The following is a 576,716-nucleotide window of genomic DNA, read 5'->3' on the forward strand; positions in this document are numbered from 1 at the left end:
CAGTTTTGGATCCTACTTAAATAGAGCCACGTGTTTTGATACAACATCTCTCTGCTAAAATCATTCAGTACACTGACCTTCTAGGAAGATGATGCTCACTTATACTGATGGTCCTTGGCGCCCTGGCACACCCCCGAGGTCTAGGGACCTGGGTTGGAGAAGCAAGGACCTTGGGCCAGTCCCTGTACCAGGAATGTGGAGCTCAAGACATCTCCTAGGGCAGGGACCCAGCTCCTCTCCCTATCCCCATGATGCTTCGAGCAGGGCAGAGCCTGGGCGGGGGCGGGGGGTGCTTGGTTTGCGATCAGAGTTTGTTTTTTTTTTTTTTAAAGATTTTATTTATTTCTTTATCAGAGAGAGAGAGAGCACAAGCAGGGGGAGTGGCAGGCAGAGGGAGAAGCGGGCTCCTGACTCGGGGCTCAATCCCAGCGATCATGACCTGAGCCGCAGGCAGACGCTTAACCGACTGAGCCCCCCAGGCGTCCCTCGATCAGAGGTTCTTAATGAGGGCTTTGCAGTAGCTCCAGAAGGCTTCCCTTTAAGAGCGATACAAGGTAAGACATGAAGATCTCTGACTGTGGAGCCACACAGCCCTTCGTTCAAAGCCCAGGGTTGCTGCCTATTGGACCCCTGCTCTTGAGCACTTTTAGCATTATAAAGAAAATATTTGGGTTTGCCAGCTGGAAGAAAAGGCAACTCAGCCGAAGAAGGAGCAGCGGAGGGAGGTTCTGAAGTCTGAAGCTGTGTGGAGCATGGGCGACAAGCCAGGACATCCCCGTCAGGACACCTGGGTTCCCCTTGCTGTTCACTGTCAGCCTGAAGAGTTCAGACAAGGAGCAGTCCCTTCGTGCCTCTGTTTCCTCCTTGTCTAAAACAAAAGAAAGCTGTATGGGATGGTTCCCAAGGTCCTCCCAGCTCTGATGCTTTCTTCTCAATATCTCTGTTTCATTAGACATAGTTCTCTGCTTTCTTTTCTTTATGATGCCCGACCATCTTCATCGTTTCTAAAATAGCTGTGTGTACCATCCTTATCTTATAAAAACAACAGCTATCTCTTATTAGTGCTGCTCTCAGACCTCAAAATGTTCTCTCCTAAATATATGAAGAATCAACAGCCCTTGTTCCCAGGGATGTTTTACTGGCTCAGGAGGTTATGTAACTAGACTTGTTACAATCCCAGAAAGCAAAACCGAAACCAATTGACACAGGAGAAGCCAAATTTTCTTACCTGACCTAGAATGTTTCTCCAGCCAAGAATCCAAGACGATGCTCATATCCCTGAGGGTTAATTCCTTGTTTCCTTTTGCTCTAATTCTCTGTTTCCTTTTTCTCAATAAATGCCCATTTAATTAGGCACTCCTCCACCCCAGCCCCGCTGTCCATAATGAGCACTCATGTAATCTTAGTTAATAAAGTGAGGATTTATTCAATTTTCAGTTCTAGTAAATAGTCAGCCATTATCTCTGCAATGGGCCCCAAGCCCTGGTTAAAAAAAAAAAATGACATGGTCTCTGTGACCACTCGGAGGGAGAATGTTACGCTATATTCTTTCATTACAAAAGTGAGTCTCTCCACTACTTGGCAGCAATTTCAAGGCCTGAAGCTGACTTTAGCTTCCTTACCACATGGAGGTCCCATAGACGCCTTAGCCTGGCATGAGGATCTTAAAAATTAAAGAAAGGAGAAACAAAAAGCAGAGAAGCAGACACAGAGAGTAAAACAGGTGACTTCCCTCTCTGTGGCATTAGGGACACATCCGTTCTGAAGGAAGCCCAGGGCCCAGATGCAGCGTGAAACATTCCCCCCGCTTGTTTGAAGGGGCTGGGACGGGCAGTGAAACTGGATTCACAGAATTAGGGCTCCAGGGGGAACAAGAGGATCTTCGTTTGGGATTTTTATTTCCAAATGAAGAACAGAGCAGCAGGAAATGGAGGCCTACTCAAGCCCTCCCTCCCTTAGGCAGTTAAAACCCTGGAGGAAGATGGGTCAAGAAATAGTGCCAATGTCTTGGGCTGATTTTGTGACTCATTCTTAGGACTGATTTAGACCTTAGAGGAGAAGAGCTTTCTAAGGCTGGGCCTGCAGAGGGTGACGGGACAGCTCCACAGTCAACCCGGGCCCTCGTGGTCCATCTCTGGTCTCCACGCCCAGCGTCTGCTCCTTGCTCCTACCTGTCCCCACTGGTCTCCGCCAGCCTGTTGTTCATGATCGCGAAGGCCCCCACCCCGTCTGAGAACTCATTGTCTTGGGACAGCACGCTGGCCTGGGGCGGGCAGCCGTTGGCCGTCTCCGACAGCTGCTTCTGGAGGATGGCCAGCGAGACCTTGTTGGCGGCCAAGAAGTCCTTCATGGAGATCATCTCCCCCGAGAGCCGCCGCCCATCCGTGTCGCTGTCCATCACCCTGTCCGTGTCTATGGAGATGTTACACTGGTTCTGGACATTGCCCGGCATGATCACGTTCCTCCGTGACCGCAGGAGTCTCCTTTGGCATTGTCGGCAGCACCCCCCCTCCATTTTCCTCAGGATCCAGTTCACGGACTGTTTGATGAGGATGGAGATGACATTGAACAAGGAGTAGATGCAGCAGACGCCCATGAGGATGAACATGAAGTTGGCGAAGCGGTAGAGACCTTGGCTCTCATACTGGGCGTTCTGGCTGCTGACAAGGTCCCCGAAGCCAATGGTGCTGAAAGCCACAAAGCAGAAGTAGAGCGAGTCGAAGTAGCTCCACCCTTCGATGGAGGTGTACATGGCCGAGGCACAGCAGGAGATGAGCAAGGAGGCCACGCAGAGGATCAGCATCACGTAGTACACGGAGGGCTTCCAGCCGGCCAAGCTATCCACCTCGCACCTGCCCGGGTTCTTCAGGCTCTCCTGGGGCAGGGCCCCCTGTCTCTGGAGCTGCCGCTGGTGGCACGACTTCATGATATAGGCGATGACGGTGATCAGGCGCTCCAGGAAGAGGTTGAAGAACAAGATGGTGCTTGCACACCCAATGAGGCCATAAAAGATCAGAAAGATTTTTCCTCCTACTGTCGCTGGAGTTGTCATCCCAAACCCTGCAGGAGACAAAAATCAGAGGAGAGAAGAGTGAGGGAATGCAGTCAGGGTCTTTGTTGTGATGGCTGGCGAAGGACCCGAAGAAACAGTTTCATAAAAGCGCTCAGTCCTAGCCTTTCTAGGAACTAGGGGGAGAACTCTCACTTCCTTTTGAAGACATGAGTGTTGTTCAGAGCTGCATTGCTGAAAGCTTGTATGGTGCCCTTGTGCAAATCAGAAAAAAGGCACGTCTTCCTCCAGGTGGATACGGGCAGCAAAAAAAAAAAAGAAACAAAAAACGGCTGGGTGATGAGAACGTGAACTGGATTTCAGGCCTCCCTTCCAGACTTGACTAGATGTCCTGTACAGTACACAACCGGAACAACCATACTCAGCAGACACTGTGCAGACAGACAAAGGTTCATACAGAGAAAAGGCTTACACAGACTCATCAGAATTCATTTATTGTATAAATACTTATTCAGTGCCATTCCAGGAAGTGGAATCACCTGTTTGATGAGGATGGAGATGACATTGAACAAGGAGTAGATGCAGCAGACGCCCATGTTGCATCTACTCCTTGTTCAATGTCATCTCCACCTAGTGAGGTGATTACTACATTGTGTAGGGGTTGTGCTGGAGGAAGGACAGTGTCCTGTGGGGACGGCCAAGAGGGGAACCCATCTCAGACGTGAGGTTCTGGGAAGACTAAGCAGGGATACTTGAAAGCTACAGAGGAGTTAGGCAGGCAAGGAGAGGTATGTGTGTGCGTGTGCGTGTGTGTGTGTGGTGGTGATAGTAGTGTTCTAGGCAGAGAAACAGCCAATGCCAGCATCTGTAGAAATGAGAAATTTGTTCAAGATGTTCTCATCTTTTAAACAAAATTCTTCAAACATATACCTTCTATTTGGGGAGTGAAAACTGAGGTGTTGATTTTTGTAGTTTGATCAAATAGAAAACGTCTCTCTTGACTTTACCTCTTACTGTTCACAATTTCTACCTTCTTGACATTTCTACCCATGCACACAGACATGTTGCTAAGAATACCAACTCCAGGACAATAGGCATCACTAAGAACACCAAGAAAAAGAAAGGAGCAGTGATTCACTCAGTATTTCTCACTGAGGGGTGCCCGGGGTCATCCCACCCCGAGTGACATGGGATCCTTCCAAGCAAATGATTCAGTAACCCTGAGAAATCTGATCTGTTTGAGGGGATGGGCATCGAAGTCTCTGAATACAAATACCATTCAAAAAATAAGTACTGAGCCTGCCTCCCTGGGTTCAGCTTTTCATTTGAATCAATTCTTCTTGTCTCCATTTTTTCTTATTATCAAGTTCAGGTTCCTAACTTGGGCCCCATCACTGGGATCTTGAGGGCTCCCCCTTATCCTCTTTCCTGATGACATCCTGCTCATCCCCAAGCCAAAACATTTCTTTGTTGCCATAGCTGCGCATGGCTGCCTCCAGCACAGGCTGGGAAGTGGTCAGATCAGAACTTGCCATGTGTGGGCTTCTGGGGTGATGGCCTCCTGCTCTCCTCGGGCAGAGAGCCAAGGGGCCACCCTTCCCAAACACCTAGCTATGCATACTATGTTACCATCTGGTTTTCCATTTCCATTTGATTTTTCTTCTGCAGCACACAAGGGTCTACACGAGTGTAGGCTGTTAACAGCCTATAACCAGGAGACTGGAGGAAGATGGGTGAATCTAGCTTTTTAGCTGGATGGGACAGGATGATGTGGGAAGGAAGGGGCGAGGGGCTGGAGATACTGTCATTGGGAGTTAGAGTTATGGACCCTAATGGTAGAGAGAAAAAGAGACCCTCATCTCTTCCCTGGGAATTCCCTCAGCAACTCTTGGCACTGCAGGTTTCATTTATTAAATATCTTCGTTATGTAAAGAAATACTTTGTCTTGGGGCACCTGGGGGCTCAGTCAGTTGAGCATCCGACTCTTGGTTTCAGCTCAGGTTGTGATCTCAGGGTCGTGAGATCGAGCCCTGTGTTGGGCTTCATCCTCAGTGTGGAGTCTGCTTGAAATTCTCTCTCTCCCTCTACCTCTGCTCCCACCCCACCCCACCCCCGCCGCTCTCAAATAAATAAATAAATAAATAAATAAATAAATAAATAAATCTTAAAAAAAGAGAAATACTTTGTCTTTGCTATGGTTTCTCTTGTTAGTATCTTTCATTTTAATCCCCAAGCTCAAGTTGAAACGAGGTGGTTGTAAGAGTGGAGAATTTAGAAAAAACTTACTGAGTTTAATGACTGAGCTGAGAGCAATGTCTTTCTCTCCCTGGGCCAAAGAATGCTGAGGAGTAACCAAGGTGTTGAGTAGATGTTGGGGTACCTCCTCTGGCTCAGTGAATGCCCAGAAGCAGTAAAATTTGCAAATCTTTCTGCACTAAGAAATGAACAATGAAAGATGGAGCCCCTGCCCCAAAGCTGTAGGACCAGATGGGTCTTAGGGCTCTCTTCATTGGAGACAGAACCGAGGCAACAAGCAGAAAAAAAAGAAACATTTATCCAGGACCTTTTATTGGCCCAACAATATTCCAGAAACTGGATAAAGGCATTGAAAATGGGGAAAGCCCAGAAATAACAAGGGAGGGGGAGGGGGATGGGGAGGTTCTTGCCAACAATCCGAGGAGAACTTTCTCATGTAGCACAGGATTTAAATGGGCAAATTTTTGCTTCTCCAAAGTCTTCCTTTCTGATCCCAGAGGTGACTTAATCATTTTAGTCTTGGAGAATAGGGCCGTTAGGAATAGCTCTCAGCTGAAGTTGACAACAATAATTTATTAAGCACCTGTGAAGTTTAAGGGCCTTCACTAAGCGTTTGGGCCACACAATGATTAGCCGGACAAGGTCCTTGACCTCAAGGAACCCCGTTTCCAGGCTGGGACAAATAAACTGCTATCTACAAAACAAGGCATAGAGAGTCAAAGGCCAAAATAAAGGCGCAATGGAGTTATCCGGCTTCAGGGGGCCCGAATGCCGCCTCACTTGAAATGAGTGACGTATAGATGCGTGACCAAAGCCAGCTGACAAGCTCGGTCAACGGACCTTTCCAATGAATGACACATCTAGTTGATGTGGGGACATGTCCCAGGCATTTAAAATTTCTAGATTCCATCTTATTTGGTTTTAAAACATTCAATTTGATTAAAAGAACAGAGAAGCCACGAGTTTCAATTACCTACTGTATTGGATTGGGCACCGCCATTTTTTCAATCAGCAAAAATGACAGCAAATGGCATACGTGGTAGTGAGGGGAAGCACTGGGAGGCAGCCTCCTACGGTCTGCAGGGAGAGGTGTTCCACAGCTTCTACTACTCAAAGCTTAAAAGTGTGGAAGCTTGGGGTGCCTGTGTGGCTCAGTCGTTAAGCGCCTGCCTTCAGCTCAGGTCATGATTCCAGGGTCCTGGGATCGAGCCCCACATCGGGCTCCCTGCTCAGCGGGAAGCCTGCTTCTCCCTCTCCCACTCCCCCTGCTTGTGTTCCCTCTCTAGCTGTCTCTCTCTGTGTCAAATAAATAAATAAAATCTTAAAAAAAAAAAAAAAGTGTGGAAGCTCATAATATGGGCTTTTTCATAGAAAGCCTCCCCTTTTTTGAGCCCCATAACACTGGACATTAGGGATGCCTGGGATTGGGAATAAGAAGCCTTGGGGTCCCTCTTGGTGGAGGAAAAGAACACAAGCGTCACCAAAGATCTGCCCTCTGCTAGGTATCACTGGCTCCTCGCACTCTTGCTGGGGAGCTGGGTGTTTAGTATTAGTCCACTAGTCCCATTTGACAGATGAGAAAAAGAAGACTACAGAAGCTAAGTAACTTGCCTAGAAGTGTAAAGCCAGAATTAGAACCTCGATTTGTCTCCCAGGCCTGTGCTCTTTCCGCCTGACTGTGCGGAGTGTCAGCCATGGTCAGGTGTATGCATCAAGAGGAGAAGCCAGGGAGGGAAATTAACCAAGCGTCTGTAGTTCCATGCTTCACATAGACACCCAAACCACAGTGGCTGCCAAATCTGGTACCCAAATCAGGGGATTCGCTTGCATCAGAGCCTGAAACCCTACAATTTTCATTTACTAAAACACATGTTTCTGAATGTATGTGTGCCTCTCCCAACAAGTGATGTAATTAAGTCGGTTTTAAAAATGGGCTACACCCCATGCATTTCGGTCTCCGTGTATTTCATAGGCACACAAATGAAACTGATTGTCACAGGTGGTGCTTTTCAGTATACAATTTATTCCCTGCGCTTCAAGCCTGAGGTCATCTGATTCGGGTCCAGCCCCTGAGTCTGGGAGCACATGGGCTAGCTGACTGAGGACCAAGGGTTCATGCGTGTGGTTTGGAGTCCCAGGACTCCAAGGAAGCTTGCCCAGCAGTCTGCTTCATTCTGGCTCCCTTGAACCATTTCAGATCTGTTTCAATGTGACCCCTAGGGCAGCTCCTGGGACCAAACTAGGCTCCCTGGTGCCCTTGGGGCCAGGAATGAAGAGGCCAGAGACTGCCAGGGTCCTAGTCAACCCCAATAGAGCTTTTCTTTTAGACTATGAAGAGAGGAGAGCAGACCTGCAGTCTTCCAGCATTTTATGTATATTCTGTTGACCACCATTCTTTAAAAAAAAATTAATCAAGTTAAAACATTGAAAAGCTTTGCATGATGATATTTTCAAACATACACAAAGGTAGAGCGACTACTATAATAAACCCTCATTTCCTACTTTCAGCAATTGTCAACATTTTGCCAATCCTGGTTCTCCTATCCCACCCCACCACCTTTATTTGCTGGAGCATTTTAAAGTAAATCCCAGACATCATGCCATTTCATCCATTAAGAAGGATGCACTGGGGCACCTGCGTCTGACTCTTGATCTCAGCTCGGGTCTTGATCTCATGGTTGTGAGTTCAAGTCCCATGCTGGGGCTTGAAAAATAAATTTAAAAAATAAGGATGCGTCTGTAACTGACAAGAACTTTATTTTCCCAACATAACCACATTATCACACCTAATAAAACGAACACTAATTTCTTTAAACCAAATAATGCCTTGGCCATATTCAAATTTCTCAAAAATATCTTTTTACAGATCTGTATGAATCAGAACACTGGCAAGGTCCAAGCAATATCTTTTAAGTCTCCTTTATTCATTGAGAGCCTTCCCTCCCATTTTTTATGCCATTGATTTGTTGGGTAAATGTGTCCTGTAGACTTCAATCACAATTCTTTCTAGAAACATTTTTTTAAAAGATTTTATTTCTTTATTTGAGAGAGAGAGTGAGCACAAGCGGGTGGAGGGGCAGAGGGAGAGGGAGAAGCAGACTCCCCACTGAGCAGGGAGCCCAACGTGGGGCTCGATCCCAGGACCCCAGGATCATGACCGGACTGAGCAACCCAGGTGCCCCTAGAAACATTTTTTTAAAAATGTCTATTATAAGAGTGTGTTCAGATGAAGCAGAAGATCTCAAACACTCTATGGGGACATATAAATTGGCATAAACTGTCTAGAAAGCAATTTGGAAATGTCTCAGGCATCTTAAAAATACTTGTATCTTTTTCTCTCTCTCTCTTTTTTTTAGGAATATGTCCCCAAAAAGATCAGAAATGTGACTCATTATGTACACTGATGTTCACCATGTCTTTGCTTTTAATAATGAAAATCCTCAGCAACCTAAATGTCAGATAATAGGGAAATGACTAAATAGTCATTAAATTGAAGCCATTAAAATTACATATTCAAAGAGTTTTTAATGACTAGAGAAAATGTAAAGTGGAAAAATGCAGAGCCAAAGTGTGTCTGCAGAATGACTCAAGCCTAGTGCATGGGGTATCCTCGTTAAATATTTGTTGGATGAAGGAATAAACTTTCTAAAATGAATTTGTACAGATATATGTATATATATAGTAGCAGTGAAAATTTTGCTTTTGGTTGCCAGTCATAGCAAATCATAAATAGAGGTGGCTTAAACATGAAGGGGATATATTATCTCTTAGAACATGGAATTTGGAGGTAGGGTAGCCCCAGGGATTAATTGGGTGGCTAGTTGGGTGGCTTTCCAAAGGATCTACGAATCAAAACCATTTCACCTTTCTGGCTCTGGCCCTGTCAACAGGTTGGGCATTAACTCCTCACACACGAATGTCCGGAGCCAGAAAATGTTATGTTCCTGCCTTGTGTGTATCTTTCTAAGAACAGAGAATCCTTCCCAGAAACCCCCTGGCAAAATTCCCATTATACATCATTAATTATTACAAGCCCCTTTCTCAAACCAATTATCTAAAAGAGGAATGGATTTCCTCTTAGACTGGCCAGGGTTTACTGGAGTTCCTTGGGAAAGAGACGGACCCCAGGACTGACAAGGTCTGCCACAAACATATACAGAGAAAAACAACATAAAGGGAAAGAAACAAAATTTTTAATCAGGTTATTTCTAGATGGTGATAATTTGGGTGATTTAATTTTTTGTAATGCTTTATATTTTTCATTACTTTATTTTTCTTTTTTTTCTTTCTTTCATTACTTTTAAACTGAGAAAAATGCGTTAAAATATTCTGGAAGCTTTCCTCAAATGGCAGACAAACACCTGCCCAAAACAATCATCCCTCTTGATTCATTCTTCTCAATACACTGAGAATCAGTTTGACTTGCATAAACTTTTCATCTTTTTGATTCAGAAATTTTAAGCCTCTTTGTGTGAGATGAAACTACACAGGGGTTTGTGGGTGTTTTTAAACAAGACCTTCCAGTTTTAATTGGGATGGAAAGAGGGCAAAAACAGACCTCATGGTGGGGCACCTGGGTGGCTCAGTCAGTTAAGCCTCCGACTCTTGGTTTCAGCTCAGATCTTGATCTCAGGATCCCTGCTCAGCGGGGAGTCTGCTTCTCTGCCTCACTCCCTTCCCCTCCCCCCACTCACCCGTGCTCTCTCACTGTCTCTAAAATAAATGAGTAAATCTTAAAAAAAACCCCCAAAAACATAAAAGAGACTCCATGGACTATTCTTATGGGGAATGTGGGGGAAGGAAATAGGGCTCCAATGATGGAAGACTTGAGGGTCAGTCTTTATGTGGATTATGGAACCACAACTGTTAGAGCCTAGAGGAACTTCACAGCTTTCTAGTCCAAGCTTTCTATGTTATAGGTGGGGAAACTGAGGCACTGAAAAGCCAGGTAATCTCGAGGGGTGGAGGCTCCCCATCCAGATTGCCCTCCTTGACTCTTATTGTCTGTGGTAAATTGTTTTTCAAAGATGATTTTGAGCAAACTGCTCCCATCCCCGTAAGAGGTGAAGCCTATTTCCCTTCCCCTTGAATCTTGGATGACCTTGAGACTTGCTCTGACCAATCATATGGGGCGGAAGTCATGCTGCACTAGTTCTAGGCTTAGACAGTAAGGAGCCTAGCAGTTTTATCTTTCTCTGGACCCCTGAGTCACTGTATAAAAAGTGTGACCATTTAGCTGCAGAGAGAGTCCCAGCCCTCCCCAGCATTCCAGCCTCCTCAGATATTGGGTAAATCCATCTTGGGCATTCCAGCCCCGGTCAAGCCTGAGGTATACCAGGGGGTACCTCGTGGAGCCAGAGAGCCACTAGTTGAGCCCAGCAGACCAACAGAATTGTGAGAAATGCCCATGATTGTTGTCTAAGCCATTAATTTGGGGGCAGTTTGCTACATAGTGTTGAATAAGGAAACATCTTCTCTCTGGGGCTTGCAATTTTTTCAACAGGCATCTTCTCCCCACCATTTCTGGGCTGCTCCAGCTCATCCCTTCATGCTTCGTTGATAATTGGGTATAAGGGATTTTAAAGAATGTCAAGAGGAGGTCTGCAAGGCGTTTGGAATTGAATGGAAATTCCACTTGTAAATCAAGCAAGTTGTTGAGCCTGTGTGATATTAAGGAACAGACACCAGCTGAGGGCACAGGGAGGGTGGGATGAAGAGGGCATTCTACTGTTGATACATATTTGGGTCATTTCCAGCTTGGAGCTATTATGAATAGCGTTTCTACAAACACTCTGGTGCATGTCCTTTGGTGAACAAATATACACATTTCTCTTGGCTACCCACACTTAGATGTGGAAGTGAGGACTCACATGACATTATATGTTCAGCAAAGTGGATGCCCTGATTTACCCCACCCTCATCAAGGTTTGAGAGCCCCAGCTTCTTCATATTCTTGCCAATATTCATTTTAACCTTCTGGTGGGTACATAGTGGTCTTTTTTTTTTTTTAAGATTTTATTTATTTATTTGACAGATAGAGCACAAGTAGGCAGAGCGGCAGGCAGAGGTAGAAGGAGAAGCAGACTCCCCGTTGAGCTGGGAGCCCGACATGGGACTCAATCCCAGGACCCTGGGATCATGACCTGAGCTGAAGGCAGACACTTAGCTGACTGAGCCACCCAGGCGCCCCATAGTGGTCTTAATGAGCATTTCCTTGATGCCTATTAAGTTGAGCATCTTTTCATATGTTTTGTGGTCAGGTGGGCATCCTCTTTAGCACACCTATTCAATTACTTTACCCATTTCCTTTTTTGTTGTTGAATTCTAGGTGACACAGAAACAGTGAAGCGCTAGGCCTTGGGTGGGTTCCCAATTTGCTCAGTGAATTTACTGCCCATCTAAGCAAGGGCATTGGTTCACACAACCTGTTGGCCAACCTTATCTTGCACAGCACTCATTTCTCCAATGGAGAATTATTTCTAACATTTCTTATGCTAGCCAATATTTCCTACAGTGTAGATTTTGATAACAATATTTATAATGCTTAAGAGTGACCTCTTGAAAGTAGATTGCAGAGTAAACACTGTCATTGAAGGCTAACTGCCTCTAGGGTATAAGCTGAAGTTAATTTACACAAAAGTGCACTTCCCTGTTTACTTATTTTTTTTAATTATAATTTTTTTATTCTGTTATGTTAGTCACCATACAGTACATCATTAGTTTTTGGTGTAGTGTTCCATGATTCATTGCATATAGTGCTCCATGCTATATATGCCCTCCTTAATACCCATCACCATGCTCACCTCACACTTGAGTAACCCCCATACACTGGTAAATCGAAGGCAAAGGTACAAGCTAATCACTCAAAATCCTTTTTTCAAGACCTACAACTTTTAAAAGTCACTGCCCTCCTATCCCAAACACCGTTAGTTGGGTTCTGCAAGACAGAATTCTGCCAACAAACAGAAATTTCGTTTTGGCTTGATGGGATTTCACACTGCACCATGTTTGTGTTTACCATAATCTCCCTTATACAAACTAAAAAAAAAAAAAAAAAAAAGGCAGTCCCTACTAATGATTAAAATCAGGCTAAGAATGTCTCTCCTTGGGCCTGGTTCTTTCTTCACAAACCACCACTGGAAAACTCTCAAGAACAACTGGTGGGATGTAAAACTAGCTTTGTCTGGCCTGTCTGGGTTTTCCTCTGTAGTCCAGCAAAATGCCCTGTGGCTCCCGAGTGCCTAATAAATCAGGTCTCACAGTACAGCTTCAGTGCTCGACTGGGGGCATGGCAGGCCCTTGAGTTCCAGCCAGGCATGGGCATCCAAGCCCCGAACCCTCCCTCACCCATCTGGAAATGAGCTGGCGGGGTAGGTAGTAAGATCAGGTAAGTGAACAGACACTTACTGGATGGTCAGATGGGTAAAACCTTGTCTTAGCAACTTAGCTAAAATGGGGAGAAGATTGGACCCTGTCACTTTAGAGAAAGAAAGTACTGCATGCTAGGAATTAAAAACAAAAAACAAAAAACGAACCAACAACAACACTTCAGAGAGTGCCAGAGTGGTGATGGGGGGGGGCGGTTCCTTAATAGAAACTTGGGGTAACGAGAAACTGGGACAAATCAGTCCCTTAGGATGCGTGTATAGGAAGTGTGGAGGGAGAGGTGTGCATGCTGCGGGAAGAGGTGGGGTGGCCATCTGTACTTCACAGGCTGTGAAAACGTGGATGAAGCTTTATGAGTCTTCTCAAGAAAATGCTTGGAGGTGCCTGGGTGGCTCAGTTGGTTAGGCGATTGCCTTCGGCTCAGGTCATGATCCTGGAGTCCCGGGATCGAGTCCCGCGTCGGGCTCCCTGCTCGGCAGGGAGTCTGCTTCTCCTTCTGACCTTCCCCCCTCTCATGTGCTCTCTCTCTCACTCTCTCAAATAAATGAATAAATAAAATCTTAAAAAAAAAAAAAAGAAAAAGAAAATGCTTGAAGACAAGGGTTTATGAGGCTCAAGTGTTCACCATCAAAATTTACTTCCTCTTGGGTCGTTTCTAGATGTTGAGGAGAAAACTGTTGGAGGCAAGTGTTGATGTGACAGTCCAATCAGGCAATATACTTATTAGGTTGCACGCACTGTGCCAAGAGCGTAGGCAGGGTGGGGTGGGGGTGGGTGATTACAAGATAGTTTCTGCCCTCCAGGAGCATCAACCATGGTCCAGGAGATAAAGTACTACAACAATACACAAGAAAGAAACCTGCACTAGGTTGTTTATCAAGTCAAGTAAACTCTTTTTCTTTCTTTTTTTAAAGATTTATTTACTTGAGAGAGAGTGCACAAGAGTGCGAGTGGGGAAAGGGGCAGAGGGAGAGGGAGAGAGAGCATCTCAAACAGACTCCACGCTGAGCTTGGAGTCTGAGGCGGGGCTCGATCCCAAGACCCTGAGACCAGGGCTGCAGCCGAAATCAAGAGTTGGATGCCTAACGGACTGAACCACCCAGGCACCCGAAGTAAACTCCTTTTCTTTCTTGCCTTTTTTTTTTTTTTAAGATTTTATTTATTTATTTGAGAGAAAAGAGAGGGACAGGCAGAGGAAGAGGGAGAAGCAGACTCCCTCCTGAGAAGGGAGCCTAACATGGGCTGGATCCCAGGACCCTGAGATCATGATCCCAGCTGAAGGCAGATGCCCAACCAACTGAGCCACCCAGGCGCCCCGTAAACTCCTTTTCTGAGTCGCCTGCAAACAACATAAGAGAGAGATGGAAAACTTCTGCCAAGCTTCAGGGAAAATGGACAGTCTGATCACACCTTTATTTACAGTGTGAGAATTAACTGAGAGGTGAGTGAATAAGGTAGAAGCAAACCATGGTCACTTAGGACAAAAGTCTTGAACTTCAGTACACATGAATATTCCCGAAGGAGCTTGTTAAAAACTACAGATTTTCAGGCCTCACCCTCAGAGATTCTGATTCAGGAGCTTGAATAGAACCAGAAAACTGGCATTTTAAATTAGTTCCCATAGTGATTCTGGTACAAGGACCACAGGGAGCACTCAGGGAGATACCACTAGCTGGAGTCAGGGCACAGGGGTGGGAGGATCAGACAGAAAGGTCATGTCTGCTTGGGTAAGATTCTAAAGTAGGTTCCCACCAAAACCAGTGAAGGGTGTGATACTTCCGGGATCCTAGAGGCAAAGGCAACCTTAATTTCTTTGGTGTATCAATATATGATGCAGAAAACATTCAGATGGTACATTATATCTGAACGAGCTATCTTCAGAAGTTCTGGAATAACTGTGGGGCCAGGACAGCAGCAGACATGAGACAGCTGCTCCCCTTCCTTTGCATTGGTAGGACTTCCAAAGTAGTCAAGGACTTCCTACTGCCTCCATTACCTACGGCAACAAAGACAATGAAGAGAAGGAAGTGGTACTTCCTTCCCAGCCAATCCATTTTCTGGGATGGAACCAGGTGGGTGCTGTTCTTGGTTTATTTTTGTAAAATGAGGTTTGTTGATTGTTTGGGTTGTGGGGGAGGAGGGAGATGCAGGAGCACAACTGAGGGCTGAGGTGGGCACTGGTTCTAAATCAGCATTCTGCGTCGGCATTTGCTCAGCACCTGCTGCCATGGTAGCCCCCCCTTGGTAAAGAAATAGACCCAGATTCCGTGTTCTAGGCAGCGCTTCTTGACCGTAGTACCTGAATCATTGGTTCCAGAACTACCCAAGGAGCTTGTTAGATATGGATCCTTGAGCCTTCCCTACTGGATCAGCATCTCTGGGGCTGGGCCCAGTTCCAGGCCTGGATATTAATGATTACCCTAGAGCTGGAGAATCACAGTTTCTAGAGTTTTCCATTCAAGACAGGAGTGCTCAGTGATGTAATAGACCAAAGGAGGGTTGGCAATAACTTCCTACTTTTAGGAATTTGATAACTGCACTCATTATTTACAGTTATGTAGTTCATACCTTCACCATCTGGTGGTGAGAAAAGCAATGGAAATACTGATTTGGGGAATTTCCTCCTTTGTTCTGTGATCTACGGGTTCATGAGTTCTCTGGGTCCTTAAGCACAAGGCCATTTGACTGTTTATTCCAGCTCCTGGAGCTGGCAGATCAGTGACAAGAGGATGAAGATGATGTTGGTGGTTTAGATGGATGGAGCACTCATTCTGAGCCAGACGCTATGCTTAGTGCTTTACACGAACTCACTTCTTCAATCCTCATACCAGCCTTGCAAAGTGGGAATATCATGTCCCCCCTCTTGTACCTGAGAACCTGAAGCACATAGAGATGACAAAACTTGCTCGGAGTCACGGAGCTAGCTAGTTAGGGGCCTGGGCTCTCGTCCAGACTCTTAATAACCTAAGCTATTGTGATGGGCACAACTTATTCGGTTGTCCCTTTGGTAGAACGAGGATAAGGTGGCCCAGATGAACTCTAGGGACGGTCGGATTCCAGTATTCTGTGACTCGGGTGTGCAGGGCATGAATCCCATCAGCCCAGGACTCTGGGGAGAGCTCACCTTGTGTATCCGAGGCTCTCCTTCTACGGGCCAGGCAGATGACACGATAGGCCACATGAGAAACATTTCTATCTGTAACATTTCTCAATTGCGAAGATGTAACAGGCTGATTCAAAGCATCTCGCAAAGCAGCCCGATGGCTGAAGGGAAATGGCATTTTCACTGTATGCGGTGCTATTTTTCTGTGATGGTTACTGCTGTGGACGCAGAAGTTCAGAGTTCTTACAGTCCCGGATATCTTTGGAATTTGCTATTTTTCAGGTCATCATTCCTCTCTCATTTTTTAACAGTAAAGCATCCTTGACAAAAGATGGTATCATAGGTAGTAAAGATTAAACTATTTTTCAGGTAATTTCTGAAGTGGGGGAAGTTTCTAGACTCCTGAGCAATAAGTCACTTACAGGTCAAAAATGAATTACTGCTCTCCTGCCCATAAAAGCTGAAAACCGGGCTGTGAGACATAAGGATTCTTTAAATCATTTGCATTATTACGAGTCACAGTAATTTCCGTGCTCAGAAGGTGACAGAAATTAGCCTCCCAGGAATCAGAAGAACGTCAGCGCCTGCAGAGGAATTTGACGAATTTTGCTTCCTTGGGAGAGAACACTGAGTCATGGGGGGGCTTTAGCTCAGGGTTTGATGCTTTCTCCAGCCCTTTCCTCCTCACCAGCACAGAGCTAGTATGATGGAATCGATGCTGTCATTAGTTCTGACTTTGCCCGCATTTGAAAGGGGGGGAATCATTTGATTTACTTCTCTTGGGGAGGCGTCCCCGTTCCAGTGGTTCTTAACTTGTACAGTAGGAAACTGCTCCTTCAAAGCAAGCACCTGTAGTTAGATTCTCTCTCGAACAAAACTGCCCTGCCCCAGGGGCGCCTGGGTGGCTCAATCGTTAAGCGTCTGCCTTCGGCTCAGGTCATGATCCCAGGGTCCTGGGATCGAACCCCGCATCGGGCTCCCTGCTCAGTGGGAGGCCTGCTTCTCCCTCTCCCACTCCCCCTGCTGTGTTCCCTCTCTCGCTGTGTCTCTCTCTGTCAAATAAATAAATAAAATCTTCAAAAAAACAAAACAAAACAAAAAAAACTGCCCTGCCCCAGACTCTGAAGAAATGGTTCAGTTAAGTAGAATGTCCCTACAAGGCAGGGCTTTTCTTCAACACGAATGAGAAGGTCTGGCTCCGGGACCTGTTGAAGAGTTGCAAAAAAAAATCTTCATTTTGGTGGGCATCTGGGTGAAGCACAAGTCAATCGGAGCGCCTTTTCGAATTTCTTGCTGCAGATGAGAGGGATGTCAGGCTCCTGTGGACGAGGGGCAGATGGTATTCACAATGGACAAAGCTCCCCTCTTCTGCTTGACCCGGGAGGCTCCCAGGCCGCCTTCCCAACACCCTCTCTCTCCCCGCCAGCAGCTTTATAGCTCCCTGGTGGGATCCTGGTGTTTCCAGAAATCCAGTTTGAAAGCCAAAGACCTCGAGAATCTTGGTGGCTCTCTCATCTGTTATGGTTTTACTAGGATGTATGAAGCAACAACAATGAAGCATGGCCTGGGCATAAGAAATCATACATGACTTAAGAAATAAATGTGTCTTTGTAATACCATAACATACTCTCCCCAGTCTATAATTCTTCATGAAATTATAAACTCATGAAATTTCCTATGTGTTATGGACTGACTGTTCAGGAACTCGCCAATTCATACGTTGAAACCCTATTCCCCAGGGCAATGTATTAGGAGGTGGGGCTTTGGGGAGGTAAACGGATTAGAAGTCAGCAGTCTGCAAACCGGAAGGGGGCTCCAGAGCCCGGCCTGATCTCAGACTTCCCACCTCCAAAACTGTGCAAAATAAACTTCTACTGATTATTAGTCACCCAGCCTATGGTACTCGTTACAGCAGCCTAGGACAGTATGTTACTATTGTACCATTATGCACTTTGCATTACCTAGAATCTCCTAGAAACATCTGGCAAACATCCTCATATTTGCTCTGAACATCAGCTCTAGCCTTAGGGAACCAAAGCTCCCTACAGAAAATGAAGTTTTTCTTTCCTTTTCTTCCTTCTTTCATTCTCTTCTGGCCTCCTTCTTCCCTTCCCTTCTTCCATCTCTTTAAAACTCTTTGGAGACATATGACTCACACCTCATTCTTTTTAGAGGCACCTTCTTGGCTGTATCTAAATGAATCACTGCTCTGTAACAAACTATTTTTTGAGGGGGCTCTATTGAGGCCTTTTCTTAAAAACATTTAGTTTTGATATTATTAGTTCCAAAAAGCAGTGATAACTTCCTTTTGCCCAAAGCTGGTAGAGAATGCATTTCAGAAAGCATTGCGGTGCTTGCGGCACAAATAGAATTGGTATAATAATTTAACCGCCAGAGGAAATGTTTGAAAATGGTATTTTAGCTAGTCATGGGGAGAGAGAGGGCTGATTCATTAGGATTTATTTTTCCATCGAGGGAACACACACCAAAGACAGACACCACCCATGAACTCAGGCTGTCAGCCCAAACACGAGGGTCTTCTTAGTAAGTTAAGAAATGGAAGTGTGAAGAGTCAGACAGCAAGTCTGAGATGCCCAGTGTAAACCAGAATTCGGGTTCACCCCGAATCTGCTGGGCTTCTTGTCAACCGCACTGTTAATGCCGAGCGGTAGCAGAGCTGGTGGCAAAAACATAAGGCTGGAAAAGGACCACGTCATCGTTGTCCACGGGGGAATGGCAAGAGGAACGAGCAGGGCACATTCAGACAGAAGGCACTGAAGAGAACAGTTTAAAGCCTGAACTTTATCTCAGTGACTCTCCTATCTGGGTGTACGCTCAGTTGAGGCTTTTGGGAGGTAATGCCAAAGGATTTTCTTCTGATGACATCATTTCTAGTTTAGGCAAAACAGGCTCTACAAGAAACATTGACCTAATTTGTCCCTTTGCCCCTTAAAATGGTTTTTTTTTTTTTCTTCCCTCCACCTTTCCTCTTCTCTACAACAAGTATCTGAAGGGTTCCTTCTCCTTGACAGGTTGTCTGTGTTCTTCATCTCTGCTTCTTGAACAAACATTTACTGATAGTATTGATCATGCGCCAGACACTCAGCTACTTGTTATCTGTAAATAAGACATCAGCTCCCAGTTTCCTGCAACTATGTTTCTTCCAGAAGTTATGCTTTCTTTCTTCACCATCTTCTGTTTTGTTGCCATTTTTTCACATGCTTATTGGCCTTTTATATTTCTTCGTTTGTAAATTCCTATTCACGCTTAGTCTGTTTTCCTGTTAGGATATTTGTTCTTTTTCCTATTGATTCCTAAGAGCTCTTCAAATATTTTTAGAAAATTAACTTGCCACCCTTTATATATGTTGAAATATTTTTCCCAATGTATGTCTGTCTTTTATTTTTATATAAATGTTTTGTCCCTTTGCCGAAGTTTAATTTTTATGTAGGAAAAGCCCTCAGTTTCCATTTTCTTTTGTGGCTTTTGTCTTTGGGAGTCATGGATGGAAAAGTCCTCCAGGAACATACCAGTATTCACTTATGGTTCTAATTTTTAAAAGCAATTTAATAATTAATTCCAAGTTAACTTAATTAACTCCAAGTGCCAGTATCTATCTAAAATTTTTAAAATAGTTTTTCTCAGCAGCATTTTTAATGAAAATTTTTATTGAGATAATTGCAGATTTATAAGCAATTGTAAGAAATAATACAGAGATAGTCTGCTTATACTTTCTCCAGGTTTTCCCCAAGGCTAATGTTTTGCAAAACTACAGTGTAATATCACGAGCAGGACACTGATATTGATTCAATCCACTGATCTTTCCCCTCCCCCCATTCACGTGTGTGTGTGTGTGTGTGTGTGTGTTCTTTTTTTTTAAGATTTATTTATTTATTTGTTGGGGTGGTGGGGAGAGCGAGAGCACAAGCAGGGGGAGTGGGAGAGGGAGAAGCAAGTTCCCCGCTGAGCAGGGAGCCCGATTCAGGACTCGATCCCAGGACCCTGGGATCATGACCTGAGCCGAAAGCAGACGGTTAACCGACTGAGCCACCCAGGCATCCCATGTGTGTTCAATTCTATAAAATTTTGTCCTGTGTGTAGGCTGTTCAGCACCATTTTTAAATAGTCTATTCTTTCTGTACTCTTGATATGCCACTTTTACCCGAGACAAATTTTTTTTATTAATTTTATTTTATTATGTTAGTCACCATCATTAGTTGTTTTTTTTTTTTTTAAGATTTTATTTATTTATTTGACAGAGAGAGACACAGCGAGAGAGGGAACACAAGCAGGGGGAGTGGGAGAGGGAGAAGCAGGCTTCCCGCGGAGCAGAGAGCCCGATGCGGGGCTCGATCCCAGGACCCTGGGATCATGACCTGAGCCGAAGGCAGATGCTTAACGACCGAGCCACCCAGGTGCCCCACCATCATTAGTTTTTGATGTAGTGTTCCATGATTCATTGTTTGCGTATAACACCCAGTGCTCCATGCAATACGTGCCCTCCTTAATACCCATCACCAGGCTAACCCGTCCCTCCACCCCCTCCCCTCTAGAACCTTCAGTTTGTTTCTCAGAGTCCATAGTCTCTCATGGTTCGCCGAGACAAATTTCTTACATTTGGTTCTGGATTCTGTATTATGTCCCATCAATCTGTCTGTCCATGCTGGGACTGATACCAAAAATCTCAACAGTTCTCTTTGAATATCCGTGATGACTCCTCTGTCTTTCTTCTCCCCTCTCATCTTCCTGCTCCTTTCTCCTTTTTCTTTTCAAAACTGCCCCGCTTATTTTTATGCTCCAATTTTCCTGATGAGCTTTAGAGTCATTTGGTTAAGTTCCAGAAAAGATTTTTGGATTCTGATTGGAGTCGCCTTATATTTAGAGACTCATTTGTGGAGAAATGACATCCTTACCAAATTGAGTTTTTTTTTCACCAGGAACACAGTGTATCTCTCTCTGTTTATAGAAATCTTTTTAAAAAATGAGCCTTAGTAGAATTTTGTCCTTGCTTCATATGAATCCTGTCCAAATCTTGTCACACTGATTCCTGCTTCATAGCTCTCTGACCATGCTATGAATGAGCCTTTCCCTCTACCACATATATTTTTTTTTCCCCCAAAGATTTTATTTATTTATTTGAGAGCATGCACAAGCCGGGGGAGGGGCAGAGAGAGAGGGAGGAGCAGACTCGCCACTGAGCAGGGAGCCCGATATGGGACTCTGTGGAACTCGGTGGAACTCGATCCCAGGATCCTGGGATCATGACCTGAGCTGAAGGCAGATGCTTAACCAACTGAGCCACCCAGATGCCCTGGTTGTGTGTTTTCTTAGTGATTTTTAAATTATGATAAAACATATATAACATAAAATTTGCCATCTTAACCATTTTAAAGCATATAAATCGGTAGTATTAAATCCACTTGCAGTGTTGGACAACCGTCCCCACGACCTATTCCCAGGACTTTGGCATCATCCCAAAGAGAAACTCTTACCCACGGAGCAGTAAGTCCCTGGTCTCCCTTCCTCCCAAGCCCCTGGCCACCTCTATTCCACTTTCTGCCTCTGTGACTGTGGCATCGGACGGTATTTGTCCCTTTGTGTCTGGCTTCTTGCGCTTAGCATCACGTTCTCAAGGTTCATCCGCGTGGTACCGTGTGCCAGCACCTCGTTCCTTTCTATGCCTGCATCATAGTCCGCGTGTATGTTTAAGCCACATGTCATTCATCCATTCATCATCAGCAGACATTTGGGGTGTTTCTTTTAGCTATGGTGAGTGATGCTACACACATTGGTGTACGAGTATCTGTTTGAGTCTTTGCTTTCAATTCTTTTGGATATATACCCAAAAAGAAAACATATTTCACTTCTTACTATTAGTGGTATACAACAAGAGGAAGGTATTACCTTTTTTTTTTTTTTAGAGAGAGAGCGGGGGGAGGGGGAGGGGCAGAGGGGGAGAGAGAGAGAGAGAGAGAATCCCAAGCAGGTTTCATGCCCAGCATGGGGCCCTATGCGGGGCTCGATTTCACGACCCCGAGATCATGACCTGAGCTGAAATCAAAAGTCAGACACTTAACCCACTGAGCCACCCAGGCGCCCCTTACATTTCTAATTAGAAAAAAAATATTACTATCCCCCTCCCCAATAAAAACCCCCAAACAAAACCAAAATATTTGTACTCATCCTTCAAGGCCCTGGCCAAAGGCCTTTCCTCCTTCTGTCAGGCCCTGACTTCCCTGACCTCACGGTGACAATTATTGATGAACTCTTGTCCATTCCTAGACCATGAGCTCAGCATACCCCAGATAGCCAAAACTTTAAAATTTAATTGTTAAAAAAAAAACAACAACACAACAATTCTCTGTTTGTGCTTTTGAATGTTCTGGATGAGTTTCTTTGCAAAGGCAAAAGGGACTGGTCAGAGGAGATGCAATAGAGAGATTCTGCCAACCTTGCCCAAATGCTTCAGGGCTCAAGAGGCAGAAGAATCTATGTGAAGTGGCAGGTTGTCCCATCAATGTCTAGGTATTTGTCCTAGACCTGGCAGCTGACTTAGAACATACTGTATGTCTCTTCTGCTTTCCTCACAGATAATTTCTCTTTCTAAGGTGGGTGTTCTTGTTGTACCCTGGCCTGAAGGCCTGGGTTGGGTTCCTTATCAGCAGTTCTTGTATCCTGTTAGATGTTAAGCTCCTTAAAAGCAATCTTGTCCTGTAATTCCCTATACACGCATGTGCGCACACACGATAGCTAAGAGGACCAAGTCAGGAATCAGACTGTCTGGGTCAGATCTGAGCCCCAGCACCTTCCCAAGGACACTCAGCAAAAAAGGGCTGCAGGGAGGATGTGAGCCCAAGCAGGTTTTGATCATTGCCTTGACCTGGACCAAATTACTGACCCTATATTCTCAAGTGTCCTCATTTGTGAAACAGGATAATAGCAGTACTTTCCTCATAGGATTTTTGTGAGGATTGAATGATCTAACATGGGGAGGTGCTAGAACAATGCCTTAGAGTTGAGGAGCTAATCCTTGAAAAGGGGCAGCTGTCACATGTCTGTGTGGCCTGGAGCACTGTGCCTTACGCACGGGGTTGGCTAAGTAACACTTTCTGTGAACTTGCGCTTTCATTGTGCATCTTGGGAAAATTCCTTACATTATCACAATGGCCTGATCGCATGGAACACACCACACCCTGCCCTCCTGCCCTCACCATGACACCTGGAATGGCATTTCCCTTTGTATTTGACAAGGGCCAGCCCCTAACGACAGACAGCAGGCAGTGACCCCATGTGTCCACTGACTGGCTGTGCATATGGCCCTGGAAGCAGCAGGTGCCTGGAAGGAGAGGAGGGCCAGGCACGGAGTCCTCGGGCTCCATTTCTGATCCCTAATCTGAGCAGAGAGGCCCTGGCTCTGCTGGCTGAGGGGTCCGGGAGCTCCCACATATGCACTCCTCCAGCGAGGGGCCCACCGACTCCCACAGGCCCAGCTGGAACAGCTCCAATGTCAAGTGCTCAGAGAGGCCTGTCCCAATCTGTGGTTATCTTGCATATTGGGCTGTTTCCACGTCACCCCCAATAGAACATAAGCTTCCTGAGGGCAAGGACCTTGTCTGTTACGTTCACTGCTCTATCCTCAGCACCTAGCCCAGAGCAGGCATGCAGTAGATGTTTGCTGAATACTTGGAAAGAAAGAAGGTAGGAAGGCAGGCAGGCAGGAAAATCACCTCCTTCCTCTTCCACGCCGCCTACTCACTTACTCCTGCCTCAAACACTGCCTCTGAGAAGTCTTCCCTGATTCTCCAACCCCCCAGAGAAGTACTACCACGGCACAGGGCTCTGGTCTATATTCTTACAGAGCGAACAGCCTGAATTTCTCCATGTACCCAGCCTTTCCTTACCCACAGTCTTATTTTTCTTTTCTCTAGTTGCTGAGAGCCATGAAAATAAGACTGCCAACTATTCAAAAGCGGAACTGTGCCCATGTTGGAGTTATATCCTTGCCCCACTGGCCCCCAGCGGCCAGCCCAGCTCTGGCCACATTTACAGGTCAAGGCGTGGGTCAAGCCTTGAATGCTTCCTTTTAAGAACCTGGTCTTAGGGGCGCCTGGGTGGCTCAGTCGTTAAGCGTCTGCCTTCGGCTCAGGTCATGATCCCAGGGTCCTGGGATCGAGCCCCACATCGAGCCCCACAATCGAGCCCCACATCGAGCCCCACAATCGAGCCCCACATCGAGCCCCACATCGGGCTCCCTGCTCTGTGGGAAGCCTGCTTCTCCCTCTCCCACTCCCCCTGCTTGTGTTCCCTCTCTCGCTGTCTCTCTCTCTGTCAAATAAATAAATAAAATCTTTAAAAAAGAAAAAAAAGAACCTGGTCTTAGCCTGCTTTCCTCCGCGCGCCACCCCCCACCATCAGTGACAGATAATAAACAAATAATCTTTGTTCTTCCATTTCTTTCCCTGATAAACACCAGCTGAGAAGGCATGTTGGCGGGGGCAGATGGAACACTTTCAACCCTGGTATCTTAGCACAGCCCCTCAAGGGAGGCCCCTGGTGCTCCAGGCCACCTTCTCTCTGGGCCACTTACAGGTCTGCTCTGTCTGTGGCCGGTTACCTCCCTCCTGCCCTGCGGTCATCCTGAAGGCTTGTGCATCTCAGACCAGGGCATGGGACCAATCCTCACTAGAGGCTCTCCCGGGAAGGGGGTTAGTTTATCACTATTCCCATCTGATCCCTAGCAAAAATAAATGACATTTTTCTTGGTTACAGTAAAACTGGATCCTAAGACAGGGTAAGTCTAATGGGATAAAAAGATCCAGCACAAACCTAGCAGCCTGTTTATCGACTCTAGTTCAATTAATATTCTGGTTAACTGGGAATTACGATAGTAGATACACATGTGCACATATCAAAGTTCATCAAAATGTGTTTATCACACAAATTCTGCCAGATTATATTTAAAACTATCTTTGAGGGTACAGATGGTATTTCAGATTATTGCAGTATATCATCAGAATCACCAAAATGAGCACAAATTCTTTTGAAATAGCACCGATGGGAGTGTCTAATTATGTGAGATTTTTCACTGCTTGATATCTAATAAATGTGTTTCTCTACATTTATTTGTACACAGAATAAACTCTAGTGTATCCAGAATCCAAACATACTCATTCTACAACAAGCAAAGGCACAACAGCTGGACTGGAGTGAGATAGAGCCGACTGGAAAGATGCCCCCAGGATGCATGGGCAGGGCTGCAAGGATCCCACAGGGGGATCGAGGGGAGGGGGAAAGTCCTGCACTGTGAGGCAATGGACTCACCTCCCCCCTCTGCCACTCATGTGTGGGTGACCCTGGCTGCGGTATTTAACCCCTCTGTGCCTCAGTCTCCTCATCTGTAAGATGGGATGATGATAATAATACTTACCCCACAAGACTGCTGGTCAGACTTCATGAAATGAAGTGTACAAGGCACCCACCAGCCTCCCATAGGTTTCTCCCTGACATTCCCTGAATATTTTCATCCCTGGCTCACGGTCACCAATCTCACTATGTCACAATTCTTGATGGTTTCAGTATTCATATAGAATAGATGCTCCCTACAACACTCTGGTGTGGCCTCTCTTGCCCCAGGCCTCCCCCTTTGGCATATTAAATCACTTTCTTCATTTGGTTTCTAAGACATGAGTCTTCTGGTTGTCTTCCTAACTCAGTGGTTTCTCCTTCCCAGTCTTCTTTTCTGGCTCTGCTTCATCTTTCTCTTTTAAGTGTCAGAGTGCCCCAGGCCTTAGCCCTTGGGGCTCTTCTCCACTCTGCATTCATTCTCTTGATGAGTTCATCATAGGTGTCACAATTTTAAGTTCCATCTAAATGCTGATGTCTCTTAGGTGACATCTCTAGTTTGAGCCTTTCTCTAGAACTCTAGACCCACATATCCAGCTGCCTATTTTATGTGGATATGCAATAGTGATCTCCCAAATTGACAAATTCAAAATGGAGTTCCTGACCTTCCCCTCCAATACGGCCCACCCACACTCCTCCCTATTACAATAAAGAGTAACCATATCCTTCCAGTTGCTCAGGCCCAGAACAGTCACCCTGGACTCCTTTCTTCCTCTGACACCTCCCATCCAATCTGTCAAGAAATCTTTTTGAGGGCACCTGGGTGGCTCAGATGGTTAAGCGTCTGCCTTCGGCTCAGGTCATGATCCCAGGGTCCTGGGATCGAGTCCCGCATCGGGCTCCCTGCTCCTCGGGAGCCTGCTTCTCCCTCTGCCTCTCTCTCTCTCTCTGTCTGTCATGAATAAATAAATAAAATCTTAAAAAAAAAAAAAGAAATCTTGTTGATTCTGCCTTCCAAAATAGAGTCAGAATCCAATTATTTCTCATCTCCTTCCTGCCACTGCCCTGGCCCAAGACATTATGTCTTCCCCAGATTCTTGTAGTAGCCTCCAGACTGGTCTCCCTATTGCTTATCCATCCTGCAGCGCCAGAGCCACCCTTCTGAAACATGCCACATACTCTAGGGCCCTAAACCCTCCAGTGGCCCCCCATTCACCTAGGATGAAAACCAAAGTCCATACAAGAACCTACAAAGCAGACTCAACCTGCCCCCTCCCCAATCCCACCTCTGACTTCTCCAACCCCCCACCGCCCCCTCCCTCTGCTCCAGCCACAGTGGCTTTCCTGTTACTCCTTCTACAGCCCAAATCCACTCCTGCACCTCTTGCCCCCTCTGTTTTTCCCCTACATAGCTGCAAGATTCACCCCTTCAGCTCTTGCAGGTCTTTGTTCAAGTGCCAACCACTCTATTCTCGTGATAACCCCTTCCCAGGACTCCCATCCCTCCTTCCTTCTTAATTGTTACATAGCATTTATCACCATGTAATATATTGTGTGTTTTACATTTTTCTTTGTTGTCAATCTCTCCCCATTAGAATGCTAGTTCCATGAAGACAGGATTTGTATTTGAATTATTCTGGTAAAAAACACGTAACATGAAATCTACCATCTTAAAAAACCTTTAAGTGTATCGTGCAGTGTTAACTATGTGCACATGATTGTACAGCAGATCCTTAGAGCCTTTTCAACTTGCATCACCAACTCTATACCCATTGAAGAGCCACTGCCCATTTCCCCTTTCCCCCCACTAGTCCCTGGCAACCACTATTCTACTTCCTGCTTCTAGGAATTTGACTACTTTAGATATACCTCATGTAAGTGGAGTCATCCAGTATTCGTCTTCTTGTGGTTGGCTTATTTCACTTAGCATAATGTCCTCAAGTTTCATCCATGTAGCATATGACAGGATTTCCTTCATTTTTAAGCCTGAATAATATTCCACTATATGGATATACCATATTTTCTTTATCCAGTCATCCACCAATGGACATTTAGGCTGCTATTGTGAATAATGCTTCTTTGAACACAGGAGTGCAAAATCTCTCTGCGATCCTGACTTCAATTTTTTTGCATAAATTCCCAGAAGTAGGATTGCCAAATCTTATGGTAGTCCCAGAGGACAGGGATTTTTGCCTATCTTGTTCATTGCTATATCCCCAGGGCCTAGGACGATGCCTGAAACACAGTAGGTGCTCAATAAATGCAATCATTTTGTCTGCAGCACTGTACCTAGCCTGATTACCTTCAACTCCTCCAGTACAGCTTTTGCAATCATTCCCACAGTAAGATTTCCAATGCAACCTCTTGCAGGGGAAGGGTTTGCTAAGTGACTTAATAGGGTGAGCAAGTGTGCAAGGGAAAATAATGAAATTAGCTAAGAGAATAAGTGATTTTCAAATATCCTCAAACTAGAAACAACCATTTATGTGAAGAGTTAAAATTTTTGTGTAAGCTCTCCTTATTGGTGACTCTGGCAGTTCTGAACATTTGGATGGTCCTATTCACCCTTTTTGTTATTATGGCCATCAGCACAACAACAGCTGAACAGGGATGACCAAGAACCAGACTGTAGGCTGGGCTAGGGTAGTGGAGCCTTGTGAGCATGGCACTGTGGGTAGGAGAGCATGGCGGTGTGGGTAGGGGGGCAAGCACAGCGGGTAGGAGAGCAGGTATTGTGCGTGGAAGAGAGAGCATTGTGAGTAGGAGAGCACAGCATTGTGGGTAGAACATGGCCACTGTGGTAGGAAAGCCCACCTGCAATGTTGGTAGAGATCACTCCATACTATTGGCAGAGTCAGAAGATGCCCATGGTTTCAGGCCAAACCAAAGAAAACACGAGCCACCTAATTATATAGCCAGGTAGAAGCGAAGTACAAGAGTCCTGACAGAAGTCAGGGTGCAGGGTCAAATCAGAGATGAGGGACCCGGCAGAGGCCAGCATCCAATTGGAACTAACCACATGAAGCGGCAGGGTCCATGTGGGGACCCATCCACTTTCATCTGTGCCCCTGGGACAGAGGCCATCAGCCCTCACTCTCAGCACCTTCCTTGCTGGACAGATAAAGGCTACCTGGTGTCACTGCTCTTGGGAGAAAGGCTGGGCACACGGGGCGTGTGACTGGGGCCGCCTCGCCTGAAGAGAGCCCCCTGCCTCTGAGTCTTCCTCACAGCTCAGAGGCCTGCAGGCTGCAGCCCTGTTGCCTCCCAGGATTCCCCTTTCGGTTCTGATGGCGTCGGATGGAGGACCTTAGGGAGACAGGAACTTTATACCACAGTATTCCCTGCACACGGGCTGCGTGCCAGGCAACGTGCTTCACGCTGACGTCATGAAGAAGTAAGCATGGATCCTGCCTGCAGGTGCTGTGGGGGAGGTGGAACCACATCAAGCAGGGGTGCGTGATGAAGATGATGATGACGACGATCATGATGGTGGCCGCAATAGTTAGCATCTATCAAACTCGAGGTGCCAGGCTCGGTGCTCTGGGCTTTACGAGGATCATTTTATTTAATTTTAGGAGCCTGTGAGGTAGGTAGAGCTCCTGGGATTATTATTCCCATTTTACACAGGGGACATACGGAAGTAAACTGCCCAGAGTCCCACAGCTGGTAAGAGACCGAGCCAGTCTGAGACACACAGCCTTCCTGACTCCAAAGTCGGTGCACTAGTCACTCAGCCCTGCGGACTCTTGAGGTGCTGGGGGTACAGTGGAGGGGGGCACCTAGCTCTGACTGCGCTCAGGGGCAGGCCAGGGGAGGCTGGTCAGGCTCGTCAGAGAAGGTGGGAGGTGGCTGATGCCTGAGCTGAGCTGTCCAGTAAGACGTGACGGGTGAAATGTTCCAGGCCAGGGAACTTCTAGAGCACAGGAAGGAGCCAGGGAGCAGCATTGTACTCCTCACTCAGCCGGGCTCCTCAGGCTCAAAACCTGGTTCTGTTGCTTGTTTAGCTGTGGAAACTTGGGCAAACCGCCTAAGCTCTCTCTTCCTCCACACAAGCTCCGCTCCAACTTGCCTTCTTGTTCTCCGTAATGCTCTTCTCTTCTTCTGCCCGCTTCTATGTCGGTTCTCCTGAGGACTCTCTGTGTTCTGTCCTTTTCCAATTTTCTTTTTTTTTAAACTTTGGGTTTTTTTTAAGTTTTGTTTTGGGGGGAAGGGTAGTGGGAGAGGGAGAGAGAGAATTTTAAGCAGGCTCCACGCCCAGCGTGGAGCCTGACCCGGGGCTCGATCTCACAACCCTGAGATCATGACCTGAGCCCAAACCAAGAGTCAGATGCTTAACCTACTGAGCCACCCAGGAGACCCAGGAGCCCCTGTCCTTTTCCCGTTTTCAACATAATCAGACACTAACTAACTAACTAACACATTCTCTAAGCTTTCATTACTATTGGTATCCTGAGGTCATTAAAACTGTATCTCAACCCAGATTTCTGCAGTAAGCTCCAAACCTGCCAGACATCTCCATTTTTAGATGTCCCACAGACACCTCAAACTGAACCTCGCCCAAACTGAAGTCAACCCTCAAATCTGTCCCTCCCACTTGGGTAAAGAGTATCACCATTAATCCAAACCAGAACCCCTGAGGTTAGCTTAACCTGGCGTCCTTCATCGGGTCACACTTCAGATCCCATTGATCCCAGCACTGGAATACTTCTCCAGTCCCTCACTGCCATGTCCCCGGCCCAGGAGGTCACCTCCCTTGCCTGGGTGGCACCAGTCTTGCCCCACCCCACCCCCAATGTCCATGCTGCACCCACAAACCCAGCAAGCTTTCTGAGATGTGACTCTGCCATCTGCCAGTGCGGTCCCGTACTGCCCGCAGGATGAAGTCCCGGTTCCTCACCTCATCTGGGCCTCCCTGCCTCCCTGATCTCGCCTCTCATTCAGCCCTCTCAGACTCTCTACCCTGCCACACCGCTCCCCAAGCAAGCCATGTTCTCGCCAACTTCTGGACTTAGGCCTGGGACTCTCTTTTACTTACCCACTTATTCCTCCGGCTGGGTGATTTCTACAGGGTATTTCAAGCCTCAATTTAGACATCACCATTCTACGACATCTCTGATAAGCGGGTCGTGTGTCCCTCCCGTGAGCTCCAGCATATGGCCCTGTGAGCGATACGCGCACACCCCTGGGCCAGCCCTCCCTCTGCGCTGTAACCGGCGTTGCCTATGTGTTTTCCGCCCCCGGATCCCCAGCAGCTGGGGGGCTGGGGGCTGCTTGACCGCTGTGACATCACGAGTGCAAACCTGGTGCATGGCAGGTACTCTGCATGCAGCTGTGAATGCAGCCAGAACCCTCGGTCACCCTCTAGTTTCTCCCATTTCCCAGAATCCTGTGTGCCTAAATGCTCTCTCGCAAAGGCCTCTTCAGTTCTTTTTTTCTTTTTTTCAAATTTTTTCTTATTATGTTCAGTCAGCCACTGTATAGTACATCATTAGCTTCTGATGTAGTGTTCAATGATTCATTAGGTAGTTATAACACCCAGGGCTCACCACAGCATGTGCCCTCTTCAATATCAATTCTTCTTTCTGTTACCGTCATTCGGTTCAGGCCTTCCTCAAGCCTCACCACACCTGCTCCCATCGCCCCATTGCCTCTCCTCCTGCTGAGCAATGGACAAAAGACTTTCCTGACCTCATCCCTCGGGGAGGCATGACCGTAGCCCATCACCATCACTGCACGTTTACAGGGTATTCGCAATTACATGCAAAATGCCTGTCTTTTGTACTTGATTGGGAACTCTCAGAGAGCAAGGACTGTGGCTCTTCATTCATTTGTGCGTTTTACAAGCTGAGTGATGACTACTAAGGCAAATATGATTCCTGGATTACTCCCTTTTGTCAAAACCTCTATGAGCTCCCTGTTGCTTGTAGGATAAAATACACATCTCTTCGCAGGGCCCCATGGGCCTGCCAGAATCCTGCCTCTCCAAGTGTTCCGGTCTCTTCCTGCCCCCCCCACCATGCAGCAGGGGGCGGGCTCTCCCCAAAGGCACTCGGTCACTCTGTATCCCTGGCCTGCTGTGCCCTTCCTTCTTCTTGGTGTTCAAGACCTAGTTCGAGGCCATCTTCTCTGTGAAGCCTGGCTCAGCATCTCCTGGCAGAGCTACTTTTCCTTTCCTGTCCCTGGCAGCATTTGGTATTCGTGTGGAATGATCTGTTTACAGGTCCTTGTCTCCTCTCTGGACACGGTGGGCCTAAAGGCCCTTGAATACAGGGAGAGGATCTCATTCACGGCCTCATGGCTTAGAGCAGCCCCTGTAAGGAAGAGGGTGTCCTGGAAAGGGCTCCTGACTGAAGGATTTGTGTTTTATGGACTAACAGTGTGGTACGAGGGCAGAAATGTGCAGGCGGGCCATAAAAGAATAAAAGCTCCAAAAAGCTTCTCCCCTAGAAGCTAAGATTTATGTGTGGCATTGCAAACGAGGGGAGAAAGGAAGGCTTATTCAGTCAGTGAGGGAAAATTAGATTTTTTTTTTTAATCAAGTTACAACTTAACCATGCAGCATATAATTAAATCATGGGTATGCCAAATTGTTAAATGTAAATATATTAAGCTCTAAAAATACTAGAGATAAATAAACATAAATGCCTCATTGACATACAGATGGAGAGATCTCTCTAAGCCATAAATCTACAGAAGAAATCTCAGAAGAAATATTGTAATAGCCGTGACTACATATCAATTTTAAAATACCGAATACATTAAAAAATAAAACGCAAGCAACAATCTAAGAAAAGTTATTGATCACAAATGTTATAAAGTGTTAATACTTTTTTGGGGCACCTGGGTGGCTCAGTTGTTAAGCGTCTCAGGTCATGATCCCAGGGTCCTGGGATCGAGCCCCACATCAGGCTCCCTGTTCCGCGGGAAGCCTGCTTCTCCTTCTCCCACTCTCCCTGCTTGTGTTCCCTCTCTTGCTGTGTCTCTCTCTGTCAAATAAAGAAATAAAATCTTTTTTAAAAAAGTGCTAATACTTTTTCAAATATTAAGTGTATATAAACTGATAAAAACATGACTGCTCTAGGATATAGGAAAGGATGTGTAAAAATACTTTTTAAAAAAAGAAATAGAAATGTCTACAAATTTAGTAAACTCTTTCCCTTAGTCATTGAAGAAATGTGAATTGAAGCAATGTATCATTTTTGCCTATCAAATTAGTGAATTTTTTAAATGCCAAGAGTCTGTCACTCTTATACACTGCTAAGTGTTCGTGAGAACTACATTTCTGGAAAGCACTCAGGCAACATGTATATATCAAGAGCCTCAAAAACAGGGTGCCTGGGTGGCTCAGATGGTTAAGCGTCTGCCTTCAGCTCAGGTCATGATCCCAGGGTCCTGGGATCGAGTCCCGCATCGGGCTCCCTGCTCGGCAGGGAGCCTGCTTCTCCCTCTGCCTCTCTCTCTCTCTCTCTGTCTCTTATGAATAAATAAATAAAATCTTAAAAAAAAAAAAAGATTTAAAAAAAAGAGCCTCAAAAACAGCTTGGATCTTCAGGATCTGTTCTAGGGAACTGAGAAAGTGATTGTAAAAATGTTCAGTGCAGCATTATTCATAATGATAATATCAACAGAAGTACCCGGATTGGGATAATAGTAAAGTAAGTAAACAGGCAAGAGATGATGGATTAAGAGGCAGCCAATACTTGATGCTGGTGAGAGTTTTTAATGTTTTAAGAAAATGTCCCTCCTCTCCATCATTATAAGACTATATATAGGCTCAATTATGTGAAAATGTAAACAAAATGATGTAAGGGAAAAATGGTAAAATATTGATAGTAAGATGTGGCTAGAAAACTCTTAGGACTTCTGCTTCTGAGGATGATGGATAACAGGGCCTAGATCCACCCTCCTGTGTTAAACAGCTAAAAATAATGTACAAAATACATGAAACAACAGTTTTCAGACACTGGACAGCAGGAAGCACATATGTAGAAGCAAAATGAGTGACAACCTCAGAATGGAACAGAGTTTGGGAGGGGAGAAATGGAAATACACCATTTTAAGGTAATTATACCATATGTAAAGTGCAATAATACTTACAGACTGTGATAGGTTAAACATGTATATCATAAACTTTAAGTAATCATTAAAATAACACATCTAAGAATTCTGGCTAACAAGCCAACAGAGAAGGCACAAAGGAATCATGAAAAACACTCCATTCAAAAGAAGGCAGAAAAAGAGAAAAAAGACAACAATAAATAGAAGGAACAGAGAGGCAAAAACCAACCAAGTGGTAGATTTAAATTCAGTCATATGAACAATCACATTCCATGTTTAAACACCTAATTAGACAGCACCGATTGTCACACTGGGAAAAAGAAAAACAAGATCCAACTATATGCTGTCTATGAAAGACCCACTTTAAAGACACAAAGAGGTTAGAAGTAAAAGGGTGGAAAAAGATATTCCACATTTACACTAACCAAAAGAAGGGGGGAGTAGTTATATTCATGAAGATAAAGCATAGGCTAGAGCAGAGAATATTGCCAGGGGAAAGAGGATCACTCTAAGGGGAAGAAGTGTAATGGATAAAGGCACCAATTCGTCCAGAGGACATGAAAACCCTAAATGTTTATGTATCTAATAACAGAGATTCAAAATACAAGAAGCAAAAACTGCTAGAACTGTAAGTAGAAATAAACAAATCTGTGATTATGGTTGAAGATTTGAACATATGTCTCTCCATAAACGACAGAACAAATAGGATATCGAAGACTTGAACAATACTATGGACCAGTTAGACCTAATTGACATTTATAGAAAACTCCTCCCAATAGGAGCAGGATAGGGATTCTTTTCAAGCGCAATGGAATCTTTACCAAAATAGAGAGTATTCTTGGCCATAAAACAAAACTCAACAAATTTAAAAGCAAATCATAAAACCGTGATGAGCACCAGGTGATGTATGGAATTGTTGAATCACTATATTGTACACCTGAAGTGAATATACACTCTATGTTATCTATACTGGAATTAAAATAAAATTTGAAAAAGCAAATCATTGAAAACCACAAAGGGCTTAAATAAGACAAAATAAGACAAATACAGGCACAAAATCTCCAGTTATTGGAAAACTAAACAACACACTTCAAAATAACCCATGGATCAAAGAAGAAATAGAAATTAGAAAGTATTTCAAATGGAATGAATATCAAAATATGGAAAATTATAAGTTGGATGCATTTGAAACAGTTCTGAGAAGGAAATTTATAGCACTCAATGCTTATATTAGAAAAGAGGAAGGGTCTCAAATCGACATTAGCTTACACCTTAAGAAGTGGGAAAAAGAAGTACAAATTAAACTCAAGGTATGGAGAAGAAAGAACACAGAAAGAGCAGGCACATAAAATAATTAAAAAGGGAAAATAACAGAGAAAAATCAATGATACCAAAAGCTGATTCTTGGAGCAGATCAATAAAGTTGATAAACTTCTAGACAAACTGACAGGAAAAAAAGAAAATAGACACAAATCACCAATATCAGGAACAAGAGAGGGACATCACTACTGATCCTAAGGATGTTAAAACAATCGTAAGGGAGGGGCGCCTGGGTGGTGCAGTGGGTTAAGCACACCCCACTGACTTCTGCTCAGGTCATGATCTCAGGGTCAAGAGATCTAGCCCCACATCAGGCTCCGTACTGGGCACGGAGCCTGCTTGGGATTCTCTCTCCCTCTCCCTCTGCCCCTCCCCACCCCTGCTTGTGTTCTCTCTCTCTCTCTCTCTTAAAAAACAAAAACAATAAAACAGTAGTAAGGGAATATTATGAACAACTTATGGGCAATAAATTCCACAAGTTAGATAAAATGTTCAAATTCTTTGAAAGACACAAACCACCAAACCTCACTTAAGAAGGAACAGATAAACATCAATTGCCTGAGTCCCAAGGAAATTCAATTTGTAGGATTAAAAATTTTTTCTCACGGGGCGCCTGGGTAGCTCAGTCAGTTAAGTATCTACCTTCAGCTCAGATCATGATCTCAGGGTTCTGGGATTGAGCCCCACATCGCATCAGGCTCCCTGCTCAGTGGAGAGTCTGCTTCTCCCTCTCCCTCTGCCCCTCCCCTCACTCATGCTCTCTCCCTCTCTCTGTGTCTATCTCAAAATAAGTACTTGTTCACAAAGAAACCCCAAGCCCAGATGGCCTTACTGCTGAATACTATGAAATACTTAAGGAATTGAGAATATCAGTTCTACACAAACTTAGAATCAAAAAGGAAGGAACACTTTCCACCGTCTTCTCTGAGTTCACTATTGCTCTAACACCCAAGGGGGAAAAAAGACATCAGAAGAAAGCTATACACCAATATCTCTCATGAACATAGACACAATTCTTAACATAATTTTAGCAAGTCAAATCCCACAAGGTATGAAAAGGTTATTACATCATAATTGAGGGAGATTTATCCTAGGAATGCTCAGTGGATTCAATATTTGAAAACCGTGTCATTTATGATATTGATGGGCTAAAAAAACAAAACCATATGATTACACAGTAGACACAGAACCATCATTTGACAAAATCCAACACTGATTCATGGTAACTCTCAGCAAAGTAGGAATAGATGGGAACTTCTTTAGTGTGATAAAGGGTTAATACAAAAAACCTACAGTTAACATTGTATTTAATAGTGAAAGATAATGTTTACCCTCTGTGATTGTGAACAAGGGCTAGGATGACCACTCTCGCCATTTCTATTCAACACTGCCCTGGAGGTTCTAGTTCAATCAGGCAAGAAAAAGAGATAACAGGCAGATTGTAAAGAAAGATGTAAAACTGTCTTTATTCACAGAAGACATGACTGTCTCTGTAAAAAATTCAACAGAATCTAAAAAAAAATCAAGAATATATGAGTTCAGCAAAGTTACAGGATACAATTGTCATTTTTATATATGAGCTAAGAACAACAAAAATATTATTTATAATAGCATCAAAAATATAAAATTTGACAAAAAAATGTATGAGACCTCTATACTGAAAACTATAGAACATTACTGAGAGATTAAAGAAGACCTCAATCCGTGGAGAAATACGTCACATTTATGGATCAGAAGACTTGATATCATTAAGATGTTAATTTTCCCCAAATTGATCTATACATTCAATGCAATCCTAATCACAATCCCAGCAGCATTTTAACAAGTGAACTTAAAAATTTGTATAGACATGCAAAGGACCTGGAAGAGCCACGGTAACTTTGAAAAAGAACAATGTTAGAGACTTTTACTACCTGATTTCAAGACTTATTATGTAGTTACAATAATCTAGTCAATGTGGTATTAATGTAGAGATAGACACACGGATTTACAAAACTCAACAGAGTCTAGAAATAGACCTACACATACATGTTCAACTGATTTTTTACACAGGTGCCTAGGCAATTCAATTGAGAATCGAGAATGTTTTTAACAGATGATGCTAGGAAAATTGGACAGCCAATAAAAAGGAACACATTATTGATACATGCAACAATATAGATAAATCTCAAAATGACCATCCTGAGTGAAAAAAGCCAGTCAAAAAAAGAGAGCACAAACTATATAATTCCAATTATACAGAATTATAGAAAATGCAAACTAGTTCATAGTGACAGAGAGCAGACAGGCGGTCACCTGGCGAAGGGAGAGAGGGATAAATTACAAAGGGGCATAAGGAAACTTTTGGGAATGATGGGTATGTTCATTATCTTAATTATTCAGATGATTTCACAGATGCGTCGATATATCAAAACCCATCAAACTGTACATCTTAACTACATGCAGATTATTGTGTGTCAATTACATGTCAATAAAGTTGCAAAAGACAAAAATCTATGGTTTAAAGCAACTAGCCCTCTGGTTATTCGATCAATCCTTGAAATGTACTGCCACATTCTTGCACGCGTTTGCACTGGGGAAACCCTTTCTGAGAATGTAGTCCATTTTGGAGTCACCTCCTGGACAAGAGGCAAGGGATGAGGGGGAGGGCCACTAGCAGGGGCCAGCTCTTTTGGTTTTGACTGGAGAAACTGCTAAGATAACCAGGAGCACCCCATCTCTGGGAGATGGGTGCTGAGTTGGCGGAGTTATGTCCTCCCTCTCATTCACTCCTGGTGTAGGAGCTTAAATTGGTCCACTGAGAAACAGCTGGCTTTCCCCTAATGTGAGAGGTGGTGGCTAATGCTTCGAGAGACCCTAAAGCCCCTCCCCCACACCACGTGAGGCTCTTAAGTTGCCATTATTTACTTGTTCCCCAGGAAATGTCAGCTCTCTGCCAAAAGTGGCCAGAGGAATGATCATAAAATATTCACTGCCCCCTTTGCTGATTTATTTCTCATTACAGAACCTAAAACCTACAGAAGTCACTGGCAAATTTATCTTCAGTTCTGTTCCAATACCCATAACCCTCAAACTCCACTGGATGTAGTTAATCTTCCTCAGATAATTCAGAGGGTACATCAGGATCTCACAGGGAGTCCTGTGGGATTTCCAGAGGAGCAACATGAAAATGAAATGGGTTTCAGTTGATCCCCGTGCTTGTCCAGTTTTAGTACCAGACTGACCTCTTCAGAGGGGACTGGCATGGAAGGGATGATGACTCATGATCCCAGTCCCCCCACCAATGTGTAACAGTTAATAATACCATTCCCTACCATTAGATCCCAGGATCTAAATGACTGCTTTGTGGTACGGTATGTTAGAATGTTTAAGTTCATTGCTTCTTAATGGGCTTTCAAGAACCAGAATGTTCTTAATAAGGAGTAGGTCTTCCAAAACCAGAAGAAATGAGCAAGTCTCTCAAGTCTTATACTCGGTAGGTGAGACTAGGTGCTGGGAGAATCTAAGTCTTATGTGAGGAGCTCAGAGGCTCTGGGGTATGGTTTCTTGCTTATCCTCATAACTACCCTTTAACATCACGCCCTCAAGTCAGGGGGCTGTCTTTACTTTACTGCCCTAGAGTCCCTCATGATGGCCTCCAAGGCTCCCCCGAGACTGTGGGTCCTGAATCCCTGACACCTCAACTCTGACAACTCTCCATTTGTGCCACCACCCCACAGGTGAAGACCTCCTTGTGCACCTGGATCGCTGAAGATGGTTCTAATGGACCCTCTGCTCTGCCCTGGCCCACCTCTAGCACCATTTCTTTCTAGCACCCAGAATTCATTGCTGTTTTCAGTATGAGGGAGATTATTTAAAAATACAAATTGGATCTTGTCACTCCCTTACTTAAAATCCTTCAGTGGCAACCCACTTCACCAAAAGAAGCTCTAGCTCTTCACCATGCCTTCCAGACAGAGCCAGGCATACTCTAAATCTTGCCTGGTCTCCTCCCCTGTTCTGCTATTCTGTCTCCTTTGCTCCCTGTATTCTGGCTACACTCACCTGCCACAGGGCCTTGATATCTGCTATTCTCTCTGCCTGGAAGGATCTTCCCTAGATCTTCATTCACACTACTGATTTCAGGTCTCTGCTTCAATATCGCCTCCCCAGGCCCTTGGCCACCTACATAATAGCCTGCCACGTGCCCACTTGCAGACCTGGTTTTTGTTTTGTTTTGTTTTTACAGAACTTTCCCCTATCTCAAATTCTCTTTATGCACTTGTTGTAGTAGAATGAAAGCTCCATGAGATCATGGACCTCCTCATCTTATTCTCTGCTATCTCTCTAGGGCTAAGCAGATGTCTGGACCATCCTGGCTCCCATGTGATCTTATCCTTCTAGAGTCCTCTGAGCTACACTCTGTGTGATTAATGGAACCAATCCTTTATGCCTTGCTGGATCTTGCCAACCTCCCTGGAGCCCCATTATTGCCTTCTAAACACGGCTGCCTAGAAAGTGCTTCTTTTGGGCCCCACCACCATCTCCCCTCCTTCCCCAGCATATCTAGAATACAGGAACCCCAAGCCCTAAGAGTGTAAGACCTGGCTGCCTGGGCAAGTCCATCATGTAAATGTTATCCAGCTGTACTCTGGGAGGCCTGCAGCATCGCATTTAGGGGAGCTCAAAATTCCAGAGCAACTTCTTCAGGCTGATAACTGTGCTAGGCCAAAGCATCTAACAGAAACTTAACCTCATAAGAAGCAACTGCTTACTATTAGTCAAGGACATACCACTAGCTGGTATGGGAATTTATGTGCAGATCTGAAAGAGGCTCCCCTCTGAGCAGATGAAGCTCCTTAGGTGCAGGGTGTGGATGCGTGTAGGCTGGGTTCAGCTCTCTACTCAACTCCTCTGCTGGGGGTCTTTTGCAGTGCACACATCACACAGCTGTACTTAGCATCTTTGAATGGTCATCTTAGAGATCCTGTGTCAAGGCCCATATGGTGAATTATTAGCTTCCTTCCTGTGAGCCTCTGTTCTCTGGTATTTTACAGAAACTCCCAACTAGCCATGGTAAACAGGGAATGGAGATACGATAACCATAGATACGCCCCCCAATTACTTTAATAAACTTCACTATACTTGCCAGGCCCTAAATAGCCAGGTGCTGGGGTAGACACTAAGCATGCTGTCATATTTTATCAACCATATGACATCAGCACTTTGGGAAAAGAAAAGTTACAGAATTCAAAAGACACCAATTCAATAGATAATTATCCCATTAAAAACCAAAATGATTTATGTATGGGTGGATAAATAGAACACTTTTACTAGGCAGCGCACCTGGGTGGCTCAGTCGGTTAAGTGTCCAACTCTTGATTTCAGCTCAGGTCGCGATCTCAGTTGAGCCCTTTATCAGGCTTTCCGCTCAGCTCAGAGTCTGCTTGGGATTCTCTCTTTCCCTCCCCCTCTGCCCCCAAATCGCGTGTGTGCTCTCTCTCAAATAAAGTAAATAAATAAAAAGAAAAAGAACACTTTTAACAGTAGTTACTCTGGGGGAGCAGGACGATGGGACTTACAGCTGATATATTTTTGAATTGTCAAACTTATTTTTGTTGACGATGAGCATACAATTACTTGTTTTTTTAGCAGGGAGGAGGGGCAGAGGGGGAGGCAGAGAGAGAATCTTAAGCAGGCTCCACACCCACTGCAGGTGGCCTGTGTGGGCAGCAGGGGGCCCAAGGCCTGACTCTGTGCTTCTAGCACCTGCGGAGTGGTTCCATCCGTGCCAGGTGAGTTAAGACAGCAGGATGCATGTTCTTCTCTCTCCTGGGGGAACACAAGTAGATTAGCAGCATCCTTGGCCGTCACAGTGAATGTGGACCCTTCTGATGAGTCATTTCAGGTACTTTGGGAAACTTCTTTAATGCTCCATGAACAATGCCATGCCCCCAAACTCAATCAGAAGTAGAAACTTCAACACAGAACGAAAAAGCCTCCGTTTCTTGAAGGGCCATCAGCACAGTCTACAACTGAAAAGCGAGCCAAGTGCCCTCCAACCTTCCCCACAGGGTCACACGTTTCTCACACCTGCCCGTGACACAGGAGCCAATCCTACCAAGGATATTACAGACCATCTTCTGTCTAATGCCTGCGAGTTGGTGAAAATCACCCACCACATGTCGATGAAGGTGACAAAGGTCTTCTCATACCTGACACTGGGCAGTCATCATCACACAGAAAACAATGGAACCTCAACATCTTTACATTTTGGAAATCTGAAAAATCACGTACGTAGCACCCTTTATCAGCCTTGAAACAGTCTGAGATATGGGTGAACCTCCGCACCTCCCTTCCCTTGGTTCTCAGTGACATAAATGTTGAGCACACACCATCGCTGGTGAGACAGGCCCCGAGGCAGCCCGAGGAGAGGCAGGCCAGCAACGCACTTCCCGTCTTTCCTTTGCCAAGAAGTCATCAAGCACGTGGAGGGTTTTCTTTCATGAAACCCACTTTATCCTTATCTTTGTTTTCCTTTTGAATGAGTCCCCGTTGGAGGATTAGGCACAGATTTGTGTGTTTTTATTGGAAGCCCCAGGTCAGCAGCATGGAGGTGAGTGTCCCCCAAAGGAGCCAGGAGGCCCAATTCCTCTCCGATTTAACAACGTGAAGACTTGAAAGTAAGTCACAGATGACTTTCAAAGGAAGCTGGGAGGCTTCAGGAAGCCTGGCAGCCAGGGTAAACCTCAAATCAGTCCTGTGCATGATGGACAGGCTGTCTCGAGCTCCCCAATTCCCACTGCAAAAGTGTCTTCTCTCAGCAGCTGTCTTGTTTTAATCACGTTTTGTTTTTTTATAATAATATTTACTAAGTGTTATTCCTAATAAGACATATTCACTGTAGAAAATTCAGAACATGCAGGAAAGCAGAGAAATGAAAAACCACGCATGACCCTGACATCCAGAGAAGGAAGGTAACACATCTCTCTGCAAAATTCCCCAGCAGTAGAGCGAGGGACAAACAACCCCACAGGAGGATGAGGGTTAAATGAGTTTATCAAGAATTGAGTAGGGTGGAAGAGCAAAATAATGAGTTTCTATTGTGGCTGATACCTGGATGTATTTCCTTTCATTCTTCATATACGTGTGTCTACACACATCAGTATTACATAAGCTTTGAATCTTTCCTGTGGAGAAATTTAATTTTTCTTAAAATTCCTACCTATGTCCAATTTCAGTAGGGTTCTCACTAATCTTCTGGGGTTATGGCCCATCCACTATAATGGGAAGAAAGACAGGGAGTCAAACATTAAGCAGTGTTACCTTAAACATTTAAGGGAATAGTGTTTATTCTTACCACCTGGACATGAGCTTGCAGATATTTTTCCACAGGCAGTACTGTGTTTTTCCCAAATCATACACATCCTCGCCTCGTCTCCTATCTTATCAACAGCACAGGCTTTACAAGAAGGCTGTCTGAGGTGAGGGTTCATTTTGCAATCACAGAAAAGAAAGCAGTGCTCGCTGACCTGCCTGGAGATTAGACTGGCCACCTTGGCCTCATTAGTGTGAAGCGCTCATCAAACCCAACTGTGTACATAAAAGTGTCCCACGTGGGGTCACTGCACTCGGGAGTCTCCTTTGATGCTGGTGCCAAAGGATGCTTTGTGGGAGGGACTGGCCTGGGAACCGCGATTCCAGCCACAGTCAGGAGTTGGCAGAGGTAATCTGTGCCAGACACGGGCTGGGCCCTGGGGTTCTGTGGCGGAAAGGACCCAATCTCTCTTTTCTAGAAGCATGCATAGTTCTACATGCTTTTAGGAGAGAGAGGGCCCGGGAGCAGGAGCGGGGAGGCTGTGCGGAGATGCGGGGAGCCATGCCCAGGGAGCGGAGTGGTGCTGAGTCCTGAAGCAGCTGTTGGCGTGTGTTAGGCAGACAGCTGGGGAGAGAGGCACCCAGAAGCATCCAGTGTGGGCTCAGAACGCCACCTGCCCAGGTCAAATTCCAGCTCTGTTACTTGCTAGCTCTGTAACCGTGGGCAAGCTCCTTGACTGCTCTGGGCTTCTTTTGCGTTTGTTTTAAATAAGATTTTTTAAAGAAATCAGTTTTATTGAGATACAAGGCATAATTCAGAAGTCATGAAACTCACCCATTTAAAGTGCACAATTTAAATTGTAGGATATTAAAAAGTAAAAAAAAAAAATGTAGGATGTTTAAATCCTACCTTAAAATGTAGGATGAGTGGTGCAATCTCATGTCAATTTTGGAACATTATCATCAACCTATATAAAGAGACCTCATCCTATCAAGAAGCCTCATACCCACGGGCCGCCATTCCCCATTTCCCTCTAATCCCCCAGCTCCTGGCAACCACGAGTCTACTTTCTGCTTCTCCAGATCTGCCCTTTCTGGACATTTCCTATAGATACAACATGTGCTCTTTTGTGCCAGGCTTCTTGCACTCAGCAGGAGGTTTTCTAGGTCCGGGGTGATTCTGTCACGTGTCAAAGGAGAGTGGTCAAGGAATCCACCTCTGATGCAGATGTTTGGGTGGGGCCTGGAAGAGAGCAGGCCTGTCAAGCATCTGGCACGAAGTGAGTTCTCAGTAACGTCAGGCCTCCTCGTGCTGATGCTTCGGGGCGGAGCCAAGCGGGGGAACAGGTGAAACACGTGCGCAGGGTGTAACGGGCCCCACATCGGCGCCCTTAGGTGACCGAGTGACCAGCCCTGGCTCACGCACACCGCGCTTCCAAGTTGAAAACGGCGCCGAGGACCAAAGGCAGAGTATAACTGTTGGGGTGGAGGCCTCTGAGGTGAGGCAGGTGAGGCGGGCGAGCCTCGAATGAGGATAATGGGTGCCACGAGGAGCGGATGTGGGAAGGGGCTTTGCACCAGGGGACTCCCGCAGAAATGGCAACAGCCACTGTTCTTCCGAGGCCTGTCAGAGAGGCGGACAGATGAGGGCCCATCATCCACCAGGAGCTTTACCTCCCCGAGAGTTCTGCAGCCCTGCGAGGCAGGCCGGAGTGATTCCAATCCCACGGAGGAGGAAACTGAGGCACAGGAGGGACCAAGAAATCCTGGGCAGTTCTCACCCTAGGGCTTCGCTGGAGGCGCTGGGATTCAAACTTGGGCCGGGCTGATGGAAGCCAATACTCTTTCTACCACGCTCGGCTCTGCCACCGCGTGAGTGAGTAACTGTACGTCCTGCACGGAGCTGTCCCCTCCCTCTCCTTACTTATTTAATTTTTTAAAAAGATTTATTTATTTTTTAGAGACAGAGAGCGGGGGAAGGGGCAGAATCCTGAAGCAGACTCCCCGCTGAGCCTGGAGCCCCACACAGGGCTCGATCCCAGGACTCTGAGATTATGACCTGACCCAAAACCAAGAGTTGATGCTTAACCAACTGAGCCACCCAGGCGCCCATCCCCTTACTTCTTTTAAATGTCCTTCTCTATCTCCTTCCCGGTCTGGAAAGCCATAGACTAATCCATCATCACCTTATCTGTCACAATCTCATGAAAGTTCAATCACATCTCTCCTGAGCCTTCCTCTTCTCAAAATGAAGTGCCGTTTGATTAAACAACAACCATACTTGAGCAGGAGAACAGACAAAAATGACTGCTGATCGTCTCGGCGCTCACGCCAGGACCTTCCCCAGCTCTGTTTCGGCTAGCCGAAGGGAACCTAAGTGAGCAAAGCACCCAGCTCTCCGACTCGGGTAAAAAACGTTCTCTTCCAGTTCTAGGAGTCATTCACCATTCACTTCCTTGGCAAACCTATTTGAGCCCATTCCTTTTCTGGTTAAGCCCCATGAAACATAACCAAACAGTGTAAAGAGCTCTGTCTTCTTTTTAGCATACTCGACTCAGGGTATACATCCTTTCTGACAGTTTGTCGTGTTGATTAGAGAGAAAGAACATGAATAAAACCAAGAACAGTGAAAACGTGGTTCAACGGAATTTTCTATACTGTTGTGGAAAAACGAAATGCATAGCCACGTCAGAAAACCACTGGGCATCCTCTTGCCATAGGGGCCCACCCTGCAGCCCAGCCCCCCCCACCCCCCCACCCCCAGGTATTCACCCCAGGAGAGCGGAGCCCAAAGGGGGCCACAGACCAGCAGCAGCACCAGCACCTGGAATCTTATTAGAAATACAAAATCTCTGGCCCTTTCCCAGACCTACTGAGTCAGCAATTCTGAGAAGGGGGTCTGGCATTCTGTGTTTTAACAAGCTTCCAGGGGATTCTCATGCACACTCGGGTGTGAGAACATCTGCACTAGTAAATGCCCACACGTATGCACCAGGGGACATCTACCTCTTAAGAATGTTCACGGTGCCACCGCTTATAATGGCAAAAACCTGGGAAAAACCCTAGAGGCCCCAAGTCAGGAGAATGGAGAAGTAACCCGTGGAAGTGACCACACTTCCACACTTCTACCAAAGTAAATTGGCTTCTGTATGGTTATAGGTTATACATTACAGATGAATCTTGGAAATAGTACACTGAGGTGATGGAGAAAGTTAACTCTATTCAGTCTGATGCTTCTTTTGTAACGCTCAAAGTCAAACATATGAAACAATATACTGCTCAGGGTTACATACTTAGGTGACGAAAATACACATTTTGAAAACCCGGGGGAATGATAACCACAGAGTTCCGGGCAGCGGTCACCTCTGCGGAAAGGAGGTGGGGGGACAGGTAGGGAGATGAGAGAGTGCAGGTGACGCTCCTGTTCTTAGGACAGGTGGTGGGTTCATGGGTGTCCGTCTCATCGGGAGGATCTGTAAGCTCTGACAGCGCGGAGGTTAGACGCGAGCCGGAGGCGAAGGCGGTGATAAGTAGGTGACACATTAGAAGTCTGATGGCGCAACATCCTGGCTTTGTGGCTTTAACATCCTGGCCTTAAGGTTTCCATTGTCCAGGGGCTGACAGACCAACAGCCACAGGCGCAGAACCCGCATTCTCCTCTATAACCTCTGCCCCAGGGTAACCTAGAGCTTCCTTATAACATACTTACACTGTGTTTTCAATAGCCTCTCCCCACCTGCCTCCCCAAGATGGTCATGACTGTTAGAGCAAGAACCTTATAGGGCCCAAAACGCCCCCTCCCGCCCGGTAGGAGGAGTCCCCTTAGATGATTGGGACCACCTTAGTGAGAGAGCGCCACAGCTCTGACCCGTAACCTGTGCAAACAGAAAAAGAAAAGACACCTATAAGCCCAGTGCGCTTACCACCCCAGGGCAGTGTACAGTCCTTAATAAACCGCTTTGTGTCTGTGACCTGCCTTCTGGCTGTCTTTACTGGAGCCCGGATCCTCCCGTAAATCTTTTGTGGGGGATCCAAGAGCCAAGAACCAAGATCCTCCACTCACCCAACTGCAGACCCTCCCGCCGGTATCAGTTACACGGACGCTACACATGTCCTTCCATCCCTGCCAAATATTAAGTTGAAAAGGGGCAGGGGAAGGGGGTGAATTCTGCCACGTACCACGCCATCTCCTGCTCGGTTAGGAGAAAGATGCTCAGGGAAGGCATTCTGCAAGAGAAAGCACGAGAAAAGTCTCCAGAGGGGAGCCAGGATGGAAGGATTCCTGCCCTCCGAGGAACCCCGTGGAGTGTGATGGAGACTGACACACGCACATTTCCTTCTCTCTCCTCCTCTTCAACCTCTGTCTCCGCAAGGGTAGGCAATGTGCTTATTGGCTTCTTTGCTGCCATCGCGCCTTGTCTGGGGTAGGCGTCCACGGGTCACTTGAAGGCCCACGACGTGCCGGGCATTGACAGGGAAGTCAGTGACAAGGAATGAGCTGACAGGCAGTGCGGAGAGGAGTCAAGGGGGAGCAGCTGGTGTAGGAGACCCAGGCCTCCCCGAACAGCAGGAACTGGATACAAAGAGGAGCTTCCAGTACTTAAAAACATTTTTTTTTTTTTTTTTTTTACCACCAATTGAATCTTCCCTGGGACTGGAAATGAACTGCTGCTTGGAAAATCGCCAATCTCTCCCTGAATGAAAGAACCAGTTTCATTTGAAGGCAGAACCTAACCACCTCGCAAAGTACTTAAATATTTGCACCATGAAACCCATAGTTAAAGAGCAGATGCACCATTCCTGTTCTCCCTCTGAGCGACTGGCGGGAGAACCCCTATTTTCACTTCCCTGTGCAGACCCACTTCAAACCATGGCAGGCTCTTCTAAATGAGGGGGGCTACAGCTGGGTCCCTGCAGGCCCAGGGTCAGGCCAGGTTTGCCTTCCACGCCGGCAGCTAGCAAAGCTCCATCTGTTTTCTGCCATGTGTATTTTCCTTAGTTCCCAAAAGTGTCCTCAAATGGTCACAGAATGTACTTTGTTAAATGAAACATATTCTTGGAACATCAAATAGCTTTAATACACGGCGATGAGTTGTATGCGAAGCAGGGAAAGAGTGCACAAAAAATAAAGTATGAAGAGTGCTTCACTTTGAGACTAGCTGAGGCACAGTCACTCCCCGACCCCCCACAGAACGGCTCTGGGGGCCATGCCCCCGTCCACCCAGCCACATGGTTCCTTTTGTCCCTTCGGAGAATTGCAGAAAGATACTTCTTACTCGACAGAGCATACACGGTACTGTGGAAGAAACATTTGGGAGGTACATAGGATTTTTTTTTTCCACTTAAAAAAATGAGCTTTTATTTTTAGGTTAGTTCTGGATCCACAGAAATATTGTGAGATTTCAGAGTTCCCACAGACCCTGCACCTAATCTCCCCTATTCCTAACAGCTTCTGTGAGTATGGTATATTGGTTAGCACGAATGAACAAATATCAGCACATTATTATTAAAGTCCATGCTTTATTCAGATCTCCTTTGTTCTTATCTAATGTCCATTCACTGTTGCAGGACTCCAGCCAGGACATCAGCTCGCCCTTAGTCACCACGCCTCCACAAGCACCACTGGGTCCGGAACACCCCCTCAGACTTTCCTTGCTTCTGGTGACGTTGAGAGGCTTAAGGAGTACTCGTTAGGTATTGTGTAGAATGTTCCTCAAGTGAGATTTGTCTGATGCTTTCTCATGATTGCGGGGTGGTGGATAGTTCTAATAACCCATCTTTGGGGACGAAGACCACAGAGGGAAAGTGCTATTCTTATCCTATTACATCAAAGCAACTTACTATCCATATGACTCATCACCGACGATGCTGGAACCTCGATCACCTACCTGGCTGAGGGACAGTTTGCTAGGTTCCTTCACTATAAAGTTGCCCCGACCCTCCCACCTACCTCTTCCGTCCAGCGGCGACTTGAGGTAAGTCACTGTGCACCCACATGTAAATGGGCGAGTTGTGTTCATTCATCTTTTTGAGGGCAGAGCATCTACATAAATTATTTGGAATTCATCTTGCCTTCCCCATTTATTTATTGAATCGTTTACTTAAATTAATTTGGACTTGTGGATGTTTACATTATATCTGGGTTACTACCCAAATATTAATTTTTACTTAATTTTATTGCTCAAATTGTTCCAGCTTTGGGCACTAGAAGTTCTTTTGGTTGGCTCTTGTGTTCATTTCACATACCTCCATCATTGTGAGGGTTTTCTTTTCTTTCTGTTTTTTTTCTTGAGCATTTCCTTACATGGTGCATATGATTTTACCATAAGCTTTCATCCTAAAATTAAGCGGGTTTGGGAGCTGACAGTGGGAGAGAATAGGACTTCGTTTGAAATCTGAGCTATTATTATGACATTTTCTTTTTTTTTTAAGATTTTATTTATTTATTTATTTATTTGAGAGAGAGCAAGAGTGAGAGAGCACAAGCAGGGTGGGGGGAGCGGCGGGCAGAGTGGAGAAGCAGGCTTCTCTCTGAGCAGGGAACCCGACTCAGGGCTCAATCCCAGGACCCTGGGATCATGACCTGAGCCAAAGGCAAACACTTAACCTGCTGAGCCACCCAGGCATCCCATGACATTTTCTTTATAAAAAGCCAACCCTTTCTAAATGATCTGTCCTTTCTATATTGTATCTACAAAAATTCCCCTTTTCCTTCAATTGAGAGTAAGAGGCTCTTCCTTCTCCTTTTAGCTGAAGTGTCCACTAAAAAGTGCAGAATCTGGGCCTCACACATCACCTACCACCCAGGGCCCTGGAATAAAAAAACTTCTTGAGCCCAAGCCTTGGTTCCTCACAACTTGATTTGTTTCTCCCCTTATCAGTTCTGCCAACGGGAGGTGCTGAACTGCATGGCAACAGAGAGAAATGCGTTACGTTATTTTTCAGAGTTCAGCTGTATTCATTTTTCTGTTGCTTCTGGAACAAGTTGCCACAAATTTAGTGGTTTAAAGCAACATAAATTCATCAGCTCATAGTTGTAGGGGTCAGAAGGCTCAAGTGTCTCACGGTGCTAAAAGCAAGATGTCTGCAGGGCCACGTTCCTTTCTGAAGCTGCGAGGGGAGACAGGTTTCCTTGCTCACTCGGGTTACTAACCGAATTCCAGTCCTCGTGGCTGTAGAAGCGAGGGCCCCGTGTCCTTGCTGGTTCAAAGCTGAAGGCTCTTTCTAGCTGCCCAGTGTCCCAGCTCACTGTGGCTTCCTGCGCTCCCAGGCTAGTGTCCCCGTTTTCCATCTTCAAAGGCAGCTATGTTGGGTGGAGTCCCTCTCGTGCTTTGAATCGCTCCTGCTCTTATGTGATATTTCTCTGACTTCTGCTAGGAGAGATTCTCGGCTTTTAAGAGCTCCTAGGATGAAAATGAGCCAATGTGGATAATCCGGAGTAATCTCCCTATTCAAGGTTCCGGGGACTAAGGCGGGACATCTTTGGGGAGCACTCTTCGATTAATCCCATCAGCACAGTGTCTGGTGTATCAGAGGCCTTCACCTAAATGACTATGCACTTTAATGAATGAAAGAGCCGAAGAATGCTGCTACCCGAGTGCGCATGAACTAGAGGCGGGAGACCAAGCTGTTGTTCTGCTATGTTGCTGACTGGAAGGTACTCTATGTAAAATGCTAAGCTCTTGCTGGGCAGACTGGCTGATGGTTTAGAATAATGAAAGCAACTCAGGTCTTTCTTTAGTATTTCAGTTAAACAGGGTTCTCAGTTCTGGGTGCACATTTGAATCACTGAGGACTTTTTTTTTAAGATCTTATTTTTATTATTTATTTGAGAGAGAGAGAGAGAGAGAGAGCACACGCAAGCAAGAGAGCTCAAGCAGGGGGAGCAACAGAGGGAGAGGGAGAAGCAGATTCCCCACTGAGCAGGGAACCTGTTGCAGGGCTCAGTCCCAGGACCCTGAGATCATGACTGGGGCTGAAGGCAGTCCCTCACTGACTGAGCCACCCACGTGCCCCCACTGAGAGACTTTTAAAAAACACCTTTGCCAGGACCCTCCAAAGACCAGTCAGGTGAGACTCTGGGGGCATTGCTATTTGTTAACAAAGAAAATGACCCAAAACTTCCCAGGTGATTCTAAGTGCAGCTGGGGATGAGCACAAGCCACGGGCTTAGAATTAGCCATATTTTGTAACTGAAGACTGTCCCCCAAATCCATATGTTGAGATCCTAACCCCCAGTACCTCAAAATGTGACTGTATTTTGAAATAGGGTCTTTAGTAAGATAATTATGTTAAAATGAGTTCCTATGCGTGGGCCCTAATCCAATATGAGTGATGTCCCCATAAGAAGACATTAGGACACACACATGCACAGAGGGAAGACCATGTAAGAACACAGTCATCTACAAGCCATAAACAGAGGTCTCAGAAGAAACCAATCCTGCCGACACCTTGATCTTGGACCTCAAGTCTCTAGATCTAGAAGGAAACAAATTTGTTGTTTAAGCCACCCAGTATGTGGTGCCTTGCTGGGGCAGCTCTAGAAAACGAATACAACTTTTAAACATCCGGTGTCTCTGGTCTTTCTTATTAGGTGTAGGCTCCTGGGGGGCGGGGCTTGCCTTTCCACCCGTGTTGCTCCTAATGTTTGTCTTGCAGAATTGAATATAGCAGGACTTCAGTAAATACAATCAAAGCAGCCACACCCTGTGTTTGTCCCAGCTCTGCTGCTAATGGGCTGTGTGATTGTGGGCTAAGGCACTAAGCTTCACACTCTTCACGGGTAAAATGCCATTACTTCATGTGACTGCAGAGATAACGTGTGATGGAAAAACCTGTATGATGGGAAATCTACCAAGATCTTTCCATAGGTCCGTGTGATTTTGATTTCAATGGGAGGGCTTATTGGGTATATATTCAAAGAATTAACAGAGTGCCATAGAGCGAGTTCATGCAAACTGTTTCTTCTATCAGCCCAGCTGCCCTTTTTTAAAAAAAGATACATGTATTTATTTCAAAGGCGGGGGTGGGGGTTGGGGGGGAGATAGAGCACAAGCGCGCATGGGGGGAGGGGCAGAGGGAGAGAAGCTTCAGACTCCCTGCTGAGCACCCAGCCTGATTCAGGGCTCAATTTCATGACCCTGAGATCATGACCTGAGCTGAAACCAAGAGTCTAATGACTGAGCCACAAAGGCGCCCCCCCCCAGCAGCCATTTTTTTTCCACTTGAGAATTTTATTTTTTTTAATTTTTTTAAAATTTTATTTTAATGTTATGTCAGTCACCAGCAGCCATTTTTAAAATTAGTTCTGACATTGATCTCCTCTAAGTTACAGCTTCCCCTTTTTTCCATGTTTACTGAATGCTTGTGCCAGTTTGTGAATATCATATTCCAAATACGACCCAACAATTTCATACACGATCCCTAAAATATAAATGGCTACAGTCCTTTTGGAAAACAATGTCAAATTACGGGTAAAAAGCTATTAAAATATTCATATCCCATTATCCAGAAATTTCACTTCTGTTACTCAATTTGAGGGAAAGATGCTAACTAGAGAAATAAGTTTGTTCATAAGCATATTCATAGCATTATATATAATAGTGAGAAATCAACAACCTAAATGCTCAGGAAGAGAGAATAAATAAAATATAGTACATGCTCAACATAGACTATTATGAAACTCAAAAGTGCAAAAAACGCTTATATTTTAGTGCTTACTTAAGAAAAAGATGCAGAATACATATGTTAAAAGTGCATAGAGATAAGGCTGAAAGAAAACCCAACAAGGTGCTAGTAAAGTGGATGCCTTAGCTGGTGGGATTGTGTGTGATTTCCCTCTTTCCTTCTACCTCTCTGGAGTTTCTTTCTTTTTCTACAACGTATATGTAGAAAAAACTCCATTTATCATGGAAAAAAACAAAAATAGAGTTAATATAAAACAACCAACAACAAAAACAGAAACAGGAGATCCAAGTCGCTTGGGGATTCAGCTATCCCATTACAGGGCATACAAATCGTCGCATGCCATTTAGCTGATGACGGGGCTCTGGCATGATGACATCCCTCCCAGAACGTTTTCCTGGTGTGGGTGTAAAACACATCCTAAGGAAGTCACGGTGCTTACAGGGAGGCAAAGGGCAGAAGCTGCCAAGTGCTGTTTCAGCAGCTTCTCATCTATCATTTTAACAAAACATTCTCCTTAATTAATTTAACAGAAACCTGTCGATGAAAGTCAATATTTACACAAACCTGCGACTCTGATAAGGCACGTATATTATTCTTTTTTTTTTTTTTTAAGATTTTATTTATTTATTTGAGAGAGAGAGAAAGCATGAGGTGGGGAGGGTCAGAGGGAGCAAGGAGCCCGATGCGGGACTCGATCCCGGGACTCCAGGATCATGACCTGAGCCGAAGGCAGTCGCTTAACCAACTGAGCCACCCAGGCGCCCAGGCACGTATATTATTCTTACCCTTTGCAGCACGCTCTGCAGAGTGGTCCCTACCTCTGCAGTGAGCGACACAGCCACCATGCTGGTCCGTGAGCCAGAAGTCTGGGTGTTGACTTGCCGCCTCTCTCACCCTCAGCCACACACTGGTCCTTCAGGTCCTGCTGATGAAGGACTCTGAGTCTCTCTCTCCCTCGGTCCACTTCTCTCTTGGCTAATGCCATTGCCATCTCTCCCTCAACAAGTGCAATCACCTCCAAGCCGGAAACTGGTTTTCCTGCTAAATTCATCCTTCTCTCCTTCTACAGTAACAGTACCTCCTAAAAGAGCTGGCGCACGGTACTTAGGAAAAAAAATGACATGTCCCTGTCTGCTTGCAATCAGGCAAGGCTATGTGGCTATAAGAAGTGATTGGCAACCTCTGCATTATGTGTGTCCTCGTCTTCCCCTGCCCCCTTCCCATCAGCAGGAATGAGGACATGGTAGTCATGGTGTCAAATTCTTTACTTACTAAGAGGACATCACTGAGCTGCCAGGTGATAGGCTGGTGTATGAGGTCCTGTCAGCTACAGTAACAAAACACTGCAAGCTTAGCGGTTTAAAACAACACAGATTTGTTGCCTTAGAGTTCTGGAGGTCAGAAGACTGAAAACAGTTTCACTGAGCTAAAGTCAAAGTATGGGCAGAGCTTGTCCCTTCTGGAGGATCTGAGGGGAGAAAGCTTTCCCTTGTCTTTTTCACCTTCTAGAGCTATGTTCCTTGCATCCCTCGGCTCACAGCCCCTGCCCAGTGTGGCATCTTCAAAACCTTCTGCTTCATGGTCACATCTCCTGCTCACAGGACTCCTCCTGTGTCCTTCTTGTATGGACTCTTGTGATTACAACAGTCCCACTCAGACAATCCAGGTTATCTCCCCATTTCCAGATCCTTAACGTGATCACATCTGTCTAGTCCCTATTCCAATAAAAGGTAATTTTCACAGGTTCCAGGGGTTAGGATGTGGAGCTATGCTGGTTGTGGGGGAGACATTATTCAGCCTACCACAGACATTAAATATAATCTCTGATGAAAATGCACATGTGATTTTTGGCATATGACTCAGAAGGCATTCAAAGAATCGAGTGGCAATGCTTTAACAAAATTTTCTTCCATTCTCATTTGCCTATTCATATAAATAAGGCTTCTTGGATGCTTATATTCAAATGAAAAATAGGAATAGAATTTATTCTAAACCCATCTCTTTCTAGCTTTTAGTAACATTCATTCATTGATACATCAATTGGAAAAAATTATAAAGCCCCATTCATCTCATTTAGAAATATATTTCCAATAAAATCTCACTTTTTATGTCTAAGAGTCTAAGTATGTTACATGTTCATGTGGTCTTGGTCAATTGTGTACTGCTAATATTTGGAAAATAAATCAGAAAGAAACTTAAAAATATTTTTAAGCCTGATGATCACTGGTAATGAGTAAAATTAAATTTCAGTTTATGTATGTACTTTTGTTGTAGAAGAAGGATGATCAAGAAAGACTTAGCTATAAAATGTATTTACTAGTATAAATTTCTGTGGGGAAGAGGAATGGATACACAGGTTCCAAGAGAAAATGAAGCACTAAAATCTCTGACAGCTAAAGAAAATCTTATTCGTGTATTTTTAAAATAAATGGCAGTTGGTAGATATCAAATTGCTATGGTATTCAGAGTCCATTGGGTACATTTACAAGAAAGACATGATAGTTTTGTTTTTAAATATCAATATTTATTATGTATCAAAAATCCATTTTTACTATTTATATTTATGAAGAAGTTCCAGACGTCAACTTACGAATGTGTTAGTTTTCCAAAATTCTTTTGGAAAGTATATGATCAAAAAGTTTGAAGACAACTGCTTATGGGTGTCAGCTTGTCAGGAGACCAGCACCCACTCCAGCCATGGTAGGGCGTTTTGCTTGAACCACAATGTCGAGGAGTCTCCTTGCATCCTTAAACAGGAGAGCGGCTCAATGGCTATGGCAGCTTGATCAACATAACAAGGAAAAATACCTGGACTCCTCTACTCATCAGCTCACTCATTCCCTTCCCTATGCTGCTCAGCCAGAGATATTTGTTTGAGTTGATCAGCCTCAAGAGCTTACATTCTGGTTGCCAACACTGTGCCTGGATGTAAGAAGAGACCTCTTAATGCTTCCAAGTATTAAGTCCTGACCATAAGCTGCCACAGAGCTAAATACAGATTTGCCAGCTTCACCATCAGAAAAACAAAGCAAGACTCCAGTGACGCACATTCACAGCCTGTTATGAGACTACTTTTAGGAGTGGAATCTATATAAGGTGATTCTTTTGGATAAACAGAAGAGAGATAAAACTCGAAGTGAATTCTTGGAGGGATTGGTTGTCTTCACTGGAATGGTGCAAGCATGCACACAACACAACAGCACGCATCCACATGAGGAATGAACAGAACAGAAACCAAGAATCAGAGTGTACCCAGCCGTGGGCGCTCTGAGAGCACAGTGGGAACATGATGCATACTTGGTTGACTTGAATATCATATGTCAAAAAGTAATAACAGAAAATGGATGGCCAGTAGGAATCAAAAGGAATAAAGAAAGAGGGTGAGAAATTTCTAAGCAAAGGTCAACTTCCTGAATCAAAGCAGACTCCATCGTGGTTTGGGCAGGAGTGGGAAGGACAATGGGGCTCTAAGCCATCCCATTTAGGCCTGTCTCTTGGCTCTGTCATTTGCAACCTCTGTGACCTTGGACCAGAAACCTAATTTCCTTGTGCCTCAGTTTCTTCAAATGTAAAATAGGAATTCTACCTCATGAGGCTGTTGTGAGGGTTGAAAGAGCACCTCAGACAATGCTAATGATTACTGAGTTATTATTCTTAAAAATGAACACTTCTTCAACACTGAATTCTCATCACTGACTAGGCCTTGGGACAGAGCTGCCAGCCCAGATGGGTGTGTTCTAAAGGGCTTTCCTGGGGAAGCCTCAGATACCTCAGCCTGGAAGCACAGCCAGGGGTGGGGTGCCTCTGCAGAGGGACCCAGAGAACACTCATTAAGGGGCAGGGTCTAGGGGTGACTGGCGTGACCAAACCCACCTGGCCAGGTAAGGAGTGCACTGGGGGCAGGCAATTCAGATGCCCTGCGAGGAATCTTTTTTTTTTTTAATACACTTTTTTTTTTCTAAGAGAAAGAGCGCACATGTGCAAGGGGGGGGGGGGTTGGGGGCAAGGGGCAGAGGGAGAGAATGAATCTTAAAAGGCTCCATGCTCAGCATGGAGTCCTACATGGGGATCGATCTCGCGACCCTGTGAGATCATGACTTGAGCCAAAATCAAGAGTTGGATGCTTAACACACTGAGCCACCCAGATGCCCCAGCCCAGCAAGGAATCTTAATCAAAGATGGAAATCTAGCATCGAGCTGGCTAAATGAGTTTGTTGGGGGATTATTTTGTTGCTTCTCTGACACCAGTTATGAGCCCATTGCTATTACTGAATTTATGAAAACTTTGGGGAACAGAAGACCACAGTGGGGCATCACCACATTTCTCAGGACTCAGTCACTTGCAAGAAACGGACTTCCAGGGTGCCTGGGTGGCTCAGTGGGTTGAGCATCTGACTCTTGATTTCGCCCCAGGTCATGATTTCAGAGTCATGAGATCGAGCCCCTCCGGGCTCTGCACTCAGCAGGGAGTCTGCTTGAGATTCTCTCCCTCTGCCCTTCCCCGCCCCCAGTCGCTCTCTCTCTCAAAATAAATAAATAAAATCTTTAAAAAAAGGAAATGGACTCCCAGTTCAAGTCAATTTAAGCTGGAAAGGGGAGAATGCCTTATATGAGCAGACCACAAGAAAGTAGTCCTTTGGGGCAGCCGGATCTAGCCCGTGAACTGGTATAAAGACTATTTTCATCTTTCCCCTGTCTTTTTTGCATGTTAGCTTGTTGGGAGATAATGCTAGTGTTTCTGCAATATCTCTGAGCTTTGTCCAAAGATGTTTCCAAAACTGCTCTGAGGCAGGGAGCAGACTGGCTTATATATTCTAGGATTTGGCAATGCCATCTTAGATATGATACCAAAACCATAAACAAAAAAGAAAGAATAAACTGAATTTCCTCAGAATTTAAAATTTTGGTCCATCAAAGGACATCTTTGCCAAGAAAGGGGAAGGACAGCCTGTAAAGTGGGAGAAAGTATTTGCAAATCATATATCTGATAAGGGTCTAGTGATCTAATGATTTTGTATCTATAACATATAAGGAATTCTGACAACTCAACAACTAAAAGACAAACAACCCAATTAAAAAATTGGCAATGGAACTGAATAGACATCTCTACAAAGAAGATATACAAGTGACCAATAAATACATGAAAATATGTTCTACATCATTAGTTAATAGGAAAATACAAATTAAAACCACAGTGAGATACCAGTTTACACCCACTAGGATGGCTATAATAATAAAAAAAGGAAAACAAGTATTGGTGAGGGTGCAGATAAATCAGAACCCTTGTACATTTCTGGTGGGTTATAAAATGTTGCAGCTGCTGTAGAAAACAGTATGGTGGTTCCTCGGAAAGTTAAATACAGAATTACCGCATGACGCAGGACCCGGCAAGTCTACTTCTAGGTATATATATATGTATCTATAGATACACCCCCAGAATTGAAAACAAACAAATATTTGTAGGTCAATGTTCACTGCAGCACTATTATAATAGCCCTAAAAGTAGAAACAACCAAAATGCCCATGGAACATCAAGTACTGATCCATGCTACAATGTGCATGAACCTTGAAAACATGGTTACCTGAAAGAAGCCAGACCCCAAAGGTTGCATATTGTATGATTTCATTTCTATGAAACATCCTGGATAGATAAACCCACAGAGACAGAAGGCAGATTGGTGGTGGCCAGGGGCTAAGAGGAGGGACCGATGGGGGGGGGGGTGGTGACTCTTAATGGGTACGATTTCCTTTCAGGGTGATGGGAAGGTTTCAAGAACGACATAGCGGTGGTGGTCGCACAACACTGTGAATGTACTAAATGCCACTGGATCACTGGATCGTACACTTTAAAATGCTTCATTTTGTTTTGTAAATTTCATCTCGATTAAAAAGAAAATAAAATTGGGCGCCTGGGTGGCTCAGATGGTTAAGCGTCTGCCTTTGGCTCAGGTCATGATCCCAGGGTCCTGGGATCGAGTCCCACATCGGGCTCCCCGCTCAGCGGGGAGCCTGCTTCTCCCTCTGACCCTCTCCCCTCTCATGCTGTTTCTCTCTCGCTCGATCTCTAAAAAATAAATAAAATCTTAAAAAAAATAAATAAATAAATAAAATAAAATGAATGTCCCCCCGTGGGAGAAAAGTTGAGCTCCTTGGCTTGTAGGAACCCATGTGCACACAGAGCTCGTGCTTCCTGTGAGCTGAAAGAAGTCGTCTAAATCCACCTGGGTTTGTTGTGTTCTCTCTGGCAGAATCTAAAGAAGTGCGGTAAGCTGACCCAGCAGGGTCCTGCTGCTTACAACCTGCTTGGGCTTGAAAGGCCTCAGTATCCCCTGATGAAGACGGACCAAGAGGGCATGAGAAACTTCCTTCACACGGGCTCAGTGCACCACAGCAACAAAATGTGCGATCGCAAATCCGGTCACACCTAATGCTTGTTTTCACCCACATCATGCCCAGTAATTCTGTGCGCAAAGAAAGTGCCAAATACTTCGTGAGTTAGGGACACCTATTCAAAGAGAATATAGATTTAAAAGCAGGCTTCCCCAAAACATCAGGAGGCTACAGCCTGGAAGGAGAACAAGGGCTTAAGTGTCTTATATTTTGATCTGAACTATGGTTACATGGATATAATTTAACATGTGAAGAGTGCAAACAATAAATGTAAAAATTCATCAAGCCATATACCTAAGATTTGTACACTGCGTATATGTCGTATCTTGTTTAAAAACTGGGGAAGGGCAGGGAGGGAACAATATACTTGGAATCCTTCCATTTAAACAAATAAAAATCCTTCCAGAGCAGACTAAACATCGCATCAGAGCAAGATTCTGCTTTTTAGAATGATTTGCTCAACGATAGTGCATTATAGCTCTGGTTCCTAATCCTGGCTGATTGGAAACTCACCTGAAGAGTTTTCTATAAATACCAAGGCCTGGGTGCTACCCATGGAGAATCTGATTTGGTTGGCCTGGGGTAAGAAGATCATTTTATGGTCCCCGGGTGGTTCTATCAGAGTGGACAAACTACGATCTGCAAGCGAAGTCAGCCTGTTGCCTGTTTTTGTAAATAAAGTGTTGCTAGAACACTGGATGTTTTTACATTACAATGGCAAAGTTGAGCAGGTGTAACAGAGACCATTAGGAATGCAAGCTTAAAATATTTACTAGCTGACCCTTTATAGAAAAAGTCTGCCAATCCCCAAATCAGACCCAGACCACACATTTGAGTCACCTGGGGAGTTTATAAATCACTCAAATGCTCAGTACCACCTGGAACCGTCTGATGCCGACTCTCTAGGGAAGGGGCTTGGACATGATTTCTTTGTAAATTCCAGGAGATTTTCATGAGGAACCCTGATTTCTGAACCATTGTCCTCGATGCTTTGGGATAATGCAGTTCCTAATGGAGCTCAAGAACCAGCAACAGTGGAAGGGCTCCCCGCAAAATCATGTGAGGAACTTAATAAAACTCAGATTCCCAGCCATCCCCCTTCAGAGACTCTGAGTCAGTACGTCTGGGGGAGGGTCCATCAACTGCTATTATTAAAAAATAACCACCTCCCCCCCCAACTCCTGTGCCTGGGAACATTAACGTTTGGAGGCTGAAACGAGACCAGGCCCTAGCCCCAATACTTTGAAGGCACAATTCTGGCTGGCCACCCGAGTGTGCTGTGGGTTGGTGGGAGCCAAGTGTCTCTGATCTGACTTTGGCTTTAAGTGCAATCAAGAGAGTAGGTTCTGCCAAGCCACACTTGGAGAGCACCCGAATGTCTCCGCTCTGCACTGCAAGGGAAGTGATCGGAGGAGGACCAGCAACTGCATGCAGAGATAAGGGCCACTTAGCAGAAAAGGAAACCGGCACTTTGGGGCTGCTAATGTGAGGCCGGTGATCACCTAGCAATGAACTCCCTCCGGATGGTGGTGGCCGTCTGCTTCCAGAAAAGAAACCAGCAAACTCACTCACTCTGGAGGATGACTCACAAGAATACCCCAAGAATCAGGAGCACACACCTCCTGGTGGTGGAGACACAAAGAAATCTGCCAAAAAACCCCGCCCGCAGGGTGTTGATTAATGTACAGGAAAGAAGAGTGAGTGAAATACACACATGCAGGTTTCTGTGTTTGAACACGTGCGAAGAGCTGCTGTAATTAAGGCAGGCATTAGCCGGGCTGTGCAAGGACCAACAGGACTTATAGTTGGTGACACCAGTGGTGCTCAGACTTGGCTGCACTTAGAATCATCTGTGGAGGTTTTTTTAAAAAAATCCTAAAGTCCAGGCCATCCCCCAAACCACTTGAGGCAGAATCTCTGGGTGTGGCAACCAGGTGCCACCGAGTTGTTAAAGCTCCCCACATGATTTCAACAGGCAGCCAAGTTTTGGTGCCCTGGTCCACACATTGGGAGGTCCCAGGGAGCCAGTTCAAGGGATGAGCAATATTAGAAAGCTGTCTGAAACTCAGGGAAAGAATTGTGGGGAGAAGCCAGTGGCTGAAGGTGCCCAGGCTACAAAGGGGTGTGGAGGGGTGGGCATGGATGAGAAATACGAGAAAAGGCACAACCCAGGGGATCCACTGGGAAGTGAGCTGTGGTGCTCATGGGAGAGCGGCAGTGGGAACTCTGATTTGCTTTTTCCATTGGTCTGGGGGATTGTGACCCCACCATATCTTGGGGAATAATTTTAGACTTACAGAAAACTTGTGAAGATAATGCAGAAAGTTCTTGTATATCCCTCACCCAGTTTCCCCTAATGTGAACATCTTACATTACCATAATATATTTGTCAAAATGAAAAAAAAAACACTACTATTGGTACATAACTATTCATTGAAATCCAGACTTCATTTGGATTTCACCAATTTTTCCACCAATGTCCTTTCTCTGTTCCAGGATCCCATCTAAGGGCATTTGGTTATATGTCTCATTTGGACCCCACCACTTTTGAAGACTTTAAATGCTTTGCCTTTAAACTCATTTTTCATTCTGCCTTTATGAATGTATAGATTTTAATCCGAATTTTACCAAGACTGCAGAAATTTCCTTGAGAAAAAAATTTTCCTTAGTGAATTCCGTTATAAGCCATTTTAATTCCTCAACAATTGTTCCATTCTGTGCAGTTAAACTATTACCATGTTTCACCCCTATAAAAATTTTCAAAATTCCAAAATTTTTTTCAAAACAAATTTTTTTTCTCATCTAAAAATATTACCAAAAATACATGGTTCATAAATCACTTCTTGTCTTTGAGTGCTATCTATCATGGCTTCCAATGATCTGAGTTTTCCTTGATGACCATATTTCTACCAAGATCATTTTCCTGGATCAAAGTACACATATCCAGATTTTGCCAACATTATAGGTTGATTTTTAAAAAATCCATTTTAGAGATACCACCTCACACCAGTCAGAATGGCTAAAATTAACAAGTCAGGAAACGACAGATGTTGGCGAGGATGTGGAGAAAGGGGAACCTTCCTACACTGTTGGTGGGAATGCAAGCTGGTGCAGCCACTCTGGAAAACAGTATGGAGGTTCCTCAAAAAGTTGAAAATAGAGCTACCATACGATCCAGCAATTGCACTACTGGGTATTTACCCCAATGATACAAATGTAGTGATCCGAAGGGGTACATGCACCCCAGTGTTTATAGCAGGAATGTCCACAATAGCCAAACTATGGAAAGAGCCTAGATGTCCATCGACAGATGAATGGATAAAGAAGACGTGGCATATATATACAATGGAATATTATGCAGCCATCAGAAAAATGAAATCTTGTCATTTGCAATGACGTGGATGGAACTAGAGGGTATTATGCTAAGTGAAATAAGTCAATCAGAGAAAGACAAGTATCATATGATCTCACTGATATGAGGAATTCTTAATCTCAGGAAACAAACTGAAGGTTGCTGGAGTGGTGGGGGGTAGGAGGGATGGGGTGACTGGGTAATAGACATTGGGGAGGGTATGTGCTATGGTGAGTGCTGTGAATTGTGTAAGACTGATGAATCACAGACCTGAAACAAGTAATACATTATATGTTAAAAAAAATAATGAAAGTGAAACAAATAATACATTATATGTTAAACAAATAATACATTGTATGTTAAAAAAAAGAAGATAGTAGCAAGGGAAAAATGAAGGGGGGAAAATCGGGTGAGATGAACCATGAGAGACTATGGACTCTGAGAAACAAACTGAGGGTTCTAGAGGGGAGACGGGTGGGGGGATGGGTTAGCCTGGTGATGGGTATTAAGGAGGGCATGTATTGCAATGAGCACTGGGTGTTATATGCAAACAATGAATCATGGAACACCACATCAAAAACTAATGATGTAATGTATGGTGACTAACATAATAAAATAAAATTAATAAAAATAAATCCATTTTACATGTGCATGTTTCCTTCTGTTGGTGGTATTTTGTGTGGGGTCTTCTTTCACATCTCCATTTTCCCCAGTTCAACTGGGGCACTTTTCACCCTTACCAACAAGTTTACATTCTTTAGTTTCTCATGTGTGATGAATTTTATCATGTGCTGTGTGAATACTGTTGCCAGTTTCATTTTGCATTGGCTTTTTCTACCAATAATATTTACTCATAACTTGGGTAAAAGATAATTCGTTTTTTGTTGTTGTTGTTAGGTAAGCCATGGCAGAATTGAGGGGTGCTTCTCAAATATTCCAGGAGCTCCCTACTGTCCAGCGGGGATCTATTGTACTGCTCATCCAGTTCTTCTGAATGCTGGAGCTCACTTGACCTGCCATGGACTGGAAGAGCAAGGACAAATGGCAGGTCAAATAGGTCCAATGACCTGCTTTGTAACAATTGTTTTTCTTTTGATGCCTGTATATTATTAGCCCCACTTTGCCTCTGGAATACGGTGTAAATGGCACCCTTGGAGTTGTGCAGGATGGCAGCCTGGTATGCCCAGCTGGGGAAGATCAGCAAAAGAGAGGACACAAGAGCAGTGTAGACCAAGTAGGATGTTGGGCTGAATACTGAGCAGAGACAAAGCACCAGAAATGGGGCGGAGGCAGAGGCTTCATCAATGGGGAATCCTAGTTCTTGAAATCAGCGTCCAAAGTCAGGCTGGGGTCAGCCCCCTGGCTGATTTACTACACTACTTGTGTGGGCTCCCGAGACAACCCCCAGAGCAGAGTCTATTTCAGAGTGTGGAGGATGGCCTTGTGCCCCATCTGTGAAGGTTGCATAGACAAACGTGGAGCCAGGAAATTACTAGAGAAAGTGATTCATCTGAGGAGATTGGAAGCCTATTTTGGTAAAAATGTTCTCTAAAGGTTTAATTGCAATGCTCTTGCGGTAGCCAACTACCTGCACAGAGGGAAGGTGGCTTTATTGCTGCGGCCGAGCCACCCAGGGCCATGATACTGCGGTGAAAAAGAAGGGGCAGCAGCCTCTGGGCCCTCAGCAAAACTGAACTATTGGGACTTCATCAGGATAAAAAGCTTTTGCACACCAAAAAGAAATCATCAACAAAACTAAAAGGCAACTCACGGAATGGGAGAAGATATGCACAGATGACATATCAGATAAAGGGCTGGTATCCAAAATCTATAAAGAACTTCTCAAACTCAAAACCCCCAAAACAAAAAATCCAGTCAAGAAATGGGCAGAAGACATGAACAGACATTTCTTCTGCGAAGAAGACATCCAAATGGCCAACAGACAACATGAAAAAATGCTCAACATCACTTGCCATCAGGGAAATACAAATCAAAACCACAATGAGGGGCGCCCGGGTGGCTCAGTCATTAAGTGTCCGCCTTTGGCTCAGGTCATGATCCCAGGGTCCTGGGATCGAGCCCCACATCGGGCTTCCTGCTCAGCGGGAAGCCTCTTCCCCCTCTCCCAATCCCCCTGCTTGTGTTCCCTCTCTCGCTGTATCTATCTCTGTCAAATGAATAAATATAAAAAAAAAAAAAAAAACCACAATGAGATACCACCTCACGCCAGTCAGAATGGCTAAAATGAACAAGTCAGGAAACGACAGATGTTGGCGAGGACGCGGAGAAAGGGGAACCTTCCTACACTGTTGGTGGGAATGCAAGCTGGTGCAGCCACTCTGGAAAACAGTATGGAGTTCCCTCAGAAAGTTAAAAATAGAGCTACTCTACAACCCAGCAATTGCACTACTAGATATTTATCCAAAGGATACAAAAATAGTGATTTGAAAGGGCACATGCACCCCACTGTTTATAGCAGTAATGTCCACAACAGCCAAAATATGGAAAGAGCCCAGATATCCATCAATAGATGAATGAATAAAGAAGATGTGGTGTACATATATATAGAATGGAATATTACTCAGCCATCAAAAAGAATGAAATCTTACCTTTGCAATGGCATGGATGGAAGAGGGTATTATGCTAAGCGAAATAAGTCAGTCAGAGAAAGACAAATACCATATGATTTCACTCATAGGTGGAATTTAAGAAACAAAACAGATGAACATAGGGGAAGGGAAAGAAAAATAAAATAAAAACAGAGAGGGAGGCAAACCCTAAGAGACTCTTAACTATAGGAAACAAACTGAGGGTTGCTGGAGGGGAGGTGGGTAGGGTGATGGGGTAACTGGGTGATGGGCATTAAGGAGGCACATGATGTAATGAGCACTGGGTATTATATGCAACTGATGAATCACTAAATTCTACCTCTGTAACGAATAATACACTGTTTAACTTAAATTGAATTTAAATGAAAAATTAAAAAATAAAGAAATAAGGGGGACATTCTGCATCCAGAGAGAGAGAAAGACTCAGCCCTTCTCCAGATGCCCCTTTCCAAGCCGTACAGGTCAACATCTATCTCTCTGCTTAGTCTCAGGACAACAAAAGGAAACATTCCACTGTGTCTTCCGTGCTGCTCTCTCCCACTGACTGGCAGATTGGGATAAGTGAAACTAACAGAAAAAGGGCACAGCTGGGAAATAAAGGATAATTGGGCTTGAGTAGTAAATAATAATTCCCCTCATGCTTTCCCTGGGCTAATCGACATCTACTAAATCCACTGAAGGCGAGGTCTTATCTGTATGAGAGATGTAACATTCAGACAAAAGTGAATAAATGCATAAGTGACTTGAGCATCTATTCAGCAACCACCCATTCAAGAAATTGAAATTTTCCAAAACCTCAGATGAACGGTCAGCTTTCCAACCTCTATCTGATGTCCCAGGACAGTTTTATGACTTGCACAGCATCTGAGATTTGGAGGGAGAAACATGGCTTTGTTTCATAAAGATCCGCAAGACTCAGAGACATCTAGATACGTATTCAGGAGTTTTCAGCTTTGGTGGTTTTAAGGCAATACTCAGGGAATTAATTATTAAGATGGAGATGCGGGGAGTTCCTGATTCAAGACATCTGGGGTAAGGCTCAGGGTTATACATTTTTTGACAAGTGCCCCAGAAGATTTAATAGCAGGTGGTTCCCAAAGACATCATACTTCGGAGGGAGATACATGTTATCTACAGAAGCTTAGCTTAGCACAAGCAAGTGCCACATGAGTTCTTTAGGTCCTTGATACTCAAAATGTGGTTCTGGATCAGCAGTCACAGTGGCCCCCGGACACTTGCTGGGAATGCAGAATCCTGGGCCCAATCCAGAGCACCTGAATCAAGTGCATTTAACTAAGATCTTCCAGGTCATTCGTGTGCACATGGAAGTTTTAGCAGTACATCTCTGGGTTCATCAAAGACAGAAGTCTCAATAGGAGCAGCACTGCCCCTACAGGCCATTTAGGAAACAGGTGTGTGGCAAGTGGTTTGGCTGTCATCATGATTTGGCATTCTCTGGGCAGGGGCCAGGGATGCTAGATGTCCTGTCACGTGTGGTCAGCACATTAAAGGACTGTCCTACATCCTGCATGACTTTCAAACATCCTGCTGGATACCCATGTATACAAAACACCTGCCTATCTTTACCTGAGCCTAGAACCTAATTCTTGTTTTACACATAAAAAATCTTTTTCTTTTTTCGCATAATGTTAATAGACACTGAAATTTCCAGGAATGCAACTGCCATTTAAGTTGAGGGAAGATTCAACAAATGTTGAATTTTAAGTGTTATCAAGAGCTAGTCACCATCTGTGATGGTTAATTTTATTTGCCAACTTGACTGGGCTAAGAAATGCCCAGATAGCTGGTAAAACATTATTTTTAGGTGTATCTAGGAGCATGTGTCTGGAAGAGATTAGCATTTGAATCAGCAGACTGATGAAAGAAGAGGGCCCTTCCCAATGCAGGTGGGTATCATCCAATCAGTTGAGGGCCTGATCGGTGGGGGGAAAGAAAAAGGTGAGACAGGGAGAGTTTGCTCGCTCTCTTTGAGCTGAGACATCTATCCCCTCCTGTCCTTAGACATCGGTGCCCCTGGTTCTTGGGCTCTTGGACTCAGATCGGGACTTACACCATCACACTCCCAATACTCAGGCATCTGGACTCCAACTGAATTATACCACTGGCCTTCCTGGTTCTCCGGCTTGCAGACAGCCGACTGTGGGCCTTGTTGGCCTTCATAACCCCATGAGCCAATTCCTATAATAAATCACTGCATATCTATATCTATTTGTCTCCGATCAGTTTAATTTCTCCAGAGCACCCGAACACACCACCTCAGACGTCCCATCACCAACAGTAAGCAGGTGAAGTGATGTGCAGCGCACCTGAGTTGGTCGACCAGTAGGTGCAAGCACCTCACTGCTTCCTCAGATTCAGACCCTAGCATTTAGTCGCTAACATCTATATTATTTTACCATAAACTACTTTCCTTTGTTTCTTCTATTATAAGTAGGTCTGTGTGCTGTCTTTTTAAAATTATGCGTATTGACAGCTTGTTTTATCTATCAGGTTTCATCTCAAAATTGTGAAGGAATATTTCATTTAAAAACTTTCATTTCAGTAGCATAAGAAAATTTTTGATATAAAAAGGAAGTTGTTGGGTATGACCGAGCTGAGAAGGGCTGTTCTGGTGGATTTGCTTCATTTTTCAGACAAAGGATCTGAGCCCCAGGGAGGCAGAGGGTTCGAGGTCACAGGGGCAATTTGGATCAGAAACCCAAGAATCCGGCTCCTACCGGACTGACCTCCTACCCCCAGCACTGCCCGCCCGGCCTGCCCAGCTGTCTGGGGAGCTCCTCATCTCCACTGCAAGCCTCCTTTTCTGCCCCTGCTCTTGCCAAGGCCCTGGGCAATTATTTATAACATCATGCAGCCTCACAAGGAAGCACAAAACCTTTTCTGGACTCTTGATTATTATTATTTTTTTTTGACCCAGGATTTTTTCCTTAGAAACAAATTATAAATTACAAAATAAATGCAGCCCTTGTTCCTGCCTCTCTTTGGACATGAATTGCCACCTGTCCTTATCTGTTTGGGGTTGGAAGCGTCTTCAGGAAACATGGCAAGAAGAGAAATAATTCCTTCCATGAATTTGGAAGGCAATAGATTTTGTAGCTAAAGACCCAAAGCCTAGAATTTTAAGCCTATTAGGACACTAGTGCTCTCAATGACAACAATCCAGGGCCCCAGGATGGGTGGCACCTAATCTGCGTATACAGTGTCGCCACAAATGTATAAGAACTTGTGTTGCTCAGACATCTGTTGTTCTGCCACTTGCTTTGTTTGGAATATGAACATCAAGTGACACCTCTTGCCCCTAACGTACATCATTTCAGGCATTGGCTACACAGGAGATAAATTCTCACAGGTGGTAAGAGAAGATCTCATGTCTTCAGGGGAGGCTGAAGGATGGTGACCCAGTTTCATAAGGAGCTGAGAGAAGGAAAGGGAAGTCAAAGGTCCTGAAGCTGGAGGGAGCTTTGAGGACTGGAACAGAAAGGAGACCCTTATAGGTGCTAGATGGCATTGTTGAATGTCTTGGAGGTGGAGGGGGAGAGATGGACCCCCCCACCGAGCCCCACCTCCACTGTTGTAAATAGCAAAATGGAGCAGGAAAGTCGTCAATGCCCAAATTTAGGATGACAACATCTCACAAGGGAAGGGATTCCTTGGCACTTCCCACCTTCCTTGCTAAGCCTGAGTAGAGCAAAGCTTCCCTTGGGCTTTTCCAGTCATCCTATGAGGACACATGGCTGGGGAGAGAAACAGAGAATGGATATCATCCTTGTGAGACAATTCTGGAAGAACACTTCAGATTATCACACAAAGGCTTCCACAAAATTTCCAAAAGATAAAATGACCAACCAAATTATAAAAGTCCCCCAACATGGTAATACATGTTGTGACAAGGACACTGAGTCCTGTTGCCATCTGGGGGCTTGCCATGTGCAGGGAGGAAACTGGCTTCAGACTTGTGTTTTCAGTGAGGCTGAAACTCATCAAAGACTCACCTGTAGAAGAATGGATTTGAACGAGTGTCTACAAAAAAGAATGGCATTGCTTTAAGGGAGGAACGTGTCCAGAGAAGAAGCCCCAGGCTGACTCCGTTCCTGACACCCAAGAAGAATGCAGGGAGGGGCCAGACAGTGTGAAAAGGAGAAGGCTTGAGGGGTTGAGTGAGGCTTTTATTCTGTGGTGTTCTTGAGGACGAACAAGATTGCAAGGTTCAACTAAGCAGAGGAAAAGATGTTGAAGGGAAACTGGGCAGAGGAGGGAGGAATGTGAGCTGTCAGAAGGGGAAAGATCAGGAGAGGATCTTAAGGGTGACACTGGACCAAAGAAGCTGACTCCCGCCAACCAGATGTGTGCAGAGACAAAGACAGGGTCTTCAGGAAGCTGGGAGGCTGAGCTTCAGCATCTGGATAAAATCTGTGCTTCACTCAAGCTACAGAAGAAGGAAAGGAGAGTCTTCAGAGTTAGGAGATGCATTATAGATCTCTCTGGCCCAAGAGAGGGACAGGAACTCCTTACTCTCCTTGGGGTGGAGAGGATGTGCTGGTCTCCATGTATTTTTCAATCTCCAAAAACACCTGCATTGTTTTTCATGGGAAGAGCTCCTGGATAAAATAATCCAGGTCACCTTTAGGATTCCCAAAGTGTTAACAAAGCTAAAATTCCTCAAACTTGAATGTCTAACATCATAAACTAAAGCTTTCCAATTCAACTGGAAAATAGCAACCAAAGAGAGAGAAACTTAGTGTGAACATCTAAGGAAACACATCATACTGATTTAGAAGCTCTGTGGAAAGGCTCCAGTTTCCAAAGACTATGTATAGACAAGGGGAGGAATTTCATAGGAGGATACAGGAGACAATATACCGTCCATGTCATTGACTGCCAATAACCAGGAAGAGGGCAGAACTGAAGACAACATTCTGAGCGTGTCCGTGTGAGGGTAGGGGTTGAGTTTATAGATTCTGGGGTCCGACCATCCAGGACTGAATCCTGCCTTTACTACCAGGCATTTGAACAAATGCAAGAGTTTTGCTTCACTCCTTTAAGATACTCTAGTAAATGGAAGAGCCGTGTGCTATGTCGGGCATCCAGCGAGCTTTCTCTGTTGGTGGTTATTATTACTAGTACCACACCAAGGTGTGCATCTTTGCCTTCAACCTGAATTAACGGGGCACCCACAGATCCGGAGTCCATTTCAATGGGCCATTCTTGAATATACGACCCTGCCCCCTTGTCTCAGTACTGGTTTTGACATACAAGGACAAGACCCACTCACTGGGATCACTGACCCAGGACAAGATATCAGAGCAGGGACATGCTGGGACTTCTGATGAAGATTGCAGAAAAACAGCTTCCTGCCTGTTCTATACTGACAGTGATTTCAAAGAGAAAGGACAGTCAGGGCCGAATGCCCACCGTCAGGCAGACATGGTTCTAAACACCTTACCTATGTCACCCCTTTACGGCTCAGCACAACTTGGAGGTGTCGTTATTATTGCCCCCGTTTCAGATGGGGAAACTGAGGCACAGAGGACCCAAGCCCCCTACAGGGCTAATTCCAGCAATAAGCTGAAGCCCGCCTCCTTGTAAAGAACATAGAGGCATCTGCTGGAGTCAAATAGCTTAGGTCTCGGATGCAAATGTGATTTTAAAAGTGGCAGCTCTTCAGAATATTTTTCCAAATCATTCCACAGTTTCATGAGTACAAATGAAAGCTATAAAAGTAACTACTACTAATTTGACGAAATGACTGTTTTCCTTTGTTCAATCTGCTGCTTCACACACAGAGACCTGCCTAATAACCTTGGGGCTGATTAGGCCTTCGTCCTTCATGAGGCAGGCAATTTTCCCTCTTCTACTCAGGTGAAAAAGCAATGACAAATCACTGCAAGGGTACACGTCATAAGCAAAATACAGAGAAGCTCATGGCCAAGCAAAGAAAGGAAAAGAAGCAGAATGAGGCTGAAGAAAGAAGTTCTAGGTGACTGGGGGAAAGGGGAAAGACTTCATTAGAAATTCATTTAGGGTCCAGTTGATTTGTGTATTTTTGTTATCACTTAATTTGTAATTTTTGTTTCAGAAGCAAATATTCATGTTGTACAAATTTCTGATTGCCCTTGATGTGGAAAGACTGGTGGGAAAAGTATGATGGGTTTGATTTTTATATCAAATTATCAGGCACGGAGAAATATCTTTTAGAAGTGTTAAATGTTCCTACTGTATATTTAAAATACAAAAAAAAAAAAAAAAAAAAAGGAAAAGCCTTATGTCCTGAAGGTTGCCAGCACCAGCTAGCAAGTGGCTTATTAAGTGTAATTTCATTATGCAGAATCTACGTCCAGCTCAAATTTCATTAAGGATCAAATACCACTGAGGCTTGAGAACTGGCCATTGACAAAAAGATTAAGTCACAAAAATGTAGCCATAGCACTTCTTACGGAGTTTTTAGGGTGGAAAGCAAACTCGCTGCTTTGCATCAGGGTTCCTACACGAAAGCTCTTTTTAGTTTCATTTAGTTCTTTTTGTACTATGGCTAATACCTAAATGTCCGTGTGAGATTATCTACCCTATTTACGCCAAAGTGGGATTAACGCCAAAGAAACTTTATCCAAGCCCTCAGGCCCTTCTAACACAGAAAAAGCAAATGAATTTTAATATTGAATGGTGAAGAGAAAGGCAGGAGAAATCTAAGCCTGAGGTAATATGCTAATAAAACCGCAGCTCAAGAAAAATCCCAAGCTGCACCATTAGTCAGGTTGTCTGTACCTATCAGAGAAGGACATTTGCTGCGGGGAAGAAACCATTCTGTATGTCAAAGCCAAATACACACAATTTTGGGGGGACTGTTTGTACTGCTTGCCTCCTCTGGAAGGAAAAAACATATTTATTTGGTAGGAGAAAGAATGTGCTTCTGGGACTTTCTCCCTTAAAGCAGATGTTCCAAACCCTTCTGAATAATTCTGCAAACATCACACCCAAGTGTATTTTACTTTTCTGCTCTATGGTCAGGTTTTCACAAATGCTGATGTGCTGTGTTGATGACACGGAGTTTACTGTGCTCTATGATATACCAATGCTTTTCATCCAGAGTCCTCAAAACTTGCCTCAACAATCAGCACCTTAACTCCCAGTTGTGCCGAACGGAAAACTCAATGATACGTACAAAGCCAGTTGTTGAGCTGGAAACAACGTGTTTAAAAGCTCAGAGAAATAAATCAATCCTCCATGTCCTAGAACCCAACTAATGGACATTCTCTTTTTCTTGGGATTTCTCATACCCTCGACTTTTAGGAGAAGGAGGCCATTAACAAGAAACGAGGTGTATCGGAGATTTATTTAGAGCATATACTGAAGTCACCAAGGGGATGGCTTGAAAAAGAGTGGAGAGAGTTCCATTTCTGATCCTGTCTACACTTGGCGGCTATTCATAACAGTGCTGGAGGCAATGCAGAATCCCGAACAAAACTCTACTTACTGAGACAGGAGAATGGACTCATGTATTTAATGAAATTAATTAATTAATTTTGGTGCAAAAAGGTGTGGACTAAAGAATTTTAGAAATATTTCACCTCAACTATGTGAAAACCATACAAAGAACATTTGGAAGGAAATCCACAAAAACAGAAGTGGTGACTCTGCTTAGGGAGATAATAGGCGATTATTTTAAAATTCTTTTATTTTTTTAAGGATTTTATTTATTTATTTGACAGAGAGAGAGAGGAGCGCACAGAAGCAGGGGGGGCAGCAGAGGGAGAGGGAGAAGCAGGCTCCTGGCTGAGCAGGGGGCCCGATGCAGGGCTCGATCCCAGGACCCCGGGATCATGACCTGAGCCGAAGGCAGGGGCTTAACTGATCCACCCAGGCGCCCCTATTCTTTAATTCCAAAGATGAATACAAAATTGTTTTCTAAAGATTTGGAGTGGGATCCTGGTACTTCACAATGGCAAGAGAAGCCAATCAATGAGACCAATTGCATTCCCAAAGCAATTCGGATGAGACTTGTATTGTCTCCAGAGAGCTCTCTCCTTGATGTAGTCATTTGACCCCCAGTGTGAGTGGTCATGGACCTAATAGAGTTATATAAATTGCAACATTTTAAAACTCTAAATTTCGGGGCACCTGGGTGGCTCAGTTGTTAAGCGTCTGCCTTCGGCTCAGGTCATGGTCCCAGGGTCCTGGGATCGAGCCCCGCATCGGGCTCCCTGCTCTGCGGGAAGCCTGCTTCTCCCTCTCCCACTCCCCCTGCTTGTGTTCCCTCTCTCTCTGTGTCTCTCTCTGTCAAATAAATAAAATCTTAAAAAAAAAAAAAAAAAAAAAAAACCTCTAAATTTCATCCTAAGCAATGAGAGCAAGAAATCACAGAGGTTTTTTTGTATGTGTGCCATTTCAATAACTACACATTAATAAATGCCAATTAAATACCTGTTAAAAATACAATGTTTTCCATATGGTATCACCTAAAATTATGTGTAGGCCCAGTGGTACTTGGAGAACCCTGCAGTAGTAATGCCTGGGTCCTCTAAATTGTTTTAAAGCCTATGAGGGGGGCGCCTGGGTGGCTCAGATGGTTAAGCGTTTGCCTTCGGCTCAGGTCATGATCCCAGGGTCCTGGGATCGAGTCCCATATTGGGGTCCCGGCTCAGCAGGGAGCCTGCTTCTCCCTCTGACCCTCTCCCCTCTCATGCTGTTTCTCTCTCGCTCGCTCTCTAAAAAATAAATAAAATCTTTAAAAAAAAATAAAAATAAAAATAAAGCCTAGGAGGAACCTCCATGTTAGAGCCTGACACATAGAGAAGTAGAAAGGGAAACGTGAAGCAGGTGCAGGAGGCTCAGAGAGAGACCGAGAGAGTGATCCTCTCCTGAGGATCTTCCAAATTTTCTGTCCCGGGACATCGAGAGGGGGCTCGGGTCTTTGTGATATATTCTCCTTGTCTGCTTAAGTCAGTCTGAGTGGGTTCTGATAGGCATGTTCTAAGGAGTGGGGGGCTTCACCTTCTCCCTGGCGGTCAGACGCTGCACAGACTCTGTGCCCGTACAAGTGGGTGATCACTGAACATGCTACAACAGGGTTTCCGATCTCCCATTCCTTTTTCCAAAAGGGAATTTGTGTTGCGGTTTTGTCTTGTCTTCCTCCTAGTGCTGCATACTGGGTCTGGTCTGATGGTCTGACCTAATTGCTTGCTCCATATATGGCAGCCGGAGGGTGGTCCTGCTTAACAGGACTTTGAATACTCTCCCATCCAGGATGGTCAATAACATTTGTAGCTGCCAGTTAGATGGCTGGTTATACGGGGTAGAGGTGTGTCTGCGTGTATGGGAAGTGGGGTTTGCACTAAGTGGTAAAATACAAAGTAGGGTTTCATCCTGCCCACCCCACACGCACCTACACCTCTTCCCTTGGCAACCATGTTTCTCCGACCGGATCCACACCCCACCCCCAGATTCAGCTGATTGGATGAGGCCTACACACCTGACCCACATTTGGCCAATCAGAGTCTCTAGAGAAAGTAGAGGCGGGATTGAGAACCAGGAGGCAGCCATCGCTCCTTGTTTCAACTGGGGGGATGGTGAACGCCCTGGTCTGAGGGGTGGCCGATGACAGCCAAGAGTGGGGAGAAGCAGAAAGCAGAAGTGAAAAGCGAGAGGAAAGAATGAAGCAGATGTGAAGAGAGAAGCAAAGGCAAGAGATGGAGAAAACAGCTGCCGACTCCATCTGACTTTCTACCTCCGGTTTTAGAGCTTTTATGCTTCCTGCGCCAGTTCCACGAACTACCCCCGTATCCTTATCGGACTCTGCCTTTTGTCTTGAGCTCATCCAAGTGAGTTCCTAGTACTTGCAAGCCAAAGAGGCTTGACTGAGGCAACACAGAAAGCATGCTCTTACCTCCTAATAAACTTGTGCCCAGTTTTTATAGGAGAATCACGTGTCGTTGTGTTTCATTGCATCCTGCAAGAAGGACTAAAAGTTCAGGTATGACATCATCTGAACAAGTGTGAGAAAAACTGCTCCTACTTGTTGGGAGAAACAAGAAGTCCTTCTTGGGGTCCTCATCCCAGTGCATCTGAGAAAAATCAGGCCGCTGATTAACAACAGCAGAAGATGGTGACTTGAACACTGGCTCTCAAGGAGGTGCAAGTGTCAGAATCACTTAGGGAAACTGTGGTGTCTTAAATAGAGCCACTAAGGACCCACCTCCGACCTACGGAATCAAAAACTCTATTGCAGTGGTCAAGGCAGTTACACATTTTTTTTTTACGTTTCCTAGGAGATTTTAACGTGCACCCCTGTTGGGAAGAGCCACTTAATCCCAAAACAAAGGCTCATCTGAGAAAACGAAGGGCTCTGGAGCTTACGGATTAATACAGGGACAAATAATGGTAACCGCAGTGGTTCCTTGACAGCCTTGCCTCTCTGTACAATGTAGTAATAAAATGCCTCTCTAGCTGAGGAACAGTGATTTTCTTGCCCATAATAATGAGCTCTAAATCCAAAATGGCTTAATTTATGCTCAGTATACACTTTTTGAAGACATGGGGAAACAGTGTAATCCATTTTTTTAAAAAATAGGACTTAATTTAAGTTTGCAATGTGTGTAAAATTTTAAAGTAACTTCTACACAGTAGGAAATTGGAAAATAAAGATAATCGTAAGAAAAATACATCTTATAATCACATCACCCACTGTTTTGTGATATCTATCACACTGTTTAGATTCATATCTTTATCTATCTTATCAGACTATTTATGTATTTTTTTCCTTATAGAAATGGGACCATATTATTTTATAATATTTTCCATCCCATATATTATGAATATATTTCTATGTCAAAAATACTTCTTATATACTTCAATAATTATACACACACACATATATACTTCTACAGCTTCATAGTATTCCATTTATGGATGGATTTGTGAGGGTTAAATGAGACAATGCATATGAAGTATGTGGTAGGCACTCAATAAAATGGTGACACTTAGTATTGTTACTAGAATGTACTGTTTCTTTATTGATGGAATATTAAGTTGTTCCCAGGAGTAGGGGTATTGATTTTTACTTTATTACATACTTAATAGACATTTAAATGACTCTTTTCATTAGCTGGAAACATTTTTCTTATCTGATTGTTTTTTCTTTTCATTTAAGTGTTAAATATATAAAAGTTTTGTATTTTCACATCTGTCAGTGTTATCCTTTGTGATTTCTAGGCTTAAAAAGCTAAATTCTCACTAGGATACCATAATAAATCTTAATACATGATAAATATCCATATGATAAGTAATTAACTTAAATGCTTCCACCAACGTGGTTAAGTTAAACACACGTTTGGGACAGACACATTTCTGGATAAAACTTTAACTTATATAGAAAAAGTCTTGATAATGAAGCTTAACCCGACAGTACCGTGGCCCATGTGCAATGTGGACCGAGTCCTGCTTCCTTCCAGCTGACCAGGGAAGAGGACTCCCATCTCGTTAAGACACAGGAAAAGGAAGCAAGTTAAGCAAGAACGCCACACTCTAATGGTGTTTTTCCTTTCACAGATGACAAGAAAAAGAATCGGTTTTATTACTGAGATAAGGCACTTTGTACTTGCCTCACCTCTGATGATTCCGCGGAGTGACAATTATACAATGCTATGATGGTACTCTCCAGCTGTCAGAAGAAACAGTCATTTTGAGAGGTCATACAAATGCCTAGTTCTCATGTGGTGGCAATGAAGGAAGGGTATAAGGACGTCATGGTCAAAGCGCATGGTAGATAGTTTCCATTTATTAATCTACTTGCCCAGCATTTTCTGAGGGCCTACTGTGTGCCAGGCACTGGGCTAAGTGCAGACACACACAAGTGAGAAAGACATGGGGCTCATGGTTCCATATAGGCAGCAAAACTTAAGTACCTGGGAGATTCCCCACCCTTTTCCATAGAGGGAAGGCTGAAGCAGACATGGGGTAACAACGTAATGAGAGACAGAAGCCAGAGGGGAAAGTGGCACCCACTGAATCCCATTAAAACAAATCCCAGTACAGCCAAGCCAATCATATAATAAATCAGTATTTCTAAAAGCCAGGTACTAATTCATTTACAGAATAAGCACATTCAAAATATCACAAAAGATTTAGGACTGTATCTCAGAGCTCCATTAATGAAGATTTGCCATAAATCTCCACCCCTGGGCAAGGAAGCCATCAAGTCTTCTGGGGGGAGGGATGGGAGATACGGGAGGGATCCCACCCTACAGAGCTAGACAGCTCATCATGTCCTCCACTGGCAAATGGGAGACAGAGAATGGAAACCTCAAACAACCCCACTCCTGTCCTCTCTCCGTGGGGCCCTTCAGTCCTTTAGCAATATTCATACCACATCTGGTTTAGGCTGGGCACACTGGAGTGGATCAGGGGTTCCCTGGAATATAGCACTTAAAGCATCCACCATTCTCCCTGACTCACCCTTGATTTGTTGAAAACGCAGAGCTGGCAACGAGAAATCAGGGCATGGTAACAGGTTCTATTAAAAAAAACTATCGAGGACGAATAAAATCAAGTGGAAATGGACCTGAATCCATCTTCACTGACATAATTTTGAATGAATTTTTCTTCATCTGTGCTTGGCGAACAATAGCAGGTCTACACCATGTTTTGGGGGAGTGTTATGCTCAACTAATTAGTTAGTTCACAGTAGAATCTGATGCTTATGAAGGTGACACGGCAGTCTAGAAGCAGCATGGGCTTTTCTAAAAAAAAAAAGCCAGATGGACCTGCACCCCCTTCTGCTGCCTGTGGGACAAGGACCAAGTTCCCTAAGTCTCCGTTTCTTCATCTGTGAAAATGGGAATGCCACCATCTCTCTCAGAGGAATGTTCTGAGGCTCAGATGGGAGGATTACATAAATCTGCACTTAGTACAGTGCCTGGTGCACTGAAGGGCTCAACACATTTAATTATTATAATCAGGGCTTGGAGTGTGTGCCCAGTGCCCAGAGGAGATTCAGCACCTGGCACAAAGTAGGTCCCTAGTAAATGGTCACTGTTTGGTCTCCTCCTCCTGTTTCAGAGCATTAAGATGCTTCTTTAAAGATAAAGAAATGAAATGCTTGCCTTCTATATCTCGCATCCTACCCGTCTTCTTTACTCATTCACAGGTTTTCCTACTACTTCTAAATGTTCCTTTCAACATCTGTCCACCATGTTTCCTTATCTTCTGCCTGCAGACCTCAGGATCTATCTTTCCTCTTCACTGTGGCTTTACTGCATCTGTGTTTAATAAGTTCCATTAATCAGTTAAAGACCCTCTCCTCTCTTCATTTAATACAAATTGTTGGAAAGAAGAACTTGAGTGGATGGATATGGTGTAGCACTGGGTTCCTATCTCCCTCCCAAACACACACCAGCTTATAAAAACTGAGAGGGTTTTTACAGAGAGGAGATGTTAAAAACATTTCAGTATCGGGGCGCCTGGGTGGCTCAGTCGGTTAAGCGGCTGCCTTCGGCTCAGGTCATGATCCCAGGGTCCTGGGATCGAGCCCCACATCGGGCTCCCTGCTCGGCGGAGAGCCTGCTTCTCCCTCTCCCTCTGTCTGCCGCTCTGCCTACTTGTGCTCTCCCTCTCTGTTAAATAAATAAAAATCTTAAAAAAAAACAAAAAACAAAAGAACATTTCAGTATCTTTTAGACTGGGGCTCCCTTTTCCAAAATGAAATTGATTTTATTTGTAAATAACACCCTTGCCAATGTTTAAGTAAGTACATACATAAATGCAATTCTTAACTGCCTTTCGGATCGACTTTCCATATCCCCCGGCACTGGAAATTCCAAAACTCTCTCTGAACCCCTTTTCTAAACCTCATATTCCTAAATCACCTGCAGAAGCACTCCACCCCACCCAAGAACAGGGTATTAAAATGTCCAATATCCTTTATGGGTCCCTTAGTATCCACAAATAATGAGGTATTTATGGTACAATCACTCTGGCAGGGCTGACATCTGTAGATGTTCTACATTCCAGGTTTAAGATCAGTTCTCCCCCCAGACGCTGGGGCATTATCCAAAATCAACATGGACAGTATCCAACAAGACCTCAGAGATGCTGTTTTTCTTTTACTATATTGTTACAACTGCCTACTGTACGGGGCTTGATACATTTTTAATTACTCAACTGAGTTTCCTTTGAACTTGTCACTTTTCACCATTTCCAGTTAATGGATCTTAATTTCCCATAGGAAAACCTTTTTAGCCTGCCACAAAGTTCAGGCTTTTCTGGCTCAATTCTCATTTATCAAATATGCTAAGGAGAAAAGCTCTTTTGCCTCCTGATTTGAGATGACCAGAGGGAAATCAACAAGAATGGAATAAAATCTTCATGCACCCCATCAGAAGAGATGGGACCGCCCTGTGATCGAACTAGAAGCAATTTATATATATATATGTGTGTGTGTATATATATATGTATATATATGTGTGTGTGTGTGTGTGTATATATATATATATACATATATATATACACACAATGGAGGACTCAACTTCACAAATCTTTTTTGATAAAAAGCTAGGTGACAAGATCACTTGGTTCTTAAATCTTAAAAAAAGACAAGATGAATGTCAGCACTTACACGAAGGGAAAGGAAAGAAGTCAAACACAGTGATGAATGGCAGGTGACACCCAGCCTAAGTGGAGTGGGACCAGGGGACTTTGGGGTCACCGAGAGGTGCATCTAAAGCTCATTGTCAGTGAGTAGTTGATATATAGGAGCGGTGGCCTGCATAGCCAGCTTTCCATGAGAATTCAGAAATCAAGACTCTTTTTTACTAGAAATCTGATTTTAAAAGTTGACAACGAATTCACATTTTCTCAAACACTGTATCCTGGAGCTGGCTGGTATAGGGTCACGAGAGTCGATCAGCGCATCTTTTATTCACTGACTTCACATTCATAGCTTGAAACCAGCCATTTGGGGGAATATCTCAACCACAGAAATAGGCAAATGCTACAAATCAGGGTTTTGTTTGTTTTCAGCCAACTGTTAAACATTAACCAGCATATTACCATCTGCAGGTCAAATAGATCGTGTTGCCTTTGGCCCAAATTGCAACTTCTAATTTAAATATTAAGCAAGAAGTAGGGTTAAATAACCATGAAGAAGTATTCTATATTCCAAGACCAGTATACATGTGCCATGGCAACTATAGGGGAAGTGTGAGCTAAGAGTCAGAGGAACATCCCAAGCAGTTGAGAACACAGAGATAAAGACACAGGGAGGCATCTCTGAACCAAGTCCACCACCCTATAAAAAGAGCACTCTAATAAACAGGACATTTCTAAATGCTGCCCTGGGGGTAATGGTCATTGGTGCTCCCAACCATGACCTCTCAAGACATCACTACATCCTGAAAGGTTTTCTGAATCATCGGGAAAAGCTGAGACTATGCACAGTGATTGAGCAACACAAGCGTCCACGTCCATGTTCAAACAACTATATCACACAAGGAGCAGGGATGACCGAGATTAAAGGTTCCCCTTCTTTTTTTTTTTTTTTTTAAGACTTTATTTATTTATTTGAGAGAGAGAGAATGAGAGACAGAGAGCATGAGAGGGAGGAGGGTCAGAGGGAGAAGCAGACTCCCTGCCGAGCAGGGAGCCCGATGCGGGACTCGATCCCGGGACTCGAGGATCACGACCTGAGCTGAAAGCAGTCGCTTAACCAACTGAGCCACCCAGGCGCCCCTAAAGGTTCCCCTTCTGTCTTCATTCAGAATCAGCCTAATCTCAGTCTGGTTCTCAATTCCTGTTTTCTGTTACATGGGGCCTTTGCCAGCCTCGGGAAACCGATGGATCCCTTCCCAGAATGATTTTTTAATTTTTATTTATTTATTTATTTTTTAAAGATTTTATTTATTCATTTGAGACACATAGAGAGAGAGAGAGCATGAGCAGGGGAGAGGCAGAGGGCGAGGGAGAAGCAGGCTCCCAGCAGAGCCAGGAGCCAAATGTGGGGCTCGATCCCAGGACCCTGGGATCATGACCTGAGCGAAAGGCAGACCCTTAACCATCTGAGCCACCCAGGCGCCCCTCAGAATGACTTTTCAAATGAATGAAATACAATGCATAGGATTACAAAAGCAACCATATTAAAACACAGTGATTAAACCGTGAAACACCCATGTGATATAGCACATGTACTTCTTTATTAAATCTTCAAACAAGAATGGGTCTAACAACTACCATGATTTTGAAGTTGCAGTGAAGGGGCCTTGGGGGCATCTGCTGCACTACACAGTGAGAGCGATACATCTGATTTCCCCTGGAGACCAGTCTACAGGGGCTGCTCATGTGAGCCCTAGGTGTTTGCCTGCATTCCTTACTGAAGGAAATGCTAGAGGTTGCCAAGTTAAAGGTGTAAACAGAAAGGCGGAATTATTTTTCCCATCCAAGTTTATAGACCCTCTGCATTCTATCCATGGCCCCAGGTTAAGAACCCCCATAGTCAGGTTGAACACTGTAGGGACTCAATACATTTCGACTGGACTAAACTGAATTTTATGTTTGATATGGGATGGGTGCTGGGTGTGGTTCTAAGGGGATCAGAAGGGAGAAAAGACACTGTCCAAACCTAGAGTGGGACAACCCGATGTCTGCCTTATGATACCGCCTGGCAACCCAGCTTCTTCAAGACAATAGCTTGCAGAAAATATTCATTGGTAACATCAAATACAAATCCATTAATGACAAAAATAAATACAGAACCAGGGCCATGGGTTTTATTTCAGTTTCACTAGAATTCTATCTCAGTCAAACTAACTTCTCTAAAATTTAGATCGTGGCTGAACAAAATTTGAATCAAAGTTCTACTACTTCCTAGTTGTGTGGCTTTAGGCAAACTGTTTAATTCTCTGGGCTTCAGTTTTCTCATCCAAAGAATGAGGAAAATAATAGTGCAACCTCACGGGACGGAAGATTATGTATCTAGAGTGTTCAGTACGGTACCGAGGAAGACTACAATACATGCTAGCTGTGGAAATCACAAGATTCTTGCAAACTGGTTGAGAGAATATTTAAAGACTATCCAAAATTTGGCAGTCCCTATACATAGTTAAAATTTAAAATATGCTTTATGGAGCTGTTGTCCTAGCAAATAATTAGAAATAAATGACATGTCCTGCAATAAGAAGAGTTAAAAGACTGAACATCCACACCATAGTTGTATATCTGGGGAAACTGCAGAAAGATCTATAAGAACCATAGCTGAACACTTCTCAACACATCCTATAGGCCAACATTATCCTGATATGAAAATAAGGTGAAGATACCACAATGAAGGAAAAAAATAGGTCAATATCTTTTTTGCATATGAAGGTTTGCAAAAACCTTCAACAAAATACTAGCAAGACAAATGCAGCAACGTATGAAAAGGAGGAAATGGGATTTATCCCCGGAATCCAAGTTTGGTTTAATATCGAAGAATGCATTAATTCAATATGATAATATCAATAGCAGGAAAGATAAAACCACATGATCACCTCAGGTGCAGAAAAAGTATGTCACAAAAATCTAACGCCCAGTTGTGATAAAAACATTCAACAAATTAGGAAGAGAAGGGAACTTCCTCAATCTGATAAAGGTCATCCTATCAACAAATACACCAGAACTAACATCATATGGAATAATGAAAGACTGAAACATTCCGCCCAAGTTCAGGGCCAAGGCAAGGATGTCCACTCTCACTGCTTCTATGCAACATTGTGCTGGAGATTTCAGCCAGGCAGGAAACAAAAAAAAGGCATCCAGACTGGAAAGGGAGAATTAAAACTCTCTCTATTCATAAATGACAGGATCTTGTATATAGGAGGTCCTAAGGAATCCTCTAGAAAACTATTAGAAGTGATACATGAGTACAGCAAGGTCACGGGATATGACATCAATCCATAAAATCAAGTGTATTTTATTTTATTTTTAAAGATTTTATTTATTTTATTTATTTGTCAGAGAGAGAGAGAGAACACAGCAGAGGGAGAAGCAAGCTCCCTGCTGACCAGGGAGCCAGATGAGGGACTGGATCCCAGGACCCTGGGATCATGACCTGAGCTGAAGGCAGACGCTTAACCAACTGAGCCACCCAGGCGCCCCTCAAGTGTATTTTATACACTTGCAAGGAACAACCCAAAATAAAGTCTCATTGTCAATAGTGCTAAATACTTAGTTTAACAAAAGAAGTGAAAAACTTATACCTTGAAAATTATAAAACATTGTTGAAAGAAAATTAAATGATCCCATGTTCCTGGATTTGAATGCTTGATATTTTTAAGATGGCAATATGCCCCCAATTGATATACAGAGTCAATGCAAGCCTTCTTTGCAGAAACTGACAAACAGACCTTAAAATTTACCTGGACATTCAAGGGACTCATAATAGCCAAAACAATCTTGAAAAAGAACAACGTTGAAAGTCTCACATTTCCTGATTTCAAAATTTACTACAAATCTATAGTAATCCAGAGAGTATGGCCTTGGCATAAGGACAGATATGGAGATCAGTGGACTAGAACTAAGAATTCAGAAATCAACCCTCCCATTTATGGTCAACTGATTTTTGACAAGGCTGCCAAAACAATTCAATGGGGGAAAGAATAGTCTTTTCAAAAACTAATGGTGCTGGAAATGGATATCCATGTGCAAAAGAATTAAGTTGGGCCCATATTTCACACTATATACAAAAATTAACTTAAAATCAATTAACCACTTAAATGTAAGAACAAAACTACAAAATTCTTTGAAGAAAACATGGGTATGAATCTTTCTGACCCTGGATGAGGCAGTGGTTTCTTAGATAGGACATGGGAAACAGCAGCAGCAAAAGGAAAAACAGATAAATTGGACTTCATGAAAATTTTAAGAACTTTCATGCTTCTCAAGACACCATGAAGAAAGTAAAAAGACAACCCACAGAGAGGAAGATAATATTCACAAATCATATATCTGATCAAGGACTTGAATCCAGGAGTGTTCTATTAAGAACACTTATAACTCACTAATAAAAAAGACAACCCAGGGGAGCCTGGCTGGCTCAGTCGGTGGAGCATGTGACTCTTGATCTTGGGCTTGTGCGTTCACACCCCATACTGGGTGTAGAGATTACTTAAAAATAAAATCTTAAGGAAAAAAAGACAACCCAGTTAAAAATGGGCAAAGGATTTGAATGACATTTCTTTCAAGAAAGTATATAAATGGCCAACAAACACATGAAAAGTGTTCAACATCGCTTGTCAACAGAGAAATGCAAATCAAAACCACAAGATACAACTTCACATCCACTTAGAATGGATATAATCAAAGAAACAAATAATAAAAGTGTTGGTGGGGATGCAGAGAAATTGAAATTCTCAGACAGTGTTGGTGGGAAGATAAAATGGTATGGCCTCCTTGGAAAATAGTCTGGCAGTTCATCCACATATTAAGAATAGAGTTTCTATATCATCCAGCAATTCAAAACCTAGGTATATACCCAAGATAAATGAAAACATAATGTCCAAAAACCTGTACACTTATTGTACAGCGTTATACACAACAGCTAAAACATGAAAATACCCAACTGATTAACTCATGGGTAAAATGTGGTACATCTGTATAGATTATATGTCAATAAGATGAAGTATTGATACATATTATGTGGATGACTTAAAAACAGTATACTAGGGGTGCCTGGGTGGCTCAGTCGTTACGCGTCTGCCTTCGGCTCAGGTCATGATCCCAGGGTCCTGGGATCAAGTCCCACATTGGGCTCCCTGCCCTGCGGGAAGCCTGCTTCTCCCTCTCCCCCTCCCCCTGCTTGTGTTCCCTCTCTCGCTGTATCTCTCTCTGTCAAATAAATAAAATCTTTAAAAAAAAAACAAAACAAAACAGTATACTAAATAAAAAAAGCCATGCATAAAAGACCACATTTTATCATTCCATTTATAAGAAATGTTCAGAATAGGCAAATCTATAGAGACAGAGGTGGATTAGTGGTTGCCAGGGGCTGGAGGGGAGGGTGGGTGTGATGGGTATGGGGTTTCATTTTGGGATGATGAAACGTCCAAAAATTAATTGTGATGATAGTTGTGAAATACTAAAAATCTTTGAATCATACCCTTTATTTTTTTTTTAAAGAATTTATTTATTTATTTGACAGAGAGAGAGCATGAGCAGGGGGAGGGGCAGAGGGAGAGAGAAGCAGGCTCTCCACTGAGCAGGGAGCCCACACGGGGCTCAATCCCAGGACCCTGGGATCACGACCTGAGCCGAAGGCAGACGCTTAACTGACTGAGCCACCCAGGAGCCCCGAACCGCACGCTTAGGTAGGTGAGTTTTATGGTATGTGAATTTCAGCTGAACAACTTTGTTACAAAAAAAAAAGAACCACCAGTAAATATAAAAAAGCAGTGGTTACCTCTGGAGAGTAAGACAGGGAAGTAAAAGGAAACTTTGATTTTTCACTTTAAATACTTGGAATTGGGTGCCTGGGTGGCTCAGTTGGTTAAGCGTCTGCCTTTGGCTCAGGTCATAATGTCCTGGGATCAAGTCCCTCATAGGGTTCCCTACTCAGCGGGGAGCCTGCTTCTCCCTCTCCCTCTGCCTGCCACTCCCCCTGCTTGTGCTCTCTCTCCCTCTCTCTGTCAAATAAATAAATAAAATCTTTAAAAATAAATAAATAAATACTTGGAATAATTTGAAAATTGATATAAATATGCATGTATTACTTAAGGAATTTTTTTAAAGTGCAAAAAATATTTGTGAAAAAGAAAAAGAAAAAAAAGCCACCTTGTAGTTAACAATGCTGCTGAAGGTGGCGTGTGGGTGTGTGGGTGAGGCAGGGAGAGGGGCAAACAAAATAAAATAAAAAACACCCTGTGTTTCAAAATTTTGTCTTTGGTCTGGAACTCCTCTATTAATGGAAATGCTCATGTACTTTTGCTTTCTGGAACCCAGGTCCCGCTTGCTCCTCTCCAGGGTCCCAGCACCCCTCATAGCAGACCCACACCCAGCAAGGCTCTTGGAGAGAAAAGCCACAGAATCTGTCCTCTTGTTCCTTTTAAGGCAGTTGTTGGATTTTGATCCCAGGGGGCATTTAGCAATGGCTGGAGTCAGTGTGGGTGGTCACAACTGGGGGCCCTACAGGCAGGGGTCAGGGATGCTGCTAGATAGCTTAGAATACACAGGACAGTCCCACAACAGAAGATCATCTGGCCCAGATGTCATAGTGACCAGCTGGAGAAATGCTGCTCAGGGAGTTTTTAAGGAACTGGGCACGGGCAGCTTAGGTTTTCTGGGTGGAAGCAGAACTGATGGGAGTTTCCTCTTAGCCCCAGGGGAATGCAGAACAGGACCTCTTAGACAGAGGGAAGAGCAGGGGGCCAGGCCAGGAAGCCCTGGGGCCCCAGGATCATGGATGCAAAAAGACAGAGACACAGAAGAGCCTCTTATAGTTGCTGTTGTTAAAAGGATGATGGCAGCAAACATCAAAGGTGAGTCTGACAACGTGACTCCTGACCCCACTCTCCTGACCCAGGAACTTTTATTTATTTATTTATTTTAAAGATTTTATTTATTTATCTGACAGAGAGAGACACAGCGAGAGAGGGAACAGAAGCAGGGGGAGTGGGAGAGGGAGAAGCAGGCTTCCTGACGAGCAGGGAGCCCAATGCGGGGCTTGATCCCAGGACCCTGGGATCATGACCTTAGCCGAAGGCAGTTGCTTAACGACTGAGCCACCCAGACGCCCTAGACTGGATACTTTGTAAAAATCATCAAACCAACTCTCTTTCTCTTTCCCTCTCTCCCTCTCTCTCTCTCTCACACACACACAGTCATTTTCTCAAAAGAGTGTACACTTCATGAAGGCAAGGAGATCTTTTTATCTGTCATCAGCTGTATTCCTGATGCCTAGAAGAGTGTGAGTATGAGAAATACTCAAATAGAGAGGGAGAGGCAAAGGGAGAGGGAGAAGCAGACTCCCCGATGAGCAGGGAGCCTGATGTGGGACTCGATCCCAGGACCCTGGGACCATGACCTGAGCCAAAGGCAGATGCTTAATGACTGGGCCACCCAGGCGCCCCAGGAAATTTTACTTTTGATGTCGGAATCTCTAGTCTTAACCTCTCTCCTGAGCTCCAGACCCCTCCCCACCTCCCCCTACCCTAGCTGATCCCAAAGGTTCCCTGAGGTCAACAATTTCAAAGCTCAACTCAGGGTCCTTTCAACTGTCCCCTTCTCTGGAATCCCGTTTCTGACCCACACTGGTACGTATCTGGGGACCATCCTTGCTCCTGCCCTCCCTTGTCTACCAAGAATCTTGGGAATTTGGAGTATTGTTCACTTTTTTACTTTCAGTTGCATGCAACCCCCCCCCCCCCCCCCCCCGCCCCCCCCCGCTGTCCCACCTACACCAGAGGTGGGTGTGTGACCCTGACCTCCGCTCTGGTTAAGTGTTTGTCTTGTAAACCTGACCCATGCAGGGCCCTGCAAAGCTCTGTTCAGGGGCTCTGGAAAGACAGGGTATTTCTTCTTCTGAGGTCCAGGATGCTAAGGACCATGCCAATCTGCTGCTGCTGGGGCTAACTTCACTCTCTGAAGAAGGCCCCGAGACTGACCCTCGTAAGAAAAATGAGAAGCCAAGACAGAGACAGACAGACAAAATGATACCTGGTGACATCATCTAAGCCCAGATCCAGCCTGTCTGAGGTGGACATTTCAGTTAACAAATTATCAATAAATTACCTTTTCATTTTCATGAAATATGTTTTTGTCAGAGAACTAACTTTATCAACGACCTTAGTTTAACAAGAAATAAAAAATTAAATATTCCTTTTCATCTGCATTATTGGTTTTCCTTTGGAGACTAACATTATTAACAACCTCAGTTAAGAAGGGAAGGAAGGAGGGGAAGGCAGGCCGGCCAGCCAGGCTCTGGCCGGAGCCGTGGCACCTGCCAGGCCCAAAGGACCCCCCCACCCCTGCAGGGCCAAACCTGCCGCGGGTTCTGCTCCCCGCCTGCCTTGGGGAGCTCCCCTGCATCCTGCCCTCACCACACTCTACTCCATTTCCTGTTTGAGGCAAAGAGGCCCTTGGTTCTGAGATCCGTGTCAGGCTCTCTCCATGGGACCTCCCACCTGCCCTTTGTCAGCCTCCTGTTTCCTCCCTGTCCTGGCCTTTAGACCCTGTGGGGACCACCTCACTCTCTTCCTGCCTCATCTCTTTTTATTATGCGATTCTTCCCCAGTCTCTCACAGCAAGCCAGCCCCACAGTGCAGAGTTCCTGCCCTATGGCCCGACAGTCAAGGCTCTTGGTGACTCCTTCAAGGATCAGGCTCCTGTGGCAAGCACTGTTAGATGCCTCCGACATTCTTTCTCTCATTATTCCTTAGTAATTATTCTCTGACATGTTACTAACTGGAATAAGGAGCCCACTTCCCAGCCACTATTGCAGCTGGGTATGACCATGTGACAAAGTTGTGGACAATGAATGTCAGGGGAAGGATTATCTGGAATTTCTGGGAAGCCCCCTCTAGTGGACACGGCTGTTTGTGCCCCGCCCAGCTGCCCTTAAGACCCCTGACCAGCTGTGTGTGCCCATCCCCTGGCTGCTGCAGGGTTTACTGCTCACAGCTTACACCTGTGACTGTAAAACTGCCAGGGGTCAGGCAGTTTTAGACCCTTCCCACCCCCAGCCAAAACCAGTGACTGGTGTGGGCCTATAAAAGCCCAGTTCCTTTGCCGGAAGGTGGGACAAATTACAAGGTGTAATTTATGCTCCAGAGCTCCATAAAATAACCTCCTACTTGGCTTCTCTTTCCACCTCCTCACTTCCTTTATTCTTCCACTAGCCTCTTCTGAGAGCACTACCTTGATAAATCACTTCCACCTAAATCCTTAGCCCAAAGTCTGCTTATTAAGGAAAGTGGACTAAGACATCTCTTTGAAAGAAAAAGGACACACCCTTCCTCTCCCTTTCCTTCATCCTACTACCTGTGGTGTGGATGCGATGGCCAGAGCTCCAGCAGCCACGTTGAGCCCTGAGGACCAGAGAAACATCCTAAGGATAGCAGAGCTGAAGAGGCCTGATGCTTTATTGATATCATACAGTCACCGTACCAGGCCTGAATTGCCTACATGCAGTGCAGTGTCTTTCCTAGCACAGAGTAAAACCTTGTGTGCTTTACCACTGTTTTGGGTCTTGCTACTTGAAGCTAAGCAAAATTCTTAACTGATGGACTCCCTTACTTACCAACTGTATGGAGTTTGGAAAATTTCTCTATCTCTGAGCCTTACTTTCCCTAACTCAAAAGAGAAGTTGAGAGAATGAGCAGGTCATCATCTCTTCCCAAATAGCCATTAGATTCCATCTTCTCTGGGAAATTTGTCTTAATTAATTGAGTAAGAAGCGATGTGGTCGCTTTCAGTTATCAATTCTGTGACATGAAACACAAGTATATCCCTGGGTGGTCAAAGCGGGCTTTGTACACATTTCTTTTCACAGGTGTTGGTATTAGGTCACAGGCTGTTAAATAAAAGAAACTAAGTCTAAAAATATAGCAGGCCAAGAAATAGTATAGCATGCCTCCATACCAAATACCAGGAATATGACATCTGGAGCAGAAAATATCAACAGCCAGAATAAATAAAACAGGCCTTAGTGAGGATAATGCTAAATGTAGCATAAATTCAGCTTAAAAATTTTAAGTCCCAAAGAAAGATTTCCAGATTCCACTGGGACTGAGAGTGGTTTACAGGACCTATCCAGGGAAACTAAGAAAAGAAGAACCCCACAGCCAAGCAAACTTGGATGAAGAAAATCTACTTTGGGAGAAAAGAGAGAATAGTTATAAACTATTCAAAGCAAAAGCCAGAAAAGCAAAAATAAACAAGTGGGACTGCATCAAACTAAAAAGCATGGGCACACGAAGGCAACGAGAAAAGGCAGCCTACTGGATGGGAGAAGATAGTTGCAAGTCACATATCTGATAAGGGGTTAATATCCAGAATATATAAAGAACTCATATAACTCAATAGCAAACAAACGAACAAATAAGCTGAGTAAAAATGGGCAGAGGGGCGCCTAGGTGGTGCAGTTGGTTAAGCATCTGACTCTTGGTTTCGGCTCAGGTCATGGTCTCAGGGTCGTGAGATGGAGCCCTACCCAGGTCAGGCTCTGCGATTAGCAGGGAGTCTGCTTCTCTCCCTGTCCTCTGCCCCTCCCCTATTTGTGAGTGCGTGCGTGCACTCTCTCTCTTTCTAAAATAAATAAATCTTTTTTAAAAAATGGGCAGAGGATCTGAGTAGACATTTTCCCCAAAACGACGTACAGATGCAGACCAATAGGCACATGAACAGGTGCTTGACATCACTCACCATCAGGAAAATGCAAATCAAAACCACAACAAGAGGGGTACCTGGGTGGCTCAGTTGGTTAAGCATCTGCCTTTGGCTCTGTTGTGATCTCGGGGTCCTGGGGTCGAGCCCCACGTTGGGCTCCCTTCTCAGTGAGGAGTCTGCTTCTCCCTCTCTCTGCTCATGCTCTGTCTCTCAAATAAATAAATAAAATCTTTTTAAAAAAGCCACAACAAGATAATCACCTCACACTTGTCAGAAGGGCTATTCTCAAAAAGACAAGAAAAAAACAGGTGTCCTTGAGGGTATGGAGAAGAGGGAACCCTCGTGCACTGTCGGTGGAAACATGAATGGGTAGAGGCACCATGGGAAGCAGAACAACGGAGTTTCTCAAACAATTAAAAATCTTGCCTTTACCTTCTCTTTGGAAGCAGAAGCAGGGCTTAAGAAAATGCAGTTGGTGTTGAGTGAATAATCACCCAAAGCCTAAAGGTCCAGAGGCAGGAGAAGAAGAAATGGACTGGAAATGAAGAGGAAGATATCGGGAAAAGAGACGCACTAAAGATTGCTAAGAGAAAAAGATTACGGCTTTGGTGTGCTCTCAGCAATCGCATGTGATGACACAAGGCAGGTTCCAAGGCGAAAAATATGTGATGGGAAAAAGTGTTTCCAGAGAACAAGATATAACAACAAGGGACCTGGGAGACAAGGCGGTTGGAGGGAGTGGAGCTGAACCCAAGCACATAAGACTCACTATCATCCAGAGGAAAGGGTCTTAATTTTATTTATAAACATGAAAAATAATGGCAGATGTAGTTTTTATCCCCAGGAAGTTTAGATAAGCTTTCATTCTGATCACACTTAAAGTGACAAAAAGAATACTCGATCCACTGTAATAGAAGGTATGGCATTAGAAAGGGAACAGAAAAACAAGAGAAATGCAGAACAAAAAAGAATATTGCATATGAGACCAAATACTAAATGTGCCAAATTCCCCTACAAAGAGAAAAGTCTAAAACTGGTTTAAAAAGAAAAATACAAAATGTATTAAGTGGTTTCCTTAAAAATAAAAGTTACAACTAAAGAAATGGTCCAAAAGTCAGCAAATATCTACTAACATAATGCAGGAACTTAATCATATCTACGTTTAAAAATAGATGTTAGTATATAAGGCATTAAGAGGTAAACAAAGGTATGTATTATTAATAACATAAGTTATGCAAGTGATGACATCAATAATTCTGAATTTATATGCCCCGACACACACAACCAAAATGTTATTTTGCGTGTGTTTACTAGGTTTAGAGGGTGTTTGGGGGTGATGTTCCCTCCTGCTCCAAAATTCTGTAACAAGAGAAAAGCCAGCTGAAACATATATAGATACCAGGATACAAAGAAACACTCAAAACAGAAAAGAGAATTCTGGAAAATGCACATTCTCAAATTATGTGATAATTTTAGAAATAAATCAAATCATAATTATATAGCCAACCACACAAAACCATTTAAAAAGCAATCTTTTTGAATAACATTTGAGATGAGTTAGAGCTAAACAAAGAATGGATGAGAATATTTATCTCAACCACAGAGAGGATCCGGCTTGATGAAAAACCACAGAAAAAATTGCCAGTAAAATTAATGTATTCGGCTATATAAAAATCTCTTGTACATGCCAAAAAAATGTAATAGTCAATAAAAAGACAGCAGAACAAGATAAATATTTTGGGCATATATAGATAAACACATATAACAGAGAAAAAAGTTCAGGACCTCAGGATAGCTTTTTAAGATACCACCAAGAACCCTATGGGCTCCTTAGCGCACAGTTTGAGAACCACTGCTTTGGCTCCTCTGTAAGGTTAATGCCTTGTGATCTTCATCAGATCTTTAACAAGAGGGAAGACCCAAGACACACAAAACCTTGGTGTGAATAGGCCAAGAGCTCACAGGCAGTCAGCAAGTGACTTCTGGATCAAATATGTCGGTATTAGAGATCAAAGTCCTGGGCGCCGGCACATTCTAGGCACACCAGTTGTCAAGGTGATGGGAGGAAGGTTGCAAGTTTGCAAGAACTGTGAGATACTGCAACAGGAGGTGTAAGTCTCCATTTGCATGGACTCCTGGGAGGCGGGCAGAACATTACCCAAACCTTTTACCCATGGAACCACAGATAATACAGTATCACAAACGTCCTCTGAGATTCTGCTAGCCAGACCGTTTCTGTCTTCTTATATGATCCCAAGTCACCCAAGAACCACTGCAACTGAAAAAAGAGGTCACAGGCTCTTCAGCTGACCATTCTTCCCACAAAAAGGACCCCGGAGGAAGAAAAGGCAAAGCAGTTCAAAGCATAAGCTTTGAAGGGGGCCTCCAGGTTTCTTCCAGCTGGGTAACTTAAGACACCACATGAAAGCTCTCTGGGCCCCAGGATCCTAGACTAGCACATGGGAATATTAATAGTAATCACCCTCATGGGGCTCTTATAAGAAATAAACATATATAAAGATGTGTGCTGTGTTTAACCCATGGTAAGCACACAAGACATTTCATAAATTTTATTATACACAAGAGTAAAAAAAAAACTTATATAACTCCAAATCCAACAATTTGAAGATAATTAAATAAACTATGCAACATTAATAGGAACACATGAAATTCCTGAGAAAGTGTATAAAAAATAATGTAAAAGGAGAGAAACAAGCTGAATAGTATGTACTGATAGATTATAACACCTAAGTGTAGACATGTGGATCAGAGGAGTTAAGAGAACATAAGTGCCCCACGGGGGTCCTTTAAGAAATTAGTGGGTGCATAATGAAACAGCTAATAAGCAGTGCACCCCGGGTGCTGATCAAGCATCTTCCACAAATAGGTACACAAATGAACTGTAAAAATCAAGATGTTGCTACTGACCAAGAAGGGTAAAGAGTTTGTCAGAATTTTACCTGGGAGGCTCAAACTCTTGAGTTAAGCCATTGTCAGACCTGCCTGGCCAGGCAGATGCTGTTTTACAGTTAGAATCTGAATGCCTGTGGGACACAGGCCCCATTGTCCCCAATGTCCCCTACCCCAAGTTACCCTCATGTCATTCATGGCCTGACCCCCAGGTTCACTGACCCTGATAGTGTTTCGCTGTAAGGAGAGGTGGTGGAGAGAAGAGATGCCAGGGGTGGATCGGAGAATGGGGCCAACAGAATCTGAGTGCTTAGGCTTCTAAAGATGGCTCTCTGGCCAAAGGAAGATGCGGTGGGAATGCTAACGGTGCAACATTTCAGAAAAGTGATATGATATCTAGCGATTCAGACAAACGGAACTGAAGGAGGCAGAAGGCTGGAGGGTAGAGGGAGAGCTGCTTAGTTTTGGAGACACCTCCCGACAAGGTGCATTGCCCCACTGTCCTCAGTGGGCTGTGGGCTTCTGGGTCTGAACACGGTAATGTCCTCCTGCACAGGCTGGGAGTGTCCCCTTGTGTAAAGCCATTAATGTGTGATGATCATAATCTTGCCCTGCTCTTCTCTACATCCTCCTATGGGACAGCATTGCTGCTTGCTGGGCCAGTCCCCAGGGCTATCCTTCACTGGGGAGAGAGCGGGTAACAGGCTGAATGAGAAAAAGCTAAAACAAGTTAGAGAGGTGAAGTCACTTGTGATGACAGAGAACAGACAGAGATGGGGTGGGGGGAGTACGCAGAGGGGCAGACGGGCTGAGAGGATCTGAGATAAGAGGCTCCAGAACTCCTTTAAGATATAGGAGACTAGGAGAGGAGAAGAGAAAGAACATCCCTTTGTGTTATAAATGGGAGACTCTCAGATTCTTTAGAAACATGCAAGCAAAAATTAAATTTACTTTCTCGTTACTTCCTTGAATGGAACGTCACCCTTAGCACCCCAAGGGGGGCAAGAATGATTTGGGTTACATTCATGCCAAATCTCTCTCCTTTGTGGAGAAAGGTATGGGGGGTGGCGGGGAGAGAACAGGATGGCATTTAGGATAAAAGAACGGGAAAGCACCATGTTTCCTAAGAGAAAAATCTAAAGAAACAAGTTGAGATGAGTATGTATGTGGGCTAGCTGGTGTGCTGGACAGCAGAGAGTAGAGGGGTGTCCTGCAACGGAACTCTACTTTCAAGATACTGTAATTTTCCAAGAAGGAAACAAATGACTGAACAAGCCCAGGGTTCACAGGATGGACAGTGTGAGCTTCCTCATGAAATTTTAGAAGATAGATCCCAAGAGAGATGGCCCTCTCACCTGACCTGGGGGAATGCAAATGCCGACCAGTCACTCTGTGCCCTCTCTTTCCCCATGACCATGGAGCATCGCTCCTTAAATATCACCTCACAGTACACTGTCATTGTTCACATGAGACAATATGGTGAAGGGTTTTAAAAACTGCTATGATTGGGGGGGCGTGTGTGGAGCACTTGGAAAAATACTAAACAGAAACTAGCGTTCTTATAACATCTGGATGGAAAGTTATTTTTTAAGCATGAACAATGGAAAGACATCGCAAGGAAAAGACTGGAATACAAAACTGCACAGAAATTAAAAATGTTCCTAAATCTAATAAGTGCTGAATGGAAAACAAAAATGCATGGAAAGTATGGCCCAACCATGACAAAGGGCCAAAATCCTTAGAATCTAAAGCACACATACACAATGATTAACACGACAACCCCTTGCTCCCGATAGCAAAATGGGGGAAGGATTAGCTAGCTGATGCAGGGAAGATGAACTGTAAGTGTGTGGGTTTTTTTTTTTTTTTTAAGATTTTATTATTTATTTGAGAGAAAGAGAGAGCACAAGAAGGGGGAGGGTCAGAGCAAGAGGGAGAAGCAGACTCCCCAATGAGCAGGGAGCCTGATGCGGGGCTCGTCGATCCCAAAACCCTGAGATCATGACCTGAGCCGAAGGCAGACTCTTTTTTTTTTTTTAAAGATTTTATTTATTTATTCATGAGAGACTGAGAGAGAGAGAGAGAGGCAGAGGGAGAAGTAGGCTCCCAAGGAGCAGGGAGTCCGAGGCAGGACTCGATCCCAGGACCCTGGGATCATGACCTGAGCCGAAGGCAGACGCTTAACCATCTGAGCCACCCAGGCACCCCCGAAGGCAGACTCTTAACCGACTAAGCCACAGAGGTGCCCCAAACTATAAGTGTATTTAATAAGTATTTAAAATTAATCAACTTTAGTATAAATCAAAGAAATTCTAATTATGAGATTCATTTTTACCCAATTACAACATATGCTCATGTCATAGTGGTTATGCGGGAAATAATCAGATACAAAATATAATCTATTTCTGTGACTTTAAGATGTACCTTTCCCCAACATTTTAATATCTTGGAAATTGAGGTGATCTCACAATGGCTAGCACGTCAACATTTAATTGGCAGCATTCTTTCTTTCTTAATGGTACACAAAATAACAAAGCATCTTAGATTCAATGAAATAGCACTTGAAGTACAATATAATATGATACACCAAAACATTAACAGTGATTCTTGTCGGATGGTGGAATTATGGGTGTTTTCTACTTTCTTATACTTTCCCATATATTTCCAGTCTTCTCAAATGAGTATGTATTTCTTTTATCATCAGACAGTAAACAAAACAAAACTTGGTTCTAACCTTGACTTTGCCACTTTATAGCAGAGTAAGTCCCGAGTAAGGTAACTCTGCTTTCTGTCCTCAGTTTCCTTACCTGCAAAATGGATAGATAACTTCTCTGCCTACCTCATAAGATTTGTGCACAAATGCTTTGTAAAATATAAAGTGCCTAGTCAATGTGTGATTTAAATCCTGACACATGTATGAGAACCACTAACATGTGATGATCATTAATGTACTCATGAGATGTTTTTATTCTTTCTCAATACCTGTTCATGATGTTAGTTTATAGCTTTATACTGTAGAATGGTGACTCCCAATATTCTGTTTGAACCTGATATAATTCGATTTCATAAGCTCTTTCCTCAACTTTGTTCCCACATAGGAAAAAACAGATTCCAAAAACAATATTCAGTTCAGCACCACACAGATTTGCACGCTGACCAGGCCAAATCAGGTACTCGTCAGCCCAGCTCCTGAGCCCCACGAGCCTTCGAGCCTTGTAGAATACTGCTGCACGCACTTGCCACACACAAGTCACACCCAGGGCCAAAAAGGGGGTGGAGCCTAACTACTTCTGTTTAATTAAAATGAACACAACCGTTGCTGCAAATCTGGAAATCTACCTTCAGTGTTCCGCCATGGAGGAGGGGCTTGGCACCTCTCTGTCCGAGCCTCTCAGATCGGCACGAGCCACGGTCCCCTTCTTAGCCCAATCCCAGTGCATCCCTGCATCTGGCTGGGCTGCTCTTGGCTAAATCAACTTGTTCCTCGTGTACTTAACGACCAGCTGGAGAGGAGGTTCACCAAGACAAGAGATGAGCACATTTCCCCTCCTCTCCATTCCAGCCTGGCCACTGGTTTGTCTATGTTCTAGAGCACAGGGGGCCTTGCCCTCATCAGCAACATCACGAAACACCTTTCATGTGCCTATGACTCACCTGGGCGTTTTGTTAAAGAACAGATTCTAACTCAGGTGGTCTGGGGTTGGCCTGAGATTCTGCATTTCTAACAAGGTCTGAGGTGATGCTGACAACATGGCTTCATCAGCCACTCTTTGAATAGCAAGGATCTCCACGGTCTTCAACCCTATACCCACTTCCATCAGACATGCCTCAGTGCGCTCCCTATACTGCCTACATCAGGGCCATCTGGGGAAGTTTCTGAAAATGCAGATTTACTGCATCAGGATCTCTGAAAGGCGGGCCCAAATCCCTACATTTTAACAAGCACCATACTCCCCTTAGGTGAATTCTTATAGGCATTGAAGCATGGGAACTGACAGCAGAGAATTTTTTTTTTTTAAAGATTTTATTTATTTATTTGATAGAGTGAGAGAGCACAAGCAGGCGGAACAGTAGAGGGAGAGGGAGAAGCAGGCTCCCCGCCAAGCAGGGAGCCCGATGCGGGGCTCGATCCCAGGACCCTGGGATCATGACCTGAGCCGAAGGCAGACGCTTAACCATCTGAGCCACCCAGGCGCCCCGACAGCAGAGAATTTTAAACAATCTTAGTGGACCACAGCACTGGGAGCTGTATGTCCGCCCAATTTCCAGAGGGGCTTTTGCTGAACTGCACCTTGCACTGAAGGATGCGATGCTATGCAAGAGCACACAGTTCTCTTTCATATTGATGGCGCAGATGCTGGGGAGGAGATTACTCATCGTCTTAAGTACTCCCATTCATAACAATCTGTAGAAAAAATTTTATTCCAGTCTGAAGAAGTTGGGTGTTTTCCAAACAGGCAGCCTGGATAAGAGGGGCCATTTAATGGTTGTCCTTGCCTCTTTATTTTGACAACTGGAAACTCAGAGCCAAATCTGGGGCTCACTTTTGGCAATTATGCAGGTCTTTTTGACATAAACCTCTGTGTATGAACAATATGTGGCTAGGGGCGCCTGGCTGGCCCAGTCAGTTAAGCACCTGACTCTTGATCTCAGCTCAGGTCTTGATCACAGGGCATGGAACTATCCTATTCATGGTTTCTCATCTCCCCAATGTCTTAAATCCATTATCATCCATTTCTAGTGCATCGTACATATGATGTGTAGTAGGCCTCTGAGCTGTTCACCAATATCGAGTCTTATCCACTTCTGGACTCGGGGGAGCAGTGTGGTTCCCCCAAGTCCTTGAAGTTGGGTGTGGCATCGTATATATGATGTGTAGTAGGCCTCTGAGCTGTTCACCAATATCGAGTCTTATCCACTTCTGGACTCGGGGGAGCAGTGTGGTTCCCCCAAGTCCTTGAAGTTGGGTGTGGCCATGTGACTTGGTTGGGCCAATGGAATGTGTGTGGATGTGACTTGGGTCACTTCCAGGTGATGGCCACTGATTGCTGGTACTCCACACTTCAGCCCTTCCCTCCCCTGCCTGGGCAGTCCTGGAAGCATGAGCTGATGAAAGCAGCCTGAACACTGGGCCAACAAAGGAGACAACCGCCCTGGGGAAGTCACCACACACACCACAGTGAGCTTGGGGTGAGTACGAAGTAAGCCCCTGGGATGTGTTAAGCTACAGAGATTTGGGGGTAACCTAAAGCCCAAGCCTACCTTGACCATATCATATGCAAATGACCTCAAGTCCTTTTTGGCGAGAAGCTGAGTTATGAATACACAGGCGGATACAGAAACAAACTCCTAACAAAAGCCTATTTGAGAGAAAAGATATTTATAGAAGATTATTTACAGGATATACTATCAATCTACTTCTCTGAGTACTTCAAGTTTATTCTTGTTTCAATCTGATCACCAGCCTCTTTCAGAACCAGCATCCCTGACTTGTGTTTTCATATTCTGCTCCTCTTAAATTGTGGCAAAAGAGACATAATATTTACCACTGTAACCATTCCTAAGTGTATAATTCAGTGGCATTAAATACATTCACTCTATTGTTGTTTAATCATCACCCCTATCCACACCCAAACCTTTTTTTATTATCCCCAACAAAAGTGCCATACTCATAAAACAACCCTTCTCCTCTCCCAGCAAGCCTCTGGTAACTTCTGCTCTACCTTCCATTCCTCTAGAATTTGTCTATTCTACGTACCTCATATAAGTGGAATTATATAATATTTGTCCTTCTGTGTCTGGCTTATTTCATTAAGTATAATGCTTTCAGGGTCCATCCATGTTGTAGCATACATCAAAATTCCGTTCTTTTTGCGGCTCAATAGTACTCCATTGTACGTATCTACCACTTTGTGTTTATCCATCCATCTGCTGACGAATGCTTGGGCTGTTTCCACTTTTTAGCTATTATAATAACACTGCAACAAACATGGGTGCACAATATCTGAGCATCTGCTTTCAATTCTTTTGAATATGTGCCCTAGGAGTGGAATTGCTGGGTCATATGTTAGTTCTCTGTTTAGCCTTTTGAGAAACTGCCAAACTGTTTTTCATTCTGCTCTTTCTATTCTTTAAAATTTTATTTAAGTTCAAGTTAGTTCACATATAGTGTATTATTAGTTTTGGGGTAGAATTTGGGGTTCTGCTCTGACTTTTTTTTTTTTAAGATTTTATTCATTTATTTGACAGAGAGAGAGAGAGAGAGAGAGAAAGCAGGGGGATCAGCAGGCAGAGGGAGAAGCAGGCTCCCCCACAGAGGGACCTGATCCCAGGACTCCAGGATCACGACCCAAGCTGAAGGCAGACACTCAAACAATTGAGCCACCCAGGCGACCCTCTGCTCTGACTTTTAAATCAAAGATCTCAGACAACAGGTGCATGAAATCCTCAATTACATTTTCAGGAAAATGTTGTCTGTGAACCTCACCCACTATCCTATGCAATCCTTCCTATACAAAATCCCAAGGGGAAACTCTTTGAGGATTAGGTCCCGGGATAAGGTTGATGCTTCCTACTGATAATAAGGATTCCAGTATGGGTCCTGACTCGGCCGTGGGGCTTGCAACCAAATTTCAAGCTTGAATAGTCCTTGTTGATGCCCCACCTACACCTTTTGGGACCTGCTTTACCATTTCTGGGCACACTGGCCTGACTTCAGATGGCCAGTGCCTATATCTTTGTCAGAGGACTGCCCTTGGGCTGTCTATGAAAAACAAAAAAAAATCAGGCCAGAAGTACAGGTTTCCCCCATTATCTTCGAGTTTGCTTTATGCCACTTTGCTTTAATGAGAGGCCTAGGTTAGTATTACGTGTAATTGCTAACCGAAAGAAATCTGAGGATTTTCACTTTTAGGAAATGGCACTTGCTTCATCCTTTCATGCCATTTCAGTTTACAAAAGGTTCCACAGAAACTACTTTTGGATGGCAGGAGAAATCTGTACCTGGGAATTATCCTTGTGCTTCCCCTGCTCTCCAAGCAGCTTTGAACCAGCTGCTGACAGGTGTGGGTGTATAAATACCCCAGGCCCCTTACCTAGGATAATTCTGGGTCATGAGCTTTTTGCATTGATTCAAGCTTCCACTTGGGAGAAAGTACCAGTTGCCCACTACAGTTCCTGCGAATAGCAGACCCTATGGTGACTGACTTCCCTTTCTGTATCACTTCCTCCTTCCCTTGCCTGTATCCCTTGCACCTGCCAATCAACTCAAATTCTTGGCTCAGTGTCTGCTTCTGAGGGAACCTAAACTAAGACAAAGCTCATCTCTAGCAACTTCCTCGATCCGTTTGCTTTCCATATTTCTGTTCTTCTTTTTCCTGGTTCTCAAGTTTTATTTACATGTTTTTCATTGTTTTACCATATGCTTTCTTGTTGTCTGTTACTTCAAAGTCTTTGCAGAATAAAGCATAGTGGAACTATTTTAGATGAAAAACATCATGTAATTGTTACACCTAAAATACAAGATGAAAGGCTTATTGAATATGATCCCAATTTTAAAAAATATGTATGTACTTATGTGTATGCATAGAAAAAAAAGAATAGAAAGAAATGCACCAGAATGTTAACAATGATTAAATTGGGGGTGATGTCTGATGGCTTAACTTGCAGTTACCAGATGACTGCAGATGGCTTAACTTTTTTTCTTCTTTATACATTATTTTGCAAAGAACATGAAGCCTTAGCTCCCTTGTCTATAAAATGAGGATAATCATACCTACCTCATGGAGTTGTGTTGATGGGAATTAAGTGTAAATGTAATGCGGTAATTAGCTGCATCACATATTCACATAATAATCACAGTATGTGCCTAATATGTATCCTAATAAAGGGGAGTGAGTGCCGTAATTACAACAGCAATTAATGAAACAATTTAAAAGGAAATGTTAGAATTGAGAAAGTAAAAATAAGCCTGTGCTTTGTACTTTGTAAAGAACATTCACTTCCATGAGCTCATCAGCACTCGAGAATCCTGCAAGAGGAGCAGGCTTAGGGGGAGGGAGTGAGCAGGAGACAGAATAGTTGCTCAACAGCAAACACATGCCAGGGCCAAGGTGGCCGCTTTGTGGACATCTCAGGTGAGAAGGATGGGGCTCAGCATGGTTAAGAAACTTGCCCAACTACGGAGACAGGACCAATAGCTCCAACTCCAGACTCTCAGTCCAGGATTCCCTTCTTTCCAACAGGCCACATTATTACATGCGTGCCTCAAAAGCCCCTGCTCCTTCCTACCTCCATGTCCATGGGGAGGACCAAGGGGTGGCTTGTGGTGGGGGAGCGGATTTAGCTCCCCCAATCTCCCACCAAGATCACCTCCAAATGAATCATCAGTCTGAATAAAAACACTACTCACGATGCAGACACAGAGTCGAGGTCAGCTCCACAGCGACACTTCTCAATCAGGCTGTCTACCCCAAGTCCTCCCTACACAGAAATTCTGGAACCGTCTTCAGAGACAAAGGAGTTGACACAGCGGGGGATTTAGGGAATTCTGCTAAGACAGCCCAGCAGAGATTGTGGGCTGGGAGAGAGAACCGTGATGGGCATTATTCCCTCTCTGTCCCCCTCAGGGCCTCGCGTCCTAATCATCCTAGGAAATCCTAAGAGAGCTTTTCTTGCGGCCCCGGTAACTGTGGTGTCATAACGGCCCGCTGATGGGCAGGGACAGGGTATGGAATGGGGTGGGGGTGGTGAGAGCCCGTGTGTCCCTAACCATGCCAGTCCTCCCTGCCATGCCTCCTACTCACCAGCTGAAGCCCTGGGCTTCTAGACTAACCTTGGGAAATCTTTCTGGACTAATCATTCTCCTGGCAGAATGTCAACCTGAGACAGCCATGCGTGGGAGGTTCAAGCAAGTTTGCCTTGTCACCCTGCCTCACTGACAAGCTCTCCTCCCAAGCACAGGGGCCAGGGCTGAGAGCACCCGTTGCGCCCTGAGGGCCCTGTTGCAGTTCCTGGGCCCTGGCACCTGGCAGCTACTCTCTTTCTGGGTCGTCTTTCAAACCCCCCCCTCCGCTTCAGCTCTCTCCTTCCCTCAGAATTTATATAGCCTTGTCCCCAACCCCCTTCTCACTTGATTATGCTTCAAAGAGGAACAGTCTCTAGAGGTGTAGTACAAAGACTCCCAACGTTTTCCTTCTGCTACAAATAAAGGTATAACCGACCATAACTGTGCTGTCACACCCTTGCTCAAAAACTCTCAATGGCTCCCAATTGTCTCAAGATAAGTTCTAGCTCCTTAGTTTGGTGGTAAAGGTTGCCCTTCATGCCCTGAGCCCGGAGACCTTCCTGGCCTTCCCTCTACTACTCCATCTAGACCAGGTAGCTCATGGGGCACCCTCAAACGAAATTCTCCTCTACAGCACAAAACACTTGAGTCCCCAAACCACACCTAACACTACCTGGCTCAACCCAAAGGTCACTCCTCTTTCTTCCTGGTAGGAAATTATTTCCATCCTCATCAGCACTTTTGCCTCCTTACTTCCAATTTGGTATTCAATCTGATTTTTCTCTCTGTAAGTCTGAAGTCATGGACAGTCTTAAAATTCGTGCCTCCCCCTCTAACCATTGCCTCCCGCATGGCGTTAGGTCAATAAATCTTCGTAGGTCCCTGTTCGGATTTGTAAGCTTTCTCCCCTAAAGTTCCGGGAACTCAAGCTCTGTCTCCTTACCTAGATTGAAAATCCTCCAGAGCCCTCGAAGGCTCATTCAAATCCCCCGAGCGCCGTGTTAACGAGCCGGCCCTGACTCAGGAGGGCAGGGCGAGGCGGAGACGGCCTTTAGAACGAGCTCCCAGGGGCTGCCCGGGCAGCTGCTCCGCGGGCCGCGTGCAGAAAAGCCGGGAGGCAGAACCGCGGGTGGACGGGGCAACAGCTCACCTCCGTGCGGCCCGGCTGAGCGCGGAGGTGGAGGATCGCAAGGCTGAGAAGCGGCCCACCCTCCGGCCACCAGCGACGCCCACTTACCTATGGTGGACACGACTGTGCCCACGAAATAGAAGGCGCCGGTGAAGTCCCAGCGCGGCCGGGCGCTGTCCACGCGGATGCCGGCCTCGGTGGCCTCCTCGTAGTAGCGAAGGAAGCCGCGCAGCTCGTCGCGGCTCAGGTTGTGGCGGCGGCTGAAGTTGGCCAGGCGCTCCTCCCAGCGCTGCTTGGCCTGACGCTCGTGCGCCAGCTCCAGCGCCGAGAAGACCGCGGCGCCGCCCAGCAGGTAGAGCACGATGAGCGCGGCGAGCAGCAGGAAGCGCGCGTTGTCCTCGTTCAGGTAGCCCGGGCCGCAGCTGCAGCCGCAACCCCGGCCGGCCGTGGCCGGGTCCCCGGGGGCAACCCCGCGCTGGAAGGCCGGGGCCACCGGCCGACTCTCGCCCAGGCCCCCCCGGGGGGTCGCCGCCCAACCCGCCCCCGGACGCCCGACGGCCGGCTCGCCCATGACCGCTGGGCGCGCCCCCAGGCCGCACGGCTCCCCAGGCCGCCGCCTCGACCGCTCCCGCGGCGCCAGCTCCCCACGTCCGCCTCGACTCCTGGTTTCAAATCCGCTTCGAGGCCGCCGTCCGCCTTGAGTTATCCTAAAAGCTCAAGGTCCGAGTGCCCGGGAGCAGAGTCCGCTGCTTCTTGGCACGGGGGTGCGGTCGCTGTTTCCACCCCGGGACCCTCCCTGCTCTGCTCAGATTGGGGAGGGGGCGTGGCGCGTCCTCAGCGCACATTGGGGCGGACTTGAATTTCCCCCGAAGCAAAGGTCTTCCGACCTCGGAAGCTGGCGGGTTAGAGGAGCCCGGCGGGCTCAGTCTCTTTGACCATCGCTTCTCAAGCCGCCGACGGCTAGGACGCGGGGTGTCGGTGTGCTGGCGCAGGTGGGGCCTCCCCAGATGGATCCGTGGTGCTGCGTGCCAGTCGCGCGGAGCCTCAGGCCTCGGGGGTTACCCCCCCGGCTGCCGGGGTGTAGAGGCTGGAGCAGGTCCCGGGGGGCGCGCACCCCGAGGGACTGCGCGGAGCGGAGTCCACGGGTTCCTACCTCGCGCCCGGCCCCTGCGCTGCGCCCAGACCGGCTGGAGGAGGAGACCAGAAAGGGCGGACGGAATGAGGGGACGAAGGGAGTTAGGGGCATCTCCCCCAGGCAGCCTCCCTCGCCTTGCCCCGACCGGAGAGCCCTTGGCCTCTGGGTCCAGCGCGGGGGCGTCTTCCGACGCGCGCGTCCCTAGGCAGCCCCAGCTCCCGGAGAGGTGGCCGAGGACCGGGGGCTGGAGAGTTCCATCTCCGCCCTCCGGGCTTGGCCGCCTCAATGTGCTCCAGAGATTTTGCGCTGCCAGGACACAGCGCGGAGTGCTTTCCCCCCACCCCGTGCAGAGCAGCGGCCAGGCTCCCCAGCAAATGGCCAGGGGCTCCCTCCCCAAGACCTCGCCTTTCAGGGGGCGCTGGCGCAGCCTCTGAGCTCGACTCTCACCTCCCAGGGACAGCCCCTTACGCGCCGCTCTGTCAGGACTGTCCCCAGGTCCCCTCCTCGCCGTGGCCCCGCTCCGCAGAACGGCGCTGGGAGCAGATCTCCCAGGGCTCGGCCCTGCCTGGCGAGAGCTCCGAAGCTGCAACAGGTGGAGCCAAGAGGCTGCCAACGGCAGCGACTCCACCCGGTTCCCAGCCTGCCGGCCGCGCGGCGCCGCTCCCAGCGCTGTTCTCCGCCTGCAGATGCAGTCTCTCGGCGGGCCCACCCGGGGGCTCAGATCACGGGGAAGTGGGTGCTGTAGAGGCAGGTTGGATACTTAGCGGGCTTGAGTGGGGCCCCCCCCGGGCCAGAAGAGGGCGCTCCGTCTCCTCCAGACACATGTCGCCCCCACCTGTGTACCCAGCCACACACTGCCCCTCCGGAATCACCAGCCCCTGGCATGTGGGAGTGAATACGGATAGAGGAATGGACGCGTGGGCATCTTCAAACTAAGTAGAAGTTCCCCGCCTTCCGAGAGAGTAGTCCCAGGCTCAGAGCCCACCCACCACCCACTTATACTCGCCAGGAGCAGAGCATAAAGAAACACAGAGCTCTGGATTCCAATACATCTGCCATCCCCTCAGCTCCGTTATCTACTCCTGAATGCCCCTGTTTTATCTAATTTGTTGGGGGCAAGAGCTTTAGGTGGTAGTGCATATGGAGACGTGTATATAACGAGGGTAAGTCCAGCAATTACTCCCCTCCCCCATTTTATTATGAAAAATTTCAAAGTTGAAAGAATTTTATATACTCACCACCTAGATTCTACAATGAACATTATACTATACTTGCTTTATTACATATTTATCCATTCCTCTTTCCATCCCTCAACTTATCTTATTTGGGTGCATTTCAAAGTAGGTCCCCAATACTTTTCCCTATATATCATTAACGAGAGTCCAATATTTACAGATTTTTTTTCTTTTGGGGTAAAACTTAAAGTGAAATGCACAAATCTTAAGTGTGCTATTAGATGAGTTCTGACAAAGGCATATACCGGTGCAAATTAAACCCCTCCCTATCAACCAAACATCACCAGCAGGTCAATGTTCCTCAAAGCTTTGTCAGCAAATCCCCACCCACATTCCTCCAGAGGAAATCACTGTTCTGATTTTTTTCCCTACCACGGACTGGTTTTGTCTTCATATAACTTGGTTTTGTTTGTTCTAGATCTTCATGTAAATGGAATTCTACCACTCTATACTTTTGTATAAAGCATTTTTTTTGAGATCTATCCATGATCTATGTCTTGGTCATTTATTCCTTTTTATTGCTGATTTTTTTTTTCAAAGATTTTATTTATTTAACAGAGAGAGACATAGCAAGAGCAGGAACACAAGCAGGGGGAGTGGGAGAGGGAGAAGCAGGCTTCCCGCAGAGCGGGAAGCCCGATGTGGGACTCCATCCCAGGACCCTGGGATCATGACCTGAGCCAAAGGCAGACGCTTAACGACTGAGCCACCCAGGCGCCCTTTATTGCTGATTTTTAAAAAAAGATTTATTTATTTGAGAAAGGGAGAGAGCATGAGAGGGGAGAGGGTCAGAGGGAGAAGCAGACTCCCTGCAGAGCAAGGAGCCTGATGCTGGACTTGATCCTGGGACTCCAGGATCATGATCTGAGCTGAAGGCAGTCACTTAACCAACTGAGCCACCCAGTTGCCCCTTTATTGCTAATTTTTAATTGTTTGAATATTCATTCTCCTACTGATAGAAACCAGGGCTGTTAGAATTTTTTGGCTATCATAAAACTATTAGGAATATTATTGTACAAATTTTTGTGGATCTGTTTTCATATCTCAGGTAAATACCTAGGAAAGGAGTATGTATTTAGTTTTATATGAAACTGCTTAACATTTTTCCAGAGTAGCTGTACCAACCAACAATGGACAATAGTTCCATAACATTGTAAACATTTGGCAGTATTAGTCATTGTGATTTTATTTTTAATTTTTAAAAAGATTATTTATTTGAGAGAGAATGAGCAGGGGCGAGAAGCACAGGGAGAGGGAGAAGAAGCATACTCTCCACTGAGCAGGGAGCCCGACTCGGGGCTCTATCCCTGAGATTATGACCTGAGCTGAAGGCAGACGCTTAACCAACTGAGCCACCCAGACACCCGGTATGATTTTGAACATACTGGTGGATGTGCAGTGCTATCTGATTGTGGTTTAATTTGCATTTCCCTGCTTTCTTAATGTGCTATGGCCATTTGTATATCTGCCTTTGTAAATTTGTTGAATATTAATGTTGAAATTACCTCTTGAAATATAAGTTATCGAGTATCTGTTTAAAAATTGATTTCTCTTTTTTATTATTGAGGTGTAGGGATTCTTTTTATGTATCTAGGAGATCAGTCCTTTCCCAGATACCTATCTTGCAAATATTTTCTATCAGTCTCTGGCTTGCCTATTTATTTTCTTAATGAGTTTTTCTGATGCCATGTTTTTAATTTTGGTGAAGTCCAATTTGTCAGTCATTTCCTTTATGTTTGGTGCTCTTTTTATATTAAGAAATCATTTACTTCCCCCAAGGTTGCTTAGGTTTCATGGGGTTTTTTTCTCTAAATTTTATAGTTAAGCTTTTGTATTTGGGTTATGATCCATTTTAAGTTTGTTTCTGTGTGGCATGAGGTAAGATCATTCAATCTATGTGGATATCCAGTTATTCCAGTGCCATTTGCTAAAAAAACAAGAGTGAATTTATTTCAGGAACCTGAATCTTGCTCAGGTTTATGCTAATTCCACAGTACCTTGATTACTTGTAGCTTTATAATAGGTCATGAAATCAGGAACTGTGAGCCCTCCAATTGTGCTCTTCTTTTTCAAGATTTTCTTTGGGTATTATAAGACCTTTACGTTTTCATAAAAATTATAGAATCAGGTTGTTAATTTCATCAGAAAAAGTCTTGTATGGGATCTTCATTAGAGCTGTGTTGAAACTGGGCGCCTGGGTGGCTCAGATGGTTAAGCGTCTGCCTTCGGCTCAGGTCATGATCCCAGAGTCCTGGGATCGAGTCCCACATCGGGCTCCCTGCTCCTTGGGAGCCTGCTTCTCCCTCTGCCTCTGCCTCTGCCTCTCTCTCTGTCTCTCATGAATAAATAAATAAAAAATCTTAAAAAAAAAAAAAAAAAGAATTGTGTTGAAACTATTCTGGGGAGTACTGACCTCTTAATTCATGAATGAGGTTTATTCCTCCATTCATTTCAGTCTTACAGGTTTTCACATAGAAGTCTTGCACATCTTTTGTAAATTCATCGTATTTTAGGTGTTTTGATGCTATTGTAAATGAAATCTCAAGATTTCATTTTCCAGCTGTCTGCTGAAGTATATAAAGTTTTATGAACTAATTTGGTTCCTGCAACCTTAGTAAATTCACTTGTAGTCGTTAATTCCTTTAGGGTTTTCTGTATAATCATGCCATTTGAAACAGAGTTTTACTTCTTCCTGACATCTATTTATTTTTCTTTTCTTACTGCAATGGTTAGGACCTCATATAATGGTGGATAGAAGAGGTGGAAGCAGATATCTTTGTCTTGTTCGTGATCTTAAGGGAAGGCCTCCAGTTTTTCACTGTTAAATATATTAACTGTGGGTTTTTCATAAATACTCTATCAGGTTAAGTTTCTTTTATTTCTAGTTCTCTGAGAGTTTTTTTTTTTTTAAAGATTTATTTATTTATTTGAGAGAGTGAGAATGAGAGAGAGTACCTGAGAGGGGGGAGGGTCAGAGGGAGAAGCAGGCTCCTCGCTGAGCAGGGAGCCCGATGCAGGACTCGATCCCGGGACTCCAGGATCATGACCTGAGCCGAAGGCAGTCGCTTAACCAACTGAGCCACCCAGGTGCCCCTGAGAGTTATTTTTTTTTTAAATCATAAATGAGTGCTGAATTTTGCCAAATGCTTTCTCTGCATCTTCTGCAATGATCTTACAGTCTTCTCCTTTATTCTGTTAATGTATTGAACTTCATTAATTGCTTTTCTACTGTTAAGCCAACCTTGCATTTCTGGGATAAATTCTACTTGGGGTTCCTACTCTTATTTTCACTCTTCTACTTGTTTCGGGTTTGCTTTGCTTCTTTCCCCTAGCTTCTTATGTGGGCACTTAAGTCACTGATTTTAGACCTTTCCTCTTTTCTAATGTTAGCATTTTAAAGCTCTATTTCCCTGTTTTCCCTGTGCTAGCTGCATCCTAAAAATTTCCGTATATTTTCATATAATTTTCAAAATATTTTCTAATTTTTTCTTCTTTGACCCATGAATTATTTAGAAGTGTGTTGCTTAATTTCCAAATATCTGGTTTTTTAAGACAAATCATTTATTTCTAACATTTTCACTGTGGTCAGAGAACCGTATTCAACGTGTTTCAATCTTTCTAAATTTGAGACTTATTTTATGGTCCAGCATAGGATCTATTTTTGTGAACATACCATATGCACTTGAATATGTATTCTGCAGTTGTTGGGTAAAGTGTAGACTCTATATATGTCAATTAGGTCAAGGTACTTGACAGTGTTTTTCAAATCTTCTGTCTTTACTGATGTTTGTTCTAGTTATTCTATTGACTGGTGAGAGAAGAGTGTTAAAATCACCAACCATGAGGTACCTGGGTGGCTCAGTTGGTTAAGCCTCTGACTCCAGCTCAGGTCATGATCTCAGGGTCCTGGGATGGAGCCCCACATCCAGCTCCCTGCTCAGCAAGGGGTCTGCTTGTCCCTCTGCCCCTCCCCTCTTCTCGTGCTCTCTCTCAAATGGATAAATAAAAAATCTTCTTTAAAAAAATCACAAACCATGATTATGGAATTGTCTATTTCTTTAATTATGTCAATTTTAATTTCATATACTTTGAAGCTCTGTTATTAAGTTCAAGCATTTATGATTATCACATCTTCCCAATGTAGTAACCCTTTTATTTTTATGAAATGTCTTTATCTCTGGTAATACCCTTTACATTAAAGTTTATCTGATATTAATCTAGTCACCACAGGCTTTTTGTACTTAACATTTGCATGTATCTTTTCCATTTACTTTTAGCCTGTGTCTTTACGTATTTAAAGTGGATTAGTTGTGGACAGCATACAGTTGAAAGTTGGTTGGGTGGTTTGGTTTGATTTTTGGTCAGGTCTGACAATCTGCACATTTTAACTGAATTGATCAGATCAACGCTATTCAAAAGAACTTCTGCAATGATGGAAATATTTTGTAAATATTTGTGCTGTTCAATATAGTAGTCTAATATGACTATTGAGCTCTTGAGTGCCACTGAGGAACTAAATTTGTAATTTAATGTTAATAATTTAAGTTGAAATATCACATGTGGCTAGTGGCTATCATCTTAGAAAATATAGGTTGAGACCTTTTATATTTAATGTAGTGATTTAGGGGACTGGATTCAAGTCTACCACATTACTATTTGTTTTGTTTGTCCCCGCTGGTTTCTGATCCTCCTTTCCCATCTTCTTTTGGATTAACTGAATATTTTTTAGAATTCCATGTTATCTATTGACTTTTTAGCTCTATCTCTTGGCATTTTTTAAGTGTTTACGCTAAGGGTTAGCTTTTCACAGCCCTCTAAGAGCTACTATTGTATGACTTGGTGTAAAATACAGAAACCTTGCAACTATATTCATTTCCCATCTTCTTCCCCACATCGACTATGGTTGTCATTCAAATCACATTCCCATATGCTAAAACCCAACAATACAATTTTTTATTGTTTAAATGGCAATATATGTTTTAATGTACAAATTCAGGTTTTATTTTTACTTATTACATTGGTTGGAACTTAGGAACTAATTACTTTTGTTTTCTACCTCTTAGCTGAACAAAAAATACCCACACAATGTGGCATTATCATTAGACAAGACTTGCTTTTTCACATTTCACACAAGAATGTATATTATCTTTCTTGAACAAAATGCCTAGATTACCAAGGAAACCATCTTTGGAGGAAGTGTTTAATGAATCCTCCAGTAGGAAATAGGAGAATTCATTGCCTTTAATTAGAAGAAGGCTGTGTAAGTAGTTATCTGTCCAACTTCTCTGTGCAGCTCACCAACATTTCCTTATTGGAAACATCAATTTGTCCACATCACAGTTCCCAAAATGACTTTAAAGTCTGAAAAAATTCTGTATCTCCTTTGGCTTCTCTCTTGATTCCACCCAGGCTTTATTAATGGTTTGCGTCATATCATCATCTCCATCTTTGTAAATTTTCTTTAGAACATTCATCAATCCCTCACTAGGATCTGTTTCAGTGTTGTAAGAGGGCTTTTCTTTCTCTTCTCATTCTTTTTCAACCTGAGTCAAGTAGTCCCACTGCGTGTTTTCTGCTTTCTTTCTACATAAGATAAGAACTGTGTCTGTTTGACTTCTTTTTGAACTGCCTTTCACAGAGATGGGTTTCAAGAGATTGTTCACAATCATGGGAGTAACTCTTCTTATTTATATTCTTTACCAAAAGATCAAATGACCTCTCTGTGAAATGCACCTGCACATTCTCAGGAGTTGATGAGCTCTAGTTAAGTTTGTGAAAATCTACTTTACCTTATCTGACTTATCCCATTTGTAATTACCAATTTTTACCTTATATCCTGTTCTGATGGGAGCAACCACAGCAGCAGCTTTTCATTGTCAAGTTCTGCTTTTCTCTGTGATTTCTGCTGCATCATGTTCTTGATTTCTGTCTCATTCTTGGATGTTTCAGCTGGATGTTTCAGCAGCACCTTCACCTCTTCCAGATCTTTCTATAGCTTCCAACCGCCCTCTACAGTGGAGTAACCCTGGGTTTCTGCAGTCAGTATTGATTTAAAGAAGCTTCCTGTCCTCAGGCTGGCATAGCAGGAGCTGAGGGAGCCTCGTCCAAACCTGAAGCTGTGGTTGGGCTGAGTCAGGCAAGGCCCCAGCTGCAGCCGGGCAGGGGAGAGAACAGGAAACCGTGCACCAAGTGAGTAGCTCACCCAGGTGGGCACAGAGCCCACCCGCTCCAGTCACAGCTCCCACAGACTGCGCCAACACCCACCAGGTGCAAGACCTGGCCCACCTCTATAATCTAGATTTCTTAGGAGAAAGGCTTCTATATTTGCAGATATTTGCTCTTTCTGGTGGCTTTCCTTCCTTCCTGAATATTTGAGCTTCTCTCTGGTATGTTCTTCCTTCAGCCTGAAGAATGTCCTTTAGCATTTCTTGCAGTGCACGTCTGTAAATTCTCTTCATTTTCTTTTATCTGATAATGTGGTTATTTTGTCTTCCTTCTTGAAAGATGTTTCTACCAGATATAGATTTGTGGGTTTTTTTTAAAGCAAGTTTTGACTGCTTTTTTTTTTTTTTAAGATTGTCTTTATTTATTTGACAGAGAGAGACACAGCGAGAGAGGGAACACAAGCAGGGGGAGTGGGAGAGGGAAAGCAGGCTTCCTGCAGAGCAGGGAGCCCGATGCGGGGCTCGATCCCAGGACCCTGGGACCATGGCCTGAGCCGAAGGCAGACGCTTAACGACTGAGCCACCCAGGCGCCCCCAGATATAGATTTCTGAGATGACCTTTCTTTCTGCATGTGAAAGACATTTTGTGCTGTCTTCTGGCCTCATGTTTCTGATGAGAGGTCAGCAGTCATTCAAATTACTGTTCCTGTTCCTTCTAGCTGCTTTCAAGATTTTGTCTTAAGCGTGGTCATCATGAGTTTGACTAGGAGGCACCCAGTGGAGTTTTGTGTTACCCTGTTGCTTATTCACTGAGCTTCTTGAATCTGTAAATTTATGTCTCACCAAATATTTAGCCATAATTTCTTTAAATATTTTCTCTGCCCCATACTTAACTCATCTCCTAGCATTCCAATCGCATAGAACTTAAACCTTGAGATACTATCCCACAAATCCCTAATTCCCATCCCATTCCCACTTTTCAGTGTTTTCTGTTTGTTCTTCAGATTGGATAATTTCTATCTACCTATCTTCAAGTTCCCTGACTCCTGTGTCCTCTCCATTCTGCTACTAAGCCCATCTACCGAAGCCTCTAATTTCAGATTGTGAGATAATAGAAAATACACCTATTGGTTCATGCCCCCAGTTCCTGACACAGAGCTCCTGAAACCCTTGTAAACTCCTAAGTGGTAACAGTACTAGGAACATCTTATATTCTAATGGGGTGACTCTGGGGGTGGGGGGGGCTTGGTTCCTGGATTGGGGCTGGTCACCAGAAAGACCAAACCATGATTAGAAACTTGGAATTTTCAGCTCCCTCTCCCCATTTTCCAGAGAGGGGAAGGGGCTAGAAATGGAATTTATGATTGATCATGCCTCTGTGAGGAAGCCTCCGTAAAACCCCAATAGTACAGAGTTCGGGGAGCTTCCAGGTTGGTGAGCCCATCCACACTGGAAGGGTTATGCACTCAAACTCCACGGGGATACATGCTCCTGTGCTCGGGACCCTCCCAGACTTCCCCCTATATCTCTCTTCACGTGGCCATTAATCTGTACCCTTGATCGTTCCTTTAACAAACTGGTAGTGTTCTCCTGAGCTCCGTGAGCTGCTCTAGCAAATTAATCAAACCTGAGGAGGGGTAATGGGAACCTCTGATTTACAGCAAATGGGTCAGAAGCACAGGTGACCACCTGGACTTGTAACTGGCACTGGGGGGTGGGGGGTGGGGTGGAGACAGTCTTGTGGGACTGAGCCCTTTACCTGGGGGATCTGACGTTATCTCCAGGTTGTGTGCATTTAAATTGTAGGACCCCCAGCGTGTCTCAGAATTGCTTGGCAGGGAAAACACCCCCACACATCTGGTGACCAGAAATGCTTTGAGTGTGGTGGTCATGTGAGAGGATAGGAGGCACACAGAGGGGGGAAGAACTGCCCCCGTCAGTATTGTATTTTTCAGTTCTAAAATTTCCACTCAGTTCTTTCAAAAGAATTCCTACTGCCCTGCTGAGATTTGCTATCTCAATATAAGATTTTTTTTTTTTTACACTCTTGAACACAATTTTATTAGCTGTTTTTAAAATCTTTGGAGATTCTTTTGGTCTCCTTTGCTTGTCTTTTGAGAATAAGCCATGTCTTTCTCTTTATTTGTATATTGAGTAATTTTGGATTATACCCTAAGCATTGTAACTGATAATTTATGATGTGTTGTAGAAACTCTGAATTCTGTTCTTTTCCTTTGAAAAATAATTATTTTTTAAATTATTATTTTTATTATTTTTTTTATTTTTTAAAGGTTTTATTTGACAGAGAGAGACACAGCGAGAGAAGGAACACAAGCAGGGGGAGTGGGAGAGGGAGAAGCAGGTCCCCTGCCGAACAGGGAGCCCGATGCAGGGCTCGATCCCAGGACCCCGGGATCATGACCTGAGCCGAAGGCAGACACTTAACGACTGAGCCACCCAGGTGCCCCTAAATTATTATTTTTAAACAGGCAGTTAACTTGGCTGCACTCAACTGCAAAGTGTCTCCCCTGCAGTGGGAAGTAGCTTAAATTTTAGTTATTTTGGCCTTGGCTGTGCATGAACAGCTCAGAGATCAGCCAGAGATTTGGGCAGAATTTATATACAGAATCTGGTAATCCTCTCTCTGGTTCTCTCTTTTCTGTTCTTTCCTTCCTCATACTCAGACTGTGTTTGCTCCAAACCCTGTCCTCTGGATCTTCTAGCCAGCAAGACTATAGATTTCCCCTGGAGGTTTTATGGTGCCGCTGACCTCAGGCCCGAAGTGGTTAAACAAACAAAACCAGGAAACTCACCTAGTGTGGTGGCTTTCTTCCAGTGTTAACTCTCCTTCATTTCTGCAGCTTTCAGTCACTTTCAGTAGCTGGTTTTTTAAAGACTTTTCTCCAAGTTTATATTTTCTATTTGTGAAAGAGTTGGTTCAACTGGGGCTATTTGGCCCTGCCAGAAACCTGAAGTTATGTGGTTTCTCCCACAACATTATAAAATGAAACTTTCAAACATACTCCAAAGGTAAAAGAATTTATAGTGGTAACCTAGATTATACAGTTAAGTTTTTCTATATTTTATCATAACTCTATCCATTAATACACCTTATTTCTATGCATTTCAAAGTAAACTGCACCCATTACTACTTGCCCCTAAATCCTTCAGCCATATGTATAACTAACTAGAGTTCAACAATTTAGTTTTTCTTTCAATGTAAAATTAGCACAAATGAATGGATATCTGACCTGTGCATTCTTTGAGTTTTTAAAAATCAACCTTAAAATTGAGCTATCATTTACAAGAAAAGTTACCAATTTGGTGTATAAATTCAAGGGGTTTTGTAAAATGTAACCAATGCCACAATCATGATAGAAACATTTCTGTTGCCCCAAAAGTTCCCTTATGCAGCCAATCCCCTCTCCTCACTCCTAAACTCATTTTTAAGGCCACCCAGTTCTACTTTGAGTGGGAGCCAGGGTGCCACTCCAAGAATAGGAATTAGAGACCAAGGAGAGAGGCCATCCACTGCCAAGTGTGTGCTGGAGGGCCAGAGAAGAATATAATGGCAAGGCAGAGGCTGGGCTCTTTAGAAGTGTTCCCAGGCTGTCTCTAGAAAGGTGCTGAGTGGCTCAATGAGACCACACAGTCCATTCTTCTACCAAAAGGTGGATTCTGCCCATCCAAGCATAATCAAAGATGCCCATCTCTTGAGCCTGTTCTGGTATCAGAGTTCAGGAGGCAGGAGCTTGCTGTCATGATCTTCAAGATTGCAACCTTAGGCAGGTTCCCATACCTCTTTGAGCCTGTTTTTTCATTTATAAAATGAGCTTCCTCCAGGGGTAGAGTGCCAACTCACCCTTGGGGTTCACATTCACATGGACTCCTCAGTCCCACCCAACAGGCAGTGGGCAACGTGGATCCAGGACTTTTAGGACTGGAAGTCTGCAGGTCAGTTCTATGGAGTTATTGAGAGTGTTTGAGAGACTGGGTCCAGGGAGGCAGATTTCCTTGTGAATACGGTCCCCTTTCTGTGGAATCCTGGTTACCCTGCTGCAGCCAGGACTCAAACCTACCCATCTTCCAGAAATGACTTTCATGAAGTAGTTTAGAAGCAGTATTTGTGGGAAAATGCTAATTTTTCAAAGACATGGGTTTATTTTCTACACTTGAATTACCATCTAAGTGCCCCAGAGAGAGACTGCCAATCCCAAGCACTTTTACTTTGAGAATGAAAATCATTACAACTTAGATTTATGGAGTTCTTGCCAGTGTTTAAGAGCACCCTTTGATTTGATTTGATTCATTTGATTCTTAAAACAATCCCATGAGATAGGATAGGTATGAGCCCCCACTTAACAGATGAGAAAATGAAGACTTAAAGGCATCACATGACTTGCCTAAGGTCTCATGGTGTGGACAGCAGAGCTGGGATCAGACAATTCTGAGTCCTGGGTGTCTTGGAGCTGAGTCACATTTCAGGCTTGTCAATCTCAAGCCATTATCCATGGAACTGTCTTCACTCAGTGTGACTGAACTAGCAAACCTGGGAAGGAATACATTATATATTGTAATCCTGAATACACTCATAAATATATAAATTGAAACAGTCATCTCACTTTGTGCCACAAGTATTTTCAGATTTTTCTACTAGATTTCATTGAAAACTGCTGGTCATGACTTCCTAAATTGATTTCATGATTCATTAAAATGTTGACTGGCAGTTTGAAAAATCAGCTTTAGCACACTCATTACAAGGGTTTACTTATTTATGCAAATTTGCGAGAAACTTGGACTTAAAAATTTCCTTCTTGGTTTACATTTGCTTTTAAATAAAATCTGCACACTCGCACACATTGTTTAAGGAAGAGGCATAAAAAGGTTCCTCTGGCACACTATTAATACTTCACCTAGAGATACTTCTTGCTCTGGAGTGGACTTCAGGCATTTCCACTTGTCTTTGGAGGACTCCACCCCTGTACCCTTCTCATGAGGGGCAGTCCCCTAATCTGGAGTGCTTGTACCAGGGATGGACAGGTGACTTAACCGGGCCAATCAGGTGCATCAGGGGACTTGCTGGAGCTACTGGGAAAGAAGGTGTTTTGTTTGTTTTTTTAAAATAACCACCTGGAAGTAATGTGAGATCCTGGCGTGGGGTGGATATTTATCTCCAGCCTCCAGGTGGAGAAAGCTTGCTGGAGAATGGTGTCCATATTCCTGAAAGCGGATATTCTGGACCTGGAGACTGTTATGTTATGATCCTCTGGCTCTAGCATTTGCTAGACTCTGTTAGTCTTTTGTTGTTTATGCCTAATTAATCTGACTTTTGTAGCTGTAAAAGCATCCTAATGTATTCTTTCATAAAAATATTGAAAAATTATTGAATAGCAAATATGTAGGGGCTTTTACATTTTCATTATGTCAATTATTCGAAGAAAACAAAATCAGCATTCAGCTACCATAATGTTAAGTTCTAAAGGACCTATGAGTAAAGAGCTACCAAGAGCATGCACAGTGGTATCATCTGTGTCCTTGGGGCCAGATGGGAACACATACTAGTCGTGACCTTGAATTTTATTTTACCCTCCCTAAATGAGGTGTCACCTGCCCCACAGTGTAATGTATATAGTTACCTATGATTGATTATATCTAATAAATTCCCTATGGATGCAATTTTATCCCTCACCTTTCCCTTCTGAGTTTCCCTGTGTATTAAAGACTGGTCCAGATGCCTTCCAGGTCTTAATCACAGTGGAGTGCTCTGAAAACCTCACCACAAAGGGACCAGGGAACAATGCCTTAAAGTTTCAGTGGGGCTTCTGGTAGGCCTGAGAGAACAGAGCGTACTTGAGATGGACTTGCTTAGAACTCTGTCTTTACCCTGACTTGCACTGCTTTGGCCCCATGTCTGCTCACTACCCCTTGTCACTGCATGAGGCACCCTCCTTTCATTTCCTCGGCTGCCTTTTGCCCTCGTGCTCCCCAGCGTTTTCTATGCTGCCTTCTCTTTTGACACTTGGCATAATCCCTTCTGTTCTCTGCTTTAGGTCTAGTCCGTGGAAACACCAGGTTTCAGTCAGAGAAGTTAACAGAACGTACTTAACATGGCAATGTCTTCAGCTGTTGATGCTCACACTTCAAAGGAACCAGTTCCATGGTGAGGTTCTGGCTTTAATAAATCAGTGACTCAGGGGGCGCCTGGGTGGCTCAGTTGTTAAGCGTCTGCCTTCGGCTCAGGTCATGGTCCCAGGGTCCTGGGATCGAGCCCCGCATCGGGCTCCCTGCTCGGCAGGAGGCCTGCTTCTCCCTCTCCCACTCCCTCTGCTTGTGTTCCCTCTCTGGCTGTGTCTCTCTCCGTCAAATAAATAAAATCTTTAAAAAATAAAAAAATAAAATCAATCAATCAATCAGTGACTCAGGGGGCGCCTGGGTGGCTCAGTCGTTAAGCGTCTGCCTTCGGCTCAGGTCATGGTCCCAGAGTCCTGGGATCGAGCCCCACATCGGGCTCCCTGCTCGGCGGGAAGCCTGCTTCCCCCTCTCTCACTCCCCCTGCTTGTGTTCCCTCTCTGGCTGTTTCTATCAAATAAATAAAATCTTAAAAAAATAATAAAAAAAATAAATCAGTGACTCAGGCCTGCATGCTAATGCAGCATTTAGCGGTTGATTTTATGGACCCATAGCTGGTTCGGTCATGCCAACTAGGATTTGCTCTTCCAGTGGATGAAGTGTACCTGGTTACCTTGGCTGGAGCTTGGGAACGTCTGCCACACTTGTGCCTGATTCCTCATAGCAGTACTCCCCAGGTTCAAATCCCAGCTCTGCCCTTGCCAGCTGTGTGACTTTGGACAAATAATCTTAGTTTCCCCATCTGTAAAATGGCTGTGGGAATAGCACTGGGCTATTATGATTTGGTCCATTAATACACAGAAAACACAAACATTACCTGGCACACGCCAAGTGCTCTGCACTCGCTGGTCAGTGTTCTTACGGGGACCAGTGGAGGGTCTGGGCTCAGAGGTGGCCACCTGTCTCCATGTTGGGTTCTGGCTGTGGGCACTGCTAGCATTCTCCCAGGAGCAAATGGCTGTACATTACCCCTTAAGACCTGTAACTTACTAGCTGCTAAAAATGCAGTAAGAAAATGTAGTTTTGTTTGTAGTACTTTTTTTGGCCTGGATATTGCTTGAAAAAAGTGAACTACTAAACTTGGAAAATTTGTCAAAAATGTTATAGTGGGATCCATGCATACATGTAGTTAGCACATTATCAACAGAATTAGATTTAATCCTATATAATATTTAAGCTATTTTATTTCTGCCATTGAGTTCCAGCACTTTGGCCATCATACTTTTTCATCATAATGAATAGCATTCATCAGTACAATTACTACATTTTATGAATGTAAATAAAGAATGCCTATCTAACCTTCTTCTTTGAGGTATTCAGCAGTCAAAACCAAGTACTTTCAAGGAAGGGGTTACAGCTCTGATTTTTCAGTTACGAGGGAGGAAGTAAAATGTCCTAAGATTTGAACCAAATATCCAGATCATCCAAAAATGGTTTCAAAATGGACTAATATGTCATTTCCCTAGAAAGTAAACTAATTTTATGTGGAAAAAAGTTGTGACAAAATGGAATCTAAGGTCCTTATTTTCAGCATACCAAATCTGATACAGAAACCATATGTGCTGGAAGTCACATATGTAACTTCTATTAAGGAGAACTATTTAACTTCTACATAAGAATCCAGGAAAACAAAGCTGGGCTCCACCGTGGAACCTTATGGATATTATTTGATGGAAGGCTAATGTGAGGCTTCAATGTAAAGCATGTAAGCACAGGAGTCAAGACATAGAAAGAGCTCAGGAAACATTGGCTATTACAATATATGGAAAAATACAGCCTCCCAAATCAGTGAATTTTAAGGACGATTTGTACCAACTATAGTTAAAACCAGGCAGCCTTTCTCAGGAATGTGATAAAAAATAATTTAGGGGTGCCTGGCTGGCACAGTGGGTTAAGTGCCCAACTCTTGGTCTCAGCTCAGGTTGTGATCTCAGGCTTGTGAGACCAAGCCCCGCGCCGGGCTCTGAGCTCAGGGCAGATTCTGCTTGTTTCTCTCTCCCTCTCGCTCTCTAAAATAAATGAATCTTAAAAAAATTTTTTTTAAAACCTCTCCCTCCTTCACCCCACAAAAGCAGCTGGTGGAAGACCCATTCCTCTCTTCGTAAGAGTATGTGGGAGGTGGAGGGGACACGGAATCCTCCTGCCAAAACGGCAAGTGACTTAAGTTGCTACATGTAGGGACGGACAATTTTCTGCCTTAAAATGTTTTAGGACTCTTAAACTCTCATTCAGAATATTCTGCTGAGATTCATCTAGTATGAAGATCTCATTCAGACTTTTGGCTACATGTCCATCTCTGTAAAAGAATGTTAGGTAAGCTTTCCAAAGATCAAGAGAAAACTCCCCAAAACGGCAGCAGTTCCTTTTGTCCGCATGCTGAGACGCTCCTTAATCAGCTAGTAAATCTCCTATAATAGACCTTTATGAAGCGGCAGGAAGTTGAATTGTGATGTGGATGTTTACCCTCAGCATGTACACAGTCACTGGCTGGTGTTTCCAGATCTGAAGCAGGAAGAGGTGGTGGGGGAAAAAAGGATAAAAGGCAGCAGTGGGGTGGCTGGGTGATGGACACTGGGGAGGGTATGTGCTCTGGTGAGCGCTGTGAATTGTGTAAGACTGATGAATCACAGACCTGTACCTCTGAAACAAATAATACATGTTTAAAAAAAAAGTAGGAAGGGAAAGATGAAGGGGGGGGGACTCGGAGGGGGAGACAAACCATGACAGACTGTGGACTCTGAGAAACAAACTGAGGGTTCTAGAGGGGAGGGGGTGGGGGGATGGTTTAGCCTGGTGATGGGTATTAAAGAGGGCACGTACTGCATGGAGCACTGGGTGTTATACACAATCATGGAACGCTACATAAAAAATAAAAAGATGGCAGGCAGCTACCTGCAGACAAAAGGGTGAGGTGAGCGCTCCTCGAGTCAGGGAGAAATAATTGTTAAACCCCAACCTAGAATAATGGAAGTAATTTCCTCAAGCATTAGCAGGCACGTTTGATGATGCTTTTTTGTAGCACTCTGGGTAATTCAGTTCCATTTAAAAAAGGACCAGATGGGGCAGAACTGCTTGCTTTTTGGGTTCCCATGTTGATTATTCTTGGGGCATTGTTTTCCACGTGTGCGATCAACTATGCCCAGAAAGCTCATGTTATGACCCTATGCTGGCCTGCCTTCCCCCAGCCCATGCTGACCAGGGTAAGGGGCACAGAAGGCTGCTGTTAGCAGTTGGGCCTGGACACCCAGAGTGCATAACCCTTGGTCATGGGCTTCCCCTAATGTTACCTTGATGTACCTAGCCACCCATTCTACAGAACTTGTCTGTTTCCTGATGGGCCCCTTTGGGTCCCCACTGGGTGTAGAGGAATGTTACTTGGAAGTATGGCCCATGGACCGGAACTGGTCTGTGAGGAGTACAGAAAATAAGCATTTAGAAACTTCCATTGTAATCTGACAGTGCTGTAACATCCAAGCACCTGATTCTGTATTCTATAAAAGTGTCCACAATACACCAGAGGAGTAAAAACTGTCTGTCACATACCATGCTGCCTGGGAGCTTGGGCCACCTGGCAGGAAACAAACCGTGGATGCTGCCAGACCTGGGTTCAAATACTGGTGAGAGCACTTTCTGGAAGTATGACCTTGCATAATCACTTCACCTTTTTGAGTCCCGATTTCCTTATCAGGAAAATGAGGATAATCCTAATGGGTCAACCGTAGCAACAGCAAGCACAATCACTGGACGGTTCTCATGCTGTGCAGGCTTGGAGTATCTTCACGCATTCACTCACCACTCTCCATCATCCTCTGTGAGGAGTATTACCACCACCACCCGCATTTTACAGTTGAGGGGACCAACGCACAGAGAAGGTAAATAACCTGGTCTAGTCACACAGCCGTTAAGTGGCAGAGCTGGGATTCAAACTTTGGCAGTCTGACTTCAGCTCTGAGCTCCAACCCACTCTGCAGTGATGTGGATCAGATGAACAACGTACCTGTGTGACCTACTCTGCCCAGGGACTGCTGTCGATCTGCCACTGTCCTCTCGAGTGGCTGAACCCACCCTGCAGAGCCCAGGCTTTCTGAGTCCTGTTGCAGAGCAGGAAGACTGCTCACCGTCGTGGTGACACTGGTGAGACACTTCCTTGGTGCTGCCCCACCCCCACCCAGGATGGGACCACCATGCTGGGGAGAATCCCGGGTCCCCTGCCAGGCCTTTGGACACACAGACTGCCGGGCACGCACTCTGGGCCAGCCCCGGACGCCTTCCCACTGCCTTCCTGGCTCATGTGATAGAGGGTTTGCATGTTCTGGGAAGTAGAAGGCAGGGTCATAAAAGGTCTAAGCCTTAGTTTAAGCAGCTCACTACACAGGTAAGATGAATAATTCAGTGGCTTTTCAACTTTTAAAGCAGCGTGAGCATGCATACACACACACACACATAATCCCAGACAATACCCTTTACAGAATTCCAAAATATAGAATAGGTAAAGCGGAGTTTGTGACAGGAGAAGGGTGGAGGGTCTGCAGCTGTCTTCCCAGACTTTTCTACAACAGCACCCCCGCTCTGCCCTGCCAGGTCCTAAGGTGAAAATTGTAGGCCTGAAGAACAGTCCAAAAAGCTATCTTCAGAAATCTTTCAAAATTAGTATTCAACACTCTTCAAAGTTGTAAGATAAAGAGTCTGGAGACAAACTGGAAATCAGCCTCATGTAGAAAAGGAGGTCTAAATCCTCATAGGAAAACGTGATTCCTAAGTATGAAGGACATACGTACATAAAGCGAAGACATTCACAACTTTGACCCAAACCAGCTGTGATGTGGGGGACATCCTAAACCTTTCTGGGTCTCCGTTCCCTTGCTTGTGAACTGAAGGCACCAAATAAGGTTACCTTTCAGGGTTCCTTGCAAGTAAGATACTTGTGATTTTATATGGTTCTGTGAGCAGTCTTTTCTGGAAACTTGGGGGCAGGGGGATGAAAGACACCCATCTGTTCCAGGGAATGGGTGAGGAAATGGCAGGACACATCTGTAAGCAGAGGCAGCCAGCATGGTGCCAGGATGAAAAGCCTCATGAAGCTGTAGGACGATGAAAGGCAGTAGGACTCGGTGCATCTGAAGGGTAGTCACACTGACCTCCGTGACAGAGGCCAGGAACATCTGCAGACTCAGGGCCAGCAACCCCAAGACAACACTCAGAAAGTGGAGGGCTGGGTGATAATCAAATGATCATATTCTTCCCCTGACAAGTTTTATTGAATGAAGAGCACCTTTCAGGATGGAAGGAATACAACACACATAGTCAATCTTCACTTCGGAAGCGCAAACACCATCATGAAATTCCATATATCACTTTGAGGATGACTTTGTCTATACTCAACATTGTCGAGTTTGATAGCTTTCATTCCAAAGCTTAAAAAAGTGAATTAAGAAAATAGATTTTTTTTAGTGACACTGTTAATGACCATTGAAAGTATAACCAGCATACATGTTCACAAGAGTGAGCTATGCAGAGTTTTGTTAGGGGTGTAGATAAAACTTTAAGGGTGAACATCCAGTACAAATTAGAACATCTATTATTTGGGGCTTGAGGTCTTAAACCTAAATTTCAGAGTGCTTTAAGATTCTCAGGAGGGAACCCACATATTCCCATGTGTATCTGGTGCTTTGGTATAAGGAATGTTCCAAATCCATGGCCGATCTGGGGAAAAAACAAACAAACCACATTATATATGTATAATACTTATTTGAACAGGATTACAAAAAATTCACTTACCTGATAGGATAAAACCACCCATGTGTTTACCTGATAGGATAAAACCACCACGTTTACACATTTTTAAGAACCCCTCTCCTCTTTTTAAAGATTTATGAGAGTGAGTGCCTGTGAGCACACATGGGGGTGGAGGGCAGAGGGAGAATGAATCTCAAGCTGACTCCGTGCCGAGCCCAGAGCCCAATGCGGGGCTCAATATCCCGACCCTGAGATCACAACCCGAGCCAAAACCAAGAGTCAGACGCTTAACCAACTGCACCACTCAGCCACCCCCTTAAGAACCCTTTCTGAACCAACCCCAGACAACAGCCCATTTCAGACAGTGGCTACTGGCAAAAGTTCATGCTAAGAAACAGGCAAGTGAACCTGGAAGCAGGCCAGCAGAAACCAGGGTGTACATTCTGGCTTGCTGCTTATATTGACCAGTCACTTCGCCTCTGTCAGCCTCAGTGTCCTTCTGTGTACCTGACTGTGGTGCGGTCAGGAGGGGAAGTGAGATAAACGCACGTAGTGTCCGAGAGCATCCCGCAGAGAGAGAACCTCACAAAGGGCAGCTATTATCTTTTACAACGCTGGAGAAACCAACAGTAACAGATGGCACACTGCTCTCAGCGGGTCATGGTCACATATAATCGAGAGGCCTGGGGCCACCTCCACGAAATGGTTTTGTTCTGTTCCTTAAGGCTAATAATTGATGAGGCATGAAGGTCTCTGTATAATGACTGTAGACCGATGGTGAAGCAAGCAACATGCCTTGGTAGGATACAAGGGAGAGAACACTAAAGACCTAGGTTCAGGTCCTGCCCTTATCCTTCTCTGCAAACTCGGGAAAACACTGGGATCTTGGCCTCGGGTTCCTCAGCTGTGAAATGGGAATTAGCTACATAAGCAACCTCTCAGGAGGATTGTGAAACATAACTGAGAAAACACCTGTGGAAGTTCCTGGCATGTTGCAGGTGCTCAATAACCATGAACTTTCCCCCCTTTTAACTGGGGTTTCAGAAATTGAAAAAAATCAGAACAAATCACTTTCATCATGCATAACTACTGCTAGAATCAAACCAATTCTAAAGAACCATAATAGTAGGGGTAGGGTGTAAATAGGTTGCTAGGGTTAAGAATCAATCCCCACATAACTGGCCCGAAGAGGAGGAGAGCTACAACTCTGAAGGGGTGAATGCTTACAGTAAGGCGGCCACGCGGCACCATCGGCAGAAACAGCCGCCCAGCACCGCCGATGCGCTCTCGGGGAAGCTTTCTCCTCTTCCTGAATAGAGACAGAGCGCAGCTCGGAGGACGGCCTGGCAAACAAAGGGAGGCTCTCCTCACACCTCACGGTGCTGAATAATGGCTGCACCAGCATGCAAACAGCAGGTCCAGCAGATGTGTGGGGAAAGAAGGCCGAAGATGGCAACAAGTCATCAGAACCCTGTTCTCTTGTCTTCGGCGTTGAGATGGTGTGAGAGCCTGAAGCAAGCTTGTTAAGCCTGAGAGAGAGCCATAATCCAGGGCCTGTGTGACACACTTCATCAAAGGCTGAAGGTTTGGCAGTGCTGGAGAACCCCCACAGCTCCCCACTGGCCTGAGCAAACCACTGGCTCTCTTCCACGGGGGACATGGCCTTCTGTGGCTGGACTTCTCCCATCTTTTCTTGCAGACTGCTCCATTGGGTAACATCAGCTCTACTTCATCCCCAAGGCAAAGGACACCCCGATCCTTGCTATGGCAGTAGCTATTAGACTCTTCACTGAGGCAGCATCTTCGAGACCACCACTGCATTTATTCCTCTCCCTCACAATTAGCCAACAATGACCAAGTAAGGTGACTATCCGCTGGCAAATCCCTGGACACACTGCTCAATAAATGAGCAAATGTCTCTGCCTGCGGGCTGACCATTTGCCATGCCGGCTGAAAGGTTCACCACTACCTGGGGAGAGAGACGCAAAAAGGCTAACAGGAGGGTAAGAGGTGGTTGTGACTCTGTTGTCTTTTGACCATTACCGAAGTCAGCATTCACACTTACTGGCTTAGATGAAAGCCTATTTCAAGCAATCCTCCTAAATTGTCCCATGAAAGAAAAACTTTCCTCATGAAATAGTCCTGCATATATCTGAAATATCTGTCGAGTGCTGGTTAGATGCCAGGTACTCTGCTAGACAAAGCGGGGGTCCTCTCAGTTTACAGTCCAGGGGGACAGACAGACGAGCAAGCAGGCCGTGGTGCCAGAATTCTGAACCTGACCGCCGTCAGCGCAGTGGTTCCCGAACCTGGCTGATGTGAGAATTGCCGGAGCATTTCCCCAGAGCTCACCTCAAGGGAGTGTGTTTCCATCCGTCTGGGCTAGGGCCTGGCATTACACATTCTTACCAAGTTCTAAAGGTGATCTTAACACAATCAGAGTTTGAGATCAGAGGCTAAATGGGATGAGCTTTTTCCTGTGATATAATGGAAGGATTTAAAACAGGAGTGTGACAAGATGAGAGGTGCGTGGCAGCAGGGGAGAAGATGATGTCCACTGGGAGGGGACCAACACCAGGGAGATGAATAGGCAGTGCAGTCTAGGTGAGACACAGTGAGGCCAACATTAAGGCCATGGCAGGAAGGCTGGGGATGAGGGGACAACCAAGGGGTTTTCTCTCTGTCTATTCCATCTGTCCCTGTGGTCGGTCAGTTGAGGACTGCGTGCACCTGACATCTCTAACTCCAGAACTCAGCTCTCTGTGGGGAGGTGGCACAGTGCGATGGTAAAGGGGTCATGGACATGGCAGACATGGGGCCCTGACCAAGTTGACCCAAGTGCTTAGGTTCCTTGTCTATAAAGTAGGGGTTATATTAGTAGTGGTATCATGGGGGTAGTGAGGATTCAATAAACTCAGGTCAAGTGCTCATAGCAGTTCCTGGCACATAATAAGTACTTGATGAGTGCTAGCTGCTATAATATTATAATGACCACTACTCTCAACTCACAGTGGGTGAGGATTGTCATTATTCCATATGCTGTGTAGGTCCACCAGGTTTTTTAACAGCCAGACAAACCCAAGTACAATATCCCATTCTACTTATCCAGGAAATAAGCTCTTTGCTCTAATCCTCTAAGAAATGGCCCTTGTGTTAAACAGGCCTCGACCCCCATGTCCAAACACCCATACATACATTTCCCACTGTCTTCAGGGGAACTTGAATCCTACCTATAGAAGCCACTGTCTGTCACCTGAGCAATCACCTTTAATTCTTTCCTTGTATCAGGCACAGACTATGTTTGTATATGGCCTGTGTGTGATCCCAAAGAGAAGAACTAATGAGAAGATTTCTGATGCCACTTTACCTTAGCCTACTCTGAAATCAACGAATGGATAAAAGACTTGCCAGCTTGCAATACAAAGGAAAGCTCCGAAATATTTTACACTGGGTTACTGACCTAGTAGAGATGCAATCTTTGGTAATTGTGATTCCAGTGTTATCTGAAACCCATTAACTCTCTATTCTGTGACGATCTCCCATATTAATCCGTGACTAAAAAAAGCACAAGAGAACAATCTATCCAGTGGGAGGAAGTATAATTCAAATTGCTAAAAACCAAATACTGATTTCAATACCATCTGATAAAATTATTTTTTACTTTGATAATTTCAGATTTCCTTAACGTTTCTGTTTACAAAGTAATTTTAAAAGCTAAGCTGGAAGTTTGTGTCAGGCTTCTGTTTGTACTATGAAACAGAAAGATTTTATTAAAGGAGATGATCAAAATCATGTCTAAAAACCTTTCCTGGTTCTCTCATTAAAAAAAAAAATCCTCATTTCTAAAGATCTTTCAAAAACAGGTCCTTGAAAATTAAGCATATCAACAACGATTTTAAGTGACTTACTTATTTTGCATTTTCTTTGGATTAGAAAGTTAAATCAGCTTTGTTTCCCTTACATAGATACTTTATGAATCAGTCTCTACTATTTAGCAATAATTATGAGAGGTCTAGACTGAAGTTGTTTATTCCTGTACTATCTAAATTCAAGGAATTATTTCAAATCAATCAAGCAGTAGGGGGAATGGTTACATTATCTGGGAACCAATGGTTTAAAGCACTTTAGAGGATTATATACACTACATATATGCTAAATCTAGATCAGGTGTATCTCATGTGCCAAGTAGGTTTTAATGACCTCTCCTACTGAGCAATTACATATACAGCTAATTAGCTTAGTTCTAGACATTTAAAACTTAAATTCTAAAATATACTAAACCTGCAAAAGATACAACTTGGCAGATACCACCTTAACCAATTGATCAATACTGACTTCATCAGTAATCAGGCAGATTGTTATCATGTGACTCCTTATATGATGCACTAAGAAAAACAACATCTCTTCTGTGGTGTTGGCAAAAGTGCACACTCTGGACCTACTTACAAAAAAACAATGGACAAACCAAACATACAATGTCCCTCACCGTCTATAAAATAACTGGCCTGTGCTCAGCGAAGTGTCAGTATCATGAAATGCACAAAAATCTTGTGGCACTATTCCACATTAATGGAGACTAAAGAGAGTGATGAACAAATGTGACATGTAACCTGAAACTTCCCTTTTGCTATAAAGGACATTACTGGGGCAACAGATGAAATCTGAATAAATTCTATAGATGATAGTATTCAATCAGTGTTAATTCCTGATTTGGGTAACTGTACTGTGGCTATGTAAGATAATGTTTTTAAGAAATATATATTCAAGTATTTAAAAATTGCAAACATCATGTTTACAACTTTCAAATGGATCAGAAAAAAGTTAACACGAGAAAGAAGGATTATGTAAATATTATAAAATATTCACATTTGGAGAACCTGGGTGAAGAGAATATGGGAATTCTTTGTACTTAGAACTTTTTTCTAAATCTGAAATTATGACAAAAAATTAAAAAAAATACTACAGTTGACTCTTGAACAACGTGAGTTTAACTGCACAGGTCCACTCACACGTGGGCTTTTTTCCCAATAAATATACATACATTACTTAAGTGTATTTTCTCTTCCTTATAATTTTCATTTTCTTTTCTCTAGCTTACTTTATTGTGGGAATACAGTGTAAAATACATATAACATACAAAATATGTGTTGACTGTTTATGTTATCAGTAAGGCTTCTGGTCAACAGTAGGCTCTTAGTAGTTAAGTTTTTGGGGAGTCAAAGGTTATATGCAGATTTTCAACTGCACTGGGGGTCAGTGTCTCTACTCCCGGCATTGTGCAAGGGCCAACTGTATACATATTACCATGTGTATTTAAAAAAAAGGAGACAAAAAACACCAAAAAACAACCCAGATCATTTAACATAACTGAAGTCTCTGAAGCTCTGTATGTTCAATTATTCTTAAATTTGACATGTAATTTATTAAGTCCAAATAAGATAGGCTTTACTTAACCTTACCTTGTTTACCCGCTTTATAGTGTATCAGAGAATACAAAGAATGTAAGCTAAAAAGGGAGTACGAAGCAGATGCCTCTGGCATATAATAGCTCAGGAGAGATCACATACTGGTCTATTTTATTCTTTTCCGGCTCAGGGTCACACAGCAAGTGGGACATATGGAAATAAGATTTAAAATGTTGGTGATTTTGCTTTATAAAAGATTTTCTTTCCTCAACGTCAGACGGGTAATGTGCCGAGGTCGTAACAAGGTTTGAGGGAGGCGCGTGTCACACACTGGCGTGAACACCCAATCATCACACTTATGAACTACAAAAGGACCTAAAGATTTCCTGTAAAACTACAACTCCTATTAGTCAAATGAGTTTGGTTAGGTATAACTTTTCAGGTGAAGAGTAATTTCAGCTCCGTAAGGCCAGGGATTTGTGTCTGTCTTGTTCACAGACATATTCCAAGTACCTAGACAGTGTCTGCACGCAGCAGGTTCTTAGTAATACATCTGTGGAGAGAACAGATAAGCAGCAAGTACTGTGTAAAGCAAGGTGTACCTGCAGCTCTGTTTTGCTTTATTATTTGATCAATTTCTTGGTTTCAGGGATGTCTGCTGGTATCTTTCAATAAACTGTAATTTGTTCACAGCAATGTATTTCTTTGCTAAGCTTTCTGTATAGTCCTCAGATTTTAAAAAATAACGAACAAGATCTTATACATGTTACAGTGGTTTGAAAACCATTTTCAAACAAAGTGCTTTTGAAATGTTCTTAATCACTCACTTTTCCAAATCTTAGACTTCTTTCTTCTAGTCCGTAGGATTCCCTTGAATGCCAGCTACATATGAACTGGTGATATCTGAGTGACATTATTCTGCATGTTACTGAAGCAGTGTGGAAGGTAAAACTGTACTAATAAAAAATAAAATGCTCCAGTCTCTCTTGTATCTATCTTTCAAAGGAAATGTATAAACCCAGAAAACTTCGCTGAACAATGGAAAACATTCTGCTTACTGGCCAAATAAAAGATTCATTGTTACAGAGTCTAAGATACTACCCAGTTGGAAACTTTTAAATTCTTGAGAATGCTTTTTCTATCAAAACTGAAGGGACCTCAGCATATTTTTAAGGCTCCTCTATCTCTTTCATTCTTGCTTTCAAAGTCCTTTGGAGATTAGGATTAAGTGGAGGAGGTGGAATTCCAGCCAAGGTCCTGGGCTGGGGGTGGAAAGTACAGAGCCCAAGGCCAGACCACAGGAAGTCAAACTCAGTCAGTCCATGGTCCTCCATCCCCACCTCTACTAAGCTTATTCAGAACTCAGGTTTAAGGAGGAAAGAAAAAAAGAAAAAGAAAGGAATACGAACAGACAGTAGGAGAAAAAACAAAGGTACAGCATAAAGCTGGAAGGTGGAAGGAGAGGTTTTCACCGTCAGGTCCTGTGACGCTGGGTGGGTTTAGGGACTGTCCTACATGGGCCTTAGGCTCTTTTCATCCTCCGCTCAGCAAGGGGAAGGGGAGAAAATGAACACTGGTCCATTATTACACACCAGGAACTGAACTGGATATTCTAAATAACAGAAACAACAGCTAATGTTTAGTGACTGCTAACTCTGCACTAGAGACTGTGTTAGGTACTTTACAGATAACATCTTGGTTACTTTTTTCAACAAACTCTATGAAGTAGGCACTCTTATTTTCCCACTTTACAAATAGAGACACTAAGGCCTAGAGAAAGCAAATAACTGCCCAAGGTCACTTAGGTTGCAAGGTTGGCACAAACACAGCCTAGTTCTAAAGCACTATTTTTCACTTGTGTGGGGGGGGGGGGGGGGGGGGGGGGGGGGTTGGGAGGAGACAGATTCCCTGAAATTCTGATAAAACTGATATAATCTTGCTAGTGAAAAATGAAGATGCATAAATATACAACAAATTTAGAGGACTCAATATACATAAATTGGAAAGAAGGAAAAAAGAACACCTTCTGAAACTTGCTATCAATATGACTGATTATAGCTCTAGAAAGTCACCTACCAGAGGCAGCTGCACCCTAGACAGCATGAGACTATATGGACACATCTGACAAAGTTAATACTATCGAAGAAACAGGTCCACTGGAAGGGGAAGATCTGGTTTACCACCAAAACCAGAAAGGACAAGTGAGGGTGAGGAAGTACCTAGAACCCATCTAACACTGTCCAGGGAAGAAAGGGACCCAGTGGGCAGGGCTGACTCTGTTAGGGAATCAGAGATTTTGGAATATTAATGGAGTGATGTCATTAAAACTTTCCAAACAAAAACCAAATTTTCCCTGTTCAGATTCAGAATTTACTCAAAAATCATTGACTATAATCTGGCTATCTGTGTAGGCATCTACCTTCCAGGGGAAAATAATGCTGGTTGTAATAGGACCTTTTGCCATTTTAAATTAATAAGCATGTCCTGATTATACATCTGCTCCTGTGTGAGTCTGGGAAGTGTGAACTTGCTTTAAAGACAGATATTCTAGGGCTAAGACAAGTGCAGCCTGTGGGGCTGGGTCAGACCTGGGATGGAGCTGGTCCCACTCATGCTGGCCAGCTTTCTTCCAAAAACATGAACCTGAACCAATGTTCCAACGACTTTCTATTATGAAAAATACTTGGTCACTGCCTTTAAGAAAGTCATAGTCTAGGGCAGCCTGGCGATCTCCCCTTTAAGAGGATGGGAGGTATCTGTGAAGTCAAAATTATTTTCATCAAGATATGAAGCCATTATTTGTCATCTTCACTTCTTGCGAGTGTACAGAGGCTTTGTGACAGGATATTGCAACAGAGCAGCTATGATAATTCAGCAGTCTTTCATTAATCCAGATAGTAAAGAGGCCTGCCTACAAAAATTGTAAATAACGCCACCTTCCTCACCTTTTTCTGGAAATAGTTAAAAAAAATATATATATATATATATATATATAATAGGTTTATTATTTTTAAAAACTAATATAAAAAATTCTTGGTTTTGAGTTCTAATATAGTACTCTCAACAGATATAAAAACCCATGTAAGTAAAAGCTCCTTGTGGTCCTTAATGATAAGAGTGCAGAGGGTTTCCTGAACCAACCAGTTTGAGAACGATAACTGTAGTGGCCCCAGACAGGTCAGCGAAGGGGCCTCCGCAAACCTGCATTTCCAAACTATTCCCTGAGCCAATCTCCCACTGAGAGACTGACGCCTTCTTCTGGGCACTGTTTCTGTTTCATACATAACACCCACGATCTCCCTCCAGGTGTGCCCTACCTTTACTTCCATACAGTTCTGGAGGCAGGTCGAATGGTACAGGAAAGGCGGCCGCTGGCTCCTTGCTCTCTGAGAAGAATTTCTGTTTTACTTTGAAGCTGTCCAGGCCCTGCAAACACAAAGAGGGCATCTATGATTGCACCCCATTTTCTGAAAAAGATCTCAAGAAGCAATTATATCTGTATGGTACTCACAGCAAAACCGAAGTTATTTCAGAGCTACTTTCAATGTTTGATAGATCAGATATATTTACAACTCCCCTAATCTTTCCTAAGAGGTTCAAATTTTAAAAATTAAATTATAACAAAGTTCACAGACGTTTAATAAAGGAAATAAGAGAGAAAACAATTTTGGATATCACAGCCCATTTCTTCTAACCGCTATGTACAGTTTGCAAGGAGTGTGTAGAAGACACTGTATATAAATAATTTCAATATTGCTATAGTAACAGGCTGCTCACTCTGGTGTAAGAATAAAAGCTGCCTTCATGTATAATGAAAGTGTTCCAATATAATGTGATAGGAATATAAAAACAAAAACTCTTCCAGACTCACCAAAGTGGAAGGTTTATTCCAAGAACTCCAGGATAGGGTATTATTTTTAGATCTTAACCAGGGTACAAGTTAAAGTTGTGTATCTCAGCTGATGTAGAGAACCACTACCGCCTTCTAGGACCTTTACATCAGTGCAGGTGCTTAATACGCAAGCCTCATTTTCCCCATGCCTCCACACATTGATCCCCCTCTTCTGATCTCCCTTGGTGGATCATCCCAGCACCTTGTTTGCAAGTCAGTCTGTCTGTTATCCCTTCTGTCCACCCATCTAAACACATACCCATCCTCCATATCCTAAATACCCACATATCAAACAGTGATAATGTCCTTGGAACCCATACAAAGAACTAGAACTATAGTTCTTAGTCTTGATGATCACATAACTGAGTAGGGAAGGCTGCTTGTGGGCACACACTGTAGGACATGGTAAGAGCCGGAGTTATGCTGATCTAGGCTCTAGGCCATCTGGTTCTAACACTGCTCTGGCATTCGCTGAACTGCGAGAATGGCTGACACTTGCATTTGTTCCTTCAACACATTATTTCTTGAGTGCCTCTTTGGTGTCAGGCACTGACTGCTGAAGAGTTAAAGATGTCATCGTCCCTGTCCTGATGGGGTACACAGTCTAGTGGGGAGATAATGCATTTATAAAAGTGAAATAATTACATAATTGTGACGACCACTATGAAGAAAAACAGAAGTACTGGGAGAGAGAATAGCAGACCTATTTTAGATGGGGGTGGTGGTGGTGGTGGAATGGGGGGGGATGGTCAATAGGAGCCTCCCTAAAATAAGTGACATTTTAAAGAGGAGTAGGGTTAGGAGAGGCGAAAGTGGAAAGAATATTCCAGGCAGAAGGTGTAGAGGTAGCAAAGAGCATGCATGTTCCAGTAGCTAAAAACAATGGTTAGTGGGACACCTGGCCACTTATTTACTAGGCCTCAATTTCCTCATTTGTAAAATCAGAATAAAGCATCTGGATGTCACCACCTTAAAATGTCTTTCATGTCAACACCTAGCCTTGGTGCTCAGCTGGTGTTCAAGCAATGCTGAGCTGCAAAAATAGGATAAAGGCATCTTGCCTGCTTACTCTACAGGCTTTTCCATTAGATAAATCAATGTGCAAATGCTCTGTGCACATGAAGACTTACAGAAAGGTATGGGCAATGAAGAAAGGGCCAGCACTGATGAAGATGGGGATGAGAAACAGTGAAAGTCAGTAAGTAATAACCAGCTGAATGCTATACAGAAAAGAAATAGCTTTTACCAATTTTGGGATAAGGAAAAGCTTTGTAGAAAACATTACAGCTAGGCCTTGAGAAACTGGGATAATTCTGATAAATAGAGATGGCAGGAAAGAACATCAAGGGAGACCAGCATAAGCCAAGGCAGAGTTGTTAAAGCATAGAGCAGGTAACATCAGGCAGATGGGAAGTGAATGACCTACACACAGGAGGAGGGCTGAGAACACTGGAGAGAACCAGATGGAGGAGGTTTGAACAGGAAGCAGTATGGGTATCTGTGGCTTGTACCTATTTAACTGGGCCCAATCCCAGGCCATAGTGACTCGGGATGAGCAGGTCGGCTACGTCAGAGGCGTCAGGGAAGAGACCATCTTTCTGCTCAGGAGTTCATTCGGTAAGATGTGAGCCTTGAGCTGCTGGGGGCTCTCACATACTTCAAAATGAACTCTGAAAATACACCCAAACCCATGAATTCAGCTCTGCCTGAAGCAAGGGACTCACCCTCCATGTCTGCCTTATTTCTTACTTGTTTGAGTTGGTTATCTGTCACAACCCACAGCACCACAAGACCCCAGTTATTAAAGTGTGTGGCCCTTACTTTTATATACAGCGAGGAGTTGCAGGTTTTTGAACCGAGAAGTTCCACTATAAAGGCTGACTGGCACAGATGAAAATAGATCCAACAGGGAATTGTTAGAGCCAGAAGACCGAGAGCTACTACCACACCAATGGGAGATGGATGAGCGAATGGTAATGGGGAAACAAATATCAGCATCATAACAAGAGCTGAGATACAAACAGGTGAGTTCAGAGGAGAGTGGGGTCAGTGGAAAGGGAAGGAAATGGATTTGAAAGAAACTGATGGAAAAATTAAAAATCAGGGATATGTGAGGGCAGAGGAGGAAGGGGGTAGGGAGACCAAGGGCACTTGAAGGGGGACACTATAGCCTGCCCCGTCACCCCCACTTCCTCCTACCCTGGGGAGGGCTGCTGGGCCATCTCCAGAACAGTCAATACTGGTGCTCCTCCTCACAGCTTACCTTCAACAAGTTCTGGATCGGAGGATAATCTTATGTTCTTCCTTGTGCATATCACTTACTTGCTGTGTGACTCGAGGTGAATTACCTAACTTTTCTGGGCCTGAATTTCCTCATCTAATAAATGGTATGCCGACAGTAAGTTATTTAGAACAATGACTTGCACATGGATGTAAATTAGTACATCCAGGATGTTCTTGTGATGAAATTACTCCTATTTTACAAGGGAGGAAATAAAATGGAGGTTAAATAGTTGCCCAAGGCCGTATGGCTATTAAGCGGTAAGGCTGGAAATCAAACCCAGCCTCTCTGGTTCTTAATCTTCTGTTCCTTCAACTAAATGAAGAAATAGTCTCACATTCACCCACCAGGAGCCACAACAAAGGAAGAATTCCTCGAAAATTTAAGAGGTAATATTAAAGCAGACCAAATTAGGAGGAGCCAAATTCTGGAAACCGTGGTTCTTAACATTTGTGACAAGAGGCCAGAGGTTAGGAAGTGATGTCATTTAATGACTATTAAATACTTTATGTGGCGTTTCAGATAAGAACAACTTCCCTCTTCTTTGGCTCCTAGTCCATTTCTGATATTTTCAAACAAATCATCACAAAGGATGGAGAGTCTTTATGGCCTGGCCCAGATCTGATGCCCCAACATGCTTTGGCACATGGCTATTCTGTGGTGTCTTACTTGACATATAAGAAGCTCTGAGCCATCCACGTCTGACAGGAAGCAATATGCTTTCCTGAATGCCATTTCTGATCTAAATTCTAGGGTATTATATGGAAAAAAAAAAAAAAGTACCACTTTTCCCTTCAATCTGGATGTCAAGTAATTTGAAGCTGTTGTCTAATTATCATTATTTCTACATCACAGTGGTATCACTTGGCATTCTGTAAAACAGAGGAAGGCACCCTCACAGGCACAGATACTTAAAAAGACAGTTAAGACAATATATTTATAAAATACCAGGTGAGAGGGTGGACATCTGTCACACTTGAGAAATTACTGGCTTTTCCCTTCATCAGCTCTGGGAGGAAAAGAGCTGTTATCACCATGACGGATTAAGTTTAGCGGCTTAGCTCCATCATAGAGAACAAGAAACATGTCCAAATCTCAGAGATACTGTTTATTTTTTAGTTGCATCCGATTAGCATCCTCAAGCAGTAAAGCCCTATACAAGGCATCAAGTTTTCCTGGATAAAATGGTAATGACAGTGAGCCTTCTAGAAGGAGCACACTTAATCAAAGATGGACTGACAAGGAAGTGAAGTACAGGGAGGTGGCGGTCTTGTCCTTCCTATAAGGCGCCATATGATCAACTGTGTTTCCGGGCGGCGGCTTAGGAAAAGCTTCATGGAGGACAGTAAGCCCAAGAGGCCCAAGAAGGGTGGGTTTCTTATAAGCAAAGGGCTGTGTCAGTGGGGTGGAGTGCACTTCAGGAGAAAAAGGAACAGCATCCCATCACCATGGGTGTGAGGTCAAGATTTTGACCTCTGCCTTCCACCTTCTGTTGAACTGCTTGATCTACGAGTTGGTGCTGCTACTGTTCACTGCTCAGTACCTGCCAAGTGCTAGGCACGGTTTCAACCATTTATAGGCAAGAACTCTCAATTCTCAAGTGATGCTACAAAGTTATTAGTTACTGCACTGTCCCCACTTCACACTGAGAAAAAGGAAGCCTATGGAAGTAACAGGTCCAAAGCTTAAGAGCTTATAAGCAGGACCCCAACTCCATTGTCATTTTGGCTCCTCTAGCGCTGTGTGCTCCCAGAGTTCCTTTGCTTGGTCCCTGGTATCTCTCCAACACGTTCTTCTACGTTCTCTTTCCACATGATTTCACTTTCTAATGGAGGTGAAGGATCACACAACTAGTAAGTGGCAGTTGTGCCCCTGGTGCCCCAGCCCACCTCCCCCACCTGCTAACAAGCACTCACAGGTGACTGGAGCCCTGGCTGTGCAGGGGATGTGGGGGGAGGGGTGGGAACAGAGGCTGGGGGGCATGCTGGTCCAGGTCACGGCGGGCCCTGCTGTGTCACTCACAGGATTCTGGATATCATCTCATGGGCCAAGAGGAGATACTGCAGGTTCAAAGTCAGGGGAATGCAGACCCTGGCAGATGGGCAAAAAGCGCTCCAGAAGTGTAGCAGTAGCCAAGACGGGGAGCGAGGGAGAGATGGAATCAGTTAGCCAGGCGAGGAGAAGACAATGACCTACAGCAGCAGGCAGCAAAACTCTTGCTAGGGCAGAGGACAGGATGTGGCAGCTGGATGTGGACAGGGAAGAGGAAGGAGTAGAATGCCAGATTGGGGCTGAGCGGGAGAACATGAAAGCTTAGAAGAAAACTCCATGTCAAACAGTACTGACCAGATGTAGCCCCGTGGGAAACCCTGAGTACCTTCAACAGATGGCCGGTGGTCAGAAGTGGTGTGGGGAGGGGAGGGAGGGTCAAGGCGGTGGCTCCTGTGAATTTTATTAGTTCTTCCAGCCACAGCCAGTCATGATGAGAGCAAACACTTGTGGTATATATCAATTTTGGCAACAAAAGACAATAAAAGAATTTTTTTTTTAAGATTTTATTTATTTATTTGAGTGAGAGAGAATGAGAGATAGCACGAGGGGGAAGAGGGTCAGAGGGAGAAGCAGACTCCCTGCTGAGCAGGGAGCCCGATGTGGGACTCGATCCCAGGACTCCAGGATCATGACCTGAGCGAAAGGCAGTCGCTTAACCAACTGAGCTACCCAGGAGCCCGACAATAAAAGAATTTAATCAGAACAGAGAAAAGAGACTTTTTGAAGACAAAGTTCTTACGGAGTTGATTGAAGCATTTTTGATTCTAATGACAGAAAAGAGAAGCTGCCATCTTAGGGGCAAAGACACTAGGGCTCAAAAGGAGCTGAGGTGCCCCTCAGCCCTAAGGCAAGCACAGGAAAGCTCAGGCTACCCTTGTCTGGAGGAAAACATTTTGGACATTGACCTAGGATTCTCCGATGGTCATGCACATTAATTCCCAGAGGCAGGAGTAGCTGTAGCCCACAAAGTACTAGGCAGGCTCAAGTCCAGGACTAAGTCAGCACCTGAAAGTATGTGCTCCATAAACACCAAAATGCATGAAGTTCAAATAGAAAACTTGCCTCTCCCTGATATATTCACAGATGCCTGAAGATTTGGAATGCAACTACCAATCTTTGAAATTGTTGGATCTTTCCTATATTCAAATTTTTCTGAACCTAAATGAATTAGAATCTAATCCAAAAGTTAAATACAGGGGCGCCTGGGTGGCTCAGTTGTTAAGCATCTGCCTTCAGCTCAGGCCATGGTCCCAGGGTCCTGGGATCGAGCCCCGCCATCGGGCTCCCTTGCTTGACGGGAAGCCTGCTTCTCCCTCTCCCACTCCCCCTGCTCATGTTCCCTCTCTCACTGTCTCTCTCTCTGTCAAATAAATAAAATCTTTAAAAGAAAAAATAAAAGTTAAATACACTTAAAGGGACAAACCCAACAAAAACTATATACTTGATAAATTGATAAAAGACCTCAAAAAAATAGTCTTTAAGGACCTGTGTAACAATAATAGCTAAGTGTTACATACACATTAATCCCCAAAGCTCCCGAAAGTGTTCCCAAAGGGAAAGCTATTGACTGCATGGCTCTAACAACAGCAAGTTAGATTCACCTTGAGATGGTATGTTTACTGATTCACTCATTTAAAAGCAGAAAAAAAAAGTGAACAAATCAATGTTTGGTTACCAGAGACTTTGCTTCCAGACCAAGCCCAGAGGTTTCAAATGGCATCTTTATTATGAATGAAACGTGGTGGCTCCCCATCCACTATTTTCAGGCCATGGAGAATGTCCTTTCATGCAACCACAGGTTCCTGAGTGACAGGCCCTTATTATGGCTGTGGGAAAGTGCAGGAGCTGTGGGGCCTTCTAGGTGACTGCCTCAGCAGTGTCTGAGACTCTTCATTCTGGGCACAAAGCTCAACTGTTTGCAAATGCTAACCTCAAGTCAGTGTTCTGGAACACCAAGGATCAGGATGGCCTACTGGGGAAGGACAAAAGTGGCAACTCCAGTTGCTATCACTCAGAAATGTGGGTGTTTTGGACATGGAGCTCTGCTAAGAAGTACAAAGGTGGGCTGATCTCAAGACACCGGATTCTGGATGATGTCCAGTTAGAGAAATGATTACAGAACTGGGTATTAAGTAAGTTGATTTGGCAAACTTGTAACCGAAAACATTAAAAGGCATGTCTTACTAGTACTGAAGAGGGAAACACAAGGCCTCATTTTATAACAGACCACGTTCTCATTAGTAACCTTTCTGAAGTTAACAGATACAGAAATTTTAAGAACATCTACTAAACACACAGGGATTGGCATTTCCAAGTATCGCCAAGAGACTAAGTGTATGCACATGTGCTTTAATTTCAACAAGACAGGTGAGCAATTCTATATTGCAATTGCTTACGAACATATTTGAACACCTACTACAAACAACATCCACTGGGCTAAATCCATGTGGTATCCACAAGCCACTGTTCTCCACGTTTGCTCTCCTCACAGAAAGGACAGTGTGGACTCTAGGAACTGAAAGGAAGCAACATCAACTAAGAGATGTGCCAAGCCCTAGGAGAAAGCAGCTCACAGTCAAGGAGACAGACAAGTAAATGATAATACAAGGGATATGTGATGAGCCTACGTTCTAGAAAGCTGTGGGATGCAGAGGAGGGGCACCTGGACTGGAGAGAAGGGAGGCAGGTTGGCTTAGGGGCGTAGGGGTGCTGTTCCTGAGACAGATTAAGGCTGATGAATGAGGGCATGATGGTTATTAGGTACCCACTTCACTGGGCCATCAGATACCAGATGACCGGTTAAACATCACTCACTCTGGGGGGTCTCTGAGGGTGTTCCTGGATGAGATTAGCATTTGAGTCGGTGGACTGAACAGAGCAAACTGCCTCTGACCCGGCAATGTAGGTGGGCATCATCCAATCTGTTGAGGGCCTGACTAGAACTAAAGAGCCGGGGAAGGGTAAATTTGTTCTCTATTGGCTGGGACATGCTCCCAAACTTAGATCAGGATTGAAAACATCAACTCTCCTGATCCTCAGACCTTTAGACTCTACAACTGGTGAGAAACTACACCACCAGCTCTCCTGGGTCCCTTGCTGACAGAGGCTGGGACTTCCCAATCCCCCAAAATCATGTGAGCTAATTCCTCACAATAAATCTCTCTCTGTATCTATATATCCTATTGGTTCTGTTTCTCTGGAGAACACAGATGGGCTTGACTCATAATAGGAACCAGTTCTGTATGGCTGAACAAAAAGGCCAGGAAAGAGAGAGAAGTGGTCAGGCCGAGGAGTCAGGAGTCAGGGCATGAAGAGAAAAGAAGGCCATGCTAAGGAGTCTGGCTTCTCTCTTAAAAGATTTGAAGATGGGTGACGTGACCTGACGTATAGTCTACAAAGACACTCTGGCAGCCGGGTGCAGGCTGCCTTGGGAAGCATGGTGGGAGGATACTATAGCAGGAGTTGATGTGCCCTGGACAGTGGCAGCAGGAATGGCCATAAGCGACTATCAAGCAGCATTAGGCAGCAAAATTTGGGTGTAAAAGAGTCGCCAGAGATGACTTTGTACACTTTGAGCTAGGATGGTGGGGTGCTAGTAATAGTAATCATTAATCAAATTTTTATAATAGTATGGCTTAAGTGATGAAGATGATTTTGGTGAGATTTACAAGGCCCTCATCCTCAGGTACCTTTTGAATAATATAACTTAAATTATACTCATAATTGGAGAAGTCTCTTATAAGCTTCAAATTATTTGAAAATTGGCCCGATGACATCACTAATCCTGTTTAAAAAACTGATGGCTTTCTACTGTCCACATGGGACAAAGTACAATTCCAGTGGGTCCTGCTTGCCAGTCTCCTTCAGAACAGGAGTCCAACCTCAGAACCTATGGCCTACATCCCAGCCCCTTCCCAGGCACATGGAATGGCCTGCTGTTCCTCAAATGGAACATGCACTCTTCTCTCTGGCTGGAAGTCTCATCTCCCTTGATGGGGGGGGTGGTTAAGCTCATAACTCATTTTTCAAGACCCAGGTCAAATGTCATCTCCTCATAGAACCCTTCCCGAGGGCCCCCAGGCAGATTACATGCTCCTTTTCTAAGAGTCCTTATATTGTGAACCCCCTACACCACAATTCTCATCACATACTATTACCCGTTTCCTGAACTTATCCATGAGCTTCATGAGAATGAAGACTCCATCTCGTTCTTCCTCCTATTCCCAGGGCTACTGAGCTAGAGGCATGGGGATCTGGTGGAGCTGAAGAGATTGACTGCGAGGTTGGAATGTTCAGTGACAAGTCTGCGAGACATTCTGAGGAGGGAGCTGTGGAGTTGTGCTGGACAGTCTCTCCTTCATAAGCTAAGGGTCTCATTCTGTGTTCGAAATTACCTCAGCAAAATGACAAATCACCTCATGGCAAAGATCTTTGGGTTGCCCTCAGCGTCAAAACCATAAATGTTAAGTCTGTGAAGACCAAGCAAAGCTCTACTGGTTTTCCAGAAGCTTTACATACCAGTAAGTGACACAGTAGCTTAAGGACAAAGTCTCCTCTGTTGCAAATTTTCTTGACATGGTATTATGCAGACTGATAAAACACACATCAACTCACTTATGGGTGATACCCTCAGGCATGGCTTCCTAGTGCCCAACAATCTGCCCTTCTCTGGGAAACACACCATTACAGGATAGGGTTAGGGCAGTACAGAGGTGTGAAAAGCAGACATGAACTTGAGCAGTCCTTAAATGCAGAATGGCTGGCAAATGAGGGGACAAGCCACTGCGGAGGTGTCACCAGTGACAGCCACCCAGACAGGCGGTGCACTGAAGGCCCCAGGGCTGGCCCAGCTCCACCCCTCCCAAGTCTCTACTGTGCCACTGATTCCATGACATGCCTTTCAGCAGCTCTTTAAAAAACTACCCCCTTCTGCGGGCTTATATAAGCTTAAGTTAGTTTCTGTCAAGAGCAATGAAAAGGACCCGAATACCCACTTTGAGCCCTTTGGGTTCTGCTCACTCAGGCCATTTACTTCTCTCCCAGGTCTTGGCACCTGGACATCTCTCAATGAAAGTGCCTTTTTAAAATGACTTTCTTGCTCAACGTGACTAGTAGGCTCCTTTGGGAGGGCGAGGTCAAACACTTTAAGATTTGAGAGGGGGGTGGGTGAGGAGGGGCAGAGGGAGAGGAAGAGAGAGAATCCCAAGCAGACACCCTGCCGAATGTGGAGCTCAACAGAAGGCTTGATCCCACGACCCTGAGATTATGACCGGAGCCCAAACCAAGAGTCAGACGCTCAACCGACTGAGCCTCCCAGGCGCCCCAGGTAAAACACTTCTATGTCTTGTCCACATGCCTCATTTTGGCACTGTGCTCAAATAATTTATGGTTCAGTGAAGGACACAGACAATCCACCCAGAAAAGAGAATGTCTGACAAGATAGTGACGGTTTTGGGTCCTTACTAGCGTTATGGAGGAAGCCCGCTTTAAAGCACTGTTGTAGGATTTGTATCTTAAGACACGCCAAGGAACCTGGATTGCTCGGTAAAATGCTGTCTTTTTAGTCACTATGTTAATTACATGGTCACTGTGCTTGGAGCCTCACTCTTGACTCTGTCAGCATAGCACAGGAAGGGGGGAATCCACTTTTAATATTCTTGCCTGACAGTCTTTATAAATAACTGAATCTCTTATCTAGAATGTACTATAGTGGGGGCTCTTTCTTATTCTAACAGTATAGAAGAGTCTAATTTGGGGATTCTAAATGATTATGCCTATTTTTTCCTCTATTAGCTGCCTCTAAAGTACAGTCAGAAATAGAATCAGAAGTGAAAATTAGCAGGGTCTAGAGGACCTGAAGCACAATATACGTCTTTCCTATTACCATTTTCATGACAAGGAACTGAGTCAGAACAGTTAGAAAGGTCTAGAATTTTGCAAACATGGACAACAAAAGCCAAACAAGAGGGACATGGAATTTATTCCTTAGGTTACTATTGGGAAATAATCCTGGCCTTAGTTCAAAGCTACTGTCACTACAGTCACACCAAATTACTATTATTACCCTAGTGTTAGGAGTTTACTATTTCTCTGTGATAAAGCTGAAAGATCACAGGAGGGATCAGTCAGAGATGGTGGCTTGAGGGCTGGAGTCCACTCAGCTGTGGAACCCTAGGGAAGTCACATCCTTGTCTATAGCAAAGGGGGAACCATCTGTCTCCAAGGAAATGGAGGGGGAAGAAGCTGTAAGCAGCGTTAGGATCTGCTCTGACTCTGTAGGAAAGAAACAAAAAGTGCTAGAATTTCACAATTATTAACCTTAGGAGAAACTTATTTGACAGTTCTGTAGCAAAACCCTGAGTTGGAGAAGAAAAGGATGGATAAAGATTGATGAAGGGAGGAGAGAGAGAGAGGGAGAAAAGGACTTTTCACCAGACTGTGGAGGGGAGAGCTAGTGAGGAAGACCATCAGGCTTGGGGGGGGCGGGGGCGGGGAGGTGTTCTCTGGCACCTTTCAGACTATGCCTACATGTCACATGGGTCTGGACTGAGGCCTGAGGACAAGTACACAGCACTCCCTTAAATATTCTGGTCTAGTCCAAGTGGTTTACAATGGAGCTGCATCATGTGTGTGTTTATCATACGTTCAACTATAGCAGGTGGCAAAAAAAAAGAAAAAAAAGCATTAACCATCTTATTGTGTGGGCAGTTCTAACTGCATTCCACTGAATGTGTGAGTGAATGTGAGGGGCAAGATAGGTGGTCTTGGGGTCTATGTGCCCCTCAGAGTGGGAACGTCTCTCTGGGCCAAGAGTGGTTTTAGTGTTTAGAAATCAGAAGGCCTATACAGCCAGTCCCTACATGAAAAGCAGCCATGCTGTCTGGTGTTCAGCTGCAGAAACCGAGAGCTTTTCTGATCTGGAAGACAAGCTGGCTGGGCTAGACACCTCAAGAGCTACAGCTTCCACCTTGGCGTGTTTCTAGGGGGCTTACCAGTGAATCTGATCACACAGATCCTCCGTGACCTTCTGAACTCCTTCTCAAGCAGATGTTGTGAGCTTTCTTGCCTCCTGACTTACGCTCGTATCACTTCCAACATGATGCCCTTTCCTCTCCTCTCCACCTGCCCTAAACTCTAAGCATCCTTTCCCCTTGCACTCCCAAATCTTCTAGCTTCCAAAGGCCTCCTCCAAAGGAACATCTTGCTCTTGGCTGACGCATCCCTTTGGTGACCTGTCACTACCATCTTGTAATGAATCTTAACAATATTTAAATCCTGTGAAACACGTGATTAACTTTACCCAACGCAATTCTCTTCAATCTTGTCATCAGGTATGCTCCCCGAGAGCAGCAATCTCACGGCACCCAGAAGACTGAGTGCTAAATGTATTTGGTAGCACAGGCCAGCAGTTGAGAGCACCGGCCCTGCTACCTCCTGGCCTCGGGCAGGTCATCATAATCAAAGGAAGAGAACATAAAAACCCAACTTGTTTCACGTGTGACCACTCAGGCAGTTTCAAACGTGAACTTACAAATGCTGATGGCAGGAAAAGGACCCCAAGCTCATAGGAACGGATCATCAGCTGGGTGCCGTTCTTCTCTAATGCTCCCCATGCGGCCTTGGACAGATTTGCGCTGCAGGGACAAGGACACAGGGAGGGCGGACTCAGTGAGGCATTTCAGCTCAGGTCAAACTTTCACAGCTGCAAGAGCATCGGTCAAAACCACAGATAGCTGCAATCACATTCATTCAGTTTTTGGCAGAGTTGTGCATTTTTCAGAAATGGAATACTAAATCCTGCTGTGCTATAATCCCCAGGATTTATCTAATTGTTAATTTGGGGCAGCTTCACCCTTACCTGCGTTTTCCCCGAGGACAGCTATTAAAATAATTATCCTTTTTAGATTTTTTTTCTTCTGTCTAAAGTCCTTTCTTTCCATGACTCAGGTGTAGCCTGGAGGTCTGATTTTATTATACGCCAAAGTAGCATTTAAGAAAAAATTATGTTAATATGATCTTAGGTAGTATCTTTTTTTTTTTTTTTTTAAAGATTTTATTTATTTATTTGAGAGAGAGAGAATGAGAGAGCACATGAGAGGGGGAAGGGTCAGAGGGAGAAGCAGGCTCCCCGCTGAGCAGGGAGCCCGATGCGGGACTCGATCCCAGGACTCCAGGATCATGACCTGAGCCGAAGGCAGTCGCTTAACCAACTGAGCCACCCAGGCGCCCTGATCATAGTAGTATCTTAAGCTTCACATTCTTTTGCCTTTGGTTTTGGGCCAGGAAGTGCTAAATTCTACTTTCAATCTAAGGAAAACAGGAGGGCAGTAGACTGGCATTTGTATCCAGAAAGAAACGGTGTGTTCAGAACCCTGTTTTACGTGGGCAGAGAATCGCGGGTATGCCTAAAAATCACAGGAAGCCCTGGACCTGACCGAATGGGAGGGACCTAGACACTATCGGGATGCAGATGTGATCTGGACAGGAAACAGACCTAAGCTCTTGAGGCATCAGCTCTAGAAACATGCTCTCCTGCACCAAACCAGGCCAAGAACCCTCACCTACCAGTTAATTAACATAAAACCACCATAATGGTTTTTTCCCAATGAAGCTCACCCAAATTGCCTATTTTCAGAATAGGGAATATTCTCAGCTATTCAGACCCTTACAGTCCGACTTCAAGGACAATGGAATTATTTCAAAAGTCGTTCACTGGGCATCAAGTATTCTTCCAAAGAAAGTGCTGACCTGGCATTACAGGAATCACAGAATCAAAGAGAGCAGTAACCAAGAAAGGTGAAAAGTATGATCTTTGTTCAGGGTCCTATGAGAACAGACAAGTACTATGGAAATCAGAGCTTAAAAAGTGCTAAAAATAATTAAGCTAACTTAAAGCATACAGACAGACCTGCCTACCTTCTTTAACGGCGGACCATACTGAGAACAACAAACTCTACTTTGTTGCTCAAGGGCCACAATCATGAACACCGCCGTCTGTGATGGATCACAAAGATGGAAAATGCAGGGGAAGTGGGGAAGTTCACAATAAAGTGGTACTATGACTCTAGGAAAACTGTTTTCTTTAGAAGTCCAAGAGGACGCCCCTCACAAATGGACAGATCATCTAAGCAAAAGATCAACAAGGAAATAAAGGCTTTAAATGACACACTGGACAAGATGGACTTCACAGATATACTCAGAACATTCCATCCCAAAGCAAGAGAATACACATTCTTCTCTAGGGCCCATGGAACATTCTCCAGAATAGATCACATCCTGTCACAAATCAGTTCTCAACCGGTATCAAAAGATTGGGATCATTCCCTGCATCTATTCAGACCACAATGCTTTGAAACTAGAAATTCAGTTTTTGGCAGTGTTGTGCATTCACAAGAGGAAAGTTGGAAAGACTGTACAACTTGTGCATTCACAAGTTGTACAGTCACAAGAGGAAAGTTGGAAAGAACTCAAATACATGGAGGCTAAAGAGCATCCTACTAAAGAATGAATGGGTCAACCAGGAAATTAAAGAAGAATTAAAAAAATTCATGGAAACAAATGAAAATGAAAACACAACTGTTCAAAATCTTTGGGATGCAGCAAAGGCGGTCCTAAGAGGAAAGTATATAGCAATACAAGCCTTTCTCAAGAAACAAGAAAGGTCTCAAATACACAACCTAATCCTACACCTAAAGGAGCTGGAGAAAGAACAGCAAATAAAACCTAAACCCAACAGGAGAAGAGAAATAATAAAGATCAGAGCAGAAATCAATGAAATAGAAACCAAAAGAACAGTAGAACAGATCAATGAAACCAGGAGCTGGTTCTTTGAAAGAATTAACAAGATTGATAAACCCCTGGCCAGACTTATCAAAAAGAAAAGAAAAATGACCCAAATTAACAAAATCATGAATGAAAGAGGAGAGATCACAACCAACACCAAAGAAATACAAACAATTATAAGAACATATTATGAGCAACTCTATGCCAGCAAATTAGATAATCTGGAAGAAAGGGATGCAATCCTAGAGATGTATCAACTACCAAAACTGAACCAGGAAGAAATAGAAAACCTGAACAGACCTATAACCACTAAGGAAATTGAAGCAGTAATCAAAAATCTCCCAAGAAACAAAAGCCGAGGGCCAGATGGCTTCCCAGGGGAATTCTACCAAACATTTAAAGAAGAATTAATGCTTATTCTTCCGAAGCTGTTCCAAAAAATAGAAATGGAAGGAAAACTTCCAAACTCATTTTATGAGGCCAGTATTACCTTGATCCCAAAACCAGACAAAGACCCTATCAAAAGGGAGAATTACAGACCAATATCCCTGATGAACACGGATGCAAAAATTCTCACCAAAATACTAGTCAATAGGACCCAACAGTACATTAAAAGGATTATTCACCACGACCAAGTGGGATTTGTTCCTAGGCTACCAGGTTGGTTCAACAGCCGCAAATCAATCAATGTGATACATTAATGAAAGAAGGAACAAGAACCATATGATCCTCTCAATAGATGCAGAAAAAGCATTTGACAAAGTACAGCATCCTTTCTTGATTAAAACTCTTCACAGTGTAGGGACAGAGGGTATATACCTCAATATCATAAAAGCCATCTATGAAAAACCCACAGGGAATATCATACTCAATGGGGAAAAACTGAGAGCTTTCCTTCTAAGGTCAGGAACATGGCAGGGATGTCCACTATCACCACTGCTGTTCAACAAAGTACTAGAAGTCCTAGCCTCAGCACTCAGACAACAAAAAGAAATAAAAGGCATCCAAATTGGCAAAGAAGAAGTCAAACTCTGACTTTCTGCAAATGATATGATACTTTATGTGGAAAACCCAAAAGACCCCACCGCAAAACTGCTAGAACTCATACAGGAATTCAGTAAAGTGGCAGGATATAAATTCAATGCACAGAAATCAGTGGCATTCCTATACACCAAGACAGAAGAAAGAGAAATTAAGGAGTCGATCCCATTTACAACTGCACCCAAAACCATAAGATACCTAGGAATAAATCTAACCAACAAAAGGATCTATACTCAGAAAACTATAGAATACTCATGAAAGAAATTGAGGAAGACACAAAGAAATGGAAAAACGTTCCATACTCATGGATTAGAAGAACAAATATTGTGAAAATGTCTATGCTACCTAGAGCAATCTACACATTTAATGCAATCACTATCAAAATAGCATCTACTTTTTTCAAAGAAATGGAACAAAAAATCCTAAAATTTGTATGGAACCAGAAAAGACCCCAAATAGCCAGAGGAATGTCGAAAAAGAAAAGCAAAGCTGGTGGCATCACAATACCGGACTTCAAGCTCTATTACAAAGCTGTAATCATCAAGAAAGTATGGTACTGGCACAAAAACAGACACATAGATCAACGGAACAGAATAGAGAGCCCAGAAATGGACCCTGAACTCTATGATCAACTAACCTTCGACAAAGCAGGAAAGAAGGTCCAATGGAAAAAAGTCTCTTCAACAAATGGTGTTGGGAAAATTGGGACAGCCACATGCAGAAAAATGAAACTGGACCATTTCCTTACACCACACACAAAAATAGACTCAAAATGGATGAAAGACCTAAATGTGGGACAAGAATCCATCAAAATCCTTGAGGAGAACACAGGCAGCAACTTCCTCCTAAAACATCACCAAAGGCAAGGGAAGCAAGGGCAAGAATGAACTATTGGGACTTCATCAAGATAAAAAGCTTTTGCAAAGCAAAGGAAACAGTCCACAAAACCAAAAGACAACTGACAGAATGGGAGAAGATATTTGCAAATGACATATCAGATAAAGGGCTAGTATCCAAAATCTACAAAGAACTTATCAAACTCAACACCCAAAGAAGAATCCAATCAAGAAATGGGCAGAAGACATGAACAGACATTTCTACAAAGAAGACATCTAAATGGCCAACAGACACATGAGAAAGTGCTCAACATCACTTGGCATCAGGGAAATACAAATCCAAACCTCAATGAGATACCACCTCACACCAGAGTGGCCAAAATTAACAAGTCAGGAAACAACAGATGTTGGCTAGGATGTGCAGAAAAGGGAACCCTCCTATACTGTTGGTGGGAATGCAAGCTGGTGCAGCCACTCTGGAAAAACAGTATGGAGGTTCCTCAAAAAGTTGAAAATAGAGCTACCCTACGACCCAGCAATTGCACTACTGGGTATTTACCCCAAAGATACAAATGTAGTGATCCAAAGGGGCACATGCACCCCAATGTTTATAGCAGCAATGTCCACAATAGCGAAACTATGGAAAGAGCCTAGATGTCCATCAACGATGAATGGATAAAGAAGATGTGGGGTATATATACAATGGAATATTATGCAGCCATCAAAAAAAAAAAAAAGAAATCTTGCCATTTGCAACGATGTGGATGGAACTAGAGGGTATCATGCTAAGCGAAATAAGTCAACCAGAGAAAGACAAGTATATGATCTCACTGATAAGAGGAATAGGAGAAACAAGACAGAGGATCATAGGGGGAGGGAGGGAAAAATGAAACAAGACGAAACCGGAGAGGGAGACAAAGCATAAGAAACTCAATCTCAGGAAACAAACTGAGGGTTGCTGGAGTGGAGGGGCATGGGATGGATGGGGTGGCTGGGTGATGGACATTGGGGAGGAAAGGTACTATGGTGAGCTCTGTGAATTGTGTAAGACTGATGAATCACAGACCTGTACCCCTGAAACAATACATTATGTTAATAAAAAAAACAAAAATAAATAAAAAAATAAAAAATAAGTCCAAGAGGATAGCTTGCTTATAGATCTCTCACCCATCCATAAAACACGGTGACCTCCTGGGCAAAGCCACAGGTCTAATGGCACAACCAACCAGTGAGCGTGAGGTGGAAGCAGTCTCTTGTTGAATATTTTCCCCACTTTCTAGGTTACCGCCTGATCGCTCTCTTGACTTGTAACATCTAACCATCACAGGCCAGAGGTACTTTCTGGAAGGCCTGTTTTCATTCTTCACTATTCATTTCAACAACTGGAGGGCTTAATCCAAGGTAAAGATCATTGGAGACAACGAAGATACCTGTTCAGGTAGTTTCCTCCATCCAATCCCTTCTTTGTATTTAGCATCTAATAAAGTCCTAAGCATCTGGAACCTTAAACTATATTCTGAATAATTATACTGAAAGTCACTTGTAAGCTGTCTAGGTGATAAATCAGTATTCCTTGAAAAAGCATCTTTGATTATTTTTTTTATATCTGCACACACTTTGTTCAGATATAAAAAGGTACCTAGGGCAGGCAGAACAAAGGGATATTTTTCCCAAACTCCAGCCCTGCCTGCAGTGTGTGTGGTGTAGACGGGCACCTACAAGTGTCTAGCAGAAACCCAGGGTCTTGTGAGGTACAGTGACACCACAGGGCAGCTCAGGACAAGTTCTTTCACTACCAAAACTTCAAAGGAGTTCTAGCTGTGGCCATTGCTGTTACTCAGGGTCACTTCTACCCTGTTCCCTGTCCTTGTTGTTTTCTGTTGCCTCCTGCTGGATGGAGCTGCTCTCTCCTCTGCCAGCGCTCAGGTCTATTTTGTTGTTGTTGCTGGGTGTCAAATGATGCTTCACCAAAGTGGGTTGAGGTTTTTATTTTCTGTTCTTTAGGGGTATGGAAGGATTCTGAAAATTGGACAATTCCAGAGGGTGGGATCCTGGATGTCCAAAGTTGTACTATTCCACAGAAACTCTGTCCAAGCTGTTAAGTGAGGTGAATAAAACAGTGGCTTCTTGGGAACAGGTGTGTGGCAGTCATGGTTCAGCCGGAGAGGCAGAACCACTAGAGGAGTGTGTATGAAACAGAATACGTATTAATTTACAGGAATTTAACTTATGTGATTGCAGGAGCTTCTAAGGCAGTCTCTAAGGGCCATCTTTGCCATGAAGCTGGAGTTTGAAGTCTACAGGGTTAGCAGAAGCCAGGAAAGATAGATATACAGCTAGAGCCACAAGCTAGAACCATAGGCAACAAGGTGAAGCCACAGGTAGAGACTAAAACCATGTCTGCTTGTGTTACCTCTGGCATGCGGGGGTGGTGGGTGGGTGGGTGTACACACACCAAGCGAAGCCAGGGGTTGGAGGAGCTAAAGCAGAAAACTGGAGTGGGTGCAGAAGTTGCCGGTCCCACTGCTGCCTCTTGCCAACAATGTGAGCTGGCTCAAAAGGACAACGTTTAGGTTATAAAAGGGCTGCTACTTCACATATGCCCTCCAAATCTCCAACAAGAATCTCCTTTGGGACCCACCCCAACCAGAAACATACAAGAAAGGGAATTCTGGAAAACGTGGTTCAGCCTATGCATACTGACACATTACAAAGCCACCACAGGGTAGAATGTTTTTTCTCGAGCCCCCAGTTAAGTGGACCAATGGTCAGTTACTGAACTAGGCAATTTACAGGCCCCTTAATAACAAAGAGCTCAACTCTGACTACCCTGCCATAGCTTGTAAAGCATGCCTGCTAATTAGAGACCTGAACTCAGTCCAGAATATGGAAATTTTGTCCAAAGTTGAAACCCTTTAAGAGTAAATTTAAACTGATAATGTGTAACAGAGTTCAAGGAAAGCTCAGGAAAGCATAAGAATGCCACCTTTAAGTAAGGTACACGGAAACGGCAGATGTTGAGAAAAGATCCCTGACCCCCAATCGGGAGAGAAGATTTCTGTCCTGGCTGCCCCACTACGAGCAACATGCTAAGGCACACTTCTTCCCAGGCATGAGTGGGTTTGGTCAATGAGGCCATAATCCTTTTCTGGACACCAGTCTACAATGACTAGAGACATCCATAATCTAACTAGATAGCCGCCCTCCACCTATATATTCCAACCAGAAAGATTAAATCCATGATATTCACTGGGAGCTCACTGCTGAGGAGTGTTTACCTGAATATTCAGGGTAACGTGTTGGGGAAACAGCCATGCAAGAAAGATGGGAGGAAGGAAGAGGACCTGTGGGCCCATCTGGCTTCATGCATTTTTAAAAGTTTAAAGTTTGGTAACATCATCTGCCACCTCCAACCCTGGCCTGAGCACCTATTTGAGCAGCTCATTGAGTTTACTTTTAAGATTTAAAAAATTTTCGTTTATATAAATTTTTACTTGAAGTATAGTTGACATAGTAGTTTTGAGTTTACAACAGTGATTTGACAATACATCCATTACAAAATGCTCAAAACCATTAAGTACTTGTTTCAAGACTGTTAGAAGGTGTACAAAACCAAAAGGATGACTGTTACGGGAACATGTGTCCATGAAAAACATTTCTTTCATCATGAGTACTTAATCTAGGCAGCAGCTGCACAATGAGTGCAGACATGGCTAACAGACTGAGCTTTTAGCCACATCTCTTAGAGGACCGGGGGCGGGGTGTACGGATACTTTCACAGACAGATGCAATAAACAGAACGTTGGCAGTAAATGTGAGAGAAGATGTAGACAGAGCAGCTGTGTGGTGAGGAGGGAAAATTATTAACTCCAGCTAATGTTGCTGTCACCCCATCCTAAAATCCAGCAGGCAGTACGTCCGTCTCTCTCCCTCTGCCCCCCAATCTCTTCCCCGCCCCCCCCACCGCCCCATGTAGTTATCTTCCGTTTTGCATTTACTGCTTTTCTTGTATTGACCTTGGACTCGGTTTCTTTATACATTGAAAAATAGTTTCACAAGTGATATGGAAAGATACTCCCTGTGAAAGATTCAAGTTGTATACAGGTATACACAAGGAAATAATCTTTAATTTTGATGGATTTTCCCTCTAAAACAGCTTTCCTATTTAGACTATCACCAACAATGTACAAAGACACTCTTCTTGGATCCTTGAGAAGACTGCATGGATAATATCTATGAAAATTTTGCTCATCGAATAGGCAAACTAGATCTCATTTAAATTTGAGTTCTCTGATTACTAGTGGTATTCAGTGTTTTTAACCGTATTTATTGGACATCTAGGTTTAATTTTGTGAGTTAACCATCTTAAAATTACATTACTTGTCTTTTTTACTGATAACCAGTATGCACAGTTTCCTATTGCTGCTCTAACTGCCATAAATTTAGTGGCTTAAAACAGCACGAATTCATTATCTTATACTTCTGGAGATCAGAAGTCTAAAATGGGACTTGCTGGACTAAAATCAAGGTGTTGGCAGGATTGTATTTCTTCTGTAAGCTCTAGGGAAGAATTCATTTCCTTGCCTTTTCCAGTTTTCAGAGGCTACCTGCATTCCTCGTGTCTCCATTCCTCCACCTTCAAAGGCCAGCAAGGTCAGTGGAGTTCTCTTCCTATCGCCATCACTCTGGATTTCTCCCTCTTCACTTCTAAGTGCCTTTGTGATTACGCTGGGCTCTCTCCGATAATCTCCCACATTATAATTCCATCTGCTACCTTCACGGGCTCTGGAAATTAGGACATCTTTGAGGAGCCATTATTTTATCTCACGGTGCTTTTCATATATTGTAATTATGCAGCAAATGTTCTCCCAGTTTGTTGAAGCTGTTAATGAGAACCTTTATATTTCAGGTCTTTCTTGCTTGCTTTCTTCCCTTTTTGGGGAGAGGAGATAATTTATCCAAGTTGCAATTTTTTCCTTTACCATCTTCTGAGTTTGAGGTCTTGTTTAGAAAGGCCTTCTTTACCCATCTTCAAATGGTGTCTTTTGATGAACTGAATTTCTAAAATATTTTTGAAGTCCAAAAATACATCAATTTTTTTATGGTCAAGTGCATTTTTGTGCCATCTACTAAACCTCTGCCTACTTCAATGTCATGAGAATATTCTTCAGTTTTCACATCATAGTTCTAGATTTCTTACCTAGGACTTTCAACCATCTGAGACTAATTTTGTTTATGGCTTGAGACAGACCAAGGTTTGTTTATTCTGCATGGATATCCAACTACCTTAACCACCATTTACTGAAAACCTGGTGCCTTTGTCAAAAGTGTTTGATTTCATCTATTTCTGGACTCTAGTCCATCGATTAGAATATCTCTTCTTAAACTATACCATAGTCTTACTCTCATTTTATGCCAAGTCTCAAATCAGGTACTGTAAATACCTTAAGACCATCTTGGCTATTTTAGATATTTTGTATATACACATGTAAATTTTGCTATCAGCTTGCTCTCTAAAGTTGTTTTGCCTATTCTTAATACCTTGCATTTTCAAATTTTAGACTCAGCTTGATTTTTTACAACAAACTCTCCTGGGATTTTGATCAGGATTGTAATGAAATCAAAGAAGCTGGGAGCAAAACTGATGTCAATATTGAATCTTCTAATCCATGAACATGTTATATATATCTCCATGTATTTCTCTCAGCAGTGTTTTATATATAGTTTTCAGTGTAGATGTCTTACACAACTTCTGTTAAAATTATTTCTAGCTATTTGGTGCTTTTGATATTTTTTTAACTTAGAACTTTATTATTTACAATCATGTCACCTGTAGTACAGATAGTTCTACTTCTTCCTCTATGATCTTTATGCCTTCAATTTCTTCTTATTGCACTAGGTATACTACAAAAAAATCTCAGTCTTCAATCTCTTATTTCATAAGGCTTCTCCCCATACCACTATACTGCAATCACTCAAAAATCACAGAAATCCTCCACATCTTACTTCATCTCTTAGCAGCATATAACTTTCATAACTCACCCAGATCCCTCAAAAATGAGGTATTTTCCCTTGATTTCTGTCAAACTTTGGTTTTCTACTTTCAATCTCTCTGGTCACTTTGATCTCTAAATACTGTAGTGCCAGGAATGTGTCATACCCCATGCCAAGCTATTAACAGACATTGGTTTCAGGCTCTTGAAGAGATTGGCAGAAACAAAAACTGAGAGATATAGAGGCCCACACTCAGATGAAAGAAGATTCTTACAGTTAAAGCCTCAATGAAGAGACACTTTTATAACCCAAAATTTCAAATCAATAGGAAAATCATCCCAATCCACCATGAGAAAAAGTCAACAGAAAATAGGATTAGACTTCAGATAACTGATTAGATGGTAATTTAAAATTAAATGTATTTAAAATGATGTGTGAAATAAAAAGTAAAACAAAAATGCAAATGTGACAATGGCAGTTAAAACACAGCACTTACACCCACCATACTATCTAATCCCTTTATTATTATTCTGTTAATTCTCATTCTAAACTATTAGATTCTATACTTTTTTTTTTTTAAGATTTTATTATTTATTTATTTGACAGAGAGAGAGAGAGAGAGCACAGATAGAGTGGCAGGCAGAGGGAGAGGGAGAAGCAGGCTCTCCGCTGAGCAGTGAGCCCGATGCGGGGCTCGATCCCAGGGCCCTGGGATCATGACCTGAGCTGAAGGCAGACGCCCAACCGACTGAGCCACTCAGGCGCCCCTTAGATTCTATACCTATAGTATATCTATACTATTATCCTAATTTAATGGATGAGAAAAATCACAGTTAAGTAATTTGCTGGTGGTTTCACAGGTAGTAAGTGGTAAAGCAAGAATTTGAACCCCACAACGTGACTCTGCTCTAAGTTCTAAACTACAAAGCCTCAGACTGAAAAATACAGTCACTGAAATTAGAAACTCAACTGATGAATAAAATAACACAGTGGTTGCAGCTAAAAAAATTAATAAACTATAAGACAGATCTTGAAGAAATTACATAGGAAGCAACCCAGGCAGGGCAATGAAAAATAAAAGGCTGAAGACTGAAAGGGTCTCGAATGTATTTAGTACGAGTTATAAAAGGGAGGTAAAAATGGTTAAGTTGAGGGGCACCTGGATGGCTCAGTAGGTTAAGCATCTGCCTTAGGCTCAGGTCACGATCTCGGGGTCCTGGGATCGAGACCCAGATCGGGTTCCCTGCTCAGCAGGGAGCTTGCTTCTCCCTCTCCCTCTGCCTGCCACTCCCTGCTGCTTGTGCTCATACTCTCTCTCAAATAAATAAGTAAAATCTTAAAAACAAAACAAAACCAAAAAAATGGGTAAATTAATATGCTCAGAGATGAAAGCCAGTAATCTTAGAGAACTGTTTAAAAAGTAGATCTTCAGACTGAAGTACAACAAATGCCACTAAGACTAAATAAAAATAAATCCACATCTATTGATCTGTTGTAGTAAAACTATAGAACACCAAAGATAAAGAAAAATCTTAAAATCAGGTTGAGACAAAAGGTAGATTTCCCATAAAGGAACAGTAATTAGATGGCAATTTCCTAATAGCAACAAATGAATTCAAAGCCAATGAAAAAAATTCTTCAAAGAAATGGAGAAAATAAGGGCCAACTTAGAATTTTAAATCCAGTTAAATTACTCAAAAATGAGGGCAAAAGTAAAGGCAGTTTTACAAAAACAGCTCCAAGAGCTTATTATCAGTGAAGAGGTTTCAAGGAACTAAAAAAGGATATAGTTTAGGAAAGAAAACTAGATTCACTTGAAAGGACAGGTATATGAGGAAGAAAAACAAGCAAAGAAATTAGTAAATCTGTGGGTAACTCCACCTTCTTCAATATAATACTGGAGCAATAATCCTGGAGAACATATAAGAAACGGGACAATCAGAATTGGAGTTCCACATTTTTCTAGCTGTTTAGGAAGAGGAAAACCCCGAATGATTTTAGATTCAAGATTAGAAATGGATTACACTTTTTAAATTAATAGAAGAAAAATAAAGCAAACCTGATGAATCTGATAGAAGTGAGAAAAAGGAGGCAAAGAAAGAAAAACATGGAAATAAGAACGCATAAAGTAAAATCATAGAAAATTAAAATATATCAGTATGAACACTGAATGCAAAAGCATTAAAGTTACCTACTAAAGTGGAGATAATCAGATTAGATTTATAAGGTATATGCCTAAAAATGAAGAAACAAACATTAAAAGAGAAGGGACTTTTTAGATTCAACATCAAAAGCACAATCCCTGAAAGAAAAAATTGGTAAGTTGGACTTAACTTCTGCTCTGCAAATAGAACTATTAAGAGGATGAAAATAAAAGCCAGGGACTAGGAGAACATACATGCAAAACACATACCTGATAAAAGACCCATAGCCAAAATAAAGAGCTCTTAAAACTCATGAAGAAAACAGTCACTATTTACATGATACTATATATAGAAAACCCTAAAGGCTTCACTAAAAAGGTCTCAGAATAAATGAATTTAGTAAAGTTGCACGCTAAAAAAAAAAAAAAAAAAATCAATACACAGAAATCTGTTGTGTTTCTAGACACAAATAACTCTGCAGCAAGAGAAATTAAGAAGACAATACCGTTTATAATTACATCAAAAAGAGTAAGATACTGGGCGCCTGGGTGGCTCAGTCGGTTAAGCATCTGCCTTCGGCTCAGGTCATGATCCCAGGTTCCTGGGATCGAGTCCCGCATCGGGCTCCCTGCTCTGCAGGGAGTCTGCTTCTCCCTCCGCCCCTCCTCCCACTCGTTTTCTCAATCTCTCTCTCTCTCAAATAAATAAATAAAATCTTAAAAAAAAAAAAAAGTAAAATACCTAGGAATAAGTTTAACCAAGAAGACCAAAGACCTATAACTCTGAAAACTGTAACACACTAATGACAGTAACTGAAGACAATACAAATAAATGGAAAGATATAGGATACTCATGGATTGGAAGAATATTAACATGTCCATACTACCCAAAGCAATCAACGGATTCAACACAATTCCTATCAAGACACCAATGGCATTTTTCAAAGAACTAGAACAAATACTACTAACATTTGTATGGAACTACAAAAGACCTGGAATAGCCAATACAACCTTGAGAACAACAAAGCTGGAGATAACACAATCCTATAATAATCTAAACAGTATGGTACTGGCACAAAAACAGACATAGATAGATGGAACAAAATAAAGAGCCCAGAAGTAAACCCACATTTATATGGCCAATCTATGATAAAGTAGGCAGGAACATACAATGGGAAAAAGATAATCTTTTCAATAAATAGTGCTGGGAAAACTGTACATGCAAAACGTGAAAGAATGAAACTAGACCACTTTCTTACAGCAAATAAACTCAAAATGGATTTAAGACCTAAATTGAGACCTAAAACCATAAAACTCCAAGAAGAAAACATGAGCAGTAATCTCTTGGACATTCACCTTAATATTCTTCTGGATCTGTCTCCTCAGGAAAGGAAAACAAAAGCAAAAACACTTGAGACCACAACAAATTAAACTTTTGCACAGTGAAAGAAATCAACAAAAAGGCAATATACTGAAAGAAGATATTTGCAAATAACATATCCAATAAGGGGTTAATATCCAAAATATATAAAGAACTCCTACAACTCAACACCAAAAAACAAACAAACAAAACCAAAACAAAAAACAAAAACAAACTCCTATAAATAATCTGATTAAAAACGGGAAGATGACCTGGATATTTTTCCAAAGACAATATACAGATGGCCAACAGATTTATGAAAAGATGCTCGGACATTACTAATCATCAGAGAAATGCAAATCAAAACCACAATGAAATATCACCTCACGTCTGTCAGAATGGCTAGTATCCAAAAGAAATAATGTCTTAGCAAGGATGTGGAGAAAAGGAAACCCTTGTGCACTGTTGGTGGGAATGTAAACTGGTGCGGCCACTGTAGAAGACAGTAGGGAGGTTCCTAAAAAAATTAGAAATAGAAATACCGTATGATCCATTAATTCCACTTCTGGTTATTTACCCAATAAAAACACTAATTTGAAAAAATAAGTGCACCACTATGTTTACTGCAACATTGTTTATAATAGCCAAGATATGGAAGCAACCTAAGTGTCCATCACTAGATGAATGAGGAAAATATGGTATATATACACATGTTACATTACTCAGGCATAGAAATAAGATCTTGCCATTTACATGGATTGACCTAGAGGAATTATGCTAAGCAAAATAAGTCAGACGGAAAGACAAATACTATAGGATTTATTTCACTTATATGTGTAATCTAAGAAACAAACACAAATGAACAAACAGAAATAGACTAACAGAACTGGTGGGTGCCAGAGGGAAGGGGTGTAGGGGGATGGGTAAAATAGGTGAGGAAATTAAGAGGAACAAACTTCCAGTTATAAAATAGCTAAGTCACGGGGATGAAAAGTACAGCATAAGGAATACCGTCAATATTTAATAACTTTGTATGGTGACATTTGGTAACTATCCTTACGGTGAGCATCTTGCAATGTATATAACTGCTCAATCACTAAGTTTGTACACCTGAAAATACTGTATTTCAACTATGCTTCAATAAATAAAATTCAACGCAAATTCTGGGTGTGATGAAATAAAAACTAAAAACAACTTGATTAAAAAATTGGCAAAGGGTCTGGACACCTCACCAAAAGATATACAGATGGCAAATAAGCTTAAGATGCTCCACGTTATTTGTTATTAGAAAATTGCAACTTAAAACGAGATACCACTACACACCTGCTAGAATGGCCAAAAATGGAAAAACAAACAAACAAAAAAACCAAAACATCAAATACTGGCATCAAGAACTATCATTCTTTGCTGGTGAGTATGCAAAATGATAGAGCCATTCTGGAAAACAGTTTGGCAGTTTCTTTTGCAACTAAATATATTCACACTATGCAACCCAGAAATCATGCTCCTTAATTATTACCCAAGTGATATGAAAGCTTATTTCCACACAAAACCTGTACATGGGTGTTTATAGTAGCTTTATTCTTCACTGCCAAAACTTGGAAGCCACCAAGATGTCCTTAAGTTGGTGAACAGACAGCAGGCTGTGATGCATACTCAGACAATGGACTATTATATAGCATTAAAAAGAAATTAGCTATCAAAGCCACGAAGGAACCTTAAATGCACGTAGCTAAGTGAAAGGAAGCAATCTGAAAAGACTACATACACTATGATTCCAACTACACAACATTCTGGAAAAGGCAAAACTAGACAGACAGTAAAATGATCAGCAGCTGCCAGGGCATGGGTGCAGGGATGGTAGTAAGGAGGGATGAACAGGTGAAGTACAGAGGATTTTTGGACAGTGAACTACTCTTTATGACAGTGTAATGGTGGATACATGTCCTTATACTTCTGTTAAACTCCATAGAATGTACATGAACCCTAATGTAAACTACAGACTTAAGTAGTGGCTCGTCAAGTTTAACAAAGGTCTCACAGTAATGCAACATGTTAACAATAAAGGAAAGGGAGATGAAGGGTACTTTCTGCTCCATTTTTTGTTAAACTGCTTAAAAAAGATGGTCTATTAATTTTGAAAAGTAATGAACTATTTATACACATGAAGAGACATGGGACTACATTATTTGTACTTTTAATTTAATCCCAGTAAAAATACCATTACTTTATTTCCCCAGAGCAAGACAAGATTATTGAGTTTACATGTAAGAATCAGAGAAAGATAATTACCATATGATCTCACTGATATATATGTGTAATTTAAGAAACAAGGCAGAGGATCATAGGGGAAGAGAGGAAAAAAATGAAACAAAACCAGAGAGAGAGACAAACCATAAGAGACTCTTAATCTCAGGAAACAATCTGAGGGCTGCTGGAGGGGAGGGTGGGGGAGGGATGAGGTGGATGGGTGATGGACACTGGGGAGGGTATGTGTTGTGGTGAGCGCTGTGAATTGTGTAGACTGATGAACCACAGACCTGTACCCCTGAAACAAATAATACATTATATGTTTAAAAAAAAAAAAAAAAAGAATGAATAGCCAGGACAACCTATCAAAAGAGAACAGTGGACAAACACTGGCTCTACCCCACAAAAACCTGCCAAGTTCGGAGCTCAAGTGTCTGCTTCTTATGTCTTCTCTGACGTACTAAGTGAGTGGTCTTCATCTTCAGTTTCCTTTCCTTCCCTTTCTCCCTCTTCAATTCTCTGTAGTCTGACTTCCACTCACTCAATATTCACAACTGCCAAATCCAGTGCTTTTTTCCTAGTCCTTATTCTTCTAGATAGATCAGCAGTTCTCACCTGGGAGCAGTTTTGCCCCTAAGGGGACATGGAGCAAGGTCTAGAGCCATTTATGTTGTCTCAGACTGTGGCATGCTGCTGGCAGCTAGTGAGTAAAGGCCAGGGGTGCTAACCTCCAACAATGCAGAAGGCAACCCCCATTACGAAAGTCATCTGGCCCCAGATGTCGACCATGCCATGGTAGAGAAACTGTTTTAGACTTCTCTGCCGCGTGGATATAATTTTCTCCACCTACTTTCCATTTCTCCTTGGCTTTCTCTTCCCTCGACTGTTCAGCTTCTCTCTCATTTGCTGCCCTTCCCACCAGGAACCCTCTAAATTCATGCTCTGCCCTTGGCTCATTCTATCGTCCTCTCTTTCTTGGAGACTGTCCCCCTCACCAACAGCAAACATTATGCTGACAAGTATGACTCCCAGACTTCACCAGTTTTGAGCTCTCACCATATTCAACTGACATCTCCAACCATAAGCTGGATTTCTCTATTGGAATGTCACATTATCACCCCAAACCCAATACTCCAAAAACAGAATCTATCAGCATGCCTTTCCCCTCTGAAAACCAGCTCTCTCCCACTTTCCCCTCTATCCACAGTCTCATTCAGTCAGGCTCAGAAATATGCATTCTGGACTTCCTTGCTCCACAGGCAACTAAGTAGAGCCAGTCACCAAGCTATTTTACCCTCTAACATCCTCTATTTCCAATGAGATCTCCCTAGTTCTGCCCCTTTCACCCTAGACTCTGGATCCAAATGGATTGCCCTGTCTCTGGTTTCTCATTTACACCTTCCTCCAGGCTCTCAAAGTATCCGTGTGTCCTTTCTACTTAAGCATGAGGTAAATATATAGCCTGGCATTTAGGACCCTCCTCAGTCTGACCAGATTTATGCTTTTCAATCTTATACCCCATTATGCCTTTTCCTGACTCTGCTACTCTTAAGTGAACTGATTTACTGACTGCCTCCACAACTATGCAAACATTTCCTAGCCCATGAGGTCTTCTACCTACGTGCTCCCCCGCTTTGTGGCCATCTGAGCCCTTTCCTCCCCCACAAACCCCATCGCTTTCAGAAAGTTGTCTGTCTATGGCTACTGCAGCCCACAGATGTCTCCCAACTGAATCCTGCAGATGTTACATAGGTAAGAAACATTTAATTCAAGGAGAGAGACTAATATACAAGAGCCTAGAAGATACAATTTATCAAGACTATTTTGTTCATTATTGTTATAAAACTTTAAAATCTAAATTAAAAGTCTTACTGTTGAAAATTAAGCACAAAAGGCAGAGTAGGGTAGTAAGAGCAGAATCTGAGCTTGCATGCATTTCTATTAGTGCCAACACTGCTGATCTTCAAGTTCTGTACCTGTAAAATATGGTAACGTACTTGCCTTATAAAGGTAATGTGTGGATTGTATCAGATAAGATGTGTAAAGTGTCCCTGGCACATAAATGACAATTAGATGTTAGCTATTACCAACATCAATAACCTTGCTAAATTTCTGGAAAGAGGACTCTGGTCTTCCTCTGTTGTGACTCACTAAAAAAATGGAATTTTCCAGAAGGCAGATCCATCCAGGCCTCCTAATCCTAGGAAATTTCAGTGGTAGATAGGTCTAAAGTTTCTTCAATGGATTGCTTCACTGATTTCATAATTCTAGCACAAGTTCCCAGGGCAGAAATATAGTGAGAAAAATAGTCCTATTTCATTCTGTCAAGGAAATCAAGAGAATTTTGGTCTCCTTGATACAGATATATGTTTGTTTGTTTGTTTTTTAAGTAGGCTCCACACTACAGGGCCCAGCACGGGGCTTGAACTCACAACCCTGAGACCAAGACCTGAGCTAAGATCAAGAGTCTGACACCTCACTGAATGAGCCACCCAGGTAGTCCTCCCAATTTTTAATATAGTGCCTAGGAATTTAATAGCATGGTTAAAATTAAACCAATTCTGCAAATGTCCAACAATCTTTTGAAATTAAGTACCAAAGGCGACACAATAGGTCAGCCATAATGGGTCAGTTGTGTTTTGGGGCTATGTTGTTTTATAGATACAAGGCATTCACAAGGAAATTCCAGCACAAAAAGAAAACAGTGATTATGACCCACATTTTCCCACAAATAAGAGCAGAGCACTAAAGGAGATCAGCTACTTGGGTGTGGGCTTTTACAAGTCACAATTCCGACAACTCACCAAATAGGTTGAAAAATCTATTTGCAACCTCATTTTGTTCCTCAGCCACAGGCATCTTATATCCCCAAGCAAATGTTTTCATATCCACACTGAATTTGGAGGGCTAGCTTTAGTACCATGGCATGATTCAGCCCAGCTGTGAACCTAGTCTTTAAAAGGATCCATCTACCCATGGGGCACCTGGGTGGCTCAGTCGGTTGGGCGTCTCAATTTTGGCTCAGGTCATGATCTCAGAGTCATGAGATCAAGCCCCATATCGGGCTCTGTGCTGGGCATCGAGCCTGCTTAAGATTCTCTCTCTCCTTCTGCCCCTCTCTTTCTCTAAAAAAAAACAAAACAAAACAAAAATTAAAAATAAAAGGATCCATCTATCCTTGATCCCACAGATGGAATTACATGGGCTTTAGAAGCCATCATATCAGTATCCAGAATCCAAAAGGACAAAACATACTGTCAAGCAGGATCAAAAGTTGCTTTGCCAATTTCAGGTCAAAACTGGTATCTGGAACATCCTATCAAGGAATTTCAGTGTGTTTAGTAGTAACCACCACGATAACCAAAAACTGCTTACTATCTCGCTTTCTACTGACATATTCCATTATTCTGGTCCACTTCCTATAGTGGAAAGGCAACACAAAGACTTAAAAAGAGCAAGTGACTCGTAAGATTTGAGTTTTGGTTTTGGCCAGTTACTAACTTGGGGTTATGTCCTTTGGGTGCCACCTTTTCATCTAAAATATGGGTTTAACATCATTTGTTCACTTCCTTGGTTAATAATGAGGAATGAATGAAATAATCTAGGTGAAAGTTCTTAGTATACTGAAAAACAACATAAAGATAATGTTTGGGAAGTACTAATACTTAAACCTGTAAAATGTGAGATGGGCTCAGGAGATTATCATAATGGCTTTTCAGTTTTTAAAAAAAGAAAAATTCAGAGTCTTTTGTTCAAAGGAAACATTTCAAGCAGATAAAAGTGCCTCTAGATGAACCAGGAATTACCTGAATTCCTCTTCCCCTACCCACTGTGGTAGCGGGCTCTGAAAGGAGTTTCCAGAACCCTTAGGGCTCCAAGGAACATGGCGTGAAAATCCCTGCTTCAGCCCAATCTCTGGTTTTACACATGGAGAAACAGCCCAGAGGGCTGAAGCAACGGCCTAGAAGCAAGACAGCTTGCAGACGGTGGACTGTTTATGGACGGGTAACACCACAGTCCAATGTACAGCCAGCACTTGTTCAATTTACCTTAGAGACCCTGGAAAGCCATCTGAGTAACAAATAGTCTTCCCCTGGCCCCCTGACAAAGTGTCCCTGCCTTTATTTGCCTGGGCCCCATAGTGGTGCAGCCTGCTGGGAGCTCTTCTCATCCCTTGGGAGCCTCAGAGTGAACAGCACAAAGGACTGGTGCTGCAGAGCAAATGGATGGTTTCTACCAGGACCTTCTGAGACAGCTTGAGGAGTAGCCTCCTCGGGGTTAGTGACCAGCTCCCCAAGGCCTTACGGAGCCTCTCTCCCCTAGAGAGCTATGCTCACAACCCTATTTCTCCTGCCCTCTCAACCTGTTCTGAGGCTTTCCGATTCTTCTGTAATCGTTTCTCTATGTGAACACCCAGGTTTTTCTATTCCACTGCACCTTTAGAGTTCCATATCTGGAATTTCGTATCAGTTGCTCAGTAGGTTTTTCTGCCTCCATGCTTTACTTCCTTTAACCCACCCCATAAGCTAATTCCAGAAAGAGTAGGACTTAGAGGAAACAAAAGATCTGGGTTCAAGTTCCAGTTCAACCACTTACTAGCCTTGACACTTGTACCTGTTTCTACTTTCATAAAATAGCTATGACAATACCTGCTCCATTTAGATCTCAGAGCACACGACAACATTATCATGAGAACGGTACGTCAATCATAAAGTTGTGAAGAATAGCCTTTATCAGTAATATTATCACAACACTGCTGGTCATCTCACTGTCTCATCAAAAACATTCAGTGATCCTTATTGGAAAAGTCTGAAATCCTATACCTGTTGTACAAGCTCCACAAGCCTGGCCCCAACCACTGTCAGGCTTCTTCCCCATCCTTCCCCCACAAGGCTTCGTGCCAGCCCAGATGATCTCTCTACCTCCCCCAGCACAACTTGTCTCATAACTCTAAGACAGGATTTCTTCTACCTAAAGTGCCCACCTTGACCTATCAAAAAAGTACCACTGTCTGAAGCTTCATCTAGTTACTTAATGCAGAAGAACTCTCTTTCCTCTGAAAGACACCCCACCTTATTAGTACCACCCTGGATGCATTTAATTGCTAGTGTAAAAAATTCCCCTGAACACTTGCATGCATACACACACAACCTACCTACCCCTCATTAGATACTGATCAAGCTCTCAATGGATCAGTAGATCTAGCTACCAATATGCCAAGCTGAGGGACATCTGCAGGCCCACAGGCCCAGCAAGGTGAACAGAAAGAGGTACTGAATGTGTATTTGCAAATGGCAAAAGAGGAGTAAAAGAGTGAATGATTTAACCCATTCCCTACCCATCTCCCCTCTGGTAACCATCAGTTTGTTCTCTACAGTTAAGAATCTGTTTCTTGGTTTGTCTCCCCCCGCCTTTGTTCATTTCTTAAATTCCATGTAGGAGTAAAATCATATGGTATCTTTCTCTGACTTTTTCCACTTAGCATAATATTCTCTAGCTCCATCCAAATCATTGAGGAGCACCCTTGTTGTGATGAGCCCCCGGTGCTATATGGAAGTGTTGAATCATTATATTGTACACCTGAAACTAATATTTAATCAAATTCCAATTAACATAAATGTAAAACTAAGAATATGTGAGGGTAGAGTTGAGACAATGCACACAGATTTAGCAGATGGCCATCTAGAAGAGAAACCAACTCTGCTGACACCTTGATCTCAAATTTCTAGCCTCCCAAAGTGTGAAAAAAAATAAGTGTTTATACACACACAATGATCAGCGATAAGGGACAAGAGAAACATCCAGAAGACAGAGGCTGTGGGTGGCATTAACCACTATGCAACATGGCTGAGTCTGGTATAAACAGACTGGATAAGCAGAGGCCAGAGGATTAGGTACTTAAGACCTCTGTCAGCTGCCCAGATATTGACCGATAAATGGAAACTGGATGCCCAGGATGAAGAAGTGTTTTAAGAGAGCACTGAAGCTTATTGATTAAGCATCTGTCTCTTGATTTTGGCTCAAGTCATGATCTCAGGGTCATGAGATGGAGCCCCATGTCAGGCTCTGCACTAAGCATTGGAGTCTGCTTAAGATTCTCTCTCCCGCCGCTCCCACATGCGAGCGTGCGCTCTCTTTAAAAAAAAAAAAAAAAAAAAAAAAAAAGGGCAAAAAAGCACTGAAGCTTTAAAGTGCTACACCCCAACAACCCAACAAAGCCTGGCACAGAATGGATGCTCTGTGAACACTTGATCAGTGAACCAAGAGGCAGGACACCCAGAGGCTGAGAAAAAGCAGCACCACAGCACCCACTGGCAGCCCACAGCTGTCAGAGCTTGCTCAGCAAGGGCCACAAATGATTGCTACGGCAGAACTAAAACCTATACAGGTTGGGAGAGCTATGGCAATGCAATGGGTAGGAAGACACAGTACTCCGAAGGGCAGGGAAAGAGGAGCCAGGGGAAGGCCCGGCACAACAGCGCTAAAGGATGTCAGTGGGGAAGAGGGAAGACTTGGCAAGTACGTAAGGAAATGGGGGCTGCAGTAAGTTTCTGAGCTTTGTGTTTTTCTCACAACCTTAGGATGAGGTGGGTAAGAGAAATGAAGGTTAAGAGTTAGTGTCTAAGGGGCACCTGGGTGGCTCAGTCGGCTGCTGATCCCAAAGCAGAAGGACAAGAGGGCTACACCAACTAGAATACAAGTTCCTTGTGGGCAGGAATCATGCCTGCCTTGTTCGCCACCCATAACCGAAGCCTAGAGCTGTGCCTAGCACACACGTATGAAATACTCCCGCTAGACTATGTGGGTTGCAATCCTAGCTCTACCGCCTTACCAACTGGGCCACTTTCACATCTCTAAAATGGGAACATTACTATGTAGCTCCTAATTAAGAGGATCAAATAAGTTAGAATAAAAAAAAGCACTTGGTGAACACAGCAGAACGCATAAACTTGTTGAATCACTGTTGTACACTTGAAACTAATTTAACATTGTGTCTACTAAAAAAAAAATCAAAAACAAAAACAAAAACCACTTGGTCAGCATACAGTAAGCATCATGAAAAGTATCTGGTATTATAATGGGTTTTCTCTGGGGGCTAGAACCTGGTGAAGGACTCCCAAATAGAACCTCATCTCAAGCCACAGGTATACTTTATGACTAGCACTACAAGTGTACAAAGGGTCTAGAGGCCCTAGGTGAGGGGGGCTCGGGGTTTTTTCCCCATCAAGGATAATGCTCCATCAGACAAGCTCCCATGAGCATGAAAAGGGGCTTGGTCTTGGTCTGCTTGTAGCAGAATGCAAGAAAGTAAGGGTGGGGGGGATAGGACCTCCATCTCTAATGCATAAAGGAAGTCATCTGTAGACTTTGGTACTGATACCATTATTTTTGAGAAAGTACATGAGGCAAACCAACTAACCCCAATACCTTAGAGCCACAGTGCCAGGCAACCAAGTCTACCTAGTGACATCTACCAATATTTTTTTGTGTGACCCAATTTGATTTTCACTGCAGGAAAAAAAAAAAAAATCAGACAGAGGAAAAAAGACTGTTTCAGAGCCAAAGGAACAGACATTAGAGAAGTATGTGCACGGCAATGCTGAAAATCAGAGCAGAGTACCAGGTCATATGTTTCCTCAAAAAGCCATGGTGGTTTTAATAGTTAAGCATTTGTCTCGTTTTCCCCTAAAGTGGCAGTACCAACATTTCTGCTTCTCCCCAACTATCCGGCAATGCCTGTCAGTTGCTAGGCAACTGTAACTGCCAATGCTTTCTGCCCACCCACAATGCACAGCTTTCCTAATTGTGCTCACTGGGTTTGCCAATTACTCCTTGGAATTATCTTTATAGCCAAAGCTGCTTCTTCAAGTTCGTCTTCTTGCCTGCTTGGTCCTGTGGTAAAAGTCAAACACTGTATTTGTCATCATGTCCCAGTAATTTCAAGAACAGGCTGCCCATCAGATACAGGATGATTTCATGGTAGGATCAAAAACTATAAATAGCTTGAAATAAAAGCAACCAGACAAGAGAGAAAATTGCCAGCCAACATAACATCTTAAGTTCAAGCGTAAGTGCAAGTTTTAAGTTTCTTTGAATAATATACTTCTGGCTGAATGTACTCGTCTTGATTTCATAGAATTTTGACCAATTTGTCAATTAATCACATATTGAACTTAGAAAAGGCTTTAACTATGGACAAATCTTTAGGTCACATATCTTATGAACAAAACAAAGGCTTTTCAAGCAGCTTTCTTGAATCCTAAAAGGACTAGTGAACATAAGCTTAACACATGGTTGTTAACAGCCACTAAAATCAAGCAGTTAAATGTTCAATACATCACACAGTGGGGTAGGTAACTTCTACATGTCATGTATTTTCCATCATCCTCACAACATTCCACAAAAGAGAGAAAATCCAGATTATAAAGGGCATTCCCAAAATTTACGTGGCAGGCTAGTAAGTGGCAATTGCAAATTAGAATGTGGATCTTTGGACTCCATCTCAGTGTTATTTCTTCCATAGTCCACCGCCTGATGGGGTAATATCACCCACCCTCTGAGGTACCTTGGTTTGATGGGTCATGGGGTTAAAAGCTATTCAACCCAAGCAACCCATTAGTAGTAGTAGAGGTTGAGGAGCAGGATAGCTGGGGAATGGGAAGACAAACTTTTTCCATCTACCCTTTTCCTGTTATGTTTATATATTATTACCTATTGGAACATTTTGTGAAGGGCTCTCATTCAAGTATGTTTGGGTCACTAACGATATGCTGTGCAGAGTTAGATGCGGAGGATCTAAAGATGAGTAAAACCTGGCACCTGTACCCATATTGTACTGAGGCAAAGGAACCCAGAAATAACCAAGAAGGAACATGTAAAAAAAATCAAGCAAAAAGTGCTACAAAAACACAATGGGGAAAACAATGAATTATGTCTGAGCTAGAAAAATTTTCAAAGGGGAACACTTGAAATAGACCTTAAGGATAAGCATAATCATTCCGGACAGTACAAAAAGAAAAATAAACTTAGAATCTGAGAAACAGTGAGCAAATGAATGGTAGCTGCATTATAGGGAATATCCTTCACCCATTTCAAAAATTTCTGGGCCGCTATAGACCAGGCACTGTGCTAGACACAGTATTTGCTGTCTGAAAACACAAGACATTATACAAAAGTTACCAACAGGATGAACAGGATGAATCTTTTAGAGGAAAGTGTAGGAATTACAAACTCATTTTTTCTTAAAGTAGAATACTTCTAAAGCATACAGTCCAATAAAGCAGAGACTTCATTAAAAATGGTTTCAGTGCAGATATTAGAATCCTCGGTGATATGACAACTATATAGTAAAACCTAACCCAGGATCTATGCAAAAGACTTCCAGTCAGAACCCCAATCACAACACATAATGAAAGAGGATATTAAAACTTTGTGATTCACATATATTTAGAAGGATAAATGATGGAAGATGAAAACTAGTAAAGCTAGCATTTTTATAAGATTTCAATCCCTGATCTTCAGTAGACACAGTTATCAAATGTCAGTGGAGTAAAATAAAGTCCCCATGACCAGAATGCCAATGTTCTCTACTTATAACGGTGGAGAAACGACAGGTAGTAAGATATTATGGATACACAGGGAGCAACACGTGAAGGACACTTCTAAGGTGATAAGGGTTTTTTTCAGATTAGGAAATTAAATCTTTTGGGATTCTACTTATCTTTCACAAGATTTACTTTTAACAACTCTACATATGCTGGTCAATGTGGTTCTCCAAAGTAATCACACTGCAGGGTTACTCTTTCAATCCAATAAAGCAGCCTGTGGCTCAAGATAATTACAGAATTTCCCTTCTCAAATAGTCTTTGGTTGCTAAGGTTCAGTCTTTTGAGTATGTTCAAGGGTAGTTTTGCCTAACTATGAAAAATAAACCTCAATTTGAGAACAGTAAGAAATTATTTCAAGTCAAAGCTGGGAGGGATCTAACTGGGTAATAAATACCAATGAATCCTATGGAAGGCAGAATTGGAAGATGGCCCCCAGGATTAATGCCCTTGCTTCCGATGTAGACATCTGGTATAAACCTCTTTCTTTGAGCATGGGCAAAATTGTGAATATGATGGGATTTCATTCCTGTGATCAGGTTATCAATAAACTGAGTTTATCAAAAAGTTTAGGATGACCGTGGGTGAGCCTGACTTTATCAGGTGAAGCCTTAGAAGAGGAAGGGGGAGGTCCTTTCTGAGAACAGATTTGCACTCAACGTGACAATTCTCCCTGTGAAACCAGTTCCCTTTCCCGATTTCTGCGTGGATGGCAATTACCACTCCCATCTCCCACCACACCCCAAATGCAGGAGTCACATGTGAAGCATCTCCCACATTCAGTTCTGCACAAGGTCTAGACAGCACTTGCATGACCACAGCCCCAATCCTGGACATTACTAGCTTCCTTGTTAACAAATCCTTACTGAGCGCCCCTACGTGCCAGGTGCGGGGGCGTGTCAGCCAAAACATGGACTTCACTCTAAGTCTGGAGGGGCAGCCAATGGTTACACAGGCAACCACACCAAAAGGGAAAGAAAACGGACCCAGCAGGAGGCGCAGGACATGATGGAAGGCACTAGGCTAAGCAAGCAAGGAGAGGCTCCATCATGTTGGGTTGAGAACTGAAAGACAGTTAAGGCCTTGCTAGGTGAAAATCTACGTATGTAGAATACTCAAAATTGTTACAACTGCTATTAAATAATCTGTACATGTTGTTTGATAAAACCACTTTTGTTCTAACATAAACGCCTGGAGAGCAAGAACTGCACTTCTGCTTATCCTTCTATCCCTGTGCCTGGGGTTCACAGCTTTGCCCACAGTGGGCAGATACTTGCAGGGGGAATGGATGGAGTCCTCAGTTCTGCAGTCCTATTCCTCGCCTGTGGAAAGGACACAACTACCTCAGAGACTCCTGCAATGGCTGAACGAAACAACACAGGTAAAGTGCTAGAACTTTCTGCCACATGAAAGTGGCTGCTCAATGAAGGTCAAGTCTCTCTCTTGCTCCTTTCTTATCCCCCCAAGGCAGAAATGACTTTTTAAAAGTCTCCTACCCAGGAACTGACATTTCACTGAAGATTCTCCAAGATGACTAAAAGTCTCAGGACAACCATTCAGTTCCTTCAAGTGCCTGATGATGGATTCTGAGGTTTCCATACGAATTTATAGGTTGAGCTGCTACTGTGAAGTATTATTACCCTATACTTGTTATAGTCGTTTCATGTACTTAGGATGAAATATTACAAACATCATTACTTAGAATATTCAAAATTAAGCTTAAATAGGGAAGATAAGCGTCATCTGTTGAACATGTACCAGTTCCTGATGACAGCTGCTCTATGTAACTTGTTTCAAGCTTCTGAACAAAACTAACAGTTAAAGGTCATATCCTACTTTCAGAGAGAAGGAAACTGGTGCTTGGTGAGGTTTATTAATTCACAAATGTTAAGTGGGTCTTTGGATTTGGGTCTGTGTAACTCCAAACCCACGCTCTTCCCACCATCCTGACTGCCTTTCCTCAAGAGAGATTTGGGGGCATGTTCTATACAGACAGTACCCCGCCCCCCTTCACGTAGCCCGTATCCACCTGCTCTTTCCCCATGAACACTCACTTCTAAGAATTATGTCTGTCATAATCTCTCCATGCTTCCCAGCTGGCCTATGCACATCTACTCATTTCCAATGACCCACTCTCCATTCGGCAGCCCAGGTTATCTTTAAAAGACACATATCAGGGCGCCTGGGTGGCTCAGTTGGGTGAGCGACTGCCTTCGGCTCAGGTCATGATCCTGGAGTCCCTGGATCGAGTCCTGCGTCGGGCTCCCTGCTCGGCGGGGAGTCTGCTTCTCCCTCTGACCCTCCCCCCTCTCATGTGCTCTCTCTCATTCTCTCAAATAAAATCTTAAAAATAAATAAATAAAAGACATATATCAGATGTCATTCCACTGTTTAACTCTCATATGGTTTTCACAGCACTTAGAATAAAACTCTTATTCTGGCCTTCAAGGCCCTGTATGATCTGGCATGGCCTGTGCATGGCCACACTAGGCCACTCCAATGTTCCACCTACTCTACCAACTGAGGGCCTACCCCCTACCCCCACCTTTAGATCAACTCAGCCCAAATGTTACTTCCTAAAGCAGGCCTTCTCTGACCCCTCCAGACATGCTCCAACATCACCCCATTTTGTTGTTTCTAGCCCTTATCTGATACTTCATGCTGACTCATTTGTATACGGTCTGCCTCTCCCACCCCGCTCTAGCTAAAATAAAAGCTGTTAGATAGGTTCTCTGTCACTCTTGTTCCTCACAGTGTAAGCAATGCCTGACACAGAGCAGCAACATGAAGTCTTGCTGGGCACATTGTTCATATTCTCAAGCATTTAGTGAAAATATAGCGTCTTGAGCTCCCTATGGCTTTACTAGTGTCCTTGAGTGCAACGACTGTGTCCCATTTAATTCTTGCTACCCAGAACTCCGACTTCTTGAAGGAAGAAATGGAAGCCATACTGTATCACCTTGTGTTCTTTCTGCCCGGCATACCATTGGCATTCAAGAGATGCACTTGAATATTATGGGGTACTTAAGAGAATGACTTGGTCCCAGATCTGCATGAGCTGATTACTGGTTACTGGGACAGAGAAAAGTCAAGTAAACACTGGCACACAAACTGAACAGGGAGGCTGTCTCAAAGGCACTCCCAAGCAAGGGTACTACTGTTCAAACAGCACCAGGCATCCCTTAATGGCTGTACATTTTGAAGATTTGAGAGCGAGCATGTGAGTGCGTGCGTGAGCAGGGGAGGGGCAGAGGGAGAGAGAGACTCTCCGGCAGACTCCCCACTGAGAGAGAAGCCCCACTTGGGGCCCAATCTCATGACCCTGAGATCATGACCTGAGCCAAAAATCAAAAGTCAGATGCTCAACTGACTGAGCCACCCAGGTGCCCCTGCTGTAAATTTTAAACTGGGCCTTTGAGGAAACAGAATTAGGACTCTTGGGGAGAGGGGGGGCAGCATGTTAGGCAAATGAGTATCATAAGCAGAGGCACTGCAGTGGAGTGAGCAAACATGATGCGGGAGCAGAATAGAGACAGCCCTGCCTGGAACACAGTGTTTCAAAGGCTCAATGGATACGTGTGCACAAGGAGTGGTTTTATAAAAACGCTTTCATGCTAATGGCTGAGAAGGTAATACACAGTGGTCGTCCTAGACTTTCACTAGTAGCTCTTGCACCTGTATTACAATTTTACTTCCACTTCTAGTTCTTTCATTGTACTTTATCAATTTATCGCAGTGAACTTGTTAACTGTGGACTTCTTTCAGCCTGTGGGTCATGTCACTGAGCGTGGCACCTCATCCTTACAGCTGCTGTGCAGATAAGGGATCTCTTCTCTGCCAGGAGAGAGAAGACAATGACGTAGGAGCTACAAGCTCCAACGGTGGTACCTGCGTAAGTGCTTGGAGGATCTGGAGGAGAGAGAAGTCAGGAGGCTGGCGGAGTCTCCAAGGGCGGACACCAGACCGGAGACAACTCTTATGAGGTGGGCAGCACTTGGAACGGCAGTGAGAGAAGACAAAGGCACCAGGAGAAGGCTGCTGGCAGGGTGATTACTGGGGCATAACTGGGGCATAGGAAGCTGCTTCTGGCAGTTCATGTTGTAGAACACAGCATAGGAAAGGTGAAAATGGTATGGTTAGGGTCACAATGCCAAGGAGCGCTCTGGATTTCAGCATATAGGAAGTGGGGGGAAACCGAACATGGGACAGGGAGAAAAATTCATGTTTCTGAAAGATGGTCTTCGACAACTAGGAAAAGGAAAGGTGGCCTGGGAAGTGGACCATGTGTGTGATGGCCCACAGAGAGGCAATCACTTGACAAGTCCAGGTAGAATCTGACTCGGTAATTTCAGAGATCAGAAAAGTAAAGTCTGAGACATTGTAAGAATGAACAGCTTTGGGGCGCCTGGGTGGCTCAGTTGTTAAGCGTCTGCCTTCGGCTCAGGTCATGGTCCCAGGGTCCTGGGATCGAGCCCCGCATCGGGCTCCCTGCTCCGCGGGAAGCCTGCTTCTCCCTCTCCCACTCCCCCTGCTTGTGTTCCCGCTCTCCCTGTGTCTCTGTCAAATGAATAAATAAAATCTTTAAAAAAAAAAAAGAATGAACAACTTTGATTATCTTATCCAAAGCATCCACATGCCCACCTCAAGCACAGAATCGATCTCTTCTTATTTTAATTACTTCTATATCTGGCTTCTGACATCAGAGATAAGATTTAGGTAGTGCCTTTAAGATTGTTATGTTTTGTTTTTTCAGATTTTATTTGTCAGAGACAGAGGTAACACGGGCAAGCACCCATGCACAAGCAGGGAAAAGTGGCAGGCAGAGGGAGAAGCAGGCTCCCTGTTGAGCTAGGAGCCCGATGCGGGGCTCTATCCCAGGACCCTGGGATTATGACCTGAGCCAAAGGCAGATGCTTAACCGGCTGAGCCACCCAGGCGTCCTGATGTTTATGTTTTTTATCCCAAGTGCCCTGCATTCACAAGAGGAAGGACCTCAGTAAATGCTGCAGAATGCTCAAAGGAAGGAATAGCAAGAGGACAGCTGGGCTGTAAGCCTGAGGATAAAAGAGTGGGCAGGTGCTACCAGGGCCAAAATGGATGTTGGGAAGGAAATATCCTTCTAGGTAAGAGCTCAGTTTGGGATGTTCTAACATTTGAGAGAAGGTGGCAAACCAAAAAAAAAAAAAAAAAAAAAAAAAAAAAAAAAAGGGAGTTCCTGGTAGATGTCACTTATATTTCAGATCTACATTTTTCCTTATTGTAGAAGGGCTGAGAGTGGGCTCTAAGTATTTTCTAAATTACTACTTCAGTTATGTCAGATATTCTTTAATACTGGGATGCTATGTTTTTTTTTTCCATACCACAATCAAAGTAAAGTGATGCAGTTTCTTTTGACCCGTCTTCACAGAAAATAGGTACACTATCGGCTGTTAAGAGTGGCATCAGAAAGTTGAGGTGAAGAGTGCCAGCTGTGGAGCCAAATTCCGTGGGTTCAAATCCTGCTTCCACAACTCACTACTGTGTCACTGTGGGCAGCCTACCTAATCATTCTCCGAGTCCCCATGGGGCAGTTGTGAAAATTAAATGAACAAAAAGTGCTTAGAACAGTGTCTGTTACGTTGAAATCACCGAGTAATTGTTGTACCTTTTTATATATCTGATAAGTTGATAGTTTTTAGCCTAGGTATTTCAGAATAAAATTAGAAGCCACAAATCCATGACAAGTTTCAAATTCTTAACAAATTAACTTCCAAGTCAGAATTTAGTAATAGCCAGTCAATATGAAAGCAGTCATTCACATAACACAAAACCAACAAATATTAAATGAATAAATAGACAGTGAATGCTTTCTGCACTTAACATAATGGTGCCCTAGCTTAAGAAAATCCATTCTGAAGGTGTAGGAATCTCTTTTCTTTCATCTAACTGCAGATTCACTCAGATGTTCCCTGAAAACCCCATGTACTTTTCCAGCTCTGCGGCCTCTGCGTCCCCTTCCTCTGCTTAGAGTCACCTTCCAGTCATCTGGTTTATTTACTCTTAGGCATGCTTCCGGGCCTACCTGAGATACCATTGCCCTAGCTTTAGTGCATCTCTGACCCACCCTGACCCCACCCCAACCAGATAATACATTTGTAAAGGTGCATTCACCAGATCCTTACACAGGTAAACAACTAGTATACAGTGTCCCATTTCTTCTTGCAGCCTCTGCGTGGCATGGGTCACGTCTTGCTTTGTATTCCCAGAGCTCAACGAATGCCATCATTATACTCGACTACAAAAACTTTGCCTTTAGACAAGGATTATTGTTAATCTCAACCTCCCTTCATACCCCTAAAACAGGATCAGTAAATACCCAACTTGAGTGAAGTACATCCATCTTTTCACTCTACTCTGAGGAAAACAATTCCCAAATAAACAGTAAATTCAACTTGTCCAATGATGTAGAAAGAGACTCAAGGCTACATTTCTCTAGGCAACAGTTTTCCCAGCAGGATAACATAATGCTAGACAAGACAACTTTTACCAAATAACTGACATATTTCTCTATATGGCTTTTCCTACATTGGTTAAAATCCTATCTGATTTTTCTCGAAGTTGGAAGGATAGCCTTCAAGTTCAATTCAACCTGCATGCAAAGTGGCATGATTGCAGGAAGAACCTCGACTACTCCAAAAAAAAAAATGTATATATACTGGGTAGAGCCCTAGAACATGACCCATACTGTTAGAGAATTCTGTCACACCAGATTGAGAAAAATGTCTAATTTAAGGTATTCGACACAAAACAAAATAACATTCATGTAAATAAACACAAAACATTCAGTCCTTGGGATGAATGATGGCCCACTACTCAAGTATATCCAAAAGTAGCATTTTAGAATTGCAAGCAGGTAGGTAATTCACCTAGTCTTACGGACTCATCATCAGGGTATGCAGGAAGTGACTGTCACACAGCATCACGATGGGGCAGAAGCAATATAAAAAGCCAGACTTTTAATACTGCAACTTAGTAATATGGTTTCCTTTTTTACTACTTGCAACTTAATAATGTGGCTTAACAGACAATTATTGAACATATGAACTGACGCTGAAATGTAGTCTCTGAAAATCCAATTCCTTTGTATTATGTTCAAGGGTCCGTAATATATCCAAATTTATGTTCTTGTTGGTTAGCTTTGATTTCTCATCACTAAGTCAGGAATATTTAAATAATTTAGCTTAGGGAACGTGGGTGGCTCAGTTGGTTAAGCGTCTGCCTTCAGGTCAGGTCATGATCCCAGGGTCCTGGGATCGAGCCCTGCATTGGGTTCCCTGCTCGGCTGGGAGCCTGCTTCTCCCTCTGCCTGCCGCTCCCCCGCTTGTGCTCTCTGACAAATAAATAAAATCTGGGGAAAAAAAAAAATTTAGCTTAAAGTGTGAAAATTGGGAGAGGGATTAACAACAATCCCACACTTACCAAGGCAACTAGGGATTGAACTTGCCCGAGGACGAGGCCACATACATTTTAGAGGTTTCTCTTCTCCCTGGCACTACCTGTCTCAGGCAATGACTTCTCTACCCAGGCAATCTCTAATTCAGGTCTTCACACCCAGGAAACCTACTTCAGAAGCCAAAGTTTCTCTTCTTTAAAGACACACAGCAAAGAAATGTGTACCAATTCCCCTGGCCATCCTTCAGTCTTGACAGTGAAGCCTGAACTAGCATAATCACAGCTGTCGTGTCCTGCGGTCTGTTATGTCAGATGCATGGAGCCTCGAGCAGCTCATTTAACTCTCACAACAACCCCAAAAGGCAGCCATTGCTTTTCCCATTTTAAAGAATAGGAAACAGACTCAGATTAAATACATTTCGCAAGTTCACAGAGCTAGTAAATGACAGAAGAGCATCTTAAATCTTCAGTACTCAAATGTATGTTTTTCCATTATACTATGGTGCCTCAAAAACTTTGCAGAAGCCCACTGTTGCATCTGATGTATACCACTAACACTATTCAGCTCATAGTTCCTTACCCTGAGCCAGGTAAAAAGTGTTACCACTAATTTCCATAAGCTAGGGAAGGGACTTGGTTTTGCTTCTAATTGGCTTTTTTAAGAGTTGCTTCATGAGTTTAAATTTTTGTTTCAAAGTTTTTTCATTACTCTGTCATACCTTAATTATTACTAATGACATTAATTGTCTTATTAAATCATTAAGAGATGCCTAATGGCCTTTGGGCAGACTAGGAGTTAGAAGTTCTAGTCCAGTTCTCTTTTTCCAAGAGCACAACAATCTACCTTGCTATAAAAATAGACACAAGGATGCTTAGTAGGTAAGGCATTTCCTTTAAGGGGTAATGAAAATTCTGAAATTATAGTGATTGTTGCACAATTCTGTGAGTATACTAAATCATTGAATTGCAGACTAAATAGGTGAATCTTAAAGTGTTAATTATTTAATAAGGATGTTAAAAAAAACACTTAAGAGACTTGATCAGTCAAATATTAATTACCTAAGAGAAAGTAATTAAGGAATACTAATTTTACCATATCATTTTTGTTCTGTATTTACCTCAAATGTTAACCTAATTCCTACTATTGAAGTATTAAGTTTAACAAGAGTAAATGCAGACTTTATGAAGCCCTCATAAATATCAAGACTCATAAAATCAGGCAATGATAACAGGCACTAGAAAGGGGTAAGTAATAAGCCTCTTAAATAAGGATCAGAAGACATACACACTCTGAAAACTAAATGACAATTTACAAAACCATTTTTTGGAAACCCATTTGGTATTCAGAGCAGGAGTTACAAACACATTTTAAAAAGTTCTTCCCACCAAGACTATAAGGACTACTTACCTTGTGACAAGGAACCAAGCAATCTGACTGAAGTCTGGAGAGGGTCTCATATATGTTTTAATATGTGGCATAGCATTGCTGCGGCCAGATGTGTCAGCCGACCATTTGCTAGTGACAGGAAAGACCCATTACCAGTAAGAAAATATAAACCTGTCATAATCCTAGTATTAGGAAACTTCATGAAAAGCAAAATCCTATAATTTAAACAGTGGGTACACAGTTCTCTGATGAGACCTCTAATATTTTATTAAACTCTGTCTGAGAGCAGTATAATAAAACACTGTAACCCTTTGGTATCTAGCCTTACCGTTTTTGTGGTTTTTTTGCCAGTAAGACATGTATATATTCATGTCTATTACTTCTGTTGTGTTTTCAACTGCATATGTGCATGTCTTGTCTCCTACGTGGACTATGAGCTCCTTAAAAGGAGGAATCATGCTCCCACAGTGCATTACCAAGTACGGGCTCAGGAAGTTTGTTGAAAAAAAGTACAAAATGGGGAAAAATGCCAACAGGATGAATATTAAAACAATGTTAAAAAGCAGGAGGATGGGGCACCTGGGTGGCTCAGTGGGTTAAGTGTCTGCCTTCAGCTCAAGTCATGATCTCAGGGATCATGGGATCGAGTCCTGCATTGGGATCCCTGCTCAGCAGGGAGCCTGCTTCTCCCTCTCCCTCTGCTGCTCCCCCTGCTTTTGTGTTCTCTGTGTCAAATAAAATCTTAAAAAAAAAAAAAAAAGGATAATTTGGAAACACTTCAGTCCAAGGCTAACATTTACCTGTCAGTATTGCAGGACTGAGGTTCTGTAGGAAGAGAGGGCCTACCATCATGAGGCAACAATCCTTTCTTGCAAAAAGGCTAAGACCAGAATTAGGATTATGTAGATTGTTCCTTCAATCATTAAATTCACTTAAATGACTCGTGAAAGGAGCTCATCGATATAAAGAAATGTTCTCTGTAAGGAATAACCTCCCAACGGGGGCCCACAGGGACACACGGACGGGCCCACAAGGACACAGTGAATTAGCCTGCAAGCTACTGAGATGCAATCTGCCTTTGTTTCCAGCCGCCAAGTGTAACACATGCCTGAAGCAAGCAGGAAACTGCACTGGCCTAGAACAGTCAGAGTGTGCCCACTGGAACAAGAGGAGGATGAAAGACAATCCCTTCACCTGCCCATTCAACCATTTACTGAGCCCTTACAACAAACCAAATACGATCCCATGTCCTGGACAAAGAGTGGTGTGGACGCCACCCACGGCAAGCTTGCAGTCATACAGTACGTGCATGTACATGTGCAGACAGAAGAATTATAATCTGGAAATATGAGCTAAAATGTTGCTGAATCACTATGTCGTACACCTGAAACTAATGTAAGACAGTGTGTCAATTATACTCAAGTAACATTTTTTAAAAATGCTCCTTACATAAATTCTAAATTACCCATCATCATCTTTATTTTTTTTCTTTGAGGGCCAATATTTAAATACAAACCTCACAGATCAGTTTTATCCTTTGGTATTAAAAACCTATTTCAAATAATGTTCAAAACCTTGTTTTAAGTTATTTCTATCACTAACATATGCAGATGAAAAAATACAGCTGTATTATGTAAGGTTCTTTTTTAAAAGAACACACTGACATAAATAACATTCATATTTCTGAAGAAGCAATAGCAGCATTCTAAACCAATTACTTACTGAAAATAGGAATGGAGCCAGTTCTGTTTTTCAGCTGTCTGGATGCTATAGGGAAGAGAACCCCCAGCTTTTAAAAGAAGAAAACAAGTATTACAGAAAATAATTTTAGGATCCTTCATTAAGAATCTACAGTAAACACTGAAAAAACAAAACCACTTCCTATTTCATCTTATGGAAAGAAAGAAAAGGTCTACACTTGTATTAGGTATGTTCCCTCAGTGGGGTTTCCTTTCTGAGGGATACATGTTAAATGGTAAATGTTTACAATCTGAAAAGAAAGAGGTATTAATCACTTGGGGGTGGTAATTTAAACATCAATAACAGCACAGATTCGAAGTATCTGAAAAACTACCTAAAGAACTCTGGCCTATCCTGCAGTCCTCATGCAGGCGAGAAATCCTTACCCCATTTTGGTCTGGAGCATCTCCATTTCTGCCCAAGAGCTGGACACTTGGGAAGGTAGACTTAGATGAAAACTCAGTTCCTGCTTCCTTTACCCTTTACATTCTGCTATTTCCAAGCAGAGTTTGTATTAGCTAAACATTCTTACAAATGGAATAGAGTCATCACTAAAATTAAAATATTCAGGGGCACCTGGGTAGTACAGTTGGTTAAGTGTCTAACTCGGTTTCGGCTCCAGTCACGATCTCAGAGTCATGAGATCGGGGCCTGCATTGGGCTCCCTGCTCAATGGGGAGTGTGCTTGAGATCTCTCTCGCTCTCTCCCCACCATCCCCCCCCCGCTCCTCCTGCTCATGTTGTCTCTCTCAAACATATAAATCTTAAAAAAAAAAAAGTTCAGTAAACAGTTGCTTTTAAAACGGAATGCTAAAATCCATATTCCTGCATCAAAAGTAGAGATACAGTTCCAAGTGGAAACACAATTAGTAACCAGTTTTTGTTCATCTTAGAAAGAAGGAAAGTTCTATTGTGGGTTCACCACTGACTTTCCAAACACATGTTGGAACTTCTCCATAAATAATCTATATCCCAAAAAGGGCTTTAAATTTCTGAGTCATCACAAGGCATGTCGTATCCTCTACTACAAATAACTAAAAAACGTATTTAGGGCCAGTTACAAAATAGTTTTATGGAAAACACCGTGTTCTTCCCCATTAAAAAGCACATTTTGAATGAATCTAGTGTATCAGAAGTGGAGAAAGGAGAAGACAGAAACCAACCAAAACCTCACCATGTCTGAGTCTCAGTGAAATGATTTTGGCTTTGCCATTAGGTAGCAGCAAATGGGCTGATACACTACACTCCAAACCTTACTAAGATTTTTCTGGCAGGGTCACATCTAGTTTGACAAGCAATAAATGGACTAAATTAGTCTAATTCAGAGCATTCTGCTTCCAGCCACAAGCAAATGCCAATCAGATTTCTTTTTTCCAGAGACAAACCCTACTTGGGTTTTTGGTTATTGCCTCCTGAATGTGTTATCTGGAGGGCTGCTAGATTCCAAATAAAAGTTCAGTGTCTAGCACTGTATAAAGAAAATAGCAAAGTTGAAAGTCGCCTACAAAATCATCCTAGGCATTTACAGATGAAGTGCTTTAGAAAGGACAAGTATCAACTAGGTAACACCAAAGGTTCATCCCAAAACTAAGCAGAAGTTCTGTACCTTAAATATACCTGTGATTCAAAATTGGAAGAACCACACAGAGCCACAGACACAAGCAGGGAGAATATGGAGAGAGATCAGAGAAAGGCATGTCAGAATTTCTCTGGAAAGGCAGGACACAGCAGGGAAAGGTGGTTTTATTCGGACAGCCAACCAACCTGTTGGACAACCAACCAACCTGTTGGACAACCAACCAACCTGTTGGACAACCAACCTGTTGTTGGCAGAAGGGACCACCTTACTTGTGGAAATGAGAACAAGTCCTCACAGTGTTACTGTGAGGATTCAGTAACACACTAAAATTGCCCAAAAGCATGGAACCATCTTTGGGACATAGTACTACTCGATATTACCTATTTCCATGATTCTTAGCCAATTAAGGGAAAATATTCTCCAAATTTCTAACCAGTTCTTTTCTCAAGGAGAATGGCATTTTTATTACTTGTTTTAAAAAGTTTACCAGGGCATTTATGAAAGATACACCAAAAAAATGCAACTGAGACAGTCTCCAACAATTACCTGGATATCCTTCTAAGCTGGTTCGCACATTTTCCACAGAAGGATAGATCTAAAAATAAAGGAAAAAAAATTTTTAAAAAAAGGAAAAATACAAAATAACACTCAAAATGTACCATGTTAAAGAAACTTTCTTAAAAAGAATGTTTTTAAGATGAAAATCTCAATTAGAAAGATTTCATTTAGGGATGCCTGGGTGGCTCAGTTGGTTAAGCGTCTGCTTTCGGCTCAGGTCATGATCCCAGGGTCCTGGGATCGAGTCCCACATCAGGCTCCTTGCTCAGCAGGGAGCCTGCTTCTCCCTCACCCTCTGCCGCTACCCCCCAGCTCATGCTCTGACAATTAATAAAATCTTTAAAAAAAAAATTCATTTAAAAACTTAGAAAATGCACTTTAAATTTTAAGAATTTCCATCTTATGAAAAAATGTAACTTCTAGCAACCACAGGAAGCATATATATTCAATGAAAAAACTTCTATTTCAGTTTTTCTCTTAAAAATGCCAAATTAACACTGAGTTCAATGCAAAATTAATTATTAATTCAAAAGTCTCTAATTAATAATGCTCATAATTCTGCTGGCAAGGCTTATCAAATATTTTTTTCTTTGGCTTGAGAACCTGAAGGAAGGAATGGAAAAATCACAGGCTAGTATGTAGCTGAAATGGAGCTCTGCAGAGAGCAGCACCTTCCCAGCACCAGAGGATTCAAGGGCCACTTGATCACACACGATGGTGCTAATGTACTGTTGTTTCCATGCAAGAATCACTGATTAAAACCTCTATGGGGGGGAGGATGGATTCTCATGCTTCTCTGGGACTAGAGAATAAACACGATCAAGTGAGGTAGGACAGGCACTTACCAGATGAAGAGGAACGGAACTTCTCCCTGGGGTCCGGCTTTCCTTCCCCAGCGTCACCAAGCTTTCTTTAAACTCAGAACACAACCATTTCGAGTCATCAGCTCCCATAGACCCAATGCTTGAAAACTGACCTACTATTGGCCAAGACTCTCCTTTAGGACAGGCATGCTCTTTCAGAAGCTGTGAACAGAAAAATTTTTAACAATTCAGAATATGATTTTCTGTCCTTGGAACCCCTAATCAACAGAAAAATGCTGAAAATATTACATATCAATTTCATACTTTTTTCTTTGGAAAATATTCTTTAAATACTAAAAATATTTTAATGGAGTAGGTGGACAGAAGTATTCTTCTAAAATTCTTTGATTTGTATTAAAGCAAAACCAATTTTCTTAAAAGATCCCTTTTAGTAGGAATGTCAGATAAACCACTGACCTGCCATATGAAATGAGATTTTTGCCTTGAAATAATACCTAAGAAAATACAAACTACTGTATATTTTGACTTCCATCATTTGAAAGAGATTTAACACTTGGGCTCCACGTAGTGATGCTCTAAAAAATAAATAAATAAATAAAACAGTGTATTTATGTATATATACAGAGCACCCTAAGCACTACAGGGAGCCTGATCTGCATTTCCCGCTTTGATACTTAACACAAAGCTGCAGAAACAACTCAAAAATATTTGGAAATTTTATCTACTTAAACATGTACTGTGTGTTTACTACCAAGAGGCTGAAGAAAAATAAGCCACAGTTCCTGTCCCAATGGAGCGCATTGTTTAATTTCATATGTATTATTTTTCTTAACACAGCTTTAGTATTATAAAAGCCTAGTTCTCAGTTTCTGCCCTCCTGCAGCATGGTGTAAGAAATAGGACGGAACTGACAGCTACAAGACCCAGTTTCTGTTCTGGTGCTCAGCCCCTGATCGGCTACCAGGCCCTGGACATGTCCCTGGGCTTCCATTTATAGGTCAGTGAAACACAAGTCTGACCACTCGCGTCTTCCCCGGAAGGCAGCTGTGCTGCAACAGGAGCTTGTGAGAGGTGGTCTGGAAACCAAGATGCTCTTTATCCTCCAGGAAGACCGATTCTACACACCACGTGCTGGCATCTAGCCTGTCTCAACCATCCCGTCACAAACTGAGAGCCACCAACCAGCACACTGAAGGCTCAACATGAGCCTTGCCTTCTCTAAGTTCGTCTAATCCTTAGGCAATTTTCTGAGTACTGTTGTTATGCCATTTTATAGAGGAGACGCGGGTCATATGACTTGTTAACAGGTGAGGATTTGAACCCAGGTCTGGGAATCTACCTCCAAGCTATCCACTCAGCCAGTGTGCTCTAATGCCTTCTCTAGGCCAAGAAATGAGGATGTTGGCTTCCAGATCTTATGTTTTCAGCTGTGGCCTCATTTCAAAAAAGCAAATTAAGATAAAGTTTCATTAACCAAAGGTTAATTCTTACATGACAAATACTTCACAGAAAAAGGTAAAGCTTTTACGAGAGCCACATAGGGAATTTATTAGTGTCATTAGTGTATCTCCTAAACAGATTAAGAAAATCGTCATCTTTAACTTGTTTGCTGTTTTAATTTGTTAGAGACTTTTCTTCATCATTTTCATACCACCAGCAAAGGCCTCTTCTGTAATAACTCTTAAAGGCCCTGGTTTAGTAAACAAAATACATTATAGTACTATTTACTCAATTGTACTTTTCTGTTCTTTGTTGAATTTGTATGTTAAAAACCCTTCAGATCCTGAAATCAAAAGCTACAAGAGCTGCATGAATGAGAAATCTATAATAACTAAAAAAGTCCTTATACTTTTGCCATTTAGAGCAGTCTACACCTCTAAAAGACAAAACATTAAAAAGTAATTACTGAAAACTATAACCAGACAATTTATCAAGAGCCTGTTCACCCAGAATTGTGCTAGTTATAATGAAGCTGCCATCAAAATATACAATTATAAATGAATATATATTAATTTAAAAAATAGTAAAAATTGTTACCTTTCTAAGCCTAAAATGTCCCCAATTATCTTTCTGACTTCCTTGAAAGCGCCCTGGGGTTGATCCAATAAGATAAACACTAAAAGGATATAAAATACAAGTTATAGAACAGAGTGATGTAATTTGTGGACCCCCAAACCACAAAATACACACAAAAACTAATGTTATCATGAGATGTTCTAAGAGACCACCTATTTTTTGAGGTGACTCCTCAGAACAGTAATCGTTACTCAAACTAATTTTTAAGCACATCAACTCATGGTGGAACATTCACGAGGTATAAGGTGCCAGCAATGAAATCAGTCACTTTAGGAGTACTCCAGAGGGAGGCTTATGGTGAGCAAGACAGTTACTGGCCTCCACTTTAGCACCTCAGACCTAGGAGATGCAGAGAGTGAGAGAATCTGCTCTCATGTTATGAAGGACAGCCAAGTATTCTACCTCTTTCCACTGCAGATACTGTGGGGCTCTCAAGGTATTCACCCACTTTAAGAATCCCGAATTGCTAAACACCACATACTTGGTTTCAGAGAGATCATGCTTGTGGATGATATCTATCCACTCCTTGAGTGAAGGAGCATTATAAGCCATCAAGTAGCTGATGAGATCAGCTTTAAAATGTGTTGTTGATTCTCCTGATGTGTGGGTTCCATGGATAATTCGTGGGTATAAGGGGCTCAACCATATTCTGGAACAGAAAAAAAATAACTGAACAGTCAGGAAAAGAACTGATTACAATGATACCTGTGTTGACTACATATTCACCCTAAGGAAGAGGCGAATCACACTTCCCGTGTCCACATGGTAAGTACAGGATCCTTAGGGAACATGAAGCATAAATCCCATCACACCACTCCAATGGCTTCCATGATATTCAGAATGATTTTTCAATACCTCACCAGGAATTTAGGACCCAGTAAAATCGGGCTTTGCCCACCTCTCAACTCAATGCTCTTTGCTCCCTCTTTGACCACACCTTCCTTATTCTTTACCCCCGCCCCCTACCTTCATACTGCTAAGATCCTGTGACAACGGTTAATAGCTGCACTAATTGTCACAGCAAATCCATACCACCTGTAGTAACCCCAGCAAGCTACACCCATGTAGCTCTTCAGCCAAATGGGAAAAAGTTACCTACACTAAGAAAAATGTATATACAAATCTATTTACAATAAATAAACCCATTTTCATGATATATATGCTATAGCCGTTTGAGATATTTGCAGATCCTGTACTTTTCTGGCATCTGCAATGAGTAGATACCACATTTAATGCTATTACATTTATACTAACCTCAGACTTTCAAATAACCTAGTAAACAACATATTAAAGACATCTTTCATTTCGCCAATTCTCCTCAAAGGAGGACAATTCCGTCACCCAAACTTCTATACACCCACAAGTGGCAAAAGCATATCTAAACCCAATCCTTCTATGATGCGCTCCACGACAGATCACAAACAAGTATGGCTTCAAACCCCGTGCTCAGTTTCAACTGCAAACTGATTTTGCAGCTGAAACTGCAAAAATAACCAACCGGGTTAGCAGTCCTGCATCACAGGTCATGTGTGCCTCACACGTGAGATAATGAACAACGTCCAGGCTTAAACAAGCACTAAGGATATATTTGCTGTTACTACCTTTCCGCTTCTGTGGCTATCCCACTGCAGTGCTACCCATTAAGCCCAAAGAGAAACTGCCCAACTCCTCTCACCTGGCAACCCTCAAAGGAGACTGGCGAGATGCAGGCCACCAGGGCAGGAAGCATCCAAAATCATAAGGGTCCTGCACGTACATCTTCTGAAACGCATACGTTTCTAGCAGGGTGGCATGTCATACCTTCCCTTCCCACCTTGAGGAGACCCCTTGTACAAGGGGTAACATGTGCGACAAGGACTACAGCCCAGGTTCTGGGGCCAGATCTGCTTCTAACTGGCTGTGTCATTTGGCACCAGCCCAACCACCTCTGTGAGCACCTGCCTCTCTACGTGTAAAATGAGCACACTGGGCTGGATGGATGTGTCAGTCTCTCCCTCACAAATAGCAATTCAGAGCCCACAGGCTGCTGGACTCCTCCTAGATTACAGGCTCACTCACAACCATGTCTGGATGAGGAACAGGACAGATGACGACTTTCTAAACCAGGATTCGGAGATGTGAGGTGTTTTTAGCACTTGACAAAGTAAAATGTGAAATTATCGTGGGCCAAATAATTTTAAAAGTGAGAAATTAAAAGGCAGACCAAGCAGCAGCTGAAAAGGATGGCTGAAACACTTGTATAGCAGAAGAGGACCAGAGTATAACTAGCAGACCAATCATGAGAATTACACAAAAGGACTACTTTTAAACATTTAAAAAATTATAACCCACAACACAAAAATGCGAATTTGAGATTAGAATCTAGACTCACTGTGGGATAATAGTATCCTACTTGAAGGTGGCTGGCAGAGAGAAATTGGAGATTTCATACCCTTGATACTTTAAGTTTGAAACCATGTGAAGCTAGAAACTAGTTAATTTAAAGAATTAAAAAAGAAAAAAATTTTTTCCATAATGGAAAAAAACCTGAACACCTGAATCATTATCCTTAATCCCTTCCCCCACAGCAGCCATCTTGGAAAGACCTAAAGAAGCATGGCTCAAGCTTCTGACTCCAGAAAGAGCTGGGGGGCATGGGTGGGATTCTTTCTTTGAGCCACATAAGACTCATTGCCAACTTGATAAACTCCATTATGACTCATGAGTTTCAAAATCCAACCCAGCAGCTAAGCAGTTGTAGGAGTAGCAAAGGTATAGTTAACTCTAAATTCAGTTGATCAAGAGTCCTCCTGTGGCTGAGGCTTTTCGACAGTGGTAATCCCCTCCACCCTGAACCAGCTGGAATTAACTGCATTTTGAGAAGCAGATTTTAAGTGGGACACTTGAAAACCGGAACATGTCTACAGAAAAACTATCAGCACTGGGGGTGGGGCTCTAAGCCACTTGCTAGGGGAGTGAAGAGAGAGCTAGAGATGTTGGGCTCAGGGAAAAGCCTGCTTTCCAAACTAGAAGGACTGTCTGAAAGGGGAGAGGGTACTCTTGTTCTACACAGCAGTGGAGTCGAACCAAGCCCACAGGACGGAGTCTAGAAGGTCCTGCATTTCAGTTCAACCTAAGATGTGGCTTGGGCTCTGCCAGAGCTAGCCTGTCCTGAAATTAAAGCGTTCTACCCAGCCTGGGCAGTGACAGGGAGCGTAAGGCTGGGGAGGAGGAGAGTGGAGAATATGGGAACTATGAAAGGTGCTAGATGAATGCTTGAGTTTCTTCTAACTCTGGAGAATGCAGAGATATACAAAATGGCTTAAAAAAATGGAAATGAAAGCCAACCAGAAGGAAGAGCTTACCAAGTGGGAGAACAATGCTTAAAACTTGATTTGAGCAAATCCCCAAAACAAAACAAAAAAACCAACCCCCTCTTCTAAAAAGGATTCAAAGACTAGATCTAGCATAAGTATACCAAGGACAAAGGATTAGTAATAACAAAAAAAGCACGAAAAAATTTCAAATTCAATTTTTCTCTTGGTGATTCATGACCATATGACCATATTAAAGGCTTAGACACCAGATTTCTTTCATGGAAAAATAAACTGAGGATGACAGGAAGTTTTAGCATATGATTAACCACTAAGTTTCCCTTCACTACCATTTGGGAAATGGCAAGCAAGAGTATAGTGGGTTCCGGGGCAAGTTACTGATGGGTCTCACCAAAAAAATGGGTTCAGACCTTACATTTTATACCCTCTTTCCTGCCTCAGATCCTCTGCATATGCTGTTCCCTGTGCCTGGCTGCAGTGTGTATAATCCCATTTTTGTAAAAGCTAGGGAAAAAAAAAAGTATTTCTGTTTACACATGTAATAGCCATGGATGTGTATGTACTAAACTGTTAGCACTCGATACTTCAAGAGAGTCGGCCTGGGGCAGGGCAGTAGTAAAATACTATTTCCGTGTAGGTCTCTTTTCTATGCCACATGTGAGGGTGTTCTTTTTTTTTTTTTTTAAAACAGTATAAGAAAAAGGGAATGCCACCCACAGCCACTGCTGTGAAGTAACTAGAAGCCTACAAACCCCTGAGTCTTCTGGTGCCAGTCAGCATGGATGAGGTTGGAGGTGTGGATGACAAGCCGGAGGCCTTCTTCGTACAGCAGTAACATCATTTTCCTTTAAGAACAGAGAAGAGACCAAAAGCATTAACACTACTTTTAAAATATGTACTATTTTTCTAGTGCAAATATCACAGCTAAAGGATTTCTTAGACCCTTCTAATACTCAAACTTAACATTTATAATCTTCATTTCTTCTACACATTATTAAAATCAAAGTCTATTTAAGAGATAGGTAGAAAACCACCTTCCAAAATGCTCTGAGTATCGGTAAATGAATTTTTGCCTCATCCTGCCCACATGGTCAAGCCTGACACTCCGAGCCCTTACCCTTATCTATTATCTGCTACTATTCGGGACGATGGAAAGCTTCTTGTCCAGTGTTTTTCAAAGTATGGTCACAACCTTCTGCTACATCATGGCTAGCATTTTTTTAGGAAGTTGCAATAAAGGGGCGCCTGGGTGGCTTAGTCAGTTAAGCATCTCACTCGATTTTGGCTTAGGTCATGATCTCAGGGTCGTTAGGATCAAGCCCCACGCTGGGCTCTGTGCTCAACAGAGAGTCTGCTTAAGATTCTCTCTCCTTCTGCCCCTCCCGCTTACGCTCTCTAAAATACATATTTCTTAAAAAAATTGCAATGAAGTTAGAAACTGAAAAATATATTGTAGATACTTAAATAACTGGTTTTAGCACATGAGTATGGACACGTGTAACAGACTAAAATGTACGCTGTATTTTTTAATGTGAGCTGTGGCTTAGAAAAGTTTGAAAATGCTTCACTATCCTAAGACTGATCTTTTCTCATACTCCACAAATGCCATACTCATCACCAATGCATTTCTGGCCTTGAAATAAATCTTTCCTTTTCTTCATTTACTCAAATCAGACCCAGTTGAATCCTCCCTTTGCCACGGGCCTTCCTTCCCCAGGCCTCCAGTCATCAGAGTTCTCTATTTTAATTCTAGCGAGAGAAGGAATAGGATACAAATAAGAGCTTTCTACTTGAAGCTGAAAGACCTGTTCCAATCATCAGTTGGAGGCCACAGGACCCTAAGGAAGTCACTCTGTCCCTCAGTTTCTCATTTACAAAACAAAGGGTAAACCCCTTCCCTGCTGCATAGGGTTGCAAGAAGGAAATGTAACATGCGTTCGTGAAACAAACTCTCACACGTGTGCATTTCCAGGACTCCTTCAGTGTCTTGCTTCATTTTTTCATCTACTGCTGGAGGGCTTTTGGCCTCCCAATTGTTTCCTAATTATTTCAGGAATCTAAGTTCTCTCCCTGTAACTAGAAATTCACTCCTCAAGACAGTCACTCTGCCTTATTTCCACTGGGGCCAAAATGCTACTTAATACCTACTGATGTCAGTTCACGCATGGGGGGCGAAATGAACCACTGGTTCTCTCCAAACCAACAATACCGTGAACAGTATTTGGACAGGATGAGGTTAACATAAAAAGATAATGCAAAGAATAGACAATGAGATATTTAGCTCTTGCCAAAATGAGAAGTTAACCGAAGCTGGCAAACAGTAAGTTAATGCAAAGCTGGAGAAGTGACAGCTGCTGAACCCATCTTTTCTCCATTTATGAAACATGCTCCCTGAAATCTGGGCAGATTTACACACACAGTTGCCAAATTAGCAGCTGACTGTAATTAAGAATAAGGCCAGTTATGAATTCAAGATGTAAGTTTCACAAATATTTCCGTTAATCAAGGCATCAATTATCAGGAAAATCATGTACTGCTGTCAGTGAATCCTACCCAACGGAATTGGGAACTATTCTAAGGAGAGCCATCATCTCGGACAAAATGGCATGAGCTAATAAAAATCACAATTAAAAATGGATAAAGGATAAGAAAGGGGGTCTCCCTTGAAGAAACGCTGCCCTCCCTATCACCTGTTAAGTTGTGGGGGCAGCAAAAGGGATTATTTCCCAATCTGGAGCTACTCGTGTAAAGCGGGGAGAACCCAAAGGTCTGCAGAGCACCTACGTGCCAGGCACGCCAGCAGCTCTCCAGAACAGCTACACACCAAATCCCCACGGCGATCCAGGAGGTGTTAACAGTCGCCTTCTACAACTGCGGAATCTACGGCTGGGTAGGCAATGGGAATGATCAAGGTTCCCGAATGAGCCAGAAGAACTTGTCTGGACCACATGGGCTGGGATCTTTCTCTCACTGTGCACAGTTTCCACAGGGAAGAACGGGGCCGAGGACACTTCACACAACTGGTGAGTGGGTGGACGGGCAGACAATATGGTCTAGGGGAGATGAAGGACTAAGTCATGTGTGCTGGGCGGCCGGCTACAGAAGCAAGCAGAAAGGGGTGCCTTGACCACCCTGCAGTCTGCCACTGGCTCCCGGTTAGACATTCCCATTTGGCAGCTTTGGCTTCCTTCCTTCCCCGCTATTGATTCTCAGGGCCAGAAGTACTTTTGCTCCCAGCTCTGGGGGACACTGAAAAGCTTCCGAATTCTAAAGCACTGGGTGACAGGCCCTGGGACTGCATGGCATCCTACAGAGACATGGATAAAGCACGTTTATTGTACCTAACAGGGATGATGATGATGGGGGCTACATCTTGGTGGTCTTCGGATGCTCTGTGCACAGTACATGGTCAATACATGCTTGCTAAAGTGAACGTCAAAGACTACTCCCTATTTACTGCAGTAGCTACACTCTCAAGTTGGGGAGGCACGTGACACCCCAGCACCAGGAGCTGGAAGGTTTCCTCCTCTTTCTAACTCCTATAATTTCGCCTCTCTCACCCAAACACTAAGAGCTAGAAGAACTATTAAGTCTCAAAACACTAGAACTGTGTCTCAATATTTAATGAATTCTTTAAAAAAGTTTTTTAAACGAGCAACTGAGTAACTTCAAGACATGAGTTTAATCTCCTACAAGATACTGGCATTTTAACAATATGTAAACTACACAGACGATGTGGCTGGGAAGGACTTTGTTGTAACTGCTTCCCTAGGCATTTACAACTCCAAGTGAGTAACTCTGCTGGGTTCAACCCGCTAAGTGTGTGTGTGTGTAACAGGGGTGAGGTGGAAGAGTAGACCAAAGGAAACTAGCTGTTTTAGCTGTAAACAAACGAGAATAAAAACTTAAATGAGTTCTAGTCCTGTCTTCAACAATAGCTAGAAGGTAACTGCTTATCTACTCAGGACCTCTATATAATGAAAAGGAAGGACCAAATAATTTGTTAAATAGCATAAAAAAAAAAAAGGATAGCCCCTCCAGGATCAATCAAATGTCACTGTGCTAGATCCTGGCCAGGCCCAACACGCTCAGTCCCTCACAAGACTTACAGTGTAACTGAAATGAAGATGGAAGACACAGGCTCTCCTATGTGCCAGCACGTAACTGCAGCATGATTACACCCAATGTGGACTGCTGGCTCAGAATGTGTGGCTAGTGCAGGAAGCTGGCACTAAGGATCTAGCAAATCATGTCCAGGGCCCAAATGGGGGGCAGTATTTTAGAATCAGTAAGGTATTTATGCTAGGGGTCCAGCTAAGGGCAGTGGGCTAGGATCCATTCAGTGCTATCCACTGCTGGCAGAATGTCTACCTAGGACAGGTTGACTATTGCCATCCACCACCAGGCTCTCCTGTGATGCAGGGAGGGGAGTCTAAGATACCTATTCAGTCTATTCAAGGCTATTTTGTATCCTTTGCTGAAGTTAGCATCCTGTGACCTCAGTGCTACATAAAGAGTTTATACCTGAGCTAAATGCTTAAAGTTTACAACAATCCTCAAACCCTATCCTGTTAGAGGCTACTAATTAGGGATGGCTGGTAAACACTGCAACATTTACTTAAGGGGATCTAAGACCAGATAATGTAGGGTTGAAAGGCATCCTTTTATGAAATGGCTCAACTCTTCCCGCTCTGGTTCCTTTTTAAAACAGGCTGTATGCTTCAAACTGTATTTTGCTAAAGAAAGATGAACACATTTCCTTATTTCAAGTCACCATAACATCAAGAAAACAATGGCCACAGCAAGACTCAGGACTAACATTCCTCCTATGAGATCCCTTGTTGCCCTAGAGATGGACACCTGAAGGAATCTGCTTGCAATACCAACCCATTTCCACCACTGGTCTCAAAGATGAGGCTTTGTCACATTCTTTTGACAAATCCTTTCTAGAGAAATGTGATTTATAAAAATATTGAAAGAGGGACAACCATATCTTATTCTTTTTCTCATTTATAGAACAATTATGTAAAAAGGTTCAAACAGCTGTAAGACTCATGGCAGCAGAACAGGAGTCAAACTGATCATTAGGTACGTGTCAGGTAGGAAGTAACAGTTTTTCCTGTCTGGTTTACAACATCTCAAAATTATTCTAAAAGGAACTTCTCAGAAGTCTTGAGCAGGGATAGGCAGCAGCCTCTCAAGGTAACTTTGTAAAATAGCTTTTCTTTCTATCACAACATGAGGCTGACCTAACAATATTCTATTTAATGCAACTCAGCATCTTAAGAGATCATCAGACTTTTTTTTTAAGGTAGTAGAATTCACAGACTCATGACTGACACGTACAGTCATCCATAACCATGGACCACACAACCACCAAATATTCCCAAGCTGGCTATAAGAAATGTCCTGAATAGAAAGAAAGCAGAAACCACATCACAGATTCAGATTTTCATGTTGATAGCCAGAACCCCAGGACTTTGTCTTAAGGCCATTAGTAAACAGTTCCACTGCCTCTACTTTTTACTGACAGATTCTTTTCCCTGGCAAAACTGTCACCTGTGAGTTCCTTCAAAAGCACTTTTGGGAGTTGCCTCCTTGGCTCTACTAAAAATCATACCCTCCCCCATCTCAAAAAATTTGCTTACGTGTGGTGTGTTCCAAATGCAATATCCAACTTTGCCTAGGATGAAAAAGAAGCTGAGTCACTTATTTTTAACAAACCGAATATCCCTATCTATTGGAAATCAAGTTAGAAAAGGTTCAGGTCCACTTTGTTTTGAATTGTTTTTACTGCCCTCTAGTGGACAAGCCCTGGACTGACACTACAACTTTTATAATCCTACCCAGTGAGGCTCATTAAGACTTTGTTAGCCAGAATGATTTGATACATACTCCATTTTTAATTACAGTAATCAGAAGCAAGAAGCCAGATATTAGTTGCCAAAAAAACCAAATGAGACCCTATGCAAAATTTTAAGATATTTGGCTTATACAGAAATTAACATATCAGAAAGTTTCTAGACCATATATTAAAAAAAATGTGGTAGCAGCATACTTTGATGTTAAAACAGAAGTTCTCTTATATTGACAACCTAGCAAGTGCTGAAAAGAGATATTCAATCTATTTCCTATTACAAAATGATACCTTTACAAACAAACAGGAGTGGGTGGAGAATTAAAACATTTTTATCTAACATCCAGTACAGCAAGACCTTGGTTAAGCAGAATATGCCTGAAGATGTAGGCTATGAAAGAGTTAAACAGAAATGCCAAACCAGCTCAACAGTGAGGAATGCGGGTGTAGGGACACAAATCCCATCCTTACAACTCTGGGCCACTTTGAAAAATACTTAAGTCTCTATGCCTCGTCTTCCTCCTCTTTACAATGAGGGTGCTGTTAGGGGATTCAGAGTTTTAGGAGCAAAGGAGACAATTACATGAACTGTCTAGAAAATAGGGTCTGGGGGCGCCTGGGTGGCTCAGTCGTTAAGCGTCTGCCTTTGGCTCAGGTCACGATCCTGGGGTCCTGGGATCAAGCCCCGCATCGGGCTCCCTGCTCGGCGGGAAGCCTGCTTCTCCCTCTCCCACTCCCCCTGCTTGTGTTCCCTCTCTATGTCTCTGTCAAATAAATAAGTAAAATCATTAAAAAAAAAAAAAAGAAAAAAAAAAAAAGAAAATAGGGCCTGTATGGGGTAAGCACTCTACAAATGGAACCAAGTGCTACTATAATCAAGCTCCCTGCCCCAACAGGGCAGAGGGATGGACCTGTATGCTGGAGGCAGAAAGAGGCAATTGGAACACAGGGGAGTATGACACAGCCCATCTTGGGGATGCTCAGACAGGTGGCCCCGCTCACTACATTCTTAAGCTCAGTGTTTGGGGACACTCACAGACCAGATTCATTTGTATGTTCTGGCTACACAAATGAAGAGAGATCAGGGAATAGTAGGTCTTTAAAATTACACAATTAGAATGAAAACTGCCTCTCTGTAAACTGATACTTAGCTCAAAAAATGCAGTGGTCAAGAGACTTGGCTTCCGAGTTTAGTTTTGCTATAAGCTGTTTGCTCTTGGGCAAGTCTAAGTACAAGGATATTAACTTGAATAGGTAATAGTTAATGGATGCTTTTTGGGCAAATGCACCAAATCCTTGGCACAAAAACCCAGTGAAAAAGACTATTAGCAACCCATCTTAAAGATAAACAAATTAGGCTTACAGAAGTGATGGGCCCAGAAGGACATAGTGGGTAGAGAACTGCAGAACCCAAGCAGTTTGAACCTTGACCACCACAAGGCCTCAATCTCTGGCCTCAGGTCCCATATGTGCAAAATGTGAGCATCTGCTGCTTCTTTGACTAGTATGCCTCAGCTTCATCAAGTAACACTATGCTGCCCCCCCCCAAAAAAACCCAAGAATTCATTTTACAGACAAGATGTAACAATATTTCAACAGGTCAGGATGGGGCCACAAATCTATACTTCAGACTAGAAATGGGACCATCTGAAAATCTCCTCACTCGCGGGAAAGACGACCTCGCCCCCTAGTGGCGGGCCTGGAGCACACCACCACGCATGCCACACTCGCCCTACTTTTCAGTACAAGGAGCTAGTATCTGAAAAAGACTATTTCCATTGATTTAATGGCTGGTTTTTAGGATTCCTGTGTTATCTTCCACCCACAATTAGTCTTATGAGTATTATCCTACTGCAGTTAAACCTCCTCTTTTGGAAGCAAAAGCAAACCATGGGATTTTAGGCAACCGCCAAGCAGAGGCTTACCTAGGTGTAGAAGGTGAGCCACAAATATGTTGGATAAGAGTGACTGTTTTAAAACTCCAACTATATAGGGCGCCTGGGTGGCTCAGTTGGTTAAGCGACTGCCTTCAGCTCAGGTCATGATCCTGGATCCTGGGATCGAGTCCCACATCGGGCTCCCCGCTCAGCGGGGAGTCTGCTTCTCCCTCTGACCCTCCCCCATCTCATGCTCTATCTCATGCTCTCTCTTAAATAACTAAAATCTTAAAAAAAAAGATTAAAACTCCAACTATATAAAGTACTGTGGGTTAAATCATAGGAAAAATTTAAGACCAGTTTAAGGTTGATCCGACTGAGGTTTCTCCCTTTGAATCTTTAAAAATAACCACATATACACAGATAACGTTTTATAGTTGAAAGAAAATCAAAATGAGTTGGAATTCTTACATCTTATATGGACAGGGAGAAAAAAACACAAGAAAATGGAGAAAAATCATCTAGGTTTCTGTGTAGTTCACTCTTGTCAATGCACTCCAAGGGCAGAAATCTGGAGGCCATCTCCCTCTGGCAAGGAGAGAAAGGGGCTATGGAAGTATCTTACTGTGGCTGCTTGGAAATGGACTGCCCAGCACTAAAACAGAAGGTCAGTACGACACTAGCCACTTCACAGCCACCATTTCCACAGGAAGGAAATCCTTGCTTTTCTCTCCCCAGTGTGCCAGTTTCTTGCACGGAATGCCACACACAATATTCTCTTCAAGGTGGAATCAAAAGCAACCAGTGATGATAACGGAAGTCCAAGACTTCAAGTGTATTTCCATGTATGGCCTGAAGAGCATTAGGACAGAATTCTAGGACTACAACAAAAACCTGGGCAACAACCTTCTGGCCTTTTCTGCTCTGCTTTGGTCCCAGCAAACCAAGCAGATACACCTGTTACAAGACCATTTAACATCTCCCCATCAGGCGTGGATCATTTGCAGCTCAATTCACACAGGCAGTTTCCTAACAGGTTTGCTTTTCATTTGTCCATCTCCCCAGTATAGACCTTGGCCGCAATTCACGTGAAAAAGATCAGAGGACTACGGGTCAAGGGCAACAGCAGCTATTACCAGTCAGGTAAGTTGTCAAAATAAGTTTTAAGCTGCACTCAGAAAGCAGCAGCCACTGAATTCCATCCAGAAAACCTGGTTAGGTTCGAGAAGGACACTGACAAACTAGATGCAAACAGAGGAGTACTGGCAGGTTGGGGGAAGATAGGGATTCTTGTTAACAAGTACAACTTAAGAAACCATGCTCGAACCTGAAAGAAAACTAAGGAGGTACAATAGAGGACTTCACATACAAGCATCAGTCACATCTGAGATGAGATTTACTCTATGTGGCTCCAGAGAAGGGAAATCAGGACCCAAACGTGAAAGGTAAAAGGAGATGGTGAGGATTTATTTTTTGTGTCGACTTGGCTAGGTCACAGAACCCAGATACCTGGTCAGATATTGCCATGAAGGTTATTTTTAGATGAGGTTGACATTTAAATTAGTAGACGGAGTAAAACCGATTACCCTTTGTTTGTGGACCTCATCCAGTCAGTTGAAGGCCTAAGAAAAAAAGACCAACTCCGTCAAGGAAGAGGGAACTCAGTCTTCAGACTATCTTTGGACCTGAGCTACAGACCTACTCTCTTCTGGGTCTCCAGCCCGCAGGCCTATCCTACAAAGTTTGGACTTGCCAGTCCCCACAATCATGTGAGCCAATTCTTTTCAAAGAAGTCTTTCTACACACATATACATACCCTATCAGTTCTGTTTCTCTGGAGAACCCTGACAAATACAGAGACATCAGGTCAACATAAAGAAAAATCCTTCCAACCACAAGGGCTACCCACACACAGATGGGCTCTCTCAGGAAGCATTTAAGTTAAGGCTAGACAAGTATCCATTGGTGATACTAAAGAAAGGATTCTTGCTCTAGGTGGGTGGATAGACTAAATGTCTAAATTTCTTTCCAACTCTCAGACTAAGCAGGATCTCAAACAGCAATAAGCAGCCTACCTGGCAAAGGGAAATGTTTTCATAAGGCTTGGCCTGGGCATGTAAGTGAGCCTTAGCTTCTCGTTTATCTCCATGCACAAGCAGGATTGGTTTCTTCCTGAAAACAGATCAGAAGTATTTAGAATACATCTTTTATAAAGCTGGACTCTTGACTAGTTAAAGAATGCTAGGTGTTTCCTTACCACCAGACAAGTGTTTCTGGCCTCTGTGGTCACGGAGTACAGAGCTAACACATAGCACTATTCAGTTAATCTCCACTAGCCAGTTAACTTTACAACAGGGTCATGTGGCCTGATCCCAAAGCTCTGTTGTGACCCAGAGAGGTTGTGACTCGAGGAAGTCCCTGAGTAATTATCTTCTTTGATCCAAAAGAACATAAAGTTAGCTCTGTGTTGTTTTCAGGTTCAGATTACAAGATAAACATTTATTGTTATCTAGTAGGATGCTCTTTTCTTTCCCTTTCTTTAGACCAAGCAAAGAGCATTTCCTCATTAGACCTATATTCACTAAACTCCTACTGTGTGCTAGGTATGGCAGTCCCCCAAGATCCAAGAGTGAACAACCCCAGGCCCACGGCATGATGCAGACTAACAGGTTGTTATAGTTCAATGAAACAAGGCATTTTGTGGCTGAGTCCTGCTCAATGAAATACAAGCAGGTGTTGTGTAGGACTTCCAGGAGACTACTCAGAGGAAGCACAGCTGGGATGTGGCCCTTTTGTCCTTTCTCCCTCCTGCCATCTGGACCACAGACCAGAGACCTGGAGCCCCAGGTGCTATCCTGGACCATGAAGGGACTTTGAAGATATGCACCAAGATGGTGGGACAGAAAGACAGAATGGGTGAATAAGTTCCTGAGAACCATAGTAGCCCCCAATCCAGACCACAGATATCTACCATCTAGACTTCTTAGGTTGGAGAAATCATTTTCTTTCATTTAAGCCACGGTTATTTTTGCTTTTCTGTTACATATTGTGAAAACTAATCGTATGTGTTATAGGTCAAATACAAGCCTTTGTGTGTCAAAGCCACTTGGGAAATTTCAATAGCATTTTACCTACTATTAATAAAGTTTCTAGAATCTGAGATCCTAAATGCACCAAGGACTTTGACAATCATTCTGTGGGTATATTCCTTTACCTTACTTGCTGTTAGGGGTTTTGCTAGGTGAATGTTAAAAACAGGACAGGTGGGGGCGCCTGGGTGGCTCAGTCGTTAAGCGTCTGCCTTCGGCTCAGGTCATGATCCCGGGGTCCCAGGATCGAGTCCCACATCGGGCTCCCTGCTCGGCGGGAGGCCTGCTTCTCCCTCTCCCACTCCCCCTGCTTGTGTTCCTGCTCTCGCTGTCTCTGTCAAATAAATCTTAAAAAAAAAACAACAAAAAAACAGGACAGGTGGCAGGGCACTGTACAATGCTATCTTTATTTGGTCTACACTGCCTAACACCAGGCTGAGGAACTGTAGAAGACAAGCTGAAAAATCCATCACCTCCATAATCTGGATAAGGGAAGCTCTAAGACCCCCTTCACTAGCTCCTAAACCACAGGAAGAATCATTTGCAAAGCAAAGATTCTTTGAACATGGGCACCTAGGTAGCTTAGTCAGCTAAGCGTCTGCCTTTGGCTCAGGTCGTGATGCTGGGGTCCTGGGATCGAGTCCTGCATCAGGCTCCCTGCTCAGTGGGGAGTCTACTTCTTCTCTCCCTCTACCTGCTGCTCTCCCGCTTATGCACTCGTGTGCAAATAAAACCTTAAAAAAAAATTCTTTGAACAGCACTGCTGTATTAAGTGTGGCATGCTTACATATCTAGAAAGCAGGTAGCAATGATCTTTTCCTTCACATTAATATCAAAGTTGTCTTGGGGCGCCTGAGTGGCTCAGTCGTTAAGCATCTGCCTTCGGCTCAGGTCATGGTCCCAGGGTCCTGGGATTGAGCCCCATGTCAGGCTCCCTGCTCCGCGGGAGGCCTGCTTCTCCCTCTCCCACTCCCCCTGCTTGTGTTCCCTCTCTCACTATGTCTCTGTCAAGTAAATAAAATCTTAAAAAAAGCTATCAAAGTTGTCTATTTTTTTTTTAAAGATTTATTTATTTGAGAGAGCGAGAATGAGAGAGAGAGAGAGTACATGAGAGGCGGGAGGGTCAGTGGGAGAAGCAGACTCCCCGTTGAGCAGGGAGCCCAATGCGGGACTCGATCCCGCGACTCCAGGATCATGACCTGAGCCGAAGGCACTCGCTTAACCATCAAAGTTGTCTTTAGATTGCTTTGTCCTTATCTACTTCTGGAAAGAGCAAAAGAGGCAAATGCTAAAACCCGTATTAGGAATGCATGTGATTACTTAGACTAGATCAACAAATGCTGTTTTCCCTATATAACTAAGTTTGTAGGATTTCAATAGTGTCAAAAGAAATACTCAAGATGAACAGCAGTTGCCTGAGAAACACTAATCTTGCATTTTAAATCCCCATTACAGTTAGGATGTTATCAGTTATCCTGTGGTACTCACCTGAACTCTGGTGGATACTGTTTTATGAGCCAGGCCACGTCAAAGCAGTAGTTAAACTAGATGGGGAAAGAAAAGGATGGAGTTATGGGTAACTTAGGCAAGCAATCTGTAAGAACAGTTTGGTTATTGAATTGAAAGAAACTCTAGAGTAATGACAAACTCCAAATATTTATAAACCTGGACAACTGTGCTACAATACTCAAGGCTTGACGGGAATTCCGCATTCAAGGAATCTAAATCACTGGAGTAGTGCATGAGAAAACAGATTCTAAAGAAAGGATCCCACAGGCTTCGGCAGTATTTGTATTTCTAAATAGTCTTACTACATATTTCTAGAACCCTCTGATTAATTTAAATAAAAGGACTTACAATTTTATCCCTTTTCCCCTAGGTGATTATAAAAAAGACTTTTAGAAAAAAACATTTCCTCTCAGCCTAACTTATGAGCAAGCTTTGTGAACAGGCCGCTGGGACTGGACATTCACTAGGCTTAGAACAATTACATCTTGACTACAAGTTCTGCACTGAACTAACCCATGGGGGCTCCTCCCCATGCCCGGGTAATCCCTGGCCCTCCCCCTCCAATCTAGCTAAAAGAACACAAATTCACCCCATGTTCCATCTGGAGACTAGGATTCTGGAGGCCAAGTTGGACATAAAGCACACAGACAGCTTTGCTTTCTTCGTGGGTGTGACCTGTTTTCTATTTCCTCAAGAGCCTGAAGCATTAACATAATTCATCAACACAAGGGGACCAGCTCTATAAAGCAGGAGCAACCAAACACAAAGAACTACACGTAACTTTTATTCACTTCTTTTTGGTAAGTGTAGGAAACCGTTTTCTAAATCGAATCAAACAACTTGGCCTTCACCTGCCTACCCATACCTTCCCAGGAGTTGTACTAGAATCCCATGAGATTAACTGGGTCCCAAAAAGAAGTCCCTCAGGTTAGAATTCCCAGCGTGACTTCCTGGCCAGTCCTTGTAACCCAATCCAGAGCCAGAAGCTCCACTGATCGTGGCATCCTTACTCCATGCTCATGGCTGGATACCACAACTGTGGCTCCTTGTGCCAGCCTCCTGGTATGGGCCATCTTGGGGACCCTGTACAGGACTGATATAGGTCCTCACGCCTATTTTCTTATGGGGTTGTCCCTTTTCCCCCAAAGAAAAAAACCACCATATACTCACCTGAGCTGAAGACACAAGTGTCCCAAATAGAGGAGACAGAATATCTGAGAAGACAAAAAAACCATCTAATTCATTTTTTGATAAAAATCATCTGGTAATAATCACAATTGACTTAGTCATTGACAATCAAAATTTGGCTGAGAAAACTGAAGGGACTACAAAGCTAGACTTTAATGTTCCATAAAATTCAAGAGAAAATTTGAGCTATTTAATATTTATTACGTTTTAACAAAATACAATATAAAACTAAAACCTCAATTTCAGAATTTGATGACTGGTCAATTTTAAAAACTTCCAGTAAGGACAATAAAGACATATTGGGTTTTTTTTTTATTAAAAATTTAACAGAGAGCACACAAGCAGGGGGAGCAGTAGAGGGAGATGGAGAAGCAGACTCCCTGCCGAGCAAGAAGCCCGACGCAGGACCCCAGGATCATGACCCAAGCCAAAGGCAGACGCTTAACCGAGCCACCCAGGCGCCCCAACATATTGTTCTTTCCAGATCTTAATTTTTATCTCCTTCAAATCCCTCTCCAAGAAACCTCCCTAACCCAAGACTAACAAGATAGTCTTCTGGAGCCTGAGAGCACCTGCTTCCTGTGAAGGAGGGTCGAAGCACCCACAACCCCAAGCTCACATTTCTAGCATTCTAGGTCATCTTGAAGGGAGTTGCAACTCGCATCCATTCCAACTTGATTTCAAGTAAGATCAGAAAGCTCACTTCTCATAAATTGTACCAGGAGAGGAATTACATGGTTACCACCACTGATCGTTTAACTGCTGTACTTGTATCTCTTGGATGCCAGGCACTATTCTTACCACTGTCCCTGTATTCACTCTTCTTCACAGCCATTTTCTGAGCTGGAGTTTTTCATTCCCACTTTGTGGATGAGGGGTTTCCCCTTAGGAGGCTGTCCATGGCCACAAAGGGCTAGTCAGGATCTGAAGCCAGGTTATCTGGCTTCAGCACTTGTGCTCTTAACCATCAAACTGCCTGAGGATTAAGAGTAGGCTCCTTTGGGGCGCCTGGGGGGTTCAGTCGGTTAAGCGTCTGCCTTCAGCTCCGGTCGTGATCCTGGGGTCCTGGGATCGAGTCCTGCATTGGGCTCCCTGCTCAGTGGGGAGGTTGTTTCTCCCTCTCCCCCTGCTTGTACATGGACACGCACGCGCGCTCTCTCCATCAAAAAAAAAAAAAGAGTAGGCTCCTTTATTTGACCCATGCTTACTGAGTGCTTCTTCCAAATATTGAGCTACATGCTGGGGTACAAAAATTTTAAAAGAGGTTGCCTTAAGGAAGCTCCTATATATATATTTATAAATTTGACAGCGCTCACGCACACGTGCACACAAACAAGCAGAGGGGAGGAGCAAGGAGAGAGCAAGAAGCACGCTCCCCATGAGCAGGGAGCCCGAAGCAGGACTCGATCCCAGGACCCTGGGATCATGACCTGAGCCAAAGACAGATGCCCAACCAACTAAGCCACCCAGGTGCCCAAGTTCCTACCTTTATGAGAGGTACACAAAAGGAATGTATTGCAGTTTCTTGACAGTATCCCCTATTTGGCCCGTTTGGCTTTGAGAATTTGCTAGAATGCCTCACGGAACTCAGGAAAGCACTTTACTTACTAGATTACCAGTTTATTAGAAGAGGATACAACTCAGGAACAGCCAGATGGGAGAGATGCAAAGAACAGGTATGCGGGAAGGGGTGTGCACCTCCGTGTGTTCATCAACCTGGAAGCTCTCCAAACCCCTACACAGGGTTTTTTAAGTGAGGCTTCATTACAAAGGCCATTAATGATTAACAACCTCCAGCCCCCTTCCCCCTCCTTGGAAGTGTGGGAATGGGAATGAAAGTCCCAGCTTTAATGACACAATTGGGTCTCCCTGGCAATCAGTTCTCCATTCTCAAGGGCTTTCCAAAAGCCACTTTATTAACAAACCAGGTATGACTGAAAGGGGCTTGTTATGAACAGAATTTTTTAAAGATTTTATTCATTTGACAGAGAGAACAAGCAGGGAGAGTGGCAGGAAGAGGGATAGGGAGAAGCAGGCTCCCTGATGAGCAGGGAGCACGCATAACATAGGGCTTGATCCCAGGACCCTTGGATCATGACCTGAGCCCAAGGCAGACGCTTAACCAGCGGAGCCACCCAGGTGCCCCAGAAAAATATTCTTTTGACCTTCATTACTTTAGGGCTCTTACAGGAGCCTGGGACAAAAACCAACCAGGAATGAAGACCAAATACATATACATCATAATATCACACAGATGCACCCTGAGGAATAAGCAAAGCAACCGAAGACTATCTTTCGATTCAGAACTGAAATACCTATATGCATGCTGGTTTTTTGCTTCTTCACCAGGAACAAAAACCTGGCTTCCAAGCAGTGGTTCTCAAACCTGATTGGGCTTTAGTGATGGGGTTTTGGAATACAGGTGAAGTTAGGTGGGGTGAGGTTTGGAGCCAACGGCCAAGAAGGAATTCTTGAGATGTCTCGGGTTCAAAAAGGTGGTTTTATTAAAGCACGAGGACAGGACCAGTGGGCAGAAAAAGCTGCCCCTCGTTTGTGAGGTATGGCTGATTATATACTTGAGAGTTGGGGAAGGTAAGGAAAAGGGAGATTTCAAAAGGATTTTTGTTAAAGAAGACTCACAGGATACTGGAGGCCTTGCCATTGCCAAGTTAAGCTTGGTTTTCCTTCTAGTAAGGCATTAACAGTAAGATAATTGGGAGCTTCCTGGAGGAACATTACACTTTGCCCTCTTCAAGTATCTGTCAATGGGCTGCTGGTCATAAGGACATTTAATTGTATCTACATTTCCTTCTGGAAGCTAGGCCATTGATAGAAATTCACAAGAACAAAGCATTTCTAAGACTTTTGTAAACTGAGACTCATGTTTCGTAGGATTTTAATCTCTATAAATTAACTGTTTTTCCTTTAGGGCAGCCAGGAGTGCCTGAGGAATGTCACATATATCCCATGGGGGTCAGGGGGGGATTGTGGGGTGTCAGCTTCTGCCTGTCCTCAGCTGGTCTTCTGCTCCCTCATTAGAATCCCCGGAAAAGCTTCTTAAAACAGACTGCAGGGCCCTGCTCCCAGAGTTTGATTCAGTGAACCTGGGTGGAGCCCCAAATCTGCATCAAGTTTTAGGTGATGGTACTGCTGTCAGATATCGCTATTTCATTAAAGTTTAAGCTTTAAAAGTTAGCACGATGTTTAAAATTGTCTAAGTATTCCAACTGGTAGATCTACAGGACTGAGAAACACCCTATAATTCCCTAAGTAAACAGCTTGCTGTCAAACACATTTGTTTGTCAAACTGGTAGTTTTCCTGAGGGTAGTTAAGACTGTGAAGGGTTCTTGGAGATGGTTCTAGGTTACCCTCCTTGTTTTGCCAAGGGGACCTTCTCAAGTGCTGTTTGACAGCTACCAGACATGCAGCATCCACTTACCCTTGATGTGGAGGGCTCCAGAGTTATACTTTGGCTTAATTCCGGAGACTCTAGTGAGGTAAAATTGGAAGGGGTTCCCTTTTTCCAGCATGTCCCAAATATCTTGGCCTTCCCCTGAGGTCTCATACTCCTCTTCCTCCTCTTTTAGTCCATGGTGGGCAGGAGAGCCATGATTTCCAGCTCTTTGGGTGGCACTGTCTTTGGGAGAAGAGATGCCGCTCTCCTCTTTGACCACCATGTTCTTAGCCTGCTTCTCCTGTGTTCCTGGTTGCAGTTCATCATCACTGCTAGAGAGACACCAACCCAGGTCTTCCTGGGAACCACTCTTCTGCTTTTTGGGAGGTGAAGCTTGTGAATCTGTGCTGAACTTTACAGGTGATAATTTCCTTTTATGGGCAGCTTTCCTAGCCTCAGAACAGGTGTATCTTGGTTCATTTGCGGCTCCCTGCCCAGCATGAGGGAGGGAAGAAGTAGATGGCTTGTCTAATTTTGGCTTTTCCTCCTCACTTTCATCACTACTGGATATTGTCCACTTCCCATAATCACCTTCCTGAGACATACTTCTGGAAATGAAAGACAAATAGTTATTTCCATTCACTAGGAAATTGGCAAACCGTTGCTCTCAAATTCCGTATTAGTTTCTGCAACACATACAGCACACCTGACGCTTACCAGATGCTGAGCCACGGAACGAACGTCAGCTGTTTTCCAGGTGTTCAGAGGCACATTCCCAGAATCTGCTACAGGAATTTGGCAAATAAAGTGACAGCAAAAATCCTAGTTACTTTCTCCTCTCTTTCAACCCAGACCTTGTTCTTAGAGGCCTGAGGAAAGAGTTGGGGGCCAAACTCCAAAATAAAAATATTTGCTCTTGATGCTGAATCTTCTAACAGGTGCTTGGGGTTAAGATAATTTAAGGAATTTCAAGAACTATACTCAAATTTTTGAGGTCAAATTGGAGTTTACAAATCTACCCTTCACCCAAGCATGAGAGCCCACAGGACTTTAGCGATTCTTTCTTACTTCACCAAAGATAAGCTACTTACCGTAAAGCTTAACAAAATCCTCAAGACAGTGTCAAACGCTCAATTCTGTATATACATTATCTAGATTTGCTGCCATGAGGACCCAACTACCTTAATGGCCCTGTGCTAAATCAAACTACTAAAACCTGCAGAGAACTTGCACAGAAGCAAAACACTTGTTTTCTAAAACAGTCGAGTTTCTATTTAAGAAACTAGATGAAGTACTTTCGGTTTTGTTACCTACAAAATTCCCACCAATTCAAGTGCAAAGGCCAAGTACATTTTTCAGATAGCTAAGGAACAGTTTCTCACTGTGATTAAAAAAAAAAAATTTTCACTCGCATCGGGATCCCTGCTCAGCAGGAAGCCTGTATCTCCCTCTCCCATTTCCCCTGCTTGTGTTACTTCTCTCGCTGAGTCTGTCAAATAAATCTTAAAAACTTATTTATAAAAATAAAATTTTCATACAAGACCCAGAGAAAAATTTAACCTAAGAGTCTGTGCTCAAATTATTGTCAAAGTTTTGTTCTTTTAAAGAAACTGAGGACACAAGTTTGGTATACTAAGATGGACTGTAGAACTCTGTTCACAGGACCCCCTCCCCCTGCAAAAGGCTTGATTCCACACCAAAAGATTTGCAAATGAATACACTTTTAAGTTTCAAGCTAGAAAGGTTTTGTTTTGTTTTAAGTAGGCTGATCAAATGTTGCATGCTCTATTAAATGAGCCAGCCAGTTGCTGGCCAAGTTAAAAAAGACTTAAGGTATCTATCTGTCACGTTTCACAATTTCTCACTTTTTCAATTCATGACCAGTCAAGTAAGATCAAGTTTCTCCTGTAAGTTACCTATTTCAAGATTTTTTAAAACTGAGTGCATTTAAACAATAATTTGACCTGTTCTTCTCGGCTCAGGATCCCTATTAACCTCACCTGGCGTGGATACTGTTTTACGAAGCTTTAGGGACTACAGAGATGGATGGGACCTCTTTCTCCAGTACTAGTCGCCCTAGACTTTGTCTAGCTCTTTTTCTAAGTGTTCTGTCCAGTCCACTTCTAAGAGTTGTTAGAACTCAGTAGGCTTGGGCGCCTGGGTGGCTCAGTTGGTTAAGCAACTGCCTTCGGCTCAGGTCATGATCCTGGAGTCCCAGGATCAAGTCCCGCATCAGGCTCCCTGCTCAGCAGGGAGTCTGCTTCTCCCTCTGACCCTTCCCCCTCTCATGTGCTCTCTTTCATTCTCTCTCTCAAATAAATAAATAAAATCTTAAAAAAAAAAAGAACTCAGTAGGCTTTTCCCCTAAGTTGTTTCTAATCTGCTAAGGGTTAAGAAAGAAGCTTGTTAGAACTGTATTACCGTTAACAGGATACAAGGGCTAGATTTTCATGAAATATTTAGACTTAGTACTTAACATATTTGAACAGTTCAGGTTTTTTAAGTTTTCTAAGCTTACATTCCTCTTGTGTTCTAGACTCTTGGAGGCTGCTGGCAAGAGGTATTTAAGCCATCACAATTCGCTGTGAATTAAAGGAACTCTGAAGGAATGATTTTGATGGCTACAGTTTTGTGACTTCAAAAAGTTATTTCAGAATAGAAACCCCTCAGGAAAAAAACTGTTAGCTCTAGCTTTCAAAGAATTCTCAAATAGCAGTAAAGCCAGGAACTTAAGTAAAAGAATCAATTAAGAGTTCCCAGGCTGTTCTTTATAGATTCCTTCCCCATTCTAAAGCAGAATTTTTAGGTGGAAAGGGTTCAGCTTCCAGCATAAGAAAAGCTGTATGCAGACACCTTACAGGCTACCACCATTCCTCTCCCAGATGAATTACATCTCAATAAAACGGAATTTAAAAGTCCTGAAAACTCTAAGGAAGATATTCATCTTTAGCGACTCAGCTATTTAGAGTAATTCTAAGGTTTCCAAGTTTTATTACCTACATTTTCTAGAACCACACATGCATGGGAAGGAGAAAGACCATTCATTCCCTCCAAAGTAGGACAAGTTGGTAAAAAAAAAAAAAAAAAAAAGGTTTTGAAAAAGACATTTCCTCGAGGGAAAAAATGCTTTTGTCTGCTGTAGACGTAGCTTAAGTTTTGGAACTGCTCACACTTAAATATGCTGGGTTATTTACTAAAGGCAAAATACCTTTGAAAGAAAAAAATCGTCGTTACATTCAGCAGGTTACCAAGCTCTTTATGGTGTCAGGGCTGTTAGCCTGAAGAAGAGGAGTGGTTGAAAGGCCAAGATCAGGGGCGCCCGGGTGGCTCAGTCGTTAAGCGTCTGCCTTCGGCTCAGGTCGTGACCCCGGGATCCTGGGATCGAGCCCCGCATCGGGCCCCGCATCGGGCCCCGCATCGGGCCCCACATCGGGCCCCACATCGGGCCCCACATCGGGCTCCCTGCTCGGCGGGAAGCCTGCTTCTCCCTCTCCCACTCCCCCTGCTTGTGTTCCCTCTCTCGCTGTGTCTCTCTCTTCAAATAAATAAATAAAATCTAAAAAAAAAAAAAAAAAAAGGCCAAGATCAGGAACTGACTTCCTGCGGAGAACTCCCTGGTTCCAGTATTCGAATTTTACTTCTCTGCCACAGAGGCATTTGCAGGGTGCTTTTGTAATCAAGTCACAAGTCACAGTGTTAAAGATGGAACTCAACAGCGTTCCCTTCAATTGTTTGTCTTTCCTGGGCTGCATCTGGCACATCACAGGTCCAACATCCCATTTTGAGTTAAGCGGTGACGCTGGGGGAATTCTACGATCACAATACAGATGGACCAATTCTGAGCAGGTCTGCACAGAGCAGCGTTTTCCAGAGTGGAGGTGACTGGGACCAAACGTTAGTATCACAGTACGGAAGTACCATCCTTTTCCCTTCCAATCCGTTTAAATCAAGGAGACAGTCGTAGTGTTGCAGAAAGCCCTCAAGAAACTTTGGGCTCTTCTGCAGGCACCAGTAACACTTTTTTAAAATCAAAGTATCTTATGGCTCCATTTTATTTCCAGCGAAATAAAGTTTTAAAGACCATATTTGTGTAAAAGTGGGCTCAAATAAAAACACCAAATAAACAACGGTATAGATATTAAAAGTGAGACAAAAACCAAGAAACAGAAAGGCAAATGACTGAAATTTGGCAAACCGCATGAAGCTGTATTGCTAAGGAGGATGGAAATCTGAAGAAATTCCCCCCCCGCAACACCCCCCCCCGCATCAAGTCTATACTGAGCCCCGCGAACGACTGGCTCCGCGTACAAGGCAACCTGGCTCAGAAAGGTTCAGTGTCTGGCACAGGGTAGGCGCCCCACGCGCGCCAGCATCACTGCCTGCCGAGAAGCCGGAGTAAAAAGCCCAGCGCGGGGACCCCTCGCACCCACGCCCCCGGCCGCCCTCGGCTCGCCGCGACGCCTGCCGCTCGCGCCGGACAGATGCTATGAGGCCCACAAGGGGACCTTCCCCTGCGTTTTTACCAGATACCCCGCTTCCCTCAGATTCCACCTCCAGTCTCACCGGGCCTCAGAATTCGCGGGACCCGAGAGGCCTAGGCCGGAAGAAGCAGGGTCTCCTGTTCAGCCGGACACGAACCTGAAACTTCCACAGCCGGCAACAGCCGAACTCGCCCTTGAAATACCCACACCCCACGGGTTCGCGCTCTCTCTTCCGCCGCCCGCGCTTGCGCGCAATTTAAACCCTCCCGGCCGGGGCTCGCACCTGGTGGCCCAGCCCCTTCCCTTTCCGGGACGCCCACCGCTGGGTCCTAAAGACCTCCGGATCCTGAGGGGCTGCAGGGCGCTCCCCCGGGAATGGGTGCAAGGGGGGTCCCGGCAGCCTCCAGCTCTCGGTTCACCCCCTGACCGCTTCTCCTAAAAGGCGGAGAGGGAAAATTAAGTGTTCTCTCTTTCTTCCCTTAGTTAATGGGCGAAACTCATCCACTTTGCAGGGAGTGTCATAGGTTCCGTTTCCCGGAGCTCGAGGCAGGGGGTATTTACTTTTAGGCAGAGAGAGGATTAGCTTAGGTTCGAGGCCGCTGTGGTTTGAGACCTGTATCCCGGAGGAGCGGGCTCGCTGGGGACGCAAAGTTGTAGAACCTGCTGTAAAATAAAAGGGTAATGAGCTCCCGTCACACTCAAACGCGAATGCCTGTTTCTTCTTTGAAACGTGTGTTTTTGACCTTACTGGTTTGCCAGAAGAGAGTGGGGTCTAAAACTCTTTTGCAAAACGCACCCCCCCCCCATATTCCTTGGCTTTAATAATGTTTATAACATTTATTCTCAGTTTCTTTCAAGCTAGGCACTTCTCCTAAAGGGCTTAGTGGAACAGCTTGGTGTAAACTGATGTGATTTTTTTGGAGTAGTGTTGTTGGGGTCTGGAACTGACGGCCCAGGAAGAATTCTTAGATGCCTTCAGTGCAAAAAAGGTGGTTTTACTAAGGCACGACGATAGGACCCAGGGGCAGAACTGCTGTCGGGGGATTGTGAGGAGCAACTGATTATATACGTTGGAGTTGGGGGAGGTAAAGACTAGGGAAGTTTCCAAAAGGGCTTTCATTTGCTAAAAAGTACTCGCGGGATAAAGAAGGCCTTGCTATTGCCAAGCTAAGGTGGTTTTTCCCTCTAGCAAGGCATTGACATTAAGACCGTTGGGAGGTCTTGGAGGACGTACGGGGCGGTATCAAGTAATTGTCAATGGGCTGCAGGTTATAAGAACATTTAATTTTATTTACATTTCCTTCTGGCTTTGTTTCCCACATCATAAAAGTCCTAAGGACTTGGTTCGTTTACTGAACATCTTCCTGCAGGGATATCGGGAGGACAAAACAGACCGTAGTAACTGCCCTGGAGGGATGGACCCCAATAACTTGACTTGCAGATATGCACATGAATCCTGGACTTGGCTCTTTGGTTCTTTTAATGCTTTGTTCACACTTTTTGTGTTTCCTATGCTCAGCACAGTGTCATAGATAAAAATTACCAAAGTAACTTACTGCAAGGTGTGGGGGCAGAAAAATGGGAGGAACCTTGCTAGAGACCTTGAAGCAGGACCTAGGTGAGCGGGATCCCAGCGGTGCGCAAGGAGTTAAGGGGAACGAGCATGGCGGTAGCAAGGCTGGGGGCGGGCCCAGGAGCCTCGCCGCCATAGGCCGTTCCAAGGAAACGGGCCTAAAGCTCTGACCAATAGAACCGCGGGATCAACGCCAGTGGCTAGCAGGCCGTCCAATGGGAAAAGACGTTGGAGTTGCCCGGCCAAGTTCAGCTTCTTCAGCTGCGGTGAGCGTAGCCAGAGGACTGCAGCAACCGGGTTCTGGCGGTGGAGGTCTCGGGTTCTCCGGTGCCTTTCGCTTGTGGTGGTCGCGATGTTTTTCTCCGAGGCCGGAGCCCGGCCACGGACGTGGGAAGCCAGTCCCTCAGAACACAGGAAGTGGGTGGAAGTAGGTGTCCGGAGGGCTGATTCTCCGACTTTTGACCAAGGGCTCCCATTTCATTCACCCGCCTGGGCCTCACTAATCTCTGTTGCACTGACAAGGACTGCACTGTCCTTCCAAAGGCCCGTGCTTAATGACTGAGCCGAGGGCTGCAAGGCTTTTCGCTCTCTGTCCAGTGTTCTGGCTACTTCCAAGCTCCTTTTCCCATATCCAGTTTATTAACAAGAACCTCTAACCTTATATCTGTCTCACCTTCCTAATTCTAGGACTGAATTTTGGATAGAATTTATCCCAGTGGTTTAAAGGAATTAATTTGCGTCAGTCTAGCGATTAAGTCGTTTGCACATTTCGGGGGGTAAATTTTAGCACGTTAATAATTCTTGAGAAGTAAAATTAAGATAATGCAACTCCCATCTCCGAACCCTCCTGCTCAGCTAAGTTTTAGATTTTAGAGGTCTAAATTTAATATAAACTAGTAATAAAGTAATAGAACAAACCGTTTCGGTCTAACTGAAGCTATTTAATGTTCTTTAGGTATTTAAAGCATGCGATGAAGATAACAAAGGCTATCTAAACAGAGAGGACTTTAAAGTTGCTGTTATAATGCTGTTTGGGTACAAGCCCTCCAAGGTAGAGCTTTCTTCATCTATTTGGGAATGGGGCAGACAATACAAGGGTGGGTAGGTTCTAAGTCAAGCGCAGTGGCTAGTTTCGGATGTTTAAAATGACTGCCTCTCAAAGCGATTTCAGAGATGTGTCCAGTGCTGAATTTTACTCTTCTTAAGAACCTAACTCAGGGGGCGCCTGGGTGGCTCAGTTGGTTAAGCGACTGCCTTCGGCTCAGGTCATGATCCTGGAGTCCTGGGATCGAGTCCCGCATCAGGCTCCCTGCTCGGCAGGGAGTCTGCTTCTCCCTCTGACCCTCCCCCCTCTCATGTGCTCTCTCTCATTCTCTCTCTTTCAAATAAATAAATAAAATCTTTAAAAAAAAAAAAAAAAGAACCTAACTCAGGGATGAATTAGAGTTCATGAAGCCTTTCTCACCACCAGGCTTATAATAAATGCAAGATGCTAGGGAGATGTCAAGAGGGAAGGCTGGGAGGCGGGTATTGGTAACAGGAATTCGTTTAAATTATAAAACTAATACGTTTCCATAGACAAAAAATTCAGACAGTCTGGAAAAAGTATAAAGTTGAATGTAAAATTCCCTCCTTTGCTACCAAACAGTCCCACTCCTCAGGGGTTACCATAATTAACAATTGTTTGTGTGTCATTCCAAAATTTCCTATGTATAACAAACATGCCTAGCATTCTATTAAAAGCATAAGTGGGATGGGGTGGCTGGGTGATGGACATTGGGGAAGATATGTACTATGGTGAGCGCTGTGAATTGTTAAGACTGATGAATCACAGACCTGTACCCCTGAAACAAATAGTATGTTAATAAAAATATTTTTAAAAAATAAAGGGTTAAATAAAAACATAAGTGGGTACATAGTATACCTATTTTATTTTGCTTTTTTCACTTAACAACATAAAAGCACACACCACCACGTTTTTAAAAAGTAGTTGTGTAGTATTATCTTTAGCCAGTTTCCTGTCTTTGGTCATTTGGATTGCCTCCATTATTTTTCATTCCTACAAACGTTTTGTTGAGCATCCTTTTATATGTATATCTATACTTGTGGATGTATATCTATGCAATAAATTCCTGGGAGTACAATTGCTAGGTACATTTGAAATTTTGTTGGATATTATTCTTCAGGAAAGTTTGCACTAATTCACTAATAAGGAGAGTTGAGCTGAGTTTCAAGGAGCGTCCTGCTTTAGGAGGACAAATTTCCTGCTCCCCTTGTTACATTGATTCTAGAGATGGATCCCTCTTATTAAGATGCTGAACTGGAATTAACCAGACAAGATCTTGTCCAGCTTTAAGAAATTCATTTGCAGCCATCAAACAGAGGGCTCTGCCTGTAATGTTCCCCTCCGCCGCCCCGTGCCCTCCTTAAACCAGTTTGGCCTGGCTGTTCCTCAAGAGTGAGCTCTGCCTATCAGATTGCAAGCCCAGCAAAGCCAGGAACCAGGTGATGTATCGCGTCTCCATCTCTCATTATGCTTAAACGTATCACAACTTCACGGTAAATAAGTTCTGTTGACACCAATCTGTCCCATGAACGGACCAGGTGGGCTCAAAGTGGTTCACCTCCTAGCAAATGTTTGGTTACTGAGATGCTGATTGTGGAGCTCAGAGAAATAGTCAGGGCTGACTCCCAGAAATTGCAGCTCTTCTCTTCACCTGCATCATTTCAGCTAGAATTCCAAAGCAAGTCAGCTAAATGGATCCAGCCTTTGAAGCATTGTATTTAACCTGTGTTCAGCTGGAAAGATAGCTGGTTTCATTCTGCTTTTATCATCCCTGAATCTCCTTAATTGGCTTTAATTTTAGAATATAAGTGAGGAAATGAATGACAAGTACAGTGATGTGGTAAGACAGATATGCACAGTCCATGAAATTTAACAGATTTTTACTTTTATTCACATACCTTGCCGAGGTAGCAGATTTCATTTTTTAATCAAATATCTGCAGATCACTAAACAGTAAAGTGATAGCAAATCATCTGTACACCTGTCAGTCATTTGTTATGAACTTGTGTTAAATAAATGACAATGCATACCCTCTGTGAAATGTAACAGATTTTTACTTTTATAGTAGCTTGAGGTTTGGGGTGTTGTTTAATTAATTAATTTTAAAAGATTTTATTTTTAAGTAATCTCCTACATTCAATGTGGGGCTTGAACTCACAACCCCAAGATCAAGAGCTGCATGCTCCACTAACTGAGCCAGCCAGGAGCCCCTGGGGTTTTATTTTTGAATATTGCTTTTGAGCAAATGAAATATTTACTGAAATGCACAACATGTAATAAATCATTTATACACTCATGCAATTGTTTACACAATGAAATTTATGAAGTGTTCCTATTTAAAAAAATGAACACTTGCTAGTTGCTAGTGATATAAAAATGAATAAAACATAGCCCCTACTGTGAAGCAGATCGTAAGTTAGTGTAGAGAGACTTATAAAACTCTGATAAATACTAACATGAGAAGAACAGAAAGAACCCAAAGTGAAAGGGACAAGGAAGAGGGTCTTCTAATTCTAGTGAAAAGTAGGAATTTAGGCATCACTTAGACTAGAAGAGCTAGCTAGCCTCCTCTGATATGAAGTATCCAGAAGCACTTTGTTGTGTTGGGACATGTTATGCCCTGATGATTAGATGTGGTTGGGTGTAAGAGAGGGGTGTGAAAACAGGCCTGAAGCAATAGTAAATGCCACCAAGTAGGAAAACTGAGGAGTAGGCCTGGGAGAAAGTCATTGAGTTCAGTTTGGGGCACATTAAGTTTGAGGAGGCTGTGGACTCCCAAGTGAATTCACGCATTAAATACTGTGCTGGTATTAAGGTTTTGGTGGTAAAGATCTGCCCTCAGATTTTGCCGCCCCTTGTAAATGCAGGAATCTGGAACCAGGTGAGGAATTGGGAGGGGAGGGCTGGAGACAGATTCAGGACTCCTCAGTTTACAGGTGATACCTCAGAGCATGAGACTGGGTGGTGTTGCCCAAGAACAGTATGCAGAGGGCGAGAGATACACCACTGGGGGGTAACAATATTTAAGGGTAAGCAGGGGCTCCATGAAGATGCAACAGGAACCACCTGGCAGGGGCAAGAGGAACCAGGAAAGTATAGAATCCAAGGTAGAGAAACTATGTGAGGTGTTGCCAAGGTTCCAATTCCATCATGTTTATAAGGCCCTTGTAACCATACAGGAAAATGCTTATATTTTTAATGTATGGTGAAAGCAGTTTCCTGAACCGTATATAGGGTGTGTTCTGAAATATGTTTAAAAAGCCATAGGGGAAGAATGCAGACTAGGCCAAAATGTTAATAGCGGTTCTCCTTGGATGGCTGTTTTTAAAAACGTTCTTCATGATTTTTTTTATATTTTTCATGATTTCTACATCATGTTACTTTTATAATCAGGAAAAAAAGTTCAAAAATAAAGCCATCGAGCTCATTGCAATAATCGCTTGTATTTGTCTAAAATAGAAAGGTTACCTTTTAGGTTATGCTGCATATGTGACAGCCAAGTTGATTATATATGCTTAAACTGTTTTGGTCAATGGAACAGTTTTGGGGCCATTAGAGTCTGTAGCGGATTAGCATATTGTATCTTATAGGGATATTTTTTGCTTTAATACCACTTTATTTTTTATTTTATTTTTTTAAGTTTTTATTTAAATCCCAGTTAACACAGTGTAATATTAGTTTCAGGAGTATGATATAGTGATTCAACAGCTCCAACACCCGGTGCTCATCACAACCCTCCTTAATCCCCATCACCAATTTCACCCATCCCCCCACCCTAGATATAGATGGAAGAATAAAATGACTCTTATAGCTCTCCTCTGATAGTACTTGTCAGCTGAACTCAAGACATTTGGTTTCTCATAAAATACAATCCTTCCCCACACCTCAGGAATTAAGAACTTGCACTGTGAAAACATTTGATGAAATTGTATGTGCTATTCTTTCTTCTTTTCTAGATGGAAGCTGATTCCATGATGTCTTCAGTAAATCCAAACACTTCCGGTAATATGAAACTTAATATTAATTTTTAGACATTCATAAAGCGAAAATTAAGAACAAAAATAGAGATTATAAAGCACATCTTTGTTTTGTTCTGTTTCAAAGAAAGAGGTTTTGGTTCTTTAATGTCTTCATAAGTATGTATGTTTATTGTAGGGAAGTTTTAAACCATTGAAAAACATAACGAAAAAACGTTGCTTGTAATGTCAACATCCAACTGATGGTGGGGATTTTCTGACTTAGATGAATGGAAGTAGCACTCGATGAAATGGAAAGACTAGGGGGAAAAGGTATGGGGTTGGGGGAGACCCAGAGTTCACTTTTGCGTATGTTAAGTTTGAGACCTTTCAGTCCGCGATGTCAGGGCACTCAGGCTGTGTGAATACGGAATTCAGAGGAAAGCTGTGGGCTGGAGAAGTAAATTGGGAGTCGCTGGCACGTAGAGGGTTTTTGAAGCCATGGGGATGGATGAGACCGCCTAGCAAGACAGGGTGGACTGAAAATCTTAGGAACTTCAATCACGAGAAGTCCGGGAAAGAGTTTGGGAGAGAGTTAGGAAATGGCAGAAGATTTAGAGGGGGCAGAAGGGCAGGAGGAAAATGACAGGTGTCTGATCAAAAGTGAGGAGAAGCAGATTCTTTCAAGGAAAAGGATGTCAACACTGTGGAAAGGTCAGGTAGATAGTAACTGAATATTTATCTGTTGGAGTTGGCGACCTGGGTGTGTTTACTGACTTTAGCAAGAGCAGTGAAGCAGAGGCCAGGCTGGAGTGGTAGATAAGTCTTTCAGTAGGTCTGGAGTGGCTGGGGGTCTAGAGCAGTTCTGTTTTGTTTTGTTTTTTGCACTTAAAGATGTGTCTGAGTTTAGCAGATTGCTCTAGTGAAGAGGGAAAAGGAAGATGAGAGAGACAGGGAAATACCTGTTGTTTTTGGAGATAGGGTCCAGAACATGCTGGACTGGATTTTTAAAAATTAACTTAAAAAAAAAATAATTTAGAGCTTACAGAAAGTTGCAAAATAAAAATAGTACCGAGAAGAGCTGTTATACTCTTTACCCAGGTGCACTTACTGTTAACTTTTTTTTTTTTAAAGATTTTATTTATTTATTTGACAGAGACAGAGACAGCGAGAGCAGGAACACAAGCAGGGGGAGTGGGAGAGGGAGAAGCAGGCCTCCCGCAGAGCAGGGACCCCGATGTGGGACTCGATCCCAGGACCCTGGGATCATGACCTGAGCCAAAGGCAGTTGCTTAACCAACTGAGCCACCCAGGCTCCCCTTACTGTTAACTTCTTAGCCCTTTGGCCCCTCCTCCCACTTCCCCCCTCCTCTCACTGCACTGAACCTAAAACCACAGCACGCTTAGCAACTTCATAAACTAATATTGATACTATATTTTTATCTAATTTACTGTCTATATTCCAGTGTCATCACTTGATCTGATAATGTCCTTAATAACACCATTCCTCATTTAATACAGGAATTAGTCTTTGATGTCTCTTTAGCCTCCTTTAAACTTGCCTTTTTATAACATTGATATTTGTGAGGAAATAGCCCAGCCCTCACTATTTGTTTTTTAAGAATGGTCCTTGTTTTGTGTTTGCCTGATGTTTCTCTGTAATTAGGTTGAAGTTAAACATTCTGAGCCAGAATACTGTTTAGGTGATCTGTCCCTCTCTAGGTGCCACGTCTGGAGGAACATAATACCCATCTCTCTCTCATAGATGATATTAATTTTTATCACTGATCAAGATGTCATCCAGTTTCTCCATTGTATTCTGTTTATCTTTTCTTCCTTTAGCAACTAACAAGCAGTCTGTGGAGATATACTGAAGACATTGCAAATATTTTGCTTCTCATCAAAATTTCCCCCTAGATTTGGTAACCATGATTCTTGTCTGACCCAGTTTTTGCCATAATGGTTGGAAAGTAATGATTTTCTAATCCCAGTGCTGCTTCTTTTTTTTTTTTTTAAGATTTATTTTTGTATTTATTTGAGAGAGAGCGAGCATGAATGGAAGGGGCAGAGGAAGAGAGAATCTCACGCAGACTCTCCACTGAGCATGGAGCCTGACTTGGGGCTCTGTCCCAGGACCCTGAAATCCTGACCCCAGCCAAAATCAAGAGTCAGATGCCAGCTGCGCTACCCAGCCTACCCCGCCCAGTACTTCTTCCAGTTAGCTCTTGGCTATGGGCAAGAGACCTCCCTTCTTTTTTTTTTTTTTTTAAAGATTTTATTTATTTATTTGACAGAGACAGAGATAGCGAGAGCAGGAACACAAGCAGCGGGAGTGGGAGAGGGAGAAGCAGGCTTCCCCCCCGAGGAGGGAGCCCAATGCGGGGCTCGATCCCAGGACCCTGGGATCATGACCTGAGCCGAAGGCAGACGCTTAACGACTGAGCCACCTAGGCGCCCGAGACCTCCCTTCTTGATCAATCTATTTATTATCGGCATGGGCCCATGAATTATATGTTTTTAATAATTTACATTCTATTAATTTAATTATTTTAGTCTTCACTTTGTCACAGACTTGGCCATTGAGTGCTTCCTCAAGCTGGCTCCTGTGTCTTTCTGACTGGTGTGGCTTTTTCTTTCTTTTTTTCTTTTTAACCTTTTCTTTTTAAAGTTTTATTTATTTAAGTAATCTCTACACCCCACATGGGGCTTGAACTTATGACTTTGAGATTGAGTCGCATGCTTTTCTGAATGAGCCAGCCAGGTGCCCCTAAAAATCTTTTTATTTATAAATGTTAGATTTATGAAGGAGTTTACTGATTGCTTTTTTTGTATACAAGATCTGGAATCACATATGAACCATGACTCCTAGAGCAAATGATTGGCAGGAGAATGTGTTATTTTTTTTTTAAAAGATTTTGTTTATTTATTTGAATGAGAGAGCAAGCGAGAGAAAGCACAAGCAGGGGGAGGAGCAGAGGGAGAAGCAGACTCCCAGCTGAGCAAGAACCCCGGGATCATGACCCGACCTGAAGACAGACGCTTAACTGACTGAGCCACCCAGGTGCCCCAGGAGAATGTGTTTTGTTTTGTTTTTTTTTTTAAAGATTTTTATTTATTTATTTGACAGAGAGAGAGACAGCGAGAGAGGGAACACAAGCAAGGGGAGCGTGAGAGGGAGAAGCAGGCTTCCTGCGGAGCGAGGAGCCTGATGCGGGGCTCGATCCCAGGACCCTGGGATCATGACCTGAGCCGAAGGCAGACGCTTAACGACTGAGCCACCCAGGCGCCCCGAGAATGTGTTTTTAACACCCTCTAACTTGATGGAATTTCCCCAGGTCTTTAATTTCTTATAAAAATGTTCGTGCTTTGAGGATATTCAAATATTATTTCTGTAATGTTCAGTTAGTTGTAACTTCTTGATGATGCCTTACCTACCTTTTTTTCTATGGGTTTCTATGTGAATCTTCTAATCTAAAAGATTTCTGTCTTCTGGCAGAAGGATTTCCCACATTTTTTGCGTTGATAGGGTTTCTCTCCGTAACAGTCCCCTGACAGTAAGTGATTCTGTCTGGGTGAAGGTCTTCCCCACACATTACTCACCCAGTGCTGCTTCATTTTGTGACTTTTCTGATATAGCAGGTGTGACTGCTGCTGGAGGCACTCTCCGTTCATTCATTATTTTCATAGATCTTCTCTTAATGTGTGTTCTCTGATTCTGCATTGAGGGTTTGCCTTCGCGCAGAAGGTTTTCTTTCCTAAGCCCGTTCTTTGATATCCAAAGAGGTGTTCTTCTGGAAGAAAGGTTTCCCACGTTCTTTACAGGTATAGTGAATTCTCTGATGTAGAGTCAAGATGGGCTCTGACAGAACTTTTTCCTACATTCAATATCATAAGATCCCCCCACCATGTATTATCTCATGTTTTATAAGACTTCATAAAAAGATTTCCCTGCCTGTGTTACATTCATGTGATTTCTCTCCTGTATGGGTAATTTGAAGGGTAAATTCTGGCGGAAGGTTTTCTACCTTCATTACCTTCTAAAGGTTTCTCTTGTGTGTGTGGGTGCTCAGAAAGTGAGAACTGATTTGTGGCAAAAGGCTACTCCAAGTATGCCATTGTTAGTTTCCTCCCATAAATAAATACATATATATGTATATGTGTATATATATGTGTGTGTGTGTGTGTGTGTGTATATATATATATTTTTTTTTTCCCCCTGGTGTTTGAGAGACTCAGTTTGACGATGACTTGTGACTAAAGATATGTTCGTGAAAGTTACAAAATTTCCTTTATGAATTCTCTAATTCTTGAGTTTTGACTTCACGCAGAAATATTTCTCACATTTGTTGGAGTCATAGAGCTTCCTTTTCATACTAGTGCTCATGTCCACTGGAGCTTTATGTTTTGGATAAGAGTTTCTCTACATTCACTGCATTTACTGGTCTCTCCCAGCCTGAGTTCTCTCGTATATAATGAAGACTGCCTTATTATCGAACATTTTCTCAATCTCTTATGGTGTAAAAATTGCTTCAAAACTGGAATTTTTTGATAGTGAAAATAGTCTTCCTTATGAGGCTTTTCTGACTTTGATGATATGCTCCTGGACCGGCTCCTATATGCATTTTCCTGCATTTAATATGGAGGATATTACATCTACTCTCACATCCACTTCTCAGTGAGATCATGAAGATGCTTCTTTTCACAGCATCTTTTCCTAATAATTAATTTTAAGATATATTTCAAAAGGTTACAAAATAACTTAGTCCTCTGAGAAATTCAGGGGAAGATAGGGGAGGAATGAGATCACAGTGGAGGTGCTTAGCACCTTGCTCCAAAATTTGTGTCAAAGGACTCTCCTCAGTCTACAGGTTTCCAGTCTTTTCCCTTCCTCTTCTTTTTTTTTTTTTTTTCCTTTTTTTCTTTCTTCTTCTTTTTTTCCTCTCCTTCCTCTTCTGGTCTTGATCTCAATGGCAAATTAACCTTCTCAGAGAATCACTACCATCAAGATTAAAGGAATAGACTTAAAGTCAGGGTACTACCTTTCCACCTAGCTTTAATTTGTATTCCCTTGAGAGGGAGACTCAAGACTACAAATACTCAAAAGAAAGAGTAAAGAAGTCATCCTAGCAAGAAATCACTGCCAAACTGTGATTGCTGCTAACCTAATATTTTTCTGTTAGAACTCTTCACTCCTGAACCAATTTCAGACCATCAACTCCTTCTTTTCACCCTTTCCATACATGAGTCACCTTTTACATGTTATTTTTCATGCAGGAAGAGGGTTTATGCACAGCTTAAATGTTTTGTCAAATATATGATCTCTCTCCTTAATGTTTTGATCTTGAAGAAGAACTGAAATGTTGGCCTTGGCTTTCTGGAAGCTATTTATTCAGGTAATCCCATTTTCCAAAGGTGTTCTTGGTAGCCATGACCCGGGAGTTCTCCAGCTAGCTGTGGCTCTTTCTACATCCAGACAAGGCCGCGCCAGGTCTCAGGCATGCCACCCTAATCTCTGTGCAGGCCCAGTTGCTGCCCAGCTTCCTGGGTGAGATCCAGACTCACATCTGGATTGATCCTGACTTGGCAGAGTCTTAACCAGGCACACACTTCACACAATACCTAAACCTGGGTGCCCAGGTCCTACTTCCCAGGAGCTTCTGGTCTCTAAAAGGCGGTCGTTTCTGTAGGTTCTCCTTGTGAAAATTAAGAGGAATGAAAAGTGAAGTCAAAGCCATTAGAAGCAAGAGTAGAGTGTCTCTAGGAAACTCACACTGGGAGAATTTGAGGGTAGCCAGAAGTAGCAAGAAGGCATTTTAATGTCTAACAAGCAGGTATCAGCAAAAACTGTTTAGGCATTGGGAACAAGGAATTTATATTAGTGGGAGACAAAAAAAAAAATCAAGCCTCTTATTTTAGAAACAACAGATCACTGTTGGGGTGGTTCTAATATGTGCTGTTGCGACCCCTTTTAGAGGGTTGTATTTCCTAATAACCCTTGTTCTCTGTGATGCAGTTCATACCTTCTCTAAGTATAGAGAACAAAAGAAGGTTGCAACCAGAAGAGACCTAGAAAACTTATTTGTTCCCTTCTTTTAAATGAGGAAATTAGGCTCTAGAGAGGAATAATAAAATATCTCGATCCTGGCATTTGATGGTTGTTTATTTACAAAATACATCTACATGTGTTACAATATTTATTATAGGTAATAATTACAGCTATGACTTTCTGAAAACTTACCATGTGCAGACTCATGACGAGCACTGTGCATGAATTGTTCAATTTAATACGACTCTATGCTATCAAGATTATCCTCATTTTATAAGTTTATAACATCCTGAAACTCAGGTTAAGTTAGGGTGGCCCAGCTAGCTAAGTAGCAGACTACAGTGGTCTGATCTCCCAAGCTCACCCTCTCAACCATTTGATAAACCCTTCCCTTGATTTTAATAGTGCCATGGGTCATATTAGTCATTGTGACAGAGTTGAGGCCAGTGTTCACTCCCCTAGGAACTTCCATCACAGGTGGATCAGTACACAGAAAGTTCTCCACTGTTGTTAGAGGTTGATGTCAGATTTGGTTCTGAGCTACCTAATCTCCAGAACAAATAGGGAATGGCATTCCAATGATCAGCGTTCATGCAACAGAAACTTCTTATCTAGAGAAACTGTTTTCCCTGATATGGGATATTTCTTTCACAAAGTCACATGGAGGAGAGACTGATGCGTGGCCATTGATGTTCACAAACTGTTGAGTAAAAACACTAGGGAATTTTGTAAGACTCTTCCTTAAACTTTCTTCATTGTAGGCCAGTGGTTTAATGCCAAACATGTCTCAGCGGTTCCACGAAGGGCAAAGAAAGACCACATGTGATATCCAATGATTTGACTTCATTGTGTGGTAAATTGTTGAGCGTTTTATATGAATAACAACAAATAAGATTTATGGGACTTTTGCTTAGTATGTTAAGTGCTGCGAGTAAGAACTGCATGAATATTGCCCCACTGAATCCTCACACAGCTGTCAGTGTGTTTTCATCTCAGATCCACATAAAATATGCCAAGGGAAAAAAAAAAAGTACTTCAGAATTTTCTTTTCACTAGGTAATTAGATCCAACTTTTTTTTTCTTCCTGTTTTCATATTACCCTTTGAAAACAATGAACATACTTCCCTTGCATACTTAAAGAAGGAAAAGCTTTCCAAGAATTTACTTATAACCTTCAACTTAAACAATGGAAAAATCAAAGAGATTGACTCATCATAATGGTGGTTATGGACTGTTTGACTCAGTCATGCTCTCCAGTGTTAGTTCAATTGGAAAATAATTTGTGGAAGAGCTTAATGGCCAATTGGCTTATATACTTTTATTTATTACTCTCTCATCTGAGTTGTTTTGAGCCCAATAGTTGATTGTGAAATGTATTGTTTTCCCAAATTTAAATTTTAATGTCCATTTTCTAGTGTTTTAAGTTCTACCGTGAACACCCTTCTTAGTTGTGTACGTTTTCTTGTTTGGGGCTCCTACCTAAGGAACTAAGGTCCCGGTATAGCAGGCGTAGCAAGGTTTTATTTGTTTGACTTCAGATTTCAGGTGACCTCTTAGTTCTTTTCTGTGATCAGGAAATGCATACACCTTATGCTTACCTTATCTTGCAATCATAATCATAGGACCATTTTGTTGGTGTTGGCTGTAGATCTTCACCCCTAAATTAATTTATTTCATTACCCATTTAGAGGATGCTGAGTAAGTGTCATTGTAGGGTAGAAAAGAATTAGGAGACACAGACACTGACTGAAGATAGGGAAGATAAAAGGGTATTGTCACTTCATTTATGGCCAGATGTCAAATAATTACTGTGGGCAAGAAAACCTCTAAGAGATGAGAGGAGGGAGACAGGAGGTGCGGACCAGAGCTGGATGGGAAAGGACGTTTTGCAAAGTTGGAGAAGCAAAGAAGAGGACTTAGTGAAATGAATGAATGTAGATGCCATCTGCGTGCTTGTCCCCCAGCCCCTGGTGCTCTCTGTGCTTTGCTGTGCCAGTGTGGAGGCAGAGCTCAGCATGGATTGCTTACCGGGCACACTCTGTGTTCATATAAACGTTGGGTGTCATGTCAAATGCTGAGGCATTTGCTAACAGTACAGAGAAGGGCTTTATCCCTCCCTCTCCACAGCTAGCGATGGGAAAGGCCTGGTTAGCGCTGTCTGCAGTCCACCCCTGTGTGCTTTCTCTCTCAGACCTTCTTCCCCCAGTGCCCACCCTCAGAGGCTGAGACTTTTCCCAGAACCCCCTCTTCCCTGCCCAGCCACTCCCAGATTTCATATCCAAAGCTATCAGCTGTCATACTGTTAGTAATGAATCCTACCGTAAACGGAATCCACCCTCCTTGGAATATTTTTACCTCTCGCAGCAACAAGGAGTGTAGTTCCTACCTATAAATGAATTGTGTTCAGCAGAGTAAGCTGCCCTGATGGAAGCTGAGCGGTAAGAAGGAGGATTGAGGACCTCTTTGCCTAGAAGGAATAATGAAGCTTTAAATTCCAGAATAAGGTATCGGGACTTTGCACTATGAAGGGAAGGAGGAACTCTGATGGTTTATGAGCAGGAGATGTACACAATAAAAAAAAGTAACGATTCCTGTCCATGTTTGATAGAAGTAAGATTTTATTGGTTCAGATTTCTCTATTATAACCTGTTTTTACTCTTTTTTTTCATTTTCCTCCCAATGATATAGTAAAACTTGATTTCTTCCATTAAGGTAGATTCTTTTCACTTTATTCCCCTACTTTCATTTAGGAAGCCGGAAGAAAAATGTTAATCCTCTGAATTTACTTATCCATTTTACTGTGACAGCTCACCTTTGTTTTTCTTTGTTTCAAGTTTTTATGTAAATTCTAGTTAACATACAGTGTGGGGTGCCTAGGTGGCTCAGTGGGTTGAGGGTCTGCCTTCGGCTCAGGTCATGATCCCCGGGTCCTGGGATCGAGTCCCAAGTCATGCTCTCTGCTCAGCGGGGAGCCTGCTTCTCCCTCTCCCACTCCCCTTGCTTGTGTTCCCTCTCTTGCTGTGTCTCTCTTTGTCAAATAAATAAAATCTTAAAAAAAAAAACATACAGTGTAATATTAGTTTCAGGAGTAGAATTTAGTGATTCATCACTTACATACAAACTCCCAGTGCTCATAAACAAGTGCCCTCCTTAATCCCCATCACCCATCTAGCCTATGTGTTTATAAAACAAGTCTGACGTGCAGAGGAAATGAAAGCAGATTTATTTTGTTTGGAGCAAGGGGGCTTCCCCACCATTCCCTGTCCAGCAATGCCCCTGGAAGTGTCCCCACAGGATCTGGGATTGAGGACCATACCTCCCCACCCCACCTACCTCCCCTCCATCATCCCTCAGTGTGTTCTCTATAGTTAAGGGTCTGTTGTATGATTTGTCTCTCTCTCTTTTTTTACCCTAAGAAACAAAACAGATGGGGGCAGCTGGGTGGCTCAGTCGGTTAAGTGTCCCACTCTTTATTTTGGCTCAGGTTGATGGATCAGCTCAGGTCATGATCTCAGGGTTGTGGTATCAAGCCCAGGGTGGGGGTTCCATGCTCAGCAGGGAGCCTGCTTAAGATTCTCTCCCTCTGTCCTCCCCACTCTTCCGGGCACATGTGCTCACTCGCACGCTGACTCTCTCTCTCTCTCTAAAAAAAAAAGAAAAGAGATGAACATAGGGGACATCTCACCATTGTTGACGCCACTTTTGCCTTCTGTCCTTGCAATCTTTTTATGGGAACACATTTTATCTCTTTTTTCCCCTCATGGCCTCTAGAAGTCATAATCTGAATTTTATTTCTCATACTAGAGAAGGCTTGCATTATACCTTTTAAAAAGCCACTTAATCCTTTTAAAACCTCATTTTTAGGCATTTTCGGGCCCTGGAAAAATTATTATATGGCACAATGAATGTGAACCCTCCCTTTTCCCCTAAGTCTAGGACCAGACTTAGTCTAAATAACTTGGCATTTTTATTGTTTTCTCTTACACTCTCCCCAGGTTTATTGCAGTTTCTAATTTAAGCTCAGTGTGATAGCCAGAAACTAGACAACTTCATTTTCAAGAGGATTTCTCTGTGTGCACTGGCCCTGAAGCTTAGGGTCAGTGGTTTTGTGAACCACAAAAAATATATATATAATGAAACTTTCAAGCAAAAAATTTATATAGTTTTATTGGACTTTTTGAATATATCCACCCCTGTGGTAAAAGATGATTATTCTCCTAGGAAACTACTTAAAAACAAAAAAATACAAACGATAACATTCCTAGTCTTTCTCTGTACATGACATATCTATATCATATATATTAAGTGGTTTGCAAGGTAAAATATATATATTTGTTATAGAACATGGAAGGAGTCCATTTTGCTAAGAGTAGTTTATAAAATGGAAGGAAGTGTTTTCCAATGGTATGGAAAATGCATAGACTTACGGAGTCTGGAAGGATTTGTAAAAACCACTGGTCCCAGTGGTTTTAAGGTACGGTCCTCAATCCTAGGTCCTGTGGGGGCACTTCCAGGGGCATTGCTGGACAGGGAATGGTGGGGAAGCCCCCTTGCTCCAAACAAAATAAATCTGCTTTCATTTCCTCTGCACGTCAGACTTGTTTTATAAAGAACCACCTTTCCTACAGCTAAAACTACCCAGGTGATTTCTGAACACCTTTTGTAGATAGATTAATAATAAACTCAGATAAACACATAGGTCTATGTGGTTCCTGATGTTGTTACGATCCTAATGTGTAAGTACAGTAAAGTGTATTTAGGTAATTGTTATTGGTGGAACAATGTACATAGGAGACCCAATGTTGTATTTGAAATTAGAATTTTCTGAAAGTATTCTTTCACTCCAGGGGCGGACACAGGGAATGCATTTGTCATTGAGTATTAAATCTGATGGCAATAGAATTATTGAAAGTCTTTGTAAAGATGGGTGCCTGGGTGGCTCAGTTGGTTAAGCGACTGCCTTCAGCTCAGGTCATGATCCTGGAGTCCCTGGATCGAGTCCCGCATCGGGCTCCCTGCTCGGCGGGGAGTCTGCTTCTCCCTCTGACCCTCCTCCCTCTCATGCTCTCTCTCTCTATCTCATTCTCTCTCTCTCAAATAAATAAATAAAATCTTTAGAAAAAAAAAAAAGAAAGTCTTTGTAAAGAGATAATTTTAGGTTTGAATATTGTGACAGCAGGTGGAGCTAGTAGTAGAAACTATTTCTAGGCCACTTAAAGAGCAGCAAGGTGTATAAAACTTAGCAAACCATTATGCGTTGGCTTTGGAAAGTGGTTGTACTACTGGAGGGTGAGAGCCAAGCTGAATGAAACTTTACCCTTTGTGGAAAAGGGGCTTGCACTTGGATATGTGTTGCCATGCAAGATAAGACAAGTTAAGGGCATGGGGGTGGAGGGAGCAGTGGGGATACGTTTTCATGGCTTAATATTACTTGATGACCCTTGGAATATTGACTTTAAAAAATAAGGCATATGATCCTGTGGGAAAATAGTGTACAAGAACTTGATTACATATATGAAGTTATTGTGTTATTAGATTGTGGTCCTTTTTAAGTGGTTGTAAACATTCTGTTGAAATCCACATTTTCTCCTAGGAAAAACTAAAGAACATTTGCTTTTTATCCCACAGGCTTCTGAAATAAAGACCTAACTGCTTTATAGCTCCAAATACCAATAAGTTTTCTGAATATGTAATTTAGAAGATATTACTACTCATGTACTTCTGTGTGTGTGTGTGTGTGAATCACACATTGAACCATGGAATTGTCCTGTTTTTGTTTTTTTTTTTATCATTTCCCTAAATCAGATGCAATGATAAGTAAAGAGCAAATATTATGCATGCATTTCCTTTTTCTCTGAATTTCGTTTGTTTTTTTACTATGTCATATGTATTAAGAAACTGGGGTTTCTAAAATGATGGTTTATTTTGCTGGCTGGGTGAATAGAAAGTAACCTTCTTTTGGCATTAGTTTTACAGAGTTATGAGATCATTTAAAACACACATTTTAATGCTTTTTGCTGACAACTAGAAATAAACATTTTCCTATTACTTTATTTACTTACTCAGCAAACATGTACTGCATGCCTACTATGTGTACTAGTATTATACCAAAACTGGGGATACAATTTTAAACCACATACAGTGCTTCCCCTCAGTGCTTCTCAGGCAGACGTGTGATCAGATAATTTCCATAGGACCTAATAGATTCAAAAAGAAAATCACTTGTGTTATGAACAGAGGGCTGTTGGGTCACAGAAAAGGGACTCAACTGGGAGAAATCAGGGAAGACTTGCACTGGTTGCATAGGGAAGGAGAGGTAAACTTTCAGTAGAAGAAAAAGGAGAAGCGCATTCCAGGCAATGTGCCCAAAGGTATGAAAGGGTCTGTTGCCTTGGGGAAGCCTCAGGAAGTTTGCTCGGGAGGCCAGAAAAGTAGACGGGGCAAGATGGTAAAGGGTCTCGTAGGGCATGCCGAGATCAGTGAATATATTATTCAGGGATTTCAACTAATCTAGATGCTATCTAATTGATGAGTTTTTGGTGTTCATGAAAGTAAACAGATTTGAACCTGTAGGAACGTGGCATGACTAGACTTAAATTTTATCCTCAACAAGAAGTCTCGATATGTCCTCTGGTCTCAAAAGTGCCGAGATGAGAACAGAGCTGCATCCCTGCATATCTTTAGCTGTGATGGGAGGAAAGGCTGCATGCACTAATTCCATACAACACACATTTACCGAGCACGTGCCAGGCACTCTGGGAAGCACTTGGGAGGTGTGCCCTCTTGCTCAGGGTAGATGCAGCTGCCTTCTTGACTTTTTTTCCACTTCCTGGAATGTTCTTCTTCCTCACCTTTAGCCAGCTGGTACCTTCTTGTCATAGGTCTTATCTTAAATATTCCCTCTACTTAGAGAGCACTCCATCAGAATCTACTCTGCAGGAGGATTCCTGTGATCCTTTTATAACCTCCCGTTTTCTCCCTCATCCACGTGCCGTGATTTATAATTACGTGTCCATGTGCAGTTGAAACTGTGCAATCACTGTCTCCCCCACTAGACCAGTAACTCCCTTGGGACTGGAATTATGTGTGTTCTTTTTTCCCCTCTCTTTCCAGGGCTCAATACTGTGTGGCACACAGTGGGTCCTAAAGAGTCACAAAAGGAGCATTTAAACATAAAGATAGATTGACTTTTAAAGTTTCTAAACCTTTAACTACAAATAAGAAAACCTTAGGAAATAAAACTATTTTTAGTAAACTATGATTGATATATGACTTTATATTAGTTTAAGGTGTTTAACAAAATGATTCCTTATGTGTGTGTATTGCAAAATGATCACCACAATAAGTCTAGTTACCACCTGTGGTCATACGGATGTTACAAAATTGTTTTTTCTTATGATGAGAACTTTCAAGATCTATTCGCTTAGTAACTTAAAATATACAATACATTATTGTTGACTATTGACTATAGTCACCATGCTGTATGTTATATTCCCATGACCTATTTATTTTATAACTGGAAGTTTATACCTCTTGATCCCCTTCACTCATTTTGCCCACTCCCTCCCCCCCCGTAGTTACTGATCTGTTCTCTGTATCTCTCAAGTTTTGTTTTGTTTATTCATTTGTTTTGTTTTTTATATGTGGTATCATATGTTATTTTTCTCTGACTTATTTCACTTAGCATAATACCCTCCAGGTCCATCCATGTTGTGGAGAATTGCAAGATCTCATTCCTTTTTATGGCTGAGTAGTATTCCATTGTGTGTGTGTGTGTGTGTGTGTGTGTATCACATCTTCTTTAGCCATTCATCCATCAATGGACACTTAGGTTGCTTCCATATCTTGGCTAGTATAAATAACGCTGCAGTGAACATGAGGGTGCAGATATCTTTTCAGATTACTGTTTTTGTTTTCTTTGCGTAAATACCCAGATGGGGAATTGCTGGATCAGATGGTAGTTCTGTTAATTCTGTTTTCCATAGTGGCTGCACCGGTTTACATTCCTACCAACATTGCACGAAGTTCCCTTAAGAAAACTATTTTCTATGTTATTTTTTAAAACCCGTTGCAACTATTTTCGGAAAGGTATACAGCTCAGTATTACCTCACCAAAAATGCAAGTTCTTAAAAATTAGCACGTGGTTATTGTATGACTTGGGGCTATTTTTAAAAATAGTGATCCATTTAGTAATGGAAATTCTGAGTTACTAAAATGAACTGCTCTTTTTATATTTTGGGGGCTCAGTTCACTAAAATGTTTAAATTCTTGACTCTACTCTTTAAACCTACTACAAAGATCACATTAGAATTCATTTTAATAGACATTGTAAGCACAGTATCCAACCTCATATGATCATGCTGGGCTTTTTTATTATGAGAATCACAGGAAGCAGAGCCCGAGGCTGCAGAGTAGTGGCGGGGCGTACCCAAGGCTGGGGACGATGCCAGCTCTGTTGTTTATGGAATATTCTCTCCACCTTTATCTCTGGTGTGCAATTGGTATTGACTTTTGAGACGCTACTTCTTCGTCCCGATCTCCCGGTTGGAAAAAAAAAACCCCACCATAATGACATCTGGCTAGGAAAAAAAGAATCAAAGGACCATAAGGAAAGAAAAATTAGGACACTTTGTTTAATAAGTAGTTTCGGGCCTGTCTGTTACATCTTTTAGAAGGAAGAGTGTTACATTTTTTGAGGTCACCATTCCTTTATCCCCTGGAAAAGCTCAGTGAACTCCAACAGTGCCTATTGTTTCTGCTATTGATTGCTAGGGTTGGGTCTATTTAGCATTTTGCAAAATGTCTTTTCAACTTTATAGATCTTTAAGAATATGCACTGTTCATCAAAACTAAGATAAAATTTGTTCATGATATGTATCACTTTTCATTTATATTTTTGTTTTTTTCTTAAAGAGGAAGATGGTCACTTTTGGTAAATTGTTTTTTCTAACCTTTAGGTATATTGCTTGAGGAGTTTTTAAATATTGTTAGAAAAAAGAAGGAAGTTCAACTCCATCGGAATGAAATAAGACACATCTTCACAGCTTTTGACAGGCACTGTAAGTATCTTTAAATTGTTTTGATATAAAAAAATTGCTATTAAGAAAATTTGCTATGTACTCTCAGTAAATAAAATAATCAATATACTTGGAAGATTATTTTACTGTATTCATTAGCTATTACCTAGATGTTGGTGTGAATTTTTTTTCTCTATCACAGTCTTGAACTCTTGACATTTACCATGGATAAAATAATATTTAGAGTTATGTAATTGTACTTAGGATTTGCCTACACTGTAATGGGAATAGCAAAAGGGCTGGCCACATGGGGTTATAAGTCATGAGCCACCTACAAAGGTGTGGGGAACCGTAAGGCCTTTTCCTTTGACTCCTACTTTGACCCACACTTTCTCACACTGGATATAGCCGAGAGAAGTGGCTTTGAACTCCCTGTGCTGCATAGATCACACACAGGATGGAAAGACTCATGGAGTCCAGGGTCAGCATCTTTGCTGCTGTGATGTTTTCCCTCTAAATATTCATATATTATAATTCTAATGCCAAGCAAGAAAAAACGTGAATTTTGAAGAATAAATTGTTTTGGCAATTCACAAGGACTTGAAGCCTAATGCCATTATGGCAGTGTGTGTCTGCAGTCCATTCCCTGGCACTCAGAGAATCAGCTAATGACCTGTGAGATCATCTGGGCCTGCACTGAAGGAGAGTGGTGGTTGATTCTTAAATTCTTCTGATGAGACAATCTTAGATTACCTTATATTTACTGCTTTTCTTCGAGTAAGAAAGTTTCACACAAATATGGCTGAGATAGCAGTTCATAGGGTTTATAGAAGTAAGTGAATGTTTTATATTTTCATGTCAAATAGATCGTGGGTATTTAACTTTGGAAGATTTCAAGAAAGCATTTAGGCAGGTGGCTCCCAAGTTATCAGAAAGGACTGTTCTGGACGTATTCAGGTAAGGCACCAAAATCTTTATATACACCCACCCCTCGATTTACCATTTGCTTTTACAAGTTTTCAGCCTTATGGAGAACACTTATGTATGCAGATTTTTCCATCTGTACCCTTGATAGTGGAGTGCTTGCACACCAGGGAGGTGTGTATAGATATTTGTTGGTAAGGGTGGGAGAGGAGCAGGGCGAAAAGTAGAACTTCTTTGTCTACGTATATATTGACCAAGAAAAAAAAAATGAAGCTTTATTAATGTTTCATCAGACACAGGTTACACATGGGTCTTGAGTTGTCTGAAGAGAAGAGTGGAGGTTGCTTGATGGTGGCCCCCTCGTTCATTTGCTTTCAGAGTTGTTGATAAATGTTGCAGTTCATGCATCCCTGATAGAGGAGACATAATGGTTATATTATGTCCATTATTAGATGACTCCTGACAATATGGGCAAGTGGCTTAAACGTAATTTGTGTTAGGAAGCTGCAGAGTGAAGGTCATATGAATGGCGCAAGCACGTGCTGACGTGATAAGACAGCAGAGCTGAGTCTTCTCTGAATCTTTGTGTGAGCTCTTCCTCAGCTGTTCCCAGGTGTATCCATTAGTGGTCCCTATTGCGATAAGAACCAGAAAACCCAGAATCACAAAACTCAAAAATGACAGCACTGTATTTCTCCCACATGAACACAGGCAGTCTGGGGCTGACTTGAGGGCAACATGGTCATGAAGGACCCAGATTCCTTTCCTCTTTCTGTTCTGGCTGCCTCAACACCAGGCATCTCCCTCTTGCTGCAAGGTGGCTGCTTAGATTTCAGCGATCACATCTGGATTCCATCTAGGTCAGAGGAAAGGGAGCAGAAGAGATTCCCTTCCTCTTAAGGCTATTCATTGTTTCTACTTACATCCTAGTGATCCAAACTTAGTTTTAAGGTGCTGGGTAGCTGTAAGGGGGAAGAGACTGGAAAATGTCCTCTTTGCTCTGGGTAGTCATGTGTCCTCTGAGTTTCTGATAGAGAGGAAGAAGGAGAGAGTGGATACTAGGAACGTAGGGAAGATGTTCCCATTGGGATAAAAATAACTTCAGGAAATCTGACCGGAAGCCATCCCTGCTCCATAGAAATTATAAAGCAGGTTATTTGAAATAAGGATTTGCTCTGTCACTGACAATGACCTTTATGAAGTTCTTTTCCTGCAACATTCGTAAGCAAGTTATCGAGCGCGCTGTTGAAGAAGAGCAAAGGAGTTAAAGCCAGAAGTAGACAGAATGCCATAGGATGCTGTTACTTAGTTGATTCTAGAACAGCAAGACCTTTGAAATATGGTAGCATCTTTGTATACACTTGGTGATGAGATGAGTAATGAGCGTCAATGTATTTCTTCCTCATGGAAGGAAAGAATAGAGAATTGTTACTGCATTTTTCTTTTAACAAAAGACAAGTGTCCGTATTTGCTGACCTTTATGTGTTAAACAGTTTCAGTAGGTGTAACCTCATAGTTCAAGTGTATTTTTGAAAAATACACTTAACTACAGCCCTTCCCTATAGAAGCAGTGTTTTAAGAATGTGTGAGAAACTACTCAAAAGAAATCTGTGCTTCCAGGAGAGCATTTTTGAAAATGAATGTTTGGAAATGTGATTCTATTTTAAAAAGTGATATATGACACTTATTAAAACCCTTCACATCTGCATGTTCAATAAGTTGAAAGTGGAATGTCCTAACCCAGTGGAAAAAAATCTAATAAAGTTTCAGTGGTTTTAGAACACAATTCCTAAAGATATAAAAATTCTTTAATAAGATAATTAAATAATAATATGTAAATAATTATATATTTAAATAATAAATAAATAATTAAAATAACTTGAATAAGCTTTCAAGAGAGACTAATATCAGGATAGATAGACATATACTAGCTGAATTTCAGTTAGCAATAACAATAAAATAATAATTTTTAAAAACCCTTAAAACACCCCTGAACCTTTTCCTTATTGGAGGATGGAATTATAAATCAAGATACTCAGTGTCATGAGGCCCTTTTCCCACTTAGGTCCACATATCTTCATGAGGTATCTTTGGCAGCCATTAAAACCAAGTATTAAAACAAATTGCTCAATCACAAAGGATTAAGTTGAGATGTTTGGAAATTATAAAGTATATTAAATCACATTTTATTAGTATTATTAATAATTTCTAGTGATAGCAAAAATCATTTGCCATTAAATAAATAAAATATTTTTATCTTTAATTCTTTAGAATTTCTATATTATGCCTTATAATGTATATACTATATTAATATAGCAGCATGTGTGCATATAACCTGTAAATAAACATATGAAAGGCCCACAAATCTTATACTCCATAGGATTTCTCTACTTCCTGCCTGCCCAGATTAGACCTACCTTTCAAGGTCCTGCATGATAAAATTTTCTTTTTCTTTACATTGAACAGTCTTGTCTCCTTTTGCTTAAGTTTGATAGTATGTACGGTTGTATTTTTTTTCACTTCATAAACAAAAATGCAGTGTTTAGGATTATCTTCATAAGATACACAACACAAGCTCTTTGAGTTTATGAGCTTATTCACAACTTCCAGTGTCCCCAGCTTGGTGCCTCATGCATTGTACTTACTTAATAAATAATTGTTGGTTCATTGTTACTTACTCTGAATGTCCAGTGACAGTGAAATTCTCACTTTCAGGGTTTTTTATGGTTTAATTTATTTCTTCTAAACTAGGAAAAAGTACTTTAAAATGCAATCAGGAGCTTTATAACCACATGTGGCTTTGCCTTCCATTTTTCTCTTTTTGCATGTGGTTTTCGTGAATCAATCTCTGATGGCCTCTCTCTGCTTTATTTTGGGGTTGCTTGTGATTCACAATTTAGCATCAGCTGTTATCAAGGAGCTGGCTTCATGTTCTTTCCTGACTTTGCCCACCATTAGCACCCTGTGGTATTTCTGGCAGGCCTTTTTCTCTGTGTGGGTATATTTACTTCTCCATGCCTAGGAGCTTTCTCCATCTCATTGTAAGCACTAAGATTTGCACTTTCCCACCACCTGTCAATTGGCAAAAAGCTCTGGGAAGCTTCTGCTTTCCAGCCATTAAATGAAATGTGGATGTGCATAAGGCCCACTCCCTGGTCGACCCACTGTCTGAGGTTCTGAATACGCAGGCAGATTGCCAGATACTAATGTAATGTGGAAATATCGAGGCACCAAAACGCTCTCTAATAAGGACTGGAGACATTTAAAGTTATATCTGATATTTTTGGTGTAAGAATCTCACTCTTCATATTACGTGGGGAAGGTCAAAAAACAAAGAGCCTCTAACTCTCCTCTTCTGGATATTAAAAATTGGTTGACAATAAGAGAATCATGACTTGTTGATGAATATGTCTTCAATGTCAGAGTTTCAGTGGGGGTAGGGGTTTAGGGAGTGATGGACATTTTCTTGGCAGAAAGATCATATATGTCTCATGTCACGGCCATTATAGAGGGAAGGGTTGTCATCAACTTGGGTAGAATGAACTAACAGACTCTTCTGTTATGCTGATTGGAAGAGAATCTTACAGAGCCAAGGGGCCTAAAGGAAAGTGATTTAAAATAGCATTTACTTTTCAGGGCGCCTGGGTGGCTCAGTTGGTTAGTAAGCATCCAACTCTTGGTTTCGGCTCAGGTCATGATCTCAGGGCTGTGAGATTGAGCCCCATGTTGAGCTCCGCGCTCAGTGTGGAGTCTGCTCGGGATTCTCTCTCCTTCTTCCTCTGCCCCTCCTCTCTCTTTCTCTCTCAAATAAATAAATAAATAGAATCTGTTTTTTCAAAAAAGATAGCACTTATTTTTCAATTTGTTCTCACCTCTTTTGAAGTAATATCGCTCACTGTGTTCTTTGGCTTTCTGTAACTCCTTTCGGCCGGTAGCACACTTGTTGCACATCATTTTCTCGGACAAGAAAAGATTTCCCAGTCATTATCTTGTGCATCAGAATGGTTCTCTTATAAATGTAGTCATGTGACCTCAAGAAGAGCACAGCTATTATAGTGAGTACCTACTGTGATGAATGTGATTATTGATCCAGAATTATCTACATGCTTCTGTGTATAGAAAAGTATTTTTTTTTAAAAGCCTAGAAATCATATCTCATTCTTTGTAATCATACACAGATAGCTGTTACAAGCTATACCTGGTTGTGTAAGTATGAAGGCCAAAGAAAAAGATTTCTTGAATTTTCAATTTTCATCTTACAAATTTTTGTATCTTCTTCGCTATGGTAATGCCTTAGTTTTTATTTCACTTTTTTGTTCCCAAAACTGTATTGTCAGAGATTTCCTTTTCTGATTATCCTCTTGCATGTGGTTCCTGAATGGGCAGTATCAATGTGTGTAAGTGTCCAAGCTGACCTCAGAATTTTATTTCTTTGGGGATTTCACATATAACATATTGAATAAAACTGTACTTTAAAAATCCAGCTATAGAAATATATGCTAGTCATTTTAAGAAAATGGCAGTTTTTCAGAGGGTTTTTAATTGATTTTGTACTGTGGACAAAAATTATACCTTGCATTTGAAGATTGTCCTTTTACCAATATAAACTTTAGAATTGGTGACATAGGAGTTGAAGCTCAGCAACTGGACCGAAAACAAGTAGAGAAGAGTGATGACCTCATTATGTAGATTTTCAAATAGAATGTGTTATTTTGGTTTCTTCAGTTCAGCTCACTTGTTAATATTATCAAGGATATATTATTTGATTGGAAGGAACATTTCATTTCTTTTACATTTAGGATGCTCATATTTTGTAGTCCTGTTTGATGTAAAACCCATCCAGATGCAAATTCTATTCACCTTCAAGGCCCAGCTGTTAAGACCTTTCTTATCCCGACAGCTGGCCCTACCCTACACCCTACCAATCACCTTGCTACCCTCAAAAGGAAATTGTCTTCACCTTCTGCTTTAAACTCCTAATCTGTCATAAGTATCTTTCTTCTTTATACTTATTCATAGTTATGTGTATACACATAATCCAGTATGAGAGCAGGCACAACAAAGTATTCGACATCATACTCACGACAGCACAGCACAGTTTTGTACGTGTTGAATAGATGACTCCATTTTATGTAAGTGAATGGCTTTGTAGCGAACGAGCTTTCTATTATGTATGTTTTGTTTTACTCTCTAAATGCCTCCCGGTGCCCTGTGCAGGTCACGTGGAGCAGTAAGCCCCAGGGCTGGGAAGCAGGAGACCTGAGTTCCAGTCCCAGCTCCGCCACTTATCTGTCTTCCCACAAATCAGTGAGCCTCTGTGGCCTGCACTCTCCTCATCTCAGAAATGAGGCTGTTGTGTTATATGAGCTGGCAGGCTTCTTCTCGTTCCAGAACTCGCTGGTGGGGTTATCTATCATGGAGAGTGGCATGGCGGGCTTCTTTATTTTTCCTGTGTATCACAGATATTATTCAGAACCCAGCACCACATGAATACAGATGTGGTTTGTCAGTGTGACAAAGACTGCTCTCAAGAGGAAATTACTGGCTTTGACAGCTATCCAACCCTGGGTTTAGTTTTTGAGATGTCAGTATAACAAGTGTTATGGCCAACGTATCCAATTCCTCATCTACATATATGGTTGACTACGCTGTTCTTGCTGTAATAGCATGAGGGCTATTTTTCTTTTAATCCAACTGTCACATAAGATACTGCTGCCACGGTTTCTTTCTTATGACCAAATATTGCTAACCCTTTCAGTCATCCCCGAAGTTATTAATAGCCACACATCATGAATGTATTCATGCCATTTTCCTTTATAGAAAAAGGAATCAATTTCTTACATTTTTCTTTTGTCGTAGATAGCTAACTCCTGGGTAAAATAATCTTGGTAATATTGTCTGTTGTATTCATAAAATAAGAAAAGCTCGTACTTAACAAAATAAATTTACATTTTATATGAGATTTAAATTAACATTATTTTAAGATGTGGAAAAAAATAGGCTCAGAATTAGGAGTTACACTTAGGAGTTTTGGTTGCCCTCCTTACATAGATCCTAAAAATCAGAATCAAAAATTTCCAGTACTGTGTTTTTATCTCAGTGACATAATGACCCATAATGAGTTTGCTAGCTCATGTCTAGCCATCTTGTCTACCTATCTCCTACCCAGTCGTTTTCCTCCATCAGGCTACCTTGAATACATATACACTTGCCATTTAAAGAGTATTCCAGGGCGCCTGGGTGGCTCAGATGGTTAAGCGTCTGCTTTCGGCTCAGGTCATGATCCTAGGGTCCTGGAATCGAGTCCCACATCGGGCTCCCGGCTCAGCGGGGAGCCTACTTCTCCCTCTGACCCTCTCCCATCTCATGCTGTTTCTCTCTCGCTCGCTCTCTAAAAAATAAATAAATAAAATCTTTAAAAAATAAAAAAAAAATAAAGAGTATTCCAATGACCAACAGCATCAGCACCAGGGAGCTTATTAACAATGCCTAATCTCAGGCTCCCCTCCAAACGTACGGAGTCAAACGTGTTCACTTTAATATGATCCCTGGATGGTAGATATGCACATTAAAGTTTGAAAATCACTAGCCTACCCTTCCGGTTACATTTTGGATGAGGGAAATTAGCATCGCTTTTTTTTTTTTTTTAGCATTACTTTTTAATTGTCTTTCTTGACTTTAATAGTTTTTCATTGCCTACCAGATAGCCCCTACGTTCCTTGGTCTGACATGCAAGGCCCCTACACACAGAGAGACCTCGTGTGCCTTTTTAGCATGTCTCTCAGCATTTCCCACGTCAGAAATTCTACTCCACCATTCTGAGCTGCCTGCCATATACTGATCCTGTCATTTCTAGCATTTTTGCTCATGCCAGGTTCATTGCCCTCTCTTCTCCAACTCCCCCATCCACATACCGAAATGGTATTGAGCTTAGCTGAACTCTCCTTAGAGCTTAGTTGAACTCTCTCTTCTATGTAGCCTTCCCTGATCTCTCTAGCCCAGAAAATTTCTTTCCTCTTCCTTAGAACTCCTATAGCACTTGCCACATTAAGGCATCTAATAAGAGTAAGCACGAGAACACTGGCAACTAACATTTACTGAGTATTTACTGTGTACCAGGCACCATGTTGAATGAATCCTCACAGGATCCTCATGGGTTAGGCCCTGTCTATCCACATTTTACAGAGGAGGAAGAAGTTTGGAGAGGTCCCTGGCTGGTGAGTAATGGGTCCAAGACTCAAACTCAGGCAGGTTGACTCCCAAGCTCATGCTCTTAATCACTGTTCTATTCCCTTTTCACTTCTTTTAGCAGTATAAGCATCCTGAGGGCAGGAACCATGCCTTTTATCCCCACAATACTGAGTGTAAATGTGAGGAAGCAAGGCACATTCGCTCCGCCCCGAAATGTTCTTGGGAAACCAGTTGCATAATTAGTTTTTCTCTGTTCCTACGAATTGGTTTGGTTTAGATTGTTATACTTGAGATTTCGTTTGGTTATCTGTACATATACAAAAGGAACTGTTTACAAAAATGTACGAAAGGAAGCTGATGTGGCGTTTTATCACACGACACTATAGCAGACATCCCAGTTCAGGTGGTTTTGATAAGAACCCAGGTGTTATGCATCTTGCCTTTGGCCTTTGGAATTATATCATAATTCCTTGCCAGTCTGTGACCTAGAGCAGGCTTTTGCCACCTTTCTGCAGTGCGTCTGCCTACTTCCCAAAACACACATACCACAAAAATGTCCCTCTCCCACCAAGTGTAATGTCTGAGAGATCCGTGAACTCTGTGTCCACCTTCTTGGATCCCATTGCTTAGATCCCCTGCCGCCTGCTTTGATCCTCTGACGGCCTATCCCAGAATGGGACCACATTCTCCATTCAGGCAGAAACTGCTGTCTACTTGACCAGAGTGTTTGGACTACATGAATCCATCTTCTGTGCATTTCCCCAGCCCTGGTCCTGTGTAATTCCAGAAGGCTTTCCTTTCCTTGCTCAGGGTTGGGATAGCTGTCACTCAAATCACGTCACACCGTTATTGCCATCCAGGAGAACTTTATCTCTTCTATCTTTGATTTCCTATTTCAGGGATAGCAAATTGTTGGCATGAGTGCCATCAGCATCTCCTCCTGTACCAATGGCCTGCATGCCTCTGAGGGGCCTCAGAAGTCTCGGCATCACACCCCAAGCCAGTTCTTTAGCATTGTCACACATGGTCAGATCGACTTGCTCTCTGTCATCATTGTACCAAACCTTTCCCTCTATTCTGCACTGCAGGTGAGCTTGCCTTCCGCTTCACGGATGCGGTCCTGGCCTCTTCCCGGGTTTTCTTTACTGCCTCCTCCTCACCCCCAGTTCTTAATTTTCTTTCAATTCTAGTTGTAAGGAACAGGATCTCTTTTTTTTCTGATTCCTCTCCTTTGTTCTCATCTCATCCCCTCCCTGTTTTCTAATGTAAGACCTTTCTCCATCAGCCACTTCCTCTCCTATTTATAACTTAAACCACTGTCTACAGACATACTCTAATCCCCCAGCCTAGAAAGCTGCTCCCCTGACCTAAGTCCCTCCAGGTAGCCCCCCATTCTTTTTCTCAGGTTTCATTCTTGTCCCCTTTTCTGGGTGTTGAGCACCCCACCAGCGAACCCTGTCCTTGATGCTCACTACCCCCCCCCTCCAGCTTTCCTGGCACTGTATCATTCCAGTGCCAGTGAGGGCAGCTCCCATTCATGAAGCACCTGCTAGTGTAATCTTACTGAATCCGTGCAGTGATCCTACACATCAGCTGTTACTCATACCCATTCTACAGGTAAAGCTGAGCTCTTTTATCGCTAATTTCAAGCCACAGTGGACCTAATTCTCAATTATTTTATCCTTTGGCTAAAGAAGAAAACGGACATAGGAAATCAACAAACAATAAAAATATTTTATTTGATGACAGTCACATTGCTGGTACTTGTTAATGGTCATGTGTCTTTCTTATACTTCAAAATTGTATCTTTTGATTTAAGAATACCACTGCCTAATAATGGTAGAGTAGACTGAATTTACAGTTAAAATAAACCATCTGAACACATTTAGCATTAAGTATCATTCCACCTGTGTGGAAACAAAAAAGTTACAAAATGCATTTCTCAACCCAAGTCAATATTATTTTTAAGGTTTCTTGTAATCCATTCATGACTTCAAAGAGAAATATCTGCCTTGGAGATGGCGTATCCGAGGATCAACCCAAGGAGAGGAGAGGGCAGTAGAAGAGGCACACTCTTACTCCCTTTTTGCAGAAACCTAATTGTGTTTGATGGAGAGAGTGTTCAATGAATATATGAATGAATGAATGAATGAATGAATGAATGAATGAATGAATGAGTAAACAAAAGCAAAGGAATAGAATGAAGTTGATTAAAGTTTGCATCTTCAAATTATGGGTTAAATTGGGTAGAGCATCTGCTGGTCCTTAATTGGAACTATCACAGATTGTCTTCCTTACAGGGCTTTCAAGTGCAGATTTAGATGAAAAGGGCTTAAAAAATACGAACTTGACCACACATTCATATAGAGATTTAAACTGCTATCATCAGAAAATTATTACAGGAGTTTTAAACTCTTATCAGAAAGCTTTTAATGGAACTCTGCCCTCAGAGTCCAATTCATTTAATTGAATGGAACCTTCTTTTTCTTTCTCTCTTGTACATTGCCTAGTAGAGTAGTAGAAAAGTTTCTGCAGTGACCAAATTTGTTACAATGTTGGTGCCATTCATTCTGTAGGTTACAAGTTGGTCATGACAATAAGTGGCTGGATATTCTTTTCATGGACAACTTATATTCACAAATTGGTTGTTTGGGGGAAATCATCAGACTTAGTTCTTCAGGCATATTTCTTTTCACTGATTCATTGTACAGAGATCAGATCTGAACTGTCAGGGCAGAGTTGTGCTGTGTATATATACCAGCACCCATTGCTGGATGGGGTTCAGTTAAACAGGAAGGAAAGATAAATGGTGGAATATATTTACTTGTCAGATGGCAGCATCCATCTGTGAGTCAAGAATCTTGGTGGAAAACTCCAAAGTTTTTAAAAGTGAAATTACCTCCTCAATCATTTTTATTCCCAATTAAATTAATGTTTGATATAAACACGATAGGTTAGTGTAGTATTCAGTACCATTTAGTTTCCTCTCTATTTTAGTTTCTAATTTTCATTGTAGTTCTTAGTCTTTGTTTTTTGAGGGCGAGCTTATGGTATAATAAATCAAATTAGTTTTAGTGGGTAGATTTAGTTTTCTCTAATGACTTACTACCCAAAATATATGTTCTTCTTATGTGAACAAGCCAAAGTGGATTACTATTTATTTGACTGACAAGGAAAGGCATTTCTAATTTTATTTAGTAGCTGAAGTAAATTCCTTTACCACAAATTAAATGTGAAATAAATGTATGATCCTCTCTTAATGAATAAAGCAGGTTGAGAGCCAAACAAACTTGTAGTAGATCTCTTTAACCAGTTGGTGGTGCTAAAAACTCTAATAAGAAACTAACTGGACCGAGGAGGTTAAGCTGGAGCCTTCCTTAATAAGTGTTATTTTATTAGGTTTTGAAAAATTAGTATCAAAAATATATGCCCAAATTATTACATCTTCTCAGTTTAAGAACCAAACCAAATCCCTTTGCTAGGCAGCAGAATACATTTCTAGTAAACTCCTGTAAAGATGTCATGGACTCTCATAGTGTTCACATATTGGAAATTACATGGTTGTGTGACATCTGGCTCCATCCTGGAAATAGCCTTTAGCCTGTGTTGAAGTATGGGTGATAATGTATCCTGGAGTGGTATACCTGGTTCTATTTATGATCTGAATTTAGATTTAAGAAATACTGATTACTACTATTTTTTAAAAAATTTTATTTATTTATTTGACCAAGAGATAGAGAGCACAAGCGGGTGGAGCAGCAGGCAGAGGGAGAAGGAGAAGCAGGCTCTCCGCCGAGCAGGGAGCCCGACGCGGGGCTCCATCCCAGGACCCTGGGATCATGACCTGAGCCGAAGGCAGACGCTTAACCAACTGAGCCACCCAGGCGCCCCTATTTTTTTTTTTTTTAAGATTTTATTTATTTAAGAGAGAGAGTGTGTGAGTGGCGTGGGGGTGGGGTGGGGGGGAGAAGCAGAGGGAGAGGGACAAGCAGACTCTGCACTGAGCATGGAGCCTGACCCGGGGTTTGATCCCAGGACCCTGAGGTCATGACCTAAGCCGAAGCCAAGAGTCAGATGCTTAACTAGCTGAGCCACCCAGGCACCCCTGATTACTACTATTTTTTACTAATAGTGTGCTTTTTAGGGCTAGGTTTGTTTGTTTAACTCTTTTTAACCCCCTGTTTTTTTAGCGCCAAAGAAGTCCAGTAGAGCAATAATCTGTTGCCCGAATGTGTCCTGAGATGCATCAGAAGCACAGAGAGGCCTTGGGATCAGGGAGAGCAGGTTTTGCATTTTGCTACACATTTCATAACCATCACCCTGTAGTCACTTACATAAATCCTTTACAGCTCAGCTTTCCCAACTTGTAAAACAGGGATAATAACTCTCTTTTCCCCAGAGTTGGCATAAGCATTAAATGAGACAATGAGTGCCACTTGCGTGTTGTTTCCCTGCTCTGCCCTCATTGGAGGCAGAGGCTGGGACTCAACCCTTTGGAGGCCCTGCTCTGCTGCCGGACTTAGCCAGGCCTGAGGATGGGAGGTCCTCTTTGTGTCTGGTGATACTTCAGGCTCCACTGGTGAGAAGGTAATTCTAGATTGTGAACCTCCACAGGTATTTTGTAGACTCACAGACTTAGAGAAGAGACATTCAGATAGTTTACCTGGCTTTCAGGTATTTGCCTCTCTACCCTGGTGATATTTGTCTGCTGGTCGAAATCTGCCTAAACACTGAAGACTGGGGAAGGCAATACAAGATTGCTAAAAGATGTAGCAAAGGTATTCCTCGGGGTTGGTTTATCCACTCATTTATTTGTTTCACAAACTCTTACTGAGCATTACTGTTCCAAAGAAGAACCCCAGAAGAGCCTCAAACCTTCACGGAGAGCTGCAGACTCCAAGGAGCAGGGTGCTTCCTGCTTGGCAGGAACTTATCCATGTAACAGGAAGATTATGGAAATTTAAGTGTTCTTTATAATGTTATAAAAATCAGGTATAAGGTTGTGCATTTTTTTAAACTTTTTAAGACTCTGATAATGAAATTTGTTACATTTTCCACAGCGTGTTCTGTATTTAGAAGATTGACACAGGTTGGCAGAGGCTTCACTGTGATGGTAAAATCATAAAACAGTGTTAATAGTATGGCTAGTCTGGTAAGATATGTATTTTTTAGGAATGGCACAGCTAACATGTTTGGTTAGATCTCATTGATTTGGAACCTTGAGATTCAGAGATTACAGAATCGTGGCCTCCGATGGTGGTAGAGACTTCAGAAATCACATACACCATTTCTCTCCTAGCTAAAAAAATGGAGGTCAATGAACTTAATAGCTTCCCCAAGGTTGCACAGATCGGGATCAAAACTCAGGTCTCCTGACTCCCAATTCAACACCAGCCCATTATTTTTCTGCCCTAACTTCTACAACGAGGACCCATTTTCAATGTAAATAAAAACAAATGTGTCGGGGGCGCCTGGGTGGTTCAGTTGGTTAGGCAACTGCCTTTGGCTCAGGTCATGATCCTGGAGTCCTGGGACCGAGTCCCACATCGGGCTCCTGGCTCAGCGGGGAGCCTGCTTCTCCCTCTGACCCTCTCCCTTCTCATGCTGTTTCTCTCTCCCTCGCTCTCTAATAAATAAATAAAATCTTTAAAAACAAAACAAAACAAATGTGTCTTTGTTCAGCCTCCCTAAACTTTCATACTAAACCCAGAGCATCGTTTCTGCCCAATTATCAGAGTGAAAACTTTGTATCCAAGACAGTTACTGAAGATGCTCCCACATACGGTTCAGAGCCGAGCTAAGGGGAGGGACAGGGAGGCACGCAGCTCGCACACGAGTGCCTGTGTCTGTTACCCCTACTGAAGCAGGCAGGGTTTTCATTCCCCCCACTGCCTCGCCTGCCTCTCCTCTCTTGCTAGATGAATGACATCCTATGCCGCAGGTGTATTAGTAATTTCGGAGTTTGTTCCCCACTAAAAATGACCTCATTGTTTTATGCTTCTTTTCCATACTTATACAGTAACAGGAAAATAAACCAGCTCTGAGTACAGCCCACAGCAGAAATCTTGTGCTCTTTATGCAAGTTTGATTTATAGACGTGTACTGCAGAGCGGAGTGACTATGAAACATTCGTCTTCCCATTGCTAGTTGCCATGGAAATCAAGTACACAGAGCAGTGTCATTCCAGTCCTGGTGATGCCTGCAGTAGTTTATCCCTTTGTTGTTCTTGTTTCTTAAGCAACTGCCTCGCATTCTTTCATCATTACAATTAATCATGCACACAAGTTTTTATCTTTCATCTCAAATAGAAAGTACTAAAAATGTATGACAAAAATAGGGAGAATTTAAATATTCTTGTGGCTTTAAATATGCATTTGCGATTTTCCCCCTCAGTCCCATTGGAAAATAGGTCATGTAGGAAAAAAAAGCACATATTAATGTACAGAAATTTCAATCAAGAGAGCAATAGAGAAATCTGAGCAAAAAAGCAATGCTACGGTCAGGAAATCTTAAGGAGTTCAGACTCTCAGGCCTCCCAGTCCTTGGAACTAAATAAGTCTGCATTTTGGGTAATGCCAACCAAAAACTGCCCCTGAGCTACTTATTATCAACTCTCCTTTTGTTTTGTTTTGTTATGTTTTGTTAGTCTCCTTACAGATTTGAATAACCTGAATATTTGCTGGATAGATTACAGTAAATTTTAAAGAGTAGGGAGGCTTCTTTCTTTAAAGACTAATAAAGTTCAAGATTTTTTTTTTACAGAGTAAGTAAAAGGAATTCTGCTTCGTCTTCCTTGTTTTTTGTCCCAGTTTCACCTCGCATAGTTCATAGTACATACCATGCCAACAATTAATAAGTGTTTGCTGATTATCTGCCTTCTTTTATTGCATTTCTGGCCAAGTCTGTTGGTTAAGAGAGCATGTTTGGAATAACTGCTCCTTTGCTTATTGGCTGGAAGGCCATTGAGAAATAGCTCAGTTTACCTTGGTTCCTTTATCTATAAAGTGAGCAGCTATCAAATTGGGATAATAAGGGGTTGTGGAGAGGGTTAATTCATGCAAAGCGCCTAGTTCTGTGCCTGGCACAATATGAATGCTCAGGCAGAGGGACTGTGGTAGTGGTGGTGATGGTTGTTACTCCTAGGATGACTGCTGACTACACCAGGCCAGAGCTGAGCTCCAACCCAGGGAGTGAGACTTCCTTGATCTACCTTGATTTCAGCCCCAAAGTCCAGGACTCTGTCTTTAGGGTCCAAGGTCACAGGTGATTGCCAGTGCCTTCACTTGGGCTGCATGGGCTCGCTTCATCTCAACACTTTGGATCCTACGATTTGGGCCGAGAAATATTGACGGTGGCCCTTTCATCTACTAATTGGGAAGAGAAGGCCATCCTCAAAGTTGCAAATTTCTGTGACCTGAATTGTTTCTGGCCAAGGGCTATGTTGGGGTGCATGGGGAGGTAGTGGGCTGCCTGCTCCTGTCTTGCTAGGGGAAGGGTCTAGTGTTTGTCTGCAGAGCCCGAAATACTGTCTGATCTGCGCCTCTCCACCCCAGTGCTCCCGTGTTGCTCTGCGGTGGCTTCGGCCCTCCTTCAGACCTTCTGGAATTGAAGTTTTCCGAACTGGTGGCAGACGCATTCTTTGTTGAAATTCACTCTCCTTGGCAGTCCTCCAGGGCACACGGCAATGCCTATTTATTTGATTTAGCTCTTGTTTGGTTAGCCTTGTATTTGGTCTGTTTTGCTTTGTGCAGTTCTTTTTCTCTTCAAATTTTCATGTTTCGATTCCTTGGACCTCATTTCTATTTAGTTTGCTAGCTGGCTTCATAACATTGTTAAAAGTTGTTTGCTTGAAGCAATCACTAAATGAGTAGCCTTAGATTAATTTGTCTTTTTCTCCCCCAAGCCCGATCCATAGCATGTGAAGTAGGTGCACTTTCGTTAATGACTAAAACAAAATAGCCTTTATGGTTTCCCCTTTGCCACATCCTAATACTATGCCATAGTGTCCCCAGTTCTCCTTATTTAGCTCTTGGTTGTTTCCTGTCCCCCAGTCGGTAAACTTATGTCAATTCTAAAGAAGAGACTGTAGTTTAACTTTTCCAAATCCTTGTGTTCTTCCTTCCCGGGTGTTCTTCCTGCTTCTCTCCACAAGCTAAAAACTCTAAAAGTCAGAATCTCATGCCTTCCAAGTGAAGCTCTCAACACTCAAAGTGACATGGGTACTCAGTAGACACCTGTATTGTTGTGACTGCATTGGGCACAGGAGTGTATAGCTTTCAAGTCAGTGACTAAAATTCTGACCCTCTGTGGATTCTTGGTAACGTTTCCAAATCCTCCCTCGATGCCCGATCAGATGTGTGGTCCTCACCTTATACTTAATGAATGTGCACGTGCACTCCTGTCTTCACCTTGCCCCAAGTCCCTTTAGGAGGTGTCTCTGCTCTGTGCACTTTTGTCCTCAGGTTTATATCTTTTTCTGTTTTGGAAATAAGTGTTAGCATCTTCTGCATTGCAGACACTGAGAATATATGAAAGTAAACAAGACAAACACTGCCCTGCCCTCCAGGAACTTATAGTCCAGTTGGGAAGATAGGTAGTTAGTATCCAAGATGGTTAATCCTGAAAGATAACTGCAAAGCACTGTGGGAATATACAGGATGCTTAATGGAGGCTGGGGAGCGGGCATGAGGCTGACTTCAGAGAAAGCGATAGCCAGTGTGAGACCTGACGGATGGAAATAGGCAGGCAAAGAGAGAGTGTGTCTCACGTAGAGTGCATCTGCAGAGGTCGGAGTCCATTGCTTTGCCCACCAGCTTGGATCCCCTAGGACTCGGAGGCCAGCTTGGATCTAACCTGAGCTCCTTTGACTCCTGAAACCCATTGCAGTTCACACACTTGGCCCTTCCTGCCCAGCCAGACCAGATCAGACTTAACCTGAGAGAATTCCTCTAGCCCCGTGTTTCACTAGCAGCTGAGTATCCCAAATATTCTACACTGATTCCCATTGCACTGCCATATAGGACATTATATGTAGGAAGAGGGATTGAAATAAGATGAACTGAACTAGCCAGTTGGCTTTGAGAAAGTTGCTTAACTTCTCTGTGCCTCAGTCAGCTCATCTGTAAAATATGGATATTAGAGAACCTACATCACAGAGTTGTTTGGGGGATTACATGAGTGAATACATATGAGAACACTATGCCTGGCCCCTGATAGGCACTCACTGTTTATTAATGTTTTAATGGAGGTGTCTAGACTATCCTAGAGAGAGAGACAGGAGAGCATAAAAGGTTTTTAACTTCAGGAATAATTTGCAAAAGCCAAATGAGTATTAATCTTGAAAGGTCTACTCCTCCTCTTCACTATGGATAATGGAGAGATGACAGGAACACCAAACCCTGCCAAGTCAGGCGTACTGACCAAGTTGGCTTCGTTTCAAATCTGAGATTTTATTCTGTATTGACTTTGTTCCAGAGATTCTCTAAGTTTTCATGAAATTAAATTATCTTTGCATTTCATAAAATGTGCTTTAGTCCAAAAGGCGGTCATGATGTTTGCCTCAGCTTTATAGTTTGAGCCTCCCAGGACCAGCCTTTCCTCCTTCATGACAGTGATAATAACAGCTACTAGTTGATCAGGCAGTAGATGACAACTCTCTCTCTCTCTCGATTTATTCCACAAACGCTAGCTGAGTGAGTGCCATGTGCAAGGCACTAAGAAGGGTACCTTCAGGGCTGCAAGAGCAAATCAGACAGGGACAGTCTTTCATGGAGTGACTGTAAGATAAGGCAGAAGATAGTACCTACTATAGAAACGTAAAGAGGTGAGGGGATTTGATTCCAGCCAGGGCAATCCCGGAGTTTATTTAGCAGCTGAGTTAGGATTTGAAAAACTCTGGGAGGAAAGGCATCTGGAGAGAGAGAAAGCACAGACCGGGAGTGAATGAAGGAGAAGAGTGGGGGATGGAGCAAGAAAAGAGCGTCAGGGGGCGCCTGGGTGGCTCAGTCGTTAAGTGTCTGCCTTCGGCTCAGGTCATGACCCCAGGGTCCTGGGATCAAGCCCCGCATCGGGCTCCCTGCTCCATGGGAAGCCTGCTTCTCTCTCTCCCACTCCCCCTGCTTGGGTTCCCTCTCTCGCTGAGTCTCTGTCAAATAAATAAATAAAATCTTTAAAAAAAAAAAAAAAGAAAAGGGAGTCAGTGGTCAGGAGGGAGTGGTAACAACAGTGAGCACACAGGGGGTGCTTACAGCCTGCCAAGCCCTCTTCCAAATGCTTTGCTTCTCTTGAATTCCTTTGATCCTCACAACAGCCCTGTGAGGTGGTGACTGTTGTTGCCCCCATTTTACAGATGAGGAAACTAAAGGGCAGAGCAGCTGAGTGACTTGGCAAAGATCACATGAACTGATAGAAATTGGCTCTGCCCCAGACAGTCTGACCCCAGGTTGGAAGCACAAATAAGCACTTCCATCATGCAAGGGAGAACCTTTATCTTTCCCTTTTATAGCTCTCCCCATGTGCACCCTTGAAAGGGATTTTGAATCTCTTTATCAATCAGGTCTACTACAGTTTACAGATTTTGAAGGAATCATTTCATTTAAGGGCCCTTTCCAGTTCAATTTCAATAGAATAAAGATCTGGACAGCATACAAATTTTCACGGTCAAAAATAGAGCTATATAATCTATGGCTATAACCCTTTTCATAGACCTAAGGCTGTGAATATATGAAAACACTTTAGCTGAATTGTACACCCTTTTTATAAAATTCCCTGATTTCTGACAATTTGGTCATAAAACCTTTTGATAAAAATATCAAAAACCTCATACTGCCAAACTGTAAAATGTGACTCTGTTAATGGCCAAAAAAAAAAAAAATCTGTATTTTAGATGGTCATGGCTGCTTAAATATCATAATGGGAAACATTTATGGCTTAAATAATTGAAGTTCACATTTCTCAACCTTTTGTTAGACCTTCAGGCAAATCACAAAATTGACTGGCTGGATTTTCTCCATTACTGTGTCTTCTCCATGCTGGGGTGGTGGGGTGTACACAGGGCTGTTGGTCAGTGGTTTGGGCTCAGCTCCCGTGTTGTGGGAAACTGATTCGGGCATGTCTGCTAACCTCCCTGGACTTCGGTTTCCTCTCCTTCTAGCTTTAAATACCTTGATTGTCTGTTTCCATACCTTTGTTTACTTATTCTTTATTTTATTTTATTCTTTTAAAGATTTTATTTATTTGACATAGAGAGAGTGAGAGAGAGAGAGCACAAACAGGGGGAGTGGCAGGCAGAGGGAGAGGGGGAAGCAGGCTCCCCACTGAGCAAGGAGCCCAATGCAGGGCTCCATCCCCGGACCCTGGGATCATGACCTGAGCTGGAAGGCAGCTGCTTAACCGACTGAACCACCCAGGTGCCCCCTGTTTACTTACTCTTTAAAGAAAACTATAAGTAATAGTACAGTGTCTAATGGCAAGAAATAAAGAATAAAAGCAAATAATTCACTCATCATTGTCCTCAAACATCATCAATTTCAGCATCATTTAACAAATGTTTATTAAGCACTTACTATGTACATGATAAATATGTGTTTTGCTGCCCAGGATTACCAATAATTCCAATGTCAAATTCTCAGATTTACTTGGGATTTGCCTCCTCTGTTTCCCCACTGCTCGTATCTGCCTTATTACTATAGGATATTATAGTCTTTGTTTAATCTTATTTTCTTATATCCCAAACAAACAGAGCCAAACAGACAACCTCTCATCTCAGAGGGATCCTTAGCATGTTGGAAATTATTATTAAATCATGTTCTTTTGGGTTTTTTCAGTGTAAAGAAGTCCCATTTAAACCTACTGGGTTATGCTTCTTAGAAAGAACCATAGCTGTCAGATGTTCACATCTAATCCAGATGGGTCAGCTGACATCCTAGTTTTAATGGTTTGCAGTGATGAATTTGTCATAGAATTGGAGCCTTCTCTGGGTTATAAATTGCTCAGACTCAAATGCGACGGAAAATTTACAAGGACTGCCATTAGAATAGAATGTTTTAAATTACCTCAGTTGTACTAGAGGGAAAAAAAAAACCCTGATAAGAGGTGTATCAGATAATCCTAAGTTCACGTGACCAAAAAACCCAGTTACTGGGCTGTTTGTTAAGTAATAAACTGGATAATGATGATGGCACACATGCCTGTCATTTTTTTTTTTTTTTAAAGATTTTGTTTATTTATTTGACAGAGAGACAGTGAGAGAGGGAACACAAGCAGGGGGAGTGGGAGAGGGAGAAGCAGGCTCTCTGCTGAGCAGGGAGCCCGATGCGGGGCTCGATCCCAGGACCCTGGGACCATGACCTGAGCCGAAGGCAGACGCTTAACGACTGAGCCACCCAGGTGCCCCCCTGTCATTTTTTGAGTGCCCAGCATTGCCATGATTTCGTTCAACACGCACAATAACCTAATGAGTTGTACACCATTATGCTTCCTATTTTACAGATAAGAAAACTGAGCTTAGAAAAGTTAGATAATGTTCCCAAAGGCACACAGTTAATAAAGAGCTGGCAATGTTCTAAGTTGCTTGTTGTCACCTTCCGTTCATCATATTTAAAGGGAGAGTCATTATCCTAGTCCTCAAGTCGGCTCTTTCCTTCTGTTTCTGTCAGTGAGTCCATGATTTTCCCAGCTTCATGCTCACAGTCCTCATTGATTTTTCCTTTTCTGCCCTTGCTCTAAACTCATTCAGTCACCGGTCCCTTTTCTGGTGCAGTGTCTTTCTGCTATCAGCCCTCTTCCCGCCACCTCGGTGCATGTGTCTGGGCCCCAGGCCTAAGTGTACGTGCTAAAGGCCGGACCTTAACTCCACGTTCACGGCTCGCTACCCTCTGCCCCCTCTCCTTGGAAGTTCTTCCAGCTTCCCTCCTGATGAGCTGTTACCTTCACACACTGTGCACACGGTGACTCCTTTCTGGGATGTCCCCTCCTTTGCACCCTGGTCTGTGCACCCGGCCCCTTCCTTGGGATGAGGTCGGGTCCCCTCCTCTGTTGCATGTTCTGATCCATCCGTTCCTCAGTGACTGTCCCCTCTTCTCAGCGCCTTCGCAGCAAGAGTTTCTGCACCTCATTGTGCACTGAGCCCGTGCCACCTGCCTTGCACTGCTGTACAGCTCTTCCTGCACATGACCCGCCTCTCTGTCAGTGGTGTTTGGGGGTGGGGACCAGACCCCTCACGGGCCTCTGGAACACTGCTGTATGCCCGCAAGCGCAAGCTTCCATGCCCCATGTGCATGTATGAGGATAGCAATCTTTACGGTCACTGTAGTCGATCTCTTACATTGAACTCATTGAGTTACAAGCTCTCCTGTTCATCCCCCAAACCTTATGATTCAGACACCCGCTGCACGGGAGAAGGACCACATGCATTCAGTCATGTGCTGGTTGGTTATTTACAAAGATGGCCATAACTCCCCCCGCCACCCCTGTTGGCACACCCCTTTGCAGAGTGCCTTGGCTCTCCTCCCATCAAGAGGTGGAGTTTTTCTCCACTGTCTGAATCTGAGCTGACCTTGTGACTTAATTTGACCAAAGGATATAGCAAAAAGTAGCAAATCACCAAACCTGAGGGTGATCCTGGGAATCACCCCCACAAAGGATCCCAGCTGAAGCCATGCCTTTTGCCCCATCAGCCACTGAGTTTTTGTCCCATTGCCCACACACAGATACGGTTTGAGATGCTTCTTTAATGAGAGTGCATTTCAAAGTTCTGTATTTCTGTAGAAATGGTCTTAAAAGTAGAGAATAAATTGTAATTATTTACATGCCCTGGTACTATAATTGTGTGTTGTCTCTTTATAATTTCCTAAACATGATTCAATGCTAACACTGATTTTTTTTAAAAGCTAATATTTTCCAAGGCCAAGTTAAAAAAAAACAAACCAAAAAAAACCCTTGTGTTCTTGGTTTGCAAACACCTGGAATTTCCTGTTCCCTCTCTCCTACCCATTATATAGAAACAAGCTCTGTATTTGCCAAATAGCAAAACAGCCTTTATTTGACAGTGTGTGTTTTACTTGTGCTACTGTTGAATCCACTCACATTTTCTTTCATGGAAAATGACCATTTCTTCCAAGAGTATATGATTGTTTTTTTTCCAAATGCATAAAGTTTTAAACATGAAACTTCATTTCAGACAGAATGATCTTCGGTTTTATGAAAGTGAAATATTTTTTATGGTTCTGTGGCTGTTCATCATTTTAAAGCCTATTAGTTGTAACAGGTCAGCTTGAAAAATGAGGAGTTATGAATTTAACTTAGACAAAATACCTCATGATAGATTCTGAAACTATGCCAGGAGAACTGTGTTTAAATGATTCTTGAATTTGTTTTTTAAGGGATAGTATTCTCCTTTAAATGTGTATTCAGTAAAACATAGTTTTTCAAATTCCAGTAGGCATGTAGGAGCGCCAGATTCACGCCTAATGCAGACGTGGCATCGTTCGTGGGGCTTTCACTCCTAATGACTGACCTAATATGTTGTGTCTCCTTTTTCTGGCTGAAAGAAGGAATCCAATTTTATAAGCATTTTATTCAGTAATATGTTCATATTGCGCTTTACCTCATACTATTTCTCAAACTACAAGAATACCTGCGACATATTGAGATAGCTCATATCATTGCTAGAAAAGTACAAGGTAATTTGGATAGAAAATACGTAATGTAATAGCTTTAGTCACAGAATATAATTAAATTAGCGCCTAGTGTAAAAATAGTGAAAGGATTTATTTTTAGTTTTTAATGGATCAGATGAATGTGATTAAAATATGTAAATTAAATAACAGCATTCATTTCCATGCTCTTCTCTGTGGCATCAGCTCTAATATTATAAGGAGTCCATTTCCTTCTCCCCTCCCCCCTTTTCAGTAAACCCGGTATTCAAGACAGTGAGTTTGATAAAATAGGGAATGCATTTGTTACATGCTTCGAAGCCTTAGAGCAGAGGGGTTTTAAAATTGGGTAGGCATGTATTCATTCGTCCATCCAGTAAATGGTTATTTGGTACCTACTGTGCATCTTGGTGCTTTTGGGGTGCTTGGGGGTAGAGCCATGAGCAAGATCCCTGCTCTCAAGGAATTCACAGTTCAGTTGTAAGAAGACAGACAACTGAGTAAACAAGTTAACTTCAGACAGGGATAACATGCTGTAAGGAAGGTAAAACTCTACAAGAGAGAATGAGTGATGTGCACTGTTCACGGATGCCCCTCCATAGTATGTTATATCATTGTATTATTGTATTTCATTATATCATAGCATATTCTTTTATTATATCTCATATCGTATTGTGTATATTGTATTCGTATTAATTACTTTTGTAACCTTCTGTAAGGTTATAAACCTTGTAAGCAGAGAGATGAAAGGATAAAGAAAGATGTTCAGAGTCCTCAAGACATGTAGGTTTTCTGAGCATTCCCAATATACAAAGAAAGTCACGCTAGTGGGCTGTAGTATCCTTTTTCAGTATCCCCACCATCTTCCCATATTTGTTTCTAATTATCAGTAAAGTTCAGGTCAGCAGATATCCTGAGTCCATGCTGGGCACAAGAAACTGATGAGTCCACTGGGCTGTTACAGACAAATGTGGCAGCAATTGGGATAGACTTGGACTGGAGAGCAACTTTCCTGGATGGTATCTATCACTTCAATCCGTGGTCAGCTACCTTTTCTAACATCTTATTTATCCTTAGGTTACAAATTGTAAAATGATATGAAGGACCAAATATCTAATCTAAATGTCAGTGATTTGTAATGTGAACGTAGTCTTCATCTGTTCCTCTTCATTGGAGACACAAGACATGAACAAATGATCTTGAGACCTGCACGTGCGTCAGTCCCAAAAGGATGAATCACTTGAGTACCTCTCTTCTTGAGGAAAGGACTTATTAAAAATTAACAATTTAATAAAATACATGAAAGCTTAAAAGATATATACACTTTTAAATGAAGCAGCACAGATCTGTAGACTCTGTTCTATCATGGTTATGATTCAGGGTGTCTGATTTAGAGTTGGGAATCAGGAAACAACAGAGACGCTCTCCTTTCTTTGTGTCTTCAGACCATATTAGTCATAATATCCTGACTTCAGGTTTCCACTGAATTAAACTTTCTAGTGATTTATAAGGCATTGAAATGCATTGCTGAGAATACTTATTGAGTCTTCCTTCAGACATAATTAACAAAAAGATTTTGTTATTAAAACATAGCATTTGAGGTTTCATTCTGGCAAAAGTAAGTTCTAGAAGCCTTTCCTTGGTTTACTGCTACTAATTTCACTCCTTGGATGTTTGCTTGGCTTAATTCTTTCTAACTCTCCCTGATTCTGTGGTTTAATAGATTTTCCTCCTGTTTAGAATAAAGCTGTAGAAGCCAGTGCTACATTTAGTGTCTATCTACAGGCATGGCCAATGCCTTTTCCCACTGGCTTTGTTCCAGGGATTCTGGAAAAGAGCTGACAGAGCCTCACTGTGACACGGTAGAGCTTTTTCAGCTTGGAGATGTACATGTGGTGCATCAGTGTGTATTATGTGCATGTAAAATAATTGAGGCAGAAAAATAGTGCATATACGTTCCTCCCAAGTTAAGAAACAAAGCATTCCATTCCAAACATGATTGAGGCCCTGTGGATAGCCCTGCCTGCTTGCCTTTCCCTTCCTCTGCCCCAGAGATAATCACTATCCTGAATTTTTAAACTCATTCATGTGTGCCTTTATATTTTATGATGTAGATTTATGTATTTGAATTAATATATGGTACTGTGTTATTTATTTTTAAACCTTCCATAAATGCAGATTGCTTTTTCTCTAATCATTATATTTTTGAGACATATTTATGTTAATACATGTGTCTTTCATTTACTTTCCCTGCTGCATACTATTCTATTGGGGCCTGAGGAGGTACAGTAACTTAGCACCCTCTTTCACCACCTAGAATAAATTGAGAAATAGATACCAGTGTTACAGAATAGTAGATTAAAATGTCAGCTCTATTTGTGAAATAGCTCTGTTGGGGGGATGGGCATGCTAGATTGCAGCCAGAATTAAATAGATTTCCTTTCCAATCACAGGCACCCCACATAGAGGCCTGCCCATGGGCACTAGGGAGCAGAGCACTGCTCTGGAGTAATTACTGGGGTAATATTCCCTCCAAAAGAGGTTCCTCTGCATGGAATTATAGATAAGAGAATCTCTGCAAGATTTATCTTACTTATCAAATTTTTTCCATTATAGAATTTAATGCTTAATGTTTAAATCATAATGCCTAAATTATTATTTTTTGCCTCAGTGTAGTTACATGGAAAGGCTATATGATGAAATACTTCTGATCTACCAAAAAGCAAATTCATAGACCACTTGGAAACTGTCTATGCATAACATACCTTTTCCATCTTAGCTAATCTGATGGTAATGCTGTATTAATGCTTTATTCTCTCCTCAGAGCTTGTGGACATTGTTGTCATCCATCCAAAGGCACTTGAGCACTAAATTATATATCATTCTACTTACATAAAGAAATTGCATCATGATTTTGTTAATTCTTGGTAAGAATAGTTTCTTACAGCTTCCACCAAAAAAAAAAAAAAAAAGATTTTTTATTTGAGGCAGAGAGAACGAGAAAGAGAGAGCACATGAGAGGGGGGAGGGTCAGAGGGAGAAGCAGGTTCCCTGCTAAGCAGGGAGCCTGATGCGGGACTCGATCCAGGGACTCCAGGATCATGACCTGAGCCGAAGGCAGTCGCTCAACCAACTTAGCCACCCAGGCGCCCCCCAAAAAAAAGATTTTTAAAACTTGGTACAGTCTCTTATTTGACGCATGTGAAGTTAAATGACCCACCCAAGGTCACACACCTAAGCAGGCATAGATCAAAGTTAGGATCCAAGTCTGTCAGCCCTCCCACAGTGTGCTCCCCATTGCAATGGTATCTCAGTCCATTCAGGCTGCTAGAGCAGAAGACTATATACTGGGGGCTTAAGCAACAGACATTTATTTCTCACAGTTCTGGAGGCTGGGAAGTCTAAGATCTAGGTGCCGACAGATCTGGTGTCTGGTAAGAACTTGCTTCCTGGTTCATAGACAGTCATCTTCTTGATGTGTCCTCACATGGCGAAAGAGGCAAAGCAGTTCTCTGGTGTCCCTTCGGTGAGGGCACCGATCCCAGAATGAAGGCTTCTCCCTCATGACCTAACCACCTCCCAGGGGCCCCACCTCCAAATACCGTCACCTTGGAGGTTAGGTTTCTTTTTTTATTTTTTTTTAAGATGTTATTGATTTATTTGTCAGAGAGAGAGAGAGAGAGAGAGAGCAAGCGTGCAGAAGCAGGGGAGAGGCAGAGGGAGAAGCAAGCTCCCCACAGAGCAAGGAGCCCAATATGGGACTCGATCTCAGGACCCTGGGATCATGACCTGAGCCGAAGGCAGACAGTCCACCCACTAAGCCACCCAGGTGTCCCTGCAGGTTAGGTTTCAATATATGAATTTTGGGGAGACATGAAACATTCAGTCTATGCAAATGGATTATAGAATTGTAGCTTTATTCTCTATTTTTATAATGGTGATGTGTATTTTTACAGCTAAATTTCCTTGACTGATAGGTTTCAGTGCATTTTGCTTTTTGTTGCTGGCATCTTTTTTGTTTAACACTGCAGGAACTGTTTATCATACTTCCTTAGATTAGTTTTATGGAAGCAATTTTTACCATTTTCCTTCCTTATTTTCAACTGGTGTTTACTTGCTAGCCTTTCCAACAGGTTGTGTAAATAAGTTAAATGTTATGATAAATTATTCCAAAATGGTGTATTAACAGTTTGCGTACCTTAAAACTATGGTGTAATAGTTTGAATCAGATTGTAACGAGGTGTAAATTTGTGTGTAGTTTATTTTTTAAATATAATTTTTCCATGCATAGTTATCTTTTATTTAAATTAGTGTGTTTAATAATACAATGAGTACATTCAATCTAAGAATTAAAATACTACCATTAACTCATATATACCCATGTACTCCTCTATTCTGTCTTCTTGCTTTCCTCCATTAAGAACTACTATCCAGAATTAAGTGTTTATTATTCCTTTGCTTTAAACACACACACACAAATACATATGTATATACATGTACACACCCCTATGTGTTTCCCTAACATTTAATTTCTCTCATTTTAAAACTATATAAAAAAAGAGTGTCAAGATGTATATAGTCTTTTGGTGACTTACTTTTTCACTCAGTAATATGTTTCTAGTATTTATCCCTGTTTCACATATAATTAGAATTCATTCATTTTAAATGTGTATAACATTCCACTGTATGAATTTACCAAAATTTATCCATTTTCCTATTGATGGGCATTTTGTTTCTCCCCCTAGTTTTGTTTGTTTTGCTATAACTAATAATACTGTAGGGACAGTCTTATAACTTCTTGTGCCCATGTGCAAGTGATTCTCTTAGGAGTAGAATCCCTGGGTTATAAAGTATACAAATGTTTACTTTGATAGTGCCAACATTTTAAAATGCCAAATGATATTTCTGAATCGTTTGTATTAATTTGCACCAATCAGAGTGAGTATGAGAGAGTCTGATGATCTGCATCTTCTCCAACACTTGGTATTAGACTTCCTAATCTTTTCCAGTGGAGTGGGTATAGTTTCTCATTGTGGGCTTAATTTATATTCCCTGATTGATAATGAATCATCTATCATATATCTTCATGTTTATTGGTCTCTTCTGTGAAATATCTGTTCATGGTTTATATCCATTTTTCTGTTGTATTTTCTATTGATTTGACCATGCTCTTTATAGATGTTCTTAGTACAAATATTTTGTCATTTTAACAAATATCTTCTCCCAGTTTGTGGCTTGTCTTTTCACTGTCTTCAGATATCTTTTGAAACATAAATTTAATTTGGTTGAATTTATGAATCTTTTTTGTAGTAGAGTGATTGTGTCTTATTTAAGAAACTCTTATTTCAAGGTTAGAGAGGTGCCCATATTTTCTTCATGAAATTTAAAGTTTTGCTCTTGAAAATTAAGTTCTTAATTCTTTTAGAGTTGATTTTTGAGTACTGCATGGTGTGTGAGAACTTTTTCCATATAGATAACTGTTATTTTCAGCTTTTTTTTTTTTTTTACCGTGCCCTCTTTTCTCTACAGCTCTGCCATGCTGCCTCTGTTCCTACATTTTGTATTCTGTTCCATTGTACACCCTGAACCAATTCCACAATGTCTTCATAAAATTTTAATATTAGTAGGGCAAGTCTCCCTCTTTACTTTTATTCTTTAGCAGTGTATTGGTTATATCCAGTTCTCTGCTTTTCCATATAAATTCTAGAACTGGCTTGTTAAGAGCCAAAAACCCTGTTCACATTTTAATTAACATTTCTTGAGTCTACAGATCAATTTCTGGAGAATTAATATCTTAATTATATTGTTTTCCTATCCATGGGTATGGTATATTTTCCATTTAATTAAGTATTTTTAAAGCCTTTCAGAAAATTCTTGGGGTGCCTGGGTGGCTGAGTCAGGTAAGTGTCTGACTCTTGATTTTTGCTTAGGTCATGATCTCTAGGTTGTGAGATCGAGACCCATGTTGGGGTCCACGCTGGGTGTGGAGCCTGCTTAAGATCCTCTCTCTCCCTCTCCTTCTGCCCCTTCCCCACTTCTCCCTCTCTTAAAAAAAAAAAAAAATTAAAAAGGCCTTTCAGAAAATTGCTGTAATTCTCTGCACTATCATACCCCTGCGATCACCGTTATAATCATAATGGTTTTCACTTTTATATGGTTTCCTATATACAAAGACTCATTCTATTACTTTGTATTCAGTATTCACAACAACCTTATGAGGTAGATTCTTATAATAGGAGATACTTTACACAGGAAACTGAGGCACATAATGGTTAATTGACTCACCTATGATCACACAGCTAGTTAATGTCAGAGACAGGATCTAAGCCAAGGTGCCTAGATACAGAATTTGTGTATTTAATCACTATTCTATATTGCAGATTGATTTTTTTCTCATGTTGAATTTATTCCTCCATATTTTTATTGAGATATAATTGAAATAGAACACTGCATAAATTTAAGTTATACAGTGTGCTGATTTGATACATTTGTGTATTGCAATATGGTTACCACAGTAGCATTAGCTTACACCTATATCATGTCATGTAATGGTCATTTCCATTTTGTGGTGAGAACAATTAGAGTCTAGTCTCTTAGCAGTTTTGAAGTATACAATACAGTATTTTATAGTTTTTGTTGCTATTAAAATGGTAGCTTTTGAAAATGTTTTTTGGAATGCCTGGATGGCTCAGTTGGTTAAGCGTGTGCCTTCAGCTCAGGTCATGATCCCAGGATCCTGGGATCGAGTCCCACATCGGGCTCCCTGCTCAGCGTAGAGCCTGCTTCTCCCTCTCCCTCTACCTGCCGCTCTACTTGTGTGCTCTCTCTATCGCTGTTAAATAAATAAATAAAATCTTTAAAAAAATGGTTTTTAAATTTTATATTACACTTAAATAGAAATGTTATTGATTTTTGTATATTGATCTAATATCTAGCAACCTTGTTAAATTTGTAGATTTTTATGGATATTTTTATGAAGATAATACTATCAGTGGAAGATAGTAACTATTTCTTTTCTTCCTTTCCAATTCTTATGTCTTTAATTTGTTTTCATTGACTTATGCACTAAGACGGGTACTTCAAGTGGTGACAATGTCTTATTCCCAAACTCAGGGGGAAGACTTCAGCATCTTATCACTTAATTTTATTACAGCTATAGGGTTTTATAAGTAGATCTTGTGTCAGATTAAAGAGGTTCCCACCTAGTCTACTACATTGAGTTTTTATCAAGAATGGGCATTAAATTGTATTACATGCTTTTTCTGTATCTATTGAGATAAAGATAATTGGTTTTTATTTTTAATGTGGTGAATGACATATATGTATTTTAGTATAAACCCTATTTATAGGGTTTATACAAACCCTATAACATCAGTCATGATGTTATCTTTTTTATATACGGTTGCATTCACTTTGCTAATATTTTACTTAAGATGTGTGTGTGTGTGTGTGTGTGTGTGTACACTATTAGTATAGGACCATGTTAAAACAAGTTCTCAAGTTGAAATTTCTGTACCCACTCAAGGTAGGCTCAGATCCAAGGTGCCAGTCTAGATGAGGGTCAGTCAGCATCCATAACCTCTCAGACATGGGTTATCTTTTTTTTTTTTTTTAAAGATTTTATTTATTTATTTGACAGAGAGAGAGAGACAGCGAGAGAGGGAACACAAGCAGGGGGAGCGGGAGAGGGAGAAGCAGGCTTCCCCCCGAGCAGAGAGCCCGATGTGGGGCTGGATCCCAGGACCCTGGGATCATGACCTGAGCTGAGGGCAGATGCTTAACGACTGAGCCACCCAGGCACCCCTGGGTTATCATTTTTCCTTTCACTTTTGTCTTGCTACTTTGTTCAGGGCAACTTTCATGTAGCTCTTTGGGTATCAAGCCTAATACGGGGAAGTTATCCTCTGAGATAATCCATGGTGGGTAAGCCCTGGGTCTTTACTTCTGAGCTCTTCTCCTGTGAAGCCACTAAACCAAAGCTAAAGTGCAGATATGGACCCTCACCCTCAGGATAAAAGTGATTTGGGGATGCCACATTTCCACTAACCACTTTGGGTTTGAGCTAGCCCAAGAATATGGCCTGGCCCCACCATCTTTTTAACTCAGTGCTTTTTTTTTTTTTAAGATTTTATTTATTTATTTGACAGAGAGAGACAGCGAGAGAGGGAACACAAGCAGGGGGAGTGGGAGAGGGAGAAGCAGGCTTCCCGCCGAGCAGGGAGCCCAATGTGGGGCTAACTCAGTGCTTTTAAGGTTGTTTTGTTTTAGTTCTTAAGCAGCATTTTTGTTTTTTTCAGTGAGGGAACTGATCTGACTATCCAAAAACAGAAAGTCACATGAATTATTTAAGTACTTTTTCTCTCAAACTTTTCTTTCTAAATTCTTGTTTCCAGATATTGATTTATTGGGCAGAGCATTGGATTTACTAAGTGTTGGAAAAGACTAAGCTTATTTGTAAGAGATGTAGAAAATATATGAAATTAGTGATACGTTTCTAGTTTGGGGATTCTGGCATTTCAGTTGTGCTCTATCTTCTGTTGCTGTCTGAAGGATATGCCTAAGTATTTGTGACCACTATTGTTCTTCTCTTGAATATCATTTAGAAGGTATGAGCTAAATATTTATTTTTATGTGATGTCAAATTGTCAGGAAATAGTGGTAAAATTTAATGAACATGCCACTGAATCTCAACTTTTTTATTTCATCTATTATTTATGAGAAGAAACAATACAGTGTTTTCTGTTTTCATCAAGGTATTATATCTAAAAATCACTTTTCTTGAACTTGACTTCAAGATTTATTAAAATGCATTTTTACTATACTTGTACCTGCTATATAATAATTTAACTATGTTTGAGTGTTGATAGATCTCCAAGGAAGGCCACCACCAGGTTTGGAGTCTGCATGTAATTTACTTATTTAGGGCTACAGTTTGTTACAGAGAAAGGATATGAAGCAAAATTAGCAAAGGGAAAGGCACATGGGGTATAGTCCAGGGGAAACCAGGTGCAAGCTTCTGAGGGTCCCCGCTCAGTGAAGCCACGCAGGACATGCTAATTCTTCCAACAGCAAGCTGTGGCAACCTGGGAAACTCATTCAAGGCTCAGCACCCAGGATTTTTATTGTGGGATGATTATGTAGGTAGTCTCTACCTGGCATGTACAAAAATTCCAGACTCCCAGAAGGAAAGCAGGTGTTCAACATAAACCATGTTGTTGCACAAAAAGTTTTAGGCACAGCAATCCATTCATATGAGTTAATGTCGGAGAGAAACTTCTGAAAATCTAAGTTTCCAAGGGCCATCCTCATAAGCGGGATAGCAATCAGCTCTGCTGTGTTAACTCTTTTCTGTGCATGCAGTTATGGCTAAAGCTTTTAAAGCACTTACTATGTGGCAAGCACTGTTCTTTACTCATTTCATCCTCATAACCGTTTCCTGGATAAGGAACTGAAACACAGAAAGGTTAAGAAACTTGTCCAAAGTTGCACAGTTAATAAGTAGTAAATCAGGATTCAAACTCGGGTTTCAGATTCTATGATTTATCAAACGCTTTATTGTATTTTTTAAAAGATTTTTATTTATTTATTTGACAGAGAGCACAAGCAGGGGGAGCAGGAGGGAGGGAGAGCAAAAAGCAGGTTCCCCGCTGAGCAGGGAGCCCAATTCAATTAGGGGCTCCATCCCAGGACCTCAGGGATCATGACCTGAGCCTAAGGCAGACACTTAACCAATTGAGCCACCCAGGTGCCCCTATTGTGTGTGGTTTTTTTTTTAATTTTATTTTGTCTCACCTCATGGTTAAGATGTTTCATAAAATTGTGATTAAAAGAAATGGTCTTCATCTAACCTCTTTTAATCTTCAGTGTTTCATGGCTCTTAATTTTCAGGTTTGGAAAATCATTCTAATTATCATATGCAAAACTTCCCTGATCTCATAAGCTTTTCTCAGCCTTTGTGTTTCCGGATTAGAGGATCTGAATAATTTTTTCCCCCTATATCCCTACTGACTGCTTGTTTGGTCCTTGACCACTAATTTAGTTCCACTATTTTTTTTAGACCTCCTTTTGGTATTTTCTGAGCTGTAGCAATCAGAACTGCAAACAGAGAAGGTATCACTGCACCATGGTTTATGAACAAAGACAGGGCAGCATTTTCAGCATTTGATTTCCTTCCTTGTAATTCTCATCATCATGCTAGCTGTATTATCTACTCAGTAGACTGGACAATGACTTAGGGAATGGTCTTTAAATGCCCCTAGGTGGCCATCTGGGATATAGCTGAAAACTGGCATGATTGATGGAGCTTGCCTCTCTTTAAGTGTATTTTAGATTATTTCTTTTCTGATTGAAAAGAAGAGATCCACTATTTACTATATCCATTCCCAAGAAAATACATTATAGCTTCAAGAAAAGTCTGAGTGTTAACACATGTGCTGAAATATGATACAGATGTTTAACGTCCTACTGTAATATTACTTCACTGTTCAGAGTCACCTGCTTTTTTGATCCCTGCCTAAGCCTGCTTGCTTTATTCCGTAACACCTGTTCCCAAGAATATATTTACAGCCTGTTGTCTTTTCTAAATGGTTAGTACATATGTTAGAAAAAGGTTGATTTTTACCAGTGTCATTTAGTGACTACCGTAAGGATTTCCTATTATTTATTTTCAGTGTTATTTCAGTATAATACCATATAGTTGTTTTTATGTAAACACCATATAAGAAGTCTTGATATATGACTGAGGTATGATATTTATTTAAATATTCATGGATAGGAAACAAGTTATTTATAGGTTTAACTTTTCTAAAAGAATTGTAAAACTTTCAACTGCGTGATGATAAATGTCCTTGTACTTCTATAGGCTTAGAAAGCTTATGTCTGTTTTGTTATGCTTATGTGGTCTTGGGTATCTAGTTTTTTGAGACATTTGCTACCTTCTATTCCGGGTCTTTGCATTTGTGGTTCCCTGTTTAAACATTGCATCAACAGAAAGGCTTTCCCTATCCAAAGTGACTTCACCCTCCTCCTGACGCCCCCCTCCCAGAATAAATCTCTACTACTGGTTTTATATCATTCACAGCACTTACCAATCTCTGAGACTATCTTTTGTCTTTGTTTGCATATTGTTTGTTTCTCACACTTGACTATAATAGCTCCATGAGAGTAGTGATGTTATCTGTTCTGTTTTGATTACCTCTGGATGTTCAGGTTAGCACAAAGCACGTGGTCATTTAGTTCTTGTTGAATGAATCAATGAATTAATTTATTAAAGACTACAGAAAAATAACTTATTTATGTTAGATACGATATGTGATCTTTATTATTCAAACATACTAGATTTTCTTTGGGCTTCTTAGAACTCGGAAGAGGGTATCCAGACTGACCTTGGGTTTAGGTTCCAATAAATAGCTAACTAAAAAGTTAATAATGTTTATATTTAGTCTCTAGGTTTGGTTAAGATTTCTGATGCTTTGGGCTCTGAGGATTGTGTATTTGCATAAATCATCAAATCTACACTTAACCGGGACTCCTCCCAAATTTCAAGATACTAAATGCATACTTTTTCATTTTTTGTGTGTTCATTGGGAATATTTTATTTTATTTTATTTATTTATTTTTTTAAAGATTTTATTTATTTATTTGAGAGAGAGAGTGAGAGAGAGAGAGAGAGCATGAGAGGGGGGAGGGTCAGAGGGAGAAGCAGGCTCCCCGCTGAGCAGGGAGCCCGATGTGGGACTCGATCCCGGGACTCCAGGATCATGACCTGAGCCGAAGGCAGTCGCTTAACCAACTGAGCCACCCAGGCGCCCTTCATTGGGAATATTTTAAACACAGAAAGGTATAGATAGTAATTTAATGTAACTCTTGTGCTTTAGCTACCTAGCTTTATGTAGTCTTAACATTTGCCATATTTACTCCAGATTTTTAAAGAAATAAAATTGTACATGTAAAGTTGAAAACCCCTATATGTTCTTTCCTAATTCCTTACCCTCTCTCTAGAGAGAACTGTGATAATCTATATTTTGGTATTTATCAGTCTTGTGCATGTTTACTACAACTGCATAGATATTTATCCATAAACAGTATGTTACCTTGTTTTGCATGTTTTCCAGTGTTATATACATTGTATTGTATTGTTCATAGCCAAGATCTTGATTCTTTCATTCTACATTAAGTTTTTGAGATTCATCAATAATACATGTAGTTCTTGCAGTTCATTTGTTTTCATTGCTGTATAAAATCTCATTGAAAGATAATTCTACATTTTATTTATCCACTTGCCTGTGGGTGAACATTAACGTTGTTTTTAGTGATTCACTATTTCAGCTAACACTGCAGTAAGCTTTCTTGTACCTTTCCATGTGTATACACATGCAAGGATTTCTCAAGGGCAGTGCTTTACAGTCTTCTTCCCCTTATTGCGTTCATAGACTATAAGTATTTATAAAGCACATCTAGGTAAACAGACACGTTGCTTTTGACTGTCTGTCTGCCCAAGAGGCTTTGGGGCTCAATATCTTGCCGCACCTATAGACCATCTGTGGCAGAGTTTTGGGAAGCTGCGTTCTAGGTCAGTGGCCTTTGTATTTCTCTAAAAGGATTCTTAAAAACAATGTACTTCCTTGAGCATTTTTAGACTGATCAGCTAATCCTTTTCAAATGGTTGCAAAGTGTATGATTTCCAGTGTGTTGTAAATATTGACATTAAAAATAAAACTATTCCTTTGCTCTTAAATGTATCCAGTGGAATCTAAATATCATTGTGATTTAATACTCATTTTCCTTTCAAAAATGTGTGAGTAAGCATTTAAAATGATGTGAACAAATTCTTCCTTAACAATTTAAAGATTTAGATTCTTTTTGAAATCATATTTCTATTTATTTTCTCCCAGTAAATTTTATCCTAATTATAATATTTTTTTCATCATCTTAGTTTTCTTTCACTTCTAATTTTTAAAAATCAGATTTATTAAGGTATAATTTATGTATCATAGAATTCTCCATTAATAGGTGTATAGTCATGTGAGTTTGGGTAGATTATATAGCCATGTAACCAGCACCAAATCAACATGCAAAATATTTCTATTCCTTTCAGTTCCCTCCCTCTACTCCTGATCTCTGAAACCACTGATCTTATTTCTATCCCTATGTTATTGCCTTTTCCAGATTGTCATATAAATGGAATCACACAATATGTAATCTTTTGTATTGGTTTCTCTCACTTGACACAATGCATTTGAAATTCATCCATGTTGTTGCATGTGTCGATGGTTAGTTCCTGATCATTGCTGAGTCGCATGTTATTTTATGAATTCTATTACAGTTTATTTATTTATTTATTTATTTACTGACAGACATTGGGTTGTTTCCAGTTTGGGGCAATTATGAATAATACCGCTGTAAACATTTGTGTTCCAGTTTTTGTGTGGATATTTGTCTTCATTTCTTTTGGGTTAATAAATACAATTTCTGAGTCACATGGTAGGTTTATGTTTTAATTTTATAGGAAACTGGCAAACTGCTTTGTATTTTCACTGGCAAGATGTAAGACATCAATGTAAAATAACAGAATGTAAGCAAGATGTAAGGTTGCTGCTCATTCTCACTGGTACTTGGTATTGTTAACTTGTTGTTTTTGTTTTTAGCCATTTCTAATAGGTGTATAGTGGTATCTCCTTCTACTCTTAATTTACACATCATTTAAGCAATTTTTCTTGTCCTTGTTTGCCATCCATATCTTGTAATGAAGAATGTGTTCAAATCTTTTGCCCATATTTAAAAAAATTTTTTTTTAAGTATTGGGTTTGTAAGAGATTTTTATATATGCTAGATACAGGTTCAGTCTATAACTTTTGTTTTTATTTTCTTAACATTTTTTAAAAGACAAAAGTCTTTTATTTTGAAGCCCAAGTTATTAATTTTTAAATACTCATTTTTTTTTTTTTGGTCTTATCTTAGACATCTTTGCCTAATGCCAAGTGTGATGGTTAGTTTTATGTTTGAACTTGAGTAGGCCATGGTACCCAGTTTCTGATTAAACAGCAGTCCAGATGTTGCTGCAAAGATATTTTTAAGATGTGATTAACGTTTAAATCAGTAGACTTTGAGTAAAGCAGATTACCCTTCATAATGTGGGTGGGTCTTCTCTAATCAGTTGAAGGACACAAGAAAAAAAACCCGAGGTCCTCCAAGAAAGAAGGGTTTCTGCCTCTCGACTGCCTTTGGACTTGAGAGACTATAACATCAACCCTTCCCTGGACTTTCTGTTATTTTACATTGATGTCTTTGTCTATCCTTGTGCCAATACCACACTTCTAATTATATGGCTTTTTAATAAGTCTTGATAATCCAGTGGTATAAGTCTTGTGGCTTTGTAATTTTTCAGAATTGTCTTGACTGTTCTTAACTCATTGCATAAATTTCCACACTGACATTCTTTTTTTTTTTTAAGATTTTATTTATTTATTCATGAGAGACAGAGAGAGAGAGAGGTAGAGGGAGAAGCAGGCTCCCAAGGAGCAGGGAGCCCGATGTGGGACTCGATCCCAGGACCCCGGGATCATGACCTGAGCCGAAGGCAGACGCTTAACCATCTGAGCCACCCAGGTGCCCTCCACACTGACATTCTTAACTGCTATGGTCTACTGCCTCATAAGTGATACTAGTTTTCATTTTAGTGAAATAGCCAAGATAACCAAGCCAACTAACCCCAAAGCCTGTTCTCATATTAAGGACACTGACTGCCCCTCAGTAAGCCATAGAGTTTATAATAGACATAGTCGGCATGTTTTTATCATTCCTTTTCTTTAAGTAGTTAACATTTTTTTGCATTTTACTGTTTACTTTTTATTATCATTTTTCAACTTATCCTAAACCACCTTCAAAAGAAGAGAAATATGGAAGCAAATTCTCAGTTTAGGATCAGTTTGAAATATGGTAAGAACCTTTGATTATGAGGTCAATTAATCTGAGTCCTTTCACTTGACTATGCAATCCAGCATTCAAGAGAAAGGAGTCCTGCAATAAGTATTAAGAAAGGTATACTTGTGGGGCACCTGGGTGGCTCAGTTGGTTAAGCAACTGCCTTCGGCTCAGGTCATGATCCTGGAGTCCTGGGATCAAGTCCCACATCGGGCTCCCTGCTCAGCGGGGAGCCTGCTTCTCCCTCTGACCCTCTTCCCTCTCGTGCTATCTCTCATTCTCTCTCACTCAAATAAATAAATGAAATCTTAAAAAAAAAAGAGTTGCTTGCCATTTAAAAAAAAAAAAGAAAGGTATACTTGTAAAATTTAGAATAAACAGAAATCAAAAAAATTATTAATAGGCCAGATGTGGAGGAGAATATCCTGGTAGTAACATGGACACCACCCATACACATGTCTTACATTTCTGATAGAATAGGTTTGTTCCAGAGAGTTTATACATACTGAATTTTATTTGAAGTTCTGTAATTCTGTGACTTCCCTGTGTTGTAATAGGGGGAGAAGAATCACTTGGCTCTCTTTAGAATTAGAATACCAAGACCTTATAAAGTTATGGCCAGATTGAGTCAAGCTGAGTATCAGGGGATTCTGAATCATAAACCCATCCACACCTGCTTAGAAATCATTGTCTCCAACAATAATAATAGGAACAAGAGTCCATATGAGCCCAACAGTACAAATTAGCTTGTTTGGTGAAGATAAAGCGTGTTCTTTGCGTTCTTCAAAACTATTGATTCAGACATGTATATAAAAGAAAATTATGATACATGTTTATAAGTAATTGAGGTGTTTGGTTTTTTGTTTAGTTGCTTGGTTTGTGTGTGGAGGAGCTTTTTCCCTTTTTTGGCAGCTTACCATAGCTAAGTAAATTAAATACATTCTAGGTCATTGAAAAATAGAACAAATTTACTTTGAGTAAGTGATGTGGTTTTATAGGATTATACTGTAGTTGATATAATCACTAAAGTAAATAGGTGATACTGGGAAGAGAGCTGTGGTCCTGAGATGAACCAATATCTGGAACAACAAAAGTGATAAAAGGAAAATAATAAGAAATGACCTAAATTTCATCAAAGAAGAGGTGTCTTTCTAATGTCTTTAAATACAAATGAAAGAAGGAAGACAAAGAGAATAGATTAAAAAGAAAAATAGTCATGTGAAATGAGTCTGTCCACCAGAGCTTAACAAAGACAATGGGGCATAGAAAAAATGGGGATAAATATTGAATACAGTAGCTACTGAGTCACTATCAAAGGACAGGAAGATGGGTGTGTTGGCGAAAAGAAAGGTCAGAAGAAAGCAGAAAGTGCAGTTGAGGTCAATTCCAATGAGGTAAAAGAGTAGAGGAAAATAATACCATGTGGGCCATGTTCAAAGGTAATGAATGTATATCGTACCATTGTGCACATTGCTTAGCAACATGCAATTTAAAAAAAAGAATGAAAAAGGAACTACAAAAAGCAATTGAAGGAAGAAAGAAGCATATGCCTTTAAAGTGATCAGGTACGAGATGAAAATGAGAAAAGCCAAGATGAAAAGTGAATTTAGACTTCGAGGAAGGTTAAGATAAAGATGCATTTGTTAATTGTCTCTTAGGTCAATTAAAAAAATAATTAAGACCCTGAATGATAATAACTGCCCAAAGTAGACGTATTAATTGCCACCAAAAACACTAAAAATAAATAGATTTAGATATTCATATGGTTTAATACTTTAAGAAAGTGAATTTTAATTTAGTATGACAAAAGCTGATCTGTGAAAATGATTATTTTAAAAATATTATGTAGGGGTGCCTGGGTGGCTCAGTCGTTAAGTGTCTGCCTTCGGCTCAGGTCATGATCTCAGTGTCCTGGGATTGAGTCCCACATCGGGCTCCCTGCTCAGCAAGAAGCCTGCTTCTCCCTCTCCATTCCCCCTGCTTGTGTTCCTGCTCTCGCTATCTCTCTCTCTGTCAAATAAATAAATAAAATCTTTAAAAAAAAAAAAATTATGTAGGAAGGCATTTGGCAATGATTTCCACCTGTCATTTTCTTATTTCAGATATGGATTGTTGCTTTGTACATATCTAATACCTTATTTAAAATATTTAGGCAGCGGGTAGCATCCAACATGTTTGTAAAGTTCAAAAGTACCTTTATGTAAATAAAATAATAGCTTCTAAAGGCCAGTAGACGCATTTAAAAATAAGCAAATAAATCGATTCATCCCATACTCAGCAGTGAAAATAGAATGCATTCCCAATATATGAATTTAGATTTGACCTTGTAAACACTGAAAGCAATACAAACCCCAAATACCACAGTTAGCACAGGGTTCACCTGGTGAAAGATGTTGTCTCAAAGTATTTTTCAGAACCATCTTTTAGTATGTCCCAACTGCAAGCTAGAATTTGTCTTCTGACTTTTGAAAGAACAGAGTCTCCAGTCTTTTTCTTCCCTACCCATGAAGTAAGTGATCAGCATTCCACAGTGTTGGAGAGAAGGCACAGAGTTAATTACAGACATACAAACGATTGAACAAAAAAATGGTAATAATCAGGCTCTTTTTACTCTTGAGTTTCGGGACCTGAATGTCATCACTCATGATATAGCATAACAGCACTTTCTGCCAATTAGAGTCCTTACTGCTCAATGTTTGGAGAGTAGTAAATTAAAGTGCACAGTTGGCTCTCAGAATAGTTACTCTGTGTCTTAATATATGAAGGGGTGCCTTTTGAGACACTCTGTTTTTGAGATAGTACTCAAAATTTACCCATTGCTAAAGCTGAGTACTTCTAATTAAAGCAGCAGATCAAAACAACTGCTGTACCCTTTCACAGAGTAAAATACTGTATCATTAAGTCTGAAACACATTGCTTCTCAGGCACTATCATAATATGTACCACTAATGAAAGAAAAAATTCTGCCCATTAAACTATGACACAATGCTAAAATACCAATGATTGTAAAATGCATTACAGTTTTAGAGATTTTTAAATTGTGGAAAAAATGTCCTTGAGAATCAATGAAATAAGATAATATGTGACCTAAACCCAAACAAACATTTCATAGCCACACGGTTCTGAATTTTTTTCAGATTTTATGTATTTAATACTATCTCCAACCAGTTTACTTTATTCTGCCTTTTAAAACCCTCTTCTTGGCTTCATTACCCTATTTCTCTGGATGTTAACTCTGACTTCACTCAAAAATAGTTTGGGCCATCTACCTGGAGATTTGGGCCTCTGACCCTCTCAGTTACACATCCTTCCCTCCCTATCCTAGCCTCCTGAGAGAGTATAGACATGCTCTGGAATGCTCACCGGGCTCTTTCTTGCCTTGTGAGCAGAACCTGGGCATCAGGGCCTGAAGACCCAGGGCCATGATCTCTACACAGCTGTGGTAGAGGTTCCATTCAGTATTGGTTGGGCTCGAAGTGCCTGGCGTTGCATGGATGCTCTAGGTTACAACACTGGCTTGTCACTGCAGGCATTGAATTTGTCTGGTGGGAGAGTAAATGCAGAGAAAGCGACTTGAATTCACCTAATTTTAGCCATGGCAGGCAGCACCATTAGGGGATAAAGTTCCTCTTCACCTCTTTCGTGATTTACTCGTTCACCCCTCTTTTTTTTCCCCGGCCCAATGTACCCCTTCTTAACATCAAATGGGTGTGATCTCCCTCACATTGCAGAGAAGCCTATGAGGAATCATCCACAAGTGGGCTACCTGCAGCCATGAGCACACTTTGAACAGGAAGTTGCTGTAATTCACATCAGCCATCCCAAACAGGAGCAGGGACAACCCCTCGTAAGGATGATGTTTGAAGTCTTGGAGAGAGAACCCGTCAGAGATGCCCAGTACCCTCTGACCTCAGGAGATGGCCCCTGCAGCCCCTATGCAGTAGTTCTGTACCCTCCCTTCCTCCAGCCCCAGCACCACTGCTACTGGGAATAGTAATAGAAGCCACTCTGGACCCTGCATCGCCTCTAGCTCCAGCTCAGCCACGCTTCCTGCAAGAGTGATCTGTGCTTGCCTCGTTTCTCAACTCAGTACTGCATGGCTTTCACCTCCGACAGCTCTGCTGAATGATTTCGCTGAGTTCACCAGTAATCTCCTAATTGTCAATTCATTGGACACTCCCTAGCCGCTGACCTCTTTTCAACATTCAGCCCTGGTGACCACCCCCTCCTTGGAGCACCTTTTTCCATGGGGTCCGTGACGGTACTCATTCCTGGGCCTAGGCCGGCCTTTAACAATCGTTCCTTTCCGTATCCTTCAGTGGTTGGCCCTCTGCCTGCATGGTTCTTCCAGCTTTCTCCCCTTTATCAATATCGTTCCTCTGGGAGATTTCATTCAGAGCCTCCCCTTCCATGTGGAAGACTCCCAGTCCCATGTCTTTATCTCAGTCCTGTTTTCAGAATTCCAGACCCATAGCTTGTCCTGCTGAACATCTCTCTCTGGGTGTCTCCATCTACTCCTCAAATCCCACATGTTCTAAGTGCTTTATATTGTCTCTCAGGCCTGCTGATCTTTTCTTGTATTACTTTTCTTGGTTCATGATATCACCGTCTACCCAGTTACCCACACCAGAATCCTTTAAATCAATTTCTTTCCTTGACCTCTTATAACCAACTGGTCGATTCGGTTTATCCTTCCACCCACATCTGTCTCAGGATTTTTTCCTCCTCACTATCGTTGGTCCATGCTGTGTTCATTTGCTATAGCGAATGAATGGGTAGCTTCAACCACAGAAATTTCTTACAGTTCTGGGGGTTGGAAGTCTGAGATCAAGTCGTCAGCAGGGTTGGTTTTTCCCTGAGGCCCGTGTGCTTGGCTTACAAATAGCTGGTCTTCTTTCTGTGTGTCTGTGTCCTATTTCCCTCTTCTTAGGAAACCAGTCCTAGCAGATGAGGGCCCATCCTAATGACATCATTTTAAGCTAATTAACTCTTTAAAGACCCTATCTCCACACACACAGAGTCACATTCTGAGGTACTGACATAAATGTCCATCACATTCCTTGCATTACTAATGGACTGACCTCCCCTTTATATTATCCTGCAGTTTACACCTCTTCCCCTGACTCCATCAGATTTCCTGAGTCACTAAAATTCAACATGAATTTTAGGGGACACAATTCAGCTCATAACACATGCCCTCATCGTGTCCTTCCTAGCTAATGTGTGCTCTCTTAATTAGTTTCCCTGTTTCCAGTATTATCTCCCTTCTAATGTATCTCCCATACCACCATCTGAGAGATTAATCTGATTTCAGAGATAAGCACATTACTCTCAATGCTTCAAACTCTTTAATGGCTCCCAATTACATAGAGTATAACGTCTAGATTCCTTCAAAGGGCATTCTTCCATGATCTGCCTCAGCCACCGTCCTATTCATACTTTACTTTAACCACTCTGAAATATTAAAATTCCCTAAGGTTCTGGACCTGCATCTCTGTGCCTTTGCACATGCAGCATTCTGTATCTGGAATATTCTTCACCTTCCCTGCCTGTGTCTGGCCCTCTCTAACTCATTTGAGACTCCACGTAGGTAGCACATTCTGGAGGAAGTCTTACCATAGAGTAACCAGGAGGAGATGTGGCAAATGGCAATAGTACTAACCGAGGGAAATTGTTAATATATGAAAAGGCGTCTCTTTCATATGAATGTAATAAGAAAAAAAGAGTATCTTAAATGTAAATTAAGCTAGTTGTTATAGACTTTTCTCGTTCTGTGGAGTCCCTGGAACTTTCCTAAAGGACAGATTAGGAAACTTTCGTCTTCCTTTTCACCATTTACTTAGCCATCAGCTAAGGACCCTCATCCAACTTAATCACTTCCTGACACTTCCTGAGTCGGGAGCCCCGTCCACAGGGCTGTGGGGATGTTCAGAGCACTACCTCTCATCAGTCTCTGTTCTTTCGCTCTAAGACACACAGGAACAATGCAGCTTCCCCCACCCCCCCGCCCGCCCCGCCCCAGCTTTTCTGAAAATAGGAGCACAAATGGCAAGAAATGCAGTACAAATTGGGAGATGTCAGTCCATTAGGAGTGACTCAGGAAATCTGATGGAGTCAGGGGGAAGAGGTGTAAATTGCAGGATAATATAAAGGGGAGGTCAGTCCGTTAGTAATGCAAGGAATGTGATGGACTTAAAGAAAAGGTATAAATTACAGGGTAATGTAAAGAAGAGGTCAGTACATTAGTAACATGGGAAAACTGGCAGATTTGGGAGGAAAAGGTGCAAATTGTAAGATAATGTGAGGTAGGGGCTTCACTGTAACGACAAGCTTCCATCATAACCAAGGACGCTTGCTGACCACATAGCCACTGGCTAGAATTTTCAGTATTTTTATGGTTCCATCTCATAACAGATCTTTCTGTCTTTTAGAATTCTTGATTAAATTCCAAGTTAATAATATAGAACAAAATTATTATTCTTGCCCAACAGAGGAAAAAGCTGAGTCAGAAAGATTCCCTCAAAACTTCTGAATGCCTGAACCTATAAACCTCCTATTTGTCAATCCTAGCAAAAACACACCTTTTTGGGAACACTTTGCTGCACACAGATGTACATTCCTCCAAGAGGCTCTGTAAACAGGACTGTCATTTCTGGGTTCAAGATACAATTTAAAACAGTCAGACAATAAAACTTTTAAACAATTTTAAAGTATAACAGATAATGAGAGACTTTTCTCAGTGCACCTCTCTTATTTCTAAACATCTTGTGAGTGAGGCATTGACTTCCCTTTGTTCCAGAATGTCTTTTCAAGGATGTTTGGATGGTGAGCAGGCTTAGAAGATAGAGTTAGGGTTCCCTTTCAGAACAAAAGGCAGGCGTGCTTACCAACCATTTTAAAAGACTCAGGCTCCCTAAACTCAGACTCCCCCTTCTGTAATGCAACCCTCTGCATGTGTCGCCATCCATCTGGGCTCATTTGCATCATCCCACAGGATTTGGGTAAAGGGAACCGATGCGCATGTGCTGACCCTCATGCTGCTTGCTCTGCTGTGAGCAATGGAATTCTTTTGTCTGTGAGCCAGTAATCCTGGGTCTTCTGCCAGTGTCCGTGAATCCATGGCAGGCTACCTTGGTCCCTTGCAGAGAGGCTGAGTTCCCAGATTCTTCACAGTTCTTAACAGTTTTATCAACAAGGATGGGATGCTGACAGTGACATGGCTTTCTGGAAGAAGGATGAGGAACTCATGGTCCCTAACAGGATTTGAAGAAAGTCCATGGGGCTTAGTAGCAAATATGTTGTCCAAATTAGATGGTCAACCAGGCAGTAATGGTCATCTGCTTTGTCACTTGTTAATGAAGAGGCACTGAGGAGGTGGTTGTAGTATAGTCATGGAGAGCTGCCCAGACAGTGTCTGCGTTGTTGCTAACCCTCCTCCAGGCAAGAGCACTTCCTCACCAATATGGCAGTCAGCCTCAGGTCTGTTCTGTAGTAACAGCTCAACCGAAGACTCATATTCAGTGGGCAGAAAGTTCTACCTCTTTTTCAGACAACATCTATATAGATGGACACCTATGTTGAGTGAGAATGAAGGGAAATTAGTGACTGCTATAGGCAGAGCCCAAGAGTAGCCTTAAAACTTTGGCTGATTCTCTTGGGAGATGAGGAGCAGGGCACAGAATGCCTATTAAGGAAGAAGGGCAACAGCCAAGCCATCTGATAGCTCAGCTCCTCCTACATTCTATGGTGCAAACCGTAGATGCAGTTTGAGATAAGGTCTCAAAGTTTTTGTATTGTTTAGCCAAATAATTAATATACATTTAAAGGTCCATATTTGGAAAATCATTATTTTGAAAAGCAAGGGAATGATAAATTCAAAATTCAGGAGAGTGATTACTTCTGAAAGTGAGGCATGGGGCTGAGATCAGGAAGGACCACATAGGTAGCTACAATAATGCTGGTACTTTTCTAGTTAAGTTGGGGGTGAGTATGCAAGTTTTGGTTTTATTATCGTGCTTCATAATGCAACTATTGTTATGTATATTCACTATATGCATCAACTATTACATAATAAATTTTTGCAATAAGCTTAGGGAAATTTAGTTTGTAATTAGAATTACTGGATTGCTATGAATTACATAACATCTGTTAGATTTCTGTGTGGGTTTTAGTAGAGTGAAGGATAATGTCTTCCTTTAAGAATCCTACAGCATCCAACAGGAAAATGGTATATCTACATGCCTTTGTGGGAGAAATCCTGGAGAGGTTCAGTGATTTACCTTTTTAGATGGTGGTTCTCTTACCCGCATTTTCGCTGTCTGTGGTTTTGGTTACCGGCACTCCACTGCAGGCCAGAAGCAGAGGATCCTCCTTCTGATGTATCTTCAGAAGGTCAATAGAAGCCTGATGCTACATCACAGCACCTACGTCATTCACCTCACCTCATCTCATCACATAGGCGTTCTGTTATCTTACATCATCACAAGAAGATCTATTACAGCACAATAAGATATTTTGAGAGAGACCACATTCACCTAACTTTTATTAAAACATACTGTTATAATTTTCTATTTCATTAGTTATTGCTGGTACTGGCATACTTTGTTGTTGTTGTTGTTGTTGTTTTTAAGATTTTATTCATTTCTTCATGAGAGACAGAGAGAGAGATCGAGATCCAGGACCCTGGGATCACGACCTGAGCTGAAGGCAGCCACTTAGCCAACTGAGCCACCCAGGTGCCCTGGCACACCTCTTTTTATTGCACTTTGCAGGTATTGCATTTTTTACCAATTGAAGGTCTTGCATCAAGCAAGTCTACTGGCACCATTTTTCCAATAGCATTTGTTCACTTCGTGGTTCTCTGTCACATTTTGGTAATTCTTGTACTATTTCAAACTCTTCATTATTATTGTCATGGTGATCTGTAATCAGTGATTACAACTTGCTGAAAGCTCAGTTGATGGTTAGCATTTTTAGCAATAAGGTATTTTAAAATTAAGATGTGCACATTGGGGCTTTTTTTAGACATAATGCTATTGCACACTTAACAGACTACAGATAGAGTACAAATGTAACTTTTATGTGCACCAGGAAACCACAAATTCATTTCAGTTTCTTTATTGTAATATTTGCTTTATTTTGGTGGTAGGGAACCAACCCACAATATCTCCGAGGTGTGCCTGTCATCTCTCACTGTGCCTAATTATAAACTAAACTTTATGTATGTATAGGAAGAAGTAGTATGTATAAGGTTGGGTACTATCTGCTGATTTAGACACCCCCTGGGGTCTTGGAACATATCCCCCATGGATAAGGAGGGACTGTTGCACTGCAAATTAAGTGCTCTCATATTTGCTCTAGCTAAGACTAATTATTTTAGTTTGAGGTCTAATTCTAGATAGTTCATTTTCATCATTCCTAAAAACAGCTTGTGAACGCTTTCTATATTTATAATGCTGAGGGGACATTACCCAGGCATTTGAGAAATTGGGGAAATATTATGTATACTCTACCAACTTCACTGTCCTTGGGGATTGGGGAAGCCCATCTTATTTCCCTTCCAAATTCTATCTTCTCTACAGTCAAGAGAGGGAAGAGTTCTTCAGGCCTTTCTCAGGAGGCAAAACTCTAAGGAGAATTTTGTGCTTCTTGTGTCCCCCGAGAATGAGTGCAGCTCCTTGCTGACAGCTTAGCCTAAAACAAGGCTTCTGGGAGCTCCATCCCTTATCACCTGTGGGAGGATAGCACACTTCTTGGTCTTGCTGACCTTGAGAGTTAAGACACTAGATTCCTTGTGAGGTTACCCTCAGGATGTTGTCATCATACTACTAGCTAAATAATTTTATCACCTACTTTGGACCAAATGCTGTTGGTACTTTGTTTTGTTTATTCTTTTTTTTTTTTTTAAGATTTTATTTATTTGAGAGAGAGAGAGCGTGCATGTATGAGCAGGGGGAGGGGCAGAGGGAGAAACAAACTCCCCGCTGAGCAGGGAGCCCCATGCGGGGCTTGATCCCAGGACCCCAAGATCATGACCTGAGCCAAAGGCAGATGCTTAACTGACTGAGCCACCCAGGCATCCTCCATTTCCATTTAATATTTACAGCAACTGGTGGTGGCTGTTGGCATCTCCCACCATTTTATACTGAAGCAGAGCTTTGAGATGGGTGAAGTGACTTTTCATGTTCTCCTAACCAGAACGCAAACTAGGTCTTATGGATTCTAAAACTCATGCTTTTAACAGTACCAGAGCCTTGTCATTTAATCCACTAATTCTAATAATATCATGGGAGCATATAGAATTTTTTTTACCTGATGGAAGTCAGAATGCCACAAGGTTTGGTGATAGGAAGTGGTGTGGAAAGGACGTGGCCTCTGGGCAGGAGGGAGGCTCCCCTGGGGGTTGCTGAGATCCTATCACCCCTCTATTTTTAACGAATTCCATACTTTTTTCTTTTTCTTTTTTTTTTTTTTTTAAGGTTTTAGATTTATTTATTTGACAGAGAGAGAGCGAGAGAGGGAACACAAGCAGGGGGAGTGGGGGAAGGAGAAGCAGGCTCCCTGCTCAGCAGGGAGCCCCATGTGGGACTCGATCCCAGGACACTGGGATCATGACCTGAGCTGAAGGCAGATGCTTAACCGACTGAGCCACCCAGGCGTCCCAAGAATTCCATACTTTCTCTTTTCGTCAAAACAGTGTCCTCAGTATCTGGGTGGTTAATGTTTTTGGATAAGCTGGATTAACCATTCCTAAAGTGTGAGGGGTGGAGGGAACAAGCGCATGAGAGAGATTTTTATTTGGCTAAGCACGATTATATTTCTTTACCACAGGAATGAGACCGAGTGTCCACACATTTGCTTCTATAAGAAAGCAGGCAGGGTTTGAACAGTGCTTGGTCTCTGGCATTCTCGTGAGTGGTGTGGATGTCATTCCACCTTTCCACTACTCCAGTGTTTTCCTCCTGGTCCTAATGAAGGAAGTCAAGAACTTAGTGTGAAATAGGTATCACAGGCAGAGTTTGAAGTGTCTTTATCCTTGGCTTGCAGATTTGTCTTTATTTGGCCACAGAAAAAATAAATAAAGACTTTAATCTGATTTAGAGAATGCTTAAAATAAGGAACTACAGTGTAGAGATAACAGGAGTGAGCCTCCCCCAGGCGGGACCTTGGGCTGGCAGCATGGTCAAAGATGAGTGCTCGGTGCTTGAGAACGAGGGAAAAGAACCCCCCAGTTGTAGTGTCTTCAGGAGAGCATTATACAGAAGACAGTCCCCTACCTAATTCTATGGAATAATTTTCTCTTGCTACATGCTCATACGTGCCTCATTTTGGTAGGGTTCGGTACAAAATCAAAATATCTTTCCTTGTAGTAAGAAGATTTCATATCACAAATTCTTCCTGAGGACCACACATTCTCGTACACAGTAATGGTTGAAGAATAATGCATAATTTGAAGTCCACTCCATCCTACAAGCTACATGAAGGCCTTGGAAGCTGATCAAAAAGAAATTTTTATTTTCGTTCAGTCCTTCTGGGCTTCTTCTCAGGGCTGGTTCTTCGATTCAGTGATCAGATCACACACTATTGATGCACCAGCTAAACCAATGTTTACTGCACACTTATAATGGGCATAGTTCAGACTTTTCCCCTTTGGAAGAAACAAAGAAAGTATAGTCCCCAGCTAAGAATGGATTGGTTTCCAAAGTTTGGGGAAGTTGAATCTGGAACCTGGAATGTAATGCCCAGAAGTGTAATAAAAGTAATAAGTGTAATAAAATAATGCTTAATTTCCCAGGCTAGCCCACCAGGCATCTTTAATTCCTTGTGTGGTTGACCCATACCCTAAAGCCTATGTGTCCTGTTAGTGTTAAAATACAGGAAGAAAAGGAGGTGCAGTCTCTTCTCTGCCTTTCTGGGCTCTAGGCTCAGACTCTCTTCGTTGTCTTCGTACCTCAGAGGTCCCCAGTGTCCGTGCATCATGCTATTACAAAATTACTCGCTGCTCTTCCCCCACTCTGCACCTCTAATTTCCTCATTGTAGCTGGCCTTAGCTGGATGATAGTAGGAAATACTTTGATTAAACTAATTCACACTAAAGTGTGCATGACTGATACCCCTTAATCTGCCCAGAGGCATTTGCATTATTAAAAGAAAATGCTTATTAAACAAGTATAGATTATTTAGGACCTAAAATAAAGTGAAATAAAAAATGAAGGCAGAGCAGAGGAAGTTATGTTGGGATATAATAGAGAAGAACAGCTCAACGTGGAGTTTGCTTCCCGGGGCTAGCTTCCCTAAGCCAGTCCTGCTTTTTATCACTTCTTTCTTTGCATTGCTTCTGAACTTATTAGTTCCAGAAAAGGTCGAGTGTTAATATGGTAAGGCAACAGTAGAAGCTCCATTGCTGGGGATGAGGTTTGGGGAGTGGGCTGGGGAGGGCCGGAGTTATTGGCTGAGGACATAAATGACCAATTGATTATAAGTGTGAGTTATGTGTAAGGCATGGACACTGGCCTAAGGAAAGAGACACAGGTATCACACTAAATAGAGACCAGATCATGAGATCATTCAGCAAATTCAGGCCCTATCAACTGGCGATGAGCAAGTAGCCCTATTCCTGCCTTCATGCTTAGGTACAGTCAAATCAGGAAAGTAGACCTTGGGTAAATAATTACACTAAAACTAGAGCATCATAAATCTCTCTCCCTGCTGTATTAGATAAAGCAAAGACTATGGTGACTGCCTGTAAGCGGGGCCCTGATTGACATGGGGGTTGTGGTGGCTTTTCTGAATGGGGGTTGCAGGAAAGACTTGGGATCGAGTCAGGTTAGCCCAATAAAGAGGGTGGGGATGGCCAGGCCATATAGAGAGCATCTCAGGCAAATGCACAGTGTGTGCAAAACCCAGGGGAGGAAAACTCTGTGGTGCCTTCGAGGAACTGCCGGCGAGGCTTGAAGAGGGGGGACCCGTGGGCGCAGGAGCCCCGAGAGAGACACAGCACTGGTCGCTCAGTGTTGTAGCCACATCAGAGGCTCGGAACCTCAAAGGTCTGGGGTTTGACTTGAAGCTTTTAAGCGAAAGAGTGACAACCCAAGCTGTGTGGCCCTGACTATACATATAACTGAGGTTTACAGAAGGGGAAACCTACTCGTGAATTAAAATTAAAACCTAAAGGGGGCACAGGACACACTGTTGTTGCCTCCTCTGTGTGGTTTGTAATTTGAGAGGTGCCCATCAAGGCCCCGCTCCAAATATCTTTCTAGTCACTCCTGACACAGTGTCTAAACTCCTGTAATTGAAAAATCCATCTCTTTTAAAACTCAGGTCCCCTAACAATGAAGGCTTAGGCAAAAGGCGACATTTAAAAAAAAATTGTTCAGACCTCCAGTCATCTTTTTCTAAAGTGCCTTTTCCTTCTCCCTTTGACATCTCTTCCTCCTTCAGACGCCCAGGGCTCACCTGTCAGTCTCTAAATCAACACCCGATTTCAAGAAAGGACCTATCTGAGAGGACGTACATGAACTTTATTTTTTTTTAAGATTTTATTTATTTGACAGAGAGACACACAGCAAGAGAGGAACACAAGCAGGGGGAGGGGGAGAGGGAGAAGCAGGCTTCCCGCTGAGTAGGGAGCCCAATGCGGGGCTCGATCCCAGCCCCCCGGGATCACGACCTGAGCCAAAGGCAGACCCTTAATGACTGAGCCACCGAGGTGCCCCGTATCTGAACTTTATGATGCAATTTTGAATCGGTCTGTTGCCTTCTCCTAGGATGTAGATGTGTGACCGATTGTAACTCAAATTGCCTTACGTGATAAGTGAAATCTGTTGGTTCTCACAGTTGAACCCAGGAGAGGTGAGATGCGCTTGGGTGTAATTTGACTGGGGCTGGGGCTCGGCTGTGCATCTCTGGTATTCTTCAGCCTTGCCCTTGGCCAAGTCCACTGTGATTGGCCTGATACCCCTTATGGTTGCAACACTGACTGCAGCTATCTCCAGACCTCACAGCCTGAGCTGAGAGCTGCTCTCCTCAGAGGGAGGGTCAGAAGCCCTGGGCTTCTCCCGAAGGTTGTGGGACCCCCCAACCCCGAACCAATTATGAGGACCAGGAGTGTCTGCTAATCTGAAAACCAGTCACTGTGGGCAAGGGGGTGGCATCCTGCTGATTGGCAGCACACCGCTGGGACTGTGGGCGGGATCCTCCCCCCCAGATCACAGGGATGCTGGATACCTGCAGTGGGGGCAGAGTCGAGTAGGTTCTAAGAAAGTGCCAGACAATGCTGATGGCCCAGGGGTATTTATATTTTAAACTTTTTATCCACTTGTAGAATGTTAGAGAAATGTGGGCATCGGCAAGCAGATGGGAAGGGAATTGTTTTTAGAGTAGGCAGTGGGACCATCCTGAGGGTCCCAATGCCAGCCTTCCTCCTGACATTCAGTGACCAATCTGCTCGTATGGCTCAGGTTATCCAGTGATTGTTGTCTCTGACATTCCCAGTGCTGTAGGCATTTGAACTTGGGTGTCTCTGATCTTCAAAGAGGCTAAGTGTGTGGCTGGGGTGGGTGGAAATAAAAAAAGATGTAGATCCTGTTTGTTTAGGATAATTATGCAGGATAGGATAAAATAATTATGCATTATTTAAAACTATTATTTAAAAAAATTATAGTGTTCCTCATTGGATGTGTTAGAATAACTTTATAAATTGGAGTTTGGCAGGAGGGGAGGAAGGTGCGAATAAGGGTTATTGGTTAATGAAAGGTTTGACGATCTTTGTATTCTATCTACCTTATCTAAGTTTAAAGACATTTTTAAATTCAGGATAAATGAATTTTCAGGTTTTTTTAATGGGCATGGTTTCATTTCTTAGAATATTTGCTTGCCTAAATGTTAGAATATTTACTTGCCTAAGGAGTCCTTCGATAGCTCAGTTGGTAGAGCGGAGGACTGTAGAATATTTACTTGCCTAAATGATGCAAGGCTATATTGAATTCTTCAGAAATATTTCCAAATAAGGCAAATATATATATAGCATTTAAAAATTTTAATCCCAGTTCTTTTCTTCCCAATCAACTATGTTTTGTTAGTTGTAAAATGATAGTTAGTAAAATGAAAAGGAGAGGGGCACCTGGGTGGCTCAGTCGGTTAAGCGTCTGCCTTCGGCTTAGGTCATGATCTTCAGGTCCTGGGATTGGAGCCCTGTGGTCAAGCTCCCTGCTCAGCAGGGAGTCTGCTTCTCCCTCGCCCTCTGCTGTCCCCCCTGCCCCCGTTCGTGTGCTCTCCTTCTCTTTCTTTCAAATAAATAAACAAAATCTTTAAAAAATAAAAAAATAAAAAGGAGCATACACACCCTCATCAGCAAGGATAATGTGCAGGATGCTTCCTAGTTGCTGGGGATACAGAGAAATGAAAGGCACGTTTCCTGTCCTCAGGGAACATCATATGATATATTTGGGAAGAAAGGCAGAAACATGGAAAATAAATAGTAGCAGGTTGTTCACAGCCTCATCCCACCGAGTGAGATGAAATGAGGAACAGTTGCCGGGATGAGAGGGTAGGCCTGCAGAGGGTGGGAGAGGTGTGGATATTGGCAAGGAAGGGAAAAACATTTCAGGCCAAGTAAGTTTACGTTTGTAGTTGCATTTTATTCTGTTTTCCCTAAACTTATTATTAGAGCATTGCTCAATTCCAAGATTTTCTTTGCTGTATTGATATTTTCTGCAGAATTGTTAGATTTGGTCATATGGATCCCTTCCAATCGTTTGCGTTATTTCTAACATTTCTGTAATGATTCCCTATGATTCTTTCAGAATTGTTTTGTAATGATATAATAATATAATTCTAAATTTCTTTTACAGTGATGAAGAAAGTATTGCCAAAAGCAAACTAGAAAATAAAAGTATCAACTGTTCTATCTCTTATGAAATAAATATAGGGACAAATACTTATCTATAGACCCTAAAAACTGTCCCATCTACACAGTCACTACTTTATAGCATCTTAAACATTCAGGGCTGTTCCTCATGGACGTCTTGGCCTGACACATTCATGTGAATTTCAAAAGAAACTGAATCTGACTATAATCAAGGTGGCCAAGTTCTTAGCTGGCTTTACGTAACACTTGAGTTGTTGGGTTATTCTTCAATTAATAAATCTAGAAGTAAAGCTAACATTTTCCATTTAGTGTTATGTTTTTCCTTTATTTCCTGACCTTTCCTGTTCATTTCCTCCCACCAGGCCTGCGATTTCCCCTGTTTGGCTGTGAATTCCTTTTGTCCTGGGATGGTTGAATCCCTGGAGCTTTGGACAGTGCTTAGTGAGTGCTCCATGAATGGATGAAAACAGTATTTCACACCAGAATAGAAAGAAATAATGCTGAGGAAATTAAGTACATCTTATGATTTTAGGTTTCACACATGAGTTTGAACTATCTGTATTGTCATAGCAACTTCCTGCTGTTTTGTTTTTTTTTTTAAGATTTTATTTATTTATTTGACAGAGAGGGAGCACAAGCTGGGGGAGCAGCATAGGGAGAGGGGGAAGCAGGCTCTCCACTGTGCGGGGAGCCTGATATGGGGCTCGATTCCAGGACCCTGGGATTATGACCTGAGCTGAAGATGGATGTTTAACCAAGCCACCCAGGTGCCCTCCTGCTAGTTTTACCTAACCAGAAGCTACCCTAGATATGAAGGCAGGTGAGATTTATAAGCCTAGCAGAACATGCTTGAACATCAGTTATTTTGTCAGGCAGACCTGTTATCCGTGACGTATTAACACATGGATGATATGGATGCTCAAATTTTTAAAAGATCTTTGGATTCCTCATCTGCATAATTAAGTTCTTTTCAGAACAACTTATGTATTGTAGATTTCACATGTGTGTTTCAGACTAGTCAATACAACTAAAATTTGATCGTGATTACTAGCTTTTCAAAGCCTTCCTTCATTTCTCAGCAGGCAGCTTCCTGTCAGAATTCATTTCCCATTTGGAAAATCTCTCTCTGACCCATGGTTTTTTGGACACAATTCATCCTTCACATAGTTGAGTCTACCCATTGCCATCAATCCTTAGCTCCTCAGATGCCAAAAGACCCCTTTATATTCAGAGTGATAGAATCTATCTAAAACATCAGAGGAGAGAAAACTAAGGAAAATATTTAAAGACTTTGTCTCTGTGATTTTTCTAATTTAAAAAAAATGCTTTTAGTGTGTATCTGTTTCTGTTATTATACTTTAAGAAATTAAAGTAATAACCGTTACAATTGAAGCAAGATGTGCTTTCTGTTCTCCCTCAATCTTTACATGATTAAAATTAAGCTTTGGCATAGCTGCAATATAATTCAGTTCAATTTAGCAAATATATATGGAAACCCTTTTGCGCCCCCCCCCCCCATTACCATGGCATCTTCAAGAACTGCTTTTTCGTTACAGTAATTGAGTGTGAGATGTGAGCATTCCAGATGTGACTGTGGGGGAAAATAAAATTCACTATGGAAGGGGGTTAGGTTGTGAAGGCATCATCCAAGGTGGTGGATCTTAACAATGTATTAGTTTGGGCTTGCAAAGCGGAAAGTCTCGGGTTAGGGGTGCTGAGGTTGGATTCAGCAGGGCATGTACTGACTCTTGGACAAGGAAGGGACATGATGAGAAAGGTCTTCATCTGGCTGCAGTCGGTACCATAGAATAAAGAGGTGGTTGGTCCGCTGGAAGCCATTATCACTGACTAGGGCCTAATTGATGAGGTCCTGCTTCAAGGGTAAGGGAGATAGATGTGTGAAAAGAAGGTCAAGTCTTAGAAATGTAACCCAAAAAGAAGCTGATAGCCTCCAATGCTGATTGGCTAATGGGAAGCAATGCAAAGAGAACTGCCCAGGTTAGCTTCAAGGGCTGGGAGCCTAGGCAAGTAGGAGAATCATGGTGTTATGTTATCATAAATGGAGGATTGGAAAGAGAAGTGGACCAGGTGGAATCTGGAGAGGATACCCATGGTTAGGAGGGAAGCCAGACAAGAGATGGTCAGAGGAGACCCAGGAAAACACAGTTTCATGGAAACAAAGGGAAGACAGTATTTCAGGAAGACAGAGTGAACAGAGAAGTCAAGAAGTAAGGGTCTGAGTTTGATTTTGTACAGGAGAAGGACAAAAGGTTAACCTTTCAGTAACTTCAGAAAAGTAGTAGAAGTGGATGCCAGATGGCAAAGACCCTGAAAAGGTTTGTGTGATTGGTGAGACTGTAATACAAGATCCTTCAGTTATTTCCAGTAAGAATCCCCTTTGAAGGAAATCCACTCCTTCCCCGACTAGGAACAAAATGCCAGCCTGTTATTAATACCTGTAGATTTAAAATGTACCTATTTTCACATTGTATCTCAAAAACATTATTTTTACAAACCATTGGGAAATAACGTTTTTATTTTCTTTGATTCTTCTCTTTCAAAATTTTGCTTATCCCTCTCTGAGATTTATTTCTAGGTCATGATTCAGATTCCAAAACTAGTATTTTCTATAAGCTTATTTTATACCTACTAGAGTTTAAATTCAAACATTTTCTGACAGTAGCAACCGAAATAGCTTCAAAGACATTTTTTACATCCACCTTGCTTTTTCTTGTTGATTATATCTTTTCAAAAATGCCCCAGATTGATAGCTCCTGAGATAGTATGCTATAGTAACAACACATGCTTTTTAGAATTGAGAAATGTACTTTGGCCTCATTCTGGTTCTTGAAGATGCCTTTTACTCCTAAGAGGAGCCAGTCGAGAAAAAAGTACATTAGAACTGGAGTCACAGGAACTAGGCTCTGTGCTTGTCCTTGTTGTATGACCTTGGGTCAATGTCTGGAGTTTTTCTTCTATGAAGTGAGAGAATTGTAGTAGAGGGTCAATTACATCTCTTTCCAATGGAAAATCTCAGAATGTATGAATATACTACTTTATTCTTTAACTTAGTCATCAAGCCCACCATGTGGTCTGATTCCACACTGGAAGGTGTGGTTGGGTTCCTCATGTGCTCTCCCTTCCCTGTTCCCTAACGGTACTGCATCCTCTGCCTATGACGGACCATCATCTCCCCCTTCATGTGGTCAACTCTTTTTTTTTTTTTTTAAGATTTTATTTATTTATTTGAGAGAGAGAGACTGAGAGAGAGAGAGCACATGAGACGGGGGAGGGTTGGGAGGGTCAGAGGGAGAAGCAGACTCCCCGCCGAGCAGGGAGCCCGATGCGGGACTCGATCCAGGGACTCCAGGATCATGACCCGAGCTGAAGGCAGTCGCTTAACCAACTGAGCCACCCAGGCGCCCATGTGGTCAACTCTTATCCTTCTAATCTCAAGGTGCATTTTCTGGTATACAGTGGTATCCCCAGCTCCAAGCACCTCCAGTACAGATTAGGTACTCAGTAAATATCTGATGATCAAATAAATGGGTTGTATTCTATTTTTTTAATTGAAATATAGTTGACACACAATGTTACATTAGTTTTAGGTGTACGATACAGTGATTCAACAACTGTATACATTATGTTATGCTCACCACAAATATAGCTACCATCTGTCACCATATAACACTATTACAATATCATTGACTCTGTTCCCTATGCTGTACCTTTCATCCCTGTGACTTGGGTTGTACTGTATTATTGTCCACCCTTGTGGTGGAGAACCACCAGCCTAAGCTTTGGCATCAGTTATGAGTTTAGAAACATGGAGATCTCCAGGTTCCCCCCCACCCCCACCCCTTTGGTATGTGATTTTTTGGAAATGGGCCCATTGGTCTTGTTCATGTGAGAAGCACTTATCTACCTTCTATGAGTTCCTGGATGTCACAGACTATAGTTTCTATCAGTTCATTCCCAAGCCCTAGGGTAATTTCTGGCAGAAATCAGGTGTACAATAAATGATTGTGAATAAATGAACCCCAATTTTGAGATAAATAATAAAATGTCCTTTTCTTTTGGTTGCAGATATGACACCTTGAAACTTTAAATACTAATTCACACTCCCCATAAGAAATTATATTTTTAAATAAATGAAGTTACTTGAATACCCAAATCACTAGTTCTGATAACATTCAAAACTCATGCTTTGATATCTAGGATCACTTTGCTCCATTTGCCTTTCTTACAACTTAATAATGAGTCATTTGCTTTCATTATGACTTGCCTTGCCATGTACTTTGTTTTCAAAAAAATTTTTTTTTAAGAAGTCACAACCCACCACTGTCTTTTAGTTCTATAGTTCCAGTATTTTAAACCGTAGTTTCTTTTTTGGGGGTGGGGGACATGAAGCAGGGAAGGAGCAGAACCAGCATTAACTGTGTGTTGTCTTACCACTCACTGTATTGTATAGATTATATTTCTGTGCTCCAGAGAAAAGAAATTGAGGAAATGTTTTTTTAACTAAGGAAATTATGCTATCCTGATTTACAAAAACCGTTATCACTAATACCCTATTGACCCGAGTCTCAGTTATCTATTTTTGCCCTGCAAATGACCCTGACGCTCAGCAGTTTAAAGCAATAAACATTTAGTATCTCACCCAATACCTGTGGGTCAGGAATCTGGGAGTGGCTTAGCTGGTGGTTCTGGCTCATATCCTCTCATGAGGTTACATTCAAGATGTTGGCCAGAGTCACAGTCATTTGAAGGCTTGATTGGGGCTGGAGAATTCACTTTCAGGGGTGCTCACTCAGACACCTGGTGATTTAGTGCCTCTTGTTTACAAGAGGCCCTCTTGTTAGGGCTGCTCGAGTATCTTCACAACATGGCATTTGGCTTTGTCCAGAGCAAGTGATCCAGGAGAGCGGGAGAGCATGGAGGAAGCCCCAGGCCCACACTTACTGAGAGGGCTAGGGCCTCAAGGTATTTGTGGACGCATCTTAAAACCACCACAGCTTATAACATAAAACACCACTGTTTGCTGCCTTTGATACTGTCCAGGTTGTGAAAGCAACTGTGATCCAAGTTATTTATTTCACTTCTTATCCATGAACAGAAGTTGGATATCAGAATTTCCTAGTTTCCACTTTATTATTTCCAGTGTCTACTTCCTTTTTATTCTCTTGTAGAAGATAACATAATGTAAGATAATGAGATACGGTGGTAAAAATCATGAAGTGTTAGAATCAAAAGTTGTCATTTTCTCTTTGTGTTCCAGACTATAAGCTTTTCCTGTCTAGAAATCAATTCAGAACGTATCTGCCCTGAGAAACCTTCTTAATGGAGGTGGGAAAAAGTTTAAGAAACCTGTTTCTAGGTGAACCAGTGAGTACCAATTACATAGCATTCATGGATGATCGTAAGAACAGGTGCCAAAAATAACAAGCCTTCAGAGAGGAACACGTTACAGTGAAATGAGAGCTTCTCCAAAAACGGAGCCAGTGACCGTCAGGTATCTTGGTGGTGGTTTTATATGTGAACTTTCAGAAAGATAAGAGAAAAGTTAGGTCGGTAACAACTATAAGCCCTAGTGGGGGAGGAGGGGTTAAAAATCAACCAAAAGGCATTTATTAAGTGAGCCAGGTATCAGGCATTGGGTTTTTACCTAATTACTTCATTTTGAATATGCTCTCTCTTTTTTTTTTAAGATTTTACTTATTTATTTGACAGAGAGAGAGACACAGCGAGAGAGGGAACACAAGCAGGGGGAGTGGGAGAGGGAGAAGCAGGCTTCCCGCGGAGCAGGGAGCCTGATGCAGGGCTCGATCCCAGGACTCCAGGATCACGACCCGAGCCGAAGGCAGACGCCTAACGACTGAGCCACCCAGGCACCCTTGAATATGCTCTCTTTTAATCCTTCTCCATCATCCCCAGTCAATCTTCCCTTCTTTGTGTCCTTTCTCTGCCCCACTAGACTGAAACTCAAGGGCAGAGCTGAGACTTTCATCGTTGGATCCCAGGTGCTGGAGGCAGTGCCTGGCCCTTTGCTGACGTTTATTGTTGTTAAACTTAAGCCATCTTTATAAGTAAATACCATTATCTTCTTTTTCTCCCTGAGATTGTATAACTTGACTGAAGGCAGAGTAAGTGGCAGAGTTTGGGGTCCAAAGCCAGGTCTACAGTTTGTGCTTTAGCACAGATGCTCTTGGGAAGATTCCAGGAGGCCACTTGTGTTGGGAGGCCCAAGGAGCATCCTTACTGGTCTTCCCTGAGAGAAATTACTTAGGAGGTATTTCTGTGTTTATCCAGAATGAGTCACTGTGGTTTAAGAGAGTCTTCCTGGAGACAGTTTGTTGATTGACTAAAAGGATCTTGAGAATATGCTGCCCCACTGTGTCTGAGCTACAAGTGAATTTTTGGTGTTACCTGATGTTTTTCTGTCTCTAAGTGGGATGCTAAAAATTTCTCATTAATGGTAAGGGAAACTCCCCTATCTCTTTTCCCATTTTTTTCCAGAGTCTACCCTGACTGATGAAGAAATTAGAACATGGTATTTAGATAAAAAGTTGGAGCTCAGTACAGAAGGAGATTATGTATCAAACCCCTTGGCCAAACCCATCACTACTAAGAAGGGGCCTTCTTGCAAGAGTCCAGGCCCTAAACTACGGGAACGGTGGAAGAACAGATGCATTCCAATGGGGTTTTGCATCTAAATCCACAGGACCGTGGTGACAGGATGTGTAGTGGAGGGTAGTAGAGGCCCCTAGGCTTCTGTCCTGGTAGTCTGAGTGAATAGTGGCTCCGTTTGGTATGGCAGGAGACAGACATAAGAGGAGAGCAAGGGTAGGGTTGATGAGGACATCCATTTGGGATGTGTCTATGGAACAACCGAGGAAGGTGTTCCATCGAAAAATGGGCGTCGAGGTCAGATGGTTCCGTGAAAGAGAAGTTGTCCCAGGATATCTGGGAGAGCACCTGGGTCTTAGATGTGTGTCTGTTGATGTTCTGTTCATGGATTGTGGGTACAGGAAAGAGCCGAACGGCACAAGCAGCCTTTCTTGGCTGTGCTGTACTCTCGGTAATCTCCACTGCTGTCTTTGTATCTCAATGTCCTGGACACACTGGGGAGCAATGAGTGACCTCCTGCTTGGGCTGTAGAAGGGAGCGGCCACCTGCCCCCGGAGGATGAGGGCCCTTCTCTCTGCCAGGTCTCGCATCGGCTCTCACACAGAGCTTGCTTCTACCCAGTATGATTTGGTAAGCTTAAATGCCTCCTTTTTTTTTCTTTCTGGTTTGCTTGCAGCGTTGTCTATATCTGTTTTGAAATGTCATTCATTTTTCTTTTTAAAAGACAACCACAAATTCATGCTTTATTTTCTTGGGAAAATACTTCTAAATAAAAAACTGTGGCTTGGTTTTTCTATGTGGGTGTTGATGCAGTTGGTTGTGATGAGACCTCTTCAATTAGTCACTTACTAGCTGACTCTTACGAATTATTTTAGATGTGCTGGCTGAATGGTTTTTGTTTTGATTTTTGTGTGTTTTTTAAAATTCAAAGTGTTATCTTGAGATGTAACACACTTAGCTTTTATTATATTCTATAAATTTTCTAGCTTATTCTTTAATGTGTGTTAATCTGATAGCATGATTAACATGTCTGACTTCGGTTCTTTCCTTACAAATGCTGAACCCCACTTCCGTCTTTCATTAACTGAAATCATTCCTCTGTAAACCAATAGCAATTGCAGATCGTACTACCTTCACTCCTTTCTTGTGAGGATTTAAGTGCATCCCTCGTTTGTTAAATTATAGTCTTTAAAAAAAAACTAGATATGACATATTTTGTCATTTGGTACAGTGCCAGGAGAAAACAAAGGATCACTTGTCACATTTTTAATCTTGTTACCCCTTTTATTTAATATTCATTCGGGGAGCCAGTGGAGTGAGGACAGGCTTTAGTTCACGCCAACTTGAAAACGTCAGCCCTGCTACTTCTCAGTGGTATGACTCTGGATAACCTGCTTGAGTTTTCTGTGCTTTGGTTTCCTGTATGTAAAATGAAGACAATACTGTTTGCCTTATGGGTGATGAGATTAAGCGACATGATACAAGTTACATAGTGCCTGTCACAGAATAGGTGCTCAGTAAATGCTAGCCATATCTGTTTTTATACAGTAGAAGCTCTCTTACCCAGTTCGCCAGCTTAAAAGAAGCTTCCGGTCCCTATGCAAAGCAGGCCTGTGGATGCCCACGGCGTGTTGACGGCTGATAACTGGGAGGCTTGTGTCTACTGTACTCATGTGCTTCTGCTCCAGCTAACTGAGTCGTATTTGTTCCCAAACCTGTTCGTGCTCTTTGCTCTCAAACTTCTCTCCGCCAGTTGAACTTGTTATTGTAATTAGGTGATTTAATTAAATACTAGGCAAACAGTATATAAGTACAAAAGAACTGCTTTTTCTATAAAAACGAAGTTTGGAAAGACTTAATAAAAGCCACTAAACTAAGAAAGAAGATCTGAGATTCCCTAGAGTAGTTATTTTCATAGAGACAGAAAGTAGAACGGTGGTTACCAGGGGCTGATGGAAGGAGGGAATGAGGAGTTAGTGTCTAATGGGGACAGGGTTTCTGCTTACAGCATGTGTATCCACGTGCTGTGTGTTTCCTCCTTTTTTTTTTTTTTCTTTTTTTTTAAAGAATTTTTTTTTAAGATTTTATTTATTTGTGAGAGAGAGAATGAGAGACAGAGAGCATGAGAGGGAGGAGGGTCAGAGGGAGAAGCAGACTCCCCGCCGAGCAGGGAGCCCGATGCGGGACTCGATCCCGGGACTCCAGGATCACGACCTGAGCCAAAGGCAGTCGCTTAACCGACTGAGCCACCCAGGCGCCCTGTGTTTCCTCCTTCTTAACGGACTTCAAAATTCACCGATGGACTCTTGGTCTAGATAAGAGCATCTTCACTGATTATGAGCCATATTCTGAAGGTCTCATCATGTTTGATCCTCTTTACATACACCAGTTGTCCCATTTGAGATCTACAAGACTGTATGGCTTAAGGACAACTGACAAACGTGTGTGATGTGTTTGAAGCTGAACTGATGTTTGGACTCTGGACTTTTAAATACTTTCCAGCATATATTTTGAGATTCGTGAAACCTCAGATTTTTGCCTCTTAAGTTACCAGATGTTTCTGGCATTTGATGATTTTGGGGGATCAGACTCTCCATTTTTATGCTAAAGGTCATCTTCCTCTCATGCCCTATGACCTATAGGTCTTTAATCTGCATATTCCTCTGTTACTCCTCCATCTGCCACAAGTAACTATCCACCCTCTTCCTTTTACTTATTTTCCCTTTAGACTTGCATCTCTTGATCTTGATCCCTAGGCTCTCAGTGTGAATGATGGCCCAGGATGATCCATTGATCCCCAGGATGCCAAAATGCCATTTCTAGATGTACTCTTCGAGTCCTTAGAACAGTTTATGTAGCTGTTTTTGTTTGTTAACCATCTTAACCATTTTTAAATGTACAGCGCAATGGTGTGAACTGTATTCACATTGTTATGTGACCGACCTCTAGAACTTTTTTATCTTACAAAACCAAAACTCTGTACACATTAAACAACTCTCGTTTTTCCCTTCTCCCAGTTCTTGGCAACCCCCATTCTACTTTCTGTTCCTACAGGTTAGACTATTTGAGGTCCTTTGTATAAGTAAATCCTACAGTATTTATCTTTTTTTTTTTAGATTTTATTTATGTATTTGACAGAGAGCTAGCGAGAGCAGGAACACAAGCAGGGAGAGCGGGAGAGGGAGAAGCAGGCTTCCCACCTAGCAGGGAGTCCCAACGTGGGGCTCGATCCCAAGACCCTGGAATCATGACCTGAGCCGAAGGCAGACGCTTAACAACTGAGTCACCCAGGTGCCCCAGTATTTATCTTTTTGACTGGCTTATTTAACTTGATGTCCTGTCCTCGAGGTTCATCCACATTGTGTCAGAACGTCCTTCCTTTTAAAGGCTGAATAATATTCCCTTGTACGGGTGCACCTCATTTGTTCGCTCACCTATCGAAGGACAGTTGGGTTGCTTCCACCTTTTGAATTACGTGGCTATGAACATGGCTGTACAGGTTTTTGTTTATTTTTAAATACAAAGTTTTTTTGTTTCCGTCAGCTTGCATTGTCTCAAATTGTAAATGCTAAAGAGCAAGTCTGAATCCCCTTGCAAGTGTGACCGTAAATGGAGCACAAAGACATTCCGATTACCCCACAGTGTCTATTTTCCTTTTGCGTTTTGGCGTGTGCTGACATTTTAGTAGGAATCCTATTCAGTCTCATTTATACTTAGCCCTTCATTTAGTCATGTTTTGTTGTTTCCTTGGTTTTAAATTTTATCTCTTAGGTGAATTGGGAACTGAAGCCTTTCATTTGACTTGTGATCTTGTACATTCTGGAAGCTCATACATGTAATCGTGGAACAAATAAAGCAGCTGGAGGAAATCTTTCCTGAACAAAACCCAAGTGGGGCATTTGGGTGTGAGCCAAGATTCCAGCAGCTACGGAGCGAGATGTGAAAAGGCTGCCTATATTACAGCACCAAGAAATCGCTTCTGGCCCGACTGGAATGTCCTTTAGGTAATGATCAGATAGAGGGTAGGGACCTTTACGCATTTAACTGCCTGGCCACAAAGTGAGGTGTGTACTGGAACCTCCCAAGGTCTCTGCCCCAAGTTAATCACTGTGATTTCCCTGAAGGAAGAGCAGCAGCATGAGTGACTCAGTGGGCTCAGCATAAGTGGGGATTCTGAGTCTGCTTAGTCTGAACCCAGCCGCACACTAAAGTACCGCGGGGTCCTAGGCAAGACACTGTGTTGGTAGCTTCCTGGGGTTCCATTCCTCCAACCAAAATTCAGATCTGTAATGCAAATTTAGCTACCAAACAATAGCTAATAATAAATGAAGCCCTGTGTTAACTGCCTCTCTTTAGAGGTGAAAGCTTATTGTCCAAAGTGATCTAATAATTAAGTAAAATTTCACTGGACATTTTGAAAAGATTGGTTATTTTATATATATTTACATGCACACACACACACACACACACACGTCCGGATTGACACATACAAAAGCAGACACTTGTAATGGAGGTAGGTTTTTTAAAAATGTAAAGGAGTGTTCCAAGTTCTTAGCCATTCAGCCAACATTACCGATTACCTAGGGCAGTGCTTCTCAAACATCAGATGCGTAAGAGACACCTGGAGGGCTTTTTAAACATCCTTTCTGGGTGCCTGGGTAGCCCAGTCGGTTAACTGTTGACCCTTGGTTTTGGCTTGGGTCATGGTTGGGATTATGAAATCAAGCCCTGCATTGGGCTCCCCTCTCAGTGTGGAGTCTGCTTGGGGATTCTCTCCCTCTTCCCTCCTCCCCTCAAATGAACAAATAAATCTTTAAAAAAAAAAAATTCTTTCCGGGGCCCATCTTCAGAGTTTCTGATTCAGTAGATAGTGTGGTGAGACCTGAAAAATGTGCATATGTAACAAGCTCCCCAAGTAATTAATATTAATACTGCCGGTATGCAAACCCATACTTTGGGTACGAGAGATCTGAAGACACTCAGAATGCCAAAGTGAAGAAAACAATCATGTCCATAGGGCAGCTAGGATTCATGTGAATACTCTACAATGTGATTAACCACATCGTATCACTGTGTGTGCATGCACATGTGTGTTGTAAAGGCATTTCAGAGAACGCAGCACATGCAAAGGTATAGAGAACTGAAACCACGTGACATGTTCAGGGACATAGCATTTGCATTTCTGGAGCCAAGAGCTCATAGCTGGCCAGTGTGTGATTTGGGGTGGGGGGTCATGGAGGTGAAGGGGAATGTGGAGTAGGAGAGATACCAAGAACTAGGTAAAGCTCTGATCATAGTGGGTCTGTGTACGCTAAGGAATTTGGTTGTTTCCTTAACCTGGTAACAAAGGGAATGAAAAAGAGAAAATGTGAAGATTCATAAGGGATCTCAAGGATGTAGAGTTAACAATAGCATAGAATTTGGCCAAATATAATTTAGTCAACAGTAATCTTGCTGAAATCACACTGCCATTGAAAGCCTCTCTGGAGTCTGGTTTCTTTCAGTTCTGGTAGTTTTTTTGTACACCATATGGTGATTTACAAGTTCTTTTTTTTTTTTTTTAATTTTAATTTTTTTTTTTAAAGATTTTATTTATTTATTTGACAGTGAGAGAGACAGCGAGAGAGGGAACACAAGCGGGGGGAGTGGGAGAGGGAGAAGCAGGCTTCCCGCTGAGCAGGGAGCCCGATGCGGGGCTCGATCCCACGATCCTGGGATCATGACCCAAACCGAAGGCAGACGCTTAACGAGTGAGCCACCCAGGCGCCCCGGTGATTTACATGTTCTTTAAAATTACCTGTTTTCCATTATTTTTGAGGTCTTTTTCTATCCAATGAATAGTCAGCCAGTCGTCCTTGCCCAAAATTGTTTATAGTAGTGAACAATTGGACTACAAAGATAGTAACAATAAAAGTATCTTACAAAAATAGGCTTTTTTTCTTACAGAAGCAATGCATGCTTACTATAAAAACTATAGACCAAAAAAAAAAAAAAATCCTCCCATAATCACATCTATTATTTAGAAAATCACTGTTAAAACCCCTGGAGATTGGGGCACCTGGGTGGCTCAGTTGGTTGAGCGACTGCCCTCGGCTCAGGTCGTGATCCCGGAGTCCCGGGATCGAGTCCCGCATCGGGCTCCCTGCTCGGCGGGGAGTCTGCTTCTCCCTCTGACCCTCTCCCCTCTCATGTGCTTTCTCTCTCTCTCTCTCTCTCAAATAGATAAATAAAATCTTTAAAAAAAAAAAAAAAAACCTGGAGACTAACCTCCCAGATCCTTTTCTATATCCGTGCGCACTCTTACCTATTTGAAATACGGTCATACCATATGTTCTGAAAACTAGCAGTCTGCCAGTTGTTGGACATGTGCACAATTCCAACTTAATTCCCATTGCTTGACATTTGGTTTGTTGAGTATCCCCTGTGGCGGATGACTACACAGAAAGTTGAGGAAGGGGAGTCAAGGAAGCAGAGACAGTGGGGTGGAGAGAAGAACATTCCAGGCCCGAGCAGAGACCTAGAGGTGAGGAGACCTTGACACCTGAGTAATGGGAAGTCTTCTGTGGGGCCAACAGGACTGCAAGTTGCAGAGGTTGAAGCCTTGCCGCCAACAGCCTGTACTTGGACATGCCGGGCAATAACAGGCCAGAATTAAGTCACTCCAGGAAAGAGTAAAAAGAGGGAAAAAAACCTGTAGCCTATCACTGAACAGTATTCCTTTCTGACCAGATTGCTTTAACACATTGTTGTTTTCACCAACTTGATTTCGAAAAGTTGTTTTTGGCAAATTGCTTTCAGTCAAACTATCCAGATCCAAATTAACGGGATCTGGGGGCTTCCCGGATCCCAGCAGTGTTCTGGGGCTGCCTCATGCAGGCTCCCAAGCCAGTTCTGCCCACCTTTGCCCACCTCACACTCAGTGATGTTGCCTTGGCAGCTTGAAATCAGCAAAATGTACAAATCAGGGAATTTTCCTTTGTTCCCCCCCCCGTGAAAATCAGTTCCCCAGCACACCACTAGATGTAGTTGAGTGAGATGGAAGAAGTCCAAAATCAATGTCCTGGGTTTTGGCTCGGGACTCAAGCACTGGAGTGGTTGACCAGTGCTAGGCAGCATTAACTTTGAAGTCAGCAGGGCCAGGGTTTGAATCCTCACTCTCATTTTCCTCCCACTTCCAGCAGAGTAATTAACTTCTCTAAGCCTCAGTTTTTTAATGTGTGAAATAGGGTCACTAATATTTAACTTACAGATTAGTTATAAAAATGGATCCTTGAGAGATAGAAGCTATTATGATGATTACTGTAATGAAGGAGGAGCATGAGGGCGTTAAGTTGATTTTGTAATTTGAGTTGAAGTTTGAGTTGCTTCGGGAGTTTAAAGTAGAGAATCCTATAATAACAATAGCTACCATTATGGAGTGTTAATTACATGCTTTTCTGTGCATTATTTAATTTAATCCACAAGAGAACTTTAAGAGGTAAATAAATACCAGTGATAAAATTACCCTCATCTTATGGTTGAGGAGCCTGAAGTTTAAGTGAAGTAACTTAGCTGGTCAGTGCAGAGACAGGAGTTGGAATGCAGGTTTATCTGAGCTCAGCATCTATGTTCTTAACCACTGTGCCTAGGAGGTCTCCACTCAGTAGAGATATCTAAGCTCCAGGATATCAGTTTATGAATCCTATGAGTTGTTGAAGTCTTAGGTGTGACTACAGTCACAGTGGAAGGGTCTATAGAGTAAAAGGAGCATGATGCAACCCTGGTATTTAAAAGGCAAGATGAGAATTTAGAAGAGGAAGCAATATGGGGCTCCTGGGTGGCTCAGTCAGATAGGTGTCCAGCTCTTGATTCCGGCTCAGGTCGTGATCTCAGGGTTGTGGGATCGAGCCCCACATCGCACTCTATGCTCAGTGGAGAGTCTGCTTGAGATTCTCTCTCCCTCTGCCCCCACCCCACATGCTCATGCTCTCCCTCTCTCTCTCTCAAAAATAAATAAATCTTTAAAAAAAAGAAAAGGAGAGGAAGCTGTGTCAACAGCTGGACATGACACAGGGAAATCAGAAGATGTAAGAATTAAAAAGGATTCCTTGGATTTGGCGATATGAAAAGCATTGATAAATCTCAACAAAAGCAGTTTGGATAAGATCTTGGAAACAGAGACCAGCTTGCTTTGGGTTAAGGAGCGAATTGATGATGAGGAAGTAGAGGAAACTGGTGTAAACTACTTTTGAAGAATAAGATTCTAGAGAAGTAATTTGGAATCTAGGGAGATATTTCACAACATATATATATATTGGGAAGAAATAATGAGTAGAAGGGAAGCATAGGAACATGATTGGAGGAGCCAAGTCCCTTGGGAGGCAAGAGGAATGTGATCCAAAGCCTGGTTGAAGAACTATTACTGGATCAATACTGGGACTGGGTTTTATAGTTTGCGTGGAATAGAAGAAGGAAGCAAAGCATTGAGGTTAATGGTCCATATAACTAAAGGCATGGCCCCATGCGCTCTAGGCCAGGTAGAGAATAAGTAAAACCAGACAGGCACCTGTAGACTGAGAAAATGTAGAGTGGTCAGGGTCCTAGGAGTCTCAGAAGATATTGAAATGAAGTTGGGAATCAAAGAACAATAGAGCTGCAAGAGTGGAGAGCTATGTACAGTGAATGGGATCTTGATACTGGATAATTCATATGCAGAGAAGTTCTGTGTAGTTGACAAGGCCCCTGATCTAGCATGGAAGATCAGTCTTTGAAGCAGAGTGGAGGTGAAGTTCATCAAAATTGAGGAGATCAAGGGACTCTAGGCCTAGAGTTATGATTGAGACCTGACATTGGTATCCTCTTGAGTCTTCACCCAACAAGATTGCATTTTTTCTTAATTCTTTGTTATTAATCCAAATGTTTATGTCTAAAGATGTCCCTCCCAGTTAGGGTGTAAGCACTCCTGATGAAGAGGGACATATTCTTTAAATGGTGCCTGAGAGATCTGATAGAATTTTCTACCATCTCTCAGGATCCTCTTCCTAGGATTGGTAGGGAGTGAATATAAAAGTCCTAGGTTCATTTCTTCTCCCTCTAGGGGATGTACAGCTTACACTTTCAGAGGAATAATATGAATAATAATCGCTGTCATTTGTTAAGCATCTGCTACATGCCAGCTACTGTGCCAAGTACCTTATGTAGATCATATCTTTACGGCCTTATAACAACTCAATAAGATGGGTACAGAATAGAAAACTCCCTTGCCCAGGGTCACTCAGCCTATAAGTGATGGAGCCAGTATTCAAACTCAGGCAGTCTGCCTCCAGAACTCAAGATCCTCACTATGAAAAACTACTTCTCAATGCCTGGGAGACCCAGGTCAGCCTCATGCTGGACATCAGTGTATTCCTGTTTATGGAGGAAAAGGAAAGTAGCCACCCTGGAGATTCCTTGTCCTTGTCGCACGGACACACCATTAGGACTAGGGCTCCGACTGGCCTCTATCTCTCAATCTTCAGCCTGCTTCTCTCTGGAACATAACTCACAGGCTTTGAGCCACCATCACCCCATATAGCTCTGCTTTCCTGCAGTAGTGCCCCTCACTGCCAGGGGCAACGTGAGATGTCTTCCCAAAGCCCCCTTGAAGTTAAACCTCTGGGCTCTTCTTGCAAGAAGGCTGAGAAATGACACGAAAGGCATTTCATTCTATCACTGACTCTTGGAAATACTGGAAGGTTGTTTCATACAGATACATTACTGTGATAGAGCTTGGCTATTCAAGTACAAGGAAGCCTTAATGGAAGAATGCTCAGAAAAGTTATATAAGATGTATACAAGGAGAAGAAAGCATTTCTTTTGTAATGATAAAACTGATTTGTTCAATGGGAAGGACCTCCTTGAAAATCATATTAATTTTCTTCTAAATTAATTTGCTATTTTTTGAAAGCTAGTTTCAGCAAATGATATCTTGTCCTGTACATGCCCAACTCCAACTTTTGTATTTAAAAGATGCATTTACCAGTCTCATACTTGGATGAACTTCTGATGCATAATCAGAAAGTACTGATGAAAGAGAAATGGATGAGCATACATTTTTAAAACTGTTCTATGTTGGGCATTTCTTCTAGTGTACATTCACTGATGAGATGAAGACTTTTTATTTGACCCATATCTTCAAGAGTAAAAGAATATTTCACCTTATCTTTCAAGAAGAAAACAGTTTTGTTTTACTTTCAAAGTCAGGTATCTTCCTAAGTAATATCAATTTTGTACCAAATCGCTAATCCCTCTAAACCCCCTGCCCCACTGCCTCCTCCAGTGCACACATAGTGCAAGACACAGGGCTAGCGAGAAGTAAACCTGGAGAGTCCACCCCAGAATGGTCCAGAAAAAATACCAAGGAGGGCTTACCTTACTCCTTATTATGGGGCCAAAGTCCAGAGGGCTGATATCCAAAGCCGGGTCCCAGAAATCATAACAAAAATGAAGCTGGGAAATTGAGTTGCAACCAGGACTTTATGAAGTCCCAGGTGTCAGCACCCAGGGGTTGAAGCAAAACCAAATGTGGGGTGGGAGGAAGCAACCAAGAAGCCCCAGAGTAAATAGCAGAATTAGCTATGCAGAAGGTGCTCAGGATGGAGTTCAGGTGTGGAGGGCCAGTGCCCCAGGCAGTTGTCACAGGCACCCAGGCTGGCTTATAGTTCCTGCCTTGTGTCATTCATCTAGCCCAGAGGTTCTCTACGAGAGATCCATGGCCCAAAGCAGTCTGTGAGGTCAGAACGATTTTCCTGATGCTAAGGCACTATATACCTTGTTTTACTCTGCTGACATTTGCATTGATACTACAAAAACTGGGGGAGGTAAAACTGCATGAATTTTTTTACCTGTTTTTAGCATGAATCAAGACAGTAGCACCCAACTGTACCTAGTAATCATCGTATTCTTCCTCACCTTGCCCTGAGAGTTAAAAAAAAAAAAAAAAAAGTCAGTTTCACTTAAGAATATCCTGGTAAAGCAATAAGAATTACTATATTAAATCTCAATCCTCAAATGCATGTCTTTTTAATATGGTAGGAAGTATTCATACAGCATTCCTGTTACATGCCAAAGCACAATGGTTGTCTCAAGGAAAAGCTCTTTGCACGATTAAGTTGAGATCTGAACTGGCCACTGTCTTAATGGAACACTATTTTTATTTGAAAGAATGACTGACAAACTATCATTATTCAGACTTGAGTATTTGGTCAGCATTTTCTTTAAAATGAACAAAGTGAGCCTGTCATTTCAAGAAAAACAACTGACAGAGTTTGTTGCCAATGAGAAAATTCGAGCTTTCAAGTGAAAATTAGAATTTGGGAAACTTGTATCCACCACTGTGAGCTTGACAGTTTCTCAATACTTAAAGACTTTTCTGGTGAATTAAATGGTGATATTAACAAATGTGATTTTTTATATTGTATAATGAAATGTTTTAACACTTAGAAGATCTGTATAACTCAGTGAATTAATATTTTTCAGACAACCAATGCATGATGTTACAAAATCATGCTTGGGTAAAAGATCTATTGAAAGTACAAGATATGCCACTGGGTTTTAATATAACAAAGTATGAAAAGTTAATTGATATGGTTTCAAATTCTATATTGCAGCCAGCCTTTAAGAAACTATCACTTAGGGGCGCCTGGGTGGCTCAGTCGTTAAGCGACTGCCTTCGGCTCAGGTCATGATCCCAGGGTCCTCGGATCAAGCCCCGCATTGGGCTCCCTGCTCAGTGGGGAGCCTGCTTCTCCCTCTCTCGCTGTGTCTCTCTCTGTCAAATAAATAAATAAAATCTTAAAAAAAAAAAAAGAAACTATCACTTAATTGAGTTACAGTATAGTATCAGAAAAGAGTATCTGCAATTATCTGAAAAGACTACCTACCCTTTCAGCTACGTGTCTGTATGAAGCTGTATTTTTCTTTACATACTACAGTCATACCACCACAAAGGGAATTCAGAAGCAGATATGAGAATCTAGCTGTAATTTATTAAACAATACATTGAAAAGACTTGTACAAATGTAAAATCTCTTGTCACTGTTTTTGTTTTGTTTTGGAAAATTTACTTAGTTTTCATAAAAACATGCAATTTATGTTAAAATGCAATGAAATTATTGTCAATTTTTAATGAAGTAAGATTTTGAAATTTTCCCAGCTATAATTCTAGTGGGACAAATATTGACAGATAAAGCCCATGTAAACAGAAGCTCTTCAGGATTCTCAATTTTTTTTTTTAATTTTAAAAGCTTTTTTTTTAAAGATTTTATTTATTTATTTTGACAGAGAGAGACAGTGAGAGAGGGAACACAACAGGGGCAGTTGGAGAGGGAGAAGAAGGCTTCCTGCGGAGCAGGGAGCCCAATGCGGGGCTCGATCCCAGGACCCTGGGATCATGACCTGAGCCGAAGGCAGACGCTTAACGACTGAGCCACCTAGGGACCCCAGGATTCTCAATTTTTAAGAGTGGAAGGGAATCCTAAAGCTACAAAGTTGTGAGAACCACTGATGTAGTACCCATTATGACCTGGGCCTGGGCTCCTGCAGGGATAGTGTGGTGTACTGGACAGATGTGGACCTTGCTCCCAGAGCTAATAGTTACCTAAAATGAAACAGATAATTCCCATCGAGTATGGTAAGTGCGGTGATGGGAGAAGCAGCAGGTGATATGGGAGCATACTGTGGGGCACCTGGCCCTATGTCGGGGAGACCTTCAGCAGGAAGTAATGTCTCTGCTGATTCCTGAAGGATGAATAATAGTTAATTGGCAAAGAAGAGAGGTTGATTGCTTTGGGTATATGGAAAAGTATGTACAAAGGTCCCCATGCAAGAGGTCATGGCTTCACTGCAGAAATAAAAGAAGTCGAGTGTCATTGGATCACAGAGTGGAGGGGATGGCAAGATATGAAGCCAGGCCAAAGGGCAGCAGCCAGATTATGAGGGATTTTTGTGAAATCAGGAGTGAGGAGGACCTCCTCCTAGGAGAAATGGAGCATCCTGGAGGGTTTTAAGAAAGAAGGGTGACATCAGATTGCATTTTAGACAGATCTCTCTTGACTATAGAGAATGGATATCTAGAGGTGGGGGCACTGGTTAGAGGTCATTGTGGCAATCAAAGAGAGTTGATGGAATTTGGGCTATGGTATGGCTGAGGTGTTGGAGAAATGTGGATGGATTTAGAGCTATTTTCATGGAGAAGTTTATGTAGGTAAATGGATTGGTTGTGGTTAGAGAAGAGTGGGGTAGGCATCAAGATTGAATCTAGGTTTCAGGTTTAGCACCTGGGAGTAATGATAATGTTCATTGACAGAGGGAATGTAAGAAGTACAGGTTTAAAAAGGAGAAGGAGGGATTCCATTTGGACCACCAGGCTGTCCCAGAGGAGATGCCCACTCAGCATTTGGATCTGCAGTTCTGAAGTTTGGGGGGAGGCAGATCTGTACTAGAGACATAGATTTTGAATCATCAGCATATGAATTGTAACTGAAGCCAGGGGCTAAGTGAGATCTCTCAGAGAGAGGATTTAAACGAGAAGGGAAGACTGCCCAAGAGAGAACCATAGGGAGTACCAACAATAAGGGGATAAAAAGGTGCCCAAAGCATTAAGGGAATCCAGAGACAGATGTGGTCATTGAGACCGAGGGAGTAGAGTTTCAAGAAGGAAGGAAGGATCAGTCATGACCAGTGCTGTCAAGAGGTCAGTAAGATGAGTATTGAGGGGCGCCTGGGTGGCTCAGTTGGTGAAGCGACTGCCTTCGGCTCAGGTCATGATCCTGGAGTCCCGGGATCGAGTTCCGCATCGGGCTCCTTGCTCAGCGAGGAGTCTGCTTCTCCCTCTGACCCTCCCCACCTCATGCTTTCTCTCTCTCTCAAATAAATAAATAAAATCTTTAAAAAAAAAAAAAAAGATGAGTATTGAGAGTATCTTTTTGATTTAGCAACAAGGAAGTAGTTACTGAGTAATTGACTATATCCAGAACAATGTCAGTGGAGTGTGGGGCTCTCAAGAGCTTGAAAGGTAAGGAACAAGAGGGGGGAGGGGTTGGTGGAGGAGAGAGGGGAAAAGACTGTAGAGAGTGTGGGAAGCAAGAAAACAGAGACAGAGAGATTGATTTGAGATTATAATTCTGTGGGGAGAAGCCCATTAGAGAGAGAAAGTTGAAGATACAAGAGAGAAGGGGAGGGAAATCAGTAGAGCCCGTTCCAGAAGAGTCAGAAGGGGAGGAAATTTGGAGAGCAGGTAGTGGGAAGCCAGGTCTCCAACAGTGAACCAAGTTCCAATCAGGGCATGATGTGGGGAGGGCATTAGCTGAGGAAATTGAGGGCATAGAATAGTTTAATTAGAAATTGAAGTTCCAGGGTGCTTGTGTGTCTTAGTTGGTTAAGTGTCCGATTCTTGGTTTCAGCTCAGATCATGATCTCACGGTTGTGAGATAGAGCCTCAGGTCAGGTTCCATGCTGAGTGTGGAGCCTGCTTGGGATTCTCTCTCTCCCTCTTCCTCTGCCCCTCCTCGCACTCTCCCTCTCTTAAAAAAAAAAAAGAAAGAAAGAAATGGAAGTTCCATGATGCTCAATGGAAAGGTTTAGAAGGAGGAGAACAGAGGGAGTTTGGATCAAAGGAGAAAAGGCACAGAGCAGTGTGAGGAAGAAGACAGGACAGACTGGAAGGCCAGAGGGGCTCACCAGAGTGACCAAGCTTCGCAGTTATGAGGAGACAGGCAGGATGTACAGAGAGCTGTATTTTTAAATTTTAGATATTGGTAATTTAATTACAGCAGTCTTATCTTTTTACACAATGATGCATTTTTATATCACAACCTAAAAATTACTCAACAACAGTGATTTTTTTTTTACTGAAACATTATTTTCTGGCCAATTCAAATTATTCTTATGTGTTTCTGTTGTTTACTTTTATGTTCACCAGGTTAAATCTTCAGTTATGCTACTGCCATTAAGAGTTTCCTATGTAGAAAAATCTATTCATTATGAACACATTTATTGCTTCGTTGAGTTGCCTATTTAAAATGCAGAGAACCACAAATTAAATGTAGTGCTTTTCCATTTTGAAAAAAAGCAGATGAATGGGTACTATTTTCTTGAATACATCATGTTTTTCTTACATAATTAACAGTCCAGATTCATAGGCTAACAGATGCCAATCCTTGCTTGTTTTGATATTTGTTCCTTATTGAAAAGGATGCTTCCTAAGACTTGCATGTGCCTTGTTCTGCATCAGAGGGAATGATAAGGCAGATGTAATAGAGACAGTTGCTTGTGGGGGGCAGCTAAGTGGTCAACAGAGAGGTTATTTCTCTGAGGTTAATTATGCGTATAAAACAATTTCTTCATTGAAATTATAAAATTAAAATATCTCAAGCAGCTTCCATGTATGTAAGATTAACCCGTTAAATACTTCCAGATTCCAAGTCTACAGCCTTCTACTAAATATGCATTGTATATAAGACTTTGGTGTTTGTTCCAGATACATTCTTTAATGACCTATCCTAATGCCTCTCAGTATACACCTGAGCTGAATATGTGTAAGTGTGGACTATAGTATGGTACAAAGGCACCATTAAATGAGAAATCTGCCACTAATGCTTAGTGTATCTGATCTGGAGGTCAGTTCGTTTTTTTATTTCTTTCTATTATAACCCCAAAGAGGCCTTATATTCCATTTCTAAACCCATATAATGGATTCTCCTGTCATTGAAGCTGTAGCAGGCTAATGGAGAGAGCTTTGTCTTTGATGCCCCGGGATGCCACCTAATCCCAGAAGCCTCACAGCCCTACTAGCTCTGTTAGAAACAGAAGCCCCTCTAGTCCCTCTGGTTATCTCATTCCCTTCCACTCTGATCTTCATTTGTTCTGATCAACCTCCACGTTCCCCCTCCTTCAGACTTTCAAAGGACATCCCTGGAATTCTTTTCCCATCATAAATGAACTTTCCCACATCCTTAACTGTCAGGTAAAACATTGCATCTGCCTTCTTGCTTTAGCTGACATTTGGCTCTTTCCTGAGAGCTTTGCCCAGTTAGTCTTTTGAGCGAACACTGCTCCAGAAGCACGATGCTGTTTGGAGACCGTCACTTCCCAGCCCATGATAAACCCTGCTCTTCTGCTCATTCTGCCCTCTGGCTGATCTTCCCTCCATGAGCATGGCACTGTCACCCACCAACGTCCAGGTCACGTGCATCACATAGAGCCTCCCCCAGACCCAAAGTCCTGGCATCATCGGGGGTTCTCCCAGCGCTGTAGCTTTTCGGTTCCTCCATTCTGCCAGTTCCAGTGACCTTCATCTTGATCACGTCCGCACCCTTAGCTGTGCCCTGGATCACTGTTAGGAAAATGCAGCATCTCTAAAATCTCACATCTAGATAGCTGTTTTCCACAAGTCAGGACCTCTGATACAATACTGGGTAATAGGGAGCATTAGTGGCATCTGCATCCCTGTTGTGTTTCTGGCTTTTCATAGAAACATTTCTACAGTCTCACCATCTAGTGTGATGTTGCTATAGGGTTTGGCTGGAAGGAAAAAATCTCTTTATTCTAAATCCACTCAGTTTTTTCTATTGTAAATAGGCATTGAGCTACTTGAATGTTTTTTTCCTATACATGTGAGATGTTCATGTTGTTTTTCTCCCTTAATCTGATACTTGCAGCACTAAATATTTTCTCCTCCACTTTTTCTTTCCTGAAATTTCTTTTAATGTCTGTGCTTTCCCTTACATCATCTGTGTCTCCTTAATTTTCCTTTCAGTTTTCCCCCCTCCTTTTTTGATCTCCGTACTGCATTCTGGGAGATTTCCTCAGTGTTGTCTTCCAGTTCATTAAATCTCCCTTAAGCTGTGTCAAACTTGCCAGTTATATTTGCTCATTCCAGGATTTTCAGCTCGTTCTTTATTTCTCTCTTTTCTTATTTCATAGCCTTTAAAAAAAATGTTTTTAATTGAGGTGTAATTGATAAATAACATTAAATTAGTTTTGGGTCTACAACATAATGATTAGATATTTGTATACATTGCAAAATAATCACTGCAATGTTTAGTTAATATCCATTACCTTCCATAGTTATAAAAAAAATTTTCTTCTTGTGATAAGGACTTCTAAGATCCCCTTTCTTAACAACTTTCAAATATGCAATATGGCATTATTAACTAGTCACCACGATGTGTTATTACATCCCCATGGCTTTATTTTATTTTATACACAATCTTCTATATATTGTAATCTCATTTGATAGCTATTATTTTTCCATTATGACTGAGGATTTTGAAAGTCTTCTTCAGAGTGTTCTGTACTGTTCTATTTTCTCAGATGTGAATTGTCTCATTCATTGGACTGTCTTTAATCATGCTGCACATCCTTGTGTATTTTGTAATTTTCTTTTCTTTTTTGGAGAGCATAACTTCCCTATGGATTTGCTTTACAAGGGTTCCTCTGAGGGCTAGTTTTGAGATCCTTAGCTCTGAAACAAGTCATAAATTAAGCATGGCTTGGGATTCCCACTGAGAGAAATAACAATGTCTAGTTTACGGGCAGTGCAGACTCAGATGCTAGTCAAGTATAGGCATCTTCATTTCTAGTCACAGGTAATTTGGGGTCTTGACCTTATCTGAAATAATAGAACTACTCTCATCCCACCCTACCCCACCCCCTGATATCTGTGGGGCATATTCAGCCCCTTTCCCTTTGCAGATATAGAAACATAAGCCCCCTGCCCAGTCTTCCTAGCACCTGCCCCCCCCCCAATTTCACCATGGTCATAGAGTCTTAGTTGTTACTTACCACTGGGGGGTCATTATCTCTCCTGTTTACAGAGACATGATTTTCTTGTTTTTGAAAATAGTTTTACTCAGTCAAGTCCCCAGCAAAAAATAGAATATCATTCAGATACTTAAATTCAAGGGATTTTAATGAAGAAACTATTTATAGAAGTATGGGCAGGAGTGAAGACTCCAGCAAGGTCATTTGAGGTACCCAGAGACTAGGAACAGCAGCAGGCTGTCACCACACCGAGTCCTGAAGAGGCAAAGGAGGAGGTGTCATTAGCGGAGTTCAGGGAAAGCTGGCACTGCCATGAGGGGCCTCCTGGTGGAAGCTGAGTTTGAAGGGAAGTAGCCACCATTAGAAGGCAGGCCTGAAGTAGGGAAGGAGCAAGAAAGAGATATCCTATCCTCTCTCTTCCTACCCTCCTATCTCTTGCTGGTACCTTCTGTTGGCCAAACCCAACTGGAAGACCAGCCAACAAGGGAGCCCAAGTAATGTGGTCCAGAAGGGTACAGAGCAAAGCAGAGAATGCAAATAGAAAATAAACAGAACAGGCTTATGTAGTTTTAAAAAATATTTTATCTGTTATTTCTGTATGTTGTAGCAGACTGAGAATTTTCAGCATTTTATCTGTTATTTCTGTATGTTGTAGCAGACTGAGAATTTTCAGCAAGTGTTTACTCTGCCATGTTGATGCAGAAGTCTAAGAATCCCTACTTCAACCTCTTACCCAGCTGACTCCCTCATTCAGGCACACCCCTGACGTTTGCATGCCTGGGACAAGAGTACACATAGAATCCCACATGCTCTGTGTGTGTGTTTGTGTGTCTATATATATCTCTCTATATATTATAAAGCGAGGTAAACTATTATATATATATGTATTTAAGATTTTATTTATTTATTTGACAGAGAGAGACACAGCAAGAGAGGGAACACAAGCAGGGGGAGTGGGAGAGGGAGAAGCAGGCTTCCCACGGAACAGAGAGCCTGATGCAGGGCTTGATCCCAGGACCCTGAGATCATGACCTGAGCCGAAGGCAGACACTTAACAACTGAGCCACCCAGGCACCCTAAATATATTTTCTCTTCCCACCTTGACAAATATACTTTAATAACAAGCTAGAAGGGAATGGTTTGATTAGAAACCATGAGTTCCTTGGAGGTCCACATGAGACCTCTATGGCGAGGGGGAGTACTGGCCCCTGGTCCCTCACTGTACTCCCTGTGGCAAGGGGCTTCACGCACTTGTGTGGACACCAGCCCTCACTCTGAGCTTAATCCACATCTCCTACACATCTCCTACAAACAGCCACCCTTTGAGCGAGCCCACAGTCACTGAAAGTGGGCTTGGAGCTGTTTGAGTAGGGGATCAATCCTAGGGTCCCGGGTACCTGCAATGCCCTCTAAAAGGTGGAGTGTGTAGGCTTGGGTGGGCACATCCCCTTGGTCCTGCACAATCCTTGTTCTGTGGAGAGGGGTACAGCCAGATAAGGGCCAGAGCAGAGCCCTCCAGAACATGGGATGCATGGCAGGTCCCCTCCAGCCCGGGTCTAGTGCTGGTCCCATTACACTTGATCTTCGACTTAAACAGGCCCTCCATTCCCTTCCCCCCTCTAGGTTTTTCTCAGATGTTGGGGTCTTGTGAGGCTGCCTTGCTTCCCTGTCTAGTCTAGAGTCTGGGTCCATTACACTCTTGGTAGTGCCCTCAACTTCCCAGCCCTCGTTCTTCCATCACTCTTGCCTGGCAAAACCACAGCCCCGGGTCCACCTGACTCTGCTTTCTGCCTTGTGCTGAGGCTCCTGAGCACCCGCAGCACAAACAGTATATGGGTGCAGGCACTCAGCAAATGGCCTTGCTCCCTATTTCTTAAGAAAATTGAAGTCCTCAAAGCAACAGTGTCTTTTCCTCTCTGCTCCGCTCTACAATTTGCGCACTGTTGATGAGGACCGGGGGGATGAGGAAGATGGCAGTCCCACCACTCACCGTTGACTTGCCACTATGCCTCCTTCCCTCCTGTCACAGTGGCGAAGGCACTGTTCTCTCGGCCCCACCGTCTCCCACAGATCCTTCTACCATAGCTTAGGATTCTGCCCCCGTCTGTGCACTGTTCTCTCGGCCCCACCGTCTCCCACAGATCCTTCTACCGTAGCTTAGGATTCTGCCCCCGTCTGCTTCCTGTGGACATGAGTGCATCAGTTAGCCTCTCTGTCTGAAGCTGCGCATTTAAGCTGCACTCCCTCCCTCTATTCTCACATCCAAATCCCTTCCAGTCCACTGTGACCTCATTTCTGCCCCAGGAACTCTGCTGCGCAACCGCTCTGACCAGGTTCAACAATGACCTCTTTGCTGCTAAAACCAGTGGGTGCTTTAGTTGTTCTCCGTAGCATTTGACACTGACAGGCTCACCTCCTAAGCATGCTCTTTGCCCTTGACACTCACGCTCTTCCTGCTTTCCTGGCTGACTTTCCCAGTCTCCTTCCCTTAAATGTCACCTTCCTCAGAGTTCCGCCTTCACCTACTTCTCTGCTTATTCGTTATACTCCCGGCGCCTGACCTGTACAAGATGCTCCATCAGTATCAAATTATGTGTGCAAATTAAGCTGCTGGTTTCAAATTCAAGCCATCTACTCAAAAGTCTTTCCAAGTTGAAGCAAGAAGGAGCAAACTTTTTTTTCGTAAGGATACACATTTCCAATTTTAAATGATGTATTACTTATTGCAACTGGAGTCCGCTGAGGGGAAAAAACCATAATAACTTATTTCAGAACTAATATGGCTATACGTTAGCAACAGAAATGATGTAGCTATCTTATTAGAAATACAACAAAGAGATTACTTAGCAGCTGTCTCCCCACACTGTCATTTCATTTTGCTCTGTGGTTCTTGGCAGAGAATCTAGAAAAGAAAAAAATAATTAAGCCACTCTGTGTTCTCTCAGACTAAATGATCTCTGCTGTTCTGAAAAACAAATCTTAAAAGGCAATGTGTATTCCATGATTATTGGAAATAGAACATTTTCGGAGGTTTTTTCCCGAGAGACGTGTGGTTAAACATGATGGCCTCTTCCCTTCCAGGTCTGGTTGTAAAGTTTCTCTTAGCTTTATGTTCCAAATGCAGAACTCGAGGTCCACACGCTGGCCTGGGGGCCATCATTAGATCTTGAAACCCACTTCGACAAAACAATTCCACAGAGGTCTCTTTAGGGCTCTCTTTTCATTGAGATAAAGAGATACCACATGTAGAGCATTCAGTTGTTTATTCATTCATTCAACAAATAATTATGTTAATAGCCACTTACACCACTTATAGTCATCTTAGAATGGATATTATTTAATGTGTGGAAAGCTACTTGGCAAAAGATGCTGAGGTTATTTGTAACTTTATTTGGTCTTTACCTGCCAAGGTTTCTTTCCCCCACCTTTACCCTGTTAGCAAGATCTACTATGCGTAGGCCCATGTGTCATATTATGATTCCATCTGTCCCTGCCGTAGTTGTCATAACAATGACCTGGGTCATGGTATCTTTGTGCCACTCTCTACTTAAGCAGAAGGAAAACTCTATCAATCCAGGCAAAGAAGGAATTGTCAAAATTAAATCGGAAGTCAGGATTCCATTGCCTGCTGATTTGTACAGTTCACACTTTTGCAGCCTAAGTATGAACTCAGAAAGGGATCTTGTGACCACTTCCATTTTTAGGGACATTTTTATGGCTCACAGGGAGATAGATGAGACGTGCAGATTTCATGGGGGAGGTTATTCATGCTCTTAATCTTCTGGCATTACCCACGTGCCCAAGACAGCACGAGGCAGAACTGAATGCAGTGCGTAGCCCAGGCAAAGAGCTCAAAGCGTGTCAGGGTAGGAGTGTAAAAGTCACTGCCTACAGTGATCTAAAGGTATGACTTAGGCTGCATGTGAGGTCATGGGGAGTGGTGGGGCTTGTAGCAAACTGGAGAGCTCCCAAGTTGCCTAAAGTCATGCGTGTTTAAAAAATTGGAAAACCAGGACACCTGGGTGGCTCAGTAGTTAAGCGTCTGCCTTTGGCTCAGGTCAGGATCCCAGGGTCCTGGGATCGAGTCCCACACTGGGCTCCTTGCTCAGCGGGGAGCCTCCTTCTCCCTCTGCTTGCCACTCCCCTTGCTTGTGCTCTCTCTCTCTCTCTGACAAATAAATAAATAAATAAAATATTTAAAAAAAAAAAATTGAAAAACCCTGAGCTGGCCACACAAACACATGCCTAGCAACTCACTATTGCCCCAGCTTGAGTATTAGATCTCTGTATCATGCCGGTCCCTTGACTCATTTGCTCTCTTCCTCTTGCAGTGCCTTAGCTCTGCAGAGCCTTAGCTCACTCTTCCTCTTCCCAGTGCCCACCACCCTAGATCTCCAACTGCTTGCCTCACACGAAAGCTGCAATCAGAAAATTTCTACCTGTTTTAAAGAACAACGTAAACAAAATGTGCCTGTGTTTGAGAGTGGTTGCTTATATAGGAACCAAGCAGCACTTAAAGCACTTTAAAAAACTTTTCAATCTTTGTTAGTTTTTATATTACTCATAAGATACACGTTCTTCATTTAAAACTCCTAATAATATAGAAGTAAAGTGTTCATTCCATTCTCCCCTCTGCCAGTCCCATTCCACAGATAGATACTAATAATTGTCTGCAGCGTATCTATCCATATAAACTGATGTATACATGCACATATTTACATATATAGATTATATATAAATGTAATCTTATTAAAATGCTACTGTATCATTCTGCAACTCACTTTTTCATATAATATAGACAAATTTTCATAATCATATAATTATATCACATTCTTTCTATCGCATTCTGCTCTTCCTTCAGCAGTTTATCAGTACACAGTAATTTACTTCAGCAGTCCCTATTAGTGACATTTAAATTGCTTCCAGGTTTTCTGCTATTTTTCTGTTCTTATTCAGCAATTATAGACATCTCCATGATCAAAGCCTAACTCCTGATCTTTTCCCCCAAAACTGCTCTCTTACAGTTTTTCCATTTTAATGAATTTAATATAATGAATGGTATCGCCATCCTTTGTGTTGCTTGTGCCAAAAACCTCAGCATCACCCCCAGCTCGCTTCTTCTTCTTCCCTCCCACATCTGTCATGTCAGCACCTCCCCTACTGAACCCTGTCCAAGCCGCTGCCACCAGCCCCAGCCTCCCAGTCCAGCTCCCTGCTTCTGCCTCCTTCTGCCCCCAGTCTGTCCTCAATTCTGTCCTCAACCAAAAGGACCATTTTTAAATGTGCATCAAGTCAGGCCACTCCTCTGCTCCCAACCCTCCAGTGGCTTCTCATCTCACTTCATAAAAGCCAGCGTCCTTACAGTGGTCACCAAGGCCTGAAATCATCTGCCTTCCCTCTCCCCCATGATCTCCCCCCACCACTAGCCCCATCTTCATCTGTAGCTCTCCTGCTTGTTCATGCTACTCCAGGCACACTTGCCTTCTCGCTTTTCCTCAGACACCCGGAAGCACTCCTGTCTCAGGGCCTTTGCACATACTCTGCTTTCTGTCAGCAGTGCTCTTCCCCTAGATATGCACAAGGCTTCCTTCCTAGCTCACATATGCGGTATTGTTCTCAAGGGAAATTATTAGAGCAGAATTTCTGAGTCAAAAGGGCATGCATAGGGGCACCTGGGTGGCTATGTCAGTTAAGCATCTAAGCATATTGATTTTGGCTCAGGTCATGATCTCAGGGTTGTGAGATCAAGCCCCACATCTGGCTCTGCACTGAGCATGGAGCCTGCTTAAGATTCTCTCTCTCCCTCTGCCTCCCTCCCACCTTGAGCATGTGCACATGCTCTCTCACTCTCTAAAAAAAAAAGAAAAGGGGGGCATGCAAGCATATTTTAAATTTGCCAAATTGCTTTACCAAAAGGCTGTACTATTTGGTATATATGATTATTTTTTTGGTATATATGATATGTAAAAAGAATATGTTTATAGTATAAATTTAATATACAAACATATCTTTTTACATTTAAATATAAATATATACATATATTTACTTATTTTTTTCTCAGAAGAGAGCATAACCTGGATGTGGGGTGAGGGTACAAGTGAAAAGGACCTTTTAATTTAGGGATTCTTCATCTGGAGTCCATGAATGTGGACCTCTAATAGATACTTAACAACTTTTTTCAGAGAAGTTGGCAACAAAGCACAGTCATTTTAGCAGTATCTGTGACTTTTTCACCAGCAAAAATCACAGCTGTTTCTGCATTATAATGCAGATGTTGTGGCTACCTTGAATTTGGTCCTCCTCTTCACAGCTTTGCAATTACAGTGAATCCTCCCCTCCGCCCCCCCCAACCGAATCCTCCTTTCCTTTTCCCACCACTCATTCATTATTTGTTATGCCCCCAGATCTTGGTATTTAATATGCTAATAAAGAAGCACCTATAATACATTACTGCTGATTTGTTTTTTTAAATACTCTGATGTCTATTTCAATGCAACTGGTTTCATTTTGTACATTTAGAATCAGTCTTTAACTACCACAAGGATCCATGGTGCTAAAACACTTTGGAACTCTCTTCATCCCAGGTACCATGAATCCTTTGGAAGGAGTGAGTTACTCTTAGAGATAATCATATGGTATTTTGTAAAATGAAAGTGCCACAAAATTTCAGTACCAGAATAACAAGTATGGCAATATTCGTATCTGTCACGTCTATCATTCATTCATCCAATGCATATTTATTAAGTGCTTCCTTATACAGTGCACTCTGTAACAGGTTCCAGGAATCAAAGGTGAACATCTAGCCATTGCTTTAGCTTACTGTGGAACATTTGTAGTGGCTCTAATCCAAGATTTCGCATCAGGGGTGCTCATCAGAACCGACTACGCAGAGCCTTTTCCTTCCTTCACTTGCTCCCCTCCTCTGCTCACCTCTGCGTGTTGGAGGGCTCAGACCTTGCTTCTGGCTTTCTTCTCCATGTTTTCTCCTCTAGGTGTTCTCATGCTGAGTTGTATCATCTAAATGCTGGTGATTGCCAAAGTTAAAACTTCAGACTCCATCTCTACCTAAGTTCCAGACTCGTATTTACTATCTCCACTTGGGTGATTCCTAGCACCCCAAACTTAATGTATCCAAACATATTTCTCCCTATTTCAGCAAATGGCTTCACCATCCACCCATTGACTCCAGCTAAAAATTGCCCAGATGTCTTCTTGGAATCATACCTTTCCTTGATCTGCCTCCCTTATCCCACATCCTGGATGTAGTTCATCAGCAAATACCATTGGTTCTGTCCACAATACCTGTAGCAGTGCTACTGAAAGTGTGGTCTGCAGGTTGGTGCTGGTCCATGAACTGTTACTGATCCATGACAAGTTAGGTATAGAAATTGAGAGGAGGCATTAGAAGCTTCTGTAACAGTTTAAAATTGTTATGATGGCCAAGTTCACAATGGCTAACTCATCTCATTGAACAGGGTATAGACCGCTTCAGTATTGGCAAGCTCAAATGGTGAGTCATAAAGAACAAGTTGTGTAATAAATAATCATGTGCAAGACCATACTGTAAAATGTAGTATTTTAATGGATTTGTCAACCTGTAACCTGAAAGTATATAAAAATCTGTGAGCACTTATTTTTATAACTTATATTTATAAGTTTTGGTTTTTGACAATTTTCCTTTTATGATTTAACATTATTAATTAGGGAAATAAAATTTATATTAGTGATTTTTCACCCTCAAGTTATTGAAGGTAAAACAGCCCCACTGGAGGCTATTTTTGAAATATTTTAAGATTTTATTTATTTATTTGAGAGAGAGAGAGAGCGAGAGAGAGCATGAGTGGGGTGAGGGGCAGAGAGAGAAGCAGACTCCCCGCTGAGCAGGGAGCCCGCTGAGCAAGGAGCCCAATGCGGGGCTCAATCCCAGGACTCCAGGATCATGACCTGAATCAAAGGCAGACGCTTAACTGACTGAACCATCCAGGTGCCCCAGGGAGGTTATTTTTGTTTTGTTTTTTGTTTGAAAATGCCAAGGCTAAAATCCATATAGTTGCCAAGACATTGGTGAAGATGGTATCAAAGGTATTTGTTTGGAAATGTTGGGTGAATCCACAGCGAAGAAGGTAGCTCAAGTACTACTTCCATAGCTCTGCATATTCAGGAACTGGCTAATAATGTGGAAGACTAACTCATAGAGCAATTAGAACTAGCATATTTTTCATTGCAGTGTGATAATCTCACTCATATTCCTGTTTACAATGATGATAGGAAGGAAGATTTCTTTTTTTCAACTTTGTTGCTGACAAACATAACTAAGTCTGAACCAAGTAATACTATGAAGTATTGTCAACAAATATGGTTTGGAGTTTACATTTTGTGTAGGAGCATGTTCTGATGGTGCAGAAAACATCCTGGCGTCGTTATCCTGATTAAGAGGCTCACACCAGAATGTAAATCAATGTACTGTTTCTCCTGTGAGAAAGTCCTGGGCTGTGAAGAATGGTGGAGCTAAACAACGGCCTTACTGTCATACTAAAAATGATGAATTAGATAAAAGCTGGTGTGTTAAATTCTGGGTTATTCTCTTGTGTTGTTTGATAGTTTGGAAGCAGATCCTAAACAGCTCTTATGGCATGCTTAGGCATGATGATAATCGAGAGGACAAATGTTTGAGAATGTTTGATCTACAGAACAACTCAACATTTCTGCAAAACCAGAAAACAGTTTGGTCCCGGCTTGTTGAAAATATGAATTGGATAAGTAGCGTTGCTAAAGCTCTTCAGTACTTTTAATGATCTCAGTACTTCCATGCAAAGAAGAAATGCAACGTGTTTTTCAAGATAAGATCAAAGGGCAAAAACGAAAGTTGGAAGCTTGGAAGAACAGTTTCTACAGATGATTATGACACATATTCCATAATTTAACAATTATCAGTGATGTAGGTGATGATCTTGATATTGCACATCTGTGAAAAGCTATCACAAAACGCCTTAAAGTTTGATAAAGCATTTTGAATTTTATTTTCCATCAAAAGATCTATGCCTAAAAAATTCATGGATCCAGAATCCATTTCTTTCATCAAAAGATGATTTAAATTTAACTGTAACTTACAGGATACATTGCTGGAAGTGACTTCTATTTAAGTATTTAAAGGACTCTAAAAAAAAAAGCACTTCATTTTTAGATAAAATTTAAAAGTGAATAAACTGAATTTACTGAAATTGCTATAAAATCTCCTATTCCATTCAGTGAGACTAGTTTCTCCTCCTCCTCCTGCTCCCCCTCCTTGTTCCTTTTCTTATTCCTCTTCTTCTTAGTTATTATCAAAATAAAACATAGAAACAGTTTAGATATACATTATCCCCTGCAAGTAGTCTTGGCAATCTTAGATAAATTATTAATCAAGAAGAAAGTCTATTTGCCACACTAAACACTTTAAATATTTCTATACACTGTTCATTCAAACTGTACCTATAACTATTTAATATGGGGATTCATTTTTCCCTCAAGATGGAAAAAAGCTACAAGGTAATAGTGAACCTATATATCAGTTGCCCATATGCATACTTTCAGCAAATAAGCAAGTGTACAATTTTCATACTTCTTTCTTTTTCCCTATATTATGTTTACCCTGGTAATATTTATTGCAATGTAATTTCCTGTTTGTTAAACTAATAATACAAAATTGTAGCTTTTATCTTGTCTTTTTTTTTAATTTTGTTTTTCTAGTAATTCATTTTTATTAATTTTTACAAAGTATCAGTTTGCAACAGACTGGAAAAATTTTAAAAGGGTCCTTCACCACAGAGAATTTAAGTAGCACTGCCTTATGGGACTGAATATAAAATGAGAATTAATTCTTACAAAGAGAATTAATTCTCCTACAAAGTCTCTCAGACTACTGGACATGTTCTCAGTGACTTTATTTTGAAAAGAAAATAGTAGTTGAGCCTGAAGCAGCCTCAGGCAGTGTGAGTTTCTTGATACTTACAGGGGTCACCAGATGAAATTGGCAAATAGAGGAGGAAAGAAAGTTAACACAGATCTAATTTTTATGCCAGTGTTATAAACTCATAATTGCAAATATTGGCTATTATTGTAAACAAGCCTTTAAAAATCTTTTTTCTATTTCTTTTTTTTGTAGCTTATTTTATTTAATTCAATTAGTTAACATATAGTGTATCATTAGTTTCAGATGGAGAGTTTAGTGATTAATTCATTGCATGTAACACCCAGTGCTCATTACATCACGTGCCCTCCTTAATGCCCATCACCCAGTTACCCCATCCCTCCACCCACCTCCCATCCAGCAACTTAAGTTTGTTTCCTATGGTTAAGAGTCTCTTACGGTTTTTCTCCCTCTCTGATTTCATCTTATTTTATTTTTCCCTCCCTTCCCGTATGATCTTCCATTTTGTTTCTTAAATTCCACATATCAGTGAAACCATATGATATTTGTCTTTCTCTGAATGACTTATTTTGCCTAGCATAATACTCTCTAGTTCCATCCACATCTTTGCAAGTGTAAGATTGCATCCTTTTTGATGGCTGAGTAATATTCCAGTATATATAAATACCACATCTTTATCCATTCATGTGCTGATGGTCATCTTAAAAATCATTTTAAAAGCAATACAGTAAGTGGTTACATACTGGAGATCACAGATACACATCTCAGGATATATATATATACACACACACACACCCAAAACACACTTTCTGTAATGTGATGCAAATAGCTAAGTGGCTTTAGGTAAAAATATAGAATGTCAGTACCAGGCATGGAATTACAAAGTCCTGTACCCCAGACAGCTTTCACAGATGTGAAGGTGACAACATGCCCTGGAAAACAGAGTTCATGTCTCAAAAGTGGCCCTGGTGCTAATGGAAACATTTCTGTGATGCACACATGAAGAATGAACAAATTGTTTCATGAGACAGGATTGCGGAAAAAGCACTGTGTGTTAGTTGTTAAGCTGTATGTGGTCTCTCAGCCCCAAACCCTCCCTTCCATGCTCTGCATGGTGAGGTCACAACCAAGGCTCTGGAAACCACCTTTCTCTGTTAGCAACTGCGTCTGGTCCCGTTGGGTCTCCTGGGGCTGCAGAGACTACCAGATGGCTGGAGGGGAAGCAGTGGTTCCTTCTTGGCTCCTTTCCTTCTACTCTCCATTCTGTGGGGGTCGCCCGGGGGCAACCAGTCTTCACTCCGGTGCTCCTGGGTTCCCAGCCTGCAGCCTCAGGCATACCAGCGGTAGCCCCCAGCACCCTCCACAGAGGGCAGGGCTCCGGCTTCCTAGGACCTTCCAGCAGCCTTCTAGGTCCATCTCTTCTCTATGTTTCTTTAGCCCTGATGATGGGGGAGGCTTCATGGATTCATAGGTACTACCATTTCTTTTTACAACCTTTTATTTTTTTAACTGCATTGTTTCTGTTTCACCTCTTTAGCCCTCCAATACCTGTCTAACCTATTTCTTATATTAAATTCTCTCGTTTAAAATAACTGTTGTGTTGGGCGCCTGGGTGGCTCAGTTGGTTAAACGACTGCCTTCGGCTCAGGTCATGATCCTGGAGTCCCAGGATCGAGTCCCGCATCGGGCTCCCTGCTCGGCAGGGAGTCTGCTTCTCCCTCTGACCCTCCTCCCTCTCATGCTCTCTCTCTCTCTCTCATTCTCTCTCTCAAATAAAAAAATAATAATAACAAAAAATAAATTAAATAAATAAAATAACTGTTGTGTTTCTGATTTCCTGACTGGATCCTGACTGATCCCGACTTGGTCCCAGGAGTGTGCCCCAGTGGTCTGGGGATGGAGTACTTGCATCTATGGCCCCAAGCATGGAGCTGAGCCACTTGCCAGTGCAAAGTGGAATGTGAGTAATCTGGGTCATGTGGTGGCATCAGGATTCGTCAGCCCATCCCTTGAGATGGAGCAAGTAACGTGAGGCCACTACAACCGACTGTTGTAGTAGTGATGGTGCTAAGAGTACAGAATGGGATGGCTCTTTCTGTCTGGACTTTGTGTTCTTAGAAAAAAAATGACGAACTTGAGTCTTTAAACACCCAGCTCTGGTCATAAATGGCAAACCTCAAAAGATTCTACTTGTCTCCTCTCCGTGGCAACCAGCTCCTCTGCTTCAAACCTCCCCCCAGTGACATCCTATTACATTTAAAATAAAATCCAACTTCTTCAACCTCATCTCAAACTGCTTTTTACCCTGGATGTTCTAGAATTTCTGGCTCTTTCCAAACCCCAGGGCTCCCATATTTATGTACTTACCTCTTGTTGGGATTCACTTCCCTGGCTCTCTGGACGTGTGACTGCTTCTCATCATGTATGTCTCACATTCCCTAATTTCCTGAGCTTCCCTATATAGAGCAAACCTTCCACCCTTTCCCCTACTAAGTGTGTCTTCATGGAGTCGTTTCTTTAATAGCACCTACCACAGCCTGTACACATCTGTTGTATGTACTTGATCGTGTGCCCCACCCAACTGCATTCCATCAGGGAGAGACGTGTCTGGCCTATTGGCTAATGTATTCTTAGGACCCCGCTCCAATATCTATCATATAGGAGATGATCAATAAATATTTGTTGATTGAATGATCCTGGGAAATAATTTTCCATTGATTAATTTAAAATTTTAGTTCCAGAGCATTTCAAGCATGCAGAAAATACCCAGGTACCTGCCAACCAAATTTAACAGATTTTGACATTTGGCCATATTTACTTCAGATTGCACTTTCTTCTCTCTCTCTTTCATTTTTTCAAGAACCATTAAATATAAATGAAACTTGTCCATTTCATCTGTATTCAAAATTATTAGCACAAGCTATACTGAATGGTCTCATAATATCTTTTTTTTTAAAGATATCCTTTATTTATTTGGGGGAGAGAGAGAGAGCACGAGTGGGGGATGGGGGCAGAGGGAGAGGGAGAAGCAGATTCCCCACTGAGCAGGGAGCCCGACACAGGGCTCGATCCGAGGACTCTGAGATCATGACCTGAGCCAAAGGCAGATGCTTACCCAACTGAGCCACCCTGGCGCCCCTCATAATATCTTTGATGACTGTAGGATCTGCCTCACTGTCAATCCTAATAGAGGTAATTTGTGGGTTGTTTTTTTTCCTCTTCTGATCAATCTAGCTAGAGGTTTAGCAATTTTATTGCTTTTTTAAAAAACCTTCTTTGGTTTCGTTCATTTTCTGTATTATTTTTCCATTTTCTAGGTCATTGATTTTGCTTTTCTATTTATTTGGTTTGGTTTACTTGCTTCTATTTATTTCCTTCTACTTATTTTGGTTTACTTGCTCTTTTTATAGCTTCTTAAGATAGATATTTCAATCATTGATTTTGGTCTTCTTTTTTTTTTTTTTTAAATTCATGAGAGACAGAGCGAGAGAGAAAGGCAGAGGGAGAAACAGGCTCCCAAGGAGCAGGGAGCCCGATGCGGGACTCGATCCCAGGACCCTGAGATCATGACCTGAGCCAAAGGCAGATGCTTAACCATCTGAGCCACCCAGGCGCCCTGATTTTGGTCTTCTGATGTAAGATTTAAACCCTTATATTTCTACCTAAGCACTGTTTTAAGTGCATGCCACAATTTTTTTTTTTTTTAATTATCATTCAGGTCAAAACAGTTTCTAATTCTCCTTGTGTTTTCTTCTTTGACCCACAGGTTACTAAGAAATGTGTTGTTTAATACCCAAATATTTAGAGATTTTCCAGATTTTTTGTTACTGATTTTTAATTTAATGCTGTTATTTCATTTCAGTCCTTTTAATTTTATTGTAACTTTCTATTCAGTGTCTCAGCATCTGTCTTGGTGAATGTTTCATGAGTTTTGGAATGGAGTGAAAGTCTTTTAGATGTTGAGAGTGGGGCTCTTTAGATGTCAGGTCAAGTTGGTTAATGGTGTTATTTAGTCTTATTACTGATTTTCTCTCTCTGTGTTCTAAAGTTTACTGAGAGAGGAGTATTAAAATAATCAGCTATAATAATAGATTTGTCTGTTTCTCCTTTTAGTTCTCTCAGTTTTTGCTCTGTGTATTTTTTAAGCTCTTATTAGGTACATATATATTTAGGATTGTTATATCTTCTTGATTAATTGGTTGGCCCTCTTATCATTATGAATTATCTCTTTATCCCAGGCAGTATTCCTTATTCCGAAGTGATATTGATATAGTCACTCCTTTGTTATGATTATGTTTTTTATTCTTTTACTATTAACTAATTTATGTCTTTCAAAGTGGATTTCCCAAAGATAGGGTAAAGTTGAGTCTGCTTTTTTATTCAGCCTGTCAATCTCTGCTTTTCAGTTAGAATGTTTAACATATTTACATTTAATGTAATTATCCATATGTTTGGATTTAAGCCTACCATTTTCATATTTTCTGTTTCTTCTATTTGTCCTGAGTTTTCTTTTTTCCTCCTTTCTTACCTTTATTTACAGCTCTCTTCTTTTGTGTGCATAGATCCAATTTTCCATTTTGTATTATTTTCATAAGCCTAAAGAGCTTCCTTAAAATTTCTAGTAGTTCATTTCTACTGGTGACAAATTTTTTCAGCTTCTGTTTGAAAATTTTTTTTAAGATTTATTTTATTTATTTGACAGAGAGAGCATAAGCAGGGGGAGAGGCAGGCACAGGGAGAGGGATAAGCAGGCTCCCCGAGGAGCAGGGAGCCTGATGTGGGGCTCGATCCCAAGACCTTGGGATCATGACCTGAGCCAAAGGTGGATGCTTACCCCACTGAACCACCCAGGTACCCCTCTTTGAAATTTTTTAAATTGTACTTTAATTTTTGAAGGATATTTTCTCTCAGCACTTTAAAGTTGTCATTCTAACTGGTTTCCATTGTTTGGGATGAGAAGTCAGTGGTAATTTTTATATATATTTTCTCTGAACATATATGTCTTTTTCTCTGCTCTTTAGATTTTGTTTGTTTTAAACATTTTGGTTATGGTATTCCTTTCTATAGTATTCTTTTTTTTTTTTTTTAAGATTTTATTTATTTATTTGATAGAGAGAGACACAGCAAGAGAGGGAACACAAGCAGGGGGAGTGAGAGAGGGAGAAGCAGACTTTCTGAGAAGCAGGGAGCCCAATGCGGGGCTCAGTCCCAGGACCCTGGGATCATGACCTGAGCCCAAGGCAGACGCTTAACTGACTGAGCCACCCAGGCACCCCTATAGTATTCTTTATTTATCCTGCTTAGGGTTTGCTTAGCTTCTTGGATCTGTGGGATTTTAGTTTTCAGATTTGGCCATCATTCTTTAAAAATTTTTTCTTCTATTTTGTGGTACTCCCAATTACACGTGTTAGGCCACTCCATATTGCCCCACAAGCCACTGATGTCCTTTCCATTTCTCTTTCAGCCTTTTTTTCCAGACTCAGTTTGGAAAGTTTCTATTTGTACATTTAAGCTCACAGAAGTATCTTCTTGCAAGATCTAATATGATGTTGCTCCCATCCCATGAATTATTTACTTCAGGTATTTCACTTTTCATCTGCAGAAGTTCCATTTTGGCTCATTTTTATATCTTCCATTTTTCTCTTCATTATGTTCATGCTTTAAAAAAAAAAGTCATGGAGCATACTTATAATTAAATGTTTGTGTCTACTGATTCTATGATCTTTGTTGTTTCTGGTTCTGTTTCTATTGACTGACTTTTCTCCTACTTATGGGTCACATTTTCCTGTTTCTTAGCATGTATAGTGATGTTTTGAATTTATTCCAGCATTATTTTATTAGTTTTCTATTGCTGTATGGCAACTTACACAAACTTAAACAGCTTAAAACAACGCCTAAGTTTTTATCCATGGTTCCATAGGTCATAAGTCTGGTGTGCTCCATTGGGTTCTCTGCCTAGGGTCTCAGAAGGCAAAATCAAGGTGTTGGCTCGGTTGGACTCTTACCTGGAAGTTCATGGGAAGAATCTGATTCCAAGCTCATTCAGGTTGTTGGCAGAATCCACTTCCTTGTGGCTGTAGGGTGGAGGTCCCCATTTTCTTGCTGGCTGGCAGCCAGGGCCTGCTCCTAGAGGACACCTACATTCCTTTTCACATGGTCCTCTCCACCTTCAAAACAGCGTTATGTGTTAGATCCTTCTTGTGCTTTGGGTCTGTCTGACCTTGTCTTTGCTTCCAGCTAGAGAAACTTCTCTGCTTTTAAGAGCTCATGTGATTAGATTAAGTCAAACTGGATTATCTCACCTGGATAATATAATAATCACAAGAGTGTTATCACATCCCATTACCTCACATCCATAGGTTCTGGGGACTAGGGAATATGGAATCTTGGGGTGCCATTCCTAGAAATTCTGTCTGCCACAGTATGAATGTTATGATGCTAAGAATCAACATTTTGACGTCTTCTTTTAAAGAGCATTGAAATTTGTTCTGGCAAGTTCTAAATTTACTTGCAAATCAGTTTGCTTTTCAAGGGGCCTCTTTATAAGCTTTGCTACTAATTTAGCCCTGATCCTGAGGTATGGCCTTTCTGGTGTGTGCTCAATAACCAAGGTGTCCAATGAGATCTCGCTACTCTCACTAGTGGGAACCTCAACATGTACAGGCCCTGTGTGAGGTCTGGAGGTGTTTCAGCTGTCTCACCCATGCAAATTCCTTTCCCAAGTCATTGGCTTCTCACCTTCTTCGTGTCCACAGGCTATTCAGCTAGACCCAAGGGAAACCCATGCAGATTTCTGGAGCTCTTTCTCTGCATAGCTCCTTCCCTGCAGTACTCTACCCCACAAATTTCAGACCTTTGGACACCCCCAACCAGTGGTGCACCAAAGGTGGGGTGGAGGGAGCAATCCCACCTAGGTGCTGGAAATTTGAAGGAATGCTGTCTGGAGATAATTTTAAAACAATTATAAAATTGTTTTATAAAAAATTATTATAAAAATGACTAAAAGTCTATCTTTTAATTATCACCATGTCTCTGCAATTCTGATTAATCAGTGATAAAATACTCCTGGGGTAGGGTGGAGGGTGGAAGGTAGGACTTTTGTTGGCTTATGTTCTAAACAACTGCTGAGGTTCCTTTTGAGTTTTAAGGATACATATGTAAACTTTAAATTGCACATTGTTATTTCTTCATTCTTTTTTTTTTTTTTAAAGATTTTATTTATTTATTTGAGAGAGAGAGACTGAGAGAGAGAGCACATGAGAGGAGGGAGGGTCGGGAGGGTCAGCCGAGCAGGGAGCCTGATGCGGGACTCGATCCAGGGACTCCAGAATCATGACCTGAGCCGAAGGCAGTCGCTTAACCAACTGAGCCACCCAGGCGCCCTATTTCTTCATTCTATTGAACAGCTACATGTGTTCATTTTGAGAGTACACTTAGCTTAGCGCAGTTCAGAATCATTTGAACTGGCTTCAACTACAGTTTGTGTTTCCATCATCCTGTGTACAAGAAACTCCCATGTTTAAAAATGGATTTGGTGTAAGCAATGATAGCACATGGCTGTAAAGATACAGAAACAGTTTGAGTTATTAAAATCTGTCATTTTATGTGGCTACTTAAGAGTGGAAATTTGTGTATAAAATGTGGAATAGTGAAACAGAGTGGGAAATGTGAGGCATCATATTTATGTTTGTTAAGCATTCACTTTAATTTATACCTGAACTATTTTACTAAATTTGAATAATATTTTGTAAAGTGATATTTATTCTTTTTTTGCATTGTTAACGGTTTGTTTTAAAACCAGAGAATAAATCAAGAAAATAATGACTATTTCTGATTATTACATGATTATTGCTGGAAGTAGTTTTGTCATATAGAGGAAAGAGTGTCAAAAAATGATATGCTTCTTGTCCCAGCTCAGCTAGACCACCCTCCCCGCTTGAGTTTCCCTTCCTTGCACCTCAGTCCAGATAGTACCTCTAGACAGAAAGCCAGGGTCATCATGGGGTGCTCTTCACTTGTTTTTCTTCTCAGAGATCATGGGTCTTGCTGTCTGTTCCATCTCTGAAAGCCATTTTTTTTTTAAGATTTCATTTATTTGAGAGAGAGAGAGAGAACACAAACTGAGGGAGGGGCAGGGGAGAAGAAGATTCCCTGATACTCGGCTCAATCCCAGGACCCTGAGACCATGACCTAAGCCAAAGGCAGATGCTTAACCCACTGAGCCACCCAGGCACCCCTGCCATTTAAAAAAAATTTTTTTTCATCGTTTATGGTGGAAAGGCTAGTCTGGTAACCTCCAAGTTGGATTTAATTATTTGGTTATATTCCTATTCCCTGGGTTAGCCTATGAGTTCCATAAGTGTAGGAGACATATGGTATTAGAGTTCTCCAGAAAAAACAGAAACAGCAGGGTATATACACGTAGAGGGAGAGAGATTTATTTTAAGGAACTGGCTCACACAACTGTGGGGCTGGCAAGTCCAAAGTCCATAGGGCAGGCTGCAGGTTGGAGACTCAGCCAAGGTTTCTGTGTTATAGTCTTGAAGCAGAACTGCTTCTTCTTCAGGAAACTTCACTCTTTGCTCTTAAGTAAGGCCTTTAACTGATTGGATGAGGCCCATCCACATTATAGAGGGCAATCTGCCTTTCTCAAAGTCTCCCGATTTAAGGATTAATCACATCTACGAATTTTCTTCTCAGCAACATCTAGACTGGTGTTTGACCAAACAACTGGGCCTCATAGCCAAGTGGACACATAAAATTAACCACCACACAAATGTTACTTATTTTTACACCCTCAGGACCTAGGGTGGTGCATAGGAATTAAGAACTAACAAATAAGAGGCTGAGGTTTGGGAATAAGGAAATAATATTGGAAATAGAGGTTGCAGTAGACTTACATGAGGGAGTTAACTGTGTTATGTGGGCAGAGGAGGAGTCTTCTCAAAGCTTTTCTGAGGGAAATACATGATGTTGTCTGTCTTGACGGCAGCATGGAGAGGGAGGTTGAGTGTGCAGAATCACTGTGGTAGCTAGGGGGAGAATGGCAAGGACCCAAATAATGCAGTGTCCTGGGGATGGAAAGATCAGCACAGTGGTAGTAGGACCAGTGGGAACGTGCAGAGAGCCTGTGGAGAGAGTGTAAAGAGAAGGGAAAGCGGCATGTAAATAATATTTTGCTGGAAAATTCCGCATTTACATTTCCTTTAGCTTCTTTGTCTCCTTAGTGCCCGGACTTCCCAAATGCTTTGGAGAAAGCTTTAGAAAGATGTTAATACAACCCCAAAAAACAAGCCAGCATGAAATTTATTCCAACATCTCCATGTTTATACCTATAATCCCTTACTTTAAACTGTTAAGGTTTCTCTGTGACCTATTCCATTCTTTAGCCACATGTAATCATAGGATTTTGTATAGTTATAATATACTGTGTATATCATTTCATGTTCTCCTCTGAGGAAGTTTATATCCACATGACCTTCACATATATTATGCTTAACAACAGAAGAGCTTCGTGGTTAGTCAATGAGCCATAATTTACTGAGCTATATTCCTTTTGGTAGACATATGGATTTCCTGCTGGGTTTTTGCCATTATAAAAGATGATGGTATAAATGGTTTTCTACCTAAAGTATTTTTTTTAAAGATTTTATTTATTTATTTGACAGAGAGAGACAGCAAGAGAGGGAACACAAGCAGGGGGAGTGGGAGAGGGAGAAGCAGGCTTCCCGCGGAGCAGGGAGCCCGTTGTGGGGCTTGATCCCAGGACCCTGGGATCATGACCTGAGCTGAAGGCAGACGCTTAACGACTGAGCCACCGAGGCGCCCCACTACCTAAAGTATTTTCAACATCTTTATTGCAATATAATTGACATGCAATAAACTACACATATTGAAAGTGTGCATTTTAATAATTTTTGACACCTGTACACTAATGAAATATCACCACAGTCAAGATAATGAAGATGTCCATCACCATCAAAAGTTTCCTTGTATCCCTTTGCAGTTATCCCCATCTTCCTGCCCCTTCCCACCTCCCTGCTCCCCCTTCACAGGCAGCCACCAAACTGCTTTCTGTCAATGCAAATTAGTTCCCATTTTCTAGAATATTATGTAAATGGAACCACACAATATGTACTCTACTTTCATCTAGCTTCTTTGACCCAGCATAATTATTTGAGATTTATCCATGTTATAGTGTGTATCAGTGGTTCATTCCCTTTTAGTTACTGAGTACTATTCCACTGTATTAATATACCACAGGTTATTTATCCATAAATAATGGACATTTGGATTGTTTCGGTTTTTGACTGTTGTAAACAAAGCTGCTATGAACATCCAGGTACAAGTCTTTGGGTAGGAGCTTTCTTTTCTCTTGGGTAAATACCTAGGAATAGAATGGCTGGATTATATGGTAGGTGTATACTGAACTTTTTAAAATCAAAGTAGAGTTAACATACAGTGTTATATTAGTTTTGTGTGTACAGCATAATGATTCAACAATTCTGTACATTCCTTAGTACAATAAGTGTAGTCACCATCTGTCACCAAATAACATTGTTACTATCTTATTGACTATATTCCCTATGCTGTACTTTTCATCTTCGAGACTTATTTTAGAACTGGATGTTTGTACCTTTTAATCCCCTTTATCTATCTCCCCCACTCACCTCCCCTCTAGCAACCACCAGTTTGTTCTCTGTATTTAAGAGTCTGTTTGTCCCTTTTTTCTTTGTTTTGTTTCTTAAATTCCACATGAGTAAAATCATATGGTATTTGTCTTTCTCTGACTTATTTCACTTAGTATTATACCCTCTAGCTCCATCCATATTGTCACAAATGGCAAGATCTCATTCTTTTTTATGGCTGAATAATATTCCTCTGTGTGTGTACACGTACATATGTACGTACATACATATCACATCTTCTTTATCCATTCCTCTATCGATGGACACTTGGGCTGTTTCCATATCTTGGCTATTGTAAATAATGCTGCAATAAACATAGGGGTGCATATATCTTTTCAAATTAGTGTTTCCATTTTCTTTGAGTAAATATCCAGTAGTAGAATTACTGGATCATATGGTAGTTCTATTCTTAACGTTTTGAGGAAACTCCACACTATTTTCCATAGTGGTTGCACCAATTCTCATTCCCACCAGCAGTGCATGAGGGTTGTTTTTTTTTTTTCTCCACATCTTCATAAACACTTGTTATTTCTTGCGTTTTTGATTTTAGCCATTCTGACAGGTGTGAGGTGATACCTAATTGTGATTTTGATTTGCATTTTTCTGATTAGTGATGTTGAACATCTTTTCATGTGTCTGCTGGCCACCTGTAGGGCTTTGTTGGAGAATTGTCTATTCAGGTACTCTGCCCATTTTTTACTTGTATTATTTGGTTTTTGGTTGTTGAGTTATATAAGTTCTTCATATATTTTGGATATTAACCCCTTATTAGATAGATCATTTGCAGATTTTTTTCTCCAGTTCAGTAGGGTTGCCTTTTCATTTGTTGATGGTTTCCTTCACTGTGCAAAAGCTTTTCATTTTGGTGTAGTCCCACTAGTGTATTTTTGCTATTGTTTTGAGAAGACATATCTAAAAAAATGTTTCTACAGCTGATGTCAAATAAATTACTGCCTGTTTTCCTCTAGGAGTTTTATGGTTTTAGGTCTCACATTTAGGTTTTTAATCTATTTATATGCTGAATTTTTTTAAGCAACTGCCAAACTTTTCCGAAGTGTTTTCATTTCCTCCAGCAGTGAATGAGACTTCCAGCTGCTCTACATCTTCATCCACAATGATCTTTGTAAATTTAGCCATTTTTGTAGGTTTGCAGTGTTTATCTCATTGTGGTTTCCAGTCATATTTTCCTAATGACTAATGATTTTGAAAACTTTTTCATGTGCTTATTTTCCATCCATATATCTTCTTTAGTGAAGTGTCTTTTCAAGTCTTTTGCCCATTTATTATTGTGTTGTTTGCTTTCTCATTATTGCATTTTGAGAATTCTTTATATATTACCTTATCAGGTACATAATTTGCAAAGATTTTCTTCTAGTCTGGTGGCTTGTCTTTTCACTCTCTTAATATCTTTTGAAGAGCAGAAGTTTTTAAAGTGTGTTTTCTTTGGATACATATTCAGAAATAGGATTAAAGGGTCAAAGACTATCATCTTTTGTGTGTGCCTGGTTACAGTTACCTCTTGTTGGACTGCCTTTGGAGTTTGAAACACTGTACTTGGGCAATAGTAATATGTTCCCTGGGGGCTTGCCAACTCTGGACTTTATCACTTGTCTTTGGGTTTGCTATTTTGGTGAGCATAAAGTGTTACATTACAGTTTTATTTCATTCCGCTCATGTGGCAAGTTGAACAGTTAGCTACTTAAATTTGGTATATTTAAATTTTTTATTCTTTTGGCCATTTATCATCTGGAATTTTGACTTATTCATACAGATTTGTAGGCGCTTTTTATATAATTTAGATGTCAAAATTTATATATAATATTTATCACAAAATATTTTCATATCAATATTTACCTTTTATCTTAGTTTTATCCCCCACCCCCACCACCACTTATTTGTAATTTCTCTTGTTTTTTAAGTAGTAAATCTAAGTAGCCACTTGGGATAAATATATTATTCTGTTTTTTCTAAATTTGGGAAATTGTATGTTAAATTTTTCTTCACTATAATTTTATTATGGTTTTATAATTTTATTTGGCGTAAAGGTCTAAGTTTCTATTTCTTAATATTATTAAAGAATAATCTGAGCAGCTCTCCTTTCTGCTACACTCAGATTGTCCTGTATTAAATTCTGATATAACTTATGTCCTATTTTGAAATTCTGTACTTGGTTCCCTGGATTTCTGAAGTCAGCAATGTAGTTTTAATGTGGGTTGCTTTATGACATAATTTGATACTTCCTAAGGCAAGCCCCATCCTTATTGTCAAAATTAATCTCTGATATGATTTTCAGAATTTTGTATGGAACAAATTATCCTTTTGTTATTGGAAAAAATGTATTTAAAAAATAAATTGAAGTATTGCCATTTTTACTTTTACTTATTTTTTCTTTTATAAGATATTTGTAGTTTTATTTATATTGGGCTGATATATCCCACCTTAGGTTAGTTACCAAGTAAGTACTCAATAAATGTGTGTTAAGTACAGATATGTTTTGCCCTTGTTATAAGGGAAATTTATGTTTTTTAAAGATTTATTTATTTATTTGAGAGAGAGAGAGTACATGCTCAGATGAGCCTGGGAAGTGGGAGAGGAGAGAGAGAAAGAATCCTCAAGCAGACTCCCCACTGAGCTTGGATCCCAATGCAGGGGCTCAATCTCAGGAACCCGAGGACATGACCTGAGCTGAAATGACCTAAACCAGCAGGTTAACCGACTGAGCCACCCAGGTGCCCCAGGAAATAGATTATTGAAACAAAAATTTAATAGCTGTTATTGCTAAAAAGGAATGCTACTGTTATTTTGGAGTAGGTTTTATATGATAAATATTCTTGAATTATTTTGTTTCTAAAATTCTTAGATTTCTTTCAGGATCCTGAGTTTATATAGTCATGACTTCAGCAATTAGTAATGTTCCTTTTTTTTTTTTTTTTTTTTCTTTTAGAGGGGAAAGGGTAGAGGGAGAGGGAGAGAATCCCAGGCAGGCTCCAGGCCCACTGCAGAGTCTGATGCAGGGCTTGACGCAGGGCTTGATACCAAGACCCTGAGATCATGACTGAGCCAAAATCAAGTCAGACACTTAACCGACTGAGCAACCCAGTGATGTTCCTTTCTTATGAATTTTTCTTACTTGTTTTCCTGCCTTATCAGTATGACAAGACTCTCTAATAATTTATTAAATAGCCTGTCGGAGAAAGAGTATCTTTGTTTTGACTTTGCTTTTGGGAAACAGGACACTAATATGTTTCTCCATTAAGAACAATAATGGCTTTTTATTTTAAAGTCTTTGTTTTGCTTAGTTTTCTGAAATTAAAAATCAAGAATGTACATTATATTTTATAAAATCCCCGTTTAAGCCTTCTAATATACAAATACAGTTGACCCCATAACAACATGGAGGTTAGGGGCACCAACTCCCTTGCAGCTGAAAATCTGGATATAACTTTTGACTCCCTAAAACGTAGCTACGATAGCATACTGTTGACCAGAAGGCTTACCCCTAACACAAAGAGTCGATTAACACATGATTTGGATATGTATTATATACTGTATCCTTACAACTACGCTAGAAAAAAGAAAATGTCGTTAAGAAAATCAGAAGGAAGAGAAAATACTTTTACAGTACTGTATCTCTATTTATTGAAGAAAATCTGTGTCCAGTCAGGCCAGGCTGGGCCAGGGGCAGTGACAGCAGTGGCCCTGGCCGGGGGGGACGGTAATGTTCTGCAGCCTGGTGGGCCCTGACTCAGCAGAGGCAGCGGTACAGCTGCCTCATCTGCTTGGAGGTTTGCCGTGGGCTTATAGCCATCTGCAGCTGTGTGCATACTCGAGTGCCCGGCCTCCAGGAGGCGCCTGGGCAGAGGGGGCCCCCACAGGGAGGGGTCTGTTCCTCCCCGGAGTGGCCCAAGGCCCGCAGCCCCCCAAATGCAACTGGGATGGCCAGCACGCAGAGGACTCCGGGGGTGGAGATGCCTGGGGCCCGGGGCTTCCCGCACTCTGGGACCTCCCTCTGGTTCAGCCTGGCCTCCTGCCTGCCAGTCCTGGGTGCTGGATCTAAGCACCCTGTGCACACATGGGGCAACCTGCAACCCTGCTCATTCTTAGGGCCCCCAGTGGGCTGCTGATGGCCTCCATGGGCCTCGCCAGATACTCAGAGGGCAGCAAGGGAGAACTCTGTACCAGTCACCTTCAGCTGGGTTCCATGGAGATTGGGGTGGGCATTCATAAATATATGCCTTGTGCCTTTTGCTGTCAACTCTGAAAACAACAACAACAACAACAACAACAACAACAACAACAAAACGACTGCATATAAATAGACTCTCGTAGTTCAAACCCATGTTGTTTCAAGGGCCAACTATAATTATGAATGCCCGCAAAGTACGCGAGGGGTGAATTTACTATATTATAAAAAGAACACATTTCTTTCTTGGTTCACAAATTTTTCATCATTTGCTCTAAATTTTCCAAAATTATCTTTTCACAGAGACTTGAGCACTCATTTTTCTTGTTGCTAAGGCCCCTATAGACTTCACGTTCTCTCCTTGTCTCGGCGTATCCAGTCTGCTCCTTCGACTTTCCTCTTTATGCTCATTGATTTTTATTTTTTCAGTTAGGTGCTCTATCAAATCAGTCAAAACTCTAATCTTCAGGATGTTCAGGGGGTACTCACTCTCCTCTAATAGTTTATTTCTTCGCCATTGCTCAAAACCCAAGCTTACAGCTATCCATGTAGTATTAATTAAAAAGGATTTCGTAATGAAATTCCTCTAATTTTCATACCAGTGCTTCTACTAAACTCAAGTTTTGCTAAGGGCTCTTTTCTTAAGCACAGCCCAGCATCTGTGGGAGAAAAACCTAATTAAGAACTTTAATGGAAAATTTTCAAACGTACACTTACTGCCTAATTTTTAAGCACTAATATTTTGAAACATTTCTCTATTCTCTTTTCCCACCCCCAAATTATTGGAATGACCTCCGTGCTATTATTCTGCAGAGATCCGGGGAGCAGATCTGGCTGGGAAGTCATGATTAGGGCATTCCAGGTCCCCGGCTTACGCAGCCCGGAATTCTGCATGGCTGTGAAAAGCTCTGGACTGATGGCACAGCACAGTGATCCTGGTCCCAGAGTTCATCCCACATCCCCACAGAAACCCAGAACGAGTTGGAAAGGAGCAGTCCTGAGGTCTTGTTCCTAGTACTACATGCATTGTGTACACAACTCTTGAGCTGGTGGTATTCTGCAACTTGGCTTTTCTTTCCACGTAAAATCGGACCTCTGTGGATTTTTGACAAAGGTGCTCATGATCCGCGAAAGCCCAGAATTATTATTAGCTGGGTGTAGAACCCTGCTGTCCATCAAGAGACCGACCTGGTGGTCTATCCTGGTTTTGGCGCCAGCTGGATATATAACTTTAGGAAAGTTGCTTTATGCTTCTGAGCCTTAATTTTCTCATCTGTAAAAAGAAAAAGGTAGGTTGGGGGATTTCCAAAGTCCATTAAAAAGGAAAAAATGACTACATGCTGTTGCTCAGGGCAGAGTGGGAATCTGGAAGCTTGGTGGGCAAGTGAGAGTGGCCGTTTTTCCCGTGTTCCAGAGTATGTGAGACTCAACGGTGGCAGCCCCGAAGCCCTCAAGACAGCTCACTTCAGGGGCGCGGCAAGGGGCGGGGGGGGGGGCGGTGCAGAGAAGCCACGGCGGCCAAGGAAAGTTCCCATCTCGGGATGTTTGTTCAGGCCCGCGCTCCCGAGATTGTAACACCAAGCACGAAGTTGAGCGGTTTTATCCCTGCGGTTTGGATCGAACTAAGAAAAGGGTTCTGTTTTGTTTTCTCTTCCCCCTGGGAGCTGTGTTCAGTAAAACTTCCATACGGGGATATATTTATTATTAAAGAGTGTCAAGTGAGCCGAATAGCCAGACCGCGCAGTCCCAGAAAGAGCACGGAGGAATGTGCGCGCAGCCGGCGCCGCGGATGCGGCCACACGCGCCCCTTTCGCGGTGCTGTCCGTAGCGTCTCTCCTTTCATTCCTTTCTTACAAACTCATACTATGGAAGCCCTCGAAGTGCTAAATGTTTTTGCCTTTGTTGGCCATCGCCCTCGGGATGATTTTATCAAACATGAATTTTCCCTTAGCTGTCGACTCAATGCCACGGCAGCTGGCAGAACAGGGAAGAGGCCGTGGCGCGTGGGCCGAGGGCGCGGGCGTTTTGCCCTGTGCGCACACGCGCGTGTGCCAGGGTGTGCGGGCCTGGGCCTCACGGGGCACGCGGGTGCAAAAGGAACACAGGCGGCTCGTGGACTGTTCGGGAACTAGAGAACGAAGATCATCATTGTTAACACTTTGGTGTTTATTCTTTCCTGTTGCTCTCCGGGGTTTTGTTGTTCAAGTGAGAGTTTGTTTTTGTTTTTACATCTTTGCTTTTCGATCATTTTGCTATTTTCACTTTTTAAAGACGTCTACAGGGGACACCTGGGTGGCTCAGTCATTAAGTTTCTGCCTTCGGCTCAGGTCATGATCCCAGGATCCTGGGATCAAGCTCCGCATGGGGCTCCCTGCTGGGTGGGAAGCCTGCTTCTCCCTCTCCCACTCCCCCTGCTTGTGTTCCCTCTCTCACTGTCTCTCTCTGTCAAATAAATAATAAATAAAATCTTTAAAAATTAAAAAAATAAAGACATCTACAATGACTGTATTTGTCTGCACTTTTGTTATTTCCTTAGGCGAGGTTCCTGGATGTGGGGCATACCATAATAGGGCGTATGAGCTTATTTTGTCATTTTTACAACTCTTGATTCTTCTTAACCGCGTTGCCTAATTAACAAATGACAGTCCCTCCAGCAGCATATGCCCCTCTCGCCATGTGCTCAGCAATGACCAAATGTTACTTACTTTTCACATCTTTGCTGGTCTAACAGGTGACAATAGTATCTCATTTTTTGTGCGTTTTTTTTTTCACTGATTGTAGTATTAAACATTTTCGCACGTTTATCCATTCTTTCTATTCCTTCTTTTGTGAATTATCTATCAATATGTCATTTGCTCATTTTTTCTTCTTTAGTGAAAACATTTATGTTTCTATTTTTATTACAACTATTTTTCCAGTTTTATTTTTATGGTTTTTGAAGTACAGAAATTTTAAGTTTTCATATATTTAGATCTGTGATCTTTTCCTTCACAATTTCTTCCATTTACTTTTATACTAAGAAAGTTTTCCTCATCTTGAGACCAGGTTAATATTCACTTCCATTTTTGTCGGTTTGAATCTGTGGTTTGAATTTTCAGACTATCTGCCACTTTCATGTATTTAGAATTCACGTGATGATCTAAACATTTTTGTTTCCAAATATCCAGTTTTTCCATTATCTTTTATTAAATAGTCCCTATTTATATATGGTGCCTTTATTATCTTATTCTGTACTGAGTTTTTTTTACACACATACACAGACCTCTCCAGGCTGTGAGCTGTTCTATTCCCTGGTCTCCTTACACAGAAGACACACCTTTTTCCCCCCCAATTCTTATAATATGTTCTTAGACTTAGTATTTCTTGTTTTCAAAGTGTTCTCAGCTCTTCCTGCCTGTTTATTTTCCAGATGAATGGTAGAATTATTTTTGTGGAGTTCCAAAAACCTCCCTTTGGGGTTTTGATGAAAATTGCATTCAACCTATAAATTAATTGGGAGGAATTTGGCATCTTTACAACATTTAGTCTTTCCAACCAGGAATACACATATGGCTGCCCCTCCACATTTTTAAATATCCTTTTGTATGTCTCAGTGGAATTTTGTATTTTTCTTTATACAAATTCAACACATTTCTTATTAAGGTATTTCCAGATTATTTTATATTTCGGGTACTTTTTAAAAAGTGGAATCTTATCCCCCTTCAGTTTAGGTCCACTCTTTTTGATATCGCTTTTCCCCAGTGATTGCCAAGTACTGACAGGAATCTTAAGTGAAAAGCATATTTGTTTCTTTCCACACTTATAAACTCTGAGATTTAGAACTGGAACCAACCTTAAATATGTTTTCTTTTCATAGATGATAAAAGTGAGGTCGTGAATGGTATATTAAATTATTTAAAGATCATACAGCTTGTTAGGTGAGTGGCTAAACAGGCAAATACTTCCAAACATCTGTATTCTTCACATCATGGACATGCAAAACTTAAATATCCAAAACCAAACTCAACGCCTTCCCCTCTTGTGTTAATTTCCCGTGGCCACTGTCACGATGTACTGCTGACTTAGTGACTTAACACACACGTATATTGCCTTTTAGTTCTGGAGGTTGGAAGTCCAAAGTGGCCCTTGCTGGCTGGAAATCAAGGTGTCAGCAGGGCTGCCTTACTTCTGGAGGCTCTAGGGACAAATCTATTTCCTCGCCCTTCCAGAGCTTCAGGAGGCTACCTACATTCCTTGGCTCATAGCACCTTCCTCCATTTTCATAGCCAGTAGCTTAGCATCTTCCAAGCTCTCTCTGACTCTTACTGAGTCTTCTACTTCCCTCCTTCCACTTTTTTTTAACATTTTTTTATTTTGTTATGTTAATCACCATACATTACATCATTAGTTTTTGATGTAGTGATCCATGATTCATTGTTTGCGTTTAACACCCAGTGCTCCATGCAGAACGTGCCCTCTTTAATACCCATCACCAGGGTAACCCATTCCCCCACCGCCCTCCCCTCTAGAACCCTCAGTTTGTTTCTGAGAGTCCATAGTCTCTCCTGGTTCGACTGTTGAATCACAGACTTGTACCTCTGAAACAAATAATACATTATATGTTAAAAAAAAAAAAAAGTAGGAAGGGAAAAATGAAGGGGAATCAGAGGGGGAGATGAACGCTCCTTCCACTTTTAAGGACCCTCCAGATTACACAGGGCCCCTACCTGGATTATCTGGAATAATCTGCCCATTTTAAGGTCAAGAATCTTAACTCCATCAGCAGCCCTACTTTCCTTCCTCATGTGACATCACCACATGTTCTGGGGATTGGACACCTTTCGGCGGGGGGGCATTATGCTGCCTACTACCGTAAGGATGAGCTTTCAAAGTTTCTGTCTAAGCACGTTAGCCCTCTCCTTGAAGCATATCAGGGCTTCTCATGCTCCTTGGATTATGACCAAAACCCTCCCCTGGCTTTCCAGCTCCAGAATAGTCTTATTGCCCTCACCCTCCAGCTTCATTGGGCGCCATGCTCAGCCTCCCTCTATGCTCTGGCCATGGTGGCTCTTCCCATTCCTTGAAAGTACCTTGCTCTCTCTTGCCATGAGGCTGCACACATGCTGTTTCCTCTGCCTGGAAAGCCCTTCTGCACCTCCCAACTATCTCTCATCCCTCAGATCTCAGCCCCATTCTGCATCCTCAGGGTCGATGCTCGGACCTTCCCGCTCAGTCCTCTACCCCACCATCTCGTAGCACCTTCTTTCTTTCCTTCAGAGCATTTAGCACACTGGTGGTTTTACTTTACACAGAATTACTTCATTCTCTCTGGCTAGACTAAAAGGAACTCTGTTTCTTTCTTCCCCACATCTTTAGAACCTGGTGCACCTGGTCCACAGTGGGCTCTTAGTGTGTGTCCCATGAATGACTAAATGAACTCAGTAACCTATTTCTAAGAAAAAGCATTTGTTTGTGGGCGCCTGGGTGGCTCAGTTGGTTAAGCGACTGCCTTCAGCTCAGGTCATGATCCTGGAGTCCCTGGATCGAGTCCCGCATCGGGCTCCCTGCTCGGCAGGAGTCTGCTTCTCCCTCCGACCCTCCCCCCTTTCATGCTCTCTCTCTCTCAGTCTCTCTCTCTCAAATAAATAAATAAAATCTTTAAAAAAAAAAAAAAGAAAAAGAAAAAGCATTTGTTTGAATGTGTTCATTGACACATTTACAGAAGCAAAAAGGCGTTTGAAAATTCAACAAATAAGTAAATCATTATAAATCCATTTGATTAAAAACATATATAGCCATTAAAAATGAAAAAGCCTATAGCAATGGGGGGAAATGTTTGTATTATGTTTAAAATAGCAGGATACAAAATGTTCTTATGCTAGTCAGAAGGAAAAGTGCCAAAATGATCATAGCAATTGGTCCAAGACCATGGAATGGTGAGTGATTCTTTTCTCGCATCGCCAAACTCTCCTGTTCACATGTTCGTATATTCAGCACACATTCCTTGCAGCCAATGTGTGCTAGGGACTGTGTCAGGTGTAAGAACAGCACAGTGAACAAGATGTATTGGTCTCTGCCCACTGCAAGGTTATAGCCAAGGAGGAGGAAAGCTAATAACAATCATGACACAGATGATCTAGTATTCACGGACTGTTGCTGCATTTGAGAAAACTTGGCCATAGTGTGTCCCACAGGCTGAAGAAAATATTTTTTAGATCACGTCCATTATTGTTATGGCATTAAAATTTTTAATTGTGTGTGGGGGGGGGATTGTAGGAGAAATATACCCATTTTCTTTAGTCTTTAGGCTTTGAAGAAGATTTCCTAGATTGTCTCTCCAATCCCTAATCGCTGCTTTTTGAACATTCTAGAAGGAAAACATCTGGAATCAGGGTGAACTTCTGGTTACCTTAGTTCAACTACATTAAAAAGATTTGTGCAGGTGGTCATCAGGAGGCCATTGATGCCTGCCCAATTCAGACTCATTCCCAAGCACTTGGTGGGTCCTCAGCCCCCACTTCTAGGAAACTGAAAAAGCAGAGTTTTGCCACCATAAATTCTCTTGGTTTCATCTTCTCACACTTCCGCGCTCAGTGACTGTGCCTCTGTGCTTGAGCATAATGTAAATACTTAATTTGTTTAATAAATATCCTGAAATAGCCTCTTTGAGTTGTTACTAGAAGGGCACGAACCTTTTAACTCACTTAGTCAGCGCAGATCAACACTTAATGTCTTTAATGATGATCAGGATCTTTTTTAGTGGCTGAAAATCTCCGTAATCAATGATGTGGTCCTGCCTGGAGGCAGGAGAGACTAGATAATGGGCAGAAAATGTCACACTGGATGGGGCTAGTAATCTGAATCCCTGAAATCAGTATTAGTGTGGCCATTTATGGGAGATGCCAGTTTCTTCCCAATGCTAGGAAGAGCCCCACCAGCACTCCAGGGCCCCTTAGTGATTTGCACACTGTTGAAACCCTTCATGATGCGCCAGTTCCTGTCCTCAGCCTGAAACATCTGAAAGCTCTTCCCTGCCCACCTACCCATCAAGGCCAATGCCATGCCAGCTTGCAGCAGTGTTCACCCACCTGAAAATAATTCTCAGTGCTGGGCAGGAGGAGAGAGGATTGGGGCGAGGGGGTATCATGAGATTTGTGAGACCTCATTAAGGAGGGTACATCCCCTTGTCTTTCCCCGTCCCCATACCGACCTTGAGATTTTATTTTTATTTCAGGGATAGAAAACAAGTCCTGTTTTCTAGCTGTTATATGAAGAAGCACTTCCAGGTTTCGGTCCTAAAATATCCCCCCTGAACTTGCACTTGGAGTCCCTTGGTCTTAGCCCAGGATTTGATTAAGTTAGCCCTGTTCACATTCTCTGCATTTCATAATTTTGTAAACACTTGTCATATGCCCGGTGAACCTTCTTTATCTCTTTTGATTGAAATTCTCATATTAAAAGCCTCATGGTCATTCCATTTGGTGTGACTTTGTGATTATAGGTGGGCTTTATTAATAGAGAGCTTCTGATAATATGAAGGAATTGTTTCATTATGAAATGTTATTCATTTTTTATGTTGTTTATTATTGTCCACAGAACCCAGAGGTTTCAAATGGTGGGAGCACGTTGTAAATGAAAGCATAAGTAATGTATTATAATTATTCTGAACTAAGGCCAGATTTCCCACCTGCTCCGTGATGCACATCAATTGGAAATGGGCTGAGATGTAAAATCTTATTTTCTTAAATGGATTATTTAAAACTAAAGTGTAAGCAATTAAAAATATTAATTTTTATAAATTCCTGCATCCTCATTTAATGGAAAAAAACAAACAAACAAACACCTGACCTGACAAAATTTTAAAATAATGTTTCTATAAGCTATATAGAGCAAGTCCCTTGGATTTCTGGTGAAGCTCCACTAACACAGTATGATTTGGCCATGTCACAGTCCCTAGGGTGACTATCAGGTCCTGTACTCTCCTTTGAAATGTGAGTGCTTTTAATTAGATGGAGCATTGGCTAGTTTTTGTTTCTCTGTTATTATATTATTATCATTCCATTGCCAGAACTCCCAGTTTCATCTAATTGTAAGGCAGGCTGGAAAACGTGGTTTAGTTATGTTTTCGGGAAGAGAAGGAAATAAGTTTTGTGGAACATATAGCAAGCTCTGCCACAGAATCAAACCTCACCCATGTCAGAATGGATAACCCATTATCCCAGCTCCTTTTCCTACCAACCTGTTTCATAGCCACCGATTTGAAATGCCTCTTTTGACCTTTGGTGAATTCCTATGTACATGTTCTGGATGTTGTTCTCACTCATTGATTGCTGGGTCTTAATCACACTGTTTTACTTACTGACACTCTATATTATATTTTGATACCACATGTATTTTCCAAAACATATTCTGAATCTCTGGCACATTTACTTTTCCAGATAAACTTTAGCTTCAGATTCCTAAGAAAGGAAAAAAATAAGCAAACAAAAAACTCTCCAGTTTCCCTATCATGTATTATTAAATATATGTTCTACTTGAAAACATGATACTATTAGAGAAGATAAGCATTATTTGACAACTGGTATCTTCTGACTCCGAGGAAGTATGATTTTAAAAAGCAAGCTTCCTATCACACGGTGGCTAACAATGTTATTAGCAGGGACTTATAAACGGGTTGAATGTTTATGGTTCATATTTCAACTTCAAGTCTGTTTGTTGCATTAGCAAAACGAAGCTCATTAAGCCTTTTCTTTTGGACCATCTCTTCAAGCCTCTGAGTCCACTAATACTCAGCTTTCTTGTCTGAGCATATATAATCTTTCCCACATTACACTTGAAAGTTCAGCTCATTCCTAAACCTCCAGTCAAGGATATGAACTTGTTGCTTTCAGAGAGGCCGCATCTGTGCACTGAGCCATCACGCCATCTGTTAAAGTGGTCAGAGTTCATTTTATTGCCTCCTTTGTGGAAGGACTTGTACTGTAAAAGCGTGTGTTATTGAAAACATAATTTTCCTCATCATTATGCTTTCTTTCTGGCCGGATCATAACCTGCGAGAAATCTATTGAGCAGAGAGTGAAAAGCTCTTCAGAATAGCTGTTCTTAAGAGATTAAATGATTGCCATCTCTGTCCCATTTCTTTTATCTCATAATCAAGTTCAAGATGATACTAGATATCTCAGCTGAAGTGATTATATATTTGAAATAGAAATGGCTTTATCTCCATTCATATTTCACACTGTTGACGGCAGGATCATTTTCCCCCCATTTACATTTATATATGTATGGTTCTTTACAACTGTCTGCAGGGTTAAAGATTCAAAGTACTTTTTGAAGGCAAAAATAGCTAACAGGAGTTCGGTTGTATTTTTAAATGTTCTGTGCACAAAGACACTAAGTTGTATATTAAGATCCAGCTTAGATTCATCAAAATTTAGAGCCATATCAAATCTTGGCAAGTCATAGCCCAGCCATTCTTGACAAGTGAAGAGCTTGGCCCTCAGAGCAGCTAAGACACTTGCCCAGGGTCACACAGCCTAGCTGAGACAAAAGCTTCCTCCTGGGCCATTTCTGCTAGACCACGCTGCCTTCCCCCCTGCCATATTCAGAGCAAACCTGTCACACACAGCAGCTGTGGGGCAAGAATGGAAGGGCTAGTGACCCAAAAGCATAGGAACCAGATTTTTTCTGTAACTGGTTCAAAGACGTTCACTTTGGCTTCTGTTCTTTATCCTTAAAGCTGCCGGATCTGTGCTGTTTTCTTACACCACAATTTCTCTTCCAGGGATTCAAACTGAGAAAAAAGATCATGTCACTATTTATTGGTAGCTCTGCTAAAACACTTGCTAGAGAAGGAATATGACACTATTTGCCGGAAGTGAGACATCGGGCTGTAAGTTGATTGCATTTATCCACATGCCCACAAGTAGTCAATAATCAAGCATACTGAAATTACATTCTTTCCTCCTTTTAAAATATTTCTAGCTTTAAATAAGACTCCCCATTTTTAAAATCTAGTAAATAGGAAAAAGTGAGTCATTATTTATAGTTAATCACTTTTGCCAGCTGTGACTGCATTTCATATCCATTTTTCTTTTTTGTCTTGGACTGGAGAATCTATCCTGTCGCTCTGTAAGGAAAAAACCATATTGGTCCCATCAATAGCCTCTTTCAGCACATAATCACAGTTAAGGCGCTGCAAATAGAGATTTTTGTTGGATGCAGCAAGAAAAGTAACTTCGTTAGAATGCAGAACTGTGGAGAATAATCCCGAATCTTGAGATAGCACCTAACAAGAAAATCTGAATTATTTTAGGGTTCATTTCAAAATGGAATAATCATTTCAAAAATATTGTATTTATGAGTGTCTATTCTAAGTCTGCCAAGTTCCAGATACTGCAAGGTTTAGAAAAGATTTCAGATGGGATCCCTGGTATGTCAGGATACTTTAATTTGAAAGTATCAGGAATCCATTTCCAACCACCTTGAACACCCCAGGGACTTTACTGGGTCAGGTGACTAAGAATTTTGACCTCAGGCATGCTTCAGGCCTGGTTTGATTAGGCTCCAGCTCACTCTGCTAGTCTTCTGACTCTTTCTCTCACTGTGGATAGCCCCATTCTTGGGCTGATAATTGACATTTACGAGCATGTACAGAAAATTTTTGGATCAATGCACCATTGGTTCACAGAACTGTGGAGATTGCATCCTTGTGGTAGGAAGAGGACAGTTGTAACGCCAAGCCTCACCTCTGCATCCCAGCTACCCAAGGAAAGGGCTTCTCCTTAACTCACAAACAGAATTCCTAGGCTTCATTATGGTCGAACCAACTCTTTACCAGTCAGCAGCGGCCAAGGGAGAAATGGCCAGTCGATCCTTGCACCCAATCACTGTGGTGAGGAGGGAGAGGATTATAGTGCTTGCCTTCGGCCAGTTAACTCCCACTCCTGGAACTTGGAGTGGCAAGCCATCCACCCAAATCACACAGCTGCCAAGTAGCACAGGGGGTGTAGGATGGATGCTGGGGAAGGACCCAACAAAATCCACTGCGTCTTTCATTTAGAAAGCTGAACCTGGTCTTAAATTTTGCCTGGCTTGTGTCATTCTTCATTCCTGACCTGGTCTGGCCAGCCATTTATCCTTCACGGTTCATCCAGCATGCCCAATTCCACCACCTTCTCGTGGCCAGTCCACGGCTGCACCTCTGTATCCACAAGGCCAGAGTCCTCTCTTCTCCCTAGGAACATCTTGTTCTCATGCTAAAGGAGTAAGTAATTGCTGACAGACTAAATATTATTAAATAAGACATGTGTTTGAGACAGAGAAGACTGCTCCTATCATTTTCTGGTGACCCCTGGCATTTCAGTTGTCTTGAGCTTCAAACTTCAGAGCTCTTCTTAAAGGCAATATTTCATTTGCTCTAAAAATGTTTCCAGAGGAACACTCTGATCTATTTCAAGTAGTGAGATACCCCTCACCTGAATTGAGAATCTGACGTGACAGGTTATTGCTGATGACAACTGAAATGCCCTGGGAGAACTTTATCTCTCAAAATAAACTTTCCACTGTATCTCAGCCTGGGTTCTTCCTGAAAGTGGGGCTTTAGGTGAGGAATCGCATGCAGGTTGTTTGTTTGGGAAATGACCTCCGTGAGCAAGCGCAGGACAGAGACTGAGGGCAAGCCAGTACAAGGATCTGTGAACCAAGTTTGTGACTTCTGGAAGCGACTAGAGCTTGATCCCACCAGAACCTCCAGGGAGCCAAGCGTACGACTTCAGAGTTGTCTGCCTGCCTGAGGGACAGGAGAGAGCCGACATCCACTGACGCCTTCTCCCTCCCTGGGCAGGGGTTGGCCTATGGGGTGTCAACTCCTTATTTTTTCACACTTCCAGGCAGTATCCGTGCGAGGGCCACCCCCAGGTGTTAGCAGTCCCAGGAAGACAGTGAGAGCTACTTGGTGTGGGGTGCACCGAGGGGTGGTACTCCAGCCATGACTGGGCTAAAAGATGGGGTGAGAACACGAGGTGGGTGTGCGGGGAGTCCACCGCTCACTGAACAGCCAGAGTCCCACAGGAACCTAGAAAAGACCAGAAACCGTCTACACATCTCTTATCTTTCCTGCATGTCTGAATGGCTTTTCTTAACATGTGTCTTTAAGGAGGTAAAATTAATAAACACATTACCAACTGGATTGCCATAGAGCCCGGCAGGACTCTCATCAACAAAGAGGCAAGCTCGCCAGTGGAAAGAACCAGCGGGCTCCTCAGAAGAGAAGGCTGTCATCATCACATCTTCAATTGGCGGGTCCTCTCATCCCCAGCAGGAGCTCCTTGCTTGGAGGGTAATTTCTATTCTCACTGCTCAGTCAGGATGACAGCTTTGTCCCTAATGTGATGGCAGTTTTGACTTTAGCTTAAATTATTCCATAAAGAATCAAAGAGAAAGAGATTCTCTCTCCTTTTTTCCCCCACCCCAAAAATTCCACCAAGAAAACTTTTCTAATTTAAATCTTTGCCTCCACATTAAATTTCTCATTCACATTGCAGGTGAATCAAATACAGCGCCAACTTTCAAAACCCTGTGTGACGATCACAGTGACTCAAAACAATTGCTGTCTGTCAGTGTATTTGCTGGGAACACAGATGTGCCTGTCACTGGCTCTGTTATCACACCAAGAGCTTGCCTCTCGAGTGCGGTCTTCTCTGGGCTCCATTTAGGACCTTGGTGTCAGCAAGACAGAGCGTTGGGGCAGTTATTTGCATAATCCATCCAAGAAACATGTGTGCCTCAGCTGCCCCTGAAATCACCTGTTTAACCAAAAAAAAGTCCTTAGAGCAATTATTGTAGTAAGTGTAGATTTAGCTGGAATGTTCCAAAGAATTGCCTCCAACTGTGGTTCCTCTAGCTTAGTACTTTTGAAACAGGGACGATTTTGTCCCTCAAGGGACACTCGGCAATGTCCGGAGACATTTTGGGCTGTCATAGCTGGGGAGCGAGGAGGGAGGGTACCACAGACACCCTGAGGATAGAGCCCAGGGATGCTGCAGCGCCCAGGACAGACCCCCACAGTAAAGGATCATCCAGCCCAATGCTGCTCTGGCTGTTGAGGGTTTACACATTGTAAAATAAGGCCAGCTTTTTAGAAAATTTGGACTGAAGGAAAATATTCCTTCAGTTGAAAAATATCAATAATATTAAAAAATACTCTAAGACCAAATAACCCAAAAGAGAAGTTTCTGCTTACCGTTTCACATTCAAGTTCTGCCCAAATGAATTAGACATTTATAAGATTGTAATTATAATACATACTAGTTTGTGTTCTTGTTTCCACTCAAAAATGTCACGTTGATAGTCTCTATCATTTTGATAGAGAATATTCCTTTGTTTCAATGTAATGAAATTAAAGCATTCCCTCTTTGTTTCTTTCCTTCATTTTTAATTTTAAAAAATTATTTATTAAAAATTTTTTTAAGTAACGTGGGCAAAAGCATGTACTCCAGTCTGAAATCCGGCTTGGGAGACCTGGCCATGCAGCAATCTTGAATTATTTTACAAAAACTATTTTCCAAAAAATAGCTACTTTCTCAAGATTACAAGAAATAGTTATTGTGTAAATATTTTCGTACAAGAAACACTACTTGTGAAAAACAGTCACTATTTATATATTTTTAAAATTAGAAAACCCCCTATGTTTCTCTTCAGAACATATTAAAGCAACACTCTGGCCTCCCTTAGTAAAAGAATCGCAGTGTGAAACCCTGGCTCCTTCAGGGTGGGGCCCACTTAGCCTCTGGGTCACAGCCCATCTAGTCCTGGCTGTTGGAGTCCACACAGCATCACAAAAAGGAGAGAACAGAATCTTGCTTAACAAGTCAGGATGTAACAGACAAATGCTAAAGCTCATGCTGATGAAAATAATTATAACCACTTACAGGATGAGTCAGAAAATGTTTATATTTTAACAGAAAACTGTCAGAACCTAGCTAAGTGGACACAGTCTGGTCTTGCCTGAAATTCTCAATGTGTCCCAGTGTCAGCCTGGGTGTTCCTGTGCATCACAATTAAAACAGTGTTGCCTGGAAGCCCCATTGCACACCCTGCAGGATTTTAAAGCACTTCTGGAGCTTTTTTACAGTTTCTGGGAGGCCCGTGACTCTGAGTTCGCATTTCTCTGCATTAATTCGGCTGATGGATCGTCGAACCCTTCCCCACTGTTCTTACTGGCTCGTGCACCTGCTCAGGTGAAACTCCTCTCCTAACCCAGACTTAAGCTTCGAAGTCAACACAGGACCACCCCCCAACACACACACATACACACACACCATCCCCAGTGGAGTGTGTGCCTGTTGCACCCCTTGGTGAAGATACGGGGGGTTATAACGAGTAACACAGACACCTTTGAAACACAAGGTAAACATAACCGTTAATTAAAGGACTTCTGATCACCACACCCCTGCAGACTTTCTCAGGGGCCACTTCCCTTCATGGAGTATCCCCACCTCCTGCTTCTTCGTGGCCCCTTCTTCCTATTGTCTCTCTTATCTGGCTTGTCATCCCCTTCCACCCGAGGATCCTAAATTGTTCGTGCTGAGTTACACAGAACAGCTCAGCTCTGCTGAGTCTCTGCTCCACAAATCAGTCCCACGTCTGCCTTTTGCATCTCAAAAACAAGCAAACCAGGAAGGCTTCAATTTAGCTGGACCTACATTTCTAGACAGCGGTTACTGTTGTTAACGGCATTTATTTTCCTCTCATTACATCTATATGAGCTTTGTTAACTCCTTTGAAAAGCCGGTTCTGAAATAGACGCCCTTATACTTGTCTGTATCTATATCCACGTGTCTGGCGGAAGAGCTGCTGCTTAGCTGGGTCGGAGCGCTCGGGCTTCGGCTACAGGGCAGGTTAGACTCAGATGTGTCTAGCGTCTGCCTCAGTTTCCAATTTCCTGCTCTGTATTTATCTCTGTGTTGTTCAGCCCGACACTCAAGTGGTTCCTTCCATCCGTGTTCTGCTCTGTAGCCTCATTTGCCAGAGCTCACCTCTCTCTCACTTGGTCTCTCTTGCACCTAGTCTGTGTTTGCAAAATGCGATTGGGTGTGGAGACCATAATTGACTATTTCTTATGGGTCCCCGGGCGATGGTTCCTAGGGGCCTTCTTCAGTGCATATTATTTCTCTGGCTGGTTTCCAGACTCCGTAAAAGCAGTGATGATATACTCTCTTTCTTCGACCCCCAACCCTTCCTGGGAGTTGGTAGATATTCCATAATGTTGTCAGCTGTTTCTCCGATTCATTGATTCCACAAATTCATGCACTCTGCAAACATTTGTCGTCTGCTATGGGCTGAGAGGTGGGGACACAGCCAGAAACAGGAGAAAGTTCTCACCCTCCTTGAATTCATTTCTAGTTGGGGTGAGAGGCGGTGGAGTATTTTGTGCTCAGTGTGTGTTGGTCACACCAGAACAGCATGCCCTCCTTTCAGAACCGGAGCGAACTCCTGTTGACGTGGAATGCGGTAAACGGGAACAATGAGACTTGGTCCCTAAAGACGTGTCTTCATCTCCGCGCAGACTGCGTCTAGCCACCAGCCGCATCTGCTCTTCCACCACTCTGCTGTTCAAGTGTGGGTGCCGTGAAACCTTCCTTCTTCAAGGCAACTCTGCCCGCAATGAAAAACAATATATTTCAGCTTTTAAAATTATAGCTCTGAAATGTAAATTTCCTCTTCACCCTCCTTGAGACGACCAGACCACGCTCTCTCTCTCTCTCTCTCTCTCACTCTCTCTCTCACACACACACAATAATGAGGAGGAAAAGTCAGAAGATAGAAAGTATTTTACCCCGTCTCATTCTAAATATAAACACGATGTTCCTCCATTCACTATATGAATAAAATGCCACTACAAACCTTATGAATAAATGTTTCCATTTTAATGATTCTTGGTTATACCGTGCCCATTTTATGATGGGAAGTTTTGGCAAAGACAGCAAGAAAAGTAAGTGAATGCAATTACAATGAAGGTTATTTACTGAGAAAAAGGGATTCCCTTTTCCACAAACATTCAGCATCTCAGTAAGTGAACAAACACACTGAGAAAATATTCTCGGAAGCAGTTTATTCTAAACATTACTTTTCTAGTTATCCTCTTTAACCCACCCTCTGGGATTTGTAGTTCAACCATACCAGTTCAGAGTGGAAAGAAAAAAAGGCCACTTACCTAATCCATTTCCTTCAGAAAAAACACATAGGCAATATTAAGAATCTTCAATTATCTAATTTAATAAAAGGGAAGGTTTATATTCCGTAGTCAGTAACATGTGATACTGATTATTTCTAATCCCTTAGAAGAGATCTGACATTCTGCTTTTGGTCCTGTATAGCATGAAATCATGTATATTTTACCAAAAGAAGTAGCAAGAATAATGGCCTCTGTAGTCTACAGTCATTTTCTACGAACACACTGCAACATGGTTTCGCCCTGGGGCAGAGAAATAGGGATTTTCTCTACTTCAAAAGAATGAAAAATTACCATCACTATCCAGAACCATTATAGACTTCGGAGACTTTGGCATGAAATATTCAGAAAGTTTATTTTAGAATTCAATATTTTAAAAGCCTGCTTTAAAACTATTACAGTGATTAGTGGCTCTGTTACTTGGGCCAGTCTTTGCTTTCAAAAGCCCTGTGTCATGGTTGATACCATTTGTTGTTTCAACAAAATGTAATTTGCATCAACCACAAGAGCTCTACATAAGGAATGTAATGCATTGTTTTAGAAGGCCCCCCAAAGAGGAATTGTGACCACTGCTCATCAGTTACCCTTTCAAACACACTTCTGAAATAAACGTTACCTTTCCTGTCATGGTTGAAATGTGTGATTTTTGTCCTTCTGACATGTGTTATCTTACCCATGTGGAGGGGGCACGATTTCTCTGTCCCTGTTGAGGGAGCAATGCTCCTGTCTCAGTGGTTCTCAGGACACACACGGCCAACCCAACTGAGGCCACCCACAGCCTCAGCCAACCAGCCAGAGGCTCCCATCTTCACTGCTCTTCCTAGGAGTCCGAAAAGCTGATTGGATATTTGTGAGGATTTAACACAACTTCCGAGGCCAGTGAAGACTTCTGGAGCTAGAGTTAGCCACGTGAAATTGCAATACAACCCCTTCTCCTTGGACTAGTCTATTTACGTAGGGAGGCAACGTGCAGTAGAGTACTTAGAGAGCGTTGGTTTGGGAATATCATGGTCTCGATTTGCGTTCCAAGTCTGCCCACTTACCAGCAGTGTGATCTTGTGAAGTTGGTGGACCGCTTTCAGCTCAGTGTCTCTGTCTGTAAAGTGGACCCATCCCAGCACCATGCTGAGATTCGATGAGACAAGGAATGCCAAGGCAGCTCGGTGCAGGTGTCAATCATTGTTCCCATCATCGCTATTTATTCCCCAAACATTTTTCTTATCTCTCGTTGGTTTATTACACATTTCTGTTGTGTATTGCATATATATTTGTTGATACATCACAGAAAGAATGTGCAGGATGACAAGAAAAACCGTCATTTCTGCTTTTTTAAAAAAAAACCTGTGCATTTGGCTTCATCCCTTTAAATGTATTGAATATATTATTTTTGTAGGTTTTAATGAATATGTTTTCCTTTCCTTCCCACCATAGGCGTTATCAGTATAAGAAAAAAATAGGCATCAAATTTGCCTTCAAGTAGGTGCCTCTCACTCATAGACATGCAAAGAAATAAAGATTGTGGAGTGCTCTTGATGCAGAAGTGTGACAAAAATAACCTGTAAATAACTAAATTTCTTGTTTCACTTTCCAGGGAAGTAGATCAAGACTCAGACGGTCTTGTCAGCTTTAAAGACTTTGAATATGCCATGAACTATGGACAAAATGAAGCCTAACTATTGTGAACTGCTTTTGGCAACTTCTGGGGAGAGAAATAGATTGTAATGTATATTTAAATGTCAAACGCTGCTCCGTTAGTGATGTAATTATGCTGCATACTTGTGATTAAACTCTCCATTGTGGTTTTCAGATGCTGATATTACTTGCATCGCAGAATCCTAGAGGTAGGTGGTCATTACAGGTAGTCTTCCATGGGCCTAGCAGCCCTGAGCGAGGCTGCTGCTGGCTCGGCCACTAGGGCAGGTCCCCACCCCTCCTCTTCACTCTCAACCCACCACACCCACCCACACTGTGGGCTGGGGCGCTCCACTCACTAGTCCTCACCATCCCACCTGCTCGCTCCCTGATTCTTGTTGGTTCCTAATGCCTGGAGAGAAGTCACTTTTTCCTGCCAATGGTACCAATTTCCTTCTTGCATTCAACTTGTTTTGAACAAATAATAGCACCTGTGTGTACTGAGTGCTTAACGATGTTCCAAGCAATGATCAAAAAAGCATTAGAAAAACAAGGACTTAAGATTTCTCTAAGATAATGGACCCAGTGTCAAAATCATCATTGAAAAATGGCCCTAGGGCACTCGCTGTACGTGATTAAAAAAAAACCAGATTGGGCTGACACAAGTAAGTCTTGTCCAGCTGTATACACAGGAAGAACAGCGTGCAGTAAGGAAGGATACTGGGGGCAAAAGACTTATTTGCGGAGCCCTTTCAGATGGCTTGGGCCTGGGGTTCGTGTGGCTACTCTGCTGTGTCCTCTGCTGCACGCTTCCTGGCTGTGGGGAGCCCCGCTTGCACCAAGAGCCTGAGCCGTCTGCGTTCACATTCTCCGTCTTTTGCCCGTCGGTCCGGGGGATCTGGTAATTGCTGTGCCGGAACAGAAACTGTGACACGGGACCCTCAGCACGCATTTTACATAAATGCTAGTATCAGTGCCAATATTTTAGCTCTAAGTGTTCAGAAATCGTAACGTTAACACTAGGAAAACATCTAATTCAAATTTTAAAAGTAGTAAACATTTAAAGATCAAGTAAAAATAGACATTTGTACAATAGAAACATTAAACAAGCATCACCTGAACACAAATTATTGGCAGATAAAAACAAGGTCTTAAACTTATTATAAACCAAAGGAGCCTCAGGAGACAAAACAATATAATTTGATGTTCTTGGAATAGAAAAAAGAACATGAGGTAAGGACTAATAAAGAATGGACTTTAGTTAACAATAAGTAGTAGTATCTTCACAATTTTTCTGCAAATCTAAAGCTATTCCAAAATAAAAAGACTGTTTTAAAAATCTTATTCAAAGATCAGCAAACTAAACATTATCAAAAATGAAGAAAACTTTGAAAATCATTGAGAAGTACAAATGAATACTGTTTCAAAAGCAAAGTGGATCCAAGGTATCCTTGAGTATCATGTGTGTTTTAGTACAAATTGTTCCAGCTGATGGAAAGCGCTTTCTGACTTTGGGTAGAGTTTTGTTCAGGAAGTGTTTTCATCAGAACTTAAATAGTTGAGTCATTGGTCTTCATCTCATTATATAAGTGATACTGATTTTAGATTTTTTTAAATATCGAAATCAGAGTAAGCCACCAAGAAAGTGCCAGTACTTCAGAAATTGCCAGAATGCTAAAACCTTGAACTGCAGTCACCATTTGGACGTTATTTCTCCCGGGAAACATGACAAGAGAAAGAGAGGATTCACTTTCTCCAGTTGATGTGGGAGGCAAGAGGCCAGGCTGGGAATAGCTATCGGGCAACTCCCTTGACCCTGGATTAGTCCAGGCTTTTTTCGGTCTCAATGACAGAAATCTACCCAAACGAGCTTAGATGCAAAGGGAACTTACTAGAAAATACTGGGCTAGCTTACGGAATCTAACATAAGGAGGGCGGTGGTGCAGCTGAGTTTCAAGATAACTAGCAGTGCAAGTACCTCCAGACCCCACCTCTGTGCCATATGAACCATCAGCCTCACTTGGTTCCAAAAAGGAGTTGGCCCATGATCTGTCCAGTTCCAAGTCCAAAGACCCCAGAAAGAGGCTCTGGTTGGCCTCTGGATCAGTCAACTCTGGTTCATCTAGAGGGTATAGACATGGCCACTGGACACTCCAAGTGTACTGAGGGCTGGTCACAGGGAGTGGAAGTTGATAAAAGCCAGGCAGCCATTCCACTTTCTTGGAAGAAATTGTACCTAGTTTGGATGGAGAGCACGCCTAGGATTTGCTGCTTAGGAGGGTCCACGCTCTCAGAGCAAAGATCAAAAAGAAAGGGGAGGTGAGAAGCTGCTCATGCCACTCTCTCCTCATCACTTCCCCTAGGCCCAATCCAGATCCTCATCCTGTAAGTTTTCCCTTCAGCTTCTCACTTCCAGGTCCCAGTCCCTACCCTCATCCCCAAACCACATGATGCTGTCTGTATAGTGTGACCTTGTTGTTCTACCCTCAGTTGAATGGCCCAAGGGTGGGCATCCATGCAAGTTGATCAACTCCATCCCTTCCCTTTGGAGACATCAAGAAGAAGAGTGAGTGAGACATAGCAGTGCTCCTCTGAGTGGCTGAGTGGGTGGTTATGACTCAGGAGCAAATGCAGACATGTTTTCCACCACATGGCCTGGAAAACCGAGGCAGCTGGTTTGCAATGAGAGCAGAAAGTGAAATAGCTAGAGGAGAACAAGAATGAAGCTGGAGAAACCCTATGGTACTTGCTTTCTGGTTAAAGCTTGTGTGCAAAGCCCAGTCATAACACTTTGGGTCCTATGAGGTAACCCTGTATCCTTCCAATAAATCTTTCTGCTCAAGCCAGCTGGAGTTGTTTTCTGTTATTTGAAACCAAGAGAACCCTGTTATAAGCATAGAGCCAAGGACAGAGTCCTAGGTAACATAAGCATTTACTGGGGCAGCAGAGAGAAGAGTCTTCTAAAGAGACTAACAAGAGATAGTTGAAGATAAAAGAGGAAGCACTTTTGTCTCCCAACAGCCCAGCCTCTACTTGACCTATCACTATAATCAGCTCCAGTGTTCCCCAGTGGCAACGGCTCTCAAAGAGCTCACAGGTGATCTCCTCCAGGCAAACCTACCAGTGCCTTCCAGACTTCATTGTACTTGTCCCTTCTCCTGGGCCCTTCTCTTTTTAGGCTCCATGACATTGCCCTCTCGTGGTATATCTGTGCCCATTTTTCCTACTACCTTTTTGTGATTCCTGTCCTACAGCCATCTGGTAATGTTAGTATTCTCCATGCTCCTGTAACTGGCCAGTCTTGATCAACATTCTCCAAGGATCATTTCATCTGCCCCCAAGACTTCAGCTAACACCTTTATGGATATGACTCCACAAACAAATCTTTGTCATTAGTTTTGACCTCTGCTCAACCCAGACCTGTGTTTTCATTTGCCTGTTGGACATTTCCACCTCAATTCCAAATTCACTGAACTAAAATCAGACTTGTTGTTTCCTCTAATTTTCAAAACTGGTTTCTCACTCTGTGTTTTCTATTTCTGTTAATGGCAACCACCCGGCCACCCACCCTGAGCTGTCATCCAAGCCAGCTGCCTCAGGGTTCTTTTCAAGTCTCCCCCATCTTCCTCCGCTCTGACACTCAGCCAGTCACTGTGTCTGTAGTAACTCTGTGACATTTTCTTCCAGCGCATCATGGTCTCCCTGCTGTGTTCTGATTCCCACTCCCATCCTCCCATCCAGCCATTCCTTTTTCTTTTCATTGGTATAAAGAAGAGTAAAGGATGTGCTGATAAGTAAGAAACAGACCCCGCTGTCAGGAAATTTTGTCTAGCATGTCAATTATCTTCCCAAAGCACAGACAAAACTTATTTTTTCTCTGCTCCAAAGCTCTTAGTAGCCACCTTTTCTATTGGATAATGTCTCAACCTTTAATATGTCATTCAAAGACCTCTATAATCTGGTCTCAACTTATATGTTCAGCTTCATCTTTCACAACCCCCTCTATCATCCCATCCCACAACTAGGTGACTCACACATGCACACAGTCCCTTAGCCCCAAAACACCGAAATGGCAAGCAGATTTTTGCCCCATGTAGAAAAGTAACAAATAACCTTGGAATTAATATCTGATGAGAAAATAGGAAAATGCAACCATAAAATAATAAAATTCAATGAAAAAGAATGCTGGGCCCCCTTCATCCTAATGAGTATTTCCCCCTCACAGTTGTCACCTTCAGAAGAGGGAAGGGGGCCTAATTATGCTAAGTATTTTGTATTTTTAAAGATTTTATTCTTGAAAATTTATTGAGATAGGTTTAGTCAGCTTCTTTTGCAAATGAGGAAACAAGTCTCAGAGTCTAAGTGCCTTGACTCAGGCCAAGTGATGAGGGTGGGTGGAGAGTGTTAGGATGATAATTCAAACCTGTCGGCCTTACTAAATACAGATACTTTCCTACCATGCTGCATTGCCTCCAGTGGGAAAATCATCCATGACATTGGTCCATATTCTATAGTTACACTTCATTTTTGGACCCAAAATGAGTTTCTCCGGATTCATTGGTCACCCCAAGTCAAGCATCTAACACATAATAAGTATTAAATATTAATTCCCATCTTAACATGTCACTAGGCTTAGCCCAAACTCCTTTAGGTAATTAATCAGACCCACATTCCATTGGGTTATTAATCAAATTAAAGATTTGCCACCAGACACAATCTCTTTTAAAGTGTGCTGTGGGTGTTGTGAAAAGAAGGGACACCTGCACCCCAATGTTCATAGCAGCAATGTCCACAACAGCCAAACTGTGGAAGGAGCTGCGATGTCCTTCAATAGATGAATGGGTAAAGAAGATGTGGTTCATATATACAATGGAATATTAGTCGTCAGAAAGGATGAATACCTACTATTACATCGACATGGATGGAACTGGAGGGTATTATGCTAGGTGAAATAAGTCAATCAGAGAAAGACAATTATCATACGGCTTCACTCATATGTGGAATATAAGAAATAGTGCAGAGGACCATAGGGGGAGGGAGGGAAAACTGAATGGGAAGAAATCAGAGAGGGAGACAAACCATGAGAGACTCTTGACTCTGGGAAACAAACTGAGGGTTGTGGAAGGGGAGGTGGGTGGGGAGATGCGGTAACTGGGTGATGCGCATTAAGGAGGGCACGTGATGTGATGAGCACTGGGTGTTACAGGCAACTGATGAATCATTGAACACTACATCAAAAAATGATGTACTATATGTTGGCTAATTGAATTTAAACAAAAAAATAAAGTGTGCTGCAGGCTCTTAAGACAATTGTCAAAGAAGAGTTCTAGAAATGCTCTAAAAAAATGGAAGCATTTTAAAAATGGATGTGCATTTTCACAATACTTATCTGTGTGTTGCACAAATTCTGAACAGTGTGTTTCACCAATCACACTATTTGGTGTTCACACTGCACTTACAGAAGTATAATTTAGGATTAATGAAAACAAACCATTGGTTACTTTCCTTTTTCTTATAACTTTTGAGGAATCTGTTTGGAACTGCAGAATTAGTTAAAATAACACACAAATTGAAATTTAATGGCATTGGAGTAGCTGCTCACAAAGTGACCTTTCATACACAACAGATTTAAATCGGCTTGGCCCCATGGATTGAAAAATGGCTTAAAGCAATTTAGCATAAAACAGTTGAACATAATAAAATATTAAGTGCTCAATCTAAATTTCTTAGATTACTAAATTGGTAAAATACTCAGAAATGTGAATCAAAAAGAACATTATTGTAACTTCAAGGAAATGCAGATAAATTTACATGAAAACATAAACTGAAATCCAAATATACTCCCTATTTTATGGTTTACTGATCCTTGGGAAAAAAAGAGCAAAACAGTTAGGTTTGTTATAGTATGTGACTTTAGGAAGAACAATATCAATAAATTTTGAGTTTATAGGAAAAAATTGACCAAGGATCTAGAAATATATCACAAGTACTATCATAATAACAGTCATTATAAAGTAGAAGCCAGGTTTGGTCATCTTCCTCATTTTAAAGAAAGACGCCGACCTTGCTTTTAAATGATGTTTCTAAGGCCAAACACGGCAGCAATAGTGCTTGAGTCCATTATTTTTTTAAGACTTTATTTATTTGAGAGAGAGAGCAAGAGAGAGGGCATGAGCAGGGGAGGGGCAGAGGGAGAGAGAGGAGCAGACTCCCCGCTGAGCAGAGAGCCTAATGTGGGACTCGATTCAGGCTTGAGACTCAACCCTAGGACTCTGGGATCATGACCTGAGCCAAAGGCAGGTGCTTAACCAACTGAGCCACCCAGGTGTCCCTTGAGTCCATTTCTTTATCAAGCTTTCCCTATTGCTATCTGTATTAGACTGCTTGTGGGATGAAGCTTGTTTATTTCTTTTCCCCCCTTTTTCCTTCCCTTCCTTCTTTTCTTCTTTCTTTTGTTTTTACTATCCCTCTCACATTCACAAATAGAATTAAATACATTGGGCCATCCAAGATTCAATTGGACCTGCTTTTTTTGGCTGATATACAAACTTATATCAACAGTTTTCCCCTCTCCTACAAATAAAAACCAAAATTGCAGGATACTTTATGTCTTCCATTAAATACGGAAACTTCTTGGCCATTATCTCTTCAAATACATCTTTTGCCACATTCTTGAAGAGAATGTCCTGTGGGACTCCAATTATACGTATGTTACACTGAGGATTTTATCTGAAATGTCTCTCATTCTCTGTTCTCTCCCCCACCTCCTCCTCCTCCTCCTCCCTCATCTTCCTCCTCTTCCCACCTCTCTTATTTTCAGTTTAGTAATGTTTACTCTCATTTATTGCTAGTGGGAATGCAAAACGGTATAGCCACTTTGGAAGACAGTTTGACAGTTTCTTACAAAGCTAAGTATAGTCTTACCATATGATCCAGCAATCATACTCCTACATATTTACTCAACTGACTTGAAAACTTCTCTCCACATAAAAACTTGCACATGAATGTTTATAGCAGCTTCCTTCATAATCACCAAAAACTAGAAGCTACCAAGATGTCCTTCAGGAAGTGAATGGATAAACAAAATGTGGTATAGTCACGCAATGGAATTATTACCCGGCGATAAAAAGAAATAAGCTATCAAGCCACAAAAAGACATGGGTGAGTCTTAAAATGTATATTAAGTAATGAAGCCAGTGTGAAAAAGTGTAAAAAATTATACCAATGTGACATTCTGGAAAAGGCAAAACTATAGTGGTGACTAAGATTAGTGATTATCGGGTTTTTTGCAGGGTGTGGGTTAAATAGGTAGAGCACTGGGAATTTTTTTTAATGTGGCAAAAAACACAAGATAAGCCTGGAGCATCTTGTAGTGCTGGAAGGTAAGGTAGTGCTCAAAAAGCAAACAAAAAACAAAAACAAGACCCCCTTTGTTGACAGGGGGTATGACCAAGGGACATAGGAACCAACAGAAAGAGTGCCCAGTGACCAAAGTTGGAACAATCTGAGCAACAAAATTGATAAAGTAGTATTGGGTTGTAACCCAAAGTAAAATAAATATCCATGAGTCCGTACTGATTCAAATAAATTGATCGAATAAAGAAATAAAGGGAAGAGTAGAGACAAATGTCCTTTGCAGAAGAATTCCAAGTAATTTATGCAAGTTCTCTGCCCTCAAAGAGAAGGAGTACAACTCTCCATTTCTTAAGTGTGGACTGAATAGAATGACTCTCTCCCAAAGAGTACGGTACAGAAGCAGGGAGTGGGGTGGGGCACAGAGGAACAGTGGAGAAACCTGACAATCACTACCTCAGCTAGGTGATCAAGGTCAATATTAACAATAATAAATCATGTTGATACTATCAACTGTTACATAGGTGATGAAAATGACACTTTACCTCTCTGGATTTTCTCCCCAAAACCCACAACCCCAGTCTAATCATGAGGAAAATATCAGACACCTGTCAGTTCAGAGACATTCTACAAGATGCCTAATACTCCTCAAAAATGTCAAGGTCATCAAAAACAAGGAATGCCTGAGAAACTGTCACAGCCAAGAGGAGCCTAAGGAGACATGACAACCAAATGTAATGTGATAGCCAGGATGGTGTCCTGGCATAGGAAAAGGACATTAGGTAAAAATTCAGGATATATAAAGTAAGGACTTTAGTTAATAATATTGTACCAATATTGTTTCCTTCACTATAGCAAAGGTACCATACTAATATAAGATGTTAACATTAGGATACACTGGGTTTGAGATATATGGGAACTTTTTACTATTTCACAATTTTTCTGTAAATCTAGAACTGTTCTAAAATTAAAAGTTTTTTTAAAAATTTTCCTATTACAGGGCAACCCCCTGGGGCCCCCTCCCTCCTCGGGAGTTTTGTAGATCACTTTGCTATTGCTCAATAAACTTTGCTTTGCTGTCCAAAAAAAAAAAAAAAATTTCCTATTACAATTTTACTATGGTGAAAATTATATCCCATGCTACTATTTAAATTTCTAACTAAAGTGTAGATGTCAATTAAAAATATGCAAAGGGATACATAGCTTTTCAATATAATGTTTTGGGATACTTTAGCAAAAAACTTTGAAGACCACCACTTTATGGCACCTTTATAGGACTCTTTCAACTCTCAAGGGTCAAGCCTTTGCCATGGGGAAGTATATTAACAGCCTCTTATATGATTTGGGTTGGTTTCTGACAAAGAAGAGACCTCATATAGTTTAAAGTACCTGCTTTTGAATTGCATTTGGAGAACCTTCAAAAAACTAAGAAAAAAGTCCCCAGCTGTCCTATTATATTACTTTCAATATACATTTCAAGGAAAGAAATCCCTTAGCTTTGGACCTATTGAACAGAAAACCCTTTATACTTCTTTTGAACTTCATAATTCCTCACAACACTGAGAAATCTGTAAGGTACCATCTACCCACAAGGTATGGCTCCTAGATTCTCTCTGTGTCCAGTCTCGAAAGACCTGTTAATATAGCCAGCACATAGAAACTTCAGTGCCCATTGATGGAATAATGGGTAAAGAAAGTGTAGTGGTTGTGTGTGTGTGTGTGTGTGTAATTCCATTATGGAATAATGGAATACTATTCAGCGATAAAAAAAGAAATCCTGCCATTTGCAAAACAAGGATGGACATTGAGGGCATTATGTTAAGTAAAATAGGTTCGAGAAGACAAATACAGTGTGATTTCAATTACCCATGGAATCTAAAAAAACCAAATTCACAGAAACAGAAAATAGAATAGTGGTTGCAGGACTGGGGGAAATGGGGAGGTATTGGTCCAAGGGTACAAATTTCCAGTTATAAGAGGAATTAGTTCTGGAGATCTAATGTACAGCATGGTGACTATAGATAACAGGACTACATTATATGCTTGAAAGTTGCTAAGAAAATAGATTTCAAGGGGCGCCTGGGTGGCTCAGTTGGTTAAGCGACTGCCTTCGGCTCAGGTCATGATCCTGGAGTCCCGGGATCGAGTCCCGCATCGGGCTCCCTGCTCGGCAGGGAGTCTGCTTCTCCCTCTGACCCTCCCCCTCTCATGCTCTCTGTCTCCCATTCTCTCTCTCAGATAAATAAATAAAACCTTAAAAAAAAAAAAGATTTTAAAAACAAAACAAAACAAAAAAACAAAACAAAACAAAAAAAAAAGAAAATAGATTTCAAGTGTTCCTATCACAACTTTTTTTTAAAAAAGGTAATTATGTCAGGGGATGGAGATATTGACCAACCTTATTGTGGTGGTAATCATTTCATAATATATAAGGGTATCAAGTCATCACATTGTACACCTTAACCTTACATAATGTTGTATGTCAATTGTATCTCAGTAAAGCTGGGGGAAACAGCCTGTTCATGGTAGGAGCGCACTAGCACGTTGTGACTAACTCTCCTTTGTGTTCCCTGCCCTCCTGACAGCTTGGCCTCAGCTTGGTCCTGCATCATAGCCATGGAAGCCAGCATGGTCGTTGTGAGATTACTCAGAGACAAGTTTGGTTTTATAAGGTTAATATTTTACTCATTAAAATTATAATGGTGTCTTAGTCTGTTCGAGCTGCTATAACAAGAATACCATAGGCTGGGTGGTTAATGAACAAAAATCTTTTATTTCTCAGTTCTGGAAGCTGAAATACTGAGATCAAGGTGCTGGCAGATACTGAACCTGCAAGAGCCTACTTCCTTACAGACGCTCATTTTCTCACTGTAACCCTACCTGAGCATTAATCCCATTCCTGAAGGCTCTGCTCTCATGACCTAATCGCCTCCCAAAGGTCCCACCTCTTAACACCTGGGAGTTAGGATTTTAACATCTGAATTTGGCGGGGTGGGTAGCAAATGTTCAGACCAGAGCAAATGGTAAAAAGCCTAGTTCTTCCTTAAGCCTTCATCTCATATACAGATCATACTGTTCTGTTTATAAGTATCCAAAAATTTATTTATCACCTTCAGGTGGCTCTTATAATTCTCTTACATTTCCTTAAGTTTTAACTGCACCTATAAAAATAATATATTGTTGGGCACCTGGGTGGCTCAGTTGGTTAAGCGGCTGCCTTCGGCTCAGGTCATGATCCTGGAGTCCCTGGATCGAGTCCCGCATTGGGCTCCCTTGCTCGGCGGGGAGTCTGCTTCTCCCTCCGACCCTCCCCCCTTTCATGCTCTCTCTCTCTCAGTCTCTCTCTCTCAAATAAATAAATAAAATCTTTAAATATATATATATATATTGTTATCTTTTCTTGATTGGTCTTTGTAGGTATTCATTACTTTTATTAATCTTAACAAAACATCAACTTTTGGGCTTGTTGCTTTTCTTTATTTTCTGTTTCATTATTTCTGCCCTTCTTATTTTTTCTTCTTCTTTCTATTCTGCTTTTTTCCCCTAGCTACTTGAGAGGCTAAGGTCATTGATTTTCAGCTTTTTTTCTTTTCTTATACTTACATTTAAAGCTATGAAGGTCCTGGGGTGCCTGGGTGGCTATCAGTTAAGTGTCTGACTTCAGCTCAGGTCATGATCTCAGGGTCCTGGGATCAAGCTCCGTATCAGGCTCCATGCTCAGCGGGGAGTCTGCTTGTCCCTCTGCCCCTCACCCCACTTGTTCTCTCTCTCTCTCTCTCAAATAAATAAATAAAGTCTTATAAAAAATAATGAAGTAAAGCTATGAATGTCCTAAACCGCTGCTTTGGTCCCAAGTTTTAATACGTCTTATCTTCATTATTGTTATCTTCTTGCTCATTGTTGTAATTTCTTCTTTGGTGCACAGTCTATTCAGAAGTGAATTATTACATTTTCAAAAATATTTTTGGTTTTCCAGTTTTCCTTATTGCTTTCTAGCTAATTCTATCGTGGGCAGAGGACTTATTTTGAATATTTTCAATCTTTGAATGAATCAATTCTCTTTTAAGTCCTTTAACTTTTCAGTGAACAAAGACATCTTCCCATGCATTTAAATAAATTATTTAATAATTATAAATCAATTAATTATTGAACTCTATAATCTGATAAATCTTAATTCTCATGATGTTCCAACACTACTTGTGAACTTGAATTTCAACATAAAATTATAAATCTAAACCAACTTGTATTTTATGTTTTTTTAAGTTTATTTACTTTTTAGTACTCTCTACACTCAATGTGGGCCTTGAGCCCATCAAGGGTTGAATGCTCTTCTGACTGATCCAGCCAGGCACCCCCCCAACTTGTATTTTATTTTATTTATTTTTTTTAGAGAGAGAACATGTGCAAGCAGTGATGGGGTGGGGTGTGCAGAGAGAAAGAGGGAGAGAGAGAATCCTAAGCAGGCTCCACACTCAATGCAGAGTTCCACTCAGGGCTCAATCTCACAACCCTGCGATCATGACCTGAGTGGAGATCAAGAGTCAGACCCTTAACCGACTGAGCCACCCAGGCGCCCCTAAATTGGAATCACAAAGTGAATTTATCAGTCTAAAACTGCTGTCTAACATGGTAGTCACCAGCACACGTGGCAACTTAAATTTAATTGTTAATCAAAATTAGAGAAAATTTAAAATTCAGTTCCTCATTGAATAGCCATATTCAGTAGCCATATTACAAGTGTGCAATGACTGCATGTGATTGTCGGCTACCATATTGAACAGTGGCAAATAGAACATTTCTATCATTGCATGGAGTTCGATTGGGCAGCACTCCCTAGACACTCTTAGGGTACTGGCCAGTCATTAGATTGGCTGCTCTGGGCCCTGGTCCTGGTCCAATCAGGTGACAGAGTCATGTGGCTCCAGCATGGTAATTTATGCAAACATCTCCCCACATAAGAGAGCTATTGTGAGAACTTAGAAAGTGATTGAGGGAGAGAAAAACATTCTGAGCCTAAGTCCTGATCACCCTTCAAGGCCCCATGCCAACAACACCTCCTGCATGACACCTCTCCTTACTCCATTAAGAGACTTTCATACTTTCTTCTCGACATACATAGCAGCCTCTTCAGAGTACTGCCTGTGTTGTGGTGTGACTGGTACATTTCCATATCTGTCTCCAACGTTGGATTATTAGCTTCCTGAAGCCAGGATCATGTGTTTTTTGTTTTTTGTTTTCTGTTTTTTTGTCTTCATGTCTCTAGTGGCTGGCACCATGCCTAGTGTATGATGGGATTGGGTACACTGATGAAGGAGAGGGATATTTCTCTGAGAGGCAGTGTGATTTGGAGCTAAGTAATGGAGGATCTGAATTCTACTCTCCACTCACTGTGTGTGCTCTTTGGCAAGTCAACTACTTTTCCTGGGTCTCAGTTTCCTCTTTCTTATCCATTTCAATGGCAAGGTTGACTTAGATAAAATGCCTCATTGCCCATTTATACATAAATAAGTGTTATATGAAAAAAAAAAAAGAGCACCATGGCCAAACTTGGGAGCTTGGGAATACTTGGTTGAAGATGATAAATGGGTATTCTTATTACTGTAGGAGTCCCCCAAACTTTAAAAATACTAACATCCCGTTATGGCACTGCAAGAAACGGGTAGAATGTACAAAGTTTCTCAGACTTATTTAATGGGCCATAGGGCTGTGTGTGTGTGTGTGTGTGTGTGTCTAAGGAATTGTCCAGTTCCATGTTTTTATGACTTTTATGAAGATGCTGCCCAGTTTTACTGTCCCTGATGCCCAGCTTGGATAATGGTGTGACTGTGAACTCATGGAACCATACACTTAACCTCTCACTCCCTCAGCTCCAGCTTCCTCATCTCCCGTTGTACCCCCTGACCTACCCGGAGAAGAAATTGGAACAACTGTACTTGAAATGCCTGTCAGGAAGGAAGGGACTGAGGTGCATGCATTTAACTTTGGACCTCTGATAGTGAGGTAATGTCAATACTAATCTAGAAGAGCAGCTGCTTTGAAAATTGAAGCATAAGACAGAGAGAATGATTTTATTTTAATTTAAAATTGATGTTCTCAGTTCTACCACATTTTTTTTATGATATCACGGGTGTCACTGTTTAATATATCTAATTTGAGCCATAACTTAATATACCAGGCTCTCATGCCCATGAATTCTTAAAGCAGCAACAGATTATTCAGGTTATGTTAGTAAGAAAGCAATAATGAAATATTATACAGAGTTCCTACTCCATATATTATTAATGACGACCTTTGTGTTTTGGTGGGCTTGATACTTTACGATGTGGTCACCGAACAGATTAGAAAATGTTTTTGCTTTCTCAGCAAAAAGGCACCAAATCAGGTTACGTGACTAGAAAGTATTAGCGACAGGTAGCAAAAGTGGCCATGAGGCATTGTGGGACGGGAGGCAATGAACTTATTTCAATTTGAGGTGCCAGGAATAGGAACATTCTTGTTACTCAAGAGTGAAATGAACAGTTCTATCAGCTGCCTTGGAAATAAAAAATAGAAAAAAACAGGCCTACTACAAAGCTTAGTCCTGTGCCATGCTAAATTGCCACATGCACTGAAACTTACTAACATCAATTGTAAAAACCAAGGTCCACTGTATGCCTGCCGTGGGCTGACACTGTTCTAAGCACTTGGCATGCGTTGTCACATTTAAATCTTGTGGTGACTTTAAGAGAGAGGCATTATCTTTATTCTCACGAGGGGGAATAAGAGCAGAGACATGAAGGGCCTTCAGTAGTAAGTGGCAGACACGGGATTTGAACCTGATCAAGCTGCCTGAGCCCATCCTCGTCACCTCAACACTGAGAATGGAGATTTGTCCTGTCAGGTCTGAGCTCTGGGGAAGCACCCAGGCCTCTGGCCCATCCAGAGGAGCTTCAAGTGTGTCCAGGAATGGACTCATTTGTCTGGATCTCAAAGGTCATCACAGGGGGCACCTGGGTAGCTCAGTCGGTTAAGCGTCTGCCTTCGGCTCAGGCCATGATCTCAGGGTCCTGGGATTGAGTCCCGCATCAGGCTCCCTGCTCAGCGGGGAGTCTGCTTCTCCCTCTGACCCTCCCCTCTCGTGCTCTCTCATTTTCTCTCTCAAATAAATAAATAAAATCTTTAAAAAAAAAAAAAAAGGTCACCATGGGTCTCACAGTGACCAGCCCCCTCAGGCCAGCTGTTATGTTAGAATGGGAGTAGAAGTCCAGAGAGATCTTCCAGTTACACTGTGACTCTCTATTAGAGGTGTCCACGGTCACGTGCTCACCTAAAAGGCCATTTTGTTCTTCATGAGACCAACATCACCAGAGGATTGGTAATCTATCAAAAATTACACACATGAACCCCCACCTCCCCTTCTCCTCCCCCTACACACCCACCCACATCCTCCATCCCAGCTGTAAGCCCTGTCCTGCCCTTGGCTGGTGTGGTTTTGTCTGTATCCCCCAGCCACTTCTCACATGAGATTGGCCTCCTCTCCCCTTGGCAGGTGACCTGTGCTATGTTGGATTTTGTTCAAGGAGCACGGGCTCCATGTTCACCTGCTCAGTGTGACAGTCATCACCCCACTCAGATCGTGAGGAGGAAGAGACTGTGTAATCCACAGTTTCCAAGATCCCAACAATCCTGTCGCCATCTCGGATTCTCCCACCACCCTCCCTGGGTTTTGCCAGACACATGGAAATTCTAAAAAGCAAAGTGCCATTTTCTTCAATCATTTGATTTTGAAAAAGGGGGGGTGGGGAATGACACACAGTTGACTTAGCCATTGCCCTTTCTGTGCAGATACGAAGCCCATTGTAGCTATGATTTAAATACTAATTATATGCCAGTTTTCATTTTAAGGTTTTTTTGTTTGTTTGTTCCTTTACAGAAGCAGTCAGGGGAGTGACTAAAAGCTTATTCATTGGCAGGATTTTTCTTTTGGAAATGAACATGCTGGCACAATTTTAATTGGGTTTTAGTTGTTGTTGTTTTAATTCTCACAGTGATGGCTTGGCTATGTCTTTTGGGACTGCAGAGGGAAACTGGCATCTGGTGTTTGAGGATTCTGGGGATTTGCACCATATTTATGTGTAATAACTATACAGTAAATAAACAGAATGAATAATTAAGTGAATAATGAGTTTCTCGGAAAAGAGGATTCTTCGGAAGACTTCGACAGAAATTCTCACGTGTGTTGCGTGCCCTCCCTCCTGCTCTCACGGTGCCTTTGCCCCCGTGGAAACCAGCAAGGACACCTTCCAAGCTGAATCCAGCATGCCATTCATCAACGTGGTTTGATAGAAACAAGATATTTTCTTCCCATTGCAAGGAGGTTGGATTTATGTCTCTCAGAATTATTTTTTTACTCTAGAGAGAGAGATATTTGCCTCTTTAAAAATAAAATCCACGAGATTAAATTTCATTGAACAGTTTCTCTCTAAGGGACTAAAAACCTGAAATTCCAGGAATTCGCCGTAGCTGGTGAAATTACATTAATGCATGTTAATACCCATATTAGCCAATCCAAGGTGCCCTTGCTTCTGGATGCGCCCTGGGCCCAAAGCGAATCTTCTCGGAGGTAAAACCGCTGTGTACTTACTGTTATTTCGTGTGTGTGTGTTCATGCATTCACTCATAAGTTTTTACATTCATTGATTCATTCGGCAAGTTATTGAGCACCTACTGCATGCCCAGCACAGTGCCAGGCTCTGGTGTTACAAGGTGATGAGCAAAACCAGACCCAGTTCCAGTCCTCCTGGAGCCCACGTCCCTGTCAGGGAGACAGCCATCACGTAAAGCAACGAAAGGTAAGTTGCAACGATGACAGGTGCTATGAAGGAGGCCATGTTAGTGTGCTCAGGCCGCCATAACAAAATACCACAGACCAGTGGCCTCAGCAACAGATACTTATTTTCTCACAGTTCTGGAAGCTGGAAGTCAATCACAGAATCAGCAGATTTGGTCTCAACAGAGGCAGCTCTCCTTGGCTTGCAAATAGCCACCTTCTCTGTGTGTCTTCACCTTATCTTCCTTCTGTATGTGTGTGTGTGTCTGTGTGTGTGTGTTTGTCCAAATTTCCTCTTCTTACAGATAGATACCAGTCTGATTGGATTAGGGCCCACCTTAATGGCCTTATTTTAACTGAATTACTTTTTTAAAGGCCCTATCTCCAAATACAGCCACAATCTGAGGTAGTGGGGGTTAGGGCTTCAACATAGGAATTTGGGGGGACACGATTCAGCCTTAACAGAGAGGTATCTGGTACATAAGGAGATAGTAACAGGGACGGGTCAGATACCCAAGCAGGGACATAGGGTGGGCTTGCTGAGGATTAGGTGGGGATCTCAGGGATGACCAGGAGCTAACTATAAGAAGAGGAGAAGGAAATTCCAGGAAAAGGGAGGATCACGTGGCAAAGCCCTCCAAAGAGAGAGCATGGCCAGTAGCAGAGACCAAAGGGAGGCAGACTATGGTGGCTAAGGAACGGTGAGGTAAGGCGTGGCACCTGGGATGGTGCTGACATTATAGAGGGGAGCCAGGCCATGTAGGGACTTTTGTCTTTTTCCCAAGAGCAGTGGGAGATCATCAAAGGTTTTTAACTGAGGACAGAAGTGTCATGACTATATTTGCCCTTTGGAAATATCAGTCTGGCTGCAGTGTGGAGAACAGACGTGTGGGGTTCTGGAGTGCCTTTAGACAGGCACTGGATACAGGAGAATGCTGTGGGTATCCAAGCAAGAGAGGAAAGTGGCGGGATTCAGGAACTAGGGTAGGAGCAGAAAGAAATGAGTCAGTTTGCAAGAGGAATAAGGGACAATGGATTAAATATGGTGAAGCACTGGGTGACAGGAATTGGTGACAGGTTAGATCCGTTGGACACCTGGTGAGGGAGAAGATGACAGGTTGTCTCCTGCATTTCTGACTCCTGTAACTGGGTAAACAAAGTACAAGTCAATGGGATCAAGAACACCTGGAGAAGGGCCTATGTTCAAGTTGTTTTGATCATACTGACATCATAGACACCAAAGACCCCTTGGCCACTTTCTGTGCCTCAGCACAGATACCTCTCTCCCCTGTACATGCTGTTCTGCTTGGAACACTTGCCCGCTTATACTTCACCACCCAAGCCCTTCACATCTCGGCCCAAGGGCCAACTTCCTCAGCACTGAGGCCTTTCCCAATTGCTCAGACTAGGCCACGTGTCCCTTTCACACACTCTTATAACACCTGTGTTTACCTTCAGAGCAATCATTACAGTTGAAATTACAGCTACCTGTTTAAATTCTATTTCTACCACTAGAATGGAAAGACTATGAAGGCCAAGGCGATATCTGTCTAATTAGTACAGCAGACTGGTGGTTCTAGTCTGACTAGAACTGACTCTTTGGGTTGGAATCTTGTCTTCCCTACTTCCTAGTGGTGGGAATTTGGGCAAGGTCTTTAATCTTGCTGCACCTCAGCTGGCTTTGTATATAAAGTATGGATTATGACAGCACATCCTTCATAGAACTGTTGGGATGATTAAATGAGTTCATTAGCAAGAGTGTTTATAACAATGCTTGACATATAATAAGCACTCAGTAAACGTTAGCTATGGTTATTTTCCATCACTGTATCCCTAAGTATTTGATGGACAGATGATCAGATAAATGGATGGACCACTGAATAGGTGGATTGAGGAATAAGTAAGGTGAGAAGAAATAAGACACAATCCTTATTAAGCTATGTTGAATGAGCACAGTGGAAAAGCAAGGAAACCCAAGTGGGTATTGTGAAAAGAGGGGCTGGCTCATTCTTCAAGACTTAGCTAACTTCCAAGATATTGGGCCCCATGAAGGTAAACTTCTCCTGTATGCTCACTTTTAGGCAGGGCCTTAAGGAATCTCCACCAGCTTTCTTTAAGAGTAAATCATGTTATTTGTTTCTGGACCCCAATAGAAGGGGAAACAAATTACCACAACCCAACCGTCCCCTTCTTAATTAAGCTGACTGCACATTTCCCAACTTCCCTGTGAATTTTTTTAAAAGATAAAATAAAAAACTAAGTTTAATCTGACTTAAACAATAAACTGAATCATTAATCCATTCTTGTGTCCCTCCTCCAAACATTTATGGGATTCCTCTTCTATGTCAGGCACTGGGATGGGTATGAGGTGGTTACCAAGTTAAATAAGATACCGTCCCCGTCCTTGAGAAGCTTGAGTCCTAATAAACTTTACAAAGAGATTTTAAATAGATATTCTTGATAGATAGACCTGATCAAAATAAAGCAAGAAGCAAAAGCTGTTTTCTGGACAGAGGGCAGCAGACTATTACAGATCATCCTCACTGTAACTCTTGCTTACCCCCGCCCTGCTGGGTCTTCAATGGTGAAGCCACCACATAGAAAAGCTGAGGCTGCTTGGTCCCAGCTGGAAGGTATTTTCATCGCTGTCACTCTATTTATGAAAGCATCGCGTGTCTCGTATCTTCTTTTTTGCCCAAAGGATTCTCTTTCTGTAATTTATTACAAAATTCAAGGCCATTCCATTAGGGGGAAATGCGCCATATCATTATTATAACAACTCCCCCTATTTTTTTCAATTTTGAAACTGACAATCCAAAGACTATTTTTAGCTCAGTCATGTGAGATTATTTGTTTCCTTCTGAGAAGTTTTTTCTTCGGACTAGTTAACATGAATTTTATGCTCACTTATTATGTCACATGCTCCAATTCAATTTATTTTAAAGCAGATTCTTTGGGGAAAACTGTAAAGCTAATTTGAATTGATTCTTTAGAGATTCCATTTTAAATGACGTGCTATAAAATTGGCAGACAAAGTGAAAAAATGGAATTGAATTTTCTTCTTCAGCTACTCATTGGATTCAGAAATCTTGCTTTTCGACACTGCCAAGGGTTTTGATATAATGTTTTATGCAATTTTCATAACATTTATCTTAAACTCCATCGCCTTTAGTTTGGTTGTTCAACTCAAAATGGTTTCCTGGTATTTCCGTGGGAAAAAAAAAAAAAAAAGCAGAGTCCCTGCTACAAGAAGAATTGGGTGCTTTCATACAAACCTCCTGCCATCCACAGGGGTGCCTGTCTATGAAACATCTGGTATAATGCAGGTGCTTTAATTCCAGAATGAATATTGTACGTCTGTGGACAAACGTGCTGAGGGAGGTGTGGAATAAAACAGCATCTCCCACTTCCTTCCACTCTGCACAATTTCTATTCCTCCCTCTCACATTTGATGGATTTGCAGCTTGAGGAAAGAGTGGGAATAATAGGCAAGACGCCCAACGGCTTACTTTCCCGTCCTACACAGCGCCCCCGAGAGGCGCCCACTGTTCGTCAGGGCAGTGGACTCCAAGCTAATCAGAAACAGCCGTCTCCAGGTGGGGACGAGGACCCCGGGTTTGGTACATCTGATTCCGCTCGATGATTTACATCCTATTATTATCAATCGAATGGAAAATACATGGAAAACACATGTCTGCAATTTCCCCTTGAGACACACTTGTTTTCTTGGCTATGTTTTTAAAAGGGAGTTTTATTTCACACTCATCTTTCCCTGGAATGCCCTCAATTGCAACTATCATTCCCATTGACCCAGCTAGTCGGCTCACAGTCACACTCACCAAGGGTCTTCCCCCCTTGTGCTCAGCCACCACCGAGTGCCACATCAAGTACTTGGGGTTACTTTCGTAAACCCAGGTTGGTCCCAAAAGAAGCCAGTCATTGCCTCCCGTGGTTTTGCTCTGACTACAAAGAAGGTAACTGTGTGAAGGGAGTGCACCTGTCAGTCAGGTTCAAAGGAAAGAGCAGACCTCGGGCTCCCTTCTCCCTTAGACACACAAGGCCTAGGGCTCATGATTGGTATGTGTAGGGGCCCACAAAAGCTTTCATTGTAATTAAAATGAATGTAATCATGAATATATAATAATGAATGCAGCCTAGATATTTGTTTTTCTACCAAAAGAGCCTTAAAATATCAATTTTATTATTATTATTTTTTTTTACTGGAGGAAGGGGTCCACGAAGGCCAAGTGTCTCAGGCCCACGAGTCATCATGCAGCCCTGAGCAGACCAGCTATGAGGAACATGGGATAAGGGATTGATTATAGGGTCAGACCTTCTGTGACTATGGGAGCTGGTGGAGAGGGCTAAGCAAGCCTGTTGGACCTCTGCATGTGAAGGCGAAGGTCAAGAAGGCCAGCAATTGGAAAGAAGAGCTGGCTGGGAAGACCGGGGCGGGGGGGAAGGTCTCAACCAGGGATGATTCCCCACCCCCCGTTCAGAAGACTTTGGCAATGTCTGGAGACAGTTTGCCTCGTCACAACTAGGGTAAAAGTTGCTACTGGTATCCAGGGACCCTGCTAAACATCCTACAATGCACAGGACAGCTCCACACAACAAAGAATTATCCAGAATCATCAAAAGAGCAATAGTGCTGAGGTTGAGCAACCCCAAGGTTAAAGTTGAGAAAGGCCGGGAACTGCAAGGCCAGTCGGAGCCCAGGTCTCTCTCCCACGGCCACCAACTTCGGTGGAGGAGGTGACCTGCAGAAGGAGCAGGCCCTTCACCATGGAGCTACGCTTGCAGACTGGCTGAGGACTTGGAGAAGCTGCAGCAGGAGACTGGGGGGCTGTAGGCCTGGCGAGCCAGCAGATGAGCAGCAATGCCCGCGAGCTACAGCAGTGCCTGGTGCCCTGGGTCCGCCTTCTGAGCTGAACCAGAGAGCATTGCTAGAATCCCACGCTAACTTCCCCCACAGCCAGCCCTAACTCGGGGCCACACAGGGAAGGGAACTCGAGAGAAGGTAGCCCCCGCTTAGCTAGGTTGACACTGTGCACAGCCTCCCCGGGAGGAGGAGTTCTGTTCACTAGCACTCTTCACCAACAGAGCGGCTTGTCCCTCACCACACTCGCCACCTTGCACGCCCTTAAATCGGAGGCGGTGGAAAGCTGTCTCAATCTCCAGACGCCTGGTGTGCCTTAGACCCAGGGTCGCGCATCAGCATCTGTTCTTCCTTTCAGAAATAGAGACATGGCTGGACATGCAGCTGCCCAGACTACACGCCTCAGCTTCCCCGGAAGTGAGATGTGGCCGTGTCGCATGACTTTTTTTTTTTTTTAAAGATTTTATTTATTTATTTATTTGAGAGAGAGAGAATGAGAGAGAGCGAGTACATGAGAGGGGGGAGGGTCAGAGGGAGAAGCAGACTCCCCACCGAGCAGGGAGCCCGATGCGGGACTCGATCCCGGGACTCCAGGATCATGACCTGAGCCGAAGGCAGTCGCTTAACCAACTGAGCCACCCAGGCACCCCGTGTCGCATGACTTTGAGGGCAAGCCGTGGTGCCAGCTCCAGAGGGGGACCTCCAGACATCGGCTGTACCCTCCTGCATGTGTTTTTGCCCCCTTCCCACTAGCTGGGACTCAGGCATGGAGGCGATCCAGCTTCAACCACACAAGGACAAAAGCAGAACACAGATGGAAGGACTCTGTGATCCGGAGAATCCTTAACCTTAGGCACCTTTTTTTTTTTTCCTTAAGGAGTTCTGAGGGAGCATGTTAGTTACTCAGGTTGTAGATGATTAAAGCCAACTCAGATTCACTGAAGACAGGGAATGTATTTGCTCACATCATTAGGAAGTCTGGGGTAAGAGTTTCAGGCATAGCTGGATCTAGGGGTTCAAAAGATGTCACGAGACTCTCCATCTCTCAGCACTGGCTTTCTGCTAAAGTCCAGAGAAGATGGCATTAAGAAAGTCCAAGCTTCTAATTTCCTTAGAGATCATGACCCAGGAGAAGACAGCAAATCCTCTCTCTCAATGTGTATTTTTAATTATGCAGAACAAATGCTGAACAGTCCTGCTGGGGTCACAGGCTCCCCTCTGAACCAAGTGCTATGAGTCCCAGAAGGAGGGAGATTGGAATAAATCTGTAAAATCAGCCGCTGCTACAGTCCACTCGGGAACTTAGCCAACATCACCAGGAGGGAAGACAGTGCCGATGAGGGTGTAGGGTCAGGGAATATCCACTGGGGTTCAAGGGAGGGAAAATCATGCTCCCCTGAGGTAGGAAAGGCTTCACGGTAGAGGTGGGATTGGAGCTGGGTGTTGAAAGATTAAGAGTTGAAAAATGGATACAGAAAATACGGTACTTTCATTCCTGACCATTTTCAAAAGCTCAAGCAAACTCAGTAGCCTTATGGGATGAAAGGGATCGTGTTGTTTTTCTTCCCTTTGCTGTTGGTTCAGAATGAGAAGTGTTTCCCTTTGAGCACCGAGTCCTTCCAGAGACTGACCAAAGCCGGGGGGAAGAGTCTGGGTGTCGGGACACAAATCTCCAACACGGGCACTCACACGTAAAGCAGGAAGAAAGGTTTGCTTCTCCGTAACCTGAAGAAAGGTTGGTAAGTGGAACTGGCAGCTCCCTAATCACTCCAGAAAGCCTCTTGATATAAATAAATGATTCAAATATGAAGTGACTTACCTTAGGAAACATGCATTGCTTTTTTGTTTGTTTTTCATGTTCCTAGCATGGTTTCCTTCAGTTTGGAGTGGAATAAGCTGGTAATTTTCATACGCATGTATTAATTCCAAAACTCTCTGGTGTTGGAATTTTAGGAAGACGTTTTTATTGAGGTTGCAAGTAGCTTAGTGATGTCCCAAGCAGTCCGGCCCCTGGAGCCTGTGGCTCATTTCTGCAGTACAGGGGTCAGTCTTTTGAGATGGAAATGCCTCTGTGGCCAACCAGGGTGCTACTGGCTGGATCAAGCCAGGTAACTGAAAAGGTGGTGGTGATGATGTTGATGATGAAGATAGCAACTGTTGATCTTACAGGTGATGCAGCCAGGATATAAACCCTATTCTCCCCTGTTCTGACTGTTGTACTGTCTTTCCTAAAGAACTGAGGTACCTTTCATTGGTTCAAGGGCTGTAAGAACATCCGGGGATTTATTGTTTCCTGGTTATTTGATGATGAAATGATTTCTTGGGATGCAAAGCTCTTTTCGTTGGCAAGTCTGCACCTTCATGCAGGGCGTGGGAGATGTACTCTTATGTGCCTTAAGCTGACTCTCTCTGGACCAGTTTGTCCTTAGAGCGCATTGAATGCAGGTCAGCAGCCCAGCTTCTGTCCTCTGTTTCCTTCGGGGGCCGAGCCATAAGACTCCCGGAAGGACAAGAGTCCTATAGGGGATTCCTGACTTCAGGTAGCTAGAGCCACATAAACCAGTTTAACTTAATTGGATTGATTTGACTGGTGGCGTAGATCATATTATTGTTCTCAATCATTGGCTCCCCATGTCAATTCCCACGCACTGCCATGTGACTTGCAGTGTCTCTTATGGTGGGAGCATACTTCTCCACCCCCTTGATATTGAGTGTGGTGCCATGACTTGCGTTCTCATGAACAAATGGAGATGTGAGCGGAAGAGACTAGGTGCCAGGTAGGAGCAGAGGCTTTAGGAGACTCTGCTCTTACTCCCTTGCTCATCTGCCTCCCTTCTTTTCCATCTGCCATGAGAGTGGCTTGTCCGTGTTAGGTATTGCTCTGTCAGCCTAGGCTTTCACATGTATTGTCATACTGGTTGTTGTAAGCTACTGAGATTTAGGCTTGTTACAATGACATAACTATGGGAAAGTTGACAGGTACAGAGGGTCACTTATTGTCCTAAACCCTCCCGTGAAGAATGGTCCAACTCTCTATGTAGATATAGACTGAGGTTGTGACAAATCAGGAAAAATTAATCCTAAGCATAAGAAAACTAAGGAACGCCAGTCAGATTAAACCAACAATAACAAGAAGCCAATTTTGCCTGTGAAAGGCTATAAAAAGAAGCGTATTGGAGAGAGTGTGCTAGAAACAGGCATTCTTAGACATTGTTAATAGGGGCATAAATTAATATAATGGTGCTGAAGATTCATGCAGAAATAATGCTAATGCTAATAATAATAGATGCCATTTGTAGAGTATCTTTACGTGCCAGACACGACTATTTGAAGTTTTATTAACCCCACTTGAATTAATAAAATTGGTTCACATGTACTAGTTCACTTAATCCTCATAACAACCTTGTAAGGGAGATACTATTATTAAACAACATATTTCAACAGCCTTCAAAATTTATGTATGCTCTTTGATTCACATCTGGGAATTTATCCTAATGAAACTATTAAAGATGGGGTGTAAACTTTTAATATAAGAATGTGGATGGCAGTCTTGTTTATAATTGTGAAATTTGGAAGCAATATAAATATTCAGAAAATGGGGATCTTTTCAATAAACTGATCCATTTAAAAGTGATATAAAAATATGTAGTGGGCATGAAATACGTTAAGTATATTGTGTAGCTTACAATAGTCCTGCCTTGTCCAGCACAATAGCCACTAGTCACGTGAGCACCTGAAATATGGCTAGTCTTTTCTTTTTAAATGTAGCGAGTCTGAAATGAGGTGTGCAATAAGTGAAGAATTAGTATGGAAAGAAAAGAATGTAAACTATCTCCTTGATAATTTATATTTATTTTTATATTTATATTTATATAATTTTATATTGATTGCAATGTTGAACTGATAATATTTTGGACATATTCAAATTAATTTCACTTTCTCCTTTGTATTTATAAAATTTTTACTTTTATTTTTTAGTAACAACTATGTTTAAAGTGTACAACATAACGTGGTCTACACAATAATGTTTTGATGTACATATACATAGCAAAATATGACTACAGTCAAAGTCATTCACATACCCATCTCCTTACATCGTTCGTTTATTGCGTGATGAGGCTGCCTGGAAATGGACTCTTTTAGCAGATTTCTAGTACACAATGCAGTATTATTAACTATAGTCACTGTGCTGTGCACTAGATTTCTATACTCCTTCATTCTACACAACTGCACCTTCTCTCCCCAGTATCTCCTCTTCCTCTCAGCTCCCTGCCGTTGGTAACCACCATTCTACTCTCGGCTTCCATGTATTCAACTTTTTTATGTTCCACATATAAGTGAGATCATGAAGTATTTTTCTTTTGGGGTCTGGCTTATTTCACGTAGTAAAATGTCTTCCAGGTTTATCCAGATTGTTGCGATTGGCAAGACCTCCTTTTTAAAGGCTGGATAATATTCCAGGGGCTCTATGTACCACAATTTCTTTATCCGTTCATCTGTTGATGGACATTTGGGTTGTTTCCATATTTGGATGTTGCGAATAATGCTGCCATGAACGTGAGCATACAGATATTCTCTGAGGTGCTGATTTCAGTTCCTCTCGGAAGATACCGGAAGTGGGATTGCTGAACCATATGGTGGTTCTCTTTTTCATTTTTTTGAGGAACCTCCATTCTGCTCTCCATGACGGCTGCACCAGTTTGCATGCCCACCAGTGTACAAGGCTTCCCTTTTCTTCACCTCCTCGCCAGCACTAACCTTTTGTCTTTTTGATACTAGCCGTCCTAACAGGTGTGAGGTGATGTCTCACGGTGGTTTTGATTTGCATCTCCCTAATGATGAGTGATGTTGAGCATCTTTTCATGTACCTGTTGGCCACTTCTATGCTTCCAAGTTGTGTTTGTACTTCTAAAAGAATGTGGCTACTAGAAAAACTTAAAATTTCATATGTGACTCACATTTATTTCAGGCTTTGCAAGCCACATGCTCTCTGTTACAACTATTCAACTGCTATTGTAAGCACCATGATGGATGAGGAGTCCTGGGTGGGAAACTGAGTCAGAAGTCCAGTTCTCTGGCACAGAAATGCCAGGCAGCAACCCTGGGCAGTGACTGGAGAGACAGTTCCACTCACTCCTGGGTCTGGGTGTTGGTCAGTACCACTCTGGGGCTGGTGAGCAGAGAGAGGGCATGAGTGGTCCAGGTGTCAGGGATGGGGGAAGGCAGGTATGGCAGAGGCTGTGGATGGCCCCTAATGCCGTTCTTCCCTTCTGCCTGGGTACTAGAACTCCCAAGCTTTCACTGGACACATGGTCACCAAACCAGACTCCCTTACAGATCAGTGTGGCCATGCCCTTCCTCTCCTGCTCTCCTTCCTGTGGTGCAAATGCAAGGGCTGGAGCTCAAGCAGCCATCTAAGACCATGAGGTGGACCCATTTTTGAGATTGGTGGAACAAGAATACAGGTAGAGACGGTGTCCCTGATAGTTGCAAAACTCTGATCTGCTCACTTCCAGACTTGGTTTCTCTTAGACATTTCAATACATACATGCAATATCAACACATATATGTGATATCTCAATACATTTCTATCTTGGCTAATTTATTATTATTTGGGGTTTGCTACCATTCTGAATTAAGCTGAAATTAATTTTAACTAATTTAACAAGGACTGGTGTATCAATAATGCTGGCCTCAGAAAGCCGGCTCCCCCTCCTAATCCTCTCTCTATAGCGTAGATTCTATATAGACCAATTCTAATTTTAATTAATAGGTACTTAATTAAATCACTTTAAGCAAATGGCAGCAAACCCACTCGCTGGTGTGATTGCTCCCTAACTGCTGTGATTCCTGCTGTGCTTTCAGTTCAGAGCCACGCCCACCCCCATCCTCCCTACCCCCCACCCCTGCCAGCATCTCTGGTAAAGGCACAATAGAAGGAAAAGCTGAACTTAGAAATAGAATGCTCTTGATCCGCAAGCAAATTCAGAGGCACAACCATCCTTACCGCTTTCTCAGCCTCCTCCCCCATTCCAGTTCCCATGGTCATCAACTGCACCTCACTGTTCTCCATTCTTCCTTTCTCTGACCAAGCTCAGTTCCTGCTTCTGTCCCTTGATGTCCTGGATCCCAGCCCCTCCTGCCCAGAAAACAACCCCCTCCCACAATAATCCACTATCCCCTGTAAGAAATTAACCTTTTCGTTTGTTACAGTTCTGGGTATGAGAGAAAAGTAGGGTTGTAGGTCCGGTTCCTCAGGAAACAGACCTTGAGACATATTTATTCAGGAGTATGGGAATAATACCTGTCAGACGGTGAAGGAAACACAGGACAGAGAACAAAGTGGAAGTTAAAGCAGTTGCCAAAGGAAGCCTCGCCCATCCCATGGGGCACTCTGAAGATGAGATGGCCCTTCAGAGATGTTTCCAATTGAGGCAAGGGGTTGAGTGCCTTCCTCCTTCGGGGGTCTTGGCAACACATTACAGTATCCACTCCAGGTGCACTGAAGGATTCTGGCTGACCTTGGTGAGACTCTTGGGGTGGCTGACTGAGACCCAGACCCTGAACGTTCTTTATATGTCCATAGATAATTAGTGTCTCCATGACAAAGTCACACCAACTAAATTCAGACAAGACTAATGAAAACATGGCCACTGGTTTGTTTACACTGAGATCGTCCTTTTGCTGTGATTAAAATGTATTCTTTACCTCTCACGCCCCTTCCTCCAGGTCCAAGTTAAAACAGGAAGTGAGTGGGCTCCAAGAGATCTGTAAGAAGAAAACGCGAAGGCATTTTGCATTAGGTGAAATGAGTAAGAAGCTGGGAATGTTTGGTGAAGACAAAATATGTTTCTTCTCTCAACAACAAAAAAGCGAAGTCTTAGGAGAAACTGAAAAAGGTGCAAGAAAATCATGGTCCAAATAGAGGCGAACTAAAATGACCCATGATTTTGAATAATTAATAGAGTGTAATAAAAGAGAACCAGTCTGACCATGCCACAGAGTATTTCCTGTGGAATACTCCTTCGAATCACTCAAGAGTTGAGATGTTGGACCTAAGAGGAAGAAATGTGGTCCTAACACAATCCTTGGCTCTCCAGGAAGCAAGAGCTATTTACTCAAAAGAACTCAAATGCAGTTTATTGGTTTTCAACTCTTGGACTTAAGCAGTAGACCACGCAGAGAGGACTTCTGGCCGAAGACCAGAAGCTACTGCTGTCGGGCAGAACAACGGAAAAGCACAGGTCAAGCTGACAAGAGTTGAAGGGGTCCGTGGGAAGCTGATATCTTCATCTCACTCTGTGTGGAGTTAGGAAATACTGTCTCGAGTTCGTGGAATGAGACACAGAATTTCAATCCATTAGTTGAAGTAATGAACGTAACCACCAGAAGAATGAAAAATAATACTGTGACTACCAAACTTTGGAAGGAAGAAGGGGAAGTGAAGGCAGAGTAAATAAACCTTCATCTTCCAATATTGACCAACAATGAAAATGATAAATGATGAAAGGGACGAGTAAGTGTATTATCTATAGTGACAGGGTAACCACCAGAAGACACAAAAATAGAAACAAGCAGTTGCCTTTGGGATGTGAGATGTGCAGGTGGAGGTGGTTTGAGGGTGACAGTGTTGCTTCTGTAGTATTTACACTTTTTTTATCCTCTATATGATTCCTTCCAAATTTTGAAAAATATGTAAAATTTGAAAATCACCAGGCAAAGTTTAATTATTAATCAGAAGGATATTTGGCAAGTATAGACTCCGTGTGATTTGTGGGACAAGTCTCTTACGTTGTGGGAAAGCCCAGTGAAATTCCCCTCCCCAGCAATGGAGAACACATCCTTGGTGTTCCCCCAATTTCCAGGCCTGTCACCACCAAAAGGAACTGGCTCCACATGGATACATTTTGATTTGCTGGTCTTCATTTTCTGTACTTACCACTCCTCTGTGTCCTGATGACATGGACTGACATGAGAGTCATCAGACTTCTCCTAGAAGTAACACATTTCAATCTTGTGTTGCTCAAAATAGGGAATAATGTAACTGGAACAGTGGTTCCCAACTGTGGCCACATGTGAGACTCTCTCTTGGACATTTAAAAACATACCCCTGCCCAGGCCCCACTCCAGACCGATGACATGGATGGCCTAGGCTTTGATATTAACAACAACCACCACCAAAGTTCCCCAGGTGTTTCTATCCTGCAGGTAAAGTTGAGAATCTCTGGCCCAGTCTCCCGTGTTTTGTTCATCAGAGGATTGAAGCAGGTCCACCTCAAGGTAGTGCATGCTTCCTTCATCATCATAGTCCTTGCAAGCAGTCAAAATTCTGCTTCTCAGCGCAGAATCTGAACCTCTTGACAGCTCCTCCTACCCTGAAATTCTCTCCCTCAGTTTCTTTGATCCCCTCTCTTCCTGATGCTCTTCCTCTTAGTCTGTTCATGGGGTACCCGTCCCCTGTCTTCTTGGGACTCTTCTTCCTGGTCACATTCCATGGAATTTCAACTACCTTCTTGACCACCACTGTCATCATACTGAGGATGGCTTCCAAATCTTCATCTCCACCCCAGATCTCTCTCCAGAGGTCCAATTGTCTACTGGACATTTCCACTTTGATATCTCACAGGTTCTTCATCCAAAACTTGCCCCCAAATGGCACTCCTCCTCTATTGCCCCAAATCCTTTCTCCTATCTTCCCTGCTGTGTCAAATGGCACCAGTTATCCAATCTCCTTCAACCAAACAAACCCAAACTCCAGGAATCCCCTCGACACTTCTTTTCCCTCCTCTAACCAGCATTCAATTCATTCTGTCTTAGTTAATCCCCTTCTGCTTCATCTCTGTGGCCTGGCTATAGTCAGTCTATCATCATCTCTTTTTTGGATGTCTGCAACAATCTCCTATCCAGTCTCCCTGACTTAATCACGTCCCCTTCTGATGCCCACTTTGGCCAGAGTGATCGTTCCAAAGCACAAATATGACTGTGTCAATCTCCTGCTTAAAACCCTTCTATCACTTCCTCGTGGTCTTCCAAGTCCAAACTTAGAAAGGTCCACAAGGCACGCAGTAACTCACTCCTCCCTGCATCTCCAGTTTCAGCACCTGCTGCCACTAACAGATGCCCCATGCATCTCGCCACACTGAGCACCCCCACCCCACCCGCAGGCCCCCTAATCTGCCAGCCGGCTTCCTCCATGCTTTCCCCTGTGGATTCTGGGCCTGGACCGGCCTTCTTGACTTTCAGCTATCTCCTACTTGTGCTTGAAAACTTTGCTCAGACCTCACCATCTCCAAGCCCCCTCCTCCTCCCTGATGCCTATCCCAGGGCCTGGAAAACATTTAAGAAGTGTTTACAGAATGAGTGAATACATATGTTCTTAATTTCAGAGAAGGAATGGAATTAGTACATGAAGAAAGTGAAAAAGATAATTATAATTTATCTCTACCTCTCAAATGCATTGATTTTTAAAATAAAGTTATCAATGTATTCTGAAGAGTCCTGGGGGTCCCACAGAGCCCCCTCAAAGGCTCCCAGGGGACCTCTTCATTTTAAATAAAACTACTTTCATTTCATCTATTTTTATATGTTGGTCTTCCGAGAAAGGTCCAGTTTGAACAGTGTTTTGTGGCCAAGAAATATTTGAAAACCAATGGTCTAAATTATTCAAATAATTAAAATGAAGTGCAATTTCTGTTTGAATTACTCCCCCCCAAAAGTTCTTATCTCTCTGTTTCTTTTTAAAGCAGCATAACACAAGGATGTTTTCTTCTGGTTTAATTTAGTATCCTAGTGACATATTGCCTTTTTTTTTTTTTTTGCTTTAAAAAGAAATTGTTATTTTGAATTGATAGTATAATGCATATGGTCACAAAAAGGAATTCAGTGAAAAATCAACCTCCCACAAATACTCATCCTCCATCTTTGAGAGACAAACTGTAGCCAACTTCAGCACATCATTCCAGAGCCTTCCGTGCATAGATCACTGCTCTGGTGGACAGGGGACCCATCCCCTTGCTAGGGACAATGGAAGAACAAGCCTTCTACACACCACTGATGGTTTAATCATTAAGAACTTGGAGTGGCCTTGGAAAGACACCTGGCCTCACTATCCAATGACTGTCAGGAAGAAGGGCTTAACATCAACTCTCCCAATATCAAAACCACTTTTTGACAGACAACCTCTAGCATCTGCTTGGCTCATATCCAAATACCCATTTCAATCAGCTTATTAACTTACCTAGGGATACATTTTCTCCTAATATATTTTGGAAGTGTTACCAGGAAACTACACTTCTTAAAATGAGACGGTCTGTGGGTGCTTTACTGAGTTTTTTTTTTTTAACTGATTAGAGTATTTGACATTTCAATAGATAGTGTTGGGACATTTGATTCTCACATGGGAAAGAAAAGGAAAAAAAAATTCCTACTTCATGCCCATCACAGAAATGAATTAAAGATCTGCTGCAGATCAGGGCGCCTGGCTGGCTCAGTTCGCGGAGCGTGCGACTCTGGATCTTGGGGTTGCGAGTTTGAGTCCCATGTTGGGTGTAGAGATGACTCAAAAATAAAATCTTTAAAAAGACGTACTGAAGATCTAAGCATGGGGAAAAATACTCTACAACTATTAGAAGAAAACAGAACACCTCTCAAAATTTTGGAGAAGGAAAGTTGCAGGGTTTTTTTTAAGATGACACACAAAAAAGCAAACTATGACTAGAAGAATATCTGATTACACCTAAGTAAAGACCTTTTGTCAAAATAACACCATGAACAAGATTAAAAGAGTTCAGAACACCTAGCAGACATCTATCATTCTCTACAGTGTATATGATTCCCACCAATAAGGCAGAACAAGACATACAATGAATGGAAAAGCAGGCAAAGGATACGAACTGAGAATGTAGAGATGAGGAAATAAGAATGGATGATGCATGGGGAGCCTGGGTGGCTCATGAGATCAGGCCCCGCATCAGGCTCCACACTCAGCAGGGAGTCTGCTTGAGGATTCTCCCTCTCCCTCTCCCCCTGCTCATGCTCTCTCTCTCTCTCTCAAATAAATAAATAAATCTTAAAAGAAAAGAATGGAAAATGCATGTATGAAAAGATATCCAACTTCATATATAATGAGGGAAGTGCAAATGAAACAATGAGATCTTTTTTTGCCAATCATATTGGCACACATCTTAAAGTTGGAGAATATGAAATGTTGGCTAGGATGTGGGGAACTGGCACTCTCATTCACTATTGTCGAGAGTATAGACAGATAAAGACGCGTTAGAAGGCCATTTGGCAGCATCTTGCAAATTTGAAAATGCGCCTCCCCTGTAATGCAGCGATTCCATTTTCTAGGTATTGCCCTAGAGACACTCCCACACATGTGCACGAGGAGCCACGTGCTTAGTTTCCATCTAAATGGCCACCAGTAGGGGAACAGCTGAAAATACTGTGGCATTTGTGTTCCAGGCTGCCCATACCCATCTGCCAGGACTGCCAGAGCAAAGTGCCAGAGACCAGGTGGCTTAAACAACCGAAATTTGTTATCTCACAGATCTGGAGCCTCGAAGTCCGAGATCATTGGCTTCCTCTGAGGCCTCTCTCCTTGGCTTAAAGATGACCACCTTCTCTCTATGTCTTCTCATGGTCTTCCCTCTGTTACGTGCCTGTGTCCTAATCTCTTCTGATAAGTACAGCAGTTATATTGGATTCGGGCCCATACTAATGACCTCATTTTCACCTAATTTGTCTATTCAAATAGATAGTCTCCAACTATAGTCACATTCCGAGGCCCTGGGGTGAAGACGTCTACATACAGATTTTAGGGGGACAAAATTCATCCCATACCACCGTCCCTACAAGGAACTAGCAAGATGCATGTGTGACAACGCAGCTTCATCTCAGAAAACAATGTCAAGTTGAAAGAGTGTGATGCATAACGGTGCCTACCATATGATAGCACTCCCCACTTACAAAACACACACATGCGCCTACACAAATATCTAATGCATGTATATCAGCATTTAATGTTCTGGAAGGATCATTCAGATGCATTAGAAGTTGCTTCTCTGTTGGTAAGTCAGACATGACTTTAGTCATAGTATTTTATTTCCTTAAAAAATATTGCAAACAAATACAGTGAAATGTGAATGCTTTCTAATTCTGAGTAGCAGAATACGAGAACTTGGATACAATATTCTTTGTAATTTTCTGTATCTCTTATATATTTTTTAAAGATCTATTTATTTGAGAGTTGGGGGAGGGGCAGAGGGAGAGAGAGAATCCCAAGCAGGCTTCCCGCTGAGCAAAGAGCCCAACACAGGGATAAATCTCATGACCTTGAGATCAGGACCTGGGCCAAAACCAAGAGTCAGACGCTTAACTGACTGCACCACCCAGGCGCCCCTGTATCTCTTGTATTTTTAAAGAAGTTTAAAAAGGCCAAAAGGATGACCAACTCATCCATTCCTCAAGATACTTTAAATGTATTTTTGCGTGAAGTCAGAAACCATGAAGGAGCTACACACTAGGACTTCATTTCACCTCTGCCTCTCTAGAAAAACATTGCTCTCTCTTACTGCATTTTGAGGCCATGCAAGTGCAGGATGCCTTAGGGATCAGCCCTGTGAGCTTCCTTTTGAATTTGTTATAGGAAGGTGGTCGATGATCTTGTCTACTACTTTCCACTATCCCTTATGAGGACTAATTTATTCTGGAGATAGTTTTATGAGCTGACTAACATCCTTTTAGATTGAAGAGGGGCATAAATAAATAAATAAATGAGTATAATATCAAAGGCAATAAATGCAATAAACATTTCTCTGCTGGTGAATAACAGGCTCGTGCCTTCAGAAGGATGAAAGCAACCTTTCCTGAACTCCTACCATGTGCCAAGCACTCTGCTAGAGGCTCTAAATAATTGTCATTTAAATATTAATTGTTACGACATTAGGAAGCAGGTTATGAGGGACAGTGAGTTTAAATAACTTGTCCAAAGTCACAGTGAGTGACTAACCCAGACTAACTTCAAACCGTAATAGAATATTTGGGAAGTCGTAGCGTTTCCTGATTATAGAGGGGGTGGAAGAGGCAAAGGAGAGAAATTCATGTTAACTTATTCAGAATCTATGTCCAGTGCAGCAGTCCTGTGAACCAAAGATTTTTCATTCCAATTGTGAAATGAGGAGACTAAAACTCAGAGAAGTTTTATATATATATATATATATATATATATATATATATATATAATCTCAAGATGCTCAAGATGAGGGTGCCTGGGTGGCTCAGTCAGTTAAGCGTCTGCCTTTGGCTCAGGTCATGATCCCACGGTCCTGGGACCGAGCCCCACATTGGGCTTCCTGCTCAGTAGGAAGCCTGCTTCTCCCTCTGCCCTTCACCCCGCTCTTGTGCTCTCTCTCTCAAATAAATAGAATCTTAAAAAAAAAAAAAAAAGATGTTCAAGATGACATAACAAATCAATCTATGAGGTAGGTCTATTTCTAGAATAACAGGGAAGGTTCAAGATGAGGATCTTCCATGGAAAATGCATATGCTGGCCTTACTTCCTTTGTCCCCTTGATCTGCCATAGCAAAGTGTCACGGGCTGGGGGCCTTCAGCAGCAGCAATTTATTGTCTCACAGATCTGGACAGTAGAAGTCTGAAGTCAAAGCATTGGCAGGATAGGTTTCTTCCTCTCTCCTTGACTTGTAGATGGCCGGCCTCTCCCTGTGTCTTCACATGCTCTTCCCTCTGTGTGTGCCTATGTCCTAATCTCTTCTTCTTATAAGGGCACCGATTATATAGGGGTAGGGCCCATACTTATGACCCCTTTCTAACGTAATTACCTCTTTGAAGACCCTATCTCCATTATGTGAGGGTGATCTGGCTAAGACATTTGTCACCCCATTGATTGCCAAGCTTTATTCGGCGGATCTGGCTGGCTAGACAGGCGTCCCCTTCCTCTCTCACCACTCCATGTGCGTCCCTCCCGAAGCTAAGCATTCGGTTGAAGAGGACGACCTTCCCTGATAGAAGAGGACCATTCTTTGGTCAAGGGTATACAAGTAACTGCACTCCCCTGCTAGAACTTCCAAACAAGCTCTCAAGGCCCACTTGTAGGAGAATGTAGGATAGTCAAGCTTCCAAGACTCCTGACACATCCAAATGAGGTGCTGCACATGGCAGTCTGCTTTTCTAAAAAACAATAAACAAAAACAAAAACAAACAAAAACCAGACCCTGTCTCCAAATACAGTCACATTCTTAAGCACTGGGGTTTAGGACTTCAGTATATGAGTGCAAGGGGGACACAATTCAGCTCATAACACCTATCATTCGTGGTTAGGCTCACTCCATGTTACTGAAGAACAGGATGCAGGATGTTTTTAGGAAGCTTCTATGGTCTGGAGAGCTGGTAGTCAAAAAAAAAAAAAAAAAAGGAAAGAAAAAAAAAGAGCCCTAAGTTTAGATCTCTAGAGGAATGATTAGGGCAAAAGCTGCCCTTTTGGTAATGAATAATTCCTTATGAACCAGTCTAATTTCATTTGATTCACGGTGCATCTTGCTTTAGTTATGCTTCTGTTAAAGTGTTCAAACACAGCTAAGAAGAGAGAAACTATTTCTTCTCTGCGTGAACAAAGTCCTCGGACACCCAGATGAAAGTACCTTGTGTTTCCCACCCAAATTTACCACCAGACTTGAAAAGGACAACAAATGTCAGCTCTGGTGGGTGATTCTCTTTGTTATGATTTCCTAAATGGTCTGTTTGGGGAGGGGGAGTGGTCTTCCCAGACCCCATGAACTGACTTATTTTCCTTGGAATAGAAATCTTCCAGGAAATCTCCTCTACTTTGCCCAACCGTCAAGTGATTCAGTTATTATCTGCAGAGGGTAAGGGTTTTTCTGACGAGTGATCTGTATCTGTTTTGAGATCATTCAGGAGGAAAGGAAATCTTGCCCCCACCCATTTTATTTTTAAAAAATCTCCATTTCCAAGATGCCATGTGGCTCGGGACACTGTTGTTCCTCATTTTTATTGACTTTCTCTCTTGGTGCGTATTGAGCCTCACAGCTTTAATTATCACTTATATACAGATGATATTCAAATTTACACTTCATTTCCAGCCCTTTCAGATGATGTCACCCTTCGCCTCGCCCCAGACTTGGCTCACGTCTTGTCTTGGATGAGCCACAATTTTCTCTGATTGAATATGGATGAGACAGAGGCTTTGCAGTTTAGTTGTAAATAAACTCTACATGCATTGAAGTTAATTTACCTCATTGATATCCCGGTCTTCCAGTTAAGAGCAAGGGTGTTCAGTGACTGACTCCGAATTATCCTCCTTCATTCATCAGAGAACTACCTGGCCAAGGGACTAATCTCCACCAAATATCCCAAAGACATGTGACAGTTTCCATCACTCCTAATTTTGGCCAGAATTCTGGTTATCTCACAGCTGAAATTCTGCCATGATCTTTGGAAAGGCCTCCACTAAAACCTCCTGTTTACGGTCTACTTGGAATATGGCTGCCCTTTGGCCTTGCTCTGTGTACACAATCCCAGGATACATTTTCCTTCAGGCAGCTGCGTTAGTTTCTTGTGCACTGAATAAAATGTAATTTGTCAAGATCTTGGCCAGATTGTCTGCCTTCACATAAACTAGCTTTTGAAATGACTTAAAATTATGGGCTCGTTTTTCCAAGAGTCGCTTGCTGTTTTGTTTCATCGTGTAGTTGGAGATGTACCAGGCATAGCACCTCAACACTCTATAGAACATGCCATCTTGAACAAAAAATGTGTATTTGAAAATACCAGGAGTAAGTATTAGCCTATGAGAGCCTGGCACGTAATAAGCAATAAGCACTCAATAAATACTCAGTGGAATAAAGACTGGGTAAATGAATTTGTAATCCTTTGAACCATTTGTGGTTGTTGCTGCTGTAGTTATTTATAATATATTTTTATCTACCTCTTAGATTATGATGTAACTGTGACGGTGTAATTATTAATTCAACTAGAACATATTAGAAATCTCCATTAACATAAGTGAAGGATATAAAATAGAATGTTTGGAGTTGTCAATTAGCTGATTTGTCTTGTGTTGTTTTTCTTCATTATTTCAGTGCAGCTAACGGTTCATTCAGCACATTTTAATTAAAAACAAACATATGTGGGTCTGCTAAGAACGCGAGTGTCTAGTAGTGCAGTTAGACAGGGATGGCCAATATTTCTAGCAGTGACCATATGATATCTTCCATTCATCTCGGCAATAATCCTCCAAATCTAATTATTGGGAGGATGGCAGCTGGACTCGGTTAGGCTTTTCTTTATTTTTACAGAGATGTGTGTTTTTTTCAGCCCGTTGTGTTGTAGAAAATCAGCTGCTGCCTGAGTCCCTTCCAAGGCTGAAATTCCCCCATCCACAAGCTTTCCTCCAGTTGCTTCCATTGAGACACCACCCATTTGTTCCTGTCCATGTGCCTTCTGGCCTGAAGATGTTCCAAGGAAACATATAGCCTTCTGACAAGATCTCTTTCTCTGTTTGTACAAATATGTTAGGTATATTATTGTGACCTGAAAGTATAACCATGGAGCATGTGTCTCCAGGGGAAGCCTCAGTAACAGATGTGGGATCACCTGCATGAAGCCGCCATGTTCCTCGGTCCCGTCTTTAGCCTTGCAGACTCAGACAGGATTCTATCAGCTTCGTCTCATACTGAGGATGCAGAGGAGAATGTACTCATTTAAAGTGAGAATTATAGCAATTAAAAAAATATTCACTTATATGGAGTGTCCCTCTGGCGTAATAATTGAGAACAAGGACTCTGGAGTCAGACTGCTTGGGGACCAATCCTGTTTGTGCTGCTCACTAGCTATGTGACCTGCACTTCACTGCATGTGGCAGACAGACTTTAGGGTGGCCCCCACGAATTCTGCTCCTAAGAGTCATAACCCTGTGTCATTCCCTGCCCTACACGTGGGGGTAAGACCTGTGATATGCTTCTAACCAATGGAAGCTGGCAAAGGTAATGGGATGTACATGATTATGAATGCACGATTATGTAAGAGCACAGCACCCATCCTGCTAGAGTTTCTCTCTCTCTCCCTCTCTCCCCCTCTCTCTCTGTCCTTGGACTTGTGCTATTGGAGCGCTGAGCTGCCTTATAAAAAGTCCAGCTACATTGAAGCCACCGTACAAGAACGACCACGTAGAGAGACCAAATATAAATAGAAAGATTGCCCAAGGAGCTATCGGTCTTCCAGCCCTAGCTTCCAGCTCTTTGGGTGTTTCCAGGTCCTAAACGAGTGTGTGAAGAGGACTTTGAGATGATTCCAGCCCCACCCCCATGCTGATGGCAACGGTGAAGAGGTCCCCGGGAGGACCACCCAGCTGAGCTCAGTCAACTTCTAGAACTGTGGGAGGGAAGAAGAAATGAGGGTTATTGTTTTCAGCCACTGTTTTAAGGTTGCTGGTTGCCGAACAATGGAGAACTTGAAAAGATGCACATACCGAAACTCCTGTGTGTGTATGTGTGTGTGTGTGTGTGTGTGATGCAGACACATATTCTGTTTGACATACATGTGTCACACAGCTTGGTAACCGGTGCTAGCAATCCTATTGTCACAGTCACTGTTCTATCACAGACACTTGCCATCCTAGGGTCAGCACACATGGTTTTGGTGATTTTGCAAATCCCAGATCTGTGATGTGTGGTCATTTGTAATTTGCTGAGCCATGAATTTGCATCCTAGGCTTGTGGGCGAGAGCGAGTTTCTCACTGGTGAATGATCCTAGCTGACTACCAGCACAAACAGGGTTTTGTTTTCTGCTAGTCGTGCCTCATGCAATTAATTTTATGATGTAAGTTTTAAAAAAATGCTTTGCTCCCTTGTTAAAACAAAAGGCTCTAAAAAAATATCTTAGTGATAAAAATGAGAAAATAAAGAGGCCTGAGAGATCCTCCCCCCACCCCAGTAACAGGAATTTGAAAGCCTGGAGTGTCAAACACTTGGCTTATATGACAGCAGTTGGAGGGGGGGCAATCCCCAAACCAGGGAGTGCAAGTGATTGAGCCATTTTGGTGAGAACTCTGATCAGAACAGAGTAGTTTACAAAGTCTTTAGAAACCTCAAGGCGTCATACATATTTTTCAATTAAAATAGACTGCATTTGGGGAGGAAATTATATGCTATTTCTATTCACCAATTTGTGGGATATTTGAAGGTGTAGGGACATATATGTCTTGAATTTCAGCAGAATGTAGTCCCCAAACTTCATATGTGAGAGGCTTGTGCAGCCTTAAGAAAAGTTTAAGTCATGGTCCTTGCCCTTGAGATGCATACAGTTTATCTAGGTGATGGATGTGGAGGCAAGAGGGGAAAAAAGAAGCCAACAAATGACAAGTTAAAGATTATCACTTTCATGCATGGTGGTGAATGTCATCTGTGATAAAGTGGTATAGAGAATAAGGGCTGTTAGTTCAGAGGAGAAAGACCAAGAACTTGAGATCTCTCATAGGATAAAGTCTAAGGTCCTTAGCCTGGCGTTCAAAGCCTTCCATAATCTCTCCCCAAACTTATCTCCAACCTTCTCTCTTAATATCCACCACATAAAACAGTGCTTCCAGTCAAGTTGGCTGATTCATTAAGAAATACACCTGCCTCTAATTTACATCCTCTTAATTTAAAGAGTTTGAAATAAAATGAAAGAGAATTGAGCAGCACACACATACACATAAAATAATTTCAGAATAGCAGGGATTTATGTTGCTTGTCAAGATTTTTTAAACAGAAAACTCCTTAGCAATAGGGAGTGAGAAACCTCTCATCCATGATCTACCCTGCCCCTTCCCCTTGTGGCTGGCTGGCTGGAGCAGAGTCAAGCCCCAAGGTCACCTTGGAAGCTACACATTGAAGATGGCAGAGCCTCTAGCAGCTGGGTCCTGAATGAGTGTGTGGAGGAAGGTCACCTAGCAACCAGGAAGGCCCCTGTCAACTCACACATAAGTAAGAAGTACACCTATTGTGGTTGGCCTTCGAAATTTTGGGCTTGTTTATTACAGCAGCTAACTTCTTGGGCAGTTTGCATCATCTTAACTAATATGGTCAGGTAATATGAAGAAGTAGGAAAAAGCTATCACTACCAGCATCAAAATAGAGGTTACCCACTGCACTGATAAAGGCTAACAGGACAGTTCCCATCAAGAGTATGGATTCTGGCACCAGACTGCAGGACTGGAAGCCATTTCTACCATTTACTGGGTATATAACCTCAGGCAAGGGCATTAGGTGGGCACGTGAAGTTCTCCAGAGAAACAGAACCAATAGGATGTGATATAGAGAAAGAGATTTATTTTAAGCAATCGGCTTATGTGATTGTGGAGGTTTGGCAAGTCCAAAATCTGATGGTGGAGGCTGGCAGGCTGCAGACACAGGAAAGAATTGCAGGTCAAGTTCAAAAGCAGTCTGTTAGTGAATTAGGAAGAGCTAATGCTGCAGATGGAGTCCAAAGGCGGGCTGCTGGCAGAATTTCTTCTTGCTCATGGCGAGGTCAGCCTTTTGTTCTCTTCAGTCTTTCAACTGATTGGATGAGGCCTCCCCAACAGTATGGAGGGCAATCTGCTTTACTCAAAGTCCACTGATTTAAATACGAATCTCATCTAGAAACACCCTCAAAGAAACATCCGGAATAGTGTTTGACCAACTATCTGGGCCCTGTGGCCCAGCCAAGTTGACACATAAAGGTAGCCATCACAGGAAGCTATTCACTCCCTCAGTGCCTCAGTTAACCTCCTCTGTGAAATGGAGATAATAAAAGAATCTATCCTATTGGACGAATCTGAAGACTGAATGAATAAGTGCATGTGTTTAGAATAGTGTCTGCCCATAGTGCTCTTGACTATTATTATTAATAATAATAATTATTATTATTAATTACTATTTTCACGGGCTTCAGCTGTATGCTTCACTCTGACAAAAGAGCTAAGAAAATGGTTAAGCAGGGCCACCAAGTGTAATGGGTGTTCAGTTGGGAACACCACTAACATGAAGAGAGTCTTCATACATGAGAATTCTTCTAGTGTAGAAGGGGAAGACTTGCCTACCGGCCTCTGCAGACTATACTGGCCAGTGCTCCCTTATTAAGGAGCTATCTTCTTTCTTGTTGTTATCCATGAATAAATTTTAATATATTCAAGTTTCCCCATGAACTGTTTATTTACAGTTCATATTAATGCAATCTGATGAAAACATTTACATGACTGGAATCCTTTGCAATCTACGGGAGCATCTCTCCTGCTTTGCTTTTCCTTCACTTCTGGTGAGAAACTTCATTTTTGCTTTACATGTTTTTGAATTAACTGTTTTTGAATGAACTTCTCAGGAATGCAACATCAGCATAAATCAAAAGGCTGAGGTAGAGTAGAATGATTAAGAATCTGGCTCAGAGTTAGCCAGAATTGGGTGTAAAGAAACCCCACCTTCTTCACAAAGGATTATCGTGGGGATTGAGTGGGGAGTCTCAACACCGTATCTGGCACAAGAAACATTCGGCAAATGGGAACTAGGAGGACTCCTTCCATTAGTAATTCTCTACATTGTTGTTACACTGTTCCTCCTCGTGCTGGGAGATGTAGCATCCTGGGACCTGAATGACTGTGTGGAAGAAGTCACCTAGCAGCGAGGATTAGCCCCGTCCATCTATTACATATGCAGAGTAAACTCCTGTTTTCATTAATCTTTTAAATTTGGGGTTTCCTTATTATTGCACCTAGCTTGTTAGGTGCTATGCATCACCCTAACCACTATGGTCAGTTAATATTGCAAGAAGGCTACCAGTCATTCATGATGCTCTCTTCACCTCTACGGGCTGCAGAGGCCTTGAACTTCTATAGAAAGTGGCTGCAATACAAGAGCTTATTTACTCCTCCTATCCACTACCCAGTGACAATACCTCTCTTTTTATGGAAATGTCCTGCTTCCCCAGGTAGACAATATTGTAGATGTTGATTTCAGGGTGCAAGAAATGTGACTTTTAAAATTTAATTTTGGGGCGCCTGGGTGGTTCAGTTGGTTAAGTGTCTGGCTCTTGATTTTGGCTCAGGTCATGATCTTGGGGTTGTAGGATTGAGCCCCGAATTGGGCTGAGCATGGAGTCTGCTTGAGATGTCCTCTCTGTTTACCTCTGCCCCTCCCCCCATTTGTGCTCTCAAGTAAATAAATAAATCTTTAATAAAATAAAATAAAATTTCTTTCTTGAGTTTCCATGCTACTGGCACAGCCCAATAGGAATTCTAGTTAATTTGAGGTTTTCCTGATTTCTTTTGGGGTTGCATCTAAGTTCTGGGCTGTGGAGCTGGGCATCTGGTCTTCAATATCATCTGTGCAGACATCCTCATTTCTGCTGGGTATTTCATTGTCAGTTAGTGTGTAGTTTTCGCTCATTCTTGACTGTAAGGCTGCCCACCATTGGTCCCCAGTCTCAACATTTTCATGCTGCTTATACATATGTGAGAATAAAGAGGCTTGTGTGAGTGTCCAAGGTGTATAGAAATCTGTCTGTGGAGCAATGGGTAGAAGAAGGGACTATGGACCAAAAAAAATCAGTTAATATTTTAAAGATTTATTTATTTATTTGAGAGACAGAGATAGGGTGGGGATATGGGGGGAGGGGCAGAGGGAGTAGGTGAGAAAGAATCTCAAGCAGACTCCCCCTTGAGCACAGAGCCCATCACAGGGCTCCATCTCATGACTCTGAGATCATGACCTGAGCCTAAACTAAGAGTCAGACGCTTAACTGACTGAACCACCCAGGTGCTCCAGTTAATATTTTAATATCAAAAATATATAATTCCACCACAAAAAGAAAGGCCCTTGAGGATAGGAACTGTATCCTGACCATATCCTGGCACACTATCCAGCAAATCAAATCTACCTCATTACATTTTTTGCTGCCACCATTCAATGATAAAGAATGGCCAATGGGCCATAGAAACAGAGGGAGAAAAGATCCCAGTCTTTTTTAAAACAGTAACTTAAATAAGGAAAAGCACTGGTATGAGCTGAATTCTGTGTCCCCACCCGTCCCCCATGTCTAGTCCTGGTGGAATAACCAATACTACTTGTTTTCTTCCTGCCATAAACAACTAGACAACCTCACGAAATATATGATACAATTACTTCAGACATTGGACAGCAGGACTATAATCCCTGAGAGAAAGGGAACAAAGCAAGGTGAAAGAACTCCCAGGGAGCTATAAACTGAAAGTTTCTCAGCATCCACAGCTCTCTGGGAGACAACTGAGTGCCACCTAGTCAATGTGGAGAAACCTTTTTTCTATGGCTACTGTAACAAATTGTTATAAATGTAGTGATTTAAAACACCTAAGTTTATTATCTTACAATTCTGTAAGTCAGAAATCTGATACAGATCTCACTGGCTAAAATCAAAGTGTTGGCATGGTGCATTCCTTTCTAGCAGACCTAAGGAAGAATTCACATTTTTGTGTCTTTCACCTTGGTGAGGTCCCCCACTCTCCTTGATTCACGGCCCCCTTTTTCCATCTCCAAAGTCAACAACACTGAGCTGAATCCTCTATCTCTCTGGTTCTCTCTTCTGCTTCCCTCTTTAGTTTTTAAAAACTGTTGGATAAGCCAGTATAATCTTCCTACTTCAAAGTCAGCTGATCAGTAAATTTAATTCCAGCTGCTACTTCAATTCCCCTTTGGCATGTATCCTAACATATTTCCAGGTTCCAGGGATTAAGATGTAGGCATTTCAGGAGGCCTTTATTCAGCATACTACAACCACTGAGGCATTTACTAGAGACCTCAGAAATTGTGCCATAGTTGTGGAGATAAACTAGCTCTAAGGTAATGGATACTCTACATCCAACCTAACAAAGCTTTAAAATAAGCTCAAAAGAATTAAGCTAATCCACAAGTACATTAATACTTGCCAAAACAAATTTCAAAATTCTTTAAAGAAAGACAACACAATCCAGACACAAAACAGTGTGATGTTCATAATTGCAACCAAAAGTTACTAGACATTCAAAGAAGCAGGAAGACAGGAGTCACAACCAAAAGAAAAATTAATCAATAGGAACAGACCCAGAAATGACAGCAATAATAGAATTATCAAACAAGGACTTTTTTTTTTTTAAAGATTTTATTTATTTATTTGACAGAGACAGAGACAGCGAGAGCAGGAACACAAGCAGGGGGAGTGGGAGAGGGAGAAGCAGGCTTCCTGCCGAGCAGGGAGCCCGATGTGGGACTCGATCCAGGACCCTGGGATCATGACCTGAGCCGAAGGCAGTCGCTTAACCAACTGAGCCACCCAGGGGCCCTCAAACAAGGACTTTAAAATAGTTCTTATAAATATGTTCAAGAGGAAATGACATGAGGAAAGAAATGCAAACTATTATAAAGAAATGAATAAAATTTCAATGGAACCAAAGGAAATTTTAAAAAGTCAATGGGTAGGCGTAACAAGAGATTGGACACTGCAGAAGAAAAGATCAGTGAACTTGAAGAAATAACAAAAGAAATATATGGAGAAAAAAAAGTCTGAAAAAAATGAAAGAACTTGAGTGACCTACGGGACAAGATCAAGTAGTCGAATATATATGAAAGGGGAGCCCTAGAAAAGGGAGAACAGAAAATCTATTAGAAGAAATAATGGCCAAAGTGACCCCAAATTTAATAACTAAAAACATAGGTCCAAGACACTCAATGAAGACCAAGCAGAAAAAACACAAATAAAAGCACATCACAATACATATAACCAAAATTGCTGAAAACCAGTGATGAAAAAGCTTTTTTTTTAATGAAACACAGCCAATTTTATTCAAATTCCCCAAAATTTATAAACTGTTAATTGTTCCTAAAATGTAGGTCACCCTTTATATAATGGTTTTATTATTTCATCTTTATTTTATAGTTTTTTCATCTTGTCTTTATACAGTTCTTCAGTAGAAGCCAGAGTCCTGAGTTGCCCAGTTAGGAGCTAATTTGGAATCAATCTTGGCATCCAGCCTTGCATTTCTAATCAAATTTACAATCCATCTTTCAGCTTCTTCTGGAGTCATGTTCAGTTTGTCTGCCAACATATTAATGCTGATACACTAGTAGATGCGACCAAAAGTCTCAAATATGAGGAGACGAGCGTTTTCAATGAAATCCTCAAGACAAGCCACCAAGAAGAAGTCATTCACAAGTACTGATTCACATTCCCTCAGCTTTTTCTGAGCCCCATCAAAGTCAAAGTTAACATATAAGCATTCAACAAATTCTGTAATTGGGTCTTTATATGTGTAAGACTCCTGTTGAATAACTTTAACAAGATCTTTTAGCACCTGTCGGCGTTTCCGAACATCTTTGTTTGTTATGACGGCTGTAGTCAAATAGCGCAGAATATGTGGACACATTGTCTGAATTGCATTAAGATACTGTGGCTGGTAAAGGAAGAGATCAATTATGTTATCACGCCCTTTGGGGTGGTTGAAGAAAACAAACAGAGACCAATGGATGAGCCATGTTCGCTGCTGAAGAGACTGAAGTGGAGAACTCACAGAATTAGTATCTATGGTCTCTTTTAACCTTGTAAGGTCTTCCATAGCTGCATCCCAATTCTGCATTAAGATTTCAGAGGCCAATTTTCCCCAGAGTGAACTCAAAGCATTTCTATCTGTTGCTGGAACCAACACTCTAAAGAAGTAAAGATATTCTGTGGCTCCAGAGTAATTCCCACATTCATATTGAAATTTCACATACCTTTAGAGTGTATCTAAATATTCCTGCCTAAAACCATGCTTGTCCGCCAGGTAGTCAAACAGCATCTGACCATCTCTGGTTGACTGCATCTGCCTTGTAGTTTCTGGATCTTCAAACATCTTCACAATTGGTTCTGTTTCTGCCTGAAGCTGTTTCAGTTGTGCAAAAACTGTGGTTCTTTTTTCTCTCAAAGCATGCGGAATATCATCAGAATAAAGGTTTTTGTATACATCCATAGTAGAGTCTACCATGTTGGTATCACTAAGGACATCCAATTTCCTTTGTAATAATTCTTTTTCATTATATATCTCTTTTATGGAGAGAAACTCAAGCAACGGAAAGACTAGATGCTGATCCAAAAAGTGCGCGATGCAAGTAGTCAAGTCGTATTCCACCATCTTGCCAAGTAAAAAGGGCTGAAAAAGTTCTTAGAAGAAGCCAGAGAAAAAAAGACATTTTATAAACAGGGGACACAGACAAGGATATTCAGACTTCTTGTCAGGGACAATGCAAGTCAGAAGAAAAGGAGAATGCACTGTCACAGTGCTGGAAGGGAAAAAAAACGTCAAAGTAGAATTCTATATCTAGAAAAAATATCCTTCAAAAATGAAAGCAAAATAAGACTTTTCATCTAGGAGACCTATACCATAAGGAATGTTTAAGTAAGCTTTTCAGGTGGAGGCAAATGATACCAGTTGGAAACCTGGATCTACGTAGAAGGGAAGAACATTGACATGGTGACTGTGTGTGTAAAGATAAAATATATGTTTCCCTAACTTAAAATCTTCTTTTAAAGAGAATGGAATGTTTAAGGCAAAAATAATAACAATGTATTATGGGGTTTATTATGCATGTAGAAGTAAGATGTATGGCACAAAGTGCATTAAGGACCCAAAGGGAGAAATGGAAGCATACTATTATAAGGTTCTTAGGTTATACATTATAAGATATATCATGATTTGAAAGTAGACTGCGATGTTAAAGATACATATTGTGAACTCTATACCCTACTCCACCAAAAAAACAAACCAGTAGGTATTGATAATAAGCTAATACAGAGAAAATAGAATGTAAAAATACTAAATCCAAAAGAAAGCCATGAAAGAGGGGGAAAATAGCAGATAACCCAGTAAAAAAAAAAAATAGTTAAGACAGTAGACTTAAATCCAACCATATCAGTAACTACATTAAATAAAAACACTTTAATTAAAAGTCAGAGATTGTCAGACAGGATAAGAAAGCAAGACCCCAATTAAACATTGCCTCAAAGAGATCTAATTTAAATATAAAAAAGGTTAAAATAAAGGAATGGAAAAAGATATACTATACAATATTAATAACAGGAAATCTGAAGTGGCTCTATTAATATCAGACAAGGGGAACTTCAGGATAAAGAATATAACCAAAGAAAAAGAGGGACGCTTCACAATGATGCAAGATCAATTCATTAAGACATCACAATTGTGTATTCAACTAAATGTGTATTCACAAAACTTCAAAATACACAGAGCAAACACTGAAAGAACTGAGAAAGATTTCAAAATCTCCAGTTATGTGTGATTTTGAAACTAAACATGGTGGGGTGTTTTTTGTTTGTTTGTTTTCTGTCAACAAATGGTGATAGGAAAACTGCATAGCCACATGCAAAAGAATGGAGTTGGACCTGACACCACGTACAAAAATTAACTCGAAATGGATCAAAAACCTAAATATGAGTTGAAGTTATAGAACTTTAAAGGACAGAGAAAAAACTTCACAACACTGGATTTGCATTGGTTTTATAGATATGACACCTAGACCACAGGTAACCAAAGAAAATTAGATAAAGTGGTCTACATCAAAATGTAAAACTTCTGTGCATGAAAGGATACTATCAACAGAGCAAAAAGGCAACCTACAAAATGGGAGAAAATACTTGTAAATTATACATCTGATCAGGGACTGATAACCAGAATATAGAAAAGAAGTCTTACAACTCAACAGTAAAAAAACAAACAACTCGATTAAAAATGAGCCAAGAACTTAGACAAACATTCCTCCAAAGAACATATACAAATGGTCAATAATCCATGAAAAGATGCTCAACATCACTAATTACCAGGGAAACCCAAGTCAAAACCACAACGAGATACCACTTCACACCCATTAGCATGGCCATTTAAACAACAACAACAACAAAAACAGAAAATAACAGATATTGGTGAAGATGTGGAGAAACTGGAACCACCACGCATTGCCAGAGGGAACATAAAATGGTATAGCTGCTGTGGAAAACATATGATGATTCCTCCAGTAATTAAACACAGAATTACCCTGTGATCCAGCAATTCCACCGGAGAATGGAAAGCAGGGACTTGCACAGATATTTGTACACCGTGTTCATAGTGTTATTCACGAAAGCCTGAGGTGGAAGCAACCTCAGCATCCATCGCTAGATAGGAGTAAACAAAATGTGATAAATGTGGTACATACAGCAGAATAGTATTGAATCTTTTAAAAAGAGGGAAATTCTGACATATGCTCCAATGTGAACAAGGCTTGAAGATATCATGGTGAGCGACATAAGCCCGTTTGGAAGGAACACACCCTCTGATTCCACTAATGGGAGGACTAATCACGTTCATGGAATTAGGAAGTAGAATGGTGGTTTTCAGGGACCAGGAAGTAGAACGGTGGTTTTCAGGGACAGAGAGGAAGGGCAGGGGGAATGGGGAGTTAAGTTAGTGTTTAGGGGTACGGAGTTTCAGTTTGGGAAGATGAAAAAGTTCTGGAGAGGGATAGTGGTGCTGATTGCACGACACTATGACTCTACTAATGCCCATTAAAGCGTAGGCTCTCAAATGTTTAAGATGGGAAATTTTATACTCTGGGTGTGTGTGTGTGTATGTGTGTGTATGTGTGTTACTATAATAAACAAAGAAGAGAAGGGAGGAGGAGAAGGAGAGAGTTAAAGCATTTGAACAGAAAGCCTCCATATGTTTTTGACTGAGATGATTAAATTTCTTTCTTTTTTTTTTTTTTTTTCTGTTTTTCCACATCAGAAGGAAATTCTTATATTGCAGTCTGGCCCAGTTCCCCAGCTCTGCTCTAGGAGAACTCCCCGGTGCTAGAAAGCTCTGGCCAAGTGGGCCTGTGGGTCCGTATGCTGGCATGGGAACACGTTTTTTTTCTGACTTCCCAGTTTAATTTAGGGGACGGCACTTCACAAAGTGCTTAAACAGGAAGGAGAAATTACCGACACTGTTATTTTCTTTTACAACAGCTTCAAGATTCAAGCTAAAGCTCCCATTATCCTTCTCCCTCCATTCCTCTAAAAATACTCATTTCCCTATTTGATTCAATGGAGAAGGGAACTTGGGCTGGTTCTGCAGGTGCAGATGGAGACCTGGGTTCCTGGTCCTCATGGGCTCTTGCAGTGGTAAGTCACCCTGTCCTCCAGGGGCCTCTTGTTCAGCCATGGGTGCTCCTAGTGGATTCAAGTGTTAGGTAAATCCCAGACTTGAATAGGGACTTCCTTTCTGAATGATTGGATAAAGGGCTATTTTACCCAATAATTAGTAGACCCTGTGGATATTTAATTCAACTTGGTAACAGTTCAAAGCTGATGCCAAAAGGGTGCCTTTAATAGAGCAATAGAACACAGGCATTGAGATAATAATTTTTTAAAACAGGAATAACATGGGGCATCTGGGTGGCTCAGTCGGTTAAGTGTCTGACTTCAGCTCAGGTCATGATCTCAGATTCCTGGGATCAAGCCCCCTGTGGGGCTCCCTGCTCAACAGGGAGTCTGCTTCGCCCTCTCCTTCTGCCCCTCAACCCCCCCTCCCACACACACACACGTGCTCTCTCTCTCAAATAAATAAATAAAATCTTTTTTAAAAATAGGAATAACATCTAAATAAAATATGAAAAAATTTAAAAATGGGAATAATCTTAATAACAACAATATTGGCTAACATTTGGGGTACTTTTCATATACTGATTTACTTAATCCTCACAATAAGGCAAGTTTTATGACTGTCCCATTTCACAGATGAGGAAACTCAGCCACAGAGCAGCGAGGTAACTTTCCCCAACCCTAAATTTGAATTCCTATCTCTTGACACCTGCTTTCACCATGGGATGTCTCACTGAAAGGCAAACTAGTTAGAGGCTTGCTCTGTGTTGCTGTATTTACTATTCAAGTCATTTTGCTAGCAAGCCATGGGAAACCAACTCAAATTTGCTGAAGTAAGTATGGGCATTTGTCGGTGGTATAACCAAGACCATAGGGTATAGCCAGTTTCAGGCACAGCTGTATCCAAGTGACCAAATGGCAGTTATCTATCTGTCTCTCTCTCACACACACACACATACTTTTTCCACCTCTAGAGTCTGTTTACCCCTCTGCTGACAAAGTTAAAATGACTAGCATCAAGCCTACATCCAAAAGTTTAAATTCTAGTAGAAAGACAGAGCTTGTTTTCCCCCTCAGGAGTCCCAGCATGAATCCTGGGATTGCGTCTTAGAGGCCTATCTTGAGTCATCTAATATCCCTAAACCAATCACTGTGGTCAAGTGGAAGGAAAACTTGCATTGGCCTGACCTGATCCAATTGCCCATCTTCATGTCTGGGGGTTAGGGAGGGGCTTGGCTCCACCTTAAACTGTGTGAACCAAGAGTGAGAAAGGCCAATTGAGATGCTATTATCCAAAGAAAGAGGGTGTGCACGGAGGGCAGACAAAAGTAACATTCACTATTGCTGCCTGGAGGGCAGCCAACGATAGACCCAGACTACTATCGGATTTCAAGCTGGAGTGTAGGGAATCCCCATTTCGTTGGATTGGATGTCCAGTAGCCTGTTTTTTCCCTACATAGCTTGCTGACCAAAGTTCTTTCAAAGATTCTAACAGCTTTGAATTCATGACTCATGGGTCACTTAAGAAACTGAGTCACTGCCATATTTCTACTTCCATTTTGACATTCATTCAACAGATACTGATGGAGCCCTAGCTGTATGGAAGGATCTTGAGAGACAAAAGTGGATAGTGTCAGGGCCCTCCCTTTCATTCCAGCCAGGGCTGATGTCCATGGCCATTTGCCGTGGGTTTGCTTGACTTTGTAAATCACAAGAAGCTTTTGCATTGAACGTTGGATTTTCCTATGACACCATGGATAGAATTTCAAGTAGTAGCAGGTAGTCAATACATGTTTGCTGATTGATTATATGACAGTGAAGATCCATCCTTCTGTATTTATTTATTTTTTCTCTATTGTTTATCTGCTGCTAGACCGATGGATCACGAGTGTTGGAAACCTTCAGCTATTTTTCCAAGAACAGTGATGTAATGCTGTTCTTTACAGGTGGTGGACATGGAAATTATTTGCTGTGGGAACCCCACGTTTATTAATCATTTGTGTGGTGGTAAATGTTTGGGACTGGGAAGTCTCACAACTGCTTTTCTTCCCTTTCTGTGTTTTTGCTAACTTTGATCTGGAATTTTAATCTTATTGGGTTATTTCTGGTGAGGTGTTCAAAGACTTTCAAGTATCTCTGTGTTTTTGAGCATTAGCTTCTTTCTGGTGTGTTTTTTCCTAATTTTTCCAAATATAGGACAAAGACCATGAAAGCAGAAAAAAAAAAACATTTTCCGTTCTTGAATTTGATTGCATATTCACAGCTTCCACTTAGTACCTCTCTAGTTATTAGGTTCATTTCAATGTCATTTTCAAGGTGCCTGCCAAAATTATAATCATTTCAATCTAAGTTAATATACATTTAGGGAACAAGTCGGTTCATTTGACTTAAACACTGGACCTCAATATCTGTGTTGACACATGGCTCAAAGCTCCTAGTACAGTTATTGTAGAGCTAGGCTACTGCATATTATTTAATATGTTTATTAATTCATTCATCAAATATTTACTGAACACCTACCATACGTGAAGGTGGTCAAAGGCACAGACTTCCAGGTATAAAAGAAACAAGTCCTGGGGATATAATATACAGCATGATGACTATAATTAATAATATGTACTGTCTATTTGAAAGTTTCTAAGAGAGTAGGTCTTAAAGGTTCTCACCACAAGAAAAAAAAACTGTAATGATGTGTGGTACAGATGTTAACTAGACTTCTCGTGGTGCTCATTTCACAATACACATACATATCAAATCATTATGTTGCACACCTGAAACTAGTGTAACATTATATGCCAGTTATATCTCAATTTTAAAATAGATATAAGTAAATAAATAGGTTCATACTTCATGTGCTAGGAAGAGATGTAAAGCAGGCTTCGGGGGAGAGTCAGGGGAGGGCTTTAGATGGGGGGATGTATTAGTCAGCTTGGGCCGCCATAACAAAATATCACAGCCTGGGGGCCATCAACCACAGAAATGTACTTTCTCACAGCTCTGGAGGCTAGAAGTCCAAGATCAAGGTATAGGCAGGTTTGGTTTCTCCTGAAGCCTCTCTTTAGCTGACAGGTGGCCATTTTCTTGCTGTGCATGTGCATGTGTGGTATCTGTCTCTATGCCCATCTCTTATTCTCATAAAGATACCAATCACACTGGATGAGTGCTACCCCTACAAACCCATGTTAACTCAAGCACATCTTTAAAGGCCTTGTCACCAGATGAAGTCACGTTCTGAGATATTGAAGATTAGGGCTTCCACATATGCATTTGGGGAGGATACCACTCAGCCCATAGCAGAGGGGTTCTGGAAAACCTCTCCAAGAAGAGGAGACATCTGAACAGAGACCTGAAGAAGGAAGAAGGTCATGGCTGTAGGGTGAGTCATCCAGGAGTGGAGCATCTCTGGCAGGGGGAGAAAATGAGTGCACAGGTTCAAGGCTGGAATATCAAGGGGGGATGGTAGCTGGAGCCCAGTGAGGGAGGCTGGCTCATGAGGAACCTTGGAGGCAGGGTGAGGACTTAATGCTTTTTCTTCTGAATGTCATTGGAAGTCACAGGAGTGTTTTCAGCAAGTCAGAGACATAATCTCACATATGTTTTTAAAGGATTATTTTAAAATTTACAACAGATTTTCTGCAGGCTCCCAAGAATTCAGTGGGAAAAATCATACTGATCATGAAGCCCAGAAGAATTTCTTAGAATAGTTAAGATGCAGACCCCAGAGGTTACTCTCCACTGATTTTTTTAGCAATGTCTTCCCTCAAGGGTTAAGGTATCAGCTAAGAATTATTTGGAATACTGGACTGCTGCCAAGGCTTCTCCTGCCACATTCACTGACGCTGAGTTTATAATAAGGGAAATATCCGGCTCCATGTGTATATACCCTTTTCTTGAAGGAAAACTTGGGTTATGATGATCTGGTCTGCATTAATTTATAAGGAGTGATGTTAAATTGACATCACTTGGAACAACTCGAGTCAGGGCAAGCTCTGAGGTGTCTTTTCCCTCCTTGACAGATGCCATCTCTAGACATACATGAAGAAACAAGAGAGTGAAAACAGTTATTTTGGAAATTCTGAGCAACTTCTTGCCAAAAAATAAGGGATCTCCCCAAAGCAGTTCCCACACATCACACCTAGACCCTATTCTGAATTAACCAGACAGGGCATGCTAAAGCCCCACATACAGGAAGCCTGCGTGACACTGGATTATATATAGACCACAAACCATCAAGGGATTTCTTAAGGTACTTTAAATGGCCATATCCATTTTTACAGCGCATTTATGTTGTACTCTGATGCAAGCACAACGCTCAATAGAAAACATATTCATTGAATACATTAGGAGTCATTTTCATGGGAACTTGTAAACACCAACCATCAATTTTCCCTCTTATGCCTCCATTAAACTTTGTTACTGAGGGCTGCCTTCCAGGATCTGTAAAAAGTTTCCTCATATAAAAGACTATAAAAATATTAGACACACACATGCACATACACACAGAAACTTCCTACTGAAATCTCCTGATTAGAGTTAGTAGAATTTTAGCTGAGATAAGTGACACGTCAAAAATAACACTCGGTCACTTTTTCAGTCTCTCTTCTTCTTTTTTAAGATTTATTCATTTATTTTGAGAGAGAGAGTGAGAGGCAGGGGCAGAGGGACAGAGAATCCTAAGCAGACTCCACGCTAAGCCTGATGCAGGGCTCCATCTCACAACCCTGAGGTCACAACCTGATCCGAAACCAAGAGTCGGATGCTCAACCAACGATGCCACCCGGGCGCACCGTCTTTCTTCTTTTTGAAACACGGTATCTGTTTTATGAAGGGGGATATGGTAAGTAGAAACAAATTTAACCTGTTTATGCCCTGAAAATCATTTAGAGGTCATTGGAAACAACTTTAATATGAGTATGAAAGCTTCCCTCACCCCCACAGGGAGAGAAAATGGACTAACCTGTTTTGGCCAAACAATGAGAATTACATATGGGTGAATAAAGTCCTTAGTAAAACAAATCATCTGTTGTGGAGTTTGGATGTCTGTATCTAAAGTGTGTATGAACATTCCCCTAAAGACTGTCTTTGGACACCCGAAGAACCCCAAGGCACGACACAAACCAGAGGACATTTTCCACAGTCTTGGTAACTGAAGGATACAAGGCAGAGCAGAAGCTAGCTTGCCTCAATCGGGTTCTCAGTCAAGTATTTGGAGGCTATTCTCCACGGCTGAATTAAAAGACCAGGGCAGCAATAAAATAATCTTGTTTCACTGGCTTTAATAAGCAGACGTAGAGATAGTTAGAGATTATTTATGATAACTCCGTCATCAGCGGAATGTGCTCCGTGCATTCCGAAAACAGGAAGCCTCGCTTTGAGTCCTACTATTAAGTCCTTGCCGTGCAGGGGTGGCAAGTGTTATTAAGTTGTTAGATTAGCAAGGTTCTACTGCATTTTCGCTTTAAGCCGGCGTGCTTTCACAGCTGAGCCGTAAGGCTCTGAAAATGCCTACATAACAAGAGCCAGACATGGAGCTGAATCCCAAATGGTAAACGGCCAACAGCATTTATACACCATTACCTTGCTTGAAGCCATAAAAAGTCAGCACGTCCGAAAAGACACTGTGCCTAAATCCAAAAACATAGAGGAAGCCAACACAGAAAATAGGTAGGCTCTTTCCATAATAACATACCTTTACAGGGCGGGAAGGCAGTTCCGTTTTCTAGAGAATACCAGCATGAACTCCAATCCCTTCTTAAGAAGGCAAGTAGAAAGAATGAACATAAATTATCCTATTGATGACTAAACGTTACATTTAGCTCCCAGGAGTCCATGGGACAGAATTTCAAGGAATTGCATTTAGCCTGCTGGCCAAGTGGGACTTGTCAAATACTTGAGTAAACACGAGGTTTCCTAATAAACTGCCTGTCTGAGAAATCTGAAGTACTAAGTCCCTAAATTCACGCAAACCTGAATTTCTCCGGCAGGAAAAGGAATCAAATCGTAGAACGACAGAGCTAGAAAGAAAACCTAAATGCACCTGACGGCAGATAGCTAACGGAGTTTGAGAAATCACATTTCAGAAAAGTACATTTCAGTTGCCAGTTGAGGCGCTCGTTGGCCAAGTTGCCTGGATCCATGAATCGGTTGAATCTTATACAAACCCAATTTGCCTTGGCTTGACTCAAAATAGTCTGTGACTTTCGTTTCTTGTGTGATTGATGTGGTTGAGAGGTAGGCTCCTGGCCCTATGCTGGGGAACAAAGAACAAGACCTGGCCTTGGGCTTGGGAGGTTGGACATGAACACACACACCTGCAGCAAAGCTGAGAAATGGTGGTGGGATTTTAGGGGTGGGTTTAAATAAAGTTAGGAAGAGTTCAGTGACTTGCGCCCTAGGACAGAAAGGTAATTTGTTTCTTTGCTTCAGTGCTTGAGGTAGCTTCTCAGAAGAGTTTAGGGCAGGGCCAGCGATGCAGAAGCATTTCTGAGTCACAATATCAAGAATGTAGGATCCAAAAAGATGCGTGGAATCTATCGGTGACTACCTTGGCAGCATCCAATGTTGTTGAGGGGGAAGCTACTACTGTTTCCCTAGGAGGATGAATGATGACACTTCACTGGCTAGCTTTGCAAACTTTGGAATGTTAAAATAAAATGAAACCTTTGCACATGACCCAACGCCACAGTCAATGTTTTAATAATACAGACAAGCTCTGAGAATCCTTTTTGGTGCTGATGATTCCACTATTCACAAACCAACATTTTAGTACATTGATGTTCTTAAATGTATTATGTAGAATTTTTTTTAAATGAGGAAAGTCTGAAAAAATAAGATAAATGTTATCTTCTAAAGGGAATACATAAAAATAACTTTCTGACTGTATCTGTTATCCCATAACCAAGGAATGACTGGGTAGATTTTCACTGTATCAGACGACATGTGTGGAATGATCTGACTTGAAATATGGGCTCCCCTGACTTGCACAAAATTTACTTGGAGTTAGATCCTGGAGGGCTACCTCAAAGAGAATGTCAACCATCACTCAAAAAAAGTGGAAACTCCTAGATTGTGTGGGTAGGGGTGGGGGGGGAGGTGACTGCCAGTGACCAATGAAGAGATGCATCATATGTATTATCTTAGGTCAGGTCCTCCCAGAAATGGACTTGGAAATGAATATTCATGGGAAAAGATTTTCTAAGGAACTATTCCCCAAGGCACATCAGTGGGGGTGGGGGAGTTGGGGGAGGACAGATAAGCAGGATAGAGAACCAGAAGAAGCCAAGCCAGGAGCCATTTCAGGCCAAGTCCCAGCCTTGACCTGCCCCTGGGAGAGCTGTGGAATAGAAGTTATGCCTCAGTCTCTGTCCCAACTCTGGACAAAGAACTGGGCCTTCATATTGGGCACCAGCCAGTCATCGACCAAGGGCCCCCCCAAGGAGCATATCAGTTTCCAGGTACTTCTGATTTGAGTCTTCCAAAGAGTCACTGGTGCTGGCTGTTGGAAGCAACCATACAAGCCTAGAGCAGACCATCTAAGAATGGAAAAAGGATTTTGAGGGGATCAGGTAGAGCCTCAACAGTGTTCACCCCGTGTATTAAAACCTGTGGACAGGACAAGAAATAGATATTTCAGATATGAGCCCAAGATTCCTAGGGCCCAAGACACCAAATTGCAGAAACTGGTTTACAATTGCAACTCTGTGCAGCTTGTCCCTCTTCTCATGCTGCTCTTGGGGGGCCCAGGGCGTGGGACTGCTCCAAAGGCGAAGACACACGTCTGACCCAAAGCAGCTAACAAGCCTCTTTCTTATTCCACCTGTGTCTGGCCGAACCCCTTTTCTCTTTGATGATGGGAGAGTCGTCGAGGAGACTACATCATCATGGGGGAGACTCCATGATGCAAACAGAGTAAGGGTGTCATGAAAATGGCAGTTAATTAGGACTGGAGGAGCCATGGAAGGCTTTGGGGGCAGGGAGATGAACTTTCCTTTTGGCCTGGAAAGTCCCCAGAAGTCAGATAGGTAGAAGAGAGCAGGAAGGGCGTCCTGGAGGAGGAGGACAGATTGGGCAAAGGCACAGAGGTGAGACCTGGCGAGCACTGTTACCCACAAGGTGAAGACCGGCTGAGTGAGCGGCAGTGAGGATCACAGCGCAGAAGGTTTTGCCCGCTGGCCGCGTGGGGTCTGAAAACTGGGTCATGGTCTTAAGCCGTCTCCCCGACTCCTGCTTGCCCCAGCTTCCTTCTGATTCTCTGCCCAATTTCCCACTCAGACTTGCTTTCCGTCAAGCTGTGTCGTGCACTGGACCATCCTCCTAATTAATACATGCCAGGTTCCAGCAGCTGACAAGCTTTCAATACAAAGAAACAAATGATACAAGCCAGGACAAAAAGCAGAACAAAATAAAGGCAGCAGGGGGTGTTTTGAGTGAGCGGCATCACAGAACAGGCAAATTTCAGAGACTTTTTGGAACAGGGGAAACCTGATGTGTTAATTAGGAGTCTATTTCAGTAATAAGACCCCTCAGGAAGGGCGATGAAAGAAATGGAAGGGGCAGCAGAGGGAATGGCTCAGGCAGAATGGGGTGACGGTGTACGAGGGGAGGGAGCTGATTATCCTCTGTTGTCTTCTCTACGTCTGTGGTCTGTCCGGTTCAAAGACAGATGACTTGGCCTTTGGTGTTTCGTAAAGCACCACGAATAAAGAGCTTTGGGTACAAATAACAATGCAGTGTCTGCCCCCAGGACCCAGTTCAACAGGAAGTATTGCAGCCTTACCAGCTCCAGCTGGTGGTGGATTTTGGCTTTCCAGAGCAGACTCGACTCAGGAACCGTTTGCAGCTGAGATGGGCCAATAGAAGGGCTCAAAACGACAGGAAGTACAGCAAAGGAGGGAGGCACCAAAGCAGCCGCAATGAGGAAAGGGGGGGCTTGCGGAGCCAAAAGCCTTCATCCACTGGAGCGGCTCTTACCCCAGCTATGCACTTGCCGGCTCTATGGTTAGATGTCCCAGCTGGTGCTGCTGAGCCAGGAAGAGGCAGTCTATCCTCTACACCGCTGCCACACTGATTTTCCAAAAGCACAGCTTCAAACATATCTTTCCACTCTTCAGACCCAGCCGTGGCTCCCAACGGCTTAGCAGAGTCGGTGCACTGGAGGTTTTTGGGACGAAGGCAGCAAGTGAAACTTCCTGTGCCTCACTCTCTTCTTCGGGGCGGACAGCATGATAATAGTCACTGCATTGTTGGGCGGCCGTAACATTAAGGACGATGATCCATATACAGCACTGGGGACGTAGTAAGTGCTCAATTAACATTAATTTTCATTGTTGGTCAAGGGATTGCCCGAGAGTACAGCCCAGCTCTCCACTCCCTAGACAGATGATCTTGGGCCAATTTCTTAATTTCTCTATGCCTCCGTTCATTTTTTTTTTTTTTAAGATTTTATTTATTTAAGAGAGAGAGAGAAAGAACACCCGTGAGCAGTGGGGAGGAGCAGAGGGAGAGGGACAAGCAGACTCCGGGCTGAGCCCTGGGCCTGAGGCAGGGTCATTCTCAGGACCCTGAGATCATGACCCCAGCTGAAATCAAGAGTCAGATGCTCAACCGACTGAGCCATGTGGACGCCCCTCTGTGCCTCAGTTCTAATCCTCGGAAGTTTGTTTGTTTTGTTTTGTTTTGTTTTAAAGATTTTATTTATTTATTTGACAGAGAGAGACACAGCGAGAGAGGGAACCCAAGCAGGGGGAGTGGGAGAGGGAGAAGCAGGCTTCCTGCGGAGCAGGGAGCCCGATGCGGGGCTTGATCCCAGGATTCTGGAATCATGACCTGAGCTGAAGGCAGACGCTTAACGACTGAGCCACCCAGGCGCCCCTACTCTTCAGAAGTTTGGATGAATTCATGTATCTAAAGCATCTTGACTAATACTTAGTGCTCAATAAATTTTACTTTTGTATTAAGATATGATGATCACGGCATCATCATCACCATCATCATTTATATCTGGGAGGGGAAAACAGTACGTTGGGAATATGCTTATTGAAAAGAATCCCCAAAGTTGCTCTGGGGGTTAAGGAGGGGGAAAAGGGGACTGGGCTCTCTCCACCCTTCTCTCCACAAAGACTTCTGACAAGCCCCTGGGTGGCTGGGACATTTATGACCAGGGAAGGAGAGAGAGGGAAAGAAGGAGAGAGAGAGAGAGATTGATTTTTAAGGGATTGGCTCACACGAATACAAAGCCTGGCGAGTCCAAAATCTGCAGAGTAGGCCAACAGGCTGGAGACCCAGAGAAGAGTTGCAGTTCAAGTCCAAAGGCCAAGTCTGCTAACAGAATTCCCTCCTCCTCTGGAGAGGTCAGTCTTTTTTTTTTTCTATTAAGGCCTTCAACTGAACGCATGAGACCCACTCACAATATTGAGGGTAATTTACTTTATTCAAAGTCTGCTTATGTAAATGTTAATCTTATCTTTAAAATGTCTTCAAAGAAACATCTAGAATAATGTTTGACAGAATATCTGGGTACCATGACCTAGGCAAACTGACGCATGAAACTGACTATCACACTTCCTCAAATGGTTTTTAGACCATCAGACTTCCCAAGTGGGCCCTAGGGGGAACATGAGCAGAGCTGCTGTTGAGTGACTATGGACATGACCAGCAAAACCCAAACCCTCAGGTCCTGGTGCATTGAGACTTCCTAAAATAACCAGTGTGAAGGCGTGGAATTCCCAGGATAGCAGCTGGGAACTTCCATTATGGAGAGTTGGGCCTTTATAGTAAAATGACCCCATCTGCAGGCCTGGGTAGGCCCGGGGACATTTAGATTACAGTTTCTTCTTAACTGGGTAGATCCTGAAGACGTGTACATCCATCTCTATACCCAGGGGCCAGCATATCCTGGGACAGGGTGCCAGTATTCAATAATTGTTCAATGAATAAGTCTTCACAAATGCCTATCTAGTAGTGGCATAGATAAGTGGCTTATTCATTAGAAGTTGAACTGGAAATAGACACTATGACTCATGTTAGTCCAGTGGTCTGTGCACAAGACCTTGACAGCAGGGGCCCTCAGTAATAGAAGGAGCCCCACATGGGGTCTCAGCTCCACCTCTGTCTGTGGGACCTTGGGAGAGCCTGCCACCCTCTCTGGGCTCTTTTTCATCATTTGTAAAATTAGGATGTTAGACCAGATGGTGTGTGAGGTTTTTTCCAGCTCTCACATCTACAGTTCAGTAAGATCATCCACATGGTGACCAAAATACCAGGATATTGTGCATGGAATTCATAGTGATAAAGAGATTCAGGGAAAGACACTAACGGACTCCTATTCCACCATCTCTACTCGAGTTTAGAACAATTGCGTCTTGGAAAGACCAGAGCAGGTAGATGATCCTTTGCCATCCTGAGATCTCATTATATTTTAATAAACTATATTAGTTCTAATGTTTAAAAAGGTATTTTTTAAATTACCTAAGATTATAAAATGTAAATACACATAAAGAAGAAATTTAAGATCCCATAATCCTCGAACCCTCACATAACCTCCTCTGCTACCTTTTTTATATATATCCTTCCAGAAGTTTTCTATGAACATATACGTAATTTTGCTTTGCCAAAACAAGAAAAAATGGGACCATGTTATTTATCAGTTGTTCTCTATTTTGATCTTTTAGGGTTTTTAGGACCAGTCTTCCTGGTTTGTTTCTTGGTGATTTTTCTCTTTTTCAGGGTCTAAAATTTCCTCACCATGGTCTCTCAGATTCTGGTTTTATTGTAAATACTACAAATAAGAAGCAGGGGTTTGCTTCCGTGGCTGAAGGAGAAAGTCCAGAGGTCAAAATATGGAGAGCTCTTGGGAGGGTCAAAGCAGGAAGGAGTTATTGCAGATGAACTCTCCCTCAGTTGTGGGTTGAATCATGTCCCCCCTGAAAATATGTTCAAGTCCGAGCCCCTGGTCCATGGAATGTGACCTTATCTGGAAGTAGGGCCCTTGCAGATGGAACTGTGTTAAGGGTCTTAAGGTCACCTGGATAAGACATTTGCATATTGGCAGAAGAGTGCGTCCTAAATCCAATGACTGGTATCCTTCTAAGAGAAAGGAGAGGGAATCTGAGACCCAGACACAGGAGCACACACAGGGAAAGGCCACGTCTTCAGATAGAGCAGAGATTGCAGTGATGGGTCTACAAGCCAAAAAGCACCAAAGATTGCAGACCACCAGCAGAAACGAGGAGAAAGGTATGGGACGATTCTCCCTCAGAAACTCGGGAAGGAACCAATCCTGCCGACACCTTGATGTGGAACTTCGGGCCTCCAGAATGGTGAGAGCATAGGTTTCTATTGTTGGAAGCCACCAAGGCCATCGACAATGTCGATGACAGCCCTTGGAAGCCAATATACTCTCCGTATCTCAGGCCCTTTTCTTGCGTTTTGTTCTTGTTTCCTGACTTGCCTGGTAAACCACTGAATGCCTTTCCAGCAGACCCACGAAGTCAGTCCTGGTAAGTGGGGTCAGGCCGACTTCAATTTCCTGAACAAGAATATCATTAGAGTTTGCCCCAGAATAAGAACTACATGATCTACAAATAGGACCCTGGCTCTAAACATTCACAATGATAGAAGACATTGTTTAAGACGGTAAGCAAAACTCCAACAGTGATTTATAGTTTACAAAGTAGATCAAAGCCCATCAAAATCCTCAAAAATAAAGCCACAACTTCATCAACTCCCAGTGCCAGTTTCAAATTCACCTCCATCCAGGAGAGCATTGGGGTCTGATTAGGAACACACCCAAATGATTAAACCTCATCTCTTCTCTTCGGTAAGACTGTTATTACTGCTGATAACAGCTGAGGAGGGACACTGCGCAGTGCACCCTGCACAGAGAAAATTTTGTTCTAAAAAAATCATTTTGGCTCATAAATATTGTGCATTAGAAGAGTTCTTTAGACCTTCTTAGCAATTTTTCTGTCCTGTATTAGCATGACCAGAAGCAAATCTCAATGTATTTACCCTATTACGCCAGCAGAAAAAAAAAATGCACATCACACTTTCTAAGCAAAGTTGAGAGAGAGGGTGAGAGGCAGCATCACTGTGTAGGTCGTTCCCATATAATGACAAGGGTCTGTAAGAATTGAAAATCAATTGACTTGGAATGAGTACTAAAGGTCTAAAATCTGAGAAACTGGTTTTCAAATTTTTGCTTTAAATTATCATCATGAAGTTCATGTGGTATCCATTTCAAGAGTTAATTTAATTTATTTTGAGGAAATTTTCTATTGTGCTAACAGCTTTTATTTTACTTAAACTGTCATTCATCTTGAATGAAATTTACAAACTGTACTAATTGCAATTTAGATCCACCCAAAGTGGAGAAACGAAGGTTAACAGGAGATTAATGAGAACATTCACTCAATGGATTTTTTATTTTATTTTATGTGTTTCTCATTTCTTCCATGAACCAGGCGCTGTGCTGGGTGCTGAGACGCCAGAGAGGACCTGGAGAGTCCCCGCCCTCTCAGAGCTGGCCATCCAGCTCCTCAAGAGGACCACCGTAAGGTGTGCACGGGGAACATAGCAGCCCTGAGGAGGGCACCAACCTTAGCTGAAAGAATGCTTGAGACACTGCCAACGACTTCTTAATGGGTCAGGCCTAAAGAGTTGGATCAGGGCTGGGAGGCGGGAAAGGAAGGCAATGGTTCCCAATACAATGGGAACCACACGTGCAAAGACCAATGGCTTTGGGGATCATAGAAAATTTGAGAAACAGAAAAGTGCAGAAGAGTAGGAATATGGAGGCTGGGGGGGTGGGGGTTAGGGAAAACCACTGAGTTGAAGTCAGTCAGAGGAGTAGGAACTGGATGAAAGAAGCCATCCTGGCTATCAGGCCAAGAAGTCCTTTTTCTTGAGGGGCCTGAAAGAGGCAGTGAAAAGTTGTAAGCAGGTGCAAGGCCACCAGATTTGCGTGGCACAGCCAGGATGACAGCAAAACAGAGGGGAAAGGCTACAGAAATAAAGCTCAGTCCTACCAGTCTTCTCAGGAAACGAAACACACTACCTAAAATGGCGGAGTCCACTTTTACAGAGTAAAGGATGGTCTTGTAGTTAATGGAACTCCCCCACTCACATTTTGTCTGTGGTATTAGAAACCAAAGCAACTGAATCACAGACACTGTTAATAAACTATGACTCTGACTCTCGTACCCGAAAACAATGAAAAATGAGACAAGACTTCAGCCGCTTTCCCTACTCTGAAATCATTGTGTGGCTAAGGAACTTGGCATTGAAAGAAACCATCTTTCATTCCCCATGCTTGTAGGCAGCCTAAAGACAGGTGATGTCTGAACATTTCAAATTCCCTCAGTTGAGGGTGTTAAGCAACTTGTTATTTTAAGCAATTTAGCCATATTTGCATATACAAGCAAGCAAGTACATTCCTTGAACCAACCCATTCTATAACCTCACTTATCCCTGCAGGTAACAAACTGCCCTAAGTGCGGAATGAGATATAATCCAAGGTTTTCTGTGCATGCCTGTGTAGTCAGACCAATAAGAAACAGACGCACTTATTAGGGACAATAGCTGTCTTCCACTTCACTTACCTCTTGTGAATTATTTCTTCTCTCAATTCCAAGGCAAGAAAAACACATATTTCCTAACTCGTGCTATCAAATAAGCACCGGAAGAGCTAAGATTGACAGAACTGCACAGAAATGTGTTGTGGGAGACACGTGAGTCTGCTGGTGTGTAATATCTAGAAATAGAGCATTCTATATATTTCCTTTTTTTTTTTATTTGTCTCCACATGCTATTCAAAGACACCTCATCCATTCATTCATTCACTTACTCATTCAACCAACTTTTTAAGGGTCCTATTGTAGCTATGTTTTAAATATGCAAGGTGGGATTTCATGTCAAAGAAGATACATGCCTGCCCTCCAACAGCTGACAAGTGGCTGAGGAGTTCGAATGCTTTATGGCACTTCAGAAAAGGACGCTGTTTGCGTGGCACCAAGCTCCAACTCCTCTCGGTTCTAAGAGGCAGCGTGGGCTCTGGAGCCAGACCATCCAGGGCATAAATCCCAACTCTGCCACTCACAGGTGTTACTGCCTTGGCAAATTATGTGTCCTCTCCGAGAGTCGTTTTTCTCATCTGCAATGGAAATCCTACTAGAGCCTAACTGATAATGATTGTTGTGAGGATTAAATAAATTGAGATTTGTAAAGTGCCTCGAACGAGGCCTGGCACACAGTGAGAACCCAGTCAGTTTTTGTTATTATAAATGCCTGGAGCCCCTGCCTGGGAGTCATTGACTATGAGCCTACTATGTGCAGGGCAAAGCCTCGCTGCTGGAGGGGGCCCCAAAAGCGGGCCTGGCATTCCAGCAGATAGATAAAACCTGTTGCACAGATAACCATCCTCAGCGCAGATGTGCTCAAGCCTACAGACCAGCTGCAGAGTGCTAGCATCGGTTACCTATTGCTGTATAACAAATTGCCACAAACTTAGTGGCTTAAACCAACATATACTTGTTTTCACACAGTTCTCATGGGTCAGGGATCTATATGTGATTAGCTGGGTCCTCTTTCAGGCTCTCACACAGGCTGCACTCAAGGTATTGGCCAGGGCTGGGTTCTCACGTTAAGGCTCAAGTGGGAAACGATCCTCTTCCAAATGCATGTTGGCAAAATTCAGTTCCTTGAGGGTTATTTGACTAAGGGCCTCAGTTCCTTTCTGGCTGTTGGCAGGAGACTCCCTCAGTTCTTTGCCATGAAAGCATGCAATCCAAAGACACGATAGAGAGAGAGTCTGCTAGCAAGATGGAAGGCACAATCTTATATAACCTAATCACAGAAGGTAATGATCTGCTCAGGGCAGCGAGGGAAGCAAAACTCTCCATAGCACCCTTCTCTCTGATGCTCTGAGTCATGCACTATGCCCTCCAACAACACGCTAATGGAAACCCAGCCTCTCTACATCTCTCCAGTGGTTTCTTCAGAGTTCGAGTCTGGGAGGAGGCGGAAAGAAGCTCGGTTCAGTTTCTCATCTTGTCAGCAACCAGAAGCTTTAAGTCAGTTGTTCATATATTAATTTTTGTTTCTTTAGCGGTTGTGGGACTCTTGTCTAGATCCTCTCAAATCCTCCCTGTTGGTTCAGTGTAGCCATCCCCCAGTTTCTACAAGCTTTGCTCCAGAAGTTCCTATCTGTAACTTTCTTCGGGAAGCTAATCTGTGGTCCCCTGGAACCACTTCACTCAGATACCTCTAGAACCAAAAGAGCCTGGGAAGTTACAAATACCTATGGTGGCCTGACTGACTGGTACAGAAGTACAACAACCTGGATCCCCTACTTTTAGGTAGGATAAACTCCACTGGGGAATTTATTCTCAAGGGTTCAGACTGAATCTGGAACTTTACTTGAAATCACAACCTTGCCTGGCTAATTTTTTTCCCTATTCTGTTTTTCCTACTCCCTTACAATTTCTCTGGGGGTAAATTGCTTAATCACTCGCACACAAATTCTCTCCTCGGGGTCTGCATCTGGGGGACCTGCTTGAGACAACTATTACCACAAGTAGTCCCAGGAAGCTGACTTTAAGATTCTGGATGTAGCTCATTCACCAGCAAGATGAAAATGGGGATCCCATCCCTCATGGGAGGAGGCATTCTGTACTTTTTAAAATTCATTAGAAATTCAATATATTTTTATATTAAATTGCATACAATATCTCATTTTACTGAAATTTAAGGACATACGTACAAGTAAAACTCTAATTAGTACTATGATAAAGCATCAAGAAAGCAAAAAAAAAAAACTTTTTTCATACCTGTTATTAATTGTGGCCTCCTGTATCTTTGTACCATTGCAGTGACTAAGACTTTCACTCTTGGTAAACTGTGATGGGATCCAGATGGAAGGGGACGCATGGTTTGCATGGTATCTCTAGCTTTTGAGAAAGACAGAGGAAATAATCATAAGGACTATGGAATTGGGTGGAACTGGGCTTGCGCAGGTCCACAACATATGAGTAAACTGCACGAAACGGAGACCTACACCTCTATGTGAGCTACCCACAAATGCATCTCTATTGGCTCACACCTATGGGTATCCCCCATGGCCAGCTGATAGAAGAAAGATCCCCAGTTTGGTTCACAGATAGTCTGACTCAGTCCATTGGTACAAACTGAAACTGGACAGTTGATGAACTATCCCCCCAACCAAAGGGGGCTCTGAAGAGACCAATGAGGATAAACTGTAATAGGCAGAGCTTTGGGCATTGCACCTGGTGATCCAATTGGTATGAAGGGAGAGGTGGCCCCAGGTGAGGAGATAGATAGAGTGAAGATCTTGGTATTGCACATTAGTGCTTACCAGAGAGCATTTCTTGCAGAAGAAGCTTTAAGCAACCAGGTGGGCAGGATGACTTGTCCGGTAAATGTCAGCCAGCCTTTGTCCGTAGCTCCTGTAGTTCCTGTGTGATAGGCACAGGCCCATGAATGTAGTAGCTTTGTGGCAGAGACGGAGGCTATGCATGAGTCAGAAAGCACAGGCTCCTTCTCACCAAAGCTGATTGAGTGCTGCCACTGCGGATGTTTGACCTGTGAGCTACAGAGACCGACTTTGTGTCCCCAGTAGGGTGCCCTTCCTTCAGGACAGCAATCAGAGACTTGGTGGAAAGTTAATGATGTGAAGTCCTCTCACCCTGGAAGTGACAGCATTTTGTTCGGACTGGGATTGATACAAATTAGTGTATGAATTCACCTTTCCTGCCTGCAGTGCCTTGGCAAGATCCACTATTTGAAGATTCAAAATGTCTGATATACTGATACAGGATCCCATAAAATATTTTCTGCCCATTTTTTGACAAAGGAGGTATGATAATGGGCACATGACTGTGAAATCTGATCCCACCATATACCATTCAGAAGCTTCTAGCATGATATATCGTAACCACATTCTGAAGGCATAGGTAGGCACTAACTTAGAAATGATGCTCTGTGAAATTGGGCCCCGTCCTTCAGAATGCAATATGTGCCTTAAACCGACAGTCATTATTTTGCATTGCGTCTCCAGTGAGTTGAATACGTGGGTCTGGAAACCAAGGGGTGGAAAGAGGAGTAGTCTGGTTCACTATCACTCCCAGTGAACTTTTTGGGCAATACACCCTTCCCATCCTCCTAACTCTAGGACATTGAGTCTAGAGGTTCTAGTTCCTGGAGGAAAATACCTCAGCTGATCCCCTGGAGTCTCTCTGGCTGCTCTCCGTGCCTACTGTTAACTGAAAGCAGGCAATTGCAACAGCTACTACCTGATAAAGACACAGTAGTAAGGAGCTCAGACCCCTGAAGGATGAAGATGTGGGTCACCCTACCAGGCAAGCCACCGAGTCTGGCAGAGGGCTAGTTGAGGATGAGGGGAATCTAGAACGGACAATAGAGAAAAGGGATGATGGATATTCATTATAATCTTGGCACCAGCTACAGTGGCAGGGGCTGTGATTTGTCCTATTAGATCCATGATCAATTAGAATCTTGAATAAGCTGTGACAAAATGGACTAGACTCAATGTGAGAAGCACATGAATCTGAGTGGGGCAAAGGGTGGACTCCAGTGAATGCTTTTGGTACAGATCCCCTTTACTGGGTCACTGGACCTATCCTCGAGCCTTTGGGTACTTCTCTCCTGATGGCTCACACCTCCAACCTCCTTCAGAGAACTGCCTTCCCTTAATTTACAGGAGCCACTTCACGCAGAGTCACTCAGAACAGGAAGTGCTGGGTATCATGTCCTCCATCCCCTCCTGGAAGGCCTGTAGCCGGTGACACATGTGTGGTATGTGGGTTTAAAAAACCCAGTTCCCTTCCTGGGGAGCTTGATCAAGCTGAGGCTGGATCTTGACTTTAAATTGCTCCCTTGCTTGCCTTCTTCTCCTGCCCTACTCTGCTTCCCTTTCTCCCTTACTAGTTTCTCCCGGAAACACTTCCCTAATACATTGTTTGCCCACAATCCTTGGCAACCCCAGACAGTCCCTGAACAGAATATAAACTCTTTGTGGACAAACACTGTCTAAGGAAAAAAATCTCTTAATCTCCCACATACCTAGGCCAGCATGGGATACCTGCTGGGAGTCAGTACCCGTTTTGGCAAATCTCCATCTTAGATTTTCTTCCTTGAGAAGAATCTGAACTCTTAAGTGGGGATCGTGGTAGGAAGTTACAGACCAGGACATTTGTAAATTAGCAGTGATATATGAGGGCATACTGTATGTCCCAGATTTGGGGGCCAATCTTGATTTTTTCAATCCTCTTGTCAGGCCATTTCTAGACACTGCCCAGTTGGTGCGGTGTGTACGTGTGGATAGGCAAAGGGATGATGTGCTAGCTGAGACGCAGCTGAGGGAGGACACTGGAGCATTATAACAAAGCAGAGACCTTGAAGTTGAGCAAGACTGGACTTCAAATCCTGGCTGCGCCCCCAATCAGCCGTATGACCTTGGCCACGTTTTCATTTCGTCGAAATAAAGTTACTAGTCCCTACTTCACAGGATTGAAAATGAGTCCATGTGGGCAAAGTGTTCGGCAATGCTCCTCGACATGGTAAAGCTCCAGAAAGGGTTCCTCTCGGAGGGAGGGAGGGAGAAGAGCGGGTCAAGAGCCCTCAGCGCAGCCTGGGGGCGTTACTGTCCTCGTAAAGCCGGTGCGGGGAGCGGCCATGCCCAAGGGTTTTCGCACATTCTTCCTCCGAGGGCACAGGACACAATACTTGCAAGCCAACGGGAAAGGGGACGCCATCTCGGCCGGAAGGACCCGCACCGCAGGAGAGCGGCCCTGAGGCCCTCGGCCAGCACGTGGCGCCGCCCCCTCCTCCCCTCGGCGGCGCCGGAGTCCACGGAGGGCGGAAGCCGGGCGAGCGCGACGCGGAGGCGGACTCCCACCGCCCGTTTCCTAGCAACTCCCGCCCCGCCCCATCCCGCCTGGCGTGGCGCGCCGGCGCCCGGAAGCGGGGACGGGCCGCCGTTGCCATGGCAGCGCGGCCGCCGCGCCCGACGCCGGCGGCGCCTGAGGGAAGCGCGAGCTGCGGGGCCCGCGTGGGCGGCCGGGAGGCGTCGCCGCCTCGCCTGCGTTCCCTCCGAGCGCGAGTCGCGGCCTCGCCGGAAGCCGCGGGGGCCCCCCGCTGCTTCCGAGTGTGGCCGGGCCTCAAGGTCGGTCGGCTGTGTCTCGCATCCCGGCCGTCTGGGCCGTTCGGCAGCCCGGAGACTTTCCAGCTTGTCTCGCGGGGACGGAGTTGGTCACCCCGGTCCGGTCAAGGCTGGGTGAATTGTTCTGGATTTGGAATCTCGTACCTTTTTTCTCCCCTACGCAAGAGAGGTACACACACACACACACGAATAAATACACACAGCCTAAAGTCCCAACCTTTTCCCTCCGGTGTCTCACCTGAAGGATCTTTAATCTTGGAAACAATATGCACAAAAAGGAGCAGCCTCCAAAATCAGCCTGTGAAAACAGCACTGGAAATTAAGTATCCTGTTTCTCGAGGGCCATTTTAAACTCTCAACGTCCATGCCTGGAAGGGTATTCTGGATTCTGGACTTGAATTTGCATTCTTCTAAATCCCTCTCTGCAATGAGCTGCGTTTGGACAATTCAGTTGTGGGGTATTAAATTTAAACATATATACCCCTCTAGCTAGTATTATGATTGCTCAGCTAAAGGACCCACAAAGACAAAGCCGCACGGTTCTCAGTCATTCTCTGGCTTGAGAGTATTTTTAACAGAGGCGGAGTCAGTCACGTGTCTGTGAGTTTAATCAAATTGACAAGGGCTCTGAGCAAGAAACGCTTGCTATCTAATAGTAAGACAGCATTAGGAACATGGAGATGCATTCTCTTTGGACTTACTTGAATCAGAGCTTCTCAAATGGAATCTTCACTTGCATATATTTTTCTCGATCTGCTGCAACTGGAAAATTTAAATCAAAATCCTATTTCTTACATTCATTTCTATGGTAAATGTGTCTAGGTTGAGATTATGCATTTTCTTGATCAACAAGGAAATGTGCAGCAATCACTATGAATTGAGCACCTTGCTGATTGAGCAACACTGGAACCTGCAGGCAAGAACGACCATAATCTTAGAATGAGAATCCTCCACAGTATATTTCACAAGCATTTTCACAGCTAACCTTTTTCCACTCCAAAGGATCACTCACTTGGAACTTCTTCTTTGTCAGAGTATTGAATCTCTTAGAAAATCGCTTTCACATACTTTTTAGTTTGAAAATATGATTGTGGTGGGACAAGTGCTCATATAATTTATATCTCTCTTTCTATTCTCTTACTCGTGGATCGTTTTTTCCCAGTATCAAAACGGAACCTTTAATTTGCGTGTTGGAGAGTAGAGGATAAATTCTGAAAGCTAAATGAGGGATCTGAAAATAATAGTTTCATGCTTAGCACTCTTGGGGGAAAAGAAAGAACCTATAAAGCTATGTGTACCAAATGACTTTTTTGTGCATCAGGCAAATCACTAAGATTATCTGCTTCAGATTTGGTAGTTTCAATGTTACAATAGCAGAAACAATAACAATGAATTTTGTAAGGAAATAGAAGCATTTCCAAAACTTGGTAGTTTTCATAGCATCTGATTATTCATTCATTTTCCGAAACTTTTTTACACAGAGCTTATTCATCTGTATGAGCCCAAACCAACTTGATTACAAGATACTGATAAGGGTCCACATATGCCTGGTGTGGCAAATAGAACTGACCAGATGAGCTGTTTAACTGGTTGGTTGTTCTCTGTAGATAAAGGTTTAGTTACACACGAGTTAGCCAAACCTTCACTCTTTAGACTTCATTAACCACTTTGGAGGGTTAAATAGACAGCAGAGGAACCCATAGGATTTATTGCGTACCCTACTCTGTTAATAACATTGGAATGTTAAGAACCTCACTAAATTTTTCCTATTATTTGCTAATGTGGAAATGATCTCCATACAACCATTCCAGTTGTTCCACGAGGTTTCTCTCTTCTCTTTTATGGTTATTGTTTCCTCAGGAACCGAATACAGGTTTCCCCCGAAGTAGGGTGTTAGTATGAAATCTTTTGTAAGCCGAAATGGCATAAAACAAAGAAGCAATTACCGCTAATTTATATGGAGAAATTTTGGAGTGTTCCCAGACCCAAAAAATAACCTCTCGTAGGCTTTTCTGATGCCTTAGGACACATCTCCCTAACGGATGCATAAAATAAATGGAGCAAAGCACAAATGCTCAGACCGAGGTCAAAACTATGAGGGCTTAATGCTGGGCTGCTGAATGTGATTTCCAGGGAAAGAGCTTGATGGGGCCCCTCTCACCGCTGGGGGTGTCCGCTGCCCATATAACAGTTTGCAGCAAAACATTGAAAGGTATTTTCACTTTTTTTTTTTTTCCCTTTGGTAAAAGTGGAAATCATCTTCTGATTTCTTTCAGTTAACAAAAACAGGTACTAATGTAGATCTTTTGCAAAAGTGAAGTGGCGTAATGTGAACTTTTGAAAAGCGGGGGTACCTGTATTTATCAAACACCAGATCCATTCTGCACGTTCACCTTTTCCTCTTTTCCAAATAATCAGTGACCTTATGCTTTGCACATCTCATCATTATTACCGACTACCAGCCTCTTATCTAATCCTGCATTAAACTCGATTTACTGTTTTATCTACACTATTTTAATCTTTTAGAGGCTTATCATAATATGGACTCCTTAATGAAATATTTTATCATACGAATAAACTAACCTTTCTCCATTTTCCAGATTCCTCTACTTTTGCTCATTTACCTATATACCTTTATCCTTCTTTAAATATTCATGTTTTCCAGTTTCATTTCTTATGCAACGAAATAAACCAAAATGCTTATCTTGTTACTCCAGAAATGACTGTGTTACCACAAAATGTGGAATGTTCTTGTTTAGTGCTTAATGTCTTATGTTTAGCTCTCCTGATCTCAGTAAAATATTCATGCTTCTGTTGCTGGAAGATTTCCCCATCCTGACATCTTAAAATATTCCCTCCCATCAAGCTGCAAGGCCACCTAATATTCTCAGATCATTCCTTTGGATTTAAAGAGGCCATGTAGCATAGGAGTTAGTAGATAAGACTCTGAACCCAGGCCAGGACTCAGGTCTTGGTTCTAATGCTTCCAAGCTGTGTGACTTTAATCAAGTTTTTCTTAACCTCTCTGGGCTCAGTTTTCTCATCTGTAAAATGGAGATGACAGCAATTAGCTCATTGGGTTTGAGGATTTTTAAGGATTAAAGGCATAATTCTTGTAACGTGCTTGGCATGTAGTGAATGCTCATGCATGTCTGCAGTGGGCATCACCATTGTTATTATTATCGATATTAAAATATTGTTTCCACTGTCACCAAATTAGTTCATTAAACTCTCCATAGATAGACAGTGTTCTGACAGGACATAAAACAGACATTCCGATGAAGGAGGGGAAAGGTGCAAGGAGAAGGGAAAAGTCCAGAGCATGCGCTAGCAGCTGGAGGGGGGCGCACATCGGTATCCTGGAAAGCTAAGGCACAGCATGGGCTCACTGGGCTCCGAAGGTGATAGAGTAGAATGAAAACTAGAGCTAACAGTTGAATGATATTCATAAAATTAGTCATGACATAGACAACACCACGAGAGAGATGATTTTTAAATATATATAAGATTGTGAGACCTACCATATAGAAAAAAATATGAAAAAGTGGGGAATTCTGACACATGCTAAAGACGTAAGACCTAGATGGGAAGGTTTGTTTGTTTGTTTTTTATCACTCGTGTTTCCCTGGCAGACATCAGAATCCACTGTAGAGAGTCTAGGCAGAAAGAAATTTATTCTAGGGTGATAAGTGGCTTCCAGACTTGGTTTTAGGGTTGAGGAAAATACTTGAGGCTGAGCTTCAGGAGCGACTCCCCACACAGAATTGGGCCATGGCAGAAGTTGCTTGCCTCTTGTGCCCCAGGAAACGCCTGCACAGTCGTGGCTGCCTGCTTGGGAGCCACACACCTCGGCCACCATCAGGAGTCTGCCACCATCAGGAAGCCCGCCAACAGGAAGTCTCCATGGCCGTGGCACCAGCAAGACAGATGCCCTCCTTTGACACCCACAAGGCTAGTGACCACACACTGATACCTCGGTAAACCCTGTGGAAGAAGTGCTCAATGGCTCCTGGGCCAGGCTTGCCAGTAGGAACAGTGGAACCCAGAGGCGAACCATGCAAGCGTCTAGTGAGAAGCTAAGTTAGATCCTGAATTTTGCTTCAAGGAAGTCTGAAAAATGAGTCTGTGGCATTCCCACCTCTGCAGGAGAGGAAGGTATATGAAAAGGAGGATGGAATGGCTGCTGAGCCCTAATCCACCTTGTCCTCGGTGGGCCACCCCTTTGGTGGTTAAAGATCCGTATGGTCTCTTCTTCCCAAATGTAAGCTACCAAATGAGAACAGTAACACCAGGCCTTCCCTAACGTTCAAATGCACTTGCCCTGTCCCTAAAGGGAGAGCAGTACTTCTCTGCATCCATCTCTGGGCAATGCTCATTTTCCCTTCAGCTCAGTCACAATCCGGTCTTGATGTCCCCACTACCTATGGGCTGACTTGTAAAGTTAATCATGCCCCGCAAAACCCTTCATTCAACATTGAAGGCAAAGATGAGGGAATAAAAAGAAAAGTGGTTAATATTTGTAAATGATACATGAACAGCAAGGGGAAAAATGACAAGCTACTACAGTCCTCACAGATGCATCACACCCCGGTCCACTGCAGGAGGTCTAGACACATAACCTGTTCCCTAGACCTCCATGAAACCAATCACCTGTTCCTTTTTCCAAGGCTCTTAAGTGTCTGGTTATATAGATCCATACTTTTGATTTCTCTCTTTCTATACAAACTGAACAACCAGAGGAATCGTTTCAAGTTCTAACCATTGGGAGAATTGTTGTTCCCCCACCTCTTAGTGAATCTGTAATGCTGGAGAAATCCAATATTGATGGAGCTTGCATATCATGTGGAACCTTCCCTTAAAAAAAAAAACAAACAACTCCCCCTGAGGGTCTACGTGTGTGTTGAAGGAGACGTGTAACAGGAGTAGGTGCTTTGGGGGTGTGACTCACCTACCAGTGCATCTTGGATCATCACAACTTGCTCAGACTCAATATGCTATATAGTGTACTACTTCCACTTAGGCCAACTTTGTGGATGAATGGATCCATACAACACCCAGTTCCTCACGGGAAGACTGGTCATGTGATCACTGGGTTTTCCATTAAAAAAAAAAAAGTTCTTTGCCAAAGGATGTGGCTTTATTTCAAAATATTAAAATCCTCTGCTATGAACTTCCTACCACGGCTCTGTAAGCACCCTTACCCAAGTCACAAATGCTTTGCACGCTGTTAGATAGTCTGGATCATCAGAGCCAAATTGCAGAACCGCTTGTATTGGATCAGCTCGAGAACTTTCTCTTGCTCTCATTTCCGCTCAAAACTGATAGCCCTATAGCTCACTTGGTAAATGGATCAGACACCCAAACACAGTGTGGGTTCCTTCCTTCAGAACCATCTACTATGACCAGAGTCTGGGAGGCTACCACAGTCAGAGAGCTGCCACAGTCAAGAATCCTCCACTGGAGCCACCAGCCCCAAACCATAGTGGTCCTCTGAAAATCCTCATTGAAAAATGAAATGCCTCCATGACCATGCTTGCCAGAAAAACAGCAATAGGGCCTCTACTTCATTTTTGCCTTCCAAATTCTACCCGAGTGCTGAACCTACGTTATATCCATCATCCCAACTTCAAGAGAGTTCAAGAAAGGTAAGCTTTCCAGTCTCTGCTATGGGTTGAATTGTGTCCTCCACCCCCAATTCATATGTTGAAGTCCTAACCCCTTGTACCTCAGAATATGACCTTACTTGGAAATAGGGTCATTGCCGATGCAATTAGTTAACTTAAGATGAAGTCATTAGAGGGGCGCCAGTGTGGCTCAGTCGATAAGCATCTGCCTTCGGCTCAGGTCATGATCTCGGGGTCCTGGGATCGAGCCCCCCATCAGGCTCCCTGCTCCACGGGAAGCCTGCTTCTCCCTCTCCTACTCCCTCTGCTTGTGTTCCCTCTCTCGCTGTGTCTCTCTCTGTCAAATAAATAAATAAAATCCTAAAAAAAAAAAAATGAAGTCATTAGAGTGACCACTAACCCAATATAACCGTTATCCTTATAAAAAGGGGAAATTTGGACCCAGAGAGACACAAACAGGGAGGATCCCATGTGAAGCTGAAGGTAGAGCTCAGGGTTATGCTTCTATGAGCCAAAGAATGCCAGAGATTGCCGGCAACCGGCAGGAGCTAGAGGAGAGACTTGGAACAGACCCTTCCCTCACAGCCCTCAGAAGGAACCAACCCTGCCTACCAACAACATGATGTCGGACTTCTAGCCTCCAGAAATGTGAGACAATTCATTTCTGTCATTTAAGTTTTCCCGTTTGTGGAATTTTATTATGGCAGCCCTAGCAAGCTAGTATAGACTGTGTGGCCACCCCTATCTGTAATTTATGGTGTCCTTCTTGTGGCTTCTAAATGGGGCTCAGCAAGTCTTCTCACTGTTCTCGAGAAAAGTCCAGTCAGTATCTGCAGTGCTATTATTGATCATCCTGCAACATCCATCACTGGGGATTAAGCCCCCAAAAATATTTGGGGTGATGTAATTGTTTCATGAGTATCGTATTTTTTTTTTTTAAAGATTTTTCTTTTTTTTTTGATTTGACACACAGAGAGAGAAAGCACAAGCAGGTGAAGCAGCAGGCAGAGAGAGAGGGAGGAGCAGATGCAGGGCTCGATCCCAGGACCCTGGGATCGTGACCTGAGCCGAAGGCAGATGCTTCACCGACTGAGCCACCCAGGAACCCCATGAGTAGCCATATTTTAACTCTGAGATGATTTAGCATACATTTAAGAGAATCCAGCCTACAACATTTCTATTTTATGTCGAGAAGGAATCTGTTCCTATTTGTTCATTTTCGTTCAAGAGAATTTAGCCTTGCGGTTAAACAGGTCAGTCTTGTTGCCCTAAATAAAAATTATAATTGTTTTAGGTTTCTGGTTTCTAGATTGAAATCTTTCTACATTTATACAAAGTTTTAGAACATTTAAGAGTACTTAAGACTCAACATAGTTGGGGCGCCTCAGTGGCTCAGTTGTTAAGCGTCTGCTCCGTGGGGAGCCTGCTTCTCCCTCTCCCACTCCCCCTGCTTGTATTCCCTCTCTCGCTGTGTCTGTCTCTGTCAAATAAATCAATAAAAAATCTTAAAAAAAAAAAGACTCAACATAGTTACAAGGTTATAGTAATAGTTATAAGTTACATAAATATAACTAGAGTTGTAAAATTCTACATAGCTTATTAGATTTACAAGAATTATACAAACACTTTCCCAAGTTAAGAGAGACACCTGAGTGACATTAAAAGGAAATCTAATACAAATATATACATGCACTTAAAAATGCTTCAAGGTGTATTAACTGAATTTATTAAAGCCTCCTGAAGAGTGTTAAATATAGAATAATAAGATTTGTAAGTTAAATCCAAGACGGGGCTTGGCAAACTTTCTGTAAAGGGCCAGGTGTAAATATCTCAGGCTTTGTGGGCCCTGTGGTCTCGGCTGCAGATCTGTGACTCTGTCATGGATCCTAGCACAGAAGTAACCACAGACAGACACTATGTAAATGAATAGGTATGGCCGTGTTCCAGTAAAACTTTACTCACAAAAACAGGCAGCCAGCCAGACTTGGCTCACAGGCTGCAGTTTGCCAACCTCTGATTTAAGAGATTAAGGATCTTTAAATGTATAAGTTTTTAAATTTACGACTTCCGTAAGTCAAATATTAATTATAAAAACAATATAACCACTGAATAATCTTCTCTGTGCATAAAAGCCACCTTCAAATGTATCATAAAAAGTCACATTGAAATGAGCTGGGTGGCACTGGGAAACAATGTCATGTAGCAGAAAGAGGATGAATTTTGGAGTTTGACACCTAGTTTCCAGTCCTAGCTCTGTTACTCCAGTAGCTACACTATTTGGAGAAAATCATTTAGCACTGGATCTTTGTAAAGACAGTATAATCGTCATTGGACCTATACTCATTAAGTTGTGATACTCAAATGAGACCTTACATAAAAGTGTACATTGAAACTAGAAAGTGTCTTTCAAAAATAGAGTATTACAGCCAAAGGATAAATGCATTTGCACATGTTTGTCCACAGAGTCTATCAAGAATTTTGAATAATTTCTTACCATATTTACCACTTGAAAAATTTTCATCTTGGTTGTAACTAATCTATGCTATCCTGCTCATCAGAAATTGAATTAATATAATACTCAGAAATTTGTCTCTTTAACATGGAAAATATTAAATAGGCATTTTATAATTTCAACAGATTCACCATCGCTTCTTTCTAAGGCCAACTTCTTTCCCAGGAAAAGCCCAATTTTTAAATTTCGTTCATGCTTTTGTGTCATACTTTGCTGTATAATTTTAGAGCTAGCAGGAATCTTTGAGATCATTCCATCAATCCTACAACTGTTTACAGATGAGGATACTGCAGATTTGATGGGCTTGCCAAAAAGCACACTATTAGGAGAACATTTATAACTTAATTATGCTGTAAATGAAAGCTCAGAACCAGTCATGATGGACCCTTTGTATTTGTAGGACCTGTTTGGTGCATATGTTCCAAACCTTACACAAATAATGTATGACTAGAAGGGATGCCTAAGTGATCTACACTAAGGGTGCATAGTAACGGTCCTTTCAACGTCTATTTAAGTGAACTATTTGGAATCATATGTGCAGAAAAAATGATCACTCATTCCTCTGGGTCTTTATTTTTCTCATTTGTACCGTAATTCCTCAGTAGGTTTCCTAGGATATATTGATAGAAGAAACTAGTAAATGTATCAACTCTAACCTTCTTTTTCAGTGTTTGTCCACAGGTGGTTTGCCCATTTAGTTTACTACTTTATTTAGTATCATCAGCTCCCTGTAAGAAATACCACTGAGGAAGATTGTCTAAGGTAGATGTTTTCATGATGGCATTGAGAAGCATTAATAGAAGTTAAATGTAGAAATCCCAGCATGCTAAGTTTACAACTGTAAAATATAATTTCCTTCCAAGCCTTTTCAGATCTGGAAGGTTGAGGATGGTTCGTTAAACTCAAATATTTATGTAGTTTTGATAGTCTCAGAAAAAGGAACTTACTTTCACTCTTTCTTTTATCATAATCTTGTTACAGAGTTTACAATGCAATCTACTAAACGGGGTTTTCCTCAATGCAGGGGACAGAGGTCTCACACAGACATGCACTAGTAGGATCAGCATGGATTTATGGTGGGAGTGCATTCTTTCTCACCAAGTTGCCATCCAGTATTTTCTATTCGTATAGAATACATATATGTATCACTGGTTTGTGGTATAATTGGCATTATGCTTATATATTGTTGTGTAACCTGTTTTTGTCACTTAATATGGATGCATTCTCTGATGATTAAGTGTTCTTTTGCGGCATGATATTTAATGGCCACTTGGTACTCCATCAACCAGATGAACCATCATTAATTTACCCACTCTACTGTTGGACATTTGTGTTTCCAATTTTTCACTGTTATAAATAATGTGGTGATGAATATCCATGTACATAAATCTTTGTTTCCCGTTCTGATCATTTTTGTAAGATAAATTCTTTGACATAAAATTGCTGGTCCAAGGAAAGTGAATATTTGTAAAACTCTTTGTACATAATGATCACGATAATACCATTTATTAGACTCTCTACATGCTGGGCACCGTGCTATAATGAGCATAATCTCATTTAATTCTCACAATAAATTTATGAGATAAGTAGTATTGATATCCACATTTTTTTCAAGGAAACTGAGGCTCGTGCCCAGAAAATGATTAATACATGACAGCAGTCGGCAGACCCAGCATTTGAGCCCCGGTCTGTCTGTCCAACTTCAAAGCTAATAGTCTTTATCCTTCCACTATATTGCCACTCCCATATTGTCAAGATATCTTCCAAAAAAGATTATTACAATTTAGATCTCTACCAGCAATATATGAGTGTGCCTATTTCCCCGTGCTACTGAGGATTCTTTGATTATGAGGGAAGCTGAACAAATTTTCTTCATGTTTGTTGGCCGTTTGTGGATTGTCTGTTCACGTCCTTTGCATAGAATCCATGTCTGAAATCTTTCCTTTTGAGAGTCAGATGATCTGAATTCTAATCACAGCTCTACCCCTAATTAGCTATGCGATGTCAGGAAAAAATCACTGCAGAGTTCTAAGTCTCCATTTCTTCTTGTGGAAAATGAGGTGGTTAAATTAAATAATCTCATGGGCCATCTCTCAAGTTTTGTGATTCCATCTGTTGGTCCCCGCATCACCTGTCCTTGTCCGTGGGCAATGTGGGAGGAAGTAGGTGGTCACCTATACCGGATGTCTTCTTTTACGTATTTAAGGAAGCCTCTACTCCAAAACATCTTTCCCAGCCCCTGGGATTCATGTGCCTGAAATCCCACCCTTCATTTTGTGGGGCTCTCCTTCTTCATTCTGCCAAGTCTCTCCTTCCTGCTTCAAGGTGTCCTATTCTTTGGCTTCATTGGCATCCCTCTCTGATGGCTTGCTTCTGCTCACATTCCTTGTCAGGTTTCTCCCCGCATTTCCGCAAAATGTTGGGATTCCCTGGGTTTGCCCGTGGCTCACTGCTCTTTTAATTAGATCCCTCTCAGCCATCATGATCCAGATGGGGTTCCTAGAACATGCCATGACTCTCTTGCATCCAAACCTTTGAACATGTTATTCTCTCTCCCTGGAGTGCTCTTTTCTTCCTTTCTTTACTAAACGGAGTCCACGTGTGTCTTCTGGAAAGCAGCCTGGCTAAGACTTGATACATGGGCTTGGAGTCAGTCACGGCCAGGTTCTACCATGTATTAACCACGTGACCTTGGATAATTTATGTATCCTTCTTAACCTTCATTTCCTCATCTGTATAATGGGAGGAATGATCGTATCTCCCACTTAAGACTGTTGTGAGAAGGACGTGAGAGAACGAACGCAAAGCTTGGCCCGTGATGCTAGATGTTTTGAGCTTTCACGGCACTTAATGTGTACGTCTAGCATAACATTTAACATACTGCATTCTGAATATTCATTGTTTTATCTCCATTCGTTAGCACGTGTCTAGCACACTGTAGGCACTTAGCAGCTGTTTATTGGGGGGAATAAATGAATCACATTGCAAATACCTTTAGGAAAATTTTTTGTGGTGGTTGTTTCATTTTATATTGTTTTGCTAGTTTATTTATTTGTTTGTTTTACTAACACCCTATCAAGAATTGCTTTCCAACCTGACATTTAAGGAAACAAGATTAATGCCCTGAAATGATTAGAAGGTTTAGGAACAAGGATGCCCAACCCAGACAGACAGAAGGGTTCCAAATAGGGAGGTAAGAATATGTTGAAGACAAATTTTACAGCTCTGTGCTTTCACGGTGGCTACTCCATGAAGATACCCTAATCCCCCCTCACTCCAGCAGAACCTTCGGCCATGTAAGTTCTTCATGGGCAGGTTCAAATCCACCCATACCTAGAGATATCTTGTGTTACCTGTTTATCCCTGAATGTCTCAACACAGCTTCACAGAGCAAATGAGCAATAAAATATCTCAAACCAGATATCATCACTAAAATAGAAAAAAAATAATATAAAAAAGAAAAAGCAAACATATTTGGGAAATGTACTGGCTGGGGAGGTGGCCAGGGGCTAGAGATAGCAGAAAAACCAAGGAGAAGTGGATATGAAAAGAGAGAGGTCTACAGGCTTATTGAAAATTGAGATGTCTTTGGGGAAAGAAAAATCAATACGGGCTATGAATCTTTTAGTATAGACTCATGGTGAAAAGCATCCCAGCAGTTTGTGTGTGTGTGTGTTTTTAAGGATTTAAAAATAATTATCTATGCACATTAGCTGGTGTTTCTTTAAAGGGAAAAAAAAAAAAAAAACCCTCACAAGTACCGTATTTCAAAAAGATTTTAAAATAGCAAAATTGCCTTCTGTGTGCAAATGGATGCCTGATTCCTCCCTAACGTGCCCCACAGGTTTATCATCAGTTCTGAGAGCCTCAGACATGGGGTCCTCATTCATCAATTCTGGGACCCACACTAAATGCCTGGTCAGTTTTACAGAAACAACATCTACCTTCCCTCACACCCCTCCACAATTCCCCAAACCCAACCAATCTTTCTAATGCCTTTAGAGAGTGGCGTGTATTTTGTTGAGTTATGCCCTGGAAACACAATGCCCTTTACTTATCTGTTGCCTCCCCATCTCCCCTGTGGTTTTCATTAGGTCTTCGCTGTCAATGACCCTTCAAGACTGCACATTACCAATACCTTGAGTGCAAACTCAAGGCATTCAGGCAAGATGAAGAACAGAGAGAGTACACTGGTGGAGACAGGTAATCTACAGGACACACAGGACTAAATTTGACTTGAGAAATCAAACCTCATGACTAGTCAAAGAATTACTCACAATATGGAAAGATATAGCCCAGCCGTCTGGATGTTTCTATTCTTTATGAGTGCACACGGAGTGACATATGCTTTTGACATTTGATACAAGCATTTTCAAAAATATTTTTCTTTTGCTAGTTTCTAGTGTTTCCCCCTCCATCTTGATCCACTTTGGATGATTACTTTTTAAAATGTTAAAGAAAATAGATGTCAGGATGAGTTTGAAAGGGACCAGAGGAAACGCACCCCTTTGCCTCTGTCTAGAATTCCCTCTTCCTCTCGATGTCACGAGCATCTACTCATCTTGAAGACCCAGCTCAAGGACCAGTTCCTGGGAGAATTGCTCCCTGACCCTGCAATCTCTGTCAGACACGGCTCCTCTGAGCTTCTGGAAACTTCTCTAGCCTCTACGGCATCATCTTCTCTAGTAGACTGCAAAGTTCTGGATGGAAAGTACCAGACTTTTCCTATCTCTATCCCCAGTGGAGTACCTCACCCAATATTTATTAAATAAACCATCAAAGGAATGAATGGATGGATGGATGGATGGCTATACAGAGAAGGAAAGGTTAAAAAAAAAAAAAAAGTGGCAGGTGGTAAGCAAGTTTCAGAAAGTGAGAAGTAAGAGAGCCAGCACTCATTCAAACAATTTATACATGAAGTCCTGAAGTGAAATCCATTTTTCAGCCTCCACTGAGAGATCTGTTATACAGATTTTTGCCCCAAGTATGTATCAATTCTGAGTAAACCACAGTCCCAGTTAAAACTGTGAAATGAGGAAGAACTGTGAGCTACATTCAAACATACAGTTATAACAGCTTGTTTTAAATACAGTGATAGCTGTGTTTTTCAGAAATTTACCCTAGAAAACAAGTCCGAGGAAAAATCTATTTCTGTTATTTTTAAGTGTTAATATTCAAATGTGTGCATTATCCCACACTGAAGCACATGCATCTGAGTGATCTGTGGCCGTGGAAAAAGCTTGCGTAGCAGGAGTGAAAGCTGACTTGCTTGGTGGTGGTTTTGAGCACTAAAACTTTAGTTTTGAAAACTAAAGTTTTCCTTCCCCCTTCTCCCCACGCCCCACAAAGATTTCCTCTACTTTCCAGTCTCCTAGAACTTGTAAATTCCCTTCGAAAAACGCCAGGTTTTTTGTTTTTTCTTTTTTCTTTTTTTAAGGTTGGCATTACATTTCTAGGAACTATTCAATTGCAGATGAAGTTCAATTAAATTAACTTTTATTAGCTACTAAGGAACAAGGCCCTAGAGACCCACTATCATACACATCACCTTTGTACTGGTTCAAGGGGAACAGGTAAGTGTTGACAAGATAAGGTGCACGAAAGGCCTCATCCGTCCCTCTCATCACTGTTGGAATATCCCTCCTCTAATGCAGAGCTAATCATACCGCTCCCTACCCCCTCAAATGCTTCCCATGACTCTGTCTCCTACAGAATAAATACCAAATTCCATAATGAAAAGGTGTTTATCTAACTTATCCAAACAGGAATGCCCACTGCCCCACCCCCACCTCACCCCAACACCCCCACTCAGGGAGCAAATTCTCTCAAGCATTTTTTTTCACCAGAGAGAGAGCATAGAGACCATACTGGTTGATTAGAGATAGCTCTTCTTTAAAAAATCTGAAAGAGTTCGTAAAATCAGAGTGACAATCAAAAGGGATTCTTGCAAAATTTCTTAGAAAACTATGGCAGATCTCTATACACGATTACTGAACAGCGTGTTAACAAACTTCCACTGAAACAAAGCACGTAACTGACATGATCTATGGTGTTCTACTGCGCAACTGTGGTGTTGACCATCCCATCCTCAGCCAGCATCCTCTGTTTACATGGTCATTGTTCTTTGTTCTCATCACTGCTGTTCACTTCTGGAAACCTAAGTATGTCCACGTGAGATCTGTCATCTTCTTGTATTCTCAAACTATCTCATCTGTAGTTCCTCAGACCTTAAAACTCAGTCTTCCTGCCTCATCTCCAGAGGGTGCATCAACTACCATGAATACACTTGATCTTGATCATACACTCTTATTTTTTATTGTTCTTGATTCTGGAAAATTCCCATGAGGCACTGAAACAGCAGGTCCTGCCTTACAGGATCTGGGGACAACGGGTTTGGCCAGAGTCCGGTGTTTGGGCATTTCATGCCTGTTGCCCCTGGGCCACGTTACCAGGCCTTCAAAATCTCTCAATACTTGCTTCTTCCCACTGCTCCCTCCCATCTGCCATTGCCTCCCTCTTCATGCAACTGCCCTTGGGCCCATCAGCACGATCATTTCTGCTGTTCCACATTTATATCTATAATGAGAACCACTTCCTGAGGGCTTGTTATGTGTCATGTGCTTTTAGGAAGGCAACGGGGTGGGGGGTAGATTTAGACTGAGGTTTAAATTTGGGCTCTATCACCTAATACCCCGGGGACCTTGGGCAAGTCTTTTGGAGCTTTTGGTTTCACCTTTTAGAGCTTTCATTTCCTTATCCAAGGAAAGGAAATAACAGCTACTCATGATATTGGGATATATATGTATTTATGTGTATGTTTTATAAAATTGTATATGTGTGTGTGTGTGTGTATATATATATATATATATATATATATATATATATATATATATATATAAAATTGCTCATCTCTTCCCTTCATGTTTAATGTCTTTGCTTTTACCGTTTCTTCCTTATTCTGGAATGCTCTTTACCTCCCATCCTCCACTTGTCAAAACCCTACTCATATTTCAAAGTGTAGTTAAAACACCACCTTTTCTAAGAAGCTTTCTGAAACCTTGCATATTGATTTCCCATGGTTTCCACCTCTCCCTCTTTATATATTTTGTGACCTGGGTTTTCCAGGGTCCATAGACCTGATCTAATAACAGAGCCACAACAGTCCCCACCAGCTTTTCTCCAGTTCTGTCCCTGCAGCTGCAGGAACATCTCCACCCAATTCCTTTTGCCCAACTACTTCTTGCCTCAAGGAAACATTTTATAACACCTCAGACAACCTTGACCCTAACCTCTTTGTATTTTCCCAATTCTTTGTACTTTTCCTTCGCAGCACTTACACAATGAAATAATCATTTATACAAGTATGTGTTAACATCTGTTTGCGCCAAGCAGACCAGAAGCCATTTGGGGCAGGGGCCAGTATCTGACTGCTTGGTCTAGTCCAGTGCCTGGCACATGGGGGATGCCCAGCAAAGTGGGGTCATAACTGAACACAGGCTCCATGGGGGCCTCAGGCTTTTTCATCCGCAGTTAGCCCTGCCCTCCAGGCTCTTCCATATTACTCCCCTCCTGTTCTGCCAGCCATGATGCCACCAGTTGCTGGGAGGGCAACACTGCTCACACCTGCCAGAGAGAAGTCTTTCAAAGGACCTTCTATCTCCTGAGGCTGCCAGGACGCCACTGAGGATCACAATGGCAGACACACATTGTCCTCTCATATGTCTTCTTTGATCCAGCTCTGGCTGGACTGTCCAACTGCTCAAAACCATGGGTCTGTGCCATGTCCATAGGCATTCCAACCACAACCCAAGTGGGAGGCAAAATGGTTGCACCAGCAAGGAACCAATGTGACCTTGAGCACTGGATATCCCATGGACATGCGACTGATGGAGAGATTGCGTCCACTCGGGCCTCACCTCTTAAGACTCAGGATGTGACTAAAGGCCATATTGCACTGAACCTGTCTCTTCTTCTCTGATCTGGAAGCACTGACTTTGCAGCCATGTTATACATCGCCCTGCTAGCTCCTCTTAGAGTGACTTCTTCCCCAAATGCCTCTCGGTTCACTGGGCATATAGCCTTCTGCAGGTGGCACTTGCAGGCACTCTGAAACATTGTCTGTTTTCCTGACACACAAGCACAGCACTTGATATGCTTGCTGTTTTATTCCAATCCTCATATCTATCTCCCCTAGATTTTAAATTCCTTTAAGAAAGCTACTGTATCTTCTTTGTCTCTGCATCTCTCTCTCTCTCTCCCTCCCCACCATCTCCTGCCCAGCATCTAGCCCAGGCTTTACACATACTAGTTGCTTAATAAATATTTGTTACGTGGATGACTGAACCAACAGATGAGTAGTCATCAAGGGAAAGCAGGCTGGACAGAGATCCGTAGAGTCCATGTGAAACCCAGGAGGGCACCGAGGGAAAGGGGAGCGCCGCAAGCAGAGGCGATGCCTCTTCTATCTGACAGCCGAGTCTGTGTCTGAATGTGCTCCTCATTCCTCTTGTTCCTGGTGATGAAAAGATAGGAAGGAAGCAGTAGATCTCTGCCTTAGATGGCTTCTGCAAAAATCAATACTTTCTGTTTACAAATTATTTCCTTTCCACTTATGTATAGGTCTTTCAAAGAGAAAAAGAAGTAAAGAGGTGAGGGAGAACCTGAGACCTATGGCTGGGGAGAGGTCAATGCGGACTAGCCGGATTGGTTGACCGGATGTTTAGACTAGCTGACATCACTCCATGTCCCACAAGATCAGGTTCCAAGGCTTTCACTCTCCTGATGTAGGCACACGTTTTTCTTGAGACTGAATCTTTTAGAAAATACATTTGTCTAGGATGGTAGCTATTTTTTGAGCCCGTGTTTGCATGCACAGTCGTTCCGTTCTACTAGACACAGTTTACCGCCATTATGCAATAAGTCTTTCACTTCTTCAGAAACATATCATCTATTTTTACAGTTCCCACTCTCTGCGGTGAATGTTAAAGGCCCAGAAGGAGCGTGCTTAGAAAGTAAGGATCTATGATCCAGCCACGCTGGTGCTCAGGGCTCCAGCATGTGTCTCCTTCATGCTTTTGCAGGTGACACGGATGGTGGGAACTTATTTAACTTATACTTGACCTGAGTTTCCTAATTAGAACATGGTCTTTGTCTCATTAAAGTGGGCATTCTTTATGGCTGAAGGCTTCAAGGTTTGGATTTCTATACAGCAGAAAAAATAAATTTCTCCTCCCTATCCCTCCTTTTTTTTTTTTTTTTTTTTTTTGTTAAACACTGAAATTAAACTCTGTTTTCCACTGGCTGCAGCACTTACCCCCAGCAAGATGCTCTGATTCAGAAGCTAAGCCTATTTCTGAAAAAAGGACACAAAAATAACATCTTCAACATCGAGTGTATTTGAATTAATGCGTTGTGTTTCTTAAACCTTTGGGGAAATGGAAGTCCTGAAATTAAAACAGTGAACTATGAGTCCTATCTGGCCTCAGCCATCCTCCTGATTTACTGCGGGTGCTTACACCTTAGTCTATGCCTTATGGTTCCCCATCTGAAAAAAGAGGTGCCAGATTTCAAGGTAGGTAATGATCTGACATAAATTCTCAAGCACAATAATGTTCTTTCTCTGTTGGGGCAAAAATAGGACATATATATGGGAAGAAGGACTGAAAATGTGACCCTAATTTCTCATAGAATTCCACAGAACCTTCTCAAACAGTGTCATAATCCTATCCACTGAAGGAAGAAGGTTTAGGGGAAATACAAATTATCCTTGACATTCGGATTTACTGCTCCTGGTTTCAAACATTCGAGTGCGTCACTCTCCATCTCTGCAACGTGCTTGGCGATCCCCTGGCATTTCTAACATTTTAACACTCAGTTTGGAAGAGGAGGTTGCATTACAAAATTTGTCTCACGAGGTATGCAAAATTTAGCTGCTTGTAATTCATTGCCCCTCCCTATTGATCCTCTAGACTCTTCTCCCTCTCCAGGATGGATTCAGAACCTCATGATCCAGCCCAGAGATGTCCAATAAAAATGTGTGTGCCATCCTGGAGTGAGAGGCACAGCATAGGGAACGTAACCAATGACAATATGATAGTGTTGTACAGTGACAGATGGTGGCTGCCCTTGCGGGGAGCATAGCGTCAGGTATAAACTTGTCGAATCACTGTGTGGTACCCTGGAAACTCATGTTAACACCATGTGTCAACTACGCTCAAATAAAAAGTTTTCCAAAAAATTCGTGTGCCACAGAGATAATTAAAAATTTTGTAGTAGCCACATCAAAAACAGTAAAAAGAGGGGTACCTGGGTGGCTCAGTCAGTTTAGCATCTGCCTTCGGCTCAGGTCATGATCCCGGGGTCCTGGGATCAAGCCCTGCATCGGGCTCCCTGCTTGGTGGGGAGATGGCTTCTCCCTCTCCCTCTGCCTCTCTCCCCTCTGCCTCTCTCCCCGTGCTCCTGTGCGCTCTCTCTCAAATAAATAAATAAAATCTTCAAAAAAACCCAAAAACAGTAAAAAGAAAGAGGTGAAATTAATTTTAATAATGTATATAATATTTAATACTATAGCCAAAAAAATGATCATCTCAACATGTAATCAATACAAACATTTTAATGTGATATTTTACATTCTTTTTTTTATGCCATGTCCTGGAAATCCAGTGTGTATTTTTTACCCTTACAGTGCATCTCAACTCAGACACACCACATTTCAAATGTAAAACAGTGGCCTGTGGCTCGTGGCTACCTTCTTGGGCAGCATAGATGTGGCTCGTGACTGCAGAAAGTTCTGTTGGACAGCACATACCTAGTCCATTCATGAGGATTTTTATCTAGAAAGGCGTCTTTCTGCAGAAGGCATCACCTGTCATTTTTACTCTCCAAAGAGCCTTAGGCAGTGTCTTTCTAGTCAGCAGAAGAACAAGAAAGCCCACTTCTGACTATTTGGACCTGTTTTTCCTCAGGGCTCCAATTACACTATGGTTCCCTGAAAGCAAAGAAAACCCAGTCAGATGCTCTCCCCTCCTCCGCCCCCGAAAGCACCTGTGCTTCCCGCCTCTCCCTCACTGCCTCTTGAACCTTCTCAGATGGAATGAATTTGTGTCTCATTCCTGCTGGAGGAGGAAGCCCCGACTGTAGCGTTTGCCAGCTCGTGTGGTGTAAAGACCCCTGCTCTGGACGGCGATCGCAATCCACCAGCGTGGCACATCTGATCACCGAGGTGGGGAGAGATGCTCGCTACTCACTGGTAGGAGATGGTCCACCCCCTCACGGGAGCGCAGTGAAGTGTTTCTGGAATTCTCCCATTTTCCAGAACCTAGAGCATGTATATCACAGAATATCCTCCCCACGCAAAGCAAAAAGTGTCCCAAGGCTTCCATGTTTGGGGTAAAAGTGAGATTTTAAGCATAGTTGAATTTAGTAAGGAGGCTCACAGCTTAACAGAATATATAGAGAAGATCATCAATGTATCATCTATTCCACATCCGTTCTCATAATTAACAATACAGATCTAATCATGATTAGATCTGTTGAAATGTAGCTGAAAGTGATAAGCAAGGTATGTCAGACAGAGGAAGACGAGGACTGTATGCCATCATTCATATGCAGAATCTAAAAAAGTTAAGCCTGTAAAAAAACAGAGAGCAAGTGGCAACCGGGTGGCTCAGTCTGTTAAGCATCTGCCTTCAGCTCAGGTCAGATCCCAGGGTCCTGGGATCGAGCCCCGAGTCAGGCTTCCTGCTCGGCAGAGAGTCTGCTTCTCCCTCTCCCTCTGCTGTTCTCCCTGCTTCTGCTCTCTCTCTCTCCCTGTCTGTCAAATAAACAAGTAAATAAAATCTAAAAAAAAAAATTAAAAGAAAATAAAACAGAGTGCAAGATGGTGATTACCAGGGGGTGGGTGGGAGTCAGAGCGACGGTGTTTAAGGCAACAAACTTGTAATCCATAGTATATAAGCCACAGAGATCTCATGCACAGTATAATAAATATAGAAAATAACATTGTACTCTAATTATGTACTGTGATAAATACCACTGCGTGGGCAATCATATAATAATATAAAAATGGATCGACATAACATTCTGTAGACCTTAAACTTCCACAATGTTACATGTCAAATGTATTCAATAATAATAATAAAAAAATGTGCTGCAGGTGTGATCAGCTTTCATTATCACCTTTTCCTTCTGGTCAGGTGACAACTATACTACCCATTGTTCGATAGAAAGAAACAATATCAAATATAGAAAGAGCTTGAGAATTTATCTGAATTTCTTGTTGACTCATTCTTCCAGGAAAAAAAAAAAAAATGAGTGTCCTTTGCGTGGCTGAAATAAATGGTATAAAGGCAACGTAGTCCATCTTAAATGGGACCCTAAGTTATAGTCTGAACTACCTATGACAAGCCGTAGGATCTGGGGCAAACCCTTTGAAACTATGCAGGGCCTCATCTTCCTCAACTATAAAACTAGGGGCTGGACTAGCTCAGTGTTTCCCAGATTTTAGTCATTCTCATATACGACCACCACTATTTTTGTCATTTCTATATGTCACCGGCACTATTATTTTCTCTGCATTTTTCTTAAAACAACTCATCTCTTTTTACTTAACTACCAAGCCTTTTCCTAAGTAGTAACATCTATAAAATCATAGCCTCGATTCACTAGTTATTTTTTTTCTAATACACATTGATACACAAACCTGAGTGTAAATGTAACCATGGCATGTGTACCTCCTAAAATCATCTTGTGTGCCGCATGTGATCTCTGTGGGTCCCACAGCGTTGTTGGCTTGCAAGCCAAGTCATAATTTCAGCCACTTGAGTGCTCGCTGTGGAAATTTCAGGATTGATTCATATTGCGGTGACACTTGTCAATCAAGATGAGTGAAGCTAATGGCTCATCCAGCTATACCGTTGTCCAGGCCTCTCATTAGAGATAAAAGGTGGTTTGAGACTTCTATTCTGAAATATATTTGCTCCTGCACCAATATAACTTTCTCGTTCCATCAAGCAGCAGAAAGAACTGATAAAAAATTTAAATGAACGCATTTTGCATATAATATTTTGTCTCTCACTATTAAGCTCAGTAAATAGGTTGAAATCTGCATATAAATCACTTATATTTGCCTGCTTGTCTCTATGGGGGTTGCAGCGATGGTGCTTTAAATATCAAGTGAAATCTTTACGAGATTGCCGGGCACGGGAGAGACTATAGAACTATTTTTATTAAAAAAATTACGAATTAGAAAGCAGGACTTTCTTTAGAGTTGATGCTTCAATAATTTCAACCAGATGAACCGTTGTCAACAATTTGCATTTAAAATATAATTAATTATGTTAGTCTGCCTGTTATTATACTAGGAAATTGAGATACCATACATGTTTATGATAGGAAATTTCTCAATTGTCTTTTTTAATCCACTATGAAGCTGCACATTTATTTCCACAGGAGGAAAGAGAAACAAATCATGCTGCTAAAGTAATACCAGTCTTTTCTAGGATTATGTATCAGTGGATGGTTTGTGGGATTAGTGATTTCTCTTCTCAAATGAAAACCAGATGGGCAAAGCCAAAAGCATAAACAGTTAAGGGGAAAAATTGGCAGAAAAAGTCACGTTTGATAATTACATTTGTTATTATACCTTCTCTTCTGTAACGAGATAGTCAGGAACTCGGTTTATAAGATAATGTAACTCCTGAGCTCTGATTTGACCCAATAAAGTTCAGACTCTATTTTGTTTGGCAACGATTAGGTAGCAATATGATAATTGGGCAGCTGTTTTTATTAGAAACAGAAAATTCTTGTCCACAAAAAACTTTCCGGAAATGTTCGCCCTGTTGTTCATTTAAATGTATAATAATAAGTTTATGTTTATAGTTATACGTAAAAAATAGGATAAACAAATTTAGCATCTGCCCTGTATGATGAAGTATTTGCAACATCTATATAATTACTGAACCGTACATTTTAGTAATATTCAATGTTTTACCACAAATGCAAGGATCTAATTTATATCTTTTGAACTAGAGAGTAGAAAGTTATGTTCATCACTCAGTGTTTTAGAGAACATGATACTGAAGAAATAAGGCACAGTTTGCTATTAATCTAGGCAATTTGTCTAGAATCCCAGATGCATTGGCTCGCCTGTTCACCCACATTCTGTGACAGTTTCTGTGAGTCGGGGTCTGTGCTGAGCTTTTGCAAGCATGATGCCATCGTTCTCCCCACTTTTCAAAGGAGGGGACTGAGGCTCTGAGGGGCTAAGGTGATTGGACAGCCCAGCCAGCACGTGGCAGAGCTGGATTTGAACATAGACCCAGCAGTTGTGCTATGTTCTTGACTTCTTCCTCTGAGCCAAGCTCTGGGCTCGGTGCTGGGAACACAGTAAGCTGTGGATGCTGAGTTTCAGATTAGGCAGCCCTTCACTCAGAACATGGGAACGCCGTGGAAATCTTCTGACCAAACTCCATTTTATCCCAGATAGGAAAACAGTAGTTTAGGAGGGTGTCTTACTCTCAGTGTACATGGTAGATAAGTGTATAGATATACATGTAAAGATGAAAATTATGAATCGGTTACTTAAAATGCTGATACCGTCATTTACTAAATACTGTGGTATCTTTGTAGCTTGAATATGTATAAGCTAGTACTTTGGTCTATTCTTTGCTCAAACATATGGTAAGAATACTGGTGTTGGTGAGTATTATAACTACGGCTAAAATAGAGATTGAAAAATGAAATAACCGGGGCGCCTGGGTGGCTCAGTCGTTAAGCGTCTGCCTTCGGCTCAGGTCATGATCCCAGGGTCCTGGGATCGAGCCCCGCATCGGGCTCCCTGCTCAGCGGGAAGCCTGCTTCTCCCTCTCCCACTCCCCCTGCTTGTGTTCCCTCTCTTCGCTGTGTCTCTGTCAAATAAATAAAATCTTAAAAAAAATGAAATGAAATAACAATTCTGGTTTATTTAGTTCAACAAACAAATTGAGTGCCTATGTGCTGACTACAGACATAAGGTTGGGTAAATAATGATGTACTCGACGTACTGGACACTTGTCCTCATGGCCATTACCACGCAGTGAAAGAAACAAGCTAATTAATGTAATTACTGTGCATTGTGATAAGGGGAGGTTCAGGGTGTTGTTGGCACATAGCAGGGACACCTATCCCAGTGAAGGGCCATCAGGGTTGAAGGGAGTGTTGGGGTGAGGGCAGGAAAGAGAAAGGGGATCCAGATAGAAGGATGTTCGTATGCCAAGATCTCTTGAGAGGTATCTAGAGCTTCTTTAGGTTAATGGTGCCAGATTCATTTCCTTTGCTTCTCTACTTTCCACCTTTTGCCCCCGACCCTCTGACAGGAGACTCATCTGCAGAGACCACATTAGTGAGCACTAATGTGCTCTCTGGCTGCCAGTTGGATTCAGCCAATGGGGAGCCCCAGGAGGAGACTTGGATGGAGGAAGGTGACTGAGTTCAGGTCCTTGTGGGGTGCTTTCTGGCTCACTGGTGGTGTTCTACAACACTTCTTCACCTAACCGTCTCCTTAGCAGCCTCGAACTGCTCCCACCTTGAGGTGATAACAGCCCTCAGGCACTGTGTTCTCCCCGAGTTTCCCTATACCCCCACCCATCCCTTTGTACAGTCCCTTTATTAAGGCTTCCTTGAATGTTCCCAATTCCATGTGCAGGGACTCCTGAAAGGGAAGAAGCTAGAGTGAGGAATGGTGTTGATTGGTGAGGTAGGTGGGGATAGATTCACGAGTTGGTTTATAATCCAGATTAACAAAACTGGGAATGTAACCGAAGGGTAGCTAGGGCCAAGATCAAGGAGAACGTTATAGGCACAAGGTAAGATTTTGGATTTTATTCTTAGAAGGATGGCAAGGCATTGGAGGATCTTCCATAGAGAAGTGACAAGATCGAATTTATCTTTTCCAAAGATCTCTCTGGCTGCTGAGTGAAGAACAGGCTGTTGGGGCAAAGGGTGGGGACCACAAGACCACAAGCTCATGTGGGAGGGGATTGTCCCAGCTCTAGGGAGATACTGGCTGATTGCTGGCAAGGTCACGAGAAATGGTTAGATTCTGGATCTGTTTTGAAGCTTCAGCTGACAAGGCATACTTTTAGTATGTGGTAATGGGTTCTGGGAATATAGCGAACTAAAATAAACATGATTGGGGGTGTCTTGGTAGCTCAGTCAGTAAAGCATCTGACTCCTAATCTCAGCTCAGATCTTCATCTCAGGGTCATGAGTTCAAGCCCTGTGGTGGGCTCCACCCTAGGCATGGAGCCTACTTAAAAAATAAATAAATAAGGGGCACCTGGGTGGCTCAGTCAGTTAAGCATCTGCCTTCAGCTCATGTCATGATTCTGGGGTCCCGAGATTGAGCCTGCCCATCAGGCTCCCTGTTCAGCCAGGAGACTGCTTCTCCCTGTCCCCTTGCCCCTCCCCACTGCTCATGCTCTCTTACCTCTCTCTCTCTCTCTCAAATAAATAAATAAAATCTTTTAAAAATAGATAAATAAAAATAACAAATAAAAAAGTTTTAAAAATAAACTAAACACGATTGTTGCCCTTCTGGAACTTTTATTGTAGTTGAGGTGTCAGACATTGATCAAACAATCACTCATATAAATGTAAAGTTCTAACTGCTTAAGTGTTCTGGAGAAAAACAAAACCAGGACTACCTAGGTGTATAGGGGATCTGACTGGGTCAGGAGGTGGGGTGTCATCAAGGAAAACTTCCCTTCAGATCCAAAGGATCCATATGCTCTGACAAGGTGGGCATGGGGTGGGTGGAGCAGAGACAGTATGTGCAAATGTCCTGGGGATGGGAGAGAAAATAGAGGCCTAGGGAGGACAGTTAGAGGGAACTTGTGGAGATAAGCCTGTGGGAGAGAAACAGAGGTTAAACTTCTAGGTAGCATGCCTAAGAAATAAATTGAAAAATGGAAGCCAAAAGGGAAGTTGAGATGATGTATCATAACTATTGAAGTCATTTCCCTGTTAGTTTAATTCAGGGACCAAAAGTGAGAGGTGAGTGCATTTTTACCATTGATAAACTGTTGATACCATTTTATCAACTCTGTGTTGATATTTCCTTCACTGAGCACACTTTCCTTGGATAAAAAACATTTAAAGAAAAAAAATGTTGTAAAAGTGAAGACGTTTTGAAAAGGGATTTGGTTTGTTTGTTATTTTTAGGGAGTCATCCCAAGAAGAGGCCAACCAGGGGGTGGGGTCACATGGGGTTCACGTTCAGACCCATTTCCTGCCTTGGGTTTGCACTGTGAACTGGCTTGACTTCATGATCTGGGGCTGCCTCTGCCTTCGAGCTCTGTTTTTCTTTGCTTAAAAAAAATATGAATTTTTTTTTCACATAACATAAAATTAACCATTTAAAACTGAACAACTCAGCGACATTAGTACATTCAGAGTGTTGTGTGGGTACCACTTTGATCTGAGGTTCCAGATCATTTCCATCACTCCAGAATAAAACCCTGGACCCATTAAGCAGTTACTCTCCATCCCCCACTTCCTGCCAGTCCCACTAGCCATTTACCACTTCCGGATCTTTCATATAAATGAAGTCATACAATTTGTGACTTTTGTGTCTGGCTTCTTTCACATAAACTAATGTTGTTGATGTTCATCCATATTATAGCAGGCATCAGTACTTCCTTCCTTACTATGGTTGAATAATATTCCATGGTGTGGATGACCCACATTTTGTTTATCCATTCATCTGTTGATGGACCCTTGGGCTGTTTCCACCTTGTGACTATTATGAATGATGCTGCAGTGAACATTTGAACATTGGTGTACAAGTATCTGTTTGAGTCCCACTTGCCAATTCTTTCAGGTAGATACTCAGAAGTGCAGTTCCTGGGTCCCATGGTGATTCTACATGGAACTTTTTGAGGAACCCATCTTTGGGCTTTTTTGATTGTTTCTTCCTTTGGGTCCGGTTGAGGTTCTGTAGGCCTCACCCAGCAGACCGTTGACCCTGCAACTGCGTTCTGATTATTGACCGGAACCCCAACCATGTTCCTGAAGGTTCACACTACCTAACAGTTGGTTGAGCTGTTGCTGCCATCTTTGTTCCCATGTGGTTTATTTCACAAAATTACATATTGAAAATGAGCCTTCACCTCCCAAGGGTCCTACTGAACATCAGAGTATGGGAGGTGGGGAGAGGCCTTGACACTAGGGAGATGTTGAAGTCCCTCCCCATGAAGAGATCACTGAGTGCAGTGGACACTGTTGGTGTGCAGCCACATCTTCCAGGCCCATCCTCATCTCCAGGCACTATACTCCCTTGTCCAAAGGCTTTCTTTGCCCAACAGAGTCCACTCTTCCTCAGGAGGCAGGCTGGAAACACAGGAAGAACTCATCATGCTCTCCCCTCTCCTCCACAGCTCCCCTCCTTCAATGACTGGTGGCAATCTAGAGGCCTCCAGAGTTCCACAGCTTGGTAATGCACCTTTCGTTGGCTTCCTTCCCTTCCCTGTGCCTCCTCCCCATGGCCCTGCACACATCTGCTCTGCCAGGTAAACCACTTGTCCCAGAATCTTTGTCTCAACTTCTGCTTTGGGTTGGGGGGTGGGGGGGTCCATGCTAAGACAGTGTGATGGTTAATTTTATGGGTCAACTTGGCTGTGCCATAATGCCCACTTATTTGGTCAAACACTATTCTGGGTGTTTCTGTGAAGGTGTTTTTTTGGATGAAATTAACATTTAAATAGCGGGCTTTGAATTAAACAGATCACCTTCCATAATGTGGGTGGGTCTCATCCAATCAGCCGAAGGTCCTAATAGAACAAAGACTGACCTCCCCTGAGCAAGAAGGACTTCTGCCAGTAGACTGCTATCAAACTTGAGCTGCAACCTAGACGGTTCCCTGGATCTTGAGCCCGCTGGCCTTATCCTGCAGATTTGGATTTACCACGCTTCCATAATCACATAAGCCAAGTCCTTAAAATCTCTCTCTCTCCCTGTCTCGCTCCCTCTCTCTGTCCCTCTCTCTAACTCTCTCTATATATACTAGCATTAGTCACAATACATATACATATTCTGTGTCTCTGGAGAACCCTGACCAATAAAGTCAATACGTGACCTTGTTTTGCAGGCAGGGGTTTGCCTGTGAGCTTTGATGCCCTGATCAGTGTCAGATGAGCCAGTGGCATAGGGGAAAGAACAGGGGTCCACGGATCACTAGGGCTGCAGCTCCATTCACGGACCCCAGAGCAGGTACCCCCAGCAGGTCTTTGAGGTCCCTTTGGGGCTCGATTTCATCTTTAAAATAGGAAAAGTAATAGCTTCCTTGCCCAACTCACATGGTTGTTGTGCAAATCAAATAAGACAATGTATTTAAGCACCCTGAAAATGACAACATACAAACACAAAGCATTAGGTATTATTTTTGATCAGCTTATAATTCTGCTGTAAACGTTCTTGAAATAGTGTATTGGCAGCAGTTTTGAAAGCCAGATAAACATGGGACATCCATTCACCCATTTAGCACCTGGGCAAGCTGTCCTTTCTGTCTGGAATGGCTCTTCTCCTGCTACCTTAATGCTTTTTTTTTTTTTTTTAAGATTTTATTTATTTATTTGACAGAGAGAGAGCGAGAGAGCACAAGCAGGGAGAGCGGCAGAAGGAGAGGGAGAAGCAGGCTCCCCTCTGTGCAGGGAGCCTGATGCGGGGCTCAATCCCAGAACCCTGGGATCACGACCTGAGCTGAAGGCAGACGCTTAACCGACTGAGCCACCCAGGTGTCCAGTTATCTTAATTCTTAATTTTGAGGCAGGGGAGAATGCCGGGGGCAGAGGGAGAAAGAGGGGTCGAGAATCATGCTATGTCTCTGGCTTGAACACATGTATGGATAGTGATGGCATTAAACAGAAGAACAAAGTAACTTGGCAAAATTAAGTATTGAAAATGACTTCTCCATTTCAAGGATGCTATCCGACATTAGAGGACGTTACTAAAGGAAGAACATATTTAGATGTCTGCATGTATGGGGCGGACAAGTGGGATGGTAAGTTTTAAATGGGGCCAGTTCAGTTTGCAGTGTTTATGGGAAATCTAAATGATAATATACAAGATCACTCCGAATTGAGAAATAGGCTGGAAATAGACACGCTAAGAAGAGCAGCTGACAGTTCATGTGTTACACCATGTGACAGACACTGTACTAAGCATGTTATATGTATGATCTCAGTTAACCATGAAACAGTCCTGTGAGATCTGTCTTTTATCACACCCATTTCCAGGATTCCCTAGCTAGAACGTAGCTAATTTGGGGTTTAAAGCAAACCGTGTGCCTGCGTTCACAGGGATACAAGTTTGCTTAGGCAGAGGGCACGCAGCCGGACTCGAGGGAACAGGAACATTTCCTGGTAGATCATGAGAAGAGGGTTTCTGGAAAAAGATGGAAGGGCAGAGCTTGGAGAGAAGAAGAAAGCTGTGTAGACGCTGGGTCAATGAATCTGAGGGAGGAGCATGTTTCCAGAGATTTTTCACCTTTTGCAGGGAGGCCAAATGAAGCAGGAATGATACCCAGATGTTGGATTTAGCAACTGGGGGTGGTGTTGGTGTTGGTGTTGGGGGCACGGGGACCTTCCGTGGGTGGGTAGATGTGGGAAGGGCTTCCGGCTCCATCGTGGGCTTTCCAGCCAAGCAGGGTCACCTCGACTCACCCAGGCTGAGAGCCACATCACTGGTTTCTCTGATAAAGGAAGGCTGCTGATACTGTCTCGTCATTGATCTCTCTGATAAAGTAGTGTTGCCGCTGGCTTGTTCTTCATTTTTCTCCCCGCTCAGCAATTTGTCATTTGCTTTATTTGGCTTTACCAGGTTCCCAGCTTCTCTCTAATAGTGTGACTTGGATCTGTCTTTGCTACAGGTGTGCAGCTTTGAATGATGAGTCTGTCTTTTCTTTTTCTTACCTTTAGTAAGTTTCATCTGACACTGGAGAGAAGATGAGATAAAGATAAATGTAAGCTTGGAGATTGGGAAGTTAGTGCAGCTCTCCATCTGTTTATCTTGGGAAACAGGCAGAGGGAAGGTTTTTCCATTCTGTTCCTAGTTGCTGCATAGACCCGGATATAATGCAAGGTCTCCCCCCTCCCCAAATATTCCCTCAGAGAAGAAGTTGTTGCCTTCAGTTAGATTCTCTGCCAAGTCACTCATATTACAGGGTGCCCTCTGAGTTGCTTCATTTTGAATCATAAATGCCATTGGGAGGAAATGTTGCTGGTTTTATATTCTAATAGTGTTTAAGTTATGGCATCAATGAAAAAGAAAAAGAACACTTTAACACAGATCTAGTAATTATGAATAGTAAGATGACCTCCCAACTACATTGTGGGAAATTGTTGAGAATAGGCCTTTTAAAAACCACTTTAAGAAGTACAGTAAGTCAGATAAGGGTAAATACTATATGACATCACTTACATGTGGAATTTTTAAAAGCCAAACTCATAAAAACAGAGAAGAATGGTGGTCACTAGGGGCCGAGAGGTGGGAGAATTAGGGAGATGTTGCTTAAGGATACAAACTTGCAAGTAGTAGATAAATAAGTCCTGGAGATCTAATGTACAGCAGAGTGAGTATAGTCAACAATATCGTATTATAAGCTTCAAAGCTGCTAAGGGACTAGATCTTAATTGTTCTCACCATAAAAAAGAAATGATAATTATGTGACATGATAGAGGTGTTAGCTAATGCCATAGTGGTAATCGTTCTGCAATGTATAGATGTATCAGATCGACACATTGTATACCTTAAACATACACAATGTTATATGTCAGTTATATCTCAAAAAAAGAAAAAAAGACAAACAACTTTAAGAAGCAATTAATTAAAGGATTATTTTGTGGAGTTCACAAGTAATAAATGGCTACTTGTAGCTTAGGATACAATTTCCAAGGTCATTATTACACAGAGATTCCAAAACTGCTGTATCTTAAACAATTTTGATGGAAACAAAAGTGATGTGTTCTGGGAAACTCTAGGAAACTCAAAAAGTGACTCCCATGATGACAGAAATGGTAAAGTATATGAAGACTTTAGATAAAACTGTTGCATGAGAGTTTATAACATGAGATTTTAAATATACATAATGAAAGTACATATTATAAGTAGACAGCCATTTCATCTACATTTCCTAAAGGTTTATATTACATTCAAATTGCCAAAAGGCTTTTGTTTTATAATTTCTCATGGGCTATTACCTTACATACACACTTGCCTTATACTGGGGCATATAAATTATTCCATAAACCATGAATTCAACTGGGCTAAGTATTTTGGCCTTGAGATTCAAAGATCAGCACCTGTAAGCACAGCAAAGAAAGAGTTGGACTACTCAAGTAAAAGATGCTGCCTCTAAAAGCCAACCCAAGCCTTGTGTCTCCATAGAGCATAACAGATGGTCCACAACATGCCTCCCTAATTGATTCGGCTTCAGCCACATTGCCCGATTGAACCGCAGAGGCTGAAGAGAACTATCTCCTCCAAGGTCATGCTCCTTTTCCAGGGCAGTCCACAACCAACGACTGGTCATCAGCGTACAGAGGCCCAACCCCAATGCCCCAACTCAGAACAACTCTGAAGGGCCATTCCGGCTCCAGAGCTCCTAGCAGAGTTGACTGGCCCCTAGTAGTACCTACACTGTAGCCCAGCTTTGCCTCATCCCAACCTTCTATCCTTCCCATCACCCACAGGTGCTCATCTCAAGAGCACTCCCCAAATCAGTGTCCTGCATGCCAACTTCTGCCTCAAAGGAAGAGGGGAGCCCAACTGTAGAAGCGTTGAAGAACATAGTGAAAATTATGAATATGATTCACTTGAACGCATTGAGTATAGACTTCTTAATTGTCAGGCTACAAGAAAAATGGACAATGAGTAAAGGTTCTGCTTTTCCACACTAGAGTATGTTGGCCCCTGGGGGCATGGGGGAAGCGCCCATAACATTTTAAAATGAGGGATGAGATGAAATTATTTCTTCACGACTCTAATAGTGCCAGTGAAGACATTTTTGTTACCAAGGGACTTGCTTAACTGGTTTTCCTCCCTCATCATTTCAGGACCCAACACCACAGTTGTTTTTGGTTTTGTTTTTTTTAACTGAAGTAGAGTTGACATACAGTATTATATTACTTTCAGGTGTACAACATAGTGATTCAACAATGACATGCATTATGGAATGCGTATCATGATAAGTGTAGTTAGCATCTATCATCACACAAAGTTATTAATATATTATGGACGGTATTCCCAATGCTGTACTTTTCATTCTTGTGACTTACTTATTTTATAATTGAAGTCTGTACCTCTTCATCCCCCTTCACCTGTTTCAGCCAGCCCCCCACCTCACTCCAATTCCCCTCTGGCAATCATCAGTTTCTCTCTATATTTATGAGTCTGTTCCTATTTTGTCTGTCTGTTCATTTGTCTTGCTTTTTAGATTCCACATATAAGGGAAATCATACGGCATTTGTCTTCCATTGTCTGACTTATCTCACTTAACATAGTACCCTCTACTCCATCCATGTTGTTGCAAATGGCAAGATCTCATTCTTTTTATGACTGGGTAATATTCCATTGTATATATACCACATCTTCTTTATCCATTCATCTACTGGTAGACACTTAGAATGCTATTGAAAATGATGCTGCAATAAACATATGGGTGCATATATTTTTTCAAATTAGTGTGTTCATTTTCTTCTGGTAAATACCCAGAAGTGGAATTACTGGATGGTATGGTACTTCCATTTTTCATTTTTTGAGGAAACCCCACACTCCAACACCACAGCTCTTAAAGTGAAGGACCAGATATTAAGTTTTCCTAGGAACCCAAACTCAACTCTAAAGGATTCTATCACAAAGTGTTTGATGATTTCTCAGTTTTGCACTTGATTTTTAAAAATTTTGTTGAAGACAGAAGAAAAAGATGTATTATTGGATGTATTTAAAAGTCGCATCTGAATGTTGCAACAGAACATGAACAAATATTTTCCAGAGAACAAATAAAACTAATGAGTGGATTACGGATCTATTCATGTTCTCTGCCAAGCTGGAAAATCCAACCTCTGGCTTTTGATTATGCATGCTCACTAACCTAGCCTCTGACACTCTCTCTTTAGTGAGAACTTCTCCTTTCCTTCTCTCTTTTTTTTTTAAAGTAACCTCTACTCCCAACATGGGGCTCGAACTCAGGACCCCCAGATCAAGGGTTGCATGCTCTACCAACTGAGCCAGCCAGCCCCACCCTTTTCTCCTTTTATGTTTAACCCAAATACCCAGAACTACCTGACAAAACCATAAAATGCTTGGTAACTTTTGAGATGAACTATGGTGGGCGCCTGGGTGGCTCAGTTGGTTAAGCGGCTGCCTTCGGCTCAGGTCATGATCCTGGAGTCCCGGGATCGAGTCCCGCATCGGGCTCCCTGCTCGGCAGGGAGTCTGCTTCTCCCTCTGACCCTCCCCCCTCTCATGTTCTCTGTCTCTCATTCTCTCTCTCGCAAATAAATAAAATCTTAAAAAAAAAAAAAAAGAGATGAACTATGGTGATTTATGCTTTTCTAATTTTGTAGAATGAAAATAATGATAATAATAATGAAGGAAACTGAGTGTGAACAATAACAGTGATACTAGCATGACTTTGACTCAGTGTTTGAGTCTCAGGTTTTGTGTTTTTTAAATTTAGCAGGCTGCCTGGGTGTCTCAGTTGGTTAAGTGTCTGCCTTGGGCTCAGGACATGATCCCAGGGTCCTGGGATCGAGTCCCGCATCGGGCTCCCTGCTCAGTGGGGAGTCTGCTTCTCCCTCTGCCCCTCCCCCTGCCCCTGCTCTTGTTCTCTCTCTCTTTCAAATGAGTAAATGAAAAATCTTTTAAAAAAACAAAATAAGGGCGCCTGGGTGTCTCAGTTGGTTAAGTGTCTGCCTTGGGCTCAGGACATGATCCCAGGGTCCTGGGATTGAGTCCCACATCGGGGTCTCCGCTTAGTGGGGAGCCCGCTTCTCCCTCTGACCCTCTCCCCTCTCATGCTGTTTCTCTGTCTCTCTCTCTTTCTCTCAAATAAATAAATAAAATCTTTAAAAATAAATAAATAAATAAATAAATTTAGTAAATGATGCCAAACGGTTTTCCTAAGTAGTTATACCAATTCACACCCTCTATCTTTATTTTTCTCAGAGGACCCGTTGGATTAAATCATTACCAACATTTGGTATAATCAGTTTTTTTAAAATTTAAGTCATTTTGAGGATAATACTACTAATAAACATAGACACAAAAATACTAGTAATCTGACTCCAGGGATGTGTAAAAATGTGACTTGTAATGAATAAGTTGAATTCATTTAGGAATGCAAGACTGGTTCAGCATTTGAAAACCATCCATGTAATTTCCACATTAACAGAATAAGAATTAAAGTCACAGAATAGTTTCAATTGATAGAGCAAAAGCATTTCACAAAATTCAGTATCCATTTATTCTGATATAGTAGTACCTTATTGTGGTTTTAATTTATTATTATTATTATATAAGTATAATTATTATACAGTGTTATATTAGCTTCAGGTATATAATATAATGAATCAACAGTTCTAAACATTTCTCAGTGCTCATCAGGATAAGTGTACTCTTAATCCCCTTTATCTATCTGTGGTTTTAATTTTAATTTCCTTAACGGGTTATGTGGTTGAGCTCATTTTTACATGCTTATTTAAAATTTGAATGTCTTCTTGTGCTCTGCTACTTCAAGTCTTTACTCATTTTTAATTGCTTTGCCTGAGTTTTGCCTATTGATCTGAATGGATACAAGTGCTATGTCTGTTACATATATTGGAAATATCTTTGCTCATTTTATTACTTGCTCATATAGTCTTTTCCTGGTCTCTCTCTCTCTCTCTCTCTCTCTCTCTCTTTTGGTATATCTAGATTGTAATTTTTTATGTGATGCAATTTACCAGTCTTTTAAAATACATCTCACCTCATCTAAGTTCGTGAAGATATTTTTCTATGTTGTCTTTTAGAAGCTTTTATTATTATTATTATTATTTAGTTTTTATATTTAGGTCTAAAACCCACCTCAAATTATTTTGATCATATGAGGTCAAGTTGTGTTTATATGAAGTCAGGTGCCTTTTTTTACTATCAATTTCTAATTGCTTATTGCTGTTTTGTAGAAATATAAATTGATTTTTAAATATTAAACTTATATCGAGAGATTTTGCTAAAATCACTTATTAATTGTAATTAACAAGGAAGAATTCTTTTGAATTTTATACATATAAAATGATGTTTTCTGGGAATAATGACACATTTTTATCTTCCTTTCCAATCTTTATGCCTTTTATTTCTTTTTCCAGTCTTTTTGAACTAGCTAAACCTTTCAGTATAATGTTGAATGGAAATGGTGATAATAAGCAAGATCATCATGCTCCCTATCTCAAATGAAAATTTTGAGCATGGCATCATTAAATATGCTTGCTGTAGGATTGTTTGTTTTTAATAAATACACTACATCAGACTGAAGGAAGTTTCTTTCTATTCCTAGTTTGCTAAATATTTCAAGAATTGTAAATGGATATTGAATTTTGTGAAATGCATTTGCTTTATCAATTAAAATTATCCTATGGGGTTGGGGCGCCTGGGTGGCTCAGTCGGTTAAGCATCTGCCTTCAGCTCAGTTCATGATCCCAGGTCCTGGGATCAAGCCCTGCATCAGGCTCCCGGCTCAGTGGAGAGCTTGCTTCTCCCTCTCTCCCTGCTGCTCCCCCTGCTTGTGCTCTCTCTCTCTTTCTATCAAATAAATTAATTAAGTAAAAATAAAATCTTAAAAAAAAAGAAACTATCCTATGCTGATGCTGGGGTGACTCAGTTGGTTAAGCGTCTGGCTCTTAATTTCAGCTCAAGTCATGATCTCAGGGTCATGAGATGGAGCCCCATGTCTGGTTTGTGCTTGGCGAAGAGGCTGCTTCGGATTATGTCTCTCCCTCTGCCCCTCCCCCCGCTTGAGCTCTCCCCCACCCCCAGCAAAAAAAAAAAGGAAACCATCCTATGACTTTAATCTTTTATTCTGTTAATGTGAAGAATTCAATTAATTGATTTTCCAATGCTATAATACTCTTGATTCCTAAATAACTCAACTTGTTCATTACACGTATCACATTTTTACATATAACTGGAGTCCGTTTATTAGTATATTACTTAGTATTTTTCTTTCAATGTTTATGAGTAAGATTTTCCTCAGATTTTGTTTTCTCATAATGTACTTTTTATGTTGTGGTGTTAAGGTTACGTTGGCTTTTTAAAGTATTGTTGGGAAGTATTTTTCTGTTTTCTGGAAGTTGTTGAGTAAGAATGACATTAGCACTTCCTTAAGTATTTGGTAGATGTCACCATGGAAACCAGCTGCATCTGGAATTTTCTTTGTGGGAAACATAAATAACAAATTCAAGTTCTATAGCAGATATAGGACTGTTCAGATTTTCTATTTTTTCTTGTGTTAGTTTTGGTAAGTTTTGTTTTTTGACAAATTTGTATATTTCATTCTAAGTTTTTAAATCTATTGGTATAATGTCTTTTTGTTATCTCCTTAATGTTTGTAAGGCCTGTAGAGATGTTACCTCTTCATAACTAGTATTTGCCATTTGTGCTTCTTCTCTTTTTTTTTCTTGATCATTATTTCTAGGGCTTTATCAAAATTTTTGGACTTTTCAAAGAACCATGTTTGTTCTTTTTTTAAACCGTGTTGGTTCTATTGTATGCTTGTTTTCTATTTCATTGATTTCTGCTCCTATTTACGTTGTTTCCCTCCTTCTCTCTTTTTGGAGTTTATTATGCTATGGTTCCCTAACTTCTTTTTTTTTTTTTAAGAGAGAAAGAGAGAGTGCATACATGCGAGGGGGGAGGGACAGAAGGAGAGGGAGAAAGAGAATCTTAAGCAGGATCCATGTCCAGTGCAGAGCCCAGCATGGAGCCCCATGGAGGTTTAAATCTCACATTGGTGGGGCTCCATCTCATCACCCTGAGATCATAACCTAAACCGAAATCAAGAGTCGGACACTCAATAAGCACCTTCTTGAGATAGTTGCTTAGCTAATTGATTTCTAGTCTTTTTATTTTTTCAAATCTATGCATTTAAGGATAAAATTTCCCTCTAAACACTGCTTTAGATGTGTCCTACAAGTTCTGATAGGTTATGTTTTCATTATTATTCATTTCAAAATATTTTCTCTTTTGCACTGTGCTTTCTTTTTAACCTATACTAATCAGAAGCCTATACTGTTTAATTTCTAAATATTTTAGGTGTTTCTAGTTTTTAAATTATTAACTTCTATTTAATTCAGGTCTATTTAATGGCAGCCTAAGAATGTGGTATGATTTTAATTATTTTAAATTTGTGACCCAACATATAAACAATTTTGGTAAATTCTCTATATGTGTTTGATAAGAATGTGTATTCTGCAATTGCTGGGTAAAGTATTCTATATATGTTCATTAGGTTTCTGAACCCATGCTATTCAACTACTTTGTAGTTTTACCAATTTTTTTTTTTTTTTTTTTGTCTATTGCTCTCTCAGTTACTGAGTGGAGTATATTAAAATATTCCATTATCTTTATGGATTTGTCTGCTTCTCATTTTAATTCTGTCATATAGAGATCTATAACTAACTATCCTTTCTTTCAGTAATGCTTTTTGCTTTAAAGTCTACAGAGAGGGAGGTAAACCATAAGAGACTCTTAACTATAGGAAACAAATGGAGGATTGCTGGAGGGCAGGTGGGTTGGGGGATGGGGAATTGGGTGATGGGCATCAAGGAGGGCACTTGTATTGAGCACTGGGTATTACATGAATCACTAAATTCTACCCCTGAAACTAGTAATACACTATATGTTAACTGAATTGAATTTAAATAAATTTGGGGGGGGGGCACCTGGGTGGCTCAGTTGGTTAAGCATCTGCCTTCGGTTCAGGTTATGATCCCAGAGTCCCAGGATCGAGTATTTGGTCTCCCCACTCAGCAGGGAGTCTGTTCTCCCTCTGACCCTCCACCCCCTCATGCTTTCTCTCTCTCTCTCTATCAAATAAATAAGTAAAATCTTTAAAAAAGTTTTAATGTAAAAAAATAAAATCTACTATGACTGATATTAATATAGCTACAGCAGCTTTCTTTTCATTGTGTTTGCAGGGTGTATATTTTTCCATCTTTTAACTTTCAACCATTCTGTACCCTTATGCTTAAGGTGTGACTAGTGTAAGCAATGTGTTGTTTTAACTTAGTATAAAATTTTTTATCTCTTAATTAGAAAATGTAATCAATTTACTTTTTTTTTAAAAGATTTTATTTATTTATTTGACAGAGAGAGAGAGAGAGGGAGCACAAGTAGGCAGAACAGCAGGCAGAGTGAGAGGGAGAAGCAGGCTCCCTGCTAAGCAGGGAGCCCGATGTTGGGCTCAATCCTAGGACTCTGGGATCATGACTTGAGCTGAAGGCAGATGCTTAACCAACTGAGCCACCCAGGCACCCCTAATCAATTTACTTTTAATGTAATTACTGACCGATGTAGATTTAAATCTATCATCTTACCATCTGTTTTCTATTTATCCTACATGTTATTTGTTTCATTTTCTCTCCTCTTTTGTCTTCTTTTTAATTATGTCCATTTTATTATGACATTTTTACATTTTCCAGCTCTCTTTGCTTGTAATTTATACATTTTTAACTATTCTTTTTAGTGGTTGTCCTATATTTTACAATGTGCATTTTTAATTTATTCAAAGTATGATATAAATGTGCTTTTGCTTCTTCTCTGATAATGCTTTAAACTTAAAACACATTAACTCCATTTACTCCTCACATTTTGGGCTGTTTTTCCATGTACATTAATTGTATATATATATCTCAAGCCTCAGAAACATTGTTATTATTACTCCATACAGTAAATATATATTTAAATTTATCCATGTGTTTATCTTTCATTCTTTCTTGCAGATACCATGTAAGGTCTTATTCCTTTTTCCTAAAAATGTCCCTTTCATATTTGCATTAGATCAGATCCACTGCTAAAAAAAAATCGTGTCAGTTTTTGTTTGCCTGAAATGTATTTATTTTATTCTCATTTTTGAGGAATATTTTTGCTGGGCATAGAATTCTGGTTGGCAGTTATTTTATTTCAGCCCTTGGAATGTATGATTCCACTGTCTTCTGGATTCCATTGTGTTGTTGAAAAGTCAGCTGTAAATCTTATAGTATTGCCTCTTTGAAGCTAATATATTATTTTTCTTTGGATGCTTTTAAGAATGTCTCTTTATCTTTAGTTTTTAGTGTCTTTACTATATATATGTATATATATTAATATATAAATATATGTATATTTTACATATATATTTCTCGGGTGTTCGTAACACTTTTTGAATCTATGAGACTACTAATATCTCTGCTTATCTTATCATTCTCTCAGCCATACTCCACTTCAAATACCAGGCTTACCTCTCTTAGGTTTCCTCTTATTCAAATTTTGATCCTACAAATTATCTCTGCTTTGATATTTCTATGATATCTTCAGATGTTAGGTGTGTGTGTGTGTGTGTGTGTGTGTGTTTTAGTATTCTATCTAGCTCTTCTAATTTTTCTCAGAAGCAGCATTGGTATAAGATACCTCCTAAGCCACTGTTAGAAGTCTTGATTAACATTTTTGAAAAACAACTTACCTACAATTGAATATCTATATGTGTCCTACATGGCCTTAAAGTTGTTTGCAGATATCAAAATTGAGAGAAACACTAAAGTAAATGGTTTGGGCACCTGGGTGGCTCAGATGGTTAAGCGTCTGCCTTCAGCTCAGGTCATGATTCCAGGGTCCTGGGATCGAGTCCCACATCGGGCTCCTGGCTCAGCGGGGAGCCTGCTTCTCCCTCTGACCCTCTCCCCTCTCATGCTGTTTCTCTCTCGCTCGCTCTCTAAAAAATAAATAAAATCTTAATAAATAAATAAATAAATAAAGTAAATGGTTTGATAGGGAGCAAAGTAAAGACAATCAGGGACTGATTGGGAATGAACTTTAAGACTTTTTAATTCTTTAAGTTGATATAGTGCTCTAGATGATAATAAACATCACACACTCATGAATGTGGGGATAAAAGTCATTGGAATTGAGATGTGAATGAAGTGTGAGGTAAGGATTCAGACAGATTACCCACTTGGAAATTGAGGATCCCTGAAATGACTCTGGGACTATAACAGAGAGGGAGACTGAACTGTCTTTGATGAATATGGGGACCAAAGAAGAATTATATTGGTTATTACATGAATTCTTTCTCTACGTAATGCCTCAAACATGGTGGCCTCTGTACCAGTAAATGACGACATGAGGAATGGTAAAAAGCTATACAATTAGATGGCACGAGGTTCAAAAAGGAAGAGAAGTCCACATGAGATATAGGAATAATGATTTGGCTGCCACAATGAGAAGCTAAGAAATTATAGGCATACCTAATTTTATTACAGTTCACTTTATTGCAGATATACAGTTCACAGATAGTTGCATTTTTTTACAAACTAAAAGTTTGTGGAAATCCTGTACCAATCAATTCTATCAGCACCATTTTTCCAACAGCATGTGCTCATTTCACTTTTCTGTGTCACATTTTTGGTAATTCTTGAAATATTTCACACTTTTAAGTTATTGTATTTGTTATGGTGATTTGTGATCAGTGAAAACCACTCACTGGAAGCTCAGATGATGGTAAGCATTTTTTAACAAAAAAGTATTTTAATTAAGGCATGTACATTGCTTTTTCAGACATAATGCTATTACACATTTAATAGACTATAGTATAGTGTAAACATAACTTTTATATGCACTGGGAAGCTAAAGAATTCATTGGACTTGCTTTATTGCAATATTCGCTTTATTGCAGGAGTCTGGAACCAAACCTGCCATGTCTGTACCAAGCCCTTCTTGCCTTCACCCACCTCCAGCTCCCTGCCCTGTCACATGTCAGTCCTGTGAGAACGAACAAGTTCTCTTGAGGAACAAGTTCTCTTGAGGATCCTATGAAGAACATCTGTATCCTTTTTTTTTTTTAAGATTTTATTTATTTATTAGAGAGCGAGCGAGAGAGAAACAGCATGAGAGAGGAGAGGGTCAGAGGGAGAAGCAGGCTCCCCGCTGAGCCGGGAGCCCGATGTGGGACTCGATCCCAGGACCCTGGGATCATGACCTGAGCCGAAGGCAGTCGCTTAACCAACTGAGCCACCCAGGCGCCCAGAACATCTGTATCCTTAAGAAAGATCAGGTTTCAGCTATAATTAGGAAGCACAGGGAATATTTTGTGAAGTAATGGAATATGTTAGGAAATCTGCTTAGCAGTTAACAGGGGTTCCAGAGGATGAAATGGAAGGCTTGGGAGAGTGAAGAGTGACCATAAAAAAACTTCTGTGCCATTGGAAGAGTGTGATGGTGAAGTTAGGGCTGAGATATTCTAGCAATCAATATTGAAACCACTAATGTTTATTCATGACAGTGTGAGAGTAAATTGAAAAATGGTTGCTGACAACACAGCATCCTTCAGATAACTTAGAGCCAAAGAGATCTACAGATGGCTTTAACCCAATTAGGAAATGAGTAACACAATAACAGGCATAGTTTTTATAAATTATGTACATGGATGGAATAACTTAGAGTACGATGATTTACTTATTCAACTTAAATTGCTATAAGAAAAACCCCTTAAAGACCAAGGTGGCATTCTAACATCTGTGGTGTGCAATGCCGTGGTGTTACGCAACATAGGTACTGAAGGCAAGTAACAGACCAAGTTCAAAAGAAAGGCTACAGTATTACAATCATTCTGAATTCCATTAGGTAAGTAGATAACATTTCCATCTCCAGAAAGTAACAAATAGGAGAAACAAGAAAAGACAAGACAACAAAGAGACAATGGTGACATTAATAGAGGAAAGTTTTTGAAACACTACTGTTACAAGAAAATGTAGCCTAGAACCAGAGGCATGTTTGGAAAGAGTAACCGCTTCTCAGGAAGTTGTTAGTGGATGGGATACTTTTTTTTTTTTTTAAGATTTTATTTATTTATTTGAGAGAGAGAGTGAGAGAGAGAGCGAGCACAAGGCGGGGGAGCGGGAGAGGGAGAAGCAGACTCCCTGCCGAGCAGGGAGCCCGACATGGGACTCGATCCCGGGACTCCAGGATCATAACCCGAGCCGAAGGCAGTCGCTTAACCAACTGAGCCACCCAGGCGCCCTGGATGGGATACTATTTAAGCAGACATTCTCAGGCTCGAGACCATCCCTTTGCCTTTGAGATGTCAAGGGCTAAAATGGCATTTCTAGAACAAATGTGATACATGAATGCAGAAAAATATAAAGTGTAAGGTATTGTTACATTTCCCCTCGCCATCTTTGTATTCTGTCAAATTGGTCATTTTCATGGGAATACATTCAGAGTTGAGAGTGGGCACAGGGAGGGCATATAAAGGTTTTTGCAATAACACTTTACAAGCAGCATATTCTTTGATATTTTCCTTTTAGACCATGCTTTAACTTTTCTTCCCAGGAATTTCCCCCCCCCGTGTAAGTTATCTTTAAATAATAAAAATCCTTTTTCTTACTCACGTGCACTGCTTGTAATGACTTCAGTGAGACATTTAGGTCATTTAGAGCACAGAACTGTTTTGTGATTCACATCATTACAACATATGTCCCATTAAGATGATGCACAAGCTGAACCGGAGTTAATGAGCCTGCCTTCTTGCAAGATAATTCAAACTTTAAGAGTGGTATCAACTTAAAATAAGAAAGGGAAGAAAAGTCAGGTTCATTGTACACCAGAGATCATGATCTTTATCCTCTCGGTTCATAAAAGCAAATGTGTTGCTCAGTGACTCTCAGACCATTATTAGAGTGGCTGTAGAGCCCATATACACATGTAATTAAGCACCCCTCTGTGGCCATAAAAGGACTGCATGTGTTTCCACAGGGAGTGCACAAGAAACTTGATTCATAAGCCTTTAAGAGAGTGTGTGTACCTTTAGCCTTTCTGGAATGCTGCATGGAAATGTGTGGCATATCTCCACTTCCTATTCAAAGCAAGGGTCGGAACACTATAGCTCATGGCCACGTTAGGCCCACTGCTGTTTTGTAAATAAAGTTTATTGAAACGCACCCACACCTATTCGTTTACATATTGTCTATGGCTGCTTTAGGCCCATCACAGCAGAATTCAACAGTTGCCACAGAGACTGTATGGCCCAGAAAGCCAAAAATATTTACTATCTGGCTCTTTAAAGAAAAAGTTTGCCCATTCTTGACCTAAAGCAAAACCTTTGTTCCATAATCGACAACCATATCCATAATTGCAAAATGAGTAAAGCCTCTATTAAATCAATGAAATATAATTTCAGAGCGCAATATTTACATTGTATATAGTGTCAAAGCTCCAGGATCCACTTGACCTACTTAGGAATCGATGTCTTCTAAAAAAGCGGACACTCGGTATTTGAAACCCTTCTTCCATTGTCAAGGAATAAAATAAGTAAGTAAGTAAGTAAGTAAGTAAATAAATAAATAAATAAATAAATAAACAAAAACAATAGCCACTAGTTTTGTAAACCCTCCTGAAACACAATGTCTCGTGTTCCCCTTCTGGCTCTGGGGCAGCTGTTAACCATCAAATACTATTTCTAGAACTGTGCTGACATCAGTCAACGATCATACACAAAGCTGTTTGGCAAGACATGCACTGTACGAATCTGTTAAAACGAAACGGCTCTGTTAAAATTAACTCTATTCACATCACAGGGAAAATCTCTACATTGGCCAAATCGAGCCCTTCCTATATCAGTGGGAAGAACGATTTTCCAACCTCCAAAAAGGTAATTCAGACACAGGAGAGAGAGAGGGGAAAGAAAACCCTCCGAAATTAAAATGATAAAACAAAAATTTGCTTGACAGCAAAAGTACTTCCAAATGTATGAAATTGAATCCAAAACTGAGCCTGCAACAAATTTAACTGACAAGCAGGTCTGCATAATGGACTTGGTTTTATTATTAATGCTAATATGGGTACATTTTTGTTCTATTTTGCTGATGGCAAGAAGATAAATGCCCACCGAAGGCACTAAAGTATCTCCACTCTGTTGAAGCCCTGATTGTAGTTAGAATGCAAACACTCTTCACTTGTAAGGAAAAAAGAAGAAAAAAAATTTTTAAAGCAAGTACTACTATAGGCCATTGCAGAATCAGGTAGAGTTTTTGAAATAGAATTTCTTAAAATAACTAAATGCAACCCTTAAAAACCAGTTTTGTGAAATTTAAAATTATATAGATATCACTCTGTCAAAATGATAAATATATGCCTTAAAAAATAAAACAATTTTTCATTAGCTCTTAAAAAATGAAGAATTAGCCTTACAGAGTCCTTGTAAGTAGTGATTGAAGTTTACATTCAGGGCAAACAAGTCAAACGGAGGACATGTTTTTCCTGCCCCCTCGCCGCTCCCTGAAAATCAATACTCCAAGTGCTCCCCTACCTCCCACGTCACCCAGGGGGACAGGCAGCGGCCAGACAGGGATTGTGAGCGGTGGGGACTGTGCCCAAGAATATCTGGCCGTTTTCAGGTTCGCGAGCCAAGGCTGTAAGCTCCACAGTGGTTGCTAGTCGACTGGGCCAAGCGTCTGGAAGCCAGGGAGCTCGGGCCAAGCGAGGCTGTAGTCAAGCCACTAAATGAGTTCATCTGAGAAGGAGCCATTGGGTTCTGCAGACCAAGACTCGCAGAAGGTCAGAAATTCTGGGAGGTTAGTAACCGCAGGGAAATAGAATATAGGAGTGTCAGCGGTGAAGGGGAGTCTATGCATGTTTGCTTTTAGGGGGCGTATGTGTATGCCCCCCCTTCCCCCCCCCCCCGGGTGCATGCAGCAGAGTATTATTACAGAGGCTCTGAGTGAAACTGCGGGGGTGGGGGTGGGGCTAAACCCTGATTCCAGCTGCGGCCAGCCGCTAATTACAAGAAGGGTGTTACAGACCTCCGAGATTATTTAAATAGCTATTACACCTGTGCTCTAAGCCTGCACTAATGGGTCCAAATGCTCCCACCATTTGTCTTCTCTATTCATGTATTTAACCTTGTTCTACTTTCTAGATTGCTTCTATCAGCGGTGGACAGAAATTTAAGATGGCCCCCAAGAATCTCCCCCCTTGCCCCTGGACACACCGTGTATAATCTTCTCTTCTTGAGTGTGGGTGGACCAGTGGATATAATGGGCTATCACTCCTTTGATTAGGTTACTCATCAATTGACTTGGAGTTACTCAAAAGGGAAAGTATCCTGGGTGGGCCTGGCCCAATCAGGAAACCCTTAGAAGAAGGTGAAGGGCCAAAGAGCTAAGAGCCAGCTGGTCTCAAGGAAAAAAACAAATTGTCATGTCCTAAGAAGAGGGAAATGCATGGTAAGGACCGCAGGTGGCCTCTAGGAACTGCAAGTAGTCCCTCCATGGTACAGATTACAGCAAAATGAATTCTGCTGACAACCAGTGAGTGGGAAAGAAGACCCCAAACCTCAGGGGAGACCCCAGCCCACACCTTAATTTCAGCCTGGTGAGACCCTGAGCAGAGATCCCGGCTAAGTGCACATGGACTTCTGACCTACGGAAACTGTGAGGTAATAAATTTGTCCTATTTTAAGCCACGAAGTTTGTGGTAATTTGTTATACAGTAATAAGAAATGAATACACTATCCAATAGAACTTCCCCCCTAATGGAAATGTCTTATATTCGTGCTGTTAATATGGTAGCCACTAGCCTATCGAGCATTTGAAATGAGGCTAGTGCAACTGAGGAACTGAATTTTTTATTTTCTATTATTTTAATTAATTTAAACTCGAGTAGGCTTATGTGACTAGTGGCTACCCTCTGGGGCAGTGCAGTTCTAGAGGAATAATAATGAAGACAACAATCCTTTGATTTTAATGTTCTCGATTACAAATAGCTCTCCTCTGAATTTAATTTTCAAAATTCAATCTTAAACAAATTCTCTAGGACGACCATCTCATATGGTTTCTCATAAGCCCTGTGTGACCTGGTCATGCATGACCAATCTCTGTCTTCAGCCCATTCCCCTCCCCGACCATAAGGTTTCCTCCACTCATGTGAGGGTATCCAACTTGTTCTCTCCTGAAGTCTTCAGGACCCTCTTCCCTTCATTCTGCATTTGTCTAATACCTACTTAATACCCCAGTCCAAATGTCACTTTCTTGGAGAAGAATTCCCTGATGCCCTGCATTAGTTAGCTACTGCTGTATAACAGGCTATGCCATTGCAGGATCAGGTAGAGTTTTTGAAATAGAATTTCTTAAAATAACAGGCTATGCCAAAACTCAGTGGCTGAAAAAAATAATCATTTTTTAATTGCAGTTCATGCACCTGTGGGTCCACTGAGTCATCAGATATAGGCAGGGCTCACACATGTGCCTGTGGGATGGTGGAAGGCTCTGCTTTAAACTGGAATTGGCTGGGACACATTAGCAGGGTCAGGTCCCTCTGGGTGTCTCTCTTCCTTCTGGGGTCAGCAGGCTAGCCTGGGCATGCTCTTCTAGGGGCAATGGCAGAAGTGCAAAGGGCAAGTATAAACACACATGGACTGCTCAGGCATGAGCATATTTATTTTATCTACTGCTGGGCCACCAGAACCTATGACACTCCATTATTTATTGAAAAAAATGAATGAACGAAATGTCTGAAGACCCTTTTAAAAGCTGAGTACGTTCTGATGAGCAGGATCCGATAACTAGTTAAAGGTTGAGCAAAATTTGGCAGCTGTTATCAGAGCACGAGGAGGTATTTAACAAATTAATTTATGAAAGTCAAGAAAAGTAACTGAAAAGTGAGAATGTGTGTGTGTGTGTGTGTATAAAATTTGTATGTGTATGTATGAATATATACAGGCAAGAGAGTTGGAAGGAAGGAAGGACAGATGGAAGGAAGAAAGGAACAAGGAAATGACAAGTTGTAACAATCACAGGCCAGGTATATCTCTCTGAGGAACTATAATACTAGAATCCTCTAATAACCAATGAGTAATCAACCAGACTATGCTTCACGTAGGAGCCAATAATAGAATGATAGACTCTGTGTATTTAATATGGTTTATGTTTGAAGAAGCTCCTTTTCAGTTGGGCAGATGTCTCTAATAATACTATAGTCCTAAGACCCAGCACACATAAATTTTTAGTCCAGTTTTGATTTGCAGCCGTATCAGATGTTTTTAGAGACTCTCTCTTTTTTTTTTTTCTCATCACCTCATGGCCAGTCAGAATCTCAAAAATTTAAAAAGGTCCTCTGTCTCCTATTGCTATACTCCAGTGATTCTGTCATTTGAGAATTCCCTGCAATGTTTCTCAGCTTTGTTATTTGGGAATTCATAAAAAGCATATGGAAAGGATCACTGGAATATCGTTGCCCTTGCTTAGCTGCTGTGTTGCTGGGATAAATGTGGAGCCATCTTTGATGGTCACTGAGCCATACAGATTTTCAGAGCCAACAGGTTTTTGGTTTGGTGTTAGTCTAATTAATCTTAGATTCCAATAAAGATTTCACGTGTTTCTTCATTTTATTTGCATGCATGATATACATATGTGTATATGTCCTTTTTAATCAGGATCACAGAGAGCTGCAGGGTGTTAACGACATATTACTTTCTTTCCTATAAGCAGCATCTTGAACTCTGAGTCACTGACAACAATCTAATCATAGCAATGCAAGCCAGCAGGGTGCAGGGTTTCTAACTGCCTTAGACATAATGTCTTTTAAAACTTGTGCGTTTGCTGTTTATACTGATGTAAAAGCATGCAGAAATATTTATTGAGCACCGACTATCTTCTGGTGCTCTAAACACTAGGGTGGATGACCAGTTCCCTGTCTTCCTGGGGCACACCATCTCGTGGGTGAGGCAGACATGCATAAGCAATTGATTCCAAAGAGGTGTGATGCGTGATGTGAGAGAGAGATGTGTACAAAGTCAGGGAGAACTTGAAAGATAGATTGATTAATTTTGCCCAGAGGGTATTCTGAAGGGAAGGTGATGCTTAAGCTTTGGAGGAGTAGGAATTTGACAAGTGGATAAGGGTGAAAGACAGATCAGGCAGGAGATGAAATTTGAGAGATGTCAGGGTCCGGATCATGAAGGACCTACTTTGTTATACTAAGAAGTGTGGGTCTTACACTCTAGGGCAGTGTTTCTCAAAGTGTTGTGCTCAGACCAGCACCATCACCAACATCTGGAAACCTGTCAGAAATGCAAATCATTAGTCCCCACCTCAGACTGAGTCAGAAACTCTGGGAATGGAGCCCCATGATCTGTGTTTTAACAAGTCCTCCCAATGAGTCTGATGAGAACTCAAGTTTGAGAACCAATTGCCCTTGGTCATGAGGAGCCGTGAATATGTTTGAGTGGGGAAGTGGCTAGACCAGATCTAGATTTTTAGAAAGGTGTCCCTGGCCCTGATGTGGAGCGTGGATTTGAATTGGGAGAGGGGGTATGGGTGAGTAGAGGCAGTGAGACCACGGGGAAGCTGCTGAGAGTGTCAGTGGGAGCCGTGATGAGTAACTGGGACCCACAGGGAGGACCTTTGCCTTTGCTCTGAGTCAGATACAGAGACCTTAAAGGTGCATAGGTTATCGAGAGGCTTCGTACCCCATTATCTAAATCAGCGGTGGAGGAACCCTGAAGCTATTGAAGAATTACTCCAAAGGGCTTATGAATCCGTGTACTCACCTAGACTCAACAAATCATGGCACTCACACATATGGGAACCACTGCTCCCACTGTAGGCAGTTGTTTATCAGTAATAATAACATATTCATTTAAAATAACTTCCAAATTCTTAGCAACTTTTTGTCATTCTGTCTTTGCATCAGATACTAAAATATGGCTACCATTCTATAGGGGATCCCGGAAATTCTGAAAATATTACAGGGAGTTTTCATACTTGAAAAAGCTCACAATCCTAGATAGGGTGTCTGGAGTGCCACTGGGATATAATCGTTGGTAATGGACACCCAGTGCAGCATGTGAAGTTCACAGACACGGAAACTTTAATACTGTTTCAGCGCTCTGCTCTTTCTTTCTCTTTATGAGGTTGAGTTTGTAAGCTCAGCACTCAAAAGATTGTTTAGTTCCTGTTAGTACCTTGCATATGATTAGGGTACTGGCAGCCAAGTAAGTGACGATTCTTACATTAGCACTTTACAGTCTAAAAACCCCAGATCTCCCGAAGGTATGATTAGCTGAAAGATTAATTTATTTTACAACCTAATTATAACTTCTTTTTACAAAGAAAAGATCTCTTTATTAAAACAGATAGCAAACATTAAAAAGCAAAGAAGATAGCCCCACAGAGCAAATTACTAAAGAAAATATATACCTAAGTACATTTGCTACATTTCTCACCCATCCTTGAGTCTTATCAATCATCGCTCATCTTTGTTTTAGTCTTAAAGCTTTGTAGACAATTTCTTTTTCAGTTGTTGGAGTCTGTATACCTCCAATCAAAGCTTCTGGCTGCCCTAACTAGTACCATAGCTTTCCCCAGGCTCCTGATTCTGAGTCATTAGCAGGGAGATCTGTGCACAATTAATGTGCCAATATAAATACATTCTACATATAAGTGCTTCCTTTCATGGTTGTTGTTTTATATATATACACACATACATAAATGTACATATGTACATATATGCATCTCATACATATACACATACACAACTCATATGTGTACAGAGATTTTAAGGATTTTTTTTTTTTTTTTTTTTTTGGTAAGTAGACTTTATTTGTAGAGCAGTTTAAAGTTCACAGCAAAATTGAGGGGAGATACAGAAATTTCCCCCTGCCCCCCACGTGCATAGTCTCCTCCACTACCAACATCCCCCACCAGAGTGGGATATGTTATACTTGCTGAACCCCCACGGACATATCATCATCACCCCAAAGTCCATACTTTACATTCAGTTTTACTCTTGGTGCTGTATATTCTATGGGTTTGGACAAATGTGTAATGACATGTGTCCATCATTCTGATATCATGCAGAGTAGCTCACTGCCCTAAAAATCCTGTGCTCTACCTGATCAGCCCTCTCCTGACCTCCAAACCCTGGCAACCATCATCTTTTAACTGTCATAGTTTTACTTTTTCCAGACTGTCCTATGGTTGGAATCAGGTAGTACTGAACCTTTGCAGACTGGCTTCTTTCACTCGGTAATATGCATTTAAAGTTCTTCCATGTCTTTTCATGGCTTGGTAGTACATTTCTTTTTAGCATTGAAGAATATGTATTTGTCTGCATGTACCAGGACCTCAGTCTTCTTTATTTGAAGGCATTCAACTGATTGGATGAGGCCCATCAAATCTGCTTTACACCAAATCAACTGACTTAACTCTTACTCTCATCTAAAAATTATCTTCACAGCAGCATCTTTACTGGTGTTTGACCAACTATCTGGGTGCTGTGGCCCTAGCCAAGTTGACACATAAAATTAACCATCCTGTGTCCACCCCTTGTGTACTTGGCACCCATACACATCCCGTAAATCGTACTTCATCTCCAAATAAAGACGATGACAAGGTCATAACCGCACCTGACATGACACAACTATCCTGCATACAACTGAAATCACATTAACCCTTACCCCAGAAGAGGATGCAAAGTCCTTAGGTGATATTTACCCTTGTCCTTGATATCCTGTCATTTAAATACTATGATGTAAAATTAACAATATTTAAATACTATGATATAAAGTCAATACATTTTATGTTATCTTCTAAGGTGATAAGGGAGAAGAAAACAAAGATATTTGATATCTATATATCTCTCTATAACTGTATACATATAAACATTTATAACATAACAACTACATTTCTTGTATCTGTAGCTGTTCATGTGCTCATAGCTGGTATTTGTAAGTACCTTTTTCCAGTACCCATTCTGTATTCCTTTTGCCTTCAGGAAACATGGGTCATGGTTCTTTACCTAGTGGGTGACCCAAACCTTCATTCCTGAAGGGTCTTGGCCATTACTAATGCTGCCTTGGTTGGCTTGCTGTTGTTTCCATCCACCTTAGTCACAGTGCATGGTGAGACTAAGAGACACTCTGTGGGATCTCCTGTACTCTGGACATACACTTCTTTACCTACATTGTGGGGCAGCAGTCCAATTTCCCCTTGGTAGCCAGGAATAATTACTCCATTCAGCACAGAACTCCCTTCTTTGCCTGTTGACCCAGAAGCATGAGGAGCCCAAAGCGCCTGAGTGGCTGTCTTAACTTCCAGTTTAGTGGAGTCCCTGTTGCAGACAGGACATTTCCCCTTCCATGATGGAAGCCGGCCAATGTCATCAACCAGGTAGCTGGTGGATCACCCTGAGGAAGTATGACATCAGCAATGGTGGTCGCCAGGCTGACCTTGGTAAATGAGAGTCCTTGTTGCTGAGCCCGTGCATAATGCCCCTCCCTGCAATCCTGGCCATTTTGTTCATGAACCCATTGGTCAATGACAGGACTGGCTCCAGGGAAAGAGACTCACTGGTATCCACAGAGCCAGTCATCCTATCCACTTGATCATTAAAACCCTTCTTTGCTGGGGTCACCTTTTGGTGAGCATTCATATGGGACATAGATATTCTAACATGTTTTACCCATTCAGAGTGGTCTGTCCACATGCCTCTTCTCCAGACCAGTTTTCACCAAATTCCCAATCATAACCCCTCCAAGTCAAACCACAGACCTCACGTGGCCATAGACCATGAATCCATATCTAATTGCTTGTCTGGACATTTCTCCTACCAAGCAAAATGAACAACCAGGTGCACTGCTCCAAGTTGTGCCCCCTGAGAGTATTTCACTTCACACTGCCCTTCACAGATGTGCCAGAAAGGGGCTGTAGTGCTGCAGCTGTCCACTCTTGGGGAGTGGCCACATTTCACACAGAACTATTGTAAACAAGGCCCACGTGTTCTCTTCTTCCAAGTGATCACGTGGAACTCTCCATGAGGCCATTGGTGCAGGCAGGGAGAGAGAAGGCTGTACAGCAGGAGTGGGGACCCAGGGAAGAGTTGATGCTGCAGTTTGATTCCAAAGGCAGTCTTCTGGCAGAATTCTCTCTTCCTAGATGGTGGTTGGTCCTTTTCAATTAAGATCTTCAACTGATTTGATGAGGCCCACCCACATTGTGGCAGGTAATCTGCTTTACTCACAGTCTACTGATTTAAATGTTAATCCTATCTTTAAAAATGCCTTCATAGAAACGTCTAAAATAATGTTTGACCAAACATCTGGGTACCAAGTTGACATGAAATTAACCATCATAATGTTCTTTTCTAATAGAAAAAGGCCCATCCTCCCACCCTCCACCATCCCTCCCTCTCTTTTTCCTTTATTCTTTCTCTCCTTTTTCTTTCTATAAGCATTTCCTGAGAGCCCACTAGATTCCTGATCCTATAGGCCTACTGATGATGCTGAGCTGTCTCCTTGGTAACCATCTCTAACCCAGAATGGAATACAGACTGCCTTCTGAAGCAGACAATCTTCTTTAAAGGGATCATATATCCCTTTCCAAATTTAAACCATAACTTAGAAAAACAATTTTACTATTTCTTTTAAACAGAAGAATAGATGTTTTACAAAGAGATTAATGACTGAAGCTGGCGTGAGCACTAATTTAGATGCTGCTGATTTAAAATTTGCCCTGATTTGGTCAGAGATCAGCTCAGAGATTACTTTTGTATTACAGGGTTTGTCATGGAAATTAATGGTTTAAAAATATTTCAGAGGAAAATATTAAACCCGCTTTAGAAAACAAACTGCTTTCAAGCCATTTAGATGGTAGACTATATAATTAATGAAACATGTAAGTTACACTGCATTTTAAAATACATTTACTAAAGCAGGTCCAAAGATGTCCTATATGTCAAAACAAACTGGAAAAAATTTGTTAAGTCTACTTTCAATGATCCTATTACTCACAAACTTATTTATCATGGAGGCTGCTTTTCTAGACGTGGCACTGCTACCCAAACCAGTATGGAAGGAGACTAAAGCCCAGTCCCTATGGAGCCATGTGCCCAGCATCACACATCGCCATGCAGCATATCTCGTGTCTGTTCTTTCCAAATCCCCAGGAGGAGCACCAACCACCCACCATGGTTTGTCTCCATCCCAGACTGCAGCAGTGTTCATGATGCCATTCACAGCATAAGACATCTTCCGCCAATCCCAATGGTCTGCTGATCTTCACTCTGTTTCTTCAACTGTTTCCATGACGGTGCCTCAAACTCTTGTAAAACTGACATTTAAAATCCCTAGTGATACTCTTCCATTGAAATTGGCTCCAGCCTTACCACACATACACTTTTGCTAGTCATTAATGGTTCAAAACGTTTAACCAGAACACAAAATAAGTATCGAAAAGAGAGTCCATCACCCATGAAACCACACATTACAAAACCCATTTAAGTAGCACAGCAGAGAGTGAGAGTTTACTTTGCTTACTTAGGGTTATATAGTTCTTTTGAACTTTCCTGAGTATCAAAAAAATGCAATGATGGTGGTCATTAAGAAAAGTCTGCTAGACTTTTCAGGAAGAAACTTCCACTTACCAGAGCACAACAAGATTATGAACAGGACTCTCAAAGAAGAAGATAGGAGGAGATTTCAATCTTAAAACACCTGTATACCTTTGTCTTTTTTTAAAAAAAACCTCCATGCATGGCCCGGGTACACATCTGCACCAATCTAAACTAGATTGTAAGCTCCTCGAGAGCAGGAACCCAACATTCCTTGAAACACTGAATATCTGAACATTTCTTCTTCCTTCTCTTTCTTTCCTCCTTTGATTTCTTCTGAAGAGCTGTCTCCCTTCCATGTAGGTTTCAGTCAAATGTACCTTCAGTTTTATGGAATTATATGGATAACTTGTTACTATGCCATGAATCATATTTCCTTTTGATCAATGTTGTCAGTCTTTCTCCTTCTTCATAATCTAGTCGAAAACTTGCTTTCTGTGATTTAATAAAAAATATTCAGAGGAAGGAGATTGGTTTTCTCTGTGTGTGTGTGTGTATGTGTGTGTGTGTGCTGGTCATACAAAAGCATATTTGTGTTAAATATTCTTTAGCCACCTAAAAGCATTTCCATATTTTATATAATCTACCCACCAAGTGACCAAGAAACACTTCAACACTTCATCCTCTTCAAATGCAGAAACAAAGTGCTTGCGTATTCCATAAGCAAGTATCGGATAGAGGTAGCTGATCTGTCTACTTAACAGAGAGTCCAGTGCCAAAGAGAGAAGTTTAGCACGCACCAGGCCTCTCTTGGTTCTCTGTAGGTAGGACTCAGGAGTGGGGTGTTGAGTTTTGGGCATGCATATTTACATCATCTCTACTTGCGCATGACAGGCATCATTAATCAACCATGGGATTCCTTCCTGCTGAGCACAGACATGAGCTCAGAAGCTTTCCAAATGTAACACTCTTAGGAAGGCACTCTCAAATAATAGGAGTTGGGATACAAGATAAGACCTTCTTAACATCTCCAGTATGCAAAGTGGGGTTTAGAATCCAAGAGGATGGTTAAAAGATAAGAGGCTGCCTATAGTCTAAAATAAAATATCCTTATGGTCACCTGAAGATCTTCATAAGAAATCCTGAAGGACAAGGGTAAAGGAGATGTATTAGTCACGAGGCAGGTGAAGAATGAGCAGTAGTATAACCACATAAAGGCCATTAAGCCTTTATTGAACAATTACAATATAAATATCTGAGCTTTTAGGAATTTTCTTCCCATTTTGGTGTTTTAAGTATTTTACCCTAAGTTTCTCTTTTCTGAATTCCTTACTGCACTTTAAATGACAGAATTTTAAAATAATGGAACCTCCCCTGAATAAAGGAACCTCTTCTTCATCCTCTCCATTAATGAGCTATGGATGTCTCATGACTAAGTTTTACAAATCTGTTTATACACCAATTTGTTCCCGTGCCTACATAACCCTTCTAGGCATAGTGTTTACCACTCTTGCTTTGTTTTGTTTGGGTGTTGTTTTTTAATTACATAGGACATCTAAATGAACATTGGCCCTGCTGTTCTGAAGTTCATTTACTGCTTATTGACTTTTCAGTGTTATGAGCAAAACAACATTTATTTTCCTATCAACTTAGCTATTCATATAATGTGACTCACTGTAGGTCTTCTTTCCTAGAGTATATTGCTTCACCTTTGTTTATGGTTGGGGTTTTTTTGGTTCACTTATTTTTAAACAAAGAATCCATTCTACAAAGAAAATAGAATATAGTATTAGCTGCTATTCTTATCCATTTTAAAGGAACAATGCCTTTTTTTGCAGCAATAACTCACCTGCCCAGAGGTCATTTTTTCAATCATGTCAGTCATGGAGAACACAGCTCAAAGAAAAAGGCCTCTGAGAAGTTAAAATGAACACTGTAGATCTCACTCCCTAAGCTCGTGCATTTTATTTCCAACTTCTTTCTCTGTCATTCAGCAACTGTCTTTACCCATTTTAGACCTAATCTTAATAAACCTGGTTACCTAGTTTCTTAGCCCACAGAAAATTAGAACCAACTAATTCGAAGGAGATCTAGAGGCCTCTAGAAATCGACATAATGGCTGGGTGACAAAAGACAAAAAGAGAACCAGGCTCAAGGATGCAAAAATTGTAACAACTAGAGGCCATTTGAAATTTGGTCAGATAGTCCTACGTATAGCAGTAATCTCCTTTACCCAGGAAATCATGTTCCTAACTATGTCTCTGAATTACTGAGTTTATTTCATGTTCAAAATTTTCCATTTTAGGAGAGGTGAATATATAATATATTTTGGGAGACTCCTAGATAATGGAAGTAATACAGTAAAATGAGAATTAGGACAGGCTTTGGAGTAAAACAGATTTTTTTGCTTCCTGCAGTTTAATTGAGGTCTATAGACTCCAGGTGGGGACACTGGGTGCCTGCATTGGGCTCTGCATTTAAATTGGGGAAAAGGAGTATAGGAAGCATGTGACTTCAGTCCTCTTTTCTGAGTATTATTTAAAATTTTTAAAAATTCTAAAATAGACTTTTTTAGAGCAGTTTAAGGTTTACAGCAAAATTGAGGAAAAGAGGGTGCATGGGTGGCTCAGTCAGTTAAGCTTCTGCCTTCGGCTTAGGTCATGATCCCAAGGGTCCTGGAATCGAGTCCTGCATTGGGCTCCCCACTCAGCAGGGAACCTGCTTCTCCCTCTGCCTGCCGCTTCCCCTGCTTGTGCTCACTCTCTGTCTCTCTCTGGCAAATAAATAAATAAAATCTTTAAAAAATTTTGAGGAAAATGTACAGAGATCTCCCATGTACTCCCTGCCCCCACATATGCAAAGCCTCCCCCATGATCAACATCCCCTAGCAGAATGGGACTTTGTTACAGTTGATAAACGTACACTGACACATCATTATCACCCAAGATCTGTACTTTCCATTAGCGTTCGTTCTATGGATTTGGACAGATGTATAATGACATGTGCCCATCACTATGGTATCATACAGAGAAGTTTCACTGCCCTAAAATTCCTCTGTGCTCTGCCTATTCATCCCTCTCTGACCCTCCACCCCTGGCAACCACTGATCTTTTGACTGTCTCCATCGTTTTGCGTTTTCCAGAATGTCACATAGTCCGTAGCCTTTTCAAACTGGCTTCTTTCACTTCATCATATGCACTTGAGCTTCCTCCACATCTTTTCATGGCTTGATATTGCATTTCTTTTTAGTGCTGAGTATCCTCCATTGTCTGCATGCACCACAGTTTATGTATCCATTCACCTACTGAAGATACCTTGGTTACTTCCAAGATTTGGCAATTATAAACAAAACGGCTATAAATGTCTGTGTGCAGGTTGTTGTGTGGATATAAGTTCTCTACCCCTTTGGATAAATATCAAGGAGCACAATTGTTGGGTCACATGGTAAGAACATATTAAGTTTTGTAAGAAACTGCCAAACTGTCTTCCAAAGTGGCTGTATCATTTTGCATTCCCACCAGTGATGAATGAGAATTCCTGTTGTTGCACATCTTCACCAGCATTGGGTGTTGTTGGTGTTCCAGATTTTGTCCATTTTATTAGGCATGTGGTGGTATCTCGTTATCTTAATCTGCACTTCCCAGATGACATATGATATGGAGCCGGTTTGGGAAACTTTTAAGTGAACTGTAAATGCAGTCCTTCTCTCCACTTCAAATCACAGAAGGTTGTTCATCAGACTATAAGGATTTCTATTCATTCGTTCACTTACTCATTCTATCATTCATTCATTCACTCACTCACTCAGCTGTCCACAAATATAGTGTTCCTACTACATACCAGACATAGTGCTAGTTGCTGGGGATAAAACAGTGAAATAATTGTAGTTGTTAAAAAAAATAGTACCAAGAAAGTTTCCTATTCAACCACCACCAAAATCCTGGGATATATGGAAGCTCCCCACTCTAACACTTGACATGTGTCAAATTTGAGTTGACATTAAATTGGGTCAACATTCAGTGGTGACAGAGGGAATCGGGACTAATGTTTTTTTATTTTTTGTTTCTTCAGTATTTATTTATTTATTTATTTTAGAGAGACAGAGAGGGAGCGTGCACATGCGTGTGATTGCTCACATGCATGTGAGTGGAGGGGAGGGACAGAGGGAGTGGGAGGGAGAGAAACAGACTCCCCGCTGAGCATGGAGCCCCATGCAGGGCTTGATCCCACAACCTTGAGACCATGAGAGCCTAAATCAAGAGTCGGAGGCTCCACCGACTGAGCCACCCAGGCACCTCTCAAGATTAACGTTGAGTTTAATTTCCTCCCAAATGTAGAGAATTAGCTGAACTAAGGAAGATATAGGAAGAGAGGCCTTGGTCTTGATTTGGCAACCAGCACACAGACTTCTCTTCCATTCTGTTGTCAGGCATTGGCATGACATCGGCCCCTGCAAAGACCACACAGATCGGTTTTCGGTCAACAGGGGAGAAGGTCCTTCTTAGTAAAAGGGTCCAACCCCTGGTTCTGACGAGCGGTATTTTGTTTAGCAGCAAGAGCAGGTCTTCACATTAGGCTAGTCTTCTACCATATCTTAATAACACCTTGAAAAAATATTCATTATTTATATTTATATTTGCATCAAAGAGTTTATCTGAGATCAGTTTGGAAAGATGGATTTATATGTTGTAGTTACATAAAATAGTATTTACTACTTTAAGGACTCAATAAAATACCAAAGAAAGGTTACTTGAATTTGGGGCATAAAAAAAGGGGTCAAAGTTATATGGCATTCCAAGGGGCCTGTCACAGCTCTGCCCAAGCGTAGAGGGGGAAAAAAAGTTAGTCTCACATTATCTTAGAATTTATTTTCTTCTCTTTATTGATTTTGGCCTTGGCAAGTCTTGGAATTATGGTCTCAAAGACCTTGGGGATTCCCAAGCGATCACCTGCTTCATTTTACTGATCAGGAAGTTGGAAGTTCAGAAAGGTTAAGTGATGCTTATGGTTGTCTATTGTATTGGTAACAGAGAATTTACTGGACACATAAAGGGGGGAAAAGCACAGCTGTTGTTTTTTTCTCAGAAAAGGCTCTCAGGCAGCACAACATCTGGAACATGATATTTGGAATATCTTATATGGCTATCGAGAGTTTCATAAACAAGTCAGAAGTACTTCCATAAAATGAATTATTATTATTTTTTTAAAGATTTTATTTATTTAATTGACAGGGAGAGAGAGAGAGAGACAGACAGCATGAGAGGGAACACAAGCAGGGGGAGTGGGAGAGGAAGAAACAGGCTTCCCGCTGAGCAGGGAGCCCGATGCAGGGCTCGATCCCAGGACCCTGGGATCATGACCTGAGCTGAAGGCAGTCGCTTAACCAACTGAGCCACCCAGGCGCCCCAATGAAACGAATTATTGATCAGTTGTTGCCACGCTGTTTTATCTGCAGTACCTGGGTTAGCTCTTTTCTGCTAAATCTGAAAGCAGTTAACATCACTTTCAACTTTTGCCTGTTTTACTTTGCTCTAAGTGTGCCAACACAAAATGTCCAGGGTTGTTCCTTTGAATTGCACAGCTTCCTTCTGCACCACTTTGCTTAAGCAGCAGGACACACACTCGCTGTTTATCTAATAAAATTGCAAATGTGTGTGTGTATGCATGTGTGTGTGTGTAAAACCTGGCGGTCCAGGGAATTTTACTACCCAGTTTAACAACTCAATAAATGGGATTTTACATTACAAGCATTTTTTCCTTCTCTATGATGAAGAAACGATTGGTCTTTTAATTTAAAGTCTTCCCTTAAAAAGAAGGTTGCCTCAACTACAATAAATTCTGGATAAAAATGTTTCTGCTAATTAATTTTTCCCTGAGCCAACCAGTCTGCCAACCAAGCTGCTTCTTTACTTGAATTCAGATTGACAGTGAAATATTTTAAAGCAATAGATTTGTGGTTTCTTGTCTTTTTTAACTTTTTTTGATTATTTAAAATCCAATACTGCAGGGTGTAATTATCTTTTTCAACAAATATTTGCCATGACTTTGGAATTAACTTGTACTCTTTTAGGAGCACAAGGTAAATAAAAAAGCACTTCAGGTATGGAAATCCTAGATTCCAATTGACTATATGACCATGAAGAAAGCTCTTAACCTCACTGGGCCTCATTGTCCATGTTTATAAAGTAATAGAGTTGGGCTAGAGGATCTTTAATGTGTCTTCCAGTCTAAGATGTCATGGCTCTCATGTCTCTTTATACTTAACTTGTCCAAGCAGTGTAGGAGACTTATCTGGTCCCAAGGCTTCAAATGGCTTCTAGATGTGAATGATTTCCCGACCTTTTATCTGTAGCCTCATCTGTCTCTGGAATGCTAGATGCATGTACCAAAGTAGTTTTTTGCTATCTCCCCATTTGGATGATGAGTAGGCATCTCTAATTTAACATGGTCACAGCAGAATTCCCAATCCACCTCCTTGACCTCCAGATGAGGTTTCCCTTCATTTTCCCAAATCTGGGGGATGGCTTCACTGTCCACAAGTTGCTTAGGCCAGAAATCTAGGAGTTATCTTTAGTTCTCTCTCCTTCTCCACCAACATCCAGCTATTGGCAAAGCCCATTCACTCTGCCTTCAAAAGCTATCCTGAGTCTTTCCATTCATGTTCCTCTCCATTCCCCTTACCCTCAGCCAAGCCCTCAGTATCCCTCTCCCAGACCACTGCAAATACAACCCAGCTTTTGGTCTTCCTCTCTGCAGACTACTTTCTGCACAAAAAGTAAAATGAGCTTTTATTTATTTTTTTTTTTAAAGATTTTTTTAAAAATTTATTTGACAGAGAGAGAGAGAGAGATCATAAGAAGGCAGGCAGGCAGGCAGAGGGAGAGGGAGAAGCAGGCTCCCCGCCAAGCAAGGAGCCCGATGCGGGGCCCAATCCCAGGACACCGAGATCATGACCCAAGCCGAAGGCAGACACTTAACCGACTGAGCCACCCAGGTGCCCCTAAAATGAGCTTTTAAAAATATAAATCAGACACTGTTCCTCTCTTGCTTAACACTGTTCTGTGGCTTCTTATCACAACTAGGATAACTTGGAACTCCTCACTTTGACTTATAAAGCTCTAAATGATATGGCTCCTGTCTTTGTCTACTGCTGCATCTTTCCCTTTCAACTTCCCCTAGTTCTCTCCAGTAGCTCTGACCTTCTTTCCTTTCTTTTACCATGTCTCTCTGAGTCAGGGTTCTCCAGAGAGGACCAATAGTGCATTGATATTTATGTTTATATTTACATTTGCATTTATATTTATAAAGGGATTTATTATAAGGAATTGGCTCATGGGATTACAGAGGCTGAGAAGTCTCGGGGCGCCTGGGTGGCTCAGTTGGTTAAACGACTGCCTTCAGCTCAGGTCACGATCCTGGAGTCCCGGGATCGAGCCCCACATCGGGCTCCCTGCTCGGCAGGGAGTCTGCTTCTCCCTCTGACCCTCCCCCCTCTCATGTTCTCTCTCTCATTCTCTCTCTCTCTCTCAAATAAATAAATAAAATCTTTAAAAAAAAAAAATAAGTCCCATGATCTGCCATCTGTGAAGTAGAGACCCAGGGGAGCCAATGGTGGGTTCTATCCTAAGTCCAAAGGCCTAAGAACCGAGAAGGCTGATGGTGTAAATCTCAGTCTGATGGCAAGAGAAGACCAATGGTTCAGCTCAAATAGTCAAGCAGAGAGAGAAAAATTCTCCCTTTCTCTGCCCTTTTATTCTGTTCAGGCCCTCAGTAGACTGAATAAAATGGCCATCAACATTGGGGAGGGCAATTTGCTTTACTTAGTTTACCAGTTCAAATGCTAACCTTCTCTGGAAACACCCTCAGAGGCATACCTGGAAATAATGTTTAACCAAATATCTGGGCAACCAAATATACTATGACCCAGTCAAGTTGACCCAGAAAATTAACCATCACACATTCTAACCCCACTCCTCTCTTAGGGTCCTTGTGATAATTCTCTCATCTGCCTCAAGTTCTTTTCCCATAATCTCATAGCTGGTTCCTTTGTGTTATTCAATTATCACCTTGAGAGTCATCTTCTCCAAAAGAATCCTTCCCTAACCATCCAACATAAAGTAGCCACCCGTTACTATTTATCATGTCATTTTAATTATCAGCAGAACACTTATGACTATCTTATAACTTTCTTGCTATTTGTTTATTTATTTTTTGCTGTCTTTCTCCATAAAATATAAGTTCCATAAGGACAGATACCTTATCTTGACCACCAAAGTGTCCCTAGCACCAGAATGGTGCTGGCATATGATAGGATTTCAAATACTTGTTGAATTAATGTTGAATAAAGGAAATCTCTCAGAACCTTAAGAACCCTAGATAGTGTTAACTAGATAATATTGTTTGTTCCCTTAAATATTTGCTCACAAGCGAACGGTGATTTTGGAAGGAAGTTTCTGCATTATGGATACATTATAAATCCCTTGAGACCTCTTAAGGATTTATCTAATAGACATGGTTGCATATGGTGGTAGAGTTGTTATAAGCCCCATATGAAGCACCATATGTTTGAAAATCAAGAGGAAAAATAGTCAATGGAAACAGGCTCATAGGTAATCCAGACATTAGAAATATCAGACAAGGCCTTTAAAATAACTATGATTACTATGTTCAAGAAAATAGAAAAGATGATTTAGAATCTATTAAAAAAGAATAACATGAGAATTCTAGAATTCTAGAATTGAAAAACCTGCTATCTAATATTAAGAACCTATTGAATGGGTTTAATAGTAGATTAGACACAGAAGAACAGAGGAAAGACAAGTTAATAGAAAACATTCAACTGAAGCACAGATCAAAGAATGGGAAGAAAACAGAAGAGAAGATAAAAGATATATGAGACACTGTGAAAAGTTCTAACTTATAGGTAATCAGAGACTTGGAGAGGAGAGAAAGAATAGGACAGAAGCTATATTTGAAGTGTATTGGCTGGGCATTTTCCAAAACTGATGAAAAACATCAATCTACAGATATGAGAAGTTTAATGAATCCCAAGTAGGATAAATACAAAGGAATCACACATCAGAGCATCATATTAACTGCTGAAAACTGAAAAACAAAAGCAAAGGAAAAAAATAATAAAATTGGTCAGAGTTGTGAAGCTAGGTGAAGCTGTAAAGGACCTAGACAACCCAGAAACTGGGAGGTTTGTCCTTGAATAATCTAGAACACAATGTGAATTCATTTTAGTTATAGCTATAGTTTTATTCATGCCAATAAGTTTAAAAAATAAATTATATATTGTCACACATTGGATTCATTATTTTGGTCACTACTCAACATAGTTTTCATTCATTCATTCACTCACTCACTCATCCATTCAACCATTCTTGCAGATATTTATCCAAGCACCATGTATGTGTCAGTCCCTGGGTTATCCTCTTGGGATAAGGTAGCAAACAAGAGAGATACAGTTTTTGCCTTCTTGGCACTGCCCCACATACTTAAAAAAATGTATTGCTCATTACTCCCATCCATTCTACAAAAATGCACATTTTACAGATGAAGAAACTTAAATGCAGAGATATTAAGTAAATTTAGCATCGTTACAGAGCCTGTAAACAGAGTGATTCAAACCCAGGTATGTTGGATGTCAAAGCTCAGATTCTCTCTCCTGGACCACCTTGTCTATCACTTTTCCCTTCTGTTTACCCCATCCCTACAGATCCTTCCAAGTGCAACTGAAATCCTTCATTCTCTCTGAGATCTTTGACTAAACTATTGACTCTCTTCTCCTGAAGGCCTATAGCATTCCTTGCCTGTGCCACACAAGTTAGCACCACCTTTTATGCTGTCTTGTTGAAAGATACTCCAAGTAATTTGCGTGGCCTTCCTCAAAGCCCTGAAGGTTGAGGTCTTAACATTCTTCTGGGTTCTTTTGTACCTAGCCCAACACTGAGTGTCATTATATAGTTGCAGCTTAATTAGAATCTAAGTGTCATCCCTTTATCCTAACTTCTGGATTAAGATTGAACCAGAAGGAAAGGGAAGGGAGAACATTTTGATAAGCCCACAGTGGGCTTTTAACCTGTGGGCTATGGATTCCATAATTCCCCTAAAATAGTTGTCATATTTTATATGTCTTTATTGATTGTCTCAAATTCTCAAGGGAGTGTAAGATCCACAAAAGGTTAAGAAACATTCAAAGTCATCCTGGTGGCCCACTTATTAATGCCCCATCTCACTTTTCTCCGCATCTTTCTTTTTTTATCTAGAAAATTAGAATTTACATTTTATGAGGCATCACAGGTCATTTCCGCCTTGACACTCATCCTTATGGCCTGGCAGAGAAAAAGTGCCTGTTTTCACTTTGCAACAACAAAAACAACAACAACAAATTTCAATCCTAATCATTCTGAGGCAACTATGAGAAGTAAGACATGAACCACTACATCTCCGACAGGCTTGTACAGTCCAGTTTTATTATTCAGCTCTTACTAAAACGCTACTCCTCTGGGAGGCAGAAAAAATCCCTGTATGAGTTCTTTAGCACCAACAAACATCTTAAAGGAAATATGAAGTAAAAATCACATTGACTGTATCAAAGATACAGTAGGGAGAAGGAACGACCAGAAACTGAGAAGGAGAAGGATGGTGGAATAAGTAGATTATATAAAGTAGGGTGAGCTGAATTGGGAAGTAGGAAGGTAAGGAGGCACAATTTCCTAAATCCATGAGCTGTAAGAATAAGCCACTGAGGAGAGTCGAGGCTGAGATTTTCTGGTAACATACACCCCAGTATGATGACCCAGGAATAATTTTTAGGGCAATGAGAGAACAGATCCGCCCAAATAAATTAGCCTTCCTAGTTTGGCATTAACAAAAGCAAATTCCATCACGTGATCCTACATAGCCTCCTGCCAGTAACAAATTTAAGGGCATCATGGTGTTTCACACTCACAACTACCAAGAAGTGATGAACTTTTCATTTAAAAATTTTCTTGGCCTGCACCTGTGGCTCTGCCCTTGGGATTCTGTTCTAGAAATTAAGATAACAGACTATACAGAACCCTAGCTTACATCAGTGGGATGGACTAAATCGGTGCTTCTAAAGGTTCTCACTTCTGCCAAATTCCTATGAAAAGGAAACATTGCCCAAGGGAATGAATTTAGGGCTCTTGTTTGTGTTACTAACTTTGTCTCTAATCCAAGTTCCCATTTTACTTGGCAGATATTCTGATGAGACACACATGGTGATCAATCCCACTTTTCAGATAGCATGAACCAGGGCACACGAGGATAAGGAAGGGTGCCATTTTCACAGGAAAGGAAAGCTACATGTTTGAGACAATGGTTGGCCTTTGGACACAGCAGAGTATCCAAAGCTTCCCGGTTTGCCCTCTGTGTTCTACCTCAGTCCTATGATGGATCATTCCTTCCCCCTCTTTGAATCCTATAAAGAGGATTATTTCTGAAGCCTATCTCCAAACCTCAGCCCATTGCATATGTCTCTCTTCCTTCGAATTTTGTTCAAATATCAAAACTAGCTTTGCTTCAAAGCCGTGGTATGTGCCTTGACCTACCCCCCCGCCCTCGCCAAATTGATAACTGGATTCTTGTGTTGTTTCCCTGTCCTGCTAAATTATCTAGTAGCTTAGGCTCTCTAAGGAAAGCTCCTCAGTCTCAGCCCGGAGGCTAGGGACTCCTTATTCACCAGGGAAGTATCTTAATTCGGACCGTTGATCTTATCTCTGGGTCCTTGTTGCTTTGCCTGCTCCAGACCCGAGCATGCGAGTGTGCCCTGTGATGGCAGCCGAGGCAAAATTGGGCACCTGCTGCAGTGGATGTCATCACAGCACCCGTGAATGGCTTGGTGCCAGCCTGGTCCACTTCTGGGTCCAATTTTAAGTCTTGCTCTGGGTCCTGCTGCCTCCCAATCTACCTGTCCCGTTACAGGCACCTGGCTGCATCCGACTGGGTTCTGAGGTACAAAATATGTCTTGCTCAAGAGTAGATCCTTAAAACTCCCCAGTCCAAGATTTGGAATTGTTCTAGACTCTAGAATTTTCTAGAATCCAAATTAGCATAGGGCCAATGCCGCTCAGGTTGGGTTAATGGTTTCAGCTGCAAGGGGAGGAGAGCTGGAAGCTGGGGAAGAGGGGGCTGTCAGGGAGTAGTAACTAAGCTTCTCCTGAGAACAGGAAGAGAATGGAAGGGAAAAACAACAAAGAGAATATTAATCCCAGCTTTATCTTCCTCTTTTATCTCTCTTCTGGTGATTCCCAGGCCCAACCGGGGCTCAGACTCACTGCATGAGATGACTGCATCTAATTGTGGGTGGGCCAGGGACCGCATCCCAAAAAACATGACTGTGGAGGTAACGTGCCCACAACCAGTGGCCCAGCGCATGTGGCATCACAGGCGAAGTCATGTTCACATCTAGAAAAGGACCCATTCGGACCTGAGAGAGGACAAAGTCGTATCCAGTGGTTGGGATAGGTCTCAGGACAGCAGCCCCAGGATGTTCTGTGGTCCTGCAGCCGTTGCAGGCAGGAAGGGTCAGGCACGGTGCCCTGGTGGGGGCTGCAAGCAAGGAAGGCAGACTTCCTCCAGCTGGGCCAGGGAATCTTGGGCTTCTTGGGTCTCCCTCCACCTTCCCATGAAAGGCCACTGAAAAGGCCGAAGGCAGACGCGTGACTGTCTAAGCCACCCAGACATCCCAGGACCCTGCTTTTAAAGAGCAATCACTTAGCAAACAATATAAGCCATACCCGCAAACATGTAAATTACAAGACAGTATCTGGTAGGTTTTGTGAGTTGCAAAAACAATAAACACCTTTGCAATGTTTTCCTAAGTATGACCCATGGTGTCATCTGTATTCGAATCACTGAAGGTTTATCAAACATGTTAATTTCTAGACCCAACCCCGGTCCTACTGAAACAGAATCTCTGGAAGGGGGACTTCGGAAATTGTGTGACTAAAAAGCACATCAGATGAATCCTTGTACCACAAAGTTAAGAACCAGCGCCTCAGAGCTCGGAAGATCGAAAATGTTTCCTCCACCAGGTGACCAATCGCCAATGTGACAATGACATAGGAGAGTCCCTGAAGGAGGCTCCTATGGGGAATACCATTGCAGAATTCATCACATTGTGATGTAACTTCCTTTTCCTTGTCTGTCTGTCTTTCCAGTGGATTAGGAATTCTCGAGGGGAGAGATTTGTCTTCTTCGCTGGAATCCAGTCAGCCCATAGCTGGCTCTCAATAAATGTTGGTTGAGCAAATGAATAATTGTGGGTGATCTAAACAGGTTTGAGGAAATCTAGGACAGGGTTCTGGGAGGAGAAGAGACACAGGCAAAATTTTAGTGTTGGGAAAATGAAGGTCAGTAGTCAAGTATGTCGGAGAGAAAGGATAATTTAGGTGAATAAGTGGGCATAGGGTAGAGAGCAAAATCGCAAGAGAGAGTATGAGGGTCTTCAAGTGCTCAGAGAGGGGTATAAACTGTATGCTGTGTATTCTGTGGATGATGGGGAGTCACCAAAGCCTGGGGGCCAGAAAGTGATGGAACCAGAATGCATTTTAGGACAACTAATTATTTGGCCATGGGCTGCTTCCCTGGGAGGAGGAAGTGAGTGGACGCAGGCAGCCATGGCCGAACCCTGGGAGTAGCTAGGGACTGGCTTGGTCAGTAGAGGCAGGACTTGCTGAGATTTTACATTTAAGCATCATAATCATCCAGGGTCCTGACACCCCCCACCCAAAGAAATTTTTGTTCTTTTTCTAGCACTCATCTGTTTGGACTCCTGGGTTTGATGGGCTTTTCTCCCTCGGCTGCCCAAGGAGCACATCTCATCTGGCATGAGAATAACTGGGAAGCATTGCTCAGGATGTTGGGGACAGAAGCAGTGGTCAAGAGATGAAGGGGCCTGAACTGAGGCAGAGGCTGTGGGGATGGTCAGGAGAGGCCAGGTATAAGAACAATTTCTGAGACAGAACCTATAGAATTTGGTGAATGAACGTGAAGCAGAAAAAAGGGCATGTTAAGGATAATTTTGAGGTTTCTGGATGTTAATTATAGAGCTATAGGAAGAGGGTGCTTGGAGCAGAAGGACAAATAATTCAGCTTGGGGCATAATGAATTTGAATTTGAGGTAACGGCAAAATTTCCATCCAGGTAGAGGGGTCTTGAAACCTACTGGAGACAGAGATTTGAAGTTCAGCAGGAAGGTTGGTGCTGGTTGTTGATTATTTGTGATCATTCGAACGCACAGAAATGGATGTGATCACCCAGAAAGAGCAGGTGGAAAGAAAAGAGAAAAGGGCCAATGATAAACACCAGCATTAAGAGATGGACAGAGGAGGAGCCAGCGAGAGAAACCAAGAAGGACTGGCCAGAAAGGCAGAAGGAAAACCAGGTGAAAGTGGAGTTCAAGAAAGGCAAGAGTTTCCAGAAATGGCCGTAGCAACATCACACAGCACAAGGAGGTAGAGTAAGCCAGGCAGCACCCAGTGCATTGGTGGAAGCCATCAGTGGGAGCCAGGTTGAGGAAGGCATGGGAGGAGGGGAGGTGGATGGAAACCATGGCCCCCACGGATGGTCACCTTCCTCACCGAGTAACAGTCTCTGGACAACTGAACACAAAGGAATTCAACATGACAGATGGAGGGCGATGCCTTTCATTGAGACCTCTACTCTGATTCTCTTCAATCCACCCTGCTTTCATTTAAGACACCGACCATTTGTTCCTGGGCTTATTCAGGGCTGCTAATCATAGTGTAAGTGAAAGCCTTAATGATATCTTTGCCTTCTTGTTTTGTAAGAAATTTTTCCACTTCCACATTTAACTTGTTTGGAGAATATTCTGAAAAACTTGCCTTCCTGGGTTTTGTCAGTGGAAGTTCGTATTTTCTCATCTTTCAAGGAATCAGTTCTTAGCTCTTTGAGACAAAATAATCCATCTCATGTTGAAAGTTTCTTATTGTCAAGTTCAATGTCATTGGGAAGAGTCAATAGATGAATTACAAGTATTTACCATAATGTGATTTCTATAAGACAAAGAGAAAAAGCTGAATAAAGAGGATGAACTGGATATTGAAACCCTTTCTTCTCTATTAAAAAACAAAACAAAACAGCGAAAGTGATTTTTTCCTGTCACTATGGAGGTTTTGTTTTGCTTTGTTTTATTTTATTTTTATTTTGGCCCATCTTCTACTGTATTACATTCTTTGGAGTCATAGAAAAGACTCTACCCTGCCTGTGGTACCAGAAACACGTGTACCCAACCCACCCCATTTTACCCGTGCAGAAAGGTATCAACGTCTCTGGTTGATTCATGTATTACCAACAGCCAAGGTAGTCAATTCACCATAGGAGCAACTGGCTTATTTAATGGCCACAGATGGCCCCACACCTAAGTGCTACAGCAGGAGGAACCTGGTCATAGAGAGAGCGGAGGATCAATGCAAACCCAATGCTACTGCTTGAGAAACAATGGCTAGGTTGGTACAACTAGTATCCGAGGGAGACTATGGGACAAGGCCCTTGTATCAGTCGACAGAAGCTGACTCTGGATGATCTAAGCAGAAAATGCATTCATGTACAGCACGCTGGGTGGCCCACAGGAATCTTCAGGAGGGCCAGAAACCGGCGCTAAGGTGATACAGCTCGGATCAAGCCCCAAAGTGTAGACTGGTCTGGTGATGGCCCTTCCATAGACCCCAAGGACGCTACCCTCTGCCCTAAAGCTGCTGCCACCACTATGGCTACTGGATTCAGTACCTCCCACTTCTTCCCATCACCAGCACGCAGGGGGGACCTAGATTATGGCCCTCCCCTCCACTGGAAGAAAGGCTAGGGAGATGGTCTCTGGCATTTCCAGTTTTTAGTGGGGAGGTGGCTCTGCTTCCTGAGGTTGGGGGTTCTCCAGACACAGGAAGGAGGTGTCATCCTGGGCAACCAGAAAGACAAATGTCATTCTTGCACTTGAGGCCTGGGTCTCTGTCTTCACCTTCATTATGGGCCCAGATCCATGCCCTGAACAGCAGAGGTGCTGACAAAACTTTTGGTTGTGAATGCTCTGCCAACATCCATTCAGGAGTGAGTTATACTTCACAGATACTATTAGCCTAGAGAGCTGAGCAACTTGACAATACGTGTAGTCTGTGCTTTTTAAAGCTGTGGCTTCTTTTTTGAACCCATTGTAGTGTGGCCATATTATATTCACATTCTTTTGAGGGTGGGAGAAGGAGCAGAGGGAGAGGGAGAGAGAATCTTTTTTTTTTTTTAAAGATTTTATTTATTTATTTGAGAGAGAGGGAATGAGAGAGAGCATGAGGAGGGGAGGGTCAGAGGGAGAAGCAGACTCCCCGCCGAGCAGGGAGCCCGATGCGGGACTCGATCCTGGGACTCCAGGATCATGACCTGATGCCGAAGGCAGTCGCCCAACCAACTGAGCCACCCAGGCGCCCAGGGAGAGAGAATCTTAAGCAGGCTCCACACCCAGTGTGGAGCCCGATGCGGGGCTCCATCTCACGACGCTGAGATCATGACCCGAGGTGAAATCAAGAGTCAGATGCTTAACCAACTGAGCCACCCAGGCACCCATATATTCACATTTTTTGATGGGATCTATGTCAAAGCCATTAACAAAACTCACTGTCTACTCAATGAAAATCTCCTTCTGACCCCCATGAGTACATTACAATTTGCATGGTATAAAAACTAAGGGAATAAAAGTGTTTAAACCTCTGGTCTCTGTTAAGTTAGAGAGAGAAAAGATATCCTCAGCATTTTAAGATGAACATCTTTTTTTTTTTTTTTTTAAGATGAACGTCTTAAAACTGTACTCGGAGTGGCAAGCAATATAATCTGTAGTGTTATTTGACAAGATTGTTCTTCCTCATCACTGTCCACCGAAAGGGAAAGCATGGAGCTGATTGACTGGCAAGCCATCCATTTTCTGTGAAATGAGGAAAGCACTGGGGGCTGAAATGGTAAAGTTATCAAATATCTTACATCCAAACAGCTACCTTAAAATGACATCCACACAGGCAACGTTTTCTTCCTGACAGTAATGTTTGCCATTTTAACGTACAATATGGTGCCTTGCAGACACTAGAAACTCAATGAGTTTCTTGCTGGTGATAACTGCTAAAGATAACATAATTGCCTCTTATTTTGGTAACAAAAAACTTGGTGGGTTTTTTTTTTTTTTTTTTTGTGGACCCTAAGGAGGAATTTTCATGTCTTATACTGGAAGTACAGGTGAAGCATTAGACCCACTGTGTAGGCATTACTGATTTTGATGCATTTTAAAAAAATTATTGTTATTGATAGATGAGCATTTGTTGCAGAGAAAGAAGAGTTCCTATATACCACTCACCCAACTTCCTGTAATGTTAATATCACAAATAACCATGACATGTGTATCAAAACTAAGAAATTGACATTGATACAAGCTGTCAACTAAACTACACACTTCTTTGGATTTCCCTACCATTTCTTGTCAATGCAAAACTTCAGTACTTATTTGGACTTGAGGGTCCCACCCAGCTATAGAACTACATTAATTCAGATGGACCGGGATTAGATATAGAAGCGGCTCAGAAAGACTATAAATCTACCACTGTGTGTGCCAAACATAAATATATTTTAAATTTTGGTCCTAAATATTTTGCATGCATGCTCTGATTTCATCCTCCCCAGAAACCTAGAGGGTGGATACTATCATATCCACTTTATAGCTAAGACGGCGGGATTTGGGATTCCAAGCAATGTTTGCCAGAAAGCTTAGCTGGGAAGTGGCACAGCCAGGATGTGGACTAAGGCCTCTCAGATTCCAAAGCCCATGGCCTTGAGCATCACCACTACGGTACCCACTCAAGGGCATTTATCACAGGTGTGATACTACTGTTTCTCTCCATCTGCAGTCTTGCTCAGGACCCACCTTCCGAAGGTCATCTGGATCAGCTGCGGCAGGTGATCCCGATGTTGGTGGGGGGGGTTGTCCTGTAATGAGGACATGTGACTCTAAGTAAAAGGGGGTTTTCTGTGATGTGTGGAATCATTTCAACCCTCAACACCCCGACCCTGCACGCTCAAACAGGAAGCTCTCCCTGGCAGCGTGGGGCTGTCCCCCCATGGCTGGACTGCCCTCCAGCCAGAGGAGCTGAAAGGAGCACAGTGCAAACATCCCCACGTGCCTTTTGCTTTTCTTTCCTGTGTTTCAAGGCTCAATTAACGCGTGTAAAGTGATCTGAAATGCAGGAATAAAAAGAGCTGGGGAGCTGCAGAGTGTTGGTCATTACCTGAGGTGAGACAGCTGAAAGAGGGAGGCCCAGGGAGACAAAGGGGGTCTGGGGAGAGGCGAGGCCTTCAGCTCAGCAGCCTGCTGGTTGGCATAGAGCCAGATCAGGCTGTTTCTCGCAGTGCTCTGTCCCAAGCCCTGTCTCAAGGCCTCCATTGCAGTTCTGCTCAGAATTCCTACAGGACTGAGCCAAAGCTGGGGAAAATGGGTCCTTGGTTCCAAACTGCAGCCAGTTCTATAACCGGCCCTACAGACAATGAGATGCCCCCCATTCTCCACTGTTGCCAACACAGGACCATCTGCAAATTACTGGATCTGGTCAATGAAGGAAAGAATGTGATCAATACCGAAGATATGAATGACGCCACGTGAGCTTTGTTCATTCCTTTTGACAAGCATGGATTCATAGTAGTGATTTTATACTGTCACCTGTGGGAGGCAATAAATCCCTTATAAAGTGATGGGTAAAAATTAATGAAGTCCAAGTCACATGCTATTTCACCATCACCCAAGTGTGTATTAGTGAAAGGGTGAGGCTACTGGTTTCACAGAGAACGTTGAGCCTTGTGACATCATAGAGTGAAGGCAGGTGGCATTTTTTTTTTTAAAGATTTTATTTATTTATTTCAGAGAGAGAGAATGAGAGAGAGCGCATGAGAGAGGGGAGGGTCAGAGGGAGAAGCAGACCCCCCGCCGAGCAGAGAGCCTGATGCGGGACTCGATCCCGGGACTCCAGGATCATGACCTGAGCCGAAGGCAGTCGCTTAACCGACTGAGCCACCCAGGCGCCCGGCAGGTGGCATTTTATTGCAATGTAAAGCCTACAAAGAAGCAAGTGAAACATCTTTCTTTCAGTATAACTTGATACCACCTGAATCTAGAAAGTGAGAGAGCGTTACATGGTTCTCTCCAATGGGGCAAAGATGTCTGTGCATCTCTGGGGAGATATATATATATGTACATATATATATACATATATATATATATAAACGGCTATATATACAGCCTATTCTAAACTGTTTATGATGATGGAGGAGAAAACGGTATGTGTGGATAACCCAAAGTTTACTTTCATCATGTCTTTATGTCCTGCTCAGGCTAATAGTTGGGTTGTTATCCATCTCTCGAGCCCACAAACTGAGGATGTGCCTACTGGCTGCTCCGTTCGGCTTGGCAACCAGAGCAGGAGGTCCGCTGCCCCTGACTTCAGTTCGAGAATTCCAGAGGACTCCAGGAGGTCTGGCATGGGGTCACGGGTCCACTCCAGGCCCAATCCTATGGTCAGAGAGGGAGGCTCATACTCCAAATTGCCTTTTTCCGTTCAACACCAGGGCCATCAAGTGAAATAGAAAACCCCCAAAGGAGACCCAGGTAGCCATCCCCACCTCCGTCTATTCCGACTGAGCAGGGAGAGGCCAGAAGATTCTGTTGTCCCCAGCCTGCAGCAAGGGACTTCTCCATGGCCGGGATCCACGACAGACAACAAGTTTGTTCTTTTCTGGGCATTGCATTTGTGACTGGTTCCCCCTGGAATTGTGTCTGTGCAGTGCTTCAGCACATGTAACATCCCGTGTTGCCATGGGTCACTGAGGGGTCATTTAAAGCCACCAGTGATGGTGCCCTTCAGATGTGCATCAATTCTTGCCTGATCTAGTTCAGTAATGACCTCCTAAGTCTCCCTGTCTCCGCCCTGTCCCCTTCTAAATCATTCTCCCTACAGGTCCTGGAATGATTCTTATAAAACACAGAGTCCCTTTCAATACCATGATGGTACATTTTATGCCAGCTTTACTGGGCCATGGGGTGCCCAGATAGTTGGTCAGATACTGGTTATGTCTGTGATGGTGTTTTGGATGAGATTAACATTTGAGTCAGTAGACTGAGAAAAGGGGATTGCGCTCCCTAATGTGGGTGAGCCGCATCCAATCAGTTGATGGCCTGAATAGGACAAACCAGAAGAAAACTCCTCCTACCCAACTGCCTTGAGCTGGGACATCTGTTCTTTTCTGCCTTTGGACTGGAACTGAAACATCGGCTCTTCCTAGATCTCGAACCAGCCAACATTCAAGCTGGAACAGCACCATGGGCTTTCCTGGGTCTCCAACGCGCTGGCTGCAGATCTTGGGACTTGTCAGCCTCCATAATCTTGTGAGCCGATACCTCATAATAAATCTCTTTCTCTATATATTTACATCCTACTAGTTCTGTTTCTCTGGAGAACTCTGACTGATACAAATACCTTCTTATCTACTAGCTTCATTCATTCATTCATTTAAAAAAATTTATTGAGCACCTGCTATCGGCTGGACACTGCTTCAGGTTCTTGGAAATGATCACTGAACTAAATAAAGAATCCTGGCCCGTCGAACGTTTATTCATGTGTGCGGGGGGTGGGGGGCGGTGGTGATGGAGGGAGACAGGTAATGAATAATAGGAATAAGAGGATTAGTAATGTGTTAGAAGGTGGTCAGTACAAGGGGCAGAGGAAAAAGCAGAGCAGGACGTGGAGGATCAAGAAGCATCGAGAAAGGGATATTGGAGCAAAGGTTTACAGGAAATAAAGCGGCTTGTCATGTGGACATTACGGTAAGTTCACAGTGGGGGGGACACTGGCCCCTGCTTCATCTCCAGTGGGATCTGTGGGAGCTTCCTCATTAGAAACCTTTGTTTTAGCCACGCTGCTCCCAAGCAGCCCTCTGACCTACCTACCTTGACCTTTGCCCAGGCGGACAATGTCCCCTTGGTGAAGACCCTCCTCTCCCTACTCGTGTTTACATCTTAACCCCTCCTTGTCCGGGAAGACTCAGTTTCATGGCTCCTACCAAGGATGCCTACCCCGGTGATTTCTTGACCCTTTTTAGTGTCCCACAGACTTGAATTTGAGCTGCAATTGTCCCCCTATGTATCATGCAACTTGGGGCCAGTTTGTTCATCTCTAAAGTGGGAATAAAATCATTCCCTGCTTAGAAGGTTAAGAGACTAGAAATGAGAAAAAAGCACCTAACATGACTCTGTGACTCTTAGCTGCTGTAATTATTGTTCTCATGTCCCTCCTCCCCTGTTCCTCTTCTCTCTGTGCTCCCAGAGACTCCAGGGCCTGCCCCTCCAAGGCCGGTCACATTCAAGAGCGATCTCCAACCAGCCTACCTTCCCAGCCCTGCTCCACACCCTGGCTGGATGTCCTGTTTCCTCACTCATGGCTCCCACCTTCCTCTCATCAACCTCACCCCAGACCACATTCTGGCTTCAGACTCAGGTGTTTTCCTGGCTTCCCAGAACCTCTTATCCCTTGCTGGATGGGATATTTCTTGATGTTTTGACTATTAAAGTCTGTGCTTTAGCTCCCTGTAAGCAAGCCCCAGACCTGCTGGACCAGATCTATGGCCCCTGCTAGGGAAGGGAGGCAAGGGGTTTTCTGTAGTGGGGAAACAAAGCCATGTCAGTGTTTACCACAGAAGGATGTGTGAAGACATTATTTTTATGACTGTTTTAAATGTACAGACAAATCAAGAAGCTACTACAGAGTTCCCACACACCTCATTCCCAGTTTGCCCTGTTATTAGCATCTTACATGTTAATGTGTTTTTAAATGTTTTAATTAATTAATTACTTTATTTATTTATTTTTAGAGAGAGAGAGAGAGCATGCATGCAAGCAGGGGGTGTGGGGTGAGGGAGAGGGAGAGAGAGAATCCCAAGCAGGCTCCATGCTCAGAGTGGAGCCCAATACAGGGCTCGATCTCACGACCCTGAGATCATGACCTGAGCCAAAATCAAGAGGCGGATGCCTAATTGACTGAGCCACTCAGGCATCCCCTTACATGTTAATGTATGGTACATTTGTTACCATTAATGCACTAATATTGATAAATCACTGCTAAGTAAAGTCCATACTTAATGCAGATTTCCTTAGTTTTTCTGTCCCAGGATACATGTGGCATACCATGATACATTTAAGATTTTATTTTTTGATCCCAGGGTCCTGAGATCAAGCCCTGTGTCACGCTTCCTGCTCAGCAGGGAGTCTGCTTCTAGCTCTCCCTCTGCCCCTCCCCCTCTTGTGCACGCACACACGCATGTTCTCTCTTGCTCATTCTCTCTCAAATCAAATCTTTTTTAAAAAAGATTTTATTTTTAAGTCATCTCTATACTCAATGTGGGGCTCGAACTCACGACCCCAAGATCAAGGGTCACATGCTCTGCAGACTGAGCCAGGCAGGCGCCCCATACCACAATACATTTAATTGTCATGTCTCCTAATCTCCTCTTTGGAGTAATAGTTTCTCAGCATATCCTGGTTTTGATGACCTTGCTCGCTTTGAGGAAGTACTGCTCAGGTATTTGGTAAGATGCCTTTCCATTGGAATCTGATAAGCACAGAAGGAATTTAATGCAGGGGATTGCTCACACAGGTGGTAGAGGATCTGAGACGGAAACAGGGGAAGGTGAAGCTACCAAAGATTCATTTCAGCAGAAAGCCATTAACATTCTGAGATGGAAACAGGGGAAGGTGAAGTTACCCAAAGACTCATTTCAGCAGAAAGCCCTTAACATTCCTAAGCTGGGATGTTAGCAGAATGTGGCAGGGTTACCCAAGCCAGGAGTTGGGGTCACCTGGCAGAAGCCTCAGCCAGTTGCCGCCACTGTGGCAGATGCTGTCAGAGGCAAGAAGTAGGTGAAGAAATTCTTTATCTTCTTTTTCTTTTTTAAGATTTTATTTATTTATTTGAGAGAGAGAGAGCCCGAGCACGAGCGGGGGAGGGGAAGGAGCAGAGGGAGAGGGAGAAGCAGACTCCCTGCTGACCCTGAGATCATGACCTGAGTCGAAACCAAGAATCAGATGCTTAACTGACTGAGCCCCCCAGGCGCCCCAATTCTTTATCTTCTTTCCTCCCAACCTCCACTCTTCTTTCAGTACCTCTTGTTGACCATACCTCGCCGTTAACCAGCCGACCCAGGGGTCTGTGAACTCAGCCTGCAAATCTGCTCCTCGCCGTACAGAGCAGAGGGCGCCCCTGAGAATGGCTCTAAAGACAAAGTGGCCTATGACTGGGACAGCTGGCTTTTGAACCCATAGCACCTGAGATGTAGTTTTACTATAGCACTACACCTCTGTTGAGCAATGTTGGCCTGAGCTTGGGCTCCATATGATGATGAGGGCCGTGAGGGCATTATTTTTTATACCCAGAGCCTAGAATAGTACCTTGACCATATTAGGTTTTCGACGTGTGAGGTATACACAATTGAATGAATGAGTGAATGAACGAATGAATGAATGACAGTTTCTTTGGACCAGCACCTCTTCTGGGATGCTCTAGCTTTGAGGAATTGCTCAGCACCAGCATGTCTTTTCAGCTTCTCACAACCTCCTATTGCTGCTAAGATTACTCTGAGCCTCGCCTTTGCAACATCTGAAGGCCATGTGGACGGTGTGACTACAAACTAATTAGACCAGTTTTCAACGAAGGGATCCAATTAATTCATCAAGTAAGTAAGTTTTACATTAATCCTTTCGAGTTGTTGCTCAAGAAGGTCATCTGCATCTTCCAACGGTGCTGCTACGCCCAGCCTCGTCCTCATGAGCTGCCCAAGGAAAGGAATGCGTAATTTTTCAGAATAAAATGTCTCTGTCTTTTCAGCTAAATGTCACCCGGCCCTCACCTGCTGGTATTTAAGTGGGTGGGACACATCATCAGAGAAGTTACATTTCCTTGCAGCCGAGGGGAGGAGGCAGTGGACTGCCACAAACGGAACTGAATGTGGCTTTCCCATGCGTGCAGGAGGGTAGAGAAGTCACACCCGGGTGTCACCAGGTCTGGGCCAGGACGCCCTCCATCTCACTAATAGGACACCTGGTCTCTGAGACACCTGAGGTCCAGGATTTTTCGAGGACGGTCCGTGCCGAGACTGCACGTAGAAAACCAAGTTCCACTTGCGAGAACCTCACTCCTCTGTGTGCCAAGCGGATCTCAGTCTCTGATAAGAAGCAAAGGTGCCTAGGTCGCAGGAGCATTCCTCAGCCCCAGAGTTTTCCAGTTTTCTGCCTGCCCTGGACAGGGTGCCCTGGACAGTCACAGGACAGAAATCTGACCAGCCAGCATTCTCATTTAGCAGAGACGAAAATATTTTCAACTATCCTCTTGTTTCCATTCTGGTTAATTGCTCTTCTAATACAGGTAAGAAATGGTGGCTGCAGAAACCTTTGCATTTTGGTTTCCGATACCTCCTTTACAGCAGTGCTTAATGGGGAAATCATTGGGAGGGCAGGTGGCGCACTTGGGAAAGCAGAGGTTGTTAGAAGTGTTGGGGACTGAGCTTGAGACCCCAGCTCCTCCACATACATACCAGCTGTGTGATTTCGGACAAGTTGCTTTATCCTTCGGGACTTCCACTATCTCATTTGAAAATCGGGGATTAAAATGTCTGTTTTATCATAGAGGTGTGGTAAAGATCACCTGAGAGCGATGTACGGGCAAGTACTTGGAGGATCGACAAGTGTAACGTATTACAAGTATTTTTTTGCGTGGACATAAGGCAGCAGAAAAGGTGTCTTTGATGTTTAATTAATACTAAAAATCTTCCATTACATATATTTGCTATAATTGGGAAGGAAGGAGGTGGGCACGAGTAATTCTTAAAGGGACTTTTTCTGCTCCAGAAATAGAACTCAGAAAACACATATTTGATTTTCCTTTTGGTGTCAAACCACAGCACCATTGTTCTTAGCAGTTTTACAGAATTGTGGCCTTAAAACTTGGTGATATCAATGACTGAAAGCAAGCTCCCAGTCCTGAAGCCTTTCAAACAGGCCCTTCAAACTAAAGCACTTTTATTTTGAATTAAGGGCTAATAGAATTGTCCTCTTAAATGAGCACTTGCAAGTTTAAATGTCGCCTTCCAGGTGGGCTGCAGTAAATGAACGTGCTAAGAGGTCGCTGAAAGCTCTTTTGGGGACAATGAGGGGAATCTGTTATAGAGGTTCATGTAACACCCTTTCTGCGGTTAAAAGAGAAACCTAGAACTTACATTTTCCTAATGTTCATAAGCTGATTTGTGTATACATCTAGGACGATAATTTACTTTCAGTTACTGAATTTGTAAATTTTCACATTTGTTTTAATTTGTAATTAAGTTTTCTCTATGAGGCACACCATATGCTACCATTAATTCTTTCTCATTGATTTCTTAGGAGATACGTGAGTGCATATTTTGATGCAATTTTTGAGGTCTTTTGAAAATCAAATGACTACGTGTTTAGCCATATGGGCCTTTGTTATTTAAAATAGCATACGATAAAGTAAGAAATGCAAAGGAGGACCTGTTAGACAACAAAAAATTGGAAGACTGTAAAATACTGCTATAAACACACCAATTTTCGATCTTTTTTTTTTTTTTGCCTTATATTTTTGAAATCTGTCTTATGGATCCCCACACTGTCTCTTACCATCTGTGAAGGTACCGAATCACAAGTGCACCAGGCAAACGTACGGAAACCAGTTACTGCCCTAAGCTTTACACTGGGGCGCCAGATACTAACATCCGCCTCCAGTGAGTTCAGTTGTAGCCAGCGTGTTTCTTTGAACATCTTGTGCCAGCATTTGACACCGAGCGCCGTTCATCCGCACACACGGTGTCCGGTTTTGAAAGGGGCCGGCGGGTTTTTCTGTTTCGCAGGGGACTCCCGATGCTCCCGAGCTGCCTGCCGTACGTGCGGGCTGCAGCCCCGGCCGCGGGCGGGCGGGCCGGCGGGCGCGCGGCGCGCACTAGGACCCAGCGGGGCTCCGGACCCGGGTGGGAGCCGCGCCGCCGACCCCGGGCGGGCGCCGGGGCTGGAGCCGGGGTTCCGGCCGCGATCGGCTGCAGCTCGGCCGGGAGACGGCGCGACCCGGCGGCGGGGCCACCGGCGAGTCCAGCGCCGCCGCAGCCCCCCAATGCGGCCCGCGAGAAGCAGCGGGGGGGGGGGCCGGCGATCGAAGGTAACGAAAATGGGGCTCATTTCCTGCCTCCTGAGCTTCTGCTCTGGCTCAGCATTGTCACGAGAAGCCCTCACTGTTCTGGCTGCTGCATTTTGGGGCACCCTTTGATTTTTTTAAGGTGTCCACCCCCATATTTCCACCTGGTTTCAGATTGATTTATAGCGTGCAGCCCAAGTGGGAAAGATCCAGGGATAGCAAGTTGAATATTTTCATTAGTTTTGGCTCAAAAGTAAGTTCATTAAAAAAAAAAAAAAAAAGTTTCTCAGGAATTTGTGAATAGCCGTTTAAAAAATTTTCTTTTAAAATAGAAGACAAATGAATAATTTAAGAAATTATCAAATAATTGATGTAATTGTGTTAATTACTTCCTAGGGCTTTACTTCTGTGGGCTCCCCAGGCGTTACTTTTATTTTCAAGGAACTAACGTGTTAAATGTGGAGTTTGGCTCGGGCAGAGTTTACAGCATTTGCTGTCGCAACTGTTTTGCTATCAATTATAAACAGTGTCAAATCTGTGGGCAGTTTCAGCCTCTTTTCCAACACTGTAACTGGTTATCCTAATATGACATCTACAGATGAGAGTTTCCTTTGAGGGCCCCAGGAATATTTCTCTTTTCGGAGAAGCGTTGCTTTGAGGAGAAAAACCATGATTCCTGGCTGGGAGGCTGAAGAGACTATTTTTCATGCTTTGTTTATACTCCTGGGATGACATTTGGGGAAGGGCAAGGCAGTCTTTCTCGGCAGCTTTTAATTGCGGGATTATTAATTTACTTAATTTATGAGTTTCAATCCATGGGGCTCGGGGAGCCCTCTGTCACAGGATGTGCTTAAGGTGACCCATTTGCTAGCAGTTGGGACGTACGATTGCAAATGTAAAATGTGCCGCCCGTGGACTGGTCTGCTGGGAGCTCCCATGTGGAGCTGTCGTAGGCTGGCTGCTACTGGCTCATTGAGGAAAAAGGGAATCATTTTCCTTAGCAAAGGAAGACATCCTGTTATATTCCTTTTGTTCCCTGTTTTTCATTGATCACCAGCTCTGTCTTGAGAGGGGAGAGCAGCTCAGAGTGCAGAGCGGAAGACTGCACAGATGCCTACAAACCACTTCAACTCTCACATTGATTGGTCAGCTAGATTGAGACTTAGGAAAACAGCCACCCCAAACCTTCTTTTAAAATCCTGCTGTAATTTTCAGATTAGCCTTCTCAGTGCGCAGATTCCTGCAAGATTGCTTTTTAATTTCGGGTGCAATTTTCGTGAGAGAACCTTTATGTTTAATTTTTCGTTGTTGTTTCTAACCGGATAAAGTAGGCCATTTTGGTGACAAATTTCTTTGCAGACGTCAGCTACTAGCTTACATTTATAGACATATCACTTTACAATACGTTCTCCATGATTTCTCCTCAGGAGCTGTACGATGCAAAGTTGTTCAACTTAGAATAATTTTTCCTAGGCGGTTTTTGACCCGAATATTTAAACAGCACCAGCAGCAGATGGATGTCTAGCTGGATCTTTACTTCGATCATTTAAGCGTCCTGTGCATTGACATGTTTCATGCACTAAATTTAAGTCTGCAACAGTGAAAGAAAAAGGCAATGAAGAGCAAACAATCAAAATCAACTTGCACACTATGATCAGAAATTGTGGCATCTGTTTGGGAGAATGCATTTCACGTCCGAGGAAAGGGGCATTCTTCACCTTATAAGAACAGAAATTAGTAAATCATTGTGTATCTATAAGACAAAAATATATATAAGACCCATGGACATCTTTATTTGAGCCTTAAAGCACTTCAATTAAAGAAGCACTATCTCAGAAGTTGTTAAATGGATAAACACTTTTCTGATTGGCTTAAAAATTTAGACACAGGAAGTGGATGGTATCTAATAACCTATGAGTGGAGACATGGTTGTCATGGAAACCGAGAATAGTAACCCCCCCGCAACACACACATACACTACCATAACCACCACTTAAAAAAAAAAACCAAAAAACCTGCATGTCATCACAGATGCCTGGAGAACATGTTGGCTTCTGTAAGCTTTCCCACAGCATCTGCTGAAACCCGAGACCATGCCTGTCAAATCAAGGTCATTTTACAACAACAACCAAAAATGCAGTCTCCTGGATTTCATAACCGTGTTTTATTAAGCATATGTGAGGGAAAAAAACCTTAAAGCGAGGATGAGCACACGTGCTTACTTAGCGGTTGGCTACCTCTGAGTTGTGCAAGGCAAAGCGAAGAAGGTATTTGAGCACTTCATTGTGGAATCAAACTGATTTGTAGGTCCTACTGTTAGAACGAAGCTCTTTTTAGAGCCATAAAGACTGGAGTGTTGCCCGTGGCTGAAGAGTCACTTGGGGAAGGTATAATGAAGAGTCTATGTTTGCGAGAGGGTTCAAAGTTGAACTGTGGCAATTGAATTCAAAGAACTGGCATTTTGGAACCCTGAACTAAGGCAAATCGACTGGCTGGTGATTTGCAAAGTACAGGGGAGGGTGTTCTCAATAGCTGAGCAGGGAGAGGAAAGCTCTGACTAAGTAGAGCTAAACTGTTTCAAAAACTGCAGTTCATATTTGATTAACTTAGAAAAGTTTCCTCTTCTTTTGTAGATGAGGAGAGTGCTTTTAGTTTTAAGTTTTCAAAATCAGAGTTGTGACTATTTCCGATACCTTGGTAATGGTTTCAGTGAGGAGGGGGAAGAAGGGAGAAAAGTTTGGAGACCCTCCCCCTTTTCACTTTGCTGAGTGAAAAATAACCGAGGAGGCCCTCTCCTCAATTTTGACTTGGACGGTCAACATGGAAGCTTGTAAATATAATGCCAAAGTGTTTCTTAGGTTTCTCTAATCTTGTCAGTGGTAGTCTTTAAATTCTAAATTCTTGATATTCATTTAGTAATATCTTCCTTCTAATCATGACTTATAGCATTGTCTTGCTTTATCTTAAATGAAATTGGTCAGTTTTAAATATTACTTAACACTTTGATCTTTTTAAAAAGAAGACAATTTTTCCTTGTTTTTATCAACTAATTGCATGGGGGAAGAGAAAAAGTGGAAAGAATCCTGAGTGTATTTTAATGTTTATATAACATCCTGCCCCTATGCCATAGGTAGTATGGACTTTAGAATAAATGCAGCGGTATAACAATCACCTGCTGTGTTGATTCAGCATATATATTTCATGATCCCATGTTGTTAAATATTTAACTGATTGGGGTTTGGTGAAAAAGGTTGTGTTTAATGGCACAACGGTTCTCTTTTAGCAAAGGATTTCCTGCAGGGAGCTTTCTTATCTGTAAGTATGGTCATTGGCAGGAAGCAAGTCAGTTGCTTGTTTTTACAAACTGAAGGAAATGAATGGGATTTGTTGGTTTCTAGAATCTGCCTTCCTTCTCCATTGTCTGTCAAATAGTTTGCTCAGAATTTCTAAAGCGACTCCAAATCTTTGGCATTTCTGTTTATTTATTTTTGACTTTGGGATTAGAAAAATTGGTCATTATTTTACTGTGTACAACTTACTTTACCAATCCAAATGAACAAGATGTTCAATAATATTCTAATTCATTTTCAGTTGTCAGATCTACACATACTCACTGAAGCTGGCATTTTTTGGATAGCTCTGCCAAATTTCTGATCATTCAGAATACCAACCAAATGCCAGTTTCATGGTGAGGTAAAGGGAGAGAAGCAGCTTCATTCTTTCCTTTGCTTATCAGAAGAAAATTCATAAAGACTGAATGTCAGGTATATGCCTACTTTGCTGATGGCAAAAGACTGGTGTAGGGGGAGAATCAGAAATGGCGGGGGGCAGTGCTAAATCCAGTGTACAATCCATGTGAGAAAACCAGATCTTAACCTTGAAGAGATTTCTTGTGCAAGACTCTGGATTGCTTTTTGGATATTGTCAATAAACACATTTAGTTATTTTAATTTGTGTATGTTTCAAACTCTGGAAGAGAAAACAAGGGTGAACTTCTTTAAAGGAAAAGAAGTACATAAACCTGCATTTGAAGGAAACAGCCCTGGGGGGATGGGTTAAGAGTGTCTGAGGGAGAGAATGATTTGTTGCAATGGTTTTCACACATTTTTGAAGACATCATTTTTGTTTTATATTTAGCACCGAATGGAATCTTATGCAAGACCTTAATCCATGAGCGGAATAGGAACAAAGCTGCTTGGGGGAAACCAAGAACCAGGAGCCCAGAGCCTGATGTCTTCCCCTGGGCTGTGCCTGGGGCTCACCCTAGAACCCTGCTACCTCTGTGTAACAGTCTGAAAATCACTGCTTTTAAAGTGTCCAAAATATTCTCTAAAGAAGACCCAAGAGAATGGCTTACAGAGCCCCCAGAACCTCTTAGCTGAAGAGAGAACTTTTGCCTTGATAATTTAAGAGGCGCTTGTGCTCAGAACGAGTAGGAAAAAGGCACATACTACAATGTACTTTAATAAGCCAGTGTGTCTATAGCAAATGATTCGGCTGGCCATAAATATGGCAAAGCCCTGGACCAGTCTCTAATAAGGGAAGGGAAAGGATGTTTTTAGGGGTTACTTACAAACCAGGGCCCCCTTTCCCTATAAGCTATGGGAATATTGCATAGACATATTTGAGAGTACTTAGTTATGATTATTCCAGAATACATGGATTTATTCTGTTGCCACCTCGGGATCTGTTATATCACTGTTATTCTATTTGTCAGTGAAAATTATTTCATATTAAGTGTCGTTCATGAAATGAAAGTTTGCCAAGCTATATAATCTGCTTGGCAGACTCAGTCATGTTTTGCGTGTTGAGTAAAATGATAACACACAGATGATATTTGAATATCATCAAATATATTCGCATTATCTCCTCTCTTGTGCGATTGACTAAAATGGCAGCATTGGGGTTGGGCTCAGTTCTCCTCGCTCACATCCCATGGCTACGAGTATTAAGATTTCTAGGGGTGGTGGACAGAGAAATTCCCTTCGGTTCCACTCTGGATTTTCATGACCACTCGATTCACGCGTGCACAGTTATGGAGGTGAGGAGAAATCGGTGGACCCTTCAGGCAGACTGGAGTGCGTCGTGTTCCTTGTGGCCACAGCCATCCTCCCTGCATCGTTTCCTGGAGGATGTGCAGTGGGGCTGTTTGTAGAAGTAGGAAGGGCAGACCCCTCTCTACATTCTCCCATTACTTCCGCGGGGTTTGCAGTCCCTGTTACCCGCATGGGGTTGGAAATGGCAATTAGAATGATCAGTGTTCTGGGAAGTTGCAGGTCTTCCAGCAATTTGTGCTGGAACTTTTTCTTTTTCTTTCTTTCTTTCTTTCTTTTTTTTTCTTTTAAAGTAGGCTCCACACTCACAGTGGGGCTTGAACTCACACCCCTGAGATCAAGCATCGCAGACTCTACCCACTGAGCCAGTCCGGCGCCCCGGGGAACTTTTTCTATTTTTAAGAAAATATTTCCTCTACAAAGATGAAACTAGTATGAGCACAAAATAGTTGGCTGCGGTGGTGGATGGAGAGAAAATGATTGTGGTTAACTTTTATTTGTTGAATTGTGTGGAAGAAAGCTTTTCATGTGTAGGCTGTTTAAAGCTATCTTATTCCTCCTCCCACTGCATTTCAAAGAAGAATGAGTGTGTACGCAGAAATCCAATGGAACTGTCCCAAGGCATATTCATGAAAATAGACCAATGATTCCTCTTGAGTGAGCATTTAAACTCCGATGTTCTTGGGGACTTTTTTTTTTTAACTCAAGGATTCGGTGCAGTTACTGGGACCTGGCAGAAATTGCTAGTGTAGGACTTAAGATGTTACATAGAGTGTATGCTGTGTACCTTTCTTAAGATTCGGATAACAGCAAGTTCTCCTTGAAGAGGGGACTTAAGTATATTATACAAGGTTAGATTTCAGATAATCTCAGGTTATGTCTTCACACCCTGATATTTTCTGATTCAGTAAACTTAACATTTTTGCAGCCTTTAAAACAATTACTGTTTAATGACTAGTTAATACAGATCTCTAAATTAAGGTAGTCATACTGTTTCGTGGGACTAGATTTAGCATTTATAGTGGTCTCTTGAAAAAGAAATAAGTTGCTCTCGGTAAGTTTAGCAGTATTGGGTAACAGAAAAATCATATCACACTAGTAAGAGGCTTTCCTTTAAAAGATGCCTCCCCAGGGTGCCTGGGTGACTCAGTGGGTTGGGCATCTGACTTCTGCTCAGGTCTAGATCTCAGTGTCCTGGATGGAGCTCTGCCTCAGGCACTGCGCTCAGCAAGGAGTCTACTTCTCCCTCCCTTTCCCTCTCCCTCTGCCCTTTCCCCTGCTCATGCTCTTTCTCTCCCTCTCTCTTTCTCAAATAAATAAATAAGATCTTTTTTTTTAAAGCTGCCTCCCCTATATGATTTTAATTGATTCTTATAATAACCTAGTATTCATATACTGCTACCACTGTTACTACTAAGTAATGATAAATATGCATTAATGTCCCATTTTACAGATAAAGAAACTGAGGCCCTGTGTTCCTAGGGCCACATACTCGTTGGTCACCAGCCAGTTCTGACTCCCAAATTCCAGGCATTTTTTCCACCCCACTGGCTACCTCACAACTGTTCAACTGTTTCTGTTCCAGGGTTGATGACTTCCCCTTCCATGTTCGAAATGGAATCTCCTCCTGGGAAAAAAATCACAGGGTGGGGTAGGGAATATTTGATATAACTTTGACAAGAAACAGGGTTTGCTCGTGAATGTTCTGTGTTCCCACGTCTGGCCAGTAGGGTTGCAAGGGACTTTGTAGTTCCCTTGTCAGAGACTATGCTAATTCCTCTTCATCTTTTGAATTTTCCTTCATCTACCTCTGAGCACATTCACCTACTTGGTAAACAAAAGGCTCTTACCACAGGGATATGACTTCCCTGAATTAGCCAAATATTGCACTTCATCTTTCTGTTGTGGCCTCCGCAGAAACGGATTTCCTAGACAACATTCACTTTTGTAATTCATAGGAGCTGCCCAACAAACTCAAATACAATGACATCTCCTTTATTTTCTGAATAAAAAACAGGGGGCTTACCTTGTCAGATTAGCAGGCTGTCTGGTATCTCCTTCTTGGGGCTCCCCTACCCCTAAGTCATACAAACCCCATATGGGTTGATACAGACCGAGTGGAGCAGGGTCCCTTTGGCTTCTCATCTAAGCCCAGAGCTCTGCTTCTTGCAAGCTGGCAGAACAGGCTTCAGCCAGAGAACATTCGTGGGGACTTGTTCATGCCCTTAGCAGCAGTGGGAGGTTGGGCTGGTGTGCACTAGGATGTCAGGCCCGAAAGGGAAGTGGCCAGGGCATCCGTAGCTCCTACCACCACTCTACTCTTCAGCTCCTTCTACGGGGTCAGAGATGTAGACGTTTTAGAAGAATAATCATTTTTAATAATCCTCTGAACTTCAAAATGAATGAAGACCCTGGGAGAGTGGTTTTTAGTCCAAACAAACAGGAACAGGAGAAGTCGCGCCAGTTCTGAGTCTAAGCATTCGGGCAGAAATGTTCAACGAGGGCATTCATTTTGTTGTTGTTTTTCCTCTGTTACCAGCATTATCCTGTTTCCCAGGTTGGAACACTTGGACACTTACTTGCTTTCCATCCATGTATCTCATTTATCACCAGAGCTGCTTGCTGCTTTCTTGGAAATGCACCTTCTATTCATCTCCTCATCTTGAGTGCTGGAGCCTTGCGCCTGGGACACCGCAGGTCACCTCGAAGGGGCTCTGTCCCTCCCGCTCCCTTTCCTTCCCCTGTACTCCTGAAGACTTGTCTCCCCCCAAAATGCTCTGGAAGTGCCTCTGCCACGTAGAGCTGTGTGTGACCTTGACCTAAGACCCGGTGATATGGAAAGAAGACTCAGTAATGTGGAAATCCTGAACGGATTATTGTGAAGGTTAATCGTAGAGTCCCCGAGAAGCGCTTGGCACAGAGCCTGGCACATAGTTGCAACTTACCGTAGTGATTTGTATTGTTGTGTTGTTATTGGTGTTAGTCCCTCAGCCACTGAGAACCTGTGATGGCTTTCTGTGGCTCCCCTTACCAAGTCTGTCTTCCTCTGTCCGGCAAGACCTTCTGTGACCTGGCCTTACCCATTAGGGCTCAGGGAATGCCTCTGGCACTGGACCCCGGACTCGCCTTGCCCCTTTCAGCTCCGCTGCCTTTGTTTATATTGTTCCTAGTTCCTATGATCCCCTGACCACAACCTTCTTCTTCCTCCATTCACATGTTGGAAGGACACCAGTTGCGCCCATCCTGCAGCTCCAGTGTATAGAGAAAATGCAATTTATTCCTTTTTTTCCTACAGCGAACCTTCTTCCCCAGCACGCACCTGTTGATTATCAGGAAAAAGAATAATAACTTTTGATCCTATCTATTTTAAAACTTAGTGCGGTCAGATAATCCAAACAGTCCCTTACAGTAATTCTTAGTCTTCCTGGGAGAATACTGCCCATTCGCTCATGTTATGTCCGCTCCTTTGCCTGTGATGGTGTGTGTGTGGGAAAGAGTGTCAAGCATGCTCCTCCCTTGTATTTCTTCCCGAGGACGAGCAGATTCAGGCTCCGTAGGTGGGGTGACCTCTGCTCTTGGGGACTGGGTCTCTTGCCCACTGGTGCTGCTTGTGTTATACTAGCAGTTGAAGCCTGTGACTCTTATTACACATAATCTAACCCAGGGGTTTTCAAAGACCCACAGTAAGATACAGATACATTGTCAGGGCGCTTGGGTGGCTCAGTCGGTTAAGCGTCCAACTCTTGGTTTCGGCTCAGGTCATGATCTCAGGGTTGTGGGATCGAGCCCCACATCGGGCTCTGCATTCAACTGGGAGTCTGTTTGAGATAATCTCTCTCCCTGTCCCTCTGCCCCTCCCCCACCACTCTCACTCTCTCTCTCTCTAAAATAAATCTTTTTTTTTTAAAAAGATAGATACATTGTCAGAAGATCCTAGTAAGCACATATGGACATTGTATACATGGATGGACCATACAGAAGATAGTATTATTCTTGCTACACTCCATGCACTCTGGTCTCCATTCTCTTTTATTTTATTCTATTTTATTTAATTTAAAAAACCTCACTGTGACACTCCCTGCTGACTTAGTCTCACCTCAGCTCCCATGAGCAGCAAACTCTGAGTTTGCTCCAACATCCTCCATCAGCCTTCTGGTCTGGTGGTCTTGGCAAGGGATCCCCTCCTCTGGCCACAGCCAACTCAAGGCAAGTGCATGGTTCTTAGCTCAGCCTCCTCCCCCTCCTCCTCCTCCCACCCCAACACCTCGACTCACTGCTCCCTCTGCTTGAGCATGCTGTCGCACTGGGCTGATGAAGCTGTGCCCCACACTGGTGCAGGCCATCTCTTCTCAGGGCTCCACATGGTGCAGGAATATGGGCACAAGGACATCCCTCTACACCCAGTGTACTTCCTCCAGTCAGGAGGCAGAATCACCCAGGAGTAGGTCAGGCCAAGCAAGAAATACCCAACTATCCTCTTTTCTTCTCTCCTATTTCTTTCCTATAATTATCTGGACCCAGAAACGGGTGGATTCTTCTTTAGCTTCCCCTTCACCACCACTTCCTTGCACCATCAAGGTGGGGAGATTAGGGACTTCCCTGTCCCTGATGGGTAAAAGTAGCATCTTCCACTGTCTTCCGGTAGATTCTTTGAGTTGGGTCGTCCAGATTCCTGGTAAATGGTGGAAAATCCTGTCCCAGGACAAAGCCTGACTTTCAAGGTTGTGGAATTTCTGCCTGTGGCACAGTCTACTATTTTCCCACCTGTGTACATTCTGTGCAAGTTTTAGCTAACAATCACATTTCGAAGACTGCCCCCCCTTTTTGGTCTTTTGCTAAGAATGGCAAAACTCTAGCTTCTGGGATGCGAGTAGATGTGTGGGGTTTCTGTCTGGTTTGTGTCCTTGTTTTTCTTTATAGTTTTATCCCATACTTTTTTTTTTTAGCCTGAAACTACATATAGTTTAGTTTTGCCTGCTTTCATATAAATGGAAACATTATAGGGGTGTGTGTGTGTACTGTCTCATGGTTTAAAATATGTTTCTTATAAATGGGAACAAAAAAATGGAAAGCCTCTGCATCGTGGTAATTGTCTAGATATGGAATTTCTGTTCATAAGGTATAAGCATCTTAATGCAAATTGGTTTCAAAAGTGCGTGGGCCAATTTACATTCCCACCAGTAGTGAATATATTTTTCTGTTGTTTCATGTTCTCAAGACATTTAATATTGTCAGACTTTAAAAGTTTTGCCAGTAGGGGCACCTGGGTGGCTCAGTTGGTTAAGCGACTGCCTTCGGCTCAGGTCATGATCCTGGAGTCCCGGGATCGAGTCCCGCATCGGGCTCCCTGCTCAGCAGGGAGTCTGCTTCTCCCTCTGACCCTTCCCCCTCTCATGCTCTCTCTCTATCTCATTCTCTCTCTCAAATAAATAAATAAAATCTTTAATAAAAAAAAAAAGTTTTGCCAGTATAAGTGTGAAATAATCTCATTGTTATTTAAATTATTTTGGTTATCAATAAGTTTGAGTATCTTTTCATAAGTTTATTGGTCATGTATGTTTCTTCATTTTGTGAAGTTCCTATTTGCCTTTCGTCTAGTGTTTTCCAAAAAACTTAGTTTCTTAGATCTCTGTAGTATCTCTTTGTTTATTTTCCGCTGTATCTTTATTGTTTTTACTCTTTTGTGTTTATTATTTTATTTTTTAACTTCCTGAGATGGCAGTTTTTGAAGTTTTCTATTTTTTCTTTTAAGATTTTATTTTAAGGTAATCTCTACACCCAACGTGGGGCTTGAACTCACAACCCTGAGATCAAGAGATACAACTTGTTCCAACTGAGCCAGTCAGGTGCCCCTGAAGTTTTCTTTTCTAATACCAAAATACAAGCTATAAATGACCTTCTAAGTACTGAGTTAGTGCTATCTCAGGAGTTATAGTATGTAACATTTTCACTGTTGTTCAGTTCTAATTAACTTTTAAATTTATTATAACTTTTTCTTTGTTCTATGGATTATTTAAAAGTGTTTTGTATCTTTCAAGTTATTTCTTCATTATTGATTTCTAACAATTGCATTTTTGTCATATAACACAGTCTTATGATGTCAATTATGGAACATTAAGTCAAGCTTGTTAACCTAGTCTTTAAATCTTTACTATTTTTATTGATACTTTGCTGATCTATTTTTAATTGAGAGAAGTGTATTAAAATTTCTCACTGAGAATAATAGTTTATCACTTTTCTTGATATATTTTGAAGTTACATTATTTGATGTATATATTTAGAATTCTTCTGTCATCTTGGAGAATTGAATCTTTTATTATTATGAAGGAATGCACTTTAACACTCATGCTGTTTTTTGTCCTTAAGTATATTTTTGTCTGATGTTCATGCAACAACACTAGACAACCATGGGACATGCCAGCTTCCTCTTTTTTTTTTTAAGATTTTATTTATTCATTTGAGACAGAGAGGTACACAGAGAGAGAGAGCATGAGCAGGGGGAGAGGCAGAGGGAGAGGGAGAAGCAGACTCCCCGCTGAGCCAGGAGCCCGACGTGGGGCTTGATCCTGGGACCCTGGGACCATGACCTGAGCCGAAGGCAGACACCCAACCATCTGAGCCATCCAGGCACCCCTCAGCTTCCTCTTTATTAACTTTTGCTACTTGTCTTTCCATCCTTTGTTTTTTTAAACTCTTTGTATCCTAGTATTTTGGATGTATCTTTTATATGTGACCTATAGGTGGATATTGTTTTTAGGCAGTCTATAAATACCTTTTAACTGAAATATGTAATGTTTATATTTATTGTAATTACAGATATATTTCAATTTATCCTTCATGTTATTTTATCCTTTCCATTTGTCCTGCCTCTTCTGTGTTTCTTTTTCTTTCATTTCTTGCCTTCTTTTGAATTGATGAGCCTTCCTTTCTTATTTTATGTATTTTTCTATAGTAGTTTAGAAGTTTTACACTATTATTATTCTTTTAGTGGTTCTCTGGAAGTTTTAGCATGTATACTTATCAAAGTCTAAAACTAATTCATATCTTTCCTTTCCTCCCAAACAATGAAAGGATCTTAGGTTACTTAACTCCAGTCACTGCCCCCACTTCCCCAAATTAGGTCCCATTTTTGCTCATTGTTTTAGGTGTATCTTATGTTTTTTTAACTTCACATGTTAGACATTACTGTTATCATTTTAAAATAGAACTTTTTGTTCAGATTTACCCACATATTTACTACTTTCTTTGTTTATAATTCCTTCCTCTGCCCCCAGTCCTACCCCACTGGATCACTTCTTTTCTTAGATTTCATTTAGTGAGGATCAATTGAGGGAAAACTATTTCAGTTATTGTTTGTTGGAAAGTTCTATTTTTTCTGTTTTCTAAAAATATAGTTTTGCTAGGTATAAAATCTGTGTTTGCTAGGTATACAATTCTAGTTATTTTTCTGTCAACATGTTAAAGATGTTCTGTTGTTTTCTGGTTTCCTCTGCTGAGAAGTCAATACTAAATCTAATTGTCACTTGTCATTGAAAGGTATTCTTTATTCAATAGTACTTTATGGCTGCTCTTAGATATTTTATTTTTGGTATTCTGCAATTTTATTATAAAGTATCTAGATGTGAATTTCTCTTTTATGTATTTATTTCATATGGGATTTTGCGGGTTTTGTGAATTTATGGATTGAATTGTTTCATCAGTTATGGAAGATTCTCAGAATATTGTCCCTGCTCTGTACTCTTCTACTTCTGGATTTCAGATTAAGTATATCTTAGACTTTTGCTCTTTGTCTTCTCTATGTTTTAACCTCTTTTTCATGTTTTCTGTCTTTCTCTCTAATATCTTTATGTGCTACAGTCTAGATATTTTCAGTATTTGTCAGTTTCCTCTATCCAATCTGTCTGATTTGCTTGCAGCTTATATACTTGTTTCCTTCTATTATTTAAACATTTATTTTATATTGTGTGTCTAATGATTTTAAAAGTTGAAGTCTTTGTGGGTTCAATTCTACCATCTCTTGTTTTTGCTAGTTGTTCATGATGCTTTGTTTCCTTATGCATGTGTGTGTTTGTGGGTTTTGTTTTATTTTACTGTGACCTAATTTTTTTTGAGACTTGATAGGTAGGAATTCTTTGAGGTTTGTATTTAGGTGAATTCTCTAGATTTTGCATTTGTTTCTGCCAGGTGCATGGTATCATAAACAATCTGCAAAGCAAGGACTTAAAATTTTCAACTTGAGTTTTGGGAGATCAATCACATAATCAGTTCGTATTCAAAACTCATGTGAAGGCTCTCTTGTGATTACAGATTTTCAGTAAGGACTCTCTCTCCTCTACTCAACACGAATTTTGGAGACAGGCATTCTGATAGCCTTTTGGAGTCCTATCTATAGCAGAGCACCTCCTAGTATACTTTCTTTGTACCTTGGTGAGTCCTGCCTTTGTTAGTGCTACCAAGTTTGTTTGCCATCCCCTGTGCTCTGCTATACTGTAAAAACAGAAGCTCAAGTTCACTCAGTTTGTTAAATGCCGTCAAGGTGAAAGCTGATGTAAGTGTTATGCTCTGAGTATGCCCCAGTTTCTTGTTGGCTCATACATCCATTTCAGACTATTTTGAGGAAGTATTTTGTCCGGCATCTTTAGTTGTTTCAAGGATTGGACAGGTATCTTTTTTTGTCATAGTGCCAGAAAAAGAACTCCCATCCTTCTTTCTCTGTATTTCTTCTTCAATAGTCCCTGGATATATGAATGCCCCTGGGCAACTAGGGTGAAGATCATGTGTGCATAAAGCAGTAGAAAAAAAGCACAATCATTATTTTCAAAATATGACCTCCTTCTGCACCTATTTTAAGCCCTAACTTGTATTAGTTGAGGTAATACTAGCTGCTTCAATAAAACCAACAGTGCAATGAATCAAAACAATAAAAGTTTATTCCTTATATATCCAAAGTGGGTGTCCTGAATGGAGAATGGCTCTCATTCAGGTGGTGATCCAGGGAACCAGACAGTTTTCATTCTGGGGCTCTGCCATTTTCAACCAATGGCTCCCAAGGTCATTGTGCTTACTTAGATCACGCCGGCAAAAGGGGGAAAGAACGGAGAAACTCAGGAGTGACAGGTTTTTACTGGCCATCCTAGATGTGGCACATTCCACTTCCTTTCCCAGTTATTAGCGAATACTTGGTAGGATTGCCACATCTGTCTGCAAGGAGGGTTGCTGGGAAAGGTAGTCTGGATGTGTGCCTAGGAGGAAGAAGAACAGGTGTAATAAACAGCCAGTCTGTCTCTGTCATGCATTTCCTTTCTGAAACTTTGGCCCAGCCTGTTTCCTCACTTCTCTGAGCTCCTTTTTCACTTAGAATCAGTGCCACCACGTTTAAGATTTAATTATCCTGAATTATTTCATGTTCATCCAGTTTAAACCCCCAACTATATAATAACTTCCTTGAGGGTGTGAATTATGTGCTGAACGTTTGAAAATGTCCCCTATCATGTAGTTTTGAACACACAGCATGCTCTACTGAAATTAAGCCTCAGATGAAAGGAGAACGTTCTTGTTGTAAGCAGATGACTGCTAACGCTTTTAGGGATGCAGCATTGTGATCTGCAACTTATTCATTATGTTACTCCTTCACGTTTTTGCCTTAGACTTGAAATTTATCAAAATAAAAATTTGAAGAAACAAACCCTGAAACCCCTGACAGTTGGAGGGGGCACTGCTCACCATAGTGGCATTTCCACGGGGGGATCACTTTAATCTGTCTCAGTTGTTTCTTCTGAAATGTCTTGACATCAGCCCTCTCGGCACCCTCTGGGTTGTTCTGAAAATTCATACCGTCATTCTGGAAATACTTGTTGAGGTCTGCAAGGTGCTAGAGACTGGGGAGCAGCTGGGTATAGGGGCGTGAGATAAGACCCTGCCCCAGAGCCAGTCAGGTGAGGGGGTGTAAACAAACTGCTTTGAGTGGAGAAAGACCTTTGTGGTTGATTTTGTGATTGATACAGTGGTGGTTCTAGTTCATTTGTAGGATGGGAAGGATAAAGGCTTGGTACGATCTCAAGTCCTTTAGGAGGGACTTTTCACTTCTTTTCCTTTGCTTTTAGGTCTTGCTTATGGAAGCCAGCCTTTTTCCAGGCAAGTAGTTAGCAAAGCAACAAGCAGAGTGTAGCTCTTAAATATTCTCTAGGGCCACAGATAATCTCAGCTGAACTGGACCCTGGGTTATTGGCCTCAGTATCACTCTCTGCTTCAGTTGAACTTACTACTTTGTTGCTAGGCTCAATGTTTTCAATTCTCTATTTTTATTTTCTGTTGCTATTGGTCTTAGTAAATGAGAATGACATATGGACTTGAGTTAAACTGTTGGAATCCTCGTTTGTTTTCTTTTCATTGCATAGTTTTCTTTCTCTACTGCACCGCGCTGTGGATGGGAAAATACACTGACATCTTAGTAACTCTAACTAATCTATTATCCACCTGCTCAGATGCAAGCACAATGCATGTGGCAAATTACTTTATATGCCAATAAAGCCTGTGTTTTGGAAAAATGTTGGGCTGTTTATATTCAAAACATTGTTTTGAATCAAGTCATCTAAAATATGCAGATGGAGAATAGGAAATGGTATCCTGAATAGCATCCTCAAAATTCCAGGAAGGGTCAGGCTGCAAAATACAAGACATGGTGAGTCTATAATTAGGTATAGACCATGTTTTATTTGCCTGAGCAACTCCTCGGGCTTAGCTCTGGCACTGGGCAGAGAATAGCTCTTGAACCCAGAGGAGTTCACTTTAGAAGATGACCCGGCAGGTAAATGTGGTTCCTTCAGTAGCCAAACAAAGCAAGTCCTTCACTTCTTATGTTGTTCCACTTGTGGAACAGGGCATAGAATTTCTGGCAGGTGAGAGTAGAGTACAGCATTTTTAATAAAATTGATGAAGTGTAGATGGGTGGGTGCACAGGGCTCTTCTTGAAATTGTGTCCATTTTCTTCCCAATTCTAAACCTCTAGTAAATGAGAATTTTAGATTTTTTTTCTTGTGTTTGGAAAGGTTTCCAAAGCTCCTCTTTTGGAGGTACCGAGTCTCAACCAAAGATGTTAATCAGATATACAGCCCAGGACCTAGCAGACTGAGTAGGATAGCTAACCCCCTCTTTTGATGCAGTGAGCTACTGAGTGGTCTCTTCCTACTTAGAGCAAGGGCTCCTTTTTAGCCTTAATAGTAAGTATTCAGTCACAGAGGGAAGAGGCAAGGCTTCCATATTTTTTATATGGCTGATGTGATTTTTAAATTAATTTGTGTATATATATATTTAAAGATTTATTTATCCTTAGAGAGAGAGAGCATGAGCAGGGGAGGGACAGAGGGAGAGGGAGAGAAGAAGAGGGAGAGAGGGAGTGGGAGAGAGACAATCCTCAAGCAGACTCCCCACTGAGCACAGAGCCCAATGTGGGGCTTGATCCCATGACCTCGAGATCATGACCTGAGCCAAAATCAAGAGTCGAACGCTTAACTGACTGAGCCACCCAGGCACCCCATTAAATTAATCTATATTTTTAAAGCAGAGTCCTCCATGCAGTATTATTGGGGTGACCATATATCCTGATTTGTTTGTAATAGTTTTGGTTTATGCGTACTGCCTCAGTTTAATGATTCCTTTTATTTTCAAAGGCACCCTGGCTTATATGATAAATTATGGTCACCTTACTTACAGTGGTAGTCAATGTATCTAGCAATAGTAGATCAGATTTGTTCCGACCAGCTTATCTGCTGAGAAAATCTGCTTAAAATTAAAAAGGAAAAAAAAAAAAGTCAGTTTGGAAGCCTTGGAGAGTCATCAAAGCAATGAGGAATGATAAAACCAAGATTCAGGGAAAGGAAAGCCCTAAGAGATGAGCACAGCTTTTGGATCTTTTTCTTGAGACAGTTGTCACTTCCAAAATTAGTGGCCAAGAGACTAAAAAACTTAGCAGAGTTTTCAACAGACTCATGGGATTGGGGGCATTATAACTGTATTCAAGTCCTGCCAAGGAGCAGAAGCCCTAGTAAACAACCTGGGCTTTCATTTGGAACCCTGAGTCAAGATAAACCAGAAATAGAAAAACTCACACAGGGACTGAAGCCAAAAATCAAATATTTTCAGATTAGTGTCCCTAGTTTAGTTCCTTGCCAGAAACAAAAGTTAAAATCCTCTCTGGAGGAAGATACATCTTCCAGAGCCTCATGTTTTTACTAGAGTTTTTCATGTACTGTATCTGTCACCTGGTAAAAAATAACTAGACATATGAGAAGACAAGACATGATTTAGAAAACCAACAAATAAAATATACCTTTCTCTGACTTATTTCACTTAACATTATACCCTGTAGGCCCATCCACATTGCTACAACTGGCAAGATCTTGTTTTTTTTTACGGCCAATTAATATTCCATTTTATATCTATATCATATCTTATCATTCACATGTGGAATTTAAGAAACAAAACAAATGAACAAACAAAGAAAAAAAGAGAGACAAAAAAACCCCAGACTTGAATACAGAGTACAAACTGGTGGTTGCCAGAGGGGAGATGGGTGGGGGGATGGGTGAAATAGATAAGGAGGATTAAGACCACACTTATATTGATGAGCACTGAGAAATGTACAGAATTGTTGATGTATTTAAAAAGAAATATAAATGAGACAGAAAGATTTATAGATGTATTCTATAAATCTAGATGACTGAAGTTCTTTAAAGCGAGAAATAAAGATGAAGAAGAAGAAAAAAAGATATAGCTAAAAGAAATCCAGATAGTGGATTAATCAGAGATGGTCTCTAAAATAACTGTGATTAAGGGGCACCTGGGTGGCTCAGTCATTAAGCGTCTGCCTTCGGCTTGGGTCATGGTCCCAGGGTCCTGGGATCGAGCCCCACATCGGGCTCCCTGCTCCACAGGAAGCCTGCTTCTCCCTCTCCCACTCCCCTGCTTGTGTTCCCTCTCTCGCTGTGTCTCTCTCTGTCAAATAAATAAATACAAAATCTTAAAAAATAAAATAACTGTGATTGAAATATTCAGAGAATTAAAAGATAAGATGTAAAAAATTGCCAGACAACTGGAAATTATAAATAAGAACCTGGTACTGAAAAATATAGTTACTGAAGTTTAATAGATAACTTATAAATCAATGAACTTTTTGAGGTGATGGAAGTCCTCTAAGACTGTGTTATAGTGCTGGTGTTGGTTGCACAACTGAATTAATATGCTGAAACCATTGCGTGTACATTTACAGTAGATCTATTTTATGGTATGTAAATTGTACTTTAATAAATGTGTTGAAAATGGATGGGTTCAATGGGGTAGATGCAGTTGAAGAGAGAATTAGTGAACTGAAATGTAGAGCAGAAGAAAATACCCAAAATAAAGCCTGGAGAGACAAAATGATGGAAAATAAATACAGGATTTTTAAAGACATACGATATATGGTGGAAAGGCCTAATATACAGGTAATTGGAGTTTCAGTAGGAGAGGACAGAGAAAATGGAGCAGAAGAAATAATTGGAAAAAATTGCTAAAATTTTTCCAAAACTAACAAGTGACACAAAACTGCAGAATTAAGAAGCCCTAAGATAGCAATCAGGTTCAGTACGAAAAAACAAAAACAAAACAAAAACAAACAAACCAGAAAACAAAGCAAAAACATGCTGAAAAGCAGTCAGGACTGGAAGAATAGTTAACTCTTGTTTTCAAAGGAGCAACAATAATATTGACAACCAACTGTTCAATGAAACAATAAAATTCAAAAAGAAATGGCATGAGATCTTCAAACTGCTGAAAGAAAACAGTTGTTAATTGTGAATTCTATATCTACCTAAAGGATTCCTCAAAATGAAGAAAAACTAAAAGTATTAAAAAAAAATTATCATGAGCCCATCTGTACTACAGGAGATCCTAAAAGTCATCCCCCCCGACTTTTTTTAAAGTAGGCTCCATGCCCAGAGTGGAGCCCAGTGTGGGGCTTGAACTCAGAATCCTGAGATCAAGACCTGAGCTGAGATCAAGAGTCACATGCCCAAACTGACTGAGCCACCCAGGTGCCCCTAAAAGGCATCTTTTGGACAGAAGGAAAATTATTTCAGATCAAAGCTCAGAGATGCAGAAAGGAATGAAGAACAATAGAAATAATAAGTAACTAAATATAAATAAATATTCACTCTACAAAATAATAGTAATTATTCCTGTTATAAATATATGGTGAATAAAATATATGATCGAAGGAGAACTTAAGTCTGAACAGATTAAGGAAGTTAAATTCTATGATCCACGTATTGTGTAGGAAGTGATAAAAAAACTAATTTGTATTAGCCATTAATAAGTCAAGGATGCATGTTTTAAACTCTGGATAATCTTTAAAAGAATGGTAAAGGAATATAGAAATAATAAGCTAAAAGAAAGGAACTAGAATAATAAAACATACTCAGATAATTAAAAAGAAGGTAGAAAATGGAGAAAAAGGATCCTATAGTAGATAAAACAAATAAAAAATAGGTTTAAGCCCAAACATATCAGCAATTATATGAAATATAAATGGAGTAACTACTTAAAAGTCAAAGATAGGGCCGCCTGGGTGGCTCAGTCATTAAGCATCTGCCTTTGACTCAGGTCATGATCCCAGGGTCCTGGGTTCGAGCCCTGCGTCAGGCTCCCTGCTCAGCAGGAAGCCTGCTTCTCCCTCTCCCACTCCCCCGATTGTGTTCCTTCTCTCACTGTGTCTGTCTCTGTCAAATAAATAAATAAAATCTTTAAAAAAATAAAAATAAATAATAAATAAATAAATAAAAACATTTAGAAACTATAATTTCTAAAACAAAAATAAAAAAAGCGAAGATAATCAGGTTGAATTTTTAAAAACCTATACACTGCTTTAAAGAGACATACACTATTTTTTTTTACATTTAAAAAAAATTTTATTATGTTATGTTAATCACCATACATCATTAGTTTTTGATGTAGTGTTCCATGATTCATTGTTTGTGTATAACACCCAGTGCTCCATTCACTACATGCCCTCTTTAATACCCATCACCAGGCTAACCCTTCCCCCCACCCCCCTCCCCTCTAGAACCCTCAGTTTGTTTCTCAGAGTCCCTAGAAAGAGACATACACTATTTAAAAAGATACAGAAAGGCCAAACACAAAAGGATGTAAAAAGATATAACATGCAAACACTAGCCAAAAGAAACATTGCATAGCTATATCTATATATCTATATATCTATATATATATATCTATATAGCTTTATATATATCTTTAAAATATTTAAAGATTTATTTATTTCTTTTAGTGAGAGAGAGAGAGACAACACATGCATGCATGATTGGACGGAGGGGCAGAGAGTAAGGGAGAGAATCTCAAGCAGACTCCACGCCGAGCATGGAACCCAGTGGGGGGCCAAATCCCATGACCCCAAGATCATGACTCAAGCTGAAATCCGGAGTTGGGTTCTCAACTCAGTGAGGCACCCAGGTGCCCTGCATAGCTATATTAGTATCAGATAAAGTTACACCCTTTATAAGCAAGAAGGACTGTTAGAGACGAAAAGAGATATTTCATAATAAAAAAGATTCAATTCATCAGAAAAATATATTTCTAAATGTGTATGCACTTATTAAACACACATATACACACATACATGCACACAATTGTAAGACCTGCAAAGTAAAAAATAGAGCTACCCTACGACCCAGCAATTGCACTACTGGATATTTACCCCAAAGATACAAATGTACTGATCCAAAGGGGCACCTGCACCCTAATGTTTATAGCAGCAATGTCCACAATAGCCAAGCTATGGAAAGAACCCAGATGCCCACGGACAGATGAATGGATAAAGATGTGGTGTATATATACAATGGAATATTACTCAGCCATCAAAAAATGAAATCTTGCCATTTGCAATGATGTGGATAGAACTAGAGGGTATTACACTAAGCGAAATAAGTCAATCAGAGAAAGACAATTATCATACGATCTCACTTATATGTGGAATAAGAAACAAAACAGAGGATCATAGGGGAAGAGAGGAAAAAATAAAACAAGATGAAACCAGACAGGGAGACAAACCATAAGAGACTCTTAATCATAGGAAACAAACTGAGGGTTGCTGGAGGGGAGGGGGGTGGGGGGATGGGGTAACTGGGTGATAGACATTAAGGAGGGCACGTGATGTAATGAGCACTGGGTACCATATAAGACTGATGAATTGGGGCGCCTGGGTGGCTCAGTTGGTTAAGCAACTGCCTTCGGCTCAGGTCATGATCCTGGAGTCCCTGGATCGAGTCCTGCATCGGGCTCCCTGCTCGGCAGGGAGCCTGCTTCTGCCTCTGACCCTCCCCCCTCTCATGTGCTCTCTCTCTCTCATTCTCTCTGTCTCAAATAAATAAATAAAATCTTTAAAAAAAAAAAAAAAAGACTGATGAATCACTGACCTCCACCTCTGAAATCAATGATACATTATGTTAATTAATTGAATTTAAATTAAAAAAAAGTAATTTTAGTTATTTGCATTTAGCCATCCTAGTATTTCTGAAATAATTAAAAAATATCTAATGTAAAAAAAAAAGACCTGCAAGGAGAAATAGAGATACTGATATAATCATAAATTCTAATGTATCCTAGTAATTGATATACCCAGTAGACAATAAAAATCAGGGTGGGGTGCTTGGCTGGCTCAGTCAGTAGAGCATGCAACTCTTGATCTCAGGGTTATAATTTCGAGCCCCATACTGGCTATAGAATTTGCTTAAAAAGAATAAAATCTTAAAATCTTAAATCTTAAAAAAAATCCGTTAGGATATAGACAATTTGAATAAAGTTAATTAACAAGCTTGATCTAATTATAAAACAGTGCACTCAACAGATATAGAATATACACTCCTTTCACGTGCACATAGACTATTTGCCAACATTGCCCATGTTCAGTTGAAGCAAGTCAGCAAATTTTAAAGGATTGAAATCATACAGAGTATATTTTCAGATCACAGTGACATTAAACTAGAATTCAGTGTCAAAAAAAGATAACTCAAAAATCCCCAAAAATCCCCCAAAAAAGATAACTGAAAAATCCCCATGTTTAAAAATTAAGCAATCATGGGTCAAAAAAGAAATAACAATGAAAATTAACTAATATTTATTTACTTATTTTTAAAGATTTATTTATTTATTTTAGATAATGTATACATGAGCAGGGGGAGAGGCAAAGGGAGAGGGAGAGAGAATCCTCAGGCAGACTCTCTGCTGAACGTGGAGCCCATCTTGGGGCTCAATCCCAGGACCTTGAAATAATGACCTGAGCTGAAACCAAGAGTGAGATGCTTAACCAACTGAGGCACCCAGGCACCCCTCAACTTAGCTAATATTTAGAAATTAATGACAGTGAAAATATGACAAGCCAGATGTGGAATGCAGCTAAAGCCATGCTTGAAGGGACATTTGTAGTTTCAAATGTATACATTAAAAAAAAAGAGAGGCTTGAAAATAAATAAGTATTAATTTCAAGAAGTTAAAAAAGGACAATTAAATTTTATTTATTTATTTATTTTAAAGATTTTATTTATTTGACAGAGAGAGACAGCGAGAGAGGGAACACAAGCAGGGGGAGTGAGAGAGGGAGAAGCAGGCTCCCCTCTGAGCAGGGAGCCCAATGTGGGGCTCCATCCCAGGACCCTGGGATCACGACCCAAGCCAAAGGCAGACACTCAACGACTGAGCCACCCAGGTGCCCCAGGACAATTAAATTTTAAAAAGTAAGAGGAAGAAAATAACAAAAATAAGAGAGGAAAGTAATGACATAGAAAACAGACATCCCATAGAATTATTAGCACCAAAAGACTATGAAATCAATAAATCCTGGTGAAAGTAATTAAGAAAAAAGTACAAATAACCAATATCAGGAATGACACAAGGGATGTCACTACATTTAAAAGATAATAAAGGAATGTGATGAATAGCCCAGTGGCAATCTTACAGAGTGAAATTTTAGAAGAAATGAACAGATTTTCTAAAAATGCCACTTACCCAAACTGACATAAAAAAAATAAGAATCTGAGTAGCCCTGTATCTTCTCATATGAATATGTAATTAAAAACCTTACCACAAGGACAACTTCAGACTCAGATGATTTTTCTGTTGAATTCGTTAAATATTTAAGGAAGAAATAACACATATTTTCTACAAACTCTTCCAGATAATAGAAAAAGAAGGCACATTCCCAAATTGTTTTACGAAGTCAGCAGAATTCTAATGCTAAAACCTGACGTGATAAGAAAGAAAAATTCCAGGCCAATTTTGTCCATGAATGTAGTTGCAAAACTCCTAAACAAAATACTAGCAAAGTGAATCCAGCAATAAATTATTACATCATGATCAAGTTGATTATGTTCCAGATATGCAAAATTAGGGTAATCTATTTAAAAATCAGTCAGTGTAACTCAGTATATAAAGAAGAAAGAATAAAATATACAATAATTCAGAATAAAGACAAAAACCATATGATTATCTCAAAAAATGCAGAACACATATGGGATGTAATCCAACATTTATTCATGATTTTTTTTAAAAAAGACTCACCTTAATAAACAAGAAAGAAATTTTCTTACTCTAAGAAGGTATCTACAGAAAATACTCTATTATTAAAAAGTAGGAAACAGGGGCACCGGGGTGGCTCAGTTGTTAAGCGTCTGCCTTCTGCTCAGGTCATGATCCCAGAGTCCTGGAATCGAGCCCCACATCAGGCTCCCTGCTCAGTGGGAAGCCTGCTTCTCCCTCTCCCACTCCCCCTGCTTGTGTTCCCTCTCTCGCTGTGTCTCTCTCTCTGTCAAATAAATAAAATCTTTAAAAAAGAAAAAAAGTAGGAAATACCATGCGTAATGAGGGATATGTTAAAACTTTCCCTTTGCTCGTAGGAAAGGACAAATAGACCAGTTATCATCACCTCTGTTCATCATTACATAACGAATCCCTGCTAATGCAGTGAGGCACAAAAGAGAAATAAAAATATTAGGATTAAAAAAGAATAGGTAAAGCTGTAATTATTGGAAGTTTCAATTACTATATATGTAGAAAATTCAAAAGAAATTTCAGATAAATTGTTGCAACTAGAAAGTGAATTTAGCAAGTTTGCTGAACACAGGTAAACATAAAAAAATGTATTTCTGTTTATCACTAATAAACAGAAATTGAATTTACATTAGAATAAAAATGATCAAATACCTCGGGATAAATCTAACAAAAGTGATGAAGGCCCGCAAATGGAAAAGCATTTAACCCTACTGAGAAATGAAATAAGATCTAAATAAATGGAGGCATATATCATGTATATGAAATATGAAATTTTCTTTTTTAATATATATATTTTAAACATTTTTATTTGACAGAGAGAGAGAGAGCACAAGCAGGGGGAGTGGCAGGCGGAGGCAGAGAGGGAGGGAGAAGCAGACTCTCTGTGGAGCAGGGAGCCTGACGTGGGGCTCGATTCCAGGACTCTGGGATCACGACCCGAGCTGAAGGCAGAGCTTTACTGACTGAGCCACCCAGGCACCCCTGAAATAGGAAATTTTCTAAAGATGTCAATTAATCTCAAGCTGAAGTGCAATCTCAGTCAAAATCCCAAGTGGGCTTTTGTGAAATTTGATAAACTTGTCCTAAAATTTGTGCAGAAACACAGAAGACAGAAAATAGCTAAGACACTCTTGAAGAAGGTAAGAGAAGAGGAGTTGCTCCACCAGATATGAAGGTTTATTATTAGGCTAGAGGAATTGATGCATTGTGGCATGAGTACAATAGACCAGTGGAGAGAATAGAGTCCAAGAAATAGACTTGTGTATATATAGACAGGCTATCAGTGACAAAAATGACACTGTAGGACATTAGGGATAGAATTTTTTTTTTATTAACAAAAGTTTTTTAAACTTAAGTTTTACATGGGGCTTGAACTCCTGACCCTGAGATCAAGCATTGCATGCTCTACCAACTGAGCCAGCCAGGTGGCCCAGAATTGTCTTTTTTAAATAAACAGCTGTGGACAATTGGATGTTAATGTTAAAAAATAATAAAACTTGACCCTACACTTAAACTATACACCAAAACCCCTTCCAATTGAATTCGAGACCTAAATGTAAAAGACAAAATAATATCCAGAAGATAATGTAGGATAGCATACTCATGATTTTGGCTAGGCAAAGAATTCCTGCACAAGACCTAAAAGAACCAATCATAAAGAAAAAGACAGATAAAATCGGGTGATATTAAAATGAAGAACTTATGTTCATCAGAAGAACTTCATCAAAGACACAGTTAAAGAGAGTGAGAGGCAAGTTAGAGATATTTGCAACATCATGAGAAGAATATATAAAGAATTCTTACAAATCAATAAAAGACAAAATTGAAAAATGGGTAATAGGCTTAAACAGGGGCTTCCCAAAAGGTGATATCCAAATGTCCAAGAAACATGTGAAAAAGTGCTCAACCTCGTAGTCTTCAGGGAAGTATAAATTAGAAACTACATAAAACGTGACCGCATTTCCACCACAATGCCTAAAATTAAAAATGACTTTGGATACCAAGAAGTGGAGAGGATTTGGAGAAATAAGAATTCTCCTGCACTGGTGGTTGAGGGTGCTAATTGGTACAACCACTTGGAAGACTTTGGAAGCGTTAGCTAATGAAATTGAACGTAAGCATATTCCTTGAGCCCGAAGTTCTACTCTGACGCGCAGATTCAATGAAAAGTGAATACATGTATACCAAAAATCATGGACGGGAATGTTCACACAGCAGTATTCATAGTGGCCCCAGACTGGAAACAACTCAGTGTCCATCAAGAGTGTAATATAATGTGTGCACCTGCACGTGCACACACACATATTTTATGATCTATTTATACAAACGAGGAATGGTATACTAGTAAAAACAAACAAAGTAGAGCTGCGTAAGTTGGATTTCATTTCTATAAAGCTCAACAAACAAGCATAATGAAACTATAGGCTTTAGGGATGCATGCTTAGATGCAAAACGATAAAATGCCCTGCAAGTTAAGGTGGTAGCCTTAGGGAGTGCTGGGACGCTAATTAGGAGGGAGAATGATGAGCATTTCAGGGATGTTGGCCAAGCTGTATTTTTTTACTTGGGTAATGATTACATGGATGTCTGCTTTGGGATAAATCATTGAGCTGTAGATTTTGTTTTGTGCACTTTTCTCTGTATATTTCACAATGTAAACATTTAAAAAAATCAATAAATAATGTGCCTTTACCACTGTTTTCTTGATTTTTAATCAATCTAAAATATCACCCATTGACTTACTATTATAATTTGGACCTCTCCTCCTTCCCTTCTTTTGAATTGACACTGTTGGGGCGCCTGGGTGGCTCAGTCGTTAAGCGTCTGCCTTCGGCTCAGGTCATGATCCCAGGGTCCTGGGATCGAGCCCCGCATCGGGCTCCCTGCTCCGCGGGAAGCCTGCTTCTCCCTCTCCCACTCCTCCTGCTTGTGTTCCTGCTCTCTCTCTGTCAAATAAATAAATAAAATCTTTCAAAAAAAAAAATGAATTGACACTGTTTATATTATGTAAACACTATTCATCAGTGCGACCAGTGATATACTGTATGACAAATCCTTTCTTGTGCAACTTTTAGGTGTTTTTTCCTGTTGAATAGCATTACCTCTTTTTGAGTCATGTATATATTTGTATATTTACAAACATACGCTTCCTTCCATCAGTCCTTCTTTCCTTTTAATTCTTCGCATGCCTTCCACCAGCATCTCTCAATCTAATTTTGCTCTTGGCCAAACATATCAGACAATGTACCACTTCCATTTTGTTTCTCCTGCTCTAATTTGCCCTCGTTGCTCAATGAGCCTGTTCTGGCATGGGGTTTTGTGCCAGGATTTCTTTTTTGCCTGACTTCTGTATTGTTTGTTTCTTGGATCCCACGTTGTCTTCTTTTTCGGTTTGTTGCTTCAAGTGGAGCACGTTGCTAACAATTTACTAAAAAAGTTATCTTTAATGTACCCTCCTCCCCTTAGTCAGTAGTTTGGCTAGGCATAGAATTCTAGATTAAAAATCATCTTTCCCCTGTATTTTGAAGCAATACTCAATTGACTTTTAGCTTCTGTTGTTGCTGTTGAGAAGTCATGGGCCATTCTGACGTTCCTCTTTTATATGTGAATAGATTTTTTTCTTCATGGAGGCTTCTGGAATTTTAATTTTATCCCTGGAGTGAAATTTCATGATACTATAATTTTGTTGTGTCTTTATAGATTTGCTGTGGATTTAATCAGACCTCTGAGTTGGAAGAATTACGCTCTTGTTCTGTGAAATGGTTCTTAAGGATTTTGTTTTTGTTTATGTTTGCTTATTTTATTTTTTAAAAGATTTATTTATTTTATTTTACGAGACCAGTGCTCTAACCCCTGAGCTACGGAGCCTATTTATTTTATTTTAGAGAGAGTGGTAGAGCATGAGCAGGGGGAGGGGCAGAGGGAGAAGGAGAGAGAATCCACCAGCAAGCTCTTGGCTAGAGAATCCACCAGCAAGCTCTTGGCTGAGCACGGAGCCTGACTCCGGGCTTGATCCCACAACCCTGACTAACATCATGACCTGAGCCGAAACCAAGAGTGGGATGCTCAACTGACTGAGCCACCCAGGTGCCCTTGTGTTCGCTTATTTTAAATCATTTTTTTCTTCCCATTTTCTCTGAACACTTAGAAACTCTAGTAGTTGAACTTTGGACTGATCCTTTTCTTATTTTTTTCCTCTTTTCTTCATGATCTCTTTGTCTTATTGCCTTGCCTCCTGGATGGTTTCCTTTATTTCTAAATCATCGGTTGAATTTTTAATGTTTAATTTTGTCCATTGTATTTGTAATATCGAAGAACTTAAATTTTTCCCTGAGTGTTTCTTTTCATAGCATCCTGTTCTTCTCTTTTAACAGAAACAATAGCTTCTCTCACAGAATATATCAATTACGGTTTTTGATATTTTCTTCTGTTTCCTGCATTATCTCTGTTCTCTCACACCTTCTTATTTTGCCTGATTGTTTAAGTGTCTGACGTTCAGTGGAGGTTTTGCTTTCACCTCTAAGTGTAAGGATCAGAAGAGCTTATTGGAAGTTTTGTGCTTGAATTTGGCTCATTAACTGAGAGACTGCCCTGTGGAGTGGTGGGGTAGTGAGCCAGTTTCTTCAAATTTCAGTACGTGTCAGGAGTTTTCCTCTGGGGCCGTTCCATTTTTTTTTCAGAGAGGGATCTTCTAATCCGTGTGGTGTTCTGATAGCCAGGTAGGCAGGGGACAGACTCTCAGTGTCCCGTTCGCCCTCTGTGTTCAGCCTGGTGTCCACCCCTGCTGCCTTCTCCTTGATCTCTCCAGCATTAAGCCTGACTCATATTGGGAATGGGGGAGGGGAATTGTGCGGTTAATGCCCAGGAGGGGTGATAACTTGAGGGTCTAACTTCTCACTGTAGAGTCTAACCAACCTCCACATCTCATCTACTCCCACCTTCCACTGTGTCTGCGGCCTCCAGTTCCTGAGCCTTTCTGGGATTCCGTGAGGCCAGTCCATTCACATCTATCAGTTTTCCTCTCCACTGGAATTCTAGTTTCTTCATTCAGCTAGCACTCCTCCATATACCCATAGTCTTCAAGACATTGGTTGACCACTCTCATCTGCCGTTGGCCCCTCTCTCATTCTGTTTGTCCTCATGGGCTTATGTTAACTCTCTGAGGGCAGAAACCATGACTTGCACATCTTTAGTTTGCTTGCAGAGCCAAGCGCAAAGGCTTAGGAAGCACTCATTGATTGATTGATGGATGGATGGATGGATGGATGGATGGATGGATGGAGGCCCACCTTGCTATAGCATCATTGAAGTACTCTGCCCTTCTTGCCTTCTTGAACCTTGAACCTTCCCTCCATGTTCTCTCTTGTTTCTTATTTGCAGGTGGGTAGATGCAGATGATAGCCTCTCCTTTGGTGCTATGTCCCACTCTTGGTGGGTTCCTTCTCCTTTCTGTCGCCTGGGTGCCAGCAATCCTGGACCCTGTCAGGCATCAGTCCATCACCTGTGCCAAACACTTCTGCCTCCTTTGGCCAAGCCACCTTGCTTCCAAACTGTCTGGAAAGGAGGAGTAGGGAGGGGAAGGGGGGACAGCTCTCAGATGCCTAAAGGGGCTGAGTTTCCCTTCCCGTCCTGAGCACAAACAGGGTCTCTTAAAATAGCTTTTGGAGCTCTGTGATGTGAATATAGCCACACAGCCCTTCTCAGGATTGGCTTATTGTTGAAAAGAAAAATCTCTGGGAACATGTATGCCGCACTTCACGCTCATGGCAGATTTTGAGAAGCTGCATCTTGACTGCTGTTCGCTGAGTGGTTTCAGGGTAGAGAGCAGCCAACTTCCAGGTCTGGGCTGGTGTTCACAGCATCTCTAATTTATGTTGCGTGGTGCTGTTGTATCTGTAGACCTCAGCCAGGTGGGCTTGTTCTCCCTCTTCCCCTCGTGCATTTGAAGAAGCTGGGAATATGAAATATTTCCAAGGTTGCATGGACCATGGGATCCTAGAATCATGCGGAGCACTGAGACTATGCTCAGTGATCAGTAGGGCCCTTCTCCCTCTCTTCCTTCTTAGTGACTGGGAAATTGTTTAAGCATGGTCAGTTTCTTTGGCTTTCTTGAGGGTTTTGTTTTGTTGGTTTTTTTTTTTTTTTAATGAGACTCACTTGATTTTTCACCAGTAATTTGATTTGGTGGAAATTATTAAAGGTTCGGACAAGAGTATTGTGTTTTGCTATTCCCATAACATCTCATGCCATCAGGACAGTCTTCATTTGCTTTCCAAAGACTAGGACCTGGAAAATTAAAAAGAAAAAAAGTGTCTTGTGTTTCAAATGGCCCACACCTAGAAGTAAACTTGAAATGCTTCAGTAAGTCTGGTTTTACGGTGATCTAGAGGGAAGAGTGCCCCTTATCTAGAGATTAGAAGAACACATTGTTTTACACAAAGGCAATATGGTTTTAGTCACATAGCCTGGAAGGGCACGTGGTCAACACTAAGCTCTGCTGTTTAGTCATTGCCAGGAAGAAAGATGGCTGCAGTTCGAATATTCTTAAACAATTACATTTTTTATTTTTGGTAGGTATTTCCCAACCTTAAATTGGTTTATAGTTAATGATACCGTCTAGCAGGTCACTTAATTTGTGGCATATGTTTTGCAACTATTTAATCTTTGAGGGAACTCCAAAAAGTGGCACAGTTAGAAGGCAGACACGGTACACCCTTTAAAAGATGTGTGTTTGATTACGTCTCACAAAATTCCAGGCTGGGTGATTTCAGTTATGGAAACTTGATTGCCCATTTGTCTTTATATTAAAGTGGCTCGAAATCATTTTTGCAAGGGGATTGTTGGCTCTGCCCACAGGTACCAAGTGCCTTTTATTTAGGTTTGTATCTTTGCCAAGCCCTTCTTCAGGAAGACGGCAACTCTGCCCCACAGGCCTGCTGTGTCTTCAATCACACATCCCCATACTTAGCTAACAACACAGGAGAGCTGCATTCCAGGTATTCCAAATGCCAGTTAGAAGTTTCACCTCAAAAATACTGCTACCCAGCCCAGACTGGACCTTTGGTGAAGCAGGTGATGTCTATGAACGATTGCAGGTTGTCTGACCTGTTCCCGAATTCAGCCTGACCACTGGAAAGCTCCATATCTGAAATGATATGAACCTTGAGCTTTCACTGAATTGTGCTTTGTCCTGATGCCATTGTGCAGCGTTGATGTCAATGCTAAAACTGAAAAGCCCCAGGCACTGCATCCGTGAGTTCGTTACTATATCCAAACCATGGTTCCTGGGCTTTATTTAACTTGTGGGTAATTGTTGCTTGTCCCAGACAGTGGTTTCAAACATTTTGAATTTGATCACCTATAGATGAGGCACATACCTTCCAGCTGTCCCCAGTCCCCACCGTTCCCTATCATCTGACACTCGTTTCATTTGGTTACTTTATCTGTCTGGTTCCTGTGGCCGTTTGAGTTTGCAGATCCTGCTTTATGTAGTGTGGTGGTTAATTTTATGTGCCAACTCAGTGAGGCCATGATACCTAGATATTTGGTCAAACACCAGTCTAGATGTCTCTGTGGAAGTATTTTTAGATGAGATTAACATTTAAATCGGTAGACTTTGAGTAAAGCAGATTTCGCTCCATAATGTGGGTGGGCCTCATCCAATCAGTTGAAGACCTTAAGAGAAAAAGACTGAGGTCCCTTGAGGAAGAGGGAATTCTGCCTCCAGACTGATTTACGACTTGAGCTGCAGCATCAGCTCTTCCCTGGGTCTCCAGCCTTCTGGGGGACTACGCTGCAGACTTTGGACTCTCCAGTCCCCATAATCTTGTGAGCCAATTCCTTAAACTAACTCTCTCTATGCATCTACACATCGTTGGTTTTGTTTCTCTGGAGATGCTTAATGCACACAATGAACTCTTTATGGAGACCTGCAGGAGGAAACAGTTGGTTTCCTTGTATCTTATGAATACTGAGTTATGTAATTGAAAATATTTCCTTTTTTGTGTTGACTTTCAAAGCTTTTGTGACCGAATCTGTGTCTTAACTGTAGCAGCTTTAGCAAATATATACTGATAGATACAGACTACACACCATGGGCAGCAGAGACTCACCAAGAGAATGGTGGTAGCGATACCAGATTCAGGTTGTGTTGGGGAAGGGCATTTGGTTAGCGCATTTCATTTGAATCTACCTCTTCTCCCTCCTCCTGCATTTGGTAAGTGTCTCAGTCCTTTTGGAGTGCTATAACAAAACGCCCATACGCTGGGTGGTTTAGAAAACATCAGAAATGTACTGCTTACGGTTTTGGAGGCTGGGAAGTCCATAATCATGGCACAGGCAGATTTGGTGTCTGATGAAGGCCCACTTCTGGTTCTCAGATGCCTGACTTGGCGCTCTGTCCTCACATGGCAGACGGAGCTAGGGATTGCTTTGGGGTCTCATTTATAAGGGTGCTGATCATAAGGGGTCTTTTTCATAAGGGCTCCACCTTCAGAACCCAATCCCCTTCTAAAGGTCCCACCTCCTAATACTATCACATTGGGAGTTAGCACTTCAACAGATGCATTTGGAGAGGAAGCACACATTCCGTCTATCACAAGAAGCCATCTTAAATATTTTCCGGAACAAGACAGAGGCGTAAACAACCAAAAAGACAGTGTACCTTTTCATCCATCTATTTCAAGATAGCATACACTTTTGAGTCATGATCAGAGAGAGCAGTTTCAATTAACTGAGCAGTTTACTAGCTTTGTTCTGGAGGCAGTATAAAGACTTCAGCTAATGCATTACAAGCAAGGTAGACCAGGTCATCTTTGGACATGGTTTTGTGAGTCCATAGTAAGGTTCCCACTGTGCTGGGTGCTTTGGTAACATTTTATTTTTGTTGTTTAGCTCAGCTCTTTCTCCTACTGACCTTTCTCCTACTGACCTGTCTCATCTCTTCTCTCACTTCCTGCTTTTGCCTTGTTTTTCACTTTTGGGTATATTCCCAGCTGGTTTGAAGCCCGACCATTCACTTTTTCATCTGTGCACCATGCAGTACTCTTGACTCCCTTCTCCATGCCAGGGACTGGGGCTGGGTAATTTAAGAGTAGAAATACAAAGCAGAATAATAAAGATTACAGAAAGATTATAGGCATGAGAAGCAGCCTTGTGGCTACTCTCATTTCACTCAAGCTTTCCCACAAATGGTCCTTCTCACTGAAAGTTGCCTTGACCACTCTATTTAAAATTGTAACCGGCCCCATCCCTGGCATTCCCAATCCCCTTTGCCCTGCTCTACTTTTTCTTTCTTACAAGCATAATATATAGTTTGCTTATTTGTTGCTTATATTATTTATTGCTATTATCGGTCTCCCTCTACTAGAATGTCAGCCCTACAAAGACAGGCTTTTTTTTTTTTTTTTAATCGATTTTGCTCATTGATGTATACCAAGGGTCTCCAGTAGAAAACCTCAAAGATTTAGGGGAATAAATTTCTCTAACATGCATATAATAAGGGAAACATTATTTTAAAACACATATTTTCTGGGGCGCCTGGGTGGCTCAGTCCTTAAGCGCCTGCCTTCGGTTCAGGTCATGATCACAGGGTCCTGGGATCGAGCCCCACATCGGGCTCCCCGCTCAGCGGGAAGCCTGCTTCTCCCTATCCCGCTCCCCGCTGCTGGTGTTCCCTCTCTTGCTATCTCTCTCTGTCAAATAAATAACTAAAATCTTTTAAAAATTGTTATTTAAAATTTATTTATATATTTATTTATTTTATATTTATTTAAATATAACAACAGCAGCAACAACAAAATAAGTAGAATTCAAAGTAGAAAGTTAGAAATGGCAGAAGAAAGAGAATTTTGTGGAAGTTCAGATGAAGAAACCATTACTCTCAGACTGGGCTCAAGGAAGGCTTGAGGAAGGATATAGCACCTCAACTGGGACCTGAAGGGTGAACAGAAGTTGATGGGCAGAAATGTAGGTGAAGAAAGCATTAAATCACTTAAAGCAAAGGAACAAGATAAGCAAAAATTTATGGTTGGCTCCATTGGGAGAACATGTGACTCTTGATCTCAGGCTCATGAGTTCAAATCCCACATTGGGTGTAGAGATTACTTAAAAAAAAAAAAGCAAACATTTAGAGGGAAGTGTGAGATGTGTGTGTAGGGGCTTATGAATTGGGTTTGGCTGGAGCAAATGGTGCACAAAGAATACTAGAAAAATAAGGAGAAAAAGTGAGATTGGCCAATTAAAAAATGGACAAAAGATTTGAACAGACACTTCACCAAAGAAATATGTGGATGGCAAATAAGTACATGGAAATATGATAACCATCATTAGTTATTAGGGAAATGCAAAATAAATCCATAATACTGTACCATCTATTGGAATGGATAAAATTTTAAAAACTGACCATACTAAGTGTTGACAAGGTAGCAAAGAAACTGTGACTCTCATACCTTGTTGGGTGTAAAATTGTGTAACTGCTTTGAAAACAGTTTGGCAGTTTCTTAAAAAGTTAAAAATAAGCCTAGCATATGATCTGGCTATTCCAATCCTAAGTATTTACCTAAGAGAAATAAAAGCATACGTTCATACAGAGATCTGTGTATAAATCTTCATAGCAGCTTTATTTAGAATAATCCCAAACTGGGTTTAGAATTACCCCAACCCAGGGGCGCCTGGGTGGCACAGTCAGTTAAGCATCCAAGTCTTGGTTTCGGCTCAGGTCGTGATGTCAGGGTCATGAGATTGAGCCCCATGTCGGGCTCCCCACTAGCGCGGAGTCTGCTTAGGACTCCCTCTCCCATGTTCTCTCTCTCTGTTTAAAATAAATAAATCTTAAAAAAAAAAAAAAAAAAAGAATTACCCCAACCCAAATGTTTATCAGCAGGTGAATGGAAAACAAATTATGGTACATCCATCCAGTGGAACACTATTGAGCAATAAAAATAAATGAACTCTTGATATGTGCGACAATGTGAATGAGTCTTAAAATAATTTTGTTGAGTGAAAGAAAAAGAGTATATATTGTATAGTTCCATATATACACATATATATTTTTAGAAAATGCAAACTAATCTATCTATAAGGACAGAAGGCAGATGAGTGATTGCCTGGAGATAGCAGGAAGGAGGGGTTTTGGAAGGACATGAGGCAACTTTTGGAGGTAATGAGTATGATCATTAGCATGACTCATGATGGTATCACAGGCGTGGACATATGTTAAAACGCATCAAACTGCATTCTCTAAATATATCTTGTATCCCAATAAAGCTGTTTGAAAAGGTGAGGTTGGAGTCAGTATACCTAAGGTCTTCATAATTAAGCCAAGGTGTTTACATCCTCTCTGGGGCTGTCCATTTATTCATAAGAATTTAAAAAAAAATTAATTGCATGCCGATTGTATGCCAAACACTATGTGTGGCCATTAATAGAACAAGGGAGAAGGAAGTGGGAAGTAAATGATGAGTTTCATTCTAGAAACGCTGAGCTCAGGGTGTCTGAGGAATAGTCTTGTCGAGCTGTGTAGCAAGCAGTTGGAAACGCTGAGTCCTGCTTGGGAAGAGAGCAGCGGCAGAGATAATGTTTCAGATACGTCCCACAGGGAGAGGACTACTGCAGCCCGGAGGGTTAAGGTTTATTAAAGTAGAATGTGTAGAACATGCTGCATGAAACCTGATGGACGTATTAGTGTGTATTTTATTCTCCCTGAAGCAGAAGACCTGAAAGAATTCTTTTTCTTCCACCCTTCCCAAGAAAGCAGTGAAATGTTTGTATTCTGAGTCTAGATTCCCTTACCCCAGAGGGTTGTGGCAATGTCTTTGTGTCCTGGGGCTGAATGTTGAGTTTCCAGATATTTGGAAGTCAACCTCCACTCAGGCTTTCATGAGGAAAGTGGATGGAAGTCACAGATGTGAGGAAGGCAGGTGCTGGGAACTGAGGATACAGTATTAAAGATGGGGGTTCTGAGGGGCTGATGGATATCTGGGACTTGAGGAGAAGGCCTGGGGGTTAGGGAAAATGCCTGGAATGAGAGGCCCATGCCTGCTCTCCTTGAGCATATGAGAATGTGCCAGGTTCTGTGATGGGGTGTCATGTGGATGCTGGAGGGACTTAGCCAAACACCCTGACCCTGGGAACCATAACCAAGGACCCCTGTAGTCCTACTTGGTTTGAGGGGAAAGAGCAGGTACTGGGAAAGGGTGGCTGATGGGCATCGTGGAGGTGGCTCTGGGAACTGACTCCACAGAGCCATTTCCCTGTTCTTGAGGGGAAAGGTCCCTAAAAACACTTTTGAAATCATTTCCATTGAGGGATCCAGATTTAATTGGATTTGGAAGAAATAAAAGTAACGTCATATCCCTTGTACTCAGCGTGCACCAATCATGGAACACGTGTATGCCTATTGCAAATAAAACCAGGTCAGGATCTTCAGGGAACACACACCGGGGGAGAGCAGACTCTCTTCTGGAGGTTTGATTAGGCAATCAGATGTTGGTACAAGGAATCATATAGATGAGGACTGGACAGGGGTAGGACCCTCTAGAAATCATCCCTTCCTTTCCCTTGCCTAAATCTTTCAGTAAGAAGAGATCACATCATCTTTAAAGCATTTGGAGGAAGTGGGTCCACGTTTGGCAGTATTATGTGGTCTTTTTGTGTCTATATGATTACCCACTTTGAGAACCCCACACGGTGGTGTCTGTGCACAGAACAGATTTTAGTTAAAACTGCACAGCATGATAGTCCTAACAGACAATCATCTGAGAGTTTACAAAACTCTTTACAATCTGGAAGGAAAAGATTTTTCCATGAGAAACTCATTTTGGTCACCCATTTTACAGATGACAAAGTGATGGAAGAAGAAATTCTGATCCTCCTACAAGTTCCCAGGTGATGTATTTCTGGAAAATCTTAGGAGCAGGTGTCTACTCTTGACTGATTTTCTAGACTCTGCTAGAAATACTAATCTGGTTTCAGGAAAGATGGGCCATGGAGCCATAGATTTGGGTTCAAATTCTGGCTTTGCCTCCAATTACTTGGATGACCTTGGACATATCCCTGGAAAACTCAATTTTATCCCCTTCGAAGTAGGAATAATCTCATAAACATAGGAAAATACAGGGAAATATATTCACTTATTCATTTTTGTACTTATTGAGCAAATGTTACTAGGTATCTCCTCACCGTACCTGGAGGCTGGTGAGTTGAGTGATAAGGGGATGAAATGGCAGGACTCCATCACGTCAGTTCTTACAGGCAAGAGAAGCATAGGTTTTATAGTAGGTGTAATGGGAAATTGCTAGAGAATTTGAAAGGAGTCACAGAGTCTGCTGCATTTTCCTAAGAGAACGTTCTGGCTTCTGTGTGGAGGATGGAAGCAGAGAGACCAGTTTAAGAGGTATGACAGTATCTGGGAGAGGAAAGGAGCTTCAACTGGAGTGGTAAAGTGGACTGGTGAGAAGGAGAAAGAGGATGTATTTTGGAAGTAAAGTTAACAGATTGGAAGTGGAGGGTGAGGGGAAAGGGGATCAATAGAGGATTATTTTAGGATTTCTTAAGGTGGTGTCATTTCCTGAGATTGGAAAGATTTAGGGTGAGGAGGTGGTTCTGTTTTGGCCAGCCTACATCTGAGATGCTTGTTGGGAACATCAGGAAGGCAGCTGGGTACTGGCACGTAGACTCTAGGGGGAGTCGTTGGCACGTGGGTTGTGTCTACAGCTCTAAGACTGGGTGAGATCATCCTGAAAGAGCCCAAGACAGAGCCTGAGCACTAAAAGGCAGCGATTGGACCAAGAAAAGATGAGCTAGCAAAAATCATACAGAAGGAGCTCTCGCTGAAGTTGAAGGAGAATTGGACGTGTGGTGCCACAGAAGCCAAGGGAAGAATCCCTTTGGCCAGCCAGCCCTGGCCACACAGTAGACACTCAAGGAGAGTTCGTTTCCCCTTTCATAGAAATAGTATCATTCATTTATTTTAGGTCTCTCAAAAGATATAATATTACCTTTCATCCCAGCATAAATTCAATCTGCAATGGCATTTTTTCCCCTTTCATATGTCTTTCAAGGTTGAAATACAGAGCCCTGAAGAGTTGTGGGTTGGTCACCCCTCTTCAAAAGCATACATTTACCAGCCTGCAAATCTACCAAGTGAAGATTTCTCTTTTTCTGCCTTAAGTTCACATGATTTAATTTGCCCGAGTAACCTGCTGTCATAGGTTTTCATGGAGTCCTGATATCTAACAGAGTAATTAATGCTTTAGGCTTTTAGGAACTGTTTCAGGTTTTTATTAATCACTGTTGTGATTGCACATATGAATTATGAAGGAGTTATTTTGGTAGTTGGATTTCCCCTTCAGAAAAATTTCCATATTTGTTCATTATGAACTGATAGCCTGGAGAAGAAGAATAAAAATGGAGACTGTTCCCTGGGTCCTATGCAGACATTTCAAATTATCCAGGGTAAGGATTACTTTATAGTAAACAGAAAGAGCATGAATTGTTTGAAGTTGGTACTTAAAGGTTTTCTCTTTCCCCCACCGTAAATTAATTAGAGATTCTTTGGGACTGCCCCAAATATATGGATTTTGTGAACCGTTTAAGGATGTGTGAACATCCGAAGGAATCTGTGGGTTTTGTGTGATTTGTCTATGTTTGGAGGAATCACTCCTAGGACCCTGATGATTCGTGTGCTGTTCTTCTGGGAGTTTTCCAGGAGACAGAGGTCTCCAGGTAACAGGAAAGAAAAAGAAACCTATCCCCCTTATTCCTTCTAATTTTATTTAGGGGAAACGTCGTGGATTTTCAGAATTCAGTGATTGTATTTGAGATCAGTGTATGAAAAAGGAATGTGATGGTTGGTATCAAGTGCTTAAAATTCAATTCTGAAGTGTAAGAAACAAGACACAGTAACGGTTCTCTGGGAAGCTCCTCCCCCTAAGGCACCCACCCCAGACATTTGCAGGCGTTGTGCATAAATGCGAGCGTGGCAGCTTGTGAGTCCTGCTTGCCACTTTCCTTGGCATGGGGGAAATGTAGATTTCCCCTGTGTTTACAGGAAATTTTACTCCCTGCCTTTTCCTCTGACAAGAGAAGACTAGCTGCTTTACTGGGAACAGGGCTCTTTTCAGTGATTAGAGTGATTTTCCATGATTCTACCCATACTTGGAACAGATTTTTGAGACTGCAAATAAAAGACAAAATAGTTCTATCACTTTCGATGGAGGCAACCACTCTGCTAGTATCCAGTGCCTTGACTATTAAGTGAAAATACCTGTTATTGCTCTAACTGCCATTTTTACTCTTCCTAAGTGGCCAGTTGGGATGAGGAGTGGGGGAAGGAGCTGGGTTGGTCAGGAGGAAGTCCATTTGCAAAGTCAACAGCGGAAGTATTCAGGCAGAGCCTGGGACATCTGATCTGAATTCTGTGGAGACAAGGGGAGGGTTCGATACAGCGCTGATGGACCACCCTGCTAATTCTACAGTAACTTGCTGTGACAGACTATGCACTTTTAATCTGATGGTATTTTCATCTTAATTTACTTGCAACCTGCTTTTTGTAGGTAACAGCATTTCTGACAAAGGTGATAAATTTGCTAAATCTTCACATTCAGATTCTTTCCTCATATGAGTGTTATATAATTATATATACATTTGGGCTCAAAGGTCCCAGTCTAACAAATTCCCTTCACGGGAATACCATTTGAGTGCCCATTCTCTCATTAATTTTATTTGACATTTATGTCAACATTACATTCCTAGCCTAAAAGGAGAAATCACATGCGTATGCAGGGGTGTATTTTAAAGTGGAGTATTTAGTTTGGCAGTGAAAAGCAGCCAGCTAAGTCTGCTAAAGCAAAATTTTCTAAATTAGTTAATATGAAGTGGTCTAAATGCACTAAATTTAAATTGTTCTAACAAAGCCCCGAATGCTGGTGCATGCGGCTATTTTGATATTTCTCACATTTTTCCTCCAGGACTTCCAGTGTTGACTGAGAAGGTGTTTCTGGAAAATTAACTTGGGAGCCATCAGAGGTTGAAAGAAGGGACTGAAAATAAGTCGCTCTGGTGGTGTCAGGAGTGGTATTTGCTTGCCTGAGACCCGGCGCCCAAGTCAAAGACCCGATTCTTCTCCACCTACACTAACCTGGGAGCGAGGAAGTTTATCAGTTAAACATGTAAGCGTCCAGTTCCCGGTTCTGCTGAATGAAGAGTTTCACAAACATCGCTGCTGAGGTGGGAGGGCAGTTGGGGGGCCCCATCCCAGCAGCGTGAGCTCCATTATGTCTCTGACCGGTTGGTCACATGGCCATGGCATTGCTGAGCCCTAACAAAAGTAGACAAACGCGTGATTTGGGGGTGATTAGCCCTAAACAAGAAACGATTGTTGGACATCATCGATATCCTCTGACTTAGGGGGCTCGGCTAAATTTTGAATCAGAGGCTGCCACCAGAGAGGAAAGGAGCTTATCCCTAAGCAGAATCCAAGGGACAAAACGTGGCAGTTTCTTTGGGGTGCAAAATGCTGACTTTTACATACTTTGTGGTTTGTGTGTTCTCGAGCTGCGCTTTGTGCTTGGCTATAACGATGAATTGCAGACTGGGCTTTTGTTTTGCAGAGAATTCACCAGTGTTGGAGAAGACCGGCCTTTGGCATAAGTGGGGAGTGGGCAGTTTGTCAAGCGCCCCTCCCCCACTCATCTTCATTCCAGCATTCATCCCTACTCCCCGTGGCCCCCCAGCCCTGCCAGGGTTTACTGACCCCAAACAAACACTTCCATCCCCTCCGGGCTGTCTTCAGCATGATTCTGGAGTGTCAGGTGGTTGGTGACCAGCAGACCTGTGAACCTTTCAGAGGGCAAGGTCCTTCAAGGTCATTACTAGAGTGATTTCAACTGTGATCTTCTGGAGTCATTTTCTCCTGGGGGTCCCTTTGGTGGGCTAGCCACTTAATGTCATCTCTGAAAGGTTAGGAATGTATCAGGAAAGAGGAGGAGGAGGACGGGTTGCAGTTGATGAAGGAGAAACTTAGAGTCCGTATTGGCCTTCGTCATCATCAGCTCAGATGGCTTTGTTCTCAGCACTTTACTTTGGCTTTGAGGATTCTGTGATTTTCTTACCTGATCTCGTCTGCGTTAGCTTGTGACTAGCCCTGGTAGGTATGTTTGCGTTCAGGAGTACGTGCTGGTGGTGGTCACATGGTGTTTTGTTTCAGAGTTCTGGTATATCCTTCCAGCCCCCTTAAAGGTACTACCTGCAAAACTAAGAGATTCATAGTTTTCTGGCTGTCAAGGCAATTCTGGATTTCCTAGGGAAGAGATTTTGAGAGCTGGAAGAGCCCCAGACATCTGGGTCACCTTGGCATGTGTAGATAAGCCCAGAGAGGTGAGGAGCCAGGTCTCCGGACACTTGCCCAATCTTCCTTTCACCTTCCAGCCATTGCCCGTAGGATGAGCAGAGAAGCTTCTCACTGCTTCGCCCGTGTAGTGGGAGGCAAAGTGGTTGAAATCCCTCTGCCGAGAGCCAGTAACAACTCCGTTCCAGCACCCTAGAATGGAAGACCCTTCGAGACTGTGGAGTTGAATCCCGAGGCCGTAGGCTCCGAGTCGGGGGGCTGGCAGCAGCACCCTAGCTCCCTCGAGCCTTCAGTTCAGCGATTCCCCTCCACGTGTTCTGGGTGGAAGATGATGAGAGGTGCCCGTTGGCATGTTCTCTCTCTGCTCTCTTCCTGCCAGCTACCAGATGTATCCCTGCCAGGCCTTTATCACCCCCAAAGAAGACCTAAAATCTTATTAGGGAAGTATTTACTACAGAACTAATCTGTCCTTATCGAGGCCATGCCTGTGTTTTTAGCTCAGTTAAATGAACTACCATTCCCTTAGAAAATACCCATTTCTCTGGAACTCTTGCTCCTGGCACCAGCTGCCCATGGGTGTCTTCGTCTCTAACAACATACCACAGACTGGTGCCTTGCAAACAACAGGCATTTTTTCTCACAGTCTGGAAGTCTGAGATCAGGGTGCTAGCATGATCAGGTGAGGGCTGTCTTCCAGGTCACAGACTTCTTGTTGAATTTTTCCCTGGTGGAAGGGGCCGGGGGTTCTCTAGGGTCTCTTGTATTTATAAGAGTACTAATGACGTAATCACCTCCCAAAGGCCCTACCTCTCCTCACACCCTCACGTTGGGCGTTAGGATTCCAACATGTGAATTCTGGGCGGGGACACAGACATTCAGACTACAGCAAGGGGTGACACTTTTCAGCCAGGAAGTGGTGAGGGTCTGCTCTACAGTGGACGGAAGGATTGGGTGGGGGCTGCAGGGAGTGGCTCAGATCAACAAGAATTGGAGACAGTGACCTTAGAGATAATTCCTTCTGCCACCAGTGCCCTTAAGAATGACTCCTCTTTGCTGCTGAAGACCTTGCTTTATACAGATGGCCTCTTGGCCTTTAACCTCTAGGCCTGGGATGAAGAACTGTGTTTGAGGGGCTGCTCGTTCTTGCCCCCCAGCACTTACGGTACTTGGCTCATTGCTTGGCCTGGTTATGGGAGCTCAGGTTAAGATCGTACTGTGTGAAGGGGAGCTCATGCACAAGCTTTCTTCTCTTGCACAGTTTAGAATTTGCTAGCAGACTAGCTCTGCGGGTGGAGGGCCCAGTCCCTTCTTTAGCAAAATATCCGGAAAGCAACAAGTGCAGCTGGTCTTCTCCAAGTGCAGCTTTATTGGCATCTGGCTTCTTGTAATATATTTTTAATATACTATGTATGCTGTATCTGAGTAAATCAGTAGGTATGTTTTGAAATTAAATATTTGCTAAGGGCTAGATTCTTCTGGTGTTAAATTATTGATAACAAACTTCACAGACACTGTATGAGATTTGATGACATATGATTTTTGAGTGACCTACCATTTATTAGACTTTATCTGCCCATGAAATCCATTTCCAATTCAGACCATATCTACTTTGGGATTGCTTGCCAGAAATCTATTCCCAGGTTTCTCCTTATTTCAGTGAAATATCTCTGTCTCAGCACCTTTCCCAAGGTGGCTGATCTAATCGGGGGCCAATCACTTATCGCTTCTCATTTCCTTTGGCAGGTCTGTCAAACTGGGAAATGCATCTCAGGGACACTCAGAAGTACTAGGTGACCCACCCCCTTCGCCCTTTTCCTCTATAGCAGAAGGTTGGAAGGAGTGAACACCCCCAAGCAGAGCCCTGGTCCAGGGTCTATAAACAGAAACAGGACCACCTTCTTGCTCGGGCAAACGGAAGTGGTCTCCCTGTTTTCCCCTCGGTCAGGAGCTGTCGGGAACCTCTCTGTGCTAAATGGTGCTCATTGACCCTCGAGCAATGAGAACTCATTTGCATGGCACAGAAGGCCGCTGGGCCCTCAAATCTTTTTCAGGTCCCCCTTCCTATCTGACTTCTCTGCAGACAGGTGCATGCTTCTGGCTGCTGCAGGGTCCAGCTGGCAGGAGGACTCTAACTTGTCATCACAGAAATAAAATGTGTCACCTCTGTGTTCCCAACCTCTGTTCTTTCATGTTTAACCAGCACTTTGAATCTTTATAAACATGTCAGGGTTTCTATTTTTATTTCCTAATTAATTCAGAAAAGGCGCAGAAGACGTTGCTAATGATGGAAAAGAGAAAGGGACAGGTAGAGCCGAGGGTGGCTTTTGTTTCTCAGTTTGATAAGACAATTGAATGAATATGGGCATCCAGCAATTCAAGCAATTACTTGGGGCTTGCCAATGCTTTTGTGATTCTTGGGCATTCCTGAAACTGGTCAAATTTATGAACGGGTCTATACTGATCAAATACCATGGCAAGCTTTTTTTTCCCCAATATTAGTGGACAATGAGACTTCATTTTCCCATGCACAAGGGAGAACAAGAATTTTCACATATATTAATCTTCAATTTATTTGAAATGTATTCTTTTTAGCACTAGTTCTGAAATTACAGTGTCTGAATACATTAAACCTAATTTACCCTTTGTCTTGATGATTCAAAATCATCTTTCTAAATATCTAGAACTGTGTACTTTAGTGATTCCAGAATCTCAAGAGTCTCAAGGGTGTAGTGTTTTAATTAAATGAGCATTTCCTCTATTCCATTGTTACCAAAAGGCTCAAATAGTAGACATGAAATAATGGAAAGAGTTCTAAACTTAGAGCCAAAACTCTGGTTCTAATTTAAGTTTAATCATTAATTAGCTGTTTGACCTTTAGCAAGTCTCTTAACCTCTCTGAGAAATTATTTCTTCCATCTATAAAAATGGGGAATTGGACCATAGTATTCCCAAGGTTGTTTAGATTTCTAAAATTTTATAATTTTATGATGAAGGACCATGCTATGCTGTAATGCCAGTTGTCCTAAGGGCTTTTGAGGTTAGGATTATTTGTTTCTTTATGCTGTGGTCCCACATTGCTAAGATTTTCTAGATATTGTGTTGGCTTTGAAGCTTTTCTCCATTCCCTGGGTTGTAAACTACAGCCTCCAGGCCAAATTCGACCCACCACCTGTTTTTGTAAATAAAATTTTATTGGAACAGAGCCACACTCATTCGCTTACATCTGTAGCTTCTCTGGAGCTACAGTGGTGGAACTGAGTAATCACAGCCGAGAAGGTTATGAGCCACAATGCCTAAAATATTTGTTATCTGATCTTTATAGGAAAAGCTTGCCAACCTCTGCTTTCTTCTTTAAAAAAAATTACCAAAAAAAATTTTTTTTCACCCCTGAAGTCTATTACTTTTCATTGCAATCACTGTCTCCCTCCACGATTTAGTTTTCATTTACCACATCAACCTGGCTAGAGGCTAAGAAACCAGTCGACACAACTAATCAGAATTAAGTTCAAAGAAAGAGTCAACAGCAGGTTCTGAACAAAACTTCGTGGGGACAGTCAGGGCAGGTGTTGAGTGCTTGGGCTTTTTAGCTTCTTAGAGGGCCTGTCCTTTCTTATTTACATTTCTGGATCATTCTTGCTAGTCTTCCTATGTAGAGTGAGTCTTACCACCACTGGAAATTTCTAGAAATGGTTGCTTTTATTCTGCTGATGGTTCTTAGTTTGCCATAAAATCCGGTTCCTGGACCTGTACACGTGACTTCACCATCACGGGGAGTCTCCCTATGAATGTAGTCAACTGAACCTGAGACCCACACAGCTGGGTGTCAGTCCTGCTCAGCTGTCCCCTGGCTGCATGAGCCGAGGTAGTCGCTTCACTGCCCCAGGCCTGTTCTGTCATCTAGGAAATGGGAAGGGTACTGAAGACCTCATAGGTTGTACTGCAAGGGATACCGTGGGTTTCAACCCCACCCTTCAACTGCCTTTCCTGCCACTTGGGCGGACCCTTTGTGAAACTGATAATGCCAAATGATAGAACATGAGATGAGCGCCAAGCAGTCGTGAGCAAGACCCTGTGCCTTAAAGTTTACCACGTGCTTCCTCTCTTGCATGCGGCCAGGTGAGTCAGCCTTGCCAGAGCCCCGCGTTGGCTCAGTGTGATAAAGTGACTTCGATTCCCGTTAGGCCCCTGTTCCTGTGTGTAGCTCCCTGGCTGGTGAGGGGAAAGAGTTAGGTGAGAGGCAGGATTGCAGACCTTTCTGGGTCCCTAGCAGTAACAGCACCAACCCCAGTTCCTATCAGGTCCTGATGATCGTGCTGTTTTGTGGACATGGATGTGAGACCATGTACGTAGAGACTACTGCCTCCCTCTGTGGCCTGTAAATTCCTGAAATGCAGGAGCTATTTTTTATCTTAGCTCCAAATCTCTGTTGAAGAGAACAATGTCTGGCTTCAACAAATACATGTTGAATTGATTTGTAATGACCAAGGTTTTCTGACGACACAACTACGTTGGCTGTGTGTCTAGGTAGACCTCTGTAGTAGCCATACATACCAAATTGGCTCCCTGTACAGTGCTCAGTGTCAGAACACAGCCACCTCTTAGAGGAACTAGCCCTTCCTTTTGGAGATAGCACTAGAAGGCAGGCAACAGCTGCAAGGGCAACCGAGCCGGGCTGAAGTCTGGGTGGGAAGCCTTGTCTTAGCCGCTGCTCACCTCGGATCACCGTAGCCGTCCACCACCTCCATCCTGCCCATGCCTCTGAGATTGACACCCATTCCTCACCTCCATCCCTGTTGCCCCTCTGCTGTCAAGGGGTGATCAGACTGAAGGAAATGAAAAAAAAAAAAAAAAAAAAAGACTAGTATATGACCCAACTTGAAGGTTATCTAAGAAAGGGCTAAAAACAGTACAACATGGTGACTATAGGTAATAATGATGTATTTGCACGTTTGAAAGTTGCTAAGAGAGGGGCACCCAGGTAGCTCAGTTGGTTGAGTGTCCGACTCGGTTTCAGCTCAGGTCATGATCTCGTGGGTCGTGAGATCGAGCCCTGCATCGGGTTCCGTGCTTAGCGGGGAGTCTACTTGGGGATTCTTTCCCTCTGCTCCCCCCATGGATAAATAAATCTTTTTTAAAGAAAAAGAAAGTTGTTAAAAGAGTAGATCTAAAAAGTTCTCATCACAAGAGGAAAATGTTTGATGATGGATGTTAACTAGACTTCTTGTGGTGATCATTTCATATTATATACAAATATCAAATCATTTTGTTGTACACAGAATGCTTCAATTAAAAAAAAAGGAGCCCACCCACCCTTGATCCATGTGTAAATACATAGGAGTTTCTGGGGTGCCTGGCAGGCTTAGTTGGTAGAGCATGCGACGCTTAAGCTTGGAGTTGTGAATTCCCACCCACTTTGGGTGTAGAGCTTACTTAAAAAAGAAAAATACATAGGAGTTTCTTTCTGTTGCATGTACTGTATTGGGAAATGAATAACAAATACTTGATTCATTCATTAAAAAAAATACTGAATCTCTTTTTTTTTTAAAGATTTTATTTATTTATTTGACAGAGACACAGCAAGAGGAGGAACACAAGCAGGGGGAGTGGGAGAGGGAGAAGCAGGCTTCCCGCGGAGCAGGGAGCCCGATGCGGGGCTCGATCCCAGGACCCTGGGACCATGACCTGAGCCGAAGGCAGACGCTTAACGACTGAGCCACCCATGCGCCCAATATTGAATCTCTTATTTGTGCCAGGCTTATGCTAGTTGTTGGAGTGACAGCAGTCATCAAGGACAGAAAGGAATTCATATGTAATTAACAAATAAACAAGTGAAACAGTTGTAAATTGTGATAAAAACAATGAGGGATACAAATGTTAGGGGCCAGCTCTGAGGAGGTGACATTTACCAAGAGTCTTAAAAATCCAGAAGGAGCTTCATTATGCAGATGAGGGAAGAAAGAGATTCCAGGCTGTGGGCACAGCATGTGCAAAGATCCCGAGGCTGATGGAGGGAGCCTCGGCTCCTCTGGGATTGAAACAGGGTGAATGTGTGGGAATGTGTGGCCTGGGTGGAGGTCCAGGAGGTGGTCAGGGTGCTGCTCCTGGAGGAGGTTGGGTTCATTGTTGCTGCCATGATTTCATGCATTCAGGTTTCTATTGAAAGTATCACTTTTGCTGTTGTGTGGAGTGCAGTCATCAAGACCAGGCAAGTGATGTCCCTGGACCAGAATAAGGTAAAGCTCTAAAGTAGAGAAGATGAAGAGAACTTTCTGGTGGGTTGGAATAGAAGTCAGGAGGGACAGGGAGGTGCTGGGATGCTGACATCTAGGAGATGGCATTTATTAAGATGAGAGAAATTGAGGGGAGTGGAAGGACAGATTTGGGGGAAAAGTCTGAAGTTCTGCTTTGAAATCAAGTGTGTTGGTGGCACAAGGCACCTTGTGGAGCTGGTAAATGTGAACCAGTGTAACCTTTCTTATCCCTGCCATTCATGAGTCATTCTATGCTCTGATGAATGACTAGCCTTCTTCCTGCACATGAATCTTCCCCAGGGTCCCCTCTGAACCCAGATTTATACCATATTGCACCTTTAGTTAGCACAATCGCTTGCTTGCAGTAGGTGCTCAGGAAAGATTTGTTGATGCACCAAGCATCCCCAGCTCGTTGAGAGAATCCAGTTCCAAAGCAAGTAAAAGAAACTGGTTAAAGGGGAAGCGATGCCCATGAAGAGGGGCTTTGGTTGTGTCCGTGATGAAATGGCTATTTTCCTAGGAAGGGACGCGAGGCAAATGATGAGGAAGAAACGGGGACACACCTAGATGTCCGCCCCTCGAAGCACGTGTCTTGGCTTCTGTACCTGTAACCTGGGGTCGGCTGTGTTGGGAGCTGGATCACACATGCACACCTGTCTTCTCTCTCCCTTCCCTATCTCCTCATTTCCTCCTCTTTGCTCTCCTATCGACCCCTTAGAGGAGGAAAAAAGGCAAAGTAACAAGGAGGAGGACGAAGGGCGGAGGGCAAAGCCACGGGCTTCATTCAGGTATCATGGGGCAGGGGATGTCATTTGGAATACATAGCTGCTGTCTCTCTCTCTCTCTCTCTCTCTCTCTCTCTCTCTCACACACACACACACACACACACACAGAGGAATGAGTCGTGAGTAATTTCATCTCCCAAAACCAGCACAGAGAACACTATTTTCCCTCCCTGCTTTCAGTGTTCTGGAAGATTGAAGCTAGTGATAGTGCTACCACTTATTAACTTAAAAGTGCATTTCTGTGATAGGTCCCAGGTCCTGAACTAGTAATTTTTGACAATGCAAAATAATGAGGGCAGTGTCTCGTGATTTTAGAAGCTAAGCATTTGTTGCATTTAAAAAAAAATTTTTAAGTTATTTCTTCCCTGTAGGAAAGTAAAGAAATCCGCGATAAAATAATAATTAAATGCTGACAGTGCTAAATTTCCACCCAGCATGAGCCGCCAGCAGTTTCATACCAAAACATTAGGTCATTTGAAGAAAAAAAATCCGATTAAATACCTCTGTAGGCTTCTCTGATTAGCCGTTCTTAAAAGAGTCTGTGACAGTAATGAAAGGGTGCGATTTGACAGCCATAATTTCCTCTTGAAAGAAAGGTAACCCAGAATAGTGGGTACACGTGAGGTTTTTACGGGAATTTCTTGTTGGTCTTTACTAGTGGGTTTGTTTTACTAATCATTAGTTTCTAGCCGTTCTGAAGAGCCCGCCAAGCAGGAATTATGTACGTTGTCTTCCCGGGGTAAGGCTTGGGGGACAATTTCAATGCCAGCCTTTCTTTTCTTTCTTCTCCGCGCAGTGGGTTTCATATTGCCGGGGTTAAATGACCTTGACACGGGCAGGTTTGGGAAATGAAGTGTGGGTTACAGAGATCCTCCATGCGTCCCGTGTATTAATTTTCTGCGTCTGGCAGCTCCCAGCGTCTCTTTGTATTAACTCGCCATGGCATGAGGGCTGGAGGCCAGATTTGACGGAAGATGGAATGATTATGTGGCATATGGTAAATGCAACCACCACCACTAATTACTCTTTCTTTTCACTTTCTCCTTGGCTTCCATGGGTGATCGGGGGTTTCTTGAATTTGGAAGTGTTTACCTTGTGTCGGCCCCATGATATACTCTCACCCTCAATGGATATTGGAGCAGCTGACTTCCTGGGCTCTAATGTGATGGGATTGACATTGCAAACCTAAGAGCAGACGAACAGCTCAACCAGCGCCAAAATACTTCATTTGAAAGTTGAAGGCCTTTGAAGGAGAGGTTCTTCTGGGAGGCGGTTGCAGAATGGAGCCTAGAAGTCAAGTCTCCCAAGCCCCGGACGAAGCTGGTTTTCCCTTGGCTGTCCTACCTCTCAGGGGCTGAAGGAGAGTCAGGGTTTTAGTGTCCTATGGCTGGGTGGCTCAAAGCAACAGAAATGGATTCTCTTACACGAATCTTTCAGTTGGTTAGAAATCCAAAATTCAGGTGTTGGCAGGGCCATGCAGACTGAAGGCTCAATGGCAGAATCTGTTCTATGCCTTTCTCCTCGTTCTGGTGTTGCTGGCAATCCTTGGCAGCCCTTGGCTATGCCACAGCCCCAGTCTCTGCCTCCAGCATCACGTGGCTTTCTCCCTGTGTGCGTCTCTATCTGCGTCTCTCGTCTTCTTGTAAGGACACCAGTCATATTGGATTTAGGACCCACCTTACTCCTGTATAACCTCATCTTAACTACTTGCATCTGCAAGATCCTCCTTTTCTGAATCAGGTCACATTGCGAGGTTCCAGGAGTTAGGACTTGGTGGCGGGGGGGGGGGGGGGGGGGGGGGGGGGGGGGGGGGGGGCACGAATCAGTGCATAACAGGCGGGGTTGGGGTAGATTTTCCAGGGAGGGATTTTGGAGACGTTTAACTGCCATGAATCATTATCACCTTCAACTGTACTTCTAGAGCTTGTTCTGTCTTTATGCTTTTCCTGTCAAGTGCAGGAACCTGAGTCCTTTCAATTTATTATTAATGATGATGATATGTAGCTTTCACTTTTTAGCAAGGAGTGAGAGCATGTGAGTCAACCCAAGGATTAGCCATAAAAAAGGGATGAAGTTAAAAACGATTCAGAGACAAGATTTGAATTGTAGATATTTTTGTAGAGATTCTCTGGGTTCTTTTTCAGTCTGCATTAAAGCCCTTCAATTTGGAGAGTCGATTCTATTTATTTTTATATTTGTTCTATATTTATTTATAATTTAGAAAAATTATAATTTAGAATATACAACAATTTGTTCTATAATTTACGCAATCACAATTATCCTGCCTTTCTCCTTAACGGTTATTTTTTTTCACTATCCCTCACTCTAAATTCACCTTCTGGAAAGATTGACCATTTTTAATTTCTTCAGTCCTGTCATGTAGAATCCATGGTGACCCCCATTTCCTGCCATTGTTATCAACCTGCAGTGGCCGTCATGCCAAACAGATCTGCGTCCTGATCTCCAAATACTCTTTCTCCCTCCCCGCCTCCATACTCTGCTCTGGCTCCTCTTGCCCTCTGACATGGTTTTCCCCTTCCCCTGCTGCCCCTCAGAACACAGCCTACCCTCCCCTGCTTCCTGGATGCTACTCAAACAGGAAGTGATCCTCTCCTGAGTGAAATCCAGTGGAATTCCTTGTCAGTTCCTCATTTGGGTCCCACACGACTGCCCTTTAGTGCCTTCTCTTTATAAAAGTAGCAGATTAGTACCCGCAAGAACCACCTTCTACTCATGCTGCCATCCCCACTTTGTGTAGCTGTGGGATGCTTACCATACTGTCTGCCTCTCTATGGTTTGGAGAATCTGATGAGACAGAACATCAAGATTATTTGAAACTCGTCTCTGAGAAGTACTATTCAAATACTTATCACTTAATGTGCCTCAATGTACTTACCTGTAAAATGGACCAATTAATAATAGTACCTGGGGAGGATTAATTTAGTAAGGCACATAGGATAGTACGTGGAGTATAGTAATTCATGAGTGAGAGCCGTCATCCTCCTCCTCATTGTCAGTATCTTTGCAGATAGGATCGTATGCCCCTTGAGGACGGAGGTTGCATTTTGGAATCTCCTCCATGCATAGGATGGAACCTTACACTGGATGATCAGTAAACACTTGCTGGCTGTGTGCATTCTCCTATGTCTCCTTTTTCCTATGACATTAAAATTCCCCCTGATCATACTCTTTAGCATGGAAGTTTTTAAATGACTAGAAATCAACTCTCTGACAGCAGTGTTGATTTTAGCTCTAAACCTAAATTAGTTTGATAGGTGAATCTCTGTGGTAATGCAGATGTCATCATTCAAAAGTGGTCCAAATTCATTTTCTTTTGATACCTCCTCATCAGGATGTAACATGGGCATGTTTTGAAATGGAACATCTTCTATTAGTTTAATTGAATGTGGTTTTGACAGCGTCAAGGCTTGTGTAATGTCCTCGTGGTAACCCTTTGAAGGCATATGTGAAAATTGTTCTATAAAATGGCGAGGCAGAAAATTTCTGGGACAGCTTGGTGTTCCTTGTGTGGTGTAGCGTAGCTGGGTAAATGATAGTGGGTCGATGAGATGAGACAGAGAAACCTTGCCGATGACTACTTGGAGGTCAACTTTCACATGGTGCCTAAAAATACATGGCACAATCTGCTCACACACATACGAAATTTGCCAATCATGCACTTTTTGATATTAGTGTAATTTTTGAATGCCTCTTAACCCTCCTCCTTTTGGGTAAATCTTACCAATACACTTACCTCACCACATCCAAGTCTGTCCATACCTATTTTTTTTTAAAGATTTTATTTATTTATTCATGAGAGAGAGAGAGAGAGGCAGAGGGAGAAGCAGGCTCCCTGCAGAGTGGGGAGCCCGATGCGGGACTCGATCCCAGGACCCGGGGATCATGACCTGAGCCGAAGGCAGACGCTTAACCATCTGAGCCACCCAGGCGCCCCATACCTATTTTTTTTATATGGATCTAAGAATAGAAATTCCTTTGGGGGCAAATATGAGCAGATCTGTTTTCTTCCCACATACCAGTAGGATGCCCTGAACAGCACTGATGCTCAAAGTCTGTTGATAATGGGCTTTCTTTCCAGGAATATGGCTTGGGTAATTTTATCAAGAATTCATGGTGTGGCAGCAAAATTAGTGGTGTTTATTTAGGAAGGGTTTTCCTGTAAGTAGCTGATTGGGAAAATGTGCAGCTCCTACTGCATAAATAGAGGTCAAGGAAGGCAAGTGGAGTCTACAGAGAGGGGTCCGGGAGACAAAAGAAATCTTGTCCTTTTGATGTGACTGTGAATGAATATCACAGTCGCACTGGAACACCTACACACACACACATACACACACACACGTTCCTCTCTTCCAGGCCTTGTAACTGGATCACACCAACCCAACTAGAGCCACAGTAATAGTAGTAGCCAGCCTTTCTTGCAAACGCCACTGTCCACAATTTGCAGACAACTCTCCTGCAAGTATCTTGGGAAGATCCCCTCCTCTGCTGTTTGCTTCTAAATTCACGTCTGGAAAGCTTGACCATTCTGGAAAGCTTGACCATTTTAATTTCCTCCATCTGTAATGGCATCCCATTTCCTGCCCTTGCTACCCCTTGCACTTGCCCCGCTGGGCCTCCCTGCCACCAGATGGCCCCACTTCCTGATCTCCAGATGTACCTGGTACTCGCACACCGCCACACTCTGCTCTGGCTCCTCTTGCCCTCTGACATGGTGTTCTCCTTCCCCTGCTGCCCCTCTGAACACAGCCGACCCTCAGGGGCTTGCATCCACCACCATCCAGGAAGTGCTCCCCAAACAGGAAGTGATCTCCTCCTGAGGGAAGTCCAGTGGAATTCCTTGTCGGTACCTCGTGTTGGTCTCACAGGACTGCCTCAGGAATGCCTGATGCATCCCCGAGACCTGTGAAAATCGACATGACCCGTGAAGGTGCCCCAAAGCTATGAAGGTTACTTGAGGCCTCTGGGAAGCGTCCCACCCTCATTGTGGAAGCCAGTTCTTGGTGACGCCTACCAGCCACGACATCTTTCCTGCCTCCCTCTCCCAAGCCTGCGTAGGTCCCTACGTTCTGCTTGAGCCACTCTGCATTCCCAGACCTCTCAGCTGGGGCCCTGCCTCCTGTCCTGCTGGCTGGTCCACCAAGTGCTGGTTTTCAGTCAGAAGGCACCTCGACCCCCTTCTCTGTCCTTCACTTCCAGCACCTTGGGTTGGTCTGGGCGTAGAGCATGGCGGCTGATACAGGTTTTAAGTGATTTGGTGCACCTCTGTTGGAAATTTCTGAACTGCCGGGTCTGTCTTGAGGCCCAGAGCAGAGTTAGGAGGGCGAGACCTGTTTTCTAGGGTTGGCCTGTGTACTGATGGCTGTGTGATCTTGAGAAAGTTAGTGTTGTCCTCGGAGAGCCAAACAGGTGTGTGTAAAGCATTTGTCTCAGTTACTAGCACCCAGTACGCATTCAGTGAGTAATGTGGCTAGTTTTATTTTTCTTTTGAATATCCTCAGAGATAGCAAAAAGTAAATCACTTGGAAGCAGGTAATACTCGCTGGGTAATGTTAATTTGGGGTCCATAACGATAGGTCATTTTAAAGCAATGAGACTCAGACTTGTAAACTGGCTCTGGAGTCACTTCTGAAACTGGTGACAACATATACTACCGTTCACAAAGCCAGTGTAATCCAGGGCTGGATCTTTGCTGTCCAGGGAGTCTGTACCAGGATTGAGTCGTATAGGTAACTTGGGGCTCGCCTCCTTGCCTCTAGTCAAGACAGGCTATGGGAGGGGTCCCCATTTCCCTTCTCCAGTGGTCCAGGGGCTGCGTGGGGCCACCACCTGGCCAGCCCCGGGCCTATCCTCATTACTGGTTTGTGCAAGGAAGACCAGCCTGGCAGACCCTCACTGTTTTTGGAAGACTCCCTCCTGCCCCAGAGTGCAAGTTTGAGCCCATACAATTGCCTCTGTCCTCAGCTGTTGCTGCCCATCCCAGAACAAAAGAGAGTAACTTCACCCTGTCCTGGCACCCTCCCCTCAGCGTTAGGAGGACCTTCGTGCCCAGATGCCATGTAACCAGGCTCCAGAGGTAGCCATCCCTCCTCACTGCACTGCCCGGGCCGGCTCAGCCTTCCCCGAAGGATGGGGCTTGCCACAGGACCTGGGATGAATCTTGACCGGAAGCAGTGTTTGAAGAGCTCGAGCCCCGAGTCCTTATTGCCTCACCCAACTTTGACCTTGAGTCCTGTTTTTTTGTTTTGTGTGTGTGTGTGTGTGTGTTTTTAATTGGGTCTCCAAATTTGTTCCCAGATCCCTACCCTGTGTCTGAGCCCAAGCCTCCTGCCAAGAACCTAGGAATTGGGGGCTTGTGCTCAGCCTTGACCTGTCCACAGAGCAGAGCCTGCCTGTCCCCACCCGCCCAGCAGATGGGCTCTGCCCGCCCCCACAGCCCGTGCACCCATCGGCTTTGAGTGCTGAGTGCTCACTGCTCCCATCCTGCCTTCCTCGCCACGTCAGGGCATTCTGTTTTCGGACAGCACACTACCTTTTCCTGCACAACCACTTGTTGTTTGCTTGTCCTGCCCTTGGTATATAGTGGAGAGACTTCATGCAGCTTTTCACCATATGCTCCTGGCCCAGATGGGTCGTCGATAGAGAGATGTTATCTGGAGAAATAGAAGCAAGCCTTCAGTGTCCATCTTCATTACCCGTCAGTAACTATATGCAGTGAATTTCTACATCCATAAGGTTACTCTATTTTAAAGCAGTTCTTAATTTTTAAAGCAATTTTGTCTACACTTGTGTTTCGCCTTATGTTTTGGCTTTAGTACCTGACTTCTACATGACGCGAGGCCACGTTTTGTGTGATGTCAGAGACATCCTTCCAGGGCTTACAGTGGGTGGAATCTCTGCCTTCTGTACCTGTCCCACCCCAGGGTGGGGAGCCCTGCTGGGAGGCCTTGTCTCAGCGAACCAGGGGAAGCCGGGCTCTTGCCCAGGAGACGGGCCGGTTGCCCAGGTAGCTGGGTGGAGCCAGCAGAGGTGCCACCCAGAGCTAGCTTGGGTTCCCTTGGAACGGCCCACCTTTCGGGTGTCTTGCTGAATTACCCCATCACTCACTTATGTCTGGGGCAGGAGCTCCATCAGGCTGCAGTAGAATTTCCAGACCACCTGCACATGTGTTACTCTCTCAGGATTTCTCAACGGGGTGAATACTAGCCCTCCAGTAAGAACAGGAATGGAGAGAAGAGTTTTTTTCATCTTTTTATGGAAAGGACTACCCTTGAAGGAAACGAACAGATTGAGGTGATTAAATTAAAAGATGAAATCGGTGCCTTTTGCTCCAGGTGTAAGCTCAGATTTATGAACACTCATCCTATGCTCTGGCCGTGCAGGCCTTGCAGACAGCCAAGAAGTCAAGACCTTTGGTGACAATGGCAAGGTTCCAGATCTAAGCCCCAGACGGTGCAGCTTGGCCGACGATTGCCAAACCACAGCTTCGAAGACTGAACCCCTGTCCACCGAGCCCTTCCTTGCCCTGCAGGTCCTGGGGGCTGCCTGCCAGGCCCTTGAGGCAGCTCTGATTGGCTTGGCGTCTTTCTCCTTTTGCCCCATCGCTCACAGCTCTGGATCCTCTGCCCGGTTGCATCTTGGAGCAGAATGCAGGTCTTCCGGTTTTCTAGCTCCTTTCTGTCCCTTTTCCCAAATCAACGGATACTTTCCACCTCACACCCCTTTCTGGCAAACTAGAGACTGCATCCCCAGGATCGACCAGAGACCACTTGGGAATCAAAATCCTAGGTTGAACCCAGAAGCAGTCCTTGTCAATAGCCAAAAACTGACAGTCCTTGTGGCATGCAACTGTCTTCTTCTCTGCCTCCCCAACCCCTGGGGGACTCCTCCTCTGCCCTGTCCTGGGAGTTGGTGCATTCATTCTCCCCTGCATGCTTCAATAGGGGGGCCTGTGCCGGGGCCCCAGGCTTCCTGGGGAAGGGAGTGTGTCCATCCTCCTCGAACCCCCTCCACCCGAACATCCTGCCCACCCAGGGATGCTAAGCTCATACTCTGGTGATGTACACGGAGAGCCCAAGCTTCTCTAGGCTTTGGCCCAAACAACAGAAGGAGAATAATATAGTTGTAGCGTTCCTTATTTGCTTGTTATACAATGAAAACTGGCCAGGTCAATAGAAAATGCAAATTCATCACTAAAAAAAGAGAGTATTTCTCGTCTCTTCTACAATCTGAGAAGGCATTTTGATGCAGTAAACAGACGCACGCAGAAATCATTAGACTAGACGGTAAACTGTGAATTCTAGGCCTGGCTGGGAACATACAGTGAGCTCTTTGGTCAAATCTGCTAACAATCTAAACCTGCTTCCTCAGCTCCAAAACAGGAATAATATTTTTATGCCTCCTTACCAGCTTTTTTTTTTTTTTTTTTTTTTAAGATCTCATTTATTTGACAGAGAGAGACACAGCGAGAGAGGGAACACAAGCAGGGGGAGTGGGAGAGGGAGGAGCAGGCTTCCCGCTGAGCAGGGAGCCCGATGCGGGACTCGATCCCAGGACCCTGGGATCATGACCTGAGCCGAAGGCAGACGCTTAACGACTGAGCCACCCAGGCGCCCCTTACCAGCTTATTATAGTTATTAAATTAGACAAAATTCTATGAAGGGGCTTAAGGCACTATAAAACACTAAAAGACCAGCTTGGATATTATTTACTAGAGAGATTGCCTTTGATAAAGATAAAGAAAGTGGTAGAATGTCACCCAAGATGGGAAGGTGCAGTTGACAGAAAATGAGATGAATGGCTCTTAAACATATCAAAAGATACTTATACCCTCAGGACTACTAAGAGAAATATAAACTAAAACTTTTAAAGATCATTTTTACCTGTTAGATTGGTGAAGTTCAAAATACAGTTGGCCCTTGACAAACAACATGGGTTTGAACAGTGTGGGTCGACTTATGTATGGATTTTTCTTGATAAATACAGTACTGAAAATGTATTTTCTCTTCCTTATGATTTTGTTCATACAATTTTCTGTTCTCTAGCTTACTTTATTGTAAGAGTACAGTCTATAATATGTAGAACATACAAAATTTGTGTTAAATCGACTTACCGGTAAGGCTTCTGGTCAACAGTCGGCTATTAGTAGTTAAGGTTTAGGGAGTGAAAAGTTCTGCGTGGATTTTCAGTGGTGTGGGGTAAGGAGTGTCATGTCCACACCCGTAATCCCCTCCTTGTTCAAGTGCCAGCTGTGGTTGATGGTCCTCTGTTAGCCAGGGTGAGGAGAAGCAGAGCTACATTGCCGATGGGAGTATAAATTGATACAGCCTCTAGGAAAAGCACATTGGTCATATTAACTGAAGCAGAAAATGCATATATCAGCGGGCAAGCAAATCCATTTCTTGAAATTTATCCTACAGATGTACTTGCACTTGGGCAGAAGAAGGCAGCTCTATATGTACCACTGATAGGGAAGGATCTCAAAGTAGGTTGAGTGAAAAGTGCTAAGTACAGGAGTTTACAAAAAACATTTGATTTTTCTCCCCCACCTTTGGTAGTATTTGCTGTTTTTTGTTTGTTCTGTTTTTGTTTTTGTTTTGCTGCTGAGGGGTGGAATTGAGTGGCAGATGACAGGGGTGATAAGATTAAACGTTTCGATGTTTTTTGAACCTTTTGAATTTTATACTGTATGCAGGTATGACCCATGTTTAAAAAAAAAAATCAAAATAAGATAAAAGTCAACAAAAAATCAAAGTGAACAACAACAAAAAATATGGACAAAGCCCCAACTTTTTTTTAACTCTCCTCTTGCTAAACTAAAATTTAAAATAAAAGGGAAGGAAGAAAGTCTCTTACGGGGCATTATCAGGTTTTTTTGTTTTGTTTTGGTTTGGTTTTAGTTTGTTTTTTGTTTGCCTTTATCATGCTTTACTTTCATATACCTTTTTGTTGGTTAAACTGAAGGGTATTTTCCTTTTACTTTTTGGGTGCTAGAAAACTAACTTGAGTTGACTCCTTACAACTGCAAAAGTGACTTTATTTGCATGATTCTAGTGAACCAAACAGTCATGTCTTGCAAAAGTGACTTTATTTGCATGATTCTAATGAACCAAACGGTCATGTCTGTGCTTTTCCCTTGATCTGCCCATCTTTATTTCTGAGATTTCAGTAACCCTTGAAAAGTTGTGAGCAGCAAATCTAACCTAGACACTCATTTTCCCTGACTTCCCAATGAGTGGTGGAGCTTGCTAGATAGGAGCCTTGGGGCCTGCTGCCCAGAGGATTAATCCCCTGGGCAATCAGAGAGCTGCTCAGGGCCGCAAATCCTAATTGGGTATTGAACATTTTGTTAAATGACTCAAGTTCTGCCTTCCTGCTTGATTAGAAATTACAAGTTGTGTATTTGGGGATTGTACTTCCAGAGTTTTGATTTCTTTCTTTATTCTTTTTTCACTTGCAAATTGTTTGGGCAAAGGGCTCCTTTCATTGGGCTGGTCTTTTAACTCGATTAACCCACAAGCACTACTTTATAGTTTTTCCTTACCAAATTGTCCCCTTTGTGTAATATGGGGAACTGTGTAGCCTCTTTGCTGTGAGGGCCAAATGGAACCCCCCAGACCAGCCGCGGTCTTTTGAACATTTTCAGATGAAGAGGCCGTCTGTGAATGAGTGCCAAGTGGGGTGTTTGAGAGAGCCCCTTCATGTTGACTTACTGTCTGTCGCCTTCAGTTAGGAGAATTCACCACAGCCCACGTGGAGACGCCCTCCAGGCTCCAGTAAAGAGCTTGTTTTATTGTGTACATAGACAATTTGGAGTTAAAGGCTAACTTCAACTGAGGGCCATGTTTACTTTTCTATTGTGAACTCAAGTCACTTGTTTGTTTGAACGGGGTTCAGCTTGTCTATCCATTATTCATACCTGTAAGTCAGAGATGATCTGCGTGGTTGTGACATATATGTGAACTGCGTGCATATATTTGGTGGTAGGGACTGGGGTTTGACTAATATTTTTCCAGAACGTTTCCAGCAATCCTTACAGCCTCACTTAAGCAAACAAATAGTGATATCCGTCACGGAACAACTAGGCACACAGTTCTGAGCGCTTTTTCAGATGCTCTTTACAATGATTGGCCCAAGGCCTATCCTAACGTGTACTGTAGAAGCAACTCTCAGTTCTTTGAAGAAGAAAGATAAATCTCAGGGCAACAGATTTCCTTCTGTTTTCCTTCAAGTGTTTGGCTCTAATTCAGTAATTAGTTATACAGAGATCATCAAATCATGAAAACGATGGCATTTAGGATTATTACCTTTTCTTAAGTGAGGATTATGAGGTTCTCAGACTCTCTGGGCTCCCAGCTTTTTGGGGTCTTGCATAAGAACTTTTGCCATGGTATGAGATTAAAACAAAAACAAATAAACCAAACAGCTCCAGCAAGAAAAGGTTTTGATGTCCAAGACTGAGTCATGGGTGAGGCCCTAAAAATAGCGTATACCTCAAAACAGGCAGCTATCTTACAGAAAGGAAAGAAAGAATGCTGGGGGTGGCAGTAAGCAGACTCTTGTTCTACGAGCATGTCACGAGAATTTACTATATGCTCAACACTGTGCTGGCTGGGAATACAGTCTGTAGGGATAAAGTGGTTGACCAGATAGATGTGACCCGCCATAAGGCGTAAACCATCACATTGGTGACATTAGAGAGAGCTGAGGGCACCCTTTTTTGTCAGGGGTGAAAAGGGTTGCAGAGACATAATGGTGTCAGTAGGAAGGATAGGTCGGACCTGGGATGGGTCTGAGGGAGGGAGGAAGCATCAGAGCCTATTTCTGCTTCTGTGACTTTAACTGGAGTCCCACAAAACTGATCTGAATAGGACAGAAGACTAAAAATAAAGGAGATGAACCCCAGAAAGTTAGACTTAGAGCTCTTGGATCCCGTAGCACAGCGGGGTGCCTCACAGAAAGGATATTTTCCCCTACCTCACCATCCTATCATTTGCTGTTTTAAAAAACTGGCTGTTTTGCCTTGTGCTGTGGTAAAAATATTTCTTTAATTCTCAGTAAGTAAATGGAGTCTTAAAGCTTAAACCTCTGCCCTGGGCAAGGAACCAGAGGATGTCATTGTGCATAACTTCAAAGGCTGATAAGATGTTTAAGGTCGCTACTCTCTGAAAGAGTTCCTTTCTTTTAAGACCAGCCAGAAACATCCGTGTGCACCACGTCCCACCATGATTCTGACAAGAAGTAGAAGACCGTTTCTTCACTGCATGTCTATTGAGACTCTTGCTTGCATTCCTCTACCCCACAGAATATATTTTCTTTCTCTGTGCCCTACAACGATCACACTGTGCTTTGGATGATGGATGTCCAGTAAGCATGATATTAAAAGCAGCACCTTTTCCATCTGGAGGAGTCAAAGGAACAGCGGTCTTCGTTGTACCATTTCCATGTTTCCATGTTTGTATGAAGCAGTCACCCAAGGACTTGAGGGTTCTTGATGTTTTGGGGATTATGACCAGTGTGATATATAAGCTGGTGAAAAATTAAGCAAGCTGCTTTCTCAGTGTCTCTGGTCATCCACCATTTAAAGCCTGTTGCTGACAGGTTAGACAGGTTTAGCTCAGAGCCTACTGTTTGTCAAGGACACTTCTCTCTCTTTTTTTCAGTTTTATCCCTGGGCCAGGCAGAATATGCTGGTTTCTCTCTCTCACCAGCAGACAATTTGGCACAGCAGATGCCCACAACCTGTGAAAACAGGGGTGGAAGATTTTCAGTGAAATGTCCAGGAAATAAGGAAATACTGGCTAAGCTGCTGGAAATGTTTGCTGTTCACTGCACATTCTTTTGCGCAGAATATCTTCCAGCTATAATAAGTTTTTTCTACATTTTAGCTTTGCAAAAGGAGGCCTGCGCTGTCCAGTCTAGGAGGATAAGGCCTCGGAATAAAAGGGATGGAGTCCTGGAAATGATTCATTGCCCCCGGAGGTGGATGGCAGAACACGGATGCTTTGATGACCAAAGATGGTGGCGCTTCTTTTGCGCCTCTGTATTACAGTGCTTGGAACTCCTCTGTGCTCCTAAATGCCTGCGGGTTGCTTCATGAAAGCGTAATTTAGGTTTCTGGTGCTTGCTTGTAGCTCCCTTGTCCTTCACCTGACTTCCTGGCCCTGAGGATAGAGACAGAGTTCTCTAGTCCTGCCTGATGAAGCCCTTGTGCATTACTTGATCCAGGGGCATCACATTGTTGCCTTCCATAGAAGGAGCCTCAGCCAGCCTGCCAGGAAAAAATGTGACGTAAATGAGGACTTGGGAACCTCACAGTTTGAAGCTCCTGGTTTCGCATTCCAGACTGATGCCCTCCGGCAGACTGGAGATAGCTTAATACAAGCATATTTGTAACACTCCGGTTCCAACCAGATCAAAGGGCAGAGAGCCTGCCGGGCTTGCAGTCTCCAACATGAAAACTGGACTCTGGAACAGAGTCTGTGTGAGCTGGCCATGCCTTGAATCCGGGAAGAAATACCAGTTCTGTTATGGATATTTGAGCCATCAGATGGAGACTTTGAAGTCTCTTTGCCTATAATAAATTGGATTCGATGCCTGCCTCACCCTTCCCCCTCCTTGGGCTCGTTTAATATTGGGGGTTTCTTCTAAAGTGGTACTTCTAGTTGGGGCTGTCGTGGGGGTGGGGGGAGCGACGTGAGCCCACATGAGCTCGGGTAGGTGCTGGAGTGCTGGTACCCAGGGCGGGCTCCGCTCAGAGGCCGGCTCTTCAGGGATGTTCCCATGCGGCCGTGACTGGGGTGACGCGAGGACCTGAAGGCAATGTTCGCTCCTCACACAGAATAGGGAAATGTTGTCAGGCATGGACTAGTAACATTTCGAAAGAAAATTTCTATTTTTTTTTTTGTAAAGAAGGGCTTTAAAAATTACCGTTCGTTATCCCCATAATTTCATAAAACAACAGACCTTTGAACAAACCAAAAAAAAAAATCAGTAATAATTTTATTTCAGAACAAAAGCTGTTTTTTAAATATTATGCATTTAGCATGATAAAAAAAAAAACCTTAATACATTGTTACAATTTTCCTCATTTTGCCCTAGCCAGTAAAAGCTTTGTCACTAACTACTATTGGCCTGTGAACAGATATTTGGAAACTGTGTTAGGTATTTGAAAATTGTGTCAGGTTACATAGATCACGTAATATATAGATATACATACATATGTACTTATATACATATAGCCTGAAAGAGAAATCATAATTATTATGGTAATAACATGTTTACATTGGGCTTTTAATTGTAGAGTATTTTTACATATATTATCCCATATGATCAGTTAGCGTATGCCCTTAAAACATAAATTAATCTTAGTAGCCTGAGCTAAATAGAATTAAGCATAGAAGGGAAGTCTAGTGTTTAAATTGTTAGTGTCCTAGAGTCAAATATGAATAATTTTAAAAATTATCTACTGCTTTGATTTTTCTGTGTCTTTGTTAACCTGCTATATTAGCAAGAGTAAATAAATAGCTAATTCTATGATGGTATGAACACATCTTTATAACCATATGTATAGCCTACCCGCATACATGCATGTGTTTATGATGCTTTTTCTAAATAAAAAATTAGAACATATATTCTGAGAAACAAATATACATGTGGGGGATAATAAAATGATCTAAAATACAGTATGAGAAAATCCGAGGGATGCATGGGGCAGGGATTAAGGGGGAAGTGAGAGGAGGAGGGAAGAAGAGAAGGCAGGCGAGTGAAAGAGGGAATTTTTATTCAGAGTAGGGGTGTTTCTAGTCTCAAACTTGTATTTATTTATTTATTTATTTTTTAAAGATTTTATTTATTTATTTGAGAGAGAGAATGAGAGAGAGAGAGCATGAGAGGGAGGAGGGTCAGAGGGAGAAGCAGACTCCCCGCCGAGCAGGGAGCCCGATGCGGGACTCGATCCAGGGACTCCAGGGTCATGACCTGAGCCGAAGGCAGTCGCTTAACCAACTGAGCCACCCAGGCGCTGTATTTTTTATTTTTCAAAAAAATTTAAGAGAGAGTGTGTGCACATGGTGGTGGGGGTGGGGGGGCCCAAGCAGGACTCGATCTTAGGACCCTGAGATCATGACCTGAGCTGAAACCAAGAGTCAGATGCTTAGACTGAGCCACCCAGGCGCCCCTCAAACTTAAAATATATTTAAAAACAAAGATATATTTTGACTTCCACCCAGGTGTCTCTATCTTTAACATCTGAATATAGGTGTTTCTGATTTTGAATGTTCTCTTTGAACAAGATAATGCAGCATTTTCCCTTTGCTAGCTTCTCCTTCTTGTTCTCCTAGGATTACAGGCTCCCTCAGGTTCCCTAAAGGAGGGTGCTAGCTTTAGTGTTCTGGTTTGCAGGTGTTTCTCTGAAACAAAACCTATTGCAAGACCTGTAGCCTAGTTGTTAAGTCGGCAGTCTTTCTTTTGAAGACCCTCTACCAAGCTAGAACTTCAATTAGGCATTAATTAATCAGTCAACTAAATACTTCAGACAGTGATCCTTCCACAAATATTTACTGGGTGCTTCATCCATGTCAGCCTTGGTGGCAGGCAGGGGAGATACTAACAAAGCTCAAGAGAAAATAGCATCTACTTTTGGAGAGCTCATAGTCTACTGGGGAGACAGACAAACTAGGATACAACAAATAATTAATTACAAATAGTGATTAATTCTGAATAGGAAACACATGGGATGCTATTATCGATAAACTTGAAAGAAGCAATCTTGCAAACTAATCAGATAAAGAGAAAATTCAACAACTGACGATATTGTGTGTGTATATATATGTATATGTATGAAAAAGACAAGGGTTATATGATATATTTGTGTGTGATATATTTATAACATAAAACATTAGTTTAAGAAAGGAAACCATTAGGGGAAAAAATCATTAACTCTTGGGCGCCTGGGTGGCTCAGTTGGTTAAGCGACTGCCTTTGGCTCAGGTCATGATCCTGAAGTCCCTGGATCGAGTCCCGCATCGGGCTCCCTGCTCGGCAGGGAGTCTGCTTCTCCCTCTGACCCTCCCCCCTCTCATGTGCTCTCTCTCATTCTCTCTCTCTCAAATAAATAAATAAAATCTTAAAAAAAAAATCATTAACTCTTAATTTTCTCATGGCACCCACGGAAAGCCTCAATTTACTAGATCACTTACAGGGAGCACAAGGCACCCCAGTTGGAAGGGTAGAGCCATTTGGTCAACTTAACACCAATACCACGGACTCTGCATGACCTAGCACTGGTGGTTTGACCAGATATCGCAGAGTATCCATAAACTAAAAAAAAAAAAAAAAATATTGGGGGGGGTTATATTTACATGTCATTTTGTTCTCGCTCAGTAAAAAACAAAATCATCTACCATTTAATGAACACCTATTCTGGGTAAAGTCCCTGAGCTGGCACTTAGAGAACATACACCTGATGGGAGAGAGGAGAATTACACGCAAAGGTTGAATATAAAGTAGAAAGGGTCTGGTACAGGGGCAGGGCTACAGGTAACAGAGGGAGAGCTTGGCTGGGGAGGGGGAGCCCGGCAAAAGATTTCTGGGATGGCATTTCCGACTGCACCTTAAAGAGTGGGCAAGCATTAGCCTTGGAGAGAGTGGCAGTGCCATGTGCCTGCTCAGCCACCTTTACAAGCTCTTGGGAATACCCATTAAGCCTCTCTTTCATATTAAAACTAACAACTCTTTGTTTCCTGAGGGCACATGTCTTGTTAGGGAGCAATAATAATATATCCGTTTCCATCAAGTTGCATTTTATCATCATAATGGTTACGGAGGAGGCTGCTTTTAGCTCCTGCAGTGCATTTTAATGTGTCGCAAGAAACATGGAAACTGACTAAAGGCATAATGGATCCATAATGGATGAGGAGCTGATGAGGCCACAAATGGGACACGCCATGGCTGGAACATGAAAGTGCTTCACTTGAAGTCAGATGCAGCGTCTGCATTAGAAGGAGCGGATGAGCACAATCTGGTTTCACCCAACACTCCTAGGTGATGTGTGGGCAGAATTGCTGGTCTGCGTCGTCTGGTTGCATTTGGCCTCAGAGTCTGCAATGGCGGCCCCCAGCGCCCTAACCACCATAGGCTGGGGAATGCGTGCTTGGAGGGAGCGCTCTGTCTGTGCGCACGTGTGCAGTTTTCTAAAGAGCCTGTTACCAGCGGAGGTGATACGTTATGAATGCCATAAAGTTTGAGATTAAGTGTGAGCATATTTTTTGCTCCAGACCTGGGAGCTTTGCACCAGACCCTGGGAAAAGACAGGCATGGCCCTGACCATTTTGGGAGCTCAGCTCAGTTAGCGTATCTTGGAGGTGGTTTTCATAAGTGAACACAATAAATGCCAAACTAACCTTTTGCAGAACTTCTTTGGTGAGAAGAAACCATTTAACTTTAAATCCTCATAGTAAACATGTTCTAAATAAGGCCTGGCCCAACGTCTTACATTCTTTGGTCACCCCCTACAGCCCCGGGATGGGACCTCAGAGCCCGCAGTGAGCCCTTGTTGATCACTGACTCATGCGCTCGGGGATTTGCCAAAGAAGGTGTTGCTAGAGAATTGCAGGCGGAAAGATGCATTTGAATCCAGAACTCTTCATTACATCGAGGCTCCATCTTTAGAACACTAATATTTTCCCCAACTATTCTTCGATGCTATTTTTTCCCCATGGCTTTTGGATATGGTTGTCTTAAAATGAAATCATATGTCTCCTAGAACTGATCACCCAGTAGAATGAACTTGAGTCAATCCTAGTGTTTCTGATAAATTAGTCTTTAGTTGGGTGTTGGGATATATATAGATTATCTCTCTCTCTCTCTCTCTCTCTCTCTCTATCTATCTATCTATATATATTTTTTGTCTTTCCCAGATTTCTTGAGTTTGGGAGCGAGTGAGTTACAGTACATTTTGATTCGGTTTTAATCCATCAAAATCAAGTTAGTTATAAGTGATGGAAGAGCTCACTTTGTGGAGTCCAGGCTGCCTGGAGACATCAGCCACATGCCAAAAGCTTGCTCGTTGCCCGGCAACCTTGCCGGAGGAATAGATTTTCTGCCACTGTTTCCCTTTTTAGTCGAGGTGGAATCTATTAGCACTACTATTCTAGTCCAGAGAACCGGAGCTGGAGTTTAACAGGAAAGAATGGTCAGAGTTCTTTGTTTTTGTTTTTTAATAACCAAACATCGTGTTTCTGGCTTCTAAGCTCCAGTGCTAATTTCATTGACTTCTAAATAAAGACGTAGAGTTTATTAATATTACCCAACGTTGCTGAAGCTGCAGAGGTCAGTCTTGTGCCTGCTCAGCCCCATAAAGAAGCTCAGTGCTTGATTTCTATAGAAACTACCACGCAGGGAATGGGTGGGCACCCTGAGCACCCAAGTCGAACGTGGGGCAGATAAGCACGACTTTGTTTGCCCCCAAACTTTTCTAAGTCCTACGAGGTGGACTTGTGGCTCCCGCTTTCTGAAACTTACCATCCGCCTGTGGAAGCTGTTATTTCTTAAAGTATTCGCGATCTCGCTCTGATTGAAAAGTGGCTGTGTATTCCTTCCTTTTATCCTTCAATCAAAGAGTATCTTTTCTCCTTTTGTAGCTAAATACTTCACCAGCAGGATTGATGGTTTCCATCTACCAGGGGAGTTTGCCTTACTGTCAGCTCTATTGTTTTGCTTATGCTCTTAATGTAATAGCTTTGGGTTGTAGCAAGGGAAGATGATGGCTAAGCCCAGCGTCTGGTGGCTGGAGTTATTTGCCTCTGCTGAAATGCAATTTTAATAATGGACTGTATCAGCTCAATGTGTTTTCTTGCCCCTGTGTAAAACAAAGGAAGCTCTCAGAACATTAACCCATTGGAGGCAGGAAAAATCAAAGTTGCCAGGAACTACTTAATTAAATGACACTTGCATCTCAAATGAGAAAGCTTGCAAACAGGCTGCAGAAATTCTCTGGACAGGAGAGGAGGGGGTTGCTCCTTTTTCAGGGAGTGGGCATTAGCCCCCTCATCAATCCCGCTCTTTGTAAGGGCCAAATGCAGGAAAGTAGTTTGTGATTTGGCAGAGAAATGAGTGAACTTGATAAAACCATGACTAACTCAATAAAACAATCTCGGAATGCATTTCTTTATTTGTTCCAATCATTCTAAACCTTATTATTTATGATAACTCAGGTGTTTGGGTTTATATTTTCCTAAGTAATCTTAGACTATGACTGATGTAAGGGACCTTCAAAAGCATAGTTTGAGTGCCCAGGTTGACAAAGGAAACGAGTGAGTCTCTTTCTCAGCACTGCCTGTGGAGGTGACAGCCATCTCCTACTCGGCATCAGACCTCTAGTGAAGCCCAAGGTCGGTAAAAAGAGGACCAAGAGGTTCATCCAGGACCAGTCAGACCAATAAGTCAAAAGTAAGTGCAACTGGCGGAAACCCAGAGACACTGACGATAGGGTGTTCAGAGGATTCACGGGCCAGATCTTGATGCCCAGCATTAGTGCAACAAGGAAACAAAGCGCATGCTGCCCAGTGGCTCCTGGAAGTTCCTAGTGCACAACGTGAAGGACCTGGAGGTGTTGCCAATGTGCAACAAATCTCACCGCGCAGAGATTGCTCACAGTGTCTCTTCCAAGAACCACAAAGCCACTGTGGAAAGAGCAGCCCAGTTGGCCGTCAGAGTCGCCGATCCCAATGCCAGGTTGTGTGGTGAAGAAAATGAATAACAGCTTATGTGCAGGTTGTATGGTTAAATAAAATCATAGAACTACAAAAAGAAAAAAACCACCCAAAACAAAACAAAGGAAACCAGTAAGATGTAAAAGTTTGCTCAGGGATGCATAGCTTTGTCAAGAATGAAGAGCAGGAACCAAAATCCTGACCAGTGGACTCCTAACGATAATGCCACCCAAACGATGTATTTGAAATGAAATGAATAAGGAGAAGCAGCTACTTCCCTAGTTCTCATTGCATTAATATATCCAACAAATATTAAGGCACATTGACCGTGTGTGTGTGCATGCATTAGGCTAGGTGCTGGGGAAAGACAAGATCTTTAGCTTCTTGCAGTTATGCTTAGAGGTGGGGGAACCCCTTAGTCGATACTGAAACAGGTAAGGAAAGTACAGGTGGTGATAAGTACTTAGCTGAGACGCAGGGGAACACAGGAATGTTGGTGACAGATAACAAAGTCTAAAGTATTTGACTTTTAACTTTATCTGTTAAAGTACTTAACTCTTTGGGAACACCTGCATTCTTACCACTAAGGGAAACTAGGTTGGATAAAACTTGAAACCTCTGGAAGTGTTTGTTGTCATGCATTAACATTGTATCACAGTGGAGAGATCTGTCTGGCTAGGTGGTGAGCTTCCCACGACACAGTGGACATACAAAATCTACACTGGTCGCCATCTTAGAGCTCTTCCAATCATAGATACTGTGACCTCACCGCATCATTCATTCATTCATTCATTCATTCATTCAATTTCTTCATGTTGCAAATACTTATTAGACATTTCCAACCTAACTGTTGGAAATTTCTGCCCAACAAAAATATTTTCAAGACCCAGGTGGACACACTTCTATCCAGGACTGTTCCATACAAACTTCTGTTAGCACCAGTCTTGGGACACTTTATCCTAACAAATTTGATTTTTAAAGTCATAAAGCTCGTTCTTTTTCTTTCTAACTGGTTGCATTAGTGCCCCCGGCAACTTTATATGCAACATTTTTTTCTTTTTTTTTCAGCATGCAGTACTGTGAAACTCCAGTGTGAGGCTTTGCTTTGGGTTTGGGTCTGTATTAAGCAGGTGGTTTAGAGGGCAGTGGTAAAAACTAATTGACTTGGCCAAGGGCGGCATCTGTTTTTAGGGTCTTGATCTTACCTCGTACTACGTGGTCACTTGTTGCTGGCTTTGCCGCTCTCTCTGTTTCCTCAGAATTATCCTGAATCCTGAAATCTGCTATAAATTTACTGTGGATGGATTTTGCATTTCCCTCCACTTCCCCACACACCACTTGGAAGAAATGAAGTGAGAACACAACTAAAAGTGTTTATCCTGCTGTTCTTTGCATTTTCTTTGTTCTCCAGATACATCATGATATCTGGAGATCAGATTTCATAGACAAGTAGAAACAGCTGGGGGCACTTGTTTTTGTAATTTCAGATTAAATTCATTTCCTTAAAAATCTGTCTTGAGAGGAGTTTTCTTCAGACTTTTCTCCCATTTTGGTGTGTTTCTTTTTCTTTTCCCATAGGGTTTCTTTCATTTTAGCCTAAGAAGACACAGCCATGGTGACTACCCCTAATGCGCCTCTCTCTGTCACCCCTCGAGTGTCCCCTGTGATGCTTTCTGAACATGGAAGACTTGCTCTGTGCTAAGCATTTAACTCAGTAAATACCTCCACTCGCTCTTAGGGGCAGGTTATGCCATTATTCCCATTTGGCTGATGTGGAAACAGGCTGAGAAAGCTTAATCAATTTTTTTTTAAAGATTTTATTTATTTATTTATTTATTTATTTGAGGGAGAGAGAGGGAGAAAGAGAGAGAGTGCGCTTGTGAGCAGGGGGAGGGGCAGAGGGGGAGGGAGAGGGAGAGAATATCAAGCAGACTTCCGCTCACTATGGAGCCCAGCACGGGGCTCCATCTCATGACTCTGAGATCATGACCTGGGCTGAAACCAAGAGTCGGATGCTTAACTGACTGAGCCACCTAGGCGCCCCAAAAGTTTAATCAGTTTTTAAGCCAAAGTCACACAGTGTAGGTGGAGAACAAGACCAAAGTTGTAATTATGTAATTTAAAAATCTTTCCCTTGCTAACAGTCCTAGTGATCATGCCCCCTTTATTTCTCCATTCTAGGCACCCCCCTTTTTCTTTTAATCTGTGAGAATCCTTAAAATAAAAAGGGAGAGATGATTTGTGTATCATTTTCACTAGACCAGTACTTTCTATGTGCGTTTTCCAAAGTACTAGACTGTAAGATATTTAAAAAGAGTCTTGCATTAAATTAAGTTGGTCAAAACTGCACATTACGTCCCCTTCTAGGAGATTCTGAATTCAACTTCGCATATTAAGAGGTCTGAGATGTCCTTCAGCAAAAAAGTATTTTTATTTTAAAATTTTATTTTTATTTAACTTTCCTAAATTTCCATTTGACTGCACCCTCTTCTTTTTTATTTTTTCCTAATGCCTTTAAAAGCACAATTTGGAAAAGTCTTCAGTGAAAAGACAAATAATGAACTTGGTGCATTCCACTATGCATTTGAAGTTTTTGAAAAAGAAGAAGTGGAAGGAAACAGAATGATCTCAGGCCCCCTAAAGATCACAGCCTCCTGCTTCATCCCGTTCCACTTTAAAACTGTTTTATTTTTACCCAGAGTCCTCCAAGGCAAGAAATGCGAATCTCCTGCTCTTTGTCTCCTACCCTGAGACTTGTATTTTTTTTTTTTTTTGCCTGCGACATGACTGGATTTTTGCCATCTGTGCCCCTTTGCACCCACCAGTGTGTGGTAAGCTCCTTGAGGGGAGAAGCTGGGCTGTGGCATCTTTATGGTCTGACGGTGGCTTAGTAACTACGTAGAAAACAGAGAAATGACCTGCATTTGGAATAAAAGAACAAATGCAGTGTGTGGATCTGTTTTTCTGAGTTGACGCTAGCCAAGTGAATAACCCCCTCTTTGAGTGACAGTGAGAAATTTGAGAAGCTGCAGTAACTCATTTATATCACTAGGGTTCCATTTGGAAAATGATACCTCCTGTTGTCTAATTTAATTAGTAATTGTGTTTTCAGTTCCAACTGAAAGCCTCAGAAGAAAGGATGGTAATAAACTGTGGTATTTGGTATTATTATTGTTATCTAATTATATTTACTATTGTGACGGTTTTAGATTAAGACACTTTTCAAGAAGGTACTTGTCCGTGTTATCTAATTGGTTTTTCTCTTGTTCTTCCCCCACCTCCTGTGCATCCTAATGTCCAGTCTTAAGTCTGAGCCCTGTTTTACGGACATATGAATTGATGCACACAGTTTTGTTGTTATTGTTTGTTCATTTTTGAACACATGGCCTGAGGTTTTATGACAAGTCCATTTTGAATTCAGAGTTTGAGTCTCAAGTCTTCTCTGACGTGTCACCTGCGCATTGACAAAGGCAGTGTGGACCCGGGGCTGATGGCCCAACGGGAAGTTGGAAGATGTGGGGTCTGCTTTGGCTCTGCCATTACTGGTTGGATGGCTTTGACAGTTCACTCACTTATTCATCCAGCATTTTATGGAATACCTACCAGGTGGTTGGTGCTCAGCTAGATGCTAGGACTACACAGATGAGTAGGACAGTGCCTTGTTCTTAACGAACTTTCTGTTTCGCGTACAGACTCAGACCTAGAAAGCATCGTGCTCGGGAAGATGCCGTGGTGCTTTGTGGGAAGTGTGTATAAGGAGAGTGGGAGCCCAGAGCAGGGAGGGACCACACTGTCCGTGGTGCTACAGAAAGGCTTCATGGCGGGAGTGATTTGGGGTTGAGTTTTGGGAAAAAAATATATATATTATCGAGGGATTATGGCATGATAAAGAGTTTGGACTTTATGCACCTACTGAGTTTCTGGTCATAGGAGCCAATGAAGAGTTTTAACTAGGAAACCACCCAGTCATTTTTGCATTGTAGAAAGATGTGTGGAGGATGAGTTGACTTCATCTCTGTGAGCCTCACTCTTCTCCTCTGTAAGATGGACCCACTTCTCTTGCCTCATAGGTTCATTTGGGTCGCGTTTCTCTCTTTGAAATGTGGTGAGAATAGCTGACGTGCACGCACTGCTTTCTGAGCACTTCCTCCTCAGAGCAACCCTGTGAAGCTCAGTATTGCTATTATGTGCATTTTAGAGGTGAATATCTGACCCAGGGACACACAGCTAGTACTCGTGGTGCAGTCAGGATCGGAACTCAAGTCTGCCAGATTCTGGAACCCCGATGCCCTGAGCTACCACCCAACGCTGTTAAGGTGCTGGTGAGTCTTTCACCCTCATCTCTCACCTGAAACGTCTTATCTGGTCGCTGTACTTTGCCTCCAGTGACCTTAGCAAAGAGTTGATGTAGTGGAAAGACTCAAGATCAGCACCAAACAGATGTGCCATTATTTACAACTGTTTAATCTTTGTCTCTGATAATGTGGTCTTTTATCATTAAATAGATCCAAATTTTTGGAGTAGGATATGTGACTTTAATTCTTTTGTACTAACTGGGGTATTACAAATAATGTATGTTTCTGTGGGCACAGACATAAATCTTCCTTCCAGTTTTAACAAAAAATCAATCATGACTCTGACTCCATCCTTCTGGGGAGTTCTTTGGAAGATCCATATTATGAATAAGTAAAAGTAAAATTGAAGAGGCTGTAATGAGGCAGTTTAGAGCAAGGGAAAGACCTTGGACGGGGTAGGCTTGTCGTAGCAGTTGCCAAAGAACAGAAGAGACAAAGGTAAGGAAGTAGGTTTGGCAAAGTCAGCAAGCTCTGCTTGTTGAAAAAACAGTCTGGAAAATACCCTACAAGTTCACACACAGGCAGTCGCAATCCAAGGACAAGGGAATGGCACCCCTTTGGTAAAAAGTTTATTCACTGTATTTTCTCTGTAGTAGGTCACTGCAGGGTGAAAAAGGCTGCATTATCTGCTGACTATGAATGAATGCCTTCAGGTACTGCTGCTTGAAGATTCAGAAGGTTTAAGAAGAATAATTAAAATAAAACACCATTCCATGTCTTGACCTGTGTTCAGTGTGCCAAAAAAATAGCCCTTTGAAAAATGCCAGGGTTACATATTCTGTGGTCTGGGAAGAACGTTGTGATCAGCCTTCAGCTGCTCATAAAAAATCAATACTATCGTGTTCTTATTTGGACCGCTTCTTGAAGATCTTTTGGAGTAGATTTGCAGCTGAAATTTCACCTCAACTAAAAAAGAAGCGGGGGGGGGGGGGGGGGAAAAGGAAAGGGGGAAGGAGAAAGGGAAAGAAAAGCTGTGCCTTACTTAAAGCATTAGGCATGTCATGCCAGAGTAAAATAATGGAATCAGCAAGAGAAAATGCTCCATTGAGATAAAACAGCTGTCTTTTATACTCATCACTTAAATATAATTCACCTGCTGTTTGTAGGTTATGCTTTAATGGGAAGGAATATTAAGGGAATGAGAAAGAATTTCTTTATTAAATGGAAGCTCATTGCAAAAAACATATATATCCCCAACCGAAGCAGCTGTTTGAGAAGAGCAGGTTCTGGAATGTGAGTGAAAGTGTATCCCCCAAGATCCTGCCGCCTGGCATGTGGGAAGAATGGAATAAATATGAGATGTGCGGAGCCACCGACAGAACGTGGCGTCCGTGTGAGGTTTCGTGGGTGTCACCACCCAGCTCACTGGTTCTCAAATTTAGATGTACTTTGGAATCACCTGGGGAATTTGGAAAAAAAAAATGGGTTCCACACCCAGAGATTCTGATTTAATTGCTCTGGGCTGTGGCCTGGGCATGGGGATTTTTAAAAGCTCCCCCGAAGACTCATGTACAGCAAAATTTGAGGACCACTGGCCTAGATGATGACTAATTTCTTTCTCCCCTTGTGTTCTTTGCAGCTAGGGCCGTTTACTATGGGAACTTAGGTTTAGAAGCCTCGGTCCTTCAAAGCCAGACTCATGGAGTACTTAGCTAAGTCTTTAGTTTGATAGATTCCTCTCTTTAAGGGCTAAAAAGTAACATTCCAGTGTTCTTTTGAAAAATGAACCCTGAGATTTTTTTTTTTCCATCACAGAGAAAGTATAAGTATGTTCTCTCTGAACTTCACAGTAGGAAAAAAGAGAAAAGAAAATGAGTACATCCAAATGCAGGCAAAGTTCCATGTTCTGTAGTGGGGAGATGGATGAGCTGTTGTTGACCAAGGTATCTTGGCGGATTAAGTCTTGACCCTAATTTGCCGTTGTTAAAAAATGAAGAAAGGAAGGAAGAAAAAGACAAGAAATAGAGCTACATTCTTGATTATAGGTCAGAACTACAGATCCCAACTCAAGTGGGAGCTTGTCTTTCCCTTTTGGGATTTCCAGGGAATGCCAGGCAGTATGGTACAACATAAATAAGAAGAAATGTGGTTTTTAGCTAGTACTTTGCTAATGATAAGCTTTGACCTTCAGTAATTCACTTAACTTTTATGAGGTGGATTTTCTAAAGTAAGAGTAATACTATCCCTTCGGTCTTCTACTCCAAAATAAGATACACTTTGATGAAGGACATTTAATTCCCTAGAAGCACTTCCCTCCCAAGCCAATACATTCTCGAGGAGTGATTGAGAATGGGAGTCTTGACTTCAACACCAACTAGAGATAAAGTTGGGAAGTCACAGGGGTGGGGAGTGGTATCCAGGTGGAGCCAAGGCAAAAAGCAGGCTTGAGTGGTGCTCCTCAAGCGGAATGTGCCTACAAATCTAGACATGCTGTGAAAATACAGGTTCTGATTCAACAGGTCGAGGGAGGGGCCTGAGAGGAGGGTCCGCGTTTCCCACAAATAGCATTTCCAGGGGATGCTGATGACACTGACCCTGGGTCGTGCTTTTGAGAGGCATGACGGTTCAGAACAGCTCTGTGCTTGGGTGAATGCTTTTCTTAGGGCAGCTAGAAAAGAGTGCATCGTGGACCGTGAAGACAGGTGTTGTGTAGCTGCTGTCTAAACAGCAGGTGAGTGAAGCACAAACATGAGGACCATTTTGTGTCTTTGAGTTAATGTGGCCCCAAGCACCTTGGTGTGATCAATGCCTGTTTATGTTCTGGACTGCCCTTTTTATAGATACTAATTTTTATATACTTTCCATTTTTTATATGACCTTCAGGAGAGCCTGAGTATAAAAATTTAGTTTTTTTCCATTAATTTTTTCCCCTTTTTATTGAATTCTGGTGTGTCGGCCTCTCATCCTTCTCTGTGATTCAATCTAACATATCTCTTGAGTCTTTGTTACCTACATGTATAGCAAGGTCTCTTATCTGGTGCCTACAACAGTGATTTTTTAAAAAAAAAAATTCTGTAGATAAGTGCTAGAATTATTCAAAATAATAAGCCAGTTGACCTCATCCTCACTGGGTTATCAGTGGAAACGGTGGGGTAAAAATCAGCCTGCCAACATTGTTATAAATAAGATCCTCGGGGCGCCTGGGTGGCTCAGTGGTTAAGTGTCTGCCTTCGGCTCAGGTCATGATCCCGGGGTCCTGGGATCGAGTCCCACATCGGGCTCCCTGCTCAGCGGGGAGCCTGCTTCTCCCTCTGACCCTCATCCAACTCGTGCTCTCTCTCTTGCTGTGTCTTGCTGTCAAATAAATAAAAAAATCTTAAAAAAAAAAAAAAAGATCCTCTAATTATATATTTTTTGCCCAACTGATAGACCTTTGTTTTGCTGCTATAAATCAGTGGCTATGTTGTGTTTCCCTGATTGCTTCATAATGTTCTTACACATTATTTAGGTTTGTAAAGTTTAAGAATAGATGTAATTTCATGTGTTCTAATTTGAAGATGGAGTTTGGAAAGGGAAGAGGGTTTTAAAAAAAATATGGTTGTGACATGTTTGTTATAAACATGTGACAGTGGAACCAGTGATTATGCTGGTGGTGTGTACATATTGTACCTTGTCAACAGAAAGCTTTTATGTTTGCATATTTCACGTGGTGTTTTCTTTCTTTAAAAAAAAAATTAGAACTGATGACGTCTCTGGGAAGACTTTAAACACATTCTGGTTTACAATAGTCCTCTATAGGGGCACCTGGATGGCTTAGTTGGTTAAGCGTCTGCCTTTGGCTCAGGTCATGATCCCAGGGTCCTGGGATCGAGCCCCACGTCAGGCTCCCTGCTCCGCCGGAAGCCTGCTTCTCCCTCTCCCACTCCCCCCGCTTGTGTTCCCTCTCTCGCTGTGTCTCTCTCTATCAAATAAAGAAATAAGATCTTAAATAAAATAAAATAAAAATAAAAATAAAATAGTCCTCTATAGGGGCACCTGGGTGGCCCAGTCGGTTAAACGTCTGCCTTCAGCTCAGGTCATGATCTCAGCGTCTGGGGATCGAGCCCCATGTTAGGCTCCCTGCTCAGCTGGGAGCCTGCTTCTCTCTCTCTCTCCTTCAGCCTACAGCTCCCCCTGCTTATGTGTGTGTGCTCTCTCTCTTTCTCAAATAAATAAATAAAATCTTAAAACTAAATAAAATAGTCCTCTATGACTAGGCTTCTTCTTGAACTTTCCACGGCTTTCTCTCAGAACCACAGACCTTTTAAAATATCAGCTGATTTTCACCCACTGCAGTCCGTTGTTTCTCATTCTCTAAGCCAGTGATTCTTGAACATCAGAGTCACCTGAAAGTCAAATGAATACAGGACTGCTGGGCTCCATCGCCAGAGTTTTGGATTCAAGAGGTGTGAAGTGGTGCCTGAGAACTTGCATTTCTCCCGTGTGGCAGGTGACGCTGCCACTGCTGGTCCATGCACCCCACTTGGAGAAGCACTGCAGGTGAAGCCTTGGGAAGTGTTGTCTGGAACCAGCAGTGTTTATCATTGTACCTGGGATCTTGCAGAAATACAGACTCTTAGGTTCCAGCCCGGACTGACTCACTGAATCAGAGTCTGTGTTCTTACCAAGGTCCTATGTGATTTGTGGGCA

General features: G+C 42.3%; 5 protein-coding genes, 1 non-coding gene and 1 pseudogene across 13 annotated transcripts in view; 2 read left to right on the plus strand and 5 right to left on the minus strand.

Annotated features, from left to right (window-relative positions):
* Window positions 1-1,850: 1,850 nt before the first annotated feature.
* Window positions 1,851-102,563, minus strand: KCNK13 (potassium two pore domain channel subfamily K member 13). The gene is made up of 2 exons (XM_034992994.1): window positions 102,101-102,563; window positions 1,851-3,060 (listed from the first exon to the last, which is right to left on the minus strand). The coding sequence occupies exons 1-2, from the start codon at window positions 102,561-102,563 to the stop codon at window positions 2,168-2,170; spliced, it is 1,356 nt and encodes a 451-aa protein (XP_034848885.1). The 3' UTR covers window positions 1,851-2,167.
* Window positions 102,564-109,696: 7,133 nt separating this feature from the next.
* Window positions 109,697-110,306, minus strand: LOC118002492 (annotated as a pseudogene).
* Window positions 110,307-115,017: 4,711 nt separating this feature from the next.
* Window positions 115,018-209,906, minus strand: TDP1 (tyrosyl-DNA phosphodiesterase 1). Of its 5 annotated transcripts, XM_034992268.1 has the most exons (17): window positions 209,421-209,906; window positions 204,903-205,465; window positions 201,445-201,488; window positions 200,254-200,309; window positions 197,752-197,848; window positions 193,591-193,625; window positions 188,695-188,787; window positions 185,110-185,277; window positions 184,590-184,668; window positions 182,574-182,753; window positions 181,717-181,765; window positions 179,574-179,640; window positions 177,873-177,980; window positions 143,553-143,655; window positions 131,114-131,222; window positions 123,619-123,734; window positions 121,865-122,358 (listed from the first exon to the last, which is right to left on the minus strand). In XM_034992268.1, the coding sequence occupies exons 2-17, from the start codon at window positions 205,459-205,461 to the stop codon at window positions 122,266-122,268; spliced, it is 1,956 nt and encodes a 651-aa protein (XP_034848159.1). In that variant the 5' UTR covers window positions 205,462-205,465; window positions 209,421-209,906; the 3' UTR covers window positions 121,865-122,265. The 5 variants fall into 5 exon arrangements, with proteins under 5 accessions (XP_034848162.1, XP_034848159.1, XP_034848161.1 ...); XM_034992271.1 differs by lacking the exons at window positions 121,865-122,358; window positions 123,619-123,734 and adding an exon at window positions 115,018-115,075; XM_034992270.1 differs by lacking the exon at window positions 123,619-123,734 and having other exon boundaries at window positions 121,867-122,358.
* LOC118002766 lies at window positions 128,068-128,171 on the minus strand. Its single transcript, XR_004677152.1, has one exon. It is a non-coding gene; the product is annotated as a small nucleolar RNA U13 (small nucleolar RNA).
* A 568-nt stretch (window positions 209,907-210,474) lies between the features above and the next one.
* Window positions 210,475-352,626, plus strand: EFCAB11 (EF-hand calcium binding domain 11). 2 transcript variants are annotated; one of them, XM_034993387.1, is made up of 6 exons: window positions 210,475-211,338; window positions 211,867-211,962; window positions 215,934-215,979; window positions 230,938-231,039; window positions 231,864-231,954; window positions 349,208-351,639. In XM_034993387.1, exons 1-6 carry the CDS (start codon window positions 211,264-211,266, stop codon window positions 349,227-349,229), a joined length of 432 nt encoding a protein of 143 aa, XP_034849278.1. In that variant the 5' UTR covers window positions 210,475-211,263; the 3' UTR covers window positions 349,230-351,639. The 2 variants fall into 2 exon arrangements, with proteins under 2 accessions (XP_034849278.1, XP_034849277.1); XM_034993386.1 differs by having other exon boundaries at window positions 210,929-211,338; window positions 351,553-352,626.
* Window positions 352,627-396,551: 43,925 nt separating this feature from the next.
* Window positions 396,552-420,070, minus strand: LOC118002218 (eukaryotic translation initiation factor 3 subunit E-like). The gene is given in 3 exon segments (XM_034992542.1): window positions 396,552-397,830; window positions 417,624-417,743; window positions 419,896-420,070. Coding segments are annotated over 3 exon segments (1,512 nt in total). The 5' UTR covers window positions 420,056-420,070; the 3' UTR covers window positions 396,552-396,598.
* A 79,778-nt stretch (window positions 420,071-499,848) lies between these two features.
* Window positions 499,849-576,716, plus strand: part of FOXN3 (forkhead box N3) — a 395,708-nt gene continuing 318,840 nt past the window's right edge. For all 3 annotated transcript variants that reach the window (XM_034992922.1, XM_034992927.1, XM_034992928.1), the window contains exon 1: window positions 499,849-499,995. The gene's annotated coding sequence lies outside the window, so the exon portion shown is untranslated. The remainder of the gene's footprint in view (window positions 499,996-576,716) is intronic.

Source organism: Mirounga leonina, unplaced genomic scaffold (assembly GCF_011800145.1).
Source record: "Mirounga leonina isolate KUSES-001 unplaced genomic scaffold, KU_Mleo_1.0 Mir_82, whole genome shotgun sequence".
Lineage (NCBI taxonomy): Eukaryota > Metazoa > Chordata > Mammalia > Carnivora > Phocidae > Mirounga > Mirounga leonina.

What these genes read in the sequence shown, in the direction of transcription:
- KCNK13 (XM_034992994.1), bottom strand. Translation starts at nt 102,563, where the DNA reads ATGGGCGAGCCGGCCGTCGGGCGTCCGGGGGCGGGTTGGGCGGCGACC. An exon ending in CACAGTCGTGTCCACCATAG is followed by an intron (nt 3,061 to 102,100) that starts GTAAGTGGGCGT and finishes TGTCTCCTGCAG; the next exon opens with GGTTTGGGATGACAACTCCA.
- TDP1 (XM_034992267.1), bottom strand. Translation starts at nt 205,461, where the DNA reads ATGTCTCAGGAAGGTGATTATGGGAAGTGGACAATATCCAGTAGTGAT. An exon ending in TGGAGCCCTCCACATCAAGG is followed by an intron (nt 201,489 to 204,902) that starts GTAAGTGGATGC and finishes TTGTCTTCTCAG; the next exon opens with ATATTCTGTCTCCTCTATTT. An exon ending in AAAACATTTCCCTTTGCCAG is followed by an intron (nt 193,626 to 197,751) that starts GTAGGCTGCTTA and finishes TTTTCATCCTAG; the next exon opens with GCAAAGTTGGATATTGCATT.
- EFCAB11 (XM_034993386.1), top strand. Translation starts at nt 211,264, where the DNA reads ATGTTTTTCTCCGAGGCCGGAGCCCGGCCACGGACGTGGGAAGCCAGT. An exon ending in AGTAAATCCAAACACTTCCG is followed by an intron (nt 215,980 to 230,937) that starts GTAATATGAAAC and finishes TCTAACCTTTAG; the next exon opens with GTATATTGCTTGAGGAGTTT. An exon ending in ACTGTTCTGGACGTATTCAG is followed by an intron (nt 231,955 to 351,552) that starts GTAAGGCACCAA and finishes TTCACTTTCCAG; the next exon opens with GGAAGTAGATCAAGACTCAG.